Source organism: Aulonocara sp. 'chitande type north' Nkhata Bay, linkage group LG16 (genome assembly GCF_057382095.1).
Source record: "Aulonocara sp. 'chitande type north' Nkhata Bay isolate Kocher_YH1m ecotype deep benthic linkage group LG16, A_spYH_male_GT1.1, whole genome shotgun sequence".
NCBI lineage: Eukaryota > Metazoa > Chordata > Actinopteri > Cichliformes > Cichlidae > Aulonocara > Aulonocara sp. 'chitande type north' Nkhata Bay.
The window spans coordinates 37,247,377-37,814,877 of record NC_141359.1 but is presented as its reverse complement, the minus strand read 5'-3'; the positions used below and the strand labels follow the sequence as shown (position 1 = coordinate 37,814,877).

General features: G+C 41.1%; 15 protein-coding genes, 2 long non-coding RNA genes and 1 pseudogene across 46 annotated transcripts in view; 14 read left to right on the top strand and 4 right to left on the bottom strand.

Moving 5' to 3' along the window:
- Positions 1 to 3,401: 3,401 nt before the first annotated feature.
- Positions 3,402 to 132,670, top strand: adarb1b (adenosine deaminase RNA specific B1b). 4 transcript variants are annotated; one of them, XM_086265538.1, is made up of 12 exons: positions 3,402 to 3,693; positions 52,197 to 52,246; positions 83,158 to 83,191; positions 105,781 to 105,855; positions 108,806 to 109,731; positions 113,231 to 113,345; positions 115,865 to 116,033; positions 116,180 to 116,331; positions 119,398 to 119,566; positions 123,689 to 123,870; positions 128,504 to 128,682; positions 129,368 to 132,670. In XM_086265538.1, the coding sequence occupies exons 4-12, from the start codon at positions 105,828 to 105,830 to the stop codon at positions 129,542 to 129,544; spliced, it is 2,097 nt and encodes a 698-aa protein (XP_086121664.1). In that variant the 5' UTR covers positions 3,402 to 3,693; positions 52,197 to 52,246; positions 83,158 to 83,191; positions 105,781 to 105,827; the 3' UTR covers positions 129,545 to 132,670. The 4 variants fall into 4 exon arrangements, with proteins under 4 accessions (XP_086121664.1, XP_086121665.1, XP_086121663.1 ...); XM_086265539.1 differs by lacking the exons at positions 3,402 to 3,693; positions 52,197 to 52,246 and adding an exon at positions 79,288 to 79,308; XM_086265537.1 differs by lacking the exons at positions 3,402 to 3,693; positions 52,197 to 52,246; positions 83,158 to 83,191 and adding an exon at positions 84,019 to 84,338.
- A 9,994-nt stretch (positions 132,671 to 142,664) lies between these two features.
- Positions 142,665 to 148,809, bottom strand: agr1 (anterior gradient 1). 2 transcript variants are annotated; one of them, XM_086265943.1, is made up of 8 exons: positions 147,367 to 148,809; positions 146,804 to 146,925; positions 146,552 to 146,615; positions 146,222 to 146,274; positions 145,477 to 145,553; positions 145,312 to 145,375; positions 144,744 to 144,827; positions 142,665 to 143,675 (listed from the first exon to the last, which is right to left on the bottom strand). In XM_086265943.1, the coding sequence occupies exons 1-8, from the start codon at positions 147,465 to 147,467 to the stop codon at positions 143,626 to 143,628; spliced, it is 615 nt and encodes a 204-aa protein (XP_086122069.1). In that variant the 5' UTR covers positions 147,468 to 148,809; the 3' UTR covers positions 142,665 to 143,625. The 2 variants fall into 2 exon arrangements, with proteins under 2 accessions (XP_086122069.1, XP_086122068.1); XM_086265942.1 differs by having other exon boundaries at positions 142,666 to 143,675; positions 146,804 to 146,928; positions 147,367 to 148,808.
- Positions 148,154 to 166,261, top strand: ift54 (intraflagellar transport 54). 21 transcript variants are annotated; one of them, XM_086265926.1, is made up of 17 exons: positions 148,154 to 148,455; positions 150,513 to 150,581; positions 151,652 to 151,813; positions 152,418 to 152,546; positions 152,814 to 153,224; positions 153,370 to 153,441; positions 153,629 to 153,649; positions 153,805 to 153,828; positions 154,459 to 154,534; positions 154,760 to 154,777; positions 155,789 to 155,879; positions 156,780 to 156,866; positions 157,078 to 157,243; positions 157,330 to 157,366; positions 157,478 to 157,554; positions 162,134 to 162,351; positions 162,572 to 166,261. In XM_086265926.1, exons 1-17 carry the CDS (start codon positions 148,333 to 148,335, stop codon positions 162,735 to 162,737), a joined length of 1,947 nt encoding a protein of 648 aa, XP_086122052.1. In that variant the 5' UTR covers positions 148,154 to 148,332; the 3' UTR covers positions 162,738 to 166,261. The 21 variants fall into 21 exon arrangements, with proteins under 21 accessions (XP_086122052.1, XP_086122062.1, XP_086122051.1 ...); XM_086265936.1 differs by having other exon boundaries at positions 154,757 to 154,777; positions 155,792 to 155,879; positions 157,108 to 157,240; XM_086265925.1 differs by having other exon boundaries at positions 154,757 to 154,777; positions 155,792 to 155,879.
- A 1,693-nt stretch (positions 166,262 to 167,954) lies between these two features.
- On the top strand, positions 167,955 to 174,490 carry asb1 (ankyrin repeat and SOCS box containing 1). The gene is made up of 5 exons (XM_086267337.1): positions 167,955 to 168,237; positions 168,892 to 169,030; positions 170,985 to 171,287; positions 172,007 to 172,389; positions 173,332 to 174,490. Exons 1-5 carry the CDS (start codon positions 168,141 to 168,143, stop codon positions 173,460 to 173,462), a joined length of 1,053 nt encoding a protein of 350 aa, XP_086123463.1. The 5' UTR covers positions 167,955 to 168,140; the 3' UTR covers positions 173,463 to 174,490.
- A 32,902-nt stretch (positions 174,491 to 207,392) lies between these two features.
- Positions 207,393 to 209,316, top strand: LOC147312046 (pancreas transcription factor 1 subunit alpha). The gene is made up of 2 exons (XM_086268005.1): positions 207,393 to 208,135; positions 209,279 to 209,316. Exons 1-2 carry the CDS (start codon positions 207,556 to 207,558, stop codon positions 209,314 to 209,316), a joined length of 618 nt encoding a protein of 205 aa, XP_086124131.1. The 5' UTR covers positions 207,393 to 207,555.
- Positions 209,317 to 219,828: 10,512 nt separating this feature from the next.
- twist2 lies at positions 219,829 to 224,645 on the top strand. Its single transcript, XM_086267149.1, has 2 exons — positions 219,829 to 220,584; positions 222,366 to 224,645. Exon 1 carries the CDS (start codon positions 220,057 to 220,059, stop codon positions 220,549 to 220,551), a length of 495 nt encoding a protein of 164 aa, XP_086123275.1. The 5' UTR covers positions 219,829 to 220,056; the 3' UTR covers positions 220,552 to 220,584; positions 222,366 to 224,645.
- A 6,706-nt stretch (positions 224,646 to 231,351) lies between these two features.
- hdac4 (histone deacetylase 4) lies at positions 231,352 to 357,830 on the bottom strand. Of its 3 annotated transcripts, XM_086265811.1 has the most exons (28): positions 357,706 to 357,830; positions 342,526 to 342,720; positions 304,067 to 304,129; positions 280,202 to 280,378; positions 279,975 to 280,120; positions 279,014 to 279,164; positions 276,996 to 277,116; positions 275,090 to 275,208; positions 269,632 to 269,760; positions 269,414 to 269,520; positions 266,821 to 266,940; positions 266,306 to 266,516; positions 265,063 to 265,280; positions 260,485 to 260,757; positions 259,328 to 259,514; positions 258,872 to 259,005; positions 258,020 to 258,122; positions 256,870 to 256,916; positions 253,542 to 253,649; positions 251,618 to 251,673; positions 251,347 to 251,434; positions 250,138 to 250,257; positions 249,945 to 250,042; positions 243,826 to 243,944; positions 242,975 to 243,108; positions 236,948 to 237,032; positions 236,621 to 236,762; positions 231,352 to 235,864 (listed from the first exon to the last, which is right to left on the bottom strand). In XM_086265811.1, exons 2-28 carry the CDS (start codon positions 342,545 to 342,547, stop codon positions 235,825 to 235,827), a joined length of 3,318 nt encoding a protein of 1,105 aa, XP_086121937.1. In that variant the 5' UTR covers positions 342,548 to 342,720; positions 357,706 to 357,830; the 3' UTR covers positions 231,352 to 235,824. The 3 variants fall into 3 exon arrangements, with proteins under 3 accessions (XP_086121937.1, XP_086121938.1, XP_086121939.1); XM_086265812.1 differs by lacking the exon at positions 304,067 to 304,129; XM_086265813.1 differs by lacking the exons at positions 304,067 to 304,129; positions 342,526 to 342,720; positions 357,706 to 357,830 and adding an exon at positions 285,546 to 285,779.
- On the top strand, positions 261,613 to 263,547 carry LOC147312044 (uncharacterized). Its single transcript, XR_015125301.1, has 3 exons — positions 261,613 to 261,739; positions 261,854 to 261,974; positions 263,467 to 263,547. It is a non-coding gene; the product is annotated as an uncharacterized LOC147312044 (long non-coding RNA).
- Positions 264,829 to 267,518, top strand: LOC147312043 (uncharacterized). Its single transcript, XR_015125300.1, has 4 exons — positions 264,829 to 264,938; positions 265,120 to 265,262; positions 266,823 to 266,938; positions 267,241 to 267,518. It is a non-coding gene; the product is annotated as an uncharacterized LOC147312043 (long non-coding RNA).
- Positions 357,831 to 383,805: 25,975 nt separating the features above from the next.
- Positions 383,806 to 394,238, top strand: LOC147312041 (lactase/phlorizin hydrolase-like). The gene is made up of 17 exons (XM_086265605.1): positions 383,806 to 384,418; positions 384,685 to 384,755; positions 386,527 to 386,604; positions 386,697 to 386,790; positions 387,346 to 387,436; positions 387,544 to 388,222; positions 388,318 to 388,966; positions 389,068 to 390,606; positions 390,718 to 390,986; positions 391,087 to 391,377; positions 391,487 to 391,685; positions 392,441 to 392,643; positions 392,727 to 392,833; positions 393,061 to 393,192; positions 393,294 to 393,517; positions 393,667 to 393,889; positions 394,055 to 394,238. Exons 1-17 carry the CDS (start codon positions 383,806 to 383,808, stop codon positions 394,092 to 394,094), a joined length of 5,502 nt encoding a protein of 1,833 aa, XP_086121731.1. The 3' UTR covers positions 394,095 to 394,238.
- Positions 394,239 to 408,785: 14,547 nt separating this feature from the next.
- LOC147312040 (lactase/phlorizin hydrolase-like) lies at positions 408,786 to 422,652 on the top strand. The gene is made up of 17 exons (XM_086265606.1): positions 408,786 to 409,406; positions 409,678 to 409,748; positions 413,050 to 413,127; positions 413,224 to 413,317; positions 414,148 to 414,232; positions 414,339 to 415,017; positions 415,113 to 415,761; positions 415,864 to 417,402; positions 417,514 to 417,782; positions 417,883 to 418,173; positions 418,283 to 418,481; positions 418,956 to 419,158; positions 419,242 to 419,348; positions 419,605 to 419,736; positions 419,838 to 420,061; positions 420,221 to 420,454; positions 420,680 to 422,652. The coding sequence occupies exons 1-16, from the start codon at positions 408,794 to 408,796 to the stop codon at positions 420,445 to 420,447; spliced, it is 5,460 nt and encodes a 1,819-aa protein (XP_086121732.1). The 5' UTR covers positions 408,786 to 408,793; the 3' UTR covers positions 420,448 to 420,454; positions 420,680 to 422,652.
- Positions 422,653 to 442,386: 19,734 nt separating this feature from the next.
- On the top strand, positions 442,387 to 454,245 carry LOC147312039 (lactase/phlorizin hydrolase-like). Its single transcript, XM_086266938.1, has 17 exons — positions 442,387 to 442,999; positions 443,680 to 443,750; positions 445,689 to 445,766; positions 445,858 to 445,951; positions 447,089 to 447,173; positions 447,264 to 447,942; positions 448,038 to 448,686; positions 448,788 to 450,338; positions 450,434 to 450,702; positions 450,793 to 451,083; positions 451,166 to 451,364; positions 451,597 to 451,799; positions 451,880 to 451,986; positions 452,135 to 452,266; positions 452,443 to 452,666; positions 452,835 to 453,065; positions 453,995 to 454,245. The coding sequence occupies exons 1-17, from the start codon at positions 442,387 to 442,389 to the stop codon at positions 454,189 to 454,191; spliced, it is 5,673 nt and encodes a 1,890-aa protein (XP_086123064.1). The 3' UTR covers positions 454,192 to 454,245.
- A 6,643-nt stretch (positions 454,246 to 460,888) lies between these two features.
- Positions 460,889 to 468,467, bottom strand: gjc4b (gap junction protein gamma 4b). The gene is made up of 3 exons (XM_086266697.1): positions 468,286 to 468,467; positions 462,420 to 463,596; positions 460,889 to 462,317 (listed from the first exon to the last, which is right to left on the bottom strand). The coding sequence occupies exons 2-3, from the start codon at positions 463,564 to 463,566 to the stop codon at positions 462,304 to 462,306; spliced, it is 1,161 nt and encodes a 386-aa protein (XP_086122823.1). The 5' UTR covers positions 463,567 to 463,596; positions 468,286 to 468,467; the 3' UTR covers positions 460,889 to 462,303.
- Positions 468,468 to 498,756: 30,289 nt separating this feature from the next.
- On the top strand, positions 498,757 to 501,751 carry cxcr2 (chemokine (C-X-C motif) receptor 2). The gene is made up of 2 exons (XM_086266532.1): positions 498,757 to 498,905; positions 499,187 to 501,751. The coding sequence occupies exons 1-2, from the start codon at positions 498,831 to 498,833 to the stop codon at positions 500,246 to 500,248; spliced, it is 1,137 nt and encodes a 378-aa protein (XP_086122658.1). The 5' UTR covers positions 498,757 to 498,830; the 3' UTR covers positions 500,249 to 501,751.
- Positions 501,752 to 504,727: 2,976 nt separating this feature from the next.
- On the top strand, positions 504,728 to 513,285 carry LOC147312036 (fas apoptotic inhibitory molecule 1-like). 2 transcript variants are annotated; one of them, XM_086265736.1, is made up of 5 exons: positions 504,728 to 504,850; positions 507,540 to 507,670; positions 507,811 to 508,039; positions 509,726 to 509,775; positions 510,265 to 513,285. In XM_086265736.1, the coding sequence occupies exons 2-5, from the start codon at positions 507,557 to 507,559 to the stop codon at positions 510,412 to 510,414; spliced, it is 543 nt and encodes a 180-aa protein (XP_086121862.1). In that variant the 5' UTR covers positions 504,728 to 504,850; positions 507,540 to 507,556; the 3' UTR covers positions 510,415 to 513,285. The 2 variants fall into 2 exon arrangements, with proteins under 2 accessions (XP_086121862.1, XP_086121861.1); XM_086265735.1 differs by having other exon boundaries at positions 507,537 to 507,670.
- On the bottom strand, positions 512,957 to 518,257 carry parp9 (poly(ADP-ribose) polymerase family member 9). The gene is made up of 8 exons (XM_086265734.1): positions 518,120 to 518,257; positions 515,944 to 516,858; positions 515,509 to 515,724; positions 515,151 to 515,366; positions 514,863 to 514,956; positions 514,216 to 514,700; positions 513,922 to 514,078; positions 512,957 to 513,832 (listed from the first exon to the last, which is right to left on the bottom strand). The coding sequence occupies exons 2-8, from the start codon at positions 516,841 to 516,843 to the stop codon at positions 513,537 to 513,539; spliced, it is 2,364 nt and encodes a 787-aa protein (XP_086121860.1). The 5' UTR covers positions 516,844 to 516,858; positions 518,120 to 518,257; the 3' UTR covers positions 512,957 to 513,536.
- parp14rs1 (poly(ADP-ribose) polymerase family member 14-related sequence 1) lies at positions 518,148 to 531,203 on the top strand. Of its 2 annotated transcripts, none has more exons than XM_086265733.1 (17): positions 518,148 to 518,559; positions 518,664 to 518,764; positions 519,371 to 519,401; positions 520,997 to 521,248; positions 521,648 to 521,872; positions 521,965 to 524,198; positions 524,439 to 524,669; positions 524,785 to 525,006; positions 525,173 to 525,245; positions 525,571 to 525,720; positions 525,944 to 526,006; positions 526,194 to 526,370; positions 526,803 to 527,021; positions 527,124 to 527,738; positions 527,914 to 528,047; positions 528,165 to 528,339; positions 530,098 to 531,203. In XM_086265733.1, the coding sequence occupies exons 1-17, from the start codon at positions 518,382 to 518,384 to the stop codon at positions 530,379 to 530,381; spliced, it is 5,364 nt and encodes a 1,787-aa protein (XP_086121859.1). In that variant the 5' UTR covers positions 518,148 to 518,381; the 3' UTR covers positions 530,382 to 531,203. The 2 variants fall into 2 exon arrangements, with proteins under 2 accessions (XP_086121859.1, XP_086121858.1); XM_086265732.1 differs by having other exon boundaries at positions 518,149 to 518,559; positions 520,994 to 521,248.
- Positions 531,204 to 541,883: 10,680 nt separating this feature from the next.
- The window catches only part of LOC147312033 (protein mono-ADP-ribosyltransferase PARP14-like), a 41,224-nt pseudogene continuing 15,606 nt past the window's right edge, over positions 541,884 to 567,501 (top strand). Inside the window, exons 1-4 of the transcript XR_015125287.1 lie at positions 541,884 to 542,058; positions 556,154 to 557,691; positions 557,918 to 558,148; positions 558,295 to 558,516. The product of XR_015125287.1 is annotated as a protein mono-ADP-ribosyltransferase PARP14-like (transcript). The remainder of the gene's footprint in view (positions 542,059 to 556,153; positions 557,692 to 557,917; positions 558,149 to 558,294; positions 558,517 to 567,501) is intronic.

Here is a 567,501-nt window from a genome sequence, read left to right as displayed (position 1 = left end):
AGAGTAGGTTCTAGAGCGCTTCATTTTGATGGGAGCAACAGAATCAAGAATAGAAGAACAAAAAGATAACAGAATATTAGCATAACCATCAACCAAGCAGAGAGAACAGTAGTTAGGTACAGCCAAATCAGGGGTAGATGAAAATAATGATAACAAAATATTAGCATAACCATCAGATAAGCGAACTGAGCAGCAGTCAGGAATCATAAATGCCGAATCCAAAAAAGACACAGCAAACTTTGACACAGCTTCAGAGCTGAGTACACGTAGTGGACGAGAAAGAGCTCCAGACTGAGATCCAGGGGCAGATAAACCAATATCAAAAGAAACTGGGAAATGGTCAGAAATCCCAGCGTCATTTATATTCTTAATACAGATATCCAGGCCATACGTAAAGACCAAGTCCAAAATATGGCCTTTAACGTGGGTTGGTTCATTTACCCACTAAAGGAGGTTAAAAGAGTCCATTAAAGCAAGAAAGTCTTTAGCAAGCAGGTGTATGTTAAAATCACCAAGAATAAGAACAGAGTCATATTTAAAAAGAATGGAACCCAGGAAGTTGGCAAAGTCCGAGATAAAACATTTGTTATATTTGGGCGGTCGATAGACCAACACACACTGAGGGGTTGTGGAATCAGTCATCTCCAATAACTGAGCTTCAAAACTAGCAAAGTTAGGTGAGGAAAGTTGCCGAACATTATATACGTTTTTAAAAACCGAAGCTAAACCACCTCCCCTACCAGAAAGCCTCGGTGAACAAAAAAAGGCACAGTCCAAAGGAAGAAGTTCAGAGAAAGGGATGGGCTCACCAGGGCGAATCCAGGTTTCCGTAAGGAATAAACCATCAAGGCCGCTAGTAGAGAAGAAGTCATTTAAATACCAGCGACCTGACATTAAGCAGTGCCATCTGTGGCCAGGGTACTAAGTCACCTCTAGAAGCATGACGTAGAGTGCTTAGATTGCTTCAACAAACTCCCCGTCGGCGTGAAATTATCCAAATCCGAGCAGGAAAGCGTGTAGCAGAACGGGCATAGGAGGCTTGAGGATCAACCGGGTAAATCCAGCAAGGAGAAAATGATGGAGTGTCCAGGTTAGCATGTACATGGTCCGTAATTCTGGCTCTGAGGAAGGCCCTGAGACTGACGCGACGGCCACTCCTTCTTCCCCGCTTCCTGTAGCATTTCTTGTGGAGATTAGAGAGTGGTAGGTAGGAGAAGCCGAAAGACGAATCCAGTTGTGGTAGATTAGCACTGCCCACACTCCAGCAGGGGTCGGCCCGAAATGAATGGAAAGAGCGAAGATTTAAAAGTGTTTGCCTGCCATATGTAATCAGTGCACAGCCACTAGATAAACATACAACTAGAAAAGTCCATAAGTGAAGATAAAGGGAAAGGGGAGGGTAAAAAACATCAAGACAGACACAACCGATATTATGCAGTGTGTTGTCAAATTAAAAAAAATGTGGGAATTGCACATGTGGAGGACAAAAGAAGGCCTACTGTAGGTAGATGGGATACACCAGGGTAAAAACACAAGGCTGAAATGAATAAAGGAATGAAATGGAACAAAGGAAGTAAAATTAAATACAAGACACATGTTGGAAAAGACTACCAAAATAAAACAGGAAGTAACTGACAGAGACTTAAAAAGACACACAGAATGCTAGTCTAAAACAAGATTTAAATATTAGCAAAATATTGTGATAAAAAATAGATCAAAATATAAATGTAAAAACTCCTACAGAAAACCAGATTACAAAGGTATCAAGCACGAAAAAGAACCGCACAGAAATTACAATAATAAGAAACCCGAAGGATATAAATTTAGAACTAAGAACAAAGCTCATAAACTATAATCAAAAACTGGAACAAATAACTAAGACTCTAATTATTAAAGAATATACACAGAGAATCAATAATTAAGAGGCCTAAAGAACGATTCTAGAATACTACTTACAGAAATTATAAAAGAGTTCAAACTAAACTGAAGAAGAAAGGTGGACATAGCAAATATTGACTGTGAAGCTCATTAGAATTGCACAAACTCTGTGTATTTTTTTTATACTTGTATGTTGTATTCCCATGCATGTTTGCACATGTTTCAATACAATGATGTAACTCTTTTCAGTAGCATAACATGTCTGACCATTTTGTAACACTTTCTTTTGGCTCTTCCTTATGTCTTGAAGAGGCTGTGCCTTCTCCAGCGTGATAATGTAAATATGAATGTGTTTTTTAATGGCTTGCTGGTATATTATAGCTGACATTGCTCGCTGGACCATGTTGTGGTACAAAACCCTATTACATGAAAGTACAAGCCAGCCCTAGTTCAGCTTCGCTTGATGTGTCTTTTAACGCAATTACTCTCACCTTAAGTTATTTATTGGAAGGATTATTTTTAAACTATTATTAAAACACTAGAATTTCTTTTTTTAAATGTACATTTAAAGTGGACATAAAAGTTGAAATTTTTCAGAGGATATCAGAAACATAACGCAGTAATTTAAAATAATGACGTCAGACAAATGAGCCCAACGACTGTGATTTCGACTCAGCTAAATGCACATTTCATTAATTTTCTTTTATTAATTTTAGAAAATAATAGGTATTCAGTATTATTGTTTATATATGACAACTTCATAAATCAAGAATTTATTAGATAAATAACAGGAATATTGTTTAATTTTCAATCATTTTTATTATTTATCTGTCTATTGTGTTATATTAGAGAGTGGGTACTGTTGTGTGTACAATGCTTGTGTGTACAATGGTTGAGGTCCAGTATAAAGTTATCTTGAATACTGAAACGTGCAAACTTATTCCAGTACAGTCCAAGAACAAAATATGAACTTGGATATTTGCATAACTGATTTGTTTTTAAGTGCTTTATTCACACTAGATTTCAAACTAAGTTACATATAAGATGTCAGTGGTCAATATAACAGATAACAAAAACAGTGTTTAAAAGTTTCGATATCTTTATTATTTATCTATGTATGGTTGTGGGTGGTGTGGTGTGGTGTCTAAAACTGCTTGCATCTGACAGTGAATGAAATAAGTAGCTGCTGCACCAAGGTCCAGTATAAGGTAAATAATAATTATCGTGAATTTTGAAACTCTAGTCCAAGAATAAAAATAATATTTCAGATATTTGCATAACAGTATGCATAAAACACCCCTGTAGGAGCTTTGTGCAAACTAGATTTCAAACTAAATATCATGTTAAACGCTTTTAAAGTCAACAGTTACTGAGCGTTATGTCTTTGACCTTCTCGCTATGTGTGTGTGTGTTTTTTATATACGATGTTTATGAAAGATGGGTTCATTGCGGGCCTTTGTGTTTTATTTTGAAAATCCCGAGCGGAAGCTAATTACTGCTACGGTAACTTCACGGACGTCTGAGGGGGGTAGGACATCCCTGACCGACCTGCACCGACTCCGCACCGCTCAGCGGCAGTAATGCAGCGTTTCCTTCCCCAGCCGCGGCGAAACACGGAGCAGAAGAAGGAGGCCGACGGCAGGCTGTGAACACTGCGGTACATGCGACCGTACAGCCGCTCTCTTCAGCCTGTGCTCGTTTTTCTTCCACAGCGGCGACGACACGGAGGAAGACGAGGCATCTGCGTTTGGGGTTTGAAGTGGCGGACGAGATATAAACGTATCCTGAATTCACGGCTTCCCGTTGAGGCCATCAGTAAGTATCCGTTCTGTGTTATTTTGGGTCTGCAGTGGATGAAACATGCTAATGTGATTTGGGTTCCGGTTGTGTTTATATAATATTAGGCTGGTAATCCTCCGGAGCAGCGCAGACGTTAGGGCTCACCGGTCAGAATTACATGAATAATTAGCCAGGATATGTCGCTTTTAAATAAACGCGTAAGCCTTTTAAATTCACCTTGCTGTTACTGCTGTTATCAGCTTTACCCTGTCAGTGCCTGTGAAGGTCTGCTCAGGAGACTGCATCATGCACAATTAACAGTGATATCGTACTACAAAGCCTGTGCCTGCTGCAGCACGCTGGGCTGTTACGTTATGCAGGTGTGATTTTAGATTCGCTGCTGTCCACGAGAAAAACATGCAACACAATCCACTCACCGTGCACGGTGAAGCCGCCTCCTTTCAGGCTTGCTGTCTTGTAGAAGTCATTTATGTATAAAAGTGTTATAACTGTATCAGAGGCGGATTCAGGCCAAGAATTTGACTTCATCTCAGGCCACTCTGTTCACAAACCCCCGTGGACTGTTTGTTTTTTTCACACTAAACCTTTACTGTGCTCAAAATAATGCACTTTATACAGCGTGTCTGTTACTGCAAGTGAATTACTTCTAATACGACTGAAGGGATGTGGAGAGAAAGTGTGTAATCATAAGTTATCAGCAGCAATAATTAATCATGCTATTGCTGTTATTAACCTGATATTAAAAATGAATTTTTACATTTCATGACCTGCGTTTACAAGTGCCAGTTTAGTAGCTTTTTGTTTGCCTGCTTTATGTTTATGTGGGAGGAGAGGACCCAGCTTCCAAAAACAAAATGCCTCAATCCTCAAACATGTAGTTATACAAGGTCAACGACACAGAACAGTGAGCCGTTTGACCTTAAAGGTAGCTCATATATGCAAATTATCACCTTTAAAGTTCAGCAAAAGTGCACAAAAAATCTCCAAAACTGAAAAAAAAGCTACAATAATGTAATTAAATTCATGTGAAAAAGAAGAAAACATGAAAAAGTTTCTGGGCATTTATTTATGGGACGCTCTCTAAAGATCCTGCCACAGCATTTCAATCAGGCTGAGGTCTGGGCTTTCTCAGACATAGATTTTCCTGATGTGTGAGGGATCGTTACAGTGTTTGATGCCTCAATTTTGGCAAAGCTTTATCTGTCGGATGTTTGACTCTAGAATACTTTGGTATACAGAGGAAGTTTTGGTCGATTCAGTGACGGCGAGGTGCCCAAGTTCTGCGGCAGCAGTGGCACAAATCATGACCCCTCCACCACCGTGCTTGGCAGTTGGTATGGGATGTGTGTTTATTACCAAACATGGTGCTGCGTATTATGGCCACACATCTCCACGTTGCTGTCATCTATCCAAAGGATGTGGTTTGTTCAGAAGCAACTTTGCAAACCTAAGCTGTCCTGCCATGCTTTTTTATAGAGATGAACTCTTTCTCCTGGCAACACTTATAAATCAGTTGTACCTGTTTAGTCTTTTTCTAACTGTACTGTTATGAACTTTAACATTTAACATATTAACTGAGGCCTGTAGAGTCTGTGATGTAGCTCTTGGGTTTTTTGCCCTTCACTGCACCGTCTGAATTTGGGTTATATTTGCCTCTCCTAGAAAGATTGTGTCATTCTGATGACACACCTGAACACTCCACACCAGAAAACTGCCAAAACATTTGCTTTAAAGCTCACGTTTTTGACTGACCCATCCCCTCACTGCACCTTAAGCAGCATTTTTCTCTTTTTTGTCTCTTGTCCACCTGTCTTTTTCATCTTATTGCTCATTTAAGACCACTTAATTAGTATTGACAGAGAGGCAGTTAGACTTGTGATGTGCAGAGAGAGATGGCATCAGTGCATCGCACAGCCTGTATCTAGATAATACTGGAACATACATTCTTACGGGACAGAGCAAGTGTGAGGCGCCTTTCAGATTCAGTTATTCTACAAAAGTCAAGCTGCCTTGTACAGTCGGCCACTGAATTGTATAATTCCAAACAAAACTTGGTAACATGTTTCCAAAAATTGTGCATCTTGTTTTCACAAGTGAAAGAAGCCTTAGACGTCTTCACATGACATTGAGATTATGCCAGTAATACAGAGCTGTCTCAGTGTCTTTTTCAGGTAGGAATTGTTAGAAATTTCTTGTGCTGAAATTCTCTTTGCACTTTGAGCTGCACTATTTACGTGGCTTCACTGTTTAAAGTTGATTAGAGCCAGATGGATAATTGAAACATTGCTGATTTTTAGGAGTTATAGGATTGCACTTATCTTGTACCACCAGTATAAACCTTTAGTTTCCAATAACATCACTTTGCCGTTTGAAAAAAGGTTTGGTCTGCAGTTCTGCGAGTTTGCCCCGAAGGCACATTTTTCATGCAAACTTTAAGTGGACTCTGTTGTAACTGTCAACAAAGTGTCAGCAAAGGCAGTAAGAGGCTATTCTGACATGTGGCGATACACGAGTACCCCCGAACGGTTGTTTGCGTGCGTGCTTGTTTTCATACTGTCACCATGGCAATCAAAGACCGTCTGAGTGTGTGTATGGTTTGCGGTCATGTTCATTCATATAAAGCAAACATGTTTTCCATTCCTAAAGGTATAGTAGTGGTGATTTGTGAGATCTGGCTTAAATGACTCACAATTTCCTTTTTACCAGTGCAGCACAAGTGGGATTATTTCACAGAACAGCAATGCAGGAGAAGCATGCTGCTGACAAACACTTGTTTTCATTTAAATGAATTACATGGCATCTGTTTGCAGCTCTGTGAGGCAAGCCACTTTGCTGATTTGCTGTGTTAAAGTGAGGTTTTTGCAAAATCCAGCTGCAGTAGTCAGCTAAAACGGAAGCCTGTCAGGGCTACCTTAGCAAATACTCCCAGCAACACTACACTAAGCCTCACTACATGTTTCATAAAAAAAAGTGCTGCAGTACTGCTCCCTTTGCTGAGGTGACAAGTTTTGAGTAAAAAACAGCTCAGACCGGGTGCTGCTGACCGCATGGCTAACTGTGTGTGAGCTGCAGGAATGCTGCATGCTGCTGTATGAGTGAACCCATGCAGCAGCAGAAGCAGCAGCAGGAGAACAGAGGCTGCTGCTACTCACACTAATAATTTGTTGCTGGCTGTCAGCGTGCTCTCCTTTCATGCTCCTGTAATGCAAACCCAGAGGCAACAGAACGGCTACCCATCACCTTCACACAGCCCCGTGTGGGCATAGCAAGCTTCTGTCAGCGATCCATATGTTCCCTGCCTTCTGGACACTGGCGTACGGACCCCGGTGAACGCACCAGTGCCCATTATGCGGATAAGACTCTAAAAAAAGAGAAAGCATTTCTTTAGGATTTGCAGGCTAATGGGCACTGATGAGAATACACATTTGAAGAAAACCACAGGGACCCAGTGCAGCGTTGCTGAGAAAGTGCTGAATGTGAGCTTTACGTTCACGCTGTTTTGGTGTTTTTCAGCTCCTGCCACAGTGTCAGGAATTCTGATGTTCGGAGACCAAATGAGCCACTGCCAAACACCAAACTTGGCCGCATTGTCTCACTGGCAAGAGGAGTACCTGCTTGAATGATGAGTGGCTATTTTGAAGCAAAGTATTTGAATACGCAGGTTGGATGAAATGGAATCGCTCTGCATGCCTTCCCGAATATGTTTGCTTTCCCCAGCAGGACTGGGTTAGTGCTGCAAAAACACATTTCACCCTAGACTTGCTGTAAGAATGGTGTGCAGGGACATCAACTGTTCTCCTGATAACTGTTGCAATTACACAGGGAGGGGAGGGGGGGTTCCTCGTAGTGCGATTATATATTGTTTTCACATATTTTTGGTGAGCGGTTTGAAACGAACACATTTCTCGATGGAGTAGAACGCTCTAGACTTCCCCGGTACTGCTTATCAAGCAGCTTCTGGTAAGCTCTGCATCTTTTGTCCTGTGCACTTTTCCTGAAAAACACCAGGCATCCTGTTTTCTTCTGCCTCACTTAGTTATTGATTAAAGTAAACAGCAGCTAGTATTTCAGAGTGTTGCGTCAGCCTGTCAGTCTCGTCAGCCCGTCGGGCTCTTGTGCGACACTTTGCAGACTCAACACCTTTGTCTCGTTCCTGTTTTGACCAAATATGAGTAAAATTCTTCTTCTCGTTTTGAGTTTTAAGAGAAAGATATGATACTGAGCTGAGATTAAAGATGTGTTTGCCTCTGAGTGAGCAGAAGGATATGACTATCTGACTGTATTTACAGTACAGAAGTCCAAGTTCTGCAGGCCTGACATGGTGAAACTATTTAAATCAAGCTCAAACAAATGCAACATTTATAGAAAAGTGCAGGAATTTCTCAGAACTGCAATCTGGAAAATGGAACTGAATGCAATAATTAAGCTGTACTGTAATTACAGCATTTATGCTTGCATGCAACAGCCTGTGTAATAACTTCTAAACAGAGTATCACTCGATACACATCATAAACTTGAGAATGACAATAGTTTGCATACAGAAAAATAATGTACATGCATTCATGTACAGCTTGTCAAGGCTTACTGCCCAGCCATTACTGACCACTGTATGTTTTTGTCTCCTGTGTTAAACACATTGAGTTTACATGTGAGGAAATGTGCTGCATAAATAAAATTGACGTTTCTATTGACACTCAAAGCTACACATATGATGTAACCACAGAGATAAAAGTTCACATTGTGTTGTTTTTACCTTTTCAGAAGTGAATTACGAGTACAAAACAGGTTTACAAACACATCTCCAACAAATGCTGGAGCACTGTGTGAGATGTAAATAGCAGGAGAATGGAAACTCGATAATTTATTAAAAGTAGTACAAAGATAAGATGAAATGTTCAAACTGAGACTGTTTATTCTGGAAAATAAAAAGAGTTGTGAGTTCTGTCATTTTATTTTTCTTAGTGGTTTTTGTTTTGTTCACCGTGGCATCATTTCAGTATCAGACAGAGGCGCTGGCCAGCACAGAAACAGTCCACTGCTTTGGGGTCAACGGCTAAATTGATTTTAGCCTTTTAAAAGAAATCAATATAAAAATGCATTTAAAAACAAATCACGGTTTCTGTTTTGGGTTTGAAAAGTGTGATTTCTTTCTTACAATGTTTCCTCAAATCAGTGAATGTTGCTAATTGTTGCCACGAGAGGAGCACAGTTAGACTGGAACAACTTTATTGAATGAGTGCTTTACGTAGCGAAACTTCAATCCAAGATGTTTTATATAATTCCTATTAAGCAGTAATAAGAAAGAGTTGTTTCGAAATTATTGTCACCACATTATTTATGGCTAACGTTGTAAAAATCTACCATCGTTTTTGAGACAGGTTGCCAAAAGCTTTACGTAAACTGGTCTCTTCTGCGGTGCAGTCGTCCTTATTTTAAAGCTATTTGACCAGCTGTCATGCACCCCGATGTTTCAGCAGTGTAGCAGGGCAGAAAATCGCTAATAATTCTGCTGTGGTCATGTGTGGATCTGTTGTTGGTTTGTGCGAATTCTGCAGTGACAGTAATGTCTGTGGATGTGTGGGTGATTGAAAGGCTTTGTAAAGCGCTTTGTCCTCTTCGGCTTGAAAATCACGAGCATGAGCACAGCCCGCGTACCATGCAGTCCATGTCAGTTTCACATCTTTGCTACAAAATAATGAGGCCACAGATGACCTTGCTGTTTCACGTTTCACTGCAGCTGTCAGAAATGCATTTGTTCCCCGTCCAGTTCAAATTAGAATTGCAATCGATTTTTGACTTAATTGCACGCAAGGGGAGAGTTCAATCAATTAATCAGTCTGTGTAAAACATGCTTCTATACGATAATGTTTGCTAAGGGCTACTGTTCTTTGAGCTTACAGTAGAGAAGAGAAGGCACGAACTGGCTGGTATTAGTGTAAAGATCTTTGTTGCAGTGTTAGATAGTTGTGGTTTCTGTTATTAATTTGAATTACAAACTGAAACACTGGAGATGACAGGTTCAAGGGTATAAATTAATCTATGGTATGTTGCACAGATATAATGAAGGTTTAACAATGCAGTCTGGAAGTCTTTCTGCTCTTGTCACATCGTAGGACTTTTTGCTCAAGCTAAATTTAGGACCAGATATGGTTTCAAGTTTTTACATAATAATGCCAATGCGTAGGAAAAGTTGTAGCATAAATACCAAAAGCCTTTTTGATGCATTGCTGGATTTGCTGACAATACCCCAAAACCCCCAGTTCATGTTCTGTCCTGCTGCTTTGTCACTACAAAGTGTTGGCTTTGCAGTTTTCCTTGATGTACAAGGCACGCCATGCAAAGTGCACTTTGCATAAAAAAGAAAAACAAACCTGCAGGTGTAGACGCTTTCACCCGTGTCACCTTGTAGTGTTATGTGTTTTCAGCATTTCTTCATCACTTGGGGAATATGGGTCATTGCATGGTCTCTTTTAGAACTCGTTCTCAGGACATGCCGACCCAACCACATTACAAATTAGACGTGCTTATAGTCGTTCCACGGGGAAAGTTCTCTGTCATGACAGAGAGAGGAAGGGAGGGGCAGAAACATGTTGAAAAGTAGAGATAATTGAGATGTTGATGATCTCACTTAATGTTGTACTCAATAAAAACAACATAACTAGTTAACAAATGAAGAAAGATGTGCCTTGCTGTCCACAAGACCGGTTAATTACACTGTAAAAAGGATGCAAATGCAAAGTTGCACAAGCCGCTCCTATCTGATGTTGGAATAATGTGCTGGGACAGGTTATGGATGCTGGGTGAGGGAGTGTGTATATCCTTTTTTTTTTTACAGAGCAAAAATCTGCCTCCAGGCCATGTCCACACTAGTATGTTTTTTAAATGCATAACTTATGCCATCCACACTACTCTGGCATTTTAGAACTCCAAAAGCTGGGTTTTGGAAATGCTGACCATTTTTTGAAAACTCCGGGGCTTTCTGGATTAATAGTCTCCAAATGTTTCCAGAGAAATGGAGACTTTTGGAAACAATGACACACCTACCAATGTTTCACTGATTGGTGCATAATCACTGGGATTTTACCTCGCTTGATTCGTCACACTCCTTTGAAATGTAATAGTCCCAGAAAAAAACAGGCATCAGCCCTGACTGTCAGACGTTAATTCAGTCGGAATACTGAATTCCTACCATTGCTCACTGTGTACAGTTAACTTATGAATATTATTATTCAACTACTAACATGGATATGCAGTGAGAGTGTCGACTATAACGGTCACATTGGTATCTCCTACAGGCCTGCAGTCAGGATGCCGTTGTGGCAGTCGTCAGTGTCGGTTAGCTGCTGGAGAGACTCGTATCTAACATCTTGAACTGTGGCTGGGAACAATACCATATTTTCTGCAGTATAAGGCACCCTTAAAATCCTTTAATTTTCTCAAAAATCGACAGTGTATGAATTCTGGTTGTGCTTACTAGCGTCGAACCGATTTAATGTGGTACACGGCGCTCAAAAATGTTGTAGTACGACTTTGGTAAGCTACAAAGCCGCACCACTTCATGGCCGTAGTCCGGAGCCTCGCGGAGTAATCTGGGTCCAAAACTCCATCTTCTTCAGGTCCCAAAGTCAAATGAACACTCATCTCTTCATCGTTAACTTTTTTTCACTCAATAAAAGTTAACTTAAGGGTTCCTAACAACATGCTCTATTCCCAACAACATGGGAATAGAGCAGCTGCGAGAGAATTCAACATTAATGAATCAATGCAAGAAAAATGGGTTGAGTAATGTTTGACTTATATGACTGTTTTGTTTCACTTAATGCGCCTTATAATCCGGTGTCTCCTATGGTCAGAAAAATACAGTAGTTGTTGCTTTGGGTTTTTGCAGACCTTTGGGTGCTCTAACCAGAACCCACTGCAGATAGAGAGGTGCAGAGGCTGCAGAGCACAACGGGGACTACTGTCACGACGGTGGAGCTGAAATCCATCCACACATTAAGACACTAGCTGGAGAGGCAACCGATTTTTCTCCTTTGCACGTTGTCTCAGAGAATGTGGTTTTATTTATTTAAGCAATAAAAATAAAGCACAGGTGCAACTCCTGTGGCATGCATGCTCACACATGCCCTCTTGCTTTCACACATACAGTGTAATTCTGTGTGAAACGTTGGGTTGTTTTCGATTTCAGTTCAACACTTTAAAAAAGTAAACACATTGCCAAGGATGCCAAAGACAGTTTTTTTCTCCATGCCTTAATCCACTGTGGACCTACATCAAATTACTAAACTAGGCCACGCAAACACAGAAGTTGTGCCAAAGTAATCTTAGACCTTTCCGTCAGAAACAGAAGCCTAAATGGAGGATTTGTTTGTGTCGGATTCTTTAGTCCATGGATGAGCGTGTACTGAGGGAAAAGACAACAAGCTGTCATCTTGGAGAATGACATGATATGGATACTTGGTAAGGGTTTTTGCAAAGGAAGGAGCACGACCCTGGTTTGTATAGCCGAGACATAATGTGCTTGCCTGAAGTGTGCAACATCGATGCTGCTCCATCAGCCCTGTCACCAGATTGTGAAGAGAGAAAGTTACAGGTTATGGCCGTTGTTCATATAGCAAACATTAAGCAAGACACTTGTGTGTGCATGATGTACATTAGTCTCACGTTAGGGAAAACAGTAACCTTTAAAGGTGAGGCGTTGGGTATGTTGTGAGTGTGCACAGATGGCGACAGTTGAACACGAGGAGAGCCTGCACCTTTTCAAAGGTGTTTTATAACCTCTTTCTGCATTCGCTGGAGATGAGTTCTCAGTGAAAACAGAAGAAAGGGCTAATGCACATGCCAGACACGGTTATCACCAGAGCGTAAATGTGACATTACAGTCAATGCTGTACACACACATGCATGCTAGCACTACAAAGGGCAGGACACGGAAGACCTCTGGGTCTGCGGCTCGTCATAGTTAACTGGATCACTCAGCTGCAGAAATGCTCCACAGGCTAGCCTTCAGAGTATTGACAGGTATTAGGTTCACTAGTCTCTTTTTGTTTTGACTATGTGTGTGAAAAATTGTTTAGCCAGTTTCTTCTCCACTCCTAAAGAAGGAGGGAATTGTCAGGTCAAGCTAAAAAAATAAATAAATCTAATTTATAGGTTGATGTGTTGCTATTAGTGGTAGTAGTATGACAGAGAGTGTGTGCAGAGAATTTTTATCCATCCTTTTTCAGAGTGGTGTTCCTGCAGGATTACCATTGTTGGCTTAAAGCTGTGCAGCACTGTGCCAGATTTCCTGCATGGGGCCATTTTAGATGAGTGATAGATAGTTATATAGCTGATCTGTGGGAAATGTTACTTTTTTTAAGCTGGTGTGTAGCAGAGATATAAAAGTTTGTTTCCACCAATAGGAACCCCATATTTAGGTCTATTAAGCCAGCCCGACAAAAGTTTCCCTGTTTAAACACAGAGCGAGAAATCAGCTCGTTTGAAAAACAAAAAGAATGCATTTGGATATCTTTTACATTTTTGCACAATTATTAGGCTACAAGTTTCTAAATGATGCAAAAGTCTGTAATTTGGATCTTTCAGGTTAGCATGAGAATTTACATTTTGTGTCCTTTATGAAAAGACTCAACACAGCTGTCAACCATCTGGATTATAGCACATAGCATTAGGCAATGATTTTAGCATCACACACCAGGAAAGTAGTGGAGTAGTTGGAACATTTGCATGATCCCAGATTAAAATAAACAGACTCAATTCATTTTGAAGAACTGGTGTAAAATCACAGATGCAGGGGTGGGGTTTCCTGTCCTTTCTACTAACAGAGTATGAACGTGAGTTACGACCCAATGCAGTCACCGAATCTGACTTTTTATGGAAGCCTGGACTCAAGCACTGATAAAACCAATTAACAAAAATATAAAACTTTCATTGTCCTTGAAATTTGCTACTGTGACGCATTGTGGGATTTTAATGCCAGTGTAGTGTCCTGTGCTTGCATACTCTATTGTTCCCTTAGAAATAAAATATTCCTCACATACTATTGTGTATGCATTAATAATATTAATAATGATAGTGATAATAAAAACATCTGCAATATTTTATTTTATTACATAATAATTTTCATTGAAGCTGAGCACTATCTCAGTCAGCAGAAGCTGCACCTGCAGGTCGTTGCAGGCAGTTTGAGAAAAAACATTCTTCTCCCGTTAGCTTCTCCTTATTTGTCAAAGTCAGGAAAGCTGTAAACCATCAGGTGATGTTTTTCACATTTAGAAGAATTATTTAGTAGTTTTGCAATTTATCTTAAGGTTGTGCGTCCGTTTGAAAGTTTTAATTCATCAACAGGAGAACACATGAATAAATAAAGTGCATGATACTGTAGGGGGCCTGCTGTAGTTCTCATTTATGGTCGCACTCATTCAGAGGTGCATCAACTTTGCGATGTAGCGGCAACTTATTTCATTACCTCTGTGATTGTTAATTAGGTACTTATACTTGACAATATTATGTTAGTTATTCATAAATATTTGTCTACAGTATCAAATTATTAAGGGTGTATTTTGTTACAAAGAAGCTTCATGTCCACAATCATTTGTTTAGCTTAGCAGCCTGACTCATTAATCTGGCTAATGTATTTAAGTGTTTCCAGCATCACTGGGAGCATAAAGAGAAAACAAAGCTGCTGTTATTTTTAGTCATTACCAACAACAGCACCTCAGTAATTTGATGAATTAACGTAAAAACCTATACGGGCTCACATGTGTGAAAAGCTGCAGTGATCAGTCGGTCCTGATAAATGGTGCGTTCCTCTTTTCCCAGTTTGAGCCTCTCAGATGATTCTTACATACACGCAGGTTTCATCAAATTTATTAGAACATCTGTTCTAAAAACAAGAGGGCACAAATATTTAAGTCTGTCAAACTTGTTTAAAACTAAAAATGAACTTTATTCACTCTGAAGAGTTAATCCAGGCTAACTTTCAGCCACTAAAACTAATTTCATGTTCAGGAATGCAAGTAAATAATTTAGCATTTTAATCAAAAACGAATAACATGCTGTACTGTTTTGTTTTGTTTTTTTCAGGTTTTTTTGGTAAACAGTACATTTTAAAATTCAGGGATAAAAACAAGAATTATATTTTAACATTAAAAATACAGTTTTGATTAAAGAGCTTGTGCAGCTGTGAATTTAAGGCAGCTGTGGCATAAACCTTGCACTGGGTGGTGGTCTGATAAATTTGCTCAGCACTGTATATCACAGTAAACTAAAAACTGTCACTGAGGGATCGATTATTTTGTGTCTTTGTGTATTTTACAGTCCCTGTAAATATTTGGAAGAATTTTCAAATTTGTTAAGTCTCCTTATTCAGCCACCAAAGTGAGATTTAAATGTATTGAAATTCTAATTGTATTTCATATCTGTATCTGTAGGTAGTTTATATATATATTCCTTTTGTGTGTATTTATTTTTAATATTTTCAATATTTATGTAGAGAGGTGTATATATGCAATATATACTATAATATATGCTTTTTATGCACCTTGACAACTTAAATGTTCCTTATTTGTGTACCAACCAAAAGAAAATTAAATCTGTTTCTCGTGCTATTCAAAACTGTAAGTTGCAGGATAAGAACGAGTGTGGACACATGCCACATTTAAAGTAGCAAACACAATACTTCTGCAGTAATTAAGTAGTAGTCGTACTACTAGGTGGCCTGGTGGCTCAGAATGAATCTGTTAGAGGGTTTAATCACAAAAAAATGTGTAGAATTGTTTATTTTTGTCTGCTGTCCTTTGACTTTATGTGCAGGATAAGATTATAAGTTATATGTGTTAAAACCAAATGGCATGTATCAGTTTTAACAAGTATTTTACATTTTTACCTCTAAGCCTCGTCACCTAACCCAGTTAAAACATATTACTTTAAAGGCTTTCCCAGATTCTCACACTCTGGATGGAAGTGAAGTGGACCAGAGTACTGGAAAAAAATACCGAAAAACATGTTGCCTCACAGTGAGCTGCCAGGATAAGTGCAGTGTTATATGTGTTTTTCCTGCACCGTGTTGGGCAGGCTTTGTGAGCACATGCACGAGAACAGACATTCGCACATAGGTTCACGTCATGTGGATCACCTCAGAAAACACGGATTGGGTCATAATGTGGCTCTACGTGTATTCACTCTGGACTATTCTAAGACTATTAATAATGCATGCACATGGAATAGCTGTGAAAACACATATTTTTTCTTTCTAGTTTTATAAGTACTACTCTTCTGCTTGGACACAATCAGAGTAAATCCGCTGCCCACGGACAATGAATTCTTTAAGTGAGTCTGCAGCTGGATAAGTGAATGAATGAAGTACCCTCTCTTCCCTGTGCCTGTCCTTTTCATATTCATCAACCTTCTCCTTTTCCTTCTTCTCCGTATTCTTTGGAGCTCTGCAGAGCCCTTGGTGATATGTCTATATATAGAAAAAAGGAGGAGCTTTATTATGAAAAATAGAGTGCCTTTAGTGCGCCGTCCCGGGGACGTCACTGGAGCTCTCCATTTTTTAAAGGGTTAATGATGCGCACATACAGGCAGTGGAGTGTTTTGTCTGTGCCGGACTGACTCAGGGTGACGAGGTCGAACTTTGGCAGACAGACTTCCTCAATTAACCACAACACCTTCTGGCTAAATGCCCTTTGTGAAAGGACAGTCTTTCTAGCACCTCCCTTGTGTTTTTGCATGGCTATGAAGTTTAAGAAGTGGGCAAAAGGTGAACGATTGAGGGTGGAAATATGTTGTCAGTCTATTGGACCCCTGTTTTGGACATCCATGGGAGAATTCCAGAAGATGTCATTTATCAAGTAACCAATTAAACTCTATACTGAACATTTAAATATTTTTAAGTTATTAAAAAAAAAATCTAACAACTGCTTCTGGTTGTTTGATTGAGCTCTAAAATGTGCCTAACTGTATGACTGCCACTGTCATATATGATAAGAATGCATCACTCGCTGTCAGGCATAGGGATGATAAAGCAGGGGGTTGTTTTTGAATAGTTTTGAATAGTCAAGTAGTTCCCAGTGAACGCTGAATTAATTGCCAGCTCTTGTGTTTATCATTATCGCAGTAAATATGTAGGTCAGTGTACTTATTTACTTTATTTTCATGATATGATTTATCTTGGCATTTGTTTAAGTCCTGGCTGGCTTTTCAAATCTACTTAAGGATAAGTCACCTCACTCTTTTACTGGGGATTGTGCCTCTGTGTTAGCCTGAAATAACTGCCCAGGGCAGTAATCCAGATCGCTGCCCAGTGGTGCTTGCCTAGAACGACTCTGGTAACAATCATTTCTAATACAGAAATGTAACTAATTAGCCCGATGTGATAATGATTACTCTGTGGCAACAGCACCAGTTCATCCAATAAATCATCTGTTTTTTCTCATGGAAGCTTTGGCATTTGTTAATAATCGGAAGAAAGTTTTTTAGGTCTGTCATACCTGCTTATGCTTTCTAAACTTTGATTGGACGGCAGTTTTAGTTAGCAAACAGTCCATTGGTGGCATTTCTTGAAATCTGCAAGCGATGTTGATCAGTGGATGAAAATGTCGGTGTTTTTCTCTGGTCAGCTGTTTGTAGAGGTGATAGAGATGATACACTGGAGCATAACACGGTTCAGAGAAAAAGGAGTTGGGGGGGGGGGGTTTCTGGGAACAGAGCATAGCAGGTGCTGCCAGTCCATGGGGGCATATTTGTGTACTCTGCTCACTCAGTGGGAACATTTTAATTTGATCCCTTTGTTTCTATAAAACAGGTCAGGATTTGTTCTGGCCCTGGGCAGTTTGTGTCAGCGCTTGTAAAGAAACTGTTGTACTGATGCAGGAGTGGTGCGTTGTCAGAATCAGTCATCAAGCTGTGCCTGGTGTATTTGGTTAGGAGGTGCTGCTGTAAGAGTTCGCTTTGAATTCATTTGCAACACATCGCATTCTTTAGGGCAGTGGAAACACTCAAGAAGTAACACCGTGCCGCATTAGGGGAAAAAACACAAAGGCCTTGCTGTGGGCTCCGTGATATTAATCTAATGCACATTCTTTCATTCTGAGGGTAATAATGACAGGTCTTTCAGTTGGTGGAAGTTTGTTCAGCACGCAGCCTGTGCTTGCCACAGATAACGACAGCATTGTTTTTTTCACAGTGGAAAATCTGTGCACGTCACAGTGGAATGTTCTCCATTCTGACTTTACGTGCCTAAAGTTGCAACTCAGTTTCTCTCCTAAGCCAAATTCATTCCTCAGTAGCACTTTTTGGAGAAATAGATAGAAATTAAAGTTTGTGTGTAAGTAAATTAGAGCAGATGGATCTAATAATCTGCACTGTCATGTCTCGATTTCCTTTAAAAAATATTTGTGAATCTTTGGGCTACGCAGACTGATGCTTTCTGTCCCCGTCTGTGGCACTTATAGTGAGAGGTTTCCCTCTAATTAATAGTCCAGTGAGTGCGAATCGTTAGACGAGAACTGTGACTCATGGCTGATTTTAAAATCTTTGCAACCATCACATCCTGTACCGATGACAGATTTTAGTTTTTCTTTTGGAGAAGTCTAACAAAATATTAAGGCAACTCTTTCTCGCAGCTTTTGCTGCTCTAACATTTTAATGTCACCTTAGAAAAATTACATTTCCTTTTTAAATAGCAGTTTTTCTTATTTTCAGACTTTCCATAACTTTCTGTGAATAATCAATACAGTGTGGAAGATTAATTGGCTAAACCGACACTTTTCTAAGTGGAATTCTTACTTCTCCTATAATTTAACTGAAAATTCAGAGATTTTGTTCCTGTTCTTTACTTTTTTGTTCATGTGCGCGCTTCCTGTGTAAAATCTCCACAATCTTTGTGAGTCTTTGTTTTCATGCTTTCTGTCAGTTTTGGTTCAGGCTCGCTGTGACTGTGAGACCACCCTTCTGCCTCACTGTCTCTCATTCAGTTTGGTGTAGAAGTTGAAAAAGCAGCACTCCTGCTGCTCCTCAGTTTCACACTTGAAACATTCCCAGTATCCATGTGTAGCTGGTTGTTGAGTGTTTTGGTATAACGTATGATAGATTTCGTACCTGGGCACACACGCTATACGTGAGCCGTCACAAAGCTGGTTTTGGTTGCTTTAACTTGAAATGTTTAACTGAGCTTCAGTAATGAAGCTTTTTCTAAAGGGAGATGTCTAAAAGACAACTGCTGTAGTTCACAGCCCTCCAGCTCTCTTCCCAAGGATGCTTAAAAATGCAGCTGAGGAGTGAGGCTTGGGGATGTGGGGACCTGAGACTGACTGACTGTCAGTCACAGTATGAAAGGCATGAAAAGCAAGGCAGCATTGTTGGTGTCAGAGTTGTGATCGCTCTGAGAGAAAGGCGAAGAGTCCTCTTAGGGTCATTAAAGGCTCTCTGACAGGGAAACCTTCTGCAGTGCTTCCCACAGAACTAGATTTTATTTGTATGGGCAATATAAACAAAACCTGTATATACTTTGTGACAATAAAAAACATTGTAATCATGCTGTGGATATACTCCAACTACTCCATCCAGGAATACAGCTGATGATGGAAGTCCTTGCTGTGCACTGCTGCGACGGTGTGCTCGGTGTAGCGACACGTGAAGAAGTTCTCCATCTGCTGCAGGTTCTGTCAGAAGTGAAATGCAAAAGACAAAATACCTTCTGAAGAGACAGCTGGCTGATATCGAGGAAAGCCACAAGAGAAAGCTTCCAAACCACCGTTACAGAAACGACCGGAGGTGTGTTCATTACTACGTTTATCCTTAAATGTGCTGTTCTGGTGGACGAATAAAAGAATAATCTTCAAACAAGGTGTAAAAATCGTGTTCGCTGTTAGTAGGATGGTAACTCGCTTGTGACTAGACAACATCAGTGGTTGCACGTTGACTGCACTGCAACCGATTGCAAGTAGTTGATCACTTTTGACTGCAAGACAATTGCACAGGTTGCCCAGAGTTTGTGCGTGCATGCTGGAGATACAACCGGCCTCCGAACGGTCCAACTGTGACTGACTCCAACCGTTGTTTTCCCGAACGTGACTGTGGCATAAATAAAGACTGTGTTGATGGCTTGCGAGCAGGGCTACAGTTTGCCTGTCTGAATGTTTTAAGCTTGCCTGTTCAGTGAGGTATCCGTACAGTCTGTCAACTCTGTATGTATTATTAAGCTCTGAATGTCGCACAAATTTATGGTAACCTCGTGTGTTTATGACCAACTTTGGTTTGCTGCTGGCACTTATCAGTCCCGCTAATGCTTAGCTGCATGCCTGTGCTAAGCAGAGCCACAAACTGTGCTCACAGTTATTGTTTTGACAGACTTGAACCAAACAGTGAATTTTCTGGAGGGGAAAAACACATTTTTCCATATAACATGATTTTTTTTTCATGTTATATGGACATACTGACTTTAACATGATAGTACTGTTTCAGTTAGGGTTTGCAGTCGTGTGTCAGTACTGAATTCACACCCAGTCGTGATGAAAGGTGAAAAGTTACTACAGTGTAAGACCAGGGTGCCCTTGCAGTTGAGTAGTTTTGGGTGAAGGCCTGCTATGCTGTCACTTTAGCTCTGGCCCTCGTCCTTTGGCTCCTTATCTGGCAAGTGTCAGTAAGAAATTCATCACTGGCAGCTGATGAGATGCTTCTACACTTTGTATCTCATTGTGGTGCTGGTTTATGGGAGCTGATAATTACAAATACAACATGGGTATTAATTATGAATCATTAATGTTTTATTTTTTAGTTCAGGGGCTCCTCTTGTGTCACTTTGAATTTTTCTTTCTGTCAGTTTTTCATTTGCTTGCTTTCCTAAACCCTCTATGGGCCGCTGCATGCACCGCAGCAGACACACACACACACACACACGCACACATTTTTATTCCCAGGGTTGAGAAGTTCTCTCTCAAGGCAACATGCTTCCTTGTTCAGACCGAGTGGTGATGAAAGATGTGCCTAAATTAGGATGTCTTGCTTTAGCAGTGCAGGTGTAAGTTTTTAGCACCTCTCCCAAATCTTACACGTTTCAATCGTGCACTGAGTGCAGCTGAACTTTTCATTATCAGGTTTTTTTTTTCTTGCAGAAAGAGTCTCGCACTTCCATCAACACCTTTATATTGCAGTATGTGATTAAACCTCCCAGCACGTCCTTTGAGGACATTTTTCGTAGATTTTGTTTTTCATAAGTGAAAATCTTTTCAAGAGTCCTCAAGAGGGTTCGTGGGTATTAAATTAAACTCACCAAGTTAGAATATGGAGTCAATGGTGTACTCATTAATGTCATGCGGTGGTAAGAAATGCTTGACAGCCATTGGATGCCTAATAAATTTCTCTTTAATGCTAAAGTGGCTCTTGAAACAGATTCCCAAAGGACATGCTTGTGGGGGAAAAATCAACTTTCTTTTGCTTTTTTTAATTTTAATTTAGATAAACCTGGACTCATTCTAAAAAAAACCATTCTTCTATTATCACCTGCTTCTAAGGCCTCCAAGTCTATCAGTGCATTTGCAGACAAAGTGAATGTACAAGGATGACTGCCATTTGAGTCAAAGCTGTGTTGTAACCCAACCTGATGACCTAAATGAACAGACTGGAGAGCTTTCAGGCAGTGACAGTGACCCGCACGCATGCCTAAGAAGTGCTGCCTTTAAATGGCAGTGTAAATGGTGGTGAAAGTCTGGGAACAACACTTTCAGTAAGGCTGGTTTGTTTGGGATTAGTGGGCCAGATGGCTGCTTCTCTGCGCACGTCCATTTAAATGTGTGCAGTTGCTTGATTTGTTTGTCTGAAGACACTTACAATGAGTACAGTAGTAAAATAAACAAATCATTACTCAAGTGAGCAATGGTCAAAGCCACAGCGGGCGATTGCGGTTACAAATATTACTGTGCTGCTTAAAGAGCTTTGTGAGACATAACAAAAGCGGGAGCGGTGAAAAGAATTAGAGCTAGAGAGTGCATAGCCTTCAAACATGGCATGATTACACAAAGACCTCTCTAATGAGAGATCCACGCTTCAGAGGGAAGTGCTTCGTTTTAAGGAAAAGGAATGCTTGCTTTTTTTGGGCATCTCTGCTTTTGTGTTGAATCGAGCAGCTTTTGTTGCAGCTTGTTTCCTTTCTTTGGGCATGACGGAGGTCTTTGTTTGGATTTGATGACCGGTCGTCTAACCATTCGCGCTAATGTGACTTTGTCTTCAGCTTCAAGAAATACAGGATTATTTTAAGTTTTGAATTTAACCCATTGTTCAAGTCATTACAGATTCCAATTTTCAATTTCCTGAGAAAGTTGTGCAGTTTTCTAGACGCCTCTATGAAATATTAATTAGAATCCAGTTGTTCAGTCTGACGTCACTAGCCGTGTCTGGGCCTAAACTGCGCTGCAGCTCCATATATCAAACGATCACTATGGCATTACTGAGAGTTGAAAAACTGTTTAAAGTCTTTCATCTTTAATAAAATGATCAGCGTTCTGCTCTACCAGGTGTAACAATTGAGTTTAACATCCAGGCATCCATGAAAACGGAATTTATGACATTTAACGGAGTTAGAAGTTAGCAGGGAGTTAGCTCGCTAGCTTCTATCTAAATACAATATAGCATGTCCTGACTGCGGGGTTTTGGAAACAAATTAAAACGTACAGCTCTGTTATCACTTCCAGCATAAATGAAGACAGAAAACTAAACAGCAGTGACGTTTGTAGGGTTACTGAAGTTGGGCTAGCTGGTATATAATGATGTGCTACGTGACCGCTAGCGACACAGCTATGTTAGCATAATATAAACAAGCTAACTTTTTTTCCACTCGATAAAAGTTAACGTGAGTGTTCTCGGTGGTCAGGAACAAATGTAATCGCATGGCAGGATGCTGTAAAAGGACCAAACTTCAGCCAGGAGAACAACTGAGACAATCCATCCACAATAGTTGGGTTGCGGTCACGTGGTTCTGATGACGTGCGGAGGCAGCGCGATTTTTGAGTGGAGGGCGGAAGTAAACATGGAGGACGGAAGTAAACATGGAGGACACTGTGGAGAGTCAGGAGAGCAGCTATTGTGCAACTTTAGACTCCGTTTCTCGGGAGAGATATAAACAGATAGTTAAAAAATATATCGGACGTGATCCGTATTCTTTGAAAATGTCCGAATACACCACAGAAGTAAAGGATTTGCCTACTATCGAGGCTGTGGATATCACCAACTACTTGGTCCTCCAGACTTCTTACTACACTAGGCAGCAAATGAAAGCTTTCAAGAGTCTGGAGGCGTACAATTTTTTTGTCAGCGGGTGGGTCCACAACCTTGGAACAAAACGTCTCCGTGATGGATACAGTTTGGTGTTTGCAAGGGTGAGTGTTTGTTCTTATATTGCTTTATCTTAAACACGCTAACAGTTAGCGGTAGCGGCTTTAACGTCAACAAACATGCCACATCCTTAGGACTTCGTTAGAGTGACAGTTGTTTGTTTCAAGGTAAACCATTCTCAGCGGTCTAACGAGACACCTCTGAAGACTTGGGTAATTGCAAAGGAGGATGGAGAAGTGATTGCAGCTCATTGCAATTGTATGGCAGGGTTAGTAGCCTGTTCTCCACTGTCACTAGGCTCAAATCCGGGCTCTCAGCCGTCTGTTGCATATCCAAAATCGCCTCTGCACATCGATGCTGTTCTGCCTTAAGCTTCATTCTTTTCTCTCGTTTGAGAACTGATTCCGATCTGGGTTTTCGTTCGTAGCCGAGATTGACCGTCGGAGCCCAGTCCTCCGACTCTTCGTCATCCAAAGCACTTGGGCAGCCTATAGTCCCAATCAAGTCAATATTAGACTACTAACTTAAAAGCACTAAGTAAACGAGAATTTAACGACAACCTAATGCTAATAAGTTCGTTTGCAAACATAACATTACCTCTGACGAAGTGGTCGCTGCAGACACGGGCATTGGCAGACTCTGCTCCTCCCGACTGTAAACGTAAATTTAAAATCCATTTTTTCCTACGTTTTTCGGTTAGAATTTTCCATTTTTCTCCTCTTCGTTGGGCTATTTTTGGTACCCTAAAATACCGTTTATCAGTTTCTCTGGTCGACCTACTGGAGCATCCGTAAACACAACAGGACATAGGCATTTTGCGTACTGTCTGTCTGTGATTTTGCGCTTATCTTTTTCACTTCCGACCGCCAGTCAAATTTCGCGCTTTACGTCGACGTCACGTCTACGTCAAATGAAACCTAGCTATACGAGGTTAGTCATTCATATACAGCTGCATGGGCTGGGCTGTAGCTACATCCTAAGGTTTTAAAAACTGAGCTTAAATAAATGATTAGCGGTAATAAAAGCCGAGGGAGGTCAACAGGGATCACTGACTGTTTTAGGAGCTTTTTGAGATTAAATAGAAGAAAATACAAAACATTAAACATGTTAACAACACAAAAGCCATATTAAACGCAGACTACTTTAGGCCCGGAAGTAGGATTTGTCACGTCATCGCTTAACGACCAGATAGTGTTTCAATGGGAGATTTCAGCTGTGTACACAGTACATTCAGATGACAAAGGAAAGAATCAAATCTTTGTGTGTGGTACAGTTTTTAAAGTTTTTGAGTGTTAGCTGAAAGGACAAGCAGCATTTGTAATACGTGACTTCATAAAGAGACTTTTTAACCCTAAAAGCATCATTCAGTCCACCTGGACTTATTTCGTAACTTTGGCTGTAACACCTGTAGGTGGCAGCACTGCTAAGAATGATCAGCGTCACGCGCCATTTTTGAATAAACGGAAAAAGTAGAACCGACCCTGAAATATTTGGTTAATGTGGGGTTTTTTTGAACCCCCATCAGTTCATTCTAATCTTTGTTTCCAAAAAAAGAAAATATAATAATTTAAATTATTAGGCATCAACTGCCGAAATTGAATGCTTTAGATGTCTCTCACATCTCGCACGTTTGTGAAAATGTTCAAATATTACTGGAGCAATTTGGTCTACAATTCCCAGAGAGAGCTCATGTTATAGTCTTTAAGTTGGTATTGACAAATTAATGAAAGATGGGCGACCTTCTTTTTACCCTTAATTCTTATACCGACTCCTCACGTGCTCATTTGGATCAGTAGAAGTTGCTATTGTGAACTCTCTAACAGAATTTCTGACCTAATGGTAACATCACGTTAGGTAAGACCTCTTAATCATCGAAAGCATGCCACATTAAGACGGGCTGCCTCATTCACCAGCTCATACAAAGGAAGGGTTTCTATCCCACAGAGGAGCTTTGCATCCTCACGATTTCCAGACTGCAGAGCAGAGTGCTGCAGACTCCAGTGGAATGTGTCAGCAGGCAGGCAGCGCTAGTGGCTTTTGGAAGGAAGATGTAGCAGTCCTATTACTCACCTCTGTAGCAGGGATAGTGCTGTTTTGTGCCTCCCAGGGGTTCGGTTCAATCATCGGTGCACACTTTATTACCTTGTTCTGTGAAGGTGTGCGTGTGCATTTGCTGCAGAGCCCTTTGCTCTTAACTTCTGTATTGTACAGATCTTTTTTTTTTTATTCCCAGAGGGGTTTATGCTGTTTAATATATAGTCTTTGTATCAACCTCTAAAAATTGCCTCTGTGTGTTTGAAATAAATATGTGCTCTTCCCACGGGTTGCGTATGCATATCAGGCTCGATTCTTCTCCTCTTCTTCTTCTCGGGCACCAGTGCTGCGATGATTATGCTGCTGTATTTTCTCGCTGCGTCTGCCACAGATGTTGTCATGACCCCGGTGGATGAAACAGGTTTTCCCTTAATTATTTGAGCAACATCTGGGTACAAGGCAGAGAGGCAGCAGAGAAGGACGTTTGTCCTGGAGGGCGGTCGTCCGTAATCGAGCCGTAAATAAGACGTGGCTCAGGGGATGTGGGAAGCTTGTGCAAGCAGGCGTGGGTTTGTATGTGGGCGAGAGGCCATTTCAATAGAGTGCTCAGCAGGGTAGGGGGAGGGGAAGAGGTGGAATCTGCCATATGGATGAGAGAAAAAGACAAAGGGAAAAATAGACGGGAGAAGAGGAGGAAGGAGGAAAGGAGGGAGACTCAGCGGCCTACGTCAACTCACTTAATGCTTCCTGCTGGCCCCGGGGATGCTGACAGCACAGTTTTGTTGATTCATCCCCCTTCTCCAACTAGTTATCCTGTCTTTCACAGTCAGTCTCTATTCCTGTTGCCCTTGCACTGCTTTGTTTGTAATGCTCCAATCTGTCTCCTTGTCCTCTAGTGTGACCTTGCGAAACTGGAGCCTTCACTGTCATATCATCAGGTCTGCTGATGCATATGCCTTACGCCACAGAGCGTCTTTGTCTTCACAGTCAAAACTGTGCGCGTTATGTAATGCTCCCCGCAGGGTAGGAGGTGAAGGGTAAAGGCAGTGTGCCACAGGGATGGGTTACAAAAAGTTGATGGATGGATGTGATTGCTGTAAGTAGGAAGTGTCCTTTCTTGCAGGGTGTGCTCCCACATTTAACACTGGACCTGCCTGGATTAATATATTCAAAAACTGCCACGGGCCCACTTGACACCCATGGACCTTGGTAGGACTGCAGTCAACTCGCTCGACTGTTCAACAAATGGAGCTGACTGGGACTAGATGTGCCCGCTGTTGTGCAACTGTTATCAAACCAAACATGTTGAAATGCAGGATTGTTCAAAAGCACAACTTATTCCTTTATATTTTGCTTCCAATTAACAAGACTTTCCTCAAATTTTTTCCCAGACTCTCTGAAAGTTTCAAAAACAAAGTTTGTTTTTAGTTGAAAAACTGCAAAAAATGCCAAAGAGAACAGGCATGAAATTGTATTTTTGCACCAAAAAGATTCTTCAAAAAGAGCCATTAGCCGAAAACGTTACACACCATGCAGAGATAAGCCATGAATCCAAAAACAACAAGACTGCCTGTAGCAGATAAACAGTATCTAAAAGTCATATCCTTAAGAAATAGAAACAAATCTAAATTCTATCATAAACCTGACACAGGACCTGAGACAAGCATCTGGACTTTCAGCTGATTCGATCGATTCGAAATGGTCTCAGTAGAAAGGTGGCTGTCAAGAAGCCATTCTTGCCTCTAAGAAAAGGCTCAAATATGTCAAATTACACAAGCACTAGACTGAAAGTGAGTGGCAACAAGTGTGATGGAGTGATTCAAATCCTCGTCCAATTTTTCTTATATGTGAAGGAGGACAGGAGAGTGGTACAACAGTGAATGGTGGTGGAGAAACATGGTGGAGGCTCTCTCTGCATTGTTGGAGATCTTGTCAAATTTGAAATTATGAATGCAGAAGTGCTGCCAGAATTATATCCACCGTGCAGTACCATCTGGAAAGCATCTGATTGGCAGCAGCTTAAAAGTTTGAGCATAACAATCATCACAAAGACGCTGCCAGTGCAGTAAAACCTGGATTAAAAAAAACAAACCAAAGCTGGACCTCACCTTTAGCGAGGCAGAGTAGGATCATCTTGATAGAAAACAGAACCAAAGGCAACAACATCCAAAGAAGAGCTTTGGAATGTCCTTCAAGAAGCCCGGAGAACGATTCCTGAAGACTTCTTAAAGAAATTCCAAGAAAGCTGCCTCGCTCGAGTTCAGGCTGTGTTGAAGAATAATAGTGGTCACAGCAATTATTAACTTTGAAAGTCCTTAGAATTGTACACATAAATCATGTGTTCAGACTTCAGCTTTTGTTGACTCGATAAATAATTTCATCTTCAAACTGAAAGAAAGTAGAAACAAACTTAACTCTATGCTTGTTTAATCTGCCTTCGTTCAAAGTAGGAAATGATAAAGCCGGCATAGATGCAGATACCTGGAAAGGTGACATCATATTGGCCACAGTGGTGAGATTAGCAGGAATTCGAAGCTGCATGTTTATGAAAGCCCCCGATTTTAAATTCATCTTTAAATTCAGCTGAAGGCCTCTTGCATGTTAAAGTCTGTAAAAAATTGGAGACTTTGGGTGAATATCAAGCGTTGTTGCTGGAGCAGCATCTTTCAGGGCTTTTTAAAACGGCACATTATGGCTCCAGCTACACGTACGCCAAAGCTGGCTTTGGTACTTTGAATCTGCCCGAGGCAAAGAAGCTCTTAAGATGTTTCCAAACACTGGCTTGGATTAACTGCCACTCAGTGATTGGAAAAATCAACTTTGATGTTTGTTACTGATTAGGCAGTAAAAAGAGTTAACACCGGACACCGCCGGTGCTCCAGTGTGGAGAACAGTGTGTGGCAAAGGACACTGAGCAGTCTCCTTTTAGTTTGTGGAAAATACTGAACAATGTGGCAATAATGTTGAGATTGTTCTGTTGGGAAATCCATACAAAAAGTTAATGTATTAAAGGTTTCAGCTCATCAGCCCATACGTTAGGGAAAGGAGTTGCTATGATGCTCCCAGAAAATTCTCAACATCTGTCGTAGGTAGTGGCAAGAACAATAAAGACAATGATATTTTCAGCTTGTCTGTGGTTGTCCTAAGCTTCTGGTGACTTTTCTCCAGCTCTTACAGCGGGCTGCCATCATTTCTGTCTAGTTGCTCCTTTTCTCAGCTTCAGTCTTTAAGAGAAACATAACCCTGTTAAATTACCATCATCTAGTTTAATTTTGCAGACGGGCAGCATTAATGACATTTGCTGCCTTGCTCCAGCACTGACGTTATCATTTTATTATTAGTAGATGGAAAAAGTTGATGGATTCCCCAGGTTTGATTATGTCGGATGTGCTGCCTGATGCAACCGTCCTAATCATCCAGGCTAGAGACCGACACCAGCACGAAAGTACACTAGCTTGTGACCGCCAGAGGCCCTGTTTATGATAACTGTTCAATACTTGAGTGTTGTTGAAATGGGAGCTTCACCAACCTCTCGAAATTCTGAATAAAGTGTTTTTTTGTTCAGCGTTGTGAATATCAACTAATTCAGCTTTTAGTGAGGGGAGGGGCTGCGTGCTACCTGTCTGTAGGTGCTATGTGAAGTTGTGTGTCACCCTGAGAAATAAGCAGATTATTCGACTGTGTTAGGTGAAGGTTTAGTTTACGAGATGTAAAGCAGTTCTCCAGCTCATTTCGACAGGTTTACATTCTCGATACTCTGACTGGTCAGCACCTTGCTCTTCTCAGAATTAGAAATTTGATCTGCTGAGGAAGCAGAGCATATACTGTAGCTCTGCTCAGTGGCTTCAGTTCCTCCCAGCCTGAATGTCCTGAGTTGACTGGGCAGATGCCAGGTAATCCCCTCTGAATTTTGGAACCAGTCTGAAGCTGACATCCAGCTCGCAGGCGGCTCGTAGAGTCGAGAGCTGCTCTTATTTACAGTGAGAGTGGTTGAGGAATGTTTTGTCACGAGATGTTAAAGTAGCAAGAAAAGATAAAATGGAAAACTATTTTTAATTCATTTAGAAATGTCTGCACTTATTGAAGGCTTAGACGAATAGACGCCATTTTGCTTCAGTGGATTGATTCGGCGTGTCATCGTGCCGATTGTTTTGAGCAATGTTTTGTTCATTTAAGACTAAAACTTGAAATTGTCCTCTTGGCTTGCCCGTGGCCTATTTCAGTTAGTCTTCAGATTTAAAGCTTAAAAAATATAAGTTTTATGAGTGAAAAGTCCAAATCCGTTCAGCTCTATTCTGCCCACAAGTCAAAGCTGATCTCCGTAGCTCAGAGATTAGATTAAATTGATATGAGTTAAGATGGGATTATGCTCCTTTGCACATCCGGATACAAACAGCTGTACACTCTATGGACAAGTAGATGTTGTCATTGCCCATTTTTCTAGATATTTGAGGTCTGCTTAAAGGATGGACGCCTTGTTGGTGCTCTCGTAGCCTCATGCCTGTGCTGCACACATCGTTGTGTTTGCTCTCTGATGCTGAAACTTGGACCCTTGTGAATGTTAGATAACACACAGAACATAACACTGTTTCTGCAAAGCCATCAAAACCAAACTGTCTGATCTTCTTACAGCTTTTATGTAATTTATAAAACTTTGAACATTTAAAGCCAAACATTCACGTTGTTGGTGTTTGTGCATGAGGAGAGATCTATTTTCTGTTATTCAATGGCCATCATTTGCTCATTTCACTAATTTCTGCAGTTTGGTTCTGTGAGATTAAGAGAAATCTGAAAAAATGGATGGATATGAATGTGTATTTATAACACCATTTACTTCACTGCTTCTGAATAAAAACAGTCAAGAGAAAAGTCAGTGAGAGAGCAAAAATGTGAGCCATTATCAAATGTGTTTTGTAGCTGTCAGTCACGGCTGATGGGAGGCTGTCTTTCCTGTGCAGTAATCCGGGGAATTCCCTAGAAATTCCTCTCGTATTTAGATTGCTGAGATATTTTAGCTACTGCATCTATAATAGCATATCACTGCGTTCCTATTAAATGTTAACTAGAAACATTTCCAGTTGTGCATGATGATAGATTCTTTTTTTTTTAACCCAACAAGCCCAAGCACACATCTTCTCCACCCACAAAATCAGACATTACTGCAGAATTTCTCAACATTTATTAGGTTTGGTGCTGACTCGGTGTACTGTGTACAATCACATGAAAAAAGCACATCACTCTTGAGGCCTCAGATCTGTAAGTGTGCATCTGCAAGTTATTTTAACTGTATTTTTAGGTGCAGTCGATCCGAAGCCATTTTCAGTCCTTTTGACCTTGTCTTCATTGCTCAACTTGAACCAAGTGAGGAGTTAGAGACCTTTTTATGTGCACGATGACTCCTAATATAGATGACAAGGGCATGTCTTTCTAGCTTAACCTGTGCCCGCAGCAGGCCTTAATCATCTTGTGCTTCCCATCTCCTCCATGTGTTTCTGCTTCAGTAGTTCAACATCGTGACTTCATGCAATTGTGGAAGACAGACTTTGCTGGTCAATGCCAAGCACACATTTGTAATGAAGATACTTTTCTCGTCATGTAAGGGTATTTTCTTTTAAAAAAAAGAAGTTGCTTTAAGAAACATTATGACCCACATTGGTGTATTTAGCTGTTTGAGAATTTAATCTATGGGAACTTTAAATTGAAGATGAGCAGACGATCAAGTACAAAACATTACATATTAACACAGCCAATAGTTACTAAGAGTTAAGTCTGAGATTAAGCCTGCAATAAAAACCAGGATTTTTATTTTCAACATGACTTAAAGTGCTAATTGTACCATACTTACTAACAATACAACGAATGACAACAACAAGTGGTCATGTGTGAACAAGCCTGCTGAAGGTATATCACATACTACTCAGTATAATGAGACAAATAGAGAAAAGAAAATGATTGAAAGAAAACAAAGAAGTTGATGTGTTTAGGAATTAGCTAGTTATTACTTACTATGTGTTTAACATGCTGTATTTACAGTCAAAGGAAAGAAATTAAATCTAAGGTTTTAACATCATCTTGTTAGATCATAAACAGCAACACACGTGATACACTGTGTCAGTATTTGTTTAAGAAAGACGAAGCCAGTTTATGAAAAACTAAGTGCATCCTTACTGCTTCCAGAGGGGTTAAGAGTGTAAGTAGCAGCCAGGTGCTGCTAGTCAAATGCATGTAATTGCCTGGAGAACTCTGGAGTGGACCATCACCTCACTACCTGGATTTTGGACTACCTCACCGACCGACCACAGTATGTGAGGACTCAGGGCTGTGTGTCGGACAGGGTCGTCTGCAGTACGGGGGCCCCACAGGGAACGGTTCTGGCTCCGTTCCTCTTCACCATCTACACTGCAGACTTCTCCCACAATTCCACCCAGTGCTTCCTGCAGAAGTTCTCTGATGACTCTGCAATAGTCGGCCTCATCACTGATGGGGACGACAAGGAGTACAGAGGACTGACTCAAGACTTTGTGGACTGGTGCCAGCTGAACTACCTCCAGATCAATGCCAGTAAAACCAAGGAGCTAGTGGTAGACTTCCGCAGGCACAAGCATTCTCCACTGCAACCACTGAACATCCAGGGTATGGACATTGAGGCTGTGGACAGCTACAGGTACCTTGGTGTTCATCTGAACAACAGACTGGACTGGACTCATAACTCAGACGCCCTCTACAGGAAAGGGCAGAGCAGGCTGTACCTGCTGCAGAGACTCAGGTCGTTTGGGGTGGAGGGCCCACTCCTGAAGACCTTCTATGACTCTGTGGTGGCTTCTGCTATCTTTTATGGTGTGGTCTGCTGGGGCGGCAGCATCTCTGCTGGGGACAGGAAGAGACTGAACAGGGTGATCCGAAGGGCCAGCTCTGTTCTAGGATGCCCTCTGGACCCAGTGGAGGTGGTGAGTGACAGGAGAATGGTGGCTAAGCTGTCATCCCTGTTGGACAACGTCTCCCACCCCATGCAGCAGACTGTGACAGCACTGAGCAGCTCCTTCAGTGGGAGACTGCGGCACCCACGGTGTGGGACGGAGAGATTTCGCAGCAATAACACTAAGTGCAATAATCTTTTCTGGCATCGTTGTATTTTTACTCAGTTGTATATAGCATTCGTATTCTATTTTTATCTTATTGTATATTTTTATTCTATTTTATTCTACTGTATATAGTATATTATTTTATTCTATTCTGTACAGCTGTGTACTGTATTTATTCTTATTGTATTCTAATTTTTGCGTCATAACTTTTGCACTGTCCACTTCCTGCTGTGACAAAACAAATTTCCCACGTGTGGGACTAATAAAGGTTATCTTATCTTATCTTATCTTATCTTATCTTATCATCTACACATGTGACCACCTCTATAAAAGCACATTTTGGTCTCTGGAGCATATTTCACAGCATCACCTTTGGCAACAACCAACCACCTCATACCAACTGTGAAGCACAGCGGTGGAGAGATTATGCTTTAGGCTTGTTTTACAGCCACAGGATCTCGGGCCCTTTGCAGTCATTGAATGGACCATGAACTCCTCTGTATACCAAAATATTCTAGAGTCAAATGTGAGGCTGTCTGGTTGGTCCAAAAAGGGTCACGCAGCAGGAAAAGATCACCAGCAAACCGACAGCAGAATGGCTGCGTTGGAAACTTCCAGTCATCATCAGCTGATTACTTCAACTAACTGCTGCTGAAGGTGTTTCTCCAAGCTATTAACATGCAGGCAGAGTGCTGCAGTGAAAAACTTCATATTCCCTTCTCAGCTTATAGCAGGCTCAGAGAAACAGATTCTACACAGTACATCATTTTATTTTAGTTTATTTTTAAGTGCACCCAGTGCCTTCACAGTAACATACCATGAAACTGTGGAAATTAACAAATGTGTGTTGTTCTAAGACAAGGTCAACACAGGTTTTGGTCACGTAACACGACCTTCGCCATGTCTACATAGGTGTAGTCTGCTTGAAATATTCCTCTCAGTGTTGCAGGCTGAGGCCTGATTCATGCGCACAGTGAACGACTCCTATGATATTAATTTTCTCTCCATTTGTTTACAGTCTACGGACAGCTAACAGGAGCAGAGACAATGATGACAGCTTTTATGATTTATGAGCCTGATGTTTGATTGCTGTGTTGCTGAGATAAATGGGATTGTGGTTAGTCAGCCAATGAGCTGTGCCTGCGCTTCTCCACTCTGCCACCGCTGTCAGGCACAAACCTTTCAGTGGAGTCATCATAAACTTCAAGACAAAAGCTTTTGATTGATTGCTCAGCGACAGTTATATGTCCTTAGTCATCAGTGAGCTGGTTACTCCCTATAAATTGATTACATGCATGCCAGCCGATGAATCAGAGAGTTGTGGCCTACCATCTCTGGTCAGGAGAGTGCCATTTTTCTGTCCTTGAAGCATCTTTTACAGGAAGCTCAATGTCACTAGACTGGCAGTGTTACCACTGGTAGGACACGAGCAGCCTTTTTTGCTCCCTGGATGTGGCACATGATGCCAGGGGAGTTTTGACTTTTGCCTGAATCAGTCAACGTGTCTGGAAATTTGTTCCATTTCACCCTTGGTTTGATTTATTTTTGCACGGGGAAAAAATGAAGCTGAGGACTTGTAGAGCTGATTGGTTGGCTGTGCCTGTGGTGGGACTGAGACTGCAAACACATGAAGAAGATCCACTCGTATATGAAGAACACCTGTTTTATTTTAAGTCCAGGTCAGGCCATAAATCACTCGGCAAGCTGCTGGCAGCTACTGATGCTGCTCATCTGGATCCCAGTATACAAGTGGCATACAGAATGGGCTGTCTTTGAACCCCCATTTATGCATCTGTTTATTATAGTTTAACACATTAACAACATGCAGTGTGTTAAATTAGCTTTTCATAGTTTATCATTAAATCCTCCACCCTTCAGACCTTATGCACTGCATCTAACACAAATTAAAAGCACGATAAAAAAAACTGCGTCATTGTTTCATTATGTAGCCAAAGAATAGTATTTTACTAAAATCAAGCTCTTGTTGAAAAATGGTAAATGGCCTGTATTTATATAGCGCTTTACTAGTCCCTAAGGACCCCAAAGCGCTTTACATATCCAGTCATCCACCCATTCACACACTGGTGATGGCAAGCTACATTGTAGCCACAGCCACCCTGGGGCGCACTGACAGAGGCGAGGCTGCCGGACACTGGCGCCACCGGGCCCTCTGACCACCACCAGTAGGCAACGGGTGAAGTGTCTTGCCCAAGGACACAACGACCGAGACTGTCCAAGCCGGGGCTCGAACCGGCAACCTTCCGATTACTAGGCGAACTCCCAACTCTTGAGCCACGATGTATCTATTTATTTATTTATTTGTGCCAGAGCAACCAATCTAAAAAGTCCAGGACAATATTTATGTGTCTTAGTGAGAAGTGATGGATAATTATACATTTAGGCCTTGTAGCGTGCTTTTTGGGCTGCGCGGGTGATGCATCTGCTGATAGACTAGCTCAGAACATTTTTAATGTCAGATTTTTCATAAATGTTCTAAAACACGGCTGATTGACCGATCGACCGAACAGAAAGACTGATGTTAATTCAATTAATTTATTTTATGTTATTTATACAGCACCAAATCACAGCAAGAGTCGCCTCAAGGTGCTTTATATTGTAAGGTAGACCCTACAATAATACACACAGAGAAAAACCCAACATTCATATGACCCCCTATGAGCAAGCACTTTGGTGACAGTGGGAAGGAAAAACTCCCTTTTAACAGGAACAAAACCTCCGGCAGAACCAGGCTCAGGGAGGGGCGGGGCCATCTGCTGCGACTGGTTGGGGTGAGAGAAGGAAGACAGGATAAAAGCCATGCTGTGGAAGAGAGACAGAGATTAATAACAAGTACGATTTAATACAGTAAGGTCTATTAACACATAGTGAGTGAGAAAGGTGACTGAAGAAGAAATACCCAGTGCATTAAGGGAATCCCCCCAGCAACAAAGGGAGGGTTCATGTTATGAAGCGCAGATGCATTGGAAAATCTTACAAATATTTTAAATTCAATTCAATTCAATTCAATTCAATTTTATTTATATAGCGCCAAATCACAACAAAAGTCGCCTCAAGGCGCTTCAATGTGTCCCAGGAGTAAGTTTATTTCGAGTAGTCAAGAAGGTGGTCAAAGTACAGTAACTGGAATAAAAATTTTCTGTGATCAAAACTCATAAAACAGCAGCTCTTCTGTAAAGTTTCTGCCTTTGCCTACTTAAATGATGCCCTGCTCTGCAGGTGTTTGAAAGTGTCATGAAGTGGACAAAATAAAGATTCGAATGCTAATAATTTTCTAGCTTTTAGCGGCTCTGTGGTATGGCGGTTTACACATTTGCTTTTACCTGAAAGGTCCTTGAGGGTTGCATTAATAAGGGTTCTCAAGCATACACAGTCAACACTGAGTGTAAATAAGGGAGCAGCTGAAAGAAGCTGTATCTGTTGATGTTTTTGGAGTAAATGTTTTAATATTCTGCTGTTATTTAGATCTTATTTAATCAGTTTTAAATTTTAGGCTAAGTTCAGTCTGGTGTGTGTCTTTGGATTAGAAAGACTAACTTGGCCTGTCAGGTAATGGTTCAGGTAGAAAGGACAGGAAGCCAAATGTGGCTTTATTTCATTTACCCAAACGGAGCTTATAGACTCATCTCACGCAGATCTGCGGTTTGATCGGAACAGTTTCAGCTTGACGATATCCTTAAAGACCATATTATTGATGTTCTTTTAGTGAATATATGAACAGAAGTGCTGCTTTGAGGTACAAATCAAAGTTCTCTACGTGACCGTCTCCTAGCCGAGGGTGTACAGTGTGTTTCACTAATTGATATTAATTGACTTAATTATCATGCATGTGTTTGCACTCAAGGCACTACACATTGGTGGAGTGTACTTCCAGATGAATGGTTGTCCCTGTCACAATCCCACAGCTGGGGAGGATGCCTTGAGTGTGACTGCTGGACATTAATGACAAATAATGTGTTGTGTTGTGGTGGTTTATTTCCCCTCTGAGGGATTAGTCACTTGCCACTGGTCTCATTTGCTCCGCTATGCCACAACTTTTACCTTCCCTTTTCCATTTCTAATGTTGTTGTTTTTTCAATTTTCTGGTAAAATGTAAAACGAGCTGGTGTTTTTTTTAAAACTTTTTTTTAAACAACTCTATCCTGGCATTTCCACAATTACTCCGATTGGCCCAGGGCGTTCTCCATTGTTGATCTGGGTGTCACAAGTGATATCTCAGACATGGCTGAGTGGACTTTGAAAGCACTTGGAGGAGTGATGGTTTTTATCATCGCATGTTAGAATTTATAAAAGCCCGTGGCCATAATAGGTCTGAAACACTCTTACGCCACAGGAAAGCTCTTTCTCAGCATTTCTTTTTATACTATGATGCACATTGCTTGCATAAGAGCTTCAGTAATGGAGTAAAGTTCCTTCTTTTTAATGCTTCTCTGCAGCAGTGTTTTATTCTAGGAGAATAATTACTCACTGACCTCTCTGATCCAAGGCTTCCCTGGTAGTCTTTGGATTTAACCAATGATTGCATGTCTGCTTTTCTTGTATGTAAACTCTCGTTTGTTGTGTCAGGTAACAAACAGCTCAGGTATCTTTGGCCTGTTTCATGTCATAATCAGACATACAGGTGCCAAAATAAACTGGGATCTTGAGTTTCTCCAGATTACTAAAAAAATATCAGATTGTTTTAAGAAAACACAAACATCCACCAATTTTTATTGGCTTTCAACTACATTTCTTGTTAGGAGATGAAAATAAGTGAACATATGGTACATGAACCAAAACAACAAGCAAACAGAAAAATGCAGCAGCTAGGGAATGACACACACAGAAGGGGCTTTGTCTCACACGTTTGGCAGTTCAGACGTTGTAAGGATGCAAAATATGGAATAAACAATCTAAAAATAAACGTTATGTCAGTGATGTGAAGAGATTGTGTCTGTGCACACAGTATAGAAGTACAACTTTAAAAGACGTTTAAAAAAAGTAGGTATCACTTAAGTTCCTGGGTGGAGACCTTCATGTAAGGCGTTCATTTTCCTGATGTCACGTCTTTGACTGATGTTGCACTGAAATTGGAGCATGACGCATACGTATCTGAGGTAAGAAGTTATTGGACATGCTCCAATAACTTCCTCCAGTTTCTGGAGAAGCTGAAGGAAACATATTTTTCTTAAACGGGTGACATTCTCCTTTAAGCGACTGAATCACCAGCACTCATTGCTGAATCACTGAGTTCCCATTCATGGGTAACAAAATAGAGCCGAGTAGAGTATGGCACTTGGTTGCAGAATTGTAATTCAGTACACAGTGGACTGGATGTAGAAACTTTTCCCTGTGCAGCTGGCGACTCTGATATCACGCAGCCAAATTAAACTGTTGAAAAATGCACACACACACACACACACACACACACACACACACACACACACACACACACACACACACACACACACACACACACGTGGAGACGGAGGCAAACACTTAAGCACACTGAACAAGAAAAGCGTTTTCTGCTGTGTGAATGAGAAGCTATGGCTGAATGACTGAGCGTGTCCTCTGTGTCTCGGTGAGGTCGACAGCCCTGGGAAGATTACAGGGGAAGCACATCAAATGAATGAGAAAAGAAGAGATGAGAGGAGAAGAAGCGAACGGATCAGGAGAACCCGCAGTATTACACTTGCTTTAAGAGAATTATCTTGGCAAGGTCGGAAAGTTGACACGGACACACATAAAACATCGCCCGACTTAAATCTGTCAGAGCTTCATCTCTGTGCAGATTCATATTTTTATTTTGAGTTAACAGACAGTGCTGTGCTAGTCCTGAATCACTCCTCATTTTTCATATTTCACTTCCAAGATATTGTAATATAAGTATATATAAGTTAAAGGTTTTCTTTGGATATTGGCTCCCTTTTTGCCCATTTTCAGTCCCAATCCTTTTACCTGACCACTTTCTGTTAACAGAAACAATTGATTTAAAATGTTATCTTTATGCACTAGCACCCACAAAATATATTTATTTAGCTGAAACTATGAAAAAAGCTTGTAAGGCAGAAAACAGTGTTTTTTTTACACTGGTAGTGTGTCCTTAAAATTTGTAAGGAAACTGGACGAAAGAAGAAATGTGAGGGCTAAGCACTATCTACAGCAGATGAACAGTATTTGAATGTCGTGTCTTTAACAAAAATGGAAAAAATCCAGCAAAGACCCACAGGATCTGAGAGATGCATCTGACCCTGTGGCTGAAACATCTGCCGTTCTCTAAAGCCTCACCAGAAATGCTCTCAGTGGAAGGATGTCTGTCATGAAGCAAATTTTAAGGAAGGGAAACAGGGAGAAAAGGTTGCGATATGCCAAATTACACAAGAACGGTGGAGCTCTGTCAGGGTTTGACTGCATTATGGACAGTGGTGTTGGGGTCTTGTAAAAGACACACAGTGAAACACTATCAGTCGTGTACTGGTCTCCTCAGAGCCTGGACCTCAACATGACTGAAACGGCGTGGGATCATCTTGACAGAGAACTTTGAAGCTTCTTGAAGAACTCTGCAGAACTATTCCTGAAGACGTCTTAAAGGAATTTCTGTAAAAGCTGCCTCAGAGAGTTCAGGCTGTGCTGAAGAATAAAGGTGGTCATACCATACCTTTCATGTATGTTTGCACGTGTGAATAAATCCCATTTTCCTAACAACACATAAAGAAATCAGTGACTTTTACGCAGCACATGCATCATTAAATACTATCACATTTGGCTTGCCTCATGGGCAGCTTATATACACACACATTATAATCTGGCTTTCTCAGATGGAAAATGTTGTAAGCTGTGAGTACAAAGACTGTGTTGTTGACTGGGTGCAGGACCCCAGTTGAGAGAGTCTGTGACACTAACGGGTGGCCTGCGTGGCTGGCAGGAAAAGCAAGGGTGGGGTTGAGTTGTAAATGGAAGCTGTTTCAAAATAGTCTCCCAGACATGCGTCACTATAGCCGGGCCACAACACATCTCCCCGTTCTTTCCCTCTTACTAGTTTCCATATGTTCAGTTGGCACCATTCTCCATGCTGTAAGGCTGTGCAGATGATTCAGTTTCCTCTCAGTGCCCTAAATATGTGAACAAACATTTTATAATCAGAATAATCATTCAGTTGGTTTGCAACAGTTAAATCCACAATAAGACATTAAGGTTTTATTCTAATAAAGGTTTAATTAGATTTGACTTAAAGTGGCTATAATCAGATTCATTCCAACGCCATCCACTGTACGTAAAATAGTCATGTATTAGCAGGTGGAGACTAAAATTTTATTATCCATTAACAAATTTATGTGTCTTGATGGCATTGCGTGTCTGAATGGGTTTGTTTGATTCATTTCTTTATGAATCATCTCACCCTAACGTGTATACCCTCCCTTCAACGGCTGTGCATCCCCTCAGGGGGAACCATAGCCCAGTTTGAGAACCACTAATTTACACTCTGTTGTGAGTGTGCCGCACCAGTGTTGACTGGAATTTTCCAATTGAGGGTTGGATTGATGTGGTGAATGGATTGTCGCTATCGTGCCGTTTCGTAGAACAGGGTTTGCTTTAGGTTTTCCTTGAAACGTCACACATCTGTACTCAGATCTTGTTTGGGGAATAGTTTCCATCGTGAAAAGATTTTTTTTCCCAACAGATTTTCTGTCTACATCTTATCAAGTTGTCTCGTCTGATGGGAGAGCCCACCCCGAACTAGGCCCCCTGCTTATTAACATTTATGCTTTCATATAACTTTGGTAAATCCTTCAATTCCAGCTGAAGCTGGAAGTTAAACATCTGCAGAAACGTTGTTGCTGTGCATTTGCAATTTAGTACAATGAAAATAACTTCCCGTCTCATTCAAGTTGATGTATGTGTGGGGGGGAATAAAAATAGAATTTCTGCATGATGTTGAGGTCGTGTTCACAGCCGTAGATGCGCTCAGATCTTCACACTGTATGACATCAATAATTCCTGCACTCGGTTGCTTAAACATGTTCCTCATTTCATGGATTTGTGTAGAATTGTGCAAAAGCAGGCACTAGGTGCGCTCGGCGAGAAAGTATTGCAGAAAGAAAATAAAGAGACTAATTACTTTTACAGCTTGAATGCATTATGGAAGCCTTATTTACCGCATTCTCCTGCATGGAGCGCTTACTGCTTACGATAAGTCTCTCCTCATACCTTTTCTTTTTATGAAAACTCAGGGGAACGGTTTCCACCCCCACTTTGGATAGCATCCTGTTGACTTCATTTTTTTAGGTTAGCTCACCTGTTCTGCACAGAGTATACTCAGCAAGCATCCATCCCGAGGTAGTCGGTCCACTGCTGCCACATATCATTGTGAACACTTTTTGATGGGTTGTCAGAGTGATATTATGTTCTGGGAGTTGTGTCCTCTGGAAAAAATGATGACTCTGAAGGAAAATGTGTCCAAATAAAAGCCCTTTAAAGGGGTGTTGGCCCTTGAACATTTTACATGTTGGTATTGTGCACGCTTTAACTCTTTGCAGCTTGGAGTATGATTATATATTCTGTCATATTTCAGGCCTGCTTATAGAACAAAATGACTAGATTTGGGCTGGTTTCTGAAGTTAGTGAGGGTGGTCTCTGCTGATGCACCTGCCTTTGGAAAAAGCCAGAAACGGTTCTAATGGTCACCAAACCACGTCTTTGTTGATATATAGTGAGGTGACAGAACTTGGGGGAGGTAATCAGATGTTTTCCTTTTGGAGGAAAGACTTTAAAAAGATTAGTGAGTCAGTAAGTCATTCTTAATGTTACATAAATGTTAAGTTTCTGACCTGTAGACTTAACATATTGCCAGACAGAGTCATAATTCCATCAGGTGACTGGTGTGATTTGCACTTGATTTGCTTCAGGACCTTGTTTGTGTGTGTTTACATGTGGCACGAGCACAGGAAGAGCGAGCGCTAAACCCTGCAGGCCACAGAGGATGCTGGCTAACTCAACCCATCTGTGGTGTATGCCAGGTGTACACTTGTTGACTTCCAGTCAGAACACATTTGAGTTAAATCTCACAGTGAAAGTTTTAAACGAGCAGCGAGTGTAATGGGGTGTTGCTGTGGTATTTAGCTCAAAAGCATTTGATGGGAAGAGCTCCAACATGCAGGAGTCTGTAAGAATCCAAGTCAAACTGGACCTCACAGAAGCTGTTGATTTTTGTGGCAGAGATGCATAAACAGGCTGTTGCAAGATGTTTTGGGCTTCGGCTTCACCGCTGACCAGCACTGTCTCTGTTGTCTCTCATCAGCTTCATGTAAGGCGTTCATTTTCCTGATGTCACGTCTTTGACTGATGTTGCACTGAAATTGGAGCATGACGCATACGTATCTGAGGTAAGAAGTTATTGGACATGCTCCAATAACTTCCTCCAGTTTCTGGAGAAGCTGAAGGAAACATATTTTTCTTAAACGGGTGACATTCTCCTTTAAGCGACTGAATCACCAGCACTCATTGCTGAATCACTGACCAGCACTGTCTCTGTTGTCTCTCATCAGCTTAACTGCATAGTGGACTGATGTGGGTTTTACTCCCCATAAAGCTGTATGTCAAGCAAAGCGGTTTGTTCACCGCACTCACACGCCAGCCAAACTTCAAAGTCATCGCAGCTTTATGGAAACTGTAGGTTTTATAGTGGAAATACTTCATTATTATGTACTGAGGTCAAAACTCTGTAGTACCAAGCAGCTAAATGGAACTATTTGGTCTGAGTAACAAAAAAACAAAACAAAAGACCCCTACAGGTTAGCCAGTTACTAGGTTTTGCTGTGTGATGTACAGTAGTCAGCCAGGAGCCCACCCGTCAACCTGTATTTTACTCCTTTCATCTCTGAACAGCCCAAGGTGGTGGAACAGTTCTCGGCATGTTTCCCCACTACAGACTTTAGGGCTCTTGTATTTACCTCTGTGTCCTGTCCTTCCTTCTGTACCAGTGCTAGAAGCTTCCTTCTTCTGCCTCATCTGCCACAGCCTTAAGCACCTTTCTGAGCCCGAAGCCAGGGATTCCTAGGTACTTTAGGAAATGCGGAGTTAATGGTCTCCTGAAGCCTTTCAGCTGACTTCCATATGATGGATGATTGCCCTTACTGTCCTTCGGTACATTTGCAAGCTTTGTGTGCGACTCCTTCTTCACTCGGGCAGTCTCCTTTCCCTCCTCACACAGAATAGTCCGTGATCGCTGTCTTAGCAGAGGTGAATCTGAGGATGATGTCTAGCTGGAAAAGTTGTACTTTCCTATGGGAACTGTTCTTAATGATCCAGAGCTCTCCTTTCTCATCCTGCACTGGTTCCTACAGTGTTAGAGTCACGTGGCGGGCCCTGTTTGCGATTCAGAGACCTTTGTAGCTGTTGTGGAGCTGCTTATCTCGCCATCTGTAAGAGCCCTGTGACACTGATGCTTCGAAATGGTAAAAAAGATGCTGCGGCCATAGGTTCTGGTGATCACTGACATGGCTGGCTTCTTCTGAATGTTGCCATTATATTAACCTGACTGATCTGACCACGACACCTAAAGCACAAAAATAATAATAATAATTTCTTCTGAAACAGTCCATCCTCTGATCTGCTGACTTAGCCTTTGGGGACAGTGCTTTTGGGTTTCCAGTACAGTCAGCACATATCCAGGCCAGGACTTCCTGTTGCGTCTGGAGATTAGTACGAGTGCAGATAAATTTTGAAGAGCAAATAAAAGCTAAATCACTATTAGACAGTAGTTGATGTGAGATTCCATTTCTGCAGATGCAATCCCTTTTTTACTGTCCACATGGATGATTTACCTGCATGCAATCAAAGCAGGCCCCAATATGATTGGCCAACACTGCTACAACAGAATAAACCAGAAAGCTCCAGGTACCAGAAATCTTATCCTTTGCCTGAAAATTCCGCATATTCACCTTCATAAAGATATCTTCAAATTAATTTGGATGTATTACACTATGGCAGATTATAGGACTCTTATTTTTTTATTGTAAATTTGAGTTACTATGTGTTCATACCAACTGCTTATAGTGTAACAGAATTAAGGCTTAAACACTCTGAAATGACTACAGGGCTAAAGTCACTGTGCATAACTAACTACTGATGTCCAGATGAAGAGCTAAGAGCAGATTACATACATTTTGTTAATGCAAACACGCGCAATCACTGTTGCTGTCGGAGACGCCGCAGGTCAAAATGTAAGTAATGTGCTCAGTCAAACAGCACTGACCTCTTTTAGTACAACAGCGCGTTGCTTCCATTCTAATGTGTGGCTCTGAATAATTTACATTACAAGCCAAAGGGTTAATCAGACTGATGGTGTGTCTGCACATTGCTACAGTACATTGTGCGTAAGCCGTGCCACGCTGGGTTATGTAAAAGTGGCTCTCAGGCATAATTTCTCTTGATGAGGTGACTATTATTTATGAAGTATTTGTATTTTTGTCCTCTGTTGAAATGTCAAGAGTGTCTCATTTATTTTGTGGTATACCCCTTGGTGCAATGGTTGAGTCAGAGATGGGGAAATGCAGCGGTCAGATCAGTTAGCTGTGCGTTGACAGATCGCCTGTTTGATTTTGATTAAGTGAAATGAGATTCATTTATGGTGTTCATAAAATTGGATTGTTTTACTTCCTTATCAGTTAATGAATTTGTTTATGTAATCCTCAGATGCTGACTTTATTTGCATTAGTAATATTTAAAGAATTTGTTTGAGTTTTGGGCTTAATTACTATTTCTTTACTTTTTGCTGAGAATCAGTCGAAACTGAACCTGCTGTAGCATCTTGTGGGGTTTAGGCTGAGATGTTTTGGCGCTTTGAATGCTGGCAAGATGCACAAAGCTGTCAGAGGTGTCAAAAAAGGCATTTTTTCTCTGAGCAAGCAAGAAAAACAGATGGTTGGGGGAAAAGAAAGGATGTGGGCAGAGATTTGGGCGGGACAAGGAAATAAGATAGGCACTGGAGAGCTTTGGACACACTGGTTCTGTTTTTAGGAAGACATGAAGTTTATTTTTGTAAAAGGAAGATTCGACTCTGTGCTTTGTTGTTCTTTATTTCATTGTGACACTCGACTTGATGTGTCAAATATGAAACCCTGTGTTGCATCAGTTGTTTCTTCATGTCATATTTTGACATTAGCAGGGCAGCTTTGATCACCTCTTTAATTCAAAGGGTGGAAAGGTTTATGCTGCTGCACGTAGCTTAAAATAATTTATTAACCAGGGTGGATTTGCTGACCGCGTATACCCACCTTCACACGGACTCAGCAACTAACATTTAAAGCCATCTGCGATGGTCCGCTGAGCAGCTCCACAGGAGAGACAAGATGCTAATTCCCCAAAGATACCTTTGCAGCAGCATTTGGAGTATTTGAGAGTGAGTCATTCACTCCCCCCTCACACACTTCCCTCGTATGTGACTTTCATCCTAATCCCTGACTTCAGCTTTAAAAGTGAAGGCTTTTTGGCAGCAAACAGCCTCAAAAAACCGTCAGCTGTCACACCATCTGCATAATGATGCTGAAGCGCGCTGAAGTTTGCTGCAGTCATCTATCACCTACATAGCATTATCCACTATGTCACTTTGACCTGCTTCCACCCAGTGGTAACTCTTACAGATGCTTCTGAATCGTGGGTAGTAAATGTCACACGGAGGTCAATGAGAGAGGTTATGTAATTAAAAGACGTTTCCCAACTTCCATTGTTCCTCATCAATGATCGAAGCTGGAGGCTGCTTCACAGCTCGCTCACTGACGCTGTTGGGAAAGGGTTGCACGGGTGGGGTGTTTTCCGTAGTTGGATTATGTAATGGAGTGTGAGTGCAATGGAATAAAATAAACAACCAATCTTAAGCATGAATGGCGTTTATGTGTTGGTGCTGTAAGATAGCGGTGTCGTGGAGTTATTGGTGGTTTCTGGAATTCCAATCAGTCCACGTGGCTAATAAGCATAAGACACACGTGGCATTTATGTCAATCCAGAGTATGCTCGTAAACTGTAGACTTCACGGTAAAGCATCCCCCCAGTTAGCTACTGTGTTGACAACCAAAGCAGTTTTCGTACCAGTCTGCAAACATGTTTATTTCTGCTGTCAAGTCGGGGATTTGAACTCGGGTCTCTGTGGGGATTGATTTGCTTCGAGAAGCTGCAGTTTCTGGCACTTAATCTTTGGCTTCATTTTTCAGCCCCAGAGGTTGCAATTTGGTCTGAAGTGAGAATGCAAATGTTTTTAAAATGACTAGTGAACCCGCTGATGAATTAATATTATATTATTACACTTTTCTTGTGCATGGCAGCGACTCTCTCTTCTCTAACTGAAAGGAAGAAACAGATCACTGAGCACCGATTTGAGCGTCTTGCCCTCTGGTAAATGTGATGTTAAAATACAAGTGAACTTTTTCTCAGTGTGGAATCGGGGTTAATTGGACTGTGTTCAAAGTTTGGATTAGCGTACAGAAGGCTTCATTAACAGCAGTTGGCACTTGAAAAGCCTTTGTTTGTTTCACAAATTAAGCCGTATGATATGTAAAACGCATTTAGGAATCAGCAACCTGCCGATGTCGTTCGTGATTCGTTAACGTTAAATTGCATACCAGTTCCTGTCTTTGGTTTATCTCGAGTAACATCTGCCTCTGTTTCTGGCTGCTCATGTGGAAAGTACAGCTGTAATCACTAAGAGTGCAGAGTCTATGCAAGGAAGAGAGAAAAAACACTGAATCAGGAGCCGTGTTTGTTGGAGACCTAGCTGCACATCTTTGCTTCTGCTAGTGGGGAGAAGGGGTCATTTCAAGTTATCACCCTCCATTTCTCTGAGATTTCACTTTCTTAAAGCATTGTTTCATTTCAGACATTCTCACAGTTCAAGAGCCAGCAGCGTTCTCCGTGCTGTCACCATGAGCCTCACATCTTTTTTTCCTCTTCTGCTCATGATAGTTAGCGGAGGAGGCAAGGCAGAATCCCCAGAGCAGATAGTAGCAGGAGCTGAATATTCTTAAACTCAAATTGATGCATTTGCTGCTGCTAAATTAGCGGTAGCATACACTCGCCCCCTGAGAGACTAGGCGGCACGATGGCTAGTGTAGCCTCTGCTCCTCCTCTGTTGTGATACTCGGTCATAAGACACAAGAGGGAGGAAACACAAGGTGACTCACAGCTTATGTAACAAATCTTACACTGTGTTAACAAAAAGAAACCAAAGCTGTTATACACACACTTCGTAGATTCTCCAGTTTGATATGCAGTGTTTGTTTTTTCTTACTGCGCATTTTACTGTATTTGTATTGCACGAAACCAAGGATGGAGTGTACATGGTGGGTAATATTAGTCAATGCAATGCGACGGTGACCCAGACATTACTCATGTATTGACGTTTTGGGATCACTAAATTCTGCCGAGGCCATTCATTTGTAACAGTCAGCTTTACTTAGGATAAATCAATACGGGGTCCTGAGGACCAGATAGAAGTTAGACGTGTTTTTGTAAATATGGAGAGCACGAGGAGTATTTGATTCAGGGTGTATTGAATAGGCATGACATAGAATGGCGTGGTGTTTGATTTCGTTATAGAGAAGAATGTATTTCACTGACCTTCAGGGACTTGAGCGTCAACCCAATATTTCACGAGGCGTGTGAAATGGAGAATTAAATATGTAAGACCATATTTTTTGTTGATCGCTTGTTTTCTCCTAGATAGAAAGTTCTGCAGTTTGTGGGGTGGAAAAGCTCCTGATCCAAAGCTTAACACATTATCCATCAAATACGGTGAAGGAAATGTTACAGCATGGTCATGCACGGCTTTGCAGCGGAACCGGGACACCACATGTTTATTGATGATGTGACTGGTGATTGGAGCAGCGGGATGAATACTAAAGTGTACACGGATTGAAGATGGGTGTTACAGTTACAGCGAACTCTCTGGACTCAAAACCTTTTTGTTGATAATTTTACTGGTCTAATTTATTCTGTATTTTAACTTGTTTATGTGCTGTTTTAATGGCATTTAATATTATTTAATGTGACCACTGGTCTGTGTCAGGCCCTTCGTAAATACAGGGAGTGCAGAATTATTAGGCAAATGAGTATTTTGTCCACATCATCCTCTTCGTGCATGTTGTCTTACTCCAAGCTGTATAGGCTCGAAAGCCTACTACCAATTAAGCATATTAGGTGATGTGCATCTCTGTAATGAGAAGGGGTGTGGTCTAATGACATCAACACCCTATAGCAGGTGTGCATAATTATTAGGCAACATCCTTTCCTTTGGCAAAATGGGTCAAAAGAAGGACTTGACAGGCTCAGAAAAGTCAAAAATAGTGAGATATCTTGCAGAGGGATGCAGCAGTCTCAAAATTGCAAAGCTTCTGAAGCGTGATCATCGAACAATCAAGCGTTTCATTCAAAATAGTCAACAGGGTCGCAAGAAGCGTGTGGAAAAACCAAGGCGCCAAATAACTGCCTATGAACTGAGAAAAGTCAAGCGTGCAGCTGCCAAGATGCCACTTGCCACCAGTTTGGCCATATTTCAGAGCTGCAGCATCACTGGAGTGCCCAAAAGCACAAGGTGTGCAATACTCAGAGACATGGCCAAGGTAAGAAAGGCTGAAAGACGACCACCACTGAACAAGACACACAAGCTGAAACTTCAAGACTGGGCCAAGAAATATCTCAAGACTGGTTTTTCTAAGGTTTTATGGACTGATGAAATGAGAGTGAGTCTTGATGGGCCAGATGGATGGGCCCGTGGCTGGATTGGTAAAGGGCAGAGAGCTCCAGTCCGACTCAGACGGCAGCAAGGTGGAGGTGGAGTACTGGTTTGGGCTGGTATCATCAAAGATGAGCTTGTGGGGCCTTTTAGGGTTGAGGATGGAGTCAAGCTCAACTTCCAGTCCTACTGCCAGTTTCTGGAAGACACCTTCTTCAAGCAGTGGTACAGGAAGAAGTCTGCATCCTTCAAGAAAAACATGATTTTCATGCAGGACAATGCTCCATCACACGCGTCCAAGTACTCCACAGCGTGGCTGGCAAGAAAGGGTATAAAAGAGGAAAAACTAATGACATGGCCTCCTTGTTCACCTGATCTGAACCCCATTGAGAACCTGTGGTCCATCATCAAATGTGAGATTTACAAGGAGGGAAAACAGTACACCTCTCTGAACAGTGTCTGGGAGGCTGTGGTTGCTGCTGCACGCAATGTTGATGGTGAACAGATCAAAACACTGACAGAATCCATGGATGGCAGGCTTTTGAGTGTCCTTGCAAAGAAAGGTGGCTATATTGGTCGCTGATTTGTTTTTGTTTTGTTTTTGAATGTCAGAAATGTATATTTGTGAATGTGGAGATGTTATATTGGTTTCACTGGTAAAAATAAATAATTGAAATGGGTATATATTTGTTTTTTGTTAAGTTGCCTAATAATTATGCACAGTAATAGTCACCTGCACACACAGATATCCCCCTAAAATAGCTAAAACTAAAACTAAAAACTACTTCCAAAAACATTCAGCTTTGATATTAATGAGTTTTTTGGGTTCATTGAGAACATGGTTTTTGTTCAATAATAAAATTATTCCTCAAAAATACAACTTGCCTAATAATTCTGCACTCCCTGTAAACGTTACTTACGAGGCTGTAGTCTCTGCACAGATTCATCCAAATGCTACAAAACTGAGGAGTTTCTCAAGGGAGAATCTTCAGTGACCAAATCATTCACCTGATCTCAACCCAACAGAGCAGGCTTTTCAGTTACTGAAGACAAAAAGTGAAAGCACAAAAACCCACAAAAACACCCACAAACAAGCAGCAACTGAAGGCGGCAGTAAAGGCCTGGCAGAGCATCTCAGGGGAGGAAACACAGCATTTGATGATTTCCATGGGTTTTAAACCTCAGGCAGTCATTGTCTGCAAAGGATTTTCATCCGAGTATATAAAAGTAGTTTGTCCCATTACTTTTGAGCTTCTGAAAACGAGGGCGTGTATAAAAAATGCTGCAGTTCCTAAACAGCTAATGCTATGCTTTTGTTCTAGCTCTTGAACTAAGGAAGTCTGTGGTGGTGCACAGAACCTAGGAGGAGGAAACTGAGTGTAATTTGGAGGAAGATGGCTCCTTGAGGAAGCTCAGAGAGATTTAATGCATCCTGGCGACTGTGTTGAATACAGATATGAGTATGACACACATAGACTGAGTTGCACGTATGCCCAGCAGATACCACGTGGTCCACAATACAGACCCAGCTAGTCTTTTTTTTTTTTTTTTTTTTTTTTTTTTTTTTTTTTTTAAATGACATCAGAAACAGCAGTATGCGACATTACGTGATGGCAGAGCTTCAGTTCATCCTTTGTCTTTTTTTTTTTTTTTTAATAAATAGGACAGGGGGAATGAATGAGAGAAAGAGGGGGAGAGAAAGAAAGAAAACCAAAGGGGAGAAGAGACGGTGAGAAGGGGGGGGAAGAGAGAGAGAGAAAAAAAAAAAAAAGAACTCCTGGGTCACCTGTATGGAGAAAAAAAACAAACAAACAAAAAAAACAAACAGAGGAGACAGCAAACAACAAAGAGCAACATAATAATAGAGAAAACAAAGCACCATCACAATAAACTAGCTAGTCATAGATATCAATATTTACTAAATAATAAACGATATTGTGCAGCACGCAAGATAGACAGCGCACAGTGTGCTTTGAGGTAGCAGCCAAGAAAGCTTTAGTCCGCGTCTGTGAATACCCATGTGTGCATACCTGTGTGGATCAGCATGCTTGCATTCCAAAGGTTTCTCCATGTAATGATCTGCTAGGGAGTGTGGGGGGGCCACAGCCCCGTCCTCCAGGGTGTGAAGCGGGTATGGAGGAGATCAAAACTCCAGATATCCAGAGGCCCCCTTTAGTCTTTTTTAAATGCACAGCTAATAGTTCATGTTTCATTGTGTAACTGGTTTGTTGGGTGTTATTGATTTGACAATAAGTAAACATGGGTTTGCTGGTGACGGCAAATATATTTTATTCCATCAGGTCAGAGAAATTTGGGGATACCGGAACAAACTAATAATTGGTGTGTCCCGTCAGCCTCTGAGCAGCTGCTGTCTGGTCCTGCACATGCACATGGTGTTAGTCTGCAAACAGTGTGCAGTGAAAGTTGTTTAGCCTGATGTGCAGATTGTCACTAGTAGCTAACTTAGGCTGCTCCTTCTTCTTCCATCGCTTGTGCGATATTTCAAACTGATCTGCTGTCAAAAAATGCAAAAATGATGGCTGTCTTGTTTTAAAGACACATTAAAAACACGAAGTCGGTGACGAACATTTTGATGTACCTGCGACTGCTTCATTATTTGACTATAATGAATGCTCATAATGTGAAGCTCCAGCTACAAAGAAATGCTGGTTTGCATTTGTAACCGGTAATTTTAACTATAGAGTTCACAATTATTCAAATTTATATACTATGTAATAGGGCAATCACGATTTTTTGGCCCAGAATTGAGATCACGATTCTCTCACGATTTTCTTTTCCAGTATAAATATTTATTGCACTTATTAACTGCACATCAACTTCGTAACAGTTGAGACTGAACATAAAAACAATAAATAAACATAAAAACAACAAATGTCTCACGTTTTGTCGTTGCCGCAAATGTTGTACTGCTTGAAATTCCGTCTCCACCGTTGCTCGACGCTGCGTGTACAGAGCAGGTAGTGCAACAATAGAAAAATAGTTGCGGGACGGCACTGTGTAGCGTTTGTCTAGGGTGTTGATCATTTTCCTAAATCCCTCGTTTTCACAGTGTTGATGGAGCCATATCTTTGGTCAGGTGATAAGTGATAGCCTCCGTAATTTCTTTGTGCCTGCGGGAGTTCGACGTGTATAGGGAAGCGCTGTATAAGGTTCCCGTTATTGATGTTTGGGTGGTTGACCGGGACGGATTTTCTCCTGTCACTTTCTCGTCATCCCTGATGTCTTCTCTGTTGTTTTTTTAGCAGCCAGCTTCTGTATCACGTGGTATAAGGCTCCGCCCTTGTCATCTGTTGAGCAGGAAGAGTGAGCGCTTGTTTTCATGCAGATTACGTCCCGGATCAAAATGCGGTACAATCGTCGTCGTCTTCTTTTTTTTTTCTCTCTTTTTTTTTTAAAATCGTTGTCATTTGGAAATGAGATCGCACATAAGTATGAATCGAGATTGCGATTTTCTAACGATTAATCGTGCAGCCCTACTATGTAAAGTATAAATGATATTGCAGTGATTTCATAAAGTGGATTATGGGTTAACAGCCACAGTGTTACTCTTAACACACACATTTAATGGAACTTGTGTGAGAGCATTATTCCTCATGCACTTTTCCTGGTGTCAGCGTTAAATGTGTTACTGACTCTTAAACTTTGTGGCATTTGCTCTTTTCGCTCTTTGTCACTGTTGAAGGACAGGTTTGCAGGGAAGTGTGAGACGAGTAACTTTAATTCATTTAGAAGCCTGCCATTCACTTTCAGTCCATGCTAACCTTTCTAGTGTCAACTCTGCCTGTTGTTTTCGGGACACCTCTCTGTCTCTAACAGTTACTAATGCGATTGGACAACGGCTCAGCATCTGCTCCCTGTTTACAAGTCTCCTCGGATGTGTTGCGTGTTTCTTGCCACTGTTTGTTCGTTGCTGCTGTGCTGTGTCTCGCTGCTGGTCAGAGTCGAGCGAGCCGCCCGGGGCGGGGTCAGGGATGGTGGCCGGGCAGTTTCTTCACATGCCGTGGTGATCCGTGACTGTGCTGGATGCCGGGAGAGATTCTTGACCTTGATTTGTTTCATTTCTGCTCCGGCATGATTTTCCAGCATCTCTTCAGAAGAAGTCACGTCAGCTCTCTTTAAGAAGTAATACACTCTGTGCGTGACACTATAGTCCATAACACGACGATGACAAATGGGCTGTTTGTTTTAACTGGACACAACATCACCGTAATATCTCAGTATTTTTAATAGCTATTTAGATATGTGTGAGACTGATGCAGCAGAAATGTGTCCAGGACCTTTACATGTCACACATTTTATTAATAATCTTCTTTTTTCTCCTTCAGGTTCGGCGTGTGGTAAATAGCTGCTGTCCCTCAGAGTTCTCTGCACAACGGTGAGTTCAGCAAAAGAAGCTTTTTAGTGCTTTGCTGTAGAAATGTACCACTACGCTCTCGTCATCTATTGTGGAGACAATCTAGTCAACAAAAAGTTGTTTGGAACATGCGAGACACGTTCGGTATTATATATAAGGTGACATCTGCTGACTACAGGACTCATTCAAAGCTGGAGTCCCTCCAGTGATGGTGGCCAAATGAGGGGTAACATTACCTGTCAGTGAGAAATGAAGCGGCTTCGTGTTCGGTACGAGACAGAGTTCATAAACAGCGGTGTCAGTTATATCGGCGCATGATGCCAGCACACATCACTCCTGGTATTCAGCTTTACAACACAGTGGATATTCGCAGTTTCTCTTCCCCTTTTCATGTCTTTTTTTCCCATTCGGTGTATCTGCTCCAGTGTTTCTATTTTTAGAATTGCTCAAGTACCGGGGGATCCTGCACTCTTCCCCCTTTCCTTTGCTACATCTCCTCCATTTACCCCCATTTCAGCTGAATGTCACAAGCCCTGCTCCTCTGCGTCAGGTTGATTCATTGTAAGCCGTGCAAATATGTGTATATGTTGCAGCTGTGCAGTAAAAACAAATTTTAAAAAGTCATCAGCGTCGTTGACTGTTGGGGTCTTTAGGCGACCAAGACGACACCGACTCATGTCAGTGGTCGATGTTTAGCTGTTGTTGTTTTTTTCCTCATCATTCAAAGAACTTGACTTCGATTTTTAAGTGTTATTTTATATTTTTTTATAACGACTATTATTGATTTATTCATTTTTGTTACAATAAAAACAAGTGAACACACTTATTGGTTTACTTTTGCAATAAAACGCCCCTGCTGGTCATTAGAAAGCATGCAGGCACTTATTTGATATATTTTATATGTTATATACAGCACAGTCTGGATTTTGATTTCACTTAGTACCTGGAGGTTTGGATATCTTGGCCTCTGCTGTCCCAGTTTTGATCAGTATAAGCCTCTTGCTGGTGCCTATTTTATGGTTGAGCACGTCTTTAAAGCAAGATATCTTAAGTTGAATAGATACGTTATCTCTGAGAGCCAGGGATCGCTCCGACCTGGGCTGTGCTATTGACAAGAGGAGACATTTACCGTCCTCCTTGTGCGCCTCCTAAATAGTCTTCATTTTCATGCTGGGTGCCCGGCGAGGAGGAACTGTCAGGAAGCGAAGAGGGCCATCTTGAAAAGACTCTGATCGCCGCGTTTCACAACATGAGGCCTTCCCCCGCGGGGCTCAGGTGAAGGCACCCTGCAGAGAACTTCCTAAGGACTGTTTCATTTATCCCAGGGTGAAGGTGGTGGCGTAAAAAAGTATAGAAAATCATGAAGCATCATGGCCAGCTATGTCTGGCTTCGTCATCTGCTGCTCCCGCTGAGCAGACACTCCTAAACCGCAAACATCTACCTCACGGCTCGACAAGCATTCGCATCTGAATCGACCCCAAACGCACACACACGAATACAGACACACAATGCACATTTGGCGACACAAGCACATATTTGTTTGCTTACATCTTCTAATTAAAAAACAGCCCCTTTCCATACAGACATGCAAGCCAGACCTGCTGTTAATTTCCATTATTTGTAATGCTAAATTTCCAGCCAATGCCTTATTCTCTGTGTGTGTGTGTGTGTGTGTGTGTGTGTGTGTGTGTGTGTGTGTGTGTGTGTGTGTGTGTGTGTGTGTAACATTCTCGTAGTTTCTGTGATTGGAAACACAGCCAGCAGTATTGTGCCTCACCGCCATTATAGTAATGAATATTTAGTGCGGTGTTGGCGAGATAGCTGACACTGACCCAGCTACGATGTGATGCGATGCTGCTGGGTGAAAAAGCATTTGACAGCATTTCTGTATTTTTTTTAGTATTTTTCAGCGAGCAGGCGATGTGCACAGTGACCAAAGCACCAGATTTAAGAAGAAAAGGTAGCTCAGCTGTAGACTTTGTGCTGGTGCTGCCGAGGTTACTCCTTCAGATGATTGAATCTTTATGACCAAAAGAACTAGGCTAGACATATTTCATAGGTGTCATAAGTACACCGTTTTTATACATGTGTAAGCAATGCAGCAGCGCACATTTGGAGGGCTACACGACCCATGTATCAGGGAGGGAATTGGGAACAGGCCGGTAAGTCACTTTGAATCTAAAAATAGGAAAATTGTTTCTGTTTATTCAGATTTGACTGACTCCAATTACGAGTATGATTCTTCACCACATCTGCCGGCTGCAGTGTAAGCGATCCAAACTCCAGTTTGTTTTCCCGAAACCAACATCCACCTGCTCGTCTCACGTCACATGGCATCTTTGTGTCAATATCTCTCTGTGCAACTTCCTCTGTCACCTCATATATTTCTGTCCAGCGTGTTTCTGACCAGTCTGACGCTGACCAGATGCAGAAGATTAGATGACCACATGTTTTAGTTACAGGAACCCTGTAACAAGCCGAAAGCAGATGTGGTCTCCGTTGCTCAGGAAACAGATCAAACTTTTCCTGAGGAATTGAAGCAAAGTTCGATGTTTCCACAATAAATCTTTTTTAATATGTAAAAAGTCAAATATTTTAAATATTTTGCTAGAAAAATGAGAAAACGCGCAGCTGTTTATTGAAACATTTGCAAACAGGCCTGTTTTTGTTTTTGTTTGGCAAAAACTGTTTGTAAAATTCTAACGAGCTTGAAAGTCAATATTTGATATGAACGCCTTTATTCTTTAGCACAGTCTGAGTCTTTCTCTCATTTCTTTAAGCATGTTCAGGAAGAGTCCTGCAGCCTCTGTGAAGGACAGTCAGAGCTCTCCTTTGCATGTTTCTGCCTTTTGTTCTGTTCTCTGGTCACACACTGCTTCAGTAGGGCTGAGGTCCGGGCTCTGGGGAGGCCAGTCCATGACTGATGGTGTCCCACTCTGTGTTTTTCCATCCGGGTGTCCTTTTACTGCATTTGGGATCATTGTCGTGCTGAAAAGTGAATCTGCTGCCAAACCCTTTGTAGATTCTGACGGTACTTCTCTGTGTTTATATTTTCATCCGTCTTGATCTCCAGCACCTCAGGCTGAAATGCTGCCCCAAACCGTGTCAGAGTTTTCACCGTACTTTACAGATGGTTGCATGTGTTCACTGTAATATCTCTCTTCTGTATTCTTCTTTTCATATTCACACACTTCAGCCTTTTCTCCCTGCTATACAGCCATCCTTCTACTGAGACCTTTTCTGATCAGGTTTCGGTGAACAGCAGATGGATCAGCTGAAGGAACAGGTGCAACTCTCAGGTCCTTACTGGATGTTTTCCTTTTTCTTAAGGACATGACTTTCAAATACTGTTCATCTGCTGCTTTTATCCTCCACTCATCCAGTTTCATCAACATTTTTTAGGACACTGCGAACCTGCTGGGAAGTGTCAAATTTTCAGCTAATAGCTCTTTGGGAATCACTTTGCTGCCTCTTAAACGGCTTTATCTTTGGTATTTTGCATGCATTCAGTGAAATAAATCAAAATGAATTTCTCAAGCTCACGTTGGGAAAAAAAAAATCTGTTTCTTTGGAAGCAAAACGTAAAGAAATGAGGGGAGGCTCAAGATGCTTGCACAGTACTGTACTTTGGGCCGATGTCTTTACTCGTAGCAGCTTGTCAAGTGTGTCTACCTAAAAAATCAAATCCAGAGAAACACAAGGAACAAGTTATTCAGTCAAAGTGAAAGCCTGGCTGGAACAGTATTAGTTTTATTGGTAGAGAGGAGACGTGATTGTGTAAAATTGGCTTCTGCCTCAAAGTTCCTTCCATCATCTGTCCTCTAATCTCAGATTCTCATCCTCATAAATCATTTCCCTCTGATGTTGCTCTTGGAAAGCAGCTGATTAGGATGCTTTGCTGATGAGCACAGTGTGCTGTGTGAAAATCAACATCAGCATTGTAAAGTATCATAAAATAAACATCGCCTTATTTCTTAATAGAATTATGTTCCAGTGTTTTGGCTCGTCTCACTTCAGATGCCTCATATGTTGTGTGTGATCCAGCAGCCAGAGCGGTTCAGAGCACCGGATCGCTTTGATTAACGCGTCTTTATATGTGAAGAACGCATCTGGAGCTGCTTTTTTTCACACTTATTACCGACACCCTGTTAAGCTGCTTGTCGTTTTCTTTTTTTCCAGCATGTAACTGGTTATTGAACTTGTCTGCCCGTCCATCCTCGCCTTTGACCACACCGACGGCGAAGCGTCCGGTATCAAAGCCCGCATCTTTTTGGAAGCTGGAAAGCAGTGACCAGATGTGAAAACAGTGCAGTCATTCAGACAAATCTGCAATAAGCAGCTGCTGTCGCTGATAGTGTAGATTCAATCCTGCAGACTCAGTCTGCTTAGTGTTTCAATGACATCTGTTTTAAACCGCACAAACTGCCAGACAGAGCGTTAGACCATGATTGAACTTTTTATCGCTACAATGGCGGGATTGTGTTTACATATCTTCACTTTAACAGCAGCTCTGTATACCTCTTGGATAAATTATTAGGTAGGTATTATTATTTGGTTCTGACATATTGTAAATATAGTCACTGTAGGTATGACTCTACACTTGTGGCATGTAATAGAACCCCTTGGATAATATACAGGTGTATCAGAAAGAATCATCTGATTTCAAAGTGCTTTAATTCTGCAGCCATTCACTGTTTAAACTTTACTTCAGACATTTATGCCATTCATGTCTGAATAGGGCTTCCTGTCATATTAAAGTTCGTCACGTGATGTCATGTTTTAAGCACTCTGCTCAAAAGTTATTTGCCATATTGGAGATATGATACAACCACCAGAAAATGTGCATTTCCTGACTGGCTGCAGGGGTTCCTGGAGGTTGCTGGCTGTTGCTAAAGGGTTGCAAAAAAGTTTCTGCACCAAACGTCTCAGATTGATTGTTTTGGTTATTAACATTTTGCCACATTTGCCTGTAATTAGCTTGTAGTTAGCAAGTATTTATAACTGCTAAATGAGCAGTAACTAAACTTTAGAAAGTGTCATGTATAAAGAAATTGTAGAAGGTTCACCTTCAGAGGAAAACTTGTGCCTCAGCGCTGCACCAACATGTTTGAAAAAGCATCATTTTTACCTTGAACACAAAGAGAATCTGCTTCCTGTTCATGTTGCACTTTTTACAGTTTCACAACTCCTCAGAGAGTCGCTGGATCATGTTTGTGGACACGTCTATAAACTACAACCGCACCAGTATGCTAGTGACCAAATCCCAGAAGGTCGATTGTGTTCATCTAGACGTTGTTTTCAGAGGGAGAAATGTTTCGTCATTCATCCAAGTGACTAAAGCGATCACAAGGTTTTTGCCAACTGTTTGGGTAATACACATTTTTTCCGGTGGTTGCCAGATGGTCGCAGCGCAGCCTGTGTGACTGCTGCCTTATTCATTTGATCTTACATTGTCACCATGATTGTCATGCATTCAAAATGGCAGACGAATCAGTGTCACGAGATACTGTAAGTGCTCACATGTCTGTGGGAAAGCGGTGCTCTGTCAGTCAACTATTTCAGGTCATACTGATCAAGTCCGTTTCATGGATTTTGGCTAACGACTTGTGATTGACCAGTTGTTAGCCGGTGTGTGCAGATTCACAGTAAGATCCACTCGTCACTCTTACAATCACATCACAAAACACCAAGACAGCTAAAGGGCTCATATGGAAGCTTCAACATGGAAACTAATGGGTGTTAGCTGCATCCACCTTTTAGATTTCCTGTAGTAGAATCTCTTCACAACAATAATCCTGCTTGTTCATGACGAACTTGAACTGGTCTTATTCTATAACCCAGTGCATGTGAGTGCAGAAACCACAGGACAGTTTGTGTTGCAGGTTTTAGTGAATTTCATTAATGAAATGATGAAAATCCCAAACCCCAAAAAACAAATGAGTAATTAAACAAATTTAATATTTTATCTTAAATTGTTGTGCAAATGATGCATCCTCAGTGTCATATAACCATATGGATTGCTTCTTTGTGCCAGCTGTATATTGAGCTTCTTTATTCATTTGCACATACATCCACAAATTGACTTGCTGAAGACAACACCAGCTTGGCAAGCATCACACATTAGTGTACCTCGGATCAGCCCATTTGATCAGACAGACAATTTACACAATAATTACCGACAGACTCGCAGATAAAACCGTACAGTGTTACTAATGGAAGCGCCCCCACAGGAATAAAAATCCATCACCCATGTCTGCGTTGGTTATCTGTCATTCTAAGCATAATTCTCAGATCATTTCAAATGGAAAAACCCTCCTCGGATGTCTGTGCACAGATCTGCAGAGACACATGTTTGGAAATAGCGCACAGAAATCCAAATGTGATCACAGAACACGAGCAAACACACTCACCACGAGCACAGACTACACAGCTGACAGACTCGGGACTATCGCATTACGTTTGCAGAGATAAAACAAAGGGTGGTGGTCAGCACTTCACCTTCAAACTGACATCTAATTGATGTAAAATATGAAAGCGAAGATTATTTTCACGACCAGCCTCGTGTTTGGCTCCGTTGTGACACTGCGAGATGGATTATAAACAGTCCGCGACAAAACATAATCAGAAACACATCACTTAACACACAAACAGCCATCTTTGTGTTTTTGAGAACATCTGCTGCAGTTTTTGGGGGATTTCAGTATCAGCTTGGTAGCTAACGTTAGACTGAAATATGAACTGAAATCTGCAAGTTATGCTACGTCTCCTTTTTTAATTAAACATCTTGATTACTTGTTAAGGAAAACAAAAAGTCAGGTTGACAGTGAACAGTTAAAACAAAAAAAATACACAAATTCACACCTCCTTGGCAGAGGTTTGCGCTCTTAAAGGTGCTTGTTGTTGTCGCTGCTGTGCTGTGGGTGGCCAACTATTGTTCTTACTTTGTGTTTCATTCCTGAAAAGATGCATTCTTAAATTAATGAGGCTCATTTAGGTGCCACAGTGGCCCCGAGCTGACATGCTAATGCTTGCCCCGCTAATCAGCCGCCACACCGAGTCGAATCGGCGTGGTGGCTTATCAGATCAGATTGTTTTGGTCTTAACCAGTTTTCACTCAGTCCTGCTGCTGCTGTTATTACTGAATTTCTCCAGCATGTCCGGCAGGACAGAGAGCCTGTTGTGTGGTCCTCCTCACCTTGATCAGATTACACATCAGAATTAGCATAATTACAGCTGTCAGGGATTTAATTGGCGAGCTATAATTACTGCAGGTTTAAAGAGACTGTGTTTAAAGAGATGCACGTATATATGTATATTCTTGTATTTATTTGTGGATGTGTGGATTTACTTAAACCTAAAAATTAACACTGGATTGTGGATATCATGGTTGTCTCATACACAATAAAGGCAGTGAGTCTCTTAATTTAATGTAGCTGTCATTGATTAAAAATATCTGTTGTCACAGTGCTGCTGCTTTTTTGTTTGCCTCTGGTAAAACCTGTTTTAATATTAAAAAAGGCTATAAAATGCTCGTGTGCAGGAAAAACCCTGTACTCGACTCATTATCCCTGAAGTCCCCGGAGGATCAGTATGTGAGTTCAAACACTAATGAACATCAGAAGAAACATCGGTGCAGGAAAAAAGCAGGGAAGCCCAGCCTTAAGACATCAAAATGGAAATTATGAACAACTTTCTGTTGTTTGATATGTTTGAGATTGACACGGACACCTTTTCTAAGTCTCTGCTTTATTGTTGGTTTTCTGACGGACGTTTCAACTACCCGACTGGTTTTGAAAGGCGTTTTAACCATAATCAGCATAAGACATACAGATAGCCTGGGATACCTAGCTGCAGGATGACAGTCATGCACTTGGTCAATATAAATTCTGCCTGAGTTGCACTTCATAAAGTGTCTTGCAACCAGATTCAGAGATTGCTTAAAATGAATCACAGCGTACCCCCCCTCTGCCTCACTGAGGGTGCAGTCAGTACAAACCAGATGGATTGTATGAAGCTGCTCTAAGGGTAGCAGAGGTAGGGGAGAAGCGGAGCGATAAGAGATGGAGCTGCGGGGTTTCAAATATTAATAGAGACGGAGTGTACACCAGACATTGTGCATGCATGAGCTGTTTTTGTACACTCCAGGTTTTCAACAAGCTACGCACTCCCTACCACCGCATAGTAAACCCATCAGTCTGTAAACAGTGGTAGCCAGGAATCATGGAAGCGTAGATAAATGGACACGAGGTCTGAGATAGATAACGATGATGACATACTTACAGTCAACCCTGCTATATCACCGACGTCCTGTAGTGACGGCACAAGAGCTGTATGTCTGCATCTTATAAGCTATCTAAACAATAATATTATCGTTGTAGCCTTTATCATATCAAAAACCTACCAACTGAAGGAGAAAAAGTGTTATTTTTGCCAACATTACAACTGCGATTATGTCTGTATATTAAACTGCAAGTCTTTTAGGATTTAAAATCGCAGATTTGCATCGCTCTGATATAACTGGTATCAGATAACATAATGCAGTTGCTTGTTTGTGAAGTCCTCCCACGGTTCTGCTTAAAATCTACAGAGGGTGAGAAGAATAGGCAGGAAACAGCCAACTTTTCTTTTTTTTGTTATTTGCCAGATGAGAGAAATAACACTCACCCACAGCTGAGTAAATTTACTGACCATTTTCTGTGTAACCCATGAAACACATAGCTGCTGGCTTTAACGCTGCGGCTCTGTTCTATAGCTTTTCAAGACACTGTTGAATATTTAAGTCAGAGATAAGAGTTGTGGCTCTTGGGATTTTAAAATAGCACTTAAACAAGATGTTTTATGTGGGAATACACAAGTTCTGTTGTTTGCATTTAAATCATATTCGCTAAAAACTTAAAACACTTCTGATATCACATAAATAAACTGCTCACAACTTATCCACAAACCAAGCTTCTCCACCCACAGACTCTTTGACGGGGACAGATCCCCAATAGCACCACTGTCACATCTGGACCTGAAACAGTAGCCATCATTTAACTGTAACCTGCACACAGAGACGAATCATTAAGCCACAAACTGACTTCTGAAATGTCACACAGCTAAAAATATCTCAGGATTTGCTGACATTTTGCTAATTTTAGACACCGACAAAGTGTAGTGAAGCTAATGATTTTAGCTTTTACAAATCTGCGTAGTCTGAAATCTTGATTTTTGTTTTCAGGTTTAAAAATATTAAAAATATAAGAGAAAATAAATCATTTTATTCAGATTTAGCCAACTAAGATTTATCCTGGCAGAGAAAGCCCCATCCTTACACCACAGCAGATTGCTCTCGGTGGGTGATGTTGACACCATGCCTCAAACCACATGATTCACTGTCCCTTACTGTCGTTCTCTCCTTTTCTCACACAGGCAACAAAGCGTACTTCAGCAATGCTAGTGTTTGAAAATAATTTCCCATGCAGTGAAGTTATTTGTTGATGTTCTTTCTTTTTTTTTTTAATCAACTAGCTTAAATGCCAGGTCGTGACATTTCAATTTGTGAAACATTTACAGTGTCTTTGTTGGAAAAACTTTGAAAAGAGTGAATGTCAAAGTTGTAACACCTTGAAATGGGGCGTATTTTTGTTCTGATAAAACAAATGCAGTCGAGTCAGCTCAAATACTGAATAATCACAAACTGCATGCTTTGATTAAAAACAAGCACGTGTATAAATTACAGGTCAAAAGGTGCTTCAGATAGAGTAACTTGCAAAGATTCATTTGGTGCGTGTGTGTGTGAGCGTGTATTCATATCTTTGTGGGGACACAAATTTGAAGTTTACTATACTTGTGGGGCCCAACAGCCCTTATGGGGACCAAAATCCTGGTTCACACAAGTTTGAAGGCATTTTTGAGACTCAAAATGTGGTTTTAGTGACAGAGTTACAGTTTGGTTATGGTTAGGTTTAGGGTCACGGTCAGGGTTATGCATTCATTTTCATGGTTAGGGTTTGGGTAAAAGGCTAGGGAACGCGTTATGTCAATTAGACGTCCCCACAAGATATGAATACCCAACATGTGTGTGTGTGTGTGTTTCATTATCTCCATTGAGTGAATAACATTTGTGATCTGTAGTGATGTTGTTTTCTCCCTGCGGCACTCGGCCCTTTCAACATGACTGCGTCATGGCGAGTTGGCTGTCACATTTTTCTGGAATGATCTCCATTATATAAGAACTGAAATAAGAGGAATAGCTATGCCAAACTGACATACTGCTAAACACACGTGGAGTTGCTGTCGCACACACTCACGTTTTCAAATGCTCCAGTCGGTCGCCTTACATTGTGGTCAGCACCATACTGGTGGACAAGTCGGTTACCAGCATGTCAAAAAATTATTATTTTACTTTGTTTTGAGATTAATGTTAATAGAAATATTTAAACTAGTTAGCTTAGCGGTCACGGTTTATTTTATAATAAAATGGTTGCGCTATAATATTTATTTTACAGAGCGTGGATGTGGAGGTGATGTCACCCAGTGCTTGTGGTGTTCAAACATTTGTGTTTTGGCTGCCACGATGTAGTTCTCCCGAGTATGACACTCGACTCGACTTATTTTGTAATCCTGGCTGTAAAATTAAAAAATCATTGTCATATTTTAGGATCCATCTGAATTTTCTCTACAGCTCTAGATGACGTCACCTTATATGGATGAAACCTGGAGCGCTAATTTATCAGTGATAACCTGTTAGCTTGGGTGGCAGACTGCATAATAAACGTTGACTAATTAGTGCTAAGCAGCACAGAAAGAAAACACAAGAAAACTGAAGCACAAACTTTGTAAAAGTGATTGTTTAAACACTGCACATCGCTGTGACGCCTGTCAGGATGAGTCTGAAGGTTTTCACTTTATTTTTTGTCATTTTGTCAAAAACCTCTATGTGCTCTGACTGAGGAAGCAGCAAAGCAGCGTTGGTTATGCAGGTGAAGCATGTAGATCGCTAACCAGAAGCTCCATGTCCAGTTCGTGTGTTTGTGTTACCATTTCTGGAGGGCTCATCAGAAATTAAATGTGCTGTACTGCAAAGGCTGTAACAACATTCTTTCATTTTCTGCTGTTAGCCACTCGCACACTGCACTGACTGGTTTAACTATTCCTGTGAGGACACTGGTTCCTCAGATGCAGGAAGTTTGTTTTGTGTTTGTTCATGTAGTCAGCAACAGAACGTTTGGCCTGCTTTGCTAGTAGATATTTTAGAGTTTGGTGAAGCAGCTTTAGTAATGAAATAACGGTGGACTGTGATCTGATGTCTGCATCTGGATTTAGTTGAGGCAGCTGGTTCCACTGGTGCGTCAATCTGTTACATAGTGATGCAGATACATAACAAAGGAAACCTCAGCAACCAACACATTTTCTGTGATTAAGAATAACTGTGTTTGGCACTGATGTCGCCTTTGTAAAGGTACGAAGGCGACATCGACGCTGTACGACGCTGACCGTGAGGGAAAAACCTAAAAAGCGTCTTTGAAGATTTCATCAGAGCTGAATGGCATTTATCACTTTGACTGGAGAACACAGCGCTTCTTTTGACATTGCAACCTTGCTTGTGTAACGCATCAAGCTGTTCAGCCATTCTGCCATAGCAAGGTTTCTTCAAGCCTGTGAAGTTTGCTGATAAAATTAGCACAGCAAATTAGCAATGATGAGTCACTCATTATCATCCTGGTGTATGTTGGCAGGAGGTGGGTTGTTGTGGGCTGCTACGCCTGTGCAGGTCTTCTATTTACAGGAAAGCAAATGCTCCAAACAATATATGTGGGAAAAAATCAATTTGTTTTCATGATAAGCAGAAGGTTTGCGGTCATAATTATTTTCACAGCTTTCAACATCTAGATTTGCTGCCTACAGCTGACTAAAGCCCGTTGCGCTGTTCTGGTTTGCCCGTGGTGTTTTGCCGAGAGGAGTGTCATTCTGGAGGTGGTGTTCCATGAAAGTTTTGGCAGGATTTCAAACAAGAGCGCTACTCGAAGTAAGCTCCCTGAAATGGAGATAAATGCAGTAGAATAGCTATTTAGTTACTCAGAGCAGCTCTGCTTATTTTGGGGGCTAATCTTTAATTGAAACTACCTCCTGCAGTTTGTTTGTGACACTCTGCACTTGGAGTGCTGCACATTAGGGAAACAATTCAGAGGTTTTAAGAGAGCTGACGCTGTTTTACCTGGAATCCAGCAGGTTTTAAAAGAGAGCTTAAAATATGCCTGGTAATGTGTTGTTGAACGAGAATGTTATTAATGCGAATCTTTGACGAAAATAAGGCATTGCAGAACATTTTACTCCCTCGCTTCCTTTCGCAGCGACGTGTTTGCCCATTCGTCCATTTCCCTCCTTTTTCCTGCTTATATTCAGTAAAAACGTATGACCTCTGTAGCTCATTTTAAAACCTACACTCAGATGTGCTGCTGATGTTGTGGTGTTGTCAAATGCCGGTCCATTTGTGCCCGCTCAGTCAATATATGAAAAATTGATGCGATAGAAAGAAAAATGTCTGCCTCTTGAATGTTGCATGTCGTAAAATCACAGAAATTTGCTGGCATGTTTAAGTGCTCCTCTAAGCAGTCAGATGACATTATGTATCGTTGGCTGATTTGACGTCGCTCCAGTGGTGGGAACAACTTCTCCTCCCTCCCCTAAACAATCTTCTGCTGGTGTGTTTTTTGCCTGCTACACTGGAGTGAGCATCATTGCCCTAGTGCAGGGGTAGGCAATCTCAGTCCACGAGGGCCGGTGTCCCTGCAGGTTTTAGAGCTCACCTTGGGTCAACACACCTGAATCACATGATTAGTTCGTTACCAGGCCTCTGGAGAACTGCAGGACATGTCGAGGAGCTAATTTAGCCATTTAAATCAACTGTGTTGGTTCGAGGACACATCTAAAACCTGCAGGGACACCGGCCCTCGTGGACTGAGATTGCCCACCCCTGCCCTAGTGTCTCCTTGAGTGTAGTGGAATGGCTGGACAGCGGTTGAAGTCACTCTGAACAGACCTGAGCGGCGGTATTACGGCCCGGGAACACCGGCGTCAGCGCTGGGTGCTATCAGAGGCCCAGGGTGAGCTCCAACAGGACCGAAAATAACCAAAAACAGCCCATGACCTCATTGTCTGTTCATGTCAAAAATGTTGCTGCCAATTGTTTGCCTCTGCTTGCTTCAGCCACCGCCAACCTTTTAGATGCCGGTTTGTCCCATTATGTCACTTCCTTTCAGCTCTGTTACATCCTGCTTTCTCTCATTCTGCTATAATAACAAGCATCAACCGTACAGCGTCTTTCTCCGGCGTGTGATGAATGCGCGCCTGATCTGGGGGCATTTATGCAACAAACCGCACCTTATTCAGGTTTACTTGTTTTCCTGCCTCTATAGTTGTGTCATCATCGCAGCGTGGCTGTAACCAAGTTCATGTTAGGACACTAGTTATATAAACTCTGCCCGGGGCATTTTACCACACCAGCGCCAGCCTGTTACAGGCCCTACACAGTACACGGAGTGCAACCTCTGCATCAGTTTTCATTCAGAATTTGGGATTAAGAGTGAAAGTAAAAAGCACCAAGACAAAAGAAAGCGTGCGAAACAAGGCTTTCTTTTTTGTCCTCAGTAAAGTTGAATCTCTGCAGCCCACTGAATGTGACCTGGAAGGTCAGGGCTAGCTAAAAACGAACCGCACACGTGTGAGTGCGGGTGTATCGGTTGAAAAGGAACACTGTGTCATTGAAGTCCACTCAAGTTCAATGATGGCAAATCTACCCATAATGCTTTGTAATACACCAGAGAGAGAGTCTCTCTGGGCTGCAAATTACCTCTCACATCTGCTGCTGCTCTGTTCCACGAGTAGCCCGAAATAACACACACACACACACACACACACACGCACGCGCGCGCACACAAACACGCACATGAGCACCAAATTCCAAGAGAGCGGCGATTTGAATTGATTATGCTGTCATAAGTGATGTGATGATGTGCTTAAACAGAGGTGATTGAGGAAGTTGCTTTAATTGATTGTTCTGTCAATCCGGCGAATATGGCTCGCATGCAAATTCTCATGTAGAATTATTGCAGATTGTGGGCACAGCGAAGACAGACAGATTGTTTCATGAATACTCAGTATCGTCTTCCTGTTCAGAAGCATCTATTGTAGCAACTTGATGCCTTCTTTCAAACGAGTCAGGCTAATACCGCGGTCCGCGCAGGGCAGTGGCTCAAATGTCAACAACGCAGAGGTGAAATATCGAAATATCGTGACATGCCAGACCAGATCTGCAAAGCAGACCAGAGAGGAGACGGAAAACAAAAAGTGAGCCGAGGTGAGTCCAGCAGACATTTTCCTTTGAAGTTCTAATTTGTTGTTTTCCTGCCGGCAGTGAAGCATCCATGCCTGACAGGAGAATTTGAAGCAAATGGGGCGGATCTCCAGAGCCACACTTCAGACGGGGAAATTTCTCCATTGCAAATTTAATGGAGTTTTCGAGGCGGATATTTGGAGACGGTTTCAGTGAGAGTTGCGGGAGTTTTTTGCAAACGGGGTTACCAGCAACCTGGTGGATATTAAGAGGAGATAAATTGTTAATCGTGTCTAGTAACCAAAGCGGTCACAAGACGAGATAAGGGATCAGCTGTTACTCAGTAGCTGATAGTACAAGTTAATTCATGGATCACATTCATAATGTTTTATTCATGAAATAGTAAAGAAGAACTCACCAAGCTGCAGTATCTGGATGCAGCAGTGTTTATTTTTATCTTTCAGCCATACAGAACCAAACACAACAGTAATATTTAAGAGACCTTCTCTAGTTTCCCACAGAGCAAAGATTTCATGAGAAAATGAATATTTTCTTTTACACGTCACATAGCACAATGACTGCAAGGTGAAATATAAAGATGTAAATATTGCAGGTAAATCAAAAGAAATAAATTGAACACGTTTCTCAAGACTAGAAAACAAAAAACTGTGCATAAAGTTTATTTATTTATAATAATTTATTACTTATTTTCAGACTAGTAGGTGTTCTTGATACACTTATTCAAAAGAAAATTGTGGTAGATATTATTTTGTGATGTTATTGTTGTTAGAAAAAGATTGTAGCCCATAGATAGGATGCTTCTATAAGGTGGATGAATGCTAAAAACAGGTCATTTTAGCCCATTGCTAGGTGGTTTCTAGGCAACAGGGTAACGTCATAACATCTGATGTGGGTCAGAACCTCTAGCGGCTGAAGATGTATGTATGTGCCAAGTTTGGTTGCTCAACTCCTGACGGTGTAGAAGGAGTTTGCAGTCAAAGAAACAAACACACAGAATAGAGCAGGGCGATATGGCCAAAAATATTTATCACGATATATATTTGAAAATTTGCGATAACGATATAACCGACGATATAATTGATGCGAGACAAAATACAACTCCACAACATTACTAGTGCAAAAAGACAACCTTCCATTTATTTTCACTTAAACAAGAAGCTGGTTTTTATGTACATTAAAGCTTTATAAAAATGTAACAGTGCAAATGCAAATTCCTTGCTGAAAGTTTAACCAAAAGGCATTTCCAGTAGAAATGGGCTGACATATCCTGAGCATAACCATGTATAATATCCACTGAAGTTAAAAAGAGGTGCTTTGCAACATTAAACTGCAGTGTGCAGTACACATTTTTCGGACCATAAGGTGCACAGGATTATAAGGCACATTAAGCGAAACAAAGCAGTCAGATAAATCAAACTTTATTAAACTCATTCTTCTTGCTTCCTCCACTTCTGTAACATTGATTCATTAATGTTGAATTCTCTGCAGCGGCTCTATTCCCATGTTGTTGCAGTATATTAATAACTAACCTCGTATTGTGGATGGATTATCTCAGTTGTTCTCCTGACTGAAGTTTGGTCCGTTTACAGCATCCTGCCATGCGATTGCATTTGTCTCTAACCATGAAGAACCTTCACATTAACTTTTATAAGTGGAAAAGTGTTAGTGTTCGTCCTCCAGCTTCACTGCTTATGTTATGCTAAAATAGCTGTGTCGCTAGCGATCACGTAGCACATCATTATATACCAGCTAGCCCAACTTCAGTAACCCTACAAACGTCACTGCTGTTTAGTTTCCTGTCTTCATTTATGTTGGAAGTGATAGCAGAGCTGTACGTTTGATTTTTTTTCAGAAATCTCTGTCAGAACATGCTATATCATGCTTAGGTAACTAGCGAAACTAGCGAGCTAACTTCCGCTAGCTTCCTGCTAACTTCTAACTCCGTTAAATGTAATAACTTTTGTTTTCATGGATGCCTGGAAGTTAAACTTTATAGTTACACCTGGTAAAGCAGCAATGGTGATCGTTTTATTAAAGATGAAAGAATTTAGACAGTTTTTAACTCTAAGTGATGCTGCAGTGTTGTTTGACCTGAAGCATACGGAGCTTAGGACCCAGATTGCTCCCAGATTTAAGAGCATCTTAGTCCGACAAATACGACAATAACAACGGCCGCTTGCATGTTCTGCAAAAAAATGTGCTTTGTTGTGTATCTGACGGACAAACACCAAACCAGTTCCACATCACGGAAGTTGCACCATTTTTACAAACCAATTCTGGTTCATCTGTTTCACTCAACGACCGGCCATGTGCGTATGAAAACAAAGGCACTGCGCATGCGCGTTTTACTCCCATTCTATCGCGATATTTCATTTTCCTATCGTTGCCTAACATTATACCGGTATTATTGTGAACGGTATAATATGGCCCAGCCCTAACACAGAACACAGATTTCTAATGTTATAGGGGCTGATTTTTGTTTCAATAGAAAAACTTTTTTTTTAGGTCTTCAGCCGGAGTTTATTGTAATAAATGATTTAGGTCATCATTTGAAGTTTTCTTTTGGTACCTGTTCAGTTGCAGCTTTCAGGTTCCATTTCATTCATATTTCAACAAAGAAAATGCACTCGAGGTATAGATGGCAGTGAACTGCTTTTCGCTGGCTTGACCTTTCTCTCTCTGCATCCATAAAACACTACATTTTACATTTGCATTTGCTTCTAGCACCATTTTCTCTCTGCCTCCCTGTCTCCTCTCTCACTATCACAGTCTCTGGTTTACCTTCGGTGACCAAATGAGCAAATGACTTTGAAACCATGCTTGGTCAGCATTTTGGCATCCCATTAAGTCATTAGTCCTTCAGCCCACTGTAGAGTTGTCCACCAAAACAGATGAGAAGGACTTACACCTGAGGCTGTTTCTTTTTGAAGCTTCAGAAGCATAGCATGCTTAATAAAATGCCAAAATGACTATAAATGCTTATCCCTGTTGCCTGAATCAACAAGGTTAAAAATAAAAAAAATCAATTACAAAGATATGTGGATTATAAAACTCCTGTTTACCAGCAGTTTTCTATCTTGTGTGTGTGTGTTTAAAGAGTACCCATTAGCGATGCAGCACTGACTGGAGTCTTTTGGTCCTTCCATCAGAGGGATGTTGGCTGGCAAACTAAAATAGTAACCCTTATGTAACCGTGGCCTTTACCCGGTGAAAGGAGATGTCAGCGGCAGTTCTGCAGCATAATGGCTTCATAACTTTCTCAGAGTGCAACTACTAAGCAAAAACAAAAAAGGCATTATAATGAGAGAAAAATAGCTGTTTTTGTACTTACAGATATGTGCATGTCTGTCCTGCAGAAGTGCAGAAACTGTGCTACATTTTATTCAAAGAACAGATTTTAATTTTAATTATTTTGGATTGTTTGATGAAACAATGGCACTGTGCAGACTAGGGCTGCCACAAACGATTATTTTGATAGTCGACTAGTCACCGATTATTTTTGCGATTAGTCGACTAATCAGATCATCATCCATTGAACGTAAAAGTACAGCTTATTGCACCAGCAGCATCTGCTCTTATATAACTATCATTAGCTTACAGCTTTAAGTGTTTAAGGTCTGTGCTAACTAAAAATAAAGACAAGATGATAGTTAATTGAATTCTAATTAAATGTGCAGATTGTTTCGGTGGAGTTTAATAAACTCAGCCGATTTACTCAGGAACAAATAAAATACTGAAAAAAGCCAAACAATAACATTTTTAAGTTATCTAAGTGACTTGTATATGTTTAACCTGAGTAGGGCGGTGGGTTTGAAAACGATCTGCCGGGAGTCCGGTGCTCTCATGGCCCCCGGCTAGCTATCGAGCTAGTGGGTAACAGACGCCTCCGAAAACGTCGGAGCGCTTTTGAAAATATGCGGTGTCTTGATAAACTGAGCAGATATTTGAGGTTTACACAGCTACATTCTCGCCTGAAAATATGTTAAACGTTTATTTTGTGACCCAGAAAGAATAATAAGAGTAATATTAAAACTAACTAGCTGCCGCCATTGTTGACAACTGCGCTGGGCCGCGCTATGAATTCTGGGACACAGTTTCTTCTTCTTCGGGGTTTAACGGTAGCTGGCATCCTTGTACATGCAGTGCTGCCATCTTCTGTTTCAGTCCGTTATTACACTCTTAAATCCTACTACTTATTCCTGCTTTTGTGATCTTACAAAGCTTCAAATGACGCGTCGACTATTAAATCAGTCGTCGACGATTTTGATAGTCGACGTAATCGTGACTAGTCGACTAATCGTGGCAGCCCTAGTGCAGACACAGTATGTTCCGGCAGTTCTTTGTTTGACTGCCTTTAACCTCTGAAAGAAACTGTACTCTCTTAGGATTTTGCAGATTGCTTTTAAAAAAAGAAATCTCAATTTTTGGAATTACCATGGCTACTGGCAACCACATAGCCTCCGCTGGGGCCTCAGCATTCGCCCATTTAGGGCCTTACAGCACTAGAAGTGTGCACTGACGCCCTGTTTGAACTGTCATTCATCAGGCTGACAGTGGAAGACTTTCATAAAGAGAAAAAAACAATGAGTGGAAACCAAGGAAGTCGGGGTTGGGGGCTGAGGGCATGCCTGGCAGAGTGATAGAGGGACATCTGCTGTGCCTCACTTGCCCTCTGTGGTTTCTGGCCTGTCATATTGACCAACAGCAACGCTACAGGGGACTTCTTTACATTCATAGTAGTGCTGTTGCTTTTCTGCTCTTCTGTGACTAATTGTTGATTTTTTCTTACACAGAAAGGTAAAGTTAATGAATTCCTCTATTTTGTAATTTTGTTTCTTTGTTCTGCTTCAGAGATGCATGCAGTAGTTGTAGACTTAACAGAACCGACCGAGAAGCATGTCAGAAATTGCAATTCAGGGAGGAAAACTTCTTCTTTTTTCTTCGAGTTGACCACCCAGCTCAAACTGTCTTGTTAGATTTGCTTCACTCGATTTATTCCTCTGACTATAAAATGCTGGTGTGCAGTTTCTTACCCTTTCTAGGAAAAGCTGCTACCAGTCAGAGCATCTATGCAGAAAAATAAACCCTTATGCAATCTCCATCCCTGTGTACCAATATTTCCCTAAGGTAACTTGACAAAGATTAATCTGTGATTGTGAAATCCGAGTGTCCATTCAATAAAGTTTACAGATAAACACGTATCCCGTTGCAGGATGAAGCCTCTGAAGGAAGCTTTTAACTTGTTTCCCGTGGAAACTCAGTGTTATTGTTGCATCTTAAGTGTGTGCCGTCCTCCAGGAAAAAGGTCTCACCGATCAAGTCTGCCCACTGACAGTTCTCATTTCACCAGGTGAAAACCCCAACCTACTTTACTACATACACAGATTTTATAATGCCATTCTGTGCAATGTAAGACTCACTCACACACACACACACACACACACACACACACACACGCAGATGTGAACACAACATGCCGTGGCCTACTTTTTGAGCACCTCTGTTGTAATCCTATCCACGACCAGTGAATAGAAGCGGTGTGGGAAAGCCTTAACTACCATTGTACAGCAGGAGGGCTGAAAGAAAAGGAGGTTGGAGAGGCTCTGCGGGATGGATTTAGTCGCCATCTTGGAAGTGGTTAATTAGCTTGTACTCCGCATTCCTATCCAGTGAGATTAAGCTGTGTCAGTGTATCATGCAAGTGTAGGCAAACATACACAAACAAGCATTTACGCATTCCCCGATAATTACAGTCAGACCGATTCTCAAGCATTTTGTCCTGAAGTGGGCTCGCACGGACGTGAAGGTCTGCCTCTCACTTCTTCAGTTCCAGAGATGGTAATGAGGGATCAGGTGGCAGCGCTGGATACTTGCTCTGAGCGGTGGCAATGCAGATGTTACCTGGTGGCTCTGCACTTCCCTCTGTGAACCAGCTGTGATGGCCAGCTGCCCACTTCGCCAAGGCCTTGGCAACTCCCCAGATGTCTGACCCAGATAGACACTCCAAGAGAGGAGAAGAACACACACACAGGCGCTCTCTATGATACACGAACACACACTCATTTGTACACCTGCGTAGGAGCCCATCGCACAGAGATGCGTGCGCAGTCCCACCAGAGCAGGCGATGAAGGATAGTTGGAGTTTTTATGGCTTATTTTTGGGGCTGTTCTCAAACTTTCCTGATGCAGCAATGTTTCCCCGTGTCTTAAAAAGTTCCTCTGCGAGTCAGTAGCTTGTAGTTTAACGAGTTCAAATCTTGCAACAGTTTGCACGTCGGATAAAAATAATAGAGTAACTGTCAGCAAGTATTTTTCTTCATTTCCCACGATGGTATCCAGTGCATACGCAAAAGGAGAGCAAAGATCCCGCAAAAAGCAGCATGTTTAGGAAGAAAAAGAACTGTATGCACAGATCCTGGAAATGTTAAGCTCAGAATATTAAGCTGAGTCAATACAGAATGTCACAGAGTCATTTATCAGTATTAATACGTCAGCTCTTTGACTGATTGTGTGTCAGTTTGTTTGAGCCCTAAAAATAACAACTTTCCCACATGACTGCTCTCTTTTGCTTGTACAAGTAGTGATTGTTGTTCGTGTTCTCTGGTTCACCCTCTGACGGTTGGAGGCTGGAGGTCATTTTTTTTCTGTAACCGTATTGGCACCCTGAAGCTAAACTAGCTTTAATCGCCTACATTTATCAAAACTTTAAAGCTTCGTTTGACAGCGTTGTGTTTGTAACAAAACAGTTTCCCAAGTACTGCTCTTCAGAAAAGTGAAGGCAACACTTTTCTGATTTTGATTTTTTGGGGTGATTTTGTGTTCAGCCTTCATTAGCTTGGCGATTCTGGATTCCTCTGCTGAGAACAACATGGTGTAAAACTAGTCTTGAACCGTAATATTTCATTATTCAAGATGTGTTGTATGATTTAATCGCTGCCCCTTTTGAGCAGTATATATTTTATAACTGCTTTTAGCATTTTGTTTCATTCCCTTGCTGCTAACCGTCGGTGCTGGTCTGTTTCCTTGAGCTGCTCTTTAGTGTCTTTCATCCTGTGATTAGAGAAACTTTGACTCCATCAACTAAGTTACTTATCGCCATAAGATTCTGTGCATATATATTATTTTATGCACAGTATTTTTTATTTTCCCGCACTACCACATATGTAATTTAATTCTTTATTTAAAACAATATTGTCTTTATGGAGCCGAAGCTGGCACTGTTGTTCAGTGCTGCTCGTTGATGCAACAAACCTTTAGTAAGACTTTAGTTTGAAGAGATTTTTTATTCACTTTTTTGTGTGAATACTTGAAATGTTGTTACAAGTTTCCATTGTTCCAGCCATGAAAACAAATCAAAGCTACTTTAATTAACCACGAGGGGTGTAAGATCAGAAAATCACAAAATACTAAATACTGCAGATAACAAAAGAGCCGTCGAGGCTTTTCATCTGTGTGCTGACTAAAAATTCCTTGAAAACTGTGGGTGACCGTGCCTGCCCACCTTGGCTCTTCTTTGTGTAATTGTAGGTGTTTTTCTGCAGGGATGTGTGTGTGCATGTGTGAGTGTGAGTGCAGTCATTATTCTCAATGTCACACTGCATTGCGGTGCAGTAAAAACACTTTGAGTGAGTGAGTACGCGAGCGTGTGTTATATAGTCGGCCCGAGAGCTTCGGTGCTGGCTGATGTGACGGTCTTACTGGAATTCAGATTAGGTTGACAATTACACATCCTTTTTTCTGTGACCTCCAGTTTTTTTTCCTATAAGACAGGAAAGGGAAGTTTATGTTGTCGACATGGCACGCAGCAGGGTAGAGAGATAAATAGGCTGAGAGAGCGAACTTGCTCGTCATAGGAGAAAATGCTGATGGAGGAGGAGAAGGAGGACGATTCGAGTGAGGAAAAAAGTTCACCGAAGAAAGAAAGCAGACGAGATGTTCTGTTGGAGATTGTGAGAAACAAACTTGTGTGTTTATGTGTGTGAGGGGGCAGAAAGTGTGCGTGGATAGTCTCCGGTGCACTGCTTATCATCACATCAATTTACAGCTAAAGCATCCTTGAGCATCGGTTACAGGATCCACTGCTCATCGTCAGTAGTTTGAGCTACGCTGCCCAATAATTTGCGTTGACATCTCGTGACTAAAGTAGGCGTGAAGTTCACGCAGGGGTATCGCAGCTGTGGCTTCCACGACGCTGTGATCTGACCTATCTACAATATTCCCAAAACACAGTCATAAGCAGCTTACCTGCATCTGGAGCTCAAACACATAACTTGCTATTTGTGTGTGTGTGTGTGTGTGTGTGTGTGTGTTTCTGTTGCACGGTGCAAATCTTTGAGGACTTCCCTGAGATTGTTGTCATATTGTTGCCTGCAGCAGCTCAGCTGAGCCAGAGCTGACACGAGAAACGACATGACAACTGTGGAACCAAATCAAAATAGCTCGGCTTTATTGGTATTCGGTCGGGCACCTTGTTTAAGCCAAATCAGACTGGAGGAGCGTGGGCGTCGGAGGAGACGTGATGCATTTTGTCACAGGTTCTGATGTGTGTGTAATGACATCTGCCTCGGTGTATATTTGTTTTGAAATATATATATATATAGTTTGCACCCTAGAAAATGGAGCACGGCACCTAATAAACAGTCATCTCAGCCTGCCCTTTGAAAGCCGCCTTCGTGGCTTGCAGTCTGCTGCCCTTCTCCCACTCTGGTTGCTTTTGCCCTTCAGGTATATATCTTGCCAGAAGGGCAAACACAGAGCCACCCATTGTTCTCCCCGTTCTAACGTCGACCGCACACACAAACACACGCGTGCAACTGCTGGTCGAGCTCCAGACGAAAAGCCCAAAGCCACAAGCAGTGGAGCGGATGTGTCCCAGGCAAAGAGATTGGATGCCTGGGTAAGCAGTGGACCACACCCGGTAGTGGGAGCTGATGGTAGGCTTGGGAACTAGAGGAAACTCCCATAGGAAGAATAAAGTCATTCCTATTTACGGGCCTTCTTATTTAGAGAAGAACCAGACTCCCGTTTCATGAGCTGAGCAGTAAAATATAGGAGCTGATAAAATGATTTTTTTTAAATCCAGTGAGTATTTAGAGTTTTGGAAGCTGCTTGAAGTCAGAAGATTATTTTAGCTATCTGGTTTGTTTATAGAGAATTCACGAGCTGTTGTGTGGTACTTGGTAGATGTGTGTGTTCCTTTATGTGTATTCCCTCACATTAGGCTCTAATTTTAGCGAAGGCAGCCACCTTCTCATTTGGCTTCTCCTTCTCGCTCATCTCTGCTCTCATCTTGCCAGTATTTTTGTCTCTCACTAACAGCACAGTGTTTTCACTCAAGCTTGGTGCTATCTAGCTGATGCTGGTGAGGTTTGCAGCGGCGTGTCGTGTTTTTACCTGAATTTGAATTTTTCCCATACAATACATGCAGTTTTTTTGTCACTGTGACTCGCGCTGTTGGCGAAGGTGAAGAGGCCGTTTGGCTCCTCTGATGCACATGGAGCTACCAGCTGCTTTGTCATCTGCTTCAGTGGAGGCTCATCAGAAGGGCACAACAAACATGAAAGTTCAGGGAGTCCCCTGCAGACTTGACATCCATTTTCTTGGATCTGACAAGCGCTTCATCAAGTCGCTGTAAACATGTAGGCAGTTTTGTACAGTAACATGTCCGATATTGTAAATGTGCTGGATTTCGTGAAGCCTCGGGATAGACACCCTATCGATGGTGGGATGTGATCCTCAAATGAATAAAATGGATGTTTATGTGAAACGTCTGTACAGTGTTGTGTTAAATCGCACAATTTAAGACTGTTTAATTTATTTGGATTTGACTCTGTTGCTTGGACGTAGCTTCTGTTTCTCAAAAGTCAAGCCAGCATGGAAGTGCCTTAAACCTGCATTTGATCTTAAGAGCACCAGATGTCGATCGCTGCGGTTGCAAAAAGGCCTCTGGTCCCCTCTGGTCTCTGACATGAACACTGTGAACATCTGCCTGATGAGTTTATGGGCTCGGTCACTCGTTTTTAGTCACATTGAATTAAAAAACGTAAACTTTATTTGTAAAAAAAACATCGGTTATCAAAGCGTAAGCCAATGAGCAAGCTTTCATCTGTTTTCTTTTTACTTCAAGATAGTGACGTGAAAAACGCTCAAAGTTTCAGAAACCAGTGACGGACACACAGGCTTCGGTCCAACCATAAATCATCTAATTTATGTGTTGAGGTTCTTATTTCCTTAAGAGGAACATAAGGAAATATGTGCAGTCTAACAGTGGCGGCACAGATGGGAATTTAAGTGTTTATGTTTAAATCAATATTTTAGCAGTTTATTCTTCATTAGCTGTGGATTATTATGGGTTGTCCCTCTGCTGTTGTTGTTATTTTTGTTTGTTTTTTATTGTTTGTTTTGCTGAGAACTGCGTTCAGGTTTAACAAGCAAAGAGCTGCCACCATGACTGGGACTCCTAAATTAATTAACCACCCCTGGCCAGCATTCATCTTCTGGTTATTAAAATGTAGAGCGCAGGAGCATTCCCCGTATTCACACGGTGGAAGAAGTGGTGGAAACAAAAGGCAACATCCTGCTATTGTTTTGGAAGGACAAAAAGCTGAATTCGGGGTGCACGGGTGGGTTCGTGCAGATTAAGTACCTGTTCAGCATGAGATGTGGTGTTAATGACTCTGCAGGACTCCGGTGCATTTTTGCAGTTATAAACTGTGGTAGAGATTACAGTAAGAACAGTAAAATGACAACAAAACACATGATGTGTTATATATTTCAAGTATACTTTAGTTTTACCTAAATTGTATTTATATAGTGTCAAATTGCAAGGTGAAGACACTACAGCAATGCAGAGAAAACCCCAACAACCCTCTAGTGAGTACTTGGTGACAGTGGGAAGGAAAAACTCCTTTTTAACAGGAAGAAACCTCCAGCAGAACCAGACTCAGGGAGGGGCAGCCATCAGTCATGACCGGCTGGGGGTGAGGGGAGGAAGACATGCTGTGGAAACAAGTCACAGTAAAAACTGTTATGATTACAGCAGCTGTACTGTAAGCTTTATTATGCTGCCAGTACTGTAGTTTTACATAGAACCTGGTCACAGTGTAGGAGTATCGAGTGTAAACTCAGTTATATGATCCATCACAGCCTTCTCATGCTAGCAGCTGTTTGATGGACTGCTCAGTCTCTGTGGTGGCCAAAATACATCACATTGTAATATTAATATGAATTCTAGTCCTTGAAATTTATCTTTTTTTCATGTAAAAAAAAGCTGATAAACAATAACAAGCCATGCTTGAAGACCCACGCTGCCAAATATACACGTATAGCACTTTATCTTCTTGCATTGTGAATTCTGGCTGAGTGTTTACAGGCCTGGCATGTGCTCTCCTGAGGCGTCTTCTGTTGAGCATCACAGAATCCTCCCCCTAGAACAGCGCTCACAACATCGATCTGAATACAGAGGAAAGGAACTCAGAGCTGTGCAACATTTTTGGAGTCACGCTGATTTAAAAAAGAAAACTAAACTAAAAAAACAAGTTTTGCAGAGTTTTCACCAAAAAATGTTAAAAATGTTCCCACATAAGTTCACTGCATTTAGCATGTGGGCAGGCTGCTGGCTTCGTGTCTGTGCGACTTTTTTAAAGTGCTGGCAGTCGCCCTGCGCATGTGTCATTTGTGTTGTCTTAGTCAGCACCTTCTGCTCCAGCTTGTGCTTTTTAAACTCAAGTTGTTCTTCTTCTTCTTCCACGCACCGACACCTGGGACAGGTGCTGGTGTAAGAGAGGCGGCCTCATTGATTAAGAGATTTGAGTTTCCTTTATGTGCAAGCAGAAACCGTGAGGTGATTTTACACCCAGCATGCTCATCAAAGCAAAGATAAAAGAAAGAAAATCAATGATTCCCTCTGTACATGTTCCCTGTGTACATACAGCATCATAATAACATTCATGTCACAGTGCTGCCCTCTGCTGGGCAAATAAGAAAAGCAAAAACATTTCCAGGCTGTCATCGTGGAGAAAACTGCACATGGTGATCCAGCTTTTATCTCCCATGAATTTTTTACGGGCAGGCGCGCAATCAATCTCAATACGACACACGCATTCAATTAAATGCATTAATTAAAATGTGTGTGTGTGTGTGTGTGTGTGTGTGTGTGTGTGTGTGTAGTAGCAAGAAAAGGTAGGTCAGCAGGAGGGGTAGCTGCTTAATGGCTTATCAGGACCCTGGCTAGACTGTGTGTGTGTGTGTGTGTGTGTGTGTGTGTGTGTGTGTGTGTGTGTGTGTGTGTGTGTGTGGCCAGCGGTTACTGAGCCATTGACCTAATTTTTGGCTGAAGACTGAGAGTTGAGGTTTACAGTCACGCACTCCTCATATCACACGCGGTCGACTGATTTTCTGTTTCTCTTTCATAAACCTTTTTCCCCCACGCTGAACCTCTCAGACTTAATTATTGTCCCTGTCAAGCCTATTGAACCGCCCGTGTTATTCTCCATGCACCTTCTGCCCCCGACTCTATTGATCAAAGGGCTCCAGTAAGAGGACGTCCTCTGAAACCCCCCACCCCCACCTCGTCAGTCTACTACAAATCTCTCACACACCATCTCTCCTTCTCTCTCTCCTTCTTACCAAACTGTTCACAAGATGAGGTTTAGGGAGTGTTACTTTTAGGAGCGTGACTTCCTCACAAGGCAATGAAGCTGCGCTCCTTCTGCCTGGACATTTTTCATCTGACTTCACATTCAGGTATTCAAGCGCCGCAGAACACGCTTTAATCTCTGCGTTAGGTTTTCACTTGGTTCTCCACACTGACGTAAGATGACTGCTTCAGTGCAAAAAGATAAAAAACATTGGCAAACTTTAGGTTTTCAGACAGAGAGTGAAGAAAAAAAACAAGCACAGCTTTTCTAGATAACTCATCAGCATCTGAGGGCCGCACTCGGAGGTTTGTGTTTTCTGTTTTTCTCCGGATGTTGATCAGTCGGGTAGCTCATTGGTTTCCTTTTGCTTTGAACTAGCTTGTTAGCTCGATGGCTTTTGGTTTGGTTCCAGGTTTTAATGAGGCATGCTGATGAATGCCAATGAGCGTACAGTGTAAATGTAGTGTGTTGACATACCATTTGACCGCTTTTTGAGATGTCCATCTTAGTGGGTGTTCGGTTATATTGCACTGCACAGTGTAGATCTTTTTCAGCATCATTGTTGTGACTAATTATGGAATAATTAAATTAATAATAGGACAAGTTGGCTAGTTAGTAAAGCAGCTAGACTCATACTGAACTCTACATCCCTGGAACTGTCTCTTACGTTTAGATGAACAGCTTCAGAATGACTTGGGGAAAACACAAAACGTAAAAAAAGGTTCCCATTGAGTTTATTTTTAGAGCTTTGTGCTTTGTAGTGTTCTGTGAGTGCACGCATGAACCAACAGATGGGTTCACCACAGTAGCCTGGATTTTGTCCCTGTAAAACTGTTTAAGAGGTTGTTTTTGTCAATGATCGTGTTTCTCCGTCAAACCACAGCGAAGGCCACCAGGAGTTCGGCTGTTATTTGAGTTTGGAATGCCTTTAAATTCAACCGCAAAGTACTGGCTGCCTAACCACAGCCTCTTTCCCCTTGTCCATTCAGTATGTGCTCCAAATGCCAAGAAATAGAGAGAGAGAGCGGAGGTTGAAGTCTCTGCTGTGGAACAACATGTGCCTCTGCGGAGCGTGCACGCAGTCTCTTCTGGCCTGTCTGCAGCTCTTTGCACAGTCGCTGTAAACAGAAAACACTGAAGGAAGCGGACTGACTGGTCTCCCGTTCAAAAAAACAAAGCAAACAGAAAACAGTCACGTAGCCGGCCTGTCGTGGTGAAACTTGGCCAGCTGGAGTTATGCTTGGCTTGTACACAGAAGCATGAATGAAATTGCGTCTGGAGTATATTTACGTTCACCGTTTTTCTTGTGCAGGCCTCTTTGCCCCACATTTCTGCTTTGTTGTTTGTTAGCATGTCATTACCTGCCTTTCATCCATCCACTCATGTATCCATCCAGCCATTCATCCATCCATTCGTCCATCCATCCATCCATCTACTCCTTTGTCCATCCATCCATTCATCCATCCACTCATCCATCCATCCATCTGCTCATTGTTCCATTCATTCACCCATCCATCTACTCATTCATTCATCCATCTATCCATCCATCTACTCATCCACCCATCCATATTATTAACCCTTTTTTTGTACCCGGGGTCATGGAGAGGCGAGCTGCCTTCCTGCTATGACACAGCAAACCACTGCTGGCCAAAAGTGATAAATCAGTTTTAAGCTTTTATATTGAGCCGTGACACAAGAGTCTCACCTGCTGTAATCAGCCTCCCATGTTAAAAGAGCTTACTTTGGGATTACATTTTCATTTTATGTTTTATACGGGCGGGTTTCTCTTGTCTCCTCACCTTTTCTCTCTCCCTCTGGCCTCCTTTGCTTTATGTACTCACTCACTGGGTTTTCTCTGTATCGATTGTTTTTTCCATTCACCCTCCTTCACCTGTTACGTGTATATTTCTCTCCATTTTTTGTTTAGTCATTTTTAGTTTGGTGGACATCATAGAGCAATAATATACCAAAGCTAAAGCTTAATTGCGATGTCTTTTTTTAATCCTTGTCTGTGATGACCCAGCACTCATAGAGCAGTGTAGGTCATGTAGCAGTGTTTCAGATGGAGCCTTTCAGTTGGCCTTTACTAGTAGCTGATATTAGCCATTCACAGATATATTGGATAGAGTGATGTCAGAGATTTGCTGGGTTTTGTTTGTTTGTTTGTTTGTTTGTTTGTTTATTTTTTTGAACAGAACAAAAAAACCCTGAATTGTCTACAACGCTCTCAGAGCTTAGCCTCACACATCCAGTACCTTTTGGACTCTAATATCACATTGTACCTCCCATCATTACACATTACATATCGCATTATATCATTACATGTATGACATTACATTTTTTCTTATAATTTTTGCCTTACCGTTATATACTTTATATTAAACTGGACTCTTCATTAAGTGCACCTTCCTTGTACTGGCTCAGGCCCCCTTTTGCAGTCAGAACTGGATTCATTCTCTGTGTCATAGATTCAAAAAGGTCCTGGTCACATTCCTCAGATTTCTTTCCACATTGTCATGACAGTATCACACAGCTGCTGCAGATTTGTTGGCTGCACATCCACAATGTGGCTCTCTCATGCCACCATATATCAAAGGTGCTCTATTTGCCCAACATCTGGTGACTGTGGAGGACATTTGAATACAGTGAACTTGAGATGATTTGAGCTTTGTGACACGTGACATCCAGCTGGAAGCCTCCATGGGGGAGGGTTTTTTTTTTTATCTTGTTATAAAGGAATGAACATGGTCAGCAACAACACTCAGGTAGGCTGTGGCATGTAGATGATGTTTAGTTGATAATAAGAGGACCAGCAGCAGCAGCCTGAACTGTTGACACAAGGCAGGAGTGGTTTCCAGTGTGGTCTGCTGTAGGCCATCAGCCTCAAGGTTAAGAGATGCTGTTCTGCATACTTGCTGTAATGAGTGGTTATTTTAGCTACAGTTGACTTCTTATCTGCTTGAAACAGTCAGGAGAAATATCTCCTCATCAGGACGTGTTGACAGTGTCTATGTACTGAAAAGTTGCTGGTGTGTAATTGGCTGATTAGATATTTGCATTAATAAGCACTTGTACGCATGCATACCAAAGAAAATAAAAGCTGTTAATAGAAAATATTAACATATTGAAGGGGTGAAAATGGGGTGATTGTTTATTAAGGTTCCAGTTAATAAACAATCACACGAGGTAGTTATTAATTATTCAAAAAAACTGACAACAGCATCAAGAACACACATGCCGTTCCACATTTATCTGTAGGCATTAGCAGCCAATTTAATGGCTGACAGATTTAGCAGGTTGTCTGGAGCATTGACGTGATCAGGCTTTATTGTGCTTGGCTTATTTATCCCTTTATAATAGTGAATGAATAATGCTAACAGGATCTGCCTTATCTGATTACCCACTCAGACGTTTTCATGCAGTCAGTCTTTACATTTTTACATTGGCATGTGAGATCAGCGGGTTTAAGCTTTGTAGATTATTTGGTTTCACCAGTATGATTTTTCTCCTCCAGCCGTTTAAGAAACATATTAAAAAACCACGCAGCTGACCACTTACCGTTCCTGCAGTCTAAGATAAGTGATCTGTGTACCAATTACAGGGATCACATTTCCTTATAAGGGCGTAGTTTTTGCCAAATAAAATATCAGGAAGCCTTGAAACAGTCCAGCGACTGACAAAATTGTGTTTTTTAGCTAAATGAATGGGATCAGGCACCTAAGCCCATGTTCCATCCAAAGAGTGGCTCTAGGTAACCATCCAGGAATTCTTTGGAACAATGTGGGGAAAGATGAGCTGATGTGGAAACGGCTAATTTGAAAGAATGAGTCCAGCATGTGCATATTTCCTTGTTGTCTGCCACTAACTTGGTTGCACTGCGTCTCTAAAAGAGCTTTGGCAGACACTTCTTGGTCAGCGCTGTCGTTTAGTAAAGTGTTCTCTGTCTCTCCTGCAGATTTTACCGGTCACAGACTGCACGGCAGCCACAGGTAAGTGTTTTTGCCGTTTCCCTTCCTTCCTTTCTTTGTCTGTCTCTATACTGAGTTTGTACCCAGGATAGAATTGTATTACATTTGTCAACAAAGCTAACATAACTTTGCGCTCCCATCATAAGTGTTGTTTGATTTTCTGTGGCTTAAAAAAGTGGTTTGGGCCCAGCAAAACTGCAATTACACGAGATGGCCACTAGAGGGAGGCAGAGTACTTCTTTCTAAGTTCTCACCCTCTCAAGTGGTGAGCTTGCTCGTTATTGGGGAATACAAAAAATATAAATCTTAAAGAAGGAGACAGGTGGGTATGATGACAAGTAATGGATGATTTTAATATTGCAGTTGTAACTTTTTTATATGAGCTTATTTTAATGTCATATGTTTGAGTGTGTTGTGTGTGTGTGAGAGAAACGGGGGGATGTACTGGAGATGCATTGAGCCGACACTCTTACTTTCACTGCAGAGGGAATATAGTTAAACATAGACTCTTATTACACTCACACAGCACAGAAAGCTACGGTATGATGAACTGGTAAGCGGGTGGAGGAAGTCAGTGGATGACATTGGCGTCGCTTGTAGGATGTGTCAGTTACTTTGAGCTGGGATTACACAGGTAGAGAGTTTGCCTTTGGTCTGTGTGTTAATTCTTATCCATATGAAAACATGAGTCTCTCTCCTCAGCTTGTCCCCTCCTCCTCCACTCCATCGCCTCCCCTCTCTGACTACTGATAGGGCAGACATGGAGTCAACAGAGGAGAGAAGCAGCGAGGAGGAAAGGGAGGGAGGGATGGAGAGAGAGGGAGTTTGGATATGAGGGAAGGACTAAAGTAGAAACAAAGAAACGCTGGAGGTGTGTGGAGTTGAGCGTTCTTCATGTCAGTAGCTTGAAAACAGCGGTGCACGGCTTGTGAAGCGGACGAGGGCGAAGGTTGAAGGGCAGGTAGACCACGTGTGTGAGTTCAAGTTTAATTTGCTCCAGTTTTAACGAAGCGCTCAGCCAGAGTTAGGCAGCCGTTTAGTGGAATTTCTAGTAGTGTGCACCAAGTCATGGCCCTGCTCACCAACGGCGCACAGAGTCTGGGCTCCTATTACTGCCTGATCCGACGCAGGTTCAAGAGGAGGCGCAAGAAACGCTCCGAACGCAAAGGTAACCCACAGAGTGGAAGTTCCCAGACTGAGACTGATGCTGAGCTGGCTTATGTAGATCAGCAGGAAGAGAAACATTATTCACTTGATGTAATAAATCATTTACTCTCACTTTTCTGTCAAATTTTAAATTAGTAACATCACCAGAGTGCTGTGAAATCCCTTCTTCTTTCTCGGTTGCAAACAGTCAGTGTGCAGAATGTAGTTTTTCTTTGTTTCTGTTTCCGTGCATTTGTGTTTGATTTAAGCTTAAACTGTTTCTCCGGAGTTGAATTTTTAAAATCAAGCACGCCTTATTAACTCACCTGCTCCGACGAAACTCGATGCGTGATTAGATTTCAAATGTGTTTTTAGAGCAGTGACTGTTCCTCTCATTTTTGTGTTATGTCACAAACCAAACCTTTACATTTCTTTAAATATTTTTGCACTATATGTTTGCACAAAGTGTTAGTCAGCATGGAAGAAATTTCACACGTATACCTGAACAGTAAAACCAATCCTGCTCAATTCAAATCCTTCTTTTTATTGTTTTCAGTGTTTACCTTTTTATGAACATACAGGAGAGAGCAGCATTTATAGAGAGCGCATTAGAAATCGTTCTTCTGTTGTTGTATAATGTGACTGTCCTCTTGTTTATTATTTATTCTTTTTTTCTTAGCGTAATCTGAATCTGAAATTGGAGTTTGTCCTCCCTGCGTAGTTCACCGAACGTTTCTGAGGAATTATTTAAATGCATTTGAAGCAGATAGGCGGCTTCTTCCCTGCCCTGTATCTCATCCTCCCCGCTCCCTCTCTCTGGGTGAGACAGGTCCGCGTCTCTGTGTAATTGAAGTCGAGTGACGGGAGCCCCGGAGGCTCCGAAGCTTTTCTCCCCTGAGTTTGCTGCTCTGCTCTGGGGATTAGCCTAACAGCAAAGGTAGTAATTACTTAGGTGGCCACAGCTCACTGGCAGTATTAGCCGTGTCTCAGCCACTTGCTTTGACACCCACCGCCCTTCGCACCCCCGCCCTGCTCCCCTCACCGAGTCAAGTCCATTCATCCAGAGTAAATCCACCACTGCTGATGCTGCATTTTTAGCCTCCGATTTGCACACTCGGGCCCCGCTCGCGCACAGTGACTCCGTCCATCAGTATTACACAGGTCTGTTTCCCGCCTTTCGCTCTCCCTTATCACCACGGAAATGAAAGTGGCACTTTTTTACACCAGACTGAGGAAAGCGACGACTAAGCAGAACTTTGGGCCAGTGTTGCCCTGCTTGCTCTTAGTCAGCTCTAATGCCCTGAACTGGAAGCCTCCCGATAAGTTGCTTAGTTCTTGAGTTCCTCAGAGTGTCCCACGGGTTAGCGGCTAATGCTAGCCGAGATGAGCTTATAGGCTCACTGGCGACAATCATCTGACAGCGAGTCAAGCAAACCTCACTGCTCGGTTTCCCCGACAGCGAGGGCCGAATCGTCAGAGCACCTCCATGAAGTGGAGCGTCCGTTTTAAGTAGATCATTGTCTTCCACACGAAGGCTTCCTTCTGTCAATGCAAGCACCGATTAGGGTCAGCCGCATGAGTGCGCACGTGTCTGTGACACTAACCCACACTGACACTCCAGCTCTGAAGGAAATATCACGTCTAAATCCCCAGTTTTGGTAAAAATGCATTTTTTTTATTTGGAGAAAAAGTGTAACAGGAGACTGTCGTTAAACATTCATTTCAACAGCAAACACAGTTTAAAACGCGCCCCCACCACACCTACGTGCACTGACTCCTCAGCTGTCATTACACAGTTCGTGTCTACTTCTTGTGCGGCGGTTTTTTACACCCTCAAACCTTTTCACAGCAGACTTTTGGACTCGTCACAGAGGAACTTGATGGCGTTTGACCTTAACGCTGGCTCTGCGCCACTGTCAGTGTAAAGCATGTAAGTGTGACAGACGGCTGAAACTGTTGAATATAACTGAGCCAGTTTTGTTATTTATCTGTAACAAATGTAAAAAGAAATGCCCTGCTGAGGAGGTCTTATACAAGTCCTTTCAGTTTGTGACTGAGTGAGTGTAGGGATTTACATGAGCTCTCTGGACTCAGCCACATAATAAGATGGATAAACCTGTAATTTTCCCCCACAAGTGCAACAAAGCTCATTGAAGACTGAAGTAAAGTGTTTATCGTGCAAAGTCTGCACACACTGAGAAAAGTCTTTTTAGTCTAAATGACAGAAAACCCCTTCATGGTTGTCTATTGTTGCCTCTTAATGATCCTCCTGTAGCTCGGTTTCAAACGTACGTTCTGCTTCTGTCGCTCTAAAGGTTCGACTTGCATTCAGCACACGGTGCTATCTACTTTTTTTTTGTTGAGAAGAAAAGAAATTGAATTGAATTTGTGCTCTAATGACGCCCGGTGTCGTTTTCTACTGGAATTTGTAGACAGTATTGCATAAAACACAATAATATTACAATGTATAAGTAAGGTCTGCATCCAGTTTAAGTGCTTACATTTATTGTGTGACGTGAACGCTGGCTGCATTGGTGCATCTGCTGAAATATGTGCAGTTGCAGGTATGTAGCAGTGCCTAGTTGAGATTAAGCTCTCTAATAACTGCTTTGCTGTGGGGTCAGGAATAGTTTAGTCTGATTCTATAAACTGATTTAATGAAACCTTAAAATAATATGCAGAAATTTGTGTTTTCAGATCTTTATTGTTGACAACATCAACTAAGTGGGGAAGCTCTCTTTAAGCTAAAAAACATAGACAGTCGGTGCTCAGTATGTTAGCAGGCGTTCTTTATCTTCAGTCATTTTATTCTTATTTTTTATTTTCAATAAATGTGTCGATGCTGTCAGGAAACTTTACAGGTGTGAAGCTGAGATCAAATGAAGGCTCAGTTTGGATGTGTGATCAGACTATAGGTAATAAGTCAGTAATGAGCCCGGAGTGCTGGTGGGTGTGAATTACAGGCATTTCAGCTGATTCTGGTAATTCTGTAGCGAGAGGACTTTAATGATTGTTAACAGACACACCTGTGATTTTTTCCACAGTCGCAACTCAAAATGTCTGCGGTGGAAATAAATCTGCAGAACACATTTGTTCTTTATATCGTATTGATGTGATGTATTTCTTGGTTATTTTTCGCGGCAAGCAGCAGCTGGAGACGCACACCGTAGAGCTCATATTTACCTATAGCATTACTACTCACCATGTAAATGTCCCTTTGCTTTGTAAGTGAATACAGTGCACAGTGACTTTCAAAATGCTGAACTTAAGCATATCTTCCAAGTGATAAGTTCTTCAATGCATCTCTCATAAATGTGCCAAGCCATGACACTCGCAGACGATGCTTTCCAATGGGCCGTATATGAAATATGGAAAATGGGGAACAGAGGCCTTTTTCTGCCGTGCCAGCAAAATCTCCAAAATGAGCTTTTGCAACTTGAATAGGGGGGCAGAGGGGGGTTCTGCACTGCCTGACGCCTGCTATCCATCGCAGTGGAAGAGACTTTGCCTGCAACGCCACTCGTTTCCTCTTAGATAACCTTACGTCCTCTGCACGAAGACATTCTTCTCCTGCTTTTTATACCGTCATTTACCGGCATCATCTCTTTTAATTTTCCCACTACTTGTTTTAAAATGAGTAACTCTCACTGCCATTTATAAAAGTCACTATCCAAATACTAAGCGTGCGTTCTTAATGATTTCCTTTTAGATTCATCTAAGCTGCGTGTGCACACAAAAGAATTGATTTACAACCTGCGAAAAACCTCCGACAAACTGATTAACATTTGACAACGGTGGCAGAGGAATTCAGATAGGAAACGCGGTCGCATCCATTTACCTAACAATAAAAAGAAACTGTTGATTATGAGCGGTGCCTCATTTAGCGCCACAAACACAGCAGCACTCTGTCACGATAAGAAATGAGTTGTGTCTGCCTGTCTCAGTGTAATTAGCTTTGATTAGCATGCTACTAATGACTGTAACGGCATGACATTGTAGTGAGCCTGCACAAGACGCCGAGGTGTGTTTAACAGGCGCAGAGACACTTCACAGCCCCAGAGATGCATACACGGATTTGCGTCGGCTCCCTTCATCACCTCCCAGAAAAACTCCATTCGTATAGATTCAGCTTCGCCTTTCATTTAAATGATATGGATAGTGAAATGTTGCTTTTGCAGCTGGTTATTCTGCTGCTTCCATGTCATAGGTGTAGAGGAATTTCTTTTGAGGTAATGGAACAAGACGTAGTGATGAAAATGCGATTTTGCCAACAAATGTGTTATATGGAAATCTTTGCCAGCAATACGCGCTGTGCTTAATTTTAAACATTAGATTTGTACCACATGTAGCGCTCCATCGCAGTTCATATTGCTTTGTGTAAAGGGCCTTGGACTGTACATCTGTCCTCCCCCATTCTCTTTCCTCCCACCTCTCTCATCCTCTTAGGGATGTATAAACACGTTCTCCCTCCCTTTGTCACCTGTCAGGACCTTTTTCATTCAGCAGAGGTTTACAACCTCGTCCTCTCCCGAGTGTCCGTCAGTGCACCGAGCATGCGGTGTAAAAATTCAACTGCTAGATGACAGGAGAAATCTGCATTTATTTCCAGACCTCCTCATCCTCATATAAACACACAAACACATTCACCGCTCTCTCCAGGATCCCCTAACCCGGCCTTGAATGTGACAAACGGTGTTAGGTTTGAGCGCCCTGGGCGTCCAGGCGAGGAGAGCAGAAGGACGGAGGAGAGGCTTGTGCGAGGGGTGAGATGGAGAGGCTGGAGCAGGGAAAACAAGTGATAAATTTCAGAAGTAAACAGCTGCGAAGAAAAAGGAACCACCGGTGAGTTCTTACTGCTCTGTAGGATGTTCTTGAACTCCTGTTAAAACTTTTCTTGCCTTAGTTGTTGGTTTTTGTCGAGCTTTGTCCACAGAAACTTTTTAAATCATTTTAGCCGTTTCGGCAGTCGTTTAATTTTCATCTATGTTATCAACACTTGATGTCAGTGTAGAAACTCTGACATACAGCAGATAGACACGGGCGTTTGTGTCTGCGTGTGAGTCCCCTCCTACCTGTGTGCTCTGTTGGGTGCTTGAGCATTGAGCACAGCAGTGGTGGTCCTGGGCATGCTCACACGCCCACGCCTTCGCACACTTCCAGACACACTCAAACATACACTCCCTTCCCCACAGGCGCTCGGTACCTATGCTGTGTCATAAATCAGAGCTGTCAAATAGATTTTACAGCTCCTAGTGAAAAGAGGAGAGGCAGCCACCCAACAACCTTGAAAAGATGGAAGAAAGCAAAAGTAGAGAAGTTTTATTAATATGAAACCTGATACCTGGACCTAAGGAATCTATAAAAGACTGACAGCACAGTTTTTCACCCAGTGCACATACGAAGCAAACTGCAAGTATCTAGGTGGTGTGAGCATGATGTGTTACCACGGTGACCACTCCATCTATAAAAGCACTGTGTGCAATGAGTCCATATGATGGTATTTACGGTTATTGTGTCTTTGGCGGACTTTGGCTTCCAGAGTTGCTGCCAAAAAAGTTGTTTAGAGCTGGCAACCAGCCCGCTGGGGATGGGTGGGTGGGGGGGATTTACTGCTGCACTTGGGTAACGTACCCACCATACCACGCACTCTAAGAGCGACGGGGCTGCGTCGATGCAGCTTCCTACACTTTTGCTTTCACTGTGGTGCTGCTTAGAAGAGACGGGCACACTGCAGAGTTTCACTGTGACTCGTAGCACGAAGAGAAAGCAAATTATGGTAAATCTTTAAAATATAACATGGAGGATATTGACGATGATAATCAGCGATCATAAGCAGATACAGGTTTAGAGGGCAGACAACCACAGAGTACCGTAGTCCCAGACTGATTGGGAGTGGTTGCTGAAGGATGCTGGTGATCGCAAAAAGGGGTACGGTGCTGCCCCAAAAAACTTGTCTGCAGTTTGCTTTGGAGACGGCGACTTGTCTGCAGACATCAACAATCAAAGCAGTCACAAGGAGGTTTGTGGTCCAGCACTGACAGCCAGCAACCTCCAACAGTCACTCAGCAACCAGTCAGGGTGGTTGTCAGTGGGTCACTGAGCGGTCTGTAGGGTTGTGTGAGTGAAGCCTTAGCTGAACAGCTAAAGGTAAACAGGCCCATCTCAACATTATGTTGTTTTATTATTATACTGTTAGGTGGGTGTGTAAAGATTCACTCGGACTTATTAAAAATCCAAATTTCATGTGGGAACTAAGATCAGTAATTTAAGTTTTTTGAAAGAAAAAAAAACCCACATACAGTGATAGTAGTTAGTGACCATGCTTGTGACCCGTGCTGTGAAATGTGAGGATGTAACTGAGGAAATAATTACAGAATCAACTGCTGTTGAATTTTGATGGTTTACTGTAGCTTTAGGAAAAGACTGGGCGCTGTAAAATACTTAAAAGCAGTCTTGTTAATGGAATAATAACCACCAAAAATCACGAGTAATTCATCGGGGAGCTGTTAATCCATCCAGTAATGATCAGTGTAATAATAGCAATAACAAAACATGCCGGGGCAAAGATTTGTTGCGCTAATGATCTGCCGTAGGTTAATTTTTCCATGCTGTTTATTATGAGACCAAAGCAGTTTTATGATCCTGTAACCTCAGAGTTGTGTACTCGTGTTGTGTCAGTTGTTCCAGACAGCATTACTCATTCTTTAAGTGGGTATTTGATTCTTGTCTAAAAACTGGGAGGGAAACATGAAGCCCATTTTTTACTATCCTCATCCAGGTGCATAAATTCCCCGATCGCTGGAGGCTCAGAGGACGTCAGTGTCCGAATGCCTGCCTCTTAATATGCAGAGCAGAGGAAAACATGTACATCCAGCAGCAGGGCTCGGGAGGCAAATCACTTCTGGCAGCCTAATTCACTGGTCATTAGAACAGCCAAATTGAATAATGGGCTCTGAAGTAAAGTGTGCATGTATGTGTGTTCATGTCCAAGTCTGTCTGATAAGGCAGGCAGGGCCATGTTGGGTGACCATACTCTTGTGCCCCCTTTACCTTGGCCCATCAGTTTCAATCAGGCGGGATGACAGGCACTCCTCTTTCTCCCGCGACCCCTCTCCATTAGGCCACCGGCGCCCACACGTGTACTCCATTACGCTGCATTACCTGGTCAGTGCCTGGAGACATCACCTCAGGAAGCGGGAGAGGCTCGGGGCTGTACGGAAAAGAGAACCGATCCTGTTTCTATTAAGATTCCTCCTCATTCACTCTTCCTTGAGGTAATCACTAGCCTGCCAAAGTCTTATTCGGGAAAGTAATGGGATTGTGGGATGGCGACAGTAGCACTCACTTATCTAACTGCATACTTGGACAGTTAACGACGATCCCTGCTTTCCTCCTCCTGTCCCTCTCTAAATTTATTTTGTAAGTCTCATTTCTGCATCTATTCGTGGAAATGTTTTCAACCTCATGAACCTGTTTACTATAATATATGAGTTTAGATCTTGTAGGTAGTTAACATGCGACATTATCAAATTCAAGCTATAAAAAAGGAGTCAAAATGGAAAAACTTTGTTTTGGAATCTCCTCCTCATTTGAGCCGCTCCTTTTAGGGGTCGCCACAGTGCTGCCATCATGACCAATCACATGACCTCCCTCACTACATCTATGAATCTTCCTACTCTGGTAGCTCCATGTTCAACAGCTCTGCTGGTGGATGCACCATCTCAGCCTCATCTCAGCCTCTTTTCTCGAACTTTGTCTCCAACCTGAGCTGTCCGTGTGCCAATGCCACCATCTCCAACTCGTACGTTCTACCTGGTCTCGCTACAATCTTGTAAACTTTCTCATGTTTTAGAATATAGAAATATGACCACAAATCAGGAAAGATGTGGGAAACAGAGGATTGCATTTAATGCCACGAGCTATCTTCACTGTTTATCTAATTCTGTGACCTGTTTTCACATTTAACTTGACGGTCTCAGATTTGCTGCGAGCACCTTTTACCACATGAGGGTGAGTTGGGTCGGCCTGATGTGGCTTGAAATGTGATTTCAGAATAACCGGAGAATCAGACACAAATGGAATGGATAGGGACGGTGGCGCTGCCTGGTGAGCCTATCAGTCAGTGTTAAGGCTGCTGAGAGGGCTGTCTCGTAGGCAGGCTCGCCTGCACCGGCCATTTCCCATGGCCATTTGTCTCTGTCCACTTTCTTTCCCTATCCTTGCCCCCCCTTTTTTTCTTTTCATCTCTTCCTCCCCCTCGTCTTCGATTGCTCATTTTGGACTCTCAGCCTTGTTCGATCTGCTATTTTTTCTGGTTCTCTGCATTTTCCACACCACCACCACAACACTCTTGTTTTCCTTTGTTCCAAGTATTCCCCCCGGCAAACAAGTTGCTTTAGCAATCAAAACTAGTAACTGGAGTAGACCTGATGATGTTTCATATTTACGTCTATCACTGTAGTCCACTGAACACCTGATTGTAAGTAAACCTTTTTTTTTTTACACATGTTACTTTTGCAGCCCTCTAGAAATGTTTTCATCTGTTTGAGTTAAAAAGAAAAGATTAAACGAATCTGTCGGTTATTTACAGATTTTGCAGTTACTACACTTTCATCCATCAATTCAACGAAACATATTATTTTTGTATCAACTTATAAAGCTGATGATTATTGCTAAAACACTTCTCAGTCATTTCAGTAATTACTGTTCCAGCCTCGTTTCATTTTGGAGGATTACTGTTGCTCTTAATGATCAGCGGGGAAATTGATATCCTTCTAGCAGATGACTAGCAATGAAGCTAAATAATGTGTTCGCTTACATTTACTTTTCCTGTTCCTTTGATTACTTCGTATCAAAACAACAGCACATATCAGATATGTTCTTAATTAAGATTTACCAAGATAGCTTTGAATTCCCACCATTCTGTTGTACCAGACTGCAGCACAGCTCTCTAATCTTTCTGGCATTCGTTTTATTATGTGTCAAACTCAACACGGTGTGCCACCGCACAGCTGTAAACAGACTATATAAAGTCATTACGAGCAGATGTTTATTTCTGGTTTCCTTGGAGTTGGGAGCTGTTGGTGCCTATCTCATTCTCCACTTTATCTCGTGCCAGTTCTGTGCCGTTACATCTGTGGTTTGAACAACTGTTTATGTCCTTATTTGTCATGTTAAACACAGTCGGAGAAAAAGAAGATCTGTGACTAAATGAAAAGCCTAAACTATAAGAGAAGCTTTAGATTTTAAGATTTACAAGCCAACAATTAGCACATTTTGTAAACTTATTAAACATATGAACTCAAAAATCCTCATCAACAATCATATGATCGCTGGTGTTTTGTTTGTTTTCTCTGGATTATTGTCGGGGCTTTACCTTCCCGCCTTGAGGCAACTGTTGTTGTGATTTGGTGCAATATAAACAGGGCTGCACATAAGTGGTCCGCAGGTGCGCATTCGCTGAAAATAAAAATAAATAGAAGCGCACCAGATAAGAAGTTGCAACACGTGTTTGCGTACATACGATTTTCTGGAGGAGGACAGACAATTGTTTAGAACTCTTAAAGATGTCGAAGAAGCAAACTCCTTTAAGCAGTTACTTTGGTGTCAGAAGGAGTCCGAACCGCAAAAGAAACGCGTATTCTCAGAAAAGTGGTTGCAGGAGGTGAGTTGGCTTCAAAACGAGGAACGCACAGAGATGTGGTGCAGAATATGCTGTGAAAATCCCACTCTAGTGGACAAAAACACTGCCTTTTATATGTACGCAAACGCGCGTTGCAACTTCTTATCTGGCGCACGTCTTTTATTTTGACAGCGAATGCGCACATGCGGACCACTTATGTGCACCTCTGAATATAAATAAGATTAGAAGAGGGAAAACATGGAGTCCTCCAGACTAAAGAACAGAGGGACCATCTGGCTACTTATCAACGCCCACTTAAAACCCCCGAATTTTTGATAGTATGAGGGTGAATTAGTGCCTATGGGTCTGGCAGCTGGCACATCTGGAAAAGCACCATCGATGTTGAAATCTATATACAGGTTTTAGAGCAACATATGCTCCCATCCAGATAACATCTTCTTCACAGAAGTCCTTGTATTTTTCACCAAGGCAATGTTAAACCGCATACTACACCTTTTACAACAGCATGTCTTGTTGAGTGTGAGTCCTAAACTGGCCTACCTGCAGCCCAGAACAACTTTCACCAACCGAAAACATTTGGCACGTGAAATGAACGATAGAACACAGAAGCAGCTAGAGTCCTCCAGCAGCTGCTCTCGTAGGTTCCCAGATGTTTACAGACTGTCGTCGAAAGAAACGTGGGTGGTACACAGCAGTAAACATGGTCCCGTTCCACTTTTTTTGAGACATCAAGCTCAAAATGACTTTATTATTAGAGTTTGAACAAATATTAGCTGTAGCCTACATTATAATTTGTAACTTGTCTATTCATTGCACACATGAGGATGACTAAACCTTGGCTGAAATTTTAAACAAGCAGGGAAAATCTGAAATGCATCTGAAAACTTTGTGCAGTAATTTAGTCTTAGTGAATTATGCTTTCTTCTCATCTGACTGCGGCTGTACGTGAGCGTCGATTTGCTGATCAAAAGATGTTTTTGTGGTTCTGCGTAACTGATGTCAGCGCTCTGCAGTGAGTTGGCACCCAGAGGCTGAACAGTGAGTCCTTCTGGCCTTGATGGACACAGGAAACAAGCGCGGCCATTTAACCGCAGCCTTCTCTCTGGCCCAGCAGCCCTGCTCGCTGGTGCTAAGGGGAATCATAGCCGCTCACTCTGATGATTTATGACCACACCTGCAGCCAGCCTCAGAGCTTTGCATGCGTGTTTGTGTGCGTACAGTAAAGAAAAACAGAGAAAAAATGACTGTGTGTGTATGAAAGGCAAAAATCAAAAGGTATGTGTAGGTTTAAAGAAACAAAAGACTGAAACTGCATGGGCGACTTTGTTGAGTCAAGCAGAATGCTAAAATTTGAGGCGCTTTGTTTCTGGATTACAGCTTCTTATGCACGCGCTGTAGTGGAGAATAGATTACAGTGTGCTGCAAACAGAAGTCTGTGTGCTGTTCGGGTGCAGGAATACCATTATCTCTCGCCTAGCCTTTTTGACTTGGCCTTTCTTTCAATCCTCTCACTCCTCCATGAACCTTCACTCTGACTGTATTCTGAAATGCAGTTCCTCATAAAATCCATCAAATAAAAAATTCATATTGAAACTCTCTCCCTCTGTTTTCTCCACCTTTCTCCACTCCCACTATCAGCACTTCATAATGATAAATGACAGACTGTCAGATATTAAAGTCTGAAACACAATAAAAGGTTGATTCTCTCCCTTTTCCACCTCGCATCTCTCCAATTTTAGTTTCATCAGTTTTTTGTCTCTAAAACATTTTTTGTAACATTTTGGAGAAAGAAAAGTCTATTATATTTGCACAGCAGGCATTCAGCTTAGTTTTTGTATTCACAGTGAGGCATTACCAGTGTAAAGATAATAACCTTATAAAAACAGCAGGCTTCATGTTTAACATCCATTCTCTGACTTATAAAACATTAGCAGGAACTGTTTTCATCACAAAGTGAACGCTGGTGTGATTTAGCAAAGGTGCTGAATTTTCATTGGCTCCACTTTCTCAAATGTGGACATTCGCTGCTTTTCTTTAATGTGAAATTCGATTTTAAAAACAAGGAAATGTTATATTTTGTTTACATTGGAAACAGCTTCAGTTGCAGCCGTACTGCCAATTCAGTTCATGTCAAAGAATAGAGACCGTCTCGTGATGGGATCGCACCAGCAGCAACGCCCTTCAATGAGGTGATTTCTTAATCCTGAGTAAACAGTCATTACTGTGGGGTTGGTTAGTTCTGACTGTATTTTAGGAGGATTATGGTCAGATTTGCATGAAAATTTGGCTCAATTTTGAGTATATGTGGTTTCAGGGGTTTTTTGTAAAGATTATTGAACATTTAATTCAGGTAAGGTAGACCCTACAATAATACATACAGAGAAAAACCCAACAATCATATGACCCCCTGCGAGCAAGCGCTTCGGCGACAGTGGGAAGGAAAAACTCCCTTTTAGCAGGAAGAAACCTCCAGCAGAACCAGGCTCAGGGAGGGGCGGGGCCATCTGCTGCGACCGGTTGCGGCGAGAGAAGGAAGACAGGATAAAGACATGCTGTGGACAACAAGTATGATTCAATGCAGAGAGGTCTATTAACACAGTGAGCCATCCATTCTCCTCCACTTATCCTTATCAGGGTCCCGGGGGGCGGAGCCTAAACTTGCTACCATAGGACAAAAGTGGGGTACACCCACTCATCCACCAATCTGACACAGGGCTAACATAGAGCGACAGACAACCAGTCACACTCATGGGAAAATAAGAATCACCAGTTAAGCTAACTCCACTGACTGCATGTCTCTGGACTGTCCCAACAGAAAGGCCCTGGCTCAGATGATGTAGTCAAACTCTTGCTGTGACCTTCTTGTTATGAAGCAACAGTGCTAACCACCACACCTACATGCCTAAATGATTATATATCAAATTGAATTTGACACTCACTTGACAGACAGACACCTACAAAAATACTCACTGCCTTGGTGGTGGTTCAGACTACCCTGGAAACCTCCAATACTTTGTTTTTGCCACGGTGACACACCCAAACACTCACAAGTCACATAATTCATCTGGAATATATACCAGCTAAACTATAGTAACGCAGCTAGTAAAAAGTCATCCTGCTCTGTAGTTGCTTTAGTAAGGTAACATACCAAAATCAAATTGGAGCGGTGCATCTTTGCATTAGCTACGCTACGGGGGCTCCTTCTAGAGTGAGCGAGCAAGGGCAGTGCCCATCTTTCCTTCTTCTCTCACAGCTGAGCTTCAGTATTGGTTCATTACCCAGCCTGTCCTGGCACTCCAACAACAGTACCGCAGAGAGCCTGTCAGATGATGGCACTCACAAAGGTGTTTGCTGTCATGGTGTCAGTAAGATAAGCAATTTTGAATGTCTTTGCTTATTATACATACTTTTCACTCTAATAGTTTTAAGATAAAACAGTAAACTTAAAGGAATGTTAACATGTAACATGTACACCTGTGTATTGGTTAGTTCTTACTTATGCTGTGTAAGTTCATACAAATTAGCGTGATAATCTCAGGTAGAATTGCGCAGAATTAAATGCTAATACAGTTTATATTGTTTTTGTTTTGTTTTTTATATTTCTGATATATATCATTAGTCACTGCTTGTTTGTACTCTGCTGTGGATTCCTGCTGCCCACCAGGTTGTAGACTAAATGTTCTTTGAGACCAAACAATTCCAGCGACTGATCCCCTCCCACTGGGGTCCACCCCCGAGAACTACTTAGCTGAAAAGGTTTTTCTTCTTCTGTGTGCCTGTGCTCTACCAGCAGAAATGTTAATGTAAAGTACAAACCAGCTGTTAGCGTGGTTGTTTCATGATCACAATGATGTTAGAAAGCAAACGTGGTTGAAAATAGCCATTTGGTGCTGGCTTAAGTTACATAAACGAAACATTAAAACTAGCTATTTTCTGCTTAAGTTGTTAAGAATTGAAGTGAATACTAACTTTGTCAATAGTTTCTCCATTAGACTCTTGAAGGTGAGTCTCCAAGCTAACCCATCGCTTTTGCAGGCATTACCAGCATGTATAAGTCTATGGACAAGCATAGCTCCCATTTCTGTTTAAAGACTCTCTGCAGTTTATGAATTACACACTCTGAAAATGACCTAGCACGCATTTATAACTCTACAGCAAATGTCTTCATAAAATTGTTTGGTTTTTTTGTTTTTTTTTTTGAAGACTTTTCAGTGTAAAGTCAGAAAGGTCAGTCTTTTTCTTTGTTACATATATGTTTTGTGATTTCATCCCTCAGAGGATTTTCTCATAAGTCATCTTCGGTAATTGTCTTGTGCTAAACATTCAGGTAACTTTGCTTTACAGATCAGAAAAGCTACATTCAATACAACCACAGTTCTCTGCCACGCTTTCAATTTGTTGAATAATTCTGTTTAAAGGCTTTTGTTTTTACAGAGTTGCATGGAGTTTGGTCAGCTCACAACATTAAAAATAATGAGACTGACCTCGCCTTTTGATCTTTAGGACATGAATTTTAAAAATCATCACTTAACCAGGGCAGTCACCATTACAGGATTCATTTCTCCACTACTGCAATAATGTCACACACTGCAGCGCTGCCTTTAGGTTTAAAGGTTGGATTATAGAAAGGGAGACAAAAGATAATATTATGACAATAGTAGATTTATATCTATCTGGAGAGCGATAGATTTTTCAAGCAAAAGATTTAGGCTTGGATATCAATTACTGTGCACCCCCATGATAAAATAATCAGATATATTTCTCTGAAAAGATTGTACTTTTATTAAAAAGCACATTCCAGCATGCATTAGATGGCAAACCAATGAAAAATAAAGCTGAGAAATAGTAACAAGATCATTAATACCAAGAATTAATCTAGCACCAGTATGATTCTGAAGATTAAGGACTTTTTGTCTCGGTAGCCCTCAGCAGTGTGGAGATAAGTTGGTTCATTGCTGTATTTTTGCAAGGATGCTTTTCTTGTGTCTGCAGGTGACAGGAGCTAAGTGGGGGGGTTGTTTTCAGAGCTTGTCTTGCTCTTGTCAACACAGCAGCATGTCAGGCTGCTGAACGTTTGAAGGGGGAAGCTTTTGTCTTTTAATATGCTGTTAATGTAGTCTGGCTGACAGTAGTAGATTGTCTCACTGGGCCAAAGCACTGGGTGGTGTCGCTGACGCTTTCTGCCAACACTGCAAGCTGAAAAATTACGGGAGGCATGAAGTGCTGAATGAATTGCTTTTAAGTAATTTCATCCATCAAAAAAAAAGCAAGATGCAATGTTGTTGTTTTTTTATGACAATTGGAGTTTTCAGGTTCTGCCTGCGTTCAAAGCTTTTCGAGCTACTTCTCGATACTGTCAGATAACATTCAAAGACAGACATGAAGAGAACTCGTAGCCTTTTCTTAAAAGCAGTTTATTTTCAATTACAGTGCAGCTACATATCTCGAGTGAAAGGGAAGGACTCAAATAAAAGGAGATAAGGGCTTTGAAAATCCTAGCACCTTCCCCAGCTTCTGTACGATCACACAAAAGATCAAACCTTTCATTTGAGACGACAGTAGAAACCTGACTTTACACTGACCCATATCAGAGGCTATCATGTTGTCATTGGGACCAATTAGAAACCATCATTTCATCCGTGGGGCAATTGCCATGCCATCACCGATACAAAGTGTAACTTGTGTCCTTTTTTGATACACATTGAGGTTTTTTTGTAATATTTTCTTTGCATTTAAACAGCCAGCGTCTGCGATGGAAGGCGGACGCATCGTGCACGGGATTCTTTATCATTTAGAAAACACGAACTAGTCGTGGGATTGTATTCCTCTGAAACATGGACAGGTTCAGATAGAAACAAATGAGTGAGGATATGTGAAAGGCAGAGCAGTGATGTAGTTTAGAAACATTCTGAGTAGAATATAGGGACGATGAGCGCAGAGCTTACCAGTGCCCTTTAAACCTGTCAGCTCAGTTCATAAACCACATGCAAGGGTGGACAGTACAACATACAGAAAGGTAGGAAATGGCTCCTAAATCATTTTGACGCAGCTTAAAGCTATTTAATGTTCACAGTTGCATAATTCTAAGCTAGTAAATGCAGTAGTTCAGGGTGATGGACCTGCCTGGATTGGATGGCACTGGCGTCAAAAATGAAAGCTGACTGACCACCAAATAAAGACGCCAAATACCGAGACTTGAATCTAAAGAGGCACTCGGAGTTCTTGTATGCGCCCTGCACCCTGCTCATCAGGCAGATCTGTGTCCCAAGCATTTTAAAAGCCCTCGCTCACCATTTGCAGTGAAAGGTCAGGTATACAAGCAAAGACTAGAAAAGTCAGGCAGTATTTGACGAGTAGAGGATACTGAACATCACAGTTAATCCCATTCTGCCACTGAGACACAGCACTAAGGTAATGTGTACACAAAGTGCATGCCTACAGTTTTTCAGGGCTCCTGTTTATCAGAGGTTTGAGCATAATATGATTAAAGAGCGTCATGATGTTGTTGTTTACTTGGAGAGAGTTGCCGACAGAATTCAGCACAATCACAGATTCAGTGTGTTGAATATGTGCCCTGTGTTCTTGTACTGGAGAGAATTTATCCGAAGCTCAGAGCTGAACCACAGCTTACTGTCCGGTAACACATCTATAAATGCCTACTTGCCCCACACACTCGTTTGTTCTTGTTGTCATGTCTTTTTATGTTTGTCATCCTCTCTCAGAAGTATCGGGGGATCGGCTTCATCGCTTCGATATCAGTGATTCTTTTTCATTCGCATGTGGGATTTAAGTCTTAATACATGTGTGCCCAATTTTCTTTGATAGGTTTTACATAAAAAGCATAGAGATCCAGTTTCAGACGGTGCATTTTTGTTAATTATTAAGTCGGTCTTCCATGCAAGCAAAATGATTTGGTTAGAAACCTCAAATCATGATGGAAAATCTGCCTACACAAGCCGTCATAGGCAGTTTGTTTTAAATGGGATGAACCCCACGGCCTGCCAAGGGCAGACCTTTCCATCTCCTTCTGTTTTGAAGGAGATAATGATTCTCTTTTACTTGGAATAGGATTGCATTTTCTATCTCTCTCATCCTGCGTTCCTCACTCACCTTTACCTTTCCATCGCCCTGTTCCGCTTCCCCCTCACCCCGCCTCCTCCCATCAGTCGGCCACTGCGGGTACTCCCTCCACAGTGGCGATGCTCTATCGCTCCGTCACAGTGCAAGCGAGGGATGAGAGACAAATCAAAACCACCTTATTTCCCCTTAGTCCCTCTCACCATGCCAGATTGAATTTGAGGCTTTTCATCTTTCTCATCTTTCTCTTTTCCCCGCCTCCCTTGGCGTCCACTCAGAATTACCTGGAACCGAACCATCTCGCGACTTGATGACACACAATCGTTTATGCGCGTGAGGCCAGATAGTTGGCAGCCCTCGGCTCAGGTTCTTTTGGTTCGTTTAAAATTTTGTACTTCAGTCATGTGCGTTTTAAAAAACGGTCAATACCAAAATCCGTGACACCTTGCCTTTTCCAGTGTCTTGTAAATCCTCATGCATGCAAATGTCCAGATTAGTTTTGCAGGCTTTAATGTCCAAAAATGTCTGATCTTTAAAAGAGAAATGTTGAAATCCCATAAGAATGCCTATTTTTATATTCTCGCAGCCTTCTTGGCTCATTCTATATGGGGTTTAAATCCTCTTGGTACTAAATAAGATTTATATAAATCAATTTTTATTTTATGATAAAACATATTTTTGGCTGCATTCCAGTGGTAAAAATTACTTAGTTGTCTGTCATATGCAAAGTGCATAGTTACAGTTGCTACCAAGCCATTTATAATGTTAATTATAGAGTGTATCACACTACAAAGCATCTGCATTTCTCAGGGCATGGACACTTATTACAGGTCTGTCAGCTGTACATCCATGAAACGTGTGAAATTCCTCCACATCCCAACGGTGCACAATTAGATTGAGATCTGGTGATTGGAAAACCAGCAGCTTGAACCAAACGATACAACGCAGGATTGATCCATGCTTCCACATGGGTTGGGCCAAATTACAATCCAAATATCGCAGTCAGAAATCAAGACTCATAAGACCAAAAATGTATTTCCTATTTTCTGTTGTACAATTTTGATGAGCCCATGTGAAGTGTAGCTTGAGTTTCCTGTTCTTAGATGACAGGAGTGTGCTCTTATATAGTTATAGCTCTTATAGTTACTGTTAGTGTTGTCCTCATGTATTTTCAGAGCTTTCTCTGTAATTGTTTCTATTGGAAAATCCCAGCAGATCAGCAGTTTTTGAAACACTCCACCAACCACCAAATTCAAAATCACCGAAGTCTCCTTTCTTCCCTAATCTGGTGCCCATATTGAACTTAAGAAGGTTGCCATGTTTAAATATCTACTTTGGACACGTTTAACAGGTAAACTTAATGATGTGGTGAGTCAGTACAACACGTGCATTTATACCTGTGGCTAACTTAGAAACACCTGGTATGCATGGTTTTGGATGAGACCTTGGGCACCATGTTATTTCTAATAAAGTTGATATCTTCAAAACTGGGAAATGATGTGTAGATATCACTGTAAACAAGAAGAAAAACATATACATTTGATTTGATCTGATAGGCCAGTAACACATTCACTTTAGGCACATTAACAAATCTACAAATGTTATTTTTGACAACTGTAGTCGATTTTTACTGTATGAATTATTTTTGTGAAGCTGTCATTACTGAGCAGACGTGAGCACAGACATATTTAGAAGATTTATGGCCAGGGTGGTCTGATCTGAAAATCAAAACTGACAGACGCATTAGCATCGCCTGCTAATTAGACTGCACAGCAGTGTGTGTTGGAGGAATACGACTGACAAAGTGAACTGAATGGAATTTGGTTTTGTACTTAGACAAAATGACTCTAATTCATTTACCCACAATTGGCCAATCCTCAAAATGAAAAGTCTGCAATCATAAAATCATAAAGCATGGTGCGGTGCAGAAGTAGAAACTTGTAACTAGCTGGTCTCGCGTGTCGATGTGATTCTCACTTGCTACATGAGCATGTGGGGGGCCGTGACACCTGGCTTCTGCTACCTGAGAAAAATGACTCTCATCTCCCTCTCGGTTGGACTTACTCCCACCCATCCTCCCTTCACCCCACCTTTTCATTTTCAATTATGGGTTGGAATATGAATCTTTAATAGGGTGATAATTGTGCTAGCATATTTGCTGTCACCCACCATTAGGCCAGATTAATTAGCCCATTTAGTTTAGCTTAAGAAAGTGTCTAGCTGAGGAATGGGGGCACTGATGGGAGGCGGGCAGAGAGTAGAATCAGCACAATCTGTTCTATATCATAGTGCCATCTTTTTCCTGCTTTCTTTCCCTCTCTTTGTGCTTCTGTGCCTTTTCCCCCCTTTGCCACTTTAACTCTTTTTCTCATCTAACAAAGTCTGTTAGTCTGTTTCATCAGCTGCTCCCGTCTGCCCTGCTCTCAGCAATATTTTCTGTCGCTCTATGAGTTTTCAAGTGGTTGGTGGGGAAATTGATGGTGCAGTCGAGTGACACAGTTGAAACTTTCTGCAACTATTAATTCTGTAATTACCAGTATAGCCAGTGGTGTATTTTTCTTTCCAGCCAACCTAGTTTTCTAAAAGTGACATTTTTGGAGATGAAAAATATGTCAATTAGGTTGAAGTAGTTATGAAACTGATTTATCTGGTTGATAAAATTAAATTCAGTCAGTGGTTACTGATTTCCACCTGTCCAAGGTGGTGCCTGCTGCTGGAAAGCTGAAATAGGTTCTTCTTCTACTCATTTAATACACAGAAACACATTTTATACTTAAGTAAATGAGCTCCCACTTGAACAAACTGATGCAAATGGGTTTTTTTTATTACGGTCATGGTGATTTTGCTTTGGGGCAAGGCCAAAACCTCTTTTTGTATGCATGAAAAACCCTGCTAGCAGCAATCAGAACACAGAATACATTCACAGAAATACTGATGAAGATGGCATCGCGAATTGTTTCACGAATGGAGACCAAAAAACATCTAAAAGAATAAATATTAGCTTTACAGTTTTTAAGTGGCTAGAAGCCACTGTGACGGGGAAGCAGCTGAGGTGGTCTTTTGGCATCTGGTCCCTCTGGAGGTCTTTCAGCCACGTTCAACTGCGTGGAGATTCCAGAGTGGACCTCAAGCCCACAGAAGAGGTTTATATATATCTCATTTTAGTCTGTCACCTATCACCTTCAGGATCCCTCAGGAGGAACTGGAAAGTCTTGCCAGGGAGATGGACTCGTGCTTAGCTTTCACTTTACAGCTTTTTTCTTTTTCATGTGATGTAAAAAGGTGGATTTTGAAATTAACATTAACTGTCCAGCATCTCATTTTTTGTTTTGTTTTTTGGTCTTTTTTATATTTCAAAGTTTTGAAACTAAATTATTTAACTGTATTTGATATTTGTGTGTGGAGGTGTATATGTGTGATTTACTTAGATATTGTCTGTGCCTGTCGAGTGACTGGATGAAGTTAGCTAGTAGCTAAATATGGAGATTACTGTTCTCAAAAACATTGGTGTCGCGGAAGAGACTGAACTGAATTTATGATAACTATGACCAAAAGAAATGAACATGATTCTGAGGAGCTTGCAAGAAACTATGACGAGAAAACACAAAACATGACCTGAACAGATTCACGAAATACCTGAAACCTGACGTGACGTGAAGGGAGGACAACAGACGCACCGACCCTGAACAGAAGAAGACAGAGAACTTAAATACACAGTGGAAACACCTGGGGAGACACAGCTGACACAAATGAACATGACGCTACAGGGGAAGTGAAACTAAACACACTGAACATGGAAACACTAGACCCTTCAAAATAACACAGGAAACATGGAGAGACAAAGACACAACAACACGAGCTTGACAATGGAACATGGAACTTTTGGCATAGAACACAAGACCAACTCGCTAGGAGAGGTAAATGGAAACAGGTAAGGGAGACGATGGCACGGGCATAACGAGACAGACTTCACAGAAGACAGGAAAAGACTGATGGAGACCTAGAAGAAGCATAAACCAGACTAAGACTCAACTAAGACACACTAAATAATAATACTGAAACTTAACATTATCTCATAATTATTCAAAAACACAAAATAACTCAACACAGACCCAGCCCCTGACAGCTGGTCCTGTGGTGGGTTTAATCTCCTCACACTTTCTGCATGAAGAGAGGTGACGTAGTTCCAAATGCCTGCTTATTGTTGGTCCACACATTTTTTTCTCTGGATGGAATCAGACACTCGTGAATCACCGCAAACTGAAAACTAGTGAAAAGGCAACCATATAACCGTATAAGCCAACATTTCAGTTGCATGCAACCATTTGATTCTATGTTAGTGTGAAAGTAATGCTTAACAGGGCTTTAATCGCACTCTCCACCTTGGGATAAGTTGTGGGTGTATATGTGGCAGCAGAGTGACTTGGCCATGTCACTAGCTGTATATCTCTCAGCAGGCAGTAGGAAATGAGGTCTAATCGGAGGGATATTAAAGTCACAATAGACTGCTCCTGCTATTAAGGCCTGTCAGCCCTGGCCTCCTCTCTCACCTTGATGTCGCTCAGTCTCTGAATATTTATATGTCTACATGAGGGGCTACTTACAGAGTGAAATGTGTGCACGGTTCTCTGTGTGCGTGTGTGCTAGAAATTTATCATGGCCGTAGCTGCCCGAGCTCTTTGAATATGTTTACGTGCATCATTCTGTCTGTGCTCATGCAGTCCACCTTCCTGTCCTCCCCCAGGTGCAGCGGGTGCGAGGCTGCTCTCAGGTCAGAGCAAACCTGTGGCCATGGATGTGGATGAGGAAGAGAATATGAGTGAGTCGGCTCGGATTTTCTCATTTGTCCGTCTGTCTGTCCGTGTTCCTGTCTGTGCGGTACATTTAAATGTCTGCTTGTACTTTTGTTTCCCTTCTTTCTGTCCGCCTGCGTGTCTTCCCTTTTACGTCCCTCTGTCTTCCTCTGCTGTGTAATCAGTGTGGACACAGTTTGGTTGCTTACATAACGCAAGTGTTTTTTCTAGCGTCTAGTCCACATTTTTAAAGCGAATCGTCTGACATGCTAGGACAAACCAAAACTGATGAGAATTAAAACTGATTTTTTTTTTTCAAAGCGCCATTCGTACTCGTGTTGTGAATTATCCTCACCGAGGCACAAAGCAACACGTTCACACGCAAATAAATATCGCTAATGCCGCTGAAACTTTTTAGAGGACAGCTAATCATTAAATCTGAGGTGCTCCAGGCCACACTTCAGATTCTCTCTACCTCCATCTCTTGCTTTAGAAAATCTTTTCTGCTCCAGTTTGTTGAACTTTAATTAGAAACTTTGGTTTGAACTCGGCAGCCGAGGCAGCCGAGCACGGAGACACTTGACAGAGTTTGTTCCCACACACCTACAACCATTTTGAGCTCATATTCAAAGGTAGCTGCCATCCCTGTAGAGCCCTAACTTCCGATTCTAATGAACAGTGGTGTCATACTTGCTGTTTCTGCCCTGCAAAGAAGCATGTTATGTTGCTCCATTAAGTCAAATAAGCAGTTGCAAAACAGTCTTTGTTGTCTCCCACAGCCTCTGAAGCCCCTTTCTTACATTTTTACTGCCAGTCAAAAGATGGATTTGAAGATAAAACAGCCCGAGCTCACAGAGCCCCGTTTCTTTAATACAGAGGGAACACCAGAGGAAAGCATGAAAGAATTCCTAGCTTTTATGTGACAACCTTAGCAGCTCTCGAAATTCTTTAATCACATGAATCATCCCAAATCAAAACCTCAACAAACAAGTTACTCTTTGAGTGAAGCTGCAGTAACAGGCTGCAGTATTTGGTTCACGCAGCCCTCGCTGAGGATTTCAGCTCTGAAAGAATCGGGCATATGGGATTCTTTTTTTTTTTTTCTTTGTGTAACTAATGGATGCTGATTACACAAACGCTGGCATGATAATGATCACAACTGCATGTGTGTGCCATATTTCAGTGCATGGCATCGTGGCTGTTGCTCCATCGCTTATTGAGTATTAGTGTACATCTATCCTGAAAAGTTATGACTATAAAGTGAATAGAACGAATACAGTGAATTGTATGTATTCAATAAATAATTTTAGAGTGGGGGGAAAGGGAGCTCTAGATTTTTCTATGTGCCACTTGTATGTGTGCAGCATGCCAGACTCCTCATTTTGGGTTTTTTATGTTTTTAGTAGCTTTTTGGTCCATTCATACCATGAAACATGGCTAACGAGGTTTTATTACTACTAAATGTTTGCATTTGTATCTTTTATGCAATTATTTTCATTGAAAACATCAGATTTTGCAAAGAAATTGCAAAGAAACTAAATAAGCCAAGCGCTGCACGCTGTACATTTTAAAATGTATTTAGTTTATATTATGTCCTGGTTGCTAAACCACTCAGCTAACGCAGCGGTATCTGTGGTGGTTAAAGATCAGCAGCACAGGCCGTACCTCACAGATTATCTCCATTCTAATAGGTTATAGTTATTTTTGGCTACAGCTGTGCACAGTTGCCCACCTCCTTTAATTTGCCAAACATGAATATCACTTTGCAGAATGCATGAACAAACCAAACAATATTGCATGTTTTCAGCTCATAAAATGAGGGATGTGCATTTTGTGTTCATGATCTTAGGAATATTTATTTATTTATTTATTTTTTGGCCTTGAGACGTGTCAGTCGCAGTATGCAGATGGTACCGGCATGTCATTTTGCAACCTAAACACTGTGTTCTCTGACAAGCTCCATGGGGGGGATCTCAGAGGCGCAGGGTCTTATGAATGGCACCTCATTAGAAGCAGTTTTTCAATTCAGATTGTCCTCATTTTAAATATGACAGTGATTCTTTAAAAAAAAAAATCTCATCTAAAAGGAATAAAGTGCATTTTAACCTCCCACCGTGTCACCAGTCAAGAATTTAGGATCCTGCAGTAGGTGGAGTCTTCTCCTTCTGCCTCTTTGATGTACTCTCCTGTTTGCCTGGTCCTCAGCTCCTCCCCCTGCACTACTCCCCCTGCACTCCCTCAACCCAACCTACTATCCCACTCATGCACACTGCGGCCTCTCTTTCTCCTGAGTACCGCAAGGAGTAACCTATCAAGCCTTTGCTGAAGGATGTTATAAATGAAAATTTTTGCCAATATTCCATCCACTTTGTTAACTGGATTCAGTGATATGTGTTCCCCAGAACGGTATATATCTCACTGCTGTGGTTTAAAACTGAACACTGGAAGCATTTGTGGGTTTTCTACGTGAATTCAGTCGATTAAAAATTAATAGGAAAAAGGTCTGTTGGCGTGTGAGTGTGTTTCTGTTGAGTATCGATACGTGTGCTTGTATGTGTGTCTTTATGTTTGAGACCTGCAACACTGTGAAACCAGAAAAATAGATCCTTTTTCTTAGTATAACAATCTTAAACTTTAATTGTGAAAAAAGTAACATTTTGATTTCCAATTTAAAGACTCCTTGATCAAAAAAATAAATAAAATGAAGCAATACTTTTATTCAGAAATTTGGCAAAGATACAGTTTTGAGCATTTTTCAAGGTCAAAACATGTACCGATGTTCTGCTATTTGTAGTTATATCATAGGTATATCTTAATTTTTTTGGAGGTAGTTAAAAATTCAGCCTCTCTTGCAACTTGACACAGGAACACAAATCATTGGTTCAGTTCCAAAGAGTGATAAAGGAATCTATAAATTTTGCATTTACAAGATCCTGCAACGAAGGCGTTGTAAGTTACTCTTTCTGGGCACCGCAGGTTCAAGCAGCACCGACGTAAAGGAAAACCGAAACCTGGACAACGTGTCCTGCAAAGACGGGGTGGGAGTGGCTGAACAGCTCCCCAATGGCAGTGGCCTGGGCAGTCGAAAGCGACCGCTAGAAGAGGGAAACAATGGCCACACGCATTCCAAGTTCCGGGCTAAGAAGCGCAAGAAAACACCGGGCCCGGTCCTGCCCAAGAACGCTCTGATGCAGCTGAATGAAATCAAACCAGGTCTACAGTACAAACTGCTGTCTCAGACAGGCCCGGTGCATGCGCCAGTGTTTGTCATGACCGTGGAGGTCAATGGACAGATGTTTGAAGGCATGGGCCCAACAAAGAAGAAGGCTAAGCTAAACGCAGCTGAGAAAGCGCTGCGTTCCTTCGTCCAGTTCCCCAACGCTTCAGAGGCGCATCTGGCCATGGGCCGAACGCTGACAGTGAACACAGACTTTACATCGGATCAAGCTGACTTCCCCGACATGCTCTTCAACGGCTTTGAGACGCCAGCCGCGCCGGAAGAATCCTTCTATCTGGGCTCCAACGGTAGCAGCTCCCTAAATTCACTAGGGGAGTATCCACTGCCCACACCACCTGGCAGTGTCCTTGTCCAGCCCCCACTGCCCCCTCCATCTGCATTCAGCTCGCCCTCCAGTGGCAAAAACCCAGTCATGATCCTCAATGAGCTTAGGCCAGGTCTCAAATATGACTTTGTCTCAGAGAGCGGTGAGAGTCACGCCAAGAATTTTGTGATGTCAGTAACAGTGGATTCACAGACATTTGAAGGATCAGGGCGCAACAAGAAGCTGGCTAAAGCCCGGGCAGCGCAAGCCGCCCTGTCTGCACTGTTCAACATGCAGCTAGACCAGACACCATCTCGGCAACCCATACCAAGAGAGGGATTGCAGCTTCACCTACCCCAGGTAAGAGGTTTCTTTTTTGAATTCAAACAGCCAAAGAAACACGTCATCTAAGGATTTTCTGATTGCATCCTGCCTTTAGGCTCTTCATTATACATTTATATCTGCGACAGACTTGTTATTAAAACCCTTATTATAAAAAAAAACATGTGCATTATCATATCTCATCATAAAACTATCAGATGCACCAGTGGGTATCAGTTAAGCAGGACTGTTTTATAATGCATAAGGATAAACAATAGACTCGTGCTTCCTCACATACTGTTCCACTAAATGCTTACATAGGTCATGAGTTACATTGTGGGGCGATCGATATGAAGTGTTGATTTTGAGAAATTGCAGATAAGAACATGATTATTGCTGGAAGAATTCAGAAAATTATGCACTGTTTTTAATTCCAGGGAGCGATAGCTGATCCTAGATCTTTTCCATTTCATTACTTGCCTTTGAGGAAATCCAATTCCATATCAGGCCAAATTTGTCTTTGTTACAGTGGGGCAAAAAAGTATTTAGTCAGCCACCGATTGTGCAAGTTCCCCCACTTAAAATGATGACAGAGGTCAGTAATTTGCACCAGAGGTACACTTCAACTGTGAGAGACAGAATGTGAAAAAAAAAAATTCCATGAATCCACATGGTAGGATTTGTAAAGAATTTATTCGTAAATCAGGGTGGAAAATAAGTATTTGGTCAATAACAAAAATACAACTCAATACTTTGTAACATAACCTTTGTTGGCAATAACAGAGGTCAAACGTTTACTATAGGTCTTTACCAGGTTTGCACACACAGTAGCTGGTATTTTGGCCCATTCCTCCATGCAGATCTTCTCGAGAGCAGTGATGTTTTGGGGCTGTCGCCGAGCAACACGGACTTTCAACTCCCGCCACAGATTTTCTATGGGGTTGAGGTCTGGAGACTGGCTAGGCCACTCCAGGACTTTCAAATGCTTCTTACGGAGCCACTCCTTTGTTGCCCGGGCGGTGTGTTTTGGATCATTGTCATGTTGTCACGTTTCATCTTCAAAGTTCTCACTGATGGAAGGAGGTTTTGGCTCAAAATCTCACGATACATGGCCCCATTCATTCTGTCCTTAACACGGATCAGTCGTCCTGTCCCCTTGGCAGAAAAACAGCCCCATAGCATGATGTTTCCACCCCCATGCTTCACAGTAGGTATGGTGTTCTTGGGATGCAACTCAGTATTCTTCTTCCTCCAAACACGACGAGTTGAGTTTATACCAAAAGGTTCTACTTTGGTTTCATCTGACCACATGACATTCTCCCAATCCTCTGCTGTATCATCCATGTGCTCTCTGGCAAACTTCAGACGGGCCTGGACATGCACTGGCTTCAGCAGCGGAACACGTCTGGCACTGCGGGATTTGATTCCCTGCCGTTGTAGTGTGTTACTGATGGTGACCTTTGTTACTTTGGTCCCAGCTCTCTGCAGGTCATTCACCAGGTCCCCCCGTGTGGTTCTGGGATCTTTGCTCACCGTTCTCATGATCATTTTGACCCCACGGGATGAGATCTTGCGTGGAGCCCCAGATCGTGGGAGATTATCAGTGGTCTTGTATGTCTTCCATTTTCTGATGATTGCTCCCACAGTTGATTTTTTCACACCAAGCTGCTTGCCCATTGTAGATTCACTCTTCCCAGTCTGGTGCAGGTCTACAATACTTTTCCTGGTGTCCTTCGAAAGCTCTTTGGTCTTGGCCATGGCGGAGTTTGGAGTCTGACTGTTTGAGGCTGTGGACAGGTGTCTTTTATACAGATGATGAGTTCAAACAGGTGCCATTCATACAGGTAACGAGTGGGGGACAGAAAAGCTTCTTACAGAAGACGTTACAGGTCTGTGAGAGCCAGAGATTTTCCTTGTTTGAGGTGACCAAATACTTATTTTCCACCCTAATTTACGAATAAATTCTTTACAAATCCTACCATGTGAATTCATGGATTTTTTTTTCACATTCTGTCTCTCACAGTTGAAGTGTACCTCTGGTGCAAATTACTGACCTCTGTCATCATTTTAAGTGGGGGAACTTGCACAATCGGTGGCTGACTAAATACTTTTTTGCCCCACTGTAAGTCAGTTGTTGTCAATTATACGTAGCTTTAAAACTCAAAAAATTGCAAAAGTGGGAAAGACAGAAGTCTAATCACTTAATCAAAACTGAGACTGGTTTTGTAAGCAAACGGAGGTGTGAAGTTTCAAAAAATCAGCTTTTCTTCCAACACTACATATTGGCCAAAGATCCTTGAATTAAAGGCTGTTAATAAAATAACTTGACTAGTGAACTCATTCCACTGTAGCTTGTTGAGTTCGAATTGATCCGCCTGTCAAGCTCTTGTTGTTCTGCGAGGTTATCGTTGAAATCTCATTCACACCAGGTTAGCAGAGACTAAAGGAAGGCGGTACCTTTAGATGCCGCTGTAGAGGTGACTGGCAGTGTGTGAAGAGAGATAACACAGGCAGCAAAGCTAATCAGCACGACACACTGTCAACAGTCCCCTCCCCGAAGCCTCCTCCCTTTTCTTTACTCGCGCTCTCCACATGTCAACTGTTTCGTTCAGCAAGCAGCCCGTTTTAACGATAGCGCCCCCACTAATTGCTCTATTAATTCTCTGTCGCTTGATATTTAATTTCTGCAGCCTGTTTCCATCTGCCATGGTATAATGGGTCATGTGCCGCTGCATAGAAACTCCAACCAAACCAAAAAAAATAATGATAATTAATTTTTTTTTAGAAATGATTCAGTATGCAACAAAGAAAATATTAGACAGTAGCTTATTACCAAACCATTCTGGACATGTTTTGGTGAAACGCGGAGGAAAGTTGTGTATTTTTTACACCCCTAGAGAATAAAAGTCATAGATGACCTTGGCGTTCGGAAAAAGTCAAATGGTCTGGCTACGAGCGGGTGACTCTGAAGTAGCAGGGAAGTAAAATTGGGACTAATTTTCTTAATTTGCGATCACCCAGCCGTCATCTCTCCTCATGCTTGTTGTCATTTTCCATCACATTAGTGATGAATAAAGAGCAGCTAGGGGAGCCGTGTCCATGAGCAGAAGACTTGTGAAGTTCTCACATAACTTGGACTCGATTTTTAAACCTTTGTGGGGTGTCACCGAGCATCTGTTGCTCAGGTTTGCTTGTTTGCTTTGCTCTTCCTTTTTTTTTGCCGTGTGATTCACTGTCACGAGGGAGATGGTAAATTATAGCTGTCAGACAGAACTCAAACAGCGTTGCTTGAAAGATGGTTAGGTATACCTCAGGGGGTCAGCCTAGTTTCACTTGTTGCTGTTTCAACGCTCCGAGTGCTGTTTGAAGCCGAAGCTAACACTGTGACAGGTACACAGTGCTCTAGGGGAGGATAACATCAGACATGCTTTGTAAGCTGACATATCTGACACAAGCTCGTGTTTGTGTGTCTGCATGTGTGCATGGCTTCCTGTTGTTCTGTCTGCCTTTGTGTGTGTGTGCGTGTGTGTAATTCCAGGTTCTGGCTGATGCGGTCTCTCGCCTGGTTGTGGATAAGTTCAGTGAGCTGACAGACAACTTTACGTCCCCGCACGCACGGCGAAAAGTGCTGGCAGGCGTCGTCATGACAACAGGTAAGAGTGGAGGAAGAGATTATTGGCACGTTTGTACACAGCAAAGGCTGTTTCAGAGCATCATCAGAGGGAATTTGTGGTTATAAGCCCAGAAAAAGCAGCTGACAACAAATACAGCTGAAGGCATATTTACTGGATGCTGGATGCTCATAGTAAACATGTTTTTAAAAAAAAAAACCCTGTGAGCCAGAAGGTTCAGGCTTCAAAGTGCTCTAAATGCTCGCTTACGGTTTTTCTGTCTCACTTAGAGACGATATCCCTAATGTGGTCATCTCAAACACCAACCTCAAGCTGTGAGAACAGAAACTCCACCCGCCTGCTGTTTAAAAGCTACATTTACAGATGAAAGTTAGCTTAAAGAGAAGAGGGCGGAGTCAATATACCTTCTTTCAGACCAGGATGAATAGAGGAGCTGCAAAAATGCCAAGGAAATATGGAAAGGCTGTATTTTGAACAGTGATTCATATGAAGCTGCTCTGTTAGAGTAAAAGAATAATAATGAGCGTGGTAGGTCCTGGTTAAGATTTTATATTTGTATAGCCTTATAATGTGTCCTTGATTATGTATTTTTAATCATATGTGACAACTTTAATAAGTTTGACATCCGTTGTTTTGTATCAGCCTTCAAACAGCCAGGCAGTACTTCAAATATTTAATGTAGTTAAATAAAATTATTTAAGAATCATATTAATAATCTAATAATATCATAAAAATGCAAATTTAACATCCATTTGTTACTATTTTAAAAACAAGTTTCCATAAAGCTAGGCAACACTGCTGATAGTTTTTGCCATCTGAAGCAAAATCGTCCTTTAAAACACAAAATACAAGACTGCACATTCCCAGACGCACTCTCCTGTAGCATGCATTACAACAGACGCTGCCCACCTGACAGTACCGCACTCGCACAGTCTGTAATTTTGATTTGCTTATTTATTTCTTGCCTCAGAGCATAAGCCGACCGCAGCCGAGTGAATATGTCAGTTTTATTTATGTTCTTCTTTTATTGGAATTTGAGCTGTGAGTATGTACCGAATGGTAGTTGTTTATTTATTTATGGGGTTGATCCCCAACAGTTTTAAATTGTTTAAATCTATACAAAAAATTATTTTCATTTTTTTATATTAATGTCTGCGTTATTAATTTGGAGCATTTAATACATTTTAATTTCATTTTATTTATGGTCTTCTTGAACTTTAAGAGAAAGATTTTAGTTATCATGATATATAGCAATAGCGACTGATATGAAAAAAAAATCATTAAAAATTGCTGCACCTGTATAATAACTATATAATAAAAATATTCAGTTAATGTATATGTGTGATGGTTATGCATATATTAAATAAAAAACAGTCATTTAGCTGTCTGGCCTCCACCTTTACTGTTTTATCTCTTGCTGCTTTTGTAACAGTGTTGTTGGATGCAGGAGGGAGCTGCTTTCAGCTGGAAACAAAACTGCGTCCATGAGTTATTCAGTACCAAAAAGAAAGCAGACACAGTCCCTGAAACGCTGTGGAACATTTAGCAGCTGTATTAGGTAGATAATTCACTCAAGGTGTCAGACAGCAAAAACAGCTGAAAGAGGCTGAATTCTGGTAGCCTTGATTCAAAAGAAATGGGAATCTTATCCATAGCTGAATTTGTGAAACAGGGTATGAAAACCAGGCTCAAGTCCAACATTTTTTATGTTTTATGTTTCTTCAAATTTCAAAAGATTAACATGCAAAAAAATTCATGTATCCATCTTTTTATTTTCTATAAATTTCTTACTTAAAGAAGTGAAACTGTGTCCATTCTTTGAATTATTGCGGTTTAGTAACGACACAGATGCAGAAGTAGTCGCTTGTAGCACATTCAGAAATGATTTAACTTCTAATAAAAAAACTCCACCAGTTTTACAAGAAACCGTCGATCAAACGCAGTTCACACATCGTTATCACCACAGGCCAAAGACAGGAAGGTTCAGCATCATCCCCAGGGGTGCGTTGCTGCTCAGCTGGGGGGGGGGGTTCCCCTCATTGCCGAGAGGCTCGATGAGGATTCGGGGCACTTTTTATTTCATGCATCAGAAACAGTTCGATAAACTAACCCATTTTTTAGACATAGTTTTGAGAGATATTTGGAGACAGTGAAGTTAAGATAGCAAATACTGGAAAGCTAAATTGTTCATGATTGCATCACTGTTTTCATGCGCAGCTGGGATTCTCAGCTTTTCGCATGCCGCGCCACGTTGACGTGTTATCCTGACTACACGATCCTTTCTGCCTCACTCTCAAACTACAGTTCCCCACCAATTACTGCTTCAATTACACGTCTTTCCATGCCGTCACTTTGCCTATAGCATAAACACAGTGACAAGGACATTAAACCTAATTAAGCTCATCATGTGGTTGCTACAGTAACAACTTATAAGCTAGTGTGTAGATGTTTGCAGTGTGACTTCTCGAGGGCATAAGAACAGAATTTATAGTGTTTGCATTAGGAGCACGAGTCCTAATGCGGCTCTGTCCTCCAAACAGGCACAGATGTGAAGGAAGCACAGGTCATTTGTGTCTCCACGGGAACCAAATGCATCAACGGTGAGTACATGAGTGACCGCGGCCTGGCACTCAATGACTGCCACGCTGAGATAATTGCCCGACGCTCGCTCATCAGGTACCTCTACACTCAGCTGGAGTTCTTCCTCAGGTCAGTGTCAATTTGTTTATTTTTTTGATAATCTGATGAAATCCTGCAGCTCTCTGTTCTTCTAGACTTTGAATGTCCGTTTTAAATACAGGTTTTGTGACATTTGTCTGCCTCTGTTTCAATTTCTCATTGATCCGTGGTTATAGCAACAACAAGGAGGACTACCACAAATCAATATTTGTGCTGTGTGACAAGGGAGGCTACAGGTTAAAGGATAACGTTCAGTTCCACCTCTACATCAGCACCTCTCCCTGTGGAGATGCCAGGATTTTCTCTCCACACGAGGCCGGAGTGGAAGGTACGCAGCCTCGTGTCTCCTCCCCAGCTCAGCTCTCACGTGCTTTTAGTTTAGTCTCGTCCAGTTTAGTATTCAGTGTTGACGACAGGTTTTGTTTTTTTTAATTTAATTTAATCTGTAAAGTTTTCCTCTCGTGCTTCATTTCAATTAATTAGAATTTTACTCCACTGTCCAAATACACATTACAGACACATTTAAACAAGGCAGTAGTAATTATAGCTTTTTGTCATTCTCTGTCTGCCGCTATCAGTCTTTCTGCCGCCCAGCACACCCACACTGTCTGTCTGATTAACCTCCCTCTTACTCCTGTCAGAGAGTCTTCCGTTGCACATGGCAGGCTGAATAAAAAACAGCCACATTCAATTAGTCACTGAATAGATGGCGCCTGCTGGTGGAACAGCACAAAACTTTGATAACATAATAATAAATAACGGGTCACGCTGGGTGGGAGCCGTTTTTACTGCCGGTAGAATAACTGACTGTGGCAAAAATCACTCCTGTTTACTATACAGTCTATTATATACTTAAGTTTCACAATTGTATGTGTCAGAATTCTCAATGAGGAAGTCTGTCCACCATTAAGTGCTCACAAAAAACTCTACAGCTGAATAACAACTTAATGTACATGCCAAGGATGCAACTTTTTTAAGCTGCAGTTAGGGCTGCACGATTAATCGTTAGAAAATCGCGATCTCAATTCATACTTATGTGCGATCTCATTTCCAAATGACAACGATTAAAAAAAAAAAAAAAGACGACGACGATTGTACCGCATTTTGATCCGGGACGTAATCTGCATGAAAACAAGCGCTCACTCTTCCTGCTCAACAAATGACAAGGGCGGAGCCTTATACCACGTGATACAGAAGCTGGCTGCTAAAAAAACAACGGAGAGCACGTCAGGGATGACGAGAAAGTGACAGGAGAAAATCCGTCCCAGTCAACCACCCAAACATCAGTAACGGGAACCTTATACAGCGCTTCCCTATACACGTCGAACTCCCGCAGGCACAAAGAAATTACGGAGGCTATTACTTATCACCTGACCAAAGATATGGCTCCCATCAACACTGTGAAAACGAGGGATTTAGGAAAATGATCAACACCCTAGACAAACGCTACACAGTGCCGTCCCGCAACTATTTTTCTATTGTTGCACTACCTGCTCTGTACACGCAGTGTCGAGCAACGGTGGAGACGGAATTTCAAGCAGTACAACATTTTGCTGCAACAACAAAACGTGAGACATTTGTTGTTTTTATGTTTATTTATTGTTTTTATGTTCAGTCTCAACTGTTACAAAGTTGATGTGCAGTTAATAAGTGCAATAAATATTTATACTGGAAAAGAAAATGGTGAGAGAATCGTGACCTCAATTCTAAGCAAAAAAATCGTGATTCTCATTTTATGCAAAATCGTGCAGCCCTAGCTGCAGTGCAAAAACACTGAATTTAATACAAATGGTGGATCAGTGGTGTAACAGATTCCAACCAAAGCTTCTGTTTTTGCATGTTGAGGAGGTAGATTTTTGTTTATATATTAGCATAGAAATGGGGAAAGTAATTTTTTTGGCATTTGAGGTTTTATGTAACTTTTTTTTATAACTTTTTTCACAAAAACACAACCACAACAGACAAAACTTCTGTTTTAAAATGTCAAAGTCAAAACCTTGACTGACACTTTAAGAGTGTAAACAGGCAAATGCTTTATTCATCCCAAAGGATGGGATGTATAAAGCTGCCAAAGCATGCAAAACTTCAATAAAACACATTTAAAATCACAGAAGAAGAAGGTTACACTAAAGATGGAACTTGGTTAAATAGCAAATGCAAAAAATGGTAAATGGCCTGCATTTGTATAGCGCTTTACTGGTCCCTAAGAACCCCAAAGCGCTTTACACTACATTCAGTCATTCACCCATTCACACACACATTCACACACTGGTGTTGGCAGCTACATTGTAGCCACAGCTGCCCTGGGGCGCACTGACAGAGGCAAAAAAAACAGCGATTCAGTAAATCTAAAAACTGTGGTAAAGATTTTCTGTATCAGTCACTGTGGGAGTGGAGCTCTAACCGGTTTTAGACGAACCAGTTGTATATGCAGAGGACGGCCTGGATCCGTTAATTATCCACATCCTATCACAGCCATGGTCAGTTGGATAAGCGCTACATCAGCTGATGGAGGAAAGTTTTTCATGTTCCCGAAAATGTCAAAACTTTTAGGTTAACACACAAAAAACACATTTAATTTATTCATGATAATTTATTCATATTTTCTACAAATGCCTGCTATGGCTGAATCTATCCACCAGTAACACGTCTGGGATTAAACCAACTGTCAGTCGCAACTAGTGCCATCGTTTCTTTTCACGGCTCAGATTAATCTTCCTCCCAAAAAGTCCCGGAGCCAGCAATGTTCATACCGTGGTCCAAGAAGTGTGAGCGAGGCAACATCTCACCACAGCAGACCGTGAAACACATCAGACTACACCCACAGTGTTCCCCCTGGGTCTACTCAGCAAGTTGTTCATCTTATTGTCCAAACACCTCACATTCCCCATGATCATCCCTGAAACTGTTCTGGAGCCCAGTCGTTTCCTCGGTAGCTCCTCCGGGATTTCAGGCCTCGCCGCAGGCCATAGGGTGATCAGTGCAAACAGCTCATGGAGATATACATTAACAAGAGTCTAATATAAGGAAAAAAACACAAGTAGACTTGCAAAACTTGACTTGACAAGACTTGATAAAGGAAAAGTTTGCATTAAATCATGAAAATAAAAGAAATTCAAAGCAAAAGAGAGCTACTGCAACAGGTTCCCACTCAACAGCGTTTCCTCATTTTTCCTGCTTTTTAACTGAAGAAAAGTAGAATGACACCAAGAAACAGATTCACCCACACATTCACTTTCTTTAATGTTTCCTGATCAAACAAACTGTATCACTCTATCACCAACAGACTTCATGTTCCAAACATCAAACAAGTGTCACATAAAACTATATAAAAGAGTAAATTAAACTCATACTCCTCTCTTCCTTTATGTGCTTCTGCTTATGTGCCACCCAGACCAAGGAGACAGACATCCTAACCGGAAAGCGCGGGGTCAGCTGAGGACCAAAATCGAGTCCGGGGAGGGCACCATCCCTGTAAGGTCCAGCAACACCATCCAGACCTGGGACGGTGTTCTTCAAGGGGAGCGATTACTCACCATGTCCTGCAGTGACAAGATTGCGAGGTATTTTGGGATAAATTGAGTTCAGTTGTCGTCCTTAGAAATATTCAGAAACTCTGTTTCTAAGTACAAAGTACAAACCGAGGAGCCTTTCACGAATAAAACAGATAAAACAATATAAATAAACCAAAATATCAAAGTACACTTTAAAGAAGATTTTTTTTTCTTTCTTTGTCACAATTAAATATGTTAACTTCTATTTGTGTAACTTTTAGAGCAAAGGTGAAATCAGTTTTCTCAGAACTGGAACTGCGACTAGTACTACACTGGTTTCTGGCATGAAGGAGGCTGGAAGCTGAAGGTTTAAGTCAACACCATCAGAAATGTAAAAAACAGATGCTTCTGCACGTCTGTACATACCTACAAGTCTCCTGTTATACAGTATATGTGATTCCAGGTCACTAAAGATGATGAATTATATTAATAGAAACAATTCCATACATCATGGACATATTGACAGAAATGTCAATATCAATAGAGTCATGCTCCTGCAGGCTTTGCGTTACCCGTTGGGTTTTCTCCCATTCTTAGACCGATATGATGATTGAATTGCTTTCTGTGTGTTATTAGAAACCTTTAGTTTAGCGAAGGCTACATAAAGCAACACGTCATGTTTCAGCCCTGACCAGATGTGTTACATGAGACTCTTTTCAGGTGTTTTATTTTCCACTGCTTCAGTCGACTGTACAGCGCTTTATCTTTGCTTTGTCCATCCACCGTGCCATTTCAAGCCTTCCCGGGGTGTCAGGGACAGCTAAATTGATATACTGCCCCCGGGGCCATCTTTGCAGACACATCATAGCATCTTTAGTCTGTGTCCATGTTCAAGGCAACACTCTGCCTCTCTTGTGATGAACGGTGAAGCTTCTCCATAACTCCTCTCATGAGCCCTCCTCCTCTTCCTCTCGCTTTCTGTGCCCTGGATCATAATATTTTGCCCGAATGGATCGAGTGATTGAATGCCGAGTGTGTATTTGAGGAGGGACATGTCTACTGACTGGCAAATGCTGTTTGCACTACGTGAGCTGCCCTTTCACTGTGTGATTTAGATTTTATGTGGTGGTCCATCGTGGAGGGATCCAAGTCAGTAGAGGGCAAAATAAGGTGGAAGTTGGACGTTTTTAACTCTGACTAAATTTTTAAAGTTGACACGAGTTACAGATCAGTGCTGAAATCAAGAAGCAGAAAAAAATGCATGTAAGCAATTAAGGTATGAGTATCTTTCTTCCACTGTGAGAAACTATTATGCACGACTTGCGGCGCGACCTCCTCATGACACGGCTATTAGCCGTGTCAGAAATCCTCCACCCACCTGCCTCTGTCCCTGTGTGAGTGATAGTTAGCAACAGGGCTGCCGTTCAATGCAGCTGCTGACGGGCAGGCTTTGCCCCGTGCCCCCAGTGCTCCCTCGTTACACATTGTTTTCGCTCCTCTCATTTTCCTCTGATTACACGGCGTCGTTATGAACGAGCCATTCTCTGCCTCGTGTCTGTCCTTTGAATGAGTTCATTAGCATAAAGGCAAATTGTTCTCTCGGTTTTCCTCTTTTCTTTTGTTATTGCTGTAACAGCTCATCACGTGTGCTTTCTGACCTATTCTGACCCTGTTCTCATTTGAGTGTGTACAATCTGTGTGTAGACGCACAAAGCACGGTATTGGGGGGAGGGAAAAAAAGCGATAAAGCAATACAGTGATGTTTGACAGGAATGAAATTGAATGCCTCTCACGACATAACTCTGTGTGAGCGCGCTTGATTGTTGTAGCTTTTTACCCAGTGTGTATGTGTGTCCTTCAGAGGGGATACAGGTGTATATGTGTCACCGTGTTGCTGTGATGAAACAGCGTGAGTGTGTGTGTGTGTGTGTTGCAGCAGTTTGTGTATGGCACAGAATATTATAAAGCTGTTTGACTGGGCTGAATGTGTGAACATGTGCTTTCCTGCTCGCAGCTACAGTGAATTTAGATATTTTATTTTGCCCTCCCGCCGTTCCACACACGCCTTCTCACAAACGCGCACACAGAATATTGCATACGGAAACAATGGACCCTCTGTGTAGCCTGCGGTCTTTTGCATGTGTGCATATTATTTTTGATTGTTTTGGGTTCACATTGGTAATTTCACAGACTCTCAAACAGTCTGCCTGAAGTAAAAGGGAGAATGAGAAGAGCTAGCCAACCCTCATTTTGTAATGTTCTCCTAAAGACAAAGGGTAGTGATACTCACGGTTTTTCTCTCAACGTCAGCGAATGCAACAGGAACACCATCGCCAGTGATGAAGTTGTCCAATTAAGTAGCAGCATCACTTTTGTAACCAACACTTTTGTTCATTAGGGTTTTTTGTGCCTTGTAGCTGTGTTGTCAAAAACCTTCAGTATCACGAGTCATCATTGGAACTGATGTAACTGATGATGGTGTTCCTGCAACACTATCACAGTATAGATGCTTTGTTTTGAGTATAAATATAGACAGTGTATTGGTCCCACCCTTATTATCATATTATTGGACGTAATTACTCCGACGCCTCATCTCACAAACATCCTGTTAGTGAACTCGACTGGACTCTAGAAGATACATTAAAGGTGTTTTGATGCTGCTGGAGAGCACAACTCGAACAAAATTATGTCGACGAAATTATTGTGACTGTGTGCAATGAACGTTCAGTCTCATTGCCTTTGAAATGTTTGCTTCGAAGGCTGAGACTAGGTCTGCAACCACTCTCAGCCATCTGCAGAGTGACTTTGATGCATCAGGACAGCAATAAAATGGCGAAAAGACATTTCAGTGTGATGTAAGTTTGAGACTGAATTGGGTCAAAGTGGCAGTTACAGAGATTAACTGTGATAAATATGTGTAAATTTCAACTCTGTTGCCATTTCTTGCAAAGCTGCTGTCGTGTACATACACAGAAATTCACCTTAAAAGCTTTCGTTCAGAATCTCATAGATCTGACATGTTGCGCACAAGTCGTGCCTGTCGCTGCAGACGGTTCAGTGCATTAGTAATCTGTCTCTGTTTAAAAACTGGATTATAGATTATGGTTTGCAGTTTTATAAAAACCATCACCAATCTGTCTGTTTGGAGATAGGTTGCACTGTGCAGTCGAGTCCAGAGGTTGAGGGTATTGCATGCAACTATTTGCTATCGGTCACTGTTCATAAACTAATTAAATACAGGGACCGAGCAATCACCAAATATTCCTAGTAACGAGGTTGCCTCCCTGATTTTCCTCTGGTGTGACTGAAACATGGATTTTCTGCCATAATTTCTCTGTCTTAAAAATGAGCTTTTCATTCATCTAAATAGTTTTAGTGATTAAACCTTAACAGGAATATTTTGAGGCCAAAAAGATAAACCAGTTGCTTTGCTGCTTCAACGTAACCAAATAGTTTTGGAGCATTAGACCTCATCAAACGTACCCAAGCAGTGAGTGAAAGCAGGAGTAACCTGTCAGTGAAAAGAGCCTTTTTCTTTGATTAAACATTTCAAATGTTGCAGATGTATGTCTTTGAATTCGGTGGGTTTGGAGCTGAATGCCATGTGCACGGTCTGGAAAGCAGGTCATCACTGGGTTTTGAGCTTTCGATGGGATTTGTTGACAGATAAAATGCACTGTATAAGATGCCAGCAGCCTTCAGCACCACCTTTCTCTAACATTTCCAACATCTGTTATTTTTCTTCATTTTTCTCGCTCTCGCTTTTTCTTTGCCTTCACACCCTTACTGACTCTTTCTCCATCTACCCAGAGAGAGAGAGTTAGAGAAACTTCTCTCTCTCTCTCTCTCTCTGGCTCCTTATGTATTTGTCTTTCTGCGAGGAGGGCAGGCACTGCTTCACAGAGCATGTAAATAGGAGAGTGACTGGGGAAAGATGGCTAATGGCACAGCCTGGAAATAAACAGAAGTTTGGGAAAAATGGAATTGGATACCTCACACTGTAGATGGCTGTAGGACGTCAGATAGGACTCAGTGTTCATGTACTAATATGCAGTATTAACTCTGTTTTTGTGTGTATTCCAGCCAGCCTGTGAACATTACAGCGATGTGCTGCCTGTACACTGAAATCCTAAAACTGCCTCAATGATACGTTGAAGTTGTTGTGAAGCTCGTGTGCTTTTCTCTCTGCAGGTGGAACGTGGTGGGCATCCAGGGCTCCTTGATGAGCTACTTCACAGAGCCAATCTACTTCTCCAGCATAATCCTGGGCAGCCTTTACCATGCTGACCACCTCTCCAGGGCCATGTACCAGCGCATCGCAGATATCGAAGACCTGCCCCAGCAGTTCACCCTCAACAGGCCTCTTCTCAGCGGTAAGAGCCCTCGCCTTCTTTGATGTAGATGAGGTGGGAAAGTAAGAAAAGTGCATCATCAAGTTTCCTTCTGCAGATCTCTGGTGTTATAGATCAGTCATCACGATTTCACGGGTTGAGAGGATCACTGTGTTAATCTTTACCAATCGACCTGCAGCTGTCTAAATATCAAAGAGGAAGTGTCATGGCTCGGCTGTGTGGCAGGCAGGAGGAGGACCCAAAATGCAAAACTCACACACACGGGGATGAACTCAAAAAGCAGCTTTATTGCTGACAAAAGACAATGGGAGATACAAAACTAAACTGGGAAAAACTAACGTAAAGCTCACCAGGAAACACGGGGGAATCACACACAGCATGAGGGAGAACACGACGCCGAACAGAGGGAGACTCAGACAGAAATACACAGAGGGTAAACGAGGAAAGTGGGCACACACGGGGAACACAGGTGACACTGATAATCATAACGAGACAGGGCGGGGTGAACTGAACATGACATGTAGAGGCACAGAGGTTCCGACAGGAGGAGAGAGAGCACGGGGAAAACACAGACATAACGGGCTGGGGAAACATGAAACAACCACAAAGGGAGACGAGGGCTCATCAATACATAGAGGGCACACAGGGGGGAGAGAGCCATGAAGGGAAAAACACTTAGGGAACAACACAACAGGGCAACTCAGAAGACATGGTCTAAATAAGGAACGAAATACGAGAATACAAAGAACTAAGAATACTGGGCCCACATGGCCCAGGACCATGACAGGAAGATTTTAATCCTAAGCAGTAAACACATTAATTCACCCTGCTGGTCAGTCAGTCCCGCAGGAACAGGAAGACAGTTATTGCTTTTCTCCTTTTGTTGGATCTGAGCTGACATTTACCTAGTTCCTGTGGAATTTGAATAGCTTTATCATTTTGTGTAAATTTTCAGCATTGTCTTGACCTTTTAAAAAGGCTGTATAGACCAGGACTCCTGCAGTGTTTTCTTCTCTCTCTCTCTTTTCAACTTTCTATTTTTAGATGCAGAGCATGCAGTCTTTGTACTTTGGTTGTTTTTGTAAGACAATGCTGTGTTTGAGGAAAGATGAGTCTGCTTTCCATTTGCATTTCTGCTCCACTTTTTCCACTTAATATTGTTTTTCATTTAAAATATTGTATATAAAGACATTTGCAAGAAGTCATAAATTATTATGTAAATGTTTGGCTCCAGCCCTGCTTATTTACAGTTGCTTTGAAGCTTATAAATGAGTATTAGGGCCGCATTAAGAAAAAAAAAAATGTATTGTTAATTTTGAGAAAAAAGGTGGAAATGCGGAGAGTTCCTGCTGCTGCTACTCTCTACAAAATGCCTTGTGTAGGCGAGTTTTTGTGTTTTTCTGATATAACATGCATCCTCTTTATTGCATGAGGGCGTACCTGTCAGTATCCCTGCATTTGTTCATTCCCAGCTGTTTCATTTTGCAGAAGTTTGGCCAACTCTTACAAGTTTGTGTTTTTTCCTTCTGATTCAGCTTTCTGCACCATCTTTTCAACGTCCTTGAACTCATTATTGCGCTCTGTTTATCTGCTAAGAGAGAAATTATTTCCTTGTTACTAAAACTGATTCTAAAACACGATTTCAATAACTCATCTGCACAAAGCCTTTGGCCGTAGCAGCTGTCGTAGAAGCTCCTTCTTTCCACATAAATGCAGTTTCCAGTGACAGCAGTGGGCTGTTTTTGAAACACTGGGTCTTTAATTTCAGACTGAAGTAGACAAAAGACACACAAACAAGTTTTTATTTCAGACAGCGAACCACAGTCGCCACTAACATCGTTACGTAACTCATATAATTTGGCAAATGTGGAGCTGCTATGAGCCCAGTGTCCAGCACCAGCTTACAGACGATGTTTATTTATACAGAGAGATTTATTGGTTTGAAAAAATAAATCTTTAACTAGATTTCAAAAGTTTAATCCATTCATCGCTCCTTTTCTTGCAATTTTTTTTGTGTTTCAGAAAAAAAAGCCTAAAGTCCAGTTATGGTTATAGAGTTACAGCTGTCACAGATTTTGACAGTTGCCAAATGGGTTTAATGAGCAATGAATAATAAACAATAATAGGCAAAGTTTGTACAGTGGCACTCAGGGTCCTTTCGTCACATTTTATTGTCACCTTTATTTTATCATGATGTCCCGCTAAGATCAAAATCAAATCAAAATACTGTAAATTATTATAAGACACATTAGAAGAAAATGTTGCTTTCCCCAGATCTGTCAGAGCTATAGGTACATCCAGAAGCAACCATTAAGAAGAGTGTAGCTGGGAGAAAGGTCCTGCTGTAGACTGGAAGTTCTAGAGTGGCTTCATAGAGAAAAATATGCTAAAATATACCAGACGGCCAAACCACAAACCATAAAGAACGTCGTGGTGAGTCAGAGACTTTGCATTTGTAATAAAATGTAGGGATGAAGGAGGAAGCATGCATATACAATATATCATCATAATCAATTACAGGAAAAAAACACAAGTTAGTAAAGTAAGATTTATTTCTAAAGTAAAAACCAAGCATCACTTTATGATTACTAATGAGATTAGCAACGTATATATTAAAGAGAAACTTGTCCATCCTTCTATCCGGAAATCCTTAAATCCGGTTATTTTGGACAATTCCGGTCCGGAGGCAGCAGTCTAAGCAGAGAGGCCCAGACAGTCATCACGTCCACCTCATCTGAGGGGTGGGGCACACCAAGTCGTTCCCAAGTCAACCGAGAGATATAATCTCTCCAGAGTCCTGTCACTAAGAGAAAGCCCAGCTACCAAATGAAGGAAATTTCCATTTCAGTTCCATTTCCACTGCTGCTATCTGCGACCTCATTTTTTTCTGCCAGTACCCAGAGCTCGTGACCACAGGTGAGGGTTGGAACGTAGATCGACCGGTAAATTGTCAGCCTCACTTTCACGCTCAGATCTCTCTTCACCATTACAGATCTGTGCAGATCTTGTCATCTATCCATCCATCCAGATACTTGAGGCATGTACCCTTTCACTGGTTTTGCCATCAGATGTAACAATGTAATAATCATCAAACCCCATTGGGCGAGCTTTGCAGAAGACCATATATTTTGTTTCCCGAACATTTAACTTGAAAGTGTCTCAAAAGCACATCTGCTGTTCCTCTTCATGTACATGTAGCATCATCACAAAGTCCAAAACAGACAGAAGGATTCTGAATACACGTCACAGGTCGCAGATATTTAAAAATATGCTGTCAGCATCATTCGTCAGTGCTCTGAAACAGCTCGTGGATGATAACCAAACGAAATCAGTCCCTCATAAAATGGATGAAGACACTTTGCTGTGGAAATTGGATTGTCCTGATGAGTTAGATTGTACAGAGAAGAAGAAGTGAAGGAGCAACACCACAAAACAATAAATAAATTAAAAATACACATGCAGACCAATAAAACTAGCTCTCATGTGGGAAAGGAGGTAGTGATGCTCTTTAGAGGTGTGGGTGATTATTCTGCAGCAGCCGCCTCCACCTAACGGTGTTATATTCTGAGTCTGAATTTTTCAAACTGAATACAAATCCATTCATTCATTTCTAAAGAAACTGAGAGTCATTTTCTGCCTTTCCTACTTGAGCTCCATCAAACACGAGCCAGTGTTTAATTAAAATTTTGACATTTTCAGCTTTGTTGGACTGCTGCTCTGTTTTCCACCAAAACATCCAGCTGGCCGTGCCTCTCTTGCCCAGCTGTGCGCTGATACAAACACGCAAAGCAAAGTTCAAGGTCAAGAAAATACCACACTGCTACAGCACTGCTTACACTGCTCATTGTGCTGCCATGAATATAGGGCAGTCCATATCAAACAAGTGGAATGAGTGGCACTGTGGAGATTTCCTTTACATCCTGGGGGATGACATGGGTCTTCATATCACACAGCCGGGATGTACGTTTAGCTCACCCTGCTCCTTCCCTCTAAATGGCAAGTAAAGGAGATAATGGTGGAAGGTTATTAACCTTTTCCGCTTTAGAGAGTTTTTAGCGGTGAAAGTGCTGTGGCGTTAGAGCGCTGAGGATTTCATCCCCTTTAAATCATCTTCTGCCACAAGTGCTGCCAAATGGAACCAAGGAGCTTAATGCACACACACACACACACACACACACACACACACAGAGGAAGACACAGGGATTTATGGCATCCATATATCTCCCATTTATGCTTGAGATACAGTGGAGGCCAAAGCCCTGAAGTGTGTTAGACGAGAGCGAGCTCTGTCCTCACAGTCCCCCCAGGTGGATTCTACTGTTTGTCTCTACTGAGTTAGACAAAATGAAATGAGAAGAAGAAAAACTGTCCTGTTTAGAGATATTGCAGCTGTGGGAACAGCTGTCCTTTGGAAGGATGGACTGCCATGTTTGGGTACTTCCTTCATTGTTTAATACATCCACACATGAGGTAATAGAAAGTCTGGGTGCTGTGGGAATTCGCTGGAGCGGTGCCGTGCAATTATTCCATTTCTGGCATTGACGTAATGTTAACAAAAGATTTTTACATTCTGCTGAGGTCCTATAAATAAAAATGTCTCTGTTTTAACCTGCAGCCTCGCTCGGTCTTTGACTCTGGGTGTTTTTAATGGCAGGTATAAGTAATGCTGAAGCCAGGCAGCCAGGCAAGGCTCCAAACTTCAGTGTGAACTGGACGGTGGGTGACCAGGCCCTGGAGGTGATCAACGCAACCACGGGCAAGGACGACATGGGCCGCGCCTCACGGCTCTGCAAACACGCACTCTACAGCCGCTGGGTGCGCCTTCACTCCAAGGTACGGCGAGGCCAGAGCGCACATTCACACGCACCTCGCTGTAATACTGGCGCAGACGTGCTGAGTCACGCGACATAACTATAGTTTCTTACATAAGTGATTGTGACAGTGAGTCATAAACAGACTGAGGTCAGCTGCAGTCAGCATCACGAGCTGTACACGTCTGAACCACACGTACTTCAGTGTGGCATCTCAGGAATCGCAGCTAAGCTACGAGGTCATTCCTTGGAAGCTCTGTTCTGATTGTTTGCACGTGAGCGATGTCACTATTGACCTCGCACAGAGAGCAAAGGTCAACTTTGGTGTCAAACAGACTCAACTTAAATGTTGAGAATGAAAGCTGGGTCTGTGGCTACAGCAAGTCCAAAGGATCGGCTCAAGGAGCAGTTTTTTCTAACATTAGCATCGCTTTCTGGCATGACTGTGATGTGGAGTGCGTTGCACTGTGCTGAGGCGTGTGTGTGAGAACATCTCCCTGCTATCATACACCCACTGACTTCGTCCACTTTCCCAGTAATATAATTTAACGTTTAGACACGTTAGTAGTCAGAGCCTGACTTCCAAGGAGTGCAAACAAGTTTCTTTTTCTTTGTGTGGTAGGAGCTGAGATTTTAGATTAATGCGTGGTTGTTTTTGGTTTGTTTCTGTTATTCTGTTGCTTACTTTCCTTTCTCTGCGTCCTCAGCTGTCGTCCATCTTGCGGATCAAGGTGTCGAAGCCGAGCTCCTACCACGAAGCAAAGCAGGCGGCCACAGAGTACCACTCTGCCAAGCAGGCGCTCATCAAGGCCTTCCACAAGGCCGGCTTGGGGGCTTGGGTCAAAAAGCCCATCGAGCAAGACCAGTTCACCCTCAGCTCCTGAGGGAGTCGAGGGATTCCTTAACCACCCCCTCCTCTTTCCCTGACCCAGGCCTGAGAGAGCCCCCGTATTAACAAGCAGACACTTACTTCCGTCCCATGTGTCAGCACGCACGTGCACTTTGTATTTGTGGAAATGAACGTGCGCCGTTTCACAAACCATCCGTAACTCATCATTCTCATTCCTCAGAGGACATCAGCCTCGTGTCTTTGATTTAACTTTTTACTTTGATTTTACTGTGTAAAACTGGAATCCATGTTTTGTTTTTTCGTTTAACACGCACCCATTTGTTTCCCAGAGAAATCTTGTTCTTATGGCGTAGATGTGGAAGCTGAAATTATACCGTTCTGTCTTGTTGATCAATAAGTAGCTAATTTAGGTCGGAATGTAGCCTAGAAACGGGATCTTTGTTGACTAAAACCAATGTATATGGACCTAAAACAATATATATCTTTGCTAAAATTAATGACACTGACAAATTTTAATTTAATTATGCATAAATCTTCAAGATGTAAATCTAGTGCTGAGAAAAACATAAGCGTTGTAACGTTTAATGTGTGTTATTTGGTCCGTTCCTTAGCTGAGACTACGTGTTCTTATCCTCTGGATTAAAGATACAAATGTTACAAAATGTTGTCGCCCTGTTTGAGTCACTGACTGGAAAGAGTTTATAAGGCAGGTGTGACAGCGTCGTAGCGCTCTTTCCTTTATTTTTATGTCGTGTTCATTCATCTGTGCGTATGATTTTTAAGTTATTTTATGTCACTCTCATTTCATACTTGAACAGATGCGAGGGAGGGGTGAGGGTCACGTTGACTGCCCCCCCCCCCCCACCCCACCCCTCGCCTGGGTCTTGGGAGAAGCTTTGGGAGGTGCTGCACGTTGTATTTTTTTCTTGATCCAAGCCATGGCTTTGCATGGAAACTGAACTTAGAGGCCTGCAGAGCGGAAAACGTAGGATGGGGAGCCCCGTGCGTCCGTCGGCGAATGATGTTGAATGAATGCCAGCATCTTCCTCCACAGGCAGCTTTGAATCTTTGTCTCTATTTTCTAGATTTCTTGTGATTGATTGTTTAATTTTTGAGGGAAGGGGGGGATGGGAACAATTATTTTTTTCACCCTTAGGCATTTGAGGACTGGGGCTAATGCCACAGTGAACATAGCGATAGTATAACGGACCTCTCAGATCTTGTAATTATGTCATTTTGTTGCAGGGAACAATGATGGCTGACAGATGACATGGTATATATGTACTGTAGCAGCACATACAGTATATCACTAGATGCAATCCCTCCACATTATTGTGTGCGGAATCAGCTAGATGAACAGCAGAGTAAAATGCAACCCCTGCATGAGAAGACTCAGAAGTCGTATGCTAAAATGTATCACAGTGTGATGTCATGTTCATCCTCGTCCTCTCTACGCCCAGTTAAGAAACATGTTAGCTGCATATTCCATGTTGTGAATTAACTCGATTCCTGTACACCCCGAGTGCATAAATGTCCTCATGTTTTCAATTTGTAAATGAGGATGTTTTCCCGCGGTGACTTCCTATTTCCAGCTGCGGGAAATTTCTATGTGCGGGTGTGCGTGCAATTAATGTGTGTGCTCAGGTTGTCTTTAAGCATATTCCTGTCAGATTTTCACCAAAGATGATGATGTCCATGTGTGTTTCTGCCCCAGTGTTTTCCTTTTCTTTTTCAAATATCTAACATTGTGGCATCGACCCTTTACTGTCCGGTCTTTTGCATACCCGCACAACAATGTACTACTTTTACTTTGTACAAAAACGATGTGCTCGATTCAAAGTGGGAGAAATACAAATGTCAGGCTTCTTAGTGCATCTGTAGCTGTCAATCAGTGATCATGTGTATATTGTGAGCTGCGATCATTATTGCTGCAAAATACTAGTTCTGTGTAAATAAGGAGCAACAAAGGCAACACGTCTTCTGACCTGTACAATCGATTCATCCTCAAGAACAAAAAAAACAAAAAAACAAAAGGTTTTGATCCCTCCTCTGTTGCCGAGATTGTGAAGATGTTACTGTTGCTAAGTAAGTATTTGTGATTCTGTGTCACTCACTGGGCACCATAAAGCATGGCACTAACACTGCCGGGGTCAACATGCTTCATCCCCATTGTAGCCACCCATGTTTTAAAAAAAAAATATGCACTGTAAAGTGCCTAAGCTCAAAGTGGCATCCACCAGCTGGCACGTGTGATGTCATGTATGTACCTTTCACTTATACTTGGTTGTTTTTGGGGGTATTTTTGTTTGTTTGTTTTTAGTCAGTATTTAAAAAGCAGGAAGCGGGGACTCCCAGAGTAGAGTTAAAGTTAAAAAAAAAAACTTAAAAAGTATCCAGTGCCCCCCCGACAAACAGATCCAGACCAAAGTCTCGAGCAATACTGATAATATCTCCTGTAACATCAGGCCAAAACCAACAGAGTGTCGAGTTTTCCTCCCCTTCTGCTCCTTCGGTTTTCTGTTGGTGTTCTTCGTTTATTCTAAACTGCAAAGTCTGAGATTTTTTAATATAGATATTTCCCCCTAAAGACTGCCTGCTTGTTGGATTTTGTTTTCATTTTTAACTGCACTAAAGATGTCAACAGATGATGTCATGATCTCTCTCTCTATACATATATATATATATATATATATATGTATATATATTTAAAAAAAGACAAAGTCCCCATTTATGGATTAGATGGATCAAACTATCTGCAAGAACTGAACTGCTTCTGCTTAACCCTTTGTGAATCCTCAATGATGGTCAGTGCACCCCTCCACCCCACCCCTTCTGCAGCTGCACCCATTGGTGGGGTTCTTTTTTATTTATTTGTTATAATTATTATTATTATGTTTCTTTTGTTTGGTGACTCCAGATCGGTCAGTGTTTGTTAACTGATTTCCAGAGCCACTGCTCTCCGTTCTTCTCCTTCTGCAGTTGTCCAATGTGTGAAACCCTCCCCTGACAAAAACTACAACTTTGCATGTACTACCAACACTGAAGCTGCACCTAGCATGATGACAAACTTTTAAAGGACTCGTGTAGAAAAAAAAAAGAGTTAACAGCTAAAGATAGATATATAAAGTGAACAAAAAAGAATAAAAGAGTTCTTAGTTTACTTTTGCACATGGTTGGGATTCTTTTTTTATCGCATTTCTGTGTGTGTGTGTATGAAAGAGAGAGAGTGAGTCTGAAATCATGCGAGAGCATCACTTCAGGTTTGCAGCAGATTGGGACACAGAGACAAACTCCACAGTCTAAACTGTAGTTCATGTGTGTTGGATGAAGAATGCGTGGAGGATTTAACTTGTGCTTGCTATGACTAAACTGTTACTAAGTGAAAATACTACATCATAAAAGCTCTGACTTCAAAACTGCACTTAGTTAAAACTGAGCTTTGAGTCATTGCATCATTATACAGTGACAGCCCTTCAAAGGCTAGCAGGGTCGATGTGAACATCCAGGTCATACACATTATCCCACTTTTCAATCAGTCGATTTTGTTTCTGCCTTAATTCTTGATCCCATTGATTCAACAAGTTGCTGGAAACATTCCTCAGCGATTTTGGTCCGTGTTGAAATGCACATCCATGATGCTAATTTCACAGATGGCCAGTTTGAGATAATCTGTATTTTGTGACATGGTGCGATCTCCTGCTGGAAGCAGACATCAGAAGATGATACACTGTGGTTATGAAGATAGTGGCATGGTCTGCAACAATACTCAGCTGGTTGGGCATCAGTTGATACAAGGGCCCAAAGTGTTTCCTAAATAATTTCTATACCATTACAACATCAGCAGCAGTCTGAACTACTGATACAAGGCAGGCTGTCTTGCTTATACCAAATTCTGACCCTACCATCCGAACAGAAAACTTCTTCCGATCTTCTATGGTGTAATTTTGGTGAATCTGAGTGAACTGTAGCATCAGTTTAGTGTTCTTAGCTGACAGGTGTGGTCTTGTTCATAGCTTGGTTGCAACGAGTGGGTGTTTTGCCGCTGGCCTTCAGACCATTCTCTGTAGTCCCCAGAGATGGTTGTGCAGAACGTCCCGGTAGATCCACAGTTTCCCAAACACTCAGACCAGCCAGCAAACACAATAACACATTTAAAATCGCACTTCTTTCCCATTGATGCTCGGTGTAATCTCAGCAGATCGTCTTAACCATGTCTACACTCCTACATGCATCGCCTCACTTTCTTGTGAACGACTAGTTAGATATTTGCATCAATGAGGAGTTTAACAGGTGTATCTAATGAAGTGGCCAGCGAGTATCCATCTATATAGCTATCTATACTGTATATATCAGTCGTGAGGCTTTATGTCATGGCCAGCTATATTGAAAACTGTGAAGCTCTTATTGGTAAAAGAATTTGGGCACTTGTTGCTGCACAAATGCTTTTAAACTGGTGCTGAGGTTTTGTGTAGACTCACAGTTGTGAGTGTGGATTCAGGACTAGAGTTGACCACACATGCAAAGAAGATTAGTTATGTTCAAAAACTATTTTTGAGGGATATCAGAAGTAGTTTATCAAATTAACAGTTCGTACACTTCGAAAAAGGAGTTTTACTCAAGAAGAACGCACCACAGGGACCGAGGAGCACAAATCTTGTCATGAGTGGAAAATCATTTTCATGGTAGTGAAAACCACAATCCATCAGTGAGGAATGTTCTACAGGATGGTCATGAAAAGAGGGTCCAGAGCATTCATCACAAGCCTATACTCAGCCTCTGAAACCGAGCAATCAGGCTGTATTCTGCAAAAACACACAACACTAAACCCTGCAGAGTAGCATAACAAAGTTTTATGGTCTACTGAAACAAAAATCAACCTCGATCAAAATGTTGGAAGAAAGCAAGGAAAGCAGATTCTGTTATGGTTTGGGCGCGTATCGCTGCCAGTGGAGCTGGCATTTTGACATTTAGTAATAATTTAGCTTTTGACAGGAGCAACAGGGTGGATGCAGAAGTACACAGAAGCATTTTGTGTACTCAGAGCCAGAGAAGTACATCAAATTCACACATTCTGTAATCCTAAATGTGGCAAAAGCAGGAAAAGAGCTTTTCAGCCAAGAGAAGGGCCGGTTATCTGCTCTGATGCCAGTTTATCATAATCATGTACACTTCAAATTAAAGATGTGACATGAACTTTCAACAGAGCTTCAGTTATTGGTGTTTAAGATGTCGTTTTTAATGGAAGCTATTATTTAAGTTGTGATAAGTAAACATGCTCTGTCAGTACAGACGAATGTACCAGAGCACAGAGCCTGGAGATGGTCTGGATGCTATTCTGGTTTCATACCCACAGAACATGAACTTACCGGCACAACTCACAACAGTGCCACATGGACCGACTCGGATCAGCTGCTGTATTAATCAGCAGGATGTATAAAACAGGATGTATGCACACTTTACCTGAAAACCTCAAGCCCAAGTTGCCTGTGCTTTATAGCATCGTTCATAGTGGATATACTCTGATGCATGTTTGACTTAACAAATCTGCTGATTAACAAACAGCATTATTACTGAAATGCACCCTTACTGCTGCCTGCTGTCGCTGCAGGTATATTTAGGTAAAAACATTTATTTCTCAATCTCAAAAATGTGTAAAATATTTGAAATGCATTCCAAGCATTTCTCCTATTTCATGAAAGTAGCTTAGTTTTCTCATTAAAAAGAGAATTTTAGCATGCCCAATTAGCAAATGTGTTTCACAGTTTATGTCAGTTTAAGGAGTTTAGCTGTGAACACAAAGGCCTTCAGACACATGTGTTGTTTTCGGGTTTTATTTTTACTACCGTGACTGACCGGTAACCATAAAGCAATCTTCAAACTCTTTAAATAAATGAAGATCTCAGAAAAATGTGAAACCGCGCACGAAGAAATCACGGCGTGCATACAGTCGACAGAGAATGTTTTTAAAATGTGTTTCAAGTCGATGTTTCTGTCTGCGCGTCTGATCAGCATCCCAGAAGATACCGACACCGGATCAATAATAAATCACACATGGCTGCTTTAAACCCCCCACCCCCACGCTCCACTGACATGATGAAAGCTCGAAAAACAGATTCAAACAGTCGTGACAGGTGAATTCAATAATGCAAAAATCCATCTGCTGAGTCTCCAATACCATGTTGCTCTTTGCATAAATGTTAATATTATCACATTTGTCAGAGATAAAAGTCATACAGTATCCAGCAGCTATATGTGCTTTGTTAGTGTCATGTGTTGTTGTTTTTGTCACTAGTGACAGAAAATGAATGAATGAATTTGATATGACGTTCACAAATGTTACTTAAATTAGACTACTATAATATAAAACCACTGGAAACAACCGTCTCAGCAACACACGGAGCACAAATGTGGAAATAAAATGAAACATGACTACATACAGTAGAGGCCGGTGAGGCGGCTCAGCCCCCCTGGTGCGGTATACGTGTGAGAGCGAGGGCAGCAGCTTGTGTCCCTGAGAGAAATGACAAATCATTAGCTTTGGTCCAGGGGTAAATGGAAGCCACACTCTTCCAAGGCCCACATTTCCATTTCAATTTTCTGCTCAACAGAGTTGATGTATGTGGCGAATCACATGGCAAGACCAGTCTCCACCTCGAGCCTGCTGTTATTCACTGGTTGGAGTGTGTCTGTGACCTTGTGTCTTCGTGTGTGCCCACTGTGTGTGCGAGTGTTTTATCAAGTGATAGCACTAACTCATTGTCACTGAAACCAAAGCAAAGAGACAAGTGAAGACAGTCTCCAGACTGAAGTGTGATTATAAAAGAAAAATGAAATCAAAGGGCGGCGTGTTTGATGATATGAGCTGACGATGATGAATTCATTCTGTAGATTATAAACTTCTCCTAACTGACACACTAGACTGTCCACCCGAGCGAGCTCATTAAACGAGAAAATTATAAGCTGATGCCGGTGTAGTGCACCGAGAGACCCGCTGACAAAAATGCTACGACAGGTACAACAACAAAAAAGTAGCAAGAAACCTGCAGCCTTGTCTCTCTTCCCAGCAGCTGCCCTTCCAGTACAAACTTTCTCTGACGGCTTGGGAATAAAAAAAATCTCAGAAATACTTAATAAAACAGTAAAGTGCCAAATAATGTATTTTGAGCACATCAATGCTGTCTGCATCTCACAAAGACTGCGAGGGGGCATAATGAGCTGCAGTGGGACCACAGACTGAGGAAGTTTAGGCCTCGGGTTCGTACAATAATAATCATGAACCATTAATAAAACAGCATTTCAAGACAGCCAAAAATGTGCTTTTCTAACGGTAGGTGGGAAGTAATACTTTAACACAGTATGAATATGACACATTTTATAAGAAGAGGACGTTAAACCAGCAGTTACAGCTCATGTGGTTTGGTATATCTTACTCTGCTCAAAGTGAGCGAGTGTGTAATCAGTTCAGTTTGTTAGCAGACTAGCATCCAGAGTTTTCACAATATCACTGGGTCAAAGTCAAAGCCAAGGTCACACGAAATGTGAAAATTAGCAAAAACTTATAACCCAGTTTTCATGGACTGTCTTCATGCTTTACAGCAATATACCAGGCCTAGGGGGCATAACTACTGACCTTCATTGTTAGTGCCCAAGGTCAAAGTTAACCTTGAAAAAAAATTCCTATAGAGCAATATATCATGGAGAGATTTGTACAGCACACTTTTTTATTTTTTCAATATGACGCCTCGCCTTGAAGTCACAGTGATGCCATAAAGTTTTGCAAAAGTTTTCCAACACAATTAATTTTAAATCTCAACTTTTTACAGCTTATAAAAGCCAAAGATTTCAAATTATTCTGCTCCAGACATATGAGGATAATACCATTTTAATATGTAATGCTTCAGTGTCATATGTCTAAAGGTCATGGTCACACGAATTAGGAAAAAGCTTTAGTTTCATTGTCTCCAAACTTTAAATAATATCTTGGTGCTTGGGGAACATAAACACTTTCTTTGTTTGAGCTCTTTTTTCAGTGCAGCATTATTTGACTTCACAGTGACACAAAAAGATTCATATTTCCATATTAACAATGCTTTTATCAGCACGAATGGGCAGGGATAGCTCAGTAGGTAGAGTGGTGGCCCCATGATCGGAAGGTCGGGGTTTGATTCCCCTGAACAGCTACCCTGAAGTACCCCTGAGCAAGGTACCGTCCCTACACACTGCTCCTCGGGTGCCCAATGGCTGCTCACTGAGTGAATGGGTTAAATGCAGAGAGGAATTTCCCCACGGGGGTCAATAAAGTACACTTTCTTTTTTTCAAATGATATATGAAAACACTGCAGATATCATTATCGTGAAATTTCCATATTATCAATGCTGATGTCAGCATAACACATCAATGTTTCAGCATCACCCTCTATAATTGTGGCCAAAATCTTTATTTCTGCAAAATATACACAAGTACTTAAAAATGGCTGCCATAGGTCTGGAGTTATACAATCATGCTAAAAAGAAAGTGCACCCTCTTTCACTTTCACAATCTGGTACTTCGCTGGTTTTAAAATGAGGTCAATACAACCTCAAACGTACTAAAAACATGCAGTATTACACATCATTAATTATTTAACCAAAATTTGGTTAAAATGCAGAAGCAGTGTGTGAAAAACTGAGGACAAGCTAACTTCTTCTGTGGAGTTTAAGAGGGTTAGTAGCAGCTGGTTAAATAATCATCAGCCATTGTGACTATGCCCGTGACAGCGAACGTTTTGGCAGTTTGTCGGTCTGGAGCATTCACAATGCCGAGCAGGACAGACGTCATCAATGCTTTCAGAGAAGCAGTTGTTGCTACACATTAATCTGGGATTGGTTATGAGGGCATTCTCAAACAATTCCATCATCCTGGAGTGAGAAAGATGATCCACAAGAGGAAAACATTCAAGACAGTTACTAATCTAAGCCTAAATACGAAGCCTGAACCCATGCAATGTTCAGTGAAACTGCAAAAAAATCGAACGAAAAAGTGAAGAGCTACACATCAGACTCTACAGGCCTCGGCTAGCATGTTAAAGGTTAAAGTTCATCACAGTACAATAAAAAAGACGGAACAAGCATGGCATGTTTGGAAGGGTTGCCAGGAAAAAACATGAGCTCAGGTTTGCAACAAATGACAGAACTTTTTGATCAATGTGCTTCAGACAGCAGAGAGCAAGGTGGAGATGTTTGGATATAATGTACAGCATCACATTCGGAGAAAACCACACAAACATATAAGAACAAACACCTCAAACCAACCTTCAAGAATGGTGGTGGAGGGCTTTCAGGCTTGTTTACAACCACAAGACCTGGGGACCTTATTTAGTGAACTCCTCTTTATACCAAAGCATTCTTGAGTCAAATGTGAGGCCATCTGTGTGACAGCTAAGGTTTGGGCAAAACTGGGTCACACAGCAGCAAAATGATCCCAAGCACAGCAGAAAACAGCAGAATGGCTGAAAAAGAAAATAATCAAAGTGTTGCAATGGCACAAATCCTTCATTTCAACCTGATGGAGCTGCTGTGGTGATTTTGTCCTGACATGTAAAACTATAGAACTGACAGTGGGATACTCTCCTTTTATCAGTGCTGTATGTGTAATAGTGGATCAATACATTGTTAACATCTGCCTATCAGAACCAAAAGTGGACACTTTATCATGTATCAGCTGAGTTTTTACAAAATCAGCTAAGTAGAAGAGTAGCAGAAGAAATTAATTGACTTCACATTCGTAGTTCACTGGTAATTGCTAAGCCATCCCTTTGGCACCCTGCTCACTGCGATACATTGTAATTTACTCTGAGAGTCGCTGTGTGCGAGAGGAGAGCAGATAGGCTAAGTATAGAGAAGAAAGTGTCAAGAAGAGACGCAGATTGAGCTTATCTGTGAGCTCAGGCCTTCCTTTGTCAGGTGCAGCTCCTTTCTGATGGAGACTCTTTGAACTTGACAGAATAATTAAAATGAAGGCGAAAAAGCTGACATTTGCAATTTGACCTTTTTGACTTACGTGGCAAAACTGGCACCATTTCCTCCAGATCACATTATCATTCTGCCCTTGCATTTGAGGTATGTGTGCGTGTTTAAGTATGGGTTTAAGTGTGCATATGCGTAGGTGTACTTAGTGGCTCTGTGTGCATACAGGCAGCGTGTATTCATGAGGGTGCGAGGAAAGAATAAAAGAATAGTTTTATGGCATATTACCGGTCCATCTCTTCATTAAGGAGCTGTTTTCCAGTAAGCGGGCTCTATTTGAGTAGCTAAATTGTCCAAGCAGTGTGCAAACGAGGACTAATAGCCTGATGCCCTTGTCACTGCCAAAGTCAAACTGAAGATCTGAGAAATGAGTGCGTCTCTGTGTGCTTGACATCACAGTCAGCAGCAATACTTCTGTAAATGTAAGGATTCTTACCCTGTTTTTAGTCTCTCCCATACAGTGTGACTGTAAAAGTAATATTTATAACTACAGTTATAATATTTATAACTTCTAGTCATCCTTGGAATAAGTGAAACTCGGTTGTAAGTTGCAGGTGACCACAGATAGCTGTAACTACTAGGACACAGCCCACATGAACAGAACATAGTTTAAATTCCCTGCGCCACGTTACATCCACTACATATAATGCAGCTGTGAACCTCTGCAGTGATTTCTGGCACTGTGGATGTCTGCAGTGGATCCTCTGGGTACTGTGACCCCGTGTATGCTCACTTAAACTGGGGTTAGTCCGAAGCATCGTTGATCCGTCTGTCATCTGTCTGCTGCTCCTGAGCAGTTTTGTGTGAGGTGTTGGGGGCATTAGCTTGGTTTGGTTTGGTGGACTACACAGGATGTGCTGGGTCTTTATCACGATGATCCCAGTGTCAGCAAATTGTGTGTTTTTGGCTTTGAGTTCTATTTTTCCGTTGTGCTCTCCTTGTGACTGGTGTGGACTGCCTTATCCTAATAACCAAGTTGTATGTCCTTTGTATGGTGTTTCAAGCTTTTTGTTATTGTGTTGTGTCTTCATCTCTGTGTGAGGTGTTGCTGTTCTGTTACTTCCTGTTTTATTTTGTTAACCGCAGTCCTGTCCCATAGTTGTCGGCACCTGTGTTGTTCCCCCCACATTACTTTGTGTACCCCACTGTGTATAAGTAGCTTGAGTTTCCCCCTGCTGCCTTTGACCCTAATGACCCTCTATATTTTAGATCACCAGTCTATGACATTTCATAGATTCATCTTGTGTTTTAACTGTCTAAAGGTTTATTTTGTTGTTCTGCCGGTTTAAAGCAGATTTATTTAACATTTTTCATACTAATATGTTTTTTTTTCTTGAAGGGATGCCAAATGCTATCATTTTTCTGTAAGGCAAATTTACCTGCCTATGGGTATAAATAAAGTTACCTTACCTGGCATTAAATGTGCAAATGCTTTGTTTTATTATCAAATACAGTTACAATGACAAAGAAGATCAACACAGTACGTATGAGTGTTGATCCAGTTATCTTTACAAGCAGAATAATTCCTGTTTAAGGAGAGGCGAAGTAATAGTTCCTTAGCTTACTCTTAAATATTCAAATAAAGGAGATCTTTTGTTTTTTTCATGTTTTTTCCCCCACTGTCCTTCAGCATAAGCATGTCTCGAATGAAATGCTATGCTATAATTTGCCTTCCCACACAGTGTCACCCTGAGTCATTTTTGCAAGGTTAGGACTGAAAACAGCAGATTGGAGAGTATTTGTAGTAAAATGAGACCTTCAGACTTGCTGCTGATGTGGAAACAACCTTGTGTTTAAGAAGTAACCTCGAGAAAGTTTGGGCATGGGAGCAAATCTGTGTTTTTATGAACTATGTGCAGTGGCAGCTGCGTGTTTACACTCGCTTACACCCACATTTACGTATTTTTCCAATATTTTACACATGGCTGTTTATTGAGGGTGTGTGTGTGTGTGTGTGTTTGTGTTTCCATACAGCCATTAAACTGCTTCGATTTAGAAGCTTGTTTAAGAAGTTTAAGAGCTATCTCTAAATCGAAAACATCAAACATCTCTGAATAATTCTTCATTTTCGTCAAGTAACGTTGGAGATATTTTCCTACAGAAATACAACAGTTTCTTGGGGATGCTGGAGAGGATTTGTTTCTGTTTTTATTCCTCACAGTGCGCTGAAACAGTACTGCACTTTTCCAAAGACTGAAATGTCAAGCCAAGGATACAGGAAAGCCTTGGTAGGAAGCACATTTGTTATGAACCCAGGAGTGTAAGCTGTTGAAACTATTTCTTAAGAAAGAAGGGAAAATATCTGGAAAATCTCAGGAGTTCATGATGAATCATCTTGGGTCCATCTGAAGACAGAAAAACTGAAAAACATAAAGGAAAAGTAGACACACAATTGCCTCAGACATCTGCGCTGAATGTGGAAACACAGGAGAAAGTGCAACAGAAGTGTGAATAATTTAATCATTTCTCAGTGATCAGTTCCTTCAGTAGATGTTAATATTGAGGAATGGAACATTCTGACCCATTTAAAGTGTTTTCCTGTTTCTGTGCTTTTCTCTGAATTCAAAGAAACGCAGAGTGAAAGTGTATATTTTTTAGGATGGATCTTAATGGACATAAAAGAGTTTTGAGAGCTGACGTTAATGCAGGCTTGGGAAGCATTAACATGCTGTTGCCTTTCTGCTTTAAAAGGTAAAGGCACCATAGTGGAGCCATAACAATTAAAAGCAGCTCATTAATCCAAACTATGACAGTGGAAAACTGCATGGTGGCTATTTGTGGCAGTGCAGCATGGTCTCATTCTGTCTAGGTCTGAGTTATCTGATTTTTTTTTAACTTTGCAATTGTCTTCTCTGCTTTCAGAAGACCATTTAACAACTGAAGCAGAGACACAGCCTGAGATAAAATGCAAGGATTACCCAGGAACTAGACTGTAGATCAAACTGCCTTTGCAACGATATGAAGTCTGCTGAGCTTCAAGCACAGACTTATTTGTTTAACAAAAATATATCAACTCTCTCAACAATTAAAAAGGGGTATTTAATGTAGGTCATTTGATATGTTCAACATTATTATTAAAGTACTAAAAAACTACCTTTTTATTATTAGCATATATAACTGATCAGATTAAAATATCCCATCAATTAATATTTGAGTAAATTCAATTTCTCTGGAAAAATTCTCAACAGCATGAGACCCTGGTCAGCTATAGTACACTGCCACCTAGTGGCCAAAAATGACATGAAATCCTAGACACACTCACTGGCCATTTAATCAGTTACACTTTGTTAGTACTGGTTTGGAAACTCTTTTTCCCTTCAGAGCTGTTTTAATTCATCGTGGCATAGATTCAACAAGGTGCTGGAAACATTCCCCCAAGATTTTGTTGCATGTTGAGATAACAGCATCACACAGCTGCTGCAGATTTGCATCCATGGTAAAAATTACCTGTTCCCCCACATCCCAATGGTGCTGTATTGGATTGAGATCAAGAATCTAAATTGATGATCTCAGCTTTGTAACATGGTGCAGTAGCCTGCTGGAAGCAGCGATCAGAGGGTGGGTACATAAATGGATGGACATGGTCAACAGCAATACTCAGGCAAGCTGTGGTGTTTAAACAATGCTCAGCTGGTACTAAGGGGTCAAGAACATTTCCCCACATCATTACACCACCACCAGTACCATGAACCTTTGATACAAGGCAGAATGCTTTATTTTGTTTACATCCAATTTTTTGATATCTGTGATTTTAGCACACGTAAATAATACTAAATAATCAACACTATGTTTTCTAGTGATTCTCACGGAGTTCTTTTGCTCTGATGTAATATTCACTTTCAAATTAAAAGTCACAACAACACAGATCAACACTGCCTAATCAACTTCTTATGGAACAATACCATCATAAACAGTTCTAAATAAGCATTATCACTGTGTTTTTAATGAGTAGTTTAATTACATATTAAGTGTTGCATGAAAGTGAGAAAGACTGAAGATGACTTTCTTTTCCTTTATTTTGGTTTTATTGAGCACCAAAAGCATTTAAATTATTCAGTTCTGACCACTGAGCAGTCATGTGTGGAAGATGCTGAGACGTCCGGCACCACGTTAGAGTTCGCTGTGCAGCGGGACTTTGGCTTTCTTCATGTTGTCGGCCACTGTGGACAAAGAGGGGACAAATAAGAGGAAGGCAGTGCTCTTACATGAGTGAAGTAGTTCAGAAATGAAACCTAAACCTAAGCTGCAGGTTTAGGTTTCCTACTAAACCTAAACCTGCAACTACTTTTCCTTTACTACACATTTAATGGCTTCAACTTCTTATCCATCCATTCGCTTCTGCTCATCCTTTTCAGGGTGCTTCAACTTCTTATTTTAAATATATTTTTTCTTATGGGGTTTGTTTCAGAGATGGCAGATTCACTTTGTGCTTTTTAAATATATCTTGTTTTAAGGTTTTTACAGTTACAGGCAGGGCATCACAGTAGCGTGGTTAGCACTGTTGCCTCACAGCAACAAGGTCATGAGTTCAACTCCTTCACCTGGCCGGGGCCTTTCTGTGTGCAGTTTACATGTTCACACTAGGTACAGTCCAAAGGGTTAACTGGTGATTCTAAATTACCCACAGTGTGAAAGGTTGTCTGTGTCTCTGCATTAGCCCTGCAACCTGTCCAGGATGTACCCAGCTGGGATACACTATAGCCAACTCTTATTGTGTTTAGATTTTAAATATATTAAAGACAAATGTCCAGGGGACCAATAATCACAAGGTTTGGACCTAGAATAGCTCCATGAATGATTTACAGTAACATAACAGTAATCAGCAAAGACATAATGAATGCTGGTGCTTTAAGTGTGTTAATTGTGCTTTTAGTTTCCAGTGACAAAGCCATGATTTAATGATAATATATCGGGAAAAAACAGTGTCACATTCCTCACTTGCCTTCTCTTTTCCTCGTAAAAAATTGACTCTTTGTCCTTGCACTGCATTTGCAAACCTCCCACCTCTTTGGCTACTAGTGCTACAAGTCTGCTAAAGTTTCTCACTAACATCCACATGGAGCTCAAAATTCTTTCTGTCAGAACAATCTCATAAAAAAAAACTTCGTCATTTCTGTCAAAATATTGAGGAAGGGATAGGGTTCAAGCTGTGGGGGATTAGTGTGTCTGCAGTCTGCTGACAGGTGAGCTGTGCAAACTGTCATTAGAGAGAGTGAACAGTCACTCACGGCCTTGGATGTCACTCGCTGTGTAGGTGTAGAGGTGGTTGCTGTACTTTCCAGTAATGTCTGTGCGCACAGTCAAGGTTGGATCTGTAGAAAAACCACACACATGAACAGCTCAGGAAAGTAATCAGTATTATGTGACAGCTGATGTGCATTTTATAAACTGAATATGTTTCTGTAAAATTCTTTATCTAGAAAAATGAGTGAGGAAGCAAAAAGAACCTTGGGACTATCCACACCATTAGATCTGGCAGGGTTATGCATGCTTTTGTTATATCTAGACTGGACATCTGTAGACTGCAGTTAGTCAGTCATCTCTTGCTCATTTACAATTACTTTGAAATGCTGCAGCCAGATTACTGAAGGGACAAGAAGCAGAAGTACTCCAGTGTTAGTGTTAGTGGCCTTTCACTGGCTCACTGTTCATTAGAGACTCCACCATGAAGGGGCGCTGTTTGTATTTGAATGGTTTTATTCTGTGCTATGCTTGTATCTCTGTTCAACCTCAGACAAGGACAGTAAACAATCTGTTCTTCTATATTGAAATTATATTAATAATGTAAGAATTTACCAACAAAGAGGATTCTGGGAACATAGTAACCGTCAGGTGCCAGATTCTTGTCCGAAGTCTCTTCCTGTGTATAACAATATAGTATTTATTGCACATGATTTTAATAATAAAATATTTATAGATATATATTTTTTTTTTCTGCATATGTAACATATCTTTAATTACCACCACGTTGAGCATGATGAAATCCTCTTTTGCCATTTTCTGGATAGTCTTATCCGCAACAAATGCCTTCTTCAGGTCTGTCGAAATACTTTGGTTTAGTATTATATTTAGACTGGCTTTCAAATAATTATGAATGAATTATGAATGGAAATATTAATAAATGTATTCTGCCTATTAAATGTCAGAAGGAGGTAAAGCCTGTTAAGTTATTACAGACTGCATTTATAAAATTGCCTAACAAGTCAGAAACAAGTCTGGCAGGTTGGACCTTTAGAATATCACGTAGGGGAATACACAACACACTATAAATATATGAATCCTGTCTTGTTAAAATGAGGACACATTACTAATAAAAAATATATGCAACTTGCTGCAATCAAACAAAATGCTTCAGTGTTCTGAGACTTTCAGCGGGAGGATGCAGAACGGGCTGCTTTTGGTCCACCGTAGAAAAACTCAAAATTTAGAGCCAGACTTCACTCTGTAGGTGGTCTTCATTGTTTATGGGTTAAGAAATGCCAGTGGAGACTTCCACTGAGCTTATTTCACAAAACCAGCTGAGTGATTTATGAACATAACTCTCACATACTTCACTGCCTGCTTTGTGGGTATTACAGAATGCACCCATTGTGTTTCCCGGGAAAACAAACAAGCCCAAGTCTGAGTGAGAAAGACAGCGCAGGAGGTGCAAGCCTATATTTTTTAATATATACGCATACTTAATAAACCAAAGTAGCAGCAGTACCTTTACTGTGTGGGCAGTTGTCTTTATGATGAATGACCATGAGAGGTTTCTGACTGTGAGAGCAAAACCACAGAGTAAGAACTCAGTACATTCCACAACACAATAAACACAGTGAAGGGTGTGAAGGCAGTCTTACACAACCAAATGCCTTAGAAAGCAAAGTCCCCATGCTGGATTTACAGACAAATGAAGATTAAAGTAATAATGTGTTTCCCTTATGGAAAAGTAATGGAGCGTCATTCCAACGCAGAAAGACACAACAAAGGAACAGACTTATCCGAACAAAATAAACTGACATCCAGGACCTTTACCCAAGGTTTAGAGTCCTACCTCTTGGCCATTTTTGCTAGGCCGTCTTCATAATTTTGGGCCCAGTTAATACCACCTCCCCATCCTGCAGGCAGGAAATAAAAATACAGTGATAGGTCAACAACACTGCTGCATGTTCCCAGTACATTAACTATGTCCCCAAACAAGCAAAGTTCAGATTTTATTGTGTCTGACAGCTATACACGATCTTATGAAAAGGTTTATAGGACATTAACTGGAGCTGTGAATATTGACAAAAGTAGATTTGCCCACCTCTTGACAAGGACTGACTCTTCACTTTCTTTTTAGCTTTCTGGTCCCCGGCACTGGCACAGAGGCCAATGAGCAAAGCAAGCAAGACCCAGCGAAGCATTGTTCCTTGTCCTTTCAGAGAGCTGCTGTGAAAGTTGGCAAATGAGTTCCAAGGAAATTCAGTGACATTTATATTTAAATACAAAACACAAATCAGTTTTAGCCTGACTCACATTTGACAGATATCTAGAGCTGCACTGACTCACCAAACACACCTAACTACAAGGCGGTATGCAAGCAAGCAAGAATTCATTAATGGTTCACCTGAGACCATGTAAATAAAATAGTTTATAAGCTGTAATTCTACACATAGTTACCACACTTGTATTTGTAATGGGGAAAATATCAATTCTGAAATAATGTGAAAAAGTGTAATTTGAGATAATTATAATTAAGATTCCTTCATTTACAAATCATTTTCAAACCTTTAGTGAGGCATCTCACTAAAAGCTAGCTTTGAAAGGAATCATAATACTTTTTTTAAAAGTAAATGAAGGTATTCAGGTAGCAGGTAAATCTCTTACCTCGTCAATATGAAGCAACAAGCATCTGCTCTGACGCTCCTATGTGCGCTCTCTATTTTCAGATTTTCTTTTCTATCGAACTTGTCAAACAGGTATATCATATTAGGCTTAAAAAAACAAAACAAGCACGCACTGCCTTATTAAAAGCAATTGTACTGTGTAATGGGATTACACCAGCAGATAGGGAAGCTAGCATTAATTTGGTTATTATCCCTTCTGTAAGTTTAAAAACATATATATACTTTATGGGCTTTTACATGATACTTCAGTCTATGGATTAAGAATAAATAAATAACTCAAAATAACTTTTTATTTGAATTTGAATTTCGTTCTCTTAAAAAGTGTCACCCTGAAAGTACAGTTGTTCCTAAAACTGCTTCTATGAATCTTCCACGTGTTGGTATAAAGGAAACTCCCACTCCATGCCCGAATAAAGACAGGGATGTATGGCCCATTTTAATTTTAATCAATTTTTGGCCATAGTCTCCACAACTTATGGGGCAGAGTGAATTAATTTCTGTTGTTGCAAATACTGATACCGGAACTCGGTAAATGCTTCTTTACGCCTCGTGTACTCCGAGTACTGTATCTTTGTAGTCTGGCTTCCAAAACTTACAGTTGATGAATGGCCTATTTTATTTTGTATGTATATTGAATGCTTTTATCTAGTTGCTTCTCTTTTCAACCACGCTGTTCTGTTTTGGCGGAAATAATAAAGAATTTTCTATCTATCTACTTTGTCTAGCCATTTATCTAGCCGATTGTTAGTTGTTGCTATGGACACAAAAACCGCTTGGCAACTGTAAGCCCTTGGCGCAGGCGCAGTCCTCTTAAATGATGCACTGTGGGATTGCAGGACATTGACATAGCAACCAGGCGACAGAGTCACTAAGTTTTTCACTCCTAGTTAGTTTCGTGTATTTTTTCTTGGTTAAAAGTACTTAGCTTGGCTTTTTATTTACTACCATGAATGCGGCAGTGGTGAAAAAGACCCAGGACACGTTGGGCAAAGTGATAAAGAAGCCGCCGCTCACCGAGAAACTGCTAAGCAAGCCTCCTTTTCGATACCTGCACGATATCTTCAGTGAGGTGAGACTCAGCTGCTGACATTACACTCGAGAAAGCAAGCTGGATTTTATTTAAGGGGCGCGACACTCTTCTCAGAAGCCTAGCAAAGCCCAATGCCACTTCTAAGTTAAAAACACAGACACGGGAGCTAGTTAGCCGGCTAATGCATAAAAGTTAGCATGAAGCTAACCAAGTAAGTTCGCGAATATTACGGAACATTTTGTAAGCTCCGATTTCTGCGGCTCCAGATTGTCAGTAACACTAATCCCGATAGTCAAGGGGTGCATTAGCAATTCATTTAAATGACAGGTTGCGCTTTAGTTAATATGGTGGGTTAGCAAGTGAGCTAGCTGTTTCAGCAGCGTCGTCTTGTTGCTAGGCACGACCTGAGCGCACACACGAATCAACAAACCGTTTTCCCCCGCTGCTGGCTTAAAGGAGGGCACCTGCCAGTTAGGATGAACCTGTGCTAGGTTCCTTGAATCCGTCACGTTGAGAACACAGATGCTGATCAGCTTATGGTTCAGCTAAAAACAAGCACAGGCTGTGCTATAATTGGTGTTTCTTTGATTTCCCTTCATTTATTTAAAGCTGCTTGCAAGGCATGCATATATGATTAAGTTATAGCCGATGGCTTTCTGGGGTTTGCCAGGAAGATCTGTCTTCTGTGGCCTAGAGTAAAACACTCTCAGATGAAGAGAAGTGCAGATACAGATCAGGGTCAGTTACATACTCTCACAGGTATTTTATGTGCATTAGACAAGCAATTGTACCACGTGAGAGTTTTCTGGTTCAGAATGGGTGTAGGTTGTGATTACACCTGGCACTTCTGAAAGTAGAAAGCATTTTATTGTCCTGACTCCCTATGTGCTCTTTTCTGTTCTCTTTCCTCTGCCCCTCCCTGAGCGTGCTTCCGTTGGAGGATTTCTGTTAAAAGGGAGTTACTCCACTCTACTATCACAATGTGCTTGCTCATAGGTTGTCACTTGTTTGTTGGAGTTCTTTAACACTGTAGGTGATAACCCTACCATGAGGCAACTTTTGTGGGAATTTGGATTATACAAATAAACTTGAATGGAATTGAATACTGTTTCTCTTAGCCATTTTTAAATGTGATGTTTAAGTACGTGCATGAGAGAAATAACAGCCAGTATAATAGGATGAAAGGAAACAATATAAGTACAATAAAGGTGATTTTCCACCTCAGAACAGTTTTTTCCCTCCCTTAGTTAGATAAATATCATCATTGGCATTGTGAAATCTAAGATTACTGGAATTTTCAAAGAAAAGATTAATGAGTCTAATGTGTAAACAAAAGAGGCAAAAGAGAACCTTTCTCAGTTTTTAATTTTTTGGGTGGTTAAATGGCATCCATTTAATTAGGAGTCAGAAATGACAGGACAATATATGAATGTATTCTAATGTTGTCTGTGGCCACCCTTCCAAAGATCCATTTTGAGTAAGTACAACTGCTGCAATAGTATCATGGTTCTTTAAACACACACATACACACACAGGAAACACTGCATCATCTCCACGGCCTGTTGTCAGAGCCCTGTTGTTAGTACACTGCTGATCTTTATGATCAAACTTGCTTTGCTCACTTGCGGCTTCTTTCATTTTCTTTTTCAGCATTTTATATGCACAGTTGACTCCTTTTACATAAGGTGTCAAGCAGAGTAAAATCTCTTACGCTCTTCTCAACAGAGGTGCCAACTCATTCTCACCTGTTCAGCAGTCTTATATTTCACTCCAGGTTCATGCATATTTGATAAAGGGAAGAGTGTCGGCATGTTGGACTCCCCTCCTCTGACTAGGAATATGTCTGAATATGACTGTAGGGCATAAACTGCTAAAGCTATAAAGGTTTTTTTGTGGTTGTTGTGTTACTTTAATGTTTAGGTTAATGCTCAGCAAAAATTGTTGTTGTTTTTTTTAGCCCACAGGTGAAAAGCACTGTTCCTGCACATACATACAAACAGACTTCGGAGTGAACTTCTCGATGTACAGAAGCTAAAAATGGCATATCGTTGTAGTTTCATGTCTGTTTAAAATGACCCTTTTTCAACCATTTTCAGGTCATCAGGACTACTGGTTTTATGAAAGGCCTGTATGAAGAAAATGAAATGAAGTCAGACAGTGTAAAGGTACGTCTGTTTGACGGCTATGCTTAATAATATCACTAATTACAGTCTTTCCTTTGATTTGATTTTAATTGACTCTTTAATGCAATGGTGTTATGACCTAAGAAGCAGCCTTGCTCAATTATTAAGTCACACAGTCCTGTGTAATGACTGTGTGTGTGTGTGTGTGTGTGTGTGTGTGTGTGTGTGTGGGGGGGGGGTGTCAAACGCCTTACAAGAAAACAAAAATGTAAAGTTTTGGTAAAAGCTCATTCAGACATTGCTCTCAGTTGTGAAATGCTTAATCATAAGGCATAGGCTGATATTGTTACTGTCATCTTTTAAAGACTTGCCTTTTTCTCTACTTTTTAATGTCAGCTATGTATTTTATTAATTGCTTTGAATAGAGATTTCATAAAGGCATTAACACTGAAAAGCTCACCCTATTAGATGCGACACAGAAGGGCCAGGTGATTGCACCAGACACACGTCCTTATGTTATGCAGTTGGCAGCCTTCTCAAATGCAGCAGGCTGATGGACCAGAGGGGCTGTTTAGCTGGGTTATTAGTCTAGAGTAAGGTCTGTTTTATTAACATCCAAGAATTAAATCAAAGGAGTGTTTTTGTCTGTTCCTCCATTATGAAAGATGGTCCTTGTTAAAAATCCAGGTGTTCCATTTCACCTTTTGTCTGCCTTATTAAAAACAAGACTGATTGGCCCTTTGAGGTTCAGGATTTGAAAGCTAACAATTATACTCTACAAATGGCACAGTCACATTTACAATGTGTGGCAGACTTAAGATTCACACCCTGCAAAGTAAAATATACTTACTGTAATGTAAGTAGCATTATGAAGAAAATAGTGGTGTCAGAGTTAAAGGGTGGACACAAATGGTGATTATGGGCCAATTATAGTTTATTTGCATGCTATTTTATACCGGACTCAACCAAGATGCTCATCTAAGGCAGAAGTAACTTCAGCTAATCTCTGCAAAGATCCACATTTCTCAGATTGTTTAATCATCCTAAACTGTGTCCGAAAATGAATCTCGTTGGAGTTACCTCCTGTGCACTGTCACCCTTTTTCTTTCTAGGATAAGGACTCAAAAATAGCCTTCCTTCAGAAAGCGATTGACGTTGTGATGCTGGTCAGTGGCGAGCCCCTGGCAGCAAAGCCAGCCCGCATTGTAGCCGGCCACGAACCAGAGAAAACCAACGAGCTGCTGCAGGCCATCGCCAAGTGCTGCCTCAACAAGGTCTGTCTTATTAGATTACACACTCACGCTGAAAAGCTAAGTTAAGAACGCACTCTTATTTCACTAATTTATCCATTTTTCATGTTGTCTCTGTTATATCCGAGACACAAATGAAACTAGCTCTCCATTAAAAGGAAAATGAAGTATGTGTTATTTTTCACATCCAGATATTGCTCGATTGGGAAAACTGTCTGGCTGCCTCAGGGAGACATTGAAAGTATTTAATTGAACCCTGGAGATTGAGTGTAAGCAGATGCCTGGGGTTGTTGCTCCATAAATGTATGTATGTGGTTACAATTGCTGTAGTAATGGTATTTAATAGCAGCAAACAAATTAAGAACAACAACAAAAAGTAAAGCGAATTCCCACAAGCCTTTCATTTTAATGAATAGTGAAGAACTGTTAAATGGGCTGTTTTTCCTGAATTGTGTTTATTTTTATTTTTTCCCCTTCAACCGAATCTTAGAGTTTTCAGATTTAAGGTTCAATCCAATCATAAAGTTTCTCCTTTTCAGGGACACTTTGGAACGTAGATGCTGTTTAAAGCTGTTCAGTGAGTTTTACTTTATCACATTGTCTGATCCTCCTGTACATTTAACTGCAGATGTCCAGTGATGACGCAGTGAAGCGAGTGCTTAAAGGAGAAAAAGTGGACATTAAAACCAAAGCCAGTACCTCTAGGTCCCAGGACAAGGAGAATAGGGAGGGACGGGAACATCATGTGGATAGAGAGGTGAGTCTTCTTAAATGGCATCCATTAAATAATCTAACACTTTCAGACATATTAATGTTTCTTCAGATGTCCTCAGAATCTATATTTTAACGTTCACACCAAAATACTGCAAAGAATTTTTTTGTAGCACACCTCAGAGATATATATATATATATATATATATATATATATATATATATTTATATTTACATTTTTCAATAGGATTTAAAAAAATGATTAGGCCTACTGTGAACTGCATGATGTATAACTGTTAATATATTATTTCAGGAGAAGAAGAAGATCACAGAGCGCAGCAGCAGCCGGGACCAGAAAGACCCAGACCAGCCCAAAGAACAGGAGAGCCGACGCAGAGATGGAGAGAAAGAGCACCGTCGTGACAGAGAGCGCTCGGAAAAACACCATCGCAGCGAACAGGACCGCCATGCGAAAGACCGTGACAAGGACAAGAGTCGAGACCGGGAACGAGACAAAGACAAAGGACGAGTCAGGGACAGAGACAGAGAGAGAGATCGAGACAGGGAAAAGGACAAAGAGAGAGACAGAGAAAAGACAAGAGAGCAAGATTCTCACAGAGAGAGAGACAAGGAAAAACGAAGAGATCGAGACAGAGAAAAAGAAAGAGACCGACACAAAGATGGGGATGAGAGGAAGAGAAGTGGAGAGAGTGGAAACAGCAAGGTATGTTTGCAGCAAGGACAGCACACATTTCCCTTTTCCAGTCGCCGTTTCAGCTTAGAACATGTTAAATATACAGTGTGTGACTGAACAAATACATGAAAAACAACAGAATGTAGTTCTTACAGTTGTTTGTGTGTGCGTTCAGGTCCGAATATCAGAGGAACAGCAAAAACCATCCCCTGAAGAGCCCATTAAAACAGCCAAACCTGCACCAGCGGTAAGATCTGTATTTTCAGATATCTGACAAATCAAATCATTTCTGAGTTTCACAGACATTAATGACAGAGAGGTGCAGTGGTTTCATTTGCTTACGCTTGAATTATTAATCCTGACACATCACACGGGCTCATGAACTATTCTAATTTCTTTTCTGATTTTTTTTTTTTGCCTCTTATTCTTGCAAGGAACCAAATCCAGCTGAAGAGGTATTACTGCAGACGATTTAGTTTTTGAATGTAGTGGGTGGCTAGCTGCGTGGTTAAAGACTACTTCAGGCTGTAGTGTGGCAGATTGTGTTCCCTCACTCAGTGTGTAACTGATACATGTGATGATTGTGTGACTTGTATTTTTGTCTTCACAGCTCACAGAAGCAGCTGAGAACCAGGTAAAAACTCATTGAAAAAAGGTCTCAGTGGGATTTCTTCATTTCAGATCCACTACCAGTACAGTTACAAACCTTTTGATATTACTGTGTTTAAATACCTCCTGGGCTGTGTTAGAGGAAGTGAGTTCCCTGTGTTTCTGTTGTTTAGCTGGAGAATAAATGTTTGAATGTCTGAGTTTCGTATTTCTCCTCTAACACATCACAAGATGATGTCTTGGTGTGGCAGTGTGTTTGTACTGTCGCGTGTTGTTCAGTTCAGTGTAAAGCAGGGTTCACAGCTGGTTGACAAACATGATAAATTCTCAGTTGTCTGCATTTCTAGCTTTGCTTTGTTCTTACTAATCTTTCCTACATCTCCCTCGATATTGTTGCGGTCTGTTTGGGTGAGATATAATCTTAATGCCTCTGCAGTTATTATATTAAATGTTTGGTTTTGAAACTTTTGTACCTCGACACAGCCTCTTTTGTTTTTCAGGAGGGACGCAGCCCTTTGTTTTCTGTGTTATGTTAAAATGTTACTACATGACAAAGATTTCAGTTTTCAGATAAAATAATTAATTACAGTTACATCTGTGTGTGCTTGTCGTCAGTCATCCATTTTTTTCTTTTTTGTGTTTTCCTTTAACACAGTCTGAGAGTCCAGCGAGAATACCTCGGCCTGCATCTGCCAAGGGGCAGCGGCGAAGACCCAAAATGGGAGATCAAGGTGACACCCGGCACCCCCTCCTTCAGCTTTATTCATTGACAGCAAGAATATATATTTAATAATTAATAAAAATGTGGCAGAAAGACTTTTTAGTTTGATAGTTTTCTTTTTACGCTTCAATAATAAAGTAACTTGCTCATTCGCCTTGCTCTTCCACTTATCCTTTTCAGGGATTACATTGTTGTGTAAGTAATACATTTTTTTTAATTTGTTTCCCTGCAGAAGAATCTGACAGTGAAGGCGGTAAGTGCTTGCTCTCTTTTATGAGTTCATTTAAAGAAAACCAAAGTTTTTAAGTTATTCCATGAAATCGGTCCCTTAAAAAAAGGTCAACATAAAAGGTTAACTCAGATACTGATTGAACATTAATTGTGTGCATAAATCAATCGAATTACTCTCACAGTAACACCTTTAACAAACCTTAGCAGATACATTAACTACCTCTGCGGTGACAGTAGAAGGTATGAAATAACTTGATATTCCGGTCTGAGTAACAAAGTGAGCCAGTGACTGAATGACTCGCTTACCGTTTAACAACGATAAATTTTTTTTTTTTTTTTTTTTTTTTGTTAAAACCTCTGAACAAGTCGTTCAGGTTTGTTTGTGAAGGTCAATATTAAATACAGCGTTTCAATGGGACCCAACCCAAACTCACCTGCATGCAAATGAATAGGAGCCACACCTGTGGGAAAGATAACAGCAGGACAAATAGCCCCATGAAGCAATTATGGTTTATAGAAATTCCAGTCAGTCTTCACATTTCAGCAGAGCTACGGTAAAAATGCATTTTTTTTTATCTGTCCGTGGAAGCTTTGACAATGAGATTTTAAAGCCTCGTCCTGTGTGCTGTACCACCTGCACCAGGCAGTAATCTGCCCTCTTTTGCACCTGTTTTGCTTCTGACTGCACTCTGTTTGAAAGAAAGGTGTAGTTTAGTTTGGCGTGGTGAGAAATCACGAGAGCCTCACCCAGCAATGGTGTCAAAGGAGCTTGAAGTATACATCAGTGCATCCAGGTGAGAGTTTAAGCCACTGGAGATCTGAAAGAATAAGAGCTTTAGTTGATGCTAAATGAGTCTTTAAATCATATCAAAGATTTTAGGAGTTTTATAATAGAGCACAAAGCTAGCTCAGGAACATTGGTGCATATTTGGTCATGCAGTGTTTTATGACGAGTCAGAATACAAAATGTTGTTATGGGAGGGATTCCTGTTATGTTATGCAAAGCGAATTATTATCTGTTATTTTTCTTTAGCAGATGGAGATGTTCATTTATCCCAGAGACCTGTTCCTCAAGAAAATGGAGAAGTTGGAGGATCGTCAGCGTCATCTGACATGGCTTCCAGGTCTTTAAAGTTAACACTGTCACTAATGAGCCACTGTGCATGGTCACATGCAGATGCTATTCAAGTTACATGTTTTAGTACTGAAGTGGATTTTGTGTTTGTCATAAAACACACACATAGAAAAAGTTGTATTGATTGAGTGGTAGTTACACACATGAATACTTTCAGGAAGTTTTATGACATGTAATTTCACAGTTGCAGTTTAGTGTATGGTAACCAGTTAATATTTTAACATACCATTAGCGAGGTGAGATTTCTGGACATTAGCCTTATTTGTCAATGTTTGGGAGGTCCGAGGAAAAAAGAACAGAAGTAGATTGAGAGAAATGCTTCCTTGGACTCGTTCTGAGGCGCTTTATCACAGTGTACTGAGGAAAAAGTCACTCTGTGGCTGTTTTAGGGTTGGAACTTCTTTAGGACACATGCCTGAAGATCCTGTGGGATGAAACATTGCTTTTGCGTGTTTTAGGAATTAAATGATGACATTAGAGCCAATATTGTCCGGGCTTTTTCCTCACCTAAAAATGTTTGCTCTTTTTTCTAATGCTGGTCCACACTTTGGACCTATTTCCTCACCACAGGGGAACCATGAAGTGTTTATGATGTCCACTCTACCAGCATGCCTTATCTTATAGGTGCCAATCATTGTGTTGCTGGCACTTGAAGGTGCTGGTACTGAGCTCTACACGATATGACCATATCATGCAATGTTATGCACAAACCTCCAGTAGACTTTACAGTTTGGATTATAAGGAGAGGAAACGATTTGATTGGTTGGTGGAACAGCTGTGGTGCAGCAGCATCTGTTGCTGTTCTCAGTTTTGTTTATAAAAAAATGAAATGTAAAGCTGTCTTTTAGATTATGGTTGATTTTTTTTTTTCTCCATTCTTCAACAGTAGACAAATAGCACGACCCAGCAGTGCTCGCCCAGCACCTCCTCGAGTCAAGAGACAGGAAAGCTACACTGATGCGAGCCCGGCTGAGAGGTGACTTCATCATTCATATTCATTAATGTTTCTTATGTTCAGATTATGCTGTGTGACATCATTCTTCGCCTAGTTTAGTTCCTACTAGATGTTGAGCCCGTCTAAATGGTTTTTGAACAGTGGAGCAGTGCAGCAAGTCTAACCAGTCACACAGCAGTCAAGCAACATGAATCTCTCCTCTTCATGCTCCTGCCTTTTAAATCTTCTTTAGAATGAGTCAGCCTCTTTGTTCGTCTCTAAGGCTCTCTAGTGCCAAGCCCTCGGCACCCGTCATCATGGATGGAAAAAAGATCGCGGAGGAAGATGAGGATGATGATGAACAGTTTCTTGTGGAGGAGGCAGTCCCTCCACCCTCAGGTGCTCCTGAAGTGGAGGTGGTGAGTGACTTGAACAGTAACTTTTTCATAGAAAAATCTAAGCAAGGAGTAGTTACTATATGTTCTGTTATTCTTATCTATTACAGGAACCTACCCAAGAACTAGACAAAGATGAGAAACACGGTACAGAGCTACATTTAAAATATATATATGTGTGTGTTTGTGTGTGTTTTTAATTCCAGCAGTGCCTCATTTTCTTCTGAATCTCCTGAAATTACTTTTCTCTAACTGTAGGTGGCCTCGTGAAAAAGATCCTTGAGACCAAAAAAGACTACGAGTCGTCCCCGGTGTCCCTGAAATCTAAAGAACAGGTACTGGCCGTGTAGAAGTATTTCGCTTTTGTCCACTAGAGGGCAATATTAGCCTGGCTCTTACCGAAAAACTAGTCTCACCAAAAACCTGGGTTGAACCTTTCCGCCATCTCTCTCAGTCATTCTTTCTGGAAAGCTTGCTCCTTGGGAACACGCTCTTACCACACCGAAAAAACACAGCGCAACCCTGGTTATTATCAAAAGAAAGATATAAACAAATGAAGTGGGGAGGTGTAATTGCACTGCCTCGAAACCACAAAAATGTTCCCCATCAGTGAAGCTGAAGGGCTAATCACCAAACAAGCAAGTATGGGCGTTAAAGGACCACACACACAATTAACACACTCATCAAGATGTCTGGAGCAAAGTGAGCTTGTTTTCTTGGGTTGCCCACTATCTCAAGTTACATACTGCTTTATTTTGTTAAAAGCATCTACAATCCTTGAAACAGGCTTTTTTTTAGCTCATGCCCTCTATTTTTTACACGTCTTTATACATATACATGTTTTTTTGATGTGTGTTTTTGTTTTTTGGGGACTGGTGGGTTTCGCACACAGATCAGAAGCGCTCGGTTTTATCGTTTTTTTGTTTTGTTTGTTTGTTTGTTTTTCTATTTTCTCCTCTTTGACTTTTAGTCTTCATAATATACACGATTGACCAGTTTTCTCAAGGTGACATGCTTCTGCCATTGCTCACGTTCGACATTTCCCCACAGTGAGCCTTTGTATCAGCCAGCGAGAGACTTCCATCAATATTTGGAGTATCAGACAGTGTGAAGCTTGCAGTTTGGTCTGTAGTCCGTGGCGTGAGGTGGTGTATGCTGTCTGCTTTGGGTGGTCCACTTCACTGAAGCTGACCACCCTGCCTCTGATGGATGCACTGTTTTGGCCTGTAACTCATGCAAAAACACCCTGCTGATCTATCTCTTCCAAACTGCGACTTCAGGCATCATCCCTCATAACTCACACCTGCAGGAATGTTTTGGCCCAGCTTTTAACAAACCTTACTGTTGTGCGAGCGTGCACATGTGCAAACAGACACTCACAGAGGAAACCTTCAGAATAACCGGCTCTTTGAGTAACGTGAGCGCACGCTTGCGGAGATTATTCTAATTTTCTTAATGTAGCCTCCTCAGATTTCAGGGGCCTCCAGTCTGCCATCCTCGACTCTCCTGTGTGATCTGCAGTCGAATGTTCGCCCCTCTGCCGCTATTGGCTTTTCCTCGTCAGCTGTATAAAGAACTATAATGACTTCCTTCCTGACATGAAAGGGTGGAGAGGTCAGCTTAGAGTAGATTTTTTTTTCTTTTATTGTAATCACAGTAAAATGCGCAGGCACAAAAATGTAAATATTGAGTTTCATTGGTGTGTGCAGTTTGAAATTATGCTGCTGCAAGTGGTATTATTTTAATACCAGTATTTAAAAACAGTGTCTGAGTAAGTTGCAAGTCACACTGATTTAGCATCAGGCTCAGTACGCACATCCTGGCCTTTTTGTATATTTGAAGTCTTTATTCTGTCCCACTTTGTTAGTCCTAATTTAATTGTGTTCTTTCTCTGCTGATGTAAATAAAGGGAACACTTAAACAGCCAAGTGATTACATTTTGCCGTGTCCCAGCACTGTGTGCGTGTCTTTTTGGGGATGACCTTCCTCATGACCTCTTGGTGGCCTTGTATATTATTCCGAGATGGTTCTCTTTCTATTTAGACAGAATCTGCTCCTTGCAACAGCTGCGTTTTCATAAGAATTTTTGTGTACTTTTTTCCCCCCATTAAATTAGCCTTGATGAAGGTTTGTAGTGTATAAATAAACCCCGTGGCATACAAATGGATGGCTGTTGAGTGAGAGTCACGGAGCAGGAGGGCCAGAATACTCTCTGCAGAATTGTCAAGAAAATAAATACTCGGTTCTCCAGACCTGTGTCTTCATAAACATGGAGCGTTTTTTGTGGAAACATGAGGAAATGACCCCGTGGCATTCCATTAGTCACATTACTTTTTTAGAGGTCATATTGACAGGTTTTGGTCAGGTTTTTGAGTAACCTACCTGAAGGCAGCTGAAAATTGTTTTCTGGCTTGAACTCCACCTTGATGATATATTTAATACCTTCAAAGCCGTCGCTCCATGAGAACCTTTTAAAGATTATGAAGCTTTTTTTAAAGCTCAGTTTCCATTTTCCGGTTGCTGCAGTACAGCCAGCGGTCCCCTGGAAGTTTCCTCTCACTTCACCTGACACCCCAGGGGTTTGCTCCTCGATGTCTCCCCAGTGGGCCACAATGACCTTCTAACAACATCCTGTGACCTCATTTTTTTTCCCCTCCTTACTTCACTGACTTCAAACTATTTTTATGATCTAGCAAGACTTCTGAATAAACTTTTAGGAAAACTAACCCTAAATCTCATTCTGTGATTACGCTTCCTGGCTCACCTCTCGGGTTTTTTACAGGAAAGCAGCTGACATCTGCTGTGACGGTAATAGCCAGGTTTGCGCTCTCTTCTAAGGAAGCTGATGTTACGCCATCAGTGACACAGCTCACGTCTAAATCATTGTTTTCCCAGTTAATCAGACCCTAAAGATTGCTGTGCCACTGACAGGCTCCATGTTTACAAGCCATTTTTCATGTCAGAGGATTCTTTGAAGAATGTTTTTCTCCTACGCCAGAAAATCCCCACAAGCGCTCCATAAATCACATTTTTGCATGCATTTCCTAATTAAGCTCATTAGGCATGTGATGACTGAGTGAATTTTACTTTGTATTGTACCTCACCATGTCATAATCAAGTGTTTGGAGATTTTCGGGTCTGCCGTCCCAACTTTTGAAGGAGGTTTTTAAATGTAATGAATGCAGCTCCACGGGACAGAGAAAACGTTTAAACCTTCGAAAAACCTCCTAAAACCTCTTTGTTTTGAGTCCACAGCCACTTCTTTGGCATCAGCCAAAGGTCATGTCTTCCTTTTGCATCGTGCTTTTATCGCCGTCTAAGATAATGGGAAAACCTGCCCCTTTCCTCCTCTCTCGCCCCTGCGCCTCTGCGGTCACCTTGTCTAAATATTGTTCTGTGATCTGGGTGAGAAGAAGGAAAACTAGGAGCACACAGGTCTCGCAGACACCGACGAAGACCTCCATAAAGCTTGATTTATATCTACATGGACAGAGTGCGCATGTACAAGGGGTCATGTTTTCATGCCAAGTTTTTTATTTTCCAACAGAGAAGAAGTGGTGGGGGTGTGGAGGTAGCATGGGGATGGCAAACAGAATGAAGCCATGGGTCCCGTCTGGGCTGTGCAGACCAAACCGCAGCCAGGCAGGCCGAATGAACCATAGAGTATTTGTCTAGCTGCAGGGTTCATGGTGCGCAGTGGAAAGCCACCCACCTTGTTGGGGGGACCAGCAGGCCAAGGCATTTCAGCCCTCACACTCTTGCGCTACCACAAAGGAACAGCAGAGCGAGGTCGACAGAAGTGTGTGCTTTCCCTCTGCAGAGAAATGGTGGCAAACAATAATGTTTGATGTCATTTCTGCTGTGTGGTCTCGTCTAGTCGAGCTGCTTTTCAGAATTGTAATTAGTGAGGCGATTGGTTTGTTTTAAGAGGTGCCTTGATAAGGCAAAAGCTACAGTGCCAGCTACGCCAACCATATGTGCTCCACTGCTCAGCTGGGGGCGTGACAGTCGGTGTGTTTGAATGAGGAAGCTGTCATTTAGTTTGCACTGTGCTGCAACTATGAATTCCTCTGCCTCGTGAAGGCAGGTGCTGCCATTTGTGAAGCCAAATAGCATAATTTGGGCCAAGCTTGAAAGGAGGCATAAGTGTAGGAGTTGTTACTTAATACTTTAGTAAAATAACCCCACTGCCACAGCCTGTTACTAAAATAAACAGGACTTAAAGACCAAGTTTGCTGGTGGGGGTTGTTCACTGTATGCTTCGTCTGATCCTCTGGTTGGGGTGTGTGTGTGTGTGTGTGTGTGTGTGTGTGTGTCTGTAAGGTTGCAGTTTGCAGTGCTTTCAAATTACGCACACACATTCAGGCCTTGCGAATCCCAGCTGAGCAAACATCCTTGGGTTTGCTCCTTACCGAGGGAGGTCCCTCCCTGATACCTTCCCCTCCTTTTCTCCATCAAGGGTCTGAGTGTAATTGACATAGAGCGACCCCCCCCCACCCCCCACCGTCCACTTTAGCCGCACACCATACACTGGAAGCCTTCAGCAGCCAGTCAGCCCCGTCCTCCTACTTTAACCAACACAATTCAGCAGCACCTTTGATCTTTATATATACAGCTAGGTTGGTAGAATTCCCGCCTAACATTTTTAGCCTTGAAATCCCAAACCACTAAATGCAGCCCTGCTCTGGCTCTGGATATTTGAGACTTTGCTGAAAAAGGTGGAATTCCTAAAGAGGGTTTATTGTGTATTGGTCTGGGGACACATAAGTGATTTGTGTCTGTTTGAAACATTGCTGAGTGGGAAACCGTCCCACGTCATCAGCTTGCGTGTGCTTAGAATCTGATGTTTGCAAGTTTTGAATTCAATGTTTTTAATCCACCCGACCTCACCTGTCGTACCACCTTCCCTTTCAGAATTTGGTGTCTGAAGCAGCGCAGAAAAAGGAGCGGGATATGGTGACAAAAGAGATCGAACGGCTGCGCTCATCCATTCAGCTGGTGTGCCGTAGTTCCCTACCTTTAGGCAAGATCATGGACTACATCCAGGAGGACATGGATGCCATGCAGGCTGAACTGCTTTCCTGGCGGCGGGAAAACAAGGAGCACGCACAGGCCTTGCTGCAGGAGCAGAGGTTCGGTCACCGAATAATTAACACACTTTTTAATCTTTGTGCTGTTTCCAACACCAGATCACACACACACACACACATTTGTGATTCTAGCTATACTCTTTTTGTACTCTTACAGTCAAAAAAAAGAAAGACGACTATCAGTACTTCACAAGCTGCTAAGTCATCTTCTGCTTTCATGCACACAATTATTGTATCCCTTCTTTGTGTGTGCGTGCTGCAGAGCGACAGATCGGGCAGTGGAGCCTCTTAAAGCTGAGCTAGCTGAGCTGGAGCAGCTGATTAAGGACCAGCAGGACAAGATTTGTGCTGTACGGTCCAACATACTGAAGAATGAAGAGAAGATCCAGAAAATGGTGACTGGAATCAAGGTCTCCTCCAGAACCTGAACAAGAAACAAGATGCACAAGAAAACCCCCAAAAACGCACTGAACATTCAGGTGGGAGTGGGTTCTGATTCAGAATAATGGTAAGGCCATTTTTCTTGGAGGTGTTGTGGAATTACGGGACCACTTTTAGGTTTTCAGACCAGGAGATGGACCCAAATATATTCCTACTCCACTTTAAGATATTGGTACTTGAAAGGGCCGCTCGACGGTTTAGAGGTCTGAAACTGTTCCCAAAAAACTAGATGATGGATTGGAAAAAGTGGATGATGCTGGAGACATAGCAGCTGAAAACACTGACAGATGAATGAATAAATAAAATGCATCTTTATGATCTGCACACTAACGTAACCCAATCTTTGGCCCTTCTTTTGAAATGGTGCCTTCGTGCATTGAGCCAGTGCACAGCTCACAACTTGAACATTACAGCAGAAAGCTGCACATTCATCCACTGGACCAAATTTGAAATGTTTCCTCGTTCATTTAATCACCGAGTTTTTGAGGGCGTGGTGCACTCGGCATGTTATTCTTGTGAGCACTTGATATTTGACATGCAGTTTGACCGGAGTAGTGAGCAGACCCGTAACAGTAATTAAACATACTCACGGCACATCCAGCTGATTGAAAGCAGGAGGAACGTTTAGATAGAACGTTTACATTTTCTACAAAACAATCGGACGCTCGTGGAGAGGCCTGGAGTGGAGCTGATAACAACGCGTGTTACATGAATGTAGTGTCTTGGCATGAATTTGTCCAGTAACATTTTCCAACCTTTTAACATTTCATTGACATTTACAGTTTTCATAAACCAATTTTTTTTTTTACTGTGTTAAATCGAAAAGAAAAAGAAGACTGCTCTGAAATTTTCTCTACATCAGTTTCACACATTTTATTCAACCATCTGTGAGAACTGTCACAGTCAGCTCCGACACGAAACAGGCTTTACTCTGCCAGCTCACTAGGGATGGGTATCGTTTAGGTTTTATCTGATACCGGTGCCAAATCGGTACTTTTGAAACGGTGCTGGTGCTCAAACGGTGCTCAAACCGGTGCTTAAAGAATGGAGAACACAAAATTGGTCCAAAAACCTCTCATGTTCAGCTGTTTTTTGTAAAAATATAACAATATTAGCCTTTTCTGCAGCTATGGGGCATATATGGTATCACTCTTGGCTGGAAGCAGTGCTTAAACAATGGAAAAAACACAAACTTTGTCCTAAACCTCTCATGTTTAACTGTTTTCCACTTTTTCTTTGGTCATTTTAGCCCTTTTAGCCAGGGTGAAGGGAGTATCTGCCATCAAACAAGAGGACAGCCGCATGTAGCTATGATGATGTTTGCTAGTTCACCTTACATGCATTAATGTAATAACGTGGTTAGCCTACTCAACGTAAATTAGCTACTCACGCAGAGAAGAACGGCTGCTGCTGCCACCATCATCCGTCATCATTTCTGCTACACTGGCAGGGCTAGGGGCCAGTACTCTCCTCTTCGTGTTTTTGGGGGATGTTGCATAACAGGCAACCCACCCGCAGTAGATGTGCACGGTGTGAGGTCTCGCAGCAAGCTGTCAAATACGGCGCATTTCTGGGCTTTTAAAAAAAACGCTATGCGTCGCCAGGTGTTTCATCGGATTCGAGGTGTTAGCTCCTTTGACAGTATCACAGTATCAGCTTAAAGCACTTGTTGCTGCTGAGTTTGCATATTTTGCTGTGAAGTACAGCCAGACTTTTGACCGCTTCGCCTTGGACATTTTTAATCTGTAGCTCTGCTCTAACAGAACGTACGTACCTGGCCCCGCCTACTATCCTCGGAAACGTAAAATGATTGGCTAGAATCTAAAGTGTATCACAGCTCAGGAAAAAAAAGCACCGAAATAAAGCACCGAAATGTGCGCTGCTTTTCGGTCTGGTTACTACCGTTTATGTCAGAACCGGTGCCATCATGGCACCGGACACCGGTACCCATCCCTACAGCTCACTAGTGCAAAGTCTGTGTAATGTCTGATGTCCCCCTGTGAGAAAAGTAGATGTGAGCGGTGATTTCAAAGTGAGTCAGTGAGTGTCACGCATCCTGCCTCCTGCACGCTTTAACCAGAGCAAACCTTCATCTGACCCAAACTGTGAGCTCACAGTTGTGTGTGCTGCATGTGGGAGAGGACACCACCGGCAATATCTCGAGTCTTCGTTCTTTAGCTGTTATCCGAAGGTCATGAGTGGAAACTGCTTGCGCTACTTTAAAAACACTCTTCCACTTTTGAGGCACTGCTGCACTTTGATTAGAGCGTTTTTAGAAAAAAGCTTTTTGCAATAAGCAATGTTCACACTCTGTCGTATTTCTAACTCTTTTATAAATACACTAAGCTTGTATACTTTAAAGGAAAAAGCAGTGAGCATGCAGGGGAGCCACCATCTTGTACTGTCGTACTGCCAAACTGATAGGAAGTTTTGTAAGCTTTCTCTATACATTGAAAAATATGAATTCATATTTTACTAGCTTCCTTTGCACTAATATGAACATTGCTGGACTTGTAGTAAGTTGGATAGTAGAGATGAGAGACTGAAACTAGATCCTGCCTCAGTTTCCCTGAAAATGTTGGTATTGAAAAGGTGAAAAAAAGAGTCATCCAAATGTGAATGAAACAAAAATACAAACTTTGCGTGGCTGCTGAGTGAAAGTGCGGTAACCACACACACACAGAAAGTAATTTACAGTAATTTTACAGTTTTTAAGACTTGTACACAGCTTGTTATTCTGGTTGGTTCTGCTGCACTTTTTCTTCCCAGAAAACACAATTACACAGAAAATCACTGCTGGAAAATAACACTTCCTGTGAAATGTAGGTGATTTTGATGAATGGAATCCATTACACCTTTTCTCCATCATAACCACTAAATGCAGTTTTTACAGAACTAGATGCTTTATTTCATATGCGAATGTGGCGACTTGTACACTGCACAGCGACTCCCTTTCTCACAAATATTTACACCACCTAAATATTTATTTTCTGCCCAGACTAGGATTTCTGCCTGCCTTACCAAACCTGTGGGTTAGCAAACTTGTGGCTGACACAACATGTGGGCTGGGAGTCATTGGTGGAAAAATGAGGCTTGAAACTAGAACAGAAAGCCAGTGGGCAGACATTTGTAGGCTCTGATGTTAATTTAAACTGCATTCGTGTTTGTAAGGGGAAAAATATAATGTGGCTGTCTTTTAAAAACGTGGCACTCTACATTTTAACTTATCAGGCAAAATACACTGTAATTTGACTTATCTCCATATTTATATCAGTATTATAAAAATAATACATTGGAAAACTTACAGGAAATGTTAGCGTTCTGAAAAATGTCTTTTCAAAAATCTCATCTGGAAAAGTGGGAACCCGCATGCTCATTCATTATATTAAAAGGCTTTTTATCGTGTACACTATAAACTGTACATTATGTATATGTGGAGACTGTATCATAGTTCAAATAATTATATAATTTTGTAGTGGAGTGAAATAAATGGTTACATTGCAATAAAGAATTGTCTCATTTTTGTGTGTTTTTGTATGAAGTTTGAAGATGTTAGCTTGGTCTAGATTATTCCAGAATAACATTGGTATCATTTTTTTCATTTCATTTATATGTATTTCTTTTTTAAAGATTTTTGATACTCACACCCTCAAGCAGACTCTTATGTGAAAGACTCGTCCAGCAGACCATCCAGTGACATCCAGCAACTTTCTACGGCAGCGCTGTTACAGACATCTTTGTAAGACGCCCTTTAGCATCACTTTCACAGCAGCTGAGCCTTTGTTTTGCAACCTGCAGATTTAGCTGAAGCTCCTTTTGCAGAAAGACTTCAGCACACGGCGCTAAAGAAGGCAAGCCTCAGTTGTGCGTGTCTGTTTAACGATGCAGTGCAGGACACAGCAAAGTGACTCAAGACATGTCAGACAAATTCAGAGCATTTTTCTCTGAATTTATACAAAGCTTAGAAGCTCTTTTGCTTTTGAGTTTCACTAATCTTGGAGACAAATGAAAATAAAATCACTTTTGCGACTTTAATCTGTGGATAAAACACACAAGTATCCTGTTTTAATTAAATTATAATTTAAAATGATCGTGTGTGTGAGAACTAACCTGAGTATTTTGGCAGATTTTGTGTTATTACTGACCACCATGACTAACACTATGAAACTAGCTGAAGTGCACTTTTTTAACCATGAGCAGGTTTCCATGTTCAGCGATGGCAGTCTGTAAACAGTCCGTCCTCCTATGGGGCCACATGGCATTTATTTTTAGAGCACCACCAGGACCTCAGTGTCTGTCAGCAGGCAGCATAGAAAGCCATAGCTGCATGCCTGCCTGGTGTATGTTACCCACCCCAAAATTACTCATTAGTTACAGCACAGGTGGCAGAATCTCATCTGCAACTATCAGTTAAACAGCATCTTCTTCACACTACACACAGATCTCATATTTGACTTACACCGCAGAGCTATGAACATTCATCAAATTATGCCTCACATTCATTTGAGGTAAGGCAGTGGCCTGCTACATTTTTAATTCAGCATAATTATTTCTGACACGTGTCCTGGCAGAAAAATAAAGGATTTTTTTCACTCGAGTTTAATGCCTGGTCTTGTGGTGAAGGCCTTAAAGCAACATGTAGGCGTTTAGGCTTGGAAGTAACACGTTTAGTCGATCATAATTAATAAAGTGTGACTGATATTTATTGGAGACTGTGATGAACTTTAGGAACGCTTCTAAATATGATGTGCCCCTAAAGTTTTATGTAAACAGTCTCGGTCGTTGTGTCCTTGGGCAAGACACTTCACCGTTGCCTACTGGTGGTGGTCAGAGGGCCCGGTGGCGCCAGTGTCCGGCAGCCTCGCCTCTGTCTGTGCGCCCCAGGGCGGCTGTGGCTACAATGTAGCTGCCATCACCAGTGTGTGAATGTGTGTGTGAATGGGTGGATGACAGGTTGTGTAAAGCGCTTTGGGGTCCTTAGGGACTAGTAAAGCGCTATACAGGCCATTTACCATCTTTTATGTACAGGCTATCAGAAACGCACGCTTGTGAAACATTTTTTGTATTGAATGATTGCGTAATGAACATCTTTTAGGCCTTTGTTGGTGATGTTTTGATCTTTTATGGGTTAACAGTGCTTTAAAGTCGGAGACCATCAGCTCCACGTTTAACGCAGCGTTTCCCCTTTAAATCCCAGCAGCTGAGCTCAGCCAGGAAGTGGCGCAGTGAGCTGGAGCAGCAGACGTCTTCATCATCACAGTCACGTTTGTTTACGTTCATGCTTCTTATCTGATCCCAGGTCGCTTGGGTTTCTCTATTTCTGGGGACCCAGTGTCGCTCTGCAGCCGCAGCACCAACCTTCAGCTTGACGCTGTGACCATTTTGGGAGCATGGCCGACGGTCCAGAGGCTGATGTTGACGACCCACCCAGCATCAATTTCCCCCCGCTCATCACCGTGTCCGATCTACCCAGCGCTACAGCTGCAGGTAACTATGGCTGCGAGAACCGTAAGCGATGGTGATTGATCATCGCAAGCACCCACAGGCTGTCCTGCAACTGTGCCCCGTTTGCAGGAGGACGGCCAATATGCGTGACATATTACAGATGTGGTGGTGTTGGGAGGAGGAGGAAGAAGGGGACGGTATGTAGCCTAATAAGGTGTGGCCAATGGATTCAGGAAGCGTTCACATCTCCAGTGCTGCAGTATAGCTGTGACACTTCATCTGTTTTTCTGTCTAGTCACACAAGTAATAGAGTTGTAATGGATTGATTTGACCTGAAGGCTCAGGCAGAAGAGCTCACGGTAATAGAAACATCTGCAGAACATAGCCTAGTGTAACGTGGATCCTTTTAATGTGTATTTCAGGAGCTGTTTTACTGTGTACATCTCCATCTGTGGGAGTTCTCTGAGCACAGCATGGAGCAGACATGAGAAAATGTCACTACACCACTGCTGCTCATCTGCAGCCACCTTATGTGTATTTTGTCTTATGTGTATTTGAGCTGAGATATCATTTACACTTGATAATATGCAGAATAGTTTCAAAATATCATTTTGTATGGTAACAAATCGCCCTGCAAGACCAGACAAAACCAACTTTTCATTTCTGTTATTCTCCCTGAAATGCTGTGTTTGGCAGGTCATAACCTGAAGGAATGGCTGCAGGAGCAGTTCTGCGACAAACCCCTGGAACAGGATGACATGCGCCTCCACAACGCGGCCTATGTCGGAGATCTGGACACCCTGAGGAACCTGCTGCAGGAAGACGGTTTCAGACGGTGAGGCCGAGCAGTAATAAGTGTATTTGGCTCTCTAGTTAGCAAAGTTAACACATGCTTTACTTGGTAAATGATAAAGCAAAACATCAATACAAATGAAAATGACAAGGTACCAAAACATTGCAGGCAGAGAGACAGCAGAATCTGAGAGAGACTATAGATTTATTTTGTATAAAGATTACAGAATAGTATATTTGTTATTGTCTCTTACAGCAGAACTGTCTTTTCCCCCCAAACAAGTCCAAAGATAACCTTATTCCAAATAATTTTCATAGGAGTAAACACAGACCAAAAGCAGGCTGCTGTTACCATCATCTTACAGCAGGTTGGGTGTCTTCCAATACCCATAGCATTATATTGCATACAGCTAGAGGATCATAGTTTAATGCCAATGAAATGTCAAAGCAATATACTACAAATGTAGTGCATGTAACAGAATTTAAATTTGATGTAGTAAAAGTAAAAACATGCAGTTTACAACTCTGATATCTGTGGAAACCTTGTGGAGGGAAGCAGCCCTGCAGCACTACGGGAGGACTAAAAATACACAGAGAACCTTTCAGTGGCTCAGTCCAGTAACCACCAAAGCATTGTAATGCAAAATGCTTTGCTGTTGTTAGCTTCAGTGCTTCCTCCTATTGATGCAGAATCAGAGCCTGGATTTACCAACTGGAGAACATACAGAGCCATCTCATAGTCATGAGCATGCATGCAATGAGGGAAATAACAATTTGATCCTCTAGTGAACATTTAAATTTGCTCGCTTACAAAGAAATAAACAGTCTCTAATTGTAATGGTAGTTTCATTTTAATGGAGAGAGACAGAATATCAACTAAAAATCCATAAAAATCATAAAGTATTTTCATGTCATTGAGTGAAATAAGTATTTGATCCCCAAGCAAAACACGAGTTGGTACTGAGTGGCAAGTACAGCAGTAAGACGTCTCTTGTAGTTGGTCACCAGGTTTGCACACATCTCTTCTCTTCACAGAAACTCTGTAAATGCTTTATGTTTCAACTTAAATCTTCAGCTCCCTCCACAGATTTTCTGTAGGACTGACATCTGGAGACTGGCCATAATGTACTTCTTCTTCAGTCACTCTTTTGTAACCTTTGTGGAATGTTTTGTGTCATTGTCATGCTAGAAGACCCATCCAAGTCCCATCTTCAGTGTTCTTGCTGAGGGAAGGAGGTTCTCATCCAAGATTTTACAGTACATGGCCTCATCCACTGGACCCTTCAATGCAGTGAAGTTGTCCTATACTCTCAGTAGAGAAACAGCCCCAAAGCATAATGTTTCCACCTCTGTGCTTGGATGTGTGGATGGTGTTCTTTGGGTCATACTCAGTATTTCTCTTCACTGGCAAACCAAAAGTGCTTTCCTCAGAGGGGAGAGCTTGCAGATGCTGTGAGATTTCTGTCCATTATGGTGTAGTGTGTTCCCAGTGTAGGTCACAACTGCCTTCAGACCATTAACATGCTCCTCTCATGCAGTTTTGGGCTGATCCACCACTTTTCTCATGATCATCCTTGGAGCTCCAGACCGAGGGCAACTGATGGTCATTTTATTTTTCTTCAGTTTCTGAATAATCGCACCCACAGGCCTACGATCTTACCCCTGATGACCTTTGACATCTTTTGGAGAGGTTGAAATGGAAGAAACTGATTGTATGCTCATGTGTGCTTTATGCATATAAGAAGCTGAGATCAGGAGTTTCTGTTATTGACTGAATGATTGTAATCTGTAGGAGCCAGAATGCTGGCTGGTTTGTAGGGGATGAAATACTTATTTCACTCAATGACATGCAAATGAAATTATAACTTATATGTATTTTTTTTCTGTATTTTTTGGTTGATGTACCATAAAATTAGAGACTGTTTTTTTTCTTTGTAAATGCGCTTAAATTGGAAACGTATTACCCTGGACCTCTCCTTTCTCTGTTTTGGTGTTAGGCGTATCAATGAGAAGTCTGTGTGGTGTTGTGGCTGTTTGCCCTGCACCCCTCTGAGGATTGCAGCCACAGCGGGACACGCAGCATGCGTGGCCTATCTGATCGCTCAGGGAGCCGAGGTGGACCTAGTTGATGTCAAAGGCCAAACAGCTCTGTATGTAGCTGTGGTTAATGGTCACCTGGACTGTGTACGGATTCTTCTTGAAGCTGGAGCCGATCCCAATGGTAGCCGCCACCACCGCAGTACCCCGCTGTACCATGCTGCACGAGTGGGGAGGCTGGACATACTGCAGGAGCTCATCAGGTGAGCCTTGGGAAGGATCAAACTAAAGTCTAGATGGACAGAACTGTTTTATATATAGGTTAAATGTTTAAATACGTAAAGAAAATTGGCACTAAAATAGTTTTTATCTTCCATTACGCCACTGAAAACTGGTGGGAGTCGGTTCCAGTTATTACAGTTTCTTTTCATATGGTTTAATCTTTGCACATGAGATTATCTGTGCTTTGCATTTTTAATCCACTACTTTCTTTGTGGTGCAATCATTTCCAATAGCTGTTTTGTAACTTCCTGACTTTAAAAAACATTTTCTGTCACCTTTCCCAGAAAGCAAAAAGACAAACATAAGACCGAAAAACCAACATAAAAACCCCACCAACCATTAAATTCAGAAGCATTTCCCCAGCTGCAGTTTTTAGATCAATTCTGGAAGTCCCATTATGACCCCTGGCACCGTAGCACTACGATTTCACAACAGACCTGAAACTTGCACTTTGAATCTGACCCAACTTTCTGTGGAGGAAAATTTTCAGCAGTTAGAGTCCAGAGTTTTCTGACGTGCAGCAGACCAGGTAACGATGTTCTGACGCTGAATTCCTTTATACAACAAATGGATTTGTTGTAAAGAGGAAAGCTTCTCAATTTATATTTTTCCACAGTAATAAATATCTCTGTATTCTTTCCTTTAGTTTGCATCAAGGATTTATGAAAGAAAATTTAGTCTATGGTTACATTTTTTCTAGGTTCAATGCTGATGTTGACATGGACCACCAGCTGGGTCCGCGGCTCCTGTTAAGCGCTCGAACCCTCAACACTCTAGTGGTCTGCCCTCTTTACATAAGCGCAGCCTACCACCACCTTCACTGTTTCCGGCTGCTGCTCCAGGCCGGCGCTCAGCCCGACTTCAATTACACAGGTCCTGTCTGCCATGAGGCTTTGACACGAGGTTTGGCTTCCTGCCTGCTGGATGCAGTCCTGCGACACGGATGTGAAGTGGCCTTCATCCACCTGCTGCTGGACCACGGAGCGAACCCAGCCCTCGTGCCCTGGGATGATTCGGATTTGGAGGCTCCAAATCGAAGGAAAGTTGATCCAGAGGCACTCAGTGTCTTCTTGGAAGGAAAAAGTAAGTAACAAAAAACGATGCTGTTGCTTTATACAAAGCTCCGGCAGGGAGCTTTTTTTGGTGCACCTCCTCACAACACCAGAATATTTTTTAGTTAATAAGTTGTGAGTTTTTGCAGAGCTTCGTAAAATTGTCTCTCAAAATTGTGGATTTAATGTAGAATCAATAAAACCGGTGTCATATGTTTACATTTCGTATTGCTGGTTCAGATTGTTCATACTGAACAAAAATGAAGTTCATTAACTGATTTCTGATTAATACTGATTAAATGACCAATAGAGCGTTCTGAGAGATATGAAGTAAAAGCATGAATAATAGTCAGAGGCTCACTCAGATTCAATATCGATTGGATTCTTGCAGTAAACAGGTTTGATGTCAGTGGATTTTACTGGGAGGTAAAGCAATGTGTCATTAGCATAGCAGTGCATCAAAATATAATTTCTCTGCATAATGTGGTCAAGTGATAAAGAGGAGAGCTGTGGTTACCAATGGAAACAAAAACAAATTCCAGTTGATGGGAAAAAAGTCTCATCGGGTGTAGTAAAAGTGAAAACAAGGAAGTAGTTTCAGACACCATTAGTTTGTGAATGAAGGCTTTTGAGGCTTTACGATGAAGCATCATTAATGTCATTAGCAACACGTATGTACTTCTTTCTGTAAAGACCCGAGTTTGCAGATTACTGCTTTTAGTTTAAGGATTTCATCTCATATATGTTTAGAATAAGCATTTTTCCTCGTGTTAAAGCTTAGCTGCTTTTACATGAAACAGGGACCTTGTAATGCATGTTTCTGGACATTTGTTGATGCTGAGGAGCTGATATAAAGAAGACCATAAAGTACAATGAAAAAGGTCATTAAAAGCCACACTTTTATGTTTCTACTTATACAAAAGCATGAAAGCATATGCAGTTGTTCAGCTGCATCTATTTTTTCTTCTCCCAGGAAACCCTCGTAGGCTGACACATTTGTGTCGCATCAGGATCCGCAGAACGATGGGCAAAAATCGTCTAAACCACATATCTTCTTTACCGCTTCCAGAACCTATCAAGATTTTCTTGCTTCACCAAAACTGACCATCATCCACCTACTGGTCTTGTTAAATGTTCATTTAACCCAGTCTTTAAAAGAAACCTCAGTCAGTCCCAAAGACACACTACTGCATAAACACTGTAAACCCAGATTGCTAATTGCTTATTATTTTTTATTAAGAAATAGTTATTAATAATATTTTCCAAATAATATTTGTTTGGAAATCATCATTTATGTAAAAAAAAAAAAATCTTCCTCGCCGTGTAAAATGCTTCTTATCTTATCAGAGAAGCCATAGTTATGTATTGACTTGTGGAAACTGTGTGTGTATTCTAAATGTTTGCCTTGTGACCTCCCAGATCACCAGGACGAGTCCTGCTAATACTTCAAGTAGCACTTTTTAGCTCAACGACCAGAGCGAGAATCTCATTTGAAGCAACGACTTAAACAAGCCATGTTATAAATACCCCATCCACGGGCAGAGAAGAATATTGTCCAGATGCAGCTCCTTGAATTGTTTGGTTGTTGTTTTATGTAAACCAGGCAGAATGACGGCAAAAATGTGCAAAAAAATCCACACGCTAGATCCTCTTTGTTAGCCACGTGCCTTAACTTTGAGTTTGGGAAAAGTGGCTTCAAAGATTGATCAGACCAGAGTTAGTTACGGTAATCCAAATTAATCGAGTGTGATGTTCCCGGATGAGCAATTTAAGGACCTTGATTGTAAAGTTTACATTTTGTGACGTACATGTCAGCATCAAAATAAAAATTAAAAAAAGCCTTTTTTTCAGGGGGCATTTAGATTGTTTCAATAAATGTAATGAAACTCCTTTTCTGTGACATTGACAATCTGTCAACTAGTGAATGAAATCTATTTGTGATAAACAGAATAAGTTTGTATTCATTAGATGCCATCTCTGGGAGTCTACTGCACCTACTGTGTACTGTGCATGTCTGTTGCACAGCCTATCTTGTCCTCAAACATTGACATTTAAATGTTGACCATGTTGAGACAGTTGTGCTTTATATATTTCATCTCTATTTGAATGAGTAAATGTATGTAATTGTATAATATCTCTTGTGTTTTGTGTTCATTTTTTGTGAGTGAGGGGAGGTGGGTGAGTGGGTCAGTCTTCCAAAGTAGGATCCCTCTGCGTGGTCTTTGTTCTGTTAGCTATCTTCCTTGAACATAGCTAATTAGAGATAATTATCTCTCTCCTCCTTTCCTCGCAGTCTCGTCCAAGATCTCTTTGTAGTCCAAAATATCATGTCTCAATCTTTTTCAGCCTAGGGAACCCTCATAGTCCTAGCTCTGAGAGCATGCATCCACTGTTAGTTTCAATGATTGGTTTGCTCCAAAATTGAGTTTTTAGTCTTATGTTTCATCTCTCATGACTGTAGCCTTGCTGTTTCTCATTGTTGTTTTTCAGCTTGTGATATTTATAGATGCGTAATTTTTAAAACAAGAGTGACGATGTCTCAATGGGTTCATGTATTACTGATGTGAGGCCGATGAATGAACCAGGATATCCACGATGGCTGAGAAAACCGCATTTTGGTGAAAACATAAGAGGCCCAGTGGAAAATGCACAGCCTGGGAAACCCTGAATAAAAGCAGCAGGGAGCTCAACAGCAGAGGGGAGATGAGGGCTATCAATCCAGCAGTTCTGGCAAAGACCTGCAAAGATAGACTGGGATAGCTTTTGAAAAAATAACTCTCAGGCGGTAAATAAAGACTTCCTGCCAACATGTTTCTTCACAGTGTGTCTGTTTTGTAAGGACAAAAGGACCAAAACTGGATAAAATCAAATTTAAATGATAGAAATCTGAGTGAACATCAGTGTTAGAGAGATAAATAACAGAAAGTAAGACTATGTCCAGTTAGAGATGCCAGTGTGTAAGTGAATGGATTTAACAGGTCTTCATGCATGCCCGTGCACAACAACTGTTGCCGTGATGTCTCTAGATGGCACTGTCTTCCTTTCAAGCATGGCAGAAATCTCAGCATCTCTCCTATCTTCTTATTTCACCCTCTCTTTCTCATATCTGCTTTTGTGTTTGCCATTCTTTCTTTCTTTTTTTAAACCACCTCTCGTCTTTCCGTCCATCGCTTGTCTCCCAGCCGAGGTCAGTGTAGAAGATTCAGCAGCTGTGCGCTCAAGAGCCTCTTCCTTTCAGATCTCATTAAAGCGAGTCTTTCATTAACAGAACACACAGAGAGATGCAGAATGAGGCCCTTTGCACCAGTGCAGAGGGAAGAACACACTGGACAGTTTGGTAAACCGCTGTCTTCCTGTGGGGAGTTTCCATTGCAAGAGTCCTCTCTTTTAAGTCAAATGTATTTTATGCTAGCATTTATTTAGGACGACTCCCTGCTATATTTCTTGTGGACAGATTCATTTGGGTTATTCGAGAGATTTCACATAAAGAGATGCGTTTGAAAGTGAGATGCAAAAACACAAGGTCGCAATCGGTCCTCTTTTGAAGGCTAAATGCAAAACACGAGGGATTACATTTTACTGGCGACTGCTTCGTGCATCAAACCTTCAAATCATTACCAGCATTAACAGTTTCTGAACACCAAAGTGAGCTCTTTGGTCGTGTAGCTGGAACAAAAGAGAAACAGAGCTGGTAAACGGTTTATTTCGCCCTCGCATTCACCAGGAGCCTGGAAAAGCTGAATGGTGTTGTTCATTCCTGAGTTTATTTGCACCACAAAGTGCAATCAAAATCTCAACAGCCTCTGCTAATATCGCCACAGTGTTCCGCTTCAACTGGGGACCAGCATGCGAGGCCGAGTTAAATGCAGTGCAGCTCACTTCATGAGCTAACCGCAGCCTTTAGATATGGATTAAATGCTATTTCCATGGATGTGGTGTTTCTGTGTAAAAAGTTTGTTGGGGTGTGTGCGTGTCTGTTTATGTATGAGCATTGTGAGTCTGTTTATTTTGTTTCCTTTTAGTTCAAAACTCACCTGTTACTCGTTAAAGTGCTTCCACCACCATCTCTTTGTGTCCTCCTCTCCTGCACTTGCACTGGCGACTAAGCCTGTTAACATTTGGTAATTGCCACGCGCTTTAATTTGAGTGATCTCATTCCTTAGGCGTTCCGGAACTGTTTAGTTTCCTCCAATGACCACATCACTTGCATGTTTACCACTGCCACACACACACATACACGCAGAGGTATCCCACCTCTGATGCAGAGCAACGCCAGAATCATCAAGTTCAAGCTCCTTTAGTTACAATGAAGGAATCAAAGCCCAAAGCAGCTAAACGTGATTCATAAATGACATAACACTGAGCTGGTCATGTTGGGGTCCAAGAAAAGCAGTAATTTACTTTTCAGCTCATAACTGATCAGCTGAACAGGAAAGCCTGGGTGTGGAGCCTGAAAATATTGATCATTTTTTATCTCTAAGTCAGACTCTAACTCACACATGTGGGTTACAACCTCATGCTCAGAAGCAGTTTCCCTCTGCCGAGGCTAGTCTCGCTCTATAACTCCTCGATCAGTGCTGAAGTATGAGACGCACAGGGACTTCCTTTAGGTTTATTGATATAATTAAACAGTATATGGTTAGAAATATTGAAAGAAACTTTGCTAATAAAAGTGCCTTTTAATTATAAACCTCAGAGGGGCTTAATGAGCCTTAATTTGACTGTTTTCCAAAGAAGCCGGTAGTTGTGAAGTGTGGCAAGGGCAGGAAGGATGTAGAGTGATTGCTTCTGTAATTACTGTCACAGTCTGTAACTTGGCTCTTATACTTAATTAGCTCCCTCTCATTTGGGTGTTGTTTAGTTATTGCATGTCTATAACTGCTCGTCTCGTATGGTCGGCCTTTCAGAAACAGTTAAACTATAGAAACTCCTTGGAAAAGTCTGAAAGCAGCTGCTGTCAATGTAAACTTTAAAGACAGAAAAAATGGTTTATCACACGAAACTAGTTTTATCCACAGCCGCTCATTAGCAGTGGTGATGGGAAATGAGGACGTGGACTGTGGGTCTGGTGTGGAAAACAGACCTGTTATAATTCTTTATTTAAACTGTTGCTAATTAGGCATTATAAAGCATCATCCACTTATTATGGACAGAATCAGACTGTAACGGAAAATGTGCTGGTTCACTGTTTAATCAAGCAGCTGTACTTGTGTGATCATAGTAACGTATTCATGTTTTAAAGCTAAAGTCAGGCTCTAAGGTAGTTCTTTGGCTCAACTGGTCCACTGAATTTTGTAACCGCTTTTTCTCCGGGGATAAAACGCATTAACTTCACTTAAGTTTATATCTAGCAGAATCATCCTGTCAAACTTTTTCTTTGTGACTGCAATTTTTAAAAAAGTTTTGCACATGTGCCCATAAAGAAAAACTACATTTGTGATTTGAATGTGTTCACAGTTCCATTCAAAGTCATTTCCCTGTGTAGCTCTGCAGGGTTTCACTGGTCCTGCAATCTGCCAAATTGAGTATTGCCACCATGAACATCAGAGTGAACCTCAGCTGGCATTATGGCACACAACTCTGTGATTGATGAAAAAAAAAAGACATTACTGTGACTGGTCACACGCCTGACCCCGACACGCCACCTTCAGGCGGATTTTTTCAGCTGTTCCACCAAAAAGTGCCTCTTGGTCTCTGGTTCAGAGCCAGAACCTGAACTCAGATCACCAGAGATAATCATGACAATGAGGTGCTGGGTTGGATTGACACAGAAGCTCAAGTCCACAGTTAAACTGCAAGTATGCTTCAAGATGTCCACAGGTGCAGAAACACGCTGCCTTGAAAAGGGCAATGGCCAAATTTAGAGCAGCTTCTTATTTTTACAAGCCACATGACTACATCCTCTTATCTGAACTTGTAAAAATAGGTGGGGAGTTTGATAGCAGTCTTTCTATTATTACTTTATGTATGACTGTTTTTTTTTCATGAGCTAAATCACAGATGCTATGAACCTGCCAAATGCTGTCCTGTTATGTTAACCTGTTGGGAATGTAAAAACTCCACCGAGTGTTGCTCTGCTGAATGTCAAAGTGAAAACCTTTTAGAACAAACAGTCTTTCTTTTGTTTTGCATGTCAGAACTGACATTATGGTGGGTATCTGCATCGGAGAGCCTGGGGATCAGTTAATGGCAGCATGACAATGTCCATTACACCAAACTACCCATGATTAATTACTTCCGTGGAACTGCACTGCTCATGGGAAGGATTTTCCACCACTGAGAAGATCCCTTGGCAAGGAGAAGGGGGGGTGTCTTGGATGGGGAACAAAGCTGTGGAGCTGTCATGGACGGTGGGGTTGGAGGGGACTGTGGTTGGGGGTAGAGATGGTGGGTTGTGGGGTCCTCTGCCCCTCTTTCTTCCTCCTTTTTTTCCCCCCTCTCACAAAATTAACCAACAACCATTGGGCAGCTTCCCAAGCCACTGGCTGACAACAACATGGGCAAGAAGAAACCCCAGTTAAACAGAAGAGGGGAGAAGAGGAAGAGAGTCATTCAGTGGCCACCACTGTGGGAATGTTGTAAACTGTGTTTTCCTGAGGCCTTGGGAATCCCACACCAGAGCTGGAACCTGCGGGCATGGAAAACGGGGCCTGCATCCCCAGAGAGATGAGATTTCAGGAAGGGAACAACATCTCTTGTTGTGGGGAGATGGCAGTGATGCACTTTCTGCAGACTGGCAGAACAGAGATCTAAATAATATAGTAGTGTAGACAAAGGATTTATTTAGGGAGGTATAGAGAAAACAAAAAGCCCACAAGGGACCAACATTCCAATAAATTGGCAGCTTTACTATTCAATTCAGTAGTAAGCATTGCTAAACCATCCATTTTTCTGTGAAAATGTCACGGGAGCTTTAGGTTACCCCAAAGACTGAGCTTCATGTTGTCCCTGCATATGTACCGATACCCTGAGATCCTACCACGTGGAAGAACTCTATTAAAATCTAATTTAACACCTTTATTGTTATTACTCATGGTAAGTACGTGTTGGTTAATTCAATAAGCTTTGGTCAAAAGATAATGAAACAGTGTGAAAGAGTCAGATCAAGGGAAGCGCAATTCATTTCTGCAGTAGGTTTATCCATGGACCAAATATCAAACACACTTACTCAGAAGTTAGTGTTGCTCTGTTACAGAACCACATAGAAGAACGGAACCATCATGTTTGCAACATGCTAGATACGTCATACAACAGCGTGTAGGGCAAAATACTCGTGCCTGCTCCAAAGGCCACACTTGGCAGCTCAAAAGTTTGATGGGGTAGTTCTACTGCCTCTTTTATCTGCTACCAAAAACGCAGCTTTGTTCTGTTCAGCTGACGATCCCCAAACATAACAACTAAGCTGCAAGCATTATACAGTATTGGTTGCAGTTGATTTGTGAGTTTAAGTCATGTCAGACTGCACGAAAAAGCTTTGGCGATTACAGATATAGTCTGTATGTCACTCACTGTAGTGTGGATGACTGTTTTGAAGGTTTGGCCTGGGGAAGTCTCAGCTAAGCACGTACCCTGATTAGTTATGCTGCAGTCACACAAAGCAAAACAGTGGTTGGTGATGAGAACAAGATTATTGCGATTGAGTACAATGAACAATGAATCTCTTGATCTTTGAAATGGTTGCTCTGAAGACAGGGACTAGGTCTGCAACCACCTGCAGATAGTTGCTTTCTTCAAATCAGCTTTGGTGTTTCAGGATGTTGATAAATCAGCATTGAGAGTCAGTCTGCCATCAGTCTGCCATCAGTCTGCTATCAGCAGATCATGCAGTTGAATAGAAAAATCGCAAATTCCTCACTGGGATCATATATGGAACTTCTATTGCAAACATTTTAGCCTAAATTACACTTGAATGAGTTCATAATATATATGTTAAAAAAAAAAAACTATGAATGAAGTATGAATCTGGCATTTTAAAGTGTTGCTCAGCTGGGATTGACTCACGTTTGTAGCCAGCATCAAGTGGCCATTTGAGGAACTACAGTTTGTTTATCAACCCCAGAGATCGTTCACAAGACGCTGCGCCACGGATGATCTGATATCATCGTGTTGGTGTTGTTCCTGGAACAACATAGTAAATGTTCCAGGATCAACATTGCAAGTGATCAATCACATTGTTGTGACGTTATTCTTTGTCGCCAAGCCATTCGTGCATTTATGAAATTCCAATGTTGCAAGGACAATATCAATTCTGCTTAGCGTTTATTAAAGGGTCAGGGTCCGTTGATCGGCGGACAGAGGCGGTTTCTCGCAGCTTAAGTACAGTTTTTTGTTTTACGGCGGTTTTTCCCGAAGTCGCAAAAGTATGACGTCACAACATTCTGATTGGTCACTTGCAATGTTGATCCTGGAACAACATTTACTATGTTGATCTGGGAACAACATCAACACGATGTTATCAGATCGTGCCTGTGCCACACTGTCAGCAGAACAAGGAAATGTGAGCCACTTCATCATCTCAGGTCATTCATCTGAACATTTGTTACATCATCATAACTTTATCACGTGTCTAGCAGTTTCGAACTAAACAGTTTTACAGTGTTCTATAACTCCAGCTTAGGGTTACTTAGTTCTGCAAATCAAATACTGAAAAAGTAAAAGCCAATATCCAAAGAATGCTCCCACATAAGCAGAAGCCTGCATATAGCATATGGATGCATGCTTGTCCCACTTTAAAGGTTCAGCTGCGAGGCCACTGTGGAACACCACATCAAATCGACCATTTCCTCCACTGATAAGCAGCTTCCCAGATTTTCTAGTGAGAGCAAAAAGAGTTTAGTGTCGTGGTTTTGATAATTCACGCTAATGCTGAGACATTAAATGTGGTTTAATCCTTAATTTTCATGTATTCACTATATTGTCAGGTAAATGTAGTTTCTTTCATAAAGAACAGTTATGGAGATCAATCATCTGTTTAAGGTCCAATGTTACAATGTTCCTCTGATTTTTAGAGCATTTCTGATGATTATCTTTCTTTATTTAAATGATTTCTAGGGGATGATATTTGGTTTGCATGAGGATAAATTATTTGTAAAGGTCAGTATTTCCTCTGTTGGCGTTTCATTTACAAAACAAATAATAATAAACATATGAGGTTATCCAACCGCTCCATTTCTTCTTCTTCTTCTTCTTTTTAGTATGCCAGCCTGTTTCTTGAGTTGTGTTGCAGCTGTTTGGGATTTATCTCGTCGTTAGCAGTTTTGCCTTTTTTATAATGTCGAACACAGTGAATCAGCATTTCTCTTTGAGCTGTGGCTATTCTTAGTATTCCCAAAAGTAATTGTCAGACACAAATGAAAAACATTCTTGCAAAAAACAAATAAAAAAAAAAAAACCTCTTTGCTTAAAACAAAATGACAGTTGGGTTTATAAACTTTGCTACAAAATAGAATCAGTTTAATCTACCAAACTGTATTTGTGCAGAATTAGACACGGCTGCTGATTACCCACACTGATTATTCAGATTGCAATAACAAGGTCATGATCCATTCTGGCAGCACTGAGCACTTGATACAGATGCATGATGATATAATGTGTGGTGGGAATAAAGAGTGTAGGCTGGGATGAGTGCAGCATTGCGTGACCATGAAGCCAACATCCTGTCCTCTGTGAATTCCATGGAGGAGTGTGCGGTTCCTTTGGCTTTCAATGCTTTTTCTGGAGTCTCAGCAAATGCTCTGTCTGTGTGTGTGTGTGTGTGTGTGTGTGTGTGTGTGTGTGTGTGTGTGTGTGTGTGTGTGTGTGTGTGTGGACAGCAATGTGATTTATGATTCTAGAAGTCATCTTTTGCACTGTGACATTCCACAGAGACTAAAGTGAGAGGACATGCAGTGTTTAGAAGGCAGTAATGAGCTGATGTTGCTACCTTTGCTGCTATCATCCACGAGTGTGCCTTTACTAATATCTGGATGTTATATGTTAGAAAAGTAGGCATACCCATCTTATGCTAAGCCAATATTAATAGATGAATAAGATGACAATCATCAATCCCACTTTAATTTCAATGCTTTTGGAAATCACTAGAAAAAAGTACAGTTTATCTACACTAAAGAAAGACATAAAGACCTGGATGGCCGCTAACTTTCTGCTTCTAAATTCAGATCAAACTGAGGTTATTGTACTCGGCCCTGAAAATCTGAGAAATATGGTATCTAACCAGATTCTTACTCTGGATGGCATTACCCTGGCTTCCAGTAACACTGCGAGGAACCTTGGAGTCATTTTGACCAGGACATGTCCTTCAATGCACATATTAAAAAAAATATGTAGGACTGCATTCTTCCATTTGCGCAATATCTCTAAAATTAGAAATATCCTGTCTCAGAGTGAAGCTGAAAAACTAGTTCATGCGTTTAGTACTTCTAGGCTGGACGACTGTAATTCATTATTATCAGGATGTCTTAAAAATGTCAACATATGTCCTGTCTTCCTTCTCTCACTGCAGCAGATGGCCCCGCCCCTCCCTGAGCCTGGTTCTACTGGAGGTTTCTTCCTGTTAAAAAGGAGTTTTTCCTTCCCACTGTCACCAAAGTGCTTGCTCATAAGGGGCCATATGATTGTTGGGCAACAACAGGGAAAAAATAACATAGGTGTAAAAAAAAAGGTTTAAGGTCTGCTCTGGTTTAGCGTGTAGCCATTCTTAATCATTAATGTATTTGTAAATCAGTCTTTAAATTGCGATTTATTAATGACATTCCAAAGAATTTGAAAAATCAGTCAGACAAAACGTGATGCCTCTAATGTTGTGCTGCAATGCATTATCAGCTGACATATATTTTTATTATGCTTTCTGGAAGATGTGTGCTTCATCAAAATTTGATTAATTGTTAAAAAGTCTCGTTTTGTCTGCGTTAAACACAGTAGTTATATTTGCTATTATCTGATGTTTTTGTGAGCTTGTTGACTCAAAAGAATTACTCCACCACTGCAGTTACTCTAATACTCATTGGTAATGTAATGTATTGAATTAAATGATTAAATTATACAAACTTATACTTTGAGTCTTGTCAGTTTTTGTTTTTGTCATAGAGCTGCAGCACGAGTTCAAAATCATCAGAGGAACTGTAGAGCCGACTAAAAAGGATTAGCAGCTCCATATGATTCAAATCCAGTAAAACTACATATGACAGGAACCCTAAGCCCAAATTAAGCCCTATAGATATGTTTATGAGGGAGGACTTGTTCTTCTCTGCTCCTCTTTGAGTTATCTGTGTCCTCTCCTGTGGTCTGAGAGTGAGGCAGCCATTAGCACAACCCGTCTCTTTAATCAGCCCACGGGAGGAGGTACAGAAGGACGCTCTGTTGACCGCAGTATGCCTCCTCTTTTATTTTCTCACCCACTGGCACGCCCGCTCTGTGGGAGAGGTTAGTTAGAGCCGCAGTGAGTCAGCGACAGGTGAACAGGTGGTATAGCCTCGCTTCCACAGCAGTTTGGGATTTGGTGGAAACTGTAAATGAAACCAAAATACAAAAATCTTCATATTCTTTATTTTCATGTATTTATTAGAAGATGCAAAAGCCAAATAATACATGCTGAGAGTGAGAAGAGAAGGTTGTTTCTTTGCTCACATTGTGATATACAATTTCTGTCTATAGAGGCAAATCGGGGATCTTTAACCTGTGCACTGTGGAGCAATATATGCATTTAAATCTATCAGAATAGGAAGATGTCTATCATGAATTTTCTTCTTTTAAAAACACTCCAACCTTCTACTTTCAAAGTGAAATATTGGAATCAGAATATTGGACATAATTAGTTATGTATTGATGTTTATTTAATTTCAGCTGCCAAACAACATTCTCTTCATCTCTCACAGGTGGATGACCAGTTTGCACTGCAGAGTAATTTACCATGATAGCCATTGTATGCAAATATGTGCACAGTATGGTTTGGCATTGTTTTGATAAAATAGGCAAGCCCTTGCTTACAGACTTCAGCTGCATGGAAGCATATAAGATAAGATAAGATAAGATAAGATAAGATAAGATAAGATAAGATAAGATGACCTTTATTAGTCCCACAGGTGGGAAAATTGTTTTGTTACAGCAAAAGTGCAAAGTTATGTAGCAGAAATTAGAAAACACTGGAATGCAATAAAATAAAATAAAAATACTATATACAATAGAATAAAATAGAATACCAATGCTATATACAACTGAGTAAGAAAATACAAAAACTTGAAAAGAATTGCACATATAGCAGTCTTATTGCACATGTGTGGGTTTGATCAGCTGCAAAAGTCTTTGTTGTAGAGTCTGACAGCAGACTCTATATTACACTAAAATATTTATGCACCATGTGCATCACTGGTATTTGTGTAAGTTATGCATGCCGTGAGCAGTACTGTGCTTGCATGAACGTTTTTCTATATCATTTCCTCTTTTTTCTTCTTCACATTGAGATTTAATTTAACATGTAAAACCCCAGAGAATGTGGCATGACTAGAGCATGTGAGAGCAGTTGTGGGGGGTTCCATTAGCAAGAATACAAAAGTATAACACGCTAGAACATCATACAAAAACAATTGTTGTTTTTTTACCATCAAAGTCAAGTCAATAATTTAGCAGCGCAAATGTAAAAAGTGAAAATGGTTTTGAGAATTAAACACACATGCATGTAATGTGCCAAGTGGATTTGATTGTGAGGGGAATGTTAATGTGAAGCACACTGTGCCCACTTAGTCATCCGCAAAAGTAGAAAAAGAAACTGGCAGAATGGCAGCAAACGGCTTTGTTTGGAGCTACAGGGTAGTTACTCATCAGTGCAGGACAGCTGTAAATGTATTTCACACTGCAAACATGATTTAACTTCAACGTTCTTAAGTATTTATCTTTTGATTCAAAATTTTAAAAAAAATAGAGGAGAAGGTCTTGGTTTGTGCTGGTACGTGTCGGTCATGGCATGTACAGTAATCAGCCGTCTGTGGAATGTGTTGCTGCTGATTATTTTTGTGTATTTAACTTGGGCTTTGTTGAATGAGGGAGGTAGAAAACAGGCCTGTTCTGGTTTCCTTCTTCTAATTCACCACATAAACATTTCAGATTCTGATCCCGTGTTATTTATCACAGCTTACATCCACATCCTATGGCTACGGTCCCCACATTTGTAGGATAAAAGGGTCTGGCGTGTCTGCATGTGCCAGGAAGTTGTTGATAGCGTGAATCAGTGTGAATGCATACATATACAAAAATATATGAAGGCTGAATGTTGGACTGTGGGGTTGATGCATTTGTCTAAACAGGTTGTTTGTATGGAGGTGATTGTGCTGTGTGGGTTTCGGTCGTGTGTGTGCGTGAGTGCTACACGTGCAATGTGGCAAGCTCTTGCCTATTTGTCCATTTGAAAGACAGTAGTGCTGCCAAGCGTGTGTGTGTGTGTGCGTGCACTTGTGTGTTTACTCTGTCAAATGTATCCCACATGTAGGTGCAGGTCTAAGCCCGAGCACATTTCCTCTCCTCTCCACTAATGCCTGCCGCCACCACACTTGAGTAAAAAAGCATTCAGCCAACTGATTTGTATGAAGTTCCAGGTTCCGACGTTCTTTTACTGACGTGGGAAGTCGTGGCTTATTATCAAAGACTGCAGCGTCTTTTTAAATGCATGTAATATTCTGGTGCAGTGTGGTTTTCATTTCAACAGTCAATAAAAGCAACTACTCGAGATTATTGCAGACGTGACACATCACTATAAAATAAACACAAATAATTCTTTAAATATGTTTCGACGTTACAACGCAACAATGCGTTCTGATAAAATGGAAAATACTGATTTGTGTCTGTGATATCACTTTAAAAAAATCTAACAGTGATAAACATGGACATCTGTGCTGTGCGAGTATATATTCAAAAGGACACTTTTAGGTGGTTTAAAAGGCCTCACTTATACATCTTCCTTTTCGAGTTATATTTGGATATTCTATTTCAGGGGTGGCCAACTCCAGGCCTTGAGAGCCGGTGCCCTGCAGGTTTTAGATCTAACCCTGTGTCAGCACACCTGAATCAAATGATTAGTTCATTATCAGGCCTCTGGAGAACATCAAGACATGATGAGGAAGTCATTTATCCATTTGAATCAACTGTGTTGGATCAAGGACCCATCTAAAACCTGCAGGACACCGGCTCTCGAGGCCTGGAGTTGGCCACCCCCGTTCTATTTGTTCTTTATCTCCAATATTCACATTGTTTACTTTATTGTATATGTATATATATATATGTATATATATATATATATATATATATATATATATATATATATATATATATATATATATATATATATATATTAGGGGTGCAACGATACACAAAATTCACGGTTCGGTTCGGTTCGATACTTTGGTGTCACGGTTCGATATTTTTTCGATACAAAAAAATGTTCATGCATTTTTAATTTGTCATTTATTAAAATTATAAATATATATTTTAACTCAAAAGTACAGTTTTTAAATTTAACCCTAACCCTTGTGCGCGTTTTTTATTTTGACAGCGAATGCGCACCTGCGGACCACTTATGTGCAGCCCTGGTTATATAGCTCATCATATCGCAGCCACAGAAATTATTTTGTCCATGAAACCATAAAGCTGCACTTTCTTTTTGCCTTATAGTCTGATTTGTCATAACTTCTCCGTTTTGTGGTAAGCTTTTCTTTGGCTGTCACTTCTTCACCCTGACCTGTCTTATTTGGCTCAGCAGAACTGAAATGCTTTTACACACTCACTCACATAATGTTCAGCGATCCTCTGCGTGATCAACCTCTCACATGTTTAAGCTTGCTGCGGGAGATTTCACTTGTCATGTTTGCATAGTAAGCTAACGATTAATAAGACGATGTCAGAGGAATTGGTGCACAAATTATCATCACTCACAGATCAGTGCTGTCGCTCTCTATACACAGTTCGCACGATTGCAAAGTGAAAGCAAAAAAACAAGCGCAAATTCAAACGTGACTTCAATATGTCACATATTGACAGTGGCTCACCGATGCCAATGACATAATTACCCAGCTACATTTCTGAAAGAATGCAAAAGCATTGACATATATTTTTCCTACAATAGCCCGACGGGCAGGGAAGAGATAGATTTTGGTAGCCCGACTGAAAAAAATCGCTAGCTCCAGGACGTCGGGCTAGCGATATTGCAAGCCCTGTATCTGATTGAGGAATCACTCATCTTTGGAAAAGAGAGTTTATTACAGAGAAATGGCTCTTTCCAAAATAAAAGCTATACTATCCGCTTCTTCTGGGCTATATTCTCAGCAGCATAAGGAGAATCATGTGCTAACAGCTGTCTAAATGACTCGGCTAAAGTTAGTAGCATGCTTGTTGTTTTTGTCTTTGCACTAGGATGATGTCTGCGTAAATGTGCAGTCATATTCGTTGTGTTCCCGCTAGTGCTTTCAGGTTAATCTCGTTGAAATGACCTTAACGCCACAACACGGCAAATCTCCGTTAACGAGCTACCGCCGATCGCTCCGTGCATGGGGCTAGACGGCCAACACGTTAACGAGCTAACTGCGCTAACACACTAGTTCACACCAATGTAATTGAGCATTGCATGGCACATCCAACATACTGTTTTACTTTAGTCCATGACTCGCTTACCTTCAGGGTCATACGTCACATGAAAACCAAAATAATTCCAAACGCCAGATCTGAATGAGGGTCAATTTGCCTGTTGCAAGGAGAGCTTAACTTCTGTCTCGCTAGCTTGCCCTGCGCTCTTCCTTCTGACTATGCTGTCTGTGTTGAGCGCTCAGTGGATCTGCGCTCGACAGTGCAGCCTAGGCGGAGTAGTCGAACACAGATTCACTGAGCGCTCAACACAGACAGCATCGTCAGAAGGAAAATTGATAAAATAAATTACAAATGTTGTATTGTTCGATACATATGCGTACCGAACCGAAAGCACTGTATCGAACGGTTCAATATCGATACGAATATCGTTGCACCCCTAATATATATATATATATATATATATATATATATATATATATAACTATGCTGCCTATTGTTGCACTTGTTTTTCCCTGACATTGTGAAAGCAACAATAAGAAATCTTTGCTGTCTGTATTTATTACACGACATTTGCAGTATGCCTATTTATACTACTGAATGGACAATAGAAATCTCCATCTAAAAACACAAAAGACAGAAAACAGTCACACAAAAACAACCACAAAATGTCATTTTTCATAAAGGCAGCTGGTTTAAAAAAAAAAAAAAGCCCCCACCACACAGAATGGCAAAACACTCATCATCACTTACCAGGCTGTAAAACCTCCTCTAGCTGTGGCTTGTTGCTTTATACTTACGGCCCTGTCTGCATCCATCTCGTACCACGACATCAGAGGCAGAATTAAGCAACTGACTCATTTTTAACCACATATCTGATGTTTGGTGACAATAAGCCAATTTAATGGTCCTTTCATACCGAGTTATTTTCTCTAATTCGAGACCACCACTTCTCACATGTAAACCTAACAAGAGTGGTGTGAAATTGCTGCGAGCAAGCAGGATTATAGCAAGTTTTCTCTAAACAGCCAATTTTCGTTTTTCCTCTTGGCTTTGCAGTATATTACTGTGCAGGTATGTTATTATACAAGTTTGCTGTGGTAGTTAACATTTTTCACTTTGGACCAGGGCAGACATACTGTATGTCAGCCCAGGGCGACTTATATAATTCTGGTTCAAACGAGACAATGAATGACAACGATATAAATCATAGCCTCGTGAAAAGCTGAGTGCATAACTAGTGAGTTTAGAAGGAGACACAGTGAATGCTCCAGTTTACATCAATATCCCCAATTTGTTTACCCTGACATTCTGTGCTAAGACTCTGATTTACTGTCTCTATGTACAAAGGGAAGGAGATCAGCTATATGAATGGTCCTGCAAAAATGCTCTAAATATTTACCCTCCTGCAGGGAGAACACGGAAAGATACAAGGCAAAGCAAGACCACTTGAGGATATCAGTATATATTACTTCCATACACACATGGGACGCATAAAACGGTTACAGTGACCACCCAAAACTACACTATGCAAAAGTGCCATGAGGCGCAGACGTGTGTACGCAAAATGTATACCGAAACACGGTTGCAGCATCACTTACCTACAGAGGGATGAGTGCTGCCACTGAAGGACATAACCACAAAAGAGGAGGAAAACATCATCACCACAGCAGTCAGCAGTTTACTTCACTGACTAAAACCATCCAAACAGTACAGTGACTAAGTCTTATCATACATCACGTCACTGCGCTTTGCTCATTTACTGACAGAGGGGGCAAATTCAGCAGTTTCAACACCGTTTCGACACTTTGAATTTTTCAAGACAGTTCGGTTGACATTTACACCTAAAAGAGAGCGAGATCGCCCCTGTATTTCTAAAGGACGACCTCTCGTCTCTCCACACCAAGTTTCTTTTAGGACCTCTAGGTCTGAGCGTGAGCATCACTCTCCCCCTCCCCACAGCCTCCTCTCTCCTCTCCTTCCAAACTATCCTCCACCCTAATTCAAAGCATCTTGTGAAATGACTGCAGTGGAGAGAAGGATGTGGCTGAGGCAAATAAAAGAATCATAACAACAGGATCAAAGCGATGCTGCAAATCTATTCCTTCTGGACATGGCGGCTTTTTGCATAAAACAAAGAAAGTCAAAGACAAGACAGACAGGGTGATGCTCAGAAGGGGAAGGAAGGGATAAAAGAAAAGAAAAGTAGAGAAGAAGAGAAGAGAGGGGGAGAAAAGCAGGGTCTTGAACTCTCTATCTCATGGAGAGGGTCATCAGCCCGTTTGATTGATACCCCGCTCTTCTGTTCCAGCTTTTTTATGTGTCTCTCACTCTTCCATATGCTGATGACACTCTCCCTCTCTGTGCATAAGATCAAACAGCTGTGTCAAGACTTATCCATAACTCGCTTTGCTTGTTTCTATTTTATAGAAAGCAGGAAGACTGCGAGAAAACAAAGACGTTATGATGAGCTCAAATAATCAGATCATGCTCTTAAGTTAAAAATCAAATATTTGACAGCACATGTAAGCCTGGAGACATTAAGATGAGATGACTGTGTCATTATAAAAGCAGCTGAGGGTTTGGGTTTGGATATGGCTTCTTATTGTTAGGTCAGTGGAGAAATGACACACAAAAAGCAAAAACTGTGCAGAGATCATTTGCAAAATAACTTGATGTGTTGTACCGTTTCATGGCTCTGTGGGTCTTCTCAGCCTGGCTGGGGGGCTTCTTTGCCTCCCTCCAGCTGTGTGCCCGGCCTGGGGGCTGCGGTCTGTGACCGGCTCCCGGTGCAGACGGCTCCGTGTGATAGCGTTCCCTCACCTGGCTCATGTGTACCCAGCCCAATTTTGCCCAATTTTACTTTTCAAGTGTGTGTGTGTGTGTAAATAAAGACTGATTGATTGATTGATTGATTGATTGATTGATGTCATCGTATTATTAATGCACTTGGCATTGATGCAGAAGATTCCTGACGCCTCCTGAAGCAAATGCATTATTTTTTTTTCTTTTTTGTCTGCACTATATGCATTATAGTCGAGCAGCAAATCTGAATGATTTTGTAATTCCTTCACCAAGTTTCTTATCACTTTATCCAGCTTATTTTGTGCAGCCAACAGTCTATGTAAGAGCCTTATAATTGGACTGTGGGAGCACAGAAGCAATTAAACTCAGTTTCATTTATATAGGACCAAATCACAACAACAGTACCCTAAATGGTAAATAGACTGGTTCTTGTACAGCACTTTTCTACTCAAAGTGCTTCATAGTGCTTTATTTTGTAAGAGAAAACCCCAAAAACCGTATGGGTAACACTTGGCGACAGTGGGAAGTGGGAACTCCTTTTTAACAGGAAAAAACCTCCAGGTTCGGCACGGGCATCTGCATCTGCTGCGAGGATGGGAGTGATTTTCAGGGAGAACATGTAAATTCCTCTCAGGAGGAGAAAAATGAATCTTGGACCAAGAATGTTTTAGCTCTAGACTATGTTGATTTTATCCATTTAAAACTAATTAAATGCAAAAACCTTCCAGAAACCAAAGACTGAAAATAAGAAATGCTTATTTAAAAACTTTTAAAAAACAGTTTCAGTTTTTACACACAGGTAAATGTAACAAATACCACTATAATACATTAACCTAATAATTTAATGTGTTAAAATGTAAATATGTTTTTGAGTCATCTGATTGCTTCATCTCTGTCGCTCGAGCTACATCTGGCACTGAAGTATGTACACCCAAACCACGATAAGTGTTTGCAAATATGATTGTGGTCACAGAATCTCGAAGGCAGGAAATTCTGGTCTACCATCTATTGTTATGCCTAAAAAACATTATCTGCATTTCTGTTTATCTGGTCTGGCTTATTTTACACAACATTTTTGGGCTGGCTCTAAAGCATCAGTGTAAGTTTAAGAAACTTTGAGACACAGAACTGCACAGAATCGATGGCTCACCTGATGAACCACTGTGACCATCTGTGTCATGGAAAATTCTTCCTCCTGTTTCATCTCCCTCAAACTTGGACATAGAAGTCTGGGTATAAAAAAAGATAAAAGAGGCCAAATCTGCATATTTCGATCGTGATGCATCGATCCTAATAATTCAAATGGTTCTGACATTTTACACTCAATTTACAATATGCTGCAGCTCAGGAATCCACAACACATTTTCTCAGACAGGAAAGAAAAAAGGAAAATTACGGACAGGCGTGGGGCAAAAAATCAAACCCGTGTAGAGCTGCTCAGACCGGGCACTGTCACTTGGACCGCGCAATCTGTTTCGAAACACATTAAAAGAAAATCAGGATGCAGGATTGCATGAAAAAACCACATCGTGACTAGTTCCCCCCACCACCACCGACAACACCCTGCTCCCCAGCCCCGAACTTCCCTAGAGGCAAAGAAAATGTGGATTCTCAGAAGCATTATTCCAAAAAAATATACACACTATGAACAAGAGTGATAAATATATATTCCAGATCCAACAGTAAAAGCCTTATGTTTGGGCCAGAGAACTTTTTGTTTGACTTTGTTAAGATGTCAGGGGGGTCCAGAGGGATTGGCAGGTTTACAGTTGTGGGGGGTAAGCGGGGTTATTGGGAGATCGGGGTGCTTGCTGTGTAAAGAACCACCTCTTCAAAGTTTGCTTCGAACAAAGAAGTGACTGTGTGACAGCGTGGAGGAAGCTTCCCAGTCGCTGTATAGGTCTTTGTAATCACCACAAAAAGAACATACCAGCAGAGTAAGTCCATAACTCATCCACACAAACAAACTCTGATGTCGGTAAATGAGGCCGAACACCAGCCCCCAAAGGGTGAGACTCGGCTTTTGTGGCGCTGCTTGATGAAGGCAAACAATGCAGCTGTATGCTGATGAGAGGATGGGAAAGGAGACTGGAAAAGTGGCAAAATGTTTCATCCGAAAACTGATAAATGCTGGTGTGAAGCTTCCTTTTATGATGCTTCGTGGAGAGTAGATGCCCTGAGGAATTGTTTTTGTGATGAACTTTGCTGGGCGTATCGCATTTGCACCGCTGGTTATTTGTGCAATCACTTAGGTGCAACTCGATGGTGATGACAAACGTTTGGGACGATGATAGTCACTGAGTATTACTTCAGATCTCTTGGCATCATCATGGACATCTCACAGTCCACAGTCTGCGAGCGTGCTGTTCAATAATCGAACGTCATCTTCCAGGTTGAAAAAATGTGTTTCAACATGAATGAAATTAGGCAATCAATGTGATGTTTTTGGACAATTGATAACATCTGTGAGAAATTGCTATACATTTTTTCCCCCCAATTTCTTCAGTGATTACTCACTCCTCACATACGCATGACAGCTGTTCTTGGGTGGCCATTACCGGAGCTCAGATGAATCTTTGCGCTGATTTCACTCTATGCGGTGAGAGCCCTTTGTTTTTGGTCTAAAGTTATAAGTGTCTGGTTTGACACAGATGCTAAAGACCTCACAGACTGCGTTTTGTCAGGATGCTGAAACACACGGGCTTGAGGACGGCCGTGACAGCAGACATGCCACGAGGCCTGAAACAATACACAAACTGTCCCTCCTGATGGCCATCAGTGCACGCCCGTACAGTCACAGTGGGAGAAGAACACACGCTCACCCTGCCTTCTCCAGACAGCGAAAAATAAACGGACAGATGGAAAAAGAAGATACATAACGAATACCAGCGGTCTGGGAGAAAAAGGAAAACTGATCTTTTCCTTTGTACCCGCTGGTTGTCGTTGTGTAATAAAGATCTCGCTAGCCTTTCTCAGTCGAGGCCTTTCCATGTGCATGCTCCCTAAGTGTCATTGGAGAGTTAACGCCAGGACCATGAAAACACTGGCCGCAGGTCATTAAAATGCCTCTGAGAATATGGGATGCTTATCAAATAATATGAACCAGATTGCTCCACTTTCCTCCTGTGTAAATGAGGAGTGGATGTGGGGCTGGGGTAGATATCTCTACCTTTTCAAGTGCTCTTTGAAGTCTGGGGCCTTGAAACAAGTGCCTGGGAAAGTGGAAAGCTTTATACAGCTGAGTGCTGGCTTCTGTAAAGGTCGTGACCTCTCTGTTTCTTACTGTTTCTTGTCTCCTCACCAGAGAAAAAAAAATCTGTAGGGTGGATGGTATAAATTTAGCTAACGTGGGCAAAGCCAGGACATTAAGCAGACACAAAAATATTTTACTTCATTGTTTTAAGGACATAACTGACCTCAAAGAGCTCAATAATATCCGTTGTAAAATACCAGTCGCCCTCTCCACATTAAACCACAGAGATGGACATTCAAAAGGAGAACGACTTTCCATCGTAGCCATATTTCCAAGCTTTAAATGTCCAGCTGATTTGACAAGAGGAAAATGCGGAAAACCTGCCACAGTTACTTTGCCATCTGGAACTTTTGTTGCCTGAATTCAAACATCTTTATACATAACAGAGTACAAATCATGTGTCCTGTTCAAATCTATCTATCTGTCTATCTGCCTGCCTGCCTGCCTAACTACCTGCCATTTCCACCCAATTAGAAAAAATATAGAAAGTTAATTGTGAGCAATAATGCAATAATAACGCAGCAGGTACACTGGTGGTCATAAATTGGAGAAGGGATGCAGGATTCTGAACATTCCCATTTCTCCCTCTTATAGAGAGTAGCAATAATTATATTTATAAACCAACATTATGTCAATGTCAAACACTGTGAAGCTGAACTGTCTGCACGGTACATTAGAGGTTTAGTGCATGATGTTTGACTCACGCTGCTCTCTGGTCGTTGAATTCCTTCATGGTGCAGTTTAATCAGGCATTGAGTAAACAGATCCAGGGTACAGCAGCCTGACGCCGCCGTCTGTCTTTGACATTTCCCTCTGACGTTCTCAGTCACCCTGCCTTGGAATTCCTGCTGCATGGCTCACACTCCTCTACTTTGGGCCAAGCCGGTTCCCCTGGGGCCCATCTTCGGGAGGAAATTATTTTTCATTGCCCCCAAAACGCTGTGTCTCCTGCCAGTTTGGCCTCGAGCCCCCGGTGCTAGTCTCCGGGTTGTAAGGCCGAGCTTCCTCCTGGCCGTGAGGGGGCAGTTGTAAGGTTAGGCCTTCAAAAATGACAGGACTTCTTTCATGCCATGTGCAGATCAACTGCCCTCTACCTTTCACAGAGCAAGGTTAGATTGCATGCTATCCAAAACATAGCAGCTTGACTCCTCTAGAACAGTAGGAAGACCCAATCCATCTTCACAGGGTCTCAACTAAAACTGCTGTCAGGCTTGATTTTAGTTTAGTTTCATTTTAAGCCGGAGACTCTGCGGTTTCATTGTCAAACAAGGATTTCATGTTGTATAATTAAACTTTGTGTTTTCAGTGGTTAGCTTTTGGGACTGGGAAACCCTCACCAAAAATATTTCACTTCAAATAATTTGAAGTGAAGGAAAATACATTTTCTGTTGTTGTGGCTTCTGTCATGAGTCACACTGAGCGTTTGAAACGTTTGTTTTTGACCATTTTTGCTGTAGCCGACTTACATTCTGTTTGAAGTTAATGCAATAATTGGGAGGTTCAGCGTTCACTGTAATTCACCATGTGACATGTCATGACTTTTTTATCCTTTTTTTTCCCTTTTTAATGAATGCAGTGACTCATCAAATTGGCTAGATGGCTCCATTGTGTCAGGTGATTCAGCAGGAAGTCCACTGACTAAAATGTTCATTTCAACATGACACCACTGACTAAACGTCAACCACAGAAGAGAGGAATGATGGGAACAGAGACAAGGAGCAGGTTCGGATGTTGTTTATGTGCATTTTGGCATATGTTGTTAATATGTTGCAAACAACTGTGTGACAACACCCACACTTTTGGACAAAAGAAGAGCAACCTACAATCACAACATCTTCTAGAATTGAACTTAAGCCATCTGCTGTGATTAATTTAGGGGTGAGGGGAAGAAGACAGAACAAAAGACACACTGTCGAAGAGAGAAAAAATTAATAATAACTAATGATAACATGCAGGGTGGTGGGTGGTGTATAAACACACTAAGACAGCGGTCCCCAACCCCCGGGCCACGGACCGGTACCGGCTCATGAGTCGTTTGGTACGGCGCCGCGAGAGTTGAGGCTCGGGTGTGAGACTTATGGTTTTCAGGATTTTTATCGTTATCGTTTTTATCATTAACTCTGTTTCCCTGAGTCTTTTCCCGTGTGTTGTGAATAAATCTTCTTTTTTTTGGTACCAGTACTGGTTTGATTTTGTTGTATTTATCTGCGGCACCTTAAAGGCCTGTCCGTGAAAATATTGTCAGACGTAAACCAGTCTGTGGCACAAAAAAGGTTGGGGACTGCTGCACTAAGAGGAGAGAAGAAGAAATGCTCAGTGCATCATGGGAAGCCCCCAGATACCCAGATCTACCTCAGCATAACTAAGGGAACTGGATTCACTCTGAACTTTTTCATTATCCTTATAAGAAAATCATGATTTAAAAAGATTATCCACAAAACAATGAATGACATCCTCCTGCATGTAGAAGCTGCAGTTATACTCTACTCTTAACAGTCTTCTCATTTGCCAACTCCATACATGTTAAGGTCTACATGTGGTTCTTCCAACAAAAAGTCATACAGCATGATAAGATAATTAAACTCTGAAGTTAAGATTGCAATGTCAGCCTACAATATGTTGTGAAAAACATGTCCTGTTATGTTTCTTCAGTCATTGTCTTTCCTTAGAACCAGATACATGGAGACAGAGACAGCGTTCAGTACCTGCTCATGCTCTATTGAATTTCCAGAGAAAAGCTGCTGCTGTGACTAATCGCCGTCTCTCACTGAATCAGAAGCTTGAGTCGTGACTGAGAGCGCCGTTTTCAGTTCAGCTGTGATTCACGGTATGTTACCTTCTGCTGAGAAGCAATTAAAGAAGCAAATTCCACTTTGAGAAGTTGTTCAACACAAAAGTTAGATGTTTCTTGTTGAACTGAGCAGAATGAAGATACTATTCCTCAGAAGTTGGACGCGATCGTGACTGAACAGACTGAAAGCTGGAAATGCTTGAATTACAGAAATGTGGGCTACTGAAGGGAAACTGAACAGAGATAAGTCAGACAAGTCTATTTACCTTGGAAAAATATAAGTGATGGTTCTGGGCCTCAGTAGTCCTGACTCTTCTCTGTGTCCTTGGAGGACTAAGTACAGTTAAAGATATGCTGGAGAGCTCATTAGAGGAAGAAAGAAGGAGCTCGTATTCTTCACCACAGCCAGAAAAGGTGCTTCTGTTGTGATCTCTGAAGATCAGAGATGAGGCTCTTGCAATCTTTTACTTTGACTCTTTCCTTTTTAACTCTCTTTCTTTCTTATTTCCAGCTCTATTTCATTCTTTCCTATTCTGCCAGACCTTTTTTTCTCCTCCGACTGTAGCAGGAGAAATACAATGAATCATTGATACTGGATGCATTTTCCAGCTCCTGGGAATCCAATTTCCTGTTTCTGTCAACTGATTGGTGTTTATGTTTAGCAATCTGTTTCTTATAACCTTTTTGTTTGCCGATCTTTATTCCTTCTGTCCTCCAGCCCACCACTTTCTCTCCATCTTTTTTCAGCCTTGCCTTTTTATTGTCTCTATGAAAGGTTCCAGCATAAACCCTACTCAAGGATAAGGGTGGGCTTAGTCCTTGGCAGCAGTTGAACCTCTTATTAAATTCTAACACCTACAGCATGAACCATTGAATTAAATCCAAATGGGAAACCATATTGGGAAGCTGCTTAATAAAGCTTGTGTATTGATAGTTGGATTTTCTTTAATAGAAAAAAGTACATTAAACCAGAAGTCTTCTAACTAGGACTTGTCATCTTCCAAGTCCGCACATACTGTGAAAAACACTACAGGAATGAAAGATACTGTTGCACAGAACAAAAGCATCTTTAGCTCATAAAGCCCTGAATGTGCGGCTTTTTTTGTTATTGCTGTTTTTCACTTTGAAATATTGCAGAATTAGGGCATTGCGTGATAACCATGAGCTCAGACACCAGTCATAGCCCCACAGCCTCCACAGGGGACTTTCCTTTGTTCTGCCAAGTGACTTGATAGGGTGATAACTGTGGATTCAATGCAGTTTGCATCTGAACTGTAATATTAATCATCCCATCATATCCTACAGTTATTATTCATGCTGTATGTAGCTACGTCCCCTGGCTAGTCTAGGGGGTTTGTATATATGTATATGTATGTATATATATACATATGCATATAAGAGAGCCAGAGAGCATCATGGGAAGCTCCTGTGCTTTGGAAAGTTTGTAAAGTTTCTATATATATAAACCAAAACCAGCAAATACTTCTTATTAGCCACATAAAGTAATAGCTTTATTTTATATCAGATGACTGCATTGCTAAAGCAAGAGGACTGCGAGCAGGGTGAAACATTTTACATTTCTGGCAATCTCTCGTCAAAGTCCAGGAACTTCCTGGAGTTTTGCTGTCAGCTTTGTATTGCCAGTAAATCAGCAGTTGGTTCATGAAATTACTGCACAAAGCAAAGATAAAGTCTGTGACATGAACTGTCATCAAATGCTGGCTTGACATTTTTACTAAGTAAAGTGAAAGATGTTAATCAGCAAACGTTAGAGGTGCTACCCTCCACCAGACTGGACGGCTGTAGAGAAGCCTTTTTTATTAGTCTCTAGATTTCGCGCTAAGTTAAGCTACACACTTACTAGCATAAGAGAGGTATTGATCTCCTCTTGTTGCTCTTGCAGTAAAGTATATTTCCAAAAATGTCAAACAGTTCCTTTAATATCAAACGTAAGACGCTTGGCAAGCACTGCAAGAAATAAAACTCCAACCTACTGTCTAAGCTCAGTCTTAAGTGCCGTTTTGGATTAGCCATGCAGTCTATGAGATGGCACCACAGAGAGACAATGTGGAGCACCAGACAAGAATGCACTTCTCACGTCAGCAAATACATCTGAATATTTTCAGAGTTTTTTCTTTTATTCTCAAATGCTGTTTTCTTTTGCTTTGTAATTAAAAATCATTCAGGCCTCATTGCTAATGTGCACTGGCGGTATGATTTGGGCATGCAGTGGGGCACTCACGGGGTAAGAGCGCTCCCTCCACTGCAACTGTCATCTGGCAAATCAGCCCCTCCTGGAAACCAGACATTTAATTGTTTTCAGATGCTGAAGCTTTTGGTGTGAGCCGCAATGTGTGACTTTGCTGCGTTCTAAGGTCGGATTAATTCAATGCTGTTGATTAAAAATGCCGATCGAGCTGAGGTCAAGTAGTCATAAAATAGCAAAGGATTATTTAGAACTGTTTGTACCTATGAGCAATAAACAAATGAGTCGGATTTACTTCAACAGGACAGTGCAGTGTTTGACAAGCTGTCAGTCACACTAAAGTATTTTTAATGGTCTTTTAAATATTTGCGTGTTATTGTGATAGAAAATCTGCCCATCTGCTGTCGGTGTAGGAGAAATTAATCCTTAAACTCTGCTGGGAAGGCTTTGTCAGTTACCTTATTCCCTTGCAGTAAGGCTGAGATGCTACAGGATGCTGTGGAGAAAAGAAGAACTTTATTTAAATTTGATGAGTCACCAAGTTGAGAAATAAAATTTCCTCAACTACATCTGCTTATTGCATGTTTTCAACTTGTGCGTATTGTTACTTTCACAATGGAATATTTAGACTTTGAGTAATGAACAGAGGGTTTCCAGAGAAAGTTAGATCGGTGTTTGAGCAAATCTTTTCCACATACCCGCTTTTGATTTGTTTGTATAAAGATACTCACCATGCACCATCTCACATGAGACGTTCCTGATGAGCTTCAGCACAAAGGAATGAGATTTAAATATGATGTTTAAAGTTCGAGGGCGCTGAATAGAAATTAAGCATGGTGACTCATCTTTCACGGTGACATGAAACCTTGTCACCAGTCCTGTCTCTCCAGGGTTTTGGTAAAGTGGAAGTCCCAAAATTTCGGTGTGTATAGGTGCAGTATTTTTTTTAAATATGCAAGAACATTCATGAAAATATAGCATTTAAGGTAAAAACAGAGTTTGTACAATTTTAATGAGCTTGAAAGTCAGTATTTGGTGTGACTGTTGTTTTTGGAACAGTTCTCCAGGCTTCTTAAAGGACATTCAGATTGGATTTTTCTGATTTTTTTGATCCTTCACAGCTTCAGTAATGCTGAGGTCCGGGCTCTGGGGAGGCCAGTCCATGACTGTTAGTGTTCCATCATGGGTTTTTATTTCCGGGTATGGTTTTAGTACACTGGCAGTGTGTTTGGGATCATTGTTGTGCTGAAAAATGAACCTGTTACCGATAAGATGCTTTCCAGATGGTGTTGCATTGTGACTCTAAATCTGATGGCATGTCTCTGTATTCATCACTTCATCAATTTTGACAAGATCCCCAACACCACTGACTGAAATGCAGCCTAAAACCATAAAAGAGCCTCCGCTATGTTTTACAGATGGCTGCAGAAACTCATTGCTGGACTTCCCTCCTGACCTCTTCCATATATACCAAAAACAAATTCACATTTGCATTCATCACTCTGTAAAAGACCTTGACTGAAAATCAGTGTAGCTCTTGTTTAATTTTGCACACCTCAGCTTTTTCTTTCTGTTTCACCTCCTTTAGAACGGCCACCCTTTCACTGAGACCATTTCTGATGATGCTTCAGAGAACAGTAGAGTAGGATCGACTTAAAGTTCAGATGCATCTATCAGGTCCTGTGTCAGGTCTTTATTGGATTTTGTTTCCTTTTCTCATATTATATTATAACTTTTTTTTTGCTAATTATCTGAGTCGGATGGTGTTAGGTAAACTTCAAAGGTTTTACTAACAGCAGCTAATGGCGCCTAACAGCAACGCGAATAGCACTTACCGGGAACATTTTCAAGATATCCTCAATAGCTCTTAATGTGGGAGGTGTAAGGAAGTGGTGAGATTTTACTCACTTTAATGTCAACAAAATAGCAAGAACCCTGTTTTGCTTATGTTAGTATTTCTGAGCTGATTTCGTGTATCCCCCCCATTAAGTCTACAAATGTGGATGGTAACTTCTTCATTGTATCTGTTAAATACAGTATGATTGCCCATTGCTTTGTTCTATTCTTTGTCAGTTTTTCCCCATCTATTTTCTCAACAATAATTTAGTTGTCATAGGGCAAGAGGCAGGGTACACCCTGTGCAGGTTTCCAGGGGATAGAGATAGCACTTAGAGACAATTTAGATTCACCAGTTAGCTTAACATGCATGTGTTTGGACTGTGGAGGACAAGCAAAGGAGAACATGCAATTAATTAATTAATGCAATTAATTTTGATTTATACATCAAATCACAACAACAGTTGAGGCAACAACAGTTGCCTCAAGGCGCTTTATGTTGTGAAGACCGTACAGTAATACAGAGAAAACTGAGAAAACACCAACAATCAGACGAGCCCCCTATGAGCAAGCGCTTTGACAACAGTGGGAAGGAAAAACTCCCCTTTAACAGGAAGAAATCTCCGGCAGAACCAGGCTCAGGGAGGGGCGGGGCCATCTGCTGCGACCGTTTGGGAGTGAGGGGAGGAAGAAAGGACAAAAACATGCTGTAGAAGAGAGCCAGAGTGAATCATGGGAAGCCCCCAGCAGCCTAGACCTCAAGAAAATCAAGATGTGGAATACCAAGAGCTTAATCACTGATAATGAATTTCATATTAATTACAAAATTAATTGATAAACCTTTGTCTGGGATGTACACGGATTTTCTAAATAGCTGTGTTAAATAGATTCTGGAGAGCTTTAATGCAAGCAAGGACACTTCTTACCTTCCTCTTTAATTCAGAGAAGCATCAGCTTCATAGACATCTGTCACCAGAAGCAGCTTCACAGGCTTCACTGGAGCGACATTATGATGCTCCCTGTGCATGCTTTAGTCTCCATATTCAACAACTCCTTCACCTTCAGTGTTTCTGTCTCAATTCATCTGAAGCCATGTATTTTCTTCATTACCCTGCTTTGGACCGTATATCTTAAAACAGTCTTGTCCCAGGTGTAAGTGTCCTAAATGGTAATGCTGCTTTTTTGCTTTAAATAAGATCCCTGGCTCCTTAAAAAGCAGAAAAGACTGAACAGCTTTCATTTTCTCTTAATCAAGCTGGGAAAACATGCAACACCTCACTGACCTGAGCAACAGGGTCAGGACAAAGAAGACAACTGAGGTCTAACAAAGCTAGCAGCTTGTCTTTAGGGGCAGCGTATCCACCGGCATGTCTCTGCAGTGACCTAAGACGCCCCCGTGCCTGTTAAGACCATCTCCTGAGTATCATGCCTGTGTCTATGAGTCTCCATGGAACTGATAGTATTTAGTTCCAAGGAAGTGGAGCTGCAGAAGGAGCATATTCACATCTGTTTCAGCAAGAGTATCCTGCTAAAATGACAGCCTCCAAACAAAACCATTAGAACTAGAGATCATCGGTATGGGCATTTTGGGCTGTTAGTTATGTAAAGTAGAAGTGGACAAATGACTGTATAATGAACAGCTGTTGATAGAAAATAAATACAATGTAAATGTTTTTAGTATCTGATGTGAAACTTTTCCACATATTCAGTTCACTTAAAAGCATAGACTGTATAAAATGATGTACAAGAGGAATTTGTTCATTGTCATCTTATCTGTTCAGTTAGTTAGTTTTAAATAAAACCATCAAACGCAATGGATACATCAGACACGCACCAATATGAATATTGTGCTTTTAAATGATTAATTAATGGTTTTTATAGTTGTGATTAAGAAGGGGTGAGGCCATCATGGTAGTGAGAGAAGGCTATGGCCCAATGATCAAGATTATTATAGTTAACTAAAAGTAAATTAAAAACTAAAACTAGATGTGAATACACATTTTTTTAGTAAAATAAAAATGAACTAGACTTTTAAAAATCACTAAAACTAACTGACATTACTTTGTGAACATTAATGAAAATAAACTAAAAACACGGAAGAAATATCTTTAGTTTGTTTTAGTATCTGTAAGTTGGTCAAACTTTTATTACAGCTTGCTTGATGAGGCATGGATGGACAATTCCTAAATCTTACCTTAGACACATGAAGTCCATACAATAATAATAAAAAAGACTAAAATTAACACATCTTACACGTTTAAGGCAAATTATAACTAACATAATGTTTCAGTTTCTATGTCTTAGATAATCTGTCAGTCTCTCCTGCTTTGAAAACTTAAAGTCTGACATGACCTGTGCTGGTAAACTACTAAATTCCATACTTTCTTATCTGATCTCAGAGTGTTTTTGTTACTACACACTCCTTGTATTTCCCAGCTATTACAATAAGCAGTGTTATTATAAATGCTGCAAAGGTCAAGTTAACAATCGTGCAGTTTGGGAAATGTTTGTTACCTGTAATTTAGTTGTCAAAGCTCTGTAAATGTACAAAAACAGTTTAGAATTCTGTTTTTTTTGCATTAATGAGACATTTTTTTTTACCAGTATTTTAATCATAAACTCTTTTTTGCCAGCTTAAAAAAAAAAGAATTAACTACTGATTAAACATCCATGGGCTCTGCGACCTTTCATACAGTCCACAATGACTTACAAAATCTTAGTGGGTGCACAGATGCAATAGTGTAAATGCAGTAGTGCATTAAACCGAAGCTCTAAACACATGCACACATATGAAGTCACATTACACGCCCTTACTACAAAAGACAAAAAAAGAGAGTTTTTTATCGAGCTATAGGCATAGATCCATCTTCAGGCTCCTACAAGTCCAGGGAGAGGGGTGTTGCCCCCGCAGGGGTGTTTGCTTAAGAGCCACTTTATGACTGTGATGCTTTTTCCAGACTAGACCTGGGCCTGAATTGCAGACAGGAACGGCACCGAGCCAGTCAGCTGCTTCATGACTTCAAGAGTCAGAGACATTTTTGGCAGGTTTTGTAGAAGTACCTGGGTTTGTCTTGATGGCAAAGATCACAGCAATTACTTTTGTGTGTGTGTCTGTGTTCACACAACAGCTTAAATGTGTGTGAATACACTGATGTGTGTTCCCCAACATTTTATGGGGGAAATGTCACCTCAAATTCTTTATATGCAAGAGTTTTACATGCAATCAGTCAAAGCATTTCCTGCATTACTTTACTCCAGTTAACTGGCACGCCCTTTGATGCTGGGCACATACTGCTCATTGCATTAATGCTGATTGTAGGTAACCTTTAAAGGTAAAATGCCCAGAGCTATCTGAATCCTGATCTGTGGTCAAGGGTAACTTCTGCTCTGAGTTATCACTTCAATGTGCCGTGACACTCTAATGGCTCAGTCCCAGCATGGATCAAAGAGCTGTTTGTGGTCAACATTGGAGATTACTCTTGGCTGCTATGCCATTCTCTCAGACCCGCCAAGACAGATCCCAGAGGTTTTCAGTACTATGATGTTTATCGGGCCCGTACCCAAACAAACAAGATGTGCGTCACTGAACACAACCATGAAATGTTAATCTTTCTCATTGTTGTTTTGCATTTATGGCGAATGGTCAAACTCATGTCTGCAGTTCACAGCTTTCACTAAGTGTGTGTGGGTGTGCTTGTATTATCTGGGGGAACAAATCTGTTTTCAGTAACATTGTGGGAATCAAAATTCATTTGGGGGGGACAGAAAACAAGACCCTATAATAGAAATCATTACATTTCAGTAATGAGTTTGTGGTGGGGATGTGGAGGTGTTTCGGTTGGAGTCGGGGTTACATGAGAGTCCAAATAACGCCCTTTGAAGTGAGGAGCGGGGTTGGGGGTGGAGAAGACTAAATATTGAGCGAGATTGTGAAAGTTTTATAAGAAAGAATAAAGATTAATAATAATAAAGAGGGTGCTGGGGCTCAGACACACCAAAGCATTCTTGAAACCAAATCAGAGTTTAGCAACTCTGTGGAGTCGAAGGAAATGACACAACTTGTCAGCGAGCTAACTCCACAATACCCCCCACGCACCCGGCCCACTGTGAAACTGATCAGAATTCATAATATTTTAAAGACCATGAAAGAGCAGGTGCGCATCAGTTTTATTCCTGGTCTCATTACCTTCCTTGTTTTCCACACAGTAACTCCCAGGTGGGAAACGGCCTCAAAACCGCAGCTCTAATTGTAAGCATGTGGCTTGCGCAGCGTCCAAGGCGCACTTGACTTTTCCGTGTTGTCCTGTCCTCTGAGCTTAAAGCTCTAAAAAAGGGATTTTAGATCCCATCCATATCCAAACATTCAGGCACCGCAGTGCCGCAGACCTGCCTATATGTTTCAGAGGGGTTTGGGTTTAATAGCTACTTTAACCCAAAATAAAAATCACGACACACTGAGGAGGAAATAGATTTTTTTTTAACATCTTGTTTCTTTTTCTGGACGATTCTATGGCTCGTTCAAAGCCCTCGGGCCTTCAGGGCTCTCAAAGCTTTGTAGAAACAATAATGCCAATCTGATCCTGAAACGCGCGTCAGCTGGGGGGGAAGTGCTGCCGACAGAACAGCAGAAGGTCCTGACAGGACTCACTAAGAAAGCCAAGCAGACGGATCCTATTGTTAAATGTGTCTGATGTGAGTTTATTAAGGTTTAATCGCATAATGCAGCTACTGAGCTTTAAAACTCTAAATATTCCGTCACTGGGACGAACTTTATTTTAATCCAGGTGGTGAAAATGTGACATTTTTAAGCTTTTTAGTTAAACTCTGATGTTTGTGGTTGAACCCCACAACTCACACATGATATCGCACCTCCAGCCGAGGCCTGGCGTGGAGATTGATTTCGGCTGTGGTTGATGCAGCTTCACACACTGGAACCTGCTGCTGATGTTCCAGTACTCTGGTCCTTAACCATTCACGTTTCTAACAGCCAGTCTAACATTCACCCCAGATTAAAGGAAATTTCAGGCACTTTATATTGTAAGGATTACATATTAATCCAGAATAAGTGACTTTTCTGGAGTCGGTACACCCGTCCTTTCATATTTCTCCTCCGCGACGGTCTCATGGGGGAATTTGGTGCGTGATGGCAAGGAGTTAGAACAACACCGAACCTTTAGGTCCATTTACTATCGAAACTCAATCTTGTGGAAAACAGAAGAGCTGAATTTGTTTCCTGAGATAAATATTAAAGTCCCTTCAGGGAAATCAGACTTACTGGAGATTAATGGCGATAGGGCTGTGGCCTTCCTTCTTGAGTAAAAGCCAACAACTGTGTCTTCGGAGATCACTTGTTTTTAGTAAAATTCACATCTGAAAAATTTCAAATAAATTATTTCAACGCCTTATTTAACTTCTCCAACACAGCCAAGAAATAATCAGGAAACGGGGCCAAATATACGAAGAAATTTGTTTAAAGGGACTTTTTATGAAATCCCTTGAAAATAGATTAGATAAACAATCACAAGCACAGTTTTTCAGCAAGTCTGAGATTTTATGTATGTTAAAAAAGGACAGAGCACATCAGTTAAAATCAGCAGTTGGGTCCGTCATGCCTGTATACAGGCTCTTTTCATCTCCAATCTCTGGCAGGTTAGTGGAATTTATAAACGGCGGTGACGAAAACATCCATGCACCTTATGTGAGTGCGCTGTTATTAAAGCACAATTTGTCCACAGGTCCGAGGCTTGGCTCCACCACCGACTGTCAGCCACAGACTTCACCTGACCGGTTGTCGTCTGAGGAAGTGTTTCTGCCTCATGCCGCTTGTGTTTACTCCGACAAGCATATTCTCTTTAAAATTGTGTCCTGGAGGACTTTTTCAAATTAAAACCACGTGTTAGCAAGCGCACAGCACTGCTGAATTGAAGTTCACCCCAAAGCTGCCCTTCATCCAACCTCGAAGAAAGAACCCGCGTATTTGATTAACCCCGGCGTAATTACAGCGTGCCTCCTCTCCACGGTTTGTCAGTCATATCGTTTACAAATTACAAACCTATTAATGTGGCTGCTGGACCCAAATTATGTGAGACGAGTTGCGGTGATACCGTTGGAATATTTTTCGTCTCGCTGGGATCTAAGCTCAGTGCGTAAAAACGCGCAATAAACCCGAGGCCAAACAGAAAAGGCGCCCCTCTCGTTACATCTCGTTACATTCTGCGGTGACAAAGAGCTCTCATGTGTTTCTGACAGCGACGTTTGTTGTCAGCTGAGCTTTTAAAGGTAAAACAGTCTCATTCAGAGGTTGCCGGGTTTGCGCGGCCTGCTGCGCCACAATGCTCTAAACAAGTCCTCCAGTCACTGCTAAACACTGAGTGTCGTTCTCAATATTAGCGGACCTACTTCAGGGGAAGTTTATAATTAGACACGTGTTTTCTCCGCTTTTTGTCAGTTGGAGATCCACTGATCCCTCTGTAATTTGTTTTACAGCAATGATGGCCGTACAAAGAGGGGTAAGGAGTTCTTGAGAGCTCTCTTTCAGCCTTTAGAATTGGTCAGGGCGACCCGCCGGGAAGTATGAAGGCCGTGAAGTATTTAATCCAGGAGATGTGCCCATGAAGCTACCACACAACAGATTTGAGCAGGCAGGCAGGTAGTTATCAGACGTCTGTTTTCCTCTGTAGGGACTTTGTCCATCACCCCTGCACAGTTTATTTTCCCTGACAGGAAAATATCGTTTTAAAGTATGGAGGACCTACTCTTTGACTTCGACCAGGATGGCACGGCAGACTTTGCATTATGGGGGCAGATGGACCAGAACTTCCCGTTTCAGAGCCAACTGGACACCTTCCTGCTGGACTGCACAGCAGCCACTGGCCAGCTCTCACCCTGGTCCTCGTTCGGCTGTCAGTCCGTGTTCCCGGACGCACAGCTGACCTTCACCGATCTCGACCTTCAGTCTCCAGGCCCTGGCGTCTGTCCTGGGGGAGAGAGCTCCCCCACCGAAGAGTCTCTGGATGTGACCAAGCTCAGTGCGCGGACGTTAGCACCTCATCAGCCATACAAGGTGCAGCGGCATGCCGCCAACATCCGGGAGAGGAAGAGGATGCTCAGCATCAATTCTGCCTTCGAGGAGCTTCGCTGCCACGTGCCGACGTTTCCCTACGAAAAGCGGCTGTCGAAGATTGACACCCTGAGACTGGCCATAGCTTACATCGCCCTGCTGAGAGAGATCCTGATGTCCGGCTGCGACCCCAAATCCTATGTGGACGAGTGCATGAAGAGCGGCTACAAGAATCAAACCAACGCCATCTGGAACACAAGCGGTGGGCTGAGTGCTCCTTAAGCTCACGATGGTGTCATTTATAACGATTCAGATCCAGCCAGCAGAGAAGCTACTACTAATACTACTACTACTAATAATAATAATAATAATAATTGTAATAATAATATGTAATATTTCCACATGGTAAATCTAACCAGGGTCAGTTTGGTTTATAAATGACAACCTGTCCAAGTAAAAGTAAATCAAAGTTAGATCGAGTTATACATTTTATTATGATGATTTTATATTTAGACATAATGCTAAATGATGTTTACATACAACGACACCACATAGAGAAAGCCCCCCTACCTCACAAACTCATCGTTTTTGGTTTGAGATATATTTCGATTTAATCAAATTTCCCACGTTGGAACTGGATGAAATTTACTTAAATCCTACAGAGTCCTAATACAGTATTTATTATTATTATTATTATTATTATCATTATTTAATTTATAATTCAAACAAAAAATAACTAATTAAAACAGAGGAAAATGGCATGTATCATTAGGAAGCCGTTCATTAATCGTTCATCATATAACTGATATGCTAAACGGTGACAAAAGCCTGTTTTTTTAAAACATTTATTTTACATTCAATTCACTTTTACATGAAAGAAACAGACCTGGTTCAATTCAAGTCAGTTTTACTATATTTATTTATAGCACAAAATCACAGCAACAGTCGCCTCAAGGAGCTTATAAAAACATCAGAACTTCTTTATAAAGATTGAGTTCATTTTTCCCCCCTTATTAGAATATATTGTAATATGGCCTCTTTTATACAATGCACAGTGAAAAGATCCCCTTTCAGTTTTTCACTGGGCTCTTAATGTAGTAGTTTTCTAATAGTCGTTCACAGTAATCCCATAAAGGAAATGTCATTATAAGCAACTTTCTGTGTGTTTAGCACAGACCTTTATCCCCAGGTGTGTTTCCTTGGGGCATTTGCTCTTAAATGAGCCTCATGTAATCTTAACTCAAGTAGTTGTATTCCTTTGCCCCCCTTTCACTTAATTCTGTGACGATCGTCTCTGAAGCCTCTTTTGTGGGGGTTAGGCCAGACCAGGACTTGTTAAACAGTCATTAAAATGTAACAAAACTTATGTGTTTGTCCTGCTTTTGTCTCTTTCTGCCCTTCCCAGACCTGACAGCCCGCCTCTCTTGGATAAAGTGGGATTAACGGAGGAACACGGGGCACCCTGAGCGTACAGGCTTCAGCGAGGAGGTGGTTCAGACTTTTTTTCCTCCTTCTCCTCTCACTGCATGTCAAGAACAGACAGCCAGCCAGCAGGAGAGAGTGTGCCGACAGACATCTGCAGACTTCTCACCAGGTCACACACCTCAGGCTTTCTTAGTCTTATCCACTACTTTGTTCTTGGAAGCTTTTAAAATTCTAATTTGTTATTGACTGGTAATTGAGAGCCATTGTTTTTGGGGCAAAGACGAGAAAGAGGGTCGTCATTGTTGCCACAGAGAGGCACACTGGCACGAGACTGAATGGACTTGTAAAGGACTCATACTTCTGCACACGGTGCTGAAGTGTTTTCTGGACTCTGGCTCATTAGGCTGCGAGCTGATGTGTTAAAAAGAGCCTTGATCATGTAAATGAGACGATGGGCGTGAGAAGCAGATCGGTGCGGCGTGCTGTAGCGTGTCAGGTGCTGTTTCCAAACACGGCAATAAGGCCGGTTGTCATCTGTCATCTGTTGTGTTTATTTATTTGTAATTATTTCTTATTTATGACAAAAACACTCGTGGAAAATATCATCATGTAATTGTTTGCAGCTTGGAGAATGCAGTGATTTTCAGGCTTTCTGTGCATTTTAAGTTACTCCATCCCGTGTAAATGTGTATTCTTTCTTTCCAGACAAGTGCAGCCCCATCAGTGGAGCAATTTTGTGTAGATGTGACACTGATCTCTACTTAAAGGCAACACATTACCTACATTTTCCACTGCGGCCTTCATGCACAGTTCAAGCCTGAACATTAAAACCTTTCAAAGACAACGAGAATAACATCGCTGATGTCATTACAGGGTAATGGTCTGCTGGGAAACCCCGGGTCCTGACAGTCATTTTGACACACACTGCAACACAAGTGCAAACTGAGCAGGGCCAGACAAGCAGCCTTGAAACTGACATGCTGGTTGGGTGTTAACCCCAATCAAATTTGTAATTCTTACTTCACTGTCCAACAGATGAGCTTTGCTTTGGTCCAGCACACAGCCAACCCTTTCTGTCTTACAGTGCAGCATTATGGCCCCATTATCAGGCTGTAGCACACCATGTAATGATGGTGCTCGGCTTTCCTCTCAGCAGTCCGCAGATGCCGCTCCAGGTGTAGTTAGATGTGTAAAACAGGCGAAGGGAGTCAACAACACACCCATTTTTCTTTTGCTCAGGCAATTCTAGTGCCAGTAATGGAGCCCATAGGAAACCATTACAAAGCAGCCCGGTTATGACAGCTTATGGATGATGTGTAGCTGAATTTCTGTTGTGGGAATTTTGGTCACAGTCAATTAAAATGAAGTCCCCAGTTGTTCTGTTAGACCGGTGAGATTCAAACCTTCACGTGGAAACGTCATTCACGGCACTTCTCTGTGCATGGAACGAGATGTGTGGAGCATAAATAATGCCGCGTCAGAGAAACCGTCCTGCTCGATAGCTTATTCTGTTAGGGAAGTGTTCCAGTGTTACACGAGTCATGTGAGTCGCATTTGTGTGCGGTGCACCTGCTGGACAATGCAAATGCACCCAAAAGCCTTGAATATTTGCCTGTGAAGAACAAGATTCGATAAAACAGAGAAGAAGAGTATAAATGAGCCCGTGACCTTTTGTAGTCGTACTGATAAGTCACCTTTGTTACCACTCTGCTGTTCGGTGACCCCTGGGTCCCTCTAGTGGTATTAGTTAACTAATTCTTTCCCCTTTTTGGTGTCCTGTGTGTGTTTTACTTTATTTTTTCACATTTTGTCTTCAGTGACATCATCTCCAAGGTTCCACTGTAACCTAAATATTGAGATAAAAAGGACTAAAAGCACTAAAAAGTTATACAGTGCATATTAAAAACAGATGAAATGTGTGCCAAATTAAATCAGATGAATACAAACAATCTTCCATATAAATTAAACAAGCATAAGTGGGATAATATTATCTGTAGAAATATCATTAAATAATGATAATTATGTCTCTTTAAGAGCTTAAAAATCTTTATAAAATAAACTAAACACTGTGTGACAGCCACAATGAAGAATCTGAGCTTGTTTTGTTAAAATGTGAAATTCTCACTTTGTGTCGTTATTTATGAACTTTCTTCAAAATACATAAGGATCTGGCTTATCCCCATTAAGTGACGCCGTGCTGCATTTTCAAATGATTGCACTTGGAGATCATCAAAAACAGCTCAGAATACCATTCGGATGAGATATGATTCAGCCAAGCGGAAAATTTTAGTGGCCAGAATGAGTAACATTCTTCCACTCTGTGGGCTGGATCGGACGTCTTCTCTTTTTTTGCACTGAGGTAGTTTATTGATTTAACATCCGGCAGTCTTACACTGACAAACACTGTGAGGCCATTCTGCCATCAGCCGGCAGGTGTGTTTATCATGTTAGTGTAACTGTGGAGTCTGGGTTGTGCGCTTGTAAATACAATCAGTACATCACATCCTGCTGGAATAATGCAGGTGTTTGTGTGAAAGACGCTCTGCAACAGCTCTGTCCAAAGGTCACAAATCAGGGAGAACAGAAAAGACGGACACGTTCTGAAAGTGGCCTTTTTGTTTGACATCCATCCGTTTTCTTACTTGTTTATCCAATTCAGGATTGTTTGACATACAGTCAATCGTACTTTACATGTAGCTAAAAACGTTGATCAAAATTTATACAAAAAAACAACAACATAAAAGAAATTCTTTCCTGCAACAACAGCTTGGACGTCTCATTTTGAAAGAAGTGGAAAGAGGGGGGAAAGTAAGCTATAGCATGCACTGAGTCAGGCTTGGGGATGACTTTATACATCACATAAAGACATAAATGTCAAGCTTCTGTCTTGAAATGTTTAGATTTTTATTTGCTTTAGGAGCATTCCTTTTTCCCTGTCCTTTTTTATTTCTTTTTGTATTAATTACTGTTTAATATTAGAGGGAATGCTCCAACAATCACACACGGGGAGTGAAAAGATGGAAGTGGAGAAAAAGCGCTCAGTGCATGATGGGAAGTTCCCTCGCAGTTGGAGCCTATTGCAGCCTAACTAATGGGTGGTTCAGGGTCACCTGGTCCAAGGCTTATACACAAAACTGGTGAGCAGCCCACATGTTACTCCTACAGAAGCTCCTCGGTCATGAAAAAACAATCCCACGAAGCTCCTGCGGCACAGTTTTCTGTGCTGATGTTAATGTCAGAGGTTTGGATCTGTGCAGTTATTGAGTCAGCAGGAGACTTTTAAGCATCATGTGGCTCAGCACTTGATGACTCTGTAACAATATGTGCTCTGCCACTTTGTGGCTGAGGTTTTGTGGTCCTTAAACCCTTTGACTTTGCAATAGTATGACTTACAGTTGATCTATCTAGAAGGGAAGAAATTTCATAAAGTGACTTATTGTAATGGTGGCATGCTATTATGGTGCCACACTCCAATTCAGCGAGCTGCTTAAAACAACCCCTTCTTTCACTAATGCTTGTAAAGGCGCGCTGCCTAGCCAGGTGCTTGACTTTATGCACATGTGGCAATGGGACTGAAAATCACCAGAATTCAAAGACTAAGAGTTGTAACATAATACTTTTGTCTATAAGAGTTATCACTCAGGAACCTTTGAAGCCTAATCTTAAAAGTAGAGAGGGCGCCTGTCTCCTAAATCCAAACTGGGAGCTGGGTCCACAGGAGAGCCTCTGCCTCCCATCCTACTTTCAGAAACAAGGAACCACTAATAAGCCCGCAGGCTCTACTGGGATAACATGTTACTACGAGGTCTTCAAGTTATGATGTGAGGAGAAAGATTTTAGTAGGGCACTCTTTCTAGCTCCTGACAGTACTTTATCTGACGTGTTTTGTATTAACTCAGGATTTCAGGAAGCTTTTAAAACAGCCTCATAATAAGCAGTTGCAATCATCCAGCCTAGGAGTAATTCTTTCTGCATCACTCTGACATGGGATGTTTGTAATTTTAGATATTGCTCAGATGAAAGAAAGCAGTTGCTCAAAGACATATCCTGGTCAGCTGTTCCCATTTTACTAATGAAACTCTAGCAGAAAAAGAAGGTAGAATAGACGTAATACGGTGTAAAAATAACCACACGTGTTACTTAGATGAGGAACCATAGACTGTATGTAAGAGATGGACAGCGGGGGGACTCTTGTAGTGGTAAGAGGTCTTTGGGAAAATAACCCTCGGGTCTCTTGTTTCATGGCCTCAGGAGACGTTTTCGTGATATGCTTACGATCTCAATCGCTAGTTTCAAGTTTAAGTAAACATAACATGATGTTCAATTCATGCTATGAGTATCCAGTAGGATAAAGCAGGGTATGTTTCAGAGCACGCCTACTTTGTGACTTACAGTCCCTACAATATGAGCACCAACCGTAATAACGTACGTTTTCTGTGAGCTAAGATAGAGAAAGTAAAACAAAAGCGTTCAGTTTGATGTAAATAAATAAATATGACATCTAAGAACATCTGGGTTATTCTGCTAATTTAAAACCCGCTAATGTAATCCCACCCTACTACTCCACCATCAACAACTTCTATAAGCCAAACATCCGTCTGTCTCTAAATGCTGATTCCTCGGAAGCACCAGCACCGTGAGGGTCCAGTGTGTTGGCACTTTAATAGCTGTGAAACTTTGGCTAAATACCTCACCTGCTTTCCTCATTACAGCTCCTCTTCACAGTCCTGCCCTTCATGCTTCAGCGCTTTCATCCTCAGAGTGCGTGAAGGAAAAATGTGGTGTCATCTTTACAATGTGTCCCAGGGGCCCGAATTCAAGGGCCCTGAACGGGGAGGGGGGGCACACTAGTCCATCTAACAGCCGATCATTACATTTCACACAGCCAGTGAACTATTCCACTTTTGACAATCACTTTTTAATCACTCAAGCATCCCTCTGGCTGATGCAGAAGGACCCTGAGGGCAGGCCTGCTTGCCCCTGCTGTCAGATTTATCTGTGAAATACGAATGAAAAGGCAGATAAAGATGAGCTGTAGGAATTCTGCATTAGCTTTGGTCACATGTAAAAGATTTATTGTCCTTGAGGATCAGCTCTAATGCAGAGCGTTGGTCACACAGGTGACACTGAGCGGCAGCAGGCTGTAAACGCCACCCTCGTGTTGACATCCACCCAGCTTGTCCTAGCCCAATCAGCAGATCAAACAACACTGTTTGCCCAACCTTAATGCACTGCCTCCCCCAAAACTCACTGTAGCCTAGCCCAGCTGGCTGACACATCGCACTGCAAACTTGGGCCAACCATCGTGCTAACCTTGGCACTAGGGTCACAAGTGCAGCTCTAATTATTCTACGTTATTTGTGCAGGAGGCTGCCCCATCATCACCCGAGTGCACGGCCTTTCTGTCATTTGTTCAGCAAATTTACTCTGACCTGATCACCGCGACCCACCCCCTTTCCCTTCTCTCTGGCCTGGTTAAAGTTTAGATTCTGGAAGTTGTACATGCATAATGAATATAATTGTGTTATGGCCAACATAATTGCTCTGGCAACTCTGTTTTTTGTAACTGTCAAGTCAATGAGTTGCATTTGAGTTGAGTGTGGCTGAACTTAGGGACCGTTACTTTGTGCCAAGAGCATTCTCTTATTGGACAAAACTGATAAAATAAACAGCCTATCCATCTGAGCCCCCCTCCCACAACCAATCTGTGTATACATATATAAATACAAAGCTCAGGTGGTAGAGCAGGTCAGCCATTAATCACTGGGTTCAACAACTAGCCGAGTCCTCAAACCACACACCGAACCACAAATCTATCCTCTTGCCTGCATGGAGAAAAATGCGAGTCACTTTAGACAAAAAGCATCTGTGAAAATCTATTTTATTTTTAAATTATTTATATTTCTCAGCTTAATTTTGACTGACAGCGTTTTGGAACCAGGGTACCTTACCTAACAGATACAGCATGCACCATGTGACTATAGATCATGATTTCTTTTCTTAAGGCAGCTCTCCCATAGGGTGTAAAGCCGCTGAAAGCTGCACTTCAAAGCTTGGCTTTTTCATCGGATGGCCATAATTCTGCAGGGCAGCCAGGCAGAGTCAGGTACTGCGTGCACAGGTTTTGGTGTGGGTGTGGGCTGATGGTGTGTATACGTATAGGCGTGTATTTGTGTCTGTGTAGGACAGGGGTTATTCTGCTCTATTTCCCCTTCCACCTCCAGATATCAAAGCAAACTCTAACAGTGGGGGTCTCTGGCATCCCGGGCCCCTTTCCACCCAGGAGACAAAGCATCGAGCAGCGAGTCTGCATCGTATTAAACAAAGTCTAAATGCTTCAAGCTGTTACACACTCCCCAGTGAAACCTTTATGAAAGGGCCCCTAATGCGATTTCAGAAACACCTTGTCATCAGCCCCGGGGCCGAGGAATGGTGCAGTGTGGATGTATGAATGAATGGGTTCTGGGCGTTACTGAGGACTCGCTCTGTGAGTGCAGGTGACCCTATGGTTTTATAGTCCAATATGTACCACTCATTGATATTACCTGTTGTTTCATTCACTGTGGAGGCCTCTGCTAAATACGGGCTCTTATTAGAAACAAGTGGCAGTCTCGTGCTTTCAAAGAAACGCAAGCCTGCGATTGCACGTTTGGGACAATGTATCCCTAAAGAAATGTTTTAGCAGGAAAGGCAGCGATGTGTAATTTTCTCTCCTTGATGCTATCGGCCTTTTGAAGTTACAAAACATGTCTTGTTGGTTTTCTAAATGTATTTGCATTCATTCGACCTTAAATAAGGACTTTGAGTAAGTATGACGCGCGAGTTCTTATTCGGAGCTGACTTGTGAGTCATATTTTCACAACTTACTGGAAGAGAACTGTGCAATAAAACAGACATTCATGTTTTTTTTCTCAAACTCTGGAAACAGACACGCTTTTACAAAACAGCAGCGGGAGAGATGGCTAACATTTGTTTTCTGTTTTGTTCCAATACTAATCAGCGGTGATCACTCATGTTCTTTTTGTCAATAGATAGCACTGACCTTTTGGAAATGTTGTACTCTTCTTTTTGCTTGTGGTCTTCACAGCCTGTTCGGAGAAAATTCCTTGTCGTTAGGTGCTTTGTGGCTGGTTCAAGTCGCAGGGTTGGATTCCTGTATAGATATGTAAAGGATTCCTCCAGTGGAAGCAGTGGTGCTACAAGTAGCTTTAAAAGCGATTGCACTCCTGGTAATAGACACCGTACTCTGTGCAATGAAAAGCAGCTGGGCCTTCCTCTGCTGATCTCTGGTTCATCTTGAATCACTTTCTGGCACACCCGCACGCGCAGATCCGCACATGTTAAGTGCACATATAAAAAGGCAAATGTGGATGCACTGATGCATGCCGTAATCAGGTGATAATGTAGACTGTACACGACTTTGCATGCAGGCCAAAGCTAGTTCCTCTTTCCAAGATCATTTGGGGTGAGACTTCACGAGTGTCTGGGGATGGCGGGATAGTGGTGAAGTCAAAGGTAACCAAATCTGTCAGACACACAGCAAAACTTCACTCATCGCAGCCTCTAACAAATCATCTCTTTCCTGACTTTCCTCACACATCCGTGACCCTCCACGTCAGATCAAAGTCTTCTGTGAATCATCACACGTCCGTACATTTGGCCTCTTTGTTTGCCATTTCATCTCTTTTCTTTCTTTTTCTTTTGAAACTGCTTTTTGTCTCTCAACACCTCTCACTCTCACTCCTCATCTCTGTCCTTTTCTGTTTATGAGGCGGTGCATGCAGCAGGGATGCATTTCTTGCTGCAGTGACAGCAGAAAGGCTCTGCGCTTATTAAGGCCTTGCCCTCGGCTCATGTGGAGCTGGTCTTAAAGGTGTCAGACGAGACAGAAGTACGTCATCCTGCTACGCTGAGTTACGGCCCAAGCTCACCTTTGATCTGAGAGGCAAGTCATCCCTCTCTCTCCCCCCTGTCTCACTTCATTTTACAGTATTTGGCTGTGTTTTTATCTTCCAAGAGCCAACAGCCTCTCTCGATGTCATTGAACACTGGGTGAGATGTATTTGAATTATGAATAAAGAAACAACACATGGTAACTAAACCACCTCAGCAGCACATCAAGTTAAAGGTTTTTTGATTAGCTGAATTATTTTTACTCTGTTAGTGTGAAAAGTGTTTTTGCAAGCTTTGCTTGACTTTTGAGTGGGCACTTGCTTAGCATTGCCTAGAGCACACAGTGGGTGGAAAAGTGTCAGCTAAGGTCCCATTCTTCTTCTTTTTGTGAAGTTTGTGTGTGTGTGTGTGTGTGTGTGTGTGTGTGTGTGTGTGTGTGTGTGTGTGTGTGGTTGAGAAGCCTACCTCATAGTCACTGCACAGGATCAGTCTCATACTTTGCAAGTCAACCCTTCTCCCAGGGGCCTCTTGCAGCCCAGCCAGGGAGCAGAAGGTCAGAGGTCATAATTGGGGGAAAGTGTGTGCAATTTTGTGCACGCTCCTTCAGGTGCATGTTCCCTCTTTCATACTTGCTCTTGTGCATATTCGAGCATTGCTTTCATATTTGCATGTGTGAAACATTTCCTTCTTCGTGTAGAAGCTGTATGAAGGAGGCCAGTAAAATGTGAAACCACACTTGGACCTAGCCCGGGGCATGCCACGGTCTGAATTAATGCATCTGGCACTACGTAAAAGTAGAGTGACACTAACCGTTACCGGTGACGCCTAAAACACAAAGCACACTCGGTTCGCATAAGCAACACCAAGTTCTCAGGAGTTTAACGTTTGCTTACTTCATACTTGAAACTTCACGGCTCCTCGTGCCACTGCCATCAAATTCAAACCGAGCATGTAATTTAACACAGAACAATAAATATTTTCAGTTCTGATATTTTATGTTGCCTTTGTACTATTTCAATTAATATAAATCTTAAATAATGGGCAAATCATTACATTCTGTTTTTATTAACACGCCTAACAGTCGAGCTGCTGTAACGTGATTATTTTCACACTTTGTGTGTGTGTGTGTGTGTGTGTGTGTGTGTGTGTGTGTGTGTGTGTGTGTGTGTGTGTGTGTGTGTGTGTAAATTAGCTAAATTGCTTGTTAATGATGTCATTCTTGGACCAGTTTGATTTTCGTTGGATTTACATTAGCAGTTTCTTTAATAAATACATGAACATCATGCAATACCGGTTATAAATATAGCCCCTGCTGCAAAAAAGTAAAATATACACGCTCTCGTTCATTAATCTTCATTAGGAAATGTTTTGTTTTATCTTCAACACAGTCTTATTACTAATATTAGTCCAATTTCCTGTAACTAAGTGAAAGTCGGCTTTATCCCCAAGAGTCGAATAAAATGCATTTGATTGAAATAGAACATCTTATTTCATCCGACTGTCATATTTTTTGTCCGATCTCTTTTTTCAATAACAATAAAATAACTGGTTATATTTTGGTGCTTTATGGGAGCTGAAATGCTCTCCAGTCAGAAACTGATAACAAAGAAGTTAAAGAAATCTCCAGAGGTCACAGTCAGCTGATTTGGACAAACTGAGATTTTGGCAGTGGATAAATTCAGCTCTATAATATGAGCCACCTGTGCGCCGCTCTGTGTAGGGAAAACACGACGTGACAGATGAAGAGGTGGGCCGCTGACAAAACGCATGGAAAACCGTTCATTGGAGGTATCGGCAGAAACCGGAGAGCTCGATGGTTAGTTTAAGCCTCCTTCCTGTTTGACTTCCACATTATAGGAGCTGCGAGTGCGCACAGACTTGATTCGATTAAATATCAAGCGGATATATTTCCACCGGTCCGACGAGTCTGTGCGTAAATCGCCCTCCGCGGTGCGCATACTTTACACTGGCGTTAAAACTCTGTTTTTACGGTACACGGAAGGTTTGTGTGGCTGTAAAAGGCCTCGCAGGGAGCGACTGTGGCACAAAGCCTTCACTCTCCAAGAACAAATGGATTTTATACTGCAGTTAATTTGATAGTTTTATTGACCCTAAAGGCTCTGGCTCATGTTTTACTTTAATTCAAATCCAGCGACCTTTTAAGAAATCTGGAAAATATTTTTATGAGGAAAGACTGTTATTGTTATTATCATTATTATTATTAAACTTTAACTTTAAGATGTAAACTAACTATAGATATATGTCAAAAATATCATTGCAAATATTCCAAGAAGAACGAGACAATTTTTTTCTTTTTTATTAAATTATTTTTTGTTAAATTATGAGTCATTTCATCATCTCAGTAAAAATAGTGAACGTAATTTTCTTCCACGTAAAGAAACTGTACTTTTTTTTCCTTCTAGGGACCACCGATGCTAAAAAGGGAAAAGAAAATAAGAGCAGAGTAAGTCGGTCATCCCTGGCCTCTGACAGTAAATACGAGTCTTGTTTAAGTCTTCTATGATACACGAAACCATGACTGGTCCCTCCCGCTTGCTGAACACCAAGGCGCACACTAGCTCCCCCTCCGCACCTCAAAACCCCTCCCCTTCCACTCTTAAACCTATTTAGCATCTGACGCCGGGATACCGTTTCCAAAAATATTGTAAGGAAAAAACTTCCTGCACGAGGAGAATCGTGCCAACCGCCACTTTGACCATAGTTCCTTCCAAAGTAAGACGCGCAGAGACCCATCTCGAAATTATTCCCCTCAGCTTCAAGGATATCTATACAATTTTTGTAACCACGGCTTCAAAGGTGGACAGCGTGTTTTCCTCTCTATCTCTGCATTTCTTCAAGAAAGAAATGGAAGAGGGCTCCAGTTCTCCGGTTTCCCCTGTGGATAGTCTGGTGACCAGCGAGGAGGAGCTGGACAGACAGCAGAAAAGCTTCGCGAGAAAGAGGAGGCACAGCAAAAAGTCCAGCGACGACAGCAGCGGCAGCAGCCCGGGTCCGGTGAAACGGGGGAAGAAGCCGAGTCCGAGCAGCACTCAGTCGTTCGAGGAGCTGCAGAACCAGCGGGTCCTGGCCAACGTCCGGGAGAGGCAACGGACTCAGTCTCTGAACGAGGCCTTTGCGTCTTTGCGCAAAATTATCCCCACACTGCCGTCGGACAAACTCAGCAAGATACAGACGCTGAAGCTGGCCTCCAGATACATCGACTTTCTCTGTCAGGTGCTGCAGAGCGACGAGATGGACAGCAAGATGTCCAGTTGCAGTTACGTAGCGCACGAAAGACTCAGTTATGCGTTCTCTGTGTGGAGGATGGAGGGCGCTTGGTCTATGTCAGCATCTCACTAGCACCCACAGACCGTCACTTCCAATGCCAAAGCGGTGGGTAGCACGAAGCCCGGAAAGAAAAAAGTCGATGATGTCAGTGTTTACAGCAGGAAAAAGAAGTAATAACGATGAAGGGCTCGTTTGTAAAGGCGCCGCTGTAGGCAGATATAACGCCTTATGGTAAAACGGTTATGAAGCGCATTATGGGAGTCATCCCCCAAATTCTGTTTATTTTCACTTTGAACTTTACTTAAAAAAAAAGAGTCGTTATCAGGTGACGACTTGACCACGTGTCTGGAGGGAAACTGTAGCCAGATGTGTAGGTGACAGGCATCCAGTGCGTCAAACGTGTCCCCATCCCTTTTTTTAAATGTTCAAACTTTAAGCACGAGGCCGCAGCATCTTTTAAACCCTGCCTGTCCGCGCGCAAACTCTCGGGGACAGAATAATCCATGATATCAATTTGATGTTCCGAGACTTGAGTGAAGCAGAGGGATGTGAAAAATGGGCTCGTGTTTATTTGAAGGATTAGGCGGAGGAATGAATACAAATAATAGTTGCGGAACTTGTTTACATGCAGGCATTAAGTAGGTGCCACATCTGCTGCTCTCTTCTATTTATTGCCAAAAAATTAAGTTGTTTTTTTTTTTAGTTTTTTTTAACTTTTGTAGTCCCTCTTATAAGGACCCTAGTTTTTCTTTTTTTTAAAGGGCCAAGACGCAGCTGTAGTGCCACTACGGGTAATTTATATCCACAACAGAGCGCCTTCCTGTGTGGAGACCGCAGGAATGGGCAGCTCCTGCGGCTGGACGGGGAAGTTCAGGCCAGTGCAAGACAACAAAAACAGAGCCCGCATTAACACGCAGGCTCGTTACTTTCTTCGGGCTTGCTTTGCTCCCTGATCTGGTGGACTGGTTACTCTACAGCTGACCTGCAGCTGGGACAGATGGCACTGTTTTGGAGGTTTTACTTTTAATTTGAGCTTTTTATTTTTATTTTAGCAAAGGGGTATTAAAGAGGGAGTAACAGTGACTCTATTAGTGATGTCAGTAATCAGGAATGCGTCTTGTTTTAGTCGCTGTAACCTTCCTTTAAATATCCGACAGGGCTCAGGGCCCGATGTGAAGATCGAAGCCTGTCCGGTCCTGACTGCTCCTCGGAGCTCCTCTGAATCTGATATCAGGCTCTTCACCGTGATTTGCTTTAAATTTGAAGGCGCATCCGCGACATGCTGGCTAGATTCAAAATATTCCGACGCGTGGCTTGATAGCGTTAAAAAGGCAGAGTTAAACCGGCGCTGGGGTTTCTCACGGGCTTCAGGTTTATCCAAAATATAGTTGGAATGAAAAGTAACAACAAACATTTTTTAATTTAGCAGCAAAATGAATAATTCACACCGGGCTGTGGACACACTGCGGGGCCTTTCAAAACAAACTGCGACCTTGGTGAGCCGCGTGATTTATTTCAATAATAACTCGGGGCTTAACTTTGCTCCGAGGAATTGGATTTTATTGTTTCAGGCTTGTCCACTAACGCCGAATTTACTCAGGTGCTTTAAAACCGAAGCCCAGAATAAAAGCAGCTGTGGAAGTACATTCGCATTCAAAACCACGCTGCTTCCCTGCCTCCATGTGGTTTTACTCAGCTCCGTGGCTAATAATTGATTCATTCATTAGTTCGCACGTGCTAATTGAGCCCTTACATGCGTAAAATACGCCAGATGTCCTCCCCCCGAAAAGCCAGAGCCGATAGATAGCCTGTCACTGTCCACACACGTGATCCCTCCTGATCAATAACATCTCCCCCACATTTCTTTCTCCCTGTTTCTTTTGCAGACTGTTAACTTCTACAAAGTATGAAGACCACAGGGATTATTGAAGAACCCATGGACCTCAAAGGCATGGCGCAGAGACGTAATGCGAGCCACAACTACAAACTCTCTGGGAGTGAGTGTGGATGTCGACCCATCGCACTGCTTCTGATCGTCCGGAGCAGTTTGTGGAAGAGAGAGCGGGGGAAGCAGGAAAAGAGCCAGAGCCCTGTGATGTGTGTAGGCCTAAAAGATGTTACAGCGAATAGCTCGGATTCACGGCCTGTATTCCACCAAAGCCATCCTTTAATCGTTTTTAGAAGTAAATATATTTTTGTGTTTTGTTTTGTTTTTTAAAGACTAAACCAAATTATAAATATATATAAATAAATGCATTTTGTAAATACTTGTGTAAGTACGCCTATAGCCTGTAAAGGGACCAATGCAATTTAGATTTTTTTTCGCTGCATGGATTTAGTTCATCGACTTTCTTTAGCAAGTCTCCATCCAAACTCCGTCCAGTGTACATTTTCTTTGGTTTGTTTTGCTTATTTATTAAAACACGTATTTTTTGAAAGAAATACGTTCCGGTTTTTTTTTATTCGAGTTATATATTTTAGGCTAGAACATGTAGTTCTGCTGATTAAATTCAAATAAAAAATACATCAAAGAAATAAATATAAAATAAAAAAAAAATTTAGCCAATTTTTTAGATGGGCGTAAAAGAATACGGCTCCCATGTAAACCACATTCTTTCCCTCTTTCTCCGCTGGGTGTGAGAACGTGCCCCTCCTCTTGTTATGGAAAGAAAACACCGAGAAAAAAAACAGACCATAAAATAATACAGCTTCATTAACAGTGCAGGAAACTCGAGCCAGTTTCAAACTGGGTCATATAAAATGTTTGTACGCTTAAATAACGAGTAATCATTTCAAATGGCGATGCCTTTGTGCTTCCTAACGAGCAGGGAGCCCCCAAAAAACCGCAGATAAGGACAATAACTCTGCCTGTAGTATGAAAAAAAAAAAAAACCCAAAGACCCCTCCTAAATGACTGAAGAAATTCCTTTGAATCTCCGCTCAGTCAATACATCCAAACTGTTTACATGTCGTTTTCCCAGACGTGGTTAGATGCAATCTAAACACTAAAAGGACCTCATTGTTAACGTGGGGCTGTTAGTGTAAATGGATGGCTGACTCTTTGTGGCTATTTCAGCTGTGTACAGTGCACTGTGGGTCTGCTGCTGGAATAACTGGGTAGCCTAATTTTATCAACCAGTAAAACAAACGCCTGCCCCCTGGTTTAAATACAGCACTTTCAAATTACTTTTTCCCGCACTGAACCGCCGGCTTCTCCGGTGAAAAGCTGTATAAAGAATCAGCGATCTTCACTGAGCTGGTCTTATAAAATACTTGTGTTACTAAATATTTAACCCTCTACATGAGTGATGCTGAGTCTGATTTTTTCTTAATGGTCTTTGAACGCGGCCTCAATTAGGAGCCACCTGCAGCCACCGTGGCTTTATCCTCCTGTAGGTTTGTGAATATGGTAATGCGGCACTCTGCCGTCAAACACTTTTACTGTTTTACAGTGTGAGGAGTCTGTGCAGCAGGGAGCCTCTTTTATTTTGAAAATCAAGAGCTTTCCATCACTTAGAAACCGAGAGTGACCTATATTTATTTCAACCTTTTAAAATAGATTGGTTTATATGATAAAGACGGTGTGACCAGTCCCAGTCTTACTGCTCGAGGAATGGCACGACCCTCCCTGCATGAAGGGTAAGGATCAGGCCATTGTAAATGTGGTGAATTTACACATGCTATACCTGAGCCGCATGGCAGCCAAAACACACTCACTGGAGTTTCTGTATAATAACAAGCGCATATTCCTGTGAGCTCTAACTAATTAATCTCTAAAAGTTTAAGCAATAATAGCCAGAATCCTTTTCTAAATCTTTCACAATGTTTCAAAAAAAATATGAACAGACGCCACAGTGTGCAGTCACTTTTGGCATGGTGGTCTTGGACGTTGTTGTGCAGCCCTTCCTACCAAGGCCGGCTTATCCATAGGAGCCCGTTTGATACCTGCTCATTATCCCAGGCCTTCACAGCTGAGCAGCACAGAATCACCCGGGGCCACCGCTCCAGTGGTGCGAGAGATCCAGATGTTTCCCGTAAAATCAGACGGAAAAAGCTACAAAACTTTAATTTGCACTAAAAAACGGAATAAAGTAAAGGTTTACACTCTGTGTGCCTCAAACGGTATTGTGTGTTCGTCTGGTTAAGTAAAAAAAAAAAAAATCAAAGGTTAACCTTTTACCACTTTGAAGGGTGATGTTGGCTCAACTCTCTCTCTCTCTGTGTGTGTGTGTGTGTGTGTGTGTGTGTATTTGTTTGTATGTGTTTGCTGGCAAGGCTGGAAGTCAGCTGTGTAGGCTGCCACTGAGGGAATACACAAAGCATTAGTCAGGCTTCAAATATGCCTCAAAGTTTTGAGCCATATCTGATTTTTCTCTTTGGTTCCCCTGTTGTGAAGGTTTATTTTATCAAGTTAAGACTGATGAAACGGGTGATTAAAAAGGTATTCTTGCTAAGAAATTAAACTACTTTGAGCAAGACAGCTCTTTATTATTCAGTATTTTATGCATACACTGGCCTCACTAGAGGAGAAAAATGCTTCATGCAAACACAACAAAAGCTGCAAACAAGCCACATAAAGATCCTCCATCTGTCATAAAACAAATAAAAATGAAACTGCAGGCGTTTCTTTCTGTGTTTATATGAACCGGTGCTGACATTATGGACATCTTCACTAACAAAGCAATAAACTGCTGTGTATAAGGTAAATGAGCAGAAGTTCAAATGCGAGGAGAGAGTGTGTGATAGTTTGAGAGTTCAGAGAAACCTGGCAGAGACTGAGCTGTCGAGGCTGCCCTGAAAAAAACAGAAGATTCTGGCATTTTTCTTAAGCTCGTCTCCACCTTTCCTTCATTCCATCATTTATTCAGGCGCCCTGAGATCCTACACAGAAGCATGTGCCTGCATTACTGTCATATCTCAGGCTCATATTCTTAAATATGAGGATTTTATTTCTTCAAAGAAGGTGGAAACTCAATATTTTAGATTTTTCTTAAGCAGCTTTATGCCTCTTACAGTCACCACACGTCGTCACTCACAGTCAGCTCCTTCCTCTTCATCATGCATCTGCTGATTGCTGATTATGCTGATTACACTAACAGAAAGCGTTTGGTGTATGGGATAGTTTGTAATGACTGATCGTTGAATTCCACCAGCAAACCCTTTTTTTCCCTCAGTCTGCTTCGATCCTGACCTACAGCCTCAAACTTAACAGACTTTACACGACACTGCTGAGGTTCATCCTCCATTAATCCTACATTAAAGGGCGTGGCACTCTAAAGCACTCCTAAGTATCCTCATAACCCCGATTTTGTGTGTCTGTCATCGGCCCTATAAAAAGAAAAGTTCACTGCATGCACATAGTTCAGGTCTCATACCTACTCTCTGGCATCTCCGTGCTTATCAAAGGGTTTCCTGCATTTTACAGCTCTGAGTCGTAGTGTGCACATCATCCTCTCATCCCCACACTGCTGCCGTTCACTGCGTGTCTCTTTGGGGTATTTTATTTCCCCATTTTGTGTGACAAACACATCTGCAGTGCAGTTCTGAAAACACCTTTCACTTCTGATTTGTGATGTACTAAAAAAACCCGATCTGATGCTGCTGCCACGTGAAAAAAAGACAACGTCTGATCTGTCATGTTGTTTTCGTATCTCTCTGTATGAGATTACTGTTGTTATAAAAACAGTGAAGGCAATCACACTCAGTTCTGGAAAGCAGAGAGACCAAATTCCAAATTAATGTGGAGGCAGATGCTTTTGTTGAAATCCTCTCTGGGGTATGAAGTGTTATTTAGGAGTCTTTTATGACAGACTGTCAAAACAAAAGCTTTTTTTTGGAGCATCAATTGATATCAGGTCTGGATTGCATTAAGAAATAAATGTGATCAATTAAGCAATAGATAAAGTATAATTGCAGAGCACAAATATGCATGCAGCTGTGGCCTGGAGCTGCATTATGTGTGTTTATTATACATAACCTCTGGTGTTCTCTAAAGTCCATCTGACCTCAGCTTATATGCATGCACACATATATATAAACTGCATCCATTTCTGACTAACACAGCCAACATCTTTTATTGTGCATTTAAATATGTATTATCCCTTCATAAGATTGAAAAAAAAATTGTGTGAATCGTCACACCAAGTTAGAAAATATCCAACTTTAGCGTCAGTGATGTCAGCCAAACAATAATTGCAGCCTTGCTATCAGGTTCAGGCGAAGGACGGTGGAAGAACGAAACATTTCTTTAAGGTTTCACTGTTTTTTTTTACTCACAAACAAATACACACAAAAAAACACATTAGCTATAATAACAGTTGATCAATATTTCTAACTCACCCCATAGTGAGTTCGGCCAGACACCAACAAATCAGTGCTTTTGCTGGTAAACCACAGTTTACAAATATGAATATGTATAATTTCCCTTCACCGTGGCTGAGAGCCAGTAACAAGGCTGATAGCTGCTCACAGACAACGCAGTAAAATTTGATTTGTCTGCAGGCCGGGGAGGAGACGAGGGTCTGTGTTTGTAGGGTGATGTGCCCCCACCTTCCTTTGCGCATCATTAGCACTAGTGATGACTGCAGGGTCAGCAGGAGTCACCAGGTCACGCCACTTCAGGAGCCAACCTTCTCGTTTATTTTTCACTACATTCAAGAGAAATGAGAACTAAACAGCTAATATATTCATATATAATTTAAGGCAAAAATAAAATATTTACTCACTGCTTCGAAAACCCAAAAGGAATTTGTTGGTATTTTTTTCCACTCTGCACAGGCACCACTATAAACGCTGAGGTCCATCTGTAGGACACAGCGGTTAAATCCACATCACAGTTCAAGCCGTCTGAAGACCTGGAGACGCCGCTGGTGGCACGGCTTCAAACAAGCAACATTCGGATTCATGATTACGATTACTGTGGAATTAAAAACAATAGACAATAATGTTATTAGTAGCATATCTAGAGAACATTTGTAAATAATAATAACAGCATCAATTTTCTCAGTCACTTCAATGTCACTGCAAGGCGCTTAACTATATTTTGTAAGATAAAGACCCCGCAATTATACAGAGAAGACAAACACAATTTTTAAAAAAAAAACCCTATGTGCAAGCATCTAGCAACAGTGGGAAGGAAAAACTTCCTTTTAACAGGAAGAAACCTCCGGCAGAACCAAGCTCAGGGAGGGGCGGGGCCATCTGCTGGTTGGGAGGGAGGGAGACGGGAAAAGACGGGCTGTGGAAGAGCGCCAGAGATTAATAATAACTAATTATGCAGAAAGGTGTATAAACACACAGTGAGTGAAGAAGCAACAACCAGGGCATCATGGGAACTCCCCAGCAGCAATGACCTAAGTCGGTGTAACTAAGGGAGGGTTCAGGGTGACCCGATCCAGCCCTGACTATACGCTTTATGAAAAAGGAAAGTTTTAAACCTAATCTTGAAAGTAGAGGAGGTGTCTTCCAAATCCAAACTGGAAGCTGGTTCCACAGAAGAGATGCCTGAAAGCTGAAGGCTCTGCCTCCAGTTCTCTAGGAACAACAAGTAAGCCCACAGTCTGAGTGCAAAATACTGTTTTGGGTGTGATAATGCACTGAGATGGGGTCTAACAATTAAAGACCCTGTATATGAGGAGAAATTGTAAATGGCCTGTATTTGTATAGCGCTATACTAGACCCTAAGGACCCCAAAGCGCTTTACACATCCAGTCATCCACCCATTCACACACTGGTGATGGCAAGCTACGTTGTAGCCACAGCCACCCTGGGGCGCACTGACAGAGGCGAGGCTGCGGGGCTCGAACCGGCAACCTTCCGATTACAAGGCAAACTCCCAACTCTTGAGCCACGATCGAAGGATTTTAAATTGTCCTTCGCCTCCTCCAGAACCACAGTGTGCTCAGCCACACCTCAACGACATCTCAGGAACAGCTGAATAACAAACCACAGTGCCCGAGGCATTGATCTGGCCCTCAAAATCCCCAAATACCAAACTAATCAAGCATCTGTGGGATGTGGAAGAACAGCCTGATCCACGGAGTCTCCATCAGACAATCCACAGGACCCAAAGGATCCGCTGCTAATGTCCTTGTTATAGACGACCGCAGGACGTCCACAGCGGTCCCGTGGAAATTCCCAGATGGGTTTATGGTTGTTCTGTTGGCAAGAGGCAGACCTACACAACATTAAGCATGTGGTTTTAATGTGGCTGATCAGTGGATGTACAGTATGTGCTGCTGTCCGTCACTGAACTTCGTACTTAGTCCTGAAACCCAAGCTGAGAGTGACCTACTGTTGTTCTGTTTGCAGAGCCTTCCAGCCATGTGTGTGTCTTTCCATTTTTGATGTCAGCGCACACCGAACAGTAGACTAAACACACACAGTAGCAAGATAAGCAAATGCTGCACAGCTTTTCAAATACACTATGGATCAGAAGTGTCAGCCGGACTGACGGAACATCCGATGGAAAGAACAGCAAACGGCCACAGGCTCCTCACGTTCATTTCCATTGTTTCCAAAGTCATGCTTGGAATAGAAGAAGTCGAGAGAAACTGCTGGATTTGTTCTAATTTTGTGTCTAACATTTCGTCGACCTTTCCTTCTCCAAGACTTCACAGACATTACTCGACTGGGCCGCCTCTGTGATCCCAACGTACATGTTTGTTAGGACCTGTTAAATATAGCTGATGTTTGTGTGCTGAAGATCCAAATTTAATTCTAATGACTCTCTTCTATAATTAGTTTTATATGTCATCCAAGCAACTGGCCAAAGCCTCATCGCCCATTTGGAGTCACTCGAACCTGCAATTAAAAAGTGCGGCGATGAGCACAGCTGGGAGGATGAGGCCTTTTTTTACGCATACGGGCGGCTGGGTAATGACAGAGCTGACTGATAACGGCTGACGCTGGAGGAAGATGAGCAAGGCAAGAAAGCTGCGGCAGACCAGAATGTCACTGCAGGGAAATGAGAGGGAAACAAAATAAGGGGTGGGGGGTTCTGACTTTTCAGTTCTTTGTTGTGGAAGAAGAAACCATCTTGTGGGTTGAGCTTCAGGAGGGGGGAAAGTTCAACTAGCAGGGCTTCACCCGTTCTCTGACCTGACCTGACTTAGAGGCCACGGGGGTTGTGTGTCACTGCATAGCGGGAATACGGTGAACTTAAGGTGAGACGGGCAGTCTGTGTGTGTCACAGGCACGCCATTAGAGCATCTCAAGGCACAGAGGAACCATAAAAGAGCACATTCCCAGCTTTACTGTCGTTGTTTTTAGTAGTAGCACTTTCAGAGCTCTTTTCAGCATCTCTAAGATGGTAAATATTGTCCCTCACGCCTCAGCTGAATGTCATTTTCTCAAGAAACCAGATGTTGTCTTCTCATTTGTCTTTTACACTGCATGGTGCTTCAAACCTGACAAGTCTACAAATCCTGCCGCAGTGGTGTTATTTACACTGTTACTCACTGAATTCAGACTCTGACCGAAAGCACAGCGATGTATATTTATTTGAGGGGAGGAAAGTCGGGATTGGCTTTGTTTGTTTTTGGACTGTTGTCTTAGCGTTAGTTCCACCACCATCAGGGATTCAACGCTGGTTAAGACCTTTGACCTCTCCAAATGGGTGTTTAATCCTGGTCAAAGCTACTGTGGGGCCCTTGTTGTCGTTCTTGCCAATGATGCCCACCTCTGGACGTAAAGGCACACTACCCCAATTTTACACTGAAGGCTGTTTGCAGGAACTGGGGAGCGCAACTTTGAATGTTAACATTTATAAAAACTTGTGTGCCTGCAGAGGGAGCTGTGTGCAGTGTGATAGCTTCTTTAGCTTCAGATTAGCTTTAATTTAGTGTGCCATCTTTCACTCTCATTATTTTAATTTGTATTATTTACTGTTGTCATTTATATTTTTATTAATTTAAATTTTTTTGGTCTTAAATCATTTGCTTGTTTTTGATGACTTTGTTAGTGCAGCACTTTGGTCGTCGTCTGTAGTGTTTAAATGTGCAATATAAATAAATTGACTCTGTTTTTTTGGCTGTTGGTTGGATTAAAGATTACAAGCTTGAAAGAAAAATCAAATCTGGGGATTTTCGGACCTTTAGCTTCTGTTAGAGCAGAATATCTGACCAAACAGTCTGCGGTCAATATACATCGCAGGAGATTTGGCCAAAAGCATATTAGTTTAACTGGCGAATCTACTGGGATACGCTCCAGGACTGGATAACCAGTTAAGAAAATGAATGCATGGATGGACCATCATCATAAATATTAGCATGAGGTCCAGTTGACTATGACTGGAATTACTGGAGGCGAAGCTTGGCAGATTCAACCATCAGCTACACCCTGCTGTGTTGGCACACCTCTCAGTCAAACCATCCACCCTCCTGATTTTGACCTTGAACAGATCCAGATGGATGAGTTTTTTGCACTAGCCTTGGACTTGTGAGCTTTTTAATGCTGTAAAGTTTGATATTTACATTTTAACTATGGTATTGACTCACTTGGAAGTTGCCAGTTGGAAACTGCATGTCTGCAAGGCCAGATCAACCTCATCAGAATATCCTCAGAAACACAAGCCTTTCTCAGGCTCCATCTTTTTTGGAAATTTTACCAAGCGTGGCATTCATATGCAACCATATGATATGTTTATGCAGGATTAAACTCTGTCTAGTCTCCAACCATTACCCACCACAACAAACTGCTGCAAAGTAGCGATGGAAGCAGATACGGATATGCTGTTGCACTCGAACTTTTAAGTGCAATCCCTTTAAATCTCTGTAGTATTTCTTTTATCGCGTATGAGGACACATCCTGAACGTCTGCCTTCATGCTTTTTCTTCGAAATTACAGCAAACAGTAAAAGCATAAAAACACACATTGAGGTTTTTTTTTCCAAAACAATACTTTATAATGTACATGTCAAAGACAACATGTTAGAGCAAAGGTTCCCGAGAAAAATGTACTATTTTTGTAACAATGGTGGAACAAGTCAAAAACATAACTGATAAAAAAAAAAAGAATATGCATTTTATACATATGTAAACCTAGAACTGTTTGTTTCTGAACCACAGTGGTCAAAGAGATAACTGGCTTATTTACTGGAATGGACAACTGTAACAATGACCTGGCGTCTGGATGGAGCCCTTTGATGAGTTCAGACGTGACAGAAAACACAAATATCTTCTGAAAATCCTCCAAAGTCACATCTCGCCTGGTTTGGGGAAAAAAAAAAAAAAAGACAGTCCATTCTGGTCTTATAGTTTACAAAGCATCCCACCAAACAATTCATTTTCTACATAAATACAATAAAATCTATTGTCTGTGCTTGATACTATTTCTTTTTGTGACTTATTCAACTTAAGTCTGCCAGGTTTGATGATTCATTCGCTACAGGTGAAAGCACAACATGGAAAGCACCCAAATTCCTCCATATTAGAAACAGAAAGAGAAGCAAAGAGATAAAAATAGTTTGGATACAGTGAAAGTCCTTCAGTGCTTGATCCCTTGTGCTGGTGTGTGGCAGGGGACAGACAGACAGGTAATGCATGCAGACAGACGGATCATGCAGGGAGAAAAGAGGAGGAGCTGCGTGGGGTCAGACCGGGGCATCTACAGAAACAAGACAGCTCTCAGACCTGCGAGGGTTAAAAAAAAAAAGATTTACCTTATAATAAATGGAAATTACACCAAAATGGAATGCTGCTTTTTTCTTTTTGGTTACTGGACATTGTTTTAAGACTAACAGTGAAGACAGATGGCCAGAGTAGCCAGACAGTGCTAGTTTTGGCAGCGTTTGAGAAACGAAAGCATTAAACAGAAGAAAAGCCATGACTGGCACTGTTGTGCAAAGGTTCTGGGAATGTTCTGGGCTGGGTTACTGAAAGGCATCTCTTCAAGTGTGTTAAAATGAGCCGAGATGTCAGCATATCCCAGCTGAGGTCATATTCAGGATAGCCCGATTATATGCATTTTCATATCCCGACTATGAAAGTACGCAAGTATCACACACACAAAGAAGCTGGCCAACATCTACAAAGGAGAAGAAAACAATGTGTGTCTCACAAAAAGGGAATGTACAGAAAAAGCTAAAAAATGATAATAAAAGATGCCCTGCTGCAACCAGACCAGAGGTTTTGTTTTGGCAGAATTTACTTTATGCACGATTTAATGCAAACTGTATTGGTATAGACATTATCTTTAGAAATTTACTAAAAAAAGATGATGGTGGAAACAATCTACCATATCCATATCTCAACTACAAAAGTTACGGAAAGGATTTGAGACTTAAAGACATTAGTGGTGCATTAGTAAGGAGAGGGAAGATCTCTGCTAGATACATTCAGTTAAAATAAGCAAATTTATTTCTTGTACGTCTGATTGAAATTCCCCCCCAAAAAAGAAAATCAAACGTGTTTTTTCCTGTTTTTTTTTAAGGCATCGATACCTCGGTCCTGCTTGGCTGTTACTGTGATCAAACTGCGATTTTTAGATACAGAAACATAACTTGCATACCAAAGCTGATGAGACTTCAGCTGTGAACTTGAAAAATGTTAATTTAAATTAAAAACTAAGCATACTTGGCCTGATAAGGAAATAAACGTTGATCATACAAAACCATTTGCAAGGCCCGTCGTGGTGATTTAACACAGGGGGGAAAGGCAATGGCTGTGTTCCAATTCTAATCCGCCCTCGCTATTCTTCCTATTCTTTCAAATACGTCAGATGATAATCTTTAACAAAGAGGAACAAAAAAAAAAGACTCAAATTTCCTGAAATACTGAAACTTAACAGATGCCAGGCAAGATATGCGCGCAAGAACATCTGCACGAGAAAGAAAAGGTATGGAATCTGACAAATATGTGCATTAAAATGCAAGGCTGAGCAGAGGGCGACTGCACACCTACTGTAACAGTGTTATGGTACCAATGGGGTAACTAATGAAATAAACAAAACAGACAACAAAAAAGTCATTACTGCTGAGAGACAAAAAACAGCCAGAAAGATGCTGCTCAACACATGATCAACAGCAAAAGGTGCCTTCAGTAACACCCTAAAAAGGGCCAACTGTAACTAAGACCCACGGAAAGTATTGTTTTTCAATACCAACTTCAAAAACAAGATCGTAGCATTTTGTAATGTATAGATATATAATATACTCATTTCTTTTTATATATAAATCTACTATGAACAGACAGTAAATACACAATTGTCCATCATTATACAAAGTAGAAACATTTGAATCCCAACGCTCCCGCAAAAACCCTGAACCCAGAAAACGTACTCATGTAACGTCCACTAAAAACAGAGTCTGAACCCTCACCTGCTGTGAAGTATGTCAGCTTTACAACATAACAGAGAAACAGAGAGTGGACAACACGCACAAAACAACAGGAAAATTGTACAAAAATAAGTCACTAGAGCTCAAAAGCAGAAAAAAGCGAAAGAGAGGAAAACAAACCACAAAAATAGTGAATGTGTGTGGCAGGAATACTCAGGAGATCAGTGTCCTATGTACAGTAAATAACAGTAAATACCACAGCGCTCCGTTTCCTGTTCACTTAAAAACGACATTAAAGACACGATTCGTTTTTAGGTCAAATAAAGGCAGCAGAAGGTAGTTGCCCAGAGGGCCAAACACAAGCTGGAAGGAAGTTAGCATGTTGATCAGAGGGGCCACTATAGTCCTAAACTGGGACTGTTTAATTATTAAATTAAACTACTACGACCTAGCTGCTGGCTGTGTGTGTGGTGCAGAGCGACTGGGAGCTATATCATGGGCTTGACTTCAAAAAAGTCAGAGCAGGAAAATTTTACATCTTGTCTTCTAAAATATTATAACATATAAAAATGCTGATTCAAAAAGATTTGATGCTCAGATTAGTAACGAGACCCGGCCTAACGAAACGATTCAGAATCCAGGAGGACAGGCTGAGCTACATGTGCTATTTAAAGCTCAAATATGTGCATTTGAGCCAAGGGCTGTCAAAAAGAGGACTGCATTTTATAATGCAGAACACCTAAAAATGTTTGCATACTATTAAAAAAATATAGAGAGAACAGTTTGTGCTTTATTGAAAACGAAGAGGCAGAAACATTCACACCTGCCTCGTATCACCTGACATTTGCAAAGCAGATGTTCTTGATCGAAAGGATCGAAAGATGTTAGGCCAGCTGTGAAAGCTCCAGAACACCCCTCTGGAAAATCCCAGGTGGTATGGTCCTTGTCTTAAAGAGAGGGCTGGTTCAACAAATGAGCCCATGTGAGATTAGCTTATTTCCATTCGGCAAATGTCTGAAAAAGTGAGACAAATTCTAATGTAAATACAGACACTGCTCAGTCGTTGTTATATGTGTGGGGCGGTAAGTGGTTATACTCTACAGAGACAATAATCTGTCATGCTTTGGCTTCATTTTTATGTAACTACTACATACGATATAAACAGGATTCTATCTTTCATAAGTCCAAGTGCTCCAGTAAAGTGCATGCTACGTATATCTTTCTCTGACAAAGAAGAACTGGTGCCTATGTGATTAAACGATACAATTCCAACTCTTAATTTCCTTTTTAAAGGAGCCACCTCCAACTTGTGGCTGGGAACTACCTTCCAAGCTGACACTGAAAATGAGGGGAAAAGGTGGGGGCAGAGACAGTAGGCTGGTTGCAGGGAATTATAGGTAAACATGCCAAAGTCCTTCAGTCTATGTGCCAACAACATGCAGGCAGTGGATGTCTTGCCAGGATAGAAATGTGTGAGGGCTTGGGGAGAAGAGGCCTCAGTCCCAAAACTATTTTTAAGGCAAAACTCTTCCAGTGGAGTTCAAAAAAATTCCACCAAGTTTAGACGGGGTGGGGGGAAAGGCACAAATGTCTTTTACTCTAACAGGTTTGTGACCTTTCTCATCTGTAACCTTCAACAACATGGAAAACTGACGTTTTTTCCCTCTCGTTTAGATATCTGGAAAGAGCAAGAACCCATCTTTAGTCCAGAGTAACAATCACAATAGCTATGGTGGTCTTCACGAAAGCGAAGAGATGAAGATAAAGCAGGGACAGAGCAGAATTACACGAAGAGTAGATGACTGTAGGTCCTCTGCATGGTTCTCACTGGCAATCAAAAGTATGTCTGTCTAGTGTTTTAAAAGCACTGGCACTGGAGGTTGTCATTACGGGATAGCTGAAACAATCGTATATCCAAAAGTCTTTAAGTGCAATGCAATGCAACGCGTTTATGCTGATTGCTCAGTGCACCGCTGATCAGCAAAAGGGTCGCTCATCTTCAGTGGTCCATTTTTGTCACGATAAAATGCCACAGACGAGTCTGAGTGATCAAAAAGGTCGTGGATGTTTCTTTACATAGGAGCTTCCTCTTCCATCGGTTCCTCTTCAGCCCTGTGAAAAAAGGATAACACTATGAACAAAGGAGAAGTAACAGATGCTTAAAACTGTTTCAACTAATTAACAACAAATACAACATATAATGTTACAGCAGGAAAAGGCTGCATTGAAAGAGTCCTGTAAAAGAAAGTTTTCACAGGATTCAGTAGCGTGTTGAAGCAACAACTAGAAGTCATCATTTTCTGTTTGACTTTTTCCTTCTCTCACATCGTGAAGGAATTTTGGCTCACTCTTCTTTGCAGCTTTGCTTCAGTTTTTTTAGATTCGCAGTCATTCATTGATTCATTTATCTCTCACAGCAGCATTTCAATCACTTTGGACTTTGACTGGGCCACTGCAGCACTTTGATTCTTTTCTTTTTCAGCAATCCCATTGTGCTTGGGATCATTGTTGTGTCCTGGCCCAGTCGGGGCAATGGTTTTACTGTAGCCTCACATTTAATTCTAACTACAAGATTCCCAATGTCCTCTGACTGAAAAACAACTTGGTGTGAGGTGTTTGGGCTGATGTGCCGTGTTTGTTTTCATTAAACAAGGTGCTGTGCATTATGGGCAAACACCTTCTGTTGTTCAGAAGCAACTTTGTAAACCTAACTTTAGGCTTTTTCTTGGCAATCCCTCTAAACAAGCAAAGCTTCTTCAGGGGTAACTCTGGCTCTGGTGTTGCGATATCGTGATGACCTGCTTTACCTCCTGAGCCAAATGTACACTAATGTAAACCAGTGACTGTAAATGACGACAATCAACTTACCTCTTTCCAACGTGCTTGTTTGCAACAGACAATGAGGCCATGGCAGAAACAGTTTCAGCTTCCTCTGCTTCACGCTTGAGGGCCTCACTCAAAGAATAACCCAGCGAGGAGGCAGAACGTTGCAGTGAGCACCAGTATTTACCTAATAACGAAATGCAGATAGAGTGTGTGCAGAGATATAATATGTTCCGCTAACTGGGTTTGAATGTGAAGTTTAGCATTTAGAAGCTTTGCTTACCAACTACCTGACTTACCCTTAGGGAAGCTAGTTACACCTAATTATTATTTCTAATGCCAGCAGGAAAAAAATGTAAAAGATCTACTCACTGTGAAATTCGATTACTTTCTCCATAGACCGTACCGCATTTGCATTTGGTCTCTGCTGCAGCACCTCATCGGGAATGGGGTCCAACTGAAAGGAACAGAAAACGATAGAAAAATTAAGCATGAAATGTTTTTGTCTATCAAAAGAAAAACATGCACATTTTTACAGTATCAGCGCTGAACCATCAGAAGAGTCATCTGTCAGACTACTTATGGCACCTTTGCTGAAATAAAACTGCTCTAACTTGGCGATGAAGCTATGTCTACTGGGAACATCGGTTAAGCGCTTTAAATGTATCACAGCGTTTCTTCTGGTGAGTTGCATATGGCGAGATAGGCCTTTCTATAAATGTGACTGACAGCTGTTCAGAAGCCTCCCTCCAAAACTTCACTTGAACTAATGCGAGTCCCTCCAGGTTTAAGGGATCGTTTTTGATCGTGGCCCACGGCCCACAGTTGAGTCAATCCAAGAGGTGGGGAGCAAGTTTGAGCTGCTGACACAATAGAAAATAGGCCTGCAGATGCACACCACCTCCCACTCATCAGCAGCTCTGCTACTCTTTGACACAATCGACAATGCGTGCTTTGTACAGCGTCCCACTCCGAGGACACATGCTAGTGCAACAGATGCATTAAAGCAGAAACTGCCAGTTCACCCAAGCGCTTGCACTGGCACACACGTGCACGCACGAAAAATGCAATCCTCAGAGAGCTCAGCTCCAACCGCAACACACAGAAAACAGGGCTATTCCCCAAAGTGCATTCCCAACCCGGAATGATTCAATTTCCCTTTTGGCCAACTGCACATACGACACTTTCTCATCCCATTTTGTCAAATAGGCGCATTCAGCTCCACATTCCACCACAGACAACATGCATCCCTTTTCTGCTCAGTCATAACCCCAACGGAATAAAGCACTGACTGAGAATCATGTAAAGAGAGACACGGAGAGAAAGAAAAACAGTTTGGCCTGAGATTTGTGAGCAGAATGCCAGAGAGAAGAGGAAAAAGTCATTGTCGGTTGGTCTCGCTTGGCCGAGGCTGGAAGTTTTCTTATAATTAAAACAAATAGTGTGTGGGAGGAGTTCAGAGGGAAGAGGGAAAAGGCAGTCTGGGGAGAGGGATACTTTAATCCTACTGTGGCACGACAGGCTACATCATGCAATGAAGAATGGACAGAGGTCGCACACACACACACACACGCGCGCGCGCGCACACAGTTTTAGCACAATATTTTCATTGGCCTATTTAATATTTGGCCAACACTTTCATCCAGAGTAACATACAGTAACAATGGACGGTCATTAAGCTTCCTAAAGCTTAATGACCGTCCATCAACTCCAACTATTTATCTATGTAATAAGTCAAAGCCGGCCTTACTTTTCCATACTGTTTAAATCCAAACAAAACCCTCAACGCACCAAAGGGCCGTTCGGGACCTTGCTGATGGTTTTCAGTCACCTCTTTGTTTCCTTTCTGTTCACTTCTTATTTCATTTTAATTCACGGCTTGCTTCAATTTAGGGTTAAAATACACCTTTCCTCAACACTAACCTAAGATTCAGTGACAGATCTGCCTCGCTGCCGTTATAGGTACAGCAGTGAGGCCCAGCTACGAGAACGAGCTGCTGCACTCAATAATCGACAGCCATGGAGCTCAATTACCGCAGAAGGTTCGGTTCTTCAGCGCCGCATTTAGTCTGGCAATGATGTACGCGTCAACCCGTGTCAGCCGGCTCTCCTTCATATCCCGCCTCTTCAGCGGAGCTGAACTCGGAATAAATGTCTGGATTTTTTCTCTGGTGTTGCCATTTCACAGAAATGAAATCACATTTATGTGATACTGTAATTTCAAATGTCATTTAACTGACTGGACAAAGAAACGAGGGAGAGAAGCACATGAAATGACCCGAGTCGTATGCAGCTCTGCTCCTTAAAAGTGGTGTAACATTACTTTAGTTGTGGCGGAGAAGGAAACAGCAGTGCTTATTATCCCATCTCGAAATTTCCAAGTCTGTAGACTGAAATCATTAATCTTTTAGTCAAAACTAACTCCTCCAACCTCCAGGCTACAGCCACCATCTACCCACCATAACCCAAGCCAGTTCCAGCCCAGAACTACCCAGCCCGTGCAAATCCAGCGTGCGTCAGCTCCCTGTCAGAGCGAGGTCAGGGGTTCTCTGGGGTTTCGTGAGGTTCACGTTAGAGCAGAGTTGGATAGGGGCAGTCTGTCAGCTTGATTGACAGCTGGGCCTCACGCTTATAAACTTTAATGGCTCTTGTCAGGGTAGTCCAGGGGCCCCACCCAGCAGGTGTGGCAAACGCACATATACACACACATACAGATATGCAAGCGTACTCTAACACAAGCCCAACTTTCTCCAGGACATCCTCTGTGATGATAATTCTGCTTATTTGAGTTGGTTGTACTGGCCTTGGCCGGATGTCTGGATCTTGGTGTCATTATAAATGTGTCGCAGTCTTTGATAGATAAGTGCGAGAGAATGATGGTTTGAATAATCTCTGAGGAGGTCTGCATCGCTCTGTGACACAGCGGTCCAAAATACAAAAACTCCTGCCCAAAGGAACTGAGACACCATGGAAAGCCATGAGCTGAGCGAAAGGAACGTGGCCCGGTAAAAACATTCCTAAGAGAGGCTGAAACCAAAACAGTGGAAAGAGGAGGAATTCCACTTGTTCAACAAAGAAAAAGTGCACAAGGCATCCATTGTTTACTGTTGTGTATGTGTGCATGTGTCGGCGGTCGCTAAAACCAGTTGATTATGTTATGCTAAGTAAACAAGGAAATGATGTGCACTGTGCAAAGCAGGCCACCTTTTTTGGAATAAAGGTGTGGGTTAGCCTTGCTCTAGTGGGGGAACAGTCAGATCCAAAGAGGGGGACAGGTGAAGTCGAGTGTCTTACTGTAACTGGAGTGTAAACGCACAAAATAACCTCATTGACAGCTGGTAACAATTAGCATATTAGCCAGTTGTTTATCAAATAATTGCTAACAACCGTGGTTCGAGCTGGGCCAACATCTGTTTGTGAGCAATCATCAATTAGTCCAGAGTTCAGAGTTGACTAGTGGAGCTGCCAATGCATCATTCATGAGCTATTTAACTAGAGAAACTCCAGCATTATGCATTACAGCAGTGAGACTGAATAAAAGAGCCTGTAAAGTCCATTCAGCAATTTTCTTCCCTAACTCTTCCCACCAGCTAATTTGAGCTGCTTTCAAAAGAAACCCAATACTCATTATAGCAAAGCTTGTCTTAACCTGCCAAAGAAAGTACGGCTAGAACTCTCACACAAGTTCGAGTAAAACACAGAAAGTACGAGACACAGGGGAAGAGAAGATGATGTATAACATACAGTCTTTTGCAGTACCTGCGCATTACCTCCCAGTCCATGATGGTCAACTAAAGAGCACCAACAGCATGAACAGTGTTTCAGTTATAGTCGTGCATTGGGTTCATGATACCTGCAGACAAACCCCTCGCCCCCCCCCAGGCAGCTGGAAGCAACATAAACAAATGCACAGCTGACCAGCAGTGATCGTATGCCTCAGTCCATCCCTCCAACACGCACACATGCACAAACTGAAACAGTCTCAAAGAAAGAGAACGAAAGTACTCAGTCATTCAAAAAAAAAGGATTTATTCTGACTGTTATTCATTTGATGCCCAGCTGGCCTTGGACCCAAAGGTTGGCAAGGCTTCACTGTTCCTAAACTTTGTTTTTGCCATTACCAGGACAGAAAAACAAAACAAGAAAACAGGCCACCATCCTTTCCCTCCAGCTCCATCCCCCACTGACGTTTTCCATCAACATTCCTTGTCCATTACAGAAACGTTTGCTGAGATTACGTTAGAAACACTTGCTTCCTGCTGTTTTGATCCGATCAGGGACATTTTAGTCTACTTTTTCTTCTTTGCTATCAGCTATCAAAGCACCAAACAACCGTGTGATCTGCCTTTGTTCAAACAGCTGACATCACTTGCTGCCAAAGAGCCAGCCGGAGCAGGTCATGCAAACTCTAGTTCTATCTTTGAAAGGGAAAAACATCATTGTGTTCTTCACAACTTTACTCAAACCAGTCTGCCCATTCAACACATGCCAGTAAGGCCTTCTGTACAACATGTCCTGTCAGGCTCCTGCCATATATCTATATCTATATATATATGTATAAATATATTTAAAATCATTATTCAAGATTTTGTTTTTTAAATTAAAGATGAAGCCAAGTTGTTGGGACTTGTGTATAGTGGCCAGGTTTATTGAAAAAGACTCCGAAGACCTGCACAGGTACAACAATACTTACACACGTCTTAATAACAATAGCTTCCTCCCTCCCGACTTCAAATGATTGCTCCATTTCCTTTTATTATCGGATTCCAAGACCAAGGCTGACCCTGCTTGCAGAGGTGTGAGGGTAACCACTTTCAGATGTGTATCAATGACAGGGCCCCGGGTGAGAGGGATGCCCTGCAGAGCCGAGGCAATTGACGCTCCCTGCCTCCTGCCTATTTTCGAATTTTCAGCTCCCCATGGCACTCGTCCAGGTACCTCCTCCAAACCCCTGCTGAGACTGGTGCTCTACAGGCGGCTGAAACCTTAGAAGCAAAGCCCCTGGCCTAAAATATTATTTTTGCTTCAGGGCGGTACTGTGAGTAACGAAAGTGTCCTTCAAGCTGGAAGTCATGAGCACAAACCTTCGTGACAGCAAAAAGCATCCGCCCTTCTGAAGTGTCCTTGAATTCCTGAAGCTTTAACAGATGTAATGGCAGTGCTATGTACTGCAGCTTCAAGTCATTGGTGGGCAAAATGCAGGTACAGAGAGGCAGGTTATTACATTTAGCCTCCAAGTTTAGCCATTTCCCATGAGCTGGAAGCTTTCTTTGATCTGTTTAGTCAGCGGTTAAAACATCGCCAGCGTGCTCACGATGCACTTTACGATTCTTTTTAGAAACGCCATTTTTATTTTGTTTTTCATGCAGGCTTTGTTTAGAGTTTATAAAATAAAAGTAAATTTTTAATTATTATTGCTTTTTAGTATTTTGCATTAAAGTGTCCCGAGGAAAATGTTAATAACACTGCATCAATACACTGTTACATCACATGGTATGATGTATTTGTATTTCAAGGTGCTCTATACTGCTGATACTGCAGAAGATGACGGTTTTAGCAGGAACAGAAACAACTCCAATGACAACGATCTGAGCCTGTGCGTGTGGCAAAGACTCCAGTTTAGATTGTTCCATTTTTAAAATAAATGTTAATATATGTCAGTCTGGATATTAATCCTCAATGTAAAGTGTCTCTCAAGAATCTCCACTTGAAACCGCAGTTCGCTGGTTCCTTTGCAATGAATCAGACACCAGCTAGAAGAAATCTGTGGGTAGCCATGAATCACAGAGCTGCTCCACTCCACAACCTACACACTCTACAATTAACCTTCTGCCTGGAAATCCTCCCTCTGACGTATGTGTGTGTGTTTGGTGCTCACTTCCTGTCTGAGTGGTGGGGTAGATGAAGAAAATGTGAAGAGCTTGGGCTTGGATGAGTTAAAAATAAAAATCAGCCTGCTGTTGTTGCAGAATTGTACAAACTTGTGGTGTAGTAATAAAATACTTTTGAAAACAGGTTCATCCTTCAGCAGGGACTATGAACCAAAACACTGCCGTTATGTGCGATGTAAGAAAATACATGACAAACACTTAAATATTCAATCCTAAAACATTGTAACAGCAAATCAAGAACCGAAATCATCGCTCAGTGATTCATTTGTAACACTTTTTGTTTTAGCGTCATTCATTTAAAGTGTACACAAAAAGTCTGCAGTGTTACTGAACCGCCTACTTGCACTGGAGCTCAAACTCCAGTGCAAGAATTATATGAGTGCTCACATATCATCACATATCAGCTGACACAGGCAAACGGTCATCTTTAATGTGCTGATCAAGAACAGTTTGACAATACTTGACAAATATTTAAAGTACTCTCTCCTTCTCTCTCTGCACATCTTACCTCATTGCCAAGCAGAGCAGAGATGCAGGCTTCAGAGGCATCACATATGGCTGTGAGGTCGTGACCCCCCTCCAAGGCAAGCACCAGCCGACCGCCTGCCAGACCCATCAGCTGCCTGGTCAGGTAGCCAAAGCCTGGACAGACAGGAAATCACAGCAGAAATGGCAAAGGGAGGGAGAGAGAAAGAGCAGGAAAAGAAAGAAAGACGAAGAATGAAATGGTATTCAGCCTCTAACTTCCTTTCTGGATATTGATCAAAGAAAAAAAAAAGCGGCTGGAGCGTGGATGAAGGAAGGGGTGAATGCATCACAGAGGAAAAGAGAAAGCGAGTGCACTGTGGATTTACTGGGGGGCAAAAAACAAGCCCTAATATAAGCCAGGTTTAATTTTAATAAATGTGGCTTTGCGTTTAGTCTTGGTCACAGCCTTTGATGTTTTTCCTCTCAGGATGAGGGGCGTTCTTATATATGTATTCAGCCATACTTTAGTCCCCCTAAATTCGACCATATCCCCTCTTACTGCAATCCTCTTTAACCCACCCATAACCCCCCCTCTTTGACAACAAAGACCCCTAGCTCTTATTTGAGATCTGCTGGATGGTTTTAGAAAAGCTCTTTGCTGTCACGCCAGGGTCTCTATCTGAATATGTAAGTTAGATATGCACACTGCACACAAAAGGGGCGAGTTTGTTTTTGAGTCTTTCCTAGCATTGAAAGCAGTGTAGCATCACACAGCATACGGCACGAGTGACGTGGTGCACGCCTTAAGATGTGCATATATGATTCAGCTCATAGGAAAAAGAAAAAACAGATTTAGAAGAAATGAAATGGACAGTTTGAATCAGCACTTACATTTGGCTGTCAGTTTGTATCCTCCCAGCGGTGGGGCATGTCCATCTACTGCATCAAAGCCAGAAGATACCAGAACCATATCAGGCGCAAACTCATTGGCAATAGGCATGACCACCGTCCTGGAGAAACAATAGGCAACGTAATGTATCCGTAAAAACACTTTAGTTAAATCTCAGTCAGTCAAAGGTTTTCAGCTTCTGATGTCTATATTTCGACCTTACACATCAGCATCTGCATGCATGCTTCTTATTTGGCTTGCTGCCCCACACACGAAGGCCAGAAACCAGAAGTAATTTTAAAGTCTAGTGTTTCTCAAAAACATCACAAAATCTTGGCGATAAGTGAGGTTAGATTTTGTCACACAGCCTTGTGGAAAATTCTCACTATTATATTGTATTTTTCAAGCAAGGCTATAAAAAGTGTCACACTACATTTCACTGGCATTCTTGCAACCGGATATTCTTAAACTGCCACATATGGTTAATATTTGATCTAAATGACAGGGTGACCGGGCTGCTCTTACTGTATGAAACATGTATTTTTAAAAAACAAATGCATTAAATACAGCAAATACTTTAGATTAGAAAGAAATGCAGCTCAAACCACCAAAAGGAGAATCAAAACCACCAAGCCTGAGATTTCAAGATTAAATTATAACACTATTAGAAGCTGTCCCATGTGAATATAAACAGTTCGTTTTTCCCACTGCCATATTTCCAATACATGAAACTGTGTCAAAGGATAAGGAACTCACAACAAAGCATACGTGGACATTAAAGAAGCACAAAAACCAAAGTGCTCACATCAACAAACTCAGGTCTGACAGACTTATAAATACCAAATAACGATTACCTCAGCCAAGGTTATTAAACACGATAGCTCGGAAGGTTGAACTTTGCAGTCATGTTTATAATCCATTAAAATTTGGGTTAGATCTACCAAGGTCTTCAAGGTTAACTTGATGATTTATTGTTTGAAAATTGACAAAAATTATTATAAATTGGCAGCTTATAGAAAGTACCATATATAGACTTAAAGTATCATGTCAGATTTGACCTCTGCTTTGAGATCGATGGACTGATCTGAAGGACAAAGTGATGATAATAGTATGTAGAGCTGCTGAAAACTATGTTAATAACTGCCATCGTCTTTAGGCATATATGGACTGCTATATGGCTTTGCATCAGTATTGTGTTAGCTCTGATGACTAAAAGAAGAGTAACAAGGACTGCTATAAAATCAATATACTAAGAAATGGCTTCAGTGTTCTTAGTGCCCTCGTGATGTTGCTTTCTTCCACTCTGAGGATGCTACAATTCACTCGCACTGTCAATGAATTGCAGTATTATATTTTTTTTAATTTCTAAACGGTCATTTTTCTCCATTTCATGGTTTTCAAAGCAAACATCCAACTAATCAGTTTGTTTGTACAGTATGTGTGTGGTAAGGAAAACTGCCACATAAATGTTTGAAGTGGAAGTTTTGGAAATTTAGTGCAATGAACCGCATGAACCTTAAGTAAAAAGGAAAAACGGAAGGACAGATATAATTGCATATCTGTATGCGTGTTAAGTACGGAGGATAACTAAGACTGGATGGGTGTGGTGAATGAGGGCTGCTTGTGTACAACCTTCATCTGACTGCTTGTGTGCAATGTGTCATACACAGAAATCAAATCAACAGTGGAATAGTGCGGAATGATTCACTGCAAGCTGTGGCTGGAAAATCCAGTCGGTTTATAGGATGACCTTGTTTTGAAGAAAGGGTTTTTGACCAAGCAGATTAGATAAAATAAGATTAGAGCTGTTTATATTTAACTTTTTTTGTCGTCCTATCACAAAATAACAATAACACAACTTTTAAGAAGTGAAAACTTTAGATGTTTATGGGGTTTCCATAAGTTATGAACCTGTAATAATCAATCCTCGAACTAGTAATAACAGGAGGGGCACAGACGTATCATGTGACATAGCATTCTGGTTTAGCATAATTTACAATGTCTAACTGAGTTCATAAATAGGACTTCCCAGATGGCAAAACAAGTGTCTCTGTCATTCGCTGTGGAACCTCTGGCATGGCACAACAATTTTTCTGGGGCCTGGGATATTTGGGCAAGTAGCATTTTAGTGAGGTCTGTGACTGATGGAGTACCACAGGGTTTCGTTGTAGGTCCCCTGTACTTTGCTGACCTCAGAAACACGGTGTTGGTTTGCCAGCTGTGGGTGAACAGCGTGCCCTGAGCTCCGTAGGCCGCAGGTTTTTCCATCTCTTGCTCACCACCAAATTATAACCCTTAGCTGTGCACACCCCACCCCCCACCACAACACAACACTCCTACATACACACAGCTGTCTGAGGGAGAGGTGGGAGGTAGCACTGGGAGGTTTTTGGGAGTCCCAGACAGTAAGTATACGCAGAGTGTGAGCGTCACTGTGCGCTATCGTGCAGCTGGCAGCGTTTCAGATGAAAACGTCAGGCCGAATAGGATGAAAAACAAAGTGAACTTAATTGAGTAAAGACATAAATGAAGAGTGGATGAATGAGGCGAAAGACGTGACATACTGCATCTTTTTTTTTTGCTGTTTTCCAGCCTTTCATATACTTCAAGTCAGACAGCCGTAAACAACACAAACGTGTACACGAGCAACACAGATAATTATGTTTGGATTTATGTTAAATTAAAAAGGACTTCTGCTAAACCCTCTGACTAACTGCTACATTTATTTAAGCATACAGCCTTGGCCCATTAACATTTGGGGGCCATAAAGACCCCACACTAAAAGAAGCCTGCCACAGACGCTTATGTGGCCTGACACACGACTTGGTGGGAAACCTTGACTGCCGAGGATATGCCTCAACCACCAAGGGCTCCTCCACCCTCTCCCCTCCAACCTTGAATACAAACAGCAACTAGTTCTGGTCACAATGCTGAAAACTGCTGGTGTCGACAGTTCCACACCCCACCCCACTGGAATAATATCCTGACATTTAAACAAATAAAAAGCCGCAGTGATCAATTACCAGGCTGGCAGAGAGGGAAGTAAGTGGTTTTGAGAAGGGGTAATTGTGCGTGAATCAGAGGCTATGCACGCTGAGATGAAAAAGACTTTTTGTTAATTAAGGGAGGGGAGAGTTTACGACTGAGCCGTAAGCGATGGGACATCCTGACCAAAGAGGCTGAAATCTAAACCACTGCTGGCTGTCTCCCAGTTACATTTAACTACAAATGCAATTACTTGACAGCTATGTGGTCTAAACTTTTGTTTAGCATTGTTTGGCTTACCTAGCAACAGGTGCAGCTGAGTCTGCATGCACAGAGAGCACAAAGGAATGCTGAATGGCTGTTGCACTTCAGCTATGAGATGGCTTTAATAAGAATACTCAAAATAGATGCAGCGGAGCTCGGGAAAACAACGAATCCTACACTTCCTGTTTCTGCAAGCCAGAATAAGCCTGGTGACATCACTGGGGGTATTTTCTCAGTCTTTTCAGAGAGAAGGAGCTCCTGTCCACAGAGTGAGGAGCATTCCCTCAGCTGTATGAACAGATCTCCATGCGTAAAATCTGTGGAGGCGAACACATATCTTCGATTGGCACCGCTTTAAAAGACTTGACCATGCTCAACCTTATAATGCACACTCTTTTTCATTTACTCTGCTCCAAGTAATTTCTCCTTGTCTGATTCCAGTGAGCACTTTTAGTATTTGGCACATGTCACCCAACATGATATCAAATGTGCACACTCGAAAAAGTTAACGCGGCAATAGGTCTCGGCATAGCTGTCATTTATTTGAGCCAAGAAAAACTTCCTCTCTCGGGACTACACATCTGTATGTAATTAATCTAGTCCTGAATTTATACATTGCCAGATCTTGATTATGCCCTGTGATCCCATGTACTTCAGCTTTGTAACATGAAAAGCAGTACTGTCATGTACAGAATATATATATAAAAAAAAAGTATTACTATCCTATCATTTTGTATAGGATGACTGGCTCTGGTCTAGATGAAAATGCCACCAAATTAGATATTTGTAAGCTTTAAAGCTCAGAGAAATTCATTCTCATGGGGGAAAAAAAGGAAAGAAAGATCCTTCAGAGGGAGCAGCACTTGTCAAACCAGCAAACAAAAGGTTAAACTGCAGGCTTCCCCCCTTCGTTCATAAAAAATGAACAGGAGAGCAGGAGAAGAGGGAGAATAAGAGAGCGAAAAACTCACACACGCACACTTACACTTCAAAGCCCTGTCATCTGGCTCTGCGGAGAGCTGGTTTGAATTAAATTTAATTCTCCTCCTCTCTCGTCTTTCCAAGTTCATGGCAAAAAGAGGGGGGTGGGTGGGATGGGAGTGAGAGAGGAAGAGAGAGAGAGAGACGGGGAAAGAGACGGTGCTTCTGGTTTTCATTAGGGCCAATTTTCTTATCTTTTTTCTCTGTGCTTTCTGGAGGCTCAGACTTGATCCCCTGCAAATGCAACGTGGCACAGGCCAGAGGAGGAATGGGAAGGTACTGGCTGCAAGGCACGCATCCCCTCCTCAAGACAGAGAGAGGAAGGAAAAGACCAAAACACACAAGTAATAAGAGTGAAAGAGCAACTGTGTTCACCAGGTGTTTATTTTGGGTTGTAGATGTGTGAGCAAACAGATATGAAAGGTGTGCATTTGCACATCTGTTGCACTGTGCACATTTTGCACACAATCATGCAAATTTGAATCAGGGCATGATGCATTTGTTTGACAATGAGTGCATGCATGCGTGTGTGTGTGTGCGTGCATTTGTGACAGATCTATGACCTGCGCACAGGTTTGCTGGTGCCCCCGTGGGGCATATAAATTGTCCAATACCTCTGGAGCCTCTGGGAATTAATGGTGACACGACCTGAGGTTCATGAACACCAAGCTCCTATTCTGCCTCACGCAAAGAAGGCTGAATCGCAATCGCATTAACAACCTCAGCATGCACAGGCTGATATGCAAATGCACGTATCTGTGTTCATCACTCCAGGACAAACGCACACAAAACAAGGGCATAAGAAAAGTTGATCCAGATGACAGCAACACTTTTAGTCCAGTGTGCGTTAAGAGTGTAAAATTAAATATTAAATAATTGTAAATGAGAAAAAAAAAAGCGTGAACTCTATTTTCTGAGGCAAATTCTTAATCACAGGAAGCCAGAGTTTGAGCGAAAGTTCCCTTTGGTTCAGTTAACTGTGTTTTCATGATTATATTTTTGGAACTATTCAAGAATTTCTAAAACTTGAAATGAGTGTGCAGGGTTAATTCTTTCCCCTCCTAACGCAAATAAACATATAAATACAGAGTTATAAAAGTAATAACTTAGTAATTTAAGGTCTTCCTAATGGTCTCTTGTGCTGTTAGTATTGGAGAGCTCTCAGTTATACTCATCTCAACTGTCAACACAGTCATTAACATTTAAAAGGTGATTTAATACAGAGCACGGTTACTAGTCTCTTTTTGTGGTTTTATTTATTTATAAATTCCTGAGAGTAGCACGTCTATGATGGTAGAGGGAATGAGAATGAGGCAGCAGCTACTGACTTCAGTCATAGATTATAAGTAATAGCTGCAGTATGACATACATTACGTGGCTGTCATCAACGCAGATGCAAAGAGCAGGGTAGAAAGAGGAGGATGAGGAGGAGAGAGAAGAATACAAAGGAGAGAGATGGGGAGCGAGAGCACCCTGGGTTCTGGGGTGCATTAAGAAGCTAAGGTGTACTTCCGGGGGATTGCGTGCCTAAAGCCGCGATGAGCCAGTGGCCTGTTGGTTTGATGTGTCGGGCTCGGGCCAGATGGACAGACAGTTGCAAACATGGACTCATCTTCAAAGAGCGCTGGAACCAATCCAGGCCTTCTCCTTTCCAGCTGTGTGAACTAAAAATGTATGAGAGACAGGTACATGTCTGCACCGAGTGCATGCCTGTATCTGTGGAAGCTTATGTATAGTTATAGGAGCGCGCCTAACGGGAATCAGATGGGATAAGGGTGAGCACCATAAGTTCTTAACAGCTACCAACAGGTAATTTGTTACACACTGTACTTCATACTCCAAGGCTATGACAGGAAGAGTTAGACTGCAGTGAGTGACATCACTGTCTTACCTGAATGCAGCTAGATACTCTGCATCCCCCATAGGAGGGTCCAGTCCCCCAGTAAAGGCCATGTTCACGTTAAAACCTTCACCTGCTCCACTGCCCACCTAGGAAGCGCAAACACACGTGACTGGGTTTGTTACGTGTGGGCTGACCGAAGGCTGGGTCTGAAAGGTTTATTAAAAGCATTTGTCGTCTTTACCTCATCGGGTGCGCCACTTCCCGGGAAGAAATTCCCATCATCGTAACGATGCAGGGACAGGTAAAGGACACTGGGGTCAGCGTAGAAGGCCTGCTGGGTTCCATTGCCATGGTGGACATCCTGGAAAGATTATAATGGGCATTTTTTTATTAAAAAATAAGCATATAATAATATTTTCAGTGTAATTATCCTTTAAATCTCTTCGGTCAAAGAAAAACCAAATACCAGGGGCACATAGAGACTGCCTCGTCATTAAGACGGATTATGATGAATAGGTTTGAGGAAATTAATGAGATTCACAGAAACGGGACCATCAATCTCTGCACCTCCACTTGGACCAGCTGACTGATGCAGAGAGAGAGTCCTATACTGCCAGACTATATCATCTCCTTCCAGCCTGTTGCGATGTCACAAAAGGATTCAGCGCGATTCAATAAAACACTCGACTTCAACAGCTGCTCACTTTTGCCAAAAGCGTCAGTTATAAATGACCTCATTGTCTATGTCTATGAATGCTACAGTACACAATTTCTAAAAATGTCCCGGCGGCTGGAGGCGAGTGCCATGACAATGAGCCTGCACTCAGCATCCCCCTGTGACAGACAGAGAGGAAATTAAAAGGCCCTTCAAAGGCTTTGGGGAATGGCCGTGACCAGCCAGGGATGCCACTGAACAGCACCGCTCCTGGACACGACAAAGGCTCCGTCATACCTTCGTATAAATTTTATTTTTTTCTCTGTGAAGAAAAAAGGGATAATATCTGACCCAAATAGCCAGACAAGAGCTCAGTTTGCGGCTGCTATGTTCATAGCCCGTCGCAATTTAAAAACAAGTGGAACAGATAACATAATGAGGATTTTTATATTTTTACTGCCTCATAAATCTAGCAGCTATTTTCTTTTCTTTGTTAATAGAAGTTAGTGAGACGTTTGTGCCTTTGTCAGCTGACAGTCTCTTTCTTTCACACTTTATGGTATAAAAAATTATTTTAAAGTAGTTATGCAGAAGGGATTATTCTGGGATGCAACACGAGCATAAAGAGAAACAAAGAGTAGCTAGCCAACGTTGTCAGTTTCTCTCTCAACTCTTTGTCCTTCAAGTGAGAGCAGACGTCTACCGTGCAAGAACCTTGAGCCACATCGTGTCTAATATTGTACCTGTGCATACAGGTATGCTGTCATGTAACAAACATCCCACTGAGAAACTCACCCAGTCTACGATGAGGATTTTACTGACATTGAGCCTCTGCTGCAGGAGCTTGGCTGCTATGGCGACTGAGTTAAAATAACAGAAACCCCTGAGGATTGAACAAAAAAAAAAAAAAAAAAAAAAGAGAAGAAGACAGCAACAAAATGATGACATTTTAAATTTTATACTCATGCTTAAGCAATATTATTTGCATCATGCAGTAAGTGCTGTATAAAAAGTACAGAAACACTAAAGTAAGAGGAAAACAGCTTTGTAAGATGAGATTACTTACATAGGTGTGCTCTCCTCAGCGTGGTGTCCAGGGGGTCGAACGATAGCGAAGCCATTCTGTCGGCAAAAACAGATCACAGATGACACGCCTGCTCACTTCATTTAAAAGACTAGTAAAAAATAGTTTCACAAATCCACTGCTGCATGCAAAAACCCACACATGGAAATCCATAAAGACTGCGCTTGGACAGTTTCTTAATTGCTTATTTAACGTGGGGGCTTGGGATAGTGGGCCTACACAGGCTGAATTAGCCCCTCGTGTGGTCCCATGGACAGGTGTCCAATCCATCACAGGGCAAACACAGAGTGACGCATAACCACACACTCTCACATTCATACTTACAACTCATCACAAATTAACCTAAAAAGCATGCTAACACAACTGGACTATAACAACGAACACATTATTTTCCCAGCATCGCTATTTACCCCGTAAGGACGAGTAATGTGTCGATGAACAGAAAGAACACAAATACATTCAGAAGTATTAAAATCTATTTCTGTATTCTAAAGAATACAGATGTTAGCTTCTCCCACTGAAAGTGCATGCGTGTCCTCACGGGAACAATGAGTCTGTTAAGGCGAGCTTTGTCAAGGCAGGACTCCGAGCAATTGTTTTTGGAGGGTCCCAGCGCAATGTGGGGACATTAGATAGATGTTTGAGCTTATGTAGAGCGATTGCAAACTGGACTAATGATGTTGAGTCAGCTGCAGCGGATTAGCAGCCAGCCGGAAGATTACTGTAGCGACAACTGCCTCTACTGGTTTCCCCACACACGGTTAAAGAACTCTGTACGGTACCATATGTATGTGAGCGAGTGAAGTTTCTCTATACAAAGAAAAAAGTAATTAAATTAAAACAGACGTGGGGGGAAACAGAAAGTAGAAGCCACAGAGACAGAAGTGTGTGTGTGTGTGTGTGTGTGTGTGAGAGAGAGAGAGGGAGTGTGAATGTGTGCCTTCAGTAGATTTATGGCTTTCTGTGGAGTTCATAGAGTTGTTGGTGCAGGTGGAATGTGGTCATTTGGCCATGAAGGATCCTCGGAGAACCGTCTGCATGTGTGTAAGCATGCGTGCGTGTGTGTAGGTGTGTGTGTGCATGTGTATACAAGCATTAATTTGAGGGTAAGTCAATACCAGCAAACTTTAAGCAGGAAATCACTCAAACTAAACTGTGTTGTTGTTAATTGTGCAAAGTGATGCACAATCACTCATGCCCACTCAACATGATGGCAGGATGCTAGCAACCCCACCCAAAACTCAGCTGGGTATCAGCATGGTGTGCTACTGTTTCTTGCTGAAGAACGTCACGAGATAGTGTGCTATACTGGTGCAAAGCTAACGCTAACCTGGTCTGCAGGTGGCTTTGGTGCAACACTTCTAAAGGGGGCCTGTTAATGGGGACTGCTGGCGCTTGCGGTGCGTGTGCACCGGGTCTCCCTGCTGGGTTCAAACAGCAAGCCGCCACCGCCACAGACGCACGAGTCTGGCTGGGATGGGGAGAGGCGGGATGGGGTGGGGATGTCTGTCTGGGAGGTGCGAAAGTTGGTTCTGGAACTTTTTCCTTGTTTTTTTTTTTTTCCTTTAAGGTGTCTGGAAGTACGGCCGGATAGCACATTACTAGAGGTGACCTGATATAGTGCTCTCTTTGCGCTGGGCCTTGTTCTGTCTGTAAGCCTATGTGACTGGAACTCAGGTGGAAAATCGACTAGAGCAGTAAGACCTTAACAAGGATATTAAAATCAAACCCCTCGAAGTTGGAGGGGACCAATTATACTGCAGAGTCCATTTGAGTTACATAGCATTTAAAGGTTAACGCACATTTACCCGCTCCTAAAGGCCACAAGTGCTCCAATGCCTAAAAATACACTGCAGCCCTGCAAACAGCCATGACTAATCGAACTCCACGGAGCATCCAAACCAACCTTCAGTTCTCCCGATGCTACTTTGAAGACGAGCTCCACCACAGAGCCAACAGCCAGACGCGCTGCGCTGGATGAATGGACTTCATTCCAAATGGTGTCGCTGTCCACCTGCCAACACACACAAACACACATGAGGCCTTGTATTGTTTAAATAACATTTTCAAACGGAGCCAAAATATGCAACTTCATACTGTTTTCCACTTATCTATTTTTTGCTGGTGTTACTGACAGCACTTGAGTGGGGCAGAAGTCGTAAAACTGAGCACATTTGAAATCATTTAGCTTGTGTCATTTCACAGCATCAAAGTTACTCTTTGAAAGTTTGTCTGCAGCGGTGCAAGAAGGGCTGGAAAATTTATTCACTGTGAGGAAAACAATAGAGAGAAACACTACGAGACATAAAATTGGAGGATTCATCGCGCTGTGTATAACACAACAGACTTTCTAAAAATCCCCTTGATCCGTAAGGATATGACACTGTAACTCCGCACTCCAGAGACCAATCAAAGACTTAAGTATAATATGATGAAAACACAAAAGCCTTAATTAATAACAGGTTAAGCAGCAAATTTATAGTAAGTTGTCAGTTTATACGTCAGTTTTAAGGTTAAACCATATAGAGGGGTTTTCAGGCAAACAACACTCATTACGTTTACAGATATTTAGAGACATTCCATAATTTATCCACCTTAAAATATTACACGACAAAAAAAAACAAACTGTAAAAGGCCGATTAAAAAAAAAATTTTTTTTTGGTATAGAACATGAGGTTTTTTTTTTTTTTTAAATGACTAAAATGTGCGTGTGTGTGATCATATCTTTGTGGGGACCAAGAAATGGACGTTTACTATACGTGTGAGGACCAAAATCCTGGTTCCTGCAAGTCTGAAGGCATTTCTGAGACTCAAAATGTGGCTTTAGTGACAGGGTTACAATAGGGTTATGGTTAGGTATAGGGTAAGGGTTAGGCATTCATATATCATGGTTAGGGGTAGGGTGAGGGGATAGGGAAAGCTTTATGTCAATTAGATATACCCATAAGATATGAATACCCGACGTGTGTGTGTTTGAGCATGCTTAGACACAGGGCAACTATTCAGTGGTCAAGCCTGATTAATGCAGAAGCACGGGCAGCGCCCCCCCCCCAGCCCAAATCACTACAGTACCTACACACACATGCATACAAGCCCAACTGACCACAATAGTATGTGTGATTGATTGTACGCAGAGGGCCACGCACAGGATAATATACACACCCTCCATCAGGCATGGCAGATACTGCAGGCAGATGGAGCACACGATAAACACAGAGAGAAGAAGCTGGCTGAGGAAAAGAAGAAAGTGAAGGCCTGTGTGTCAGTGTGTTTTGAACCGTGCACACATGTGCAGAGCGGCCGACGCCAGAGCTCTAAGCGAGGCTTTCCTGATGTAAACCTGGGGGTCTTTGAATATGTTAACTTTAACCTGCCAGTCGCTCGCCCTTTCATCCACGCCGCTGGCCTTTCAGTCAGTCAACTGACCGAGTGGAACATTAACCTTAGCCACCCAGTCAGATCCTCGGTCCTTCAACCAGTCAGCGAGCCGAGCGAGTCGACAGCCTTTCAGGCAGCCGCCCCCCTTTTCCTCCGGTCTCCAGTGACGAAACTGATCAAGGCCGGATGATTACTCCATAATAACATCCACGGAGAAGAAAAGGGGCTCTTTTAAAGTTGCGCCAAGAAAGAATTTGTCATGAAATGAAACTGTGGAGCGCTCAACATACACTAAAGATACTAAAAAAAGGGGGGAGTGAGGAAGTATGGAGTGCATTGTTGATGAGTGACTAATGGAACCCAATGTGAAGAGAGGGGAACGCGGTGTAAGTGGATGACAGTATGTAGTAGCCGAGTCAATGACTGAGCGAGCGAGCAAATCAAGAGTCAAGTGAGTGAGTGAATGGGAAACTGAATCATATATACAAGTCAGGTTAATGAGCGCAAACAGATGCTGCTCTGAAGCAGCGCGAGTGCTTTATTATTTCCCATGTTGATGTTTAGTTTTGCCTCGAGCCTGGAGGGGGACACAAGCTCGTCGGGGAAAAGTGAAAGGGAAGTGGTGTGTGTGTGCATGTGCGTGAGTGTGAGTGAGTGTATGTGTTAAAGGCAGAAAATAGCGGGAACGTGCTGGTATGACAGAATGATGGTTCTCCACAGGCTGACAGCTTAATTTGAACCCCCTTCCTCTGCAAGCGAGTGAGTGTGTGTATGTAAGACTTGTATGTGTGTGTATGACAGGAAAACAACAATTTAGTCCCATTTGCCATTATAAAGAGCAGAACGGAGCAACGCAGAACTCCGGCTTTTCTTGTTCCCACCGCAGCAGCAGGAGTGGTGGCCCCAAAGGAGGCAAGAAGAGGAGAAAGGAAACAGAGGTATGAGGAGATGAGGAACGATGTAGAGAGATCAGGTATGTGGCAAGGTAGGCATGATGTAGCCTTTCAAATGCTCAATATTGTGAAGACAACAACAAAAAAAGCATGGAAACACACACACACACACACACACACACACACACACACACACACACACACAAACAGGTGCACAACTGTTCCAATGTATCAGTTTTCAGATACATTATCACTTCCAACTTGAAGCAGCCATCAAAATCATTGCCTTAGCACACAAGAATCCCCAAACACAAACTATGCAATGCACACAAACAAAGTCATACCCCCTGCCCCACACACACACACACACACACACACACACACACACACACACACGCACGCACGCACGCACGCACGCACACACAGCTCGTAACATCTGGTTACAATTACTAACACGGCGGAAAGGCGAGCAACAGCTTTTGTTGCCTCTGGTCCTTGAGGGGTGGTGTTTGTGTGTGTTTGTGTGCATCTGCGTGCTAGTGTGTCAAGGCTGTGTGTGTGTGTGTGTGTGTGTGTGTGTGTGTGTGTGTGTGTGTGTGTGTGTGTGTGTGTGTGTGTGTTTGTTTGGTGCAAAGAGAACAAATGGGACCATTATTTAGGCAGGGGGCAGAATGAGTGGGCGAAGGAGACACTTATTATACTGCTATTTGATAAGGCTGAAACTATGCTTATTTGCTTCATTCCAGAGTCTGATGGAGTTGTGCCAGATGGGTATTGATTAGACTAACAGTGTTGTAAAAACACAAGTGTCTATTACAACAATTTTCCACTGAATAAACCAGTATGACTAACAATGGCCTTTTCCAAGAAATATCAAGAGCGCAAATTACAAATACTTAATTAGACAGTGAATATTTGGAAGATGACTTAAGCATGAATTAACAAACAGAGTAAGTGACTTACCCCTATGCCTCCACACGGCAACCTCACAAACATGGGATTTACTGAACCTGAAGAGAAAGAAATGAAGTGAAGAATTAGAAAGAGAGAAAGCAAAAGTGAAAGGTTACTAAGGGAAGAGGTTGCACTGCAGACTCACAGACACCCTTAAAACCAACTATTTGACTTTGTGACCTTATCTAACAGCAATAGTACACAAGGGCATGCTTTAATTAGGTGAGGTGAAGAAAAAAAAGTATCTGCTTGACCTCTCAATCAAGCCTTCTTCAGGAAAAAAAAATCTAGATTTGGCCAGAGAGGGGTCAGTTTGTCACTGAAGAAGAAAATCAATAAACGTCACATTTCTGACATGTCTGAAAACAAACTAAGCTGACGTAGTTACTGACCCCGAGTGAACTCTTTTCAAATGTGTGCTTACACTTTTAATTTCCTTTCAAACAAAACAACATCAGCTTACTTTATTATTTGTAATTTCTTTTGAAATTAAATCTGAGTGCTTAACATAATCCTAATCCAGAGTTAAACACTACACCACTAACAAATATTTAATATAGTGTGAATACTTTAATTCCTGATTAGCCGCCACCTTTGTGGTTTATTCCTTTACTCCAGCTCTTACTGTAGGCTATCCCACTTGTACGCTGAAGCTCACACAGGAGTATCTGGTAAGACTCCTGTGTGAGCAGTAATAATAAGAGGAATTTATGCCTCCACTGAGTGAAAGCGAAGATCGCCACTGGGGCTCGCCCCTTTGATTTTTTCACATAATGCAGACTACTTCACTACACCTGCACTTTAAGGCCAGACATAAGTGACTAAGCAGCCTGCGAGACTTTTAGTTTAGCAGCTCTAGTTGGTCCTTGTCTTATCGTAACACCTCTGAGGACTTTATTAGAAGGACCTTTAGTTATGATACGATTTAAGCATTAGAACAGATTCCTTTAAACGGACCCTGCAGAGTCAGGCGGTCAACTTCAGACTTGTGAATAAATGCATGAAACGCTACAATTCTCAAAAACCCAGTAAGTCTTAAAGCATCCACAATTTTTTTAGACTAAACTAATGAGTAATCTAGTCTAGGAGGTGAAGCAGTGCACGCTTGGAAAAAGTGTGTTTGTGAATGTGTGAATGTGTGTGAGGAAGCATGTCTTACTGTCTAGTTTCTGCCGCAGCGGGTTAGTTCCATATAGCATGACGTGGGCTTCAGAGTGGACTGTTTGCAACTCCTCCAATGAGGCCTTCCTACCACGGATACACTGAAAACAGAGAGGAAAAAAAAGATACACAACTTCTGATTAGCTTTTCATGCTCCGCATTTAAACTCCCCGCAAAAACAGGATAGGAGAGCAGAGTTCTGCAGAAGTTTTATCATATTGTTAGTCCGAAGAAATAATATACAGGGCGTCCCAGTGTTGTCACTGAGTCAGTTTAATATTAGATCATATTCGAAACCTCAATGTGAGAGTTTTCACCTATAAGGACAAACGTTAAAAGAAGTGCATTAACACTGCCTCCTTCTGGCTACGACAACAACCTGCAATAAAGTGGTAAAACATCACTGTCAGGGGAAAATAACACAAACACTAATATATGAAACAATTTCCAATGACACAACAACAAATGTGCTGTTTTTTTCTGTTTTTTAAATTTGGGCAGGTGTGGTGGGTAGTTTGATTCCTGGCCTGCTCCATAAGTGTTCTTAGATGAGATACTGAACCCGGAATTGTCCCAGTGCACCTGACTACTTTAGAGGGTGTGTGTGCGACAGATGAGTGTATTATGAATGTGAGGGAAAACATATGAGCGTAGCTTCTTTTTTTTTTTTTTTTTTTTAGCATCAATCAAACAGGAGACGACTGCATAAACGTCAGTGAAGTTAACATTTGCTTTCTCAACGTTTCCAAAGACTGACAACGATTCTTATTGTTTGCCTCTGAAAGCTAAATACTCATGTACATTTTCTAATTGTCCTTCAATAATAACACAAGTCTAACTTTGTCTTTACCTCACAGTGCGCCCTGAGGCCTGTTTCCTGCAGTCGGGACCAGATGCTCTGAATGCGGCCAGCGTGCTCTGGATGACTCGTTGTGCTACCACATATGCACTGGTGCTTCTGCATCAAAGACTCATACACAAGACCTGGGAAATTCACACACCACCACGCACAAACATATGGGTGATTATGCACCACTGACAACAAGGATAGAAACAGCTGTCACGATGACATTTTACGGTCACACCATAAGACGTGGTGTGATTATCATCTATTGCACCTGCTTCTTCTAAAGCAACAGGTTATCATTGTGCAATAAGCAAAAACCCTGTTTAGGATGTTTAAACACTGCACACAGCTACTCACTCTCTGCATTGTGTTTGATTACTGTGGTGCTCATGACAATAAAAAGCATCACTGCTGTGTGTGTGTGTATGTGCAAAGAAATAATTATGTAACTCAGCAGACCTGTAGTGAATCGAGGTTTGGCTGGCGGCTCCTGCACGACCATGGGGAAGGAGGAAGAGGCTGGCGATGACTGAGCTCTCGACAGAGGCCGGTGGCCAGCAAAATTGGCCGAAAGCCCGGCTGCTTCCATCGAGGCTTGGTAATTCCTCAACTGGTGGATCCGCTGCTGCTCTAAGAGCAGAGCCTGCTGCTCACAAACACAGACAGTGCAATATTCAACAGAAAGCTGGGCTGCAATATGAGTTTCCCACCAGAAGATGGCACCAAATACCAACATCTTCCTACTTGCTATAGCGCCCAGTTTAATCAGCTTCCATAAAGAGATTCCTGTTGCAAAGAACCAAACTACATTTGGTTGTTGAAGCAACATTTTCTAGCTGACATAGTGCCAAACATGAGTGTTTCACATTAAGGCGTCATAATTATTTTAAACTGCTTACAGAAAAGAAAAGTTATTATGTAACTATTTATGTAATTGTTTTCAAAATGATCTGTAAGCACCTGAGTGGAATATTTCAGTGCTCGCTAAGCAGTCGTGTTTTCCTGCTCTGATGGGTGTGTCTGTCTACACTATGGGCGCCATGGCGACAGTGAGAGGAGTGTCTGATTGAATTTGGCTGAGCGGACAGCAGGGATGTGGCCAAAGAGAGACTGCGATGTACAAATTCACGTGTAACAGAGAGATTTGTTGCTGCTAACAGCTTTTACATAAAATACTTGCACGTGTATGCCCGCATGAAGTTGTGCTACGGACTAATTTCGAGGATATTTATACACATATTATACTGGAAGCGGGTTGGGTAGTCAGTCCAGTCGGGAGGAAAGGCAGATCAAACAAATGTGGAGTGTAATGTTTCAGTCACAAGAAGCTCCATCTGTCACTGCTATCAGTGTGTTGTTCAGCCCAGCTACAACCACTTACTGATTACTGTAATACAAAAAGAATCCTCCATACTGTGTAATCGCTGCCAGTTTGAATCATCATGCACATATATGAAGACATTATGTCAAACATATGAATCTGACACTGCTTTTAGAGTCATGCAAAAGAAGAAACTTTCTCCCTTTTTATAAATGCCAGATTAAACTTGTGGAATTTGAATTTCATGCCCAGTCCGTCTTTTCCACTCCAACTGGTCCCCGCCATTCGTGCTTACCTGTCTGAACAGGAAGTCCTGCTCAGCCTGCCTCTCTCTTTGCTCCCTCTCTTCTTGCTCCTGGGGATCCGGAGGCTCCTGCTTGATGACCACCCCACGTAGCAACCCCGTCTCTTGCCCAGAGGTAGGAGAGGAGGACGATGATGACGAGGAGAGCGCCTGGTGCTCCCTAAGCTCCTCCTCCGTCTCTTCCGGGTGACTCTGGTGTTGCCTGCCTGGTCCTGAGGCTCCCGGGCCTGCAGCTGAGGCCTGATCGCCGGGCTTGGACATTATCTAGAGGGCAAAAAGACACGGCCAGGTCAAACTTTTGACGCAGTGATTTGACGGTGTTATGCATGTTTTTAGAGGAAAAACTGGAACACTTTGGACATAAAAGAAAATATTCACATAACATTCGGCCAAGATTAGGGAGTCAACTGATGATGTTAGGAGCCAGTAACAGAAAGACGTTCCAGAAAACAGAAAAAAGACAGAACCGAGAGTTTCAAAAGCATGAAGGGAGGAAAGCACTAAGGAAACATCAGGGACAACATGCTCCAATTTAAAACTACACTTTGGATGTTTTTCATTCCAAAAATAACTGACTAATCAGTCCGCGTACAAAGTTAATGAAAACAACCTTAGATAAACCCACCAAAAGCTAACATTAGCCGGGGCTTTTGACTTTTTGCACACACAGAAATAAACCACATCTGTACTCTGGATTCTGATAGGCTAGTTATTTGTTTTCAAACTAATGATATAATCTCCTGAGACTATGGATGAATTTTACTGCTAAGTTCGTCGTGTCTGAACATGTAAGAGAAAAGAAAAAGCGAGGAAAGAGAGTGGAAGCACCGCAGAGGGGGGATTGTAATAATCTTGTTTTGGCAGCTGCCCTCGTCCCTGTCGTCACAGACCTCAACCTTGATGTGCAGGTCATGATTGGACAGGACCACTGTTTGTGCCTGGAACACACACACACGGCTGGCATATTGCCCAGGGAACAGTCCATTGACGTCAGAGAGAGCAGGCTCTTGCCTCATCCCAGTCCCTCTTCTCCAAACAAACTCAAAACACTCCTGCCACACTGACTCTCTTCCTTTCTCTCTCAATTTGTTCTCTTTCCCTCTGTCTAACCCTTCTTCTTTTACAGAGGAAATAGTGGCTGGGACGTGAACCATAAGGGGGACAGACACTAAATAACCCTGTTAAATCAGCTGGAAGAGGGAGAGGAGAGACGGGGTGGTGGAAACACTTGATACACTCGGACTCTGTGCGTTTATTTCTCTCCCCTAAGCACACCGCTGTACCGCCATAGTGGCACACAACAAGCTCAGGTTGGAACCATTTCAAGATTCTTTCATTCATTTCTTTCTTTCTGCTGCAGAAAAAAGCCAAAAGTTTTCAGGAAGACCCCTTTTTCCTGCTGACTTGACTGATAGATGCAAATAGGGAAGGGAAGGAAGACTGCAGATGAGTCAAGAGGTGGATATCCAAGGGTGAAAAGGGTAAATGAAATAACTCCTGCCAACAGGATATTTCTACATAATAGTTAGCACCACTTTTAAGAGTCAAATGGTAGGCGTTACATGCATCACTGGAAACATATTCGTCCCACGCTGCTAACTTTAGTCGCGTATTTTCCCACGTCAAACAGAAATATAGCAGATATTAAAACCAGCTCGCAGCAATCAATATTTCTTGGGGATAATGTTAAATTCCTCATTAAGTCTGATCTTTATGAGGCAAAAACAAAACAAAGGCAATGAGTAACTACGGAGTCCGCTGGGGGAACTTCTCCAATGACTTCCATGGTGCAATGATATTAGGCAACATTAAAAAGCAGGAAATGAATAGACACCTAAAATAGCACTGTCATAATCCTGCTTTGCGGTTAATGCAGGAGCTATAATTACAGTCACAAATATCAGGATAACAAGTCACACACACGGCAGTCAGACACGGACGGCAGGAGAACAACTACACCATTCAGTAGCTCGAGGTTTTATTCATTAATCTACTTCTGTGCATGACTTTGGTAAAATAATACACAGCACTATAGTAACGCTCAGCGATCATCACACGCCAAAGCATTTTCTTGTTGTGGTCTAAAGCTTAAAGTCTAGCTCTTCAGGTGTTCAGGTGATATTTTGAGTAATGGACTCAGGTTACATTTCTTGCTGAAAAAGGGCAGATCGTTAAAGTTAAAAGTGCCATTACAGCTTTTTAAAGCTACGCAGAATGGCTCCAGTTAACTAAACAACCACCATCCTTTTTCTGTCCTGCGTCTTTTAACAACTTCATGCAGTCACTGAACTCCTGCCTCTTCTGAAAACCTCACTGGACGCCTTTTATTTAATCCTGTGTGATAATTCCACTGCTATATGAAGAGGAAATCATCAGGTAAGGGATTGCTTGAAAGTCTCTCCGAGGCCCGTCATGGACACCACACACACAAATACACAATTGTCATCCCTTCAAGCCACACAGGAGAAAATAGGCTGCGAGTAACCACGCCAACCCAGGGAAATAAAGCAAACTGTACAAAGACCTCAACGTTCCAGCAGCTTTAAATCCAGTATCTGTTTCCCATGAGGCAAGTCGGGAAAGCAGTAAGCTACAATTAGACCCTAATAATAATAAAAATGAACTGACTTAATTGGAAGACTTATGTAGCAGAACTCAACGCAAAATTACACAGAACATTATAGCTCATTATAATTGCCGACAAATAACCTAATGGGATTTACAGAAATTGCCACAAGCTTTGGTGACTTTACACTTGTTCATTTTTATGCATATATGTTGTTCTGGTTGTACCGCAAACTTTGGCTGCTGATTGTTAGTGATTAGTGGGCAGCTCCTCACCTCATCCTCTGTGCAACTCAAACCATTTTAGTTCCAGTCTCCCTCAGCGCCTCCGTCTAATATGCATGCTTTGTCCGTCTCTTCCTCTTACTAGTGTATAAATCTTTATGTGGGGAAAAACTCTTTCTGCAGATACATGTTCAAGCCTGATCCCCAACCTGAAATATTGAGGTGACATCCACAACAAGAAAGATTACAGGAGGATGTTTCTGGTAAGTATGACACTCACTGCTTGCTTTTTATGTGATAAAACTATTGATTTAGTATCTTAATCATATATAAACAATGGGGGATTTTTTTTGTAAGTTTGCTCACTTACAAATAAACAAACTGTCTTGTATTTTGTGGCAGTTTCGGTTTAATGGAGAGAGACAGAATAAAAGTCACTCAGTGATCCTCTGCAACCCAGCCAGAATTCTAGATCCCACAGACTAGGGGTTAGGGATACAGCCAGTCAATTAAAGATACGCCAGAGCTCATCTTGTTATGTATATAAAGTACACCTGTTTATTCCAACCTCTCCACCATCATGTCAAGACCAAAAAGTTGTCCAAAATTGTCGAATGGACAACAAAAGCATCAGTAAGAAGCTTGGTGAGGAGGTGAAACTGAAGAAAACTAAAATGACCAACAGTCACCCTCAGTCTGGAGCTCCATGCAAGAGCTTGCAAGAGGATGATCATGAGAAAAGGTGGTGAATAAGCCCAAAACTATTAAGACAGTTGGGCCCACAGTCACCAAGAACACCACCACTGGTAATCTTTCAGCAGCTACAAGGTCCCCCTGCTCAAGAAGGCACACACACAGGCTGGTCTTAGGTTTCCCCGTGAACATCTCAGTGACTCAGAAAAGGCCTGGGTGTCGGACGAAACCATGTTTACTGGGAGGAAAATGCTGAGTATGACCCACAGAACACCAACCCCACTGACAAGCAAAGAAACCTAAAGGATTTAAAGTTTCTGTGAAGAGGAGAGGACCAAAATCTCTCCTGAGGGGTGTGCAAACCTGGTGAGCAACTATAAGAAACATCTGTTTCTCTCCATTAAAATAAAACTACCATTAAAATTAGAGACTGTTAATTTCTTTGCACGAGAGCAAATGCACAAATTCAGCAGGGAGTCAAATAACTTTCCCCTATTGTGCAAGGATATAAATATATTTTTTTGGGGGGCTGCTATGCCTTGAGTAGATGAATGCACGTCCATGATAAGCTGACAAAGCCTCAGATTTTCGATCACATTGATTACTTTTACAAATATTTACCTGATTATTTGAACCTTTGGGCACATTTAATGCAGCCATGTGACACAGTATATGAAATTATGAATTTCAGCCACATAAATTATGACTGTATCATAGAGCAACTTCACACATAAGCTTGCACATACGCACACTCTTCAACAATGAAGCAGTGAGTCATATTTCCTGTGTGACCATATATGGAAGATGCTTCCTCTAGTGCACAGTTGCCAGGGTGACAGTGAGAAGCAGGGACACATGAACACAGAAAGAAAAGAAAAAAACTAGCTAAAAGAATTGCTAATTGCAGGCTGAATCATCCAGCGCTTGGAGAAAAGAAAATAGGACTCACAAACATTAACCAAGTCAGTGTCATGTAGATAGACAAACACTCACACACACAGTATATGGACAGACATACAGCTGCCTGCAATACCGCAGCTGTTCAGAGTTACTTTTGATACTGCGCACAGACATGTGTTGAAATACCTTGTTGATGATGTGCTGCTGCTGCTGCTGTTGGAACAGTTGTTTGTGCTTCTCCAGGAACTGCTGGTGCTGCTGCTGGACCACCAGGTGCTGCAGGGCCTGTGTCTGTCCGCACTGCTGCTGGGGCAGAGGCGCCGACTGCGTTCTCCCCAGGGGACGGTGGCTGCGCATGAGCTTGGAGACGGAGGACGATGGCAGCGGTAGGCCACCCAGCCCAACTACAGAAAACACAGAGCGGTTGCAGGAAATGATCTCAAGCATTTTTTTCCAAAAGCTGTGTCTTATTTCTGTAGCTCCACTCATCATTCACACATATTTTAGGTGATAATTTTAGGTGATTTTATTTCATCTACTTAAAAGAAACTGGAGGCTTTACAACTGGAACCACAGGGGCCCCTCTCATATGACGGATGGAAACCGTTACTCAGGAATACCGGCTGCACATTTTAGCTGCAATGCAGTGCAGGTCCTGCTTTTTTCTAGCTGAAGTGATATTTTAAAATAAGATGATGTCAGACAAGTTTGCCACATTTGTCTCCACTTATAAATTTCAGTAGCTTGGTTCAAGCAGCCCCTGCAATATAAACAGTAAAATAGATCATGCATTAAATGTACTGTAAGTGACAGAGTTTCACTCCTCAGGCTGAATCACATCTGAGCAATCAAAAGGCCAAAAAAGGATTGATTTTGGCAAAATGTATCCTTTGACAGCTATTTAGGTCTTTATTAGTGTTTTTAAGTCATCTCCATTCATAAACAATGAACAGCAGAAGGAAGAGGAAGTCTTGGCCCTCATATATGCCAGGAAGCTTTCCAAAAAAGATCAGCCTTCATCTTTAGAGGCCAGATTCAGCAGACAATAGCCAATGAGATCACAGATTGCAGCAGTACAGAATGAACTGTGAGGTCATTTTCCGAATCCACGACAAATAATCTCAAACAAAAATCGTATTTATTTTATTCCTTAAAAATCGTTGACGTTTTTTCCTCCAGTGATGCTCTCAAAACTATAAGCTGCCCAAATCATTAGAACCTTGAATTGTGTGTATGTAATCTTTCCAGTAATTATTTTGGCACACTTTGAAACATAATACTGTTATCGCTAAAGCTTAGAGAAGAAACAGCAAAATATTTGGGCTGTAGATTCTTTCGGTGGACCACACAGTATCAATAATTCAGACCTCACCCACGGTTTGAAAGAGAGAAAAATAAAAATCCTGCAAATGTTGCAGTGAAAACTGACCCACTGGACTGTGGCTTGGATCCAGCAGTACCATGTGTTGGAGGAGGGGGTTGTGACCCACCGTGCCCCCTCCTGGGCCCTCCCTGTCCAGTGCTGAAGATGCCAAGTAGGAGGGCAGGTGGGAGGGCAGGAAAGGAGGGGTCAGTGGAATGCCCTGCTGCAATGCAGGCAATGCCAGATGACTCTCGCCATCTTGGTGTCCCGATACCACCTACAAAGACACACAGGCAGGGAGAGGGAGAAAGAGATGTTAAGGTGGGGAAAGAAGGAAAGAATGAAGGCAATGACAAGACTGACGAGTTCAAATCCAGTTACAGGCTCTGTAATATCCTTTGTATTTCTAAGGAAACTAACCAATGAACCTTCTCCACAGTGATGAGAGTAATTACAGTACAACTAATGAACGATTCGCTATAACTAATGTCATATTTCCCTCGGGATGAATAAAGTATTCTGATTCTGATTCTGATATCTAAAAGTTTGATTCTGTGGTATTTTCTTTTAAATGGACTCACAGTGCTAGCAGGTCCTGTGGCTGGCAGGCCCAGGGTGATGTTGGGCAGAGACGGAGAGGTGTAGAGAGAGAGGTGGCTAACTGACCCTTCCCGTGTTGCCAGCCTCTGGAGCAGCGAGGTCTGCAGACACATCCACATTGACATAAATACAGTGTAGATCCAAGAAAACAGTGCTGTGTACAGTGCAAGACTTTTCCATCTCTCTCACACATACAAATGCACACGCAGCCACGGGCACACAGTCATGGATATTAGATTCATTTAAATCTATTTACCATAATATGTAACCACAGCTATGGCATGAATAATCCAAATATAACATTAACCTAAAATCAAAACTTCCCCCGAAAATTAAAATTGACTTGCTTTATGAAGACTTAAATGATGACACTGATTAAACAGATGCGGGTCTCTCTGCAGGTGAAGAATGAAGCCAAAGCTTAACAGCCAAAAACTGCAGTTCCTCAAACTGCCACTTGAGGCTGGCATCAAATGCACGTGAGTCCACAGAGAATAACAGAATAGCAGAAATAAACATGTTTACATCCTGGCACCAACTCTTTTGGTCTTCCTACTTACTTTCCCCATTATGTCAACTGTATGGAGCTTTTTATACCTCACCTAACACCACAGGGTCAGGCTGTGGTCCAGGCTCTTTTACACAGAGTTCGGTCATGAAAGGGTTACAGACCCAAAGAGACAGAAGCAACAGGGTTAACTTCAGAGTGTACCTAACCTAGCTGGCTGAAGGCCACTGATGAATACCTGATGATTTTGGAGCTGAAGAGCCCATGCAAGACTTTTGAAAGTACCCCTCGTGTCTCTTTGGATGTAAAACATGTTTTTTATCCACTCGTGCGGCTCGTTATAAAATGTGAGATCACTTAAAAATTGCAGAATGTTTAAAAAAAATGTCGATGGGATTCCAGGAATCACATTCGGAGACTCCAACTGTCTCAAGATGTGCAGAGTTCACCATTTTTGCACCTGAGAAAGTTTGTGATGCGGGTTATTTGTCCTTGAATTTTCTGTGTAGCCTGTATGACTCACACATTATGACTGTATTATCTAGGACTGATTCCTGGAGTACTATAAATAACACAGTTTTGTGTGATTATGTGTGAATTTAGTTCTCAGTCTCATTGCTGTTATTTATTGAAACAGCAGTGAGACCCTTTTCTAAGAAAGCTGGTTGTCTCTCTGGGCCTTGAACACTTTTGTCCTCTGACGCAGACTCTATCGCCCAGTTAAATGTTCTTAGAGTCATGTGGAAATAAAAGGTGTGGCTGTTTGAAGCGACAGGTTTCTCTGAAGAGTGAAAATCTAGTATCATGTTCTTTTGTTACTTATCACTAATAAGCAGCTATCTGTGCATCTGTATAGTTTACTATTACAAACTGCTAACCACTTTTGGTAGCAGAGGTTGATGTCATGGTTAGAGATGGGTATCGTTTAGGTTTTATCTGATACCAGTACCAAACTGGTACTTTTAAAATGGTGCCGGTGCTTAAATGGTGCTTAAAGAATGGAAAACACACACTTTGTCCAAAAACCTCTCATGTTTAGCTGTTTTTTTGTAAAAAGATAACAATGTTAGCCTTTTCTGCAGCTATGGGGCATATATGGTATCACTCTTGGCTGGAAGCAGTGCTTAAACAATGGAAAAAACACAAACTTTGTCCAAAAACCTCTCATGTTTAACTGTTTTCCACTTTTTCTTTGGTCATTTTAGCCTTTTTGGCCAGGGTGGAGGGAGTACCTGCCATCAAACAAGAAGACAGCTGCATGTACCCACGACGGTGTTTGCTAGTTCACCTTACATGCATTAATGTAATAACGTGGTTAGCCTACTCAACGTGAATTATACACGGACAACATTAAGCTACTCGCCCAGAGAAGAACGGCTGCTGCTGCATCACCATCCATCATCATTTCTTCTACATTGGCAGGGCTAGGGGCCAGGACTCTCCTCTTCCGGTTTTTGGGGGATGTTGCTAACTCCGCGTCCGATAACAGGCACCATGCCCGCAGTAGATGTGCACGGTGTGAGGTCTCGCAGCAAGCTATCAAATACGGTGCATTTCTCACCTTTTAACAAAACGCTATGCGTCGCCAGGTGTTTTATCAGATTCTTGGTGTTACCTCCTTTGACAGTATCACAGTATCAGCTTAAAGCACTTGTTGCAGGCTGCTGAGTTTGCATCTTTTGCTGTGAAGTACAGCAAAACCGCTTTGCCTTGGGCATTTTTAATCTGTAGCTCTGCTCTAAAAGAACGGACGCACCTGGGCCCGCCTACTATCCTTGGAAACGTAAAATGATTGGCTAGAATCTGAAGTGTATCACATCTCAGGAAAAAAGCACCGAAATGTGCGCTGTTTTTCGGTCTGGTTACTACCGTTTATGTCAGAACCGGGATACCGATACCCATCCCTAGTCATGGTGGCCAAGTCCATCTTTCATATACAGTGTATGGATTAAATATACTCACAGGCTGACGCCTCTATTAAAATAAATTAACACTGCAAATCCTGGTGTCCTGCTTCACAAACACACATGTGCATATGCTATAATTAGAGATGCCATGATGTTTACCTCTCCTGGACTGCTGCAGATTGTGATCCCATTCTCTGTGGGGATGTTACTGGAGCCATTGTTAGGGGAACTGGGACCTGAGCCTGGTGCACTGTTACATGCAGACTCTAGAGTACATACAATGAAGAAAAAATGAATCAACTTTCTGCACTGAAATGCATCAAACTGGGTGACTATTTGTGATAGCACCTTAAAACAACAGTGACAGGAGTCCTTACCAGCGACGTCTAGGGGACGCTTCTTAACAGTAGCAAGGGGTCCATCTTTCCTACGGAGCAGAGGGCTGCTGCGACGCTCCGTCACCTTCTGTTTTAGCCGAGAACGAAGCTTTAGGTTGGGCTCAGAGGCTGAAAAGACACAAATGTCCATACATTTCAATCCAGTTTAAACGATTTAGTGTCACTACAACTGTCACCTCAAAGAATTTCATATTGCAATGTAAAGACGCTAAAATGTTACATCCTAAAGTAAATCAGACTTTCTTTGACTTAAACTCATGTCTGTTTGTAATGTCTATAACTGAAATAGCTGAGCTGCGACAGGGCTAGAGGCCTTTAATTTCCAAGTAAAACACCATTTCTAAAAATAAAATGTGTTACAGCTCAAGCTCGCCCCATAAATGACTTACAGTTTACACAGTTTCTCTAACCTGGCAGTCTGGCCCTCAGATTTGTGGGTCACACGAGTGGGAGCTCGTTTGTTGGCGTGTAGCGGTGCTAATGAGCTTGTCCCTATAGACCACACTGTATGCACTGGCTGACATATTTGGGAGCTGAGGTTTGCCATCATCATGTGACAGCGGGAAGCGGTGCAACACCAGGGGAAGCAGCCAAATGGTATTTTCCTTGACCCCACGCTTAATGATGCTGCCTTCACGCTCTGCTAATGAACACTGCTTGTTTCCAGACACTTCCAATTTAATACAAACACGAAAAATGAAAAGAAAACTGACAGTGTTTTCAATTAGGTTACTACGCAAATGCTGTGTGTGGTGTGGGAAGGCGCTACATGAGGTGCAGAGGCTTGTCAGAGGCAGGCGTACGGTATATCCGGGATTCCTGTCATGTCACGATCAGCGCCTGACATTTTCTGCGCAGTGCTGCTTTGGTGTCTCTGTTGTAGGCAGTTTACCAAACAAAGGCAGATTTATTCTCTACTCCACTGGCTTCCTTCCGTTCCCTTAGGTAAAGCAGGACGGTTGACCACCAGTTGACCCTATGCTCGTCCCCTGACCTAGTATCAAACAGACCATGCCTCATTCATTAGCCTCAGAGAAGGAGGCGGGGCTTTTTGGTACAGCCAAGTGGAAGCGATTGATTCTTTGTGTAATGTGGAGATTTATTCTGCAGCAGAAGAATTATTCTGGGTCATTACAAACCCTCTGGCCCCTAGAATGCTAATCAAAGTAGGATAATGCACCAAGTTTTAATGTACTTCAAAGAGGTGCTAGCTTTCATTATACCACCTGGTCAGCGGGGATGAGATAAACTATCATGAATCTATAATGTCTAAGTACTTTTTCAAATGCACTCTCAATTTTAAGGGGAACAGTGCTGCAGAACTTATGAAAGTCAATTATTTAAAAAAGACCTTCTTAGTGGAGGGCACTCTTCCAAAGTCTTTGTTAAGAGGGACGGGGAGACTGAGGATAAAATGCTATGCATTAGTTTAACAGGAGGAGACCCTGTGAGAAAAGGAGCGCAGTGCATTAAAGTTATATTTTAGACTATGACATGCTGAACTGTAACAGTCTGACCATTCTTTCAGTGCTGACACGATAATGATAACTGACAAAAAACCCCGATAATAACTGCACGTCAGATTTTCTCTGCTTTAATAATCTCTGATTTAATCAACAAAACAGAACAAAAGTTGGCCTTTGTGTAGTTCTCAGCCATTAAAAAAGGCAATCAGTGTTATCTTTGTATGAATGCCAGCATTCACTGATGAAGTTTGTAGCTGTCATAAAAGAAAGCATTCAACATAACTGGTTTACCTGACTGACTCTGTCTGGTTTAAACACGATTCAATTATTCGTTTAAATACTGGCAAGAGTAAGATAACCGTGTGCTGAGAACCTATGAGAAACTGAGCTGATCCACCTCCATCAAAGGTCTACCTGTGGACTGAGTCACATGCCCCTGCTTGTTTACTGATACATTAGTAATAACTAAGAAAAAGCTAAATAGTCATCAGATGCTAGCCGATGTTTCTGAGCCACTCTGTTGCTCTCAAACTGGAGCGTTTACCTCCCTGCAAGCTTGCTCAAACACGATTGGTCAGTAGGATTTGAACTATAATCAGACTAAAAATAGACCAAAAAGTTTCTGCAATCAAAAATCCCTCTGGTCTGTAGATTGTGTACATGAGCAGCCAGGCGATGGAAACTGAGAAGAAAGAACCACAAAGGTAGTTACAGCAGACACAAGAGATACGCATTCAAGGTTGTTTTTTGTGTGTGAGAGTTATTACGATATGGAGTGCTAAAGGGAGCGGCTAGAGTGCGACCGCTACCGAAGGACAAGCTGGAGATTAGAAGGACGTTAAAGAGACGAGGAAGGAGGGTGAAGCAGGGTGTATGTCTTTGCTGGGCACCATTCACAATGGGAGTGTTCACCTCAGGACACAGTGACTTTGAAGGGTGTTAATGCCGACTGGGCAGAAGCACACCAGTGTGCAGACGTGCGAACACACTCGCTGCAGAGGGCCCAGACTGTTCTTTTTTCTGCTGATGATAGCGTTTTATTGCAGCCTTTTGTGCCTCCTTCACCTCCATCCATGCCCTTCTTTCTTTGGCTTAGTCTAAGAGCCCATTTCTCTGGAATTATTTCCTCTCCTGCTCCTTATTGTTGACTCTTCATGGACACACTGCTTGTTACAGTACTGCCTCGATTTTGTTTTTCTTTTTTTCAGATTTAGATAATCTCCCACCAGAGCAGGACATTAGGCAGCATAACTGTGTGGCCTTGTAGGTGTGATAATAGATGGGACCAGAAGGACTTTTATAACCTATATAACACATACTTTAAAAACCAACAGTCCGAGCATGATAAATGTGATATGGCATAACATATTTGAATTTAAGGCACATTTTATATCTTTTATCACCCCCTCAAAACATCCAGATGAAATTCTAGAAACGTCCTACCTGGATGCTTGACCATGCATCAAGACTCCCTGACGTCACGTGGCTATATGAATCGTGCTGATGGTTTCCTGTTCACGGAACAGGACAAAAACTGATCCCTTACACTTCAAGTTATCCATTATATCTCAGATTAAACATCTGCATATGTGGTATTTAATATTTTAATAGGGAGGTGACGGGGAAACCGGTTCTCAGATCTAAAACATATTGATCAGATGCTCATTTGTTTTGACAGAGGAGTCCCGGGCTAAAGGAGTCAAGCCGGGGGAAGCCGTGCTGCTGTGCCAAGGAAAGGGAGGGAGGGAGGTTTATGGAAATCAATAGAGCAGTTTGCTGAAACTCATCAACTGAGCTTCCGAGAAACATCATATGTGGATCTACATTAGATAAATGGATTAGATGGACACAGACACAAAGACATATAGACAAGCCTTTGTCTCATTTGCATGTGTTCTACAAAAAATAAAAATAAAATAAAGTCAGTCAACTTTGATTAAGCAGTTCACTAAAGCCATTTTATGGCATGAAAAGACAGCATTGTGATTAAAAACCATAATTCAAGAAAAGATTTCTTGCGGGCACATTAAATAAATATGAACATAAGACACCAAAGAGCTCGCCAACAGTTTCCCTTTGATTATAAACACTGAGGTTTTCTCAGGGGAGACACAACTGTTAAAACCAGCGACAGCCGAGCCGTATATGAGAAGCGAGAATGAAAGAATGGAGTCATTTTTACAATTCAGCTATTTTACCGCCATTTGTAACATACCAGAGCGACCCATAAGAGCATAGCGCAACCAATTCACATTCCAGCAACATCACGAACAGTCAGTCTTTTGCTTGATTTACCTTTTGTTTAGTTTAATATGTAGAAGTGCTAAGTGTTCATCCTGGGGTTAGATAGGAGCAATAAAGAACGCAGTTAAACTCGAAGCTAGGACGTGACCTTCCTGACTACAGTCACCAGAGACATGCAGCTCATAAAGGAGTGTCAAAATGTAAAGCCGAGCAGGATAAAAGAAGGAAAAAGGAAAGTTCTGAATTGCACGCGGATATCCTGCATGCTTCGACATTAGTGCAAAGTGTGTTATGGGAATGTCAGTGTGTGATCTCGTATGAAAGAGACAGGGAGAAATGGGGTCAGCATGACAAGTCTGCCTCTGTCGTGAAGGCCTTGCAGACTTCCTGCCATAGCGTTCAAAGTGGCCTTCTGTGTTCTGAGAGTCATTACCACAAAGCCCTCCATACTTGGACAATGAGCCCCTTTTGGAATATACTGTGTGCCTGAACTTGCTAGTCAAAAAATAATTTTTAATGCACATTCAGTGAACATAATAGGGCAAAAACGTCATGTGTGACAGCTCCAGCGTCAGCAGAGTGCACGACTGCGGCGACTGCTTTCACTCACTTCCTCCGAACACAGTTCACATATTCACTTCAGCCAGTCCTGCTCACTTCTGACACAACAGTTCCTCAGTAGCCGTATCTGTATGTCTATACGCAATCGAGTTTTCCATCTCTTTCTCTGGTTATATCGCGCAAGCAGAAATACCTTAAAATCCAAAACACTTATCTTAAAGAGGTCTTTGCACGCGCGCTCTGATATATAATTAACTCCTCATTAAGCTTTGTGTCAGTGCTCAGTGGGAAGAATTTTTAAGTTGTGGATATTTCTCAGGGGAAAATTCCTGAATTACATAAAGTGTCCCTGAAAGTTGAAACTCGCAGTGTGAGTTTGTGTGCCAGGAAAAATCATTCCTGCCTCCAATGCGCAGCAGGTGGGCAAGAGTGCAGAGTACACAGAGTTTGGCCTCCAGCTGTGAAAGCAGCCAGTGATACGGCCAAAGCAGCTGCTGACGCTAAGTGAATAATCACAGCTTGGCTGTGCTTAATATGGACAGATGGACAGAATCTGATGCAACCAAAAGGCAGTAAGTTTGTTTTACATTTCCTTCAGCGCTGTTTTGTTGACCGGAGCGATCCATGGTGTCTGTGAAGACGTGTGACCGAATGACTGGGTTAAAATCTTAAAGAATGCAAACAGCCTACAGAGTTTTTCTAAGGAGAAGCTGACCGTAAACAAAAATGTTTCCACTCACATTTACTGTAAGACCTTGAAACCAAGACAAATGTTTTTTCAGAACCATTTCAGGTCTCTTATCTTTGAGTTTGTGCTGGTTGCTTGACAACCTGCCCATTGTTGTCATTTCTACTTTGGCTTTTCATAAAAAAACCAAACCCAAAACAGCAAAATCTAGTGTGTGTCTAGACAGACTCCGCCTCCAGTCCTCACGCAATGCTAAGCTAACGGACTACTAAGCAAACAGAGGGCTCTATTATCTTCAATCTTCCGTGTTATCTTTTTAAACAACAATTTTAAGAGCTCCCGTAATTTTTCATGTGGTTGATAACCGGTAAGACAAAACTTTCACGTTGCTAAATGAGGAAGAAGGAAGATCAGTGCAGCACTGTGGAAGTGTGGAGAATGTCAACAATCAACACAACTTCAGCAAAGCCTTCTGTACCGGTTTTGCGGAGAGGGAAGTCATCTTTGGAGTCGTATGTGCCCAGCATGGGATGGTTGTACGCTGACAGTGCCGTTTGTGGAGGTGAGCTCTGGTCCAAAGAGCTATGCTGAGTTTTTCTGCAAAAAAACAAAAAAAACAACACAAAATAGACGATTAAAAACACTAAACAGTATCAGTATAACGTGCTACATGAATGCGGAAACTCTGCTCCGCCGGCTTTGTACACACGACACATTCCCAGCTCAATCTATTACTATACGTGACTTTTGATACTTGCATACCCACACACAAGCTTGTGTCTTCTCTCCAAAGTCAGCTAGACACGTCAGAGCGTGGACAATGACGTGGGTGGAAGGAAGAAAGAGGTAAAGCTAGAGGGACAAAGCCTGAAAGCTGAAAACCTTTTTTTTTCCATTTTAGGAAAGTAAACGGGCTGAAAATGCACAGAGGCAGAGGTGAAACAGAGAGGGAATACACGCATGAGAGAAGTGAGGAGAATGCCAACAGGTCAAACAAACGGAGAGAACCCTAAAGAAAGGGGAAACCGTGATAAGCGTGATTTATAGCGACTGGCAGCACAGTCCTCCTGATTATTCCATCATCTCCTGCCTTGGCAGAAATGTTTGACTGCTTAAAGCCTCTTCAAATATTTAAAGCACAGGAGAGGTGCCATTGTCTTTTCTCTCTGCCCACTTCAAACATGCGCACACACCTCAAAGAGAGCTAGCTGTCAATCACTGACAACAAACACTGACAGGAAAAAAAGCCTCATCGCTTCAACGTTTTCTCTGCAGCTCGACTCAGAGAGGCTAATGCTGATGTTGGAAATTTGATGTGAACACAAAAGCACATCAATGACAGACGCCTACACAACAGGAGTTCATAACACCACGGGGTTCGCCATGTTTGCAAAGCCAGGATGATGAGAGACTTTCATGTTGCTCATCACTGGTTTTTATGTTTGATATTTTTCCTAGTGTCGATTCTTTTTTTGCTTAGATTTAAAAAAAAAAAAAAAAGCAGCAACCAAACTCTCGTAAATGCATGAGAAATATGACATGCTGATGTTTCATAGCTCTGAATATTAAGGTTATTGAAATACTGATGTGAAAATGTTTTAAAAGAAGTCAACATAAAGCATTTAAAACAAAGTCTTTTCACTTCAATCAATCTACAAAGTCTATATTAAACCACCTGATGTATGAAAGACCAGTCTGATGGTGGCAGCGAGAGCTGTTAATGACATGTTAATCCAAAACGTCGCATCCTGATTTCTATCAGAAGTAGAAAAGTGGACCGCGGTATAACAGAGCCATCAGTGTAGGGCTCAGGGGTTTGTCATTTAATTCCTGACCCGTGTGAAGAAATTGCTCTAAAATTCTTTCATCTTTAAAATGTTTGACTTTAGAAGGAAGAAGGAGGAGGAGGACATCAAAACTCCACACAGATGGACGGTGGTAACCCCGGCACCACGTTCACAATGGTACAGTCACAATAAGGAACACAGTGGTTGGAGATTCATTGCAACCTCCGTGTGCAATGAACTTGAAATAGTTGGTTTGAAGGTGGGGGAAGTCTGTGACTGCTCGCGGGCAGCCACCATCTTCAAACTGACTTTGTGCCAAGACAGCAACAAAACAGCAATAAGATTAATTTAGTCTGCTATCAGTTTTCCACCAAATTGGGTCAAGTTGGCAATTAATGCAATGCATTTGTGGTAAAATGTTTATTCACTGAGATGAACTGGCAAAAACAAACAAACAAAAAAAAAAAAAAACATGCAACACTCAGAAATTCACTTTCACTACTTACACTCCGAGTGCAGCCAAACAGATATTCAGGAATTCCTCCACAAATTGTGACGCGGTTGTTGCAGAACGTGTGCAAAAACAATGACACTCACCCATACCAGTAGCGTGGGTCACTGGGCAGACAGTGGTTTAGGTTTCGCTGAGCCAAGGCTTTCTTTTTGTTCAGGACAAACTCCTGAAGTCGCATCTTTACCTCTGTACTGGCGACTGCACCTGCACAGCAACACAGAGACGGGCAGAACAGTAAGCAAGCGAACATTTTTCAGCACAGCCACGTCCTTCCCAACCAAAACACAAAGAACCTTTTGCCCTACGAGAGCTGCTGCCATATTCTCCAGTCTGTGACACTAGGAAGATTATAACTACATCCATCCATACTTTGACAGATAATGGTAATCTGAGTTCTACAATCAGAGTGCACAATCTTGCATTAGAGTGTCACTGAAATCCCACTGAGACCACTGCAGCGCTACGTAACCTGCCTCGAAGACGTGCATCACGAGTTTCACTCCGCTCCTGGTCTCTCCTCAATTACCAACCTCCTCTCACAGCAACAAACAAATTATCAAGGGAGGGAGACAGAGGCAGGTGAGAGGGAAGGAGAGATGAAGAGCGAGGGAAGCCGGGCTTAAAAAACTGGTTTCAGAAAGTAGAGAATAGAGTAGAGGTGTGTTTTCATTAGAATGTGACAGTAGGAGTGATAACAGGTGACGTGTCGAGCCTCAGAGCAGAAGTGGTAAATTCACTGTGTGAAAATGACAACAGCTAATACATGTTCCCTAAATCATGGTGCAGCTGGAAGTGCTGACATCCCAAAATGTCTGCTTTGCCACTGAAGCAAATTGGCTTTTATGAGACTGCCTCAGATGCAATTTAGTGCAGTACTTAACAAAGCTTCCTCTGTTTGCAACCCAATGCTTTTTCCATAGACGTCAAACTGTAGGCTCACTCTGCTCAGCGCAGAATGATTGAGAAAAAGGGCATTACTGGAAAAAAATAATGGCTCTGAAAAGTGGGGGTCCATACACTGTGTGTGTGTGTGTGTGTGTGTGTGTGTGTGTGTGTGTATATATATATATTCTAGTATTATATCAGTACAAATACAGGAATACGTGAGCCATTTCCTCCTCGTTAAACTGTGTTTACGGTCGTATCCAAAACCTCGTTTTGTTCATTTACAGACATGAAAATGCGCACAAACACACAGCAGCATGGATGGATGCATATTTCCTATATTACAAGACTGATTCAAGTATAAGTACAAGTGAAGAAGCAATTTAGTAAAGTGTGGCTCAGAAATGTCATCGAAAGGGCAAGTTTATAAACAAAGCGCCATTCAACAAGGAAATTCAAAGTCAATTACGCAGTGAGTCTTTCATACGAGTACTATTTAGCTGTAACAATTAGAAACACAATTAGCTTGATGCTGCTAAAATAATAAGGAATCACATTTTATTTTAAAGGAGAGTTCGAATATTTTGAGTAGAGGAAACAATAGAGATGATCTTGCTCTGTCCCAGTTGTTATTGGTGAGCACAGAGATTAAATAACTGATGCAATGATGTCTAAAGAAATGATACCAGACCAAGAAATATGTTTAAAGGGAATAAAGAGAGAGAGAGAACATTGCCTGGTTCAGCTTTATTGCTGTCATTTTATTTCACAATCAGTCCGCCTGTAGAAAAACTGACGACACGTCTTTCTGCACGACGTCTCGCCCCTCTAACCCCGTCTTGGCTGTCTTATTATGATATTCCCTGCGGTGAATGTGTGAGGTCAGGCTGTTCTGACTGCTGTGCTGTAACTGCAGGTGCTGTGACAGAGGGGCTGCGAGGGCCAAGCTCCTCTGACACCTGCTGTGATAATATGGCACAGTGTTTCTGCACAGGTACAGCAGATGTTGGCAGCGCACAGCAGAGCAAATATGCGCTCGGTCGAACACGAAGACTTTGTTCATAACACCTTTGATCCCACTGCGGAGTAAATCCAAGCACTGAACTGACTATTTTGGCCATACGTTACCTTCTTACAGTAACACTGTGCACATTTTTGATGAAGATCTCTTGGTCGCTTTCTTTAAAAATAATTCTCTGTGGCAGTCGCTACTCACTCTCTTGTCCCCTCTCCTTGTTTTTGAGCTGTTGGAGTTTGTGTTCCCGCTGCTTCTTCTCCAGCTGCTCCTCGTGACGTTGTTGCTCCATCTTTCTGTGGTGCTCCAACAGTTCTTGTTGATGCTTGAGCGCCAGTAACTCCTGTTGGTGCTGAGAGAAGGACGAGGAGAGTAAAGAAGAATCAGTATGAGCTGAAAGGACTTAGCCATGGTGATCTGCAGATAAATAAATAACATCACAGAAAGCAAGAAAGACTGAGTCTGAAAAGCAAAGCTAATATAGAATGGCATTATTTTTAATGGCCACAAGGGGGCGACAGCTGTGGTTCCAGTCCTACAGAAGTCTATGGGGAAACGGTTCTCTGTAAACACTCTCCTGATGAATTTATGGGCTCAGTCACTCATTTTTGTTATTTTATTTTATATTGGATTATCCGGAATATACTTGTTGGCAAGCAACCTGTAACGACCTGTGTGTCACTAGCCAGTAAGGATGAGGGTTTCACGGTCACTCTGCTGTCACATCCAGGTTCAAAGCGGGTGGCATCGAGGTAGCTACGCCCGTTAGAGATGCAGTCAGGCCAAAATGACAGTCGTTGTTACCTTTTGGTTTTGTGGTCATGGCAACACAGTCAGGTTTTTTGGGGCGTTTTCAGCTGGGTGATTTGCTGAAAAACGTACCAGCACTAGATCAGATTACACCAGCATACACACTTAAATTCAATTTGTTTCTGTTTGCCCTTCACCAGGCATATTTCTGCTGAGTACAGCTCTACAGTATCCGAGGAAGATTTCCCGCCTCACCCCCATCCAGCTTTCTCTCACACACACACACACGCACACGCGCACACACACACACACACACACACACACACACACACACACACACACACACACACACACACACACAGAAGGGAGGAGAGGAAATTTTCTCCTCTCCATCTTCATCACAACACCTCACCTTGACATGCTCCTGCATCTGGGCTTCATGTTGTCGTGATAGCTGTTCATGTTGCCTCTGAAACTCTGCGATGAGTAGCTGCCTCTGGAGCTGCTGCTTGTGTTTAAGAGCCACCAGCTCCTGCTGCAGGTGCTGCTCCTGCTGGCCTGTGGGAGGTTTTGGAGACGCGATTACTCAGCGCATCTACATCTACGGGCTGGAATGCCGCAAGATAAGCGGAGACTTACTAATGACTGGTCCGCGGCCTGTCTCAGTAGACGTGGAGGTGGGTGGCGTGGGGTGGGGTGGAGGAACCAAGCCAAAGGAGGGCTGCTGCTGGTGGTGGTGAGCGTGGTCCACTATGCGCAGATCCATGGGAAGGATGGCTGTGGCGGTGGAGGGCAGCGCCGCTGTGCTCACGTCCACTGAAACAGCAGGGAACAGTGAGCAGGAAATTTTATTATATGTTCACATTAAATTTGTAATTATTTAAAGATCATCTTAAGTTCATTTAATAGCAGCCAAAACATCATGTCCTCTTTGATCCAAATGAGACAGACGGACACTTGTTACATCAGATGTCCAAACTCTGTGGCCGTGCCAGCTGCACTCATCATTACACTTCATGGTGCTCGCGGCTGCTTGTAACGTTAGCACTGAGAACTTAAGTCTGTTTTTATAGCTGTACACAGCAGATAAGAGCATTAGGGACACAGCGAAAGCATAAAATGTGTCTGAGATTTTGAAAGCCGGAGATCATCAGAGCATCAGTGTAAGCGGCAGAGGGAGAAAACGTGTTTATGTAAATCCATACAAACATCAGAGCGCGAAAACACCGCCCATCCCACCCCAACATGAATTTCACAGCAAGGATTTGTGCGTGTCTGCGTTTCGGTTTGTTACCGTGTGTGTGTGTGAGCAGAACTGCTTGTGTCACAGCCGTCACGACTTCAGACGTGACACCGTAAAGAAAAAGGTCGCAGGAATCGACTTTTTAAACCTCACGACAAGGTGTTAAAATATTAGCAGGCAGGAATAAACCGTAAAGACCCATCTGTTGTTGCTTCCTTTATGATTTACTCAGTCTGCATCATTTAATCTGCTTTATATGAATAATCCAGCGAGGTCGCACAGGGCCCCATGGTAAATGAAAGGTAATGCCCTGCTTGTCATGCAACAGCTCAGGGTACGAGTGCAATCAGATTAGTTCTCTACAAGCAAACAACACAGCAGCTTACACACAAAAAGTAGCACACCAGGGAAACGAGAAAAAAAATCTAATTCTGTGCCTTGATCTTTGAATAAAACATGCTGTGATCAAACACCATTAGCACACTACTCCATTCAATCCAAATTGCAGATTCAGTTTTTGAAATAAACCTTTTATCTATGCAAGTAAATTCTGACTTATACATCAAAACCTCACGTGCACCATTTGGTCTACTCGGATCAATATCTGCTGTGTGGAGAAGCAGCTTGCACCACGCCAAGCCCTCCACCAGCGATCAATAACCTAAAACCAGCGCGAAGGCTCCCCAGCCTATCGTGGATGTTCTGGCATCCCTGGTGGCCAATGAGGTGGCGATGAAGTTGCAGTTACTTGCAGGAAAGGTCCAATGACATCTTTGGTACTGGGCAGGTTTTCAGTGCGGGGAGAAACTTGACACCACCCAATGGGACAGCATGGGAGAGAAGAAGGGTGTGGCTAGGCCAGACTTGCTGGTGCTTCGCTGGTGCACACGTGTGTGTGTTTGGTTGTATCACTGCTCTTGCAGGGACTTGTTTATAGGCTGGACATTAGAAGTTCTGTTAAATCCTTCAGTTGGAAAAGATGAAAAGGACTAGGCTTAGAATTAATTAGGCAAGGGTGGAGGTTTATTTAAAGACTTAAGAGTTTACCATCCAGCTGCGCCACTCTTGCTGCTCTTAAAAAAAACATAACGCCAGGTGAATTTAGCAGCATTTACTGTGACGGGTGAGTCATCTGTGTCTACATGCAGGAGCCTCATTAGAGGACCACAGTGACTGCCATGTTGAGTAAAGAGTCGGTCCCAATCAACCATGTTATCCAAACAAAGCCAGCCGCACTGAACCATGTTCAAATTCAGCCCCCTTCTCGCCTCTCACGCAGACATTTACACAAACATGTCAGCTGTTTACACACATATTTAATAAGCAATAAACATCAAGGTCAAACAAAACAAAACGTTTTGTTTGACAATCAGTGGTGACAAACATGAATGGAGCTGGACCTCAATTAATGCCACCTCAACTGTAAATGTTTCCACATGAACTTAGGTGAGTGGCACAAATGTCCTGTAAACAGGCCTCTGGCACACGCTCTCAAACACTCAAACACACACACACACACACACACACACACACACACACACACACACACACACACACGATCACTTCACAGCAAAGTACAAATTCAGCTATCCAAACTTTCATGCAACCCTATGGAATCCTTAGATGTTTATTACTAAACAATAAAACAACAAACGCAGCTGTCTCGCATGACCTGAAATGAAATATGGAGCAACTTGTGTTTTCGCAGCACAGATTAGTAAACTAACACATGAAACTTATCAGACACACACGTTTTGCCAACAAGCTGACACTTAGTGCCACGATTCAAACACAGCAGAGCGAGTTTCTCAGCCAAAAACATGCGCCAAAGAACCAAAATAATTTTTACCCAAAAACGGTGCTAAACTTGTGCCACAGCAGTCCCCCTCTCCCCACCTCGGAGCAGCTGGTCCTGAATATACCCTTGTCCCTGTGATGCATATTCCTTTGTGCGGTTTGTGTTGTGCAAACAGTGTTTTAGAAGCACTGGGTTACCTCTGTGCGTCTACATGGGAAGCAATTTTAAAAGCCAAATGCCTTTGTATGTTTTATTATGTTAACACGGCCGGCCACTTACGGAGCTGTGATCAATGGCCAAGTGCAAGGCTAAAGCCAGGCAGCAAAATAAACTAATTACAGCTACTTATCCTCAAACTGAGGGGCTACTAGTGCCGACGGCCAGGAAGAGACAGAGATGGAGAGAAATAGGGAGGCGATGTAATAATCATCGCTTCGACCAGCTACTCCGAGGCTAACCACACTGGGCTGCCACATTAAGACTGCACTGAGAGCTATTGCTGGCTACAGATTGTGTTGTTAGCTACACAAAGAGACACAGGAAGATAAATAAGGATCATGTACCAACACAGTCTATACCCAAACTGCACAGACTCGGAGAAGTCGTTCCAGTGCCCAGAGAGAATGTTTTTGCTCCTATGGTTTCATCCTCTTGGATAAATGCATCTCACATGAGAGAAGATGCACTTAAGACTGTAATGCTGTCGGGATTGTGTATCTTTAGGGGCTGAAACTATTTTCTTTAATTATCCAGACACAATTATGCTTTGGATCATTAAAAAGAGGGCTGTCAAAAGTTTGGAGCTCCAAGGAAACATATTTGCGTCACTAACAGTTCACAGTCAAGCTGACACGGCTCTCAAGGATCGCAGTACTGTTACAGTTGCACCGTGACAAAAACACCAGCAGCTCTCCTAATAACAAACCTCAGAGGCATGTTTATAGTAAACAAAGCCTTGTCAATGGCGGCAGACAAACAGGGCGACATACAGCCCTGGGAGAAGCCACCTGTGAAGTAATTAGCCCAGCTTACACTGATCGCACTCTGTGAATATGGCATTGGCTTACGGGGAGGAGAGGTGCTTTCATAACAGCTGACTCACCCCGACAACAACGGACGTGATAATGCAAAGATTCTCGCTGCAGATTTGGATGAGCAATTCAGAATGAATGCTAACAGATGCTTCCTGAAATAAACGAATAAAAATACTAGCGCTATTATTACGCACTGATTTCTATCTCGAGTATATGTGCACGTGTGGAGACTACTGCTGCGGTTCTTGCAACCTTGTTGCACAAAACACTGCAAATTGTAATAAATAAAAAAAAGTCTTTTTTCGAATAATTCACAAATGAAGTTGGCTCTAAATGTCCTTAAGCCCCAGGACGTCTCTTTAAAACTATAAAAGGCAAACGTAAGATAAACTCTGGACAGGAAATTGTGTTTACTTTGTAGAAATCGTTCAGGATCGAGAGAGTTCATGACTACGGCCTGACTGAAAGCAACGAAACTCAACATAAACAAAACTCTTGAAATGCCAGGCTCTGCCTCCTCTTCTCTCTCTCTTATCTCCTCATTCATCACTGTGTCCCTCGATGTACCCCTCCCTCCTTCCGCTCATCATCACCCCCCCAATCAGGCTAAGATTATGGATCACACAGAGTTATTTATAGACGAGGACTCCCAGAGGAGTTCCTCGCCCCACTGGGCTCCTGTGCACTCCCATGTATGTTTACTCACAGCTTATGAGAAACTAAGAGTGCAAACTCATTCACAGTTCCAACAGAATGAGCAAATGTCAACACAAGCCTCACAAATTTAGAATGAACAGCAATCGCTGACATAATGTCAACCGGCTGCGAGCCCAGCAGACTCAGGTGCTCACAGAGGAGGGAGGCAAACACCATGGTGACTGCTGGGACTGTGGCCAGTGGTTGGTCGGACAGTGGAGAAGGGGTGGGGCTTGAGGTGGAGGGTGAACCAATGACGGTAGGCAAGCGATTCAACAAACGATCTGCATGTGCATTTAGCTCAGTGCTTTACTGTCAAGTCCGGGGTGGGTGGGTGTGACTGTTGATGTATGCCTCGCTGCATGTCCCAGTAGCATGGTAACATGGCCACCAAAAACCTGTGGGTTTTTTCTGCTTCCTCCTTTCTCTGGCGATATTTCCCCAGATTAACTTATAAAAAAACAAAATGCATTTAGTACTAAAGTGTTCTCGTTAGGAGATAAAGAGATACAAAAAGTGTATACTAGCACTTTTCAAGGAGATTATCTAGCTGTGTCACAGCGCTGTGATTTTAAATGTCAAAGCTGGAGTAAACTGAGATAAATTAAAGTGATCCAAGGCAGGCAGCAGCAGAGTCAAATGGTGATACGGGATGCAATCTAACATTCAGTCCTTTCTGTTTATATGTCGAGCAGTAGTCCCAGTGAGCTTACACACTAACTTCCATGCATTTTGCTCCACACATGCACACTTATGTGCACAATAGGCTGTGCGGAAGGACAGACGCAGCCACTGCCATCTGCTCCATTCAGTTAAAGGCTGCGCTGAGCGAGCCTCCATACATCAGTGCCATTCAATAAACACTGCCACTACTCCAAGCCGCACACCCACACACACAGCAAATGAACATGCACACACACGAACATGCACTCACTCCCTAAGTGAACATATATACGTAACACAGCAACACATCCACAGGCAAAACAAGAGTCTGCATAAACAGATGCACGCCTGTTGATCACTTAATGTACAATCAGCACACTGCACTGAATAAACTCTGTGAAAGAAGACTCCAACAACACATCCTTTACACAAAGGAAAACCACAACAAACCTACAAGCCGGCCGAGCACAACTACACGAGGATAACATAAAGCACTTCACTACATGCGGTTTGAACAGTAATTCTCTGCATAACAGGAATAGCTCTTACCCATCAGTTATGCCGTGCTGCGCTGTTCTTGCACGTTTGAGAGTGGGGTACAGTATCTGAGCGAGAGAGAGACAGAAAGTGCGTTTGTAGCCAAAAGTGCGAGTGAGAAGAGATGGCGTTCAAGTCCACTGCAGCACACAGACACAGCAGACCGGCCTGGGTTAGGTCCTAACAACAAATCTTTCTCCCTCTCGGTCTTTCACACAGTCCGTCTCTCACTCTGTCGCCTCTCTCTGCTCCTCTCACTGACGTGTTTTGCTCTGCCCTCCAGCTGCCACTCTCCCTCCCTCCCTCTGCTCCTCCGGTCCCCTCCCACTCACTCTCTCTCCCACTCTCTCTCCCTCGGCTCTCAGTGACATCAGGGGGCAGTCTCGGGCATGTTGAGCATTTTATTACAGTCACTCTCCCTCTTCTAACACACCGGCAAACACTCTGTCTACATTCCTATTTCCCTACACCACCTATGCTTTCGTGCACTAAATCTGCATTTTTGGACTAAACAGAGCCAAGTTGTACTTACCCACGCTTACACATTTATTAACAGACACACACACACTTTATGTAAAATCCTCCTACACACCAGGAACCTTACAGCATAGACAGTCGCTTTCTGTGAAGCTGGTTTGACAGTAGCAATACATTACAACCACTGAAGACACACATACGTCACAGACATTGTCTCTGTTCACTACAAACACGCACATAGAAACAAAACGAGCTGTTTACTGGTGGAGACTGATACCCCAGAAACTTTATGATGTTAGTAACTTTGTTCTGGAAACTCTTTCTGTTTTTAAAAAGAAAAGTACCTTTTATTCCAGTGAATCATCGCCACCTAAATATGCAAATAATGGATTATTATTACACAAGACGGAAAGAGGTTCATCTGTTTAAGGAGTTCTACTGAAGCAGTTAAATAAGTAAATCTTAGCAAGAATGCATGACTAGTAAACAGGAGAGACGCTGAATCACAGGCCTGAAACCTTATTTGTAGATTAGTGATGAGTTTGGGATTGAATGATAATGGGGAGCTTTTAGGGGACGGCTGAAGGACTGGCCTACTGAGTGGAATCAGTCCACTTAAGACAAGTGCTCCTCTGGGGGCAACACCTGACATGCCTTTTGGTTCTTTCAATGAAGGTTCAGTCGATATGTGTTAAAAGAAACAGGCAGGATGGACCTGACTGTTTGCCCCAAGTGGGTTAGTTGTCCTCTGCGCTCTAACACTCTGCTTTCCAACTCCCCTTGAATTACACTGGAGTAAAGGCAGGGTGCCAGTTGTGAACTGGAATCAGACACCCGCCTTTCACCGACAGGGTGCCAGTTCAGAGCCCGGGTGGAGCCAGTTACGCTTTAATTTCTTTAAATAAATACAAGTTTTGACAAGTTCAAAAATCAAACTGGACCAAGCGCTGCACAGAGGAATCATGGTGAACAGAATCTGTGGGCTGAGTCACAGGTCGATTTCTTGAGACGGCCCCTCCCATATACGCAGGTATGTGGTGCAACTTTGGGCCAAGCAACTTTATGATGGTGTGATGGCGTCGGCTTTCTTCGGCTCTCACGCCAGTGTTTGTTTTTTGTTTGTTTTTTTCAGTTGAAATTCGCGGGACTGCATTTAGAAAAACATGAGTGATATACTGCCACTGTGGAGAATGTTCAATTTTTCACTTTTATGAGTAACCCCGTTTGCAAGGCAGTTGAAAACAATTGTCTTCATTTTGATTCTGATGGGAAACAGATGGTTTTCTGATCCACTGCATATGGAGTTAAACAACACTGAAGGGTTAGGACTGCTCAGTCCAACTGAGATATGTCCAGTGCTTGCAACATACACATCCAAGGTCAGAGATGTCCTTTGCAGTTTTTATGTCTGAAAAAAAAAATAATCAAAAAATAACAAAGAATTATTTTCTTTAACGGCCGTCTAGCCTGGCAGCTTTTGCAATCATCATGATCTTGCTTTTCCAAGACGGGCTCTGTAAACTCTTTAAAGGTTCCTTGCGTGTTTTTCTTCTTCTTTTCTTTTCTTTATCTATTTATTCATTTCTATTATTATTCACATTAGTGCATATGGAATATGGCAATGCCCAAGCTGACAAGGAGAAGAAAAAGAAAAAGAAAAAGAGAAAAGATAAGAATAAACGGACAGAGCAGAAGCGGGGGGGAAAAGGAATTACACTGATAGGTTTGAAACTAAAGAGATCATGGAAGCACACAGGATACCAGCATGCAGCATACTGTCCTATTTTTGCATATGTTCCCATGAATGTGCATGTACATACACGTGTGGATGTATGCGTGTGTAGCATGGTCTGTTCCTGTGTGTGCGTGTTTGCAGAAGCTATTTTTGAAGTTCAGTGTAGAATCCAGGAAGCCAATTTTGTTTGATCAGACAACCCACCTACACACCTGGCTGCGATAAAGGCCTGCCTTATCAGCTTGTTGTATAGTGTTGACGTCAAAGGCTTAGCTAAGCATCATGCAGCCATGACACTGATAACACCTAACGCTACTGATCCCAAACCGCAATGGCATACACGCACGCAAACAAACACAGTGTCATTTTTAGAACAGGGAGAATCTCCCTCGTACAGGCCGCTGACACATCGCGGCGAAATCAGCGTGCAGAGAAAAGCCGGGAGGGAAAGACGACGGTCAAAGAGCAGCAGCAACGATCTGACAACTTAACAAATGAAAATGAACAGCGGGGTGCGTGTAGTCGGCTTTGGAAAATGTTCGTTGGTCAACACCGCATACAAAAAGGACGACTTGTTTTCAGACCACTCATGCATTATTGGGCTTGTTTGGATGGACAACATAAGAAAGAAGCAATTAAAGCAAATTTGTTTTGTAATCAACAAAAGTCTTGAAATAAAGGAGCATGCTGCAGTGCCATATACAGCTCTTCACAAAGAGTTTCAACACAAACAGAACTTCTCTTGCTCCACACGGAGTTGTTCAAACCATGTTGTGGTGCCACAGCAGATGTTGTTTCCTGTTGTTAATATGTGTCTTATTGGGACTTTTGTCTGCTTCCTTAGTCACAAGGGATCACCACAGCAGATGGATCCACATATTTTATTTGGAAATATTTTACGTCAGCTGCCCTTCCCGCAGTCTCCCTCCTGAGCATTTGTGCCTCCTCCCCTCAGACTGCAGCTTTTTTGCATATTAAGCAAATGTAATAACAACTACATATGGGACTTCCACGTAAGACTCGCTGCCAAAATCACTGATGTCTGACAATAGCCAGCCAGCAACAATCAGGTCAAATACACAACAGGTTTGCATGCAGATACAGTAAGTGTTGCTTCTACCGAACTGCATCCTTGGGACTGCTGGATGTGACGAGTGCTCATCAAGTAAAACCAACTCGTATTAGTCAAAGCCCAGAACCTTCATACAAGTTAGGCAATGAATTCCTGTGAAACTGGGCTTTTGCAGTTATTTAGAAGCCTTAGAGAGAAACAGACGAGGCAATAAGTGAGTGATTCACAGATAAATAACTATCTGCATCATAGTCAGTGTGCACATGTGTCTTAAATAATGCATGTGGCATAATGATCGCAAGGCATGCTGAAATACACAGTGTGGCAAGCAGGCAGACAGAACTGATGAATAAGTAATGGACGGTGTCCGACTCATAATGTACACACGAGAGCTGCTCACACACACACACACACACACACACACACACACACACACACACACACACACACACACACTAAACAATAAACGAACCTGTTCAAGCTCAGGAAGAAGAAAAGACACCAAGTCGTATTTTTGTACCTTGGTATGCTCTCGTCTTCCCTCCTCCTCTTCATAGTGATGGGGGGCTTTGCTTTTTTCATCCATCTCCCCAGAGAACTCCAGACCCAACTTAAAATACTATGTCGTTTATTATTGATTTGAGTTATTTATAATACACACGCATACTCTCTTTGTAATCCCCCTTTACCTTCCCTTCTCTCCCCTTTAGCGTTCCCATTTAATGGCACACTGGGAAAATCTCAAAATTGAGGCACTAAATCTGAAACTTATAATAACAATACAATAATAATATATAATAACTAAAATTAGTATTACGAAGTATTTCAAAATAATATCAACACAGATTTAGTTAACGCCATGAAAGTCAAGAAAGGGGGCATCTTAGGTTTCCACCTGCTACAACAGGGTAACACCCAGTCTGATCCCAAACCCCCGGTCAGATTATTCTCTGGTCTCTAAGAGGACCCAGATAAACTATAAATAAACTAAAAGACAAAGTGCACTTGGCTAAAAGAAGCCTCCAAAAGTAAAATGGGGGAAGAAGCAGGTGAATTGAAGGGGGATGCAGATGGGTTGTAAGCCAGTCCCTCTGCAGAGCCCAGAACGTACTAGATATCAAAAGGGCCACTAGGATGGCAACAGAGGCAGCAGAATTTACAAGGTGGCAAAATATAGTGTGTATATATATTTTGTTGATATACTGGAGTGAACTGAATGTTGTCAGAAGTGACTGAGGTTTAAAAATGTTTACAGCGATTGATATCAGCTTCTTTTTACTGTCTATTGAACAGCATGTGGATACACATAAAAGCAAAAGTGACAGAAATCAATACCATCGCTATAAACCTGTGTGGTGCTGCCTTTCTTTGCATACACAAACACACAAATACACGTAAATATACACACATACGCTGACTGGACAAATCACAAGGAAGCAGCATCAGTTTTCTAAAATGTCTCGAGCTGCTGTCTCGCTGTTTCTAAGTATGGTTGTAAGATCCACTATGAATACATATACACAGTGAAATGATTTGTCATCCAGCAGAGATGTAACTTAAACGCTTCTAGCTGTGTTAGGCTGCTAACACAAACCTTATAGAGCTAAATAATTTATATGAGTGGGAGGCCTACAGAGATAAAATTATCCAGCCATATTGTAAAAGACACTCTGAGAAGAGCTGAAAGTGCAATGAAAGTTATTATTCAAAAATAAAATCATTGCATCCACAGATATTTCTTCTTCGGGCGATCGTGGCTCAAGAGTTGGGCGTTCGTCTTGTAATCGGAAGGTTGCCGGTTCGAGCCCCGGCTCGGACAGTCTTGGTTGTTGTGTCCTCGGGCAAGACACTTCACCCGTTGCCTACTGGTGGTGGTCAGAGGGCCCGGTGGCGCCAGTGTCCGGCAGCCTCGCCTCTGTCAGTGCGCCCCAATGCGGCTGTGGCTACAATGTAGCTGGCATCACCAGTGTGTGAATGTGTGTGTGGATGGGTGGATGATTGTGTATAGTGTACAGACCATTTACCATTTACTTGGTTTGTATCCAGATGATGAATCTCAGCTTTTCACTGTTTAAAGCTAAAAGCATTGTTTTTGGAAAAAGCTTGGGCCAAATGATGCCCACTGTACAGCCTGGATATGTGTGTGTGTGTGTGTGTGTGTGTGTGTGTGTGTGTGTGTGTGTGTGTGTGTGTGTGTGTGTGTGTGTGTGTGTGTGTGTGTGTGTGTGGTAAAGCTCCACAGAAATATAAATTCTGGCAGTTCTGAGGAACTGAAAACATCAAGGCTTAAAAACACCTTAAAAACGCAGCAAAGATAACAGAAAGAGAGGCTTCGAGCTGCCAGCTGCAGCGAGGAACTCCGTTCATTCATATTTTATACCGTCTCGCTCCATCTCAATTGTTATGCCTTCGCCGAGCTCACAGCAGACAGAGACCCATTAGCTTTCAGTGATGCTAAACTGAACTTATGAAAGACGTCAGCCCACCGCACTGCTCCCTGTGCTCTTACAATCACATGGGTCACAAGAACACCAACCGCTCAAATCTCAGACTCTTCATGAGCAATGAAGCTGTTGTTTACTACGGCCTTGTCAACAATGAAGGAAAAATAAAACCACAGACAAACAAACACAAAGATGACCACAGATGTAAATGGAGGATAAACAAATATCATCTTGTGGGGCTATATTAAGGACTTGTTGCCCTTTAAAAGGTTTTTTTTTTTTTTTTTTCCAAATACCTATTTATACTTCGTTTTTACTCTGATTATTTTCTATTACAGAAACTGTAAGCATAGAAGATTAGAGATATCTGATAAAGAGATACACAGATTAGAAAGTCTATTCTTGATATTCACTTTTTCAGTTCTACAAAACGCCCACCTCTCGTCATTCTCGGCACCATCTTCTACTCTACTTAGAAAATTGGTGCAGGCAGAAAACCATTGTCTATTTCTTCTCTTAAATGAGTCTGCGGTAAAGTACAGTCTATCACTGACAGCCATGCCGTAGTCATTAGCCTGTGGGCTTATTTATAATGAACTCCTTTTCCAGGACCAAGGAAAGCTAACCTTTGGTTGTGATGGTGTCCTGGACAAATGGTAACAAATTCTTTGCGAGCAGAAAGCAAAGGTCTGAGCCCTGGAGTGGTCATCCATAATAGCTTCCAGAAGACTCTTCCAGAGCCATATATTTCTACTAAGGCTTTTAAAAGCCTTTACAAAACACACCTCTGCATTAATAAGTGAGTTTGACAGGAAGTGAAAGGGCAATGCATAGTTGGAGTCAAATGTGAAACATATCCATTTGCATATAAACAGACAAACACTACTTTTACAAATGGCTTTAAAGGAACTGGAGACTCTGATGTGGTAATTGATGAGAACTTAGAAAGAGGAGGGGAAAAAAAAAAAAAAAAAAAAGAGTATTCACAATACTGCCTGCTGATTATATCGCATTCTAGCGTGCACATGCTAATACGTTACCGTTCGAGTCTTTCTTAAACAGGCAGAGGGAAAGAGCGAGGGAAACCACAGCTGCAGATTAACAGAATCAATGCAAGACAAAGAAAGTCTGCAGAGCTTGTTGGTTATGCCACAATCTGTATTCTGCATTCAAGTTGTGTTCAAGGCAGTGGTACCAACTCCCTATGTAAGCATGCTTTTCTTTGTGTTCAGGGACTTTTATATCTCTGACCACTCCAGGTTTAATCACAAACAATGCATTTTTATTTTTCCATTGCCCGCAAAGAGCAAACAGGCAAAATCATTTTGAAAAAGTCTCATTATTGATGCACTACGTCTATCCCACTCTTGAGCTTTTTATAGCTGCAGAAAAACAGTAAAAACAACCTATTTATTGATGGCAACAGGCCGTCTTATTGCTTAGCTGTCACACAACACACAAACAATGTTTCAGACCATTGAAGGCCAGATCACCTAATGAGCAGTGAAATCTCTCTCGTGCATAAAGTGCACAGGTTAAGCTATTTTTTATTATGATCCAAGAGAGCAAAGGTGGAAATGCTCATCAAGTACCTTCAGAAAGATATACTTTATATGCAGTCTATACTCACAGCCTGGCTGTATTCATTCAAGAGCCCCACAGCAGCAATAACACTTCCTTCATCTGCATGAAGCCACAATGCACATATTTGTACTTTTTCTACTGAAAGCAAATCAATACAACCTCAAAAGCTCCACCTTCCTCAGGGGAAGTTCACCCAGGCTGAACTTTCCCACAGAGTTGAACCATGGTGAACTTTGAGCGAAGATGCGACCCAAAGCGTCACAATCGCAGGAGACACCAAAAACCAAACACAGAATTTAGACAACTTTGCTCTGCCGAAACAGAAAGTCGTGCCTGGTGCAGACGGGTCATGGTTTATATAGCGGATGCGTGACGATTTCACTGGACTGTTTTAAAACGTTTGTGATTTGGTCACAAAGTTTCCAGGCCTACCTTCAACTGTTCCTGTGGAATTTCCCCTTCAACTCTGTGACGTGAACAAACACACGAGGAAATAAAAACAAATTTTAAAAGTGTTACGATCAGGGTTGGTTCCCTTGTGATCAGAATGCAAAAGTAGAAAAACCATCATTAAAAAACGTTTCCATTTTGCTGTCCTGTAATACTACACAACCACACCTTCGCTGGCACTTCAAATCCCCACATCTCTCCTCTTCACCAATTCCCATTGTGCCCCAAAATGTTACTATCTCACATCAAAAATGAAGGTTGGGGTTTTTTTGTGGTTTATTTATGTATTCGTACACAAACATTGACTAACACAGCCTCACTCTTGAGACGTCTGGTAGATTTTTAAAAGCCATGACAGTCAGCCGTAACAGGGCCAAATGCAATATTTATAACCTGGTAACATGGTAAAATCTTTCTCCCTATATGACATCCGCACAAAGTCTCATGCAGAACCTGCCGAGGCTGTCAGGATAATGGCACTGATGCAGACAAAGTAGGTTAAGGCAATGCCTGTTCTGCTGGAAGACGAAAACAAGTCTGGCTCGAAGCACTCCGCCATACTTTTTTATGCCCAAATGTGAAGAGTGTGTATGTGTGTGTGTCTCTTTAAGGGGGTTGACATGAAGGCCACAACCTCAGGCTATGTCTGTAAATATAATCAGGCTCTAATACACTGCCTTGTATTCCCTTTGTAACGCCTATCTTTCGCTCAGGATCAGATTTGATTTCACCTCATGCTCTCCGACAGCTTTAGGTTTGTTTTAGGATTCTGCCTTAAACTCGTGGCTGTATGCTCCGAGGACTTTATATCAGCCTCTAAGGAATATTAAAAATAGTTAAATTACTCTGTTCCGCTTGGGAAAAATAAGTCGTGACGAAGCAAAGGGCAGAGGATTATATCTTAGCTCATCTGAAGTTTCAGAGAACCCATTGGAAAAATCTCCTGAGCATCGTCTTTGTTAGTGTGTGTGTGTGTGTGTGTGTGTGTGTGTGTGTGTGTGTGTGTGTGTGTGTGTGTGTGTGTGTGTGTATTTCTGCTAGTGATGGTGGTTAAGCAGAAAAGTAGCAGCTGCCCACCAGCTCCTGCCTACACCAACCTGGCACCAAGCAGGGGAATCCATGCCAGGTCAGGGAGTGACAAGGATGGGGAGGGGGTTGGTAGGTGGCTCTGGGGGCCCATATGGGGGGCTGGAACCAGGACCCGACAGCCTTGTGGGTTCCCTGGTGAGCATGTACGTATTAAACAGGTGGCCTTCGGTTAGGAATTAGGAAAAGGTGTGGACTCTAAGTGACACTGCTGGGATCTAGGACTAAAAATTCACAAGGTTATAATGTTCCGTTTATTTATCTGTGACCTACGTCCTCAGTTTAAATGGATGACTCAGTCTTGAAATTGTATGTTTTAGTGCTTACACTCATTGTGATTAAAAAAAAAGAAAAGGGTAATGTGATGATAATGTGTGGCGATACTTCAAAGGTTTTCCTGAGGGGAAGTTTGTTTTCCTAATGAGTTCTTCAGCATACAAAAGCAAAAAACATGAAAGGATGTGATGACAGGATGTCGTACGGAAGAGAAATGAGAAGTTAACGAGCAGAATGAAAGAAAGAAATGAGGTTGTACCACAAGCAAATCTGACCCATTGTGACGTAAAGCATGTTCCTTTACATTAACAGAGTGGGAGCTAACACCAACACACAAAACAACAATGTCAGGATTAAGGTCAAGCATACACTCATGCGCAGATACACGAAACTCTCTGTTCCAGCGAGTAGGGAGGGAGGCAGCAGGGGTCTGGCTGGCAGACAAGTGTCTGGTCATGGTGACCTACACAAGTGGTGTCCTCTGGAACACACCTCGCTCTCCATCTCTGGCTTTTCACCACCAACCCTTTCCCTCTTTCGGCTGCGTTTCCACTCTCTTCTGTCCTTGCTTTGCTGTTATTTCCAAATTTGCACTAAATTATTGGAGTTCAGCATCACTGAAGGGAGAACATTTCTGCGGGGTTAAGGTTGAGGTTAGCGATTTAGCTGTCAGCGGTTAATTCTAGGAAATGCATTATGCCAATGAGCATCCTGTGCATGTGCAGAGAGATGCAGATGCAGAGGGGGAAAGAATTTGGTGTAGTCCAAAAATGTTTCTCTCCACTTTTTTTCTGATTTCCTTTCCAGAGTTTTGAAATGGTAATGAGGCTGCTGGTATTTGCATAATGTGCCTTTCCTCGTTCCTCTTTTTCTACTTATCCAGGCTCTCTTCTACTCAAATTGCGGTTCTCCTGCCTCTTACCATCTCCTTTCATTGCATTTATTCTTCTCCTCCCACTAACCTGCTCTCAGGTTCTTAAGTGTTCATAGATTATTGACAACTCTAAATAAAGATACGATAAGATAAGCAGTTCAGCCAGACAACAGGAGCTGACCAACAGGTCTGCCACTTCCTGTGTGAACAGCTCCTCGTTCTTAGCAGGCTTGCTCAAAGCCTCTCATTCAGCTCAGCCCTAATATCAGCACTGTGCAGACGGAAAATGGACACTGCACAAAGCCTTAAGACTAAAAAACTGAAAAGGAAAAAAAGAAATACTGCTGTCAAATTTCTTGCCGATTACGACGGTGCATGCCAGGCAGGCAATGATGAAAGGAGCCATAACGAAGTCCTTCTGTGAGCTACAAAAGCATTTCTGGTCTACATAATCTGTCACTTCTGCTCCCACTTTACTCTTCTATTTTCCATCCTCTTCTCTCAATTTGTCTTCCTCTCTCCTCCTCCTTCCTCATCACTTCTCTCACCTTCCCCTCCCTCCTCCTCGCTCCCTGCAGCGTCTGTGCTCTGACAGTTATGTGTGAGTGGAGCGTGGGCTGCTGCTAATTTGTGCAGAGTGGGAGAAAGCTGTTTTGGCTCACCGAGGGGGGAAAAAAAAAGCCCAGTTTAGCCTATATGATGGGATGGATGGATAGATAAGCCAAACTAAGCACAAACACACACACAAAAAAACTCACTTAATACACGTTTGTTTAGCCTGTAATTTTCACATCCTTGTCTAATGTCACATGTGCATTTACTGATAGAAGCAGCTGCTCAAACCTACATTCACATCCAAAGTGTGGAAGTGACTCTGGAAGGTGCAGACTTCTGTTCCTCTTACAGTACCTCCTCCTGGGTGCAATTTAGTCATCCTGATTAATATGCACCCAAATCTGTTTCTATCAGAGTCTTCCTCATTATCTCCCTCATTTTTAAATTTCAGTAGCATTCATCATGTCGCCTGATTGACTCAAATTTTGATCTGAAACTTTAAAAAGAAAGAAAATGCACAGTCACAGACTTGTGGCTTTAAGGTCGGCACCACTCACTGATGCTGTTAGCATCTCATTAAGGTCTGTGTTGAAATGGACTTTGCAGAATCAAATAAACACACACACACACACACACACACAGAGGAAGTGTTACTGTTGCTCTTGGCACCCACTTAATTAATTCTAACACATCGTATGAATGTGTTAATAGACCATTGTACTGTACCTATTCCAATAAAATGCTGTTGTCCTTTTTTTGGCAGGCATTTAAACATTTAGTTATTCTTAGGGTTGGAACAGTCTCCACATTTTCAAGTGAATTTATTCAGCATCTCAGTCCAGCGAGTTAACTGTGGAAATACAACTGTACTAGCTTTGAAGAGAACCGGTTAATCTTCCATCTATGGCGGATCCTTTGTGGTATACACAGTATGGGTGGCTGCAACCTGTGATGAAACACTATTTCTGTGTGCTGCCCACAATGATGGTATCATGACAGCAGTTTTGCAATACTCGATGCTCTGCAAGAAAATTATCTACAATACATCAAATGTCTTAATGAAAAAAAAAAACAACCTCTGAAAGTGCAAAAAAGCAGGAATTCTGCATTTTTCACTGCCCTTTGTTGTTAGTGTGCGTACTATCGACACTATTCAACATCAATTTTGTGGCAGTTCAGTTAATCGGATCTCTGATTTTCTTTTTATTTAGTTTATCCTTTTTACAGCTACTTCCCTTCACTTTAACCTCATTGACTTGATAAGCACCCCAATGAAGAGCCATGAAGTACTGACTCCTGCAAGTCAAATTATCAATGGAATCTGCTATGAGTACCTGTGTATTTCAATTAAAACAGTCAAAAGAGGCACCGTGTCCTCTCTGTGCTGCCTCCCCTTTCATCTCACCCACCAACCGGCCCAGCAGATGGATGCCTCTCCCTGATGCTGGTTCTGCCAGGTCTCTTCCTGTTAGACAACAGATCTTCCTTCCTACCATCGCCAAACTCTTTCTCACAGGGAATTGGTGTAATATAACTGAAACATCATCACAAGAGAAAGTAATGTAATATAATGCCCTAGAAATATTTTTTCCACTCTAAATACACTGTGGGACATTTTGTGTACAGCTTCTCAGCATTTAAAGTGTAATGTACATTGTAATTTATGGAGCCAGTCACACAGACGTAGAGACCAGTTGGAGACCACCTTACAACCACCACAAGAGGAAAGAAATTAGCATTTGCTATAGTCACATGTAGTTTGTATGGAAGGTACTAACTTGTCTAACAGTTGTGAAACAGGAGACTGTGGTCCAAACTAGAGATGGCACGATACCACTTTTTTATGTCCGATACCGATACCGATATCATAAATTTGGATATCTGCCGATACCAATATGAATCCGATATAGTGTTTTTTAATCAACAAAACTGTTTTTTAAATATCTTGCTGCATTTTGTATAAGTTCATACTCAAGTTTAAAACAACAACTACACTAAAGCTATTCTGTTATACCTGTATGCAAAAAAAAAATATTTCATAGTTCAGCAATACTGATCAATCTAATAAACTTAAACCTACACCATCCTCCCTATTCTGGTATTTTAAAGAGTACTTAGCATAAATATTAAGCAACCTAACTAATAGGGTTCCAACTCCCAGCAACAACAAAAATAAATAAATAAAAAATAGGGAACCACCCCTCACGCGCCACCTCATGATGCTTAATCAACGTAATCAACCTTAATTTGATGCAGTGTGAAAAAAATGCACAGAAATCAATTATTTTTCAAGAAATATTAAATAGATTCAACATCTTTCTTCAACAAAATTGCAGACTGCACAGATGGTACCTTCTCAAAGGAAAAAGTACTATAGCTTACTAGGGTATATATATTAGACTTAATAGTTACTATATACAGTAATTGACTTCTATTCATTTTACATCAAATTAAAACTTTGGGTGTCAGATAATTATTTATTAAAAGCTCGACATTTTAAATGAGAATAAGAAAGAAAAGTATGTCTTTGTGCCCCCTTTTCCCTGTTAATGCCCTATCGGCCCCCCTGGCTAAACTTTGCTAGATCCGCCCCTGCACAGTTACCAGCGTCAGAAAAAGATCCTCAAGTAGAAAGTAATATTAAATAAATTCTAACAACAGCTTATCAAGCTTAAACATGCTGCTGTTGTTCAGCCGCTGGTTTCCTCTTTCTGGTGCAAAGTGGGCCAAAAACAAACAAGAGAGACGGACTCCCGACAGAAAAGCCGATCAGCTGATCGTTAAGCAGTTTCATCATTGAAGTAGCAGCAAGAAGAGGCAGTCGCTTGTTAAGCTTAACGCAGGAATGCTTTACAAACATTCAGAGATGGACTTACACACTTGCTTTACTTCTCTCGGGATAACTTTGTCGGAGATGAAATGCTGGGTTGCTAGCGAAGCTCCACATGCTATCCAGACCACCGACGGGTCCGCATGCCACAGCCGCTCTATCACGTGATGCATACTGCTCCGACGTGCTAACGTTCTGAGGTGAGTTACGGCGTGTTGCAAGTTTTGTGAGGTGCTTTCGTGATATTTAATGGATCGGATTACATTTTTTATTTTTCTCCGATATCCGATCCAGTAATTTAGGTCAGTATCGGACCGATACCGATACGTAATATCGGATCGGTCCATCTCTAGTCCAAACTAGAAATGGAAATCTTCCACCTTCTGAAGTTTCACCTTTGGAAAGGTAAGTCACATTTTTAAAAAAAGTTTTAAAGTGCCCACTTTCCAGTATGTGTCATGTCTTTTTCAGTTTTACTGCGACTCGGTTTGCAAGTGCGTGGGCGCCTTCCGTCTTCTGTAGGAAGTGCAGGCGTCCGAGGCAATCAGTTTTTTGGTGCAGCATTCTCTTTGCAACCACTTGCCAACCAATCAGGAAAACCAAATTTTTTCTTAGAAGCTGGAGGTTACCAGGTGGTCATTTACTGGTCTGTAAGCTTGTGTCAGTGAGGTCTTATTGATATTTCAATTTATAGCAATTTGTATGGAGGAAGTGACTAAAGCCTTGAAATAAATTCAAACAATTTATTTTTTAACTGCTTCTTTGTTGATATGGTGACAAACATGAGTCATACCACACACAAAAAAATAGTGCCTTTAAGAAACTACTTTCACTTCTTTCATATGACACAGGGTTAGTTTCTCTTCTCCATTTTTGTGAATGTCAATGTATCATTACACAGTGATGCGATTTTGTATATAACACAGGTTTAACCCCCATTGGTCCTATCCACCACATGAGAAAGGGGTCAAAGGTTAATCCCTGCTTGTCACTATTAGCAGAGAACACAGGCTACAGTGGAGCTCTAACACTTTCTACAAATCTCAGACTTGCAGTACATTAATAAGTTTCACATTTACTTCCCCTTTCAGTTTGCTCACTCGCCCACACGTTCATATTCTTTTTGTTTCGCTCTCTCATTAGGGAGTCAGTTAAAGACTTGTAAATGTCAATATCATTAAGTTCATTTCTCTCCATATTATAGATACCAGCTCAACAAAGGCAGGCATCTAGCCCAAAGTTAACCGAGGAGTAGAGCAGGAGGGGATAAAGTGTGTTGGTCTAATGGGGTATAATTTTGTACATGCATTATATTATGCTCCAAGCTCCAATAAACGCATAATTACACCAAAGCTTTCTTGCAGACATCAAATTTTATGGAAGACTAAAACTTTCTAGATTTACAGCTTTGCTAAGAAACTCTAAAAACACTCTATTTCAATTTCATTCATAAAGCAGGGGTTTTAACATTTTTTTATACTTAAATGAAAACTAAAATGAAACTTGAAAGCCTCTGAGAGCCACTTGTTGTTTTGGGTTTTATTAAATACATGGATGTAGGCAGTCGGTTGAGTTGTTTTCGTGTCTCCTGGACTGACTCATTGCTGGTGAGATCAAAGCAGAGGCCTTACAATCCGGAGGATTCATGGTTCTTCTTGTCACTGAAGTTAGTCCTTTACAATCACTCTCGTGCTTTGTATTTGGCACCAGTAAGCTTTCCGCCTCAAAGTACTGCGGGATGGATACCAATCTAAAGATCACGAATGCCTAAAGCTTCTGCACCATTGTCTATGTGCATGCGTCTGTCTGTGTGTTTATGCCATTACGTGGGTCACCACTGCAGGCAATGAAACATACTATTAGCAGGCTACAGCTCCGAGCCTTGGCACCCATATCTGTGACATCACTGCTGCATCAGCATTTCGTCCTGCCACATGGGACAAACATACCGCTTGTGGGTTGATGACATGCTTATGTGGCGCGATCATCCTACGTTCCAGTCAACAAGAAGATGAAGTTCCAACCAAATTTGCTTGTGCCACGTGCACTTTCACGTGAAGTGACACACGCAGAGCGAATTCTAAACGGAGTCTGTCACTGAATAGCAAATTGTCATGTACTAAAAACAACACGCAACGTCAGCTAGTGGAAATGATTGCATGGCTGGGCCTAAATGATAAGTTCCCTCATAATCAGACACTGACAGGGTGTACTCTTAAGCCACATATTAGCAAGCAAGAGAAACCTGATCACCTCTGAGCATTAATGTTCTGTAATCACCTGTGGTGTACACCACCCAAAGACAAGACTGGATCAATTGCTCAGCTCTCAGTAAACACATGTAAGATGTACACCACTGAATTAATTGTACTGGATAACCTGTTCAACTGCTCATTACTGAACAGGTTTAGATACTCATTATCCAAGTATCTAATCAGGTAATCACATGCCAGAAACTCAGCGCATGTGCACACGCAGACACTGTCAACATGACCTGCTCAAGTTCAAACAGAGCAACAGAACAGAGAGGAGAAAAGTGATTTAATTTACTTTGAACGTGGCATGGTTGTTGGTGCCAGAAAAGCTGGTCTGAGTGTTTCAGAAACTGCTGATCTGCTGGGATTTTCACCACATAACCATTTCTACGATGATCCAACACAGAGAAATGATCCAGTTAGCAGCAGCTCTCTGGGTGAAAAAGCCCCATTGAGATAAGAGGAGATTATCCAGACTGTTTCGAGCTAATAGGAAAGCAACACGAACTCAAATAACCACTCGTTACAACCAAGATACGCAGAAGAGCATCTCTGAACACACAAAACGTCTAACCTTGAAGCAGATGCGCTGTAGCAGCAGAACACCACATCACGATGGTTTTGAAAGAGGAATGGAAGAAGCTATGTATGTCCACTATGAGCGACCCTCTTTGAACAGAGGCGGTGGTTTACGGCACAAACTGTCTGCCATCTATAATCCAGTTTTGAGATTCCTTCCCAGACGCCTTAACGCCCGCTCATATCCTGGGCCTTCTGACCTCAGAAAATCCCATGATAGGGTGGGGCTTGGCTGACTGTGGCCTACACCCGTTTTCACACCTTGGCTCATGTGATTAGGTAGAGGATCATCAGGGGGGGGGGGGGGGGGGGGGGGTCCACTGTCCCTCTTTGGGGGGGGAAACTCCCACACGGCTTAAATCTAGGACTCCACCATTTGACCCTAGAACTGAAGAAGCTTCTCGAATGAGAGGTGAAATATCTTCAAGCAACTTAAAGAAGTCCAGACGCTTTTCTTTCCAAGCTCCTTAGACTACGATGACCATTGTATTGTATTGTATTGTATTGTATCTTTATTTGTTTCAGACATATAAAACAAAAAACAATATATACACACTACATATATTTTCATTTACAGATACGAATATATATGTAGATATACACACACACACACGTATGTGTTCAGATAAACAAAAAATATATAATGAAATAAAACAAAATCGTCTGACATAATGTAACAATGTTTGGTCTGAAAAGGAGTAGGAAGAAGTATGAACATACTTATTAATTCCTACCCCTGCTCAACATCTTATTGATCCCACATAATTCACCTAATTCCCATCATCACATACTCCACACGATACACGAGGAGAACCTATATAAACTTGGCTACCGTGACTGATATAATTTGGATATAATTTGATATTTTTATACATACAATGGGTGATCATCTTTATCGGTATCATATTCTTCCAAAATCAGTTTTCGAAGTATTTTCATGAACTTACTAATTCCTGAGCATTGCTGTAGATCTATAGTAAAACTATTCCACAGTTTTACCCCATAAATAGTGACACAAAAGGTTTTAACCTTTGACCGTGCTTTAAGAATCCTTAGATTCAATTTCCCCCTCAATTCATAGTCTCCTTCTCTGTCATAGAACATCCTCTGTATATTTCCTGGTAACATATTGTATCTGGCCTTGTACATAATTTTTGCAGTTTTATATTTTATAAGATCCATAAACTTCAGTATTTTTAATTTCAAAAACATGATGTTAGTATGGTCTCTAAATCCTGCTTTATTAATCATCCTGATTGCTTTTTTTTGAATTTTACATATTGGTTGAAGTGCAGTTTTATATGTGTTTCCCCAAATTTCCACACAGTATTCCAAATATGGCAATATAAGTGAACAATAAAGTACCCGGAGTGATTTGGAAGGCAAAAAATATTTAACTTTACTTAGTACGGAGATGCTTCTTGACAGTTTGGCTTGTATATGCTTTATGTGAGGTTTCCAGCAGATTTTGTTATCTATTATCACACCCAGAAATTTTGTATCCGAAACTTGCTCTATTTCAACATTGTTTACTAATAATTTTGCTCCTGCATCTTTTTTACAATTGCCGAATAACATAAATGTAGTTTTTTCCAAATTTAATGATAGCTTATTTCTATCAAACCATGTTTTCAGTTTAATCATTTCTTGTGTGACAATTTCCAAAAGCTGCTGTAAGTTCTCTCCAGCACAAAAAATATTTGTATCATCTGCAAATAGAATAAACTGTAGTATATCTGATGTTCTGCATATATCATTGATATAGAGGATAAACAGCTTTGGTCCCAATACTGACCCCTGCGGAACTCCACAAACAATGTCCATACACTCTGACTGATATTCCCCAATTTTCACAAATTGCTGCCTGTCTCTCAAATAACTCTTTACCCATTCTAACACCACTCCTCTAATGCCGTAGTACTCCAGTTTATCAAGTAATATGTCATGATTAATGACTGAGAACCTTCACAGACATACCACACCGTGTGCTTCTCCTGTAAACCAAGAACAGGAAACTGAGGCTAACCAGCCCCCCTGGTACCCTGGTACCCAGCCCCCCCTGGAACCAACAGTTTGGATGGTGGTGTAATGAATTTTGGGGATATTTTCCCTGCAAACTTTTTGGCCCCTTATTACCATTTGAGAGCTTGGTTTAAATGTCATCGACTACCCGGGTATCATTTCTGACCAACCTGTAAAAACCTGTAATAAAAATTTATACGGTGAATCCAAACAATGACAAGACTGATCCAAGCCATCAACACCGATCCAAACACAGTTCACATACATGCAGTTAAACAGACAAATAAGCCCTACCAAAATGGTTGTGTGCCGTTGGTTTAATAAGTTCCAGAGGCTTCTCCGTGCTGGTTAATCCACCTGTCGGAGAGAAGGAAAAGTTGGGCTAAATATGGTCTTTAATGTGGCAACAAAATTAACTTTAAAATAGAATTCAAAATTAATTCTCAATTTGGCATGGACTGTGCAGGATTGGATTAAGTTAAGTAGGATTAATTTCAGTCATCTTTGCAAGCCCTCATTAGTGAGAGTATTAATATTTATATTGGGATGCTTATGAAATTAGCATTAGTGAAATCTGAGAAGAAAAGTACTGAAGATGACTTAAAAGCATTCACAAGCACAATGTCAAAGTCTCTTCTTAAATGGATCAGTCTTCAGGCTTTCTTAATCTGGCTTCATTGCTACAGATATCTGCTCAAAAGAAGGCCTGCTGTACTTATGACTGCACTTATCAATATGTCAGGAGATTTTAACAATGTTTCCGGCTTCTTTTAGGAATCCAAACTGCATGATGTAGTACAGAAAGCTGGAAGTCCAGAACTAGACTTAAGCCTTGTCCATTACACGTCCTCCATGCCAGGCCCCTGTCGTATGATGGAGTGCATGTGTAATTATTAGCTGCATGTGATAATAAAACAATTAGCAACTGATTCAGTCATGGACTAGCCTTTAAAAAATGTAATAAAAGAGAATTCAGTAATTTCCAAAACTCTACATTTAATTGGAAACTAATTGGAAGACAACAGCTGCTGAAACTGAGGACTGGATCTGTGCAACAGCTTTCAAAACACATGAGAGACGATGAATACATTTGAGATTTGAAAGGAAGATTTCCTGGTTTTTAAAGAGCTTTCCCCGCACCTCCACTCTTGTCTGAATTTCAGCTGCTCAACAATTTACAGCTTACTTTGTTTCTAATTTACTTCTACTTGATAGTTTCAGGACATACTGAGGAAGTTTTCAATGAGTACGTTTTGCACCCAGAAACTTTCTTTTTGTACTGTATCAGGTGTAGAATGAGACAATAAAATCCTCCCCAGAAAAGAGATTCGTGGGTGTCAGAATATTTCTCCACAACCTTTATATAAATCATTAAGCATTAAAGGTGCCTTCACAGATGTGTGAGTTACTCATGCCATATACACTAATGTAGTTCTAATATCATTTAGCTTTAATATCTTTTTTCACTCTTTAGCCTGGATAATTTCGCACACACATTACATATAGTTTATTTACATTTTACACATATCCCTTTTTTAAAAAAACACAGGTTTTTTTTCCTGTATTCCCATTCTTACTGCTGCTAACATATATTTCTAAACTGTATTTATTATCCATTTTTAAATTTTCTCATACAGCCTAAGACTTTGACCTACTATCAGGTGCTAAGACCTTGAAAAAAGAAGATTATACCATGTACTGTAGTTGCAGCAAGAGCAGTGTGGTCAAGAAGTATGGGGATTTTTCTCACAGTGTGTGGGAGTGGGGCTCTAGTATGCTGGGCTTATAAATGAAATAGTGAAAGTGAAGCAGTGCCGACTCTCAGCTTTCACGTCAGTGTATGTAGTGAATTGTAAACCCTTTTGTTCACTGTTGTTAGAGGCAAGTTAAACATAAACTTATATCAAGCAAACATCACATTTAATCTTCCATTATTCATAACAGCCCTCCAACATTTATCAACAGATATTCGAGCTCTTCTTCTGTGTACTGCAGCCTTGTTTAGCAAGTGATTCACAATATCAGTCACACTGGCATCAAGTGACAACAGTGTTATGTTTTATTTCATGACTAAGTTATATGAGTTCAGTACAGGGATGTGATCACCAACACTTACTGACTGTACAGGACACACAGAGTTATAATTAGCCTGCTGGACTGAATTTTAAGAAGGCAGCTAATATACATTTTAGAGCGTTTCCAAGGTTACCTCAATGAAGAAATTTCAGCTTTTGGGCGACACCGTCAAACGGCAAACAGTTTATGCTTGCTTTTACAAACTGTCACTCTGGCGCTCCGTGGTCTTGAATTCAAGCTCTTGTGCTGAATACAAGCTTGCTGCCATATTTCTACTCAGCTTCGTTCAGCCTACATTAGTTTATCTTTAAGACTGGCAGCTGGTATGCATGGTGGGGTCAGTAATCCTGCAATTATCACCACTTTTGGGAAGCAAACTCTTAGAATGTAGTAAATGTCTAACTTTGTCTATACTCAGTGGGTGCGAGCACAAACACAGCAGGCTGTCAGAGTTAAAAATGTGTGCCAGACGAGCAAAAAACGACGAAAACTGACACACGATATAAAATCGACAATGCTTAGCAAATTTGAAAAGCAAATAGTAAGTGTGAATGGAAATCACAACATCAAAAAAATGTTCATCGTTTTCTTGAATCATTGGAGACAGACATGCGGAAAGAAAAGAGAAAGTGTGGAAGAAAAGGAAAATGTGAAAGGAGACCAAGTGCTGTGGCCACATGATCGAGCAGCAGTACATGACATACCCACAGCTACTATGGATTTTGTTTTTCTGGGTTGCTAGGCACTATTTTGAGCCTAAGCAGACTGTCCTATGACTAATACATGATGAAGGGAAGGGCTGAATTAAATATTCATATCGCACATACAAACACAGTAAATGCATTTCTTGAATTCCTGGGCAACGCCGGCTTCCTTTGTGTGTTTAACAGAACATATTGAAAAAGAAAAGACACAAAACTAAAGAGAAGAGAAGCTTTGAATAGACAGAGTATTATAGGAAAGCTGTGTGTGCACACGTGTGTGTGTGTGCGCATGTCAGTAGGATGGCAGTGGCAGATGGCAGAAAGATGACACCAGAGCTTGATGGGCAAGAGACAGGCCACACTTAAACACACACAAAGGAAGATTTGAACGTGTGAGGGGCTGTTATACATCTTCCCTCTGTTACGCTAAATTCCACCACCTCATTTTAACCTCTTTGCCTTTGGCCTCATGGAAACTCTGTGTATGACTTTCTCTTTAATATATGCAGAGATGTGTATAACAGCCTGATTTTAGCCTGAAAAAGAAGTCATGGGGTGGTGCTTTAAGATCGGCAGACAAAGTGGGAGCTGTGCATGACAGTTAAGGTCTACTTTTACCTGGTATAGTGTGTCGTAATGGGGGGAAATCTATGCTGCAAGATTTTATGACTCTTTATCTGCCACAACGATCAGCAACACAAATGCTGTTTACCTTCAGTTTTTATTGTGTCTTGGTCAGAGCAGTTTTACAGAAGTCGATTTTTATGTGTGACTGGAGGAAGTGACTTAAAAAGGAAGACAAATATAAGGCTCAGAAATGTGTGTAATTATCTGCATGTGCAGAGGAAATGTATTTCGCGGAAACCAACCAGCTTCATTGGGTTGTCGACTATGACCGGTATGACCTCTTAACGCCTGAGCGGGAAGACGGGTCAAGAGCTTTCTGCCATAACACGCAGTGATGAGAGAAGGTCTCCATGGGAACCAGAACAAACAAATAGGCAGAAAGAGAGAACGTGTTGTTTTAAACCTGGTGTTTGCAATACTCATGGCACTACCCTTAAATAGCCTGAATATCTCGGCTCAACAAGCAGTCACAGTGCTTGTTGTTAATGCATTTTCCAGCACAACAAATGACATAGTGTTGTGCAGAAACTGATAAAAGCCCAAAGTAAACATGACATAGGAACACTTGAGGAAGGTTAGTATTGTTAATGAGATTATGGGTTGGAACAAAAAACAAACAAAAAAAAAACAGCAGTAATTAAATCTTCATTTGAGTCGTCTCCCATTCTTTACATTCTTATTTAGGTTTTGCGTGTTAAATTATATTGTTCATTTTCTTAGAACAGGCACATCCACGAAGCACAGGATAAACACCTGGTGTTTCTGGGAAAATGTGTGACGGCAATGATGTTGCCAAAGTTTAATTTTCTTACAATTATGATTAAAAAAATAAAATAAAAACATATCGACAAGTCACAGGATTACACATGTGGGGATAAACTCAACCGATGAATTGAGGTTGGATTGTTGATATGACAAAACAGGCTACTTGAGGGCATTTCCTGTTATCAGGAAATTATCAGTAAATCAAAATAATCAACAAACAGACTGACAATAAACCTCAGATCTTAACTCGGCAATCTGACTGAATCACCATTATATCGGTTTATAGCTTTCATTGTTTAAAAGGCCATTAGCAAGTCCAGTTTTTCCTTTTGTATCAAGCATACATGATTATTAGCCCTGCATAACATTACATTACATTAAAGCACTGATTGGTAGCAAGAAGATAAAAGAGATTAATTTTATGTGCCGAGCAAAGCACACAGAACTATGTTTTAGGTGTCGTGTTAGATAGATGCTGCATACGCACATTCAAAGAGCACCTTCATCTGACCGTGTATTATAGATATGCTTTCAAATTCTGTCTTGACCTCTGATGTCCCTTAGACACAAAAATTGGAACGCCAGTGTTCTAGCTAACCAGGTCCAATATGTCCTACTTTGCTCCTGATTTACTTTCTCCAAAGGCCAGCATTAATCAATCGAGTACCTATATCGAGTCCATTGGAGAAGATACCAAGTGCTACCTGCAAAATTGCCTGCCAAGCCCTTTAATTCATTTTAAGGAGGGCATTTATCCATACTGTCCAAATAACACATCAGTTGTGTCAGAGTTTTATTGAACAGTTGTCCTCTCTACAGTACAACTATTATCTGCATTTACGGTGGTGAAAAGAGCTAAAGTTCAAGAGAGACGAGGCAAAGAGGTTCGCCACCACTCACAGCTCATTCGGTGGTCCGAGCTCTGGCTCAGCTGCTGAACAAATGGGAAGAGGAGCACTCGAAACGGCTTAATTATTTATTTTGTTATGACACATTTTGTGTCACCAGTATTTAGAGGATGTGCTTGTTGTGCAGCATAATGCACAAAGCGTTATTAAAGTAAGTAATGTCCTGCGGGGTGTTAATGCTGTGCATAAGTTATATGTGTTATGTGTATGTAATGGATTATTTTAATGTGCAGACCTGTGACCTTTGCCATATGCATACCTCCTAGCAAAGACTGACCATACTCCTCAGAGACAAGTAGGAATACAGAGTACATATGGTATGTAAAAATAAATCTGACATAAAATTTAAAAAATACATGTGTGCCCGTAAGCTCAGGCAGGAAAATGATTCGCTCTCTTTCCTTATGTCATATTCCTTTTGTAAAAGCCTAACAGCCTTCCTTGTGGACAGACATACGTGATCGCCACATGGAAAAGGAAGAGGAGGAGTGCCAAGTTACCGATGGCTGGCAGAACGACAAGTTGGCTCCGAGGCCAACAGGAAGCAGGAGTGCCTGGTTCAGTGGATACACACCCGGTGTACTAAGCTAAGGGGAGAGCCCTTCCACAGCGTAATAAGAGAAGCACAAAGAATACATGAACATTCATAAGAACACATAAGACAATGTGATGACATTTACACACCCATCTCGCACACACCTTTCCTCCCGCTAGACCGAAGGTGTCAAACCTGCCTTGTTCAGGGCCGCTTCTCTGCACCATTACCATACACGCCAACCTGTCTAGTCCACTACAACTCAGTCTGGTGTATTCTGAGCCCTGCCACCCTCTACTCTGCCAACTATGCCATTCTGTCTGCCGAGGCTCCACCAAAACTGCCCTTCTGCTACAACCAAACTCCGAGCCAGTCCGAGAGGGTGCCAGCAACGCCAACCTGTCATCGCCACTCTAAACCGCAAGATAATCTGCTGGGAAGCCAACATATGAGGAGACTCAATCCAAAATGAGATCTCAATCATGTGACTGAAAAAATGACTTTCCATGGAAACTTGCAGTTTCTGTATTTGGTAAGGAAGCTTCTTTTCTTCCCCCTTTCCTTGACATCAGCTTTATTTAGGAGATTAGCTTATAGTGTATGTGAAGCAGTCTCCAGCTAAAGGGTTTTATCCGTTGTTTGCTCATACTGTCTAAAATGACCTGTATAATTAAAGAGTCACAGGACAGGTCAAACCAACATGACTCCTGAGCTTAACAAGAAGTCACCAGCTGTAGAATCAGCCACTTCTGTGTGGAAAAACATCCTGATAATATGGGGCCTGATTATTCAAGGGTCTTGAATAATCAGGCCCCATATTATCTTAATATAGTACCATATCTCCCCATTAGAGCACTTTGCTCTCGCTCTGCAGGCCTACTTGTTGTTCCTAGAGTATTTAAAAGTAGAATGGGAGGCAGAGCCTTCAGTTTTCAGGCCCCTCTTCTGTGGAACCAGCTTCCAGTTTGGATTCAGGAGACAGACACTATCTCTACTTTCAAGATTAGGCTTCAAACTTTCCTTTTTGCTAAAGCATATAGTTAGGGCTGGACCAGGTGACCCTGAATCCTCCCTTAGTTATGCTGCAATAGACGTAGGCTGCCGGGGGACTCCCATGATGCACTGGGTGTTTCGTCTTCACTCACTACGTGTTCACACCTCTCTTTATTCAGTCATCAGTTATTATTAATATCTGGCTCTCTTCCACCGCGTGTCTTTTGTCCCGTCTCCGTCCCATCACCACCAACCGGTCGCAGTAGATGGGCGTCTCTCCCTGACCCCATGTCTGCCGAGGTTTAGCCTCAGTAAGATATTATTACCACTGAAGACTATATCAACTAAGATAAAGAGAAAAATTGTGTACAAATATATCATATTCTAATAAAAGTTCAACAGTTCCAACAATCACAGTCTATAAATTAAAGTCGCACAGATTAATCACTCACACTGATGCAGACTTTTGTATATAATAACAGATCAATTACAGAGCATGCCTGATAGAGTTTCAGCTAACTCTGAGATGGTGCCCCTCTGACAGATTCTAATCAAACCTACTGGAACTTTCTAGAGACTGACCTCTACATTATTCATTCATGCTTTAATAATTAGCAATGCACAGAACAGCAAATCCTTGTATTGCCTGTTGAATCCATCTATGTGCAGGCTAAATCCATGAAAAACTTCTCACCACTGCAATGCTGCAAACCACTTGTTGGTGTTGTGGCCATGTTTACCAACTACTCAGCCCTTCCTCTGGGCATTTTAAACCTATGAGACAAACCACAGACTTTGACTTTATTTTTACTGCTGAGCCTTTTTACATTTGTCTGACTGCACTCACATGTGTGTACTGTTTGTGTACACATACATTTGTGTGGCTTGGCTGCTATTAAACAACATAATTTAGGTATTTATAGTACACACAATATGCATTTATGTGTATGTACTACAATCACGTTAAGACTTAAATACTAGTTTCTAAGGCCAAAGTATATTTACTTGTTAAACAGAAGAATAACAGAGCTTCTGATATTTATATACAATAAATAGTTAAAAAAGCTTATTTTCATCATTGTTTTGTCCAAGTACGCTGCTTTAATTAAGAAGCAGTTTTTGCAGAGAGGAATAGCCAAATGCTTGTCCTAATATATTTTTTAAAAAACTTATATAGTTTCAATATGATGTACTATATACTCCTATTTTCATTGCAACTGTCTTAAAACCTCCACAGAAACAAAGCCACCTTCTCAAATTCATTAACAGGAAAACAGATTTGTGGTAAAATGCAGCAGCGTCACAGCTGAAAACACAGAAAGAAGTGATCTGCGTATGTGTGCGAGGCCTGCTTTTCTGTAAAGATGCTCCTGGAAAAGAGGTTAATTACTACACGTTTTTGTGCCATCAACAATGACAAAGAGCATCGGTGACACTCGGGCCCATGTTTCTCATTACATTTTAGGTGCAACTCATCACAAAGACTCAGTGCTCAGTGAAACAAGGGCTGTGTACACATTTAACCAGGAGCACGCGTGAGCATCCAGATATCCTCGACAGGATATTTGTAGCTAAAAAAGTAACAATTCGGATTTTAGGTCAAACGGTCTGATCCAATCTACCACTCTTACTGTGTCTCACTCACACACACACCAACTATCCACAAACAGAGTCCATGTGGGCTGGCAGCATGCAGGCAACATGAAGTAAGTCCACTGAGAGACAGCAGATTGTGCGCATGTTCGAGAAAGGCATTTAAAGGAATTTAAAAAAAGAGAGAGAGTGACATCTGTCCAGGATTGAAGGGGTCACTGGGAAGAGAGAAGGACCTTTGTGTTTGTAAGAGCATTACAACATGTGCACAGCACTCGGCAGAGTCCACAAGATTGTAAAATATACAGGTGTGGAGGAAAGAGTGTGGACTCTAACAAAACAGATCATTTCTGCTGAATTTTAAGTAAAAAGAAGTTAATACAGTCCCACAGACACAAGTGTTAATACATGTTTTTCTTTCATTAAAGCAGTTACACTTCAAATAGTCTGAATTCATCTTATACTCTGCATTATACTGTGCTCAGTCCATTCACTATCTGAAACTTTAAGTGTTGTTTTGCTGGTTTGCTGCTCCTCACGAGCAGAAAATCTAAACTAGGTGGGGCTTCTGTGAGCTTTGCAGTCCGAGCTGCTCCCGAGTTTACCTTATTAAGGCTTTCCTCTCTCGCTGACATCATACAGACCCCAAGATTGTTTCTGACAGATTTTTCCCAGAGTGCTTATTCATATTTAATATGAATGATAATTTTACACACAGCAACAAATTGTTGTAGTTTTCAACTTGATGTGTCTCTCCTGCAGAAGACATCAAGCCAGACTATAAGCTTGTCTTGGTCTGTGGCATCACAGTCCGTCCCCGTGCAGGATTTTGATTCTGATGTGATTGTCTTCTTTGAGGCTAAAATTTCTACAATCTACAACTTGGCTAAGTCTTTCCTGAGTGTCTTAGGAGTCCTTGTGGGGTCTTTAAACATTTCTAGCAGAGTCGATCTTTGAAACCTTCACTTCCTCCTTCTGTGCTGAATGGCCCTCTTTGAATGTCCCGATTATACTCCTCACTCCAGTTCTATCCACTTTGGAAACTCTGTGATAATTTTGTATATTCACCTCCTGCTTTGTGAACATCAACATTTCTTTTTTCTGTTTTGGGCATGATGCTTTAACAGTGACAGCTCAAACCTCTGCTGAAATATTTACACTGTGTGTAAACTTGAAGATAATTTTTGAAATAATTTTATCCTCCTCTGTCTGACAGAAAATAAAGAAATAAGGAAGCGTATAAAATATCCACTTTAACTAAAAAAAAATGTAAACATTGAAAATGAATATATATATACTGCTGTTATAGTGTGCTATCATCAGGGAGGCTATGTCATTCACTTCAATTCTATTTTATTTATACTGCGCCAAATCACAACAACGGTCACCTCGAGGTGCTTTATATTGTAACATAGACCCACAGACAAGGGGCGGCCATCTGCCTCGACCAGTTGGAGTAAGGAGGGGAAGATGAGACAAAAGACGCTGTTGAAGAAAACCAGAGATTTAAGTACGGTTCAACGCAGAGAGGTCTATTAACACATGAGTGAGAAAGGTGACTGGAAAAGAAAACCTCAGTGCATCATGGGAATCTCCCAGCAGCCTACGTCTATTGCAGCATAACTAAGGGAGGATTCAGGGTCACCTGGTCCAGCCCTAACTATATGCTTTAGCAAAAAGGAAAGTTTGAAGCCTAATCTTGAAAGTAGAGATAGTGTCTGTCTCCTGAATCCAAACTGGAAGCTGGTTCCACTGAAAACTGAAGGCTCTGCCTCCCATTCTACTTTTAAATACTCTAGGAACAACAAGTAGGCCTGCAGAGCGAGAGCGAAGTGCTTTAATAGGGTGATATGGTACTACAAGGTCATTAAGATAAGATGGGGCCTGATTATTTAAGACCTTGTATGTGAGGAGCAGGATTTTGAATTCAACTCTGGATTTAACAGGAAGCCAATGAAGGGAAGCCAAAACAGGAGAAATCTGCTCTCTCTTTCTAGTCCCTGTCAGGACTCTTGCTGCAGCATTTTGGATCAGCTGAAAGTTTTGCAGGGAGTTTTTAAGCACACTCTGATAATATTGAATTACAGGAGTCCAGCCAAGAAGTAATAAATGTATGAATTAGCTTTTCAGCGTCACTCTGAGACAGGATATTTCTAACTTTAGAGATGTTGCGTCATTACCATGTGTGCTCCAAGCTGCACCAACAAGAAAGAAGGCAAACTATTTTAACCGCGGTATCTGCCGTACCTCGCTGATATTTGTCTAAAATGTTATAACCAGCTTTGTGGCGATTAAACTTGACTTCAAAACACGTTTGTGCTTTATTAGCCTTGAGAGCCACAAAGGACTAAGAGCAGGAAATCCAAAGGATGTAACACTGAGAGAAATCCCAAGGTTTCATCACAACTCTACACAGTACCATGTTTACCCTCTAACCTCAACTCATTTGTCATACCATTCTATTGTGAAAGAGACAAATGACTTTTTCTTACGATAAGGACAATAGAGGGTTGATAAGTTCTCCTACGCTGAATGCAGGCACCACCAGTTTAAAATGCAGGACTGAAGCCACCATGATGAAGACAAAAGAGTGAGACGAACAGAGACCCGTCATGACAAGCTAGCTACACCAGCAGGCTGTAAACCGCTGGAGTTAATTGCACCTTTTGTGTATCAGAGTTTGTTTTTACAAGAACTGTATTCACTGTGTGTGTTGATGCCGGGAATATGGGTGTGATTCTCAGCATGTAAAGTCATGTTGACTCCTGTTGATTTTGTGTGTATGCTGCTGAGACCTGTTATTAGTCTCTCTATAGGCTGTGCGTTTACATATGTAGATATAGTGAAAGTCAATAGCATGCCCCTGATTCTCTTTACATTATGTTAATAGGTAAACTTAAAAGAAACCCGATGTTTAATGCTGGTTAAAAAGCTGGAGGGGATTTTTTCCGCCCTATCCTGTATTATCATTTACATTTTTAGGCCTATAATAACCCACAAGCTACTGAACCTGGAAACATCCAGGACATCTGGACAGCCAAAATTCTACCCTGCTGCAGTTTTTACTGTGGTATCACAGATACTGCATTCACATTAGACTTTGAATGATTTTTATTTGTCTCAGCACTACAATCTCAGGTCACAGTTAGAAACTAAGACCTTAGGCCTCATTTAGACCTCTGTGGGGAATCTTTGTAGAGCCTACGACGTAACCAGCACAAGAAGCTGACACTGTTGCCAACATTAATGTTTGTGCTGGTGAATTATGTGTTAATTACTGCGTGGTCATGTCGCAGTGTTTTATGTACAGTGTCAGTCGAGACAAACAAATCAACGCTAGGACTTCTTTCCTTCCCGACTGCCTGCTCTTTGTTGCGGTCAGTTTTTATGTTTGCACATTCCCTCAAGTCCATTCCAACAGTTTCCTCCAGGAATTTGCTGACATTTGTGAGTCCTTACATTGATGCTTTGACTATTATTCATCATACTGAGGCTATGATTGTTGTTCTCTCAGTGATAAATTAAAAAACTGTGGCACAAATGTATCCGGAAATGCACATGAGGAATGAATTGTACTCAACAGGCCAATCAGCAGGTTGTGATGTGAAGTTCCACTTACAGGGCCGTGCACGTCAGGTTACAGCTCAGGCTTTCAGAGGGTATTTGTGCTTATTTCATAGCTATGGCGTAAAACACACATTCTCACATCTGGGTTTAATGATCCGAACTTTGATGCTTCTCACATATTATAAATTACTATATTAATCAGACCTCCAGATGCCTCTCAACTGTTGATGAGCGCAAGTCAAACTCAATTATAAAATGACTGCTAAAAACAATATAATGAGCAAAAAAGGAGTCTAGAAGGCTCGGTCGGATGAGCAACCTTGGTGATGTGATCATTTATTGTTAATCACGGTGAAATTTACAAAACATTTGAAACCCAATCCAGAATGAACCAAAGAGATGCTAACGGGGGGGGGGGGGTTTATCTGCTAAATGTAATTTGATTAAAATCATTTAAATTCATTTACGTTGTAGTTCATATCCACCAACAAATCCTTTTAACACTTTCATCATAAAAGCAATAAAACCACAATTTAAGAAAGGCTTTAGAAGGGAAAGGAGAGTGAGATGGTGAAAGGAAGAGCAGTAAGGCACACAGGGACGGAGCGAGTGATCCCACTGTCCCATAGCCTCAGGTGCTGTTGGCAACAGCGTAGAGTTATAAGGCAGGGTCAGGGGTTAGGGTGACACACTACACATCCTTCAGGAATTGTGTGTGTGTGTGTGTGTGTGTGTGTGTGTGTGTGTGTGTGTGTGTGTGTGTGTGTGTGTGTGTGTCATGCCCAAAACATTAAGCAGCCCTGAGACTACAGCTCACAGATGTCACATGATCACACTGGATGCAAAGAAATATACAAGCCTGCTGTATTATTGGGCTGATGTTGACTATTAAAAACAAATAATCTGTCCATTTTCACAAATTGTTCTAAGATAAAACACCGAAACTGAAACCAAATATGGAGCCTGTAAGGAAAGGAAAGTCCCTAACATTCATTTTGGCTCCAACATATATCGTCCACCAAAATGTGTCTGATCAGTAGCTCTCCCCTACTAATAAAATGCTTCCTGGGGGAGAAAGAAGAAGCTTCAAAGTCATCCTCCAGTCGATATGCGATCCTCCATAAATCCCCGAGCTTCCTACAGTCTCCATTTTCAGCACAAATCCTCCCTGTGAGTGTGTGAAACCTACTCGCACCTCGCCATCAAACTCCTTTCTCCTAAATCAACTCTCGCCACTCAGCCCATCTCCTTCCTCTTTAAACTAAAGCACTATAGTATAACTCTATCAAGGACCCTGAAAAGGAAATCGATTTTAGAGACACATCGTGTTCCACTTTTTGCCCCGCCTCAACTCTGTCGGGCTTTAGCAAAAATATGTGATTTCACAGAAGACAAAGATCTACAGCTACAGTAAGATTAAAGTAAATTAAACTTTATAAATGAACCAATGTAATCCTGTAAAAACAGGATGCACACAGGTCTTTTGTGTCTTAGTGTCCTGCTGCATAAATCATTGATTGTTTAGTAAAGTTTCATACATTTTCTGAAACTGGGAACGCAATTAATAGTTAATACTTTTCTTAATTCATGTTCTCACAATGACATTTGTGACACTGATTATATCCATTACTGTACAAAGACTTTATAGGTAAAAGTAAGCAACAACACTACAACTAATTGTCTGAGTCTAGTTTCATGCAATTATGGGAACATGAGCATGAAACACACTCGATGACCTTTCAGTACATTCCTGAAAAGAAGACTCGCTGCAACACCAGTAAGGAAGAAAGGAAGGAAGGAAGAGGAGCATAAGAAATAAAGCAGTTTGAAGGAGAGAATAATTAAGTGCAACCACAGTGCAGGGGAAAAAAATAAAGGGGGAATCAACAAGGAGGTAGTTCATTTTTAGGGCTGGCTAATGTATACTACCAGAGAGAACTAACACAACACCGAAAAGACAAAACAAAGAGACAAGTTTTAAAACATGAATATGAACTGGAACATTTTTATACAAAAAGCCTGTGCATTCCCAGTAATTAGGAAGGAATTTCTTACATGTGGCTCTCTCTGACGTCAATCCTGTACCTTCCCAGAGTTTGCTTTCTCTTCCCCAGTGCTGTGAATGTTTAGTGTTAGGCTGCTTTTGGCAAACCTCCTGGACTTGGGTGCTAGAGAGGTTTAGGGGGAAGGGTGGGGTTTCTCTGCTTGTTTGAATAGCAAGCAGAGATGAGCAAGGTAACCCCAGTTCAAGTATTTGGCTCTCCTGTGCTAATGCACTGTTATTGTGTATGTTGGCGATTGCTAAATAAGTACATCTTAACAAACTCAAAAAGTTCAGATATTTCAAGCAGAGTGCAAAAAATCTGTAGACTTCAAAGACATGAGAACCAATAAATACTGGACTGGTGTGTTCAAACACTCTTATATAAAGTCCATGTGAAGTGTTCGTTTGGCCCCAGCCTGTGAGAAGGTTTAGATTTTTGATTCTGCTTAAAGTCCTCTTTAGGGAAAATTTACAGTCCATTCATCCAACAGTAATTATGTAAATTCATTCTGGACTGCCTGCAATCATAAAATCCTGTTGCTCTGCTTTTAAAAATCAAAAAACACAGCTGATTTAAATTTGGCTGATCTCCACTTGTGGATTTTGTTTTTTTCATTTTTGTTTTTTTTAAATGGAGTTGATATTTATGAGACGTTCACTGTAAGTGACATTCTGAACACTTGCATGTGCAGATCTGCATTTTCTGCCATGCACAGAGCCCAAACATTAATTTCCATGTCAAACTAACCTGATTCCCTAGCTTCACAAAACACCAATCAACAGTTTAAGAGTCCAAAGTGTCCAAGCTCTAAGTGGACCATTCGGTAAGGTGCATGCAGCCAGGTGCAACAACAGTTCCCCATGAAACCATGCTGTCAGCACAGTTCTAGTGTGACGTCCTGAGGTATTTAAGGGAGAACATTTGGTGATAATGAATTGAACTGCAGCACTTGTTATTGTGCACGAACATACAGCAGTTTGAAAACCCAAGAGCTTTTCTTAGCTTTTCCTCAACAAAATCTTTAATCTCATTCTTTCCATGTTTGCCAGATTAGATTCCCTGATACTTTACCCTATTCCTGAAAACAAAATAAATTGGACTTATTGTGAGGAAATGAAGTTCAAGTATTAGAATAAAAACAGAGAACTTTTTGAAAGCAGCTGACCCAAAGTCTGAATAAATTTGTCCATCAATACCTCATCAGGCAAACTGAATTAACATTTTTACCAAACTAACAAATACTAAAATACTTTAATTTTCCAAGTTCACAAAATAATTTCAGTTAGTTTTCATTTTTATTACAAATCTTTCTTCACAGCTTGTTTAACTGTAATAGTTTTATTACAGTCCTGGCTTCTTCTAGAGATCACGTGGAGGACATGAAGACATGTATGTGGGACATTGACTCCAATCATCTGGACTCAACATTGAATATCCTTTATCCAGGGAGCTCTATGATACAAAGTCTATTAATGTAGCAGGTTACAATGAGTCTGAACTCCTGCTAACCCTCCACTTAACAAAACACGGCATTAACTGTCAGAAAAACACATCTCATGTGGACTACCTACTGTTGATGCTACAGGTAAGAAAAAGGGCAAATCAGGACAATTTCCCAACCTGATCCTCCTGACATTGTCCAGACTCCACGTGTGGAAACCGCTTAAAAGCAACAAGATTCTCCTGTTGTGCTCGAGTTCTAAACTAGAATATCTGCATCGTGGATCTCTGTGTAATAACCTGATCTGCTTAAGCACGAGTGCATACTGGGACATACATTCTGCTGATGACAGTCCGCTGACAGCATTCATGCAGCACAACATAAATAAGATAAAAGCAATCTTGTAACATTATACACAGCAGCCATCTGCTTTGTGCTGTTTTCTGTTCAACTAAGATAATAGCTGAAATGCAATCAGTTTGTAAACAGAATGGTGTGTGTGTGTGTGTGTGTGTGTGTGTGTGTGTGTGTGTGTGTGTGTGTGTGTGTGTGTGTGTGTGTGTGTAGTTTACTTCTGCATTCACCAGCATGTCACACAAAACCAGACTAGGGGATTATCTGTAATAATAGTGACTCACTTGGGTTTTAGAAGAGTTTACTATAGGATTACAGACCAGTCTGATGCTGAGTGAATTGCACTGTCATTACAATTATTAATATTCATACTGGGCTCATACTTACACTGTATGTTTCTTTCATTGAGTGTTCTGATTGCACGAGCACCAAATAACGCACTACACTTGAACTTCACGTCTTGATACACAAGTAACTTCATTCTTTTGTATCTAAGATAACACAGATGGGTCATAACTGGCTTATCTTTGGATTGTTCTGCAGCATGTAGAGGGTGTGACTGATCACAGTTGGTTTTAAAAATGTTTAATGATATAATTTGTCCAGTTTATTTGATAAACTTTTAATAATCAAATTATCAGTTTGATATCTCAATAGCTTATATTAAAGCCACTCGGATTGTTGGGAATTACTGGGAATTTTTTAACCAAGTCTATCACTGACAACCAGAATGTCCTTGTATCCATCTTCTTCCTCTACCAAATGTCTATGGGAACAAGCCAACTGTGGAGATACTTACTTTAGGCTTAGTTTATTTGTTTTTCCCCCCTCTCTCTACGTGCCCGGTGCAGGATTGCTTGAGCTCCTTCACTGAGCCTTGTGTGTGGATTCATAGTTCCCATGCCATCTGATGTCAACAAGCTCCTTCAGCAACACTAATCCACTCCTGAAACTCCCCTAGATCAGTTAGCAATGGAAACAAACTGAAGGAGAGCCAACTTTCACACAAGTGTTGTTTAGAACTCGAGAAATCACCTCATAAAAATGTAAATAACTTGGGACTCATCTCACATGCTGTGCTGCCAATCACATTTGTGTATGTAAACAGGAACGAATGAGGTTAAAAAAGAAAAACACCAAAATTTAGAGGATGACAATAAATCAAGAAGCAGAAAAGTTAAACTGGTGTAAAAATAGCCAAAATTTATGCCGGTGTTCATCGGTTTAGATCAACTGTGGTGTTCTTTCAAACTCTTCATTCCATGTTTAGTTATGAGTCAAATAAAATTCTGTCACAGTCAGATACACGTTTGTGACCGTTGAGTTAAATACAAGCTACGTACGGTGAACATGACCCAAAAAACTCATTCACGCAAAAGAAAGTAAAGTCGCATTTGCAGAGGGATGATAAATGAACATAATTTTTTAAATAATAAATCGATTTTTTTTCTTTCAAAAAAATAGAATAGTCAGTGTATTTATGATGAAGTTCATGTTTCACTCAGATTGGTCCACCTGTCAAAGAAGACATGGGGGACAAACAAAAAACCATAGACACATTTATGATTAAATTCTGAATGAAATTTAAAACATTACTTCAGAAACATAAAATATGCACAGCCTATAAAAGTTGCTTTTCCGAAGTCTAAACTTTATCTTTATGGGCATTGCCATGTTGGTTTTTCTAAGCCAGACAAGGCTATATTTAGACAAGAGGGTAGCGTGCCAAAATATCAGTTAATTCAAGCAAGCTTGGTTAGCAGCATGCAGCACATAGACGGTACGAGTCTACACTCAGAGACAGACGTCTGCTAATTCGTACAAAATAGGAGAGTATTGCTCACCAAACGTAGAACACAGACAGACTGTTAGTCCAAAATATCGACACATCAAGTCATAATTAATTGTCAGATAATTATAATTGTACTATAAATGCTTGAAAATGGCACAAACAGCATAAACATGTTTGAAAGGGTGTAGATCTGTGGCTAAAACACCACTCAAAGTAGCACCACCTCTAATAATACACACTTTAATTCTTAATACAATTTACTGAGATGGAAACTTTGGCTTTTATATAATAAAGGTTCCCAATTCATATTAACCTACTAAATTAGTGAGGCAATTGTACACCACTTTACCCCATGCATTAAGTGCTTTACCTGCTTGCATCCGTGCCTACAGCTAATTTAGAATCACCGTTTAAGCTAGCATGTATATCTCTGGACTGTGGGAGGAAGGACAGGATGACGTGCAAACTGCAAACACAACCCTGGCGCGGTGATCAGAAGGTTCAAACCCAGAATCGTCTTACTGTGACAGTGCAGGGCAACAATGTTAACGGCTGCACCATCCTCCATGTTGGTTTGCAGAAAGTGAAAAATCAGCAAGTAACTTGTTTTTTCTTTTGTTGAGTACGGTTGCAAACTTGTTAATATCCTTGTTTATGGATATTAACAAGGTTTAGCCTCAAGTGGACATTTTAGGAACTGCAGTTTTTGGCACATGCAAGGTGGCTTCATTTTTCTGCCCCATAAGTCAGCAGCTGTATAGAATGTATAATTAATCTAAACTAAACAGACATTTAGGCACATATGAAAGCGTATGTGGATCATATTCCTTTACTTTCCTACTCGGAGGAGATTTTCTCTGTTCAGACAACTTAACTAAACAAAAACCTTCAAGGTCAATCTCTTCACTCCATTCCACTAGTAAGCAGTCCATTAGCCAGCTCATCTTTCCCTAAACGCCTGGCATATTTAGAGAGGCAGTGTTCGGAAGGGCTGTGCTGAGATCACAGAACTGTCAACATGGGCCTCTGACAAGGCAGAGCATTGCCATTACTTTCATGTGAAAGGATGGGTTAATTATAAGATTTGGTTTCTAATATGAAGCCTTTCAGAGGAAGTGGAGAGCTTATACCCGGTAATTAGACATAAATCGTTTGACTGAAGCAAATGTGGGGATGTGGAGGAGGGGGTGGGTTGAGTAAGATCATGCTTTGTCTGTGGCAAGGAGGAGAAAATACAATCCCATGGAAACACAAGCTGAGTTTTGCACACAGGTTTAAGAACATGTTCATTGTAAGGTGATGCAGTAGGACCTTAAATCTATCTCATGGTCTATTTTGTATACTGACAGAAAACTACACACACAGCCATTTAGGATAGTTTGTTTCCTTTCAATTTCATTAGGTGTTATTGTGCCGTAAACCAAGTAAATATACGCCATGGTTTGAAAATGTGCCAACTGGGTCTAGAGAGTATTTTAAATTCAGGGAATTTAAAATAGAAAGTAGCTCGTCCACAGAAGGACTGGTAGCTCCCCTTACGATAAGGGTTCAGATCGCGCGAACAGGTGTGAAATATGTGTGTTTAGTTAGTTTGTTTGTTTTAATCAATTTTAAATCATGCTTTTTATTTGTTTTTGTTTCTAATGTCTCTGTAAAGCACTTTGAATCACCTTGTTGTTGAATTGTGCTATACAAATAAATTTGCCTTGCCTTGCCATTCTCTTACTACTTTGGTCTAAACTGAAATATCTGCATCTGTCCAGAACTATAAACCTTGACTACTTCCCTTGACTTCTCTTTACATGGCAGCAGATGCTTGCCCCTCCCGAGCCTTGTTTTGGAGAATGTTTCTTCCTGCTAAAAGGGAGTTTTCCTTCCCACTATTGCCAAGAGCTGGTTCTAGTCTCATCTGGGCGCTCCATTTTCTCCCGCTATCAGACATCTTTAATCAATCGTACTGCCAACGTGCGCTTGATAAAAGTGCTGCCTTACCGCTGGATCTGGTCCCAAAATACACAATGTAGTGAATGACTGACTATTCCCCGTGTGTCCATGCACAACACCAACTTAACAACTAGTTCACCTCAGTTCACTACAGATTTTATGACAGAAAGAAAACACGCTCACGATGAAATGTTAGAATGTACCAATACCAATGAACAACTGGCTGAATAAAGGTAGAAAGACCTCTCTGAACACTCTCACTCTAACCACAGTATGACTAAACATGCTACAATTACAGCCTTTGACCGCTTGATTTTGAAGCACCATTTCAATAAGTGTCAGCCGCGATGGATTCATTATTCACATAAAAGGGAAAAATGAAAGGGCCTGTGACTGTGCTTGCCCGGGGCAAAAACACAAGGAGTATGTCCTCAAATACTAATAGACCCACACCGACACACTAACGCACACATACAGTAATGCGTTGCTTACCGTTGGCTCAGTCCCTTCACCAATTTTCCCCCTCTAATTACAATTAAAATCGTCACGCTTGTTTTTATGCAGCATAATTACACCAGCACAGAGGTGAGAATGGCTTGCTTGTTTGTTGTGGTCGCAACAAAAGGGCCTTCAATAGCGGAGGCCTGTGTCCAGCCTGACCTTTGCCAGCAGAGATGGAAAGCTGTCTATTTTCTCTGACCTGAATATTAGTAGATTGCCTCTGAATGTCATCTAGGGGATAAAAGGTTATTGGTTCAAACCCATTTTAGGAAATGTATTTCCAACGCCACACAATCCAGGACACCAAATCGTCACATCTAACAACTTTAAGGACGAATGCGTCGTCACATTAGGGCTGTGCGATATGACCAAAATCTCATATCCCGATAGAAGACATCTATCGTCCCGATAACGATATAAATCACAAAAATTGAACATTTTCTGTAAATTCGGTGAATCTCGGGCAGCTCGACTTGCGTGAAGTGTTTCCAGCTAGGCGTCGTGTACCTGGGGTTGAGTGTTTTAACCGATGCATGAAACGATACATTTTTAGACGTAAGTTGTAACGCCCGCCGTTTTCTTTGTGAGTATTTATTACACGGCGTGCTACGGGGAAAAGCCTGTTCTAACGTTTGAGTCTAAGGTTTATATTTTAGCACCTGGCGGCTCTTTTTTTGCTTCTCATCCGTAAACACTGCATCTTTCACGTGATTCAATTTATTTTGAAAAGTCTCAACAGGATCTTGAGCTTTATTGTGAAAGGTTTGTGGAAACTAAACCAGCGGACACGCGATGGTTTTACCAGCGTTGTTGCTAACGACAACGCATAAAAACAGCCGCTTTTCCGTCTGTAGTGTGGTTATATTAAATATAAGAGAATGAGAGAACTTTAAGAAATTAATATAGCCACTACAGTGACCATCAAAATGATGAAAAATATTGCCGTAAACAGTTTATTTTGCAACACCACAAAACAAATGATAGCGTAAAATGAAGTGATAGACGTTTTTATATCGTTATATCGAACAGCCCTACGTCACATGATAAAGAAATTTTCACAGAAAGTTTGCAGTCATGTGAAAAAGTAAGTACAGCCTTACATCTTCTAATTAAGAGTGTGAGCAGCAGCCTGGTGCTGCTAATAAATCACTTTATTAACTGGTTATTACCACGTATGATCAACTCTGCAAAAGCAGAAAATCAGCAGGTTAAAATTCATGACAATACGATGTTTAAAAAAAAGAAAAAAAATTGTACATATAGCTTGTTTGCAATTGTTGCAATGAGAAAGATTCTTCTGTCTAATAAAAGACGATAGCATCACAGCTTAGTTTTGCAAGGTTGCCTCAGATCAAACCAGAAGACTTCTAGAACTATGTCGTTTTAACAGATGAGACCAAAGTGTTGATGTTTGGCCATCGTGCACGGCACCACGTCTGATGAAAAAACCCAAACAGCACAAAGGTTTCATACGAACCACCAAACTATTCAAATACATAAATCAGCACAGGACCAAAAATATTTTATCAGGAAGCTCTAGAAGATTTCCAAATGACCACAAGTTTCTAGGAGCAAATGTATGTTTTTAAAGTCTTTTAAAGTCTATCTGGCCCTGACCTTTATTTGGATATTTAAACAAACATATACATATCTACAACAACAAACAACAACAACAACAACAACAACAACAACAACACATGAAAGCCAGAAAATGGTTAAGAATCTAAGCTAAAAGGGAGTTTTCCTTCCCACTATTGCCAAGAGCTGGCTCTAGTCTCATCTGGGCGCTCCATTTTCTCCCACTATCAGACATCTTTAATCAATCGTACTGCCAACGTGCGCTTGATAAAAGTGCTGCCTTACCGCTGGATCTGGTCCCAAAATACACAATGTAGTGAATGACTGACTATTCCCCGTGTGTCCATGCACAACACCAACTTAACAACTAGTTCACCTCAGTTCACTACAGATTTTATGACAGAAAGAAAACACGCTCACGATGAAATGTTAGAATGTACCAATACCAATGAACAACTGGCTGAATAAAAGGTAGAAAGACCTCTCTGGAACACTTTCACTCTAACCCAATGACTGTATAAAAGATGGACGACGCGACAGCACCCCAAAAATGAAGCCAAATCTCTCTATCGCCCCCTGGTGCCTGGCTGCAGTATAGGTCATAAACCCCGCCTCCTCCATGTTAGCGGATGGGACTGGGGTCAGACTAAAATAAATTTATTCTCCTCAGATAATTTTTATCCAAAGATTCTTTCTTTTGTTTTCAATAGTTCTCATCACGCTGATTTATGTCCTAGGGGTCTCCTTTCCCATAAGTTTGATTCTAATTCCTACCGCGGTGATGTTAAATTGGGGTGAAACGTCATCATAGCAGCTTTGACTGGCAGCTGCAGTCACGGAGAAACTTGCGTATCTCTGTCCGGGAATAGTAGATAGAGCGTAGGCTCTGAGAGGAGGGCCAGCGTTTACGTTACGAAAACAAGACCGAGTGTTTTAACCTGACAGCTAGGGCTGGGCGATATGACCCAAAATTCATATCTCGATATTTTTTAGCTGGATGGCGATAGAAGATTTATATCTAGATATTTTTTTTAAAGCCATAAGGTAAGAACAAAAAGAGAGTTCTTAGTCAAAGCTGTGTCCCAGATGTCACACGGGCACTTTTATTAACATACAGCATAGATGTACATGAAAAAAACTACTCAAAAATAAATTATGAGCATTTATTATATAATAAAAGTGCTCCATAAATAAAAGAAAACTATTTTGTTTTTGTGCATAACAAAGAGCTCACAATTGTGCAGTCAAAATGTAAACTAAAAGACGCTGAGCATAATAACAAGGGCAGATTTCACAGCTGCTCTGTTCCCAAGTTTGTGACTGACAGCCTGGAGTTTGAAATCCGCTTCGTAACCGTGTCTCTTAACAGGTGCCATTTATGGTCCTTATACACACACAATACGGTAATATTACGTTGAAGCACAGTACGTATCACTCCGCGAGGCTCCTCGGTAGCCGTAATGCTCCGACAAGGCATCAAGCCGATGCAGCTCCGTAAATTACCAAAGTCGTACTAAAACATTTTTTGACAGATTGCTGAGCGCCGTGTTCCACATAAAATCGGTTCGCGGCCATCAAGCACATCAGAATTCATACATAAGGCGCGCTGTCGATTTTTGAGAAAATGAAAGGATTTCAGGCCGTGCATGGCGTTAGCGTGGTTAGCTCGTTAGCGTGGTTAGCTCGTTAACACGTTGACGCCGTCCAGCCCCACGCACGGGGCCATGCGCAGTAACTCGTTAACGGAGATTTGCCGTGTCCATCTTGTCGCTGCCTGCAGGTGAAGCGATGGGGGAGGAGGGGGAGTTGTGTTCAGTGAAGGAGGGGCGAGGCCGAGTAACGTTGTGGAAAGACAAAAGCGGACGAAAGAGAGGCAAACTTGTGGCTCCACAACTATAATTATAACGTAACATAGACTATATCGATATAAAAGATATTGTCACATCTTATATCTCGTATAAAAATATATCGATATTTTTTTAAAAACTCGATATATCGCCCAGCCCTACTGACTAAACTGGACTACCCGACTGAAGGACCCGAGGCCCCCGCTGCACTTTTTCGGTAAGTTAAATGTGTTTGTAAGCTACTCCATAACTACTGTCCTTAGCTAGCTCCTGAGACCTTAGCTAGCTAAAATGAGCACTCGGCTGTCAGGGTTCGTTTAGCTAACCCATGCAGGTGAATGAATTTACCCTGACTAAAGAAATCAAGAGAAACGCCCCGGGCTACTCAGTCACTAATTACCGTTACTGTACTTTTATTACAAGTATTATACTGTAAAAGCAAGAGGCTGCACCCTGCTTCAGCTCCTGTGCAGAGCTGAATACTAAATATGTGCAAACAACAGCATGTTTTCAGTCTCTTGCTACATCTGTAAAGACAGTAACATTTTTTTAAAAGCTTGTACTTCAGTAACTCCTCATTAATCAGGAACTATGGATTAAAGTACTGTAGTGTACTGTAATACTGAAAAAAATGTAAGAGAATAACTTCAGATCCTGAGTGTGTGAGGACAGAAGAATCAGCTTTATTTCAATTTTGAGGGATACAATTTATATTTGAGTTTGTGATGGTTCTGTTCTCTTTGTGATTACAGGAGCTGCCCTCAGATTCAGACCTCAGCACCACCCAGTGACAGCAGACAGATCATCCAACATGTTCACATGTTAACTGCAAAATGAACTGATGAAAACAGTGCAAAGGTTAAAATACCACATGTGCTGTAGTGAAAGCTGCAGCTGTTTTATTGATAAAGTTAAAGACAAAAAAAACAAAAGGATTAATCACTCATGTAACTGTGTCACTATATATCAGCATTAACAGGACCTCAGTTTGGTGTTTCACAAAGCTGCTGATCTCAGACCTGCACAGCTTCCGTTTTAAACGCTTGATGTACTCAGCTGCATGAAGAGCATATGAAATTTTCTCTAACACAATCAAATAAAACCTGATGAAGGTCAAAGGTCGTCACTTGTATGTTTAACTACAAACTTGTGGTCTGGAGTTCTTTCTCAGTTTTTTGCAGATAGTGTTATTTACCATAAAGTGATGCAGAGTTATTCATACCAGAGTAACCAGAGAGGATCGTATATTTTTAAATATATAACTTTCTACAGGACTGAATATAATATCTTTATGTAAAAACCTGGAGCCTCTGGGGAGTATACGAGTATTTATAACATTACACAAAGCAAAGGTCTCCATCACAGTGTTCATGAAATGCTGGGTTTATCCATCTCCTGGGGCGGGCCTACGGAGGAGCGCTGAAGATTTCCCTGTGAGGGAGCTGCTGGTGAAGATCATGAGTCCTGCTTGATCAATGCCATGAGCTTCAGTGTTCCTGTTGTTTCTTAAATGATGCCTCTTTCAGTGGGTCAACAGAACTTCTGGCACAGGACAGCTGTGATGAAAGAAAGGGAAGAAGTTTCTCCAAACCTCTGGACCCAGAAACCCAGCTTGGTCCTGATGGTCTCCTTCACTAGTTTCTCTCCAGGGTGAATGTAGCTGTTGATATAATATGGACTCTATTTATACAGGGAGTGCAGAATTATTAGGCAAGTTGTATTTTTGAGGAATAATTTTATTATTGAACAACAACCATGTTCTCAATGAACCCAAAAAACTCATTAATATCAAAGCTGAATGTTTTTGGAAGTAGTTTTTAGTTTGTTTTTAGTTTTAGCTATTTTAGGGGGATATCTGTGTGTGCAGGTGACTATTACTGTGCATAATTATTAGGCATCCATCCATCCATCCATCCATTCGCTTCCGCTTATCCTTTTCAGGGTCGCGGGGGGCGCTGGAGCCTATCCCAGCTGTCATAGGGCGAGAGGCAGGGTACACCCTGGACAGGTCGCCAGTCTGTCGCAGGGCCAACACACAAGGACAGACAACCATTCACACTCACATTCACACCTAGTGGCAATTTGTATTATCCAATTAACCTATCCCCACAAGCTGCATGTCTTTGGACGGTGGGAGGAAGCCGGAGTACCCGGAGAGAACCCACGCAAACACGGGGAGAACATGCAAACTCCACACAGAAAGACCCCGGCCTGATGGTGGAATTGAACTCAGGACCTTCTTGCTGTGCGGCAACAGTGCTAACCACCGTGCCACCGTGCTGCCCTATTAGGCAACTTAACAAAAAACAAATATATACTCAAAAGCCTGCCATCCATGGATTCTGTCAGTGTTTTGATCTGTTCACCATCAACATTGCGTGCAGCAGCAACCACAGCCTCCCAGACACTGTTCAAAGAGGTGTACTGTTTTCCCTCCTTGTAAATCTCACATTTGATGATGGACCACAGGTTCTCAATGGGGTTCAGATCAGGTGAACAAGGAGGCCATGTCATTCGTTTTTCTTCTTTTATACCCTTTCTTGCCAGCCACGCTGTGGAGTACTTGGACGCGTGTGATGGAGCATTGTCCTGCATGAAAATCATGTTTTTCTTGAAGGATGCAGACTTCTTCCTGTACCACTGCTTGAAGAAGGTGTCTTCCAGAAACTGGCAGTAGGACTGGGAGTTGAGCTTGACTCCATCCTCAACCCGAAAAGGCCCCACAAGCTCATCTTTGATGATACCAGCCCAAACCAGTACTCCACCTCCACCTTGCTGGCGTTTTTGGGCACTCCAGTGATGTTGCAGCTCTGAAATATGGCCAAACTGGTGGCAAGTGGCATCTTGGCAGCTGCACGCTTGACTTTTCTCAGTTCATGGGCAGTTATTTTGCGCCTTGGTTTTTCCACACGCTTCTTGCGACCCTGTTGACTATTTTGAATGAAACGCTTGATTGTTCGATGATCACGCTTCAGAAGCTTTGCAATTTTGAGACTGCTGCATCCCTCTGCAAGATATCTCACTATTTTTGACTTTTCTGTGCCCGTCAAGTCCTTCTTTTGACCCATTTTGCCAAAGGAAAGGACGTTGCCTAGTAATTATGCACACCTGATATAGGGTGTTGATGTCATTAGACCACACCCCTTCTCATTACAGAGATGCACATCACCTAATATGCTTAATTGGTAGTAGGCTTTCGAGCCTATACAGCTTGGAGTAAGACAACATGCACGAAGAGGATGATGTGGACAAAATACTCATTTGCCTAATAATTCTGCACTCCCTGTAATGAAAAGAACAAATTAGACTACACTACTGAAACGTTCTGCTGATGTTTTTAAAGTTTCCATGTTACCAGGATGTAGAGATTTAAACAGTGTTAGATCCATTGCACTCACAGTCTTATGTTAAAATCTCAAAGGACACCGTTATATTTTTGATATTAACAGTAACTCTGGGCCTCTGTGGAGTGTGCAGCTGATCTCACCGCTGTCTAAAAATGGATTTAAAAAAAACAAAACAAAAAAAAAAAAACACAAGAAGTGCTGAATCCTTCAATAACACGGACTATTAGAGTAACAGGTGTGTAGCATCACTAACTAGCTAGCAACAAGCCTCCAACACAGTGCGTATGCTAGCGGCTAATCTAGCGAACGAATTAACAACAGAGTGATTTTAGAACTATAAGATGATAAGCTGTGTTTCTTTTTTTTATAACAGTGACACCTTAATTAAACGAGTCGTCAGTCGCGGTAAACCAGCAAAAAACTCACGCCACCGGGCTACGTAAAAAGTGTAGAGGGACGTGTTTGCGGTCACGTCCAGCGGGTGTGATGGCGGGAGCGTTACACAGTTGCTCCACCTCAAGTCACTACTGCGCAGACTCTGGCTCCAAATTTGCAAGATGGCAGCCTCCACAAGTGGGATATTTTGGCTTCATTTTTGCACAATGGGAGGAGGCGGTGTCACGTCATCCATCTTTTACACAGTCATTGCTCTAACCACAGTATGACTAAACATGCTACAATTACAGCCTTTGACCGCTTGATTTTGAAGCACCATTTCAATAAGTGTCAGCCGCGATGGATTCATTATTCACATAAAAGGGAAAAATGAAAGGGCCTGTGACTGTGCTTGCCCGGGGCAAAAACACAAGGAGTATGTCCTCAAATACTAATAGACCCACACCGACACACTAACGCACACATACAGTAATGCGTTGCTTACCGTTGGCTCAGTCCCTTCACCAATTTTCCCCCTCTAATTACAATTAAAATCGTCACGCTTGTTTTTATGCAGCATAATTACACCAGCACAGAGCTGAGAATGGCTTGCTTGTTTGTTGTGGTCGCAACAAAAGGGCCTTCAATAGCGGAGGCCTGTGTCCAGCCTGACCTTTGCCAGCAGAGATGGAAAGCTGTCTATTTTCTCTGACCTGAATATTAGTAGATTGCCTCTGAATGTCATCTAGGGGATAAAAGGTTATTGGTTCAAACCCATTTTAGGAAATGTATTTCCAACGCCACACAATCCAGGACACCAAATCGTCACATCTAACAACTTTAAGGACGAATGCGTCGTCACATTAGGGCTGTGCGATATGACCAAAATCTCATATCCCGATATAAGACATCTATCGTCCCGATAACGATATAAATCACAAAAATTGAACATTTTCTGTAAATTCGGTGAATCTCGGGCAGCTCGACTTGCGTGAAGTGTTTCCAGCTGGGCGTCGTGTACCTGGGGTTAAGTGTTTTAACCGATGCATGAAATGATACATTTTTAGACATAAGCTGTGACGCCCGCCGTTTTCTTTGTATTTATTACACAATGTGCTGCGGGGAAAAGTCTGTTCTAACGTTTGAGTCTAAGGTTTATATTTTAGCACCTGGCGGCTCTTTTTTGCTTCTCATCCGTAAACACTCTGCATCTTTCATGTGATTCAATTTATTTTGAAAAGTCTCAACAGGATCTTGAGCTTTATTGTGAAAGGTTTGTGGAAACTAAACCAGCGGACACGCGATGGTTTTACCGGCGTTGTTGCCAACGACAACGCATAAAAACAGGCGCTTGTCCGTCTGTAGTGTGGTTATATTAAATATAAGAGAATGAGACAACTTTAAGAAATTAATATAGCCACTACAGTGACCATCAAAACGGTGAAAAAAATATTGCCGTAAACAGTTTATTTTGCGACACCACAAAACAAACGATAGCGTAAAATGAAGCGATAGACGTTTTTATATCGTTATATCGAACAGCCCTACGTCACATGATAAAGAAATTTTCACAGAAAGTTTGCAGTCATGTGAAAAAGTAAGTACAGCCTTACATCTTCTAATTAAGAGCTCAGGACCAAAACTATTTTATCAGGAAGCTCTAGAAGATTTCCAAATGACCACAAGTTTCTAGGAGCAAATGTACATTTTTAAAGACTTTTAAAGTCTATCTGGCCCTGACCTTTATTTGGATATTTAAACAAACATATACATATCTACAACAACAACAACACATGAAAGCCAGAAAATGGTTAAGAATCTATGATTCACCGTGTGCAAATATTTGTAGCCATCTGTCTTACCTGCAGCACATTAAGTGACACTTCGCCGGCAACTAAGGCTGAGTAATGATGTCATTCAGGCACTGTAATCTAGGGCTGCTTTTAGATTGCTGCCAACATTATTACAGGGCTTCACCTCACTGGGTAATGCAACAGGCTGCCTTGATCCGCCTATAAAGACATAACACCAAGCTCATAACATCATCGGGGTGAGACCAGAGCAACACTGTGCACCTGGACCTTAAAGCGGTATTCAAAGGTGCTGGCAGTGCAATTAAATCAATTCTATGATGGAAAACTACCACCGCGAAGACGGCAGTGGGACTGGGCTCTGATGTGGCTTGTTTATGTTTTGGTATGAGCCTACTGTGTGTTTCTGGTGTGAACAAAAAGGAATAAGAGCTCCATTAGATCTGTGCTCCCAACAAAATGTCCTTTGTTCTCCAAATAAAATACAGTTGTGGGAGAGGAAAACACTGGGGAGGGTGGATAACTGGTGTCTAGTAATAGGGTCTATAAATAGATCAAAAGCATATTTCCCTGTTTTTTTGTTTTGTTTTTTAGCCCTGCCACTAATAATCCTCAAGGCACCCTGCACTAACATAAACTTGTGATTACTTCATTAGAGCGAATTTAGATGAATATGGTTAGCCTAATGATAAAGGAGGAATTACTTTTCATATTAGGTTCAAATGTCTTACATGTCAAATATTTCAATCTTGAAAGGATGAGCTGCTCTGCACAGCTCTCGATAGATCTGTCTTGGACCATGCTCAACAAAGGAAATGCCTAAAGGTTGATTCTGTTCATCTGAACACCGCGTTTTCAGTGGGAGAAACATTATGTCACTCATCCAAGTGACATCTCCAATGGTTCAAAAATAAAATATTTTAGAAGAAGGACAAGTCACAGCATCAGAACTCAGAAATACCCTCTTAAAATCCTTAAAACACCTGCATATTTAACTTTCTAACACCCACAGCAGTCTTCACTGTCCAAGTGTTAGTTTCTGTGTTAACCAACTGTTCAGTCCCACCAAAAAATCCTCTGAGTGTGCATCTTTGTCAGGTCAAATAAACATTCCCACGGAAGAAGCGGTGTTTGTGTGCATTACATGTTGTGTCAGCATCTTCCTCTGCATTGAAATGCTTGCCGAGTGGCTTGTCATTGCACGGATGCTCATTAATAGAGTTTTAGCTCCCGTTGCAATCGTGTGAGAATGACAGAGAGCCTGATAGACGCAGACACAAAGACAAAAGCATTGTCGGCCTGACAAAGAGGAGATAGTTTAGCATGAGCTCAACAATCAGTGACATTTCACTGAGCTACAGCAGAGGAGTCCTTATATTCGATATATGCGTACACAGACACACTCACAGCAAATACACCTTTCATAAACTACAATCTTTCTCATAGTTGGAGTTAACTCCAGTTAACAAGCTTCCAAACTCACGGGTCACAGCGAGTCATATTTCTTACCCAACTAGCTCATTTATCTAGCCAACACCAAGTCTAAGCAGACTCTTGCTGCTTCATTCATCTAATAGGCTGCTGCCTCTGAAAGCTGGAGAAATGAGCGTGCTACGCTGTGGTAATGGATGTAAGAGAAATCTGGTAAATTACGAAGTGGGAGGACGACAAACCTCATTTACATGCAATTTGACTGATGACGAGTGTGGCTGAACTCGGTGATCTCGCATAGATTAATTCAGGAAGTTTCCTTGTTCCCCAGAGTAAAGGCTTCATGTAGCCTCTGGTGATATGGGTATTCTAGATAATGCAGAGTTTTACGATCTTATGAGTTTATGATAATATATTTGGATGAAAACTGGGCTGTGGCTAGTCCGAGACACCAAGGCTTCCTGTCTTAACCTATGTAAAAAAAAGAAAATCCCACTTCTATCACATTAGGAAGCCAGTTGTTGCTTCTCAAAGACTTGGCTAAAGTTTTCAAAGATCGCCTGCTGGAATATATTTCATAAGAGCAATATTTTTGCGTTATTTGTCCTTTCTGCTGTTTGGTCAAGAAATGCTGAACAAGATATTGCTGCTCTTGATGAGGTTCTGCTTTTAAAAGTAGGACTTCATCAAATAAATCAATAAAAAAAAAAAAAAATCAGCCAATCCATTGTTCTTTCTGAATTATCATTATCAACTCAACCTAGAGCACTAAAACACAACCAGACAGCACCCAAGAGTTTAGTTTCTATTCCAAGTTATAGCCAGATTAACCACAGCCAATATAATTTCATTTCATATAGTGAAATCAGTGGCAGTTGACCAAAGATGAGAAGAGAAGACAGCTTAATATCATTAGTATAATACATTTTAAAATGCTGTTATAGCATATGAAATCAAGCAGTGACACACCAGACTAATTTCAAAGTGTCTTCCTCCCATTTTTCCCCTCAGCTCGCCAATGATCGGACTAAGGTCGCGTTTTCATCTTTATCTGACTCTTTAAAAGTTCACAGGTCACTCTGTGTGAACGTAGCCTTAATGTTCACTCAGTTCACTCTGTGCGGCTAAATATACCTGAAAACATAAACTTGCTATTTTGGATGTGGAGTGATACATGAGTGGGTGGTTGATATGCAAAATGTCAAGTGTGTTTATCCAAAACACAGATAATGCAGCAGCACTACTGTGGCTTTGTGCGCTGCAGCCAACAAGCAGCTTGATGCTAACAAAAATATCACAAATCGAGGATCTTTCCATTCCACAAAGATCTGTTTTTTATATTACATTAAAAGATGGAACACACACACACACACACACACACACACACACACACACACACACGAATGGCAATGGAAACAAGATATCTAAATATAGCTTTGCTTTTAATTTGACCAGCAACATCATTGCAATGTCATACGGAAGAAATTTTATGAAAAGCAATCTTACCTGCTATTTATTTAAGAAATTCTTAATAAGAAGCCAGTATGTCTCAAAAAAGGCTTCAGATTGCACACATTCACACATGCAAGCTGCCAAGTGCAACCACAGGAGTCGACTCTTGGCAGCTGAGCAGCTCCATTGGAGCAGTAGGAGTTCAAAAGGCTTGGTGAGCACACGGTTCAGAAGGAGGAACATAATACACTCACTTAAACAACCCTGATTTCCCCAGATGAATCTGAGTTATAAAGCCAGAAACCTCCACGTCTGAAATCGTCTTCCTCTACCTCAACAAAGTCACTTGTGCCATATTAGGAATCATCTCTTGCTGCAGACTGAATTTCATCAGTTAACTGGAGAACTGGTTGAGTAGTGCTGCTTAAAAAAATGTCAAGTCCCTCTTGGAATGGGTTGGTTTGTAGTACTGTTCAGTAAAAGCAACAGGCAGGAAGGTTTAGGGCCAATTTGTTTCCATTATGACCTTCTGAGCAGGCTAGAAGCACCAAGGCCCCACTCAAAGTAGAGCCGTCACATGGCAGAATCGTGGCACAACGCCCTACTGCTGCTGGCTGGTGCTGATAGAGACATTATCTTCTCACAGAGGAAAGGAATGAGAGAGAAGGAGGTTTCTGTGAATTAATCATGAATAAGATGCCGTGAAATGATGTCAGCTAGCAAAACTCTGAAGATTAGGCTGCTACTTTAAATGATGTTAACCAGGATCAGATTGTTTGGGGAGTATCACAATGAGAAGACAAGAACAGTCAAAAGTTCCACAAACACAGAGGGGGAAAAAAATAATTTAAAGGGCATGTGCTACACTCATTTCCAGTTCCATAGTTTTGGTATTCTTCCATGCAGGATTCACATTACAAAAATCATTATTAGTCATATCCTGAATCTCTAAATATACCTCCTTCTCTTCCCTTTAACCCCTACCTTCATCTGATTGGCTGTCTCTCACAAACAAAACATTTGAAGTGATCATTTTATACCTCAGCTCTCAATTTCTGGTGACAAACATCCACATTTAAACTTTGTGAAAGAAGTCGATGAGTGATGTTTTGATGGCAATATGCTGTTTTCTGTCAATAAGCGCTGCTTTTATCTGCCATTAGCCTCAGTTAGCTGCTGTTAGTCCCCATTAGCTGCTGTTAGCCAGCGTTAATAAAACTGTCTTTAATAAAGTGAACGTAACATTGTTGGGCTCTGATGCTAAGTGAATAAACTCTCATATGATGTGAGGATGTAATCAAACTGTGGGAGCTAAAGTGTGATTTTTAGGATACCTGAGCATAATACTAGCTGGCACCGTTAGCTTATAACAGCGGTCCCCAACTCCCGGGCCTCGGACTGGGACCGGTTCGTGAGTCGTTTGGTACCGGGCCGCGAGAGTTGAGGCTCAGGTGTGAAATGTATGGTTTTCAGGGTTTCTATCGGTTTTCAGCGTTATTTTGTTATCGTTTTTATCGTTAACTTGGTTTTCCTGGGTCTTTTCACGTGTGTTATGAATAAATCTTCTTTTTTTCGGTACCGGTACTAGTTTTATTTTGTTGTATTTATCCGCGACACCTTAAAGGCCGGTCCGTGAAAATATTGTCAGGCATAAACCGGTCCGTGGCGCAAAAAAGGTTGGGGACCACTGGCTTATAACCTGTTGTTGCCCTTTGGCCATCGAGTTCTCTTCTCCTCCACCTTTGGTGTTCCATGTATGTGGTCAGTTTTAGCTACATACGAAAAACACAACTATTTGCATTAATCTCTGTCCCAGCCACTGCATTTAAATATGGTGGGGCAAGATGATAGCTTCCACAAACTACAAACCCAACTCCTATGTATTTTTAAGAGATTAATTACAAGCTCATGAGAATGCATATGTTTGCTGGAAAATGTAACTACACACTATAATTAAGAATACAAACCTTTTTATGTATTTAATAACCTCAAAAATTACTGACAGACTGACTTTAAGCAACTGATAAAGCAGTGCAAGCATTTAGAGTCTGAAAGCCGAGCTTTTAGCTCCCTGAGATTGCTCGTACATATCTTGACCATGTTTGATATGCATAACTGTAATAGAGTATATTTCTGGGGGGAAAAAAAACCCATAACTGATCCACTAAAAATAAAATAAAAGCTCCATTAGATAAACCAAGACTATTACAAACAAGTTTACAAAAGTATGAGAGTATTCTAATATCAGTGACAGTCTCTAAATATCGGTTTAGTATTAAAATAAACGTTTCAATCTAAAAATAAACCTTCCTCTGCTAAATGAATTAGTCATTTCTAAAAGTTTATTCATCATCCATGAGATTAATCAGCAAAGCAAATAGAAACCTTGTTAAATGTCAGTTTTATCAGACCTGCATTAAAACCTTAAGAGGCAGAGTTGAGATAAGAGTGTTTAGACTGTGGTCTGAGTGGATGACTGCTTATCAGTTAATCTTAATCTATGGAACTGAGTCGCTGCAAAACCACCCAACTGTTTCTGAAACACGCAGTTTCTATTTTTAAAGCAACTTTCCTGCAAGGCAAGACCTGCTTTTTCAAACCACCAAATTGGTGCCACAAGTACAAATCTGCAGGGGAATGCCAATCATAGCGAGCGTGGCGGCTCCGTGGGGTATTTCATGCATTTTTAGCACGCCGTGGCACACAGAGTTAGAGGGACTCGGGGCTTATCCTCGGATTAATGCCTGGAAAAGTTCATTCTGCCCTGAGAGATCCAGGGTGCACAGAGTCCTTCCTAAAAGGGATTGTGTAACTGCTGGAACTTTTGATTTTGTTTTGTTCATAGAAGCAGGAGGATTACATCCTCAGAGACCCACCTGACCCACCTCCCTCTTCTCGGCTGTCCCCTGCTGAACTCAGCGGACTTCATCCCACAGCCAGATGGGAAATACAGCAGTACACGGATATTCTTTTCAGAGCTTTCTGCTGGGCAGAGGTCTTAAAGACAATGGGGCCCTCTTGCATTTCACTTCTAGATGTTAATCTTAGAGGTCAATCATTTTCTTCATTTCACTACTTATGCCAGACCGGACATCTGGGAAAAACCCCATAACTACATACAAGGTCAGCTCATGCTGTCATTTCATTTCTTTTCCCCACAAAGCAACGTCACATGCAGCAAGTATTAAGTTTCAGGACAGCCTCGTTTACTAGCACGGCTGCTGAAAGATTAAATAAGAAAAGAAAAAAAATCAACACAAAAGGCCGGGTATGAGAGGACGTTAAAAATCCATTACCACATTGTCACTGCTACCAAAAACAGCCCTAAAAATAATCTAATTATGAAATGATCTTTAATTACGTGAAAGAACACTATGCATAACAAAAAACACAAAACTGCAATTCAGTACCGAGCTTCTTGTTCCAGCAGCGGCAGCAGCAAAGCTCTGAATGCTTAATAAATTCTTCTGAAGGCTGCACCGCACGCTTGTTTCATCTGACAATGAGACTACTTGAATGGAATAGTCTGGAAAACTGTAGAGGGGAACACAATCATGAAGCAGTAATCTTATTTCTCCACAGCAGCTCCCATTGTTCTCCTAAAAATGCTTCTGTTTAGTCCGGTTCAGCTCTCATTCCAATCCATCACTCCATTGAGAAATATTCTGCAGAGCCAAGGATAAATTAGAACAATAACCGCGCTGCGCGATTTGAATGCAGCAATCAGGCTCGGATAGGAGAGAGTACCGTTGTGCTCCTCCAGCTCTTACTAGATAGCAGTAGCTGCTCTGTGCACGGCTGCAATCAAGCCCAGATGAATTGAACCACCTCGCTCTGTGTTCGACTTCCCTGATAACTTCCTCTGATTAAGCTCCTGCTTAATTCACTCTGCCTCTTGACTCTGTCGACTTCAGTCATCTTTAGACAACTTTCAAAACGTTCAGACTTAAACCATCAATTAACACCAGAGCCTTCTCCGATACAGCGACACCGGCCTCTGTAAATGAGGAATCATCGGCGTGGACCGGCAGGTGTTAAGCTCCCTTTTTGAAGATTATACTTCACTTGCAGTGGCCTGGCCCAGGCTAGCCACTCTCTTCTAATCCACCACTGCAAGCTTTTGATAGCTCCCACTGAGAGTCTTTATTACAATTTCTGATTAAAACCTGGAGCCAGAGAGAAAACGAGACAGACTGAGAAATTAGAGTGACAGAGGAGAAGGAAGGGCAAGTGAAAGAATTAAAAATTACTCCTATTTCAAATGCAGGAGCGTAAACTGCAGAGCAGCTGCCTTTGATTACCTTTAAATCTAATACTTGGGCTTAAATTTTGTTAGAGGAATGAGCTGACCCCAAAGGCCTAAACACGTATCTCATATTCTGACAGGAAACAGACCCTCCAGGAAAGACTACAGAATGAAACCCTGCATTTTTAGTTTAAAACTGCGACATTAGCACCACTACTGAAATGCTAGAACCAGACAAAATTGACGAGAGCCAAGGGAAAAAAAAAAAATCATTAAGATCATGAAGAACGCACTGCCTCGATCAGTAGAGAAAACAAAACAAAACAGTCTTATCTGGTTTCAACTCCAGCATCATTTATGAGGCGCTTATTGTGCCGTCCTTCCTCCCTGATACTGAATAATCTCTGGGATAAAATCTACACATGGCTGTGGTCATCCCAAAAACATGAATAATTCACAGCCATCTGCCATAAACCAACAGTCTAAATTAAAAAAAGACCGAGGAGGTGCGATTCCTTTATTATGATCACTTCTTTTATTTTGTGTGTGTTTGTGTGTGTCACAGAAAGGAAGTGTGGGTCTGCTTTTGATTCACTTTATTACGTCGTCACAGGAAGCGAGACGGACTCACGTTCACACCTACAGATTTAAATAATTAGCAATTTAGAATTCGCAGTTAACCCAACCCATGCATATCTTTGCACTGTGGGAGAAAGCCAGAGTAGCAGGAGACGTAAACACGTCTCTACCTTCTCGACAATTTAAGCCAATGTCTGCAGTAAATTAGAAATGAAATGTTAGATGTAAAATGTTATTATGTACAGGTGACTGTTGTATGAGGTTAGTGGAAGTCTCCAAAATGATCACGTGTGTAATTATCAGTAAGGCTGCTGGTTCTCAAATTTGGGGCCGAGTGATTATTTTACTCACAACTAAGCCTAAGACAACAGCAACAACCTCACCTTTAACCATGTGAATGGTCTGTTAAACAACGCTGCGATCATTTTATCTCCCCCAACTTTTTAAAGGCTGTTAAAGCCTCACTGCTGATTAGCACTGAAGCTCCACACCATAAAAAGCGATCTTCAGAGCTCCAACTATCAGTTACTTTAAAGCAAGTGGTTGTCATGTTGAAAGTGATATGTTAGTCAAGAATGTCATCACACCTACTACGTTAAAGTGACTAAGGTGCTTTTGCGGACATGAAGCAGACCCGTTAAGATGCCGCCAGCATTTCATGGTTTCAAGGCAAGAAAAAAATCCAGCGGGGAGTTTTCTTGGTCTCACTTTGTCAAAGTTTGTGGCTGCTTTGTTTACACATTCTGTCCAGACTGCAAACATAAAGCATAAGTACTAAACAGCAGCATCCATATCATCACAGAAGAGGAGGCTGGGGCCAGTCCAAGAGGCAAGAACAAGACTGAGACTGCACAATACACTCTGACCCAAGTGCATAAAACATCCAGGATTTTTTCTGGTTAGACTCTAGAGGTCTCAAAGCTTTTTTAACCAGCTATACAAGGCCTCCAGCACCAGACGGCCCCTCTCTCTGTTTGTGTTCCAGGCCGGCGAGTCGCTATGCATGACGATTTATTGACGCAAGATCCCCCTCAGCCAGGACTGCCACCGATTACTGCTGCTGGAGAGAGGAGACGAGGGCAGGGAGAGGGGGGTAGACAGAAGGGGAAGGTCTTGCAGGGATAAGAGAGTTTTTCTGTGTGTGTGTTCTAGCTCTGCCTCCAAGGCCATAAACCCAGTTCCAAAATGCCAAGTAGCATGTCAACATGCCAGTCTTTGCCACCCAAGTTTAAATCAGACAAAAGGCTCTTTAGTCCTCTAAGTGGTGGTCTGAAAAAATAGGAAATGATGATCTGTCATACGTGGAAAAAGGCTTTACCAGAACTGCACAAACTGAAGGACGACAAGGAGAAAATGAACTGCTAACATGAAGTGAAACTGAGCAATGAGAGCTTAATTTCTGAGCTCCCCAAAGAGAAGGAACGTCTGGCACTGGATGAATGCTCTGGCCTAATGCAAACACAATCATCCCTCACCTATTTTTTATTTCATTTCATAACAGCTGACACTTGTTTTTCAAAAGATTTGTCCATCAGCAGATTGTTAGCTGTGACGTAAAAATTCCACCTCCCCAAATGAAATGAAAAACATGCGACGAATACAACTCTTCCTTTAACTAAACACTGGAGAAACGTCATCAATTCAGATTTATTATGTGAAAAAAACCAAAACTGCTAAGTTACATTTATGTCATATATTCTGAGCATGAGCAGGGAACAGAAATGACCAAAATAAAAAGGAAATGAAACAGGAAAACACGGCCCACTCCAACGATCACTTGCATAACGCAGCGTATTTAAGAAAAAGAAAAAAGAGGAAGAAGACCAAGAAAGAAATCAGTAAATATCTTTGGCCTGTGCCAGTTTTCCCCGTAATGTGACGACATGAATCCCCTCTGACGCAAACCCCTTTGAAAAGCCTTTTGGCAGGGACTCAACCATTTCTCCAAACACTTTTCAAAAGAATAGAAGGTGATGCCAGCAAGCTACATTGTGTCACACAGAATCTTTAGTACTGCAACAATTAATAAATGCCTGTGAAATCAATTTGCTGAACATGACCAACACAAGCAGAGCTTGATGGGAAGTGAGGACACAATGGACCTTTTGTCCAGTTAAGTAAAATAGAAAATCCAGACCTGTGCTAAGGAGGAAAAGAATATATACTTTTCCCATAACACAGCAGCTATAAATCTATTCAAAATAAACTGCCGTGTTTAAATTTTACATTTCTTATTTCTTACCTTGGCAACTGTGAGAGCTCATTGTTATGGCTGCTGTTGCTCGTGCAGACTTGATGTGGAAAGAGAGGAGCGAGGGCGTCAGTGCGCCTCTGTCATGGTCACCATCTTTCGCTACCCAGCTCGACCAAAGAGGAACATGGATTCATCACACTGTGCCACAGAAGAAGACCTCGTTGGACTGCTTCACCAAACAGCCTGTGAGGAGGAGATACAAAAAAAAGCGGGGGATTTCATGCAGGCGCTCATTTATCACTGCAATATGCTCCAAATTTTTAAACAAACTTAAAACAAACACGTTTATGGTTTTTGCCATTCATTTATTCCTCCCTGCACAGGCAACAAAGCACAGACAGCCCTGCATGCCAACCAGCTTTCAAAGAACTGATGACCCCAGTTCAAAGTTTCTGCCTCTCTTCAGCCCCAGTTAAGTCTCTTGCACAAAACTGTCCAGGACATTCTGACACATAGTTGGTGAAAACCACTGACAATTAGAAAATAAACTGCACTGCAATTTCTGCTATTGCTGTTACAAAACAAAGCCAAGTGTTTAATATTCAACAGCAACTTCCTAATTGTTGTAAATCTGTTATAAACAGTCTTACAATTACAATTGTTGCTAAAAGTGAGAAATAAGGTGAAGAAAATGTGGCAAGAATCAAGTTAGGACACGGTCCTGAGTCGCACTTTCTCACATGCAGCACACAGCAGGAGACGGTCTGCAACAATGCTGGAAACACAGAGTTCAGTTTAGGTGAGAGTGTGTTCGGCAGGCAACACACATGGCTTGCAGAGAATTTCCCGGACAAATACCCTCTCCATTCTCACAATCGGACATCACGCAGCCTTTGCTCTGGGGAGCTGCTTCAGTAAATACTCTTTAATATTCAATCCAACTGGCTTGGAGATTTTCATTTTGACATAAAACTCTGCTCAGTTATACAGAGAAAAGTTCAGGGCAGCAGTGCAGGTGTTAAACAGCTTGGATTTGGTGGAGAAAAGCAGGAGTGGGAATTCAGTCTATGCAGGGGCTGTGAAGATGAACTTCCACAACAGCTTGTGGGCTTACAGGACTGATGTTCTCCAATGCTGATGGTTGAACAGCCAAGGGAGCAACAGTGGGGCTAACTACGAAGAGGGAAAAAGTACAAAAAAGGCAGACTGGACATTCGTTTTCATTTTTAACACTCTGTTGTATATTTTGGCATCTCTTCTCCACAGCAGGGGCTAAACCAAAGGACCAACAACACAGCAAACAGCAACAAGAGTAGCCCACAGGGCGGGTTGGTCCACATATTTTTGACACTGCCCTCAAGTGACAGGAGGCGGCTACAACATGTCCATGTGGGTCTTCCAAACTTTCAGTGCACGAGCAAATTTAAAACGGAGACTAAAAGAAAGAGAACGGAGTGAAAGCAAACTGGCAAGTTGTATAAGATGTTTATTTTTTTATCAAATCAAAATGATTCATTTGAACCATCTGGCTTTATGTAAAATCACAGCATGTTTACAGAGTAATGCGAGTCACTATCAGAACTGTCATCACAACACTGCCTGAGCCACACCCAGCAAAGAGATTGAGCAGGTGTACATCGGTGATTAAGCACTGCAACAATAATACACCGCATTTTTCACATTTATGCATCAGAGCTTACCGGGGCACACGCCTTTGCAAGCATTTTAAGATTTGATCACATCTACTACTGTTACACTGTTACCGTGTTTGCTCCCACAGTTTGCATGGTCGGCCTGGGAAAGTCACTGCCTAAATGAAAGGCTGTAGTAGAGCCCCAAATGAAATGCAAACAGAGGCTTCATGAAGGCTTAGACTCACCTCTGAGTCAACAGCAGAAGAAAGAGGGGAAGAAAACTTTTCATACTGCCTGGTGTTTGTGTGTCTTATGCAATCAAAACTGCAAGCGGTGCGCAAACAAACACACAGAGAGGCCTCTGGCTCTTCAACTTTAACCGGCAGAAACTAAAACTCACCTCTGTCACGTCTAACAGGTGTCGGCAGAGCTGAAAACAAACATGTGGTAATGAGAGCTGCAATCAGTCCGTTTAAACCCCACAGCGGCCGCAGCAAAGTGCGTCTGCGCTCCCTTCTCTTTCTCAAACAGACACGCTCGCTCTTTAAAGCTGCTAAACTGAATTACTGTCACATACCTACGTTCAGTTCTGTTGCGCAGAAAAATAAAACTTCATGGAAACGTATTCCTGCCAACAGTCTCCAGGCTCTTACCTCAGCTATCAGGAATTACCATAAACACCATAACGGTCCCTTAAGTCTAGAACAAAATCTGAGAAACCAGATTATTAATTGCCGTCAAATGTGAGGGGAAAAAGTGTCAGAGTACTGATGGGATAACTGCCACTTGTGACTTTGAGAAAAAGATGAATGTGTTGCTCTGACAAAAGTCAAAACACAGTATTTCCACTCTTTGAGTTGAGTGTGCTCTTCATAGCATCTTTCAAGCCATTGGGCAAAACAACAATGGAAGAGGTTTAGATGTCAGTCTGAATTCCTGATAAGGGTGTGTGTTTAGTTACATGTACACTGGTGACACTTGGATGACCGTGAGGGACACCGAAAATGGGTGTTGATGGATTTGCTGAGGCATGGGGTGTCAGAAAAAGTCGCCAGGGTGCCAACTGGAGGGCAGTGGAGCTATTCTCAGCTCAAACCACCTATTTTTGTCAGACGAGTTGTCTCACACACACGCGCACACACACACGCGCACGTGCACACACACACACACGTACACACACACGCGCACACACACACACACGTACACACACAATGTGCTTTTACAGTCTGTTATAGTGTGACAGCAGTGACTTTAGGCATTTTCTCCTCCTGCTCTCTCTGTTGCCAAACACATACACCATGGAGCTCAAAGACAGGCCTTTACCGACTCCAGCCAGTTGCAGATTGTAAAGCTGATCTGTTGTCAGTTGTGATGCTACTTCCACATGACTTCATTTTTTTTCTCCTGGAATCTTAATTACTCTACGGGGATCCCATTAAAAATGGATCTTTGTACAACACTGCAGATATTTCTTTTTCCTGCACTGTGGCACCATAAAACACATCACCTGCATCTCTTCAAGCATCTCATTTTCACCGGCTAACTCGTCTGGATAAGATTTATTATTCTCATGCAGTGAAGTTTGGATCTGGAAATGTTTCATGGCGCTTGACAGGAAAACAGCTCTCAGGACCCCTTAATGGACTTCATTTCCCAAGCACTCTGAGCACTGCCGGGAGTAATCACGATAGCATAAAAATAACATGTGGTTGGATAGTGAGCAGTAAACAACAATTAAGAGACCCCTTGCATAGCTCATGAAATGAATCATTGAAAATGCATTTGCTCCATGAAGACCGCCTCAGCCTCTCAGCCCTAATTGACTATGAATTATTCAGCTGGCGATGGGATTAGTGCCTTGTATGCCATGGACTGACATGTTTCTGAGGTGTAGAGTCTTTACAGTGTGATAGCAGCTCAGTATTCTTGAAATAGATGTGGATGGCCCAACAGGAAGCTTTTTGCTTTATTATTACCACCAAGACAAAAGTAGAATATTGTAGTGTGTCTGACAGGAGCTGGTCGGTCCATCTGTGAAGTAGAGCTGGGCGATATAAGGTTTTTTCATATCACGATATGTTTTTTTCATTTCAGGCGATAACGATATCTATCACGATATAAGCCAAATAACTATATTTGTAAGATTTAAATGTGCCGTTGCTCACAAGTAAAATGTGAAATAATCAGCAGCTTGTTTTTATTTAAATATTTATTTCCCATAATAAGTTCAACAGGGTAGATGTACTTAAGGAACATGAGACTTTTTCAGAAAAATAAAGGCAAATATTGCAAACTACACAAAAGGCAGCCGCTAAAGCGTTTAAGTTTCAAAATAGAACAAACGAAAACAGACTAAATTGCCAATTCCACTTAGAAACAAAATATTAATTCTAAAAATAAATCTTAGTTTGTTTTACAGAAGAACAGACAAAACTGACTAACTTTTGTCAATATCAAATAAACTGAGAACTAAAAGGAAATTCTCAATCTCTCCTTGTTGTATAGCTTAGCTTTTCAAACAGTTTTAACAGTTACTTTAGTCTGACAAAAGCCGAATGACGAATTAGCGCTTCCAGTCAGAGACTGAGGCTACGTCCACACGTACACGGGTATCTTTGAAAACGGAGATTTTCCGTTTTCGTTTTAAAAAATAATCCCGTCCACACATAAAGGCAGAAATGAAGGAAAACGCTGCTATGAACATGCCAAAGCAGCAGGTGGCGCTATATTCCTAACCGTGCAGAAATGTTGGCCAATCAGAAGTCTAGAAGCCTCGGTGGGAAAAAGTAAACAAAGCTGGGGCATAGAAGCAGAACCGAGTCGTATGTGTGGACGGACAGTAACTGTGTGTATATGTGAGCATTTAAACACTGCAGAGAGTAGAATTAACAGTATTGTAGAAATTCATTTCACCGAAACAATAACGTGGCGCACAGTGTGACGCATGCACCAGTTTATTGTATTTCCAGACTTGCTTTCGGCACAATTTACAGTGCACGCTACTCTGTTTTTTGTCAGACTTGAAATAGCCGAAATACCTTCACACTACGGAACTTCTATGGCTCTTCCGTTTGACAATCTCTCCGGCGTTGGAACCATCATCTGTTTTCTCTTCGGTCACGCTCGGTTGATTTTTCTAGTCGGCACACTCATTTCCTCCATTGCCCGCTGGCTGCTTCCCAAACAAACACACGTGCGGCTTGGCACTTGTGCTGTACGTAACAAGTAACGCGACGTGACGCTGCGGCTGTGATTGGTTCGGCTCTGCGCTACTTAATTTGGATTGGCTGACTTTTTTTTTTTTTTTTTTTTTAAAGAGGACAAGAGCGGCGAGGTCTATCGCGATAGTTTAATTTCTCTATCGAGTAAAAGTTATATCGCGATACATATCGTTATCGTTCTATCGCCCAGCTCTACTGTGAAGTTCAGGGTGTAAAACAAGGGCTGGGTAATGTACAGCTGATATAATTTCAAAACATATACCGAATGAGACAGTCCTGTTTATATAAGAATGTCCTTTGATGCTGAGGTATATAAAGTGTGCCCTAGATAAAGCTCTCTATGCAGACTCTCACTTTCTGCAGTTTCTCCTGACGTGAGTGATAACTAAAGTTTGAGGCATTCGTTAACTGAATGTTAAAATTGCATTTGTGACTGAAGCTGATGAGGTTTCCTGCTTTATTTAAACGAGACACTAAGAACAAAACTGCTCTTTTCAAAGCCAAAATACTCAACAACAACAAAAAAGATTCAAATCTCATAGTTTTAGATTGTACATGCCAAAGACCTACGAGAACAGCTGAATCACTGCACCACCACTGCTTCCAAAAAGCCTGAAACCGTCATTGCTTTGAAAAGGTAGATTGTGGTCATAAGAATTAGAACCTGTACTCCATCACTTTTGGGTGCGTAAACCCTAAAACAGGTCTTGCATTATATCTGCCTGCGTGCACCTTCACAGAAATGACTGCTCTTATTTTGACAGTAGTTTTGGCACAGTGGACAGGAGCTTAGTCCTGCTGGAAAGTAAATCAGGATTTCCATGAAGCTCATCAGCAGATGGAAGCATGAAGAGCTTCTACCACAATCTCGTGGTAGAAGGCTGCACTGACTTTGGACTTGATGAAGCACAGCTGACCAACAGCAGCCAACTCCAGCAGATCACACCCCAAAGCATCACAGAAACGTCACGCTGGACTTCAAATCCATTGGATTCTGTGCCTCTTTACTCCAAAATGTACTTTTATCTGAAAAGAGCAGCTAGACTACTGAGGAACAGTCCAGGTAAGACACTTCTGACAGTGTTTTTGGTTCAGGAGTGGGTGGATATTTGGATGAAGTCTATTCAATGACACAAGCCTCGTCCACTTGAAGTTCTTTAAATCATCTTTTCTTTAAAGTCCTCATTTTACTGACACCTTTCCCTTCATATCAACTTCAATACAGCACACAATGTTCCACATCAAAATGCAAAACAGTAACCGAGTACATGTTAATGAAATGACTGGAGATAAAAATCATGAGACCAGCCTCGAGACCTGGTACCGGAGTTCTACACAAATTCAAATAACATCACGGATATTGCATTAAAAGTCTTTTAAATTAAGCGACTTTAAAATGTTTTAAATGCAGCTACGGTGAAGGCAAATCATTACTAAACATTCAAGCCTAAAGTGGTGGAGGTCGTGTTTTATTTCTCAACAACATACCATTTTAGCATTACTTCTGTTCATGTACTGACTCATCTTCAGTCACAGTTTTTATTACTGGGTTAACGTCACAAAATGCTGGAATTCATCTAAATGTCAAATAAAATATCCCGACGTGGGTGAAGCACACCAGCTAAATGCCCGAAAATTCACTTTTCCTGCATCCTCAGCTGATGGTTGACTCAACCAGATGCAACTTTTTATGTTGAGTTATTTTTTTAAATTAATAGTTTGAGAATATTAATGCAACTAGGAAGGGAATATGAACCAAAATTCCCATCACAAGAACAGACAGATTACCTGAAATGGTCTTTCTTTTGCCTATTAAAAAAATGGCTATTTGCACAATGGCTGAGTGTGCAGGCCTGTCCATCACAGGTACCAAGCTCTAACCCAACACAGCTGTGCTATTAATAGACACAATCAGTGAAAGGAAAACTAAATGGGCACTAATAAGGATGTCTTTCCAAACTGCAAACCTATTGATAACCGATTTCAGAGCGCTAGGACGGGTTCCAAGTCAGGAGGAGGTCCTGGAAAAACACAAAGAGCTAATACGGGTTATTATTAGAGTTGCGAGGCACCAACAGGGTGTAAGGGGCTGAACTGTGGGAGAATAATTCACAGCCATGAGTTCATTGGGTGACCACAAGAACTCATCAAACCTCAAAATCACATCAGTTGAGGATGAGAGCTTCTGTATAGCCGCCCATTAAAATCCCAGCATCCTTCTTGCTGCTTTCAATCTTTGTCTTCTTTTCGGGCCAAAATCCATTTTCTTTGATTAAAGTGAAATTTCAATCTATACTAATGAACAAGTCTGAACGTAACAAAGCACTCTTCTGCTAATAATAGAAAAGTCCTAGCATGCACAGCTGTCTTTCCTGGAAGGTTAACATCAACATACCTGTACTGAAAGTTTTCTGGATCAAAATATAAGCAATGTGTGCTGATTTTATCAGGTTGCACGTTTCCCTACATTCTTACTGGTTTAGAAAATCCAAACATTAGCACACTGATACTGTAAATGGTAAATGGGCGGATTCTTCTATAGCATTTATACAGCCATTTGTTTTTTAAAGAAATGTTAGAATCGTGCAAACAGTGACAACACCATTTTTGATTGGACTATATATAGTATATAGTGCAAAAAAGTAATTGTAAAATATGTATGTGACAAATATTTTAAGATTGTCTTAGGGAGCACCAAAACACTAAAACATGACAGTGGTCATTATAATGTTACAGACAGGCAAGAACGATAATGCTATGATTTCATTCTTAGCCCGCTACCTTAATGACAATTTTAAGCCAGGAGACAAATGTTATCAATTTTGTCTGTCTGTAACATCATAATTAATAACTTAACAGATGGCTAACATTGCTATCAAATGAAAATACCTTCAGCTGAAAGATCCACCTTTGATTTGGCAAAGATTTTAATACCAGATGCAATTCCTAAAGCAGCGCTCCCAATTAAGGAGGCATGGGACCAACACCAACACTAGGCGTACACTAGTTTGTGATCCCCTGAGGCTGGGTTTGTAACTCCTAATAGTTAAGCAACTAAAATTATTGTTTGGTGGCCAAGTTAACATTTATGATGGTTCATGACCTCTCAAAATTGTTCAGTGTTGTGGACATCAAATACTTCAGCTGCTGGTAAGGGGAGGAGCTGTGTACCTACCTGTCTGCAACTGCTCTGTGTGATGTTTTGTGTCAACTGGAGGAGGCCAAGATGCTGTCATTTGTATTGGTACTGCTGCAAATGATAACATAATCACAAAGTAATTTGCAGTATTATCAGTCAAGTTAGTATCTGAGAATCTATTTTTTTGACAACCGTAACAGAGGTAGGAGGTATTGTGGAGGGAGGGAGTAGTCTGCAAGTATTGTGTGTGCATGCTTGCTTTCTAAACTTCATTGATTCATTCATTCATTCAAATATACTTCACGCAAGTAACTCCAACTCTGACTTTAAATCAGTAAGCCTGGCACAGCAGCAGGTGAACCGGTTGTCCATGTGCTCCAGGTCATGGTTACAGAAAAAGGTTACAACTGCTGACGAAGAAAGACCACCACTGCCAGCGTCAGTCCCAGATGGTGATATTGAAGTAAATACAGATGTAGAAGACTCTTGGTGCATAAGCAGGTGAATGGCATTGAGGACCACTATAACAGCCAGCCAGCCCGACCTGTGCGGAAAACCCAAACTGTTAAGGGCAGCAACAAGGCGGCTAGCAGCAGAAGAATGAGAAAAAACGCAAAGGGATCATCTACTAGTAAAGTGATGGTGTCATTCCAACAGACAGCTAAAGAAATTATAATGAAAAATATACTGCTAATATACTGAGGCCGTTAGACCTACAGCCGCGCAAGTTTACATGTGGAAAACACTGAATGGTTAGCATGTGCCAACTTTAACACTGTCAGATACCGAGAAGCAACTTTTGCCATCTGCATCTAGTTTTCTAAATACACATGGCACAATGAAGGTTATTGAAGTGAGACTAAAACCAACATATGGTGATTAAGAGGAATTAAAATCTAAACTACACTCATTTGAAAAGCAACTGTCAACTGCAGTTTTGGTTTGATAGACAAATTACTATTTGGACCATGCTGCTTGAGTATGAAACCAAAGCTCCAATGCCATTTACAAAGCCAATCAGTGTAACATAAACAACATGTGAACAAACAGGGGTGCCTGTCCCAAATACCAACCACATGCTAACTGATTTTAGAGGTTCAAAGTCAGGACAAGAACAAAAGAGCTAAACAGGGTTTTTTTTATTGGAGTTTTGAGGCACCAACTGGGGATAGAGCTGAATGTTGGAGAATAGTCAACAGCAATGAACTCATACAGCACCCAAAGGGGGTCAACACAAGGATTCATCAAGCTTCAAATCACATCAATTGAGGCTGAGAGCTTCTTTACAGTTGGCCATTGAAAATTCACAGTCCTTTTTTTACTGCCTTCAATCTTCCTCTTGTTTACTTTTGCTGTTTTTCTGGCCAATATCCAGCTTCCTTTCTTTTTATAAACTTGCATAACAGTAAGCCAAATGAGAAAAAACAATGTACTGTAACCATCTGTTGACTGGTTGGCTGCTTTAGTTGAAGGATTCATGTGCAGCCGATTTCCCCAAGTGTCATTCAAACTATATTAGTGTCTTCTCAAACACTGTGCAATCAAGAGAAGGACAAAATAAAAGAATAAATGAATACAGACTGAAATCAAAGATACAGTAGTATTCAGAACGGCAGTGAGCTGGTGGAACGACCTTCCCAGTTTACAAATTCCTACTGGGTGACTGTGGATTGCTGGGTTTTATTTGTCTCCGAGCACAACAGTCGCATTAATAGAACCCATTAGAATCCATTAGTGTGACAACGTCCACTAGGGCTGAACGATTATGGAAAATAATCTAATTGCGATTTTTTGCCCCAATATTGCGATTGCGATGCGATATGCGATTATTTTTTAAGGTCTTTGTCTTCTGTATTATTAAACAAAGACAAGCAATACATCATATAGTATGGCCAATACTATATTACATTAATTTTAAACTGTTCTTTCCTGGAAGACAGACCTCTGTTATGATGACATGAGGTGATGCATGAATTGATGACTGACATTTTTATTTAACTTCTTCAATCACAACAGTATATTTGAACATACACAATAGTTTATTTTTAGCTTACAAACATCTGAGCATAAAGTGCTGACAAGGAACCCTGGTGTAAACATTAAAATGAAAGTCAGTACAATGTGCAGATTGCAGAAATATACATAAAAAAAATCAGTGGCTTTACCACACTCAGTTTTTCGACATCTGTGAACTACTAGACAGTCATTCAATTGAATAATATTAAATAAATAAAACTAATAAATAAAAAATACACACATCTTACTGATCTCTGCAGTCAGTAACATTACACATAAAGTGCAAACATAATAGCAATTGTATAAACACACACACAAACACGCCTTTGAAATTTAAAGGCGTGAAATTGGACGGTCTAGTTCTGATCAGCGTCACCGCTGTCTCGGTGGAGTTTAATAAACTCGGCCGTCTGCTTCTTGCTATCTAAAATATAACCAGACACTGGTGTAAATTCTCGACTGTCTCATACTTCTGTTTAATAAGTTTTCTGTTTGACGTTTAGTCAGCTGTGTGAAAACCAAGGAGGAACCCACCCGGGGGATTAATAAAGTTTTATTTTATCTAATCTGATAACTTTAATCTCAGCCAAACCGATTTACTCACGAACAAACAAAACACTGAAAAAAGCCCAACAATAACATTTTTAGGTTGTCTAAGTGACTTATATATTACGTTTAACCCGAGCAGCGAAACTCCGCGGTGATCTGAAAATGATGTGCCGGGAGTTGTGCCGTTCTCGGCCGCATCAGTAACCCTCGAGCTCCCGGCTAGCTGTCGAGCTGGTGGGTAGCAGACGCCTCTGAAAACGTCGAAGCACTTTTGCAAATATGGGATATCTTGATAAACCGAGCAGATATTTGATGTTTACACAACTACTTTCTCGCCTGAAAATATGTTAAAAGTTTATTTTGTGACCCTGAAAGATTAGTATGAGTAATTTTAAAACTTAGTAGCGGCCGCCATTGCTGGAAACTGGAGTTTGGCTGGGCCGCGCTATGAATTCTGGGATATGGTAGTAATTTGGACAGCCTTCGGCGCGTCGCTGTGACGTAATCGGTCTACAAATGCGGCCTCAGGAGGATGCAGCCCATGAATTTGGACATGTCCAGAGTATAATCGCAGCCTTTGCGGTTAGAAAATTGCACTTGATCATGTCGCGATATTATCGCAAATGCGATATATCGTTCAGCCCTAACGTCCACAAACTGTCCACAAACAAGCAAACGTTCTGAGCGCCAGCTTGTCCTAAATAATAGAAGGAAATTGGAAAGTCAGACCCAGAATTTCACAAAGCACAATGGAACCAAGATAAATGAGCTTATTAAAGAGATTAAAAGAGGCAAACTTAGGACACAAGTGCTCATGAACTTTGGTAAGGTAATGATGTAGGTAGCCCGTGTGCTTGCTGGTCTAAGGTCACTTACTGCAACTTCTCTTATGTGCGCCTTTCTCCTATTTTTGTCTACATTTCTCTTGTTTCTTGACTTTACACATTTCTCCTGTTTGCTATTTATATTTTATCCCAGCACAGTTGATGCGGAGCACCTACATTTTCATAGTCCATGTGCAATGACAATAAAGGGCTATTCTAGTCTATTCTACACATCTTGAGATTTCTGTACTCCTCTGAGTATACTACAAGCCAACATGGAACTTAGAGGTTTGATGCATGTACTCCCTATGATATTAATGCGTAGTACTGAATTGGGGCCAAGATGTACAGCTGTTATACATCCACTATATCTTTCCGTGCTACACCCTCCTTGGCGCAGTGATGATACCAGCTGGGGGACAAATCATACAAACAAAGCTTCTCAACAAGATTTTCTTCTTTGTTGGAATCTCAACTATTTTGTTCTGCATGCTTTACTTCCATCTATACTGTTTGAGTTTGTTTTGGCTCTTTCACAAGCGCTCGTTGATCAGTGCATCATTTCACACTGCATTCCTATTGGTCAGTTGGTAGTCAGCAGTCACACTGTGAAATGCTTATCCTACACTTCTGGTACTTTATGAATTTTGCCTCAGGCTTGGTTGGTTTAAAGACCAATATAACTTTGTACCTCTCTTATTACGTGACTTAGTACCATGAGTTTGGAGTAACGACCAAAAGATATCAGCATGACATATCACCTGTCTTGTTAGTCAACTTTTGTCTGGGAAACTCCAGGAAAAAATAGAGGCTGAATCAACTAGATGATTGAAGAAAAATAACAAAAAAAAACTCTTTTTCCTTGTACTTTCCCAAAACCAGCATTTTAATCCGCCTAATAGCTCCTAATAGAAATACAAAACAATCTCACAGTGCACTCTCGGTTCATACTCAAACAAACAAAAGCACAACTTGCAGGCCATCATATAAAAGCTTTTTCCCTGATGAAAAGATGAAAAGACTGGTTACTTTGCATTTACCCCAATCAGCCCAGTGTTAGAGACAGACAGAAGTTCTCTTTTTCTTTACTGTCAAACCCAAAGTCCTGCTTGAAAATGCAGACTTCCTAATATTACAGCCTTTTGCACATGGCACTAACTGCAACAGATTCCTTTAAAGTGGACATAATATGGCTGACATAATAACAATAGCGGGACTTCCAGTCTGTATTGTGCTATTAAGTCTCATTTAGCTTAAATATTACAAGAAAAAAAAACTATTTTCTTAAACACTAACGCCTAAGATCCAACACCCTCCAGCAGATATTGGGCAAGAGGCGAGTTACGCCCTGGGAAGGGCGCTGGTCTATCGCAGAGCTAACACATGCACATGTCTTTGGATTGCACAGGGAGAACACCCAAATCCCACACAGAAAGGCCCCGGCTGACCAGCTGTGAGGCATCAGTTCTTACCACTGCACCACTGTGCTGCCCACATCAAAATCCCACATTGCACAGTACAATTAGGAATAATTCAGTTCCACAAACACAAAAGTCTAAAATGTGAGACAGTTACTGCAGGTGTTTAAGCCATGCAGATGTTTTGTTAGATGGACTCACAATTAATTTACAGTGATTTAAAAACTCTCAGTTATCCTTTAAGTCCTTAGTCCACGTAAAGCTGTCGAAAGGGGAAAATCAAATGTGCAGGTGACTTTTTGTCTTTTAAAGTCAATACAAGCAATACAACAGGTGTTTCATTTGAAATCTGACCAGATTATTTATGCTTCTCCTGTAGCTTACTGTACACCCCCATCACGGAGATGCAGATACAGATGGATACAGAGCATCTGGTCAAAATCCAAGAACTGTCTTGGGTGGGTCGATCAACTCTTGTAGGGTCGTCCTTGCCAGAAAGCAAAAGGGTCCGACTCCGTTTCGCACTCACATTCTACAATAACCCACACAAATCATCATCACTGGTCTACAAAGACTAAAATCCAGAGGAACTGCAAGATATTTCACACCCCATGATCATTACAAAGAAAACAAGAAAGAGACTTAGATAATAATAACTGAAATCATTACCACGCACTACAACCATGTCAACATTTCCTCTTTGCATGTAGAATGCAAAATGGCAGTAATCGCCACAAAGAAAAACTTTGTGCAAATGCAAAACCATTTATTTCAAACAAAAACATTTTTTGTGGCGGCTTTGCGTTGCAATCCAAAACGCCATAATATGGTCTTCCTCTGGAATTTTTCATGTGGCCAAAGAATAATTACAGGCTGCCAGCCCCGTGGAGTTTTATTAGGCATGTTTAGAGTTTGTTTTGTACAACAAGACTTTGCATATGCTTCTTAAAGGGGACACCCATCCTCCAACCATCTTATTCTCCCACTTATTCCAGCTCAATACTTGGACTCAACTCCTTAGAGAAGTCACTTTTCCAACGTTCAAATAACCCTTTTTTTATCCTACAGTAGGCCTTGGTGTAACCTCTCAGGTTATCCACTGTCTTAACAACCCATTTAACTCACTCCCCAAATCAGCTTTCTTCTGGTTGGCTGCCCGTCTCAGTCAGAAGGTTCAAGTTTGCAGCTGCTGTGCTCACAATCAGTGTGGCGTGTCTGAGATTGCATGACATCACGAGAAGCCAAGAGTGAAAAACAGTCTAGAGCTGATCGTTCAGAGATGCCAGAAGCCCGAGCGTTTGGCTCACAAACATTTATTTCTTTTACACCATCATCTTCACTATGCTGTTACCTTCAAAGGATTGAGATCATGATGTAATGACATCCGTCATCACCAAACAACTGAATGAGACCACATGAGGACGTTTTGAAGCTGCAGAAGATCAGACATGCCTAACGAGTTCTCAGTCACAGACACTGCTGAACATCAGCTCTTAAAGAGTAAGAATATAACAGGCAGCAGGCTGTAGAAAGAGATCCTGCCATAATTCAATGATGCTGTTTTACATCTTCACCAGTCTGGCCTGTGCTCTCGGCAGACTCATCCTTTAGGAGGACAACTCAGACATTTCTTTAGTGGACTGCTGTGACCTTGTTCCCGTGGGGCCTGGAGTTTACAAGCATGCGCCAGCAGTGCTCCAGAGCTTGTAATGCTGAGGGAATAGTTTCCACTAGTGAAGGCTTACAGGAGATTTAGCTGCTCCGCTCTGTTTACACTTCACCGAGACAAAGTTTACAGCCAGAACTGCGGCAGCGCGGTCCGACCTCAGCAGAAACCTCCATCACACGCGCACGCACGCACACGGACACCCGTGCTGTCTCTGTGTTACTTGAGGAACTATGGAGCAAAGCGGTGCGTTTAACTACAAGAACAAAACTTTATGTGAGCTCGAACAGCTCCGCTGGAAGCGCAGCTGTTTGCGCCGAAACCTCCCCAGAACATCTGGCAGCCCTTCGCTGTAACCTCAAAGTCATCATGAAGGCAGTGTGCCAACACGAGGCAGAAACAGTGAATACGCTTTAATAACAGTCCGCTTCTCACCGCAGTCTGCCTCTACCGAACTGAAAGCTGAGCAACAATGTTGCACAACACACTGTTTTTGATAACCTACTACAAACTGCTGAAAGTGAGCAACAACGCATCTATTGCGCAACACTCACGGCTTCCTTCAGCTGACTGTAAAACACCCACAAACCCACACGAAACAGAGTAAAGTGGAGTTGCCCCACGACTGCAGCTCACTTCGGGGAGACGCAAAGCGCAGCGACCCCAGAGATAAACATCGCTAACTTTTTTTCAATCATGTGCCTTAAACGTTCAAAGCAAACACTGTTTATTTTTCCACAAACACGGAACAGAAACAGTACCTGAACCGAGCTGTGCTGGCTGGGAGCTGTTGCTGTTCTCCCGCTGCTTAACAGCATCCACGGAGCAGGGTTTTAGGACCCGTCGGTGCCGTTAAAAAAAAAATCAGTCATCCAACAGATCCGCCATACTGAATTAATCACGTGTCAGACAACCCCCTGTGTTTCCGTAGGAGGCGGGGTCTGCGGGCAGTATGATTGACAGCTGACGGGAAAATCTCTAAGTGGACACGAGGTAAGACCACCATTCTGACACACAGGTATCATCACCCGTCCTTATCCTCCTTTACTACCAAGTACATTAAGCTTTTTTTATTTTTAACTTGTTTAATGGGGTTTTTATGTATTTTACATTCAATAGAGGATTCATTTGATATCCAAGTATGTGCTCAGCAAATATATATATGTCCTAATTTTGTTTAAATTACAATAAACAGTAAAACAGCTCCTGAGTGCTGATTCAAACCTTTGGTATTTTTAGGCAAATACCAAAGTACAGGCCAAGCAAAACCCAGCCTGCACTAAAGAAACAAGGTTTCTAATGTCACTGGAATGCTCGGCACTCCTCTTACTTTAATATATAACACAAACAAGCCTGTACTTTTTTTTAATCAGGAAAAATAATGCACCCACTGGTACCGAAGAATGAAATCCCCGTGCGAACTCAGTCTGCTGTTTCAGTTGGTTCTTCCCACTTCGGGTCGACTTTCCCAAACTGCAGATAACATGTGTCAACTTGTCACACGCAGTAGCTGGTTTAATACTTAGGTGGAGAGATATGTGGCAACAGTAGATTTTCCAGAAGGGGTTGGAGGACTGCAGTTGCCCTCCTGGAAGTGAGCCTTCTAAAACCATATACACTTCAAATTACACACACACACATATATGTGTGTGTGTGTGTATGTGTGTATAAAGCTGCCTTATAGTGTCCAAGGAGACATTCAATAGCCACAAAACCACATATGTAACTGATATCTGCACAGCACCAAAAGGCTTAATTCTCACCAGGGGGTAGTGCTCTTGATTCCCCTTGTTTGTTAAAGGAACACTTCCGTAAGCTGAGAAGTGCAACTCCAACTTCCTCTAACAAACTGGAGCATGGCATACATCTGTCTCATAGTTTTTCCTCTTCAGTCGCCACCAATGTTGGTCAAGTTACTTGAAAAAAGTAATCAGTAACTAATTACTGATTACTTCCCCAAAAAAGTAATCCAGTTACTTTACTGATTACTTATTTTCAAAAGTAATTAATTACTTAGTTACTCAGTTACTTTTTAAAAACACAATTTACAACCTGAGTAGGTGATAAAGCGATAGCTCTTTCAGCCCAATTCTACTTTTTCTGCATAATCCATCATACAAAATGTAATCAAATGGAAAAGTCTCTTTTTTAAAACTTGTTTTATTAGTTTTAATCTTTTAACTTTATGCATCAAGCAAAAATTTTATTATATGCAACATTCTCTAATTAGTTTAATATTTAAACCTATTTTCTGCACATTCCAGCACATAAAATAAAATATTTTTTGTGTTTACACTCAGTCTTTCAAATAGATGCAAGTAAAACACAGCAGAAAATAAATAAAGTCAAAGACTCAGCGGTCCTGTTGCTCTATTTTCACCTGTAAAGCAGGAGTGGGGTAGGCGGAGGTTTACCCTGGTGCAGGTGTGCCGCGGCAGTCAGTGGAAGAATCCGCGAGTTTCTCTGTGAATTTCCCATTATGTCGTAGCTACTCTGTGCTTGTTTGGAAGTTTAGGGTTTTTTTTCGCTGTAAAAAGAAGTTTTCTTCCCACGCACAGCGGACACTAATGTTTTTGTCACTTTTTATGGAATCAAACTCAAAGTAAGGTCAGTACTTCCACGCTTTAAACGCTGCACGCTCATACTCTCTCTGCACTCGATATATGATCCACTGTTGATCTGCACACAGCTGTTGTCACGAACGTCGCACTTGCCTAAGTCACTGTCATGAGACATTCTCGCAAAAAATCACGGTTTTAGTAACGCAGTAACGCAGCGTTCCTACGGGAAAGTTGCAATAGTAATCCCTTACTTTACTCGTTACTTGAAAAAAGTAATCGGATTACAGTAACAACGCGTTACTGCCCATCTCTGGTCGCCACGATTAATCCCTGTGACAGCTTTATTGGCTCGGTCAGTTTTACACAGCATCCCAAAATAAGTCAGCGAACAGTGAGTTCATCTTGTGTATAATATTAACTACAAACAGATGTTTAGTTTATTTAAAGTCATTACTGTGATGTTTAAAAGAAACTACAGCACAAAAGAGATGAGTTCATAGCCTGCTATAGACAGCATGTGTGCCAACAGCAGGAAAGCTACACAGGCCATGGAAGGATTTTCCTTTATTTTACAGTATTTGCACCTATTCAACTGCATGTTCATGTAAATATCTCATCAGCCAAGCAACTCAGTGTATGTAGGCATTCAGATATGGTTGCCATATCTGTGGAAAAGAACAAACCCAGTGACTGTTAGCTCTCTGGGTGAAAATGTCTTGATGACATAAGAGGTCAGAGGAGAACATCCAGACTGCTTTAGGCTGATAGGAAGGGATCAGGAACTGAAATAATCACTTGTTCTAAACAAAGTATGCAGAAGAGCATCTCTGAATACATCACGCTTCAGATCTTGAGGCAAATGGGCTACAGCAGCAGAAGACCACACCAGGTGCTCCAGGAACTATTATCACTTCTTTTTCCCATTAATCTTCTTTCCTTCCGCTGTACCTTAGTCAGTATCAGTATTAAGCAATAGGGCTTACTCCCTGATTTATCTAGTAAAATGACGCTATGAATCACAGCGCGTAGATTAAAATGTTGCACAATTCATGAAAAAGTGCCATTCTTAGTTCCCTTTTGATTGTGCAATCTAATGTTTTCACTCTTTTGGAGGGGGGAGGGGGTCATCTTTGAAGAGCAACATTATGAATGTACACAGCCAGTAACTCTGACGAGTGCCATTAATTACCAGCGTTTGGGGAATTAACACACATCAGCAGATGAAACAGGGAGCAAAGACATCAATAACAAGCGGCAGCATGAAAATAAAAATGACACAATAGCGGCAAAAACAAAACGCTCAGTGGGAAAGCAGGTTTAATTAGGTGGATAAAATAGAACAGTGAGCTGTAAATCACCTCATCCCCTTTAAACATCATTCATCTACTTATTATCCAAACACATTGTCTGGATGCGATTATGGCTATGAGGCGATAAAGGCGTACTTTATTTTTCATGGAGCAAACAGAACCTGTGACTTTTTTTCTTCCATTTAAAGGACAAATTGACTAGGAAGTACTCATGCAGGCTGGAAGCAAAACAGAGAAGTTTTGAAGATGCTCGCTAATGTAGCCAGGCTGTCAAAGAAATGTGATGAATTGCTGTTATGTGGTAACTTTGTCCTTAAATAACTGACACCCAGCAGTGCACCGTGTGTGGTCATAATAAGCAGTTGCACTGATGCAAGTACTGCACAACAGTGGACTGTATTACTGTCAGGCTTGAAAGGACACCTGATGCTGCCACAGATGTAGCAGCAACAAGGCTGGGATTACATAAACACTCCAGCTTTAAGAGTGTGGGCTCACCCAAAGAGAAATGAAACAACTCGACCCAGTGGAGCTGCTCGCTAAAGAACAACACTGACAGCATAATGAGCATCCTCTCACACGGGCCTGTCCACATAAGCAAGGAAGCTGATTTGAACAACGATGGGATGGCTCAACCCGGCCACAAGCTCCACTGACAGCATAATAAGTATTCTCTTGAAACCCGTCCACGGCATTTAAGAATGGGATGCATCCAGAGTTTATCTGCTGCAGTGGAAGCAGATAGGGCCAACACAAGATGCCACACCAAGCTATTTGATATAGCTAGATAGTTATAAAGAGCTCATTAGGATCATGTTCATTCATTCAGCACTATGGAATAGAAATGGCACAACTCTTTGACCCACAGCAACATAGATTGCATTAAATCTGCACTGCATTAAAAGAAAGTGAGCTGATCAAATGCAGTACAGCGATACAGTTTTTGAGATATGAACATTTGTTTTTTGTTTTGTTTTGTTTTTCCAGAAAAACTACAAGAGCGTGATAGTAATGCAGAAACTGCATCCAGGACAGAAAAACTGCATTATGTTGCTAACCCAACATAATGGCTCTTTTCAAGCATCTGCAGGGACAGCATGCTAACGCTAAGCTAGTAAAGAACCCAGAGTGAAGTTAAAGCTGAGTGAATGCCGACCCAGCCCAGCAGCCAGACCCTGAATTTAGGCAACAAACTGATGGGCAGTCAGGCTGCAGCCTCAGTTTCTACCTGTTTATGTTTCTATAGTAGAATCGCCATGGCGATTGCACTAAAGTCTCTTTGTGCTGGTTTTCATCTTTGATATTTGTGTTGTCGGCTTTTTGTTCATTACAAAATACTAAGAGAAAGATGATATATGTGTCCTCAATATGAAAGGTATTTGTGTTGGTGTGTGAAACTGTATCATGTAGGTTTATATCGTTAAATGATAATTATGAGACAATGTGTTTCGTATCATTTTATGGAGAAATGCAAAAGTAAAGTAACAAGTAGTATAACAAATTACTTTCTCCTGCGAGTAATTATGTATTTCATTACTTTTAAGAAAAGTGTTCAGTGCAGTATGTATAATAATGACTTCTTTTTGAGTAATGATCACAAAACTGATCAGAACGAAGAAGGGAAATACTCCCAACATGCACAAACATTTGACCCACCGCATATGATTAATTTGCATGAATGTAATGTCTTTGATATGGCGCTTAGCGATGGTGGTGACTCAATGAGGAGCCAATGAGAATCCAATATGAATCAATAAGGAATCAATAGGTGATATCGATAATGGAATCAGAATTGCTAAATACTTATCAATTTCCATCCCTGGCATGATTTTAAGGAAAAGTAATGAGTAATGTGCGATATATTACTTTTCTTGAGTAACTGACCAGTTCGCACCCATATTCAGTGTTGCCCTTTGCCAAAGAGTACAGCCGACATCACTACACGGTTTTCTGAGAAGGCCAGATGTGGTCTACATCTGGCCTTGAGTGACACCGTAGCCTGAGGGTCAGTCTGGCTTCTGCATATTTTGGAATAAAAAAATAAAGAAAGAAGTGATTTGTCCATTTCTCACTAAGAATTTCCTGCAGTGTACCTCTAGCCATGATCATATTCAAATATTCTTTATACTGATGTGTCGGTAGACTGACTGAAAAGTAAGAATAAGGAACAATTCCAGCAGCGTGTTGCGATGCTCTTTGTTTGCGAGCTTGTCAAGTGCAGCATCTTTCATCCTTTGGGGTCATTGATGGCCTGTTCCATCTCCTAGCTCTCTGAGTACACTCACTTTGATTTTGTGCTGAGATGAGATCTGCTGCTTCACACCAGAGTTTCTTTTCTCGGTGTGATGGAGCAGCATATGCACGCTGTCCTTTAATGGCAGAACAGATGGTGGCTGACATCATTGTTTTCAAGCTCGTGCACATGGACGCTGATGTCAAGCAACACATGCAGCTTTTTCTGACCAGGAGCAATAGCAGCCTCTGTGGCCACAGGTGGTAGTCACAGGATTCCTGCTTGGATCTAAGTGTAGGTGGTAAAGAGAACCAGAATACAGTTTATCAATTGCTCGTCAACAAGCAAAATCTTTTTTACTTTGCATGACTCTCCTGGCCATATTGTCTCCAGATTCGCTGATTTTATACTCACACAGAGCCAAGATCTTCAGCCTGTACAAAGAATAGAATCCCTCAGCAGAAGGATATGAAGTTGTGTATTAGGAGGATCTTGTGCTCTTGAAAGCAGTTTCACTACAAGCAGACAAAAGAGACAGATTGCTTTCTGTTTACTGTGTAACAAAGACATATGTGAAAAGAATGTCTTGGTGAAATTATGCTCATGCTGTAATAAACAATGCATTCAAAAAACAAACTGAAATCATGCACAGTGTCTGAAACTTTCCGCTTGCAAACACAGTAGGCATAGAAGTAATTATCTGCTTTTGTATTTTAGCATGATGGAGATTTTACAGAAAAAAAATGAAATGTTTGGCATGGGCGCATTTTTGGGCTTCATCTCTTTCTTAGGCTTTTAGAAAAACTCATACGGTCATTGTCTTCCCCGAGAGAGGGATGAGGTGAAGACTTCCTGTGGCTTTTCACCTCTCAGTGGCAACGATTCATCTTGAGTTTCCCTTCCTCTGATCATATCCAGAGCTTCATTCCTTGTCAACTTGTTCACCCATCAATCTTTGCTAAGTTCTCCTGAACATGGACGGCTGACAAAGTGGAGCTTCCTGTGTTTGAGTGCAGGAAGAAAAAGGAGAGGTTAAAAGATTATAGAGGAGTCTGGAAGAGCTGCAATTTGTGCAGAGCATGAAAAACAAGAGTGTAACGCCAACTTTGAACTTTTTGAACTATTAAAGTGTTTCTTTCTTTATTTTTTTTTATAAAAAACTTAAGCTGCACATGTTTGTGTGCCTGTGGATGAACCCTGACTTTTTCAGCCCCCTTTTTGTGTCTGCATTCAAACATTTCAACAATAACTGGAGTGCTTAGCCTTGAAACAGAAAATCAAGATTCACGGTGGATAATGTGCATTTCACCTCATTACTTGAGATAACATCTAATTCCACAGTGTGCTCAAAAATGTAACCATATCCAATATTTGTTATGACGCACTACGGGGTGAGAGCATGAAAAGAAACCAGAGATCCTTCAACGTCTTTGTGAAAGTTTTTGCTGTCAGAATGACACCATCCAACATAGTTAAGTGACATAAGAGACTCTCTCAAGAGTTTGAATGACACGAAAATGGGGCAAGAGAGACATTTTTCTCACTTGGGTTGATACTCATCTTGTCACCCTTGTCAGGACGAGAGACAACAGCCTGCGGGCTTCAGAAAAAGAGAATGACACAAAATAGAAGAGTTTTCCTTAGCTTAGCTCTCAATCTTGTTGAATGTAAAAGGATTCCTAAATACTGTGTGACAAATCTGAATCGTGATGATAAATAACCTGTTACTTTGAGACATAACTTGATGTTTAGTTTTAATTCAACAAAGTAATGTCAGCATAAACTGTCGTAAGTGACATTCTTCGTAATATCACTTTCTTGTTGTCTGAGACCTGTCAGAGAAATTCATACAAACTCCGAGTATTATGGATTCCCTTAAAGTTTGTGTGACATTTTGGCTGGAAGGAAGGCATTGCATTTAAACTTTAGCTCTCATGATTCAATTCAATTCAGGTCAGTTTAATTGCATTTTTTATATAGCACCAAGTCACAGCAACAGTTACCTCAAGGTGCTTTATTTTGTAAGGTAAAGACCCTAGAGTAAACCCCAAAAATCAGATGACCCGTGATGAGCAAGCACTTGGTGACAGTGGGAAGGAAAAACTTCCTGTTAACAGGAAGAAACCTCTGTCATCTCACCATCTCACCGAGCAAAACAACCGCTCATTTGAAAACAGGAGTTTTTGGGCCACACCAACACAATTTAGCTTCCTTACTTGCTCTTCTTGGCAGATGATCTTGAACGGGAATCAGCTAATGTTCTGGAGTTTTATATGCCCGTCGCAGTAAGTTTTTTGTTCACAACTCAAAGCAGATTTTGCATGTCATGTCTGCAAATTTAAATTTTTTGTGCAGCATTTTATTGCATCATATGAGACATAATAAGTATGATATCTAATAGCATGCCAAAAAACAGAAAAATGGTTTGTAATAGGATTTAAAACATAAGGGTGCTGACAGGGAGACACCGCTTCACCACTTCAGATAAAGTCTGTAAAATGTAATTGCTCAAAATCCCCAGCAGATCAACAAAACAACTCGTGGCAAATGACTCAAACAAAGCCTTAAAACTGTGGAGCTATAGTAGTTAACAAGAAGTCCCAGAAGCACTGAGTTTCCATAAATGATCCATAAATCATCTACTGCAACAAAAGTGCATGACTATATTCTATTTTTGTCTGTAAAAATCATACGTATTCCATCTTCATCACATAAAAATCCTAATAAGCTACAGCTAATCCCTCTCTGCTAACAGAAGCAGCTTGCCCACACAATCACTGTCAACAACCCTCCTTAGAAATGCCAGTGTGGGCCTTTCAAAACACCTGCTTCATTAAATCTTGCTGCTTTTCTTCCAAACATTGACTGGTAATTGTGTTTGAGCTCCGCAGTCACCCAAGATCTTGAGGAAATACACACTGTATGCCTTCATTGTAATATTGCTTTGACAGCAGCGGATGGATTTCCTGCCCGCTATGACGGGAAGATCAATTCTCGCAATCCAACGATAGCAGAGCATTCTCCAGAGAGCACAGCATTATCTTTTAAGAGATAAGCTAACGCTGGCACATTCACACACTGTAGGTTAATGCAATTCAAAGTGGGATAGAGGATCTGGTGTAGATGCCTGCAAATGCAAATGGGGCACACATGATGGAGTGGGGAAATTGCTGGTACTGCTGTAAACTGGTGTGCAGGGAACAGGGTTTTGTGCGTAGGAATAATCTAATAATGATCTTCTTTGCCATTATCTTATTTAATTTTAAGATTTCTTCCACCCACAGAAGAAGGAAAAAAAGCTAACAGGGCGTGTGTTTGTGCATCTAGCTAATGTGATTAAGAGCCCGACTTTTAGTTCTTTCTGTTGTTGAATGTTCAGCCCATCGATTTAGCTCTTTGGTCCAACACACAGACAATTTGTGTCAGCGATTAATGTCAAACGATGCATGTTCAGTTTAATCCAAGACGGTGAAAAGCAAGATTTATGAAACAGGTCTGCAGACTGTGATTTGTTACTCAGGTGTTGGAGCATCGTAGGCATGCTAAAGGAGATAAAACACATCATTTAAGGAGTTTATGAATCGTGGGCATAAACATGTGATTGATGAAACAGTCCTGAGGCACATTGTGAGTCTAGATGATAAATATCATGCTTTCATAGCTTTGGCTACATCTCAGATTTTTTTTTAATAGTTGTAGGAATTAGTTTTATGTGACATATCATCTTATTTTGTTATCAAATAAGATGGTATCCCCCCCAAAAAAAACACCAAGCAGTCATCCTGTCAGCCAGGCACAGTCAAGCGGCCCTTCAGGTAACTGTGTCAAGGTTTCACTAAAGTATTCAGATGTAGGAAACAGCTGACAAGTTTATCAGTTTTAATGAACAGAATTTTCAAAATGAGCAGTAACAATGAACGTCACAACAGGATCCAGCAGGAAACACAGCTGCTCCTCTCTTTCTGCAGGGCTGACCTCCGCTGCCCAGAGTTTCAGGCCAGGTGAGTAGTAAGGATTCATATAAGGTATGTAAAGCAGTGTTAGGTAATAAATATATAATCTTAAATGCTTATATGCTGATTATATTGGTTTATATAAGAGAGGCCCAGACTTCAGTGTAAAACTAGGCTGCAGGCTGACGGGAAATTACATGCTTTTCCAGCTAGAAAGGGAAACCAACTAAGTGTGGTGTGACGTAGAGAGCAAGTATATAAATACCTAGGCTTCCGTTTGTGCTTCAGACCTGGGGTTGTGTGTTTTGTGTTCAGGTCTCCATATCCCGGATATGTAAAAGCTACACTACCACACATTAGACAACAGTCCAGCAAGTAGTGGTGGTGCTGCACTGAAAAGTTGTGCTTTCTAGAAATCAGAAGACCACGCTGACACTGTAAGAGACTGGTTAGTCATAGCCACGCCCACATTCATACAGGTAGAGGACAGAGAGCACAAGCCAAGTCTCCACCTGGAGGACAAGGGGGACCATGACACACTGGAAAGGCATCTCAAATATGTAAACATGTAAATCCTTTTGTTCCGTTGTATTATTTTTGGCTCTTTTGATTGAAATCTCGTTGGTTATGAAACAGTTGTGATCAGATAGCTGCACAACAATGGGTAAACAAACTCGTCTTACTGGACAGAACATTTTCCCCATTATAAAAACACACGTAGATGTAGATTTTATTTTTAAAAGCTTAGTCATCATTGTGTGTCGCTTATTTGTGCAACATCAGGGCAGTAAGGTGCTAATAATAATAAGCAATGTTGCATCACAGCGAGAAGGATCTGGGTTAAAATACGCCGATCCCCCGAGGAGTTTGCAGAGGTCTTGAAGAGGAAGGGTTTCTTTCCCCTTTTCAGCAAAATTTAGATGTGATGATGCTTTTACTCAACATCTTGACCAGAGGAGCAGCTCTTCACCTTTCACTTTTTAACCAAATGTCAGAGTCGTATAAATGTGTAACAAAGCCATCCATTCAGGGTTTTTTTTCCTGTGTGGGAGCAGATAACAGATGCAAAAACCCCCTGAGCAGAGTATAATACAGTGCAATGCAATAGAAATGTCAATCACGGTACGTGGCATTCAAATGTTTAGTCAAAACTGCTGTTTACTGCCTTAAAAACATGATGCTGAATGACTGGAGGTGTAGAGCGTAATTCGCTCTACACACATAAGTGTTGTTGGTTGTTGTAGCTTTTCTGTTGCTTGATGTTTAAAGAAGGGATAACCACCAGTAAATATTAACTGCTTGCTATACTGCTTATCTTTTTGCGTCAGTTTAAGGTGCAGCAAGTGGATAAGAGGGATTAATGGTATCTAAACCTTAAAACACCAGCCAATCCTGTAATCCAAGCCGAGCATGGTTGCAATAGTGCAAATGTGTGTGGCTTTGGCGATCCTTCGTACATCTCCTGACACCAACGATGGCTCTGATGACAGAGATCACGCCCTACACGCTTTCTCCTGTAACGGTGCGTACACGCCAGTTTATCCCATTTTACAACCCCAACTCAAATCCAGTTCCTCTTTCAGACTACAAATGCTGAACCCATGATCCTGAGTCACCACCGGCTCCATCCTTTCTGCTTTAACCAGTAACATAGATGCTTGGTTTGTGGTGTATCCCTCCATAAACACCCTCCCCTTTTAAGTTCTTTGTCCTCGTGTTCATCCACGCTAATGGCGCATCCACGCTTATTCCTGCAAATTCCACCCCCTCCCAATACCAGTGCAAAACGTGAAACATGACATATAGAATGCCTTTTTTTAAGCTTTAAGTCAAAGCTTTGTAGGGCTTGTTCCATACTATATGCTTGTTTGCCAGCCTGCACAGTAATGCTGCTAAGAAATATCTGAAAAGAACCAAGAACATTGTGGCACAGATAACGTCCTGTGACGGTGTGATAAACAGAAGCTACTAACAACACTGATCCATTATAAAGAGAACTCGAGGAATGACAGTGAAGTGGGAAAGACGCTTTGATGCTGTCACAGTGCAGTGCAATCTCCACACCAGATGTGAGCAGCATTACTGTGGTAACAGTGGATTATCAGTGATTACATAACAGGGGCTGTGCACTTAAACCCACACGATAAACAGTCACATTGTGCAGCCTTTGTTGCTAGTGTGTACAGTACAGATCTGGGTGGGACATATGGTCCTGATGGTTCAGAGAAGAAGAATTTCAAGAACAGACAGATCACTGAGTGTTCAAGGCCTAATATGCCTGTTTTCATAACCTTGCAAAAATACTCCATTATTAAATATATAGACGGATCCTTCATTAAAAAATAATAAAAAATTAAAATGTTAAAGATTAAACAAAGAAGAAACTCTGCAGCGAGGAAGCTCTCATTGTACCCTCTAATTATGTCCTACTTCTCCATTCACACTGAGATAAGACAGGCAGAAAAACATAAAAACACCAAATGGCATGAACTCTCAGTGCATCTGTGTTTGTAAAGTTACCCCTTATCATGATTATTTTAAATTATCTGACTTCAAAAGCCAATTAAAATGCACTACATCGTGTATTTAGGATTATTCAGGTTTGAAACACAATCTGCGTCTGCTTATGAAGTTGGACGTTTGAAAATGCTCACGATGAGATTGCTCCTGCTGACTTATACCAACACCCTGGAGTCCATTTTCATTGTATGTGCGCTAAATATAACCAGCTTGCATTTTAAGCTTGCCATCATGCTATATGCACAATCTGCTGCCAGTGTGGCCAGCAGATACTCTGATCCAGAAGCACTGTTCTGCTTCCCCTTGTTTAAATACTAATCAGACCTGCTGAAATCTGATTGGGGAATACAACATGGACTACAAGAGTCTACAAATAAAAACCAAGAAAGCAACCAGCATTTTGCAGATGAAGATATTTGCTTATAGAGCCAATATGTGCATGTCTTAAATTTTGCTTCGGCTGATGAAGGTAAAATATAACCCTCTGTTGTTAAACTCTACTGCAAAGGGTTGGCATGGTGGTGCAATCGTTAGCATTAGATAGACTTGAGTCTCTTCCCGACCCTGAACTGGATAACTGGTAAAGACAATGTACAGATGGATGTCTTTGCATGGTGAGGGGTGACATTATGCTTATCAATAAAATACTAAATTGTAGCCGTGTTTTTGTAAGCTGTCATCTCGAGTGTAACAAAAACTCTATTATTAAAGTAAAGACAGTCTCCTGCACAGATGCACACATCTATGCACTCAAACACAAATCATGTCTGATTGCCTGAGGGGGTGACCTTTACGAATAAGAGCCCGAATCATCCACCTCCTTTGCTAATAACAGAAGTGCTTCACTACAAAGTATGTGCACTGATCTAACAGACAGGCAAATGTCAAACAGTCTGCAGGCATACGTATACGTTTCAAAGTAGCGGTTTTTACAGATATTGTATTGAAATCAGCACATGCTGGGAGCCAAACAGCAAACGCCTACTGGGAATTTCACCATGCAATCGAGTCAACAGTGAAATCCACCTGGGCAGGCATACCTCTTACCTCCTAATTACTAAGGTCCCTGGAGAAATCTAAAGTCATTGTTCTCTAAAAACACTTTTAACTTAAAGCCCTTTTGAAACATTTTGATTGTGTTTTCAAACAAGTAAAGGTAATTGAGCAGAAAGCTGTTGCTCACAGTGGGGTTAAACTTCGTGCTGCAACAGGAAGTTTTATTTGTTCAGTTGCTTTAGTCAAAATGTCCAGCTGAGCTCTTGTTAGCTGTGTGTGTTTGTGTGTGTGTGTGTGTGTGTTTTAATACATTATAAGCAAAAGACTCTCAAAGAATTCAAAATTGAAATCTATAGAATAATTCCTCAGTAGCAAATAAAATAGTAGAAATATAAATAATAGGTAAAAAAAATTGTAAGAAAGTCAGGAAACCTTTTAAGGATTTTGATGCAGATGCCCTAGTGACTGCTTAAATTAGAGTTAATTCAGATAATTTCTCAGTACAAACCAAAAATAACTGCTGAATGATTCGATTCACTTTGGTTCAGTTGTATTTTTATAGCAAATCACAACAGCAGTTGCCTAAAGGCGCTTTATATTGTAAAGTACAGACTCTAAAGTAATACACAGAAAATCCCCCAAATCAGATGATCAAGCACTTGGCGACAGTGGGAAGGAAAAACTCCCTTCTAACAGGAAATAATGTCAGAATTGGGTTCAATGCAGCCATCTGGCATGACTGGTTGAGGCAGATGACAAAATGCTTCATTTCCAGTATTTTCTTGCATGTGTGTCAGTAGGTGCTTTGTTTCTGTTTGTGGTAGAACAAAGCACCAAAGCACTGCCTGTGAGTCAGAGTAAAACAAAAGAACCGTGCTAGAAGTTCAGTGAGGTTGAATTAAGGGAAATTGATGCTTTGAGATTAAATAACGTGACATGCATATTTCTGGCAGATGATGCCAGTTTACTAAGTTACAAGCGCTTACTTGCTAACCTAAGGAGTAGCTCATTCTGTTGTTGGAAGTCTGTTGGAGGTCTATGCAAAGAAAGAACTATGATAAGACTTGCTTTTCCCGGGACACCAAAGTTTAGTCATTTTATAGTTTAACTGATACTGCAGGTATCAATAATGGATCAAATAAGGGTTGATGGATTTAGGCTTAAATGTCTGTGTTTAAAGTTGTGTAAATAATCAGGTTTTGGCTAGCTATTGAAAATGTCTACAGGTCCTTTTGAGTAACTTCATTTGACTCTGTCTTACATTTGCAGCAGCGGAGGCAGTGAATGGTATATGAGTCAGTCTGTGAGTCATTTGGATTCAATCGGCTCTAAAATAAAAACTCTTTGTGTAACCGGGTTTCAGTTTTTTCCACGTTCTGCATTTTTGTCTTTGTTGCATTGTGAAAGGGAACTAGCGAGAGATGACAAGTAGCAAAGGTCAGGAGCCGGAGTGGTGCGGTTAAATGGCATGTGAAGGCGGCCGCTGCAGTGACAGTGTTAGTCATATCCATCACATTTTGTTTTGGCCTTCATGTAATTATTTGTCTTTGTAACCATTTGCTGAATCTTGAGCTCTGTGATTACAGCAAATTAAAGCATTGAAGTCATACATACATGCATCAGTGGCAAAAACCTTTTTACTCCAAACTCTATCAACTTTTAGGGGGAAGGTGATTCTTCAAACTCACTCTTCATTTACCCAGATACTCGCTCTTGGACGAATTGATTCATTCAAAACAACCACTTGTTTGCGAGCTTCTATAATCTCGATTCTTATAGAAAAACATACAGGGGTGCTCTGCAGTTACCTGTTACCATTTTTATAATAGCTTCATTTCGGAATTTCAAATGAACAGAGCTCCCTGGCGCCACAGTGCAAACCTCCAATAACTGGGAAAAGGAGGCGATACTACAGCACACAGCTGTGCAGCATTTGGTATATACCTTTATTCTGTGCAGGAAGGCTCTCATAGAACTAATGAAATCACTCTCCTACCTGATGATCCTGAAAGTGTTTGCTAGTTTGTTTTGCAGAATGAGGAGGCAGTTGCACAGGTTCTCCTCAGCAGGGTGAGTAAGCCTGGTGGGAGAATGGCACACTACATCCTGTCATGTTGGGGCTGTTGCTAATTGTTTCCCTGAGACCAGTGGCACGCCAGACAGACAGACCTAATTAGGATTTTCAAAGACTCCAACCTGCCCGACAAAGTTGTACAAACCCTCGAGCAGGTACACAACACTCACAAGTTGAGTTTATACTTTTGTAGAGACATCACAGATTACTACATAGAGTCCTGGCTTGTGAGAAGACTTTGTATTTGCATACAAGTACAATATTACAGTAATTCCCTTTTTATTAAAAGTCCTGCTCTCATATTATGGCTGTGTCCCTGTCTGTTGACAGCAAATTCAGAAGAAAAGTCTAAATAAATCCAGACTGTGGTAACTCATGTTTCCCTTTTCACTTCTGAAAATTAAGTGTTATAATCAGCAGAGACTCTAAACTGGTTTTGGCACTCAGTAAACATTAGCGAGCAGTCTGTAAGCCTCAGAGAAACACCAAGCTGTATACCAGCTGCTGTGTGCATACTGCCGCATATCCTTTGAAGTGCCAAAGCCAACCAGGCCTCATGATGAATGAGCCAAGATGGACTGAAGGTGCCAAACGGCAGACTACTGCCAGGTCATTGTCCCAACAATAAAGTGTAATTGAGCTCTGAAGCAGCAGCAGAGTTATGGGTAACGCTGTATTACACGCCTGACCAGAATTTCCCCCTCAAGGACTGAGAGGATTATTGGAGGGCACACATACATCTGGTGAGCTGTACACGGCCGGCATGTTCCGAGGAAATAGCAGTAGGCACAGCAGTCTCTGCAGCACAACGGGAACCCTCTTTCCAATTTCCTGCACCAGTTTCCATTCCTGCTTTATTTCGTGCAGGGACCTGTAAAGAGGGATTCGCTAATGCAGAATGTAACATTTAGCCGATATGGCACCACAGAGCACAAAACAAGGAAATTGATTCTGTCAAAGGCAATATTTGTGATAATGATCTCAATAAAAACATAGGATGATTTCAAACAGGGTTAGCACAAGTCCCTATAGAGATTTCACACCTAGCGCAGCAGTTGTTTCTAACAGGCTTTAAAACAAGTGCCTGAAGTATAATCTAGTTCCCTCAACACAGTAAAGCTTGATATCAGAGCTGAGTTAAGACTTGTTGACATACATGCTTTTCCTCTGCTTGTTTTAGCAGCGACACAGTTGAAACAGTCAAGAGGCCCAGACCTTTTTTTAAAATGTTGCATCTAAATGATCCATGCCGTCTATCAAATATGTAGACAAGCAAATTTTACAGTTGTTTGCATATATGTCGTCGTGCAAACAGATCTTTGCGCGCACTTGACACCAATTTCGTTCATTTGACAACTTTAATAAAAATATTGATAGATCACAAAACATCATCTATCCCTTAAAGGCTACCTTCAACATTTTTATCATGCAGTGAAAGAAATGATCTAACAAAGACAATCTGACACCCATTTATCATTTAAATCAAATTTTTAAAAAATACACAGAAAATTCAGTTTTTTGGAAAATGGAGTGTTTATTGAACCTTCTTATGACGATTGTTCTTAAAGATACGATTACCAATTTGTTTTAATTGTATTCTAATTTGTACCAATTTCTATTACATTGCACAATTTGTTGCTAATTTCATCATGTCATTTACTCAGATTTTGCATAAAAACTCAAATCAAATATGACGCATTTGAGGTAACAGGGCTGAGGAAACCTACTCTGCTCATTTAAAACCCCTTATTCTTTTATTTTAACTGTTTTAGCATTTCTCCTTTTAAAGACACGTTTCCTTTAGGCCAGCCTTCTTCTTTTTTTCTACTGGTGCAGACAGAAGGTTCAAACAGCAGGTGGCACTGGCTCCTGTGCTGTGAAAACTGTATTAGGGATATCCCCTCTCAGTGACACCATAAAGCCCTGAGTAGAAACAACTGCCTGAGCTTTGGGATCCCAGATTTTACACCGGCTGACCTCAGTCTTTCAGACTTTGGTCATGTTTGTATGAGCGTTTAGTTTGGTGGGTTTCCATACACACCTTTTTGTGCTCACTGCATAAAAACACACGGGGACAGAAAATGTGATAAAATGTTGAAAAGATTGTGTATCGCTGAAAGATGACAAGCTACAAAGTGCAACAAAAAGGAACTAAAATCAGACCACCCTCACCACCAAGGTCTTATTTCCCAATTAGGCTCTCGGATGGAACACTACAACGTGATTCAATTCACGCTGCTTGTTTTTACGTGAAATCTTATTAATTAAGGAACCTTATTGAAAACATGCCGTTGTTTTGGTCTTGGTAAGGAATAACATATGTATTGTATATGAAGCATTTATTAGTCGATGAGACCAAACGAAGAAAGATTTGATTTGTCTTGAGCAACTCTTTCTTATTTTTATTTTTATTTTTTTCTACATTTTGATTGCAACTTAGTTGCAATTAAACCCCAACTTTACAGCTCGCAGAGGATCATATTTGGGGAAACAAAGATAATAAATTATGTTTATGCATTTCTGTGTAGCACCAAGCTTATGACTGCTGTTCGATCAGGAGTTCGTGGAGAAGCAAAACAGACCTATTCAACTTCTGATAATTAATCTGATGTAAATGAACAATTATACTGCCATAAGCCTTGGCTACTGTGGAAAACCCTATGACGGGCTGAGCACTTCTTCTTCCTACTTCCTTCTTTCATTTTCTGTGCATTTGCAGCATACTTCATACAGCTATCTCAATCTGTGCCCTCTTCCTGTAATTTTCCATAGAAATCTTTGACTCAGGAGCTGAAGAGAAGTCCTGATTTGAGATGATTGGCCACATCAACCTGCTCAGATCTTTTTTCTCCCTGTCTTCACACTCCTCTCACCCCACCAGTCACTGACCCTAATCCTGGATCTGCTGAAGCTCTATTTCCATTAAAAGGCTTTTCCTCCACGCTGTCACATCACAGTCTTTCTCAGAGGGGCCTGCTTGCTTTCACTGTATATGATATTTTCCAGGATTCACGTCACTAAAGTTATTATTCCGTAAGTGAAGTGAAATGAAAGCTAGTGCTCTCTTCTTATTAAATCTTGTAATCTTTTTCTTGTTTTAATGCACTTTGCTCTGTTCTTCTACCCGCCTACATGTAAAACACTTTGAATTGGCAGTGAGAATGAACTGAGCTATAAAAACAAACTGCACTTCCTTTATGTTCTCAAAGTGGCCTGAAAAATCTCTGCAAACACACAACAAGGTTGCTATTGTTCGTACAGGCAAATGACATAATTTAACATGCACGTTCAAGCTGTTTATCAGCTTAAATGTGTATGCATGTTGTGTAATTCATTGGATGCCGTGGTAACCTCAAAACAACCAACTAACTAAGACATAGCAATGGGAGTTTCATACTGGAATGTGTGTGTGTGAGGCAGAGAGTGAGCAAGTACATCACTAATTAGACTCATAAAAGTAACACACACAGACCTGGATTTCCAAATCTCAGGTTGCCACAGGAAACAGACAAAACAACTCCCAACAATTAGTGTTATTCTTTACAGATGTATGTTTGTATGAGTGTAAATATTTATGAGGCTTTTTTGCTATAACTCAAATTTTCCAAAACAGTGGAGTTATTGGAGAGACAAATTAGTAGAAATCTCTAATGGGACATGTGTGTTAGCCACTCAGTCTTTTTTAATTAAAGCCAAAATAAAATACAAAGCACCTTTGTTTGGATTCACGCAGATGAAGGAAATCACTGGTAGGATTTTTGGGTGATGTTCAGTAGCTGCAAATTTCTCATCGAGGTGATTTTCGATATATTTTATTAATTGCAAAAGAAAGCTCGGTCTTGCAGGAGGTGCTGCTTCCAACTGCTCAGCTGGAAACATTCTTAAAGTATCACATTGCTATTACTGGAATGAAAATATTCCTCCTCCATTCCGGAGTCTCATCCCACACTGTTCTTCAACAGTAATGTTTTCCTCTCCTAGTGTTTCAAATGGGAAGATCTCAGCCTCTGTCCTGGAAGAGAGACAGAGCTGAAGACTCCCACAGTTCTTTGCCTTTGTGGAGCATCATTTAAACACTTTTGTATGTCAGATTGGATTAGTACATGACACATAGCTAATATATACAGCAATAACAAATGGCACAGGAGGGTAAACTAACTTTAAAAAAAAATCTGTAAAACTCTTAAAGAGATTAACTGTTGTCATGCGCTCGCACAGCTGAGGCTATAACAGGAAGCAAAGATGGCACACAGCAGTTTGCAATCACCATCACTCTCCCTTCATGACACAAAGGGGAGACTTTCACTCAGCAAGCATTTGATTAAAGCATCAGAAGAACATCAAGTTCCTTTTTTGTATTGCTGCAAAACACAGCATGCAGAGGTCGTACACAGCAGCAGATGGGTGTTGTATTCTAAAGCTATACCTGACTTTTATTGTGATGTTGGACCGACTGTAAGTGTATTTTCGTGGAGTAACTGTAGCTGATGATATTCACTAAGAAGCAAAAAGATCTTGTTGTCAGATTTATTTGAACTGGGATGATATCAAAACCAAACCCTTGAACCTACAGTGAATACCAAATACTTTGTAATTATACAAATCAAGTGAATCCAAAGCTATGAATTTTGCAGTAAGAATATTTTTGATCCAGAGGGTTTCTTTTTAAAAATAATAATGGATTGCATTTATATAGCGCTTTTCAAGGCACCCAAAGCGCTTTACAATGCCACTATTCATTCACACACACTGGTGGAGGCAGCTACAGTTGTAGCCACAGCTGCCCTGGGGCAGACTGACAGAAGCGAGGCTGCCATATTGCGCCATCGGCCCCTCTGGCCAACACCAGTAAGCGGTAGGTGAAGTGTCTTGCCCAAGGACACAACGATCAGGACAGAGAGCCCGGGGATCGAACCGGCGACCTTCCGGTTACAGATACGCTTCCCTACCCCCCTGAGCTACGGTCGCCCCATTTTGCCAATTCTTTTCTTCTTCTGAGTGTGTTTAATATAAGTTGTGGTGAAAACGAGCATCTGCATTATTATTGCTATTAAAGGGAACTTTGGACGCTCATCTCGAGCTGCATATTTTTTTTCTTTACAGCAGCTTTGCATGACTCGCAGTTCAAATATACTGGACTACTATATACTGCTATGTACAATATAATATTTATTTTATGCTGGGGCTTGGTCCTCATTTCATCATGCTTGAGAAAAACTAGGAAAAGATGCATGCAGTGTAATTATTTAGTATCTTAAATAAGTGTTTATGAAACAGAGATCAGCAGGTGCACATGTACATGTCATCAAACTTTTATGTATATTAATTACTTGACCTAAAGACATTTCATGAAACTATGAGCCAACATGGTTTCCTCAGTTTGACCCATACCCCATCAAGAGTGACTGAGGTTTCAGAGAGGAAACAGACTGCTTGTTAACCAGAGCTGCTGAAGAGCATGCAGAAGAGAGACACCTACTGTGTGTTAATGCCTACATCCTGTTGAGATGAGGTGGGTCACCCTGGAGACCAGATGTAGGTTTCTTCACAGGTGGGAGCAAAGAAACAGTGTATGTGCTCTGTTTGTTCCTGGATGTGTGGATTACTGAGTCGACAAACAGGCATTTCTCCACAATAGTTTTAGCCAGAGGTCACTGACCAAAAAACCTTTAAAGGTGCAGGTTTGACCCAGTGACCTATCCTTGAAAATAGTGGAAGTAAAACGAAATGCAAAACTAACTCATGGAGCAGCTCAACAGTTTAAGAATGATGATGTACACTCAGTAATGTGAATTAAGTGCTTCAGTGATCCCTTCGGGAAAGTGAGTAAGCATTGCATCAGAACAAAGTAGGTCATTCACTCCACATTTCAAAAAATCAATTCGAACAAATTTACTCCTTATCAAAATTTCCCATCATGTTATTTCAGTAAAATGACAATAAAAGACCAGTGGAGGAATGAAATATGCCACGTTGTGCAGCTCAGAACAAAGAAATATGTTTTATTGCACAAGCACATAAATGCCTTTTAAAATGCCCTCATTAGCTTATCATCCTTTTACCTTCAACTCAGATTTTTGTGAAATATTATTATAAAATCGTGATATTGTAGTAAGAGGTAGAGAGTCACAGCAAAAGCCTCGTTAGAAAATAATTTACTGGCGCCATCCAGAGGTCAATCATTGACACTGGCACGTGAAAAGGTGAAGCTCTTCTGCCAGCTGGATAAATTCAGGGCACACGTGAGCAAACCTGTTTTACTGCTTTAGCAAAGCTGCTGTCATAATAGGGAAGTTATAAGTTGGTTAGAAATAAGAAGAAACTCAGAGAACAAACAAACAAAAAAACATTTCTTCTAGTCTGGACAAAGAAGAGGTGCCCCGAAACGTGGCTTATTATCAAGACTTTATTTTTCTTCATCCTAACAGATTTCATTTATTGCATTCAGGAGGTAACAACATTTTAAGATCATCCTTCATATTTATGCAGGAGCCACAAATACGAAGGAAGCCACAAGCCAGTAAGTTTTGTGAGAGGCAGTGTACAGGTATTGTATATGTGTAATGTGATGACTTTGGGATTCTACTGTTACAAAAGGGAGCAAAACAAAAAAATATCGACTTGTTTTTTCAGCTATATCTTTCACTGTCTCTCCTCTGTTAGAGATGTGCATTTGTTCCACAAGCTTATATTAAACAGAAAATGCAGCAATTCCTTCATCCTACAGTGATTGGACTGGTTTAAACATTGATAATATGACGTGAGATGTGAAGACACAATTTATAGATGTGAGGAATGGTGTAGGAGTTCACACACACACACACACACACACACACACACACACACACACACACACACACACACACACACACACACACACACACAAGTTAATGATTTGTGTGCGTTTATGACTTTTTAAAGATAACAACTTTGTTTACTCTGAACATATACATAACATTTTAATGCCTCATTGATGTTACTGCTCATGTACTCCATTCTCTTGGTGTCATTCAGACTGCCCCACCTGTAATCAGCTGGCCACTTAAAGAACTTAAAATTTAAAATTCAAGTATTCTGAAGGAGTTCATAATATTTCCAGAACTCAAAGGTGTAGAACAGATGATTCCAGAAGATGTCCACGACCAGGAGGAGTAAAGTTTTGCTTGGAAGTTAGTCAGACCCACTGGGCCACGCGCTCATCAGTCGTAGCTGTTGGTGTTGGTGTGGCTGTTATACCAGGCTGTAATGCAGGCCAGGACTTCCTCTACCCTTACCTATATTTTTATTAGTTTGAGGGATTGCTATTTAAAAAGGTGCATAAAAAAAAGAAACACACATTCATGGCTTGGTGATTGTTTATTAGGTTTATCAGGTTTGACATTTGGGTTACTATTTAAGTGACTGTTTGTGGAAGGCGAAGACTGATTCAAGCGTGTGTGTTATTAAATTTTTTTTAATTTTATTTATAATTTTTTCTATGTGTTGTATTGCGGTTTGATGTTTGCTTGCAACTTGGGTTATTCCAGATGCTTACATGAATCAGGTAGAGTATAAAAGAAAGCCAGCTGAAAATAAAATTAAAATGAATTGATTTTAAAATCACATTATAGTTTGCAAAAAATGTCATGTTTGACCTCTGACCTCACTTTTACAATCCTGCCTTTCCTTCAAGCTGACCCCACTCAAGAGACAGAGAGCTGCACTGTAGTATAATATCATAGCTAATAAGCTAATACGCTCAAGCTATTCATGATCAGTTATTTACAAATCAATATCTATTATCCATGAGTTACTCCTACATGTTTGTGTAATCAAAACAAACATGTGTCCTGCTCAAGTTTTCAGGCAGTAGGCTAAACAAAGAAGTTTGTTAAAAAAAATAACAAAACAGAATGAATATATAGAAAATTTTATACTATTTCTTTAAAAGTTAATATTGTCCAGAGCAGGGGTCGGCAACCCAGGGCACATGTGCCAAGGATTAACTGATGCAAGACCGTAGCGGGACTGGCCATCGGGCATACTGGGCATTACATATCTTTCAATGTGTGAAAGATATGTAATGATTTCTAAGATTCTAAGTTTTTGCTCAAACAAAGACTGTTTCATACTTATTCTAAACTTTAGGACATTAAAATTAAAAAAGTGAAACAAAGAATAATTAAGACGAGTTGTTTTGCTTTATTGGTTTTCAAGCTGGTAATCTCAAGGTTGTTTTGAACCTCTCAGTCATTCTTTTGTCAGAATTTTATTGGTGATGGTGTCACCTTTTGATTTGAGCCGTACAGATTAAACATTTATGATGATTTTTTTTTTACATAACAAAAAGTGATATGTAGACCAAAGTTCAAGTGGTATGGGACACATCATGGCAAGATAACGTTAGTTACATCATGTTGTAACTAACAGTTACCGCTGGCCTCTCAAAATCAGCAGGTTCCTCTGATTGTCACGGGTTGCCGGGGCAAGTTGTGCGAGTTAGTTAGGACCCAGGAAGCGGCAGCTCTGGTGCAAGTGAGTTTAATAACAAAAGAAAATACAAACAGCAATGGCGAACATGAAACAGGCAAACCTAAACTGGGCAAAACAAAACAAGCCAGAAACGAAGACGCAGGGAGGTACGAGGAAATACACGGAAGACAGACGGACAGAAGCAGACAAACCAGCAATGAGGACGAGGGAACACACACTATAAAAACACACAGCAGTAATCAGGGGATGGGGAACAGGAGGGAAACACACCTGGGAGACATAACAGCTGACAAGGCAGGGGAAACATAAACAGAACACACTGACATCAGACAGAGACCTTCAAAGTAAAACAGGAAACACACCCTAAACACAACACACACCAACTAAACACAGACTGGAGGACACCGACATCGGCACATGAAACGTGAAACAGAAGAGTACAAAAACCCAAGATAACCAAAACCACAGAATAATAATAAACTTAACATAAACACGGAGTCACAGACTCCGGACCATGACACTGAAGTGATACTAAGTCTAAATAGATCACTTCTTTAATGTCATATAAGGTCAAACTTTCACAAAATGTATTTTATCTTTAAACTCTGCTTAAAATTCAACGGTCTTTGTTTGTATTGGCAACATTTAGGACAATTATTTGGATACAGTTCAGAATCACTTTAGTTTGTTTTTTTTACAGTAGTGTGTAAACGTTTTTGCTCCTTTCTGATTTCCTAATTTTTCTATGTTTGTCACATTTAAATGTTTCAGATCATCAAACGAATTTAAATATTAGACAAAGAAAACACAAGGAATCACAAAATGCTGTTTTTAAATGACAGTTTTATGATTAAGGGGGAAAAAATCCAAGCCTACATGGTCCTGTGTGAAAAAGTGATTTCTCTTTAAACTGGTTGGGCCACCTTTGGTAGCAACAACTGCACAGAAGTGTTTGCAATACCTGGCAATGAGTCTTTTACAGCACTGTGGAGGAATTTTGGCCCACTTATCTTTGCAGAATTGTTGTAATTGGGTTTTAGAGCATTAAACAACCTTTTTAAAGTCGTGCCACAGCGTCTCAATTGGATTCAGGTCAGGACTTCAGGTCATAGGTGGACTTACTGTTACATTTCACATCTGCCTTACTGTCAAGTGAACCTCAAAATGTGTCATATATAAAAAGCAAAATGTATTCATGATAAGTTATTTACAAATAATGCCTATGACCCATTACCCTCTCCTACATTAAAAAAAAAAAATAAATAAAAAAAAAAAAATATATATATATATATATATATATATATATATGTAGGAAAAATTGAATATTGATAATGATATTGCGATAACATCATTTTCATTGTAGTTTAGAAGTAATATTACATGCACTTTGCTTACAGACAAAACTCTTATCAGAATTATATTCTTGAAAGACTTACTTTGACAAGAATATAATTGCGATAACAGTTTTCTCTGTAAGAAATATATAAAATTCCGGCTCTCATTCTTTGTCCTTCAAGCTCGGGCCTTTACCAGAGTCCTGGGAGTTTGAGGGTCATCTTTGCTGTTCCTAGGACTGCGCTCTTCAGGACAGAGATCTTGGATGTTGTTCCTGGGATGTGTTGGAGCCACTCGCCCAGCTTGGGGGTCACTGCACTGAGTGCTGTTATTAATGGGACCACTGTTACCTTCACCCTTGACATCTTGTCTTAGCTCTTGGTACTTATTAAGCTTCACGTATTCCTTTTTCCTGATGTTGCTATCCCTCAGTATAGCTCCATCTACTAGTTACTACTATGTTGAGTTGGTTAGGCATCACCTTCCCTTGGCCTGGAAGATATCCGGACTTCCAGGCGATACTTGGTATAGATGTTGCTTTTTACTGTGCCGGCCACTTGGTTATGGCGTTCCATATATGCCCGGACTCTTGCACCCTGCTGTTATGTGCTGGATCATCTCAGGCTCATCTTTACACAGCCTGCCCCTGGGGTCTTGCCTGGTGTGGTAGTCACCAGCCTCTATGGATCTTGTGCTTAGGTCTTTGTTTCTGTGCTGCCATCATTAGTGCCTCTGTGCTGTCTTTTAGTCGAGAGGACGGTCCTTCCATGATAGTTCCTCTTCTTGCTCCTCATCCATCTTAGATTTCTGCTGACTGAGGTATTCACTAAGTGGGGATAAATTCCCCACTTAGTGAATACCTCAGGATATGAATTCTACATGATTACTATTAATAAAAAGTAAATAAATACATGTTAAAACTAAACTTGTATCAAATAAATCTTTTTGATACCTTGTTGCACATAAAAAGGCTTCACAGACAATAGCAATAATAAGAGTGGTAATAATTATAACAACACAAACCTTTCAACATCTCTGCAACACTTCGACAGTAAAATGTTAACTATGTTAAACATAAAAACAAACCAACAGAAGTCAAAAGTAAATAAAAGAGTTAAAAGACTAAAATTAAGCACCTAGGATAGGAGTAGTAAAATTAATGACTAAGATATGATTCTACAGCAATAAAAAGTATATCAGAGCTCAAGAACAGAAGATGGGGAAGGTGTTATCTCTAGAGTCCAGAGTCTATCTGCCTATCTCTCAAAGCTACAATAAAACACTTGTGATAACTAGATGAGGTGCCAATAACAATAATTGTGTAACAATGTAAAAAAAGGAAAGATATTGCTGTTAAATAGCTCGGCTACATTCAAAAAATATCAGTTGTTCTGTTTTTGAGCCACAATGAAGAAGCTGTTGTGGGTCTTTTGTCTGTACATTTTTTGTCTCTGTAGTTGTCAGAGCAGTGAGGTAAATGGAAGAGAGGACTTCATGTTTCTTGCAGGGCCTCTGACAAAGCAGGTGGTCAGAAGCTCAGACAGAAGCATAAATGATGCCTTTGACTGCAGTCATCCCGTTCCTCCTGGCTCTAAGCAGTACTTTGAGTACCTGCAGAGCAGAGGGGTGACCCACTTCAAAGTACCGCTGTCATGGGCTCAACTTCTTCCTACAGGCCACCCCAGCCAGCCCCAGCAGGCTGTGGTTAGATGTTACCAGACCCTGCTGAAACAGCTGCTGGAAGCAGGTCTTCAGCCTCTGGTCATCCTTCATGGATGGACAGTTCCAGAGTCTCTGCAATCAAGGTATGGAGGCTGGGAGAGCCAGGAGCTGGCACAGATGTTTCAGCAGTATGCAGAGTTTGCCTTCCAAGAGTTTGCACCACTTGCACACTCATGGTTGACACTGGATGGTGTTTGGCATGATGGGCAGCCTGCACATGCTCCCAGTTTTCTGCAGAACATCCTTCAACTCAACAAGAACATTTACCAGATGTACCATCAACACTTTCCTGACAAAGGTGAGTCAAATTAACAGGAAAAATGACGATTAATGACAAAAGTGTCGTGACTAAATTTATGCTTTCAGAATTCTTCTCTAGTAAATACTTTTTTGTATTTCTCTGAGGATTGAGTTCACTTAAGGTTTTGTTTATAGACAAGTGTCTTGAGAAATCACTTGTAAAAATAAATCATATTTTATAACCAACTAAGTTAATAAAATCCTTCAGCACATGTTCAGCAGTTCCAAACAGTAAAAGTGCCTTTCATGCTTGTATATTTGCAGGCAGACGTCTGTCACTTGGACTGAAAACTAAAGATGTGGCTTCTCTCTCCGACATTAAAGCTTCAACAAGTGTAAGTTTTTTCTTTTCTTTTATATATACATATCTTTTAAACACTAATATATGTATAGTCAGAATTTCACCTCCTTGCATGATTTTTATTTAGGATCCTAATAATATTTTCGGTTGTTGATATTATTTTGATAATCGGCAATGAAATATTTTATATTTACAATAAGCTCCAGTTATTTACTCACCAAATATATGAGAAACAAAATTCTTCCACGGCCTCAGAATTGACAAATATCCCCTTTAATGATTTTCTTGCATTTAGAGCTTGTTTTTAAATCTCTCCAAAATATTACAAACCTCAAATTCAGCTTTTTAAGGAATTTGCTTATCTGCTTAGGATGAATATTCCAGTGAACGTCCCCACAGATGTTCGCTTACATGATGTTTACCACTCATTGATAACTTAAAGTCTGTAAATGAATCAGTCCACATTAAAAGGTTTGCATGTATCACACAGGCGATTTTTACTGTGGCCAAACAATGAAATCTTACATTTGTCTCATGACAAAACTTTATTTCCATTCCAAGTAACGTGCATAAATTGCACGTTAACTGGCTGTTTTTGCGGGGGGTTGCGTCTTGTAGAGGATTGTTCCCTTGTTATAAAATTATTTCAAGCCATTTAAATAATTATTTGATCCAATTTTTTAATATTTTATTCTTTTTATTTTGGTTTTGTTGAAGGCATTCAACAACTCTTTACTCCACACACTCTAGTGACAAGAACAGCAGCACTAACGTACCTGAGGTTAATCATTCCCAAAGGAAATTTTAATCATTTTCTCATAATCTGGAACTACTGACTGTTGTTATATGGATTTTATATGGATTGGTCATATAATTATATATTTTTTGTTTGTTTGTTTTTTTGTTTGTTTAGAATAAGATTGATTTGGTTTTTTATGTCATGTTGAGTGCTGTGTGGTAGGCAGGATATAGGACCCAATTTCAGGACTCATATTTCAGATTGAACTTAAAGCGGCAGCGTTTATATCAGGGAGACCTTCCATAAAAAGTAAACGTCACAAAAAACAAACCAAAACCTCAAACTAGAAAACTAGAAATAAACTGGACACACTTGAATCTAAAAACTAAGAAACCAAGAAAACCACACAGCACGGTGACAGTACAACGCAACACTGACAGAGAAACACGGGGCTTAAATACACTGAAGGATAACGAAGGAATGAGACACAGGAGGAGAGCACAGCTGTGTCTTGTCAGCAAACATGGCGCGACCAAGGGGAAGCAAAAGTAGAAACACTGACAAGAGACAAGGGACTGTCAAAGTAAAACAGGAAACATGAGACAGTTCACAAAGACGCAGACTAAACACTATGACGTGGAAACACAACAGACCTAACAGAGGCAAGACCAAGACTACAAATACAGACTAAGTCAAGAGTATAATAATACTGGGCTAGGAAATATAAAATACACAGATAACCTAACAAATAAACAAGACTCAAGAGAGAATCCAAACAAGGAGTTAAACAGGGAATACAGGACTCAAAACAGCATATAAGACTATCAGTGAATCAGAACATAAACCATACTACAAAATATTACCAAAACACAAGAAACTCAAAATGCTGGGTCATACTGACCCTGAACCATGACATTCAATTTATTTAAATGATGCCAATGAAAACAAAGAATAAGTCACTTTAATTACCTTAAGATTTCTAAAAAATGATGACGTAACGGTTCAAAAAAGTCCCATCTCAGAATGATGTGACAACCTGATGTTGTGTATCTCCTGCTTGGAACAGATGGACTTCTTGTCAGTGCACATTGACTACAACTGTGCCATCTCTTCAGAGTTTGAAAATGAACTGAGGAACTTACAGGTACAATAAGCATTATAAGATGTTTTTTTATACGTTGCATTTAACATTTTGCTGATACAGCAAAGCTGCATATGTTTCATTTTATGTTGTAGATTTTGAGCGGGAACTTGCCTATCCTGATTTACGAGATGAGCGCTCATGATTGTTCTCCCAATGATTACCAGCTTCTTGGATATTTCCTAAATGGTAAATGTCATGACAGCTTTTTGACTTTCCAAATTTAAGATATTAATAATCATTTCCCATAACAGAAACGAGAACAATACCTAATTTTATGAATGTGCAGCTGTATATGTAATACTACTTTCCGGTAGCTGTTGTAGTAGAGATTCGTGTTGTGAAATACGTACTCATGGTGCCTAATACACCAGTTAAATGTTTCTGTGACTATAATACCACTTATTATTGTGTACAGTGTACATCCTTTTCAAAAAACAGCTATCTGAAGATATTACGGGATGGCAGAATAAAGAAAAACCAAAGGCCACAAAATCTGGGCAAATCCTCTGGTGTTATTAACCAAACAGAATACATTAAGATAAAGTTCTAAATCTTGGGAGTGTTATCATGTCATGAAATCTTCTTGTTATGGGCCAGTGATGTTATATAAGGCACCCATAGACTTAGCACACACTTATGATGTTTTTCAGTAATAGTGAATACATATTGTTACAATAACATATATCAGAACTATATCAGAACTGAACTTAAAACAATTCATATTTCTTGAACACAACACAGTCTTGATGGACAAGGACAATGGCCTGAATATTATGGGATGTGACATGAAGGACATGTTAGGCAAGCTGGACACGGAAGATGCTCTTGTCAAGTAAGAGTTCATTTTCTGATTTATATGTACTGGAATTCTGTTATCTTTTTTTTTCTTATTTGATTAAAGATTTGCTTATATTTTTCATGTCTCTCTCTTTCCAAAAGTCATGGCATTTCACACCACACCAGGATGACAGGGTTAAGAAACAGTTATCAGACTGTGTGGGATAAATTTAAGTCCCAGACTACAGCAGAACGAGATCTTTTCCTTCAGGAATCATTCCTCTCTGGCTTCCAGTGGGCCACCTCCAGCGTATCCTTTAAGACTGAAGGTGGCTGGTCAGAAGGTGGGAAAGGAGAGACTATTTGGGACCGGTTTGGTCATGAGGGATTGGCCTTTGCAAATCAGACAGCTGACCTAGCTTGCGACAGTTACCGTAAGGTAGATTATGATGTCTACCTTCTGCGAGGTCTTCAGGTCGACACCTACCAGTTTTCCATCTCTTGGGCCCGTATTTTCCCCACAGGGTACCGACAGAGCCAATCAGAAAAAGGAGCTCAATACTATGACCAGCTGATAAATGCTCTCGTTGCATCTGGCATACAACCCATTGTCACTCTGTACCACTGGGATCTGCCTCAAGCACTCCAGAATTATGGTGGATGGACCAATGCCTCCATTGTAGAGGCCTTCAAAGACTATGCAGACTTCTGCTTCTCCAGGTTTGGAGACAGAGTCAAGATCTGGAACACATTCAATAGTCCCTGGGTAGTGAGCCATGCCGGGTATGGTACTGGTGTGCATGCCCCAGGAGTAAAGGACTATGTGGAATCTTCCTATCAGGTGACAGTGATGTTATTAGAATACTACAATTAATCACTTTATTACAAGTGTAATTATTGCACTAATGTACTTAACATTTGATTTTGCATTATCAGGTCACTCACAATATTCTCAAGTCCCATGCCGAGGCCTGGCATGTCTATAATGACAATTACAGGAAAACACAAGGAGGAAAAGTGGGCATTGCCTTGAACTCTGACTGGGCTGAGCCCAGTGACCCTGCTAAACCTGAAGACGTAGCAGCTGCAGACCGTTACCTGCAGTTTATGCTGGGCTGGTTTGCACATCCCATATTTGTAGACGGAGATTATCCTGCAATACTCAAAGATCAGGTGGAACAGAAGAAAACAGCATGCCCTGACTCTGTACCAGCAAAGCTCCCAGTTTTCACTCCCACAGAGAGCAAGAGGATACTTGGTACTGCTGACTTTTTTGGTTTAAATCACTATACTTCTCGGCTGGTCAGCAACAGTGATGGTGGGTGCACCCCTGGTCCTGACGGTGTGGGTGACTTCCATGCATCTGTGGACCCCACATGGAGTTCCACAGCTTCTGACTGGATCTATCCTGTTCCTTGGGGACTTAGAAGGCTCCTGAACTACATTGCAACAGAATACCTGAATGTTAACAAATTGCCTGTATACATAACAGGAAATGGGATGCCAACAGATTACAGTGTTGACAGTCTCACTGACACCAGCAGAATGGACTATATGAAAAGTTACATCAATGAGGCCCTGAAAGGTTAGTGTTGGAGATTTCCCCAATTTGAAGGCACATTTTTTTTAGAGAGAGAGTTAAAATAATTCAAATATTAATTTTGTTTTTGTTTGTTCATTTTGTAGCAACACTCACAGATGGAGTGGATGTGCAGCGATTCACAGTGCAGTCACTCATGGATGGATTTGAGGCAAACCAAGGCTACAGTCAAAGATTTGGTCTTCATTATGTCAACTTTGAAGTGGGATCCAGACCAAGGACCCCAAAGCAATCTGCATATTTGTACGCTGAGATTATCGAGCAAAACGGTTTCAGTTCACAAAAAAGTAAGAAGTTTAAAGCTGCAGAAAGGCCATTAACTCGACGTTTAGCTGCTTTACCACCCTCAGAAGTTCCATCTCAGGCAAAGGTAGTTTGGGAGAAATTCTCTTCACAGTCAAACTTTGATAGAAAAATGTACCATTATGGCACTTTTCCTGAGGGCTTCAGTTGGGGAATTTCTTCTTCGGCCTACCAAATTGAAGGTGGCTGGAATGCTGATGGCAAAGGTCCTAGTATATGGGATAGATTCACTCAGACAACTAACACTATTCCTGATAACGCAAACGGCAATGTAGCCTGTGACAGTTACAACAGACTTAATGAAGATCTCTACATGCTGCGGGCTCTGAGGGTGAAGTCATACAGATTCTCTTTGTCCTGGTCCAGGATCTTTCCTGATGGCACACGTAAGTCCCTCAACCAGAAAGGTGTTGACTACTACAACAGACTCATTGATGGTCTTATAGCGTACAATATCGAACCCATGGTAACACTGTACCACTGGGACCTTCCTGAAGCTTTGCAAAAGGTCAATGGCTGGGAAAGTGCAGAGATGATAGACATTTTTAATGACTATTGCGACTTCTGCTTTGCTACTTTTGGTGACAGAGTGAAATTCTGGATAACCATTAACCAGCCTCAGACAATTGCATGGTCTGGATATGGACTTGGAAATATGCCACCAAATGTTGTGGACCCAGGATATAGACCATACATAGTTGCACACAACCTCATTAAAGCCCATGCCAAGGCCTACCATACATATGATGACAAATATCGTCAGTTGCAGGGTGGTCTAATCTCCATAGCCCTCAACGCTGATTGGTTTGAACCTGCTGATGTCAACGTAGTCCGTGAAGTGGTGACTGCTGACCGGGCGATGCAGTTCCAACTGGGATGGTTTGCACATCCTATTTTTAAGAATGGTGACTATCCTGATGCACTGAAGTGGCAAGTTGGGAACAAAAGTGAAATCCAAAGTCTTCCACAGTCAAGACTTCCTTCCTTTACTGAAGAAGAAAAGAACTTCATCAAGGGAACTGCTGACGTATTCTGTGTAAATCATTACACTACAAGGGTAGTGAGCTATTTTACAGCTGCACTTCAGCCTCACTCCTATGAATCAGACCGGGACATGAGAGAAGCAGAGGAACCTGATTCACCAACTACAGCCATTCCTAACCAAAAAGCTGTGGCCTGGGGCTTGAGGAGACTCCTCAACTGGATCAAGGAGGAGTATGGTGATCCAGAGATTTATATTACTGAGAATGGAGCAGCAGTAGAATGGGATGACTTTGAAAGAGTAATGTTTTACAAGGCCTATATCGATGAGGCTCTCAAAGGTGCAGTGATATAAAAATATTTCAGAAGATATTTAACATTTTCCACCACTGCCATGACTGGTTGTTCATTTATTTTGTATGTATGTGTTTGCATTTGTGGTTACATTACAGCCAATAACCTTGATGGTGTGCGGTTGCGAGGATACACAGCAACAGCTTTTATGGATTCTTTTGAGTGGCTGCACGGGTACAAATTTCTATTTGGGCTGCACCACGTGGACTTCACAAACCCAGACCGTCCAAGAACACCAAAGTACTCAGCTCATTACTATTACAACATCATAAAGGATAATGGTTTCCCCTTGCCAGATGATGAGAAGATGCTTTATGGTCACTTCCGAGAGGATTTTATGTGGAGTTCTGCTTCAGCATCATACCAAGTAACTTATACTTTTACTGCAATTTTACTTTTACTCAATACTGTCTTGCTTGCCTTGTTTTCATCTCTTTAAATTTTTGTTTTGCATTTATTGTGTCCAGATTGAAGGAGGATGGAGGGCAGATGGAAAAGGTCTAAGCATCTGGGACAAGTTCGCTCACAGTCCTTCCAAAATATTAAATGATGACAATGGGGACATAGCCTGTGACAGTTACAATAAAATAGAAGAGGATGTTGCGATATTAAAGCAGCTGAAAGTAAGCCATTATCGTTTCTCCTTATCCTGGCCGAGAGTCCTTCCTGATGGCACCATTAATAACATTAACGAGGCTGGAATCATCTACTACCAAAGACTTTTGGACGCACTGCATGCTGCAAATATCCAGCCACAGGTATGAATAATTCCTTTCTGGCAAACAGAAAATCTTTGTGCCAGAAAATATACATGGAAAGTAGATCAAGTCAGCAAGTACAGCCAATTTTCCTTTCCTTTCCTTTCAGGTTACTCTATACCACTGGGATCTACCACAAGCTATAGAGGATTATGGAGGCTTTTTGAATGACAGCTTTGTTAAGCTTTTCAGGGACTATGCTGACCTCATGTTTGACCGTCTTGGTGACAAGGTGAAAATTTGGATCACCTTTAATGAGCCGCTCGTTGTAGCCCGCCATGGATATGGCTTTGGAGACTTTGCCCCAGGTATGGTTTGAGCCAGTGGTTTCCAATTTTTTTTTCTAGGCCCCCTCCCGGCACAAACACATGATCCATCCACACACACACATATTTTGTTTTCAAATTCAATTGCGGTTTATTTCACACCTCAAACTGTTTGTGAAGAATTAAACAAATAAATGTAAACTAATAAATTACAGGTAGCAATAACATCAACTACTACCTCTTTTACACCACGTCCACACCTACACTGGTATTTTTGAAAACACAGCTTATTCTATGCATGTGGGCCTTTCGTCCACACGTAAACTGCAGTTTGGGTCACTGAAAAAGTATATTTTTAAAAACTCCTGCCATGGTGGAGATTTTTTTTATCAACAAAAACAGAAAATCTCTGTTTTCAGAAATACCCATGTACGTGTGGAGGTAGAAAAATAAACCATCTTTATGGTGTAATTATTTTATGTGTAGTTATTTTGTTTTGGTCTTATTGTGTAAGAATATTCAACATTGCTATCAATACATTTTCCAAAAAAATGCCTCTCTGTGCAAAATGGGTTTAAAAACATAAACAACTGTTACTGTTTGTCCGTGATATGGATATGGGGTCAAGGTAAATATCGGAGTATTTTGAAATAAGCTGTAATCTGTACAGCAGTTCTTCACATTTCTAAACCATAGTGACAACCCCCCCCCCCCCCCCCCCCGACCTTGCAATAAAAACAATAACAACAAAAAAAACAGAGCATATAGGCAGCAAATGTGTCTATGTTTGTCCCCAGGAATCAGTTCAGGACCAGACACTCTGCCCTACATTGTTGGTCACAACCTGATTAAAGCTCATGCCGAGGCCTGGCATCTCTACAATGACAAGTACAGGGCCAAACAGAACGGCATAATCTCCATCACAATCAGCTCTGACTGGTCTGAACCCAGAAATCCTTATAGACAGGAGGACTATGATGCTGCACGACGTGTGGTGGAGGTATGCCAATTCCTTTCAGATTTGACAAAAGAAAAATTAACAGCAGTTAGTTTCTAGTGACTATTATGTTTCTCTCTGTGCAGTTCACTCTTGGCTGGTTTTCCCATCCCATATTTAATGGTGACTACAGTGAAATTATGAAGACAAGAATAAGAGACCGAAGTCTAGCTGCTGGTCTACCACAGTCTCGGTATTATGAAGGCTATTATTAAATCACAAAAAGCGAATTCTGTTCACAAGCGTTTTTCACTAACAACACTACTTCCATATGAACAGAATCAACTTTTTGGGATTTCCTTACCTGGATGATTGAGCATCCATCAAGACCCTATTATTAAATCTTTAAAAGTTGTCTGTGATTTTCTAAGTAGCTCTATAGTATAATAAGTAAGTTTGGTTTCACTTAAATTTCTCCAGGTTGCCTGAGTTTACTCAAGAGGAGATTAAGAGAATTAAGGGCACTCATGACTTCTTTGGATTGAACCAGTACACATCTGCCCTGGCATTCCCTGTGGACCATGGAAATATTGCAAGCCTTGAGGCAGACATGTAAGAAGTTAACATTTGAAAAACAACTGTCTTCTGGAACTAATTCTTCTGAACAGCTTTGCTTCTTTATTCTGTGATTTACCAAATTTTGCCCTCCGCAGCGGTGCAGCGACAGTTCCTGATCCCACTTGGTTGGATTCAGCCTCCGTCTGGCTAAAGGTCACACCATTTGGTATCCGCAGATTGCTGAACTTCATCAAAAATGAATATGGAAATCCACCAATTATCGTCACTGAGAATGGAGTCTCAGAGCAGGGACCTATTGATCTAAATGATGTTCACAGGATCTACTACTATGAACAGTACATTAACCAGGTGTTGAAAGGTAACAAAAACCTCCCTTTATAAAAAAAATCTAAAGCCAGGAATGTCCTGGAGAGGAAAATAACATAATCATGTTTTGTGTGTAATATGGATGCTTTAAAATAGACTATGAATTTCAAGAATATGAAGGTACTTATTTTCTCTTCACAGCTTACTTGCTTGATGGTGTGGATGTGCGTGGTTACACAGCGTGGTCACTGTTGGACAACCTAGAGTGGGCTTCTGGCTTTTCACAGAGATTTGGTCTGTTCTACGTTAATCGCTCAGACCCTAATCTTCCTCGAGTGCCTAAGAGCTCTGTAAATTTCTATGCCACAGTCATAAAGTGCAACGGATTCCCTGAATCAGGAGTGCCTGAACCCAGAGTCTGGAGGTAAAAGAATGAAATATTTGCTTAGATGCCTACTTTGAATGATAGACCTTTAAATTAAATGTTCAAATAAATAACTAACTTACCTGCTGAAAAGCAGGTTAATTACTATCTGCAAATCTTCACAACTAATACGACAGTATTGTTTTTACTGTGTCTCTTCTGCAGCAACAACCGCGCCAACAGCTGCACCACCAGTCAACATTAACAGCGTGAAATTCCTTGGTCTGGATCTCTCCGCCGATGATGCTGAGACTGGACTTTACACCACATTTGCTCTACTGATTGTTGCAGTAGTAGGAGTCATTTGTGTTTCTGTTTTCCTCTTTAAGATAAAAAAAAAAAGTCCAAGAAAAGTGAACATGTGGACAGTATCAAAATGGAGTAAAAACTGTAACTGCAAATAAGCTGATGTGCAGTGTAGGCCCCCGTAAACAGCATTTGATTGCAGACCCTTAAAGACTGAAAAATACTACTAGGCTCATCAGACATAGAAAATTGTAAGTTTCTCATGACTTAGTTATTAAATCCTTGTACATTATAATTTGCTTGACCACTGCTGCAGCATGAAGATTTGAGAATCCCCCAAAATGATTAAAAGTGTCATTTTATCCTGTACTCAAAAAACACAAAAGTAATTTATGTAATAAGAAAAACAATTTTCAGGTTATAGTACAGGATGTAACATACGCCTCAAATTTGAATAATGTTTTTGTATATGTTTATCAGATAATCAAATATATCAAATAAAACACTGCAAAAACATCCAGTGAATTATGTCATGATTGCTGTTAAATGTAAGTACCTTCTTCATCTTCAGATTTTTTTCTTCACTTTTTTGTACAGTGATAAGCAATTTTTGATGGTGATACTGTTATCTTGAAGTAATCAAAATTACACTGTGAATCAAAACAATATATCCATTATATTTATTATATTTGTTTAAACATTTGTTATTTAGCTATAAATCCAGTGGCCTCTGAAATCTCTTAAATCTTTGCAGTTTTTTACTTCAATACATTTGACTTCAGCGGTCTCCAGCAGTGTTTCACAAACAAGGAGCAGAGTAACACACTTTAAATTGTTCTTGTTAAAGAGACCTGATGAGAGTAAGTGTCAGGGTACTGTATCTGCTAAGGTTTGGACTTTTATTTGTTTTCCAGCTTCAGTCAGCACTCTACAGCCCTCACCACACTCCCTGCCCCTGGCTGATGCCCCCAGGTGCCGGTGCGTTGGTGGTTCTAAGTGTCTGGGGCTGGGCGCTCAGGTATGTACTGGCTCACTCCTGGTGGCTGCTTGGGGGCCCTTAGGCCTCTGGGCCTGCAGCTCGGTTCACTCTGGCGCAGCTGGGTGCCGGCAGAGCCAGCGGGCACATCACTGCAGGCCCCTTTGGCTTCTGCTCCATGGCTGCTGGTTGACCCCATATCTGTGGCTCTTCTCAGCTCCTTCCAGGAGGGCGGCACGGATGCCCCTCCAATGGTCCTCCTTGGGCTTTTGCACTCTGGATGTCATGGGCCTGGATCTCCTGCATGCCTGCTTCATGTCCTGGGGGACAGGGCCATGGCTCCCTACATCCTCTAGCAGATCTGTTTTTCTTCTCTCTTTCCATCCTCTCTTTCTTTCTCCATTTCCAATCCTCCAGCCATGTCTGTCGGGGGATAGGAAACCCCCCCCCCAAAAAAAACAAAAAACTCTACAGCCAAGGCCAGAACCGAAAGGAGGAAAAATGGGCGACGTAAAGGTATCATTATGTTAATATTTATCAGAGTGAGAGAAGTGAAGTGAGAGAACTCTGAAGAATCTGGTGTTCCGTTAAAATCATTTTCAAGGACTGAAGGAGTCAAAAAGCTTTATTTGTCATTCGCATCACATGTTAACATGAGGTGGAATGAAATTATGTACACACGGTCCCGGAGTGAAAAGAAACAAAAATAATGAAGAAACAGAATTATTACATTTTTTTAAGTTATAAATAAATAGTTAAGTTTATTATGTTTTTTTTGTTTGTTTTTAACAAGCAGAAATGACAAGTAATAAGACATTACAATAAATAATACTATAACTAGAGTGCAACAACCTGAGTACCAGTATGGAGTATGGGTTTAGAGTGTGGGTATAAATATATATATATATATATATATATATATATATATATATATATATTTATATTTATATTTTTATATTAAAGATTACTTACATTTTTTGTTTGCATGTACTATAAATTTGGAAAAAGTACAAAATAAAAAGTAAAAAAAAAAGATTACTTTCAATCTCTTAAAAACATTTCCAAAAATTAAAATAGAAAACCCTTTTTTTATGCTGCTTCTCACTGCTAATCTCAAAAGCTGTGATTTAAACTGGAGTTGCTATGTTCAGCAGAAATCACAGTCCCACTATAGGTCACTGTGGAGAAGTCACATGTTTTATACAGAACAAAACAAACAAATACCCCCCCCCCCCCCCCCCCCCCCCCCCCACATTTTTAGAGTGTTTTGTATTGATGATTTGTGCTTTACTCACCTGAGACTAACTAAGTAATATAAAATATATTTTACCACCAATTCCCAGAGACATTATATATATATATATATATATATATATATATATATATATATATATATATATATATATATATATATATACATATATATATATATATATATATATATATATATATATATATATATATATATATGTATATATATTTTTTTTTTCCATGTGTCCATGTTTGCTTATAACTTATTCCAGATGCTTACCTGAAACAGGTAGAGTATAAAAGGAAGCCAGCTGAAAGTAAAATTAAAGCTTAATTGATTTTAAATATCATAGTTTGCAACAAATATCATGCCACGTTTGACCTCTGACCTCATTTTAACATTCATACATTATCACTATAGTTTAAGGCATTCGAGTTTTGAGGCATTAGGCTCAGACATTATCAGTGGGATTTATTTCTTTGAGATATGAATTTCTTAAACAAAGAAGTTTGAAAATAACTTCTTTGTTTAAGAACGAGACAAAATAGAATGAATATATCAAAAATTTTATACTATTGCCTTAAAAGTAAATATTGTCCAGAGAGTGGAGAAGTAGCTTGTTGGAGGTTTGTACTCTCCAGGTGCTTCTTGTTTATTTATATTTTCCACCATGACAGAGCACTTTCTCCTTCCTCCTGCTGCATTAATCGTCCTTTGTCATCATGACCTTTGGGACATGTAGTAAACAATTAGGAAAACGCACCGTCATACTTTCTGCACATCTAACAACTGTGGGCTGCATTTCAAGAAAGATAAAACCTGTGTCCCAGAGTAATCTAATTTCTTATTACCAAAGTAATCAAATTTTCTAAGAACAACCTGAAAGAACATGTGCGTGTGCACACACACACACAAGCAAAGATACTTAAACAAAGAAATTGAAAACAAAAGAAACTGACACAAAGTGCTTTACAGTCACCCTCATTTGTAATCAGGGTCTCCAAGAACCCAGTTAAAAAGTTGGAAGTAATTGAAAAAAGTCAAATAAAAATCAAAATATAACCAAAATATAAATATATTATATATAAAAATTCTAATAGTGGTAACACAGTCAACTAAAGCAGCAATAGGAAACATTTATAGTGAGCTCGACCAAACTGAAAATGTGTGTCTGAGGACAACTGAGGAAGTTCAGGGTCTCTCCAAAGATCCTCGGGATTTTCTATACAGGCGCTGTGGAGAGCATCCTCACACAGAACATGACATCGTGGTTTGGGAACAGCTGTGTGAAGGACCAAAAAGCTCTCCAGAGAGTGATCCGTACAGCAGAACGCTGCTGCAGGATTGCTCTCCCCCCGCTTCAGGACACCTACACCAGGAGATGCCGGACTAGAGCAGCGCAGATACTGAAGGACCCGTCCCATCCTGGCAACAAACTGTTCCAACTTCTGCAATCTGGTAGAAGGTTCCGCATCTTCCGGGCAAGGACAGAGAGACTCAAGAGGAGCTTCTATCCCCAAGCCATCCGGGCCCTAAACACACACACCCGCCCTCTCACATCATCTATAATTGACTGAGACAGGACTCTCTTCCAGACACTCTAAACCAAGGCACAATGTACATGTCAATTCCTTTAATTTTAAATATGTTTATATTGTCTATCCTGTAAAATAGTCAGATGTCTATTCATATTAATGTACAGAATTCACCTGCTTGCTGCTACTACTGCACATTCACCCAGTGTATATACTATATGTATGTATATATATATATATATATATATATATATATAATGTTCTTCCTCTACACCCCCCCCCCCCCCCCCCCCCAATTTTTGCACATGTCGAGGAGCGTGTCAGGCTACATTTCACTGTGTGTTATACTTGTATAACTATGCATGTGACAAATAAAGAACCTTGAACCTTGAACCTTGTTTCCTTTAAAGATGATTTAAAATCATCACTTATTATAATTGTCTTTTATCTGTATCAGGCGGTAGATTTTATTTGCTGTAGAACAGAATAGAACCTTATTAATACCTTTTTAATTTCCCCTGAGGGGAATTATGGTTCCAGCAGCACAACACAACACTAACTGAAATACAAATAAGAAAACAAAATTACCAAGCAGGTACAAATAATTAAGAATAGAACATTAAGAATAAAAAAATCAACAGCAGAATTTAAAATGGTAATAATGAAAGGAAATCCAGGAATTAAAGTGTAAAGCGTAATACATTGGCAGTGTGTTTGTTTGGTTATTTCACTGGGTTGACATCATCCACCCCTCCCCTCCTCTTCCCCCTCACCCTGAGTGCTGAGTTGTACAGTTTGATGGCTCAGGGTACAAAGGAGATTTTAGGCCTGCTGGTTCTGCTGCTGGGGAGGAGCAGCCCATCGCTGATCAGGAATCTCTGGGCTTTGATGACAGTATGCAGAGTGTTGCTGACGTCATCCATGTTTGGCAACAGTCCTGTTTTCTTCCACTGTCATCAAAGATATAAAAGCTTTAATTAGTTTATCTGAGTAATAGTGAATGGAATAAAGATAATTTTTATAGTAGGCTGTTATCAGTGGCGGTCCTAGCCTGTTTGGCGCCCTGGGCGAACACTCCCTCTGCCCCCCCCCAAACACACACGTAAAACATATTAAGGATTGTACACATTAACATAAAACTGTTGTCGGAACCATACTGAATTTCACCAGAGAAACACACACACACACATATATGAAGAGAGAGAGAGAGTATGCATAGTATGCAAACGGCCATCATAATTCGTCATACAATGAAAACAGGACAAATCAACAATTGACACTGACTAATTAATATTAAAATCTGCAACATAATGTTTGAAGTTTAGTTTGTTACTGTTATTATTTTTTACCATTTCTTCTTGGAGCAACTGTAACCCACATAATTTCTTTAGGGATTAATAAAGTATTCTGATTCTGATTGTTTCAGGATGACCTGCCAGGATCCAATCACACATCTGCTTACCTGCATCTTTTGCTCGTTTCTCCTCCTCTTCTTTTCTCTTTTTTCTAAACTGAGCACCTGATGACTTTGAACTTTTCTTGTCCATCTTCCACTGGTTTTAATTTTGCACTCCAGTATGAAAACAAATCCCCCAACCCGAGGATCGCCACAAAATAACCTAACAGACCAACACCTTAGTTCACAAATTCACTTTGTCTAAGGTTTATTTCTGGGATTTCGCACAACCCAGGATTCAACTCATGAATACATGATGGGCTTGGATTTACAACATTATGAATGAAATGTGCTCTTTTTGGAAGCAACATCGACGGGTTGTGTGTGAGACTTTAAATCATCAAAGTAAATTATAAATTTCAAATTGTTATTGATCCTTTACCCCGAGTCCTAAAGTGTATATTTATTTTCTTACCCTTCTTATATTTATTGTTTGTTTACTTGCACTGCTGTAACTGGAGCCTCGTCGTCTCGTCTCTCTATATACTGGACTGTAGCGGAGATGACAATAAAGTTTACTTTGACCAGCAGCGAGCAGGCGCACCGAGGGCTCTCGCGCTCACTTTTCGCGTACAGAATTTCGAAAAAACATCGGTGCAAATTATAAGTCTGTATCATGATGTCTGTTGTTTTCGTGTTTGTTGTTTTGTTTTTCTTTTCTTTTATTCTGCGAGCTACAGCCAGCCAGAGAATCCCCGCCGCCCCGTCCTCTCCTCCCTGTGCCACAAGCAGCAGGCGCACCTCGTAAACGGAGGGCGCCCTTACGCCCAGCAAATGGGCGATAGAAAGCCGATACGTGCCTACACATTCGGTGACATTCCCACTATGCGCTGGCTGATGTCGGGGCGGCATGAGTATGATCATTTCTTTTTTGTGCCGATGCCCGTGATTCCGCCCCCCACCACGATGCCGCCCCGGGCAACCGCCCGTGTCGCCCGTATCAAAAACCGCTACTGGCTGTTATAAACTTTGGGACTAGAAGAATTTGTCCAGAAGACTACGTGAGTGTGTGTGTGTGTGTGTGTGTGTATTTTCAAATTAAATTTTAATGTATTTTTTAGCTATGAAAATACCATGCTGGAATCTCTTATACTTTGCTATACACTATACAAATAAAATTGAAATGTATTGAATTGAATGGTTTGATGATTATAAAAAATTCTGCAAATTTTTATGCTATGGCTTTCACAAACACATGCCCTGTCGATCAACTAGCATCATTTCTTTCTGAAAGTATTTTGCCATTGGAAATATATTTTCTTCTTCTCAGTTGCATTAATGTTTAGTACAGATCATGTTGCACTGACACAGATGCACTTTGCTGTCAGACCACTGCTTTTCAAATAAATTAAAGGGAAGCTTTCATGCCCATTTGCAGCTCTTTGTTCTCAGACTCTATTGCAGTAGCACTATCGAGAGTGTCCTGAGCAGCTGCATCACTCTGCTATGGTAACTGCATCGTATCAGATCTCAATACCCTACAACGGATAGTGAGAACAGCTGAGAAGATCATTGGAGCCTCTGTTCCCTCCATCACGGACACTTATAGCACCCGCTCCATCCGCAAAGCCACCAGCATCATTGTGGAGGACCCCACACACCCCTCACACACACTCTTCACCCTGCTGCCTTCTGGAAAGAGGTAATGGAGCATCCAGGCCCTCATTACCACACTGTGGAACAGTTTCTTCCCCCAAGCTGTCAGAGTCCTGAGCACTCAGTGACTGGAATGACACACACACACACACACACACACACACACACACACACACACACACACACACACACACACACACACACACACACACACCCACCTTCATGCACATCACTACCAAGCACTCATCTGTCTTATCTTGTTTTTTGCAATTTTTGCACATTGCACTTTAAGCAGGGTCTCAGAGGAACATTGTCTCATTTCACTCTGTACCGTACCACGGTACATGGTTGAAATGACAATAAAAGCCACTTGACTTGAGTAGCGTTGTATGACTCACAGGTCAAAAACTTTCCATTTTGCTAAAGCATATAGTTAGGGGTGAATCACGTGACCCTGAAACCTCAGCTATGCTGCAGTACGTGTAGTCTGCTGGGGGATTCCCATGATGCATTGAGTATTTCTACTTCAGTCACCTTTCTCACTATGTGTTAATAAACCTCTCTGCATTCAATCATACTTGTTATTCATCTCTTTTTGCTTTTAAACCTTAAATTAGGTACATTTTAATGTGATCAAACAATGAAATTACCTATAAACAAGGTCAATGAATGCGACAATATGAATAATAATACTTAAATGTACAGAAATATACAGTTAACAGTTGGTTTAAATAATAATGGATTGTATTCATATAGCGCTTTTTGAGACCCTCAAAGCACTTTACAATTCCCCTGTGGCCATCACCAGTGGGCAGTATAGGTGAAGTGTCTTGCCTAAAAACACAACAACCGAGAGTGTCCGAGCCGGGGCTCGAACCGGCAACCTTCTGATTACAAGGCAAACTGCCAACGCTTGAGCCACGATCGCCCTAAATAACAGTAATAATAATAATTATTCGATGTAAAAAAAGTTTATAAGAATCATTTTATATATTTTTCCATAGCATTACATTTGAATTTAACAGTTCAATCTTTCAAATAACGGATAAATATTTGTGAAATTATGATACATTTGTGAATGTATTTTAACAATCTAAATATGCATATGTACAGACAGATACATTTAAAAAACAAGAAAATTATGTTTTATTACATTTACAGTGATTTTACCTTAATTTACATTTGAAATGTAAAATCACAGTCTATTTATGTAAATTTAATGATATTCTAGAAGAACAGTACAAAACTGTAAAGCACACAGTAAAATACTTTTATAATACATATTTCTTTACAGTGTAGGGGGTCATATGATTGTTGGGTTTTTCTCTGTATGTATGATTGTAGGGTCTACCTTATAATATAAAGCACCTTGAGGTGACTGTTGTTGTGATTTGAATGTAATTGAACTGAAATATAGTTAATACTACACATAGAGATCTGATGACACACACTTTTCAATAGGCTCACACAAATCTCCACACAGATTGAAATGCACTCAGAGAGATTGAGATATACACAAACAAATATAGTTTTCTACAATATTCTTTCTCCTGCTTGAATAACCTACACTCCTTATCATGACCTTGGGACAGGTGTTCATGAAAGATATAATCTCACAAAGCAGGGTGATCATTTCTGAACAATCAAATAAATGTGGATAAGTCAACAAAAGAAGATAAAGGAAATCTAGTGTAACACCCAATACAATTATGGTGATAATAAATAACTACGCTTACAAATTTAACAGTATCTATGTTTTAGTGTCTATGATGAAGAAAAAAACTAAATAAATAAAACATACATAGCTCTACCTGTCTTTGTCACAGGTGTAGGGTGCTGTGTAGGGACCAACCTAACCCTATACCTAACAATTTCTGAATAGTATATAACTACATTTCATAATAATGCTAATGAGACAGAATAGTTTTAAAAATAAATTCTTAGTCATAAAAGTGAAGAAAATGTTATTTTCATTAACACGCATAGTACCAAATGTAGGAATTTCCAGGAGGTGATCAAATGATATCTATGAAAATAATTTGGTTAAATATGTGCACATTTTTTATTTTCAACACCTACTTTACCTACCCACGATTTTGAGACGTGCTGTCCTGCAAAAGTCAGTTAATTCAGGTTAAAATATAGTTGGAGACAAAACATGCCCGTATTTAACAAAATTATTTCATCATTTCAAACTGGAATCGTTATAACAATGTGTAGAAAAAAAGGTCTGAAGCTCACCTTTTTTAGCGAATATATAGAAACTCCAGAATTGCGTAGACTATGTACTGATATTTTCATTTTTGCAACATGTGTTTGCTCATTTCAACCTGAAAGTTGATTGAAAAATGCATTACTTGTGAATGTGAAGTATTCTACATGCTTTTTTTTATATTACATTATAGTGAAATATAAAGAAATAAATTTTTTTTAAAAGATATTCATATTTAAACATTTCTGTTGATTTCAGTGTGTGAAAGATATGTAATGATTTGTACATCTAAGTTTTGGCTCAAACAAAGACAGTTTGATACTAAGTTATTCTAAACTTTAGGACATTCAAATCAAAAAGTGAAACACATAAGGAATAATTAAGACATGTTGTTTTGCTTTATTGTTTTTTTAATCTTGTAATCTCAAGGTCGTTTCAAATCTCTCAGTCATTCTTTTGTCAACCCTGTTCAATAAACTGAATCTTATTGATTAGGGTGCAGGTGTCGCCTTTTGATTTGAGCCGTATAGATTAGGCATTTATGATGATTACTTTTTTATATAAGAAAAAGTGATATAACTTTATACGTGTGGATCAAAGCTCAAGTGATCTGGGACACATCATGGCAAGATTACATTAGTTACATTATGTAATTATCTTATATTTGACATTGAGAAAGTAAATGTTTAGTTTCAGTCTGATCAGATCTTTGTAACCTCCAACAAGGAGGTTACGTTTTTGGTAGCATTTGTGTTTGTATGAGTCTTTCTGTCTGCAAACACAAGAGCTCTGAAAATTTGCAATAATTTCTTTGTAGCGGTGTAGAGATAAAATTTGGCTTGCATGTATCAAGGACTTCAAGGCCAAATTAATGTTTTATTGGTCAAAACTGGTCAAAAAGCTTTATAACTTTGGTGTTTAGTCAATATGTAGAAACTAGTGTATAAAGATTTAAAGTATCATTTCAAATTTGACTGTTGGCCTCTCAAAATCACCAGGTTGCTCTGAAGGTCAAAGTGATATTAATGCTATATATAACAATTAAAAGCTGTGTTTCTTACTGCCATTATTTGTATTGACAACATACATGCATAAAGTAAATTATATATGGGCGTGATGGACCGAGTTGAAAAAGCAGGAGTCGTCACAGGAATTATTAGAAAAGTACGGTTTTTATTTATTTAACCCCCAAAAATTATATTTAAAAAAGTAATAAATGTTGAGCTCATAAAAGAGGTCAAAGAAACAAAACTAAACTCAGGCAAAGAACTGCGAACTCAACAAACCAAACAACTGCCCAAACGAACATCACTGACCTAAACAGGAAATGACACACAGGGGTATGTATAATGGCTGATCAGATCACTATGACACAACAGGGCTAACTAAACAAAACACAATCATAAACCACATAAATGATGCAGTACAGTCTGGTTTATTAATAAACTAAACACCAAAGAGGAAACTCAAAACCCACTAAAACCCTAAACTCAAGTATTTAATCAAATACAAAATCTTTGAAAATACACTTTCTCCTCCTTCGGCAGGAAGTGGTGGTGCAGTCCAATCATCCCCTCTATGTATTTTAGATGCTTTGAGCCCAGCTTTTGTCTGGTAACTCCAGGAATAGCAGGTTCATAGGGTTCATAGAAGGTAAGAAGCAGGTGAAAGAAACAAAGATTAGTCACAAACCAAACCACGAATAAGATGAATTGGTATGAATTAGGGCTGGGCGATATGACCTAAAATCCATATTGCGGTATAATTTGAAGCATGTGCGGTAACGATATATATCGCGATATATTCTTTTTTTTCTGTATAACATATTTTCCACCGTAAAAATCCTTTAATTTTCTCAAAAATCGAGAGTGCACCTTATATATGAATTCTGGTTGTGTTTACTGACCTCGAACCGATTTTATGTAATACACGGCGTGCAGAAATCTGTCAAAAAATGCTTTAGTACAACTTTGGTAAGCTACAAAGCCGCACTGCTTGATGGACTGTCGGAGCATTACGTCTGCCGTAGTAAGGAGCCTCGCGGAGTATCTGGGTCCAAAACTTCGTCCGCTTCAGGTCCCAAAGTCAAACGAACACTGAGAGTTAAAAACTGTCTAAATTCATTCATCTTCTATAAAATGATCAGTGTTGCTGCTTTACCAGGTGTAACAATTAAGTTTAACATCCAGGCATCCATAAAAACAGAATTTATTTAAATTTAATTTATTTAAATTTAACGGAGTTAGAAGTTAGCAGGAAGTTAGCTCGCTAGTTTCCACCTAAACATGTTCTGACTGAGAGATTTTTGAAACAAATTAAAACGTACAGCTCCGCTACCACTTCCAACCTAAATGAAGACAGAAAACTAAACAGCAGTGGCGTTTGTAGGGTTACTGAAATCTGGTATATAATGTTGTGCTACGTGATCGCTAGCGACACAGCTATGTTAGCATAACACTAGCACAGTGAAGCTGGAGGATGAACACCAACTCGATAAAAGTTAACGTGAGGGTTTCTGGTGGTTGGGGACACATGCAATCGCAAAGCAGGATGCTATACATGGACCAAACTTCAGTCAGGAGAACAACTCAGATAATTCATCCACAATACAAGGTTAGTTATTAATATACTGCAACAACATGGGAATAGAACAGCTGCGAGAGAATTCAACATTAATGAATCAATGTTACGTAAATGGAGGAAGCGCAGTTGTTGGCTTTCCCCATATTTCAACAGTGTTTCATCTCTTTGTTATTACTGTCGCCTGGCATAATTTGCAGATGATAGTGGTTGTAGCCGCTGCAATACTTTCAACCAAAACAGGCGCAGCTTGATGACATCATCAACATGCGCTATCGTGGTAGAGCGGTATAGTCAAAATCTCTATCGTTGGCCAAATTTATATCGTTTCTATCGTATATCGTTTATATCGCCCACCCCTAGTATAAATATATAAGTAAACCAAATGTGCGCCCTTACAAATAGAACAAATGTACTGAAACCAATCAATAAACTTATTGGAAACTGAAGTGTGTTACTGTGTTCAAATGAAGAAATAAAAATACAGTGGTCCCTTGCTATATCACAGTTCACCTTCTGCTTTTTTTTGTGCAATTTTGCATGCTTTTTTTTCAGCGCATTGTGTTCTGCTTCCTGATTGGCTGTAGACCATTGTTAATCAATCTTGTGCCGTGTCTCCTGTACAGCGAGGAATGCGTTCAGCTTGTCAAATTTACATAACAACAAACACAACAATGTCGACGAAACATCATCACCTGCGGGTGCCTTTGGTTCCATTCTACAGGGTGGGCCATTTATATGGATACACCGTAATAACATGGGAATGGTTGGTGATATTAAAGTCCTGTTTGTGGCACATTAGTATATGTGAGGGGGCAAACTCCTCAAGATGGGTGGTGACCATGGTGGCCATTTAGAAGTTGGCCATCTTGGATACAACTTTTGGTTTTTCAATAGGAAGAGGGCCATGTGACACATCAAACTTATTGGTAATGTCACAAGAAAAACAATGGTGTGCTATGTATATATGTATACATATACGGGCGATCGTGGCTCAAGAGTTGGGAGGTCGGCTTGTAATCGGAAGGTTGCCGGTTCAAGCCCTGGCTTGGACAGTCTCGTTTGTTGTGTCCTTGGGCAAGACACTTCACCCGGGCCTGGTGGCGCCAGTGTCTGGCAGCCTCGCCTCTGCCAGTGCGCCCCAGGGTGGCTGTGGCTACAATGTAGCTTGCCATCACCACTGTGTGAATGTTTGAATGGGTGGATGACTGGATGTGTAAAGCGCTTTGGGCTCCTTAGGGACTGGTAAAGCGCTATAGAAATACAGACCATTTACCATATATGTGTTATGTATTATCTCAGTTGTTCTCCTGACTAAAGTTTGGTCTGTTTACAGCATCTTGCCATGCCCTCAACCCTAACCACTGGGAACCCTCACGTTAACTTTTATCGAGTGGAAAAAAGTTGGTGTTCATCCTCCAGCTTCACTGTGCTAGTGTTATGCTAACATAGCTGTGTCGCTAGCGATCATGTAGCACAACATTATATACCAGATAGTCCAACTTCAGTAACCCTACAAACGCCACTGCTGTTTAGTTTTCTGTCTTCACTTATGTTGGAAGTGATCATTGTTTTATGATTTTAACCACCTCTATTTGAACTTTACCTGACAAAAAAGATAACCAAAGATACGTTTTAATCTTTTCAGAAATCTCCTAGTCAGAACATGGTATGTCATGTTTAGTTGGAAACTAGCGAGCTAACTTCCTGCTAACTTTTAACTCCATTAAATGTACTAAATTCTGTTTTCATGGATGCCTGGATTTAAACTTAATTGTTACACCTGGTAAAGGAGAAACTCTGATCATTTTATTAAAGATGAAATAATTTAGACAGTTTGCTAACTCTCAGTGATGCCGCAGTGTTTGTTTGACTTTGGGACTTGAAGCGGACTGAATTTTGGACCTAGATTACTCCAAGTGCGTGAGGCTCCTGACTACTGTAACCGTAATGCTCCGACAATCCATCAAGCGGTGCGGTTTCGTAGCTTACCAAAGTCATACTAAAACATTTTTTGAGCGCTGTCTATCACATAAAATCGGTGTGAGGTCAGTAAGCACAACCAGAATTCATACATAAAGCGTACCGATTATATGGCGCACTGTCAATTTTTGAGAAAATAAAAGTATTTTAAGTGCGCCTTATAGTGCGAAAAATATGGTAGTTACTGCTATGTCCAGTTGGTTAGCCATCACCAGTTTGTTTATATCTGGAAGGATATTAATTTGGTTGGTAATTCTCAACCACTCATTTGACATCAAGACTTCCAGGCCATACTCAGTATAGATGTTGCTGTTTACTATGTCGGCCACTTGGTTATGGCCTTCCATGTATGTCCTGACTCTTGCACCCTGCTGTTATGTGCTAGATTGTCTCAGCATCATCTTTACACAGCCTGCCCCTGGGGTCTTGCCTGGTGTGGTAGACCCCAGCATCTGTTGATCTTGTGCTTAGGGCTTGCTACTGCCATGATTAATGCCTCTGTGCTGTCTTTCAGTCCATCTTTGTCCAGTCACTGGTAGGATTTCCCTACTATTAATACAAATAAATGAATACATGTCAAAACTAAACTTGTATCAAATAAATCTTTTTGATACCTTGTTGCACATAAAAAGGCTTCACAGATAACAATAATAAAAGTGGTAATAATTATAACAACATAATGTTTTCAACACCTTTGCAACACTTCGACAGTAAAATGTTAACTATGTTAAACATAAAAACAAACCAACATAAGTCAAAAGTAAATAAAAGAGTTAAAAGACTAAAATTAAGCACCTAGGATAGGAGTAGTAAAATTAATGACTAAGATATGATTCTACAGCAATAAAAAGTATATCAGAGCTCAAGAACAGAAGATGGGGAAGGTGTTATCTCTAGAGTCCAGAGTCTATCTGCCTATCTCTCAAAGCTACAATAAAACACTTGTGATAACTAGATGAGGTGCCAATAACAATAATTGTGTAACAATGTAAAAAAAAAGGAAAGATATTGCTGTTAAATAGCTCGGCTACACTCGAAAAATATCAGTTGTTCTGTTTTTGAGCCACAATGAAGAAGCTGTTGTGGGTCTTTAGTCTGTACATTTTTTGTCTCTGTAGTTGTCAGAGCAGTGAGGTAAATGGAAGAGAGGACTTCATGTTTCTTGCAGGGCCTCTGACAAAGCAGTTGGTCAGAAGCTCAGACAGAAGCATAAATGATGCCTTTGACTGCAGTCATCCCGTTCCTCCTGGCTCTAAGCAGTACTTTGAGTACCTGCAGAGCAGAGGGGTGACCCACTTCAAAGTACTGCTGTCATGGGCTCAACTTCTTCCTACAGGCCACCCCAGCCAGCCCCAGCAGGCTGTGGTTAGATGTTACCAGACCCTGCTGAAACAGCTGCTGGAAGCAGGTCTTCAGCCTCTGGTCATCCTTCAAGGATGGACAGTTCCAGAGTCTCTGCAATCAAGGTATGGAGGCTGGGAGAGCCAGGAGCTGGCACAGATGTTTCAGCAGTATGCAGAGTTTGCCTTCCAAGAGTTTGCACCACTTGCACACTCATGGTTGACACTGGATGGTGTTTGGCATGACGGGCAGCCTGCACATGCTCCCAGTTTTCTGCAGAACATCCTTCAACTAAACAAGAACATTTACCAGATGTACCATCAGCGCTTTCCTGACAAAGGTGAGTCAAATTAACAGGAAAAAGTGAAGATTAAAGACAAAAGAACATGACTAAATTTATATTTTCAGAATTATTCACTAGTCAATACTTGTTCTTATTTCTCTGAGGCTTGAGTTTACTTAAGGTTTTGTTTATATGTAAGTGTCTTGAGAAATCACCTGTAAAAATAAATTTCCATCAGTGTATAACCAAACTAAGTTAATAAAATCCTTCAGCACATGTTCAGCAGTTCCAAACAGTAAAAGTGCCTTTCATGCTTGCATATTTACAGGTAGACGTCTGTCACTTGGACTGAAAACTAAAGATGTGGCTTCTCTCTCCGACATTAAAGCTTCAACAAGTGTAAGTTTTTTCTTTTCTTTTATAGATACATAATCTATACAATAATATAGGTATAGTCAGAATTTCACCTCCTTGCATGATTTTTATTTAGGATCCTAATAAAATTTTCAGTTGTTGATCTTATTTTGGCAATAATCAATTAATCAATCAATCAATGTATTTATAAGCACATTTAAAACCAACACAGGTTTACCAAAGTGCTGCACATAGTAAAAAGTAACAAGTAGTGGTGCGGATCGATATTGAAATACCGATTCTTCTGATACCAGTAATTTATGTTCTAGAATCGATTCTCATATTAAAATATCAATATTTTAGTACTTTGGGGTAAATTTGTAGTTTATCATTAACAGGAACACAATGGAAAGAAACTATATCATTTGGATCGTCTAAATTAGAAGGAACTACTTCCTCTTACGCCTTTCATAGTCCTGATGTCCTGTAATCATTATGAAGCTATATTATTATATTATTACAATTACATAATACAAGTATATATGAAATATAATGAAACAGTCTTTGTACAAAGTATCAGTATCGGATCAGTATCGTCGATACCACCCTGAATTTTACTTGGTATCGGATCGGAAAGGAAATCAGTGGTATCGCACATCACTAGTAACAAGTAGATCAAACACACACAAAGAACAACACAAAACTTAGTCACAATTAAGTTTGAGGATAAAAGCCAATTCTACAACATACTGGAAGCCCGTGTAAATGAGCCAAGACTGGGGAAATATGGCCATGTTCACGAGTGCCTGTCAAGAGTTCGGCTTCAGCATTCTGAACTAGCTCAAGACAAGAGAGCAGAGCCTGGCTGATACCAAAATAAACACTGTTACAGTAGTCAAGCCTGGATGAAATAAATGCATGTATCACTTTCTCAAAGTCAGCAAATGACAAAATGTTCTTAGTTTTTGCAAAGACCCTGAGCTGGAAGAAGCTTTTACTACAGAATTTATTTGTTTCTCAAATAAAAAGCTGCTATCAAAGAACTCAGATTCTCTGCAAAGGGATTTCTGGTCTTTTCCAGAGGACCAAGGTCAACCTTCAGAGAAAAGCGATGCACATTAACTGGCTGTTGTGAAATCATATTTGCTTCTTGTAGATGATTTTTCTTTTTTATTAAACTATTTCTAACCAATCAAATAATTATTAACAATTATAATAATTATTAAATTTAATAAATAAATTGTTAAATTTGTAGTTAAATTTTTAATTATTATCCAATTTTTTCATTTATTTTTAATTTTGGTTTTGTTGAAGGCATTCAACACCTCTTTACACCACACACACTTAGTCACAATTAAAAGCCAGAGAGTAAAACATGTGTTTTCAAATGAGTTTTAAAAATGTCAAGTGTTGGAGAGATGAGCTGGAAGAAGCTTTTACAACAGAATTTGTTTCTCAAATAAAAAGCTGCTATCAAAGAACACTTCCAGATTCTCTGCAAAGGGATTTCTGGTCTTTTCGGTTGTTTACATTAAAAAAATGTAATGCAAACCACGATTTAATGTCATCACGGCAGTCTAGCAAAACGTTTAGAGAGTCCGTAGAATTCTTTTTAAGAGGAAAGTAAATTTTAGAATCATTGGCATAATAGTGAAATGAGATTCCTTGTTTCCTGAAAATAGAGTCTAATGGGAGCATGTAAAGGGAAAAGAGTACTGGGTCCAGGATAGATCCTTGAGGGACCCCATATGTAAGGGGGGTGGATAAGCGGAAGCGAATGGATGGATGGATGGATCATTAAGAACTTTTAAAAGCACAGTTTCAGTGCTATGTAGTGCTTTGAAACTGAGATGTCATTCATTTCCAGAAAAGCCTGGAGCTGAAGAAAAACAATTTTTTTCCAGGATTTTGGACAGGAAGGGGAGTTTAGAGATTGGCCTAAAATTTGACAGAACTGATGCATTGAGATTAGGTTTTTAAAGAACTGAATGCAAGAGATGTTAATAATGTTTAAAACGTTGGGTCCAATAGTGTCAAAGACTTCTTTGAAATATAATAATGTCGAGGTGACACATAGAGGGCTCATAGAGGAATCATAAGCTGGAGGGGAGATGTGAGACCTGATAGTAGCAACCAACCTACCAAATATATGAGAAACAAAATTCTTCCATGGCCTCAAAAGTGACAAATGTCCTCTTTGAAGGAAATAAGTTGCGTTAATTTCTGCCAGTAATAGACTACTTCTTTCAGAAATTTAATCACGTAAGTAACCATGCAAATTTCCATCTGATGCGAGATTTTTCATGATTTTCGTGCATTTAAAGCTTGTTTTTAAATCTCTCCAACATATTACAAGCCTCAAATTCAGCTTTTTAAGCAATTCACTGGTGAATTTGTTAATCTGCTTATTATGATTATTTCAATGAACGTCCCCAGTGATGGTCATTTATATGATCTTTACCACTAATTGACAAGACTGAGAACATATAATTATTTGGTCAATTTATGTGACCACATAATTTGTGTGGTCACAATCAGTGACCACATTAAAAAGCTTTCATGTATCACAGAGGCCATTTTTACTGTGGCCAAACAATTAAATCTTAAATTTGTCTGAGGATAAAACATTTTTTCCATTTTAAAACTGAAAATTGAAACTGTTAAACTATGCCACTTAGAGTCAAAAATGTGCATAATGTGCACATTAAATGGCTGTTGTGAAATCATATTTGCTTCTTGTAGATGATTTTTCTCTTTTATTAAACTATTTCTAACGAATCAAATAATCATTAACAATTATAATAATTATTAAATGTAATAAATAAATTGTTAAATTTGTATTTAAATTTTTAATTATTATCCAATTTTTTCATTTATTTTTAATTTTGGTTTTGTTGAAGGCATTCAACACCTCTTTACACCACACACTCTAGTGACAAGAAAGTAACAAGAACAGCAGCACTAATGTGCAATAACGTGAGGTTAATCATTCCCGAAGGAAATTGGAATCATTGTCACCAAACCTGGAACTACTGATTGCTGTTATATGGATTTTAATTGGTCATATAATTATATACTTTTTTTGTTTGTTTCAAAGATGATTAATTTGTTTTTTTTGTATTTATTTAAAGGATGGAAGTGGCAACATAAGTCCGCTTAATCACCTTAAAATATATAAAAAATTATGTTAAAAACAACAATTTCCTACAAAAATGGAGCATTACATTCAGTCGTGCAAAAAAAGGAAAGGTTTACTGTAATACATTTCACATTAAGTCTCTTCTCATTATGTCCCATCTCAGAATAACGATGTGACAACATGTTGTGTATCTCCTGTTTTAAACAGATGGATTTCTTGTCAGTGCACATTGACTACAACTGTGCCATCTCTTCAGAGTTTGAAAATGAACTGAGGAACTTACAGGTATTGAAATTGTAATAAGATGGGGTTTTTTAAAAATGTTGCATTTAACATTTTGCTGATACAGCAAAGCTACATATGTTTCATTTTATGTTGTAGATTTTGAGCAGGAACTTGCCTATCCTGATTTACGAGATGAGCGCTCATGATTGTTCTCCCAGTGATTACCAGCTTCTTGGAGATTTCCTAAATGGTAAATGTCATGACAGCTTTTTGACTTAGCAAATATAAGATATTAATAATTAATTAAAACTAATTTCCCATAATAGACATGAGAACAATACCTCATTTTATGAATGTGCAGCTGTATATATAAAAGAAACAATACGACTTTCCAGTGGCTGTCTTAGTAGAGATTTGTGTTTTTTTCTACATGAAATTCGTACTCATGGTGCCTAATAAGCTAGTTACCAAGAACATACCAAATGAATATGTATACTTCATACATGTAATGTTAAATGTTTCTGTGAATATAACATCACTAAATAATGTGTACAGTGTACATCCTGTCAAAAAATGGCTTTGTAAAACAGCGATCTGAAGATATTACGGGATGGCAGAATAAAGAAAAACCAAAGGCCACAACATCTGGGCAAATCCTCTGGTGTTGTTACCCAAACAGAATACATTAAGATAAAGTTCTAGATTTTGGGAGTGTTATTGTGTCATGAAATCTTCTTGTTATGGGCCAGTGATGTTATATAAGGCACCTGTAGACTTAGCCTTTGCTTACGACTTGTGCTCACTATTTTTCAGTAACAGTGAATACATATTGTTACTGAAACAGCTAATAGAGCCCTGGTGTGTCAAAGAAACAGCAAGTGGGTTTTTATTTAAGATTAAAGAGGATTATTTCTAGATTTAGTTAGATAAAATTCCTTACATAAACTAAGCGAAGTATTGCGAAATTCACAAATAAACTGATTAATTACACAAAATTTTATTTTAAGAGTAATATATTTTTCAAGATAAGTTATTTATCATCAGTCATAAAACAATTCATATTTCTTGAACACAACACAGGCTTGATGGACAATGGCCTGAATATTGTGGGATGTGACATGAAGGACATGTTAGGCAAACTGGACACGGAAGATGCTCTTGTCAAGTAAGAGTTCATTTTCTGATTTATATGTACTGGAATTCTGTTTTTTTTTTCTTCTTATTGTATTAAAGATTTGCTTATATTTTTCATGTCTCTCTCTTTCCAAAAGTCATGGCATTTCACACCACACCAGGATGACAGGGTTAAGAAACAGTTATCAGACTGTGTGGGATAAATTTAAGTCCCAGACCACAGCAGAACGAGATCTTTTCCTTCAGGAATCATTCCCCTCTGGCTTCCAGTGGGCCACCTCCAGCGTATCCTTTAAGACTGAAGGTGGCTGGTCAGAAGGTGGGAAAGGAGAGACTATTTGGGACCGGTTTGGTCATGAGGGATTGGCCTTTGCAAATCAGACAGCTGACCTAGCTTGCGACAGTTACCGTAAGGTAGATTATGATGTCTACCTTCTGCGAGGTCTTCAGGTCGACACCTACCAGTTTTCCATCTCTTGGGCCCGTATTTTCCCCACAGGGTACCGACAGAGCCAATCAGAAAAAGGAGCTCAATACTATGACCAGCTGATAAATGCTCTCGTTGCATCTGGCATACAACCCATTGTCACTCTGTACCACTGGGATCTGCCTCAAGCACTCCAGAATTATGGTGGATGGACCAATGCCTCCATTGTAGAGGCCTTCAAAGACTATGCAGACTTCTGCTTCTCCAGGTTTGGAGACAGAGTCAAGATCTGGAACACATTCAATAGTCCCTGGGTAGTGAGCCATGCCGGGTATGGTACTGGTGTGCATGCCCCAGGAGTAAAGGACTATGTGGAATCTTCCTATCAGGTGACAGTGATGTTATTAGAATACTACAATTAATCAGTTTATTACAAGTGTAATTATTGCACTAATGTACTTAACATTTGATTTTGCATTATCAGGTCACTCACAATATTCTCAAGTCCCATGCCGAGGCCTGGCATGTCTATAATGACAATTACAGAAAAACACAAGGAGGAAAAGTGGGCATTGCCTTGAACTCTGACTGGGCTGAGCCCAGTGACCCTGCCAAACCTGAAGACGTAGCAGCTGCAGACCGTTACCTGCAGTTTATGCTGGGCTGGTTTGCACATCCCATATTTGTAGACGGAGATTATCCTGCAATACTCAAAGATCAGGTGGAACAGAAGAAAACCGCATGCTCTGACTCTGTACCAGCAAAGCTCCCAGTTTTCACTCCCACAGAGAGCAAGAGGATACTTGGTACTGCTGACTTTTTTGGTTTAAATCACTATACTTCTCGGCTAGTCAGCAACAGTGATGGTGGGTGCACCCCTGGTCCTGACGGTGTGGGTGACTTCCATGCAACTGTGGACCCCACATGGAGTTCCACAGCTTCTGACTGGATCTATCCTGTTCCTTGGGGACTTAGAAGGCTCCTAAACTACATTGCAACAGAATACCTGAGTGCTAACAAATTACCTGTATACATAACAGGAAATGGGATGCCAACAGATTACAGTGTTGACAGTCTCACTGACACCAGCAGAATGGACTACATGAGAAGTTACATCAATGAGGCCCTGAAAGGTTAGTGTTGGAGATTTCCCCAATTTGAAGGCACATTTTTTTTTAGAGAGAGAGTTAAAATAATTCAAATATTAATTTTGTTTTTGTTTGTTCATTTTGTAGCAACACTCACAGATGGAGTGGATGTGCAGCGATTCACAGTGCAGTCACTCATGGATGGATTTGAGGCAAACCAAGGCTACAGTCAAAGATTTGGTCTTCACTATGTCAACTTTGAAGTGGGATCCAGACCAAGGACCCCAAAGCAATCTGCATATCTGTACGCTGAGATTATCGAGCAAAACGGTTTCAGTTCACAAAAAAGTAAGAAGTTTAAAGCTGCAGAAAGGCCATTAACTCGACGTTTAGCTGCTTTACCACCCTCAGAAGTTCCATCTCAGGCAAAGGTAGTTTGGGAGAAATTCTCTTCACAGTCAAACTTTGATAGACAAATGTACCATTATGGCACTTTTCCTGAAGGCTTCAGTTGGGGAATTTCTTCGTCGGCCTACCAAATTGAAGGTGGCTGGAATGCTGATGGCAAAGGTCCTAGTATATGGGATAGATTCACTCAGACAACTAACACTATTCCTGATAACGCAAACGGCAATGTAGCCTGTGACAGTTACAACAGACTTAATGAAGATCTCTACATGCTGCGGGCTCTGAGGGTGAAGTCATACAGATTCTCTTTGTCCTGGTCCAGGATCTTTCCTGATGGCACACGTAAGTCCCTCAACCAGAAAGGTGTTGACTACTACAACAGACTCATTGATGGTCTTATAGCGTACAATATCGAACCCATGGTAACACTGTACCACTGGGACCTTCCTGAAGCTTTGCAAAAGGTCAATGGCTGGGAAAGTGCAGAGATGATAGACATTTTTAATGACTATTGCGACTTCTGCTTTGCTACTTTTGGTGACAGAGTGAAATTCTGGATAACCATTAACCAGCCTCAGACAATTGCATGGTCTGGATATGGACTTGGAAATATGCCACCAAATGTTGTGGACCCAGGATATAGACCATACATAGTTGCACACAACCTCATTAAAGCCCATGCCAAGGCCTACCATACATATGATGATAAATATCGTCAGTTGCAGGGTGGTCTAATCTCCATAGCCCTCAACGCTGATTGGTTTGAACCTGCTGATGTCAACGTAGTCCGTGAAGTGGTGACTGCTGACCGGGCGATGCAGTTCCAACTGGGATGGTTTGCACATCCTATTTTTAAGAATGGTGACTATCCTGATGCACTGAAGTGGCAAGTTGGGAACAAAAGTGAAATCCAAAGTCTTCCACAGTCAAGACTTCCTTCCTTTACTGAAGAAGAAAAGAACTTCATCAAGGGAACTGCTGACGTATTCTGTGTAAATCATTACACTACAAGGGTAGTGAGCTACTTTACAGCTGCACTTCAGCCTCACTCCTATGAATGGGACCGAGACATGAGAGAATCCGAGGAACCCAGTTCACCAACTACAGCCATTCCTAACCAAAAAGCTGTGGCCTGGGGCTTGAGGAGACTCCTCAACTGGATCAAGGAGGAGTATGGTGATCCAGAGATTTATATTACTGAGAATGGAGCAGCAGTAGAATGGGATGACTTTGAAAGAGTAATGTTCTACAAGACCTATATCGATGAGGCTCTCAAAGGTGCAGTGATATAAAAATATTTCAGAAGATATTTAACATTTTCCACCACTGCCATGACTGGTTGTTCATTTATTTTGTATGTATGTGTTTGCATTTGTGGTTACATTACAGCCAATAACCTTGATGGTGTGCGGTTGCGAGGATACACAGCAACAGCTTTTATGGATTCTTTTGAGTGGCTGCACGGGTACAAATTTCTATTTGGGCTGCACCACGTGGACTTCACAAACCCAGACCGTCCAAGAACACCAAAGTACTCAGCTCATTACTATTACAACATCATAAAGGATAATGGTTTCCCCTTGCCAGATGATGAGAAGATGCTTTATGGTCACTTCCGAGAGGATTTCATGTGGAGTTCTGCTTCAGCATCATACCAAGTAACTTATACTTTTACTGCAATTTTACTTTTACTCAATACTGGCTTGCTTGCCTTGTTTTCATCTCTTTAAATTTTTGTTTTGCATTTATTGTGTCCAGATTGAAGGAGGATGGAGGGCAGATGGAAAAGGTCTAAGCATCTGGGACAAGTTCGCTCACAGTCCTTCCAAAATATTAAATGATGACAATGGGGACATAGCCTGTGACAGTTACAATAAAATAGAAGAGGATGTTGCGATATTAAAGCAGCTGAAAGTCAGCCATTATCGTTTCTCCTTATCCTGGTCAAGAGTCCTTCCTGATGGCACCATTAATAACATTAACGAGGCTGGAATCAAGTACTACCAAAGACTTTTGGACGCACTGCATGCTGCAAATATCCAGCCACAGGTATGAATAATTGTATTAATTTCCCTGTGTGCCAGAAAAGATACATGTAAATGTATTAGATTTAGTAAGACAGTCATTTTCCTTTCCTTTCTTTTCCTTTTCCCTTCAGGTTACTCTGTACCACTGGGACCTGCCACAAGCTATAGAGGATTATGGAGGCTTTTTGAATGAGAACTTTATTAAGCTTTTCAGGGACTATGCTGACCTCATGTTTGACCGTCTTGGTGACAAGGTGAAAATTTGGATCACCTTTAATGAACCAATCATGACAGCCAACCATGGATATGGCTTTGGAAGCTTTGCCCCAGGTATGGTTTAAGTCAGGAATCTCTGACGCCAGGTCTCAAGGGCCGGTGTCCTGCAGGTTTTAGATATCACTCTGGAACACACCGGAAACAAATGATTAGTTCGTTACCAGGCCTCTGGAGAACTTCAAGACATGTTGAGGAAGTCATTTAGCCATTTAAATCACCTGGGTTAGATCAAGGACACATCGAAAACCTGCAGGACACGGGCTCTTGAGGCCTGGAGTTCGACACCCCTGGTTTAAGTAATGCTTTGCATCTAATACTACACTGGTATTAACCAAGTTCTATAAGTGCTACAGAGTAATATAGTGTTAAAGAAAAAATGTTAAATTGTTGTCCAGGTAAATTTCTGACTGTTTTGAAACAAGCTGTAATCTTTATAGCAGTTCTTCAAATTTCTAAACCGTAGTGAAAAAAAGCAAACAAACATGACACATTTGCTGCCTATATGCTCTGTTTTTTTTCTCTCACCAGGAATCAGTTCAGGACCAGACACTCTGCCCTACATTGTTGGTCACAACCTGATTAAAGCTCATGCCGAGGCCTGGCATCTCTACAATGACAAGTACAGGGCCAAACAGAACGGCATAATCTCCATCACTGTCAACTCTGACTGGTCTGAACCCAGAAATCCTTATAGGCAGGAGGACTATGACGCTGCAAGACGTGTGGTGGAGGTATGCCATTTCTTCTCAGATGTGACAAAAGAAAAATTGACAGCAGTTAGTTTCAAATGACTATTATGTTTCTCTCTGTGCAGTTCTACCTTGGCTGGTTTGCCCATCCCATATTTAATGGTGACTACAGTGAAATTATGAAGAAAAGAATAAGAGACCGAAGTCTAGCTGCTGGTCTACCACAGTCTCGGTATTACAAAGGCTATTATTAAATCACAAAAAGCTAATTCTGTTCACAAAACATTTCTCCTACTGAAAACACTACTTCCATATGAACAGAATCAACTTTTTGGGATTTCCTTATCTGGATGATTGAGCATCCATCAAAACGCTGTTATTAAATATTTAAAATTTTGTATTCGATTTTCTAAACAACTTTATAGTAGAATAATTTAACTTTAAGTCTACTAAAATTAGTAAGTCTGGTTTTACTTCAATTTCTCCAGGTTGCCTGAGTTCACTCCAGAGGAGATTAAGAGAATTAAGGGCACTCATGACTTCTTTGGACTAAACCATTACACATCTGTGCTGGCATTCCCTGTGGACCACGGAGATGCTCAAAGCATTGAGGCAGATAAGTAAGAAGTTAACATTTGAAAAATAAATGTCTGCTGGGACTACTTCTTCTGAACAGCTTCATTTTTTTATTCTGTACTTCTCTTAACTTTGTCCCCTGCAGGGGTGCCATGGGAGTTTCTGATCGTACCTGGCTGGATACAGGCTCCTCCTGGCTGAAGATCGCACCATTTGGTATCCGCAGATTGCTGAACTTCATTAAGAATGAATATGGAAATCCACCAATTGTAATCACTGAGAATGGAGTTTCAGAGCGGGGGACTGTTGATCTAAATGATGTTCACAGGATTTACTACTATGACCAATACATCAACGAGGTGTTGAAAGGTATCAAAGCTTCCCCTTATATGAAATCTAAAGCCACAAGTGTCCTGGAGAGGAAAATAATGTTTTGTGTGTAATATGGATGCTTAAAAATTGTTCTGCTCATTCTCTAAAAGAAAGAAGAATTTTAAGAATATGAAGGTACTTATTTTCTTTTCACAGCTTACTTGCTTGATGGTGTGGATGTGCGTGGTTACACAGCATGGTCACTGTTGGACAACCTAGAGTGGACTGCTGGCTTCTCAGAGAGATTTGGTCTGTTCTACGTTAATCGCACAGACCCTAATCTTCCTCGAGTGCCTAAGAGCTCTGTTAACTTCTACACCAAAATGATTAAGTGCAACGGATTCCCCGACCCTGAATCAGGACATGAGTGCCTGAACCCATAGTCTGAAGGTAAAGTGATAAAAGATTTGCTCAGATTCCTACTTTGAATGATAGACCTTTAAATTAAATGTTCAAATAAATATCTTTTCAGCAGGTTAGTTAGTACTCTCTCATGAACCCTCTATTTCCTAAGCCATGCAACAGTTAAAATAAAGGTTGGATTTAAAGTTACTATCTGCAAATGTTCACAAACAATATGACAGTATTGTTTTCACTGTCTCTCTGCACCAACAGCTGCACCACCAGTCAACATTAACAGCGTGAAATTCCTTGGTCTGGATCCCTCCACCAATGATGCTGAGACTGGACTTTACACCACATGATTGTTGCAGTAGTAGGGATGATTTGTGTTTCTGTTTTCTTCCTTAAGATGAAAAAAAAAGGTCCAAGAATAGTGAACATGGGGCAGTATCGAATGTAGTGAAAACTGTAACTGCCAATAAGATGATGTGCAGTGTAGGCCCCTGTAAACAGTATTTGATTGCAGGCCCTTAAAAATTGAACAATACTTGAACTCCTAGGCTCATCAGACATAGTATGTGTAAGATGTCTTATAACTAAAATTGTAAGTTTGTCATGATTTAGTCAGTTATTAAATCCTTGTCCATCATGTATCATTTGCTTGACCACTGCTGCAACATGAACACTTGAGAATCCAACAAGATTATTTAAAGTGTCATTTTATCCTGTATTTAAAAAATAAAAGTGATTTTTGTAATAAAAAACAATTTTCCAGTTATAGTATAGGATGCATAATAAGCCTCATATTTGAATAATGTTTTTGTATATGTTTATCAAAAAATCAAATTTATCAAATAAAACACTGTAAACAATAATCCAGTGAATAATGTCATGATTGTTGTTAAATGTAAGTACCTTCTTCCTCTTCAGATTTTTTGTCTTCACTTTTTTGTACAGTGATAAGCAATTTTTAATACTGTTACCTTGAAGTGATTAAAATTAGAATGTAAATCTAAACAATATATCCATCATCCATCATGTCCTGTGCTGCTGTGTGCCATGTGCAGCATTTAAGCTAAATAATGATCAGTGTTGTAGGTTGATTCATTTGTTAATAAAAGTCTAAAACTGTGTTTAAACATTTGTTATTTAGCTATAAATCCAGTGGCCTCTTAAACCTTTGCAGTTTTTTACTTCAGTGCATTTGACTTCAGCGGTCTTCAAAGTAGAGCAGTGTTTCACAAACAAGGAGCAGAATAACGCACTTTAAATTGTTCTTGTTAAAGAGACCTGATGAGAGTAAGTGTCAGGGTACTGTATCTCCTTAGTTGGTGACTCCTCACAAACTGGCCTGGCCTGTGGCCTGTATTTGTATAGCTGAAGTCTGCCAGCCTCGACCTCCATCATTCTAAAGACTTCCTCATCGACCAGTAAACCGTCACTATCAGTGTGATGAGCCTGGCCACATGAGTGCCCAACACCAACCGTGAAGACCAGAGCCACTCAGCCACAGGGAAACAACAGTGGAGTTGTCGAGTCAGGTGGCCACCACTCCAGCTGCCTGCCCCCCTCCAAGTTAGCCAACTCTGTCACGTCAAAGGGCTCTATCTGCACAGCTGTATTGATGACCAGCCTTGCAATCTCTGGTAAACACAGACCTGCTGGAGGGCCTGTGTTGACACATTGAAGCCAGTCATAACCCTAGGCACAGAGAATTTGTCTCTCAAGTGTGGCTAGAGGAAGAAAAAGGACAGACAAGCCAGTCACCAGGCAGCTGCCACCACTGCTCACGTCAGCCCCAACATCCGGGTCTGATAACCCTCCTTCGACTGAAATAACCCAAGCTGTCCATGACATATGGCAACACAGCAATGCAGGTCTCACCACTGACCAGCATCACTGGTTAAGGTGCCTCCTAGACGCGTGCGCTGCCAGTGACAAAGACTGCAGACAGACAGGACTGGTCCATCACAGCTTTGACACCAGCTCTGCTCAGCCCCTCCGCCTCTCCACCAACTGCCCTTCACAAAACGGCTGCACCGACCAGGTTTCCCTAACCTTGCTCTCTTCAAACACCCAGAAGGTCAGGTGGCCTGCTGTTTGGAAGTACTAAGAGCACCACCTAAGAGCGGACAAATGTGAGGCCATAGATCTTCCGTATTGATCTTACACATAAGCTTCATTTGACTAGAATTGAATTTATGGATGTTATGATGGAATGATGGATTTCAGTTGCAGGTATTTAAGAAATTTATTGTTGCTGATTCAATATGTTGATACAAGTTCTTCAAATGAAATAAACCTTCCATCTTGTATAACATGTTCTAGATTTTTTAGCCCTTTCTCACACCACAATGAAATCTTTTATTTTTTCAGACAAATATCAGGTTTGTGTTGGTTGGGCATCCTTAAAAGAAGTTTTCATAGACTTCAGACAGCACAGACAGGTCCACTCCCTGTCATGAACTGAAGGTTCACTCAAGGAATGGACCTAAATACAGACACCAAAACACATAAAATAACTCTTTACAAGAAAGTTTATTTTGATAACAGAAAATGTTTAACAGTTTGAGATTTAGGTTAGTAATTGCCATGGGGAATAGTCCCAGAAAACTGGGTTACTAAATGGTCATGGTGAGAGACAGAGGAACGGGAGGCAGGAGGTGAGAGATGTTTGCTGGTGAGTGATTTTCCTTAATTTGCAGGTCCAGGTTTGCAAGCTCTGAGAAGGGGAGGTCTGTGGGAATTTCCAGAGTCCGAGGTCTAATGGAAGGCCGGAGGGCAAGCAAACAGGCAAGCAGGCAGGGAGAAGAAACAGATATTGAGGTGAGTATGAACCGTGCAAGCAAACACCTCGCCGTGGAGAGCTTAGCGAACAGGCGAGGGGAAGCAGGTTGCACAGGTTTATGAAGTGCAGGTGAGGTGCTGGAGGTCCTACATAAAAAGGGGAGGACAAGTTGCCACAGGTGGAAAACCTCCCAGGCACTCCCACGAACCATGAAACTCCACTCTCATTATAAATGGAGAACGGGTGGAATCAGAAACCGACTGCTTGTTAACAAGAGCTGCTGAGGAGCATGCAGAAAAGACACCTAGGCCCTTACTCAATTCTCAAGTACGCGATTTGTACAATTGGAACACCAGCGTACTTGATGATGTCACAGGTCCGGAACTTTTACTGCCATCCCCTCTTAATTTAACTGTGATTAATATGTTATGAAATACACTGAAATAAACCAAATATTAACATTTAGAAGTGATCTAAGTGACTTATATATCATGTTTAACCTGAGTAGTGAAAGACCACAGGGGGTTGAAAACGATGTGCCGGGAGTCCGCTGGTCTCGTTGGCTCTAGCGATCCTCGACCTCGCGGTCTGCTATGGAGCTGGTGGGTAACAGACGTCTCTGAAAACGTCAGAGCACATTTGGAAATATATGATATCTTGATAAATCGAGCAGATATTTGAAGCTTACACAGCTACATTCTCGCTTGAAAATAACATAAAAGTTTATTTTGTGACCCAGAAAGAGTAATATTTAAAGGTTTTTAACGGCGCTCCTCCGCCATTGCCACGTTTGGGTTTTGGACAAAATGCAGTCTGTGATATTTAGCTGTACTAAGTACACACAAGTCACCACCGATGCATGCTTGATAAAACCGGCGGAGCGAGTACACGTCTGGGAATTTTTCGCGTTCTCAGCTTGATGCGTACTTTGAATTGGAACAGTACTTGGTCTCCGACTGATGACGTATCACGAGTACACGAGAATGCAAGTACGTACAAGTACGCATATTGAGACAGGCCCCTACTGTGTGTTAATGCCTACATCCTGTTGAGATGAGGTGGGTCACCCTGGAGACCAGATGTAGGCATCTTCACAGGTGTGAGCAAAGAAATGGTGTATGTTTGTTCCTGGATGTGTGGATTACACACAAACGAGAAATGCCTGAAAAACAGGTATTTCTCTATAATTATTTTAGTCAGAGGTCATTGGCCTAAAAGCCGGCCTTTAAAGTTGCTGGTTTGACCCAGTGACCCATTCTTGAAAATTCTGTAAGTAAAACTGTCAGCTGTGTAGTCAGGACCCCAACACAGGACTCTCGATATAGAACACAGTGTTTACAGTAAACACTGTGGACTCTGTAAACATTTTACAGTGTTTACAGTGAAGTGATAACAAGATACAGATAAATCCCTGTGTGTGCTCCTGGTGAGTGTCTATTCCCGATTCCCGTGTGGTATCTTCTCCCAGTGTCCGTGGTCCGTGTTTCCACTCTCTTGGTGGCTATATACAATGTGCTCGCCTCATCTTCTCGTTTCCGCAACTCTCCTGGAAACCACAGAGTAACTTCCATACTGGTGGTAAACTCTCAAACATACAGTTAACTGCGAAACTGAAGAATTTTATCACAACGATCCAGCGTTGACTGGAGCACAACAGCCACTCTGTTGAGTAGCTCCCAAGATGAGGCTGATCAGCAGCAGGTGTGTGTGATTATGCCTCAGGTGTCACGGTGGGAAGAACCACCCTTCAGGCCTGGATCCCAGGAAAACCAGGTCAATAGATTGAGCAAGCGGCCCCTCCCTGGGGCCAGCTCCCCCGCTGACCCCAGTAGGCACCCCCACACTCTGGAACCCACCAGGGCAAGGGGGCCCAGGCCCATCCGGACCGGGGCCCGCAGCAGCAGCACCGCCCAGCCCCACAGAGTCCAGGGCAGCCCACCCCAGAGAAAACTGCACCCACCCCATCATCCAATCATCTCCCAAACTACACAAGACAATAGACACCCAGGTTGAGTTCATTCTCTACCTCTCCTATATCTCTCCCCCACCTGCAGAGTGAGCTCCTGTAGAGAGGAGACCACCTGCAAAGATATAACAGCCTCCCCACCAGTTAGAGAGCCCCCTAGTTGGGCCGATGCACCGGAGGTCCCCTGCACTGGGGCTGAGCCCCCCTGCACCCACCCGCCCACAGCCCCGGTGACACAACAACCAGGACCCAAGCCCCCAAGGCCCAGCCAGCACCCCAGACCGGGGGCGGCGCACCCCCAGACCCCCAAGCCTCCACGCCCGTCCTGGACCCACCCAGGGGCAGCCAGGCTACCAGGCCAGTAACCAACGTCCGCCAGCACAGACCCTCCCCCATCTCCGCTGTACGCAGCCACAAGAAAAACACCATCTAAGAGCCACCAGAGCCCCTAACCAGGTCATGGCCACATCCCCCAGGTTAGGCCCTCCAGAGAAAACGTCCCTAGGGACTCTCCAGACGCCCTAAGGCCGTCCCTACCCCCATATCAACCACAATAGCGAAGGCAGGACCAGACCATGACCCCCCACCCCCACTAGGTGATGAAGCCGATCAAAGGAGCCCAAGGGATTGATCAAATGTGATGGCAGAGGCTGTATCAAGACTAATGTGATCTATTAGATGGTTTTTATATTGGTTAGAATTAAGATTATTTTTATTTTTCCAGTTAATGAGGACCATTTTCTTGGCAATGCATAGGGCCGTAAAAACAATGTGGGCTGTGTTTATTTCTGCAGTGACCTCATCCAAGTTGCCCAGCGAGCATACTAAAGGGGAGGCTGGAATGTTACATTTCAGACACTTTGATAAGTCTTCACATATCTCGCGCCAAAACTTCTGAACTGGTGGACAGAACCGAAGAGCGTGGATGTAATTGTCCGGTGTATTTGCTAGACAGTGTGAGCAGTAGCAATTCTAATACAAGTGTTTCCACCTGCTGCTGGCTGAACTCCAGGGATTCTTTTAGAGATTTAAATTTCCGGTGTAAGATCTCCACCAGGGACAGCCTCGCATCAAAACTGGACAATCGCTTATCGATTGACTCCAGGATGTCTACGGTGTCTTTGCCGGCAGGCGATGTTGTGCCGGGGGAGTCTGCCGGGCAACATCTTTTAGATGACGGCGTCTCAACTTTGGCCGGGGAAGACGCCCTCTAGGCCTTCTTCATTACTAAATCTTGGAAGCACCGGTCGATGTAATCTTGGAGAGCGTCTAAACTCTCCTCGTTGTCTTCCAGGGTGTTAGAGATGATAGGACAGATGTTGTTAGTTATATGACAATCGGTTAGTTTATTTGGCAATACTGAAGCTTAAAGAAACTTTGTTAAATTCTACGCTACCATTTGCTTTTTTCCCACCAAAATCTCCGGCTTCTGACGTCACCTACAACATGTGATGTTCTGTAAAGTGGTTTTTAAAAAAAACTGTCAAAAATTAGTTTGTTTCTTTATTCAACTTTTGAACAGTGGTACTCAGTCAGTACATATTCAGTAAATGCAAATTATTTACATGGCAGTGCACTTCAGGCATAAATCTAGACCCCTAGATAAAACATTATGGGTCATTCCCACAACCCACAGCTTTACTGTGTTCCAGCAAAGTATCCAATAGCAGTGACAACTCCTCCACAGTAGCAGGTGGGATTTTTCTTTTTTGAGGATGGCTCCTTTTACCTTTCAATACGGGTGGTCTGTTTATGTTTTGAGCAGGAGCCTTTTTTTGGGCAGCTGAAGAGGACAAGTCTATCTTATGGCCAACCTCTGGCTGTATCTTGGTCATATTACCCAGCAAAACCCAGTATGCAGGTTCATCTGTAACAGTCCTTGTGCCACGGATCCGGACTGTTGCTTCTACTTTAAACAGAAGAGCAGCGACATGGGTGCAGGTCTCCGCGACTCCGGCCATACAGGTGCAGTGGGCAGCTTCAACCTTACCTGTGATGCTCACAGTGACCCATAGCTACAATGCTGGTTCATTCAGTCTTTGCGAGTGCAGGACCTGAAACACACACAGACAAAGTTAATTCAAAGACAAGAACTAATGAGACAAGGCCGACACAAATGTGTTTTATCTACTTTATCATAAATGTAACAAAGTGTTTAGAAAGTTAGCCAATACATGTAATTTTTCATTTTTTTATGTATCCATCTATAGAACGCTGCATGTTATATTCTAAATCTGCCTGTTCTCTGTCAGAAACTTGCCTGCAGAAAATGAACCTAAAGTATGTAATGCAAGGATGTAATCACTATCAAGCTGGAGAAAGCATAAAGTGACAATTATTAATCACTTAATATGATAAGGAGATTCTGCAGGTCATTAATCAATGTCTAAAACTAAAATAAAAATGTATTTTTAGTGACACAGGATACAAACATGGAAGCAAGATGTATAATAAGAATTATTTATAATAAATATGAGTAAATCATTGCAATTTCTTTAACCATAAAAAATAACTAAATCCTTCAGGACAATGTCACATCAATGCACTGTGTTATCCCTCTAACAGAGCCTCCACATGTTCTCACTGTAATTTGCGTGAATGAATGAATTTATGCTGCACTAATCTGAATGTTCAGAGGGAAATCAAACGCATTTCACTCGCAGTACTCAAGCTGACTTTGTTTGAATAATGACTTTTACACGCTGACTCCACAGACAAGGTACGAAAATATATCAGGCTACGTCAATAGAGGTAGGTCTTCAGGGTTTCTACTCCATGGCCGTATTTCATATGGGTCCACATCTCCAATACACGCTATTTTCTGCAAGTACCGCCGCTTCGGCTCTGGACGCAATCGGTCTCTATACAGTCCATTCTCTTTTGAGCTGCTTTTAAGCATCTTTCTTGTGTTTGTTTTGATTTGTGGACCCGGAAAATGGCGCAGCGCTCCCACAATACATTGCGGCGTGACGTCAACTGCAAAGCCCTGTAACTAACCACATCTAATTCTCTGTCTATATTTTCAATAACAAATGGTCAGCTTATTTCATGACCACCTTACTTTTATGCAACCTTAGTTTTTATGGCTACTCTGAGTATTATTAGCTAAGCTAACATTAGCTACTAACCTACTGTTAGCTACTCTGTTAGTGATGTAAGTTGATAGTATTTGGTGTAAGTTAATAACTACAAGAGAAATTTAAATACAACTTAACTAATTAAAAAAGTTAGTAGTAATTACTTACCTTGCAGTCCTACAGCAGTACCTAGAATATGGGTTTGATTCCACATATATTGTTATAAAACTTTGTTTTATGCAAGCATCAATATATGAGGCATGTCAGGCTATTTCTATTTAGGCTTATTACAAAGAAACTACCACAGGTGTTTCCTGGTAATAATCAAACACTTTGCTTTAATAGGTTATTAATATGTTATTAAATAGAAACAAACAGTTTTGCATTTTGCAGCTCTTTTTCCTCACAGAGCTACCAGAGGTAAATAAGTGGTAATAACTTAGAAATTACCTCATTATTATTTTCTTGTTACCCTACTATTAGCACTTTATTACTGAGCTGTATTTCCGCATTATTACCACCAGTTTTGGGGCCCTTTATATCCAGCTTCATAAGACTTTTTGTAATATTATTCAACTGTAACCAATGTTGCTACCATGATGTTACTTTGATCTTAAGTGGTTTTTACTTTGGTAGTTGTATAGTGACAACTTAAGTGGTAATAACAACATTATTATGCTCTTGTCTCCCACTTGTAATCCTACTATTACCCCGTTATTACTGAGCTGTAAGATAAAGTACTACCAAATAATTAATAGGATATTAAGAATAAAAAATCAGCAGCAGAATTTAGAAAGATAATAACGAAACCAAATCCAGGAATTAAAGTGTAAAGTGTAATACACTGGCAGTGTGTTTGTTTTGTTTGGTCATTTCACTGGGTCAACACCCCTCCCCTCCTCCTCCCCCTCACCCCAAGTGCTGAGTTGTGCAGTTTGTGTTTTTAGGCCTGCTGGTTCTACTCCTGGGGAAGAGCAGCCCATCGTTGATCAGGCTTCTCTGTGCATTTATGACAGTATGCAGAGTGTGGCTGACGTCATCCATGTACAGCAGCTTGTCCTGAGTCTCTGCCGCTGTCATCAAACATATAAAAGCTTGAATTAGCTTATCCGACTCCCTGTGGCTGGAGCAAAGATAATTTTTATAGTAGGCTGTTATAAACTTTGGGACTAGAAGAATTATTCCAGAAGACTGTGTGTGTGTGTGTGTGTGTGTGTGTGTGTGTGTGTGTGTGTGTGTGTGTGTGTGTGTGTGCATTTTTAAATTACATTTTAATGCTTTTATTTCAGCCTTGAAAATATGCAGCAAGCTCTTATACTTAGGAAGTTGTTGAATTAAATGTTGGAGTGAAATAAGGCCAATTTTTGTCCTTACCTAGACTGTTGATTATTATTATTATAATAATTATTATTATTCAGAATTGCATACCCCTGATCATGATTACGTCTTAGTCTATTTTGACCTTGTTACCGCCAAATTGTTCGTATTTTAACTCACCAAGGACTACGGGCCGAGGTGGAGGAGTGGCCACAGTTTATAAATCTACTTTTCACTGTCGCCAGCTGTCACCTGTCACTTTCTCCAGTTTTGAACTGAATATGTTTGAGCTTGGTAGCAGTCATCCTGTTCTTTGTGCGGTGATCTACCGTCCACCAAAATATAATAGGAACTTTGTTAATGACTTCTCTGAGTTCTTGGCTGAAATAATGCCAAAGTATGACAAGGTTTTAATCTTGGGTGATATGAATATTCATGTGTGTTGTCCTACTAAACCATTGGCAAAGGACTTTTTAAACCTACTTGATGCTTTTAATGTTTTGCAGTCTGTCACTGGTCCCACTCATAAATATGGACACACTCTGGATCTGGTTTTGTCTTATGGTTTACCTGTTTATAATCTTCAAATTTATGATGTCGTCTTTTCTGATCATATGCCTGTATTGTTTGAAACTTCTCTTCCCTGTAATATCACTACCTGTGGCCCTCCTACTGCTTCTCGCATGTTTAAACCATCAAGTGCCGTCCAGTTCTCTACCGCCTTTAATAAGGCCTTAAATGTTGACTCAGAGCTCTCAGTCTGTGCCGACACTGAGGTGCTGACTGCAAAATTCTTATCTACTTGTCAAATCATTCTGGATACTGTTGCTCCTCTGAAGGTCAGGCGGCCTAAATTGAAGTCTGAGCCGTGGCTGAACGACATCACTCGGGCTGCTCGAAGAGAGTGCAGAAAAGCAGAACGCAAATGGGAAAAAGACAAGCTACAAGTGTCTTACGATATCTTAAGAGATAGCTGGCATAGATATCAGAAAATTGTCAAGAACCAGAAATCCGCCTATTTTGCAGGTGTTATTAATGACAACTGCCATAAGCCCCGTGTCTTATTTAGTATTTTAAGCTCTGTTCTTAACCCTCCCCAATCCTACTGTATAGAAGCTTCTGCTGAAACTTGTGAAGCTTTTTTAAATTTCTTTGTGGAGAAGATTTTATCTATTAGAGCACATATTTTACCCCCTTCTTATGACCCTTCTGTTATTTTTACGCCTTTAGCAATTTTTAGCCATTTTGAACCTGTGTCTCTATTTAAACTGGGTAAAATTGTCACCCAAATCAAGTCTGGCTCTCCCAGTGATGTTCTTCCCCCTCGCTTTTTTAAAGAAGTTTGGGGCACTATTGGACCTTATATTCAAAGGCTTATAAACAGCAGCCTGACTTTAGGCCATGTACCTGCAATTTTTAAACAGGCAGTGGTCCAGCCTCTGCTGAAACGCCCTGGCTTGGATGCCTCTTTGTTGAGTAATTTCAGACCTATTTCAAAGCTTCCTTTTGTTTCTAAAATTTTAGAAAAAGAAGTGTGCTCACAGCTGCAGACTTTTTTAGAGAGTCAAAACATTTTTGAGGTATTTCAATCTGGTTTTAAAGCACTTCACAGCACAGAGACTGCACTTTTGAGAGTTTTTAATGATATCTTATTAACTGCTGACTCTGGGAAGTCTGTCTTACTTGTGCTTTTGGATCTCACAGCAGCTTTTGATACAGTAGATCACAATATTTTGATTTATCGTCTAGAACATCATGTTGGAATTAGAGGCACTGCCTTGGAGTGGTTTAAGTCATACCTCTCTGATAGAAGTTTTTCAGTCTCACTTGGTAAATTTCATTCATCTTCCGCCCCCCTCCCATGTGGTGTACCTCAAGGATCCATCCTTGGGCCCCTTCTTTTTAGTATTTATTTACTTCCCCTTGGCCATATTATTAAAAAACATAAAGTCTCATTTCATTTTTATGCAGATGATTGTCAAATTTATCTACCGATGAAACACAATGACCTTAACCCCCTCAGGCCTATTTTAGAATGTCTTAAGGATATCAGAGCATGGTTGGCTCTGAATTTTTTAAACTTTAACGAAAAGAAGACTGAAGTCATTATATTTGGGCCGAATGGACCTGGTGTCCCTCCATCTGACTTGGGTCCTCTTACATCGTGTGTCAAATCAATTGTCACCAACCTTGGAGTAAAATTTGACACAGCTCTTAAAATGGACAAACAAGTAAATACAGTGGTGAGAAAAAGCTTTTTTCAGTTGAGGCAGCTCTCTAAAGTAAAACCTTTTATTTCTTTTTGTGACTTGGAGAGAGTTTTGCACGCATTTATGACCACTCGCCTTGATTATTGTAATGGACTTTATATTGGTATTGATCAGGCTTCACTATCACGCTTGCAAATGGTCCAGAATGCTGCTGCTCGCCTGTTGACAGGGACACGCAAACGTGAGCACATTACCCCTGTTCTTGCCTCCTTACACTGGTTGCCTGTCCATTTTAGAATTCATTTTAAAATTTTATTGCTTGCTTTTAAAGTTTTAAATGGCCTGGCTCCGTCTTACCTGTCAGACCTTTTACACCAATACACTCCACAAAGGTCTCTCAGATCATCTGACCAGTCACTCCTTGCTGTCCCCATGTCGAGACTGAAACACCGAGGAGACCGAGCTTTCGCTGTTGTGGCCCCCAAACTATGGAACAAACTGCCCCTCCATATTAGGCAGGCCCCAACACTTGAAATGTTTAAATCACTTTTAAAAACACACTTTTTTTCAAAGGTCTGTTATCAGAGCCAGTTTGTAGTCAGTTTTTAGTCAGCTGTTGGTCATTCTTAATCTTTTTACTTTGTTAATCTTATTCATTGTATATCTTATTGTTTATTCTACTCATGTTGATTTATTTTTATCTTCTTTTTCAATTATATATTTGTTTTGTTTATTGATTTCATTGTATGCTTAAAGTATGGTTTTAACTGCTATCTCTGTTTTATTATTGGAAAGCACTTTGGTCAACTTTGTTGTTTTTAAAAGTGCTATATAAATAAAGTTGGATTGGATTGTTTAGCTTTTTGCACAAGGTGTGCAATACTCAGAGACATGGCCAAGGTAAGAAAGGCTGAAAGACGACCACCACTGAACAAGACACACAAGCTGAAACGTCAAGACTGGGCCAAGAAATATCTCAAGACTGGTTTTTCTAAGGTTTTATGGACTGATGAAATGAGAGTGAGTCTTGATGGGCCAGATGGATGGGCCCGTGGCTGGATTGGTAAAGGGCAGAGAGCTCCAGTCCGACTCAGACGCCAGCAAGGTGGAGGTGGAGTACTGGTTTGGGCTGGTATCATCAAAGATGAGCTTGTGGGGCCTTTTCGGGTTGAGGATGGAGTCAAGCTCAACACCCAGTCCTACTGCCAGTTTCTGGAAGACACCTTCTTCAAGCAGTGGTACAGGAAGAAGTCTGCATCCTTCAAGAAAAACATGATTTTCATGCAGGACAATGCTCCATCACACGCGTCCAAGTACTCCACAGCGTGGCTGGCAAGAAAGGGTATAAAAGAAGAAAAACGAATGACATGGCCTCCTTGTTCACCTGATCTGAACCCCATTGAGAACCTGTGGTCCATCATCAAATGTGAGATTTACAAGGAGGGAAAACAGTACACCTCTCTGAACAGTGTCTGGGAGGCTGTGGTTGCTGCTGCACGCAATGTTGATGGTGAACAGATCAAAACACTGACAGAATCCATGGATGGCAGGCTTTTGAGTGTCCTTGCAAAGAAAGGTGGCTATATTGGTCGCTGATTTGTTTTTGTTTTGTTTTTGAATGTCAGAAATGTATATTTGTGAATGTGGAGATGTTATATTGGTTTCACTGGTAAAAAGAAATAATTGAAACGGGTATGAGCTTCCTCCGAAGGGTGGCTGGCCTCTCCCTTAGAGATAGGGTGAGAAGTTCGGCCATCCGGGAGGGGCTCAGAGTAGAGCAGCTGCTGCTCCACATCGAAAGGAGCCAGCTGAGGTGGTTCGGGCATCTGACAAGGATGCCCCCTGGGCGCCTCCTGGGTGAGGTGTTCCAGGCATGTCCCACCGGGAGGAGGCCCCGGGGCAGACCCAGGACACGCTGGAGAGATTATATCTCTCGGCTGGCCTGGGAACGCCTTGGTATTCCCCCGGATAAGCTGGAGGAGGTGGCTGGGGAGAGGGAGGTCTGGGCCTCTTTGCTTAGGCTGCTGCCCCCGCGACCCGGCCCCGGACAAAGCGGATGAAGATGGATGGATGGATGGGTATATATTTGTTTTTTTTTAAGTTGCCTAATAATTATGCACAGTAATAAGTCACCTGCACACACAGATATCCCCCTAAAATAGCTAAAACTAAAAACAAACTAAAAACTACTTCCAAAAACATTCAGCTTTGATATTAATGAGTTTTTTGGGTTCATTGAGAACATGATTGTTGTTCAATAATAAGATTATTCCTCAAAAATACAACTTGCCTAATAATTCTGCACTCCCTGTAGTTTTACTTCCCCTGTGTCGTCATTATTTTCATTCGTATCAGCTGTTTCCCCATGTGTTTGCACTTCCCCTGATTACCTCTTGTGTGTATTTAGCCTCTAAGGTTTCATTTGTTGCTTGTCTGCCATGAAGATCTTCATTTGCTCATGCCAAGTCTTCACGTTCCAGGTTTTTCCATGCCAGGTTTCCATGTTCATCTTTCAGATTTTTTTATGTTTTGGCTTAGTTCTCCCAGTTTAGGTTATTGTTTAGTTTTGCCTTTTCCTTTTTGTTTTCTACTGTTAACCAGCCTTAAATAAACGTCTCGCTTCCTGTTAAGATAAAGTTTTGTTTTTCGCATGTCAGCACTTGGGTCCTCCACAGTCAGCTTCAACTAACTGTGACACAAAATTATATTGTCAGTCAAAATGCAGTTTACTCCAAGTCCATCATCACTTGCATTGGTCAGCAATGATATGCCCAGTATATCTGACGTGACTTTTACAGAAAGGCAAGCAGAGATGATTGCCCTTCCTCCACTACATTCATCTAACACGATTAAAATAAAACACACCATCTGTACACTCCACATGGGCTCTTCATCTTTCTGCCCTCCTTCCTGGCTGAAGAATTGTAAAATATAATTACTACTATAGACAAGTAAGTATCATATATTACTAAAAATTATTTGTTATTAGTTTAAAATGATAAGTGGTGGAGGATTTTTTTAAACCATTCCTTTGGAAAAACAAACAGTGCAATTGTACGAAAACCCTTCAGACCACAAACTATTACTGGAAAATTGTGCATTAAGTATCAAAATTAAAATAATTATTCTTCAAAACATGTTCCCCATCAGTGTTAAATGAATCAATGCCATTGCTACACATGTTTAAGACTGAGCCGATTTTAAATACTTTTGATGCTTTTTAATGTTCAACATCATATTCTATAAAACATATTTTTGTAGTGGCTCTTCTGTGATGACCTCTAGGTAGGTGGGAGGTATGATAAGGTTAACGATCAATATCTATAGAGAGAATTAAAATATGAATGAAAACTGAAGGTGGAGTGTTGACAAAACAGCTAGTTAAATGTATTCCATTCAGACATTCTCATAGATGCTAATCTAAAAGTGCTGCTGAGACTGCACCTGCTCAACTTGCCTGTTTGATGGACATGGTCAGAGCTGCTGTCTGTCTCCATCTTCATCATTTCAGCTTTCCTTGCTAATTCCTTGCTAATGCTAATGCACTAAAGCAGTTACTGATAACTTTTTCAAACACCATCTTCTGTGTATCACACATACTGGCCAAGGTGGTTAGCAAGAGGAAAGACATCTGTTACGATGCTCAATCACTTATGTGCATTTACTTGCTAATGCTAGCCATGTTTCAAAATGAACTGCAGGTCCTGGCTGATCTCAGAACAGTAAAAGCTGAGGCACTGGCAGCTTGCCTCATAGGCTTCTCTCTCATTAGTTGACACGGAGCTTTCAGTGACAATGGCCATTCTCAATATGCGTACTTGTGTGTACTTGCATTCTCATGGACTTGTGATACGTCATCAGTCACAGACAAAGTAATGTTCCAATTCAGAATACGCATCAAGCCAAATGTGTTCTTGCTCCTCCTATTTTATCGAGCATGGACTTCGTGCAGCCAAATATCCCAGAATGCATTTTGTCCAAACTCAAACGTGGCAATGGTGGAGGATAGTGGCTAAAAAGTTTGAAATATTACTGTTTCTAGGTCACAAAAAAAACTTTTAAGATATTTTCAAGTGAGAATGTAGCTGAGTAAACTTCAAATATCTGCTCTGTTTATCAAGACACCACATATCCCCACCGCCCCTACTTTAGTGTTTCTGGTCATAATTGTCCGGCCCTTGTTAATTACTCATATTTGTAAAAGTGCTCTGACATTTTCGGAGATGTCTGTTACCCCACCAGTTCAATCACTGACCGGGAGGACGAGGCTCACTAGAGCCGGCGAGAACAGTGGACTCCCAGCACATCATTTTCAACCTTGTGTATTTATGTTCTTCATCATGTCGTCAGTCTTGATGTCCTCCCGTCATGTTTCTCCCCATGCTGTGTGCTTCATGTTTTGCCTCTTACTTACCACACCAAGAGTTTATTGTTTGGTACTTTTAGTTAGTAGTTCTCAGCACCTCTGGAGTCCTGTGTTTGGGTCCAACCTCTGCTTGCCACACAGCCAGGCCTTGGTAGGTCTGTAGATCCAAAGTAAACAATTTTAAAACCAAAGGTGATCTTAAAGCCAAACATTATTGTCAAAAGATGGTAATTATTGAAGGTAGTTAAAAGAAAAATAAAAGCAATAACTTTTAATTATAATGAATCTTTCACAACACACCAACCCACTGACATAAATATGCTCAGTAATATGAAGTAAAAAGTAAGTAAAATGCAGTCAATAATAAACATCTGTGCCTTCAGTTTGTTCATTTGTTTTGCTCATGTTCATGTTTTAAAATGTATCACAACTTTAGTTATTGCAGCAGGTAGCCACGATGAGGAGCTATTATGCAAGAGTTATAAAGTGAATAAATCCATCATTCACCTTCTGTTGCATGAAACCACAACCAGACTGTTATGTAAAGGAAATCCTGAAAAATTTGAAATGGGGTTTAGAAGGCACATCAGGGTCTAATCAAAGAAAATGTCACAGTTGTTTGTGCAAAACACTGAGAGGCACAACACACTTAAAAAGATTTTAATGAACTCTGAAATTAGTAACAGGTAGGATTTTGCAGCAGTTCAGAACAGTACTGGAATTATTATCAATATGATGTACGAAGGTAGTCTCAATAAGACTGAGACCTGTGTAAAAAAATAATTATAAATATAATATAAAACAACATATTAAAGATGATCACAAATTAAGAAAAAAAAAAACACATGCAAGAGTAGTTATTTTTTTGTGGCTTGTTATAGGAACCAAAGTATTTAAACCTGGTTTTTCCAAGTTCACTGTGAAGAAGAGGTACAGTCCTATGCAGTACAGAACTGTAAATAAATATCATAAAATGTTGCGCTCTATTGCTGAGCAGCACAGTCCCTCTGTCAAATAAGATGCATGGGCGAGTAAAAAAAGAATCATCTGTGATCAATCATGATGCACTGTGATACACTAAATCTACTTCAAAGTGGATGTAGAAGCATGCATATAAAATATATCACCATAATCAATGTAGACAAAATTGTGAATTAGATGCAACAACGTGTGAATGAGAAGCAAGATTTAGATGTAAAAATCTGATCTTTGTCTTTAATTTTCTTGAAAGGCATTCCATATTGTTTTTAAAAGGAGTCTATCATCCAGCCAGAGTCTAAAGTATTTATAACAATCAACAGTTTCAATTTTATGATCATGAAGGGTCTGAATATGAACTGTAGGCTGGGTCCTTTTATGTGCGTGTATGTGATTGCCGAATTGAATCACACACAGACTGTTTACATTACATTAAAAATACTGTAAACTTGGAAAAACATACATAAAAGAGGTCCAAAAATAGATCCCTGAGGAACACCTTTGGTATATTACTGGTGAGTGGACTTGACTTTAAACTCAGGTTCTAATAGAAAGATAGTACTTAAACCATTTCAAGGACTGTTTATCCAAACAAACTGAGAATACTGTTTCTAATTCCAAATTGATCTCCAAATTTCCCAGTTCACTGAGATATTGCATTTAAAAAATAATACAGATGAACAGGAGCTGTAAATGAATGAAGCAGTGTAATACAGTAACTTTTGCATTAGGAATTGCCATATCTATTTACGTTTTGTTGCAGTGGAGTCACCAGCAGTTGCTGGTAACAGATGAATGTGATTTTAATGACATTCATTATGACTAATACCACATGCAGTCATTAACTTTGCTTTTCAGTCTCATGTTAAAGTACAGCATACTCTATTTTCACTTCTTCACTTGCCCACCTTAGTGGGTAAGTGACCTTTGGGACCTGTGATAAGCAGTTAGCACTGTCATAAATACTGTCATAAATACTGTCATAAATACTGTACATCTAATAAATGTGTTCTGGACAAGAAACTAAGACAAAAGAAAGCCTACCAAAGTAACTTTACCTCCTAATATAGTTTTCAGTGAAAACTGAATTATTTTTCTATGAAAACATGCAGGGTGTGACTTTGCTGTTAATACCCCCAGAAACACAACTCCTCTCCATTTAGATTTGGCCCATTTAAATTTTGCCAATGCAGTTCTAAATACTGCGCTTCATAACATAGCACATATTACGGCAGGGCCGTGCAGAGACGTTTAAAGGGGCGGGTGCTCAAAGTTAAAAAGGGGCACATTGAACCAGGCTGAATAACAACAACACACATTCATCAAGAATCTAATATAGGAAGGGCAGGGCTGTGTTGATCTGAGACTGTAGACATTAAAAAGTTCATAGGAGAGATGGTAGCTGATTAAACAAGTGTCATGAGATAATAACAAAATGCAAAGATTGGTGACAGCGCTTGGAACCATAAGGCAACAAAAACTGTGAGAAATAATTTAGGCTCTGCCTGTGAATCACTCTTTGCTTCTCTTCTTCCTTCCATCCCATCATTTCATATATCACTCTCCACTTGCTGTCTATCTGAGAACAAGGCACAACTTGCTATTGCAATAAATATAATCTAATTATCCACACCTAACAACTCCAGCACTTAATCTATAATAAAATGATGACAGAAAAATGTTATAGCACTGCCTTTAGTAGCCTCACACAGCTCCTACTGTTTCCTCCTCATGTCCTTACCAGGCATGTCTGGACAATGTTATATCATGAGTAATATTTTTTTTTTTAAAATCTATCTAAATAAAACACACACATGCACGCACACACAATGACATTTTAGACCTTCTTCAGAATACTGTACAGGGCTCGCAAAATCGCTAGCCCGACGTCCCGGGGCTAGCGATTTTTCCAGTCGGGCTACCAAAATCTTTCTCTGCCCTGCCCGTCGGGCTATCGTAGAAAGGAAAAGTATGTCAATGCTTTTGCATTCTTTAGGAAATGTAGCTGGGTAATTATGTCATTGGCATCGGTGAGCCACTGTCAATATGTGACATATTGAAATCGCGTTTGAATTTGCGCTTGTTTTTTTGCTTTCACTTTGCAATCGCGTGAACTGTGTATAGAGAGCGACAGCACTGATCTGTGAGTGATGATAATTTGCGCACCAATTCCTCTGACATCGTCTTATTAATCGTTAGCTTACTATGCAAACATGACAAGTGAAATCTCCCGCAGCTTAAACATGTGAGAGGTTGATCGCGCAGAGAATCGCTGAGCTTATGTGAGTGCGTGTGTAAAAGCAGCAGGATATATATTTCAGTTCTGCTGAGCCAAATAAGACAGGTCAGGGTGAAGAAGTGACAGCCAAAGAAAAGCTTACCGCAAAACGGAAAAGTTATGACAAATCAGACTATAAGGCAAAAAGAAAGTGCAGCTTTATGGTTTCATGGACAAAAGAATTTCTGTGGCTGCAATATGACGAGCTAAATAACCAGGGCTGCACATAAGTGGTCCGCAGGTGCGCATTCGCTGTCAAAATAAAAAACGTGCACAAGATAAGAAGTTGCAACGCTTGTTTGCTTACATAAGATTTTCTGGAGGAGGACAGACATTTGTTTAGAACTCTTAAAGATGTCGAAGAAGCTCCTTTAAGCAATTACTTTGTTCCTCTACCTCCAAAGAAATGTCAGGAGTCAGAACCACAAAAGAAGCGTGTATTCTCGGAAAACTGGTTGCAGGAGGTGAGCTGGCTTCAAACAAATGATGAACACACAGAGATGTGATGCAGAATGTGCCGTGAAAATCCCACTCTAGCGGACAAAAACAGTGCCTTTTATATGGACGCAAACGTCCATATAAACTTCTTATCTGGTGCGCGTCTTTTATTTTGACAGGGAATGCGCACATGCGGACCACTTATGTGCACCCGTGCAAATAACATAGGCCTAATGTTGTGTTGTTGGTTTTCCCTCGATTTCTGAGTCGACAAGCGCCTTTGTTACTGGGACCAGTCATTTTAAGAAAGGCCCCCATTAGAGCCCATGAGAAATGCAAGAAATGCATTATTTCCCAGAACAAACACCAATTGCAAATAACATACTAAAAATAAACCTGAAAAATCTGTTTAGAACAGCGTACTATGTTGCAAAGAGTGAACTACCTCTGGCAAAATTTAGCAGTCTTTGCAAACTTCAAAAAGCAAATGGCCTCGATCTTGGTTCCACTTGCCTCTTACCCGTGACTTCAGTGGAAATTTCATATTCAGGATCTGACACAGACTGATTCATGTTCTACAGTTCTTACAAGTTCATAGAAATTTCTGTTCAATTAGAACCAAATATTTGAGTTGATGATTGTAATTTTTATACAATGTTGTAATTTGTGTTTCAATAATTTTTTGATTAATGTTTTATTTCCATTACAATATTATACTTTAATGTATAATATTGTAATGGAAACAAAACAGGAAACAAAACATCAATCAAAAAATTGCTCTCTTTTTTATTTGGGCTACTTAAATTTATTTTGGGCTACCAAAAACTGAAGTGTCCCTGCCCGAAGGGCTACCAGGGATTTTGAAATTTTGCGAGCCCTGCTGTATATACTATGGGCATCATGGTGCTCATCCAGAATCCTTACATTATTATTTATTACTAGAGCTACAATAATAAAGCAATGAGGAGGGGGAAGTAATAAATATGAAATAATGTATTTATGATGATTCCATTTGTTTCACTATCCACTCTGTGCAGGGGTTATTACATTTTTAAACTGTAAAAATACAATAATTTTACTGCTGTAAAATCCAAATTTTGTCTTATTTAAAATATAAATCTAATATAATCTGCTTCTTAATGTATGTTCTTTAAAATATAATGTATGTTCTTTTTTAATATATTATAATTATAATAATGCATAATTATGTGGTCATGCATATTAGATCGTTTTTTAGTGAAATATAATCCCTCCAGAAAGGCAGGAAAAGCCCGGAAACTTACTTTAAAACTAAATATGTTTCTAAATACTTTAAAACTAAATATGTTCCCTAAAACGGTGACAGAGCTACAGACCCATGACAGCCAGGTAGCCAGCAGCTATGACCAGCACTACCTGTGCAGTTAATAAAAGGACAGGTATGTTTGTCGCGCTGTTGCACACACAGCACGCTAGTTTGTTTCAGTTCGTCAGTTGCCACAAGACAGCTTACCAACGTGTACGTAATAAGCCAATACTCCTGGGTGCTATACACTACAGTGCACGCTGTACACCTACTTACTGGGTTTGTCGCATCAGTCTGTGTCTCTGAGTTAACTTGTGTTTCTCCTACAGCTCCGGACCGCTAAAAATGCGCGTGCTCTTTGTGAGCTCGTTCCCGGCTCGTAACCAGCGCGTTCTGCCGTCAAGGGCGGTCATTGGTTAAATGTGATCATGTGACTGATGCAAGCCAGATCCTTTTATTTAGCAAAACTGTGATTAATAGTTAAATATTATTGTTGAGGGGCACAGACAGGACTCCGCACGCACGCACACACACATAAAAAAAAATAAAAAAAAAAAGTAAATTTTTTTTTTAAAAAGTTGCCTCAACAAAAGGGCACTTTGGGCACCCATCAGGAAAGGGGCGGGTGCTCAAGCCCCTCTAGCCCCCCCCCCCCCCCCCTCTGCACGTGCCTGTATTACGGAGCAATACAGTTTTGGCTGTATAACCATTACTTATCATTGTACCTTGAAAGTTCGGGAGATTTTAATAGCCTTGTTTATGCAAGTCAGGAGGTTGAGTATCAAGAAGCTGATAGTGGTTTATGATGGATATTTTGTTTTGACAGCTGTAGCTGATACTCCAGTTCATCTACATAGAAATTAAGCTGGTGAGAAAAATACTCAGTTTTAATTCACTCCCCTTGGTCTTTTGAACTGCAGAACTAACTGACTAAAATATCTTCTCATACTTGTTTTCTGCTAATTATCTGGTTTTTCCTTTTAACTGATATACTGTAACTCACACTGATATAAAAATTATACATTTTAAAAGGTATATTGCAGCTGCAAATTCGAGACTTTTCAGATCACTGCAAGATAGGGACTCAATTATCAGTAGATTGAGTCCAGAGTCTTTCTGACCATATTTCACAGCTACAATAAACATGTTCACTTGTAATAATTACACAAGATACCGATCTTGATTGGGTAATTATGCAATAAGAAGGAACAAAAGTTGCCTTAAAGAACTCTGCAACCAGTGAATATTTTCACTTCGTTCCTTTCTTTTGAGCCACAATGAAGAAGTTGTTGTGGGTCTTTTGTCTGTACGTTTTTTGTCTCCGTGGTTGTCAGAGCAGTGAGGTGAATGGAAGGGTGGACTTCATGCTTCTTGCAGGGCCTCTGACAAAGCAGGTGGTCAGAAGCTCAGACAGAAACATAAATGATGCCTTTGACTGCAGTCATCCCGTTCCTCCTGGCTCTAAGCAGTACTTTGAGTACCTGCAGAGCAGAGCGGTGACCCACTTCAAAGTACCGCTGTCATGGGCTCAACTTCTTCCTACAGGCCACCCCAGCCAGCCCCAGCAGGCTGTGGTTAGATGTTACCAGACCCTGCTGAAACAGCTGCTGGAAGCAGGTCTTCAGCCTCTGGTCATCCTTCATGGATGGACAGTTCCAGAGTCTCTGCAATCAAGGTATGGAGGCTGGGAGAGCCAGGAGCTGGCACAGATGTTTCAGCAGTATGCAGAGTTTGCCTTCCAAGAGTTTGCACCACTTGCACACTCATGGTTGACACTGGATGGTGTTTGGCATGACGGGCAGCCTGCACATGCTCCCAGTTTTCTGCAGAACTTCCTTCAACTAAACAAGAACATTTACCAGATGTACCATCAGCGCTTTCCTGACAAAGGTGAGTTAGAAGAAAAAGAGACAATTAAGATGAGATACTAAGCAAATAGAGTAAAAATCAGAAGTAAGAAATCTTGAGAAATTTCTCCAAAACATTCCTTAAAATAAGCTATTTTAAAAATGTTGCTGAGAAATCAGATGCAAAGGCTTTTACAAAAGGAGTTTTTAATTTCACCTTTAAAAACACAAAATCAGTATTTTGAGAAAACTGCTAAAAAAATAAGCATTTTAAAAATCAAGTTTGATTGGAAACTACTATCAAAAGGTAAATAAAACAAACAAAAATAAATGACCATTAAATGTCATATTTGCTGTTTTCCAGTTCTCATATATGTCAAGAAGTTACATTTTGGTGTCATAAAATAAACACATAGATGTGTATTTTAGGCGTTTTTGTAATATTACACAACACATCAGATTTTCTGTATGTCTTAAGAAGTTAAAATACTGTTAAAAATACCACCTGTTAAAAATACTTTATGGCCAACTGATACTGAAAGCCTTCAAAACATTATTTATCAGACATATTACCGTCATGATTATCTCAGCAGCAATTGAATTCACTAAAATAATCTTGTATGTATGTCACTGTACAGTTTGACCCAACAAGCCATTTTTACAGCAGACATTTTATATTAAAATAAATATTAAAAAAAGATTTAAATGCTTCTACATTTACAGGAAGACGTCTGTCAATTGGGTTGAGAGCAACAGATATGACTTCCCTCTCCCACATTAAAGATTCAACAGCAGTAAGTTAAATACTCTATTTCATTATGTATGTAAACGTTATGTATACCTTAAGCTTTAATTAAGACCAAGTCCCTTTATTGTTAAAATTGAAAAGAAAATCAATCTGAAAATAACAATGAGACATGCTTATTTGCCCAGAGCTATTAGAAATATGCGAAGCTTTTTGAGGGTACAGGGAGAATCACCTTTACCCTTGAATTGGAGATTAGCTTGCCTAGATAAGATAATCATACACAGCTTGGATCAGCAACCCAACCCAACAGCCCGATTAAATTCCAAGTGATCTTTCTCCATCACACACCCTTTCACCTTGTTGTCATATGCCCACATTCTGCTCATCAGATTTTTCTTGAGCCTAAACCATGAGCCTGATCACAGTTGTTCGATCACTGTATGAAACACTGCTCAGCCTGCATGAAGACTCAAGCAACAGCGCATAAAGAAAGTGGGGGGTGGCTGTAGCTCAGGTGGCAGAGCAGGTCAGCCACTAATCAGAAGGTTGGTGGTTCGATCCCAGGCTGCATCCTGGCTGCATGCCAAATATCCTTGGGCAAGATGCTAACCCCGTGTTTGCCTACTGGTGGTGGTCAGAGGGCTCGGTGGCGCCATTTACCAAAGTGAGTTCTCTGTCCAAGATCTAGATTCCTCATATATCAGGGGGGACCAAAGGAATTGGGGTAAAATGACATGCTGTTAAATCCAAACTCTTATTGCCTGGTAGGCCAGTCTTGCCTACCAGGCAATGGTTAAAGCTTGTGATTTAACCAAATCAAAAGCTTGTTGATGTTGCTTAGCATCTCTGAGGCTACAATCCAAGGCTTAAGATATGATATTGTGTGGTTTCTTTATAAGAGATGTAGTTGCAATGCAATGAAAAAAGATGGAAAATAACATCACATTTATTCTTTTCATGTGAGGCAGATAGGATTTTACTCTGAACCCAGTGCCAGATACTTGAACAAGAAAGCAACAGCTCAGAGTAGGCTGTATCACCGTTTGAAGCATACTTCCCCTGGTTTGCGTGTTTGGTGGTTGTGAACAGCGCTGTCCTGTTTTCCTGTTTCATATTTCTGCATGGTATTAATGCTACTTTCAGAAATGGCTATCTCTGGTTTGTGCACTTTGAATATTTTCTCAAACATGGTTGCCTGTTTTCCGTTTGATGTAACGAGAGGACCACATGTTTGGTGGTTGTGGGTTGCAATGTGCTATTTTCATGTTTAATGCTATGTAAATAAAAAATTATATTTCAACCTAATTTGGTATGGTTGAAAATGAATTGATACGGTTTTAGCAATGTGTTAAAGGTCCACAGTTTGAGAGAAATTTCTGTGACAGTTCATAAAACATAAAGATCCATGCCAAATTAATTATACTGAACTGTCTATTGTGGTGACTCACAAAAGAAGCTTTACATTCATTTATATGACAAATTGACAATTTTTTTAATAGACATTTTTATAATAATAATGGATTGGATTTATATAGCACTTTTCAAGGCACCCAAAGCGCTTTACAATGCCACTGTTCATTCACACACTGGTGGAGGGAGCTACGGTTGTAGCCACAGCTGCCCTGGGGGAGACTGACAGAAGCGAGGCTGCCATATCGCACCATCGGCCCCTCTGGCCAACACCAGTAGGGTAAAGTGTCTTGCCCAAGGACACAACGACCAGGACAGAGAGCCCGGGGATCGAACCGGCGACCTTCCGGTTACAGATGCGCTTCCCAACCCCCTGAGCCACGGTCGCCCCATAAATTTTTTTTAAAACAATGATGTTCTGGCACTTTGTGTTTCACATGACTACGTAATGGTGTATTTTTGAAACAATAGTAGTGTGTTATATATACATCAAAGAGTATCACATACAGTTTATTTTTTGATCAAGAGGCTTGAGTGTAATGGTATGCCGTTGTGTATCTTCTATTTTTAATAGATGGATTTCTTGTCGGTGCACATTGAATATAACTGTGTTATCTCCTCAAATTTTGAAAACGAGCTAAGGAGGATACAGGTAGAGTAAACACATGATGAAAAAATTCCTAGCTTTTCAGATTTTGCATTACTGTTAAACTGCTGCATCTGCATATTCTGTAACACTGTAGATGTCCATTGGGAACTTGCCTATCCTGCTGTACAAGATGACTGCTCATGACTGTTCCCAGAGTAATTATCAGGTTCTTGGAAATTTTTTAAATGGTAAATACAATTATATTTTATGCTGTTATTTTCCATTAAATTACCAATGAATATGAAGAGCTATACAACTAAATTTGTATTTACAGATATATAGCATATAATCTCAAAAAGTTAATTCTGTTCATCTGGATGTAGAGTTTTCAGTTGGAGTAACGTTTCATCACTCATCCAAGTGACTTCTTCAGTCTTAACTGCATGCAGGTTTCCCCAACCTTATAAAGAGTACATTTGCATACTGACTGAAACTAGCACCGGTGACTAAAAGTGGACAGTGAGGTTTCCTAGCCCCATGAGCTTTCATAAATATGACAGTGATTTGCCATACAAACTTTTGCGTCTGACTGGAGGTAGATGAAGTGTATTACACTTAAACCAGAAGATGAAGTTAATATCGTATAATATGTGGAACTGTTAAGAGATATTAACACCAAAACAATGACCAGCGCCACTGAAACCAGTGCTCACACTGGTAATCATGGAAAAATAAAAAAAATATTATGTCAAATAAAGAAATCCTCTGGTATTTACTGAAGAAAAAACACATTAATATAACATTAGTCAACACTGTAAAAATTGACAATACTGCTCTCATAAAAGTGGAAGAGTTATCAAGTGAAAGTGATGAGTGTCATGTCATCATATTATGAGCCAGTAAAGTGCTAATAGAAAATGTTGGACCACAGTCAATGCTTTCTGCATAACTGTTATGACAGATGCATTGTACCAAGAATATTGGGTTAAATGAAGAAAGTGTTTGCACTGTAGATTTTAGTTGACTAAAATTTCTTTTGGTAACCCAAGTATTAGCAAATATAAGCAAATATTATGACCCATTTTATTAGGATACACCATCCTAATCTGATATTACATAATGTATTATAACATTACATTCTATACTATTAAATTCTGCATTTTGTCCTCAATTGAGCTGCCAAATGTACAAATAGGGCGGGTAAAATAAGTACTGAACACATTACCAAGTGTGTTTCTAAGTAAATATATTTCTAAAGGTGTTGTTAACATGACATTCTCACCAGACGTCTGTAGCAACCCATCCAAAGGGAATGCATTTTTTATTTCTTTATACTTACTGTTTTATAACTGACAAGACTTAACTGTTTCTTGACCACAACACAGTCCTGATGGACAATGGCCTGAATATTGTGGGGTGTGACATGAAGGACGTGTTAGGCAAGCTGGACATGGAAGATGCTCTTGTCAAGTAAGAGTTCATTTTCTGATTCACATATATTGTTATTCTATTTTTTTTTAAGTTCACGTGTGATATTTATGTCTTTTTATTTTCTGAAAGTCATGCAGGTTCACACCACACCAGGGTGACAGGGTTAAGAAACAGTTATCAGACTGTGTGGGATAAATTTAAGTCCCAGACTACAGCAGAACGAGATCTTTTCCTTCAGGAATCATTCCCCTCTGGCTTCCAGTGGGCCACCTCCAGCGTATCCTTTAAGACTGAAGGTGGCTGGTCAGAAGGTGGGAAAGGAGAGACTATTTGGGACCGGTTTGGTCATGAGGGCTTGGCCTTTGCAAATCAGACAGCTGACCTAGCTTGCGACAGTTACCGTAAGGTAGATTATGATGTCTACCTTCTGCGAGGTCTTCAGGTCGACACCTACCAGTTTTCCATCTCTTGGGCCCGTATTTTCCCCACAGGGTACCGACAGAGCCAATCAGAAAAAGGAGCTCAATACTATGACCAGCTGATAAATGCTCTCGTTGCATCTGGCATACAACCCATTGTCACTCTGTACCACTGGGATCTGCCTCAAGCACTCCAGAATTATGGTGGATGGACCAATGCCTCCATTGTAGAGGCCTTCAAAGACTATGCAGACTTCTGCTTCTCCAGGTTTGGAGACAGAGTCAAGATCTGGAACACATTCAATAGTCCCTGGGTAGTGAGCCATGCCGGGTATGGTACTGGTGTGCATGCCCCAGGAGTAAAGGACTATGTGGAATCTTCCTATCAGGTGACAGTGATGTTATTAGAATACTACAATTAATCACTTTATTACAAGTGTAATTATTGCACTAATATACTTAACATTTGATTTTGCATTATCAGGTCACTCACAATATTCTCAAGTCCCATGCCGAGGCCTGGCATGTCTATAATGACAATTACAGGAAAACACAAGGAGGAAAAGTGGGCATTGCCTTGAACTCTGACTGGGCTGAGCCCAGTGACCCTGCCAAACCTGAAGACGTAGCAGCTGCAGACCGTTACCTGCAGTTTATGCTGGGCTGGTTTGCACATCCCATATTTGTAGACGGAGATTATCCTGCAATACTCAAAGATCAGGTGGAACAGAAGAAAACAGCATACCCTGACTCTGTACCAGCAAAGCTCCCAGTTTTCACTCCCACAGAGAGCAAGAGGATACTTGGTACTGCTGACTTTTTTGGTTTAAATCACTATACTTCTCGGCTGGTCAGCAACAGTGATGGTGGGTGCACCCCTGGTCCTGACGGTGTGGGTGACTTCCATGCAACTGTGGACCCCACATGGAGTTCCACAGCTTCTGACTGGATCTATCCTGTTCCTTGGGGACTTAGAAGGCTCCTGAACTACATTGCAACAGAATACCTGAATGTTAACAAATTACCTGTATACATAACAGGAAATGGGATGCCAACAGATTACAGTGTTGACAGTCTCACTGACACCAGCAGAATGGACTATATGAAAAGTTACATCAATGAGGCCCTGAAAGGTTAGTGTTGGAGATTTCCCCAATTTGAGGGCACATTTTTTTTAGAGAGAGAGTTAAAATAATTCAAATATTAATTTTGTTTTTGTGTGTTCATTTTGTAGCAACACTCACAGATGGAGTGGATGTGCAGCGATTCACAGTGCAGTCACTCATGGATGGATTTGAGGCAAACCAAGGCTACAGCCAAAGATTTGGTCTTCACTATGTCAACTTTGAAGTGGGATCCAGACCAAGGACCCCAAAGCAATCTGCATATTTGTACGCTGAGATTATCGAGCAAAACGGTTTCAGTTCACAAAAAAGTAAGAAGTTTAAAGCTGCAGAAAGGCCATTAACTCGACGTTTAGCTGCTTTACCACCCTCAGAAGTTCCATCTCAGGCAAAGGTAGTTTGGGAGAAATTCTCTTCACAGTCAAACTTTGATAGAAAAATGTACCATTATGGCACTTTTCCTGAGGGCTTCAGTTGGGGAATTTCTTCGTCGGCCTACCAAATTGAAGGTGGCTGGAATGCTGATGGCAAAGGTCCTAGTATATGGGATAGATTCACTCAGACAACTAACACTATTCCTGATAATGCAAACGGCAATGTAGCCTGTGACAGTTACAACAGACTTAATGAAGATCTCTACATGCTGCGGGCTCTGAGGGTGAAGTCATACAGATTCTCTTTGTCCTGGTCCAGGATCTTTCCTGATGGCACACGTAAGTCCCTCAACCAGAAAGGTGTTGACTACTACAACAGACTCATTGATGGTCTTATAGCGTACAATATCGAACCCATGGTAACACTGTACCACTGGGACCTTCCTGAAGCTTTGCAAAAGGTCAATGGCTGGGAAAGTGCAGAGATGATAGACATTTTTAATGACTATTGCGACTTCTGCTTTGCTACATTTGGTGACAGAGTGAAATTCTGGATAACCATTAACCAGCCTCAGACAATTGCATGGTCTGGATATGGACTTGGAAATATGCCACCAAATGTTAAGGACCCAGGGTATGGACCATACATAGTTGCACACAACCTCATTAAAGCCCATGCCAAGGCCTACCATACATATGATGACAAGTATCGCCAGTCTCAGGGTGGTCTAATCTCCATAGCCCTCAATGCTGATTGGGCTGAACCTAAAGATGTCAGCGTTCGCCGTGAAGTGGTGGCTGCTGACCGGGCGATGCAGTTCCAACTGGGATGGTTTGCACATCCTATTTTTAAGAATGGTGACTATCCTGATGCACTGAAATGGCAAGTTGGGAACAAAAGTGAAATCCAAGGTCTTCCACAGTCAAGACTTCCTTCCTTTACTGAAGAAGAAAAGAACTTCATCAAGGGAACTGCTGACGTATTCTGTGTAAATCATTACACTACAAAGATTGTAAGCCATGTTACAGCTCGGCTTAGCCCTGCGTCTTATGAATATGACTGGGACTTCAAGGAAGAAGAGGAAAATGATTCACCAACTACAGCCATTCCTAACCAAAAAGTTGTGGCCTGGGGCTTGAGGCGACTCCTCAACTGGATAAAGGAGGAGTATGGTGATCCAGAGATTTATATTACTGAGAACGGAGTTGCTACAGAAGCACAGACAACTTGGGATGATTCTGCCAGAGTGTTTTTTTACAAGGCCTATATTGATGAGGCTCTGAAAGGTATACTGTCAAAGTGATTTTATTAGCTACATTGCACGATCATTATAAGTATTTTTAATGTACCTAATTTTTTTGTGCGCTTGTTTACATTACAGCCTATAAAGTTGATGGTGTGACTGTGAAAGGATACACTGCAACCTCTCTAATGGATTCTTTTGAGTGGCTTAATGGGTACAACGTTGGATTTGGCCTGCACCACGTGGACTTCAGTAACCCAAATCGGTCAAGAACACCCAAGTACTCAGCTCATTTCTATTATAACATCATAAAGGATAATGGTTTCCCATTGCCAGATGATGAGAAGGTACTTTATGGACATTTTCAAGATGATTTCATTTGGAGTACTGCCACAGCATCATACCAGGTACCCTAGATAAGGCCACTGCACATATATTGCAATGCTTACTCTATTTTCATTCGTTTCAAATTACTGTTTTATACTTATTCCTTTCAGATTGAAGGAGGGTGGAGAGCTGATGGAAAAGGTCTCAGTATTTGGGACAAGTTTGCTCACACTCATCTCCGAATCTCCAATGATGACAATGGGGACATAGCTTGTGACAGTTACAATAAAGTAGAAGAGGATGTTGCCATATTAAAGCAACTCAAGGTGACCCATTATCGATTCTCCATATCATGGTCAAGGGTCCTTCCTGATGGTACCACCAACTACATTAATGAGGCTGGACTCAATTACTACCACAGACTGGTGGATGCACTGATTGCTGCAAACATTCAGCCTCATGTATGTATAATTACAGCTAAAAGAACTGTACTAGAATTGGTAAATTCAATAACGTCAGTAAACCCTTTCCCTTTGCTTTCAGGTCACTCTGTACCACTGGGACCTTCCACAAGCCCTGCAGGATATTGGGGGATGGGAAAATGACACTATTGTTACCAAATTCAGAGATTATGCTGACTTCATCTTTGACAGACTTGGCCACAAAGTGAAATTTTGGATAACTATTAACGAACCCTACAATGTAGCCATGATAGGACATGGTTATGGAGTAGGTGCCCCAGGTGAGCTTTATGCTTTAGTATTCCTGGTTGTCTGCTTTATTTAACAAATAGGAATAGTACTGTTACTGAACATGCAAAACTGTATATAAGGACACCAAAATTGTTCAAAACAAAATGTACTGTTTCAAACATCAAACAATATGTCTTCTGTAAAAACAATAAAGCAATCCTTGACCAAACCCTCAACAACAAAAAATATAAAGAGGCTGCAAATGTGTCTGTTTGTCTCCAGGGATCAGTTTCCGACCAGGTACTCTGCCCTACGTTGTTGGTCACAACCTGCTTAAAGCTCATGCTGAGGCCTGGCATATTTACAATGACAAGTACAGGACCAAACAGAATGGAATTATCTCCATCACAATTAACTCTGACTGGTCTGAACCCAGAAATCCTTATAAGCAGGAGGACTATGATGCTGCAATACGCGCCATTCAGGTACACCAGTTCTTCTTATATTTTAAAGCAATATGTCATAGTGGTTATTTCAAGTGTCTTTTGTGTGTCTTTTTGTGCAGTTCTACATTGGCTGGTTTGCCCATCCTGTATATAATGGCGACTACAATGACATAATGAAGACAGTCATTCGTGAGCGAAGCCTTGCTGCTGGTCTGTCAGAATCTAGGTATTCAAAAAGTACATTTAGGCCCCAAAAGGAAAAAAAAATTGCTATAAAGTTACCTTTAAAAGCAGCAGGACATTTTCACTTTTTTTGTTGTTTGGTCCTTTTTTCAACAACCACATAACCTGTTGGTTTCACTTCCATTTTCCAGGCTGCCTGAGTTCACTCCGGAGGAGGTTAAAAGAATTAAAGGCACTTATGATTATTTTGGGTTCAACTATTACACCACTGTCCTAACATTCCCTGTGGACTATAAGAACCTTCAGCACTATGATGGAGACAAGTAAGCAAACGTTAGATAAATATTAATAGAGTAATCTTTCATTTTTCTTCTAATAAAAGAAACCAACAGATTTAGCACAGCTGACTTTGTTCTCTGCTGTGGCCGTTTACTGAAATGTGAAACTTATTTCATTGTTTTACTCAAACTCAAAAATCTAACCTTTTTGATCTTCACAGGGGTGCAGGGTCAACTGTTGATCTCACCTGGCTGGATTCAGGTTCAGGCTGGCTGAAAGTCACACCATTTGGATTCCGCAGAATACTTAATTTTATCAAGGAGGAATATGGAAATCCACCAATTATTATCACTGAGAATGGCATCTCAGAGCGGGGCACTGTTGATCTAAATGATACTCACAGGAGCCACTACTACGAAAAATACATCAACCAGGCGTTAAAAGGTATGAAAAATTTATCTTTAAATCTATTTAGGACCAGCACAGTTAGAGAAGAAGGCTATAAATATGTCTCAGATAAAATGTGGCTGTTTTTTTCTTTTCTTTTGTGGAAACATTAAGAAACTAGATTTTAAGTGCAAAAAAGTTAACTTATCTCTTTTCTCTTCCCAGCTTACTTACTAGATGGTGTAGACATCCGTGGCTACACAGCTTGGTCACTGATGGACAACTTTGAGTGGGCTAAAGGCTTTTCAGAGAGATTTGGGTTTTTTTACGTGAATCATTCAGACCCTAATATTTCTCGAGTAGCTAAGAAATCTGTTTCCGACTACTCTAAAATCATAACCTGCAATGGATTCCCTCACCCTGCGTCAGGACATGAGTGCTTGAATCCTGTGGAAGGTAAATTGACACCATGGATTGTAAATAGTACGTAAAAGATAAGTACGTGGCCACCCTACTGTAAACATAAATATTTAAAGTCTATGTTTAGTTGTATCAGTTCAGCATTATGGCTATTACCAACTTGGTACTTTAAAGTCAGAACACAATATATTTGTGTGGGAAGTTTTCAGCTAATGCTAACCAGCCAGGCTGGCTCTCCATTGACACAGTTACATTGCTAAAAACTGCAAAATGCATTAAAGTTAAGAGAAGTGGAATTCCCACCTAACAAGGTGCTTCCACAGTGCAAAAGCAAGCCTTTTAGGACACCTAAACTGGACAGCTGCAATACGATATGCAGTTCCATGATCAGAAGGAACAGGGATACTGAGGGGGTCCTAAATATCTATTCCTGCATACAAGCATTTTGTAAGTTGAGCTTAAGCATTATAGCAGAGTTGAGCTTGTGTATTGTATGAATGCAGATCATTTAGACAGATGTAAGATGTTTGCAAGTGTGTTAGTTTACAGCACTAGCTTACTAACAAATAGCTAAAATTAGCATGATAATTAGACACGGTGCAAAAATAATGCTCTGACATAGTGAAAGCTAATGTTTTCATTTTGTTAGTGTCTTTCTTACCAGCTCACAGACACCTGCTACTTAGAGGTGTATAGACATGCAAGAAACCTTGTTGTAAATAATAGCATTAAAAGTGCTCAGAATACTGAGAACAAAATTCAGAGGTCCAGTTCAGTTGCTAGCAGAGTGCTAGCAACTGTAGTTGTAGTCAAACCTGCTACACCACACCAAATAAATTTAAACCTTAATGCAATTTCTGTGGAGGAATTCTAACAACAGGTAAAATAGGGCTTTGATTTACAGTTACTGCCTGCAAATGTTAAAAAATAATACGAAAACTTTGGTTTCTGTGTCTTTTCTGCAGAAACAGCTGCACCACCAATCACTGACAACAATGCCACTGTGAGGTTCCTTGGTATGGAGCTCTCTGTCCGCAATGCTGAGACCGGACTTAATGTCACATTTGCTCTTCTGATTGTTGCAATGTTTGGAGCTGTTTGTGCATCATTTTGCTTCTTTAAGTCAAAAAATCAGATTTGTAAAAGTGGAAAAACATTCTAATTGCAGATAACTTGACATATTATTAAAGCCCTCATATTGACAGATGCATTTTAATTGCAGGTATATAAATTATTTCTTTTCCTCTTCTATAATGTTGCTGTCACTGTCAAGGTTAAACTACAATTTTAAATCATTTTTAAAAATGATCTGTGGTCCGTTTAGTTTGAGATACCACGTAAGCGTACATGTAAAAATATGTTTGTGTGTTTTGGGACTAATTGAGTAAAATATTTCTTCATTTGCTGTTTAGTATCAGACTTTCAGACTTCTACATATAGGACTGACCTGCAAAAGCTTATTACCTGCTGTATTAGTCAACAAAGCCAAGTATTTTCTGTTAAAAATCATCAGTTTGTCAGCCAGGGTGGATTAGTTTGTCTATATGGCTGTAAAATGGGTTTAAAAAGTGCTATTTAGAATATTATGTTGTTTCTTCAACTTTCTGTTCTCAGAAAGCTTTTTAAAAATGGAGTGTAGGTATCACCTAATTCCTCTAGAGGTCACTGGCTGTCTAGATTAGATTAGATAGAACTTTATTAATCCCTCGGGTGGGTTCCTCTGGGAAATTCGATTTCCAAAAAGCACAGCACCGACAGAAGTTTCAGAGTTACAGAATATATATATATATATATATACACACACACACACATATATATATACATATATACATATATACATATACACACATACATATATATATATATATATATATATATATATATATATATATATATATATATATATATATATATATATATATATATATATAAAAAACACCCAGCACGCCCCTGCGGGCGGTTTATCCTTCAAGCTCGGGTCCTCTACCAGAGGCCTGGGAGCTTGAGGGTCCTGCGCAGTATCTTAGCTGTTCCCAGGACTGCGCTCTTCTGGACAGAGATCTCCGATGTTATTCCTGGGATCTGCTGGAGCCACTCGCCTAGCTTGGGAGTCACCGCACCTAGTGCTCCGATTACCACGGGGACCACCGTTACCTTCACCCTCCACATCCTCTCGAGCTCTTCTCTGAGCCCTTGGTATTTCTCCAGCTTCTCGTGTTCCTTCTTCCTGATATTGCTGTCATTCGGAACCGCTACATCGATCACTACGGCCGTCTTCTTCTGTTTGTCTACCACCACTATGTCCGGTTGGTTAGCCACCACCATTTTGTCCGTCTGTATCTGGAAGTCCCACAGGATCTTAGCTCGGTCATTCTCCACCACCCTTGGGGGCATCTCCCATTTTGACCTCGGGACTTCTAGGTTATACTCGGCACAGATGTTCCTGTACACTATGCCGGCCACTTGGTTATGGCGTTCCATGTATGCCTTGCCTGCTAGCATCTTGCACCCTGCTGTTATGTGCTGGATTGTCTCTGGGGCATCTTTACACAGCCTGCACCTGGGGTCTTGCCTGGTGTGATAGACCCCAGCCTCTATGGATCTTGTACTCAGAGCTTGTTCTTGTGCTGCCATGATTAGTGCCTCTGTGCTGTCTTTCAGTCCAGCTTTGTCCAGCCACTGGTAGGATTTCTGGATATCAGCCACCTCCTCTATCTGCCGGTGGTACATACCGTGCAGGGGCCTGTCCTTCCATGATGGTTCCTCGTCTCCCTCCTCTTTCTTGGGTTTCTGCTGCCTGAGGTATTCACTGAGCACTCGGTCAGTTGGGGCCATCTTCCCAATGTATTCTTGGATGTTCCTTGTCTCATCCTGGACTGTGGTGCTGACACTCACCAGTCCCCGGCCCCCTTCCTTCCGCTTAGCGTACAGCCTCAGGGTGCTGGACTTGGGGTGAAACCCTCCATGCATGGTCAGGAGCTTTCTTGTCTTTATGTCAGTGGCTTCTATCTCCTCCTTTGGCCAGCCTATTACCCCAGCAGGGTACCTGATCACGGGCAGGGCGTATGTGTTGATGGCCCGGATCTTGTTCTTACCATTCAGCTGACTCCTCAGGACTTGCCTGACCCTCTGCAGGTACTTGGTGGTTGCAGCCTTTCTAGCGGCCTCTTCATGGTTCCCATTTGCCTGCGGGATCCCCAAGTACTTGTAACTGTCCTCTATGTCTGCAATGTTGCCTTCTGGTAGTTCAATCCCCTCAGTTCTGACTACCTTCCCTCTCTTTGTTACCATCCGACTACACTTCTCCAGTCCGAACGACATTCCAATGTCATTGCTGTATAGCCTGGTAGTGTGGATCAGTGAATCGATGTCTCGTTCACTCTTGGCATACAGCTTGATGTCATCCATGTACAGGAGGTGGCTGACAACTGCTCCGTTCCGTAGTCGGTATCCGTAGCCAGTCTTGTTAATGATCTCACTGAGGGGGTTCAGGCCTATGCAGAACAGCAGTGGGGACAGAGCATCTCCTTGGTAGATCCCGCACTTGATGGTAACTTGTGCTATGGGCTTGGAGTTGGCCTCTAGTGTTGTACGCCACATCCCCATTGAGTTCCTGATGAAGGCTCTTAGGGTCCCATTGATCTTGTACAATTCTAGGCATTCCAGTATCCAGCTGTGGGGCATTGAGTCATAGGCCTTCTTGTAATCAATCCAGGCAGTGCACAGGTTGGTCAGTCTGGTCTTGCAGTCTCGGCTGATTGTTCTGTCTACCAGTAGCTGGTGTTTTGCGCCTCTGGTATTCTTGCCAATTCCTTTCTGTGTCCCGCTCATGTATTGACCCATGTGCCTGTTCATCTTAGCCGATATGATGCCTGACAGGAGCTTCCATGTAGTACTGAGGCAGGTTATTGGTCGGTAGTTGGAGGGGACCGGTCCCTTCTTGGGGTCCTTGGGGATCAGGACCGTCCGGCCTTCAGTTAGCCATTCCGGGTGTCTCTCGTTAACTAGCAGCTGGTTCATTTGTGCTGCCATATATATATATATATATATATATATATATATATATATATATATATACACACATACATACAGTGGGGCAAAAAAGTATTTAGTCAGCCACCGATTGTGCAAGTTCCCCCACCTAAAATGATGACAGAGGTCAGTAATTTGCACCAGAGGTACACTTCAACTGTGAGAGACAGAATGTGAAAAAAAAAATCCATGAATTCACATGGTAGGATTTGTAAAGAATTTATTCGTAAATCAGGGTGGAAAATAAGTATTTGATCAATAACAAAAATACAACTCAATACTTTGTAACATAACCTTTGTTGGCAATAACAGAGGTCAAACGTTTACTATAGGTCTTTACCAGGTTTGCACACACAGTAGCTGGTATTTTGGCCCATTCCTCCATGCAGATCTTCTCGAGAGCAGTGATGCTTTGGGGCTGTCGCCGAGCAACACGGACTTTCAACTCCCGCCACAGATTTTCTATGGGGTTGAGGTCTGGAGACTGGCTAGGCCACTCCAGGACTTTCAAATGCTTCTTACGGAGCCACTCCTTTGTTGCCCGGGCGGTGTGTTTTGGATCATTGTCATGTTGGAAGACCCAGCCTCGTTTCATCTTCAAGGTTCTCACTGATGGAAGGAGGTTTTGGCTCAAAATCTCACGATACATGGCCCCATTCATTCTGTCCTTAACACGGATCAGTCGTCCTGTCCCCTTGGCAGAAAAACAGCCCCATAGCATGATGTTTCCACCCCCATGCTTCACAGTAGGTATGGTGTTCTTGGGATGCAACTCAGTATTCTTCTTCCTCCAAACACGACGAGTTGAGTTTATACCAAAAAGTTCTACTTTGGTTTCATCTGACCACATGACATTCTCCCAATCCTCTGCTGTATCATCCATGTGCTCTCTGGCAAACTTCAGACGGGCCTGGACATGCACTGGCTTCAGCAGCGGAACACGTCTGGCACTGCGGGATTTGATTCCCTGCCGTTGTAGTGTGTTACTGATGGTGACCTTTGTTACTTTGGTCCCAGCTCTCTGCAGGTCATTCACCAGGTCCCCCCGTGTGGTTCTGGGATCTTTGCTCACCGTTCTCATGATCATTTTGACCCCACGGGATGAGATCTTGCGTGGAGCCCCAGATCGAGGGAGATTATCAGTGGTCTTGTATGTCTTCCATTTTCTGATGATTGCTCCCACAGTTGATTTTTTCACACCAAGCTGCTTGCCTATTGTAGATTCACTCTTCCCAGTCTGGTGCAGGTCTACAATACTTTTCCTGGTGTCCTTCGAAAGCTCTTTGGTCTTGGCCATGGCGGAGTTTGGAGTCTGACTGTTTGAGGCTGTGGACAGGTGTCTTTTATACAGATGATGAGTTCAAACAGGTGCCATTCATACAGGTAACGAGTGGGGGACAGAAAAGCTTCTTACAGAAGACGTTACAGGTCTGTGAGAGCCAGAGATTTTCCTTGTTTGAGGTGACCAAATACTTATTTTCCACCCGAATTTACGAATAAATTCTTTACAAATCCTACCATGTGGATTCATGGATTTTTTTTTCACATTCTGTCTCTCACAGTTGAAGTGTACCTCTGGTGCAAATTACTGACCTCTGTCATCATTTTAAGTGGGGGAACTTGCACAATCGGTGGCTGACTAAATACTTTTTTGCCCCACTGTATATATATATATATATATATATATATATATATATATATATACACACACACACACACACACACACACACACACATATATAAATACAGAGACAATATAAATAAAATATACGAAGGGGATAAATAGAATAAATAGGAATAAAAAATAAAAATACAAGTGAATGAATTGCACATTTCGAGTATTGAGGTCTATTGCACTGTTGACTATTTACAAAAGTATTGCACAAAAAGGTATTGCACAGTGGGGTGAAGAGGCACTACAGCTTAGTTGTTCCCCCCTCCTTTGTCCTCCTGTTTCCCCTCCCTCTCCCCTCCAGGGAGGAGTTAAACAGTCTGATGGCGTGTGGGACAAAGGAGTTTTTAAGTCTGTTAGTTCTTGTCTTGGGGAGAAGCAACCTGTCACTGAACAGACTCTTCTGGTTGTTAATGGCCGTGTGCAGAGGATGCCTGGCATTGTCCATAATGTCCATCAGTTTCTTTAGTGTCCTTTTCTCTGCCACTGTCACCAGAGTGTCCAGCTTCATGCCGACCACAGAGCTAGCCCTCCTGATCAGTTTTTCCAGCCTGGATGAGTCCTTCTTTGCTGTGCTGCTCCCCCAGCACACCACAGCATAGAAAAGTACTCCAGCAACCACTGACTGGTAAAACATCCTCAGGAGCTTCCTGCAGATGTTAAAAGACCTCAGCCTCCTGAGGAAGTACAGTCGGCTTTGGGCTTTTTTATACAGGTGCTCTGTGTTGCATGACCAGTCCAGTTTATTGTCCACCCACAGCCCGAGGTACTTGTACTTGTTGACCACCTCCACCTCCACCTCCTCCCCCTCTATCTGAACCGGCAGTGGACCTGCTCTAGACCTCCCGAAGTCCACAACCAGTTCCTTAGTCTTTGAGGTGTTGAGTTGCAGGTGGTTTGTGTGACTCCATGCGACAAAGTTCCTCACCAGACTTCTGTACTCCTCTTCCTGATCATCCCAGATACACCCCATGATGGCTGTGTCGTCTGCAAACTTCTGAATGTGGCATAATTCAGAGTTGTAGCAGAAGTCTAAAGTAGCCATATAAAATGTACTACGCTAATGTTCAGTACCAGAAAGTAAAATAATCTGATTTACTGAAAATAAATGTATACCATACTGTATAGCATCAATAATGGTGTCTGTCCAACCATCAATTGTCTTACATTATCCTTGTCAGTGTCGCAGGAGGTTGGAGCCTATCCCAGCGGCCATAGGTGCGAGAGGCAGGATACACCCTGGACAGGCCGTCAGCCTGACACAGGGCTAACACAGAGACAGACAATCATTTGCACTCACATTCACGCCTATGGGCAATTTAGATTCACCAATTAACCTAACCCCACCAACCGCATGTGTTTGGACTGTTGGAGGAAGCTGGAGTACCCAGGGAGGAGAACATGCAAACTCCACACAGAAAGGCCCGAGTGAGGTGGAGGAATCAAACTCAGGACCTTCTTGCTATGAGGCAGTGCCCTGTCTGATTTAAGTTGCAAATAAAACCTATTCATAGAAAATTAAATGTATGGCCAAATCCCCAAATAATTTATTTAATGATAAAACCTCACTGGAGGCCTTTTGGGTTTTTTTTTTAGATCACACTCAAATATCTAACTGGCCAGTTACATTATACCAATTCAATGTTTGGGCATGGTCAAGACCTGAGCACCAAAATGGAGAAGAAAGGTAGTTTAACTGACTTTGAATGTGGCATGGACAGCAGGATAGAGCACTGTGTCATAAAGCTCAGATCACCTCTGACTGGTTTTCTGTGCACTCAAATGGCCTCCAGTCGCCAGACTGTGCACTTCTGAAAGCGGTAAGTGTAGCTACTCAGGTATTCAGTGAATGTAGATAGAAGTGACCCGACATATCAGCTTGGATTAGTCATTTGCAGGTGAAATTGGCAAGTATTAGACCTCACAGACATCATTCAAGTCACTGTACAGGTCACTGATGGAAAGTAACCGAGTTATACTTGTGGCCTTTTTCAATACATACAAAGATGGATCTATTTAACTGGACCACTTTCCAAATTTTACCCAAGATTGTGGGACGTGAGATAATGTCTACGTTACCTTTACTGGTATGCTCTATTGTCCAATGTTGTCTAAAACAATATTTGTAAACAAAGGAAAACTAGGACCAAAAATCTGAATTTGCTGGATTTTTATTTTAAAACTAACCACAAAGTTCTATCAATACAAAAAGTATAAAAAGTACAAAAAGCATTGTTCAAAAATAACTTGAGATGAAAATATGAATTGGCACTGTGGGTATTATTCAGAATAGAAAAAGATGGCATCTCGTCAGAGCGCGTTCAAGGCATTAAATTCACATTGATTTGATTACAGATCCTGGAACAGTGAAAACACTCATCCAGCAATCAGCACTTTCAGATATCAAACAGATACAGTTTTATCCCCACTTAACCAAAAGGAAAAAAAAACAAACAAAAAAAAAAAACCCAAAAGTTAACATTTCTTGTGGTCATACATGATGTGTACCTAATAAAATAAGAAAACAAAATTATTTAAATATTAAAGAAAAAAGTGTTGCAATATTATCTCAACTGTACCAAACAGAATACACCAGTCCAACAAAATCTGGCATCAGGGAGCTAAGACAGTAGCAAATACTCTTTGAAAAACAGGGAAAAAAACAAAATAATCCGAAACGTGTTGGCCACAGTGACAAGAGTCAAGACAACAACACTTACAACTAATACAAAAATACAGTATTAAATGTTTAAAACAATGCAAGTCATTATCAAGAGTTAAATGGTTTTCAAGCATTACCCAGGTTTGTCTATTCCTTTGGACAAAGGCATCCCAAGTGTGTTCCAGTCACCAGTCAGGCGCCAGACTTGGGAATGTTGACTGGTGCAACATCATCAAAATCACAAAAAACAAATCCTTTGACACACTTGAGGGAAACCTTTGTATGAAATGTTACACCTCAAAGTCTTCATCAGCATGACAATAACTCCAGTACCTTTTCTTTATGAGTGGTGCTGTGTCCATTAACCCTTTGTTTGCATGTAAAAGCACTCTCACTTCTGCACAAAACACAAAATTCTTACAGTTTCAACATCTTTTTTTGCACATCTGGCTTGGCCTTAGAAAAATCCCATTAAGTTTTCCAGTTTTAATCTAATGCAAACTTTAGATGCAATCACTGAACATCCAATGGAGGACAAACTCATAAAAATGACTAATAGCTCTAAGACTTAAAGTTAATTATATTTATAAAAAAAAAAAAAAAAAATAGCTGCCCTGAGGGAGAAGCACATGGTAACCTTAACTGTTCTTGTTGCACTATGGCAGTTTGTAAGCACTTTGGATCTTTAGACCGGCTTGTGTCTCGAGTATTGCTGGGTTGAGACGACCGTTCTTGCAATGTGAACCGATGCTCGACCACAGTCGGCCATAACACTGGAAGGCTTGGGCTGACTTCATCCACCTCAAGCAATTTCACAACATCCCCACTCACACATACAGACTCCCCTTGGTTCAAATCCCTTGTGTCCTCTCACTGCTCCTCATGTTAACTGCCCAGCTGATGAGAATCTATGCACGAAGACCTGCAGACAGATCATCAGGGTTGTTAAGCAATGAGTTTCAAAAACAGCCAGAAAAAATAAAATAAAACTGTGGTTATCAAGAGACAAAGATGGAAGCCTCACCTTTGTCACAGGTACTGCTCTGCTTTTCCTGGGCAAAGTTTAGCCTGTTCTGCTCCACTGCAGTGCCGTTAGATTCGGGGCTGCTGCTGCGTGACGGGCTGCTCTCCTCGTTCTGGTATGCCATATCCAGATGCTGCTGGGCCAGTTTTAGGTGCCTGCGCAGCCTCTCCAGCTCCCGAGACGATGCCTCGTCCCCGAAAGACTCGCGACCTGAGTCTCCCAGGTTATCTCGAAATCCCAGTTTTCCAGATGGATCCTTCTTCAAAGCAGTGTGATAGCCTGGAGGCGCAGAGGGCTGGCGGCAGATGGAGGACCTCTGGCTGGCCAGAGCTGAGTGTCGTGGGGTGGGGTGCCGGGGCCGTGGCGTGCAAAAGCAGTCACGGATACCACTGATGCCAAGGTGCAGGATCTCCAACAGGGTAAAGAGGAGACACAAGGCGCTGACGGCATACATTATAAGCAGGAAGATAGTTTTCTCTGTTGGGCGTGACACGAAGCAATCCACTGTGTGCGGGCAAGGGGAACGTGTGCATACGTACGACGGTGCCACTTCCAGACCATAAAGGATGTACTGTCCAAACAGGAAGGAGGTCTCAAAGATGGCACGTGATAACAGCTGGAACACGTAGACCTTCATCAGGCCATCTCTCTTGATGCGACGGCGCCCGTCGTGCTTTTTCTTGGGCTTTTCCGCAACCTCCTTTTCCTTTTCTGGCTCAATTTCTTCAATGATCATGGGATCCTCCTCCCCATTGTCCTCCGCTTCCTCATAGTCCCTGTTAGCACCACGGCTCACTATAGGCATCCTCTTCCTGCCCTGGGGCCTGTAGTCATCGTCATCCATGCGAGCAATCTTGTGCATAGCAAACCCAAGGTACATGATGGTGGGAGTGGTGATCATAATCACCTGAAACACCCAGAAGCGAATGTGCGACAATGGCGCAAAGGCGTCATAGCATACGTTCTCGCAACCAGGTTGCTGCGTGTTACACACAAATTTACTCTGTTCATCGTAGTAGATCGACTCTCCTCCAACAACCGTCAGCACAATCCGAAAAACAATGAGGAGGGTGAGCCAGATCTTGCCCACAAAGGTGGAGTGATTGGAAATCTCATCCAAAAGGCGTGTGAGGAAGCTCCAACTCATTTTGTCTTTGGAACAGGAACACAGCTATGTCTGTGTAAGAGAAAAAAAAAAAAAAAAAGCATATATCAAAGTTAATTTCTGGATGTCTTTACCAAGAAGCTGGCCCAACAACAGAAAGCGCGTGAAGGAATATGGGTCACTAAAATATGACCAAAAAAAGAAATACAGTAGTACTTAACATTTAAATACACTGTAGTAGGTGTATCATGTTTATGCAACACAAGGTGGTGCTATTATGCCACCCTCACAGTAGTACCCATTACAGCCATGGAGTAAAATCTGCAGGCATGTTCAGGCAAGGATCTGATATTGTCTGAATAGATGCAATCAAAATCATGTAACCACAGGCAGACTGCGATGTGCAGACAGTCTAACCAGCAGACATGGTACATGGTGTTTATCACAGCAAAAAAAGAAAGAAGAAAAAGCCCTGAGGTCAGACATTAAAAAAAAGAAGCATGCGCGTGTTAGTGTGAGGAAACTTCAGCAAGCAAAATTTCAGTCAAGCACCACATTTCCATGTTACGACACTGCTGTGCAAAGACACTGAAAGCTGTCTTCATCTTTTACAGAGTTCAGTGACATTCACAGAAGTTTAAGAAGTTACAAACTAATTCAGAGCCACGTGTGGTTGTTCTTAACTGAATTTTAGTAATCTGACAACAAGGTAGTAATGAAGAGCGTGAGTGGTTTCACACCTCATAACTTCAGCTGTGTAATTATCCAGAACTATAAACCAAGCTGCTGCACTTCAACCAGCTACATAAGGTACAAGTTTATATTCAAACTCTTATGCTGCTTTTTGCCTCTGCCTTGAAACGACTCTGTTCATGTATCGGTCATAAAGACTGAAAAGCCTTTATTCAACTATATGAATCATAAAATAAAAAGTAGCGCTGTGCGAAAACCTCAAGTCAGCCCTCATTTCTTTAGTTGTTATCATGTGATGTATATACACTATATATTAAATATAATGTTTTGTTATCTATGTTAATAGTGAGATCAAAAGTCAATTGTTGTTGTGACCACCTTTATTCTTCAACACAACCTGAACTCTCAGGCTGAGACATTTCTGATGACAAATCCGTGCGCAGCAGATGGATCAACTGAAGGGCCAGATCCCTCTTCGCTGGATTTTTCCTATTTCTCAAGGTCATAACTTACAAATACTGTTAATCACCTGTTTTTTTTTGCCCTTTTGTCTTCCCTTTGACCAGTTTTCTCAATTTTTTTTAAGCTGAAGCCCAACGTATGCAAAGTTTTTAGCTTAACAGCCATGTGGGAAGCACTCTGTTGTTGCACAAACACTATTTCTTGTCTGTTGAACTTTTATCTGTGACCCTTTTCATCAACTCGACTAAAGAAATGGGAAATGACTTTTAACACTGTGTCATCATTGTTAGTTTTGTGCTTTTTATTCTTGACAAAGAACAGCTAGCACCCTACGGCAACATCAGCACAAAGGAATGGACTCGACTGATTCTGACATCACCATGCATTCTATTTATACTTTTTTAAATTTATTTATTTCCTGCTCAGCGCAACTAATTTATATCCAAATCTCCACTGCCAGGACATGGATGTGAGCAGAGAAACACGGCTGGAATGAAAAAAGCAACCCATGAGCTTGATGGAACAGATTCTGGATTTCCATCCTCCCGTCCCTACTGTGAATATAAAAGCATGAAGTTTTGAATAACTTATATATTATGGTTACAAAAAACAAACAAACCAAAAAAAGAACATATTCACCACATCATACCACAGAGTTTATATAACATCCAAACATATCTTTAGAGTTTAAAAGTTGAAGCCAACTGCAAGTACCTCAAATCGGCATTCTTTCAAATGCCCAAAAGGGGGCGCTCTCTATAGTTTTAAAAAGATGGTTGTATTGAAGTCTGTGTGGAAACTACTCTCAGCTGACAAACTGCTCAGTTTTTCAGTCAGATCAGCTCATGGGTCATGTCGTCTGTGTGAAAGAACTTCCTTAGCTTGAGGTTTCGTGAGACTGTGCCAACGAGTGACGCCGTTATGCCGTGAAAAGAAACGCTGGACATGAAAGCCTCAAATTATTCACCCAGCACATTTGTAGGATTTATTCATAGCTTGGATTATGATACTTTTCCATCTACCCCCATGTTTTTAGCAGTGAGGGAGAAATCACGTTTAACATCATTTAAACGTTCATTCATAACTGCTGATTAAAAGTATACATGCACACCTGCAACAAGACTTTTAGCTGATAATATGCTGTGTGGCTAAGAAAAACTGCATGCATGAAAAGACCAACTAGATCAAATAAGGGAAAAGTGACCCGAACGATTCCAACACCAACTACCACTGAAAAGCCTTCTAAAGATTACTCTCCTCAGCGCTCCAGCTCAATAAGTGGTTTGTTATACTGGGCAACTCTCCAGTGTGAGTGGTACTCATGTTTGACGCAGGGTTGGCAAGGACAAAAAACAAAACAACACAACAACTTCCCTAGATAAAGAACATTTTGCATTGTGCAGGAACAACTGGGTAATGACAATCAGATAAATGATCAGCAAGTTTGACGATTCAGTCTGAAACATTAACTACTAAATCAAACAATTATCTTCCTGCGTTTAGTCACTGCTCCCCTCTCAGTATCTCATCTGTGGTTTATGTTGTTGCTGTATGCAGCCATTTCATTTCTACATGCAAAGAGATGCAGCAACACAAAAGTGTGGTATCGCAACTGTTGGGTTTCCATGGAGATAACACATCAGAATCAGAATCAGAATACTTTATTGATCCCTGGGGGAAATTATTTAACACATACTAAATATTTGTGAGAACTACCTTTACCCTCCATCTAAACTGAGCTATACTGTAGTTTTGTTGATGCAAAGCCAGAAGGACTAAAGGTCAAGATGATCCTCAGCTGCTTGAAATGTAGGTTAATAGTTAGTAAGAACTGACATTTTGTTCAAGTCTGAGTGCTGCCTCACAAGCAAGCCTAAAGCAAAAAGCTGGAAGTAGAAAGAGCTGAATTATGTAACGCTCAGCTGCTCTAGATAATTGAGCACTGGAATCAAAGAATGGTATGTAGATGGGCCTGTTGCTCATATCCTTATTTTTAGTTTTACAGCTCCTTCTCAGCACCACTATTCACTAGTCCATCACGTGCGAACTGCTAAGTTACTCAACAATTTATCAACTTTTACATAACAAAGATTGCCTAACAGAAATGCAGGACCTCGCTGGATCAAATTCCGAGCAGGGATTGGGATGAATAACAGACTCCATCAAAAACAATTTTTGGAATCGAGCTTATCACTTCCACTCATCAATGCTGGTACACTGCACATAACAAGGGACCTGAAGTCACGGCAGCGGAAGTGTTCATCCAAATTTTGATGAGTTTTTGTAGCGTTTCTACGCTGCTTTCAGTCTCCTTCAGCTGTGCTGACTCTGAAACCTCTCATGGGCCTACCCACCTATCAAAGAAACAGTAATGTAATGTAAAATCCATCTGCTTTCAATGACCACATTTTATATAGCTTGAACCTTACATGTACTAGAGGGGGTGATGCGAACATCAGTATTAACAATTAAGATTTTGCAGAGACTCCCTAGATGCTCCCCACTCATCCCTCAAAAGACAAATGAGTTTCAGCCTTGTCTGCAGAGCCAGCCCGGGCCTGTCTGTGTGGTATTTGACAGAAAACAGGCTGCTTTCACCCAGTGGAGATTCAACACTGCTGCTGAACAGAGAGGGTTTTGTGCCACATCTGGGAGGCTCGCTGCAGTTAACCTTCCGGTACCCCAATGCGCTTAAGCATAGAAGCCCCTGTCCTGAAGCGGGGAGGGGGGGGGGGGGGGGGGGGAGAGAGAGACCGACAAGTAAGCAGGGACCGAGCAGACCTGAGTAAGGAGTGACTTCCGGTTAAGTTTAACGATAGAACCGGGTTTGGGGGAAAAAAAGACATCCCAAACCATCCGCCCATCACAGCACAGTGAGTCACATCATAAAACCTACTTAATTAGTAAAACTGAAGAAGAGTAATGACAAGAAAACAAGAAAAATCATTTAAAAACCCAAATCCACGAATTCCGATATGAAATTTTAAGGAAGCTAATCCATTTGCAGGGAATAAAATTCCTCCTCGTGGCCAACGACTGGACACGTCGTCAGCGCGGTGCCCCGCGTGCTCCGTTAACGTTACCGACTGTTATCAAAGCAAACCGGTGGGCGACATTGTTTTTATAAATCCTGAAAACCGTTAAGAAAGTATCGATATTGCAGCTAATATCCCACATAAGCGTGTGTGGGCAGATTCCAGGGAGGAAAAAACCAGACGGTTCCTGACCGTCCAATCACAAAGTGGATGCAGATAAAAGTCCCGTTAAAACGAGATAAATAGTCCGCGTGCCAACGCAGCTGTAACTGCACATTCTGCTAATTAGATATCTTTGCCTTAATGTGCCGTAAGATTCCCCTTTTCTCTCTTTAATTAGCGCTCCCTGCTTTCACACTGTGCGCGTAAACTCTCGTTTAACGGATTTGTGCTGTAACGCACGGCTTATTAAAAACGCTGCAGTGACCTCCGACGCTTTACAATCACAGCCACCGGCGGACAGGCCCGAGAAGTTGAAGATAAAAGTCTAGTTAAAGCTCTTATTTGTTAGCCAAAGCTAAGAGAAGATGCTCCCGCGTCCCCGCCGCGCTTTGTCTGTGAGGTGTTTTACCTTCAGTTATGATTCCAGGTCTTCCTTTTCATTAAAGTCGTGGTCTTACGCAGGGTTTCTCTTTTAAATCAAAGTCCTCCCGCTCTTCATATTAAGCCATCCAGGTTTTTCTTCTTTTCCAACGAGGAGCTCGCGTCGTTTCTCCAGTTGTGTGTCGAACTGCTGGGCGAGGACAAAGAATATTCCCAAATCCCCCCTCCCCTCTTTTCTTCTCCTCCCAGTTCCAGCCAGGCACCCCACCCCCTTTCTGCGCAGCCTGGAGAACAGCATTAAACTGCCAGCATTCCTGATGCAATCTTTGCTTCGTCTTATAACTCCAGGCTGCTCAGGGTGAGAGGACCGAGAAATGTGTCGCAGGAGGAGCATTCTGAAAGCAAAGAATAAATCAGTTTTTTTACTGGAAAAAACAGAGAATGGGTTTAGTTCGCCGCTTAAATTTTGGCCTCGTAAGAAGGCTTTAATTGTTAACAACAGAGACAGCTTTATTGGAGGTGCTTGAGCCTGTCTGCAACCTGCAGAAGTTTCCATTTCTGTCCAAACTGGATAATTTCCAGGTATCCAAACTGAATTAAATGTCTCGATTTAAACTCCAAGTCAGAACAAACAGTTCCAAATCAGATGAATTTAAAACAGGCTTTAGATGTAATGACTCAGTCCATCTCTGACTCAGAGGTCCAGAAAAAAAATCAAACACACACACGTACAAACGAGGACTGACAGGTTCCAAAAAATTATAATAATGTCACACAGAAAAGCAGATGTGCAGTGCCTTCAAAGCTGAAAGTCACAGTAATTCAAGTGTTTTAGATATCCACGTTCAAGGAGCTGATTAAACACATCCAACAGATGCCAAAGAGATAAGATACCCATTGAGGAAGACATGCATCAGTTTGTCTCACTGTTCAGGTTAAACATGTCCACACATACACTGCAGTGTATTAAATCAGATCCCACAAAAGCAACTGGCCTGCAGCTAGAAGTCTGCAAACAGGATGATTTTCCTTACTGTCCTTATTTTCCCTTCAAAAAGAAATTTTTTGTACAAACAATGATTAAATTAAACTATGGCACAAGGAGCGATGCGTCACTAAAGCTTGTGATGCTTAGAAAACACTGCCATCGCTAGTTTCACAACTGACATCTGGACCTAATGTTGTGTAGCAGACCAAACACAAATCTGTTTTTTCACAGCACAATAACGTAGAAAAATATGTGAATTGACGCAAACTCTCTGGACACTGAGACACAGTGTCCAGCTGTGATTCTGCCAATGACTGTGGATTCTCCTTATGCCATAGGCAATTACGAATGGAGGACAAACTCAGCGTCAGCATCTGTGGGCAGATAGAGCTGAGTGCTTCATCTTCACTTGAATAAAGAGACAGAGCGAAAAGGGGCTTGGAGACAAAATCCTAAGTCTTTTCAGAAAGTTTCTTTCATTCATGAGTTTTACTACTCTATCTCCCATTGGCCGTTAGGGCTGAATATGGACTATATTTTCCATATGGGCTATGGAAAATATAGCATATAACTGGTATCCTTCATACATTAGAAGTTCCAGCAGCAGTATCGTAGTGTGCCATGAAAAAAGTGGCATCAAGCCATGAAGCAGCTGTCAACCATTGTTTTTCTAGAACAATACAGCCTGTTGAGAGTGGGTGCACCTCTTCCTGCTGATGCCAGCATTCGGAAGTTGTTGCTATCATAAGCCCCCTTCCTTTGTGTCACACTTTCTTTGCTAAGAAAAACATGTGTTTCCTGAGCCCTCCTTCAACACTTCTTTGAACCCACAGTAAACAACGTCGATTAGTCGACGTCAAAGGAGAGTTAAAGCTTTTAAGCCATGTTGTGTTTAAATCAAGACCTTCTGTGTGCCCTAATCTGACATTGGCTCTAAATGTTCTTATTTTATTTATTTATTTATTTATTTTTGGGGGGGGGGGACGCGACACCCACCACGCATTATTGGCTTGCACTTAATCAAACCTGCTGAATTTGCAGTTGGCTGATGCTGCACTTTCGATACAGAAGTGACATGAATGAGGTATGCACGGTCACCCAGATTAAATATCGCAAGCATGCAGTCAGCATCAGTCTCCCAAGATAGTCACTCAAACTGAATGATGACATTGTTCTCCCTGGATTCCCTGAAATGCTGCTCTCCGTCGCTTCACCGCACCTCTCCAGAGAAAAATGCAGACAAAGCACATCTACTCTACTTTCTGCATCAAAGCTGCGAATGCACCGTCAGGCTGGGGGACAGTTGGGCTTCGTCTTATCTCTTTGATAAGTGCTCGCTGCTGGTGAGAGCAAACAAGGAGAAGGACTTATTATTTAATATCTGCTGCAAACAGGAGGTCAGTGGAGGAATGCAAAGCCCTTCCCCCTTTTCATGGTGAAGCCCGAGCTCTATTGTGAACCACAAGCATGCTTTTATTCATGGGGTGTAATGTGGGGTGCTCTGGGAAACCACATTGCAAATGACAGTGAGAGATAATGAGGAGGCAAGGAAGCCTGCCCTCACGGCCCCTTCAGACCACGAGCTGATGCTTGTCTTCTTGTTAAGCAAACATGCATGTCTGCATCAACAGAAAGCACCAGTGTCTGTTAAACACATTTGCAGTGTGCCTGTCTCTCTTCAGCTCCTTGGCATTCAGATGGGTGTTCACTCCTGTCTGGTCAGCTGGCTTGATAGCAACGAACACTGAAAATATTTGGATTTAGTATCTGGGTGACAATAAGTCTGCTAGGTGCTGAGAGCGCCTCATCACATTTTAAAGAAGCATCTGCAAGCCAACAACACTGCCACAACACAGGAAGTGAGGCCTGTTAGGGAGTCACAACAGCTGGCTGTCAGTTTAACTGAGGCTCTCAATTTTCTGTAGATTAGTAAGCTTGCTGCTGGTTCTGCACTAGGAGTGATGCTACCAGTATGAGCTCTATCACATGAGTTAAAGACAATGAATTACAGGTAAATCTGGACTGGGATGTACATCCTCTCAACATGTATCATCAAAACACACAGACCCAGTTCAAAGGTCCTTTTGAGTTGGTAACAGCAGGTAATGTTGTCATGTAACTGATCAGTTTTGAAACGTATCAAAGCACTTTTAAAAGTAACTTTAATCAGTGCTGGTTAGGATCAAGGTTATTATAGTGAACTCAAACTAGACATGAAAAAGCATCATAGTTAATTCAAATAAAAATAAAAATTATGCTAACTGAAAGAAATGTGTAAATAAATAAATATGTAGCGGATTATTTTTTTAGTTTGAGCATCTTTAATCTGAAAAACAGTGTTGTTTCCTACCTGACGAGGTGTTGATGAACATGTATGTCCACTGCTCTTTTGTTCTGTGTTTCTATTGTAATACCTGTCCTTATCTTCCCAAATCACAACCCTGCTAAATGCCCTCCATACAATAACAATTAAAAGCTAAAAACAAACAAACACTGAAACTAATAAAAATAAACTGAAACTGAACATTTTCAAAAATAAAAACTAAAGTGAAACAAGATAAAACTCACTCTGGAAACTAACACAAACTAAACGTAATTAAGAACAAAAAGTCAAAATGAAATAACAACGCAACAAAACCACAGCAGCACTGGTTGGAATACATCCTACAAGTTTGCAAATACAAACTGTAGACATTTTTCCATCCACGTCAAACATCTGTTGCCGTGTTTGCCTGTAGAAACCGAACTTTTTCAGAAACAGTGTAGAAAAAAAGTGTTTGTCAGCACTTTTTCTGTGGATGGAGAAACTGGTCTCAGAGCAGATCTTGATTTACGGCTTAAAGCTGCTTGCTCAAGTGGCCTTTGATTACCCAGCGGGGGAGACTTGAACATTCCTGTGTTGTACTGCTGTTACAGTGTGGGCCACATGGTTTTCAAAAAACACAAATAGCTCTAAGTAATTAATCCGCACCCTTGCGGACAAGGTCTTACACCACTTGTTTATCACTGTTGTTGGGCTGTGCGTCTGTCCACTGGCTTTGCTGAAAATCTAAAAAAAAGAAAAGAAAGTAAAACACACACGCAGTCACACGCACGCACATACATCCGGCCTTTTGGATGTGGTGTTGCAACATAATATTCAACTCAAAATGTGAAAGGGCTTTGCTCAAGAGTTGCCCTCTTGTTTGCCTCAGAACCTGAGCCACTCTGAATCATACTCTTGTGATATTTGCTTTCCTGCCACAAACGCACACACGCACATACACTTTTGATGAAAGGGTCAACCCAGACTGGTTTTGTGCTTGAACGCTTGTGTAAGTTCAACTTGGTGAGCCATACTGTTCCTCTTTTGGGCAGTTTTAGCAGAAAAAATATGTGTCACTCGGCAGGGTGCACTGATAAACTGTACTCGCTTATTTAACTTTTAGATCAGATATGTGCAGTTAACCATCTTATTAGACATCCAGAGAAGAGATTCCCTTTCCCTCTGCATTAGCACCACCCTGACAGAGCAGATAAACCACAGAAGCACACAGACCCACACCACATTAAGGTCTTGTTAAGAGTTTTGCTTGCTGCACGCCCTTGCTGGTTTTCATTTTTTAAATCGCATTCTTGTGGCTGTCTCCCAGCTACAACACACACACACACATATACACAGAAAAATGCACAAGGGCGCGACTCATTTTATGAAATGGCATTAGCGCAGGGTTAACGTGGCAACCAACCAGCATGACTTTGGAAAAATAACCACCCTGTCTTCAGTGTGGCCCAGAGAAGAATTCCAGTCTCCTACAGCCTGACTGTCAGCTGTGTAACCTCTTTTGTTTTCTTCTAATAAGTAAGAAATGGTAAGTATTAATTCACTGCTTTTCACTCTCTTTCATACTCTGTGAAACTCTCTTCAGGTAGCTGATCCACTTGCACCTGTGAGGTTTTGGGCACTTACTTAAAATGACCCAGAATAATTCATTCCAGCAGTACCCAGAGTCCTAGCTGTAATATTATAATTCACAGTACAACAGGGAAGTGGAGCTTCCTGCCAAGAAGACTAATACTTTCCATCTGTGTGTTGTTTAGGAGCCAGTGTATCCCAAATAGTGCCTAATAAGGTTCTGCCTCAGATCAGAGTAACTCACTTCCACTCCACCTAATAATGCATCAGTAACAGAATGACGAGCTTATTAGCACCGGACAGGCATTTTAAAAGTTCACAGTTGTGCACATCAACATCTTATATGCATGCATGTGCACAACCAATGAAACAAAAAAAAAGGAAAAAAGTATGCAGACAGGCCTAAAACTGTGCTGTATACCACACCTACGGCCCCATACATGGCAAAAAATAACCAGCTGTTAGTGCCAGGCCAAATGTAATTACAGCACCATGGCCACAAATTGCTTTTGGAATTAAAAAAGAAGAAAAAAAAAGTAGGCCTCGCTCTTGAGGCTGACTGGAAGTAATCAGCGTGTGCTAAAAAAATATGTGTTATGCCTTAGAATTTTCATCTCATTAATAAAATTAGATCAATGTGCTGTAATTGTATTCATTTTTAAGGAATGCGCAATTGAACATTGTTTTCGTTTCACATGTTTATTGATTTCGGTGACTTCTGAGCATTTGTCTTCACAGGTACTGCTTACTTCCTCACAGGTACGCAGCTCCTATCTCTTCCTCTCATCTCAGTTTAAGAACAATGCATTTTTGGGTGGTGGTGGGGAGGTAGAGTGACCAAGCACCCTGGGTGGTAAAAGTGGGGGTGGCTGGGTTTCATTTGCGAGGTCACCTTGTCTTGCTTTGGGGGGAGGGGGAGTGATGTTCTCAAAGTGTGGCTCTTTCTCAGGTTTTTCTTTTTGTTTTTTTATATCGAAATCTTTCCAGAATCTTTTTTAGAGGCGAAATTACCAAACATAAAATTCCTGAAGACACAAATCCCATTATGAAACCTCCTGTTTCTGTCATACAGTCAACATGAGCAGCACGCCTCGTCAGCATGGTGGGGTTACAGTTGGAACAGACTGCACGTGGGACACACAAAAGAAGCCTTACGGAGGAGGGGTACTGAGTTACCATGGAAACAGACAGCCCTACCCCGGAGCAGATGGTGGTGGTTAGGGTATCAGGGGCTGGGTGTAGTGATGGCGGGATCCACAGATGATTATCTGTCCTGGGTTTCTGTTCTCAAACAACAGCTTCTGTGTCTTCGTTACAAAACAGGTGACTCAGGTTTGTGTTATATTGTTAATGCACAACACGCACAACTTCATTGCATTTTACAATCTTCAACATACTTTATTTTTAATTTGAGCTAAAACTGGTTTGTCACTACTTGGAAGATTTTCATGATTCATTTTGGTGGATTACTTAGATTACTACAAGGAACTGAGAGCTGGGCTCACTGCTCTTACCCTGAAGAAATCCTTCTTTTGCATAACAACACTGGAAGATGCATGAGTCATCAGTTGTTGAACTGAAGGAAAGTTACTCACTGAAAAAACTTGCAGTCAGGAACTTGGAAAAAAAGAGTTTCTGTTTCTCTGATATGCAAATCTGCCTTTTACAAATATATATTTCTTCCTTTGCTTCCCTGACAGGCTGTATTTTATGGATAATTCACATTAAAAATAGACTAACTCTGAAAGCCATACAGTGATTACTAACTAGTGAGGCCTGTATGAAATTTTACAGAGGAGCAATTGTCTTTAGCTGTTTTCAAGAAGTCAGGATGAAAATGATCAATCAATGAACACTGTAATTATACTGCCAACCTCAGGGATACTTCAACTGTGGGTATAGACCCATTTCAGGTGGGGTATGGCTGACTAGGGGAAGAATAAGAAGTTAATTGAAATCAATGTTATTTATATCAGAAGAAAAACTTATTTCACTAAAATTCAGCTTGGATCCTGTTTTTTGTCAGTGTTAACAATTCTGGCCTTTTGAAGTGAAGCATGTCTGAAAAGGTTTGGAAGAAAAACTGGTGTTTCTCAATCTCAAAATATTATATCAGAATCAGAAAGACTTTATTTATCTCCAAGGGGCAATTAAGATACAACAGAGCAGCATGACGTTGAAGATAAGGACAGGGCATAAACAGGCAATGTATGCCACACATACTTATGATAAACTCTAACTCAGCTTCCTACATGTTATATCCAACCAGTGCATGAAACGACATGCCCGGGGGATAGAGGGGGTAATCTTTTGGTGCCAAAGGCAGTCATTTGTAAACACTTCAAGGTGCTGGTGAGGATGGCCTCTGGGCTCTGCTGCTGCTTACGACACTCTGAGAAGCACGCTTCCTGCCATTTGGATTTTTGGCTTCCCTAAATGTAATTAAATGAGATAGAAAAAAAAGAGAATTGGTTATATGAATGAAGCATCATGTTAAATGTGTTACTCGTGTTTTGTTTTTAAAGCATTTTTAAGTGCAGCTGTGTGCATATTTCATCATTTGAAATAACTGAGGGCAAAAAATGTTATGGGAGTTATCTCCATGCACTTTTGCATACTCTCCTTTAACGGGGCAATTGTGGCTCAAGAGTTGGGAGTTTACCTTGTAATCGGAAGGTTGCTGGTTCGAGCCCCGGCTTGGACAGTCTCGGTTGTTGTGTCCTTGAGCAAGACACTTCACCCATTGCCTACTGGTGGTGGTCAGAGGGCCCGGTGGCGCCAGTGTCCGGCAGCCTTGTTTGTGTGTGTGTGTATCTGTAAAGCACTATACACAGGCCATTTTAACAGATTCTATTTGCACATTAGTCTGGTTTGGAGGACATGTAACTGTAAATTGTCTCTTTCTATATCTCTACGCACTTGCATGTGGTATAAATACCAACCAACTCCTTTGTCAGGTGGTGTGAGCAGAATCATCTGCAGCTCAACGTGGCAAAGACCAAGGAACTGATCGTGGACTTCAGGAAGACCAGGAAACACTTGACCCCTGTTTCAATTCAGGGGGTCAGTGTTGACATTGTGGAGGACTATAAATACCTTGGAGTACACATTGACAATAAACTGGACTGGGCTAAAAACACCACAGCACTTTACAGGAAGGGCCAGAGTCGTCTCTATTTTTTGAGGCGACTGAGGTCCTTCAACATCTGCCAGAAAATGCTGAGGATTTTCTATGAGTCTGTGGTGGCCAGTGCGATCCTCTGTTGCATGCTGGGGGAGCAGGCTGAGGGTCGCAGATGCCAACAGACTTAATAAACTGATCCGTAAGGCCAGCAATGTTGTGGGGATGGAGCTGGACTCCCTCAAGGTGGTGTCGGAGAGGCGGATGCTGTCCAAGATAAAGACAATGTTGGATAACACCTCCCACCCACTCCATGACATGCTGGTCAGTCACAGGAGCTCGTTCAGTGAGAGACTGAGATTACCGAAAAGCACCACTGAACGACACAGGAAATCATTCCTGCCTGTGGCCATCTCCCTGTACAACGCATCCACTTAACACACTGTTTGCTGCTACAACTACACATGTTTCTTTTCCAACTATTTATTTATGAGTGACTTATGTATGTATGTATGTATATATATGTATATATTGTACTATTCTTAGTTAGCGTATTGTCTGTCTTGTCTTAATGTTGGTTTAAAATGGAGCACTGTAACAAAAAATAATTTCCCCCAGGGATCAATAAAGTATTCTGATTCTGATTCTGATTCAAATAGCAAACTATGCTAGTAATTTTCCTACATTGAGCCTCTTAAACTCCCCCACATTCTCGTCACTCTGATGGCGTCATCATGACTGTGCAAAAGACTCAGAAATGCGTAAAAGTATTTTTTGGAGCAAGTCTTTGAGTGTGGCCAGACAGTGAGGAATTATGAGTGGGGTAAAAATGCTAAGATCACCCTTGATTCAGCAAGTACAGAACCTCTCCTCCTGGATGACAGGAAAATGGGAGCATCAATCAAAGCAGCCGTGCGGGATGGCAGAGGAGCAGAGGATTTGTGGCTATGGAGCCATGAAAATGCAAAAATGAGGCCAAGCTTCAGTATCACTGCCAAGCGGAATAAGTCAAAATTAAATTACCCTGTAAATTCCTTGTCGTGCATGTTGGGGTAATAGTTAATATCAATCAACCATTTCAAACATGTCTGACTAATAAAGAGTGCTTATTGCCCTTTAACCTTTTTTTTTCAGGTTGATATCCAGTGACTGATGAGATTTCCGGTGATGAGATGCATGTCCGTAGAGTTATGGGTAGCTTGGACATGGTTTCTGTATCGCACATGTGTTTATTCCATCTGGCTCTGCTCATGTCTGAGTGGTGATGTCATGATAAGAGGCCTTTGGGTCTCACAGCTTCTTATTACACCATAACGCTGGGTCAAAGTTAGACTTTTGGAAGGTTGTGTTTAAGTGTGGGCAAAATTACAACGTTGAGTTACTTTTCCAAGTGGAAATAGTTCTCCCAACTGTTGGAGGACATGACTTGGGACATGAGCACAGCTGAAACTCAGGGCTCTGCCCTTAGTAAACAAGTGACTGAGAAAGCAAACAAAAGAATACCAGACTGCCTTTTTACAGTTATTCAGTGGGGATCATCCTCACCCCGTTGTTGCTGTAAGTGCAAACAGGGCAAGAGGTGTTAAACCTGATTCTATGTAAATGCCTCATCTCATTCTCATTCCTCTAAGCTGAAGTAAACATTACAGCAGAACCCTCAGAGCATTTTTAAGAAGAAGGTGAGGAAACTTGAAAGATGTGTCCAGAGCAGGCAACTGGGCACTTCTCAAGCCCAGATAAAATCCAGTTAATATACTGTAAGTGTAAGTGTCCACTGGCCAAGTAAGCAAGCATTAAACTTGAGTAGAAATATGCCACCAAAAACACAGTGACTTCCAGATGAGAATGGGAAATTCTTGTGGCCTTCTTTCAAGCTTTCCAGCCTGCAGAGACCTAATTGTCTGAGGATCCCATAAAAAAACAATACCCAGCTTCTCTTAAAAGAGAAGCTGGGTATTGTTATTCTAATTTCAGTTTACAAGTGTTTTATGCCTTTACAGAAAAAAAGTGCAGATTGACAGCACAAATGCAGAAAGGAGACGCGGAAAATCACTTCCTTTCAGCTCACAACAGCCAGTGGTCACCACATATAGCATGCTTCTCCGGTGATCACAGGAAAAAATGGAGGGAAATGCAACGCAGCTGTCAGCAGATTCAAATCAGTACGTGACCGAGCACAAGTGAGTATGCTGTCAAAAATGTGTTATTTGAGGTTTGAAACCCTCCTTTGTTTGGAAGTATCGGTTGGCCAGTTTCATGCTGTCATCCCACCAAACTTTTCGATAATAAAGTAAAAGCAGAAATTCTGCTTTAAATATAAAGTCATGGCCATGTAAATTAAAAGGGTAAGCAACAAGTCATCAGCAAGTGTGAGGACTTCTATAAAAGCCCAAGTGTTGACAGTTTGCTGGTCTGGAGCTTTCTGGTGTGAGTTAACACAATGCCACAGAGCAAAAACATCAGCAAGGATCTTAGAGAAGCGACTGCTGTGGCTCATCAATCTGGGAAGGATTATGTAGCCTTTTCCAAACAATCTGAAGTCCATCCACAGTGAGAAAGATTATTCACAAGTAAAAGGTTTTCACGACAATTGCCAGGATCCAAGTTAGATGTCAGACTCTACAGGCCTCAGTTAGCATGTTAAATGTTCAATGATAGCTGTCGCACAGCTGACTGTGGAGTAAAATGTAAATAAATGCAGAATCCAATCATTTGCAAATCTCATAAACCATCTTTTAGTCACAATAAAACACTGAAGACATAGAAGACCGAGCAGTCCTGGGTCTTCTATGCAGTATTTGTTATTTCATGATGATCCTCCAGATGTTTTCAATTGGTGAAAGGTCTGGACTGCGGGCTAATTCAGCACCCGGACTCCTCTACTACAAAGGCATGTTATTGTAACAGATGCAGTTTGTGGTTTTGCACCCTCTTGCTGAAATACGCATGGATTTCCCTGAAAAAGACACCATCTGGATGGGAGAATATTTTGATCTGAATCCTGAATAGGTCATTCAGCAAGTGCAAGTGGCTAATTCTATAGGCGCTAACCACCGCCATGCCATCAGAGATCCAGACTTCTGAACTCATCCCTTATAACATGCTGGAAGGTTTCTTTCCACTTTAATCTAGAGAACCTAAGTCTACGAGTGTCTGTGCTTTCCAAAAAGAAATTCAAAAGAATTTCAGAGTTCAATCCGTTCAACCACAGAGCTGTTTTCCACTTTTCCTCTGTCCATTTTCAACGAGCTTTGGCCCAGAGAAGATGGTGGCATATCTGGATCATATGTATGCTTTCTGAAAGTGGTCCTGAGCTCACACAGTGATTCCCATGACAGAATCTTGCCTGTTTTTTTAATGCAGTGCTGGAAATACTGCCTGAGGGCTTGAAGATCATGGGCATCCAATATTGATTTTCAGCCTAGCCTCTTCTACACAGAGAATTCCCCAGATTCCCAAAATCATTTGATAATTTAATAGACCGTAGACGATGAGATATCCACAGTCTTAGGACCGTTATTCTGAAATTGTTCCACAATATGTTGAGGTGGGGTTTTTTATACAGACTGGTGAACTTCTGTCCATCTTTTCCTCTGAGAAGCTCTGGCTTTATAAGATGCTATTTTTTTATGCTCACTTACTTTAGCGATCAACTTACCGATTTAGTTGGAATATGTTCTTCCAGCAGTTTCTTTTGAGAACCACTTACTTTTCCATGAAACAGTAAAATGTCTCATTGTAAACATTTGATTTGTTTTCTTGTTCTATTGTGAATATTTTTTTTAATTAGTTTTTTTAAAAATTGAGGTTCCAGAAAAAGAATGAACAAGTATGGCTTGTTTGGACGGGTTGTCATGTGAAGGCCTCTCCTCTCTAAAAGGAACATGGCTGCATAACTTAGGTTTGCAAAGTTGCATCTGAACAAACCACAAGACTTAACAAGAGTGAACCATGAATATCCCTGTACGCCAGTTCTAGAGTCAAACATGTGGCGTCTGTCTCACAGCTAAAACTGGATCATGCAACAGGAAAATGATCCCAAGCAGACCACCAAATCTACAAAACAATGACTGGAAAAGAAAGACTCAAGATGTTGCAACGATCCAGTCAAAGTCCAGACCTCAAACTCATTGAAAGGCTGCAAAGGAACCTTTAAAAAGTTGTGCATAAACCAGTGCCCATAAACCTCAATGAAATGAAGCAGGTTTGTAAAGTACAGTGGTTGAACAGTTCTCCGCAACAATGTGAGAGACTGATAAAGTCATGCTGAAAAAGATGCTGTTAACTACACAAACTTCTATAAAGACCAGAAAACCTTAAAGAAACTCAGTAACTCAAAACTACAGTTCAGACTCATTGTCTGCTAAGGTAGGGAAAATATTAAATAGCTATATATGTGTATAATTACTGTGTTTAGTTAGTTTTGATGGTTAGTAAAGTTCCTGTCATGTCTGTGTGGGTACTCGGGCTTCTTTCCACAGTCCAAAGACATGTAGTTAGTGGGGTTAGGTGAAGTGCTGATTCTAAACTGGCCTCGGGTGAGAATAGTAGCCTCGATGGATGAATTCTGTGTTTAAGTATTTCTCATCAGCTGATCAATGGCAATGAACTTTTGTTCATGTTCATTCAGTGGAATCGATCTACGACAGTCTGAATATGTTGTCACATCTATGAAATGCTTCTTTCTTACGTCATTTCTGGTCACCGTCCAAATGAAAGTCTGGTGGTTCAGAGACAAGCAGAGTTTCCAGGCCAGATTGTCTAAGCCACCATGAGCAACCGTGGTCTCACCATGTGACTAACGCAGTGGGTTCATATGAGTTAAACACTTCACGCTTTTATATAGTCATGTGGAGAAGTTTCACGTAAGTCAGACCAACGAGGGGAGCAGCTGTTTATAAAACATGAAAATAGCTTTATAGTCACCACTGTTTCCAGCTCCCGAGCCTGTTTGTACAAGGAGTTGTAAAGTCAGCCTCCACTGATTGATTTTTTTTCCAAGTGAACTGAAATCCTCCCTGTTTAGTTTTCACAACCATTCAAACAGAGCCAACACTAACACAATATTTCCTGTGAGATTTAAACAGGTTGACTGGAGTACACAAAGAAGGGGGAGATTCGAGCCCCCCTTCGGTGTTAGTATTCTATATATATGTTATGTTATGTATGAGCATCTAAGACAAAGACAGAATTCAGCAAATTTGAAATGAAAATCTAATGTAAACAAAAAACAGGTTTGTGACTCTCCCTTACATGCTGATGATCTGGACTTTATGCTTGTTATCCTTGCCCTTTCCATTTCAGTGGTGTTATTCCTGATGACACACACCTCAGCGCTGATTCAAGTGGACAGTATTTTGTAACCTCCTTGTAGAGCGACAGGTACACTGGAAAAACGTATGAGGTGCATAAGCCAGCAAGCAGACAGGTCTGCTGATGCACCTGTGATCCATCACGGTGGCAGCATTAAGCTCCCCAGATGGCACAGCACCAACCAAGGGAGACTGGAGCAGCAAAAGATGAAGTGCATCTGTACAGGTCCACTATAAGGTCAGAGCAAAGTAAATCTTCAGCAGTTATAGACGAGGCTCTGTGTGGATCCTCAACTGTGGAGCGTCAAATGTCCTTGCTTTTAGAGCAGGCTAGCAAACAACAGCTAACTGAAACTAAGCAGTGTTGGTCAAGTTACTTGAAAAAAGTAATCAGTAACTAATTACTGATTACTTCCCCCAAAAAGTAATCCCGTTACTTTACTGATTACTTATTTTCAAAAGTAATTGATTACTTAGTTACTTAGTTACTTTTTAAAAACACGATTTACAACCTGAATAGGTGATAAAGCGATAGATCTTTCAGCCCAATTCTACTTTTTCTACATAATCCATCATACAAAATGTAATCAAATGGAAAAGTCTCTTTTTAAAACTTGTTTTATTAGTTTTAATCTTTTAACTTTATGCATCAAGCAAAAATTTAATTATATGCAACATTCTCTGACTTGAATAAATTAGTTTAACATTTAAACCTATTTTCTGCACATTCCAGCACATAAAATATATATTTTTTGTGTTTACACTCAATCTTTCAAATAGATGCAAGTAAAACACAGCAGAAAATAAATAAAGTCAAAGACTCAGCGGTCCTGTTGCTCTATTTTCACCTGTAAAGCAGGAGTTGGGTAGGCAGAGGTTTACCCTGGTGCAGGTGTGCCGCAGCGGTCAGTGGAAGAATCCGCGAGTTTCTCTGTGAGTTTCCCATTATGTGTTAGCGCACTCGGTGCTTGCTTGGAAGTTTAGGGGTTTTTTCGCTGTAAAAAGAAGTTTTCTTCCCACGCACAACAGACACTGATGTTTTTGTCACTTTTTATGGAATCAAACTCAAAGTAAGGTCAGTACTTCCACGCTTTAAGCGCTGCACGCTCATACTCTCTCCCACAATCGATATGTGATCCATTGTTGATCTGCACACAGCTGTTGTCACGAACGTCACACTTGCTTATGTCACTGTCATGAGACATTCTCGCAAAAAAATCACGGTTTTAGTAACGCAGTAACGCAGCGTGCGGGAAAGTTACGGTAATCTAATTACCGTTTTTGCAATAGTAATCTCTTACTTTACTTACGTTACTTGAAAAAAGTAATCGGATTACAGTAACGCATTACTGCCCATCTCTGCTACTCAGTAATCAATAATACTCTAGTGCTATATTTTTGACTTACATTCAAATGTATAGTGTACATAATATAACAAACTCACATGCATCTGTCCTGAATAAGCTGCTAAAGGCTGATAGTGTATGGAATTATGTAGGGACTCATACGGTTCTGATTTTTGTGCATTCTTTGTGACAAAACCCACTTATTATGTTGAGTTTGTGGGATAAAGATTTTTAAGCAAAACCAGCTAACCCAAGACAAGGAAGGGTAGAAAGCAGCAATAGAGGAATTTAGTAGAGGGGGGAAGCAGGTTAACCACCAAAAGTTCACTAACTCAGCAAAGTACTGGGAAAATCAACAAAAGAGAGAAAGAACAAAGCCCAAGAGACTCAAAGGCACACAGACTAAATATGCACAGGGAAGAACAATGGCAGGAAATAAAACACACACCAGGAAAAAACCTACAGAATAAAATAACTTGAAGCACCACACAGACATACACATGTAGAGAACAGGCAGGTAGGAAGCACAAAAATACGAAAATAAAAACTAAGAGATACTTTTAAAACCACCGAATGTCTCTCATTCTTTCTGTTTGTTTTTGTGCCACCCTGACTGCAAAAACATCTTAGTGATGATGTTGTCTTTCACCTTCCATCTACTGAAGTTTAACTGTGGAAATGTCGACTTATATCAAAGACTGAACGGCATTATTAAAACAAATTGGGCATGTGTCCTTAGAATGTGATTCAGTGATAACATCCCTATTACTCTATTCAAGCCTAGGTTTTGGTAGCCAACAACAAGGAGCAAACATGATTATAAGTTGCACAAGAAACACCTGAGGCTCAAACAAAAACAGCTGTTTTGACTTTGATTCTTGGGAAAGGAGTGTGTGATTAAGTGCCTGTCTTTCCTGAGCTTTTGTAAAGTGGAAATTCAGGAATTGTGCTTGAGCAAAGTTAATATAGAGGGACAAACATGTAACTCTCACAGCATTACCACAACTATGAAGGTGTGAAAAGTGCATTGAGAAAAATCCCCAATTACAGCTTGCAAAGCAGAGGTGGGTGAATTGACCCAAATATCAATAATATCGACACTAATACTGGTATTGGTATTAAATCGATATTAGTGCACTAGGATCAATAGTTTGTTTCTATCCTTTAAGTTCAAAATGTAGCCCACTGGACTGTGCTACATACAAAATATGAGGTTTTTTTGAAAATAAAAAAATAATCCGGAATAAACTCGTGTTCAGAATTTGCAGATTAATGATGCTCCATCTCATAAGTCACAACAAGCTGCCTTTATAAGTTAAAAGTATCAGTATCTCTATTTTAATTGAATGAATATCAAAATTTACACTGTTGCACACCACTACTGTAAAGTTAAGTATCAATTAGTTAAGGAGCCCCAAACTGACTGTTTCACCAACAGCTGAAAAATATGGCAAAAGAATAAACCATGCATTAATGCAGATATTACTGTGTAAACAGTCAATATCATTCCAGCACAGTCCGAACAGTTTTAGGAAGGAGGAGGGTCCACGGAAGAATGAGGCTTCCAGGTCAGTGACTTAATCTTGCTATTAGTCAGATGGATCTTTTCCTTCTGCATGTCCTCTGGCACAACATGGGATTTATTGAATGTATTTCTGCAATAATTTATCGTATGTGGAGCGAAAGAGTCCACCACATGTCTGACTTTTGTTCTTTTGCCAATATCAATCATTGCTGAGTAATCTGTGATGAACTCAACTACAGAGGCACGACATATTTGTTTTATCTCACTCAGAGAACTACAATATCATGTGACCTGTCAGATTAATGAGGCCTGCTCACTCAGTTTACTGGCTCCCAAACATGGCTCCACCCACCATTATAATGCCTGTGCTCTGACTGCACCCTTTAGGGCAGGGGTGTCAAACTCAAATACACAGTGGGCCAAAATTCAAAACTGGAACAAAGTCGCGGGCTAACATTAATATTTATTAAAAAAAAATCTTCCTCCAGATATAGGAATGAATCTTTTCTTATGGACTCAAATAAGTTTTGCTGGAAAACTGAATATGGAACAAGCAAAGCTTAATACTAAACAATATATATATTAGCTGTATAATACCAGTAGGCCAGCTCTAATAGTAATTTGGTATGGCTTCGTGGGCCAAATGTAATTAGGCTGCGGGCCAAATTTGGCCCGCGGGCCAGAGTTTGACACCTATGCTTTAGGGCATATTATACATGTTCACTATTAACCTTCTCACACTGAACATCAAAACTCCTTCCTTCTCACAAAATCCGTGCCACTTGTTTTTGTTTAGCGGGAGACATATGGGTGGGACAGCTCTTTTCTCAGTCACCTGACACTTTAGTTATGCGTTTTAGATGAAAGGTTGGGGTGAGGTCTCCAGAGAACCTGATATTATTTTTACAAACATGTTGTTCTAAGTCTGTAAAAGGATACTTGTGGCTCTGGATGGGACAGAACTAAACATTTTCTTCCTTTGCAAGCTCTTGGAAGAATTTGGCTCCATAACTGCACAACAGCCAATTTTTAAAAGAGTTTTTCAAGTGTTAAAAGTTAACATGTTGTATATAACTTGAATTACTTAAGAAGAAGAAGCGAAATGAGGCAGGGCTTACTCATTGTGCCTGTCAGCTCTCAAGACCCTCTTTGCTGCTTTCAAAGGAAAGAGCTGTGGGTTTTGTGGCCTGCCGATTCTCTTTTCATCAGCTTGTTTCCAGCTGTTTTTAGTAGAACAAACTTCTAATAAACTGACTGCTATAAATTGACAGTAAAATTATGCAATTAAAATCTAGAATTACTGCCTTGTGGTTGTATGATTTAAACAGGCAGTCAAATGCAGGCTTAAATTTATGTCTTGACTTATTTAATGGTCAAGGACCTTACTTAATTACTTGCATTGCAGTTTTTCTCAGCAGAGATGTCAATGGAGGAGGCAAAGAAGTGACACGAGGAAGGGGAGTCAAGAAATGTCTCACATGCAAAGTATGATCACCATTTCCCTTCTTTTCTATCTCACTGATAAAATGTGTCCTTGTCAAACATATGATGTCAGAGTGAAACTGTCCTTTTGTGACATTTTGTCACAGTTCGTGTTTGAATACTTGAAATATGAACAAAAGTGTGTTTGTGTGTTCCAAGCAAACAATTATAACATGATAACAGATATAACCATACAGCAGATGTTCCTGTAATCTCACGTTTACAACAACTAGACCACATTTTTTTGTGTTAACAGTGACTTTGATTTCCAATCTTTGATCATCAAAATGTAATCAGTTACTTCTTAACTCCAAATGAATGACTACCAGATTTGAAATAATTCATTTCACTATGAAGTGAATGATGGAAACACTCAGCGTCCTTTAACAGTAATATTCACTTTTTGTGAATCTGCAAAAATGGTGTTTTTTTTTTTTTTAAAAAGGGTTTTTTTATTTTTTGTTTTTAGTAAACAACTAATTTAGGGTCACTTTTAGTCACTTAGGGCCATCATGTGACAGTATAATCTTTGAATTTGGACAGTTGTCTGGCTTGGAAGGAGGACATTCTGGATCCCTCTCTTATAACGTGATAAGTCATCTCTATTAAGGCGTCACCCTTACTGTGCTGGGTCACTCGGACTAAATCATGATATATTTTAATCCTCCATGAAAGTAAAGATTAAAGCTCTCTATAAGCCTGTTGTGGGAACAAAGAAGTGGACTCATGCAGTTGTGGCAGTTCGTGATGCCTGGTCTGTACTGCATGTTCTGTACTCATAACCGCTACCAGCAGTTTGGAAATCATCCTACATCCTTCTCTGTGAGGACTGCTTTGTAAAATGACACACCAGTTTGAGTTACAGTGCAGGCAAAGCTCTGGCTCACTGCCACACTGCGAAGCTAAACCTGGAGAAACAAAAAGTGTTTACGAGTGAGGACTGAGTTGGGTTTAAAGTGTCCAATCACTCCGCATCGGTGTGCAAATGGCTCCAACAGGACATACACAACAAGCCTCAAAGCCCTGAGTCCCAAAGTTTTCCTATTGCTTTGAAAGACAATGGGACGCTCCCGACACCATCCCCCGTGACACCATCCAGCGGCTCCAGTTCACCAGCTTCACCTCCCCCACCAACCACAGCAGGAGCCTTTGCACAGCTGGCCACCTCAGAGGCTTTATTCAGGCTGAGTGTGCCTAAGTTTGTGTCAGGTAAAAACTAAACCTGTTGTTACACATGCACTTCACTTTTTTAGACATGCCAAACCAGAGCACACTTGAAAACCTCAAATGTGTAATACAGCAACTAACAGTGTGCCCTTTTTTATACACAAACATGTCAGAAATCTTCTTGTAAACACCCAAAGGAAATTTATATGTGATGAACACGATCTTAATACATCCATCTGACAGCAGTGTAAATCTGCAGACTATTGCAAATGAACTGAAAGTTCATAACAAGGCAACAGTGTCCCAAATTCTTTCTCTATGGAACCCCTAACCTTTGTTAAGGCCCTTCATCAAACTTCCACACATATATCCATACTCAAGACCAGTTTACAGCCTAGCATGCATGCCTTTGCACTGTGACAGGAAACTAGAGTAACCCAGACCAAACGTCTGCAGGTGCAGGAAAAACATGCAAACCACATGCAGCGAAGTGCAGACAGGATGGAAAACTGAACTTTCTTACTGACTGAATGTTCATTTATTGGACCTCTAAAACTCAGATCTATTACTGCTTCTTATTTATGCATAGCTCCTGTATCTGGGCTTGCAAAAGTTTGTGAGCTAAGATCAATGACTGTAGAAATGGCTAAGATAAGATATTTTAGACTTAATTTGAATGGCTGAAAATACCTTTAATAACAAAGTAGTTAACCTTGGTTAAAATATGTTTCTGGATGTATATGCTGTGTCAAACTCAAGTTCAGTGCACAGTTAACATGGAAATCTACCCACTGCCTGAGGCATCTTGTGTGCATATCTTTGCGTTTGGACTTTATTATTTGTTGTTCCAAATATGAATATGGCAGTGCAAAGCAAAACAAAAACTCAAATCCTTGAATGATAAACAAGACTCTATTTCATGTAATTAAAGTCTTTAAATGTGTCAGTGGATTTGGCTAAAGAAAAAAATATGAGTACACAGCTATGATACCTATTTGCACACATTCAAACATATTCTATTTAAAGCTTCACTGTGGATGTTTGATCTACTAACTTCCTTTCTGGCTGTAAGTACGCTCTTTTTACCATCTTCCTGTATAAACTTGTTTGACGTCCGACACTATTTAAAGTCATCATGGCTAGAACATAATACTTACTTGGCCTGGCCCTCATTAAAAGACAACATCTGTTGTCTTTCAGAGAGAACAAATATTAGAGCAAATTTTGTATCACTCAAATATCTGCTTCCAATATGTTTTTCAAATTGAAGCTTTACATCTGACCTAACTTTATTCCTTTGAAGTTTGAAAAATGTCTACTGTACATCCCCACATGAAAACAACTTACATAACCATGAAACTGGTTATATAAGGGAGGGCCATATCGCTACAGAGGAAAACAAGACAAAGCTCAGCCACTTTGTGCAATTGGTCTGCACCCTGCTGGACTGTCTTCCAACGTTTCACTTTGAAAAATAAGGCGAGGGCTGAAGTTTTGCACAGGCATCACTGTGTCACATTTTAAATACTTCCACATGTAAATGTAATGAAAAATGTAAAATGTAACTACGACACACTTTAGCTGTACATCAATGTGCAGACCTGGAAGAAAGAAGCATGAATTTTGTTGTTGACTGGATTTACAGGACACTGCCGTATCACACGTGGTAGTCAGTAGGAACCAAAAAGTGAGCCGTCACTGTCACAACAAAGGTTTTACCGATGAGGGGGAGTGTACTCGTGCTACTGTTTTAAAATCCAGCTTAACCCGAGTTTAAATAGACACAACCTTTCGGCAGTGTGGTCACAAGCTAATCTCCAACCATCACGCACACAAAAACATAAGCAAACAGAGCAGGATGTGTAAACAGGAGTTCTGTATGGATGGTCTTATTACAAACTGACAGCTCATTAGGCACACAGGCCGCTTTGTGTGCTGGATTTCTCTTTTGTGACGTATCCTAGATTGAGGTATTAAAATAGCAAAGGTCTCCGTATGCCCTTGTATGGATCCTGAACAGAAGGGTGTTTTGTGACAGCTCCCTAATGTCACAGCTATCAGGTTAGAGCCCCTCAGAGATCAAGTATGGTAAGCAAATAACATCAATCTGGTCTGCAGTATCTTTAAATACAATTATGGTGACAAATGACCCCTTTTCAAACACATCTAGAAACAGAGTTAGTAACTTGTAAGAAATGTAACGGTAAAGGGATAAACTCATCCAGACATACTTATTTGTTTGTATTTGAGGTGTGTTTTCCTGTTGGCAGCCTCCAACATGTTTACTTGTGTGGGCCCATCCTGGGAAAAATGCAAATTGGTTGACAGGTTTGGTTACTCCAAAAGAAAACAGTGATTTTAATGGTTTAAAGTAAAGAAATGAAAGACTTTTGTTCAGTCAGTGCAAACAAGTTTAACTGTACATTCAAAATCCCTGGAATATCTTAACATATAAAAAAGAAAGAAATTTCAGGAAAAATCCGTCAACACGAATTCCTCTCATCATACATTCATACATACACACATTTTTTACTTCTTATCTTGGACCAGCTCATAGGGGCAGTGTCTGAGCAGAGACGCCCAGACTTCCTTCACCCCAGCCACCTCTTCCAGCCCATCCACGTCATTCCCAAACCAGCTGAGAGATATAATCTCTCCTGCGAGCCCTGGGCTTGCCTCCATCCAATAAGACATTCCTTAAAAACCTCATCTAGGAGGCGTCCAGGAGGCATCGAAGTCAAAAGTTATGGTCAGGCTATTATAGACAAGACATGTGCAAGAAGGATATGTGCAAATGTGCCAATATAGTACAGGAACAAATACCCAAACCAGGTCAACTGGCTCCTTTTGATGTGCAGAAGCAACGGTTCTACTCTGAGTCCCTTTCAAATGACCTCACTCTAAGGGAAAGTAGAGCCAACCTTCAGATTCTTTCAGTCACTACTCAGAGCTCATATCAGTCTAAATTCATAATCTCACAGGTGGTTAAATTGACAGCTCCATTTTTATGCTCAGCTCTCTCTCTCCCACAACAGATCAATACATCCCAGTTGCCCAGTCAGTCAGTCTGCACCAATCTGTCTGTCAGTCTCATGCTGCACTCGTACCAGCTTTAGAACAAGACCCCAAGGTGGGCCATTTACCCTTTTCTGGCTGAGAACCATAGTCATGGTTTTGGAGGTGCAAGCTGGAAATTTCCACCTGATGAAGCCAACAGAACCACATCATGTGCAAATAGCAAAGATGAAACGACTGCAGTTGTGACCGACTTAGCTTATGTGTGGAAGAAGAGTCAAATGACGTGTAGAAACTCTCCCTTTCTGTGAGTGCCTCATTCACATAGTCACAACAGCCTCAGTCAACGCTTTTATCTGACTGAGGTTTCAAGTTTTGTTTAATCTGATAACACACAAAACCCTGGCTCTTAAGAAAAATAACTTGCTACATAGTCCATCTCCCTGTGATGCTCTCCTCGTCTGTCTATGTTTGTATTTGCGCCAAGTTTGTGAGTTCTTGTGTTGCAGGGTTTTAATTGTAGTAGCAACTGGTGCAGTGGAGGTGGAGTATTAGTGTTAGTGGATTAGTGGAATACCATTGTATATTTGTCTGCCATTCACACCTTACGTCAGGTGACCTGATAGGATGAGGCAAAATCTCACAGTGGTTTCACCCCAGATCTGTGGCGATAATGACCCGAACGTTCCCCAAGCATTGGCTTATGTGACAAGGCGCATGATTAAGGGTAGGTCAACACCCATTAGGGTCTAAATACCTGTGATTCTCCAACTTCTGGTTGTAGAACTGAAGAAGCCTCTTGATGAGAGGTGTAGTGTCTTTACAAAACTTAAACTCCAGTCACATTTTTTCCAAGCTCCTTACACTACCATGCTGTGGATGACTGAGAACCTACACAGACATTTTATGAGCCTTCATTACTTTTATCCTCATGTACCAAAAAACATGTTTTGTGTGAGCGTTGTATAAGTTTCTCGGAGATGGTGTTTTCTCATAAAGAAAACTTACTGGTGATCATCAGCATAGTCACTGTTTCTGAACTGAGGCTCTGTGTGTGTGTATGTGTGTATATATATATATATAAAAAAATAAAAAAAAACACCCAGCACGCCCCTGCGGGCGGTTTATCCTACAAGCTCGGGTCCTCTACCAGAGGCCTGGGAGCTTGAGGGTCCTGCGCAGTATCTTAGCTGTTCCCAGGATTGCGCTCTTCTGGACAGAGATTTCCGATGTTGTTCCCGGGATCTGCTGGAGCCACTCGCCTAGCTTGGGAGTCACCGCACCTAGTGCTCCGATTATGGAGCACTAGGTGCTATGGATCTTGTGCTCAGAGCTTGTTCTTGTGCTGCCATGATTAGTGCCTCTGTGCTGTCTTTCAGTCCAGCTATATATATATATATATATATATATATATATATATATGTTACCGACACTAACAAGCTGATCTACAATACGGCAACAGTGATCAGTGAGATGCTTGGCTACAAGTTGAACAGCGACAAGGGGCAGTACCCTCCATGGAGAAGGAGGCTAGAGGGCAAGATCAAAGTAGCACGGAGGGAGGTTAGCCAACTAACGGAGTTGCAGAAAGGTGCGACAAATAAGGTGCCTAAGAAATACAGCAAGTTGTCCATACCTGAGGCCTTGGAAACTGCCAAGCAAAGACTCACAGCCTTGGCCAGCCGCTTGAGGAGGTACACCAGAGAGATAGAAGGCAGGAGAATAAACCAGCTGTTCTCCACAGAACCAGCAAAGGTGTACTCTCAGTGGCAAGGGAACAATAAGAGAACAGCACCACCAAGGCTGGAGACAGAGCAATACTGGAAGAGCATATGGGAGAAGGATGCAACCCATAACGGCAATGCTCAGTGGCTAGAGGATCTGAGGGCAGACCACAGCGACCTCCCTGAACAGGGTCCAGTAACCATCACAGTGGCAGATATCCAAGAAAGGGTCTCCAGTATGAAGAGTTGGACAGCACCAGGGCCCGACATGGTTCACGCCTACTGGCTGAAGAAGCTGACTGCACTCCACGAGCGTCTGGCAGCACAAATGAACCAGCTGCTAGTTAACGAGAGACACCCGGAATGGCTAACTGAAGGCCGGACGGTCCTGATCCCCAAGGACCCCAAGAAGGGACCGGTCCCCTCCAACTACCGACCAATAACCTGCCTCAGTACTACATGGAAGCTCCTGTCAGGCATCATATCGGCTAAGATGAACAGGCACATGGGTCAATACATGAGCGGGACACAGAAAGGAATTGGCAAGAATACCAGAGGCGCAAAACACCAGCTACTGGTAGACAGAACAATCAGCCGAGACTGCAAGACCAGACTGACCAACCTGTGCACTGCCTGGATTGATTACAAGAAGGCCTATGACTCAATGCCCCACAGCTGGATACTGGAATGCCTAGAATTGTACAAGATCAATGGGACCCTAAGAGCCTTCATCAGGAACTCAATGGGGATGTGGCGTACAACACTAGAGGCCAACTCCAAGCCCATAGCACAAGTCACCATCAAGTGCGGGATCTACCAAGGAGATGCTCTGTCCCCACTGCTGTTCTGCATAGGCCTGAACCCCCTCAGTGAGATCATTAACAAGACTGGCTACGGATACCGACTACGGAACGGAGCAGTTGTCAGCCACCTCCTGTACATGGATGACATCAAGCTGTATGCCAAGAGTGAACGAGACATCGATTCACTGATCCACACTACCAGGCTATACAGCAATGACATTGGAATGTCGTTCGGACTGGAGAAGTGTAGTCGGATGGTAACAAAGAGAGGGAAGGTAGTCAGAACTGAGGGGATTGAACTACCAGAAGGCAACATTGCAGACATAGAGGACAGTTACAAGTACTTGGGGATCCCACAGGCGAATGGGAACCATGAAGAGGCCGCTAGAAAAGCTGCAACCACCAAGTACCTGCAGAGGGTCAGGCAAGTCCTGAGGAGTCAGCTGAATGGTAAGAACAAGATCCGGGCCATCAACACGTACGCCCTGCCCGTGATCAGGTACCCTGCTGGGGTAATAGGCTGGCCAAAGGAGGAGATAGAAGCCACTGACATAAAGACAAGAAAGCTCCTTACCATGCATGGAGGGTTTCACCCTAAATCCAGCACCCTGAGGCTGTACGCTAAGCGGAAGGAAGGGGGCCGGGGACTGGTGAGTGTCAGCACCACAGTCCAGGATGAGACAACGAACATCCAAGAATACATTGGGAAGATGGCCCCAACTGACCGAGTGCTCAGTGAATACCTCAGGCAGCAGAAACCCAAGAAAGAGGATGGAGACGAGGAACCATCATGGAAGGACAGGCCCCTGCACGGTATGTACCACCGGCAGATAGAGGAGGTGGCTGATATCCAGAAATCCTACCAGTGGCTGGACAAAGCTGGACTGAAAGACAGCACAGAGGCACTAATCATGGCAGCACAAGAACAAGCTCTGAGCACAAGATCCATAGAGGCTGGGGTCTATCACACCAGGCAAGACCCCAGGTGCAGGCTGTGTAAAGATGCCCCAGAGACAATCCAGCACATAACAGCAGGGTGCAAGATGCTAGCAGGCAAGGCATACATGGAACGCCATAACCAAGTGGCCGGCATAGTGTACAGGAACATCTGTGCCGAGTATAACCTGGAAGTCCCGAGGTCAAAATGGGAGATGCCCCCAAGGGTGGTGGAGAATGACCGAGCTAAGATCCTGTGGGACTTCCAGATACAGACGGACAAAATGGTGGTGGCTAACCAACCGGACATAGTGGTGGTAGACAAACAGAAGAAGACGGCCGTAGTGATCGATGTAGCGGTTCCGAATGACAGCAATATCAGGAAGAAGGAACACGAGAAGCTGGAGAAATACCAAGGGCTCAGAGAAGAGCTCGAGAGGATGTGGAGGGTGAAGGTAACGGTGGTCCCCGTGGTAATCGGAGCACTAGGTGCGGTGACTCCCAAGCTAGGCGAGTGGCTCCAGCAGATCCCGGGAATAACATCGGAGATCTCTGTCCAGAAGAGCGCAGTCCTGGGAACAGCTAAGATACTGCGCAGGACCCTCAAGCTCCCAGGCCTCTGGTAGAGGACCCGAGCTTGAAGGATAAACCGCCCGCAGGGGCGTGCTGGGTGTTTTGTTTTTTGTTTTTTAATATATATATATATATATATATAGCGAAATGCCCCCCTGGTGCATTTATAAGAATATAATCTGAAAGAGATCTAAATCTAGGAATTAAAAATAAATAATAACTTGCTAAATTTGGGTAAAATTAGGAGATAAATAGGTACAATTACTAACTATACAATACTATAATAATAACTATACAATACTAACTATACAAAAAAGACACGACAAAGACACTACGAAGTGGATTGTGCAGTAGGTATTGAATACTAGGTTCAAGTTATGGTCAGGATATTGTAGACAAGACATGTGCAAGATGGAAAATGTGCAAATATAGTATAATTTAGATGTGTGTTCTGTAACTATGTGACCGAGTGCAAATAAGCATATTGTTCCCAGGTCCAGTCTGTAGTGGGTTTGTGGAAGTTTTTGTTGTTTTTAAGTCTTTTGGTGAGTATTGTAAGGTGTTTGTGAAAGTCTTTGTGTATATCAGTCCTTCGGTGGTAGTTAGTTGAGAGCTCTGACTGCTTGGGGGAAGAAGCTTTTGCAGTGTCTGGCCATTACGGTTCTGATCCTGCAAAACCGTCTGCCAGATGGAAGGAGGGAGAACAGTGCGTGTGAGGGGTGGAAAGTGTCCTTCACTAAGCTGTTCAAACGTCGGATGATGTGTCTGTCGTAGAGTTGGGAGATGGATGGGAGAGGGCCTCCAATGATCCTCTCTGCTGTCCTCACTATCTGCTGCAGAAACTTCATTTCAGCAAAAATGCATTTCCTGTACCAGAAGGTGATGTAGCAGGAGAAGATGTTCTCAGTGGTTCCATGGTAAAATGATGGGAGGATGGGAGGAGGAAGACTTGCCTTCTTCAGTTTCCTAAGAAAGTAGAGACGTTGTTGGGCTTTCTTCGTGATGGTGGTGTTCAGGTTTCAGGAGGAGTCATCTGATATGTGCACACCCAGGAACTTCACACTGTGGACCATCTCAACAGCAGACTGTTGATGTGCAGTGGAGTGTGGGCCATTAAGCTCTTCCTGAAGTTAACAGCCATCTCTTTAGTCTTCTGAACATTTACAGGCAGGTTGTTATTCTGACACCAGTCCACCTGGTGTTGTACCTCCTCTCTGTGTTCAGTCTCAGTGTTTATATGCCTGGAAGTGTTTGATGTAACTAAGAGAGGCCTTGTTTTCTACGTTGTCATGTCAAGTTCTTGCAGATGAAGTTCTATAGAGCACGGCAGAAAAATATATCCCTATTGCCAAAGGATGTACTGAAAGGTTTTACAGTTTTAACCCTCCTGCCATCCTTTAAAAAACTCACACCCATCACCCTAGGGACCATTCTCAGCCACGCCATAAAAAGACCATATATCCATATCTTATTCCACTTTAAATTAGCCAACCTTGTAAAACTACTTCTCCCTGAAATATTCATGTAAAGTTTTAATTATATTTTCGTTGTTTTAACCCTTCAAATCCCAGTGTTATTACATGAGCGCCCTGTGTTATAAGCCCCAAAAACCAAAAAACGAAACTAAATATTTCCACAAAAAACCAGTTGAAGTAATATGTGATTGTCATTATAAGTAGGCCTTTAGATGGACCAAAGATTGGCACCAACATACATTTTGACCTGCCATTATTTTTTTGCATTTTTTTTGCAATTTAAAAATTAAAACTTCAAGGCCCTGAGTCTTCATTGACATCCAAGAAAAGAAGAAAAAATAAAATCATATGATGATAATTTGGGGTTGAAAAATAGCATTTATAATGGAAGTCAATGGGCAGAAAATGGTCCCCAGGGTGATGGGTGTGGGGATTTCTGCTGCTCAGCCATTTTAGGCTGATTTAAGGAATTCACACTGGAATATTAACATTGACAGGTAAAAACTATCCTGTGGCAAGTTTGGTTATATTCCACTGAACACAGTGGAAATGGCAGCCATTTAACACATAGCAGTGGCACAAAAAGGTCCCAAGAAGGCAGGAAGGTTAACCACTGTAAATGCAAGATTGTTTAACTATCTTCTCTGGGCATCTGTTGGGTTTTGTGGTCAGTGTTTCAGGCTAGAATCTGCTGATTAGACCAGCATGTGGTCCTACAGGTGGAGAAAGTCTTTAAATTGACACAGCAGGGTTATTATGGGAAGCGTTTAGATTTAGTATGTGCTGAGTAGGTAGAAGGGTGGTCAAGGGTCACGAGGATTCACAAGTGAATGAGCTCTATGGTGGTGATGTCAGAACACTCGAGGAACATCTGTGGTGGGATGGGCCTCCTAGATAACAGTGCTATTATTCAAACTCTCATTCGACTTTCGTTTCATGTGGTCACTTTGTGTAAGAACCACAAAAGCATTGTTTAACAGTGATACTCCTGAGTGGCTAGAGGTCTCTCATTAGTCATGTATCTGTGGATCAGCTTGATGTTCCATTCAAAGGTCAAAAAAGGAACAGAATCACATTTTCTTAAAACAGGGAACTTTGTAGAAACCTTCAGGGACTGATGCAGTAGGAGCTGCCTCCACCTCAATACAGCTAAAACCAAGGAGATAGTGATGGCTTTTAGAAGATCTAGGCCATTCCAATCATCAGTCTCCATACATGGGCAGGACACTGAGGTGGTGTACTCTTATACACCACCTCAGTGTCCTGACCACCACTCTTACTGGTGGTGGTCAGAGGGCCCGGTGGCGCCAGTGTCCGGCAGCCTCGCCTCTGTCAGTGCGCCCCAGGGTGGCTGTGGCTACAATGTAGCTTGCCATCACCAGTGTGTGAATGTGTGCGTGAATGGGTGGATGACTGGATATGTGAAGCGCTTTGGGGTCCTTAGGGACTAGTAAAGCGCTATATAAATACAGGCCATTTACCATTTACCATTTATAAATATCTGAGGGTCCTATTGAAAGACAAGAGGCCCAAGAGTACTGATTCTCTTTACAAGAAGGGGCAGTGCCACCTCGTCTTCTTGCAGCTGCTGAGGTTTTTTGGTGTGTGATGAGATACTGAATATGCATTTGATCATACTGTGGTGGCCAGTGCTCTGTTTTAATGCTGCTGTGTGTTGGGGCCCAGCTTAATGGTCAAAAACACTAAGCAACTGGGCAAGCTGGTGAAAAAAGCCACTGAACAAACTGAAATCTATAATGGACAATGTCAGATTTAAGTCCTTTTAAACATTATTTTTTTCGTTTATTTATTTATGGTTATGACTGGAGAGATGTTTGTGCATGGATGGAGCAGCCGGATGTTTGAATTTCGACTTGGGGATAAATAAACTATCTATCCTAAGAGTTTGAAAGCACATGATCTATTCTCTGAACACAGATAAGTGCTGCCCCCTACTGATGAAAATGTCAAAATTTTAAAAAGCGCACCAGTTCAAAAATACTGTATAATGACAACTTATCAAAAACATACTCCAAACATACTCCAAATGTTAAGTTTTAGATGATGATGATGATGAAGATGAACAAAGCTCCAGAATCTATGGAGGAGTTTCTGGATGTAAAACATTTGAAAACTTCACAGACTCTCATTGGACTATATCAGGCGCTCAACTTGTTTTTTGTTGCCCATATTGGATACTAAAAGTGAAGACAGGAAGTCTGGGGTTAAAGGTTTTATTTCTGGGGTTGGATTGCATATTACGTGAAAATTCAATAAATTCAACCACGCAAATGCAAAACTTGTGTGTCATTTGACATCCCCCTGAATTCTTAGTAAATTGGCAAATCTATATAAAGCAATATTGCAGAAGTTCTACATTTACACAGCTTTTGCTTATTCACAGTATTACATGTATACTCATGTACCAATGTGTGGGAAAAGAAGAAAGAAGAAAACTTAAATTTCTAGTGAAGTAAAGGTGAAAGATGTGCAAAATAAGACGATTCCCAAGGCCGCAGACATGCACACGGTAACTAAGCATCAAACAGGAAATACTAAGTTTAGAGGGTTTTTTTTTTGCCCTTGCTTGAAACTTCTAACAAGGAATTCCAAACAAGGCATTTTCTCTGATAAAAACACGTTACACAATAAAACAGAGGCAATGATAAGTTTCCATTTTGTGGGAAAAACCCCCAAATGAACAATTTTGAACTTCGATGGTTAAATGCAACACGGAGTGAAAGGCAGCACTAAAATGGAAACTGAGCTCCTTATCTGATGGGGCTCTGGTGACTGTATTAATGTAGACAATGTATTTTGCACGTGCAAATTATAAATAAATAAATAAATAAGAAGAAGAAAAAAAAACAGTTTATAGTTTAAATTATCTACATTTTCTGCCAAAGGATCAAATTAGACAAAGTGACTTTTACATAAAGTGCCTCACTGGTATAATGTTTCCTGTCTGACATTTACCTGAGAGATCTGTCAAAATGGTTTAGAAGACAACCTGTTGTCATCTTATTCATGTAGATCGCCACAGGCAGATAGTGTGTGTGGGTTTGCCCACTTCCCTTGAGCTGAACAATTTGCTAATAAAGCACCAGCAACACAGCTCTGCACAACCATTTCACAAGGACTTTAAGCACATCTCTGAGCAAAAACAACACTCCTGACAAGGTGTTCAACTTGTGCACATCACAAAGAAACGATGGAGCAACAACTTTTCATACTTTTTGTTTTGAAGTGTTTTGTTCTCACCAATCAAGCTGTGAAAGGATCAGAGGTAATCAGTGGATATCTTTGACATTGGTGCACTTGTTGTGAATGTGAGCAAAAGAAAAGGGGACTATGGATGTGTGCTAGACTAAGAAATGGTTTTCTTGCAAATTTTATTTCTAAATATTATGACACAATGATGACTGCAACTTGCTGCTTTATTGTTAACTTGTCTTCATCTTAGTACTACCGACTAAAATAGTTGCAATAAGCACCATCTACTTTGTACTGTACTATTTCTACCTGTATCCTAGTATTAACACATTGTTATGTTTTGCCCGCCTGCAGGTCTTCTCCAATTTGGGCAATCTCAATTTAAATTACAGCTATGACGAGGATGAAGAAATGATTTCAGAATCTTCTCCTTGCAATAAAACAGTGCCTGGATTTAACAACATGGGGATGACCGTAGTCTACATTATCGTGTTTGTTTTCGCCATCGTAGGTAACAGTGTTGTTGTCTTTGTCGTTTTCAATATGAAGAAAAGTAAAACCAGCACTGACATCTACCTGATGCACCTGGCGATTGCAGACCTGCTCTTCTGTCTTACCCTGCCGTTCTGGGCTGTGAAATGTAATGCTGGCTGGATCTTTGGAAACTTCCTGTGCAAACTCCTCTCAGGCTTTCAGGAGGCATCTGCATACAGTGGCGTATTCCTGCTGGCATGCATCAGTGTGGACAGATACTTTGCCATTGTCAGAGCTACGCGGGTCCTGTCCTCCCATCACCTGTTGGTCAAAGTTATTTGCAGTATTGTGTGGCTGGTGGCTGTAATGTTGTCCTTACCAGTGGTGATTAAGAGGGAGAGCATAGATACTGAATTTGGAGTGTCCATTTGCTTTGAAAACGTTACTGGTGAAAGCAGCGATCGCTGGCGAGTGACTCTACGCGTTCTGCGGCATACACTGGGCTTCTTCCTGCCTCTGGTGGTCATGGCTGTCTGCTATGGCTGGACTGTGGTGACTTTGTTTCACACACGCAACCAACAAAAGCACAAAGCTATGCGTGTCATCTTGGCCATTGTGCTGGCATTCATTCTGTGCTGGCTGCCTTATAATGTCACTGTACTGATTGACACACTCATACAGGGAGGATCTCTGGAACTGACTACATGTGAAACTCATTACACAGTGATTGCCATGCTGAGTGTCACCGAAATTCTGGCCTTCATGCACTGTGCAGTGAATCCGGTGCTGTACGCCTTTGTTGGGCAGAAGTTCCGTAACCAGCTGCTCTCAGCTCTTTACAGACACGGCCTCATCAGCAAGAGGCTCCAGATGGCTTACAGGAAGGGCTCTGCTGGCAGTGTAGGCAGCTTAAGATCCAGAAACACCTCAGTCACAATGTAAAAAAGCCCTGATGGATGATTATTTACAGGCTCAGGTGGTGGTCATTTTTTAAAATGCATCTTCAACTGGTCAAATGTCCTCAAAGTGCAATGTACTAAAGATCCAGAAAGTACATTGATGCAAACCACATATACACCATCAGCCCTAAATAGCAAATTCAGAGAAAGTAATAACTAGACATGTCACGTTTTTTTACTCCATAACTGCTTTTGCAAGTCGTGTGAATTTCCAGGAACAGATATCGGGGGAGCGAATTGTCTTTTTCTTTCTTTTGCTGAGATTGAAAAGGTAGCAGAAAGCAGCATCGCTTGGCTTAAGATAAAATAGAAAACAGGAGAAAACATCTGTGTAGAACGAAATCTGGTAGTAAAAATAGTAATATGCAGATGTGTCTGGGTGTTAGCATTTCACACAGCCAGTTCAGCTGTTTCCTTTGGTTAACAGGAGGATTTTGTTTTCTAAATAACTGGTCAGTATTTCTCAGTTTAACTCATTCCATTCTATTACTAGAATTTCCAAAAAATACCCAAAATGAACTTGGTTCATTAGTAACAATGTTGCTACCAGATTTGAAATAAAATAGTGAGTTCAGTGCCTCACCTGGATCTCTCGTGGTGTAATGTATGGTGTAACTTTTGAAGTATTATTTCAGCACGAATATTGATTACTGAATCTAAGCAGTGAGAATTCAGAGAAAAAGAACGCAGGTGTTCAAGTTAAAAAGAGAATCAGATAACATGGTTAGCACTGTCATATAGCAAGAGAGTTCTGAGAAAGAAAGTCGGGGCCTTCCTGTGTGGAGCTTGCCTTGTCTGCCAGGGTTTCCTCTGGACACACTGGCTTTCTCCCACAGATATTCATGTTAACTTGTGCTGTAAATCACTTTAAGTGTTTAATAAAACCATAAAAGTGGTATAGAAATTTTAGTTTGACAGGTTTTGTGCTTTAAGCATTCACAAAAATATTGTTGCTGTACATGTTCTAATGACGCTTTAGTGTGTTTGTTCATTAAGAATAAAAAACATTTAAAAATCCAGTGTTGATGTGATATTGTGCACATTATTCTGAGGCTGTCCAGTAAATATTGTTACCTTATTCTACGCGGTAGTGAAGAAAAAAAGTCTCAGTCTGATATTATCTTTCACACAGGAAGAAGCAGTGGTGAAATCTGCCGTCTGTTTCAAAAACAAGTTGTGTTTGTTTCTTTGATGAAAAGGTTTCATTTAAGTAACAGAAACTCTGTAGAAACTGATAGTTTGTGTTGTAATCAGTGCTAAGATACTGTTTTGTCAAAGAAGCTGTTTCTTGCATGATCAAACCAATGTGTGTTTTTTTGACTCTGTTTTTTACTTGAAGGTGTGAAGTGATGTGCGAATGAGTCTGCAAAGTGTTGCTTCAAAATTAAAACTGCATGATATATGTGCACCGCACTGTGCTTCAAAATTAAATGTCTCCATTATGCAAGCTTATTCTTGTGTTACTACTAAATATGTGTTTAGGAAAATGTGGTATATCCAGATTTGTTTCTATTCAAGCATATTTGTCAAATTCCGTCTGCAGCTAAACTCAAATAAACGTCGTCTCACACTTTGTGGTAGTCTGGCCATTTCCCTGTTTCCGGTTCTGCGTCTTGATGAATGAACAAGCTGTCTAAGAGGTATTTTTACCCGAACAATCATCTTTTGCACAACCTAATAAAGTGACTAAATCGACATTTGAGTATATTACAAAGGAAAGTTCAGCACTGTGGCAGAAAATCTTTTTGAAAATTCCTACAGATAGAGATCTTCCTTGAAGAGGCAGACTTCAAAATGAAACTTTATTGCAGATCTCAGATTTAACGCCCCCACTACAGTCTCCACTCTGTTGGAGTTTTGTAACAGAATCAATCACATGTAAACACACATGTGATGGTTTCAAAGCACCTTTTCCAAAAACATGTGGAGCAGGCCCACCAGCTGTAAGGCTTTTCTTCTGGGAGATGGAGCTGTATTTTGAGATAATCAACAGCATTCAGCACTGCCAACTTTAACCCCTGAACAGCCTAATAATTAACTAAAAGTAACTAAAATGCATGTGAGGGCAGCAGTGCATCAAATATTCTGCTGGAATTAAATTACTGGGAATATTTTGACAGAAGACTTGCACATGAAGGTTAAGAAATAAAAACAGAAAAAAATGAACAAAGCTTAGGTTCAAGAGTTCAACCAGCTCTTACAGGTGCTTCCTCACTTTCAGAGCTCTTAGACGTAATCAACGCTTCCTTTAGTTAACAGAACAGATGCATTTGCCCCTGGACTTACACAGAAAAAACACTTCCTAATAACAAATTTGTGGATCATCATGACACTAGAGGTTAACGCAGATAAGCAGGAACTGAAAGTGGCTGCAGTAAAAGGCAGAATGGGAGGAAGTTGCATATTTTAATCTCAAGACAATTAATACAGCATGTTCTAGACTCCAGGCCCTCATTGTTAGCAAAGGGTTTTAATCCAAGGATTAAAAAAATAAAGTTGTTTGAGCCTCTAAAGATGACGTGTGTGTTTGTGTGTGTCTGTGGGGGGTAAAAATAGCACAATACTTAATACAATCATTTTAGTAAAACTATTAAATTAACTTCAATCATATCTTGATTTTTTGTTAGACTTAAAACACCCTGTGGTGATGCACAGAGGCAAGACTGCACAAAAAGCATATTTCTGGAGCTGGAGCTGAATATACTTTGTGGTAAAAGGAATTACCACAAGAACACACCCACGCACACACACAGGCTGCACAGTTGTGACCTTAGTCACAGAGAAGCAGAATGAAAAAGGAGAAGGAGGATGTCCCATATTAGGACATTTTTCATGCCAGTGGTGAGGCATCGTTTCCATATTCAGAGGAATTTATTTTTGCTTATCTGCGTAATAATTTTAAATCGATATTGTGTGACATTTTTGTTTTTAGTCAGCCTCTGCAACATAGTCAAAAACACCATGAAAACAGTCACTTCACAGGTGTACACAGGTGTACGCTAATCACAGAAAACACACTGATGCTCTGAATCCCACACAACTTGTTTGAAAGCAAAACAAAATACAAACAAAACATCATTGCATTTTATTCCACTATGTTAATACTATAAATAAAAACATTTGCTGCACAAATCAACACACAAAAGCTCATCAGCGTTTTGCCCCCCTGCAGGTCAAATGTCTGAGGGGAGGAGTACCAGATCCCCAGAATGTTGTGCTAAAATATTAACTATTAACTATTAACCACTGGGCTATTTCTAGTGTATTGATATGTGAGCTGTCCTTCACGGGTGGCCTTGTTTCCAGGACACGCTGATGTGCTTTGTCTTATATATTTTTGATGTGCTATATATATAATTATATATCTATATTTTAACTAAAAAGAAAAGCTGAAAAATGCAAATAATGTCAGGAATACAAAACAAACAAAATAATGAGATATACAAGAAAAAGAAGCTAAAAGGAAGATGGAGGTATGTGTTCACTGTGAGAGTTGTTGCAATGCAGTGTTTTTAATAAATAAATAAAAATAAATAAACAAATAAATAAAAATAATAATTTTATCTGGTGATTAACCATTTGCATGAAAAAACAAACAAACAACAGAACTTTTGTCCGACTATAAAATCCAACCTTCTTTTCATGTGTTATACCAAGTATTGTGCAAAAATCTTGAGCCACCAGTTGTTTCTTTATATTTTATTCCCAAGAAGCCAGACTTTCTTATCATTTTTTTTTACAGTGCTCAGTAGTTGATGTTGGTCTTTCAAAGTTATTTGCTGGAGATTGGAGATTTTAAAAAACATTTAGGTTCATTGTTACTAGCAGGTTGTCAGAAAAATACATACTTTGCCCATTTCTTTATCTGAATCTATAAAAAAATGCCAAAGATATCACAGTTCAACAGACATAAAATAGCATTTTTGCACCAATAAAGTCCTAAAGAGCTATTAGCTGAATCTTTGGCATACCTCAGCATGGTGTGCAGTGTGTCTCAGTTAGGTGCAGTAAGTGAAGCCGATGATCTTAAGAAATAAAGAAAACACACTGCCAATTCAGTAGTGTTTTCATGGATGGGCTTAACCAGAGCCTGGGCCTCTACGTTATTGAAGCAGAAAAGATCATCATTACAGAGAACAGAACCAAAGGCAGAGACAAAGAAAGAGCTCTGAATGTCCTTCAGAAGAACCCTGGAGAACTACTGCTGAAGATACTTAAAGAAATTACAAAAGTTCGGACTCTTGAATTTTATGTTTGCTATAATTGTACAAACTCTATTTTTGCATGACAGACTTTATTTCCAGGTCTGTTTACGTGGAAATAAAGTCTTGAACGATATATAATATGTCGTTAACTTTTGCTCCTACAATCCTACAATCTAAACACATCTGGTACCTGCACTGCTATTTCCGGAGTGGGCGGGAAGAAGCCTGCGCGTAGGCCGATTCCATGTTACCATAGTAACAGCATAGCCGCAGCTCATCTGTTGGTTGTCCGCAGGAGCTGTGGAAAAACTGCGTTAAAGTGGTTGCTGGGCCATTTTTACGCGCCGCGGAGCTGCAGGGAGCATCTCAGGACCGGGCAGGTAACATGGAGCTGTAATGGTGGATCGTATTCCACCAGATAGCCTTTGAGGTCATGCTTTCACAGCGCAGAAGATAACGTTAGCGGTCAGACCCACAAATTGTGATCAAGCCTGCAGCAGAGTGCGTTACTATTGGAGTAAGACTTCCGCTTTATTTTCAAAATAAAACTACGTTCAATTCAATTTTATTTATATAGCGCCAAATCACAACAACAGTCGCCCCAAGGCGCTTTATATTGTACAGTATATCCTATAATAATAGATACAGAGAAAAATCCAACAATCATATGACCCATATGATAAAATTTTCTCATATTACTGTGAAATCAGAAATTGTGTCAAGCTGTAAATTAAAAAATATAAGTGCGTGAATGCTGATTTTTTTTATGTGTGCTGGTTAAAGTGGTTAACAATCGCAGTTAAGGGTCTTTAAATACTTAAAAACAACAGCGTTAGTAAGTGTTTCAATGTGAAGGCAGTTTAACACAGTTTTCCCCAATTTTATTTTTAATTTTTTCTCTTAGCAACCAGTTTAATAGTTTAAATATTCATTATAATATTTTCTGCTCCTTGTGCATGTGACATCAGATGGGCGAGGCTATTAACATCCAGTGTTGGGAAGGTTACTTTTAAAATGTATTCCACTACAGATTACAGAATACATGCCCCAAAATGTATTCTGTAACGTATTCCGTTACGTTACTCAATGACAGTAACGTATTCTGAATACTTTAGATTACTTAACATATTATCGTGCTTTTTACAACTACATGAATGTACTATTGTTGTGTGATTTATTACTATTACTGAAGGTCCGCGGCTCCGAACCGTAGTAAAGGACCTCTGGCTAATACTTCGGGTTCGTGTTGGGCTCGTAGCAGAAAAATAGCTTTTCTTTGTTGTCTGGGTCAACTTTGATTGCGAGAGAGACGAGAGACAGAGAGAGGCGTTGAAAGACTGCTCCAACGAACTTATTGTTTCGGGGGAAAACACAAACACAGTGTACAGTCGAGTCTTAATAGCGTGCTTACAACTGGGCATTTGGCTGCAGTGGTTATTATTATATTTACATGCTTCCAGCTCCCGTTTCTGCTCGATGACAACTCGTACTTTTCTCCTTTTTCTCCCTCCATCGCTCACAGACACATAACGGGTATGGTAGTTCATTCTCCCTGCAGCGCGGACTACACTGCTCATGAGGCTACATTCTTTAGCGCTATGCCTGTAACACTCTGCCTATTGCATTCATATTAAATCACAGCCGTTTATTTTCCAACAGAAACCAAACTGCTCGGCATAGCTTAGCACAACAACAACAACAACAACAAAAAGAGCTCTCTCACCCAGGAAACACACAGTCGCAGAGAGCGCGCGTAGCTGTCAAACAAAACCCAAACAGTCCTGACCCGCCACAATATGAAACAGGAAAATACCGCTGTGTAATCCATTTATTTCAACAAAGTAACTGTATTCTAAATACCACCATTTTAAACGGTAACTGTAAATACAGTTACTCATATTTTGTATTTTAAATACGTAACGGTGGTACATGTATTCCGTTACTCCCCAACACTGTTAACATCATAGCATAATAACTTATATTAAAGAAACATTTCAAGGAAAGATTTTTCACTGTGTTAAACATTAACCAAAACCACCATTAAAAGAAATTTTTTTAAAAAAGCTGAAACTGTAACGGTGCGTACACACTGAACACGGTAGACGCGACCAGAGCTTCAGGTGTGAAAAACATCTCAGTGATATCTCTTATATCACTCCCCTTTAAATAGCTGTCCAGACAGAACAAAAGTGTACATTATTTGTTGAATTGTGTTTCTTATTTAATAAGCACTCCTTTTAGAGAACAGTTGATGACGAGCCTGAGGTAGAAAAAGTCTCTTACGAGAAATAACCTTAATGTAATAAGTTATATAATGTGTCTAGATAGAGTTATAGTGTTATTTTCCAGGAATTTCATTTTTTTATTTTATAATACTAGTCACAATAATAATTATTATAAGAAGAAAGTAATTAATGACTTATTAATAGCTTATCTGTAATTCACAGCTGTAATCACACTCTGAAAAGGCCTAGAAGTTGGCTCTTCGATCTAATCCTCAGTACACACTGCAGTAGCTGCACATCCTTAATATCTGCACAACCTGTGCAGTGTGAACAACACAGTTTACAGTACAATTTCAAGCATATATATTTAATTTGTGTTATATACTGGGAGTTATTCTATTTTATAACTTTATAATATATTCAATTATTTAATTTAGTTTAGACAGTTACTGTTCTTCCTTCTTCGAGCAACTATAACCACACAATTTCCTCAAGGTTTAATAAAGTATTCTGATTCTGATTCTCTTTGAGGTTTGACACCCGTTTTTCCACTTTTACTTTGAAAGAACACACCCGAAACCGGAAGTTTAGATGCCACAAAGAGTAACATTGTAGCTGCGCTCTTTAGCCGTGTTTCTGTCACAGTTATAACTCGCTATTAATACTCTAACGCCGTAGCTGTAGTTGCTGTAATGAAGTAGCCGGGGGGGATTCGTGCCGGCGGGCTAAGAGCCGCAGAGATACGAGCATTGTTAGCTTTCATTTCTTTAATAGCAGCTGAGGTTAGCACAGGGTATTAGCTGCCCTTGGTTTCGATTCACGCTGTAGTTTGGTTCTCCAGCAGGTTCTGAAGGACTCACGATGTCTAATGATCTCGCTGGAGTGTGGGAGGTGGCGCTGAGTGATGGAGTTCACAGAATCGAGTTTGAACACGGGACCACCACCGGAAAGAGGGTCATCTACGTGGATGGAAAGGTGTGCAGTCATACTGTTAGCCGGGGAAACACTGGACGTGTTTTGCTGGACTAATCTTATTTATTAATTTATTTGATTTTATTTGAGTGTTTCTGAGGTCAGCCTCATCAGCTCCTGTGATTTTCTGATTTATGCTCCAGGAGGTCCTGAGGCGGGACTGGATGTTCAAACTGGTGGGGAAGGAAACTTTCAGCGTGGGCAGTTCAGACACCAAAGCCACTATCAATATAGATGCAGTCAGTGGCTTTGCCTATGAGTACACCCTGGAGATCAACGGGAAGAGCCTGAAGAAGTACATGGAGAACAGGTCAAAGGTCACCAGCACCTGGTTGCTCAACTTAGACGGCATTGACTGCAGAGTGGTCCTGGGTGAGCTCCTCTCAGTGTTTGTATCATTCAGCTCTTGTCCTTTTACTTCTGTTACTGTGACAGCTTATAATTATGATTTTTTTATTCATACAGAAAAGCTCTATATTCAAGATTCTGCAAAAATTATGCAAAAAAAACCCCTCCCAACAACCCAAAACATGATCTCATAGGAGAAAAGATGCAACTTATTTTATAGCTTTAATAGGTTATAAAATACAAATGTATATCTAAGATACATAAAGCTTTAATTCATCTACATAGTCAGTCAGGATAGATATAGACCTGATATTTAGCACAGTGTGATTTATGCAGTAGCTGAGCCTAAGCTCCTTAACTACTCTAAGCTTGGACCATATACAGCCGTGTCTGTGATCTGGGCGAGTTAATCCTTCATATAATTGTACTGCTTACAGTGGATCAAGTGGCAAACTGCCTTGAAAGCACATGCCGCAAATAACCACTGTGCATTGTCTGCATTTGTAACAGAGATATCCCAGCTGGGAAAGAATGGAAATATTAAACTAAACTTTATATTAAATACAATCTCTGTGGTTTGTCTTTCACTGTATGTAGTACATTTTGTACTATGCTTTATCCAGCATGTCTTGTTCAACTATTCACACACATTCATACAAGCACTTCTACACCTAAGCGCTTTCCATCTAACAGTCACACTCTGATGAGCACATTGAAAAACAACTTGGGGTTAAGTATCATGCCTAAGAATGCTTTGGCATGTAGACTGAGACAGACAGGAAAATGTAAATTAATCCAGAAACACTTTGTTCAAAGGATTCTGGCAAGACACAGTAAATACAACTTTTATTAAAAGTCAGGTTATCATGTTAAATATTCATTACCCTGATGTTGATCAAGATAACTGTGGTTGTGATTTTTGCTGTAACTGAGCAGCCTGAATTTGGTTCTTGTTGAGAAACAGAAACAAACAAAGACTTGATTTATAGTAGTCAAACAGAGCTCAGCAACTCTTTGGAATAATATACAGCATGAACAGTATATTAGATTAGCACAAAGATAATATCTCTGTGAAATGAACTCTAATAGGCTGTAATTGTGTGTAATTACTCATTTACTCAGTATGCAGCAGCCAGTGTTCTGCCATTGGAGGCATTTTCCATTTTTCTTGTCTTTATAACTCAGTCTGTGCATAGACTCATGTGGTCCTGCAGGTCTGAAGTCTTTTCTCTTCCCTGCCTTCAGTGAAAGTAACTTTATTAGTTCTGTTTAGTGTTTCACTGCAGAGAGCAGATGAATGCAGATAAAGATTAAGGCAAACAAGGGCGTTGCTCAGATCAGACGTTGCATCGCCTTTCAGTCACAAAGTTAATGCTGTGGCTCTTTAACAAATGTCAGCTGTGGTTTTATAATGTCAAGCGGAGAATCCTGTGCTGGTGCAGACCATAAATCTGGCTCTTAGTTTGCAGAAACCACCTACAAGTGATTAAATACGCAGAATAGATATGAGTCAGACTAGGACTGGAAACCACAAGACAGTCAGATAAACTTTCTCATTCCAGCACCCAGCAACATTACACCTAAAGTTAAAGCTAGTCACTAACCTGCTCTCACTGGCTCAGCAGCTGTGTCTGGGCCAGTTTACTTACATTTTTTTAAATGCTTATCTGGTAAATATTAATTTAAAAAAATCTGTCTTTTTACTTTCAGAGAAAGACACCATGGATGTTTGGTGTAACGGACAAAATATTGAGACTGCAGTAAGTAAAACACGAGTGACATAATACAGGTTGTTATTAGAGCAGCAGTTCCCTTAGTAACAGACCACTAGGGGTCTGTGACCCGGGGGACCCTGCAAGAGAGATGGTATAAATCATAGATTCATTAAAGAGTGCTTATGTTGATGGGAGGCATTCACATTAAGGATTAGGCTGTGTGTACTTGTTTTGTGTATTAAAATTTGGTTTGGATATTGTCTTTGTGTTCGGATATGTCATTTTATCTGGGGTGTTGGTCTTATTATATTGAATAGTTAACAACAGTTGTAAAACCATAAGTTGTTTACTGATGATTGTTTGTGTATTCCTGGTTGTTGTTTTATCTGCTCATTGCCTTTGAATATAAATTGATTGGTTGCTTGTGTGGTGCGGTGCATTGTTTTCTTTTGGGATATCATATTGGATCATTATTTTCGTTTGGAACAGGACGCTTCCTTTCTTAGTTCACGCTTTTGCGATTTGCGCCTGCAGGGTGAGTTTGTGGACGACGGCACAGAGACGCACTTCACACTCGGAGACCACAACTGCTGCGTGAAAGCTGTGAGCAGCGGGAAGAGACGAGACGGGATCATTCACACGCTGCTCGTGGACGGCACGGAGATCGCTGAATGCACAGAGTGAGCGTGACTGCGCCTGGATGACAGCAGAGATCTGGTTTTGTATCTGTGACGCCGAGTGAGGGCGCCAGGTGATTTAAAGCTGATAAAGTCAGGGACCAACTGAGAGAAACAATGCATTGCTGCTGTAGTGTGCGGAGTATATTAGCCATATATATACTGGTGAAAGCTGTCCTGTAAATAGCATAGCTGAAGACAAAAGCTAAGTTTGAGCAGTTTTAGAAGACCGAGGGCAGCTACTAATGCCAGAAACAAGCATTTACTGTCTCCAAATGTTCACACTGGATATTTGATGTGTGCACTGGTCTTTATAATCATATTAACACTATTAATCTCAGTAATATCATCAACACGGGAGTCCAGATGTGCCACATTATTCTCTCTCAGCCAGGGTTTTAACACGAGCAGCTGCTTTTGAAGAAGTACTGTATCACACAGCCAAATGTTACCAGTGAGCTGTCCCAGTAAACCCTCACCTCATTCTCTCTTACCTTTGTGCTAGCTTTCTTGTATTTTCAAATGTTGTGGAGTGGGAGGTTCAACAACGGGGTAACTTTATTCCTTGAATGTAGCAGTGGACTGGTTCCTGTTCTGGTGTTGGCCTGTTACATGCTTTGTGTTTCCATTGGTTAATTCTGTTGATATGAAGTGATTAGCTTCCAACGGCCTGCTGTTGATGTGTCAGAATATTTACAGGGTGCGTTGTTCTCAGTTTTCACTTAGGCATAAATCATTTACACAGCTGCAATCACTCACTGATGTCCAAACATACTTTAAAGACGTTCTGTTCTCTTTAGAAAGATCTGTGACTGTGTTGTGCTGTCAATTCATGAGGTAGTATCATAGAGTGTATGATGGACAAAGCCACTGTGATGTCACCCACATTTGTCAAAGCCACATTTTTGGACCCTTCAGCTGTCCACTGTGACCCTCTTAGGTTTTTTAAACCAGGTGTCACAGAAGCGGGGTAGATCGGTCATTGCCCCCATTATCGTCTTTCTGAACATCATGTATTAGATATGATGTAAATGTAGTGATTGATACCACTGATTAATTAATGAAGTGTTTACCGAGGTCACAGCTCAAATGACAGACGGCTCCTTTTCCACTGAAATCTGTTGAGTTTTTTTTCCTGCTAACTACAAGTACAGAAGTCGCCCCCTGCTGGCTATTAGAAAGGATGCAGGTTAAGGCATTTGCTTCATTTTACCAGTATGGAAGCTATGTCCATCTTATACATGCAGTCTATGGATAATACAGAATTTGAGCTAAAAATATTTTAATAAAATCATGGTTATTAAATATTAAGGATTTCTCCAGTGTATGTGAAACAAATGTTTGGTAAGAGACGTTCACTAAGGCTGTACTCACACTAAGAAAGCTGTGCCATGCCCGAGTATGTTTGTTTCCCATTTTCCAGTTTGTTTGACCAGACTGCTGCATGCTCCACCCCGGCAGGGTTACATGAACTGCTCCAGTCCAGGTTCAGTTGGACTCAACATGTGCATGTTATGTGACCACTAATCGTGCACAAGTACTTACATGTAACTCCAGCAGTTGTTCAATGACAGCTGCCTGTGTGAAAATCACTGTGTTCAGCACTTCACAAATCTATAAGGCATATGAGAGGATGAAGTGTCAGCACTTTAAAATGAAACTGGATGCATAACATCATGAACGTCACTGTAGACACACACTGATGCACACTCTGAGCCCAGACTGTTAAGGGTGAGTGCAGGCGATCAGTGGAGTGGTGACAGCCATGATGTGTGTGAGTACATCCTCACTGAAATTGGAACCCAGATTTACTCAAACACTGAGCCAATCCAAACTGGGTTTAGGCATTAAAGAAAGTACTGTTGGTATCTAGAAAGAGAGCGCAGTGACAAGATGGCATGTAGGAGATTTTGAACTGAGATTTTTGACCCTGCTGCATATATTTCTATGAGTTCCTTTTTCTAGGTGCAAAATATACAGAGAATTCTTAAAGCTCACAAATTGATTTACTAATGTTTGCAACACAATTTATTGCTAATCCTGATAATATTTAATCCAGAATAAAACATGAAAATGTTTCCAATTGTTATTTTTGTGCTTGATATTAAAATGAGCTGACTGTGTGTGTGTGTTGGAAACATAATACGTTTTGTAAATCATTGGTAAAGCTAACCACACCTTTGAGCTCACATGCCGTTTTGCCCCATGTAGTAAATCTGGCCAATTTAGCAAACTTCATCTGCGGATGTCTGTGAAACTGAACTGAAATGCAGCTGAACGCTTCGTGAAACGGACACACTATTTGTTTTTCCTGTCAAACTGTTTCAAGGGTCAAAGGTGAAAATGTTTCATGCTCAGTAGACTGTGACATTGTATAGTTATGATTACCTTCTCACTCTGTTTTTCATGTGTCGTGTATACAGGAATAATGTTTATACATGTATTTCATTTTGTAAGTTGTTTAAATTGTATTTTATTTCATAAAATTTGTGTAGTTGATCAGGTTTTGTTGTTGAGCTTTAAGTTAAAAAAAAAATCTGGACACACTTGAAGCTTTGCTGTGTTTAATAGTTGTTTTTCCATATTTCAGTAAATGTTGTTACAACAAAAATATAAAAATAAAACATAAAACAAGTCCAGATTCCTCAAACAAACAATAAATTTTAATTTTATTCTGACATCAACACAGGAAAACTGTAACTACTCATGTCCATTATGACTCATTCTCCCATTCATCATGGAGTTCACCACCACCATTATTTTATGGACAAGCAAAGCTAGATTAAAGTCTTTTCATATTTATTGTGGTATTTGCTGTTATAATCATGTCTAAATTTATGGAGTCATGAGATGCCACTAAACAAATGAACCCTTTCAATCTAAAAACTACAGTGTTGTTGATATAAAACGCACATTAAGCTTAATCTTGATCTCTAAACATATGATTGGTTCTACTCCTTGCAGCAGTGCTATGATAAAATAGATTTTGATAACTTGCTGCTGCCATTATTCAGCAATACATTATGAGAAAAATAAGCCCAGTCATTCCTTCATGTTTTGCTACTAATATCCATTATATCGAGTCTATAACTGATACAAACCTTTCTTTTTTTCTAACAGTAAATATGCTCATTTTGGATCTCCTTGAGCTTGTTTTTTCTCACAGGTGATGATGTACCTGGGCAGGGCTTGATAACTGCTAAATATGACAGAGATGTCAGACCCTCCACTCACACTGTCATACCTAACTTGTGACTCTGTCCCTTTAGCAGGTGGCAGAATGAGACCTTGCTGACCCTCTGTGGAGTCCCCTCTCAGCACGTCAGCCTCCACAAAGTACAAATACTTATCCTTTTCCTCCTTCCAAACATCCATGGCCTCCTTCACTGTCCCAGCAAAGTAGATGCCTTCTCCATATTTTGGGTCTAGATCCAGACAGGAATAAATATGTTTTGTTACTAGGTGTGTTTTTATGATATTATCTGTAGCTTTGATATATATAATGTTAGCATACCTTCAGGTGGTGCACACTCTGCATGGAAACCAATCTGGCTAACCATCTCACAGAACTGTGCAGGTATGCGCTGAAACATTTTCTCAGAGGAGCACCCCAGCTGGTTTTTCTTGAGGTCAAACAGCTTCTTCAATTTTGAGTTCTCCACTTTATCCACCTAAAAATAGAACATTTCATTCTGAAATAAGGCACAAGGCTTATTTATATAGAGTAAGAAAGTAATAAACAACCAAATCCCTAAGCTTAATAGTAACCCACGAAAAGTTGAGGAACATTTTATGAAACATAATTTACCTTTAATATCCACAGATCAAGATTTCTAAAAGCAGGTATTCTTTCTTTGAACTCCCAGTGTGAGTTGTCCACTGTTTTTGTCTTTCTTTCTCTTTCACAAGGCATTTCAGCTAACAACTTGCACATTTCATCCTCTTCCTCTCTGACAAACTCCTCCTGGACAGTGCAGAGCATGGCCTCCGCCTGCAACGCAGCACCCACAACATCCTCAGCCGAATCCCCATCTACTGTTAGGCAGGCGTGACCCTTGGACAAAAACTCCTCAAACTTAACACCCTTTCTGGTTAAATGAGAGAGCTGCAGGTATTCTCTTTCACCGAGGTGCTGGATGAAGTTGTTGTAGATAACCATGGGGCGAGGGGGCCTGACGAGAAAGTGAGTGAGCCATTTTTCAGCCTCACATAGTGATTCTTTAGAACAGCTTCTCAAACTGATCTGCGGAATTGGAGCTTTGTTGAATCTGAAGGCTTCTTTGTTATCATATGCTGGCGGAAAAGGCAAAAAGAAACATCCTTACTCATACCACTGGACTCTATAGAAACTCAAGCTTTGTTATATCCTACTTTTTTTAATACTTGTATCTTGACTAAGAAAGCTATTCATTTAGGACACATTCATTAGCCTTGCTGATACATAGCATTTCTGACCTTGCCTATGGGAGTTGAAGTGTTTCACTTCATCTTGTGTAATGCTGGTATGGGGTGTGTTATGCTGGAGAGATTTAATTTTTTCCTTGAAGGCCTGGAAAGAAAAGGGCATTAACAACATATTTCTTAGCATGCGATAATTTGCAAAACATTAATAACATTTCTCTTTGCTTTTTTTTTTGCAACTTATGCCTAAAAATAATCGTTGTTTAAAATATTACAAATCAGATATGGTAACTGACATGGTAATTTGAATCTAAATTCTTGAAAACATTTTTGAAATACAACCTGAAATGTTCCATAGTCTGAAGGAAATATAACAAAATAAATGTCCATCTTCCCCCCAAATGTTTTGGCAAACTCAACCACTGCCTCGGACATAATGCATGCAGCTTCTTTTTTAGTGAACCCAAGGTTTCCTGTGCCAATAGCAGGAAAGGCGACAGACTTGTGTTGTCTTGCAGCTGCTGTCTGTAAGCATTCCAATACTGAATTGAAAAGAAACTGTAAAATAAATGGAGAGAAAGATGCAATTAGATTTGTGAGTCCAATGAGACTCCTCAACACTTTGGAGTGCATCATGATTACTACACCAGACTTTCTATTTCCATCAAAATGATCCATAACGTATCAACTTATAATGTACCTTATGTGCTGCTTCTTTTCCATTATTAATGCAAAATGTATGATACACCTCTCTACACCCCAAGTTGTAGGCTTTTGTGACGATGATATGTTTAGTCCGAGGAGCATTTTCTATTTCATTTTGCATTTTCTGACCAGCTTTCTTCAACAAAGCTTTAGAGACCTGACCGACTTTCAGGTCTCGTTCCAGTGATGTTGTGTTTACAATGACATCGGTCTGAAAGGATACAAAAGATGCTTAGAAATAAAAAATTATGCTAGAACAAAACTGTGGATTTTAGGTACTTTATATCTTCATAAATCCTAAAAATAGCTAACTCAAGCTCAATATACAAGAAATGATTGGCATGAAGGTAATGTAAACTTGTCATTCAACTAAAAAGTAAATAGCAATCAATAATAATGATTATTTTGAAGAAACAATACAGATTTTTACCTTCTGTTCTTCAATGTTATCACTCTTCAGTGCCAAAAGGACATTCCTAATCTGGATGGAAATGTTAGATGTTTTGGTAGCACCACTGGTGTGGGTTCCTGGTGCCTGCCCTTGCGGTACTAACTGGTAGTGCTGGTGAGGGGCTAGAATCTTATGGCAGGCGTTCATCATTTCTGTGACCGTTGGCTCATCGTGGTTCACAAAGAATATCTCTCGAGGAAGATTCCAGCGGGAAGAGGAGAATCCATAGTAGTCTCTCACAGTTGATACTATAGTTTCAGCACAATCTGACAGGGGGTAGTTGAACAACCCAGAGCTTATAGCTGGAATGGCAACAGTGTCCAGTTGATCTTTGTCAACTCTGTCAAGAATGCTCCTGATAGCCTGCTCCAACTGTCGTTTGGCTTGTGAAAATTCAGAATAAGTGGGCTTAATTGGCAGACATGGACCCACAGCATGAATTATCTTCTTGCAAGGCAGCAACCCAGCATTAGTGACAATTGCTTCTCCTGTTGGTATGGGACCATGTTTGTGTGTGTAATCGTCACTCTCCATTTGGATTTGAGGACCACCAGCTTCACACAGAGCATATGCAAGGCCACCACCATGATGAAGACTGCAGTTGGCAGCATTGACAACAGCCTCTACTGGGAAATTGGTGAGATCAGCCTTCCACACGGACACCTCAACACCTGCACGCAGCTTGACAGAAAACCTCTTCTCTGGTGTAACAGTCTGCCTCTTCTGCTGTCCAAAGCTCGCATCACTCTCAAAATCCACACCTTCAAAGGTGGCCACACATCCAAATTTGCTATCAAGGATATGACTCAGAGCACGTCCAGTTTGTTTTACAATGTTGAGTGAAAATTCATGAAGAGCAATATCTGATTTATGGGCCATGGTTCCTGAAGAGATCTACAGAAAAAGATTGTGTAGGTGAATCACAGAATGACAAGAATCACACCTCAGGGTTTTAGAATGAATCAGGACCATATGCACGGAGTGAACATAAATGACACACCTTTAGCACACAAATAATTGAAGCTAAAATCTATCTAAGAAGTTTGTACTGTTGTGAATTTAGTTAGTGCATTAGTATTATTTCACAATATTGGTCTATCAAAGGTTTAGACTATATTTTTAGTGTATGCACATATATATTACATATATTACCACTCAGGTCAGGGTAATTTAGAAATGTCCTTGTTTTTGAAGGAAAAACACAGTTATTTTTAATCTAATACAAGAAGGATTATAACTAATTACTTAATGGTCAACAGAGTCATTAGTTGGCCATTAATTTGACTGATCAGTTAGGCTCATGTTGAGTCAAAAGGGATGTTATTGAGAATGTCTTCAAATCAAATAGTAATTGCAGAGGAGTTATTAATCAAACCAGAACACCATAAATTTTATTAATAAATTAAAGTATAGGAAAGTAGGCAAGAAATTGATTACTGTTTAAATAAAAACACATTATTCAGCATACTATTGTAATTTTATTACAAAACTTTTACTATATTACAAAAGTACATACAATTTCTCTGTACAGTATGTGTGGAGCCTGTGTGCAACTTTTATTTTCACTGGAAACACAACCACCAAAAACCCATTCACTCTAGGCTGCACACTTTGGGGTTAGTAGTAAGGATAATACCCATATTTATTTAATACTTTCTACAGTGTCATCAAATCAAACATATTCTCCTTTGCGACGAGCAATAACTTGAAATGAAGGGGCGTAGGTTTCCATAAATTGCTTTTATACCTTCACTACAGTAGAGGGAGACAAAGACGAACAAATGACACTCTGACTTAGGAATTTTTTTTTACCAGAAACAAAAGGTTGCACACCTGCATGCGTCAATATAAACAGTTTATTGTGCTTAAATAGCGCTTGAAGCTTTTTTTTAAATAAAAAGTATTTTGATTAGTTTCTTAAAATGGCACCCTTACATGAAAAGAAGAAAAATAAATATTTTATTGTTTCGCGTTTGTGTGACGTTTCACACAAACCCCGAAAACGTTCACGAGTCAACAAAACAAGTTGCTGGATGCAAATGACTAGCAAACCCTAATCGATTAATGATACACAGAAAAACCATTAATTGAAATAAATCATAATTTTAGTTTAAACAAATAAAGAACGTTTATTGCGCAGAAGCCAGATACTCACCGTCGCACACTTTCAGCTGGAAAGTACCGAGTTGAAGGAGAAAGCGAAAGAATGAAAAGAGGGCGCGGACGTCTCCAAACTGCCTCCGTGGACTGCAGCCAAGTGTAAAAAGGTGTTTTTCAGGCCTTTCTCTGTAGCTGCACCCCGGTCTGAGCCAACCCTTCAAGGCCAAACGCCACAACACGCCAATAAAAACTGCGTTTCGTTTCACAGGAAACAAAAGTGAAACTAGTTCAGAGCAGACAGCAGCCGGCCTGTGAAGATGGCCGGCGTACACTCCTATCCTCTGCTCGTTGAGTTCGAAGAAACCAAAATACCCAGATTAAAAATCAAGTTAGTGAAATACTTTCAAAGTAAGAAATCTAACGGTGGTGGCGAGTGTGAGGTGGAGTATGAAAATGGCAGCAGGACGGCGATGGTGCGCTTCCGGAGAGAGGAGGGTAAGTTTGTCACAATAAAGTCATGTTTGCTTTATTTAAGCAGCTACAATATTACTTATTATCAACGGAGTTATGTGGTGACATGTGTTTGTGCTGTGTCACAGATCAGAGAAACGTTCTGGCCAAAGAGTCGCATCAGATCAGTTTGGAAAAAGGCGTTTTGAAGCTGACGGTCCGCTTACCCACGGAAGAGAAATCATCACGGGTGCGAAAAGTTTGTCATGAATCATTTATCAACAACTGTTCTCTTCTGTGTACCTCAAATCTGTTCTTATATTGACGATGCTATTTATGAGATAAGGTTTCACTGTTGATAGTGCGCCGTGAAACCTGCGCACCTATAATTTCTGTCGGACCCTCCTGTTCTCAAAAGGAAATGAAATGCGAGAATATTCAATTATTCCTCAGCTTTGTGGGACCCTTGAGCCCCTCTACAGACTCCAAATTATCATTCAGTTCCATTGAAATCTGACCATGTTGATCTTTTACTGGAAGTCATGTGACTTTATAAAGCCAAAGCTGTGCTGCACACTGCTTCTCTTCCTGCCGTGCGGATATTGTAAAAGTCAAACTCACTGCTCGGAAAGCATTACTGGGTGCGGTTTTCCTGACAAAGCTGACAATGAATTTGTTTGCATGAATTACTTTTTGGACCAGCAAATATTTATGGCGCTTACACACACACACACACACACACACACACACACACACACACACACACACACACACACACACACACACACACACACTCGCTCGCTATAATTCTAAACAAATGTGACTAACGTGTATTTTTTGTATTTTCTTTATACAGGAAACTCTGTCTGATGAAGATAAGAAGAAATGTAAGTACTGAGTGAGCAGAACTGTGTTTATAACCACTAGTGTAAGATCAGGAAGTCCTTTCACTTGTCCACCCCTATAGTTTATCTACTTTTAGTATACACCACTGTCCACTTTATTAGGTACACCTTGTTAGTATCCTATTGGACCCAAATTCTGACCCTAACATACAAATATCATCAGATTAATCAGACATTGCTACACTTTCAAAAAAAAAATATTGTCCAGCTTTGGTGAGTCTGTATGAACTGTGGCCTCAGTTTTCTGTTCTTAGCTGACAGGAATGGAGAACAGTGTTGGTCTTCTGCTGTTGCAGCCCAGCTGCTTCAGTCTGTGACATGTTGTGTTTTTCAGCATCCCTCAGTTGTAACAAGTCGTCTGACCATTATCCTCTGATGGCTGAGATCACCGAGCCATTGCTGCCCCACAGAACTGCTGCTCACTGCATATTTTCTCTTTTTTGACCATTCTCTATAAACCCTAGAGGTGGCTGTGTGGGAAAGCCCCAGAGCTTCTGAAATATTCTGATCCGCCCACCTAAACACCAACAACCACAATATATACTAGAAAATCTCTAGATTACACTCAGCAGGCTAACTGTGCCAATGTTAGCTATTACTGCAATACTTTGTACATCTTTGCTTTGAGCCATTACATGCTTTACTGATGGCTAAAGTTAACGCCATTTGAAATCATTTAGTATCGTAGGTAAAGTAATTTCACAAGCTAGCATTTCTACTTGGCTATAATTTTACTACTGATGACTTTCACAAACAACATTCTGTTTTCCAGCTAGTTGTTAACTTAACACTTCACAAATCTAGCAGTGCTACTTTGTGACACTGGAAAAGCTGAGTTAACACAACAGCCCTGGGCGTCTGATTAATCAAGTGATCTCATCCATTCGATGCAGGTTGTCTCAGGTAGTTTTCTCAGACATTCACTTTTTTTTCAGATGAGTAGCAACTCCCCACCACCAAACACAATTTGGAACTAATCAGTGTTTGTACTGTATTACACGTCCAGCATTTCCTATTTGGCTTGCCTTTCATTTATACTGTTTTAGTTGAGTTATTATTTGAAGTTAAATATTTGTATTTAACTGATGAATTCAATACGTGTGAGACCATGGAAAGTACCTCAGGTTCTGTGACCCTTTCTGAACTGTATTTGCTAGATAGCTTGTGATTTGTCTGTCTAGCTAGCATTAGTAAGAAGAAAACAAAACAAAGAAAAAATGAATCTGTGAATCAAAAATTAGACAAGCTGACAAGCTTTATGTGATAAAACTGCCTCTTTCTCAATAAAATATCCAAAGCTTCATGCTGTTTTAACATAGTGTGCTTTACACTTCAAGACTGGTAGGATACACTAGATGTCTCCTAGACATTACGTCAATAAGACCATACAAAGTCTGATTATTTTTTTAAGTCGATATTAATGATTATTCTTATTTTAATTAATTTATTGATTAGTGTGAAGCAATAGCTGTGAGTGAAACACCAAAATAAGTAATTAAAATATAAGTGTTTTAAGTCTTGCACTATCTAAAAAGTATATGTTTGTTACACTTGGCCACATTTGTCTTTAACAGCAGATGTTGCTGCAGACAAACAGGCGAGTGCTGATAAAAGCAACCCGACAGTTCAAACAAAAACAGAAGGCGGAGACGATGATACAGCAGATGAAGAGCCATGTTCCACCTCGGCCGTTTTAGGGAATATTCTTGATAATACCAACCAGGAGTTCTTGGAGATGCTGGTGGAAAACATCACTAAGTCTCATGACTTCACTTTGGAATTCTTTCCTGACATCTCCTCTGCTGTGGTGACTTTCCAGAGTGGAGAAGGTACCCATTTCAGAATGAAAAGTTCTTATTTATGATATGATAATATAAAGTTTAACCGGCCGTTTGATGCTGAAATCTGTATTGCATAACCAGGTCCAACACTCATTAACATAAAACAACATAAAAATATGCCACAAATGTAATAAAGGAATTTTCCAGGACAATGTGGCCATTTTATTTTCCTGAGTTAGAATGACAAAGTTTTCTAGCGCACTAATGCACAGGATAGCAAAGCAACACAGACTACTGGTAGTGTAATGTACCTTGCTAATTATAAATGTGCTGATACTTCATTCTGAAAAATGGGTGTACTCATTATTAAATCAACAAAGAAGATTTATCCTGCAGAATTGTTTTATTAAAAATGCCTTAAACCGTTTTTTAATCTCTATTTCACAGAAAATGCTAATTTTGTGGCAAAATGCCCCCAAAACAAAATGTTCACCAAGAAGGGATTTTCTGTTCAACCTCTCGAAGTCACAAAGCAAGTTCTAGTTGACGACATTCTACACTTCAGTGAAGAAGTTCTTCAGCTTTATTTTGAAAATGAAGGTGGGGATGTGGAAGAGGTCTTCCTTAATGAAGCGGAACAGTCTGCTGTCATCACATTTAAAGATCATCGAGGTAATTTATTTACACTACACTGTATGTTCCTGCAAACCTACAGTAATAACGTGTGAATAATAATATACAGTATGTTACATTCTTTTTTCCAGCTGTTCAAAAAATCTTCAAGAAGAAGCATTCCATAAAAAAGGAAGAAATCAGAGTTTATCCTTTTTATAAAAGTCTGGGAGTGGCCCTCTACGGCAAAGACAAACCTGCACTAAAACTTCCCGCTGCCATCTCAGAGCCCATTGACAGTGCTGTCCTCAGATACCTAGCTCAAAATAAATCAGCAGCAGAGACCATTTGCAGTGAAATGGACAAACACTTCTGCATCGTAAACCTCGGCCAAACCACTGTGACCTTGAGTCCTGTATCTTCTTTACTAAAGCAAAAGGATGCCAAAGCCATCCTCAAAGTATGGACTGATACTGTGAAGTCAGCGTTTGCACAATCTGTGTCAAAGTTCAAATCTGTGAAGTTCTGTCCAGATTCAGATGCATTGAAAGAGTCTGAGAAAAAGATCAGAGAGATGTTACTGAATGAAAATGTGATTGTAGTACCTGATAAAGACAGTGGTGCTTTATCAGTGGCTGGTCCTGTTAGTGATGTCAACAGACTGGAGAAATCTCTTTCTGAAATTATTAACAAGATTGCAAAAACGATCCACAGGGACAAATCAAGTAAAACCGAAGAGATCAAAGTGTCACCATCAGTTTTTCATCTCCTGTGTCAGGATGGCCTCATGGACAAACTTCTACTTGTGTATCCAGAACTCAAATTGGCACCAGAGAGTCCTAATCTGAAAATAACTGGTTTAGGGGAAGAGATTAATGCAGCAAGCAAAGCTATATTTGATGCAGTACTTGCATTAAAACGACAGAATCTGGAAGTAGATAAAGATGTGCTTGAACTGTTGAAGGATGAGCAACAAGAGGAGCTTACAGATGCTCTCCTCACATCTCATCAAATAAACGCAGCGTTTGAAATCAGTGGAAACAGGGTGCAGCTCCTTGCTGTGTCTGACACAGATCTGTCTCATGCTCAGGACCATCTAGGACAGCTGTTAACAACTCAGTACATTAATGTTGAAGACAGTAATGTCCTGAAGAAGCCAGAGTGGCAGCAGCTGGTCAGTCACTTAGAGCAGGCTAACAGTAAGCCATGCAGAACTCGAATCAACACAACTGCTCAACAAGTCGTGGTGTCAGGCTACAAGGATAGTGCCATAAAGGTTCAGCATCAGCTTGGTGACTTCTTAACACAGAACGCTCACATAGAAGAAACTGTTGTGGTCAAAGCTAATGCTGTCGTTGAATACTTGAAACATTTCAACACATCTTGGATGGAGAAAGTGAAAGACAAGGTGAGAGTGTCCTACAGAAATGAGGCCATCTGTCTGAGTGGATCCAGAGTGAATGTGACACATTGCAAGACTGTGGTTGAAGGTGCCGTCTCTGCTGTAGTCTTTGACAGTCTGAATGTCTTCAAACCTGGAGTGAAGAAGCTCTTCCAGGAGAATGAAGCTTATTTTTCCACAATCAAAAATAAAACTGGTTGCCTGGTTCAACTAGTTGATAAGCCAGGTGGTGGACAAGACAACCTTAAACAAGTACCAACACCTTTATACCAACTTATGACACCTGAAGGAGTAGAAATCGCTGTTTCCAAGGCAGATATGTGCAGTTACCCAGTGCAGGCAGTTGTCAATCCATCTAATCAAGACTTGAAACACAGAACTGGTCTTGCAGCAGCACTTTTGAAGGCTGCCGGCCCTCAGTTACAAGATGAATGTGACAAAGCATTTAAAAACAAGGGTCAGCTCAAGCCAGGAGACTGTGTCATAACAAATGCAAGAGGAAATCTTTGTTGCAAAAAAGTCATCCATGTTGTGGGACCCAAGTTTGAAAAAGATAAACATGAAAAAGCTTTGGCTCAGTTGAAAAAAGCTGTTAAAGGAAGTTTAGAACTTGCTGAGGCCCACGGATGCGTCTCAGTAGCTCTTCCATCTATTGGCAGAGGAATGCGCTGCTTTCCCCTCAAGCAGTGTGAACTCACCATTGTTAAAGCAGTGAAGGAGTATTGTGATGAGAACTATGATGACATCATCTTGCAGAAGATCCATTTTGTGAACAATGATGACATTGCTGTTCAGGATATGGTGGCTGCTGTCAGGCAGGAGTTTGGAAACCTCAGTGACTCTCATTCTCAACAAACTCCTCATCTCACTGCTCCCACACAACCAGTATCACAGCCTGCTGGATCTGACCTGTACTTAAATCATGTCCAGACCAAAGAAGGCGTGGACATCGTTCTTAAAAAGGGAAAAATAGAGTTTGCCACGGTAATTCAGATTTGTACTGTTATACCCAATTAAGCAAATAGTTACTTTGTCTGTTTCAGACAGGAACACGATGTGCAAGACTATTTAGCATTAACTATTAACACAGCTATAAAGTCTCTTGATGTTTATTTAATCTTTGGGTTTGAGCTTCTTTTGTTCTTTTTATGTTTTGAGGTGTTTTTATATTGTTAGACATGATAAATATGTACTCATATTTATAAAACTTTGGGTTTTTTTTAGACGGAAGTGATTGTGAACACTGTATCTTCGGACCTTAATCTGGACAGATTTGCAGTTTCCAAAGCCATCTTGCGTGCAGCTGGACCCAAACTTCAGCAGTTAATAAATGCACAGGGTGCTACTGGAAATGTTGGTGAGATCATTGTTACTGAGGGCTGCCAACTAAAAAGCAAAAAAGTTTTTCATACAATTGCACCTCACTGGGATAATGGACAAGGCACATCTGAAAAGGTGATGAACCTCACAGTATAAGGTTAAAGAACCTGTTTGATCTAACTTTGATGGTCAATGTCATATTTTTAATTAAATGTCTTTAAACAGATAGTATTTATTCTTTGTCTTTCAGACTTTGAGGGGAATCTTTAAGGACTGCTTGGACAAGGCAGAAAGTAATAATCTAACCTCCATATCCTTATCAGCCATTGGCACTGGAAAAATGGGTTTTCCTAAAGATCTTGTAGCCTCTTTGATGTTGGACAATATTTTAGAGTTTTGCAAAAAGAAACACCCCAAGCATCTGAAGAAGGTTGTGATCGTACTTTACCCCAGTGATACACAAACTATCCAGGTAAGAAAAAATCACAAGCTTTGAAGCAACAACAATTCAGTGCTAAGCAGAAAAGTTTTTGAGCATTTTCCACCAGTGAAAGCTGCAAAGCTGTTATTGAACTTCAGTTTTGGTGTAATAATTGAATGTTTCAGTCAATAAAATCTCTCTTCTTTTCTGTCTGCAGGCTTTCAGTGATGAATTTCAGAAGAAGTTTCCCAGTGCTTCAAGTGGTTCAACAATTTCTACACAAAGTGAAGGCAGGCAACACTGTTTGTAGAGAGTAAAAAAAAAGTTGTCAGAAAAGTAAATACTCAAGTAAAGTACAGATACCTGAAGATTCAACATATGTATAGTAACCATGTATTTGTACTTTACTACTTCCCACCTCTGCTAAAAACTATATATTTTCTAAGAACTATAACATAACGCTGTTAAAAACATTTTGTACATTTGTAGTAACTGTTGAAATATACTATATTTTTTCCATATGCTAACTGACAATTATATCAGTATTCAAAATTTAGAAAGTGTACTATTGTAGTTCTTTTTTGCTGTTAATTAGTTCTTTTTATCAATTTCCAGGAGGCCCCTTCTCTAAAATCATCTCAACCTCAGACATGCACGAGACTAAAATGGGCAATGTGACTATACAGGTAGTAACAGGAGACATAACCAAGGAGACCGCTGATGTCGTTGTCAACTCCTCCAATGAAAACTTTACTCTTAAGACAGGTTAGTCATAGCATGAATGACAGTATTTGAGCTGTGCAAAACATTAATGGTGGTTTCTCATTGTTTTTTTCTGCTTTTAAACTAAATGTAAATATTTAGGTGCTGTATAGAGAATAATATTACATCAAAAGTCTTTGTATAAAGAACAGTCCACCCACAGTAATAATGATCCTTTAGATTATATGTATGTATTCAGTAGTGATGTAACATTTGCCTCCTCCAGGAGTGTCTAAAGCTATTCTAGAAGCAGCTGGTCCGGCTGTTGAAGTGGAATGCCGCAACCTTGGTAAGAAATCACTTATAATTTTATGATGCTATAACTCAGAAACATTGGCTACAATATAACAGTCTTGTTTTCCCAATAATAACTTGGAAGCTAAGTATTAGCACAAGACTGTCAAGAAAGAAGTATGCCCTTGTACATACTTACATAATTATTAAGGTTCTTTAACATCTCCCAACTTTGCTTTTAGGTGCTGAGCCCAACCAGGGCATGATATTGACAAGCCCTGGTAACCTGAAGTGTAAAAAGATCCTCCACTTGATTGGACAGACAGACCCAGTAAAAATCAACAAGACTGTGAAAGATGCACTCCAGATATGTGTGAAAAGCTCTTTTGCCTCTGTATCGTTTCCTGCCATTGGGACAGGTGAGATTTAGAAAGCGTTTTGTCACTGACAGGTCACATATCCAAATGCTACATTTATAAAGGCCTTCTTAGCACATAGGGTGCTGAATAATCCTCTAATGTCATCGGGTTAAGCAGTTTTCCTAAATGCATGACATGTTGCCCACTTACTATATTGACTTGCTCACGAGAGGGTATTGTATACCTCAATATAGTATACCTTTCATTGCATTTCTTGTCTTAATTTGCAGGCAACCTGTGTTTAGAAAAAAGTTAACATCGAGAAAGTCTATGGAGAAAATTTTGTGTGACCCCTGACAATTTAGATTCATGGTCACACTGATATTTTTGTTTTTACAATAATTTATTATTTTACTGTCTATGTTGTTCATCCCAGCAGTCTTTAATGTATGATTACTTTTTTTGTTTGTTTATTTTTTGTTTTGTTTTTAGGTCAAGGCAATGTAAAAGCAAGACTGGTGGCTGATGCCATGTTGGATGCAGTGACTGATGTGTTGAGCCAAAACACCTCCAGCCCCCTGACTACAGTTCGCATAGTTATTTTCCAGAAACCTATGCTTAAAGACTTCCACAGCAGTATGCAACAGAGGGAAGCTGCTGATCCCGATTCTAAGGATAAAGCAGGGTGGAGCTGGCTCAATAAAGTCAAATGTAAATACACAGAGCAAAGTAATTTTTGGTTTCACATTCCTATATCTTTAATCAGTTTCAAATGTTAAGTTCTCATGTTGTTTTTGAAATTTGTTCTTTCAGCATTCTTTATTGGTGGAAGTCCTGAAAAACAAAGGACAGAAAAAGATTTTGTCATTGACAGTCTGAAAGTGGAGGCTACTTGCTTCCACATTTGTGGTGACACACAAGCCAACGTTGACTGGGCTAAGAAATGGATAAATGACAAGATATCCCAAGAATATCACAGCATGGAAATTGGAGACAATGCCATCCATAGTTTCTCTGATGCAGATCGACAGAAAATTGTTGACATGCAGAAGACCATGGACATCAGCATAAGGACTGTGAGCAATAAGCCCAAAGCCACAATCACTATTGAAGGACTCAGCAGGGATGTGCTCAAAGCTAACACTGAAATCTATAAAATGATGAGCAGGGTGAGAGACGAGGAGGAACTAAACAGGAAAGTGGAGCTGGCCAGCGCTGCGGCAGACTGGCAGTATCAGCAGTCTGGGTTCCAGTTTCAGAGTTTTGATGAAATGACCAACTTCTACCTCGAGGAAGCACTGCAACAAAATTTACAAACTGTAAACGTTACAGTCAAGGGTCAAGATTACACTGTCACCATGCCAAAAGGACCTGCCACTGACAGCCAGGGAAATATCCTGGAGATAAAGAGAATTGACAAGCGAAAAGGTATTTTAATGATAGAAAGAGATTCAACCCTGTCAAAGTAGTAATAAGAGATCAGAAATCTGTTAGTATTTGAAATTTAGCATGATTTTTCTTACTAGTAGATATTTCAGTGCTTTCACTACTGAAAGCCTCTGCTCAAGAGCTAAAAAACTGAATTTGTTTATTTTGTGACTAGATGATCTTCCTGAGCACTGGGATCTCATGCAACCTAACGTCACCAGTCAGGCTTTCCCATTACAAGCTGGGACACAGGAGTATGATGAAATTCAGAACCTGTTCAAGACCTCGTGCAACAAAACCATCATCAAGGTAACATGAAATTAATATTTTTTAAAAACATTTTAGGCAAATACATTTTCTGTGCTTTATATTCGGAACATAAATTCAAAATTACTATTACTATTACTAATTAATACTTTTTTTCAGATCGAGAGGATCCAAAACCCTGGATTGTGGAACAGTCTACAGGTTAAGAAGCGTGACATGGAAGTGAGAAATGGTCACCAGAACAATGAGAAACGTCTTTTCCATGGCACCTCCAAAGCCACTGTGCCAATTATTAATGATCGCGGTTTCAACAGGAGCTACGCAGGATTGAATGGTGAGGCGTTCGTGGCCATTTTTTTTGCTTTTGTCAGAGAGCTGATAATAGAGACATGGTGGGAAATGGGGATGCTGCTCCTAAAGATATATTTTAATTAGGGACATAGAAGCAAGCCAACCCATATGGAAAAGAAATAGTAAAAACATATATGATTTACTCATGAAAGTGGCCACTTTCTCATTACTTTCATATATTTTTTTAGTAAGTATACAAAACATACAAGTTTCATTATATAATTTTTCAAGGGATCTTATATGTGTTTTCACTCTTGTACGCCTTTCATACAAGTTTCATACAAGACAGATAAAAACTTTATAAGATTTATATATATCTTTTCCATATGGGAAGAGGTCCCAGAAGGTTGGAAAATTAAAGAAAGAAAGAAGAAAATCAAAACAATGTTAATGCTAACTGAAAACATTATTAGTTTAAATTAAATATAGTTTTACATGCTTATTTGTTATTATATTTTTAAGAGCTGCAGGCTACAACACACCTTCAAAGTCAGCTTTAGTTCACATATAGAAAGCAATGTACTGTTAACCTTCTGCTGTGTTGTCATAACTAGGGCTGGGTATCGTCACTGATTTCTAGAATAGATTAGATTCCAATTCACAAGGTCCTGAATCGATTCGATCCACGATTCGATTCGATTACATTTGAATCTGGGAAATTTTGCCTCAGACAGTCAGAAATATTATAATTGTGATCACGTATCAGTACATATCCATATTTTTATATCTATAAAAAGAAAGCTGAAACTTGTGTGACTTTATCAAAGGTGTGAGCATCACAGCAGAGGCCTTTGTGTCAAAGTAACTGAGGATAAAACAAAGAAAAACATGAAGGCAATTTTCCTGGCCTGGGATTTTATAGCAGATGACTTTAAAAATATTCTGCAGTAGATCAAAAACAAAAGAAAACCATTAATGAACGTATGAACATTACGTGATGCTGCTGAAGTGAAGCAAAGTTACAGAGACACAGCTAAGCATTTTGCAATTTTGCATAATTTTAAAAAGTTTAAATTTGTTCAGTATTGAACAGCAGAAATGAGGCTTTATTTTCGGAAGTAAGTAAAAGGGAAAAAAAACCACCAGCGCCCAACAGCGCTGTAAACAACGGCAGACTTGTGCGTAATAAGCAAGCGAATAATGTAGAAAACAGAGTTTTAGATGGGAAACTGTTCTTGACATACACTTAGAGAGAGAACGCGCTGTGCATGAAGTATGATTTTAGCGTGCTGGAAGCAAAACAGCAAAAGTCAGAGGGAATTCATGACAATATTCATGTGAAGCGAAATGTGAAGCGTAGTTTGGATCTTCTTTTGCTGCTGGTTCAGTCAATATTGTTTGGAGAGAGATAAAACCTGCAGCTTCAGAATCCAGCGCAAAAAGGACGCACCGAAACATCAGAACCAGTGAGCTGTCAGCTTTCCGCCCCGACCGTGTCCGTGCCGTCGGGTGAGAAAGGCGACATCTCACTGAGATGTCCACGCTTTGTGTTTACGTCTTTGTGCAGAATAAATTTATATATAAAAATCGATTAAGGATTTTAATGAATCGATTCACCATCCAAGCTAGAATAGATTTTAATCGATAGATCAATAAGCAAAACTCACCCCTAGTCATAACCATACAGAACAATTAAGTCAACATAGACAAATGCAGGATATTTGTTCTATGACCAATAATAATAAAAGAAAATATGTCACAGAACTTTTTCATTGACTTTCTGCTGCTCTTCCACTTTCAGCTACATGCTACGGCAAGGGCACGTATTTTGCTGTCAATGCTAGCTACTCTGCTCATGACACCTACTCCAAGCCAAGTCCAAATGGGGAGAAGTTTATGTACGTCTGCCGAGTTCTGACTGGTGACTTCACTCTTGGACAACAAGGCATGATTGTACCACCAGCGAAAGGCACCGTCTCCACTGACCTGTACGACAGTGTTGTGGACAAAAACCCCAATCCCACCATGTTTGTTGTCTTCCATGACACTCAGGCTTATCCTGAGTATTTGATTACATTTAACTAATGCAGCCAACGAGGAAGATCATAAATCATAACTTGATATTACCTATTGTGCTTATAATCCTTCTATAGTGGGCTTATTGCAGCCCCTCAGTTCACCCTCTTCCTGAAACACCCCTTTTCTCCCTTGGCTTCTGTGCCCAAAGTCAGAAAGATGTGCATGACATTATTATATTAAGCAAACAGATTGGCACTGACACAATAAAGACTCACACGTAGAACAAACTGGAGGAATCAGCCTTCACAGCAGTCTTTAGCCTGAATTTTGGTTCAGGGATTATTTGTACACATGGTGTCTATTAAAATACCCACCCATGATCAATTAGCCTTTGATAGGCCTACCATACGGCAAAGCAAGAGTCCTGACAGCACAGCTCCTGGGAGCACTGGGAAACTCAAACCCCTACACCACAGTAACGCTGTGATTCATTGAATTTACTTTTTTCTTTTGTTCAAACTTCTATTCAGTGTTTTAGTTATTTTCTTTGAGCAAATGCCTTTCAACTACATTCATGTTGCAAGAGAAAACCAATCAAACCAAACAAATATTATACAATCAAACCAATCACAGATGCACTCGTTACACATTCTAAGATTTATTCAAGCATGGATTGTGGGAAAACTAGAAGTTTTTGAAAAAATCCAATTCCTTTTAGCATTTTATCTTGTCAATCAATAAAACAGAAGTGTGGTGAATGCAAATTTTGATTTGTTTTGTTTTTATACAACTTTTAGAATTGTTTGAAATTCATCATATCAGTGGCATTTTCTGTTTTTTTGTTTTTTTGTTTTTTTTTTTACCAGAATAAAGGTCTGTTTGCGGATACTTGTTTAAGTCTTTTATTGACATGCTAAGGTTTCGTGTATTCAAAGATGCGCAATCTCACGAGTCTGTAAAAATGAAAGTAGAAGGATAGATAGGTACACCTTTTAATCTTCTTTTTCCTTTAGAACTGGCCTAGTTCTTTATGGCATAGATTCAACAAAGTGCTGAAAACATTCCTCTGAATTTTGACATGACAGTATTGCACAGTTGCTGCACATTTGTCAGTTGCATATTCACAATGACAACCTCCCGTTCTACTACATGCCAAACATGCTCTGTTGGATGGAATTTACTTCATAATGAGAGGTAGAAGCCACAATAACATTTTCCAGAAGCCAGCAAAAGCCACAGACACAGACAGACTTAGGAGACCCAGACCATTCGCAACCCTCTAGAGTGCTGAAGGCCTGCGGCAGACATTCTGATGACAACTGTGTGCCCACCCCAGCAGTCACACCTCTCCAGCCCCAAGGAGCTCCCAGATACCTGCAGCTCCTCTGTTGTTGTTCATCCTTCTTGCTCTAATAGACTGTATTCTGTGTTTAGATGCCACTGGCGGTATTGTCAAAAGCTCTTTAATTGTTTTATGTTTATTTTAGCAGCAGTAGTCTTCATACTGACAAAGAACACTAAAGATGGGATGTTTGCTTTGAGAATGTTAATGGAGAAGTATTGAGAAGGTCAGAAAGTTGAGGTTTTCAGGTTTTAACTTTAAATTTTGTTTTTTTGAGTCATAAGTTTAGAAAAAAAATTTGTATGCTCAAGCACCCCTAAATTTTATCATAGTACCCTAAAATAACTATAAGTATATAGTTCAAATTTGCTAACTTGTCTATCAGAGATGGTAAACGTTAGCATGAACACAGGTTTAAATGTCCTGTGTTCTGGATGTCATGGCATTACAGACCATTCACAGAGAGGAACTGCATGCTTTCACAACACAAGTGAGTCAGTGGTGTAGATTAAAAACACAGTTTTGCTTAAACAAGCAAAAGTGCAAATTCTTCTGATAATGGTCAATAATGTGACTTAAAGCATGAATTAAAAGTGTCTTTTTATGTATTTATATTCTCTAAATAACAAACAAAAGCTAATGTAGGCAAGATAATATTTATAAGATTATAGCTTATTTTAAACCTCTCAGGCTCAAATTAAGTTTTAGTTGCTAATGCACAACCAAGTCCTGCAGTGGTACTTCTGAGTACAAAAAACTCATAAAATATGTATGTGGGGTAATCAGGTTGTTAGTTTTTAACTGTTGCAAATCAGCAACGCCTGCCTCAAGAGGGTTAACCTAATCAATATTTTCCAGCCAAGGAGCTGATTTACTTTATTATTTTATTTTGTTAATGTTTCAGAGTCTGGATGAACTGTGTGTCATGCCTGTTTAGAGCACACTTATAGACAGTGAATTATAGTATAGACAGAAACGCTGACATATTGGAATTTACCTGTCAATGGCCAGGAGCAACTCACATCAAATTAGAATGTTGTTATTACCTTTATTGGGTTGTAAATTCTGTTTCACTGTTACTTTCTGGGAGTCAGCACAAAGATTAAGAGAGGAAGACAAAAGAAATAGGTGGTGAAGGGAGGATAAAGACAGCAAAGAGAGAGAGTGGAAACAGAAACAGGTAGAGTGGACACGTAATTCGAGTCTGTGCGTTTAAAAATACTATGGTAAAAGTTGAAGTACTGAAGCAACTCCTTCACTTAAGTAAAAAATTACCAGCTCTGAAATCTACTCAAAGTAAGAAAGTAAAAAGTAGCTCTTTGAAGGAAAATTCCATTAACAATTTTTGTACAAAGGTAACAGGGCCTTGTGCTATATTAATATAATAATAAAATGATATTAGTGAATGAGAATACAAAAAATTTCTAATCTGATTCTAGTTCTCACAAAAGCTTGAGTCTGTTATGCAGGACACATACTGCACAGTAAAAGAGAATTTCTTTAAAAAAATAACTATTTTCTGTCGCCTACATTTTAGAGGGTCACTTTGCCTGCAAACCTAAAAAATGAGTACAGGTGTTACAGTGGGATTCAGCAGGTGGGTGAACACTAGGATCTGTGTAGTGGCTCACTGTGGAAAAAAGAATCACAACTCACAATAATTTCTAAAGTGAGCTTCAGTAGATTTTCTTAGTGTACAGGTTGTGATCAGCTGACCCACTGCTCTTTGTTTATTTATACAACTGAATTCAACAAGATGTCAGCAGTTTCAGTTTGTTATATCCCCTACACCAGGGGCCAGCGACCTTTAACACCCAAAGAGCCATTTGGACCCGGTTTCCACGCAAACGAAAACACTGGGAGCCGCAAATACCTTTTGATATCTAAAATGAAGATAACACTGCATATATTGTTTTTTACCTTTATGCTTTGTGTGAACAACTAAAGCGTGTTGCTTATGAAATCCATGAAGTGCTACAGAGAAAACTACATTTTATTTATGTAATTAACACATTTTGAACTCTTAAAGAAATAGAGTTCTTCAGGAAAAAGGAAAGACATCCAGCTGAACTAAAATGATCCATGTAGCAAAGAAAAACTGTTGTGAGCCGCCACCCTTATATCGCCTTTGGGTTTTGGAGCCTTGACTTGAAAAGCATGTTCATACAAACATCGTTGGGTCTGCCGTGGTATGTTTACAATGGGACTTCTGCTCCTGAACCTCTGCACACAGCGTCTGCAAATCGGGGGCTGTGCTCACTTTCATCTTTACACAGGACTGTAAGCTGTCATCTGTGAGGCGTGAACGGTGTTTGTTTTTAACATAGTTCACGGTGGAGAATAGTTGCTGACATAGTGTGGATCCGAAGATCCATAATTGGCCTACCTGGGGTTGAAAATCTCGATAAATGCACGGCGTTTTGGTGGGTAATTGTATGTGATGCTTATTTTGAGCGATGAAAAAATAATAGAATATAATTTGTAGTTTTAAATTGGAAGATTATTGTGATATTGAAATAGAAAAATAAAGTTAAAAAAGACCTAACATAAATAAAATACACTTCAGCTAATTACTTCTAATTTATTTTCTCAAACCACGCGGAGCTGCATTATAAGGACTAAAGAGCCGCATGCGGCTCCGGAAAGACAGGTTGCCGACCCCTTCCCTACACTAACAGTATATTGTCTTTATAATAGTATAAAGGTGGAATTCAGTGACTTAATCGAAACATCGTCAGCTTTAAATTAATATCTGCTATACTTGATGTAAACCTAAATCTGACCATGAGCACCACAGACACTGTGCACCAGTCCAACACAATACTTTACTGTGAATGCACTTACACCTGCATCTGCACAAAACTACACGGTATTTTCATGCAACATTTGAATAACACAATTTTGTATATCCTTGTTTCTTTTGCAGGACATTTCACAATGTGAAAACACACTTCTGTAGCGCTATTCTGAAGTACTTCCGGTCCACTTTAGCTCCTGAGTATGAGTGCTATAAATGAACCTAAAGTAATGAGTCTGTTTTGAAAGTGTAAGCAGTAGAAAGTAAAAAGTTGTCAGAAAAATAAATACTTACATAAAGTGCAGCTACATGAAACTTCTACTTAGGTGCAGTAATCAGAATCTGAATACTTTGTTAATCCATAAGGAAATTATGTAGTTACAGTTGCTGCAAGTGTTAGATTTGTATTGTTGGATTGTTATTTATGCTTAGAAATATCTACTCATATATGCTTAGAGTTGTATAATCAATGTCATGTTGGTAGAGGGTTGATCCTTAGGAGTCTGCAAAGACTTTGTGTGCATTCCAGAGTGTTCTGGCATTCACACCCACATCCTGGGAGCATGGGAGAGGTCGTACCTTCTCTTATTGTTTCATGGTAGGATAAACATATCTATATCTATATCTGCTGGACTTCCAGACCAGCAGGTTTAGGGAAGTCCTTTATGGGGTCACATCTTGACCACACACACACACATACCTAAACACACACACATACCTACACATACACACAGACGGTACTCTTTGTATACATGTACACCTATGTAAGATGTCATATGTTAATGAACCTATGTATATTCACGTAACCTCAATAAAAGAGCAGTGTTATGAGGGAACGGACGAGAGCAACTGGGGTCGACCGAAGGAACGGCGTTTGTCCAGTTGGTCTCCCTCGTATATATGGGCGACGGTGGCTCAGGGGGTTGGGAATCGCATCTGTAACCGGAAGGTCGCCGGTTCGATCCCTGGGCTCTCTATCCTGGTCGTTGTGTCCCTGGGCAAGACACTTTACCCTACTTGCCTACTGGTGTTGGCCAGAGGGGCCGATGGCGCGATATGGCAGCCTCGCTTCTGTCAGTCTGCCCCAGGGCAGCTGTGGCTACAACTGTAGCTGCCTCCACCAGTGTATGAATGTGAGAGTGAATGAATAGTGGAATTGTAAAGCGCTTTGGGTGCCTTGAAAAGCGCTATATAAATCCAATCCATTATTATTATTATTATACGAGAATCACAAAGAACTTTGCCTACTCGTGTCTTGCTTTGCTGTGTAGTTAAATTGTCTTGAACGTTCCAGCGAATAGGTTTAAGCCAGCGGTCCCCAACCCCCAGGCCACGGACCGGTACCAGTCCGTGAGTCGTTTGGTACCGGGCCCCGAGAGTTGAGGCTCAGGTGTGAAATGTATGGTTTTCAGGATTTTTATTGGTTTTTAGCATTATTTTGTTATCGTTTTTATCGTTTACTCGGTTTTCCTGGGTCTTTTCACGTGTGTTATGAATAAATCTTCTTTTTTTTGGTACCGGTACTAGTTTTATTTTATTGTATCTATCCGCGACACCTTAAAGGCCGGTCCGTGAAAATATTGTCAGGCATAAACCGGTCCGTGGTGCAAAAAAGGTTCGGGACCGCTGTTTTAAGCTACAAACCTATCATTAAGACAATAACAGGCTGAACTACATTAAACATTACTGTCACGGTATTGGGTCGTGTGACCCAGCGTGTGGGTGTTAATGTATTTTGTATTCATTTGTGTTCTAGTTTCAGTTTAGCTCATCTAATTTATTTCTAGGTTGCTGTTTAGTCCTTTGTTTCTTAGTTCCTTTTGCCATCTCCCTCTGTACTAAGCCTCCCTGGTTCATGTTTCTGTTCATCCGTGTTTAAGGAATTGTGGTCTCATGTATTGTTTGAGTTCCATGTGTTATGTTTTATCTATGAACATAACTCGTTATTTTTTATTTTTTTTATCCGTTATCAATGTTTGAACCTTTTATTGTTTTATGTAAAGCACTTTGGTATGCCCAAGGCTTTTAAATGTGCTCTATAAATAAAGATTGTTGTTGTTGTTGTTGTTTCTGCCTCTCAGTCTGCGTCTTTGTTTAGTGGTTTATTGTTTCCTGTTGTATTTTGAAGGATTGTGTCTTATGTTAGTGTGTCCAGCTTTGCTCCCCTGTCTAGTTAACCCCAATCTCTCCCAGCTGTGTCTCCCTCCTGTTTTCCATTCCTTGATTACTTCCCTGTGTATATTAGCCCTGTGTTTGCCCTTGCTCAGTGTCGCGTCGTACCCTCAGATTCTGCCTGTGTGTTTCCGTTTCTCAGTGTTCATTGTTCTGTTCATGTTTTTTTCATTGCCAGCAATAAAGCTGTGGTTTTCTATTGAAATTTGGCTTCACGAGTCCTGCGTTTGGATCCTCACCTCTGCCTGCCTGCCTGCACACAGAGCCCTGACACATACGTTTGAATTTTTTTTTTCTTATTTTCAGTCTCCCCCCCTGAAATTTGCGTGTCTGTCTGGTATGGAGCCCCACAAGGGACATGCGTCATCTGTTCCTTGTTTATTGTATTTACTTTCACTTCTCCTGTCCTGTCATTAGGTTCATGTGTGTCAGCTGTTCTCCCTCATGTGTTTCCACCTCCCCTAATCATCCCTGTGGGTATTTAGTCTCTGTGTTTCATCCAGTCTGTGTTGCGTCATCTGTGTTACTTCCCCATGTTTCCACAGTTCTAGCCTTCATACTCTTCTTCGTCATGGTCTTCAAAATTTCATAGTTCCAGTTTAGTTGTCTTGCCTGCACTCGCCTTAGCTTTTGCTTGCCTTCTTCAGGTTGTAGAAGCATATTTGTTATAGTTGTTGTTGCTGACTTCAGATCTTCCTCAGAAACATGATGTATCCTAAATCTGCCATGTGTTTTTTCTGATATGTTTGAATTTTTTTTTCAACGTATTTTTTTTTTACCACCACCCCCCCTGAAATTTGCGTGTCTGTCTCGTACGGAGCCCTGCAAGGGACATGGGAGAAAAAAAAGAAGATGAACTTCTGCGAGATCTTGCAACAGTAACTTGGTATCTCGCAAAACTACAAACTACAAAAAACTGAAGCCATATGGCATCTGTATCAATGGGAGTATTGATGGTTCCTCAAGAAAAATAATCTGGCTTAGTGCGTACACAACAAATAGTCCGAAAGTGATCGGGGGGTATTACATAAAAGCCGTGCAGCTTTTAAAGGCTGCCCTAGAGTTGTGAGGGGCGATCTTGTCCTTATTTGCAGACATCAAAGACAACAGGTACTTTGATGGTGGGTTTCTTGACAAAAACCACCTTCAGTTTTGTTTCATGGGACTTATCCAGGTGAGTTAATAAATTATGTTTTGTTGCGTGCATGGATGTATGCATGTGTGAGTGAGAGATAAAGGGAACGGAGGAAGTGATAGAGAAGTAGTACACAAAGTATAGTGAAAGATGAGACCTGGGCCAGGTTGAGGGAATGGAGAGACTTGCAGGAAGAAAGAGACAGAAGAGGTTATGTGGAGAAGGGGGTAAATGAAATGAAAATTGTAATTGGCTCCTTAAGGAAGAGCTCAACAATAAAGATTATGGTAACGTCTATGTTCAAGATGTTGACGTGGCTTATGAAAACTTCTTATCTGTAATATTAAGTCTTTACAATAAACACTGTCAACCACTGCTAACCTACTGCATCACGGTATGGTACGGCAGCTGCACCAAAGCAGATAGAGTGAGGCTTCAGAGTGTGGTCAAGACAGCACAAAAGATCATCGGCTGCCCTCTCCCTCCCTGATGGACATTTATTCCTCCCGCTGCCTCACCAGAGCAGCAAACATTATCAAGGACAGCTCCCACCCTGGCTTCAACATGTTCAGCCTGCTTCCCTCAGGGAAGCGCTACACGTGCATCAGCACAAAAACCCACAGACTCAAAAACAGTTTCTTCCCTAAAGCGATAACCACCCTGAACTCACACATGCACAGATAACACAGCCCCCCCACTTCCCACTTCCTCTATGGACCACCACTGTGCAATACCAATTCTATGTGCAATAACTCAACTGTATATACATAACACTATTTATTACATATTACTTACGTCTTGTATATTGTACATTTTACATATATATATGTTTTTCCCTTTGTTAATACTGTCCATATGTACATAGTGCTGCAGAACTGTACCCCCCCCCCCCCAGCATGTTTACACTGAGTAGGAGATGCTCTGTATCTCATTGTACAACTGTATAGTGACAATAAAGGCATTCTATTCTATTCTAACCGGTGCATAAAACAAAGAAAACTGTAAACTCAAAAAACATGGCTAACAACGGGGATACTGAACTTTATGTAGACTTTATGTAGCTTCATGCAGTTTTTCTATTTAGCTACATTCATATAGTTTTTGAGTGTGGAGAAGGAAATGTGATGCAAGGGGCATGACAGTGTGACTGGATATAAAATTAATGGTGCCCCCATCAGCTGACCTGTTTTTCATGGGTTCCTTAGCTGTTATATCACAAGGCAAGCACCATCCAGTTTCATTATATGAGAAGGAAGATATCTCTATCTCTACAGCTAATATACCAAAACAATCTAGATGGATAAACAGCAGGCCAAAGGAAAATGTGTGTCATGGTGGGGTACGCCGGTTTCTTTGAGAGAACATAACCAAAAGCAAAAAATGAGAGAGGACACTGAACTTTAAACAAAAGCGAGCCTTTATTTGGGCTGATGGCAGGAGTAAAAACAAAAGCTAAGGCCAAACATTGACAGTGTACAGCTGATTGTGATTCAATTTTATTTATATAGCACCAAATCACAACAACAGTCGCCTCAAGTTGCTTTATATTGTACAGTAGATCCTACAAATATAGATACAGAGAAAAACCCAACAATCATTTGACCCCCCTATGAGCAAGCACTTTGGCAACAGTGGGAAGGAAAAACTTTCTTTTAACAGGAAGAAACCTCCGGCAGAACCAGGCTCAGGGAGGGGCGGCGCTATCTGCTGCGACCGGTTGGGGTGAGAGAAGGAAGACAGGACAAAAGACATGCTGTTGAAGAGAGACAGATTAATAGCAGGTATGATTCAATGCAGAGAGGTCTATTAACACATAGTGCATGAGAAAGGTGACTGGAAAGGAAAAACTCAGTGCATCATGGAATCCCCCGGCAGCCTACGTCTATTGCAGGATAATAAATGGGATTCAGGGTCACCTGATCCAGCCCTAACTATATGCTTTAGCAAAAAGTAAAGTTTTAAGCCTAATCTTAAAAGTAGAGATAGTGTCTGTCTCCTGAATCCAAACTGGAAGCTGGTTCCAGAGAAGAACCAGCAGAAGTGAATTATAATTTTACTGAATTTACGTTTTTTAATGCCTGTTAGGGCTGAATGAATATGATTTGATTTTTCTGGAATTTGTGTTTTCACTGCCTCACAGTGTGATTTCTTTTGTATATGTTTGGGTTCCATCTGGAAATTGTTTTCTGGTTCACAGATTCACAAACTCCGAAAACAAACAAAACAATTCTTGTTTTCAGCAGCCAATCACTTACTATATGTTAATGACAACAAAGCTGTAAGTCTTTTACACATGTATTAAACGTACCTTGCCACACAAGTCAACAACAAATTCCTGGAATAATTCATCATACAGAAGTGCACGTATTTGTAGATGTACATAAAGCACTTGGATAAGACAACTCTTTATTGCCGTTGCACAGTAACACCTAGTACAATAGTACACTGAAATTAGAAAATGTCCCATGTCGCCACAAAGCACTACTAAACACAACAAAACAACACAGTAACTTTAAAGTGATTATTATTTATAATAATATCTTTCTTACTGCCACAAACCTGTTCGTCGGTGTCACTGTCAGATTAATACCCATGGTCAATTAGATCTGGGACGAAATCATCTGTCTCACTGTCAGATCCAAGTAATTTCACCTCTGAATCTTCGTCGGTTATCCTGACAGAGAAATCCTCTTCAGATGAGAACTGAACTGCTCACGGTACTTCATCTTTCGTGCAAATGTAAAATCTCAGAAGCTTCAATTTGGTTTGTTCGTAAAGTTTGCCAACAGTGTCATTTTAAAGGAATCTGATTTCTTTTAAAATCACAGATATCAATGATAAAGTCTTCAACTCTCCCTTTTGGCGAGTTCCCATCTGGGGAGAAGGAAAAAAACTAAAAAACTAAAAAAAACCACACAGGTCCTTTCCCACTTCCAAAATCTGAGCTAGAGTTGTTTTTTCTACTGTTGCATGTCTTTTTCCTCCACCATTTCTGGTTCTCACTTGATGGTATTCAGTACTGCTTAAATGAAGCCATCCGATTTAAATTTTTATGCAGGTCCTCTCTCCTGTAGCGTTTCTCTTTCTTGCCATTCCTTTACCTTGCTTGTGGAACACACCGGATGGACCACACAGTGCACCTTTGGTTTTTGATCTTTCTTTCCGTGTTGCAATTTTATCTCTTAGGTTCTGCAGAAGAGTCTCTTTATCTGTGCTGTACTTAGTTTGTTGACAGAAGGACTTGACAGCTACTCTGTCACCATATGTAGTTATGCATGACGGATAGCACTGCCTTATCCACCTGCAGACATAAAACATTAAAGAAATGCTATAAATGAAATTCAGTTCCCAGAGGAACCCACCCGAGAGATTAATAAAGTTTTATCTTATAAAAAAAAAAAAAAGATTTCGTGAAGTAAGGTTTAAGTAAGATAAGTTCCACCAAGTATTTCGTGCCATGACGTCCACGTTACCATTATTCATGGCAAAGCCAGATAACAATATGACATTTCTAAACATATGTTTACTTGATGTTTAATGAACCTGAACATAATTACAAGAGTTAATATTAAAGGCTTGCATATACAAATTCTGTTTTTCAACAAGTTACTCGCCTTCTCAACTCCAGTGTTTTATGCTATCTTGTTCTTTCACTTACTGAATTTATACGTACTTTGTCTTGTTGCATGTGCATGATGTCCTCTTGTGAGACCTCTCTTGACCGCAGGAAATGCTCTAAATCCTCCTCCATACCGTACCCTTCTGGTACAGAAACAGAACCGAAAAGTAGCAGGATCTTTTGTGAGATCTTGCAAAAGTTCATTAAAAAATTTTTCCCTCCCATGTCCCTTGCAGGGCTCCGTAGTCCGGTAACCGTTGTTTGGGTTACGAGTTTACTTATTTTTCTAATAATTCCACCTATGTAAATATTATATGAAACATTAAAAGCTTTTTGTTTTTTTAAAAATTGCATTTCAACATTTCTAACACTGAGACTTAGAGGTTGTTTTTTTTTAGTTTCCACTTATGGGCGGATACCAGTCCAAGTGTAGTCTACTTATACCAGTGAAGCAGAAAGTGAAAGAGTTTATTCTCCTTTGTGCGTCTTCCCGGCGTCTAACGATGGTCGAGGTATACTCCTATCCTCTGCTCGTCGGATTCGGAGAAACCAACATACCCAGATTAGAAATAATGTTGGAGAAGTACTTTAGTAGTGAGAAATCTGCCGGTGGTGACTGTGAGATCGAGTATGAAAATGGCAGCAGCACAGCGGTAGTGCGCTTCAGGAGAGAGGAGGGTAAGTTTGGCACCATAAAGTGAACTGAAAGTAATAATAACAACAATAATAATAGCTTCTACGCAGTATTATCGGTGGAGTTATTCACTGCAGATTTTTTTCTCTTGTGTCACAGATCAGAAAAATGTTCTGGCGAAAGAGTCTCATCAGATCAGTTTGGAAAAGGGTGTCTTGAAGCTGACGGTTTGTTTACCCACTGAAGAGAAATCTTCACAGGTATTATTCACAATAGGCTGGTGTAATCAAGGGAGATCTGCATACCAGTAAAATGTTCAAGAATAGTTTTGTATTCCCTTGTCAATATAAATACAATAATGTAAAATATAGTAATGTTACACTATTTGTGGGTGGAAGGATTACGATTAGTTTATATTAAACTGATCTCCGTCTTGGTTTTGAGCGGTTTTTCCGATTTTGGAAGTCGCGTGACTTAACATGAACTCAAAGCTGTTCTCGCTGATCTCTCTTCCTTTTTTTGTTTACTTCCCTTTATTTTTAGTCTTTGCACAAAAAAAACCCATTTACAATATAAATATGTGTAGGCTTATTCTTCTTATGACATTTTATATTTTCTTTTCTGGCAACACTTTAACATAAGGCTTACTTGGTACAAAAAAATGAAACATTCATTAAAAGGATATTGGGTCACATTTTCACATAAGAAAGCAGCATCTTTACATGAATCCTTCAGTAGTTCTAAAGATGAAAAAATGATTTTTAATTCAGTCTTCAACCCATTTAGGGAAGGTTTTTTGTTTTGCCATTTACACTGTGGTATTTGCCCATAACATTGCGTGTTTCTGTGTTTCTGCTGCTGGGTATTATCCATTGATTATTTTAAATTGCATTTCTTTAACTTTGGGTGGGATAGGTCATTTCAAAATGTTTATATTTGTTTGTTATTTTAATATTATCCCTTTTAATTTTGTTTTATTGTTGGTAATAAACTAATCATTTGATTCAGGTGGGTTGACCCAGGGTGATATCTAAAACCTGCAGGACACTGGCCCTCGAGGCCTGGAGTTCAACACCCCTGCTCTAGACTATAGAAATAAGATGTTTCCTCCTCCCCCCCCATGTTCAATCCACTTGGCTTTAGACCTCACATATGCTCCTTTAGCCTTATCCAGGTACTTTGTCTAGTTGTTTTTTTTTTTGTTTTTTTTTTTACATCAACAGTGAAGTCCAGGTTTTATTTATTTATTTATTTTTTGCCTGTCCCGTTTGGTTCTTTTGCTATGAGAATTATTGTCTAAAGGCGAGGAAAGATGCCCAACGGATTTACTTTACCAAACTGACCATCCCAGCCTTGCCGTAATGGTCTATTTGATTCACCTTTTATTGTTTATTTTATTTTCACTTGCTAGATATGGGACAGACTTGAATGAGGAAAAGAGAAGGGAGAAAGGAAAACGGGGGGGAAGGGGAAAAAAAACAGTGGAGAAGAGGGACAGGGATAAAGGGCAAAAAAACAAAAACCAACTAAATAAGCAGACAAAAATAAAATAAAATACATATATCAATCACCTGTTGAGAAAGAAAAGTTGGAATGTTACATTTCAGACACTTCGATAAGTCTTCACATATCTCGCGCCAAAACTTCTGAACTGGTGGACAGAACCAAAGAGCGTGGATATAATTGTCCGGTGTATTGGTTTGACAGTGTGAGCAGTTGTTGGTAGACATAAAGCTCTTGAACATCCGATGACCTGTATAGTGCACTCTATGTAGTATTTGTATTGAATTAATTGAAGACTGGGATTTCTAATTAGATGAAAGGTTTTTAAGCAAATCTGAGACCAGAAGTTTAGGTCTAAGTTAACTGATAAATCCGCTTCCCATTTTGCAATAGGAAGTGATATTGAGCTGATCAGCTCCATCACCTAGTGGGGGTGGGGGGTCATAGTTTGGTCCCGCCTTCACTGTTGTGATTGGTGTGGGGGTAGGGACAGGCTTAGGGCGTCGGGGGGTTCCCCGGAGGCATCTTCCTTGGGGGGCTCAACCCGGGGTAGCGGTCATGTCCGGTTAGGGGCTCTGTTGGCTCTCAGGTGACTGTTTCCTCGCGGCTGCGTGCAGCGGGGCTAGGGGAGGGTCTGTGCTGACGGACGTGGGTTACTGACCTGGTAGCCTGGCTGCCCCTGGGTGGGTCCGGGATGGGCGTGAGGTTCTGGGGGCGCTCCGTCTCTGGGCTGGGGCCCGGGCCGGGCCTCGGGGGCTTGGGTCCTGGTTGGTGTGTTGCCGGGGTTGTGGGCGGGTGGGTGCATGGGGGCCCAGCCCTGGAGCAGGGTGCCGCCGGTGCATCGAGCCACCTGGGGGGCTCTTCAACTGGTGGGGAAGATTGTCACATCTCGCAGGAGCTTTCCTCTCCTCAGGAGCTCTCTCTGCAGGAGGGGGAGACACAGGAGAGGTGGAGGAAGATCTCAGCCTGGGTGTTTATTGTCTTATGTAGTCTGGAAGATGAGTGGATGGTGGGGTGGGTGCAGTTTTCTCTGTGGTGGGGTTGGGTGGACTGTCCCGGGCTCTGTGGGGCCGGGAGGCGCTGCTGCGCTGGGCCCCGGTCTGGATGGGCCTGGGCCCCCTTTCCCTGGCGGGTCGCGGAGTATGGGGGTGCCTACTGGGGTCAGCGGGGGAGCTGGCCCCAGGGAGGGGTCACTTGCCCCTCCCTTCCTTCCCTCCCCATCTCCAGCTGCCTCCCTCTTCCCGCTCCACCACAACCACCCACACATGCAGGACCTTGGAGTAGGGGTATGTCACCAGGGTGCAGATGAGGCTACCCCCCCCTGTCCCCTTCTGGCTGCCTCTGCCTCAATTTTATCCCACAACTTAGACATTCACATTACTCACACTCTCATTACACATACATATAGGATCTTGGGGGTGGGCATGATACACGGAATCCAAAGTACCATGAGGGTGTACACCCCACCCCTGGCATCGTTGCCCACCTCTCAATGTTAAATACACGTAGACATTGAGGGCTAGCAGGACGGACCATGCGCTTACCTGCTGCTCTCTGGCAGGTAGCTCCATGCCCTCCTGGGTTTTAAATGCACCTTAGAACACACATGCATCAACACTACAATGAGCGGGTGGAGGGAGGTTTGGAGTCTTCTCTCACCCCCATTCTCTGCGACCTGCTGGAGCGGGGGGGGGGGGGGGCTAGGAGGAGGAGTTGGCCGTCCGACTGCGGTCTGGAGTGTGGGGCCTCCCTGCTGCTGCGGAGTCGGGGCGGTCTGCCTCCCCCCACCGCAGGGAAAAGGGTAACACCACCTGGGTCTGGGTGCAGTTTCCCCCTCCGGCAAGGGTACCTAGACCCCGTTTGTTGAGTACGCTTGGGGAGTGTGATAGTGTGTACAGCGTCTCTTTATGTCTCTCTCCACGTTGGTTGAGTGTGGAGTAAGTGCATATGAGAGCATGAGGGTGGGAATGGATGTTTGTATATGTGTGTGCCTGTATTTCTGTGTCTATATGTCAGGTTGGGTGTCAGGCGCCACCTCTCTGGGGACATCTTAGGCCCTCCAAGGTTTGGAGGCCTATCTCCCCCTACCACCACTTCCCCTGCCAGTGGCGGACTCCCTCAGACATCGGTGCGTTGGTGGTTCTTTGTGTCCGGGGATGGGCGTCCAGGTACACACCGGCTCACTCCTTGGCGGCCGCTTATCGGGGCCTGGAGCCTGGGGCTCGCTCGGGCCACTTCGGAGGTGGGGTGCCCCCGGCCTCTCGGCCTGGGGCTCGGTCACTCAGGCACGGCTGGCTGCCGGCGGAGCTCACGGGCGCGTCACTGCAACCCCCCCTGGCTTCTGCTCCGCGGCTGCTGAGTGAGCCCTCATCTGGGACTCTCCTCAGCTCTTTCTGGGACAGTGGCGCGGCTGCCCCTCTGTTGGTCTTCCTTGGTCTCTTGTGTTCTGAGGGCTTCTGGATGTCTGGAGTTTTGATCTCCTCCATACCTGCTTCATGCCCTGGAGGACGGGGCTGTGGCCCCCCCACACCCTCTAGCAGATCATTACATGAAGGAACCTTTTTAAAAAAAAAAAACAAGCGCGTCCATGCTCACAGGTGTACACACGGGTGATCACACCCACAAACTACACCCTTTTTGGCTCCTACCTCAAAGCACACTGTGTTCTGTTGATCTTATGTGCTGCACAATAATGTTTAATATTTAGTATTTGCTGTCATATTCCCATATATATATACATACTATCAAGATGGCGCCGAGTATGGCAGCCTCGTCGCGAGCTCCCCCAAGCAACGGCTTTCTTCTGTGTTTAATTTTACTTTTCCTTTATTTTTTCACGAGCAGCACTTGTCTCCTTGTGTACGACCGACAAACCTTACTGGACATAAAAGACGGTCTTTCTTATAACTTTCCGGAGTTCAAGTTTTGCAACACGGACGCTCCGTTTGCAGACCCCCCATTCATCTCACCTGAGACGCCTTTGTTCTCTGGCCCTGGAGGCCGCAAACGCCGACGCAGAGGGAGAAGATCTGGCGTTCTGGTTCGACTGAGACGGCGCACTTACAGACCACCGTTACCCAGTTTATTACTGGCTAATATGCAGTCTCTGGAGAACAAGCTGTGCGAGCTTCGGGCACGGATCTCATTCCAGCGAGAGATGCGGGACTGCTGCGTGATCTGCCTCACAGAAACCTGGCTATCGGACAAAGTACCGGACTCCGCAATACAACTGCCGGGGTTCTCTGTGCACCGCGCGGACAGGTCACAGGATCTTACTGGGAAAAGCAGAGGCGGTGGTGTGTGTTTCATGATCAACAACAGCTGGTGTGATTATGCGAACGTGCACCCGGTCAAATCCTTCTGCTCACCGGACCTGGAGTACCTGATGATTAAGTGCCGGCCATTCTGGCTACCGAGGGAATTTACAGCAGTGATTATTACGGCTGTTTACATTCCCCCACAAGCCGACACTGACCGTGCACTCAGGGAACTGTACAGCGCGATCAGCAGCGAGGAAACCGCACACCCAGAGGCAGCGTTTATCACAGCCGGAGACTTTAATAAGGGAAACCTGAAGAAAGTCTCACCAAAACTCCATCAACACATCCTTTTCAACACACGTGGAAACCGGCAACTCGACCACTGTTACACCTCTTTCCGGGATGCGTACAAAGCCCTCCCCCGCGCCCCATTCGGCCAATCAGATCACTGCTCCATCCTGCTCCTGCCCGCCTACAGGCAGAAGCTGAAACAGGAAGCTCCAACCCGGAGGGCGGTGCACTGTTGGACGGACCAATCGGAGTCTGCGCTGCGGGACTGTTTTGATCACGCGGACTGGGAAATGTTTCACGTGGCCGCCAGAGACATTGATGAATACACAGACTCAGTCTGTGGATTTATCAGGAAATGCGTGGAAGATGTCGTCCCATCCAGAACAGTCAAATCCTTCCCAAATCAAAAACCCTGGATTAACGGAGATGTTCGCGCGGCACGGAACACCGCCTTTGCCTCCGCGAACACATCGGACTACAAACACGCACATTACCAACTCCGGAAGACGATCAAAGCAGCCAGACGTGAGTACAGGGACAGGGTGGAACAACAGTTTGACAACCCTCGGAGTATGTGGCAGGGACTAAACACGATCACAGACTTTAGAGGGAAAACCAGCACACCGCAGACCACGGCCTCTCTGTGTGAGGATCTAAACGTATTCTACGCTAGATTCGACACAGCGAACACCATGAGACCGGACAGTGTGCGCACCGCGGATGACGTCAGTGCGCACACTGTGTCTGAGGAGGATGTGCGGAAGTGCTTCAGGAAGGTGAACGCACGCAAAGCTACTGGTCCGGACAGGATTCCCGGCCGCGTCCTCAGGTCATGCGCGGCTCAGCTGGCTGGAGTGTTCACGCACATCTTCAACCTTTCCCTCTCTCTGTCTGTAGTCCCAGCCTGCTTCAAAATGGCCACCATCGTCCCTGTACCCAAATCCTCCACCATCTCCTCATTGAACGACTGGCGACCTGTAGCCCTGACCCCCATCGTAAGCAAATGCTTCGAGAAGCTGGTCAGGGACTTCATCTGCTCTGCACTACCCGACTCACTGGACCCTCTACAGTTTGCATACCGCCACAACAGGTCCACTGATGATGCCATAGCCCTGACACTACACACTGCCCTGTCACACCTGGAGAAGAGAGACACGTATGTGAGAATGCTGTTTGTAGATTACAGCTCAGCATTCAATACCATCGTTCCCTCGAAGCTGGACAGGAAACTGCAGGATCTAGGACTGAGCAGCTCCCTCTGCAGCTGGATCCTTAGCTTCCTGTCTGACAGACGCCAGGTGGTCAGACTGGGCAGCATCACCTCATCCCCCATCACACTGAACACTGGTGCTCCACAGGGGTGTGTACTGAGCCCTCTCCTGTACTCACTCTACACCTACGACTGCACAGCCACTAACAGCTCCAACATCATTGTGAAGTTTGCGGACGACACTACAGTGGTGGGTCTTATCACCAACGGTGATGAGACGGCTTACAGGGAGGAGGTCAGCGCCCTGACCCACTGGTGTCAAGACAACCATCTCACCCTCAACGTCGCAAAGACAAAGGAGTTGATAGTGGACTTCCGGAGGTGCAGAGAAGTACACACCCCCATCACCATCAACGGCGCTGCTGTGGAGAGAGTGAGCAGCTTCCGGTTCCTTGGCGTACACTTGGCTGAGGATCTTACGTGGTCAGTACACACAAACAAAACAGTAAAGAAGGCACAGCAGCGCCTCTTCTTTCTCAGGAGACTGAAAAGATTCGGCATGAGCCCCCGCATCCTCAGGACCTTCTATCACTGTGCCATTGAGAGCATCCTCACTGGATGCATCACCACCTGGTATGGCAACAGCACCGCCTACAACTGCAAAGCTCTCCAGCGAGTAGTGCGGTGCTCTGAACGGATAATTGGAGGTGAGCTTCCCTCCCTCCAAGACATCTACAGGAAGCGCTGCCTGAGGAAAGCGGGGAGGATCATCAAGGACTCCAGTCACCCCAGCCATAAACTGTTCAGACTGCTTCCATCAGGAAGGAGGTTCTGCAGCATCCGGTCCCGTACCAGCAGACTGAGAGACAGCTTCTTCCATCAGGCCATCAGACTGCTGAACACGTCATAGACACCTCAGCTTCACTACTGGAACTTCAACATTATGCACTCCACACTGTATATAAATGCCACTTGTTTTGCACATATTCAACTCTGTATATTTTATATATTTTATTATTATTATTATTATTATTATTATTATTATTTTATTTTTTTTACTATTTAATTTGTAAAAATGTGTATACACACACACACACACACACACACACACACACACACACACACACACACACACACGTAGGAAAATATTTAGTATACACATCCAGAAATGCATACACTATTATATATTGTACATATATTTATTAGTTTCAGGTTGGCCATTCTTGTATTTTGCTCGTTTGTGTTGTTGTGTTTGCACATCTCTGTTGCTTGTGGGGCTCGCACACAAGAATTTCACTCGCATGTGCTGTGCCAGTGTGCCTGCACATGTGATGTGACAATAAAAGTGATTTGATTTGATTTGATATATCATTGTGATGTTGTTTATTCTATTACTCTTGTTCTCTTCTGCTTGTTTTCTTTTTCCTTTCTCAGCAGGTGATCCAGGTGATTGATATATGCATTTTTTTCTGCTCATTCTGTTGGTTTTTGTTTTTTGCCCTTCTCCCCCGTCCCTCTTCTCAGCTGTTTCTCTTTCCCTCTTTCTTTCTCCCCTTCTTTCCCCCAGTCAAGTCTGTCCCGTATTCAGTAAGTGAAAATAAAATAAACAATAAAAGGTGAATCAAATGGACCATTACGGCAAGGCTGGGATGGTCAATTTGGTAAAGTAAATCCGTTGGGCATCTTTCTTTGCCTTTAGACAACAATTCTGATGGCAAAAGAGCCAAACGGGACAGGCAAAAAAAAAAAAAAAAAGAAAAAGAAAAAGGAAGTGATATTGATTCATCTGTTTTAGAAAGCATTCTGTATATTTTGGATAGTAATTTGGGGGTTTTAAGAGTAAGAAATTGAACCACACTTGGTGGTGTTTGTAGTTCAACTTGACCCGGTTTAAATTTCTTTTTTACTATGGATTTAATTTGTTGATATTCTAAAATTCTTTTCTTGTTGATCCCATATTGTGTAACTAGTCCGTCAAACGTAATAAAGTCTGTTCCTTCTAGTACATGTTCTAAATATTTGATTCCTTTACCACTCCAATCTGAAAAGTTTATCATATTATTGTTTTGTAATATGTCAGGGTTGTTCCAGATAGGTGTACGTTTGCATGGGATTAATGAAGACGCCGTCAATTTTAGAAACTCCCACCATGCTGTCAGAGAAGAGCTGATGTTGATGCTTTTGAAGCATTCATGTCGTTGGATGTTTGAGCTGATAAATGGTAGGTCTGAGATCTCTAGATTATTGCAAAGTGCTTGTTCTACATCTAGCCAAGGTTCATCTAAGAGGGTATGTTTTAGCCATCCTGAGATAAACTGAAGCCTGTTGGCTAAGAAGTAGTGCTGAAAGTTAGGTAGTTCTAGTCCTCCTTTATCCTTGGTCTTTTGTAGTGTTTTTAAGCTGATACGTGGGGGTTTATTTTTCCAAAGGAATTTGGACATACATGAATCTAGAGATCTGAACCAATCTTGTGGCAGTTTAGTTGGGATCATTGAGAATAAATAAATTTTTGGTAAGACCATCATTTTTATAGCGGCAACCCTTCCCATGAGTGATATGGGTAGACATTTCCATCTAACCAGATCACCTTCTACCTTCTTTAAAAGTGGGATATGGTTTAATTTAGTTAGATCTGCAAGCTTGGGAGAAACATTAATACCTAAATATTTTATATTTCCCGATTGCAGTGGTGTAGAAGAGGAATTATGGAAGGAGCAATTAATCGGTAGGACTGTAGATTTTGACCAGTTAATTGAGTAATCTGATATTCTTGCAAAAGAGTTTATCAATTAAATCACCCCAGAGATATTGGTTTGTGAATTTTGGAGAAAGAGTAACACATCATCCGCATAAAGGCTGATTTTATGTTCCACGTTCTTGCATTTTATGCCCTTAATTACTGAATTCTGTCTAATTGCTGCTGCTAGTGGTTCAATAAAAATTGCAAACAGTGAAGGGGAGAGTGGGCATCCCTGCCTGGTGCCCCTCAGGAGACAGAAGCTGGAGGATGTCTGGTCATTTGTTCTAACACAAGCTGTTGGGGAATTATATAATATTTTTAACCAGTTTATGAAAGAGGATCCAAAACCAAATTTGTGTAAAGTTGCAAATAGAAATTTCCAGTTAACTCTGTCAAATGCTTTTTCTGCATCTAAAGAAAATATTGTAGTTTCAATGTTTTTACTGCATGAGTAGTCTATCAAATTTAGTAATCTACGTGTATTTGTTGATGAGTGCCTACCTTTTATGAAACCAGTTTGGTCAGGATGAATTAAGAGGGGGGTTATTTTCTCCAGTCTCTTCGAGAGAGCTTTGCAGATTATTTTAAGGTCTACATTTATAAGAGATATTGGACGATAGCTTGAGGGATATACAGGGTCTTTGCCTGGTTTTAGCAGGAGATTAATGTTTGCAGAATTCATATTTGATGGAAGTCTGCCCTTTTCTTTGATTTCCAACAATGTTCTGTAGAAAACTGGTGCTAGAATCGACCAGAATTCTGCAGGAAAACCGTCTGGACCTGGAGCCTTATTATTGGGCATACTTATCAGAGCTTCCTGGAGTTCACCTGATGTCAGTGGCGAATCCAGTGCCATTGCTTGAGTGTCCAATAATTTTGGAAGAGTTATGTTGTCCAATAACTGATCAATTTCCTTTTTAGATGGGTTTATTTGTGGTGAATACAACGTTTTATAGAAATCCCTGAAAATGTTGTTTATTTGTTTCGGTTCATATATTGTGTTCCCAGATGAATCTTGAACAGCACATATAGTTGTTTTTTCTTCATTTATTTTTAGCTGGTTTGCTAGAAATTGACCGGATTTATTACCATGTTCATAATTTTGTAGGCGTAGTCTTTGTACTAAGAATTTTTTTTTTTATCAATTATCTCATTTAATTCTAGTTTTGTTTTGCGTATTTTGTTCAATGTTTCCTGATCTTGGTGGGACGCGTAGGCTTCTTCTAGTGATTTGATGGTTTTTTCTAATTCCTGAATATTTTTGTTTTCTTTTTTCTTGTTATGTGATGAGGAAGAAATTATTTTACCTCTCATCACAGCTTTCCCTGCTTCCCATAGAACAGAAGCTGATGTTTCGGGAGTGTCATTATAGTTCAAATATGAAGTCCACTCTTTTTTAAAATATTTAATAAAGTCTTCATCTTTAAGTAGTGATGTATTAAATCTCCAGTTTTTACTTGGCGTAGTATTATTCTTGTGCATTAGTGTTAAAGATACAGGAGCGTGATCGCTGACACCTATAGGGTGAATCTCAGTGTCTGAAATGTCGCTCAGCAGTGAGCTGCTGACCAAAAAATAATCACCTCCAAGAACAAGTGTGCCATCTAAGTGTTCAGAGAGTGCACTGAAAAAACCGTGAAAGAATGAGATAGATATCTATTTATTTATTTATTTTTAAAGACTGAGACTCTACAGTACGCAGTGGTAGCATCTCTTCCACAATGTAGCCTTCAATCATTTTTTTAAGCTCACCTTCAGATGCTTTCTGTGCTGCTAAAGTAAAATCAAGTTTTGCCTGCTTAGCAGGAGTTGCCGCGGTGTTATCCATGGATGATGAACAAGGATCACTCAGAAGTGTTCATCTATGCTCTCGTGTCAGGTGCTTCAGTAGATTACTCGTGCTATTAACAGCAGCTGATAGTTTTTTCTCCCCAGGACATAGCTTACATATTACTGTAATATTCTTGTCTGCTTGTTTCAGAAAAGTGAAGAGACGGGAATATGTCCATTTCATAAAATGGACATATTCCTGTTGCCCATTCCCAATCAGGGAATGGGCAACAGGAGGGAAACACAGCTGGGGCAAATCAGGCCTAACGAGACAAAGGAAGCAAAACCAGATGCATTTACATGAGACACGGACTTTCAAAGTAAAACAGGAAACATAACGCAGACTGAGCTTACAGACACTGGCTGTATCCCAATTCAGGGTCTGCAGCCTTAAAGTACGCAGCCTCAGATTTGCACATAAATAAGTGACATAATATTCAGTACTTAAAGTTTACTCTTCGGGCGCCCCTCATCATTTTTTCGGCAAAATTATCCACACCCACCGCCGCGCTATGCATTCTGGGATATGTTGGGCCACGAAGTCTACACCGCATTCTAATAATGCAAGGCAAGGCAAACATTCTAAACAACAGAATGTTTGCCTTGATTTCTTTGCAAAATAAAAACGTGGCCTTATGTTTAACGCTGTTTTTAAGCCTCAAACATTTAAAGAACTTATTAGAACAGCCAAATAAAAGGTGAAGAAAAGGAAATAACAAAATACAAAACAAGAACAATACCAGCTTCTTTTGGCCCTTACGAGAAGAAAAAGAATGCTTCAAGCAGGAATAAGCCTAGTGTCCTACATATGTCATTATAACAATACTCATACACATTATCAAAGTACTACCCTGTTTTTATGAGTAGCAATTATAACTCCCTCTAGCTCAACACATAGCTAAAACATTGCTTTGCAACCCTCACATTTTTTTTCTTTTTTTTTTACTTAACTTGTAGTGACTTTTTTAAGTGTATCTCACAGATCGATTCAAATTCAAATTCAAATTCAAATTTTATTTGTCACGTACACAGTCATACACAGTACGATATGTAGTGAAATGCTTGGACAACTGCTTGTGACCTAAAGAAAACAAAAAAGGAAAAGGCTATGAATAAGATGGGAAATAAATATGAAAAATTAAAAAGGGTAAATTTAACTAGGAAGGAATAAAATATAAATTAAGGTTAAAAATGAAATAACTGTACAACACAAATTAGAATGAAGGGTAAATTTAACTGGGAGAATAAGATAAAATATATAAATTAAAGTTGAAAATAAAATAACTGTACAACAAAATACACAATATAGAACTATATAAGAATGTATGAAGAAATATAAATATTCTTTTACTGTCTATTATAGCATAACCCTCCTTTAGGAATGCTCTTCTGCTGTTGTTTCATACTTCCTGTACCTTTATGGGCTCAAAATGTTGTCATAAATATTTTGTACTTGTAGATCAAATGCGCATTTGTGAACTGTGTTTTGTAACCTTGTAAACCAAAATATGTGAAAATTTTATATTTGTGCATCAACAGATGAAAATATAAGTTACAGATTTTTTGTTAAGGTCTGCTTACAGATACAAAGCAAAAAACTATGTGTAAAACTCTGCGCTCAGGCTCCCTGGCTGTGTGTAACTCTCAGCTTACATGTACAAAATTTGACCCGATTTTTCTTCCTTGCAGCTGATTGGTCAATGTCATGTCAATCACAAATTTAGCAATCCAATCAGAGAACAGATGGGTTTGGCTTTTTGGCTAGATTACTTTTAAGACCAACAGCTATTTATGGCACTGGTCACACAAGACTTCAGTATAATAAAAAAAATGGTGAATAAAATGTATATTTTTATTTGTTCCACACAGGAAGTCCAATTGGATAAAAACAACATGAAATGTAAGTACTGAAATATCCAACACACCAATCATGTGCCATGCATGCAGTGTTGGGAAGGTGCAGTGTTTTAAAATGTATTCCACTACAGATTACAGAATACATGTCCCAGAATGTATTTTGTAACGTATTCTGTTACATTACTCAATCAGAGTAACATATTTTGAATACTTTGGATTACTTAATATATTATCATGCTTTTTACAGCTACATGAATGTACTATTACTGTGTGATTTATTACTATTACTGAAGGTTACTCGCCATGCCAATACCAACTAGATTTTTAAATCTTAATATAAAATGAGTAACAGTAGGGTGGACCCTTGGCAGCAATCTCATAACGAAAACTATTCCGCGCATATATAAAACAGGTTCACGGCTCCGAACCGTAGTAAAGGGACCTGTGGCTAATACATTGGGTTCCGTGTCAGGCTCATAACCAAAAACTAGCTTTACTTTGTTGTCTGGGTTAACTTTGCTAGTGAGAGACAGAGAGAGGCATTGAAAGGCTGCTCCAACTGAACTTATTGTTTCGGAGGAAAACACGAACACGGTGTACAGTCGAGTCTTAATAGCTTACTTACAACTGGGCTCGTCAGGCACTCTTCTTGGCTGCAGTGGTTATTATTATATTTGCATGCTTCCAGCTCCCGTTTCTGGTCAGTGACACCTAGTATTTTTTGACTCTCCTTTATATCCCTGCCTCGTGCTCACAAGACACATAGCGGGTATGGCAGTCCATTCTCCCTGCAGCACGATGAAGCAAACATTCTTTAGGGCAGCGGTTCCAAAGCTTTTTTGAGCCATGGACCGGCCTTTAAGGCAACAAAATAATACTATATAATAATAATAATACAACAAAATAATTACAAAAGTACAATTACCAAAAAAACAGAAGATTAATTCATAACACACGGGAAAAGACCCAGAGAAACCGAGTTAGCAATAAAAATGATAAATAAAATAAAATAAAAACCAATAGAACTCCTGAAAACCATACATTTCATACCCGAGCCCCAACTCGCAGCTCGGTACCAAACGACTCACGGACCGGAACCGGTCCATTGCCCAGGGGTTGGGGGACCACTGCTTTAGGAATATGCCTCATATTAAATTAATTTTTGACTAATAATTTTAAAAAAATATTTCTTCATGTCATTAAGCGGGCCGCAAGTGAGGCCGCGAGATTGCAATACAGGCATTACAAAGTAACTGTATTCTGAATTCCACCTTTTTAAACAGTAACAGTAAAGGAATACAGTTACTCATATTTTGTACTCTAAATATGTAACACTGGTACATGTATTCCGTTACTCCCCAACACTGCATGCAGTGAACAGGAAGAAAAAGTCTTTCATATCTACAGTGTTTCACATGTTTTTCAAGGTTTTTGTTTTTTTATTACAGCTGTTGAAAAGAATGAAGAGGCCACAGTTAATTGGTTTTCTAAATATTTTAAAAGAGCCCTCTATGGCAAAGAAAAGCCTTCACTAAAACTTCCTGCTGCCATCTCAGAGCCCATTGACAGTGCTATCCTGAGATACCTAGCTAAAAATAAATCAGCAGCACAGACCATTTGTAGTGAAATGGAAAAACATTTCTGCATCGTCAAGCTCCACCAAACCACTGTGACCTTGAGTCCTGTATCTTCTCTACTAAAGCAAAAGGATGCCAAAGCCATCATCAAAGAATGGACTGATACTGTGAAGTCAGCGTTTGCACAATCTGTGTCAAAGTTCAAATCTGTGAAGTTCTGTCCAGATTCAGATGCATGGAAAGAGTCTGAGAAAAAGATCAGAGAGATGTTACTGAATGAAAATGTGATTGTAGTACCTGATAAAGACAGTGGTGCTTTATCAGTGGCTGGTCCTGTTAGTGATGTCAACAGACTGGAGAAATCTCTTTCTGAAATTATTAACAAGATCCACAGGGAGAAATCAAGTAAAACCGAAGAGATCAAAGTGTCACCATCAGTTTTTCATCTCCTGTGTCAGAATGGCCTCATGGACAAACTTCTACTTGTGTATCCAGAACTCAAATTGGCACCAGAGAGTCCTAATCTGAAAATAACTGGTTTAGGGGAAGAGATTAATGCAGCAATCAATGCTATATTTGATGCAGTACTTGCATTAAAACGACAGAATCTGGAAATAGATAAATATGTGCTTGAACTGTTGAAGGATGAGCAACAAGAGGAGCTTACAGATGCTCTCCTCACATCTCATCAAATAAACGCAGTGTTTGAAATCAGTGGAAACAGGGTGCAGCTCCTTGCTGTTTCTGACACAGATCTGTCTCATGCTCAGGACCATCTAGGACAGCTGTTAACATCTCAGTACATTAATGTTGAAGACAGTAATGTCCTGAAGAAGCCAGAGTGGCAGCAGCTGGTCAGTCACTTAGAGCAGGCTAACAGTAAGCCATGCAGAACTCGAATCAACACAACTGCTCAACAAGTCGTGGTGTCAGGCTACAAGGATAGTGTCAAAAATGTTCAGCATCAGCTTGGTGTCTTCTTAACACAGAACGCTCACATTGAAGAAACTGTTGTGGTCAAAGCTAATGCTGTCGTTGAATACTTGAAACATTTCAACACATCTTGGATGGAGAAAGTGAAAGACAAGGTGAGAGTGTCCTACAGAAATGAGGCCATCTGTCTGAGTGGATCCAGAGTGAATGTGACACATTGCAAGACTGTGGTTGAAGGTGCCGTCTCTGCTGTAGTCTTTGAAAGTCTGAATGTCTTCAAGTCTGGAGTGAAGAAGCTCTTCCAGGAAAATGAAGCGCTGTATGTTTCCTCAATCAAAACTAAAACTGGTTGCCTGGTTCAACTAGTCGATAGGCCAGTTCTGCAGCCTACTGGATCTGACCAGTACTTGTATCATATACAGTCCAAAGAGGGTCTGGACATCCTTCTTACAAAGGGAAATATAGAGGCTACCATGGTAATTTGGATTCTTATTATACTTAATCCAGAGCACGTAGTTACTTTATGCCAGATTTTTTACTCACACAAGATGCCAGACTACAAGAGTACACATGTAGATTAACTAATCACCCTATCCTCTAGTTATAAATTATCTTTAATAGTGAAGGGTTTGACGGTTTCTTTTATTATTGTTTTTTGTTTTATTGTTTATAATAGTTATGTTCACTTTCATAAACTTTTAGACAGAGGTGATTGTGAACAGTGTGCCTCCAAACCTCAACCTGAACAGAGGTGCAGTTTCAAAAGCCATCTTGCGTGCAGCTGGACCCAAACTTCAGCAGTCAATAAATGCACAGGGTGCTGCTGGAAATGTTGGTGAGATCATTATTACTGAGGGCTGCCAACTAAAGAACAAAAAGGTTTTTCACACAGTTGCACCTCACTGGGATAATGGACAATGCACATCTGAAAAGGTAATGTATTCTCATCATAAATAATATATTTTAAATAATCTCTACAGTCTAAAATTGATGACATATGAATATTACTGAAACTAAATGTCATTATATTTATTACTATCATTATTATTATTAAATAGTATTTATTTGTTGCCTTACAGTGTTTGCAAGGAATCTTTATGGATTGTTTGGACATGGCAGAGAATAATAATCTAACCTCCATATCCTTGCCTGCAATTGGCACTGGAGACCTGTGTTTCCCAACAGCTGTCGTAGCCTCCTTGATGTTGGATAAAATCTTAGAGTTTAGCAAAAAGAGAAAACCCAAGCACCTGAAGAAGGTTCATATTGTACTTTACCCCAGTGATAGACAGTGTATTCAGGTAAGAAAAGCTTGCACATTAATATATCACATTCAAATACACAGCAAGTCAAGTTTTTATTTGAACATTGGCTGCTTTTCCCTTGATTTTCACTCCAGTTCTTGTATCTGGCAATTTTCAGCAGAATATTTTTTTTTTATTTGTTTTGTTTCTTTTGGCGCTTTACACTGATCTATGAATCATCCAAGCATAACAAAGGCAACTAACTGTTTTGTATTCACATCTTAGTCAAGAACCAACTTTAAATTATTTTTCTTTAAGCATGTCATCTGTTCCGATTTCTTTGCCTGACTACATAAAATATCACAGATAACACAGTTAGACAAACATAAAACAGGATTTTTCACAATTATATTCAAGCTGAAAACTTGGCATCTCAAAATGGTGCACAGTTTGTTCTTCAAAAAAATCTGAGAAAAATGGACAAGTGGAGGACAACGGAAGAAGTGGTGGGCATCTTCTTCTTCTAGATCAGTGGTTCTTAACCTGGGTTATATCGAACCCTAGGGGTTCGGTGAGTCGGTCTCAGGGGTTCGGCAGAGCCTCAGTCGTGATATGCACGGCTCATTTTGTGCACCAGTAAAAAACATATGTATGTCTTGAATTTGAAAAAAATCCCATTTTATTTTGCACTAAAGAGGGATTCAGTGAATGCGCATATGAAACTGGTTGGGTTTGGTACCTCCAACAAGGTTAAGAACCACTGTTCTAGATTCAACAAGGTGCTAGAAACATTCCTCGGAGATTCTGGGCCATACTGATATAATAGCAAATGTAATAATGATGTACTAACATATATAAATTATATAATTATATATATAAATTGGCTCCATCTTCAGCTTTAGATGTATAATTTTATGGCCCCCTTGTGAATCACTACCTTATCATGATAGAGGAGTTTGTGTGTCCCAGGGATCCAAGAGGCTATCTTGTCGGTAGAGTCTCCCATGGTAAATTGGTCCTGGGTGAGGGACCAGACAAAGAGTGATTTTAAAAAAACCCTAAGAGAAGAAAATCCAGGGAATAGTTCACTCGGCCTGGGATAGGGTTACAAAATCAGCTACTGAGGCATGGAACATCACCTCTCTGATGGGAAAGGAGCCTGAGCTAGTACTTGAGGTCAAGCGGTACCAGCTAGATATAGTTTGGTTAGAGTTGCCTGAGGTGAGAGACAGCGGGCTGGGGGTGGGTATCTCCTCAGCTTGCTGCCTATACATTAGAGTTTTCCCCGATGGACGAGAGGGTTTTTTCTCTGCACCTTCGGGTCGGGGAACGGCTCATTACTGTTGTCTGTGTTTATGCGCTAGGGCTATCATGATTAGTCGACTAGTCACAATTACGTCGACTATCAAAATCGTCGACGACTAATTTAATAGTCGATGCGTCGTTTGAAGCTTTATAAGATCCCAAACAGCGCAAGAATAAGTAGTAGGATTTAAGAGTGTAATAATGGACTGAAACAGAAGATGGCAGCACTGCATATACAAAGATGCCAGCTGCCGTTAAACCCCGAAGAAGAAGAGGAAGCTGTGTCCAGTTTTGTAGCTGTGTCCAAATTCAGGAGCCGCATCCTCCTGTGCCCGCATTAGTAGGCCGATTACGTTACAGCGACACGACGAAGACTGTCCAAATTCGAAGACTCCAACAAATGCGCCCTTCATTTCCCCAGAGTTGAAGGATGGGTCGGTTAGTGGCCCAACCTATCCCAGAATTCATAGCGCGGCCCAGCGTGGCCCTGCTCAGTTTCCAACAATGGTGACAATTAGTTTTATTTTACTCTTATTACTCTTTCTGGGTCACAAAATAAATGTTTAACATATTTTCAGGCGAGAATGTAACTGTGTAAATCTCCAATATCTGCTCAGTTTAAGACACATATTTTCAAAAGCGCTCCGTTTTCGGAAATGTCTGTTACCCACTAGCTCGATAGTTAGCCTCGGTTCAAGGCTCACTAGAGCCGGTGAGAACACCGGACTCCCGGCAAATCGTTTTTTAAACCCACAGTATTTTATTTGTTCCCGAGTAAATCGGTTTGGCTGAGATTAAAGTTATAGTTTTTACACAGCTGAATAAACGTCAAGCAGACAGCTGTTTATCAGAAGTGTGAGATGCTCGAGAATTTACTCCGGTGTCCTGTTATATTTTAGATAGCAAGGAGCAGATGGCTGAGTTTATTAAACTCCCCCAAAACAATCTGCAAATCTCATTAAAATTTAATAAACTGTCATCTTGTCTTTATTTTTAGTTAGCTCATACCTTAAACACTTAAAGCTGTAAGCTAATGATAGTTATATAAGAGCAGATGCTGCTGGTGCAATAAGCTGTACGTTTTACGTCCAATGGACACATGATCTGATTAGTCGACTAATCGCAAAAATAATCAGTGACTAGTCGACGATCAAAATAATCGGTTGTGGCAGCACTACTATGCGCCAAATGCATGTGCTCCAACTATAGAAGGATCACACCCCTCAGCCTCCCAGGGAAAGTCTATGCCAGGGTGCTGCAAAGTAGAGTCTCTCCTTTAGTCAAACCTCAGATACAGGAGGAACAATGTGGTTTTTTGTCCCGGTTATGAAACACTGGACCAGTTCTTTACCCGCTTGAGGGTACATGGGAATTTGCTTAACCAGTCTGCATGTACTTTGTGGACTTGAAGAAGGCATTTGACTGTGTCCATCTGAGTATTCCATGGGAGGTGCTTCTAGAGTATCGGCCATTTGATCCTTATAGAACCATTGCAAGAGCTTAGTCCACATAGCCGGTATGAGTCAGATTTGTTCCCGGTGGGCCACGGCTGCCCTTTGTCACCAATTCTGTTCATACTTTTTATGGACAGAATTTATAAGTGTAGCCAAGTAGCAGAAGGCTTCCACATGGGCGGTCTCAGAAATCCTGTCTCTGCTTTGTGCTGATGATGTGGTTCTGTTGGCGTCTTAAGGCGGTCTTCCAGGGCAGTGATGAAAAGAGGTGGTGATGTGTTTACCAATCGATCAACATCCATACCCTCACTTGGATGATCTGATATCCTCGTGTTGGTGTTGTTCCCAGACCATCATGAAAATGTTGTTCCAGGTTCAACAATGCAAGTGACCAATCACATTGTTGTGACGTTATTCCTTTGCGCGCCAAGCCATTCGTGCATTTATGAAATTCCAATGTTGCAAGGACAATATCAATTCTGCTTACCGTTTATTAAAGGGTTACGGTTAGGGTTAGGGTCAGGGTCCGTTGATCGGCGGACAGAGGCGGTTTCACGCAGCTTAAGTACAGTTTTTTGTTTTACGCCGGTTTTTCCCGAAGTCGCAAAAGTATGACGTTACAACATTCTGATTGGTCACTTGCAATGTTGAACCTGGAACAACATTTAGTATGATGATCTGGGAACAACACCAACACGAGGTTATCAGATCAACCACCCTCACTTATGGTCACAAGCTTTGGGTAGTGACTGAAAGAATGACATTGCTGATACAAGTGGTGAAAAGGAGCTTTCTCTGAAGGGTGGCTGTCCTTTCTCTTGGAGCTAGTGTGAGGAGTTTGGACATTTGGGAGGGGCTCAGAGTAGAGGCATGCACCTCCTGGGTGAGGTGCATGTCCCACCATGAAGAGGCCTCGGGGCAGACCTAGGATACGCCAACACGTTCTCAGTCCCAAAGCGTAACATTTTATGCTAGGTGACAAATCGTCACCATATTACGTTTTCGGCTACCCACCACGTTCCTAAATGACGACCTCGGAAAAAAGAGGAAATATGAGAACCGTCTGGACTGAATCTACACATGTTCACTCTTTTTCTTCAAATCGCTTAGAAAAACGCTATTTAACATCATTAAAGTCCTGGTTAAGGTCAGGAATAAGGTTATGGTCAGGGCTAGGGATAAGGTATCCCTAGGGCTGGAATACAGGGCTGGAACGTCTATTACCGCGGGAGCGTCATTGCACTGGATTCCAGCCATAACCCGCCGCGTACCATAAGAACGGCGAAGGTCTCCTTTCGCGTTCCTCAGGAATGCCGCGGGACCTGACAAAACGTCGACATTTTATGCCTCGGGAGTGAGAACGGGCTGGATACGCTGGAGAGATTTGTTACATTTTTATTTGCTTTATACTTTGACTTTTACTCACTGGTTAGCTGTTGTTATAGAACTATATTAAGTTTGACAAAAAGGAAAGGAAATTAGAATTTCATTCCACATATCCTTCAATTAACACGACTAAAGATCAGCTTAAAGGTTCCGTACATACAGTCTTCTGTGATGAAACAGTACCTACGTTTTGTTATCTGTAGCACAATACTGGACCCTGTTAATAGTATTAGTTTGGAAAGTAGTTGGAGTTTCCATATAATTATGTCTTCGTTTCTTAGCAATGCTGCTTCCCTGCTGACTTATTCGTAGTGCTACTTCTTGTGGTGATGTCACATGCTATATTACATATCTAAAACACAGGATTGTGCCAAGGCCTCTTTAATGTCAGTTTTGATTCAATATTTTAGACTGAGATTTCATAATATGCCAAAGCTTCATTACACAGATTCTTGGACAAATTCCAGAGATTCTGCTACATATTGACATGATAGCATCACACAGGTGCTGCAGATTTATTAGCTGCTTGTATCCAAATTTCTCTTTGAAGTACATCCCAAGCGTTCTCTACTGGATTGAGATCCAGTAACTGTGGAGGCCAATGATACAATGTTTTTCCAGTTTTCTATTCTCCAGGGCTGGTGAGCCTGTGTGAATTGTAGTCTCAGTTTCCTGTTCTTAGCTGACAGGTGTGGTCCCCACTGTGGTCTTCTGTAACTCATCTACTTCAAGTTCAGATGTGTTGTGCTTTCATAGATATTTTTCTGCATAACTTGATTGCAATGAGTGGTTGAAATACTGTTGCCTTCGTATCAGCTCAAAGTAGTCTTGCAAGTGTTCTCTGACCTCTGACATTAAAGGTATTTTCAACAGGGAACGCTGGATAATACTGGAACCTCACAGGATATTTTCTCTTTTTCTGACGACTATTTGTAAAACTGAGAGATGAGTATGTAGAAAAATCCCACTAAATTTGCAGTTTCTGAAACATGAAAATATGAATCCATCCTGCCTTTTATCATCACTTCAGGGCAGCTGCTGATGGTGTAATGATACTGGGGGATATTTTCTTCTCTGGGCCACTTAATACCAAGGAAGTGTAGACCCTAAAGCTGGTGGGCCTAAATATCACACCACGAGGTTTATTTTCAGAAAAGGAAACCAGGAATAAGTAAACACAATATACACAATAAAAAAAAAAAAGTTCTGTTTAAACTAAAACCCAAAACAAACCTTCAATAAAATTATACTAAACCCAAGAAGAATGTTCATTATATTTTAAGAGAGACAGAAACAATTCCTCTTCTGACAGTGAAACTGCATCAGTCTAGTCCCAGGAACAAGGAATCTCTTCTCTCCGCCCTGTTTCTCCATTGAGCTCATTGCACCACAACCCAGCTGTGGCTCATAGTGCGAGTCCCTTGCTCACTGCACCAATGACCTCCCTGATGGCACCATCCTGTTAACAAACAGACACTGGCCAGAAACACTGTCCGTGAAGCTGGCCTGGCTAATCTCCATTATGACTCTCACCCCAATAAAGCTTCACTTGGTGAGCAACAGTGAAACATGTCAACAGTACACCATGTCAAGTCCTCTCGAACATGACAATGAGTTCACTATACTCAAGTAGCCCTCACAGTCACCATATAAAATCCAATGGAGCAACTTTAGGATGTAGTGGAATGTACCTAATAAAGTCTCAGTGTAGACTGCAAATTAAAAAAATACTGCATTCATAAAGTGAAGACATTGCTTAGGTAACACACCCCAAGCAAGAGGGCGGCTGACAGATTATGTCTGGTTCTGAAAAAAACAGATAAATCATGAGATGGACGACAGGTAGTGTGTTTCCTCTCTCGCTTCTGCCAGATCTTTATTTAAACACATTCATGTGTTCACAACAGGTTGCAAAAACTTCTTAACATCTCTGTCTCACATTACCAAAGCCCAAAATCAGAATAAACTAAAATAGTATAAAGAAAAATCTAAACAGTCATCTCTGTTGTTTGTTACTAAGAGCTGTTTGTGACCCATGGTAGGTACCTATTTAAAATAGGACAGAGCCGTAGGCGCACAGTCAGTTTAAAAGAGTTTAATTTTTAATACAAAATAAAAGAAACAGTGTAACAGTGGCACCTAAAAACAATTAAAAACTTTACCTTATTAGAAACTATAAAACTGTACGATTGCCCGTGAGACAGGACAAGCGCTGCGGGGAACCGTTTAAAAACAAATCGACATAGCACACAGGTTAAAAATGGACGGCAACTCACACATGACCCCAAATGGGTAAAACACTATAGAAAAAGAAGGCAAATCTTCAGTGCCGTCTTCACTCAGGCCCACTGCTGTGCATGCAAAAGCGGGGAGACAAAAAAGGATTTGTTTTCCCTGCAGCGCCTTCACCGTCTGCGACAATATATATATAAAAAAGGGGTTAAAATACTAAAAGAATCAATATCTGTGGTGCCTACTGATACAGAAAAAATTAAAACAAAAAACAAAACCATCGACAGCCGCAGCAGTCAGTCTGTCGACTTACACCAGTTTAAAACAAATGAAAACACACTGATGTGTCGGGTCCTTTGCCCGCAGCCAGAAATCCACCTGACAAAGCAGCAGCTCAGTACTCTGTAAATAAAAGGCAGGAGATCACTTAGCTGGACAGTAAAACACAGGAATATTCCTCAACTGAATTGGTTTTGTTACCTGTCCACAAGTTCGTGTCACACCCTAATAAATGTGGGTCAGTGGCGATGAAGTCCACTATACCGTTCTCACGGGAGCAATGTTTCCCACCTACAAGGGTGCAAATAACTGTAAACCTCTGCCAACAGCCAGAGCTCAAGTGGTACATTTTTGTGTAACCTACCGTTCTAACAGAAGTTTAGGGGAGGACACGTATCAATACCCAATTGCCCACACCTGCGCTTATGAAAGGAGCAAAGACCAGCTCCGCCCACCAGGGGCGGTCCCGAGTCTCCAGGTCTCACCTGTCACATTCTCCCCTCTGGTTTTTGCATTGGCGACCCGACAATGAAACTTTAAAGCCACGGTCTATAAAAAGCTGTAACTGAATGTACACTAGGTGGCCTGGCTTTAGCTGATTGGGGCAGATGGTGTGGATTGGAATGGTGGCCAGCTGTTGAGCGTGTCGTTCTTCTAACTGTACCACTTTCAGCTAATGGAGTGGGGACACTACACTGTGGAGTCAGGGTACCAGGCTCAGTCCCTCTGGACTGCGGCCTCATTACTATAGCCAGGTCCTCTGGGGGTTGTTGGGGACAAAGTGCAGAATCAGTTCGTACACTTTGGGGGTCACCTCTTGGGGACTCCCTTCGTTGCCACACATAAAAGTCTCCCCCATCCTCAGACGGGGGTAACCGGTCAGGTGAACTTCTAGGGTTAGGAGTTTGCTGGAGCTCTGCCCTTATTTTCTCACAGATATCAGCAGGGATCGGCTTGATCAATTGTCTATTAACCTGTCTTTTCTGTTCTGGATCATGGAGTGGGGCCACTGTATACACAGGACCAGCATCAGCAGGGGCACGGACAATACAATACGGTGTAACGCCCCAAAAATCTTGGATTTTATTCCGGCCCCGAATGCTATGATCTCTTAAATACACTAACTGATGCAATGGCAAGGGGTCAGAAGCTGGGGCAGGTTGACGACCTGCATGCAGCGTCGCTGCTGCTTTGGTGCGGTTACTCACACCTTTATAAGCTACATCTAGACGTTTCTGATGCTCTTGGACCCAAGTGTGCACCGGGCCGTGGGTGGGTTCCTCCACTCTGCCTAACAGGAAGTCAATTGGGAGCTGTGGCTCTTGGCCAAACATAAGAAAATAGGGTGACTCACCCGTAGTTTGATGGATTGTGGTATTGTAAGCGAAGGTGAGCTGCTGTAAATACATGGGCCAATGACGCTTTTGCTCAGGGGGCAGGGTTCTCAACAGATCATGCAGAGTCCGATTAAAATGCTCACACTGGCCATTACCTTGTGGGTGGTAAGGAGTGGTGCGAGTCTTTTCCACACCATATAACTGGCACAGCTGCTGAACTACTGCTCCTTCAAAACTCCTCCCCTGATCAGAGTGGATCCTAGAGGGAACACCAAAGCGATAAAACCACTCATAAACCTGGCCACAGTAGTTGCCTTTTGATCCTTAGTAGAAATGGCCTGAGTGAACTTTTTTTTTTAACTCAATTTTTATTATAATTTACAACATTGTAACTTGTACTTGTCAATGTTCACAAGTAGGACAGTTACAGAAACCGCAATGCAGAAATGTAGATCAAAATAAGAACTGCAATTAGGAAGCACAAAACAAAACTGGAAAGCAAAACAAAACCCAAGCAAGCAAACAAACACACAACAACAAAAACAAAAAGAAAAGAAAAGAAAAACAAAAACTTTATGTAATATTAAATAACGTGACAAATCTAGTCATAAATGAACAAAACGAAACAGACCTATGCTAAATTATTGAAACAGTAAAGCATGTATGGATCGCCAACGCTCAGTAAACAACTCTCTCTGAATCCGCAGAGCGTATGTTATTTCCTCCATCTGGTAAATTTCTCTCACTTTATCAATCCACATATTATATGAAGGTGGGTCAAGATTCAGCCATTTAATAGTGATACACTTTAGTGCTGCTGTAAGCAAGATTCTTAAGAGATACTTTTTATTGTTTCCCGCAAAACCATTTGGTAATACTCCTAAAATGGCTAGCTGTTGGTCTTTCGTTAATGGTTGTTGGAAAACTGTGCTGAGAACTTTAAATATGTCATTCCAAAATGAGCAGAGTTTTGGGCATGACCAGAATATATGTGAGTGGGTTCCTAAATAAGTACCACAATTTCGCCAACAGGTGTCAGGATTTGTAGG

What these genes read in the sequence shown, in the direction of transcription:
- adarb1b (XM_086265537.1), top strand. Translation starts at nt 84,239, where the DNA reads ATGGCCCTGCTCACCAACGGCGCACAGAGTCTGGGCTCCTATTACTGC. An exon ending in AGGCGTCGTCATGACAACAG is followed by an intron (nt 113,346 to 115,864) that starts GTAAGAGTGGAG and finishes TCCTCCAAACAG; the next exon opens with GCACAGATGTGAAGGAAGCA. An exon ending in TGCAGTGACAAGATTGCGAG is followed by an intron (nt 119,567 to 123,688) that starts GTATTTTGGGAT and finishes TTCTCTCTGCAG; the next exon opens with GTGGAACGTGGTGGGCATCC.
- agr1 (XM_086265942.1), bottom strand. Translation starts at nt 147,467, where the DNA reads ATGATATACCTGTTTGACAAGTTCGATAGAAAAGAAAATCTGAAAATA. An exon ending in TGTTGCTTCATATTGACGAG is followed by an intron (nt 146,929 to 147,366) that starts GTAAGAGATTTA and finishes CAACTTTCACAG; the next exon opens with CAGCTCTCTGAAAGGACAAG. An exon ending in AGCGAGTGACATCCAAGGCC is followed by an intron (nt 143,676 to 144,743) that starts GTGAGTGACTGT and finishes CTTTGTCCACAG; the next exon opens with TGGCCGACAACATGAAGAAA.
- ift54 (XM_086265919.1), top strand. Translation starts at nt 148,333, where the DNA reads ATGAATGCGGCAGTGGTGAAAAAGACCCAGGACACGTTGGGCAAAGTG. An exon ending in AGAATCTGACAGTGAAGGCG is followed by an intron (nt 154,778 to 155,788) that starts GTAAGTGCTTGC and finishes ATTTTTCTTTAG; the next exon opens with CAGATGGAGATGTTCATTTA. An exon ending in AGACAAAGATGAGAAACACG is followed by an intron (nt 157,367 to 157,477) that starts GTACAGAGCTAC and finishes CTCTAACTGTAG; the next exon opens with GTGGCCTCGTGAAAAAGATC.
- asb1 (XM_086267337.1), top strand. Translation starts at nt 168,141, where the DNA reads ATGGCCGACGGTCCAGAGGCTGATGTTGACGACCCACCCAGCATCAAT. An exon ending in ACCCAGCGCTACAGCTGCAG is followed by an intron (nt 168,238 to 168,891) that starts GTAACTATGGCT and finishes TGTGTTTGGCAG; the next exon opens with GTCATAACCTGAAGGAATGG. An exon ending in TGTCTTCTTGGAAGGAAAAA is followed by an intron (nt 172,390 to 173,331) that starts GTAAGTAACAAA and finishes TTCTTCTCCCAG; the next exon opens with GAAACCCTCGTAGGCTGACA.
- LOC147312046 (XM_086268005.1), top strand. Translation starts at nt 207,556, where the DNA reads ATGGAGGACCTACTCTTTGACTTCGACCAGGATGGCACGGCAGACTTT. An exon ending in CGCCATCTGGAACACAAGCG is followed by an intron (nt 208,136 to 209,278) that starts GTGGGCTGAGTG and finishes TGCCCTTCCCAG; the next exon opens with ACCTGACAGCCCGCCTCTCT.
- twist2 (XM_086267149.1), top strand. Translation starts at nt 220,057, where the DNA reads ATGGAAGAGGGCTCCAGTTCTCCGGTTTCCCCTGTGGATAGTCTGGTG.
- hdac4 (XM_086265811.1), bottom strand. Translation starts at nt 342,547, where the DNA reads ATGAGCTCTCACAGTTGCCAAG. An exon ending in AGATGCAGGAGCATGTCAAG is followed by an intron (nt 279,165 to 279,974) that starts GTGAGGTGTTGT and finishes TCCTTCTCTCAG; the next exon opens with CACCAACAGGAGTTACTGGC. An exon ending in GCTGAGGAGAGCACACCTAT is followed by an intron (nt 251,435 to 251,617) that starts GTAAGTAATCTC and finishes TTCAATCCTCAG; the next exon opens with GGGTTTCTGTTATTTTAACT.
- LOC147312041 (XM_086265605.1), top strand. Translation starts at nt 383,806, where the DNA reads ATGAAGAAGCTGTTGTGGGTCTTTTGTCTGTACATTTTTTGTCTCTGT. An exon ending in TATCGATGAGGCTCTCAAAG is followed by an intron (nt 390,607 to 390,717) that starts GTGCAGTGATAT and finishes GTTACATTACAG; the next exon opens with CCAATAACCTTGATGGTGTG. An exon ending in GCTGGTCTACCACAGTCTCG is followed by an intron (nt 392,834 to 393,060) that starts GTATTATGAAGG and finishes AAATTTCTCCAG; the next exon opens with GTTGCCTGAGTTTACTCAAG.
- LOC147312040 (XM_086265606.1), top strand. Translation starts at nt 408,794, where the DNA reads ATGAAGAAGCTGTTGTGGGTCTTTAGTCTGTACATTTTTTGTCTCTGT. An exon ending in ATGTGGAATCTTCCTATCAG is followed by an intron (nt 415,018 to 415,112) that starts GTGACAGTGATG and finishes TTGCATTATCAG; the next exon opens with GTCACTCACAATATTCTCAA. An exon ending in CTGCTTCAGCATCATACCAA is followed by an intron (nt 417,783 to 417,882) that starts GTAACTTATACT and finishes TATTGTGTCCAG; the next exon opens with ATTGAAGGAGGATGGAGGGC.
- LOC147312039 (XM_086266938.1), top strand. Translation starts at nt 442,387, where the DNA reads ATGAAGAAGTTGTTGTGGGTCTTTTGTCTGTACGTTTTTTGTCTCCGT. An exon ending in TTATGGAGTAGGTGCCCCAG is followed by an intron (nt 451,365 to 451,596) that starts GTGAGCTTTATG and finishes GTTTGTCTCCAG; the next exon opens with GGATCAGTTTCCGACCAGGT. An exon ending in GTGCTTGAATCCTGTGGAAG is followed by an intron (nt 453,066 to 453,994) that starts GTAAATTGACAC and finishes TCTTTTCTGCAG; the next exon opens with AAACAGCTGCACCACCAATC.
- gjc4b (XM_086266697.1), bottom strand. Translation starts at nt 463,566, where the DNA reads ATGAGTTGGAGCTTCCTCACACGCCTTTTGGATGAGATTTCCAATCAC.
- cxcr2 (XM_086266532.1), top strand. Translation starts at nt 498,831, where the DNA reads ATGGAGCAACAACTTTTCATACTTTTTGTTTTGAAGTGTTTTGTTCTC. An exon ending in AAGCTGTGAAAGGATCAGAG is followed by an intron (nt 498,906 to 499,186) that starts GTAATCAGTGGA and finishes GCCCGCCTGCAG; the next exon opens with GTCTTCTCCAATTTGGGCAA.
- LOC147312036 (XM_086265736.1), top strand. Translation starts at nt 507,557, where the DNA reads ATGTCTAATGATCTCGCTGGAGTGTGGGAGGTGGCGCTGAGTGATGGA. An exon ending in TGACTGCAGAGTGGTCCTGG is followed by an intron (nt 508,040 to 509,725) that starts GTGAGCTCCTCT and finishes TTTTACTTTCAG; the next exon opens with AGAAAGACACCATGGATGTT. An exon ending in GACAAAATATTGAGACTGCA is followed by an intron (nt 509,776 to 510,264) that starts GTAAGTAAAACA and finishes TTGCGCCTGCAG; the next exon opens with GGTGAGTTTGTGGACGACGG.
- parp9 (XM_086265734.1), bottom strand. Translation starts at nt 516,843, where the DNA reads ATGGCCCATAAATCAGATATTGCTCTTCATGAATTTTCACTCAACATT. An exon ending in CTTCAACTCCCATAGGCAAG is followed by an intron (nt 514,701 to 514,862) that starts GTCAGAAATGCT and finishes CTTTTCCGCCAG; the next exon opens with CATATGATAACAAAGAAGCC. An exon ending in TTGATCTGTGGATATTAAAG is followed by an intron (nt 514,079 to 514,215) that starts GTAAATTATGTT and finishes TTCTATTTTTAG; the next exon opens with GTGGATAAAGTGGAGAACTC.
- parp14rs1 (XM_086265732.1), top strand. Translation starts at nt 518,382, where the DNA reads ATGGCCGGCGTACACTCCTATCCTCTGCTCGTTGAGTTCGAAGAAACC. An exon ending in GACTTTCCAGAGTGGAGAAG is followed by an intron (nt 521,249 to 521,647) that starts GTACCCATTTCA and finishes TCTATTTCACAG; the next exon opens with AAAATGCTAATTTTGTGGCA. An exon ending in GACAAGGCACATCTGAAAAG is followed by an intron (nt 524,670 to 524,784) that starts GTGATGAACCTC and finishes TTTGTCTTTCAG; the next exon opens with ACTTTGAGGGGAATCTTTAA.